Below are 575234 nucleotides of genomic sequence, written 5' to 3'. Positions count from 1 at the left end.
TCTCTTCTTAACTACCCTCTTGTACTCTCTAAGACTCCTGGTCCATAATCAGGGAGCTCCCCTGTATCCTCTTCTTCCAGGATGGTCCCTCCTCTACCCTCTGTCCCCCCTGCCACATGGCTGCCTTGTGGGGACCTCTCCATCTCTGCACCCCTCCTGCTTTCGGGTCTCTCACCACATTACTTGCACATTATTCCCCTCCTCACCAAAACCCTGTTGCACTGGATATTCCACCCTTCTGCTCCCGATCACTGTTCTCCACGCACCTTCCTGGTCACCTGAACTCATTCCCATAAGAATGTGTCACCTACCTCATGCACTTTCTCTATCCAACCTCTAGCCATGGTCCTGGGTATCAATCAAAGCTGAATCAGATGACACGGAGCTCCACATTTCCTGAAACCTTCGCCTCTAGAGCTGCACAGACATCTAATTCTATGGCCATATCCTGAATTTTGTCATCATCCGAAACTATTCTACTTACAAAAGCACCCACTCACCATCCCTCGTGTCTCCAGTCTCATTTGTTCTCTCTCTCTCTCTCTAATTTATTTTTTTATTAAATTTTTTTATTTTTACAGACTTCATTTTGATTCATTGTACACAAGTGGGGTACAACTTTTCATTTCTATGGTTGTACGCAAGGTAGAGTCACACCATTCGTGTAATCATACATATACATAGGGTAATACTGTCTGTTTCATTCTACTCTCTTTCCACCCGCCCCCCTCCCACCCCATTTTCCTCAACACCATCCAAAGTTCCTTCATTCTTCTCTGCCATCCCCCTCTGACTTCATCGGCACCTCCAACCATTGGTACTTCTACTGGGCCCCTATACCTCAGCCCCCTCAGGACTTCACGTGCCCTTTTTATTTTTTTTATTTCAAGACAGTTACCTAGGGCCTCGCTAAATTGCTGAGACTGACCTTGAACTTGTGATCCTCCTGCCTCAGCCTCACAAGTTGCTGGGATTACAGGTGTGCACCTGGCAGTCATAATTCAGTTTTAAAAGCCAAGAAGTCCAGGTAAGATTGGTGGAGTTCTCTGATTCATCTTCAAGTTAGATACCCAGTACCAAAAGAAGAAAAAGGAGGAAGAGGAAGAGGAGGAAGAAATTACCTAAGACTAGAAAAATACCACTAGAAAGAAGTAGGCAGAACAATTCAGGGCTGGGATAGTTTTATTCCCACTTGCCAAAAGGCAAAGACACACTGAACGTTAAGCATAATACTTGGGATATTGCCTTAGTAGTAGGGCAGTAGTAGGAAAGAAGAGGGTAACTCTGGGCCTGCCTTTAAAAAACTAAGTAAGCGTCAAAGGGATTGAACTAATTCTGAAAGAGAAACTTCATGCCAGAAAATAAAAAACAAGATAAGACGATTTTAAAAATTAAAACAAAATGTAGCAACGAACAATGTAAAGGTACAATATCTGATATCCAGCAAAAAAAAAAAAAAAAAAAGGAAAATAAGAACAATTACCAGTAGGAAGAAAAATCAATCAATAGAGACCCAAAAATGCCAAATGTAATGGAACTAGCATCTGAGGACATTAGAATAGCTAATATATATCTTTTTACATTCAAGAAGGTAAAGGGAAAACAAAGTATTAGGAGAAAACAGAAAGGTATAAAAAATATCCACATGGAATTTCTAGAGATGAAAAATTTAACATCTGAAATGGAAAATATACTGGTTCAAACTAGCAGCAATTAGACACTGCAGAAGGAAAGATCGGTGAACTTGAAGACCTTTAAGATGTGGCAGAAAAAAAAAGAGAGAAAAAAGATTGAACACAGAATGAACATCAGTGACCTACAGGACAATATGGAGCAGACTACCCGCTGGGCAGATTGGGTCAAGGTGAGCCAGGCATGGTGGAGCTTCTCTGGAGGCTGAGATGAAAGGATCACGGAGCCCACAAGTTCAATGAGACCACCCTGATCAAAACAGTGAAACCCGTCTCAAAAAACAGTAAACAGGGGCTGGGCTGTAGCTCAGTGGTAGAGCACCTGGCCTCACATGTGTAAGGCACTGGGTTCGATCCTCAGCAACACATAAAAATAAATATACAAAAAGATATTGTGTCCATTTACAACTAAAAAAAAATTTAAAAAAACAAAAACAGTAAACAAACAAAAGGGCCATGAGTGTAGCCCAGTGGTAGCTCAGCATCAGGCTTTGGGTTCGTTCCCAGCACAACCAAAAAAAAAAAAGGAAAATTTAAAATTTTTCTAAATTTTACTGACTATAAACCTTCAGATTAAAGAAATTCAATTAAGAAAGTAAACAAAGTGAAAATCCTACAAACCCAATCACTTTATTGTTTAGGAATATATAAAACATATATACATATGTAGATTTATATATGTATCTATGATTAAAAGCACAAGCAAGGATGAAGGACAAAAATAGATCTCAAATGTACTAGTAAATCAATTTTCTCGTGACCCAAAGGGTAAATATTTATCATTCTTTAAATTGCATATATATGAAATATTTTTTCATGTATGATAGACATCACAATAGAAAATGAAGCTCATCCATTCTTCTATTACTTAGAACACAAGCCCTTCTAATAATGCTCCTCCTCCATTCCATCTTGACCTCTACAGGGGCAGGAGCCTATTCTGGGCACTACTGCCCACTCCAGTCTCTCCCCATATCCACTCTTCAGCAAGTGATGGGTTACCAGACCCAGACCTTTCATCCTGCATCCCTACAGCAATCCGGCCCTACCCAAAGTGTGTGTTTAAGCCAGCTGGGCACAAGATAGATAGCTCTGGTCCAACGAACCCAAGATGACCTATTCCGTGGAAGGAACCTGGTGCCCAGCTGAGAGAGACTTTCAGCATCCTAGACCTTGGTCCTTGGAGCCAGCGATTGGGTGCTGATGTTACTTATCGCCGTCAACCTAGGTCACCTGACGGGTGACCTTTGTCAGGTTTCCTTACTGTCAGGTTACTCATTTTCCTCACATTGTACTCTGGAAGAAAGTGAGCTCCACCTACCTACCTTTTGTTGAATACGTGTATTCTGAGTTTGGGTAAGGAGCAGCTAGCTGCCCACCCCAGGCATGCTAAGGCCATTAGTGGCACAGTCCATGGCACAGTCCAAGGCAGCCGTACAGGATGGGGTCAGTATAGGGGAGGGAAGGCAGGGAACCAGCACAGGCGAGTCTGCAGGGTTTCTGTGCACCAGAATGTTTGAACCCAGAGGTCCTGCTCCTCTCCCTGACAGCACTAAACACTTTCAGAGTTTTTGTCCACGATCCTCCTACTCCTCAATGGAGGCAGTATGCCTTTAAGTACCTCTGAAGCCTTAGTGCTCAGCACAGGGCATGACCATGGGTATGTGTCCAGTTAATGGGAGGCAAGGCTAATCCCCTCGAATCCTTCGGGTCTGAATTGTGCACCTGAGCAGCCTTCGATACATCCTTTAGTTGTCTGCATGTTCCTCACCCATGGGCCTGTGAAGCCTGGTGCTCTCTGTATGGTGAGCACTTGCCAGTGTTCTCTTCCTGGAACATCTGTCCCTCTTTATTCGCCAGCTGAGTTTATTGACATGAGGGTTTTCTGGTGTTACACTCTTACTTGGGCTCAAGGGCCACCTCCTCCAGAGAAAGCTTTTCTGACCCTCCTCTTTAGGGGCTTCTCTTCCTCATGGCCACCATATCTTTGTGGACCTCTCTGCCCCTAGATCAAGATGGTCCCTTGACATAGGAATCAGGTCTGATTCACCTTGGCACCATTGCTTGGCTGTGGTGGGCACCAGACCATACTCAGGCCAATGCTTACCATCTTAGGGAAGAGACCCACCTCTGACACTTCATAGCTCCATCAAGTTCCTTTCTTACCATTAGTTTACTGGTCAGTAAAATGCACAGCTGAATCCAGAAATAAGATTCTAAACTACTGGGCTGAGTTTCCAGGATAACCATTTCCCTCAATTTCAGGAGAGCAGGGCAGGATAGTTCTCTACTTAATACTTGGTGATCTGGGTACCAGACAGGGGAGAAGTAAACATGCCTGGGGTTTGTCCTTCTCTACCCCAGGTTAATGTCCGCCTCTCCTTCTGCCCAACTCACTTAGAAAACAGAGACTAAAACAAGAATGAAATACTGATGCTTTATTTTGGAGGTACAAACCCTAGACATTAGGAGTGAGAAAATGGAAGTGAGGCAGGGATAAATGGGAGGTAATGCAGTGATTACTTCCAAGCTGGGCACTGCTTCATGACAAGCCCTGAAGAGGCCCAGCATGCTTGTGCACTGGCTACTCAGGAATCTCCCTAGAGGCTACACTGTCTGGGAGAAACAATGTCTTATAGTAACTCATAGAAGGGAGAGAAGATAGAATTAATCTGCATGGCTTTCTCCTGTCTGCCATTTCCCATTAGTCAAAATTTTCCCTTGTGAGCATTAATTGCCCCACACTTCAAGGTTCCTGTGGCTACATGGGATGCCAGACCCCATGTCGTATGGTGGGACATTTCATGAGTCTGGCAGGAAGAGACAAACTCTGAGCATGTGGATGGTAAGTGACAAACAGAATCTGATGCAGCTGGGTGTGGTGGCACATGCCTGTAATCCCAGAAGCTTGGGAGGCTAAGGAAGGAGGATCTCAAGTTCAAATATAGCCTCAGCAACTTAGCAAGGCCCTAAGTAACTCAGTGAGACCCTGTCTCAAATTTTAAAACATGAACGAAAAACGGCTGGGGATGTGGCTCAGTTGGTTATGCATCCTGGGGGTCAATCCCTGGTACAAAAAACACCACCAAAAAACAAGCAAAGAACCTGAGAATCTGATGCAATACATATGACATGTCCAATACAGGCCAGTACTGTCTTTCAGTTTTCCAAAAGGGGAAATAAGGTATAGTGATCACAGATCCTTCCTAAGGATCCTTTCACATGGCTAGTGAGTGGAAAGTTCATGATTTGAACATAGTCTGGCTCTGGAAACTGTGGAAGACCAAACCTTGGATTTTTATATAGCAGCAAAGGAGAGTGACTAAAAGGTTTCCAGCCCTGGAGTGACATGATAAAGAGCCTTTAAATAAAGCTCTCAGTCTCCACTGTGCTCATCTTTCTGTCTGGGAAAACTTCAAAAGTAGGTGTCCCCAGAGAGGTGAGGGCATTCCAGACAACCTTTGAGCGTTTTGAGGAAACTCTGATGGCGTCCAGAACGTCATCCGGGCTTTGACATTGCCTCTTAACCTTTGTCTTCATCTGGGCCTGCTCCTACCGAGAGATGAGCTGGTTGGAGGCAGGCAGCATCCGGGTAGAAAAGCAAACATGAGAGGAGGAGATGAATCTAAAGACCAGGATCAAGAGGACCATCTGTCTGTCCACTGCTGGCCTGTGGGTCTGGAGATTCTGGCAGCCGCTGATGAATCCTTTGGTGTTGCCTGAGATGGTCAGACCTCATGAACTGTCGGCCACACTGGTCACATCCATATGGTCGATACCTGGTGTGTATCCGCATATGTCGTCCAAGCTCATCAGAACGAAAAAAAGACCACGTGCAGCCTTCCCAGGTGCATCGATAGGGCTTCTCACCTACAGAGGACAAGGGAGAGATGGAACTAAGAAGGAGAGACCAAAAGGTGGGACGGAAGGAATATAACTCTATGAGCAGGTGCCGTCAAGGTCAGGGAATCAAAAGGGAAGATCTGGGAAACCAGTGAGGGGCCACAGTAATCAATGCCATGCCAGTCATCTTGGCAGTCATTCTGGATGGCAAATTGGTGGGGTCAATGTAGCTTGGGTCCAAGCTCAAAAGACGAAGGGTTAATCCCAAGAAATAACAAATCTGTGCTCCAGCAAAAATCAGAAGCTTAAAGACCCCTCTATCTCCTCCCCACCTGACACCTCATTCACCTGTGTGTTTGCGCTGGTGACTCACGAGGTGAGAGCGCTTGGTATAAGCTTTTCCACAGTTCTTATGCTGACAGCAATAAGGCCTTGAAAGTGGGGACTCCCTCCTGGGTGCCCCTTGCTGGACACTAGAGTTCTCTGCTCTCCTTGGAGCCTGGGTTGGCTGCTCAAGTAGGAAGCTGTCTTCCTGGCCATCTGACTGGTTCACAAGAGAGTCATGGGATTCTAAAGTCGGCAAAGACTGGGACTTGTCTGAGGGCATGCCAAGGTCATAGGGATCTCTAGGTGGCAACCTATGAACGATGGAGGGGAGCACAGCCTGGGTCTCAGTGGAGGGCATGTTTGGGGCCCATAACATTTTAGGAGTTAAAGAGGCTCTGATAGAAGGTACTAATTGAGGATCAGAATAAGGCATTGTTGGGGCACTGGTATGGGACACCGAGATGCCACTTGAACCTGAGACTGGCAGCCTATTGGGGGGTATCCTTAGATTCTCACTGAAGGTCCTGGCCATTCCTGGAATACTGGGCTCTCCTAAGGGCATCACCATCTGGGGTTCCTTGCACATCATTGTCCCTGGCTGGGAGAGAGACACTCCCTGAGAGTAAGTCTTCTGGGAAGGAATGAAAGTGGCTTGGGGGCAACAGTTCACACAATGCTCAGGTAGTGTCATGCCGAACTGTGGCCCCACTTCACCCATATTCTGCCCAGGTGCCTCAGCAGACACCATAAAGGTCCTCAACATCTCTGTGCCCTGAGGAAAGTGTTGAGTGTCTGGTAGGCCATGGTTCCAAGAGGTGTGTGCTCCACTACTTCTGGAAGGCAGAGACATATCCAAGATGGACGTTGCTTTCTCATTATCCTAGGAGAGAGGGGAAAAAAGATGAAATTCCACTTCCGCATGTCCCTGCTTCCCATCCCCAGAGCCCATTCTAATCCAGGCTTTCATCATCTTTGGTCTGAATTATCCTGCTTCTTCCAGACTGTTCTCCAGCTTGAGCTATGATGCAGGTCTGGTTGACAGGTGGAGTACGATAGAGCCTAGGTATAACCTGTGCCACTTCCTTTTGGCATGTTTGTTTTTTATTTCATACAAAGCAACAAGAAGATAAAATGTTGCAAAACCTACATCTTCAGCAAAACTCTGAACACACTCAAATTCCAAATTATATGTGGGAGGGTGACAACATCTCAAACCAGCAGATTAAGTGCAGAAGTCTTCAAGGACATCAAGAATGCAGGCTACAGGCTGGGCACAGTGGTGCCTGCCTGTGATCCCAGCAGCTTGGGAGGCTGAGACAGGAAGATGGTGAGTTCAAAGTCAGCCTCAGCAACTTAGCAAGGCCCTAAGCAACTCAGTGAGACCCTGTCTTTAATAAAATACAAAATAGGACTGGGCATGTGCCTCAGTGGTTGAGTGCCCCTGAGTTCAATCCCTTGTACCTGCCCCCCTCAAAAGAAGATTGTAGGCTTCAGATGGATCTGACTTCACCATTTGCAAATATTTATCTACCAAAGAGGGCCTCCTGAGTGAGGACTGCATGGACAGACCTGACATCAAGAAGTTACGTTCAGGCACCATGGCGCATGCTTGCAATCCCAGTGACTGGGGAGGCTGAGGCAGAAGGATCGCAAGTTGGAGGTCAGACTGGGTAACTTAGTGAGGCCTTGACTGACTTAGAGAGAGCCTATCTCAAAATAAAAAAGGACGGGGGATGTAGCTTAGTGGTAAAGCACCCCTAGTTTCAATCTCTAGTACCAAAAAAAAAAAAAAAAATTTTTTAGTTGAAGAGTATAATAACTGAAATAAAAAATGAACTAGAGGTATACAAAAGTAGACTGAGCTGGCAGAAGGATCAGCAAACTTGAATATAGCACTAGAATCTAAAGGACCTGTGAGGCACTACCAAGCAGAGCACTATCAAGCAGACAATCACATCCATCATACACTACAGGATCAGAAGACCTGGGCACCGTGGTGTACACCTGCACTCCCAGCTACACGAGAGGCCGAGGCAGGAGCATCACAAGTTTGAAGCCAGCCTGGGCAACTTTGTGAGACTATCTCAAAATAAGAAATAAAAGTGGGCTAGAGATGTGGTTCAGTGGAAGAGCACTTGTGCACTACTATGCACAAGGCCCTGGCTGGTGCAATCCCTGGTGAGGGGTGGGGAGAAAGGAAAAAAAGACAGGACAAAAAGGGATGGGAGTATAGTTCAGTAACAAAGTACTTGCCTAACATGTGAGGCCCTAGATTTGATCTCCAGTACCCCCCCTTCTCTCTCTCTCTCTCTCTCTCTCTCTCTCTCTCTCTCTCTCTCTCTCTCTCTCTCTCTCTCTCTCACACACACACACACACACACACACACACACACACGAACGAATAAAACTATCCAAGAAACTCAATGAATTCTAAGTAGGATAAATTCTAAGAGACCCACATCAAGGCACATACAATCAAACTGTTAAAAGACCAAACAGAAACTTCAAAGTAGCAAGAGAAGTAACTCATCACATGTAAGGCATGCCAAAAAGCATCACCAGATTTCTCATTAGAAACCGTGTACATCAAAAGTCAAGGGTTGGATATATTCAAAGTGCCAAAGGGAAAAACTATCAATCAAGAATCTTAAATCTGGTGGGCTGGGGCTGGGGCTCAGTGGTAGAGCACTTGCCTGGCATGTGTGAGGCACTGGGTTTCATCCTCAGCACCATATAAAAATAAAGGTATTGTGTCCATCTACAATTTTTAATAAATTTTTAAAAAAGGACTAAGCAACTCATTGAGACCCTGTCTCTGAATAAAATACAAAATAGGGCTGGGGAATGTGGCTCAGTGGTGCCCCTGAATTCAATCCCCAGTACCAAAAACAAACAAACAAATAAAGCAATGCTAATGGCAGTCTTTCAAATCAAAATGAAAGGAAGAAGACGGTAGTTTGAAATCATATGGAGAAATTTGTCATAAAGATCTCTGGGTAGGGTAAATACACAGACAATTATAAAAACTAGGATTACTGTAACTTTGACTTTTTTAACTCCTTTTTATGTTTTCTATATAATTTAAGAGACTAATGCATAAAAATTATGAACCTGTATTTTTGAACATATGATGCATAAAAATGTAATGCTATGAAATTATGTTAAGCTATTGAAGTTAAGCTGGTATAAATTCAAATTAATGTTATAACTTGAGGATGTCAAGTGTAATCCTCTCGGGAACAACAAATAGTTACTGAGATACAAAAGAAAATGAGGGAACTTTATAAGTTTCACTACAGAAAAAATAAATAAGACCTAACGGTGGAAATGAGGGATAAAAATCAAAGAATTAAATTTCTCCTTGTCAGTAAATACTTTAAATGTAAATGATTATACTCTCCAATCTAAATGCAAATGGATTATACTTTCCAAAAGACAAATTGGCAGAAAGGATTTTTTAAAACATGATACAATTACATGTTTATGAGATACTCATTCTAGGGCAGGGGATGGAGCTCTGTGGTAGAGTGCTTGGTGAGCATGTGGGGTACGGGTACTATCGCACCACAAAAAAAAAAAAATATATATATATATATATGTGTGTATATATATATATATATATACACACATATATATATATTCAATTTAGATACAAAGACCAAAGACACTAAATAGGCTGAAAGTGAACGTATGGAAAGATACTCTATGCAATAGCAAACAATAAAAAAATAGAGGTGGCTATACTAAATTTTAAAAATTATGAGACAAAGGACATGATATATTAGTAAAGGGCCCAATACAGCAAGATAAAGCCATTATAAACATCTATGTACCTAATGATAGACTATCAAAATATATGAAGCAGAGCTGGTTATGCTGGCACACAGCTATAATCCCAGCAACTGTGGAGGCTGAGGCAGGAGAATCACACGTTTGAGGTCAGCCTGGGCAACTCAGCGAGATCCTGTCTCAAAATAAAAAATTAAAAGGGCTGGGGATGTAGCTTGGTGGTAAAGCATCACAGGGTTCAAACCCCAGTGCCAAAAAGAAAAAGACAATCAATGGGTCAAGCCAGGTAAAGTGGTGCCTGTAATCCCAGCTCCCAGAGGCTGCAGTGTCTTGCATGTGAGTTTTTGAGGGACACCTAATATCTAAAACATAACATCAATGAAGATAAAAACAGAAGACCTCAAACCAACAACCTAACTTCACACTTTAAGAAGCTAGAAAAAGAATAAACCCCAAATTTTCAGAAGGAAGGAAACAAGAAGAATCAATAAACCCCAAAGTTGGTTCTTAGGAAAGATTAACAAATTTGCCAAACCTTTAGCTAGATTTACTAAGGAAAAAGAGAAGATTCAAATTACAAATGAGAAATGAAATAATGGAGGCATTATCAATCCTACAGAAATAAAAAGGATTATCATAGAGTACCACGAACAATGCTACACCAACAAACTGGATGATTCCTAAAAACACAAAACCTATCAAGTCTAAATCAAATTAAATAGAAAATACAAAAAAAAATTAAGTAATAATTAGATTAAATCACTAATCAGAAGCCTCCAAAACAAAGAAAAGTCCTGGACTTGATGGCTTTACTGGTAAATTAACAGAAAAAAGAAACTCAAAATGGAGCAAAGATCTAAAGGCAAGAGATTAAAACTATAAAACTCTTAGAAGAAAATGGGATAAAGCTTCATGACATCAGATTGCTCAGTGATTTCTTAGATATGACAAAGACACAAGCAACAGAAGAAAAATTGACAAAGTATCGCCATGAAAATTAAAAAATTTTGTGCATCAAAAAAAATGAAACACACAAAATTAAATTTAAAAATTGTTTTGTGCAAAGGACACTACCAACAGAATTAAAAGACAACCCACAAAATAGAGAATATACTTGTGAAGCGTTTGCCTAGCATGTGTGAGGCACTGGGTTCAAATCTCAGCCCCACAGATAAATAAGTGAATTAAAATAAAGGTCTATTAACATTTTTTAAAAAATCAAAACTAAAAAAAATAAAATAAATAAAGGTCATATGGAGAACTCCTAAAACTTAACAAAACGAAAAAAAATAAAAGCCAAAACTCAAAAAATGGGCAAAGAGGGCTGGGGATATGGCTCCGTTGGTAGAGTGCTTGCCTCACATGCACAAGCCCTGGGTTCAATCCCCAGCACCAAAAATAAATAAATAAATAAATAAATAAAAAGGGCAACAAGAAGAGCCAGGGCTGCGGCTGAACCTGCCTACCATGTTCTAGGCCCTGTTTTTTGATCCCCAATACCTCAAATGAAAAAAACAATTACTAAATGGTTCTAGTTAAGTCCTACTTTACAGAAGAATATAAACTAATGGATTTAGAAGGAATGTTGGGATTGTCATTATTTTGCAACTCCCTAATGAAATTTCTGATGGAGAAAAAAATTAGAATTTGATGTTAAAATCAGTTAGCCAGGCTGGTGGCACACGCCTATAATCCCAGTGACTCAGAAGGCTGAAGCAGGATAGCAAGTTCAAGGCCAGCCTCAGCAATTTAGCAAGGCCCTGGGCAATTTAGTGAGAACTTGCCTCAAAAAAAGGCGGGGGGGGGGGGGGGGGGGGGGGGCGGTTCTGGGATGTGACTCAGTGGTAAAGTACCCCTGTGTTCATTCCTTAGTATCTGCCCTCCCAAAAAAATACACAGAAAGTAAATGGTTGGCAGGAAACTGGACATTTGGAGACATATAAGGTAACAGCAGGCAGATTGTTTTCTGGCCTTAAGGGTGAAAGATAAGTTTGAGAGATCAATCTGACATTTCCTACCTGATTGAAAGGATTAGAAGTTCACAGCCAGCCTCAGCAATTTAGCAAGGCCATGAGTAACACAGCAAGATCCCATCTCAAAATAAATAAATAAAAGGGGCTGGGGCTGGCTCAGTGGTTAAGCACCCTGGGTTCACTCCCTAGTACCCCCCCCCCCAAAAAAAAAGAAAAAGAAAAGAAAAGAAAGAAATCACTCCTAGTTTCAAAGAGGCTCAAGGGACATATACCAGATGCAACTTATTGTCTTGAAATTGGATCCTGGTTTGGACATGCCTGTTTTAAAGGGACACTTAGAGAAATGTGAATAAGAACTGAATATAAGATGATATAAAGAAATTAATTTTGACAGATTTGATCATGTTTTAGCCACGAAAGAAAAAACAAATTGTTAACTCTAGACTTGGGAAGATCCCATCTGCTTTATTCATCATATGCTCAGCAAACCAACATGAGGTAGACACCCAGTAAGCACTGGATAACACTACTGGGTGTTCCTCGCATGCCTGAACCCAGTATTGGGTTTAATCCCCAATACTGCAAGACTATTAGGGTAGGTATTTCTGGGGTGCTCAGCCTTTTCCCCACTCCTTCTTGGGAATGCATTTCTTGTTTTCTGATCTTTTACAAGTATTAGAGTTGCCTAAACACTTTCACCACTACCTTGCCTTTTCTCCCAAGTTTTTGCTCCGGCCCCCAGTTCTCCAGACCTACATCACTAAATCCAAGCCACACTTCTCTGACTGTTCACTTGATTTCCCTGGAGCTTTTGAGATTATTGGTCACACTCTTCTTGAAATGTATCCTTCCCTTGGCCACCAACATGCAGGGACACACTTTTCTGGCTTTTCTCTTTCCCTACATTCTGGCCCCCTCCTCCAGTCTCTTGCAGATTTCCCTCACTCTGATCTCTGGGAGCAATCATTCTCATGCTAATGGATCAATTTCTACTTACATTTCAATTATTCTTAAATGTGCAGCTTCAGGGAAGATCTCTCCTGGGTTCCCCCCTGCCTACAGCTTGGATCCATTTGGATAGCCCACACACATATAGATGGCGTTAAAAACTTAAATGATCTTCCTTGTGCACCACTTCCCCCCAAATATCCTATTAATCCTGTTCCAACTCATACTTTGTTTTCTGTACATGTTCAGTACAGATGCAATTTTTCTAAATTTTTTTTAATCCTAGGATGGTTAAATCTGCAGATGCAGAATGCTCTGATATGGAAAGACAAATATAATTACCAATTCTTGTGGTTTTACCTCCAAAACATCTCCAAATCTATTCAAGTTCTCCACCCTCACATCTCTAGTTAGGCCAACCTTTCCATTGTCACCTGGATTATCATAATAGCTTTCTAAGTACAGCCTTGAATTTAGTTCACCACCTCCAGGACACTCTCAGAAATGCAAATCTAATTGTGGCAGATAAAGTTTAAACTCATCTAGTCTTCCTACTGATTTTGGAATAACCAACTCCATCCCTGAATGATTTCATTGCTCCAGGCCTCCCACCCCTGGGGCCACTCTTCCCATCATTCTCTGGGCCTGTCTCTCCATTCATCTTTCATTTTTTCTAAAGTGGAAGCTTTCAGGTCCCAAGATGCAGAAACCCTTCACATCACCAGTTCTCCAGTACCAGACCAAATCCTGACCTGTCTTCCCAGGTGAGCTCAAACACCTCAGCCCCTAGCTCCTGAGGTTCTTTGTACTTCTTCATCGCAATTTGCATACTTCTATTCAGCTAATTGTTTACTAATACAGTGACAGAGGCTTGGAATGTCGCCCAATGGTGGAGGGCTTACCTAGCTCCATGAGGTCCGGGATTCCATCCCCAGAACCAAAACATAAAATAAAATGAGCACTGGGGATGTAGCTCAGTGGTACAGTGCTTGCCTAGCATGCACAAGGCCTTGGGTTTGATCGCCAGTACCACAAAAATTAAATAAGTAAAATAAAATGAGATGGTATAATCTTGCCTTAAGGTAAATTAACCACTATATTCATAGGGCCTGGCAAAGACTCCAATAAATAAGTTTTTCCTTCCTGTCCTTTGCGCTGACCTGCTAACTTTATCTTTGCTTCCCTGACTACGCAAGTCCCTCTCCGGGAAGTTGCCTGGAACCCTTCTACCCACAGAACCCAACCCAGGTTCTAATACCAGATGAATGTTAATTGAATAAATGTCCTCCATCTCCCATTCCTCCCATTCCTCGCCCCTCCCTCGGGCTGGTAACCCCTTCCCATTTGTTTGTAAACACCCACCTCACCCCGATTTCTGCTTCTCTCCACTTCATCCTCCACTCGCTCCCCTGCCACTCCACCGACCCGCCGCGGCTGGGGCCCCGCACCCGACTCACCGGGACCGGCTGGTGCGCAGTCTGCCACTGGCTCAGCTCCTCAGCCTCCTGCTCCATCTCAACCCGGGACCAGCTGCACCCTGGACTATGAGGGATCCAGACTCACTTCAGGCCAGGGCCGAGGCCAGACGCAGCGGCAGGCTGGTGTCCCAGCACCCACACGCCACAATCGCTTGGTTGAGCGTCTACTTACCCCGCCGCGCCAGGGGGCGGGGTCAAGGCCGCATCCACCTGCCCCTCCCACTCCTCAGCAGCCCCGCCCCGCCCAGCTCCACTGCCAAAGCTGCAGGGTCAACCACAAGGGTCTAAGATCTTTATCACGTAAAGTTCTTATGTTCCTCCACGCCCACACACACTCTACCTACACCTTCCAACCTTACGTCTGAGCAACTCTGTCCATCCCAGGAAGTTCTGGGGACATTCAGGTCTGAGACTCCTGCCAGACCTCAATGACCTCGGAGTGGAAAAATAGGGGAAAGGCTGGAGAAGGTGGCAGACAGGAGGGACGCCACCCCACCAGACCCAACTCTTGACCACCAGCTTTTGGAGGGATCTTATCTGTTAAGTGCTGGGCCCCTCTGTCCCTTCTCTGTACAAACCAAAGCCAGGATGTTCCTCCAGGCAATTTATGCATTCTACAATATTGAGAATCCTCTGTGTGTCAGCGCTGTTTTTGATACTAGGGAACTAGGGATTCAATGATAAAAAAGAACAAAGTCCTTGCTCTCAGGGATTTCCATCCTAAATGGGCAGACAAGCAATGAATAATAAAGGCCGTCATTAACATGCTTTTGGATGGTAGTTTGGAGAGAACAAAACAGGAAATGTGAGTTGAGAACTAAATGCTTGAAAGGAACCAGCTGTAGGAAAATGGAAAAGTCTAAAGAAAGAAAGAACTTGACCATCCTAGAAGGAAAACAGGAAAGCCAGGTGGCCACAGTGAAGTGAACAGATTGTGGTGGCATGGGACAGAGGGATGCACAGGGCCTATTTAGCTTTATTTCCCCCAAACCTAGGACAGGTTCAAGCACAAAAAGACATCGAATAAATGCAGGATGAATAAATCAGTGAAGGCAGTTGGCCAACATGAGAGGCTCTAAGGCAATGGAATTGACAGAACCTATGCTACTTTGGACTGATGCTGGGGAAGAGGAGCATTTACCCAAGTTCCTGGGAGGTGGCTGCGGACATTCCCTAAGATAAGGAGCACCAGAAAAGGGTTAGGTTCAGAAGGTGCACGGGTGATGAACTTATTTTTGAACAGGTTGACTTGAGGCTTTCTATGAGATACTCAAATGGGAATGTCCAGGAAGCAGTTGGATGGGTTAGAAGCTTAGGAATCAGTCTGGGCAAGAGTCGTAGATTTCAGACTTAAAGCCACGTGGGATGAATAAGATGACCTGGATGACTAGAATGTAGAGAAGAGGCTAAGGACCAACTTCAGAGTACCTAGACACATGGAAGGTGACTACTAACTCTCAAATGAAGAGGTAGACAAGTATAAACCTTAAGTCTAAGTCAGGCCAAGCCCATGCTTTCCTTACTAACTCCACCCTGCTCTTAAACTGCACAACATTCTAACAGTCAGTGCTGGGGTCAGGGGTGCAGTGAGAGAGACATCAGAAAAGGTCAGACGGGAAAACAGGAAAGCTGGGAGGGTCGCACACCCATCTTCCCAGTGACTTGGGAGGCTAAGGCAGGAGGATTGCAAATTTGAGGCCAATCTGGGAAATTTAGTGAGGCCCTAAGCAGCTTATCGAGACCCTGTCTCAAAATAAAATATAAAAAAGGGTTGGGGGTGTGGCTCAGTGGTAAACCACCCCTGGGCTCAATTCCTGGTACCAATAAATTAATAAATGAAAAGGGCTGGGAATGTAGTTCAGGGGTAAAGAACCCCCTAGAAGATGGAAAGATCTCCCATGTTCTTGGATAGGCAGTATTAATATTATCAAAATGGCCATATTTCCAAAGGCACTATACAGATTTAACGCAATTCCAATTAAAACCCCTGTGACATTTCTCATAGAAACAGAAAAAGCAATCATGAAATTCATCTGGAAGAACAAAAGACCCAGACTAGCCAAAGCAATCCTGAGCAGGAAGAGTGATGCAGCAGGTATCACAATACCAGACCTTAAACTCTACTATAGAGCAATAGTAACAAAAACGGCATGGTATTGGCACCAAAATAGACAGGTAGGCCAATAGAACAGAATAGAAGACACGGAGACATACCCACATAAGTACAGTTATCTCATACTAGACAAGGGTGCCAAAAACTTACAATGGAGAAAAGATAGCATGTTTAACAAATGGCGCTGGGAAAACTGGAAATCCATATGCAGTAAAATGAAACTTAACCCCTATCTCTCACCCTGTACAAAACTCAACTCGAAATGAATCAAGGATCTAGGAATTAGACCTGAGACCCTTCACCAAATAGAAGAAAAAGTAGGCCCAAATCTCCATCATGTTGGTTTAGGACCAGACTTCCTCAACAAGACCCCTATAATGCAAGAAATAAAAGTAAGAACCAATAAATGGGATAGATTCAAACTAAAAGTTTTTTCTCAGCACAGGAAACAATAATGTGAAAAGAGAGTCTACAGAGTGGGAGAAAATCTTTTCCACACACACTTCAGACAGAGCACTCATCTCCAAAGTTTATTAAAGAACTTAAAAAATTTACGCCCAAAATACAAAGAACCCAATCAATAAATGGACTAAGGAACTGGACAGACACGTCACAGAAGAAGATATACAGGTGATCAACAAATATATGAAAAAGTGCTCACCATCCCTAGTAATTAGAGAAATGCAAATTAAAACCACCCTAAGATTTCATCTAACTCCAATTCGAATGGCTATTATCAAGACACAAGCAATAATAAGTGTTGGCATGGATGTGGGGAAAAAGGAGCACTCATACATTGCTGGTGGCATTGCAAATTGGTACAGCCACTCTGGAAAGCAGTATGGAGATTCCACAGAAAACGCAAAATGGACCCACCATTTGACCCAGCTATCCCACTCCTCGATTTTTACCCAAAGGACTTAAAATCAGCGTACTACAGTGATGCAGCCACATCAATGTTCATAGCAACTCAATTCACAATAGCTAGATTGTGGAACCAACCTAGATGCCCTTCAACTGGCAAATCGATAAAGAAACTGTGGTATATATACACAATGGAATATTACTCACCCATAAAGAAGAATAAAATTATGGCATTTGCTGGTAAATGGATGAAGTTGGAAAATATCATGCTAAGTGAAATAGGCCAAGCCCAAAAAACCAATAGCCGAATGTTTTCTCTGATAAGTGGATGACGATACATAACGAAGGGGGATGGCAGGGGCAGGGTAGGGGAAGAGAAGAATGAAGGAACTTTGGATGGTGTAGAGGAAAAAGGGGTGGGAGGGGGTGAGGATGGAAAAACAGTAGAATGAAACAGACAGTATTACCCTATATATGTTTGATTACATGAATGGCGTGAGTCTACATTGTGTACAACCATAGAAATGAAAAGTTGTACCCCGTTTGTGTACAATGAATCAAAATGTGTTTGTAAAAATAAAAAATGTTTAATTAAAAAAAAAAAAAGAGCCCCTGGGTTCAGTCCCCAGTATGAAAAACAACAACAACAACAACCAGAAAAACCACTAGAGAAAGCTGGAGAAGCCAGTCGTGAACCTGGAAGTTAGGCTGTGGGGAAAGATGCAGCTAGGAAAGAAAGTCAGAGTCAGATTTTGAAGGTACAGGTTTACCCTTCGCAGTAAATGCCAGATAGATGTTCGCTTTGTTTCCTGAGAGTGTAAATAACAAAGGTACAAGGATCACACCGTTGTTTGTAATAGCAAAAGAAATTTGAAACAACCTACGAAGTTACCAATAGGAGAATAAATGCATTATGGTATGGTCAAACAATGGAATTATAACTTTAATTAGAATGGGTGAATTAAAACGTCATCTATCATGTCTTAAAGCTGCAATCTGCTAAATGTAATGGAATCTTCTGGTTGGATCCTGGACTAGAAAAGGGACATTAGTGGAAAAACTGGTAAAATCTGAACAAAATCTGTAATTTACCTAAGTAGCATACTGATGTTTATTTCTTAGTTTTGTTTGCTTGCTTTAGGGTGCAGGGGATCAAAACCAGGTTCTTGTCCCCAGTCCTATTTCTTAGTTTTGACAAGAACAGTTATATGTAGTTTTAACATCAGGAAAAGCTGGGTGGGGGTATGCAGCAATTCTGCACTGTCTTTGCAACCTCTGCAACTTTTCAGTGAATCTAAAATTATTCCCAAATAAAAAGCTCATTTTAAAAAATATAAGCTGGGAGAGTAGCTCAGTAGTAGAGGCTTTGTATGCTTAAGGCTCTGGGTGGGTCCCCAGCACAGCAAGCAAGCAAGAAAGAAAGAGGAAGGAAAGGAGGAAAGAAGGGCGGGACAGAGAGAAGAAGAAAGAAGAGAGAGGGAGGGAAGGAGAAAAGAAGGAAGAAAGAAAAGGCGTGGGAAAAACTCAAGCTCCAAGGGGAAAAAGCGAGTTGCGAAGGAATTCATGCAGTACGACAGTGTCTCTGAAAAGTTTTTAGATGAGCCAGGTGCAGCGTTGCTGGCCTTACGCCCAGCGACTCTGAAGACTGAGGCAGGAGGATCACAAGTTCATGGCCATCCTCAGCCTTAGTGAGGCTCTGTCTCAAAATTAAAAAATAAAAAGAATTTGGAGTGTGGTTCAGTGGTAAAGCACCACTGGGCTCAATCTCCAGCACCAAGAAAAAAAAAAAAGGAATGGAGGACAGCTCCCTCTTTTCTTTTTCTTTTTTTCCTTTGGTACCAGGGATTGAACCCAGGGGGGCTTAACCACTGAGCCACATCCCAGCCCTTTTTAATATTTTATTTAGAGACAAGGTCTCGCTGAGTTGCTTAGTGCCTCACCGAATTTCAGAGGCTGACTTTGAACTTGCGATCATTCTGCCTCCACCTCCAGAGCTGCTGGGATTATAGGTGTGGGCCACTGCACCCGGCTAGTTCTCCCCTTTTCTTAAAGAAAAAATACAGATAGAAAAATATTCATGAGAGTGATAAATACTTAAGATGGTAAGATTAAGAAAAACATTGAGAATATGTGTTTTATAATATATCAGCTTAAATTTCATTCCCAAGGTCCTTTGTTAACTTTAAAATCTAGGATAAATACTAAGTACCTTTGCTTCGTATTTTCACATATTATGAAACTCTCAAATGAAGTAATTGGGTAATTTTTTAAAGTCTATTTTTCATCCCTCAATTATCGGGTACTGTTTTCCCATCTCATTTTTTGCCTATTCACTATGCCTCGGTCAGAACATTTACTCTGCTCCTTATCTTTGGAAAGTCCCACTTAATTTTTTTTTGGTGGGGGCGGGGGTTTATGTGGTACTCAGGATTAAAGGCACTCTACAACTAAGCTACATCCCCAGACCGTATTTATTTATTTATTTATTTTTATGCGGTGCTGAGGATCAAACCCAGTGCCTCACACGTGCTAGATAAATGCTCTACCACTGAACTACAGCCCCAGCCCCTTATTTATTTCAAGACAAGTTTTCACTAAGTTGCTTAGGACCTCACTACATTGCTGAGGCTGGCCTTGAACTTAAGATCCTCCTGCCTCAGCCTCCTGTAGCTGGAATCACAGGTGTGTGCCACTGTGCCTGAACTGTGCCCAACTTTGAATTTTTTGTTTTGTTTCATTACTGGGGATCAAACCGAGACAGGTATTCTACCACTTAGCTATATCCCCAGCCCTCTTTGGGTCATTTTAAAGACTGTGTTAATAATTGCCATTTTAAGAAAATACAAATGATGTATATGACTGTGGGGGTGAAGTGATATGTTCTCATAAACTCCGTTGGTTTGTTAAAATGCTTGTTTAGGACAAATTGTCCTCAATGTCCCACTGCCCAGTTCTCTCTCTGAAACAGAACTTAGTTGCTTTGGTAAAAGTTAAAGAGTGATTGAAACTAGATGAGCATCAGGCTCAGTGGTGCACACGGGTCATCCCAGGGACAGGAGAGGCTGAGATGGAAGGATTGTAGGTTTGAGGCCAGCCTTAGTAATTTAGGGAGGCCCTAAGCAATTTAGTAAGACTTTGTCTCAAAATAAAACAAGGAAGACTAATGTAAAATGCAGGACTGCAATATAAAAACAATTTTATTTTGAACTATCATTCTCAACCAAAACAAGTTTCTTGGCCTTCTTTTTTGTAGATTAAGTTTTACACACATACCTTTACCTAAGACAGGCCAGCTGTGCCTTTGGGTTAGTCTCCCTTACACTGGAATATCCCTTACTAAATTTGGTGAGAAAATACATATTTCATGAATGTTGTATATTTCAGAGAAACTGGGCAATATAGGTGTATTTCACATGAACAGAGTATGCTGCATTAAAATCTTAGTTAATCTAATCTTGATCAAAATTTGGCAAACTTCTTTCACTGTATCTTCATGACAGTAAAGCCAACTAGGTTTTGGCTGAGTATAGCTTTCATAGCAAATTTGGTGAAATATAGTAGGAAATAAATTGAAGTATAACTTAAGTAGTGGCTTTGGTTCCACTGTTAAAATAGATAATTGGTGAGAATGTGACATTTTATGTATAACTATCTTGACCTCTGATTTCTTAATATTTTGAAAGATGTGAGTTGGTTTTTTTTATTTGATCAAAAGAAGCTAGCTAATTGACTCTGACTTTTTTTTTTTTTTTTTTTTTTTTTTTTTTAAGAGACAGGGTCTTGCTATGTGGCCTTGCTGGCCCCAAATGCCTGGGCCCAAATAATCCTCCTGCCTGGGCCTCCTGAGAAGCTGGGGCTATAGGCATGCCCCATTACACCTGCCTGACACTTTAAAAAAAGAATTCCTATACTTATTCCTAATGCTTTTATTTTGACTAATTTTATTTAGTTTAATTAGAAATATATATACCTTTTTAAGCAGCTGAGTTGAAAATTTTAAGCAAGATTGTTTAGAATACTCTCCGGATGCTGAGGCATGAATAAGATACTTAAAACATTCTGCTATAGATTTTATTAGTGACTGGGATTTATTGATGACTTCAGAAAATTATAGAAATACAGCTGAAGCTAGTTATTGATTATTGATTCTTTAGTCTTTTTTTTTTTTTTTTCTTTTGTGATGCTGGGGACTGAACCCAGGGCCTTGTGCATGCGAGGAAAGCATTCTACCAACTGAGCTATATCCCCAACCCGATTCTTTAGTGTTGTGTGTTTACCTGGTGGTGGGCTCTTCAGCCCACTTGTGCAGTATCAGCTCCCATTAAGTGCCTAAAGTTTGATTTTCAAATCTGTCCCTATTCTGCCTTTTATACTTTTATTCAAGAGAATTTATATCTTAAGGAGACTTAAATATCAGGTTTTATGAACTCAGTTTTAGCTATTTTAATTTTTATCCTTTTTTATTAAAAGCCCTGAAAACTGACCTTCAAAAGGGAAAGGATTGCAAAAATTAAGTAACTTGATCCTTACCACCTAAACTGTTATGTATAGATACTATCAATGTTGTTACCTGTTTTCAAAATAACTTCTGATAATTAACCCTGACTTTTTTTCTCTTTCCACATTTTTATTGGTGCATTATAGTTATACATAATGTTGGGATTTGTTGCTACATATTTGTATGCGCACACAATATAACAATATAAATTGGCCAGTATCACTCCCCAGCACTTTCCCTCTCTCTGTCCTTAACTTTGACATTTTTAAAGGAGAACTTTCATTATGAGATTAAGGCTAACAACTCATGAGGTCATATGCATATGAATCTATTCCATTTAAAACAAAATGCACTCTGGCTTCTGATTAGAAGTAGCCAGGAGGACATTTGCCAGTGAAAGTTATAGAGAAAAATTATAAAGGAATTGCAAAATTAAATGGACATTTTCTTTTAACAAATTAGACCACTTGTCAAATTGAGTACAGCTAAATTTCCTTTCAAAATCCCCCACAAAAAACTCAAATCTAAGCTGGGCATTGTGGTACATACCTGTAATCCCAGTGACTCAGGAGGCTGAGACAGAAGGATCACAAGTTCAGGTCCTGTCCAGAGAACTTGGTGAGACCCTGTCTCAAAATAAGTGAAAAAGACTGGAGTGGTAGCTCAGTGGTAGAACACTCCTGGGTTCAGGCCTCAGTACTGCAAAAAAGGAAGCTCAAATCTTTCTTCCAACAAATATTTAAAAATTACAGTTTTCGGTTTAAGAAATCTGGGTGTTATACCCCTTCTTACGGGAAATGGTTTTGATCATCTCTATTGAAGAATGCTTCTTTCTTGCCTAAAACATACTTTTGGATATGTCACAAACATGTGGGCCAGTAGTTGGGTCCTTCCCCCTGAAATCTCTTTTTTGAGCATATTGATCCATAATTAAAATGTTAGTACTTTTTTTTTTAGAACCAAGACAAAAATTTAGGCATTTTGAAAGCTACTTCCATCTGTTTCTTGTTTGATTATTACTCTTTAAATACTTAAATATAAATTGTGTCTTCAAATTGTTAAATGTTTCCTCCATCCCAGTATGTGAAGCATTTTCTTGTGAATAAATGTATAGATTGAGCTGTGAAGCTTAAAATGTTTTCAGGGAAAAACTATTTGAATGCTAAACAAAGAATGTATTCTACTTTAGTTTTCTCTTTTCCTCCCTTTTTCTTTCTCTCTTCCTTGTCCCAAATACAGATTTATTTACAGGTAGTTGCTCAGATGAAGAATGTTGGCATTTATGTTGAACATTTTACCTTATATAGTTTTTTGAGAATTTTTGCCAACAACTGACTTTCTTAGAGACACATGTAACCACCACTCCCCCAGCTGTGCTTCTACTCCCCCACCCCTTTTTTAATGTGGGGAGGCAGCCCCCAACCATTAAAGCTGATTTCTTGATTCTTTAATAGGATTCTGGGGTAAAGGTATTTTGTGAACTTAAGTTGAAAACAAAAGAATAATGAATATTATGAGAAAGATCTTTCTCTGTGCTATTAACTTATTTTTTTTTTTTTTGCAGCAAGATACTAATTCTCATGAAATGTTTAAACTGACGAGAAACAGTTCTTGCAAATAATGAACTTTAAATCCATCTGTATGTCTTTTAAGTTTTCAGTGGTATGTTGACTTTTGATTCCAATGTCCTTCTGATGCTCTGCTTTGTATAAAGTTCTTATTACACTGCTGCACACACTGCCCGTCCCTGAGGAACCATTTCCTGGAATGTGAAGCCCTGGTGCCATCAGTAATCAACATGCAGAACGTCTTGTGAACTTGCATTTCTTTTTGTACATTCTGTAAGGCTGGTTGTGACCAAAATCAGCATAACATTTTGTATTAGGTTATTTCACTTACTCTATGGTCAAAAGGATCAAATCTTTGTATGATAGAAAATTATTTAAATTTTATTTTTCTACTGACATTTCTAATTCAAGTGTAAATGTTTATCAATAAAGAATTGCTTAAAAAAAAAAACAATTTTAAAGAATGTAGCCCAGTGGTAAAGTGCCCCTTGTTTCCATCCTCACCAAAAAGAAAAGAAAAAGGGAAATAGACAAGGAGCAATAATAGCAGAGATACCCAGAGTGGTAGCGCCACCTGTCACCCAGCAACTCCAGAGGCTGAGGCAAGAAGATCCCAAGTTGAAGGCCAGCCTCAGCAATTTAGCGAGGCCCTGAGCAACTTGGCAAGACCCTGTCTCAAAATAAAAAGTACAAAGGGGTGGGGATGTGGCTCAGTGGCTAGCACTCTGGGTTCAATCCCAGTAACAACACCAACAAAAAAAGAGAAGTATATCTGATAAAATCAGGAAAAACTGTTTGTTTTTAGGGCAGATTATCCAATCAATCTGACTTGTTCAAGGATTAAACCTTGCATAACTGCATCAATTTGGATTCTTGTATAAAATCACTTCTGAGCTAACTGTTTCTATGAGAAAGGTTTTTTGTTTTATACTGTTTAACCCATTTAAAGTATTAAAAGTTTAGCTTCTTTGTTTTCTGGAAGTTTTGGTAAAATTGGATTTATATAAGCTCTTATCCATCTCCATAAGCCAATCAGAACAAAGTTCTTTTAAGTCTTTATAATCTAATTTGTTAATGCTCTCAAAGGCAGAAAATACTGCACACTCACAGTGAGATCTAAGGCTCGTCTCAGTGACAGGCTGCAGAGGCACAGCGCTGGCAGCTGTGATCTTCTCCAACGCTAGTCGGAGCAGACACAGCAGCCAACCCTCACTGGCTCAGACCAAAAAGACCTCTTCTCCCCAAGGGGCACGAAATAGTTTCAAGTGATTTGATCCCACAAATAAGCCATCCAAGAAACAAAAATAACTCACAAGGCCTGGGGGTGTAGCTTGATGATAGAGCTCTAGCCTACCTGGGATGCAGCCCTGGGTTCAATCCACGCACACACAAACCCCGCAACAAACCAGATCCTGCACCATCGCTTGCTCAACAGAAACCATGCCGCACCATCCGTCGAGCAGAGATGTGCAGCGGTCAAACCATAAAACTATTGCTGCTACCCATGGGGAAAATTCATTTAGACTCTTGAAAACTATCCGGGCTCCCATGAACCTAGGGCCTCACACTTGGCAAGTGCTTTACCACTGAACTACGCCAGAGCCCTCTCGAATATTCTTTTGTTTTGGGTTTTGGTTTTTTTCCCCCTTGGTTCTGGGGATTGAACCCAGGGGCACTTATAGTGAGCTACATCCCAGTCCTTTTTTATTTTGATACAGTCTTGCTAAGTTGCAGAGGCTGGTCTCAAATTGACATTCTTCTGCCTCAGCTTCCCATGTTGCTGAGACTACAGGTGTGTACCACCATGCCTGGTTCTCTTGAATTCTCTTTTTCTCTTTTTTTCATTTTTTATTTTGAGGCAGGGTCCTGCTAAGTTGCTGAGGCTGACCCTGGACTTGCCATCCTCCTTCCTCAGCCTCCCGAGTAGCTGGGATTACATGTGTGCACCACCACACCTGGCTCATCTTCAATTTTTTTTGTAATATATACATCGTTTTAGTTATAGATGGACACAACACCTTTATTTTTATTCATTTTTAAATATTTTTAGTTGTCGATGGACTTTTATTTTATTCATTTATTTGTATGCTGTGCTGAGAATCAAAGCCAGTGCCTCACATATTCCAGGCAAGTGCTCTACCACTGAGCCACAACCCCAGCCCTGTTAAATCCTCTCCAAGGCACACATTAGACCCTTGAATCCACAAGCTGCCTTCTCAACAATTTTAGCCTATCCTAGTGGTCTGATCCCATTCATTCATGGACTCTCTATGGAACAGCACACAACTCAAAATTTAAATAAGACAAATCCCAGACACACAGACCTGACCACTAACTAGAAACAAAACCAAGAAATCAGAAAGAAAAACAAAGAAAAGCAGAAAGAAAAATTCACTGCCTCTAGGAATTCATTTGGAGAATCAGGAAGACATGGCTGTTGCCAACAGAAGGCAACTGGACAGCTTTCTCTGCTAAATTCCCAGTCTGGGTATAAGGGAAGAAATCTGGAATCTCCAAGCAAAGCTTTCTTAGTGTGGGTTTCTCTCTGTCTCTTTGGTGGGAGTGCATACTGGGGATTGAACTCAGGGGCGCTCGGCCCCTCAGCTACATCCCTAGCCCTATTTTGTATTTTATTTAGAGACAGGGTCTCCCTGAGTTGCTTAGTGCCTTACTCTTGCTGAGGTTGGTTTTGAACTTGCAATACTCCTGCTTCGGCCTCCTGAGCTGCTGGGACCACAGGTGTGCACCTCTGCGCAGGGCTTTATCTGTCTCTTGAAACCTTCAAATTCATTACTAGGTAATATCAGAACAGATACCAGGTCTCGGGAAAGGAAGCGACTCTATGCAGCAGGTGCTTGACTTGTTGAAAGTTGAGACCCAAACACTCCTTCAACTTGGTTGGTCACATTTCCCTGCCTGTGCCTTAATATTTGGGCTGGCTTATCAGCCTTCCAGACACATTCTACAACCCATCACCACCATTACATCTGCCTCTTGTACATCCTGAAGAGGGTCATTTCTGTACTCTGCCACAGGCAAGACAGAAATTATTTTGCACTTATGGCTCTTTTCTTCTGATCCACTTAAATAAAAAAAAATTTTTTAAAAACTGCTGGGCATGGTGGTGCACACCTATAATCCCAGTGGCTAGGGAGGATAAGGCAGAGGATCATGAGTTCAAAGCCAGCCTCAGCAATTTAACAAGGCCCTAAGCAACTTAGCAAGACCCTGTCTCAAAAAAAAAAAAAAAAAAAACAGGCCGGGTATGTGGCTTAGCGTTTAAGTGCCCCTGGGTTCAATCCCTGGTCCCCCCCCCCCACCAAAATAAATAATAAAATTAATTAAGTAATAAAATTAATGTGAAAGGGTTAGGAATGTGGCTCAATGGTAAAGTGCCTCTGGGTTCAATATCCCTAGTACCAAAAACAAAAAACAAAACAAAACAAAATCTTATACTGGGGCTTAGGAAGTTGCTGAATGGCAGAGCACTTGCCTAGCCATGCATAAGCCTGGGCTCACAGGGGTAGGAGGGGAAAAAATACCTTATACTGACTTTCCACCTGGAAATGTTGCTATTAAAGAGTGCTTTACAAAGAATGGGCCCCATCAGAACGCCTCTCCAGACCTGTGGATCCCACTGGCATTTTAGCAAGATCCTCTGTGTGACTCCGGTGCACACTGATGTTGAGGGAGCACTGCTCTCGCTGGCACAAGGGCCAACGGAAGCAGGGGCCACACGCCTTCCCCAGGCCACGCTGCTGCTTTTGTCCTCAGCCAAGGCATTTCCTCTGGCAACCCTGTCTGCCAAACTCAGGAAGGACAGCAGGTGACTGACATCAGGTAAAATTGGGATTATTCGTGTGTGTGTGTGTGTGTGTGTGTGTGTGTGTGTGTGTGTGTGTTTAATCTCTGGTAAATACCATTTATTTTTTAAAAACTTGTTATTGTGAAACCTAACACAAGTAGCAGTACATAGAATATAGATTTTAAAATACAGATGTAATATTAGGTGACTAATATCACCATCACCCATATCAAAATATAGAACTTTGTTTTTGTACCAAGGATCGAACCCAGGGGCACTTTACCTCTGAATTATATCCCCAGGTCTTTTTTTATTTTTATTTTTATTTTTTTGAGATGGTCTCACTGAATTTCACCAAGTCGGGGAGACTGGTCTTGAACTTTAAAACTTCCTGTTTCAGTCTCTGGAATAGCTGGGATTGTAGGCATGCACCCCCATGCCTTTCTGGGGGAGGTGTGCACAGATCCTCTAGGGATGTGGTCTCAGGTTATTTTTTTTTTTTTTTTTTTTTTTTTTTTTTTTTTACTTACCCCTAAAAGAGGTGTGGCTCAGTGATAGATCACAGGCTTAGCATGTTCAAGGCCCTGGGTTCTATCCCCAGTGCCACACATACACACACACACACACACACACACACACACACACACACACAAAGAGACTTTGAAAACCCATGTATCCCCCCAATAAATAAATAGAAAACCAGCCAAGTGTGGGGGCACATACCTGAATCCCACTGTCTGGAAAGGCTGAGGCAGGATTGCAAATTCAAAGCTAGCCTCAGCAATTTAGCAAGGCCCTAAGCAACTTAGTGAGACCCTGTCTCAAAATAAAGTATAAAAAGGACTAGGGATATCGCTCAGTGACTAAGCACTACTGGGTTTAATCCCCAGTACCAAAAAAAAAAAAAAAAAAAAAAGAAAGAGAGAGAGAGAGAGAGAGAGAGAGAGAAGAAAAGAAAACCTGTAAACCTGAAAACAAATTTAAGCTATCCCCTTTGCCCATGTCTTTTGCGTCTTCCCTGCAGCCTGACTTGCTGAAGTTTCCTGGGACACTGGGAGAGCCCCTCTGCCTGTGCTGCTGTCAATCACAGTCAAGATACTGATGCCGTAATGGAAGGTTATTAAGTCTTCAAATAGTTCGGCAAAGAACAAGTGAGGTAATTTGCACTGTTGGGGAGGTTGATATAACTCAGCCTCCCCACATGCTGGCATTACAGGCATATGCCACCACACTTGGCTGGCTTTCTATTTGTTTATTTGTTTATTTGTTGGGGGAGGGACACATATGTTTTCAATTTTTTTTTTCTTTTTTGCGGTATCAGGGGTAGAACCCAGGACCTTACACATGCTCAGCATGTGATCTACCACTGAGCTACACCCCTATCCCTACACACATGTAGTTGCACATGGTTACCAAGGCAACAGGCAATTTTGATAACATGAGGCTGAAAGTCCAAACCCTCACTACTACTACCTTAGTCTTTCTGGGTCTTTTTTTTTATTTGTTCTTTTAAAGACTCATGCTTGATGCACAATGGTTAAAACTGTGACTACCTTCATCTATAAATCTACTGGGGAAAAGTATATTAATATACTGGAGTTGCTCTGTATTAATTTAATCTACATGTGGTACTTTGATACTACCAGATGCTGTAAAATTTGATTTAAAACTAGCTAAATCATGGGCTGGGGATGTAGCTCAGTGGTAGAGAACTTGCTTAGCATGTTCAAGGTCCTAGACTGAATGCACTTCTGACTCAGCACCACACCAAGCAAGTACTGAATTGTACGCAGACACCAGCTAGATGTTCTCCAATTCAGTTCACTTCTAACACTACTTAGAGGAAGACTGGGGTCCCTACATTGAGGGCTCAGTCCCCAAGACCCCCCACCCCACTTCAGATGCCATTCGAAATCTCCAGGTTCTCTTACCCATGCAGCTGACCACTTGGCGGTAAGCTGGGGTTCCCACCACGCCCTCCTCAGGCTAGATGATTTTGCCAGAGCGGATCACTTCATCTTCAGGGAAATACTTCCTACATTTAGCAGTTTATTACTAAGGATGATTACAAAGGATTCAGATGAAGAGGTGCACAGGGAGAGGCCTGGGAGAAGGGGCACAGAACTTCCATGGACACTATCCTTCAAGAACCTTCAGCCATCTGAGCTCTCCAAACCCTGTCCTTTGGGTATTATGGAGGTTTCATTACGTAGGCGTGATTGACTACATCGCTGGCCCTTCATGATCACCTAACTTTCAGGCCCTGGATGTTGGTGGTGAGGCTGAAAGTCCAAACCCTCAATTCTACTGCTTTGGTCTTCTGGGGACCAGCTCCCATTCTATCTGGGGGCTACCAGCCATCAGTCAGCTCATTAGCACACACACAAAAAAATACTTACCCTAAAGATTCCAAGGCTTTTGAGAGCTAAGTGCCAGGAAATGGGAAGACCAAATATATATTTTGCAATACCATAGCTCACCTCAACTCAGATCCCTTATGTCAAAAGGATATGTAACTCAAAAGATGCTGCCACATTACTAGAATTCCATTCAGTCACTTATAATTAGCCAAGTCCATTGTATTGTATGGGTTTGTCTTCCAGGGTGAGGCCACTTGGTTTTGGGGGCTTCTGTTCAGTCTTGTCAGGTCCCTAAAGCAGGAGTAGTTTCAACAAACATCTAGCTTTGCTCTTGCCTATAATTGAGCTCAAAGATGGAGCAGTCTCGCACTGAGCCTCTTTCCAGTTGTTAGTGTGGTACTGGATTTCCCTCATTTATCAGCTATTTATTCACTGCCTTACCCTCAGCTACTCCTCTTTCCTCTCTTCATGGATACTCAAACTCTTCCACCTGAGGGAGGGACCTTAGGATCCTGTTTTTATCAATACTGCAGATGGCAACGTTAGTCTAGCAAGTGCCTCTCCTTAGTCCACTCCCCTTCCGACAGGGTAGGATTGCTGTTCCACCAGCCAAAGTAGCTGCATCCATTTGGGCCCCAGTGTTGCCAGATGGGGTGAAGGAGAACCCCACCAGCAGGCCGAATTCTGACATACGGTTTAAAGACCATTTGTTTCTTAGCGAGTAACAGCACTTGTAGTTGCTACCCTGGTCCTGTGACCACTGTACCAGGTAGAGGGATGGATCGATAGATAGATATATAGATAGATAGATGATAGATAGATAGATGATAGATAGATAGATAGATAGATAGATAGATAGATAGATAGATAGATAGATAGATAGATAGATAGATAGATAGATAAAATAATGGAGGTGCTGGGCGCAGTGACACATGCCTGTAATCCCAGCAGCTCGGGAGACCAAGGAAGGAGGATCTCAAGTTCAAAGCCAACCTCACCAACTTAGCAAGGCTGTAAGCAATTTAGCAAGACCCTGTCTCAAAATAAAAAATAAAAAGGGCTGGGGATGTGGCTCATCAGTTAAGCGCCCCTGGGTTCAATCCCCAGTGGTTGTGTGCGTGCGTGTGTGTGTGTGTGCGCGCGCGCACGCGTGCAGTGACTAACAACTGTACATAGTCATGCCAGCATCCTTCCTCACCCCTTTTTCCCCAGGCCCACCAGAAAAACAGGAAGATCTAGCAGGAACCTGCCTTTCATCTCATTCATGCTGAGCGTGAGCACACAATCATGAGGGCGTGTAAGCTTTTCTCTCCCCATTTTAGACAACTAGTGTTTGCTGTTTTGCAGTACTAGGGATCAAACCCAAGCCTGGCACATGCTAGGCAAATTTCACCACTGGCTGCATCCTGAGCCCATTGTATTTTGTATTTTGAGACAGGGTCTTGCTGAGTTGCCAGACTGGACTCTGAACTTGCAATTCTCCTACTTCAGTCTCCCAAGTAGCTGAGGTTACAGATGTGTGCCACCGTGCCTGACTAACAACAAATGTTTAAATTGCCCATTCCACTTTTCCATCAAACTATTACTCTGAGGAACCTCTCCCCCCCCACACCCCCTCCCATTGTTGGACATGATGGGCTGTAATATGTGTTCCTCAGTCTAAAGAGGTGATCTTCAGCATCCATGTCTGTGCAGATATCTCCTGTGCTGAGCATTTGTACTCTGAGCATTTGCATCTTCCATGGGGTAAGCAAAGCCCAATCCAGAGACAGTCTATTCCTGCAAGACCCATCTGTAGCCCCCAGGGCGACCAGCATCAGTCCTATTTGCCAGCTATGTTTAGGGCTTTGCCCACCAAGGAATTTGCCACATATTAATCAGTAGTCTCTGTCTCTTTTGCAGACAGACAAAACAGTACTTGTTGGCATTATGGGCCTCAGAAGGTGCAAGAGAGGGGTGGGGGTGTTGCTCAGTGGTAGAGGACTTGCCTAGCATGTGCAAGACCCTGGGTTAAATCCCCAACTCAGCAAAAATAAAGGGGCACAAGAGGAACATGTCCAGATTAGCCCATCTCTGCACAGCTGCAACTCCCCATAGCCCTCAGGCCACTTCAAGAGGGCACGTGGGGATATCTGCTGTTGAGTCCAGGCACCTGCTGAACTTGGAGGGGAGTTCCTGTGGGCATCAGCAGGTCCTACTTTTATGCACTCCTCAAATTTCCATAGGGCTGTGCCCCGTACACCCTTCCCTTTAATAGGTCAGGTTTCCAAGCCCTTCTGCCTGACAGAGTGGCCAGGCCATTGCCACTGACAATAAATGAGTAAAAACCCAAACATGAGGGCTTTTGCCACCATTATATTCTTCAGCATGCAATTCAGCCCAGTGAGCTAATTTGTTTTTACCTTGTTTAGAGTGAACCTCCACGTTTTCAGGCATCCTGACACTCTCCTTTGGGTTTTTTGTTTGTTTTGTTTTGTTTAATACTGAGGATTGAACCAGGGGCACTTTACCACTGAACTGCAGTTCCAGCTCTTTTATTTTTTCATTTATAGACAGGGACTCCTTTTTTTTTTCTTTTCTTTTCTTTTCTTTTTTTTTTTTTTTTTTTTTTTTTTGGAGGGCCACATCCCAGCCCTTTTTATTTTTTATATGTGAACAGATTCTAAGTTTGCTCTAGAATTTCAATTAATTGCTGAGGCTGACTTTGAACTTCTGATGCTCCTTCCTCAGCCTCCTGAGCTACTAGGATTACAGGCCTGTGCTTCCCTTGAAAGTTTTTAATGGAGACTTCTTTATTTAGGCATGATTGATCATACCATTGACCAGTGGTAATCAGCTAACCTTCAGGTCCTCTCCCCTCCCTGGAGGTCGGAGGGTAGGGCTGAAAAAGTCCTAACCCTCTAATCCTGCTTGGTCTTTCCTTCCACAACCCTCATCCTGCTGCTACCTGGGGGTTACCCTCAGCTCGTTAGCACTGTTAGTGATAACAAAAGATACTTATCACTGAAGAGTCCAAGATTTTAGGCGTTCATGCCTGGAAACTGGGACCAAGGCCAAATATATATTTCACTATTTCATATATGATTACAAAATATATCAATGAATTACTTTCTTTTTAATTTATATGGAATAGTTTATTTAGCTCAAAGTTCCAGAGGCTGGGAGGTTCAAGAACATGGCACAGCCTCTGGTGAGGTCTTTTCTGCTGGTCATGGCCCGCCAGAGGCATCACATGGTGGGACAGACAGGATTACGTACCTAATGATTTAAAAAATTATTCATTAGCTGGGTGTGGTGGTGCATGACTTCTCTGTCGGCTGAGGCAGGAGGATGGCAAGTTCAAAGCCAGACTCACAATTTAGCAAGGCCCTAAACAATTTAGCAAGACCTGTCTCAAAAAATGAAAGGACTGGGTTGTGACTCAGTGGTATAGTACTCCTGAGTTCAATCCCCCGTACTGCAAACAACAACAATAATAAAATTTAAAATTATTCATGATCTACAAAAGTAATTCAGTATATTTATTAGAGAGCTTTTTCTTGGTCTTTGTTTTATACTGGGGGTTGAACCCCGGGTTTTGCCCATACTAGGCAAATGCTCCACCACCAAGCGATATCACCAACCCTTTATTTTTGTTTATTTTTTCTTTTTGTGACATGTTCTCACTAAATTGCCCAGGAAGCCTCGACTTTGTGATCCACTGGCAAAAACTGGATTTTTGTTTTTTTGTACTGAGGATTGAACCCAGGGGTGCTGACCACTAATCCACATTCCTGAACCTTCTTATTTTGAGACAGCATCTCCTTAAGTTGCTTAGGGCTTCGCTAAAGTGCTGAGGCTAGCCTGCAACTTGCAATCCTCCTGCCTCAGCCTCCCCGCTGAGTCACTGGGATTATGGGTGTGCACCACCAAGTCTGGTTTAAATGTATCCTTAAGGGTTTTATCTTTTGTTATTGAGAATGGCTTTTGTCCTCTATCATCTCATCTGCTAAAGGATTATCATTTATGTACCTGAAGGCTATTCCTTTCTGCCTGTTAATTTTGTATCCTGTTATCTTAAATAATTCTTTGAGGGAGTTAGTTTTATTACCAATTTTCTAAGGTTTTCCAGAAACAGTATGATATCACTGTAAATAAAGATAGTTTATGGATTAAGGTGTCGCTCAGAGGTAGAGACTTCCCAGCATTGTGGGGCCTGGATACAATTCCCAGCACAGCCTTAAAAAAAAGATCATAGTTTTACTCTATTGCTTTCAATTCTTATGCCTATAATTTATTTCTCTCGCCTACTTGTATCGACTAAGACTCTAAGTATTACCTTATGTTGATCGTAATGTCGACAATGAGCATCTTTGCATCTTTCCTGAACCGCGTAGAAATATGTTTGGAATTTATCCCATTAAGTAGGAAATGGTTTTTAGAATTAAATAGTACACGTTATCTTGTTAAGTAGCCATCATAGTCTCTGCAGGGGTGCACACCTGCAATCCCAGAGACTCAGAAGGCTGAGGCAGGAGGATCACAAGTTTAAAGCCAGCCTGGGCAATTGAATGAGATCCTATCTGAAAATAAAATAAACAGGACTGGGGCTGGGGAGATAGCTCAGTTGGTAGAGTGCTCGCCTTGCAAGCACAAGGCCCTAGGTTCAATCCCCAGCACTGCAAAAAAAAATGATAATAATAAATAAACAGGACTGGGGATTATAGCACAGTGGTAAAGCACCCCTGGATTCAATCCCCAGTACTGTACAAAGTAAATAAATAAATAATTGAAAAAGATTGAGGTGTAGCTCAGGGGTGGACCCCTTGTCCAGGCGCTCCTAAGGTTCAATCCTAGTACAACCAAAACAACTACCAACTAGAAAACTGGACAAAGGATATTCTGCAATTCTTTAAAAATAATAATAATAATAGTTATTATTATTATTATTATTATTATTTTATTATACCAGGGATTAAACCCAGGGATGCTTAACCCCTGAGCCACATCCCCAAACCTGTATTATATTTTACTTAGAGACAGGGTCTTGTTAAGTTACTTAGGGCCTTGCTAAGTTGCTGAGGCTGGCTTTGAACTTGTGATCCTCCTGCCTCAGCCTCCTGAGTTGCTGGGATTACAGGCATGTGCCATATTCTGCAATTCTTTTATGCATTGACAGTGGGCAGCCTGAGACCATAATCCCTAAGACAGAGGAAACAAACCTGGTAAGCACTTTGTTCCAGCTTTCTACATGCAAAGAAGCAGACCAAACCAGAGCATGGTCAGTGGTCTTGATGAGTTGAGAAGAGAAAAAAGCAAATTAAATTTGTCAGACAAAATACTAGAAGAGGAAGTACCTCAGAGAATGTTCTAGAGCAGCAGTTTTCAGCTAGTTTTTTTCATTATCATCCCTTCCACTGAAAGAGCCTTTCAGACATTTTCCTCACTTGCCTCCACATGAAATTTTAACACCACAGATATACTGGATACCTGTTATGTACTGTATGTACCTCTGTGCTTCCTATAGTAAAAGTGAGTTATTTTCAACTCCCCAAACCAATCTTTGCCTCCTGGGAGTCAATATTATTCCTGGGGAGAATGAATGTCCTAGAATAAAATATACTCCAGACCCACCCTTAAATACTTTAGAATATAGCTCAGAGGAATTATAATGATCCACAGGTGATTTTTATATCAGTCAGAATAAAACCCAACTTCTTTAAAGGAATATAGCAAAATCCATCACTCAACAATGAAAAATTCATGCTAATTGAATCTAGACACATGAAGGAACAGATAAATGTGACCTACAATTAAGACAAAGATCAATCTACAGAAATATGTCCAGAAATGATAGAGATGATGAAATTAACAGGCAAGGTCCTTTATTTATTTAAGGGTTCTGGGGACTGAACCAGGGTGCTTAATTACTGAGCCACATCCCTAGCCCTTTTTACTTTTTATTTTGAGACAGGGTCTCACTAAGTTGCTAAGGCTGACTTCAAACTTGTGATCTTCCGGCCTCACCCTCCTGAGCTGTGGAGATTATAGGCATGTGCCCCCGATTTGAAGATGCTAAGGATTTAAAGGAAAATTGATTTTAATGAGGAAGGACATTCTTTTTCCTTGAGTTTAAAAATTGTTTTATTGTTGTCCTGTTTTGTTTTTTTGTTTGTGGTGTTGGGGATTGAACCCAGGGCCTTGTGCATGCAAGGCAAGTACTCTACCAACTAAGCTATACCCCCAGCCCTAGTTTTAGCCTTTGAGAAGTTCAGTACTGGTCTAATTTGCTTAAAATACATAAGGCTCTGGATTTGATCCCCAGCACTAAATAAACTAATTTAATTAAATAAAATTTAAATGAAGTTACCCTTACACCCTTACTAAAGTTTCACATCACCAAACCAGGTACCATGGTGGATGTCTGTGATCCTAGAGACTCTGGAGGCTGAGGCAGGAGGATCCTAAATTTGAGGCCAGCCTCAGTAACTTAGCAAGCCTCCAAACAATTTAGCAAGACCCTATCACAAAATGAAAATAAAAGAAGAACTGGGGATGTGGCTCAGTGGTAAAGTGCCTCTGGGTTAAATTCTCAGTACCCCTCTCCCGTAAAGTTCCACAACACCAAACCAAAACTTAAGTTGTTACCTCATCTTAGAAGAAATCATCATCATAATATTAATATAAAGAAAGATAATAGCCAAATAGGCCAGATTCAGTTAGGATGACAATGAAATTTCCTCTCATTTAATTTCTTATCCTTTAAACTTTACAAAAAAGTAAGATGAAGAATCCTGCTGTCAACCAATTATTTTTCTTTTGCTGTTTCCCTACTCCCACCTTATAAGAAATGTAATTTTAAAATGACCAATACACTTTTGTTACTTGTTTCTACTTTTTTCATCCCTACTCTGTCTATGAAATGAGTGTCTTTTGCTCAGCCCATCAGAACTTACTCTATTTGATGGAAAAAAGTGTGGCTGAATTTTATCATCAAAATAAAAATAAAATTAAAGCCAGCAAGGAGGCTAAGGCAGAAGGATCGCAATTTCAGAGCCAGCCTCAGCAACTTAGCAAGGCCCTTTAAGCAACTCAGTGAGCTCCTGTCTCTAAAATACAAAATAGGGGTAGAGATGTAGCTCAGTGGTCAAGTGCCCCTAAGTTCAATCCCCAGTGCCCCCCAAAATAAAATAGAATAAACTAAATAAAGCCAATTGGAGCTGGGAGTAGTGGCACATACCTGTAATCCCAGTGGCTTGGAGGCTGAGGAGGATCACAGCTCCAGCAATTTAGTAAGACCATTAGGAATTTAGTGAGACCCTGTCTCTAAATAAAATACAAAAACAGGATGGGGATGTGGCTCAGTGGTTAAGTGCCCTGGGTTGGATCCCTGGTACCAAAAAAAAAAAAAAAAAAAATGTCTTAAGTCAGTTCAGATCTTCACGCTGAGTTGTAATTTTATCCTTGATACTAGGAGACTTCTTGGAATTGACTATTCTGATTCCATTTTCCCATGTACCAATAAGCCTGTTCAATTTGTAGAATCAGGTCTTATTTCCAGGAATTTTTCTTGAATTATCATTTTAAATAATAATTCTGTTCAATTGGTTTGTTTATTTTCCTCCCAGGATTCCAATTATATGTATACTGTGTCTTCCTTGCCTGTCTTCCATTTAGACCACATTCTCTCTGACTCTTTTTACTTTTTAAAGGAAACAACTACCCACCAAACTGGCAAAGAGATTACTCCAGAGGGAAAATATCTGAGCTACAGAAGATGCGTAAAGAAATCTTATCCAAATGTCTCATATTTCCTTTGAGAGAGAGAGCTATCCCAAACCCTCATCATCTAGGTGTTTACTCTGGAAGCACTGACCTTGGGCGTTGGAATTTTCAAAGAAAATTGTGAAAATAAACCTCCTTTGAACAGTACATCCTTTGAGGCTTAACCCTGTTACCCCCATGTTAAACAGGGTATCTAGATCTTTACCCCTAGCTGTTCTGAGAGCTACTCTCTGTAGAGTAGGTTCACATGGATAGTGTTTTTCTACTGTTGATCTGATTAGTTCCTCTCAATTTGCAGTCTCCAGTCAAAGTTAGCAGAGGTGAAATTTTTCTGCTCAATTCTTCTTTATTTCATTTCCATCCCCTTGGTTGTTCTTATGTTTCTTCAATGTTTGTTATTTTATTTCTGTTCTAGTTTATTCTCCCTTGGACTCCTTACAATCTTCATTTCTGAAATGATTTATCTTTTTCTTCTTTCCTGCATTCAATGAATTCTTCGTTTACTGCTTTGGAGGAGGGGTGGCTCTTCATTTCTGTTTTAAATTTTGGAATTTCTACTTCAAGATCATTTATCATACCCTCAAATGTTTGAAGACAATTCCGTCTGGTACATTGTTCTATAGTTCTTCTTTTACTTCATCGTGGTTTGTCTTGAGGGGGATGTGGAAATAGTCATCATTTGAGCTATATTGATTCCTGTTTTCCATCATACTACAGAAACTTCGTTTCAATTTTTTTTTAATTTAAATTTTAATTTTTTTTTTTTTTTTTTTTGTCTATACTTTATTTATTTGGTACTAGGGATTGACCCCAGAGCTTGGCACATGCTAAGCAAGTACTGAGCTAGATCCCCAGCCCTGCTTATTTTTTATGAGACAGGCCCCATGGTGCATACCTGTAATCCCAGATACTCAGGAGACTAAGGCAGGAGCATCACAAGTTCAAGGCCAGCCTGGGCAATTTATTGAATCTCAAAATTTAAAAATAACAAGAGCTGGAGATGTAGCTCAGTGGTAAAGCATCCCTAGGTTCAATACCCAGTACCACCAAAAATCACAAAAAGCAGACACAGGATGTTGCCGAATTTCCGAGGCTGGCCTAGAATTTGTGACACTCGTGCCTGGGCCTCAGGTAGCTGGGATTACGGATGCTGCACATTGGGTTCATGTCTATAGGTTCCTGTCTTCATTTTTTTTTTTTTTTTTTTTTTTTTTTGGAATGAGGGTGGTTTCCACCATTCTTAGTTGCCTGGTGCCCCCTTCTGTCGGAGTAGTGAATTACAGTTTATTTTGGATGTGCTGGAGATCACACCTGGGACATCTCAGGTGCTGTAGGCAAACACTGCTACTGAGGTGCACTCCCAGCCCTTGAAGAACAGTTTTGTTTAATGCAGCAGTTCTCAAAGGGCCCACAAAGCCTTTTAGGTGACTAAAAAAGTCAAAACTATCTTATTAATACTAAAGCCAGTGCTGGTAATCCCAGCAGCTCGGGAGCCTGAGGTCAGAGGATCTCAAATTCTAGGCCAGCTCAGGCAACTTAGTGAAACTATGTCTCAAAACAAAAAACGACTGGGGAGGTAGCTCAGTTGCAAAGTGCTTGCTAGCATGTGTGAGGTCCTGGGGTCAATCCCTACCACCACAAAAGATGGAAGAAATAAGAAGTAAGATAAAAAGGGCTGGGGCTGGGGATGTAGCTCAGTGGTACAGTGACCCTACGTTCAATCCCCAGTACAAAAAAAAAAAAAAAAAAAGAAGAAGAGAAAGGAGAGATTTGTCTTTGTCTTTTTCATTCTCTTATAAATGTACAGTTTTCTAGAAACTTCTTGACATGTGATGTCACAATCAGTTGAATATATTTGTGTTACTTATTTTTGTGGTATTGGGGATTGAGCTCATGGGTGCTCTGCCACTGAGCTTTTCATTTATTTATTTTGAGACAGAGTCTTGCTAAGTTATTTAGGGTCTCACTTAATTGCTGAGGCTGGCCTCAAACTTGGGATACTATTGCGTCAGCCTCCCCAGTCACTGCTACTACAGGTGTGCCCCACTATGCCCAGCCTAACTTATTTTTTAAATCTGTTTTAATATTGAATTTAGTAAATGTTCATAAATGTAACTCATAAATACAAAAGCTCTGTATGGTCCTCAAATTTTACAACTGTTATAACCACCTTGGTGGGTGGTTCTGTGTATGTGGTGGGAATGGAATATCCTGCTATTTTTTGGTTCTATTTTTTGTGATCGAATGCCCTACATTTTTCTCTTTTGTGATTCTTCACCACCTTGTCTCTCTAGGGTGCCTCTCCTTTCCTCTTTTGCCTTCTGCTCCCGAGAAGCTTTGCCTTTCTGAGATCAGCTCCTCAGAGTTTCACAAGGCCTTTGAAATCCCTCCTGGAGTCAGTGCCCTGGTTTACCAGGATTCCTTTTCAGTCTATCTTCCTTTCTCCTGTCCTTTCATTCTTTTCTTTCTTTCTATCTTTTTAAATAAGGTTTGAACCCAGGGGTGCTTTACCACTGAGCCACGTACCCAGTCCTTTTTATTTTTAATTTGGAGACAGGGTCTTGCTAAATTGCTGAGGCTAGCCTCCAATTTGGGATCCTCCTGTCTCAGCCTCCCAGGTTGGTGGGATTATAGGCATGTACCACCACACCCAGCTGTTTTCAGTATTTCTTCAGGTACAGTGGATAGAGTTTCTTTTTCACACAGGGTTTTTTGTTTGTTTTTTTGTTTGTTTGGCACAGGGAAGTGAACCCAGGGGCACTTTACCACTGAGTCACATCTCCAGCCCTTTTTATGTATATTTTTTGAGACGGGATCTCGCTCAATTTCTTAGGGCCTGGCTAAGTTGCTGAGGCTGGCTTTGAACTTGTGATCCTCCCACCTCAGTCTCCCAAGAAGGAGGTCCAGTAATGCTTCATTTACACAAACAGGTTCTTGGCCCAAAGGAGATAATTAGCTGACATAATTTGACTGGTATGTGGGATGTCAGGTGACCCAGACGTAGGCAATAGTGCCTCCTGTTATCCTCTGCACAGCAGAAGTTCTTATTGATTTGTAGGGTTCTTTGTATATGCAAAACAAAATATGAGCACTGCTCAGATCTCCCTTCCAGGAAGATGCAAGGACTTCACAGCAGGGCATGCACCCAGGCGGTGGCCTCCAGCTGTCAGCTATTTTGGGCCCTTCCGCACCCAAGGTCATAGCTTCCAATCAAACCCTATCTGGTGACTGAGGGGGGTGGCAGAATATAAAGTCCAGCTATTTGGGCCTAACTTAGACCACTTTGATGTGCAGTATTTGCTCCAGAGTTCCCCACTGAGATGCCTGAGGCTTTGTGGGTTGCCTCTCTGCTCAGTCCTGCCTGCTCCCACTTCCTCTAAGTGGTGTTTATCTCTGCTAAGCTTCTGGCACCTCAAAATCCAGTCTGTGACACTCTTATTGCTTCTGTATTGCAAATGTCTTCTTCCATAACTTGCGTTTAGTCATGATGAAGCTTTTTGCCCTCGCCTATTTTACCTTAGGTTACTCTCCCTCCCTCCTTGAAGACTTGACATCTGGTTCCCCCACGCTTTTTTTTTTTTTTTGGGGGGGGGGGGGGCAGGGATTGAACCCAGAGGCTCTTAACCACTGAGCCACATCCCCAGCCCCCCTCCCCCTTTTTTTTTCTGGTGCTGGGGATCGAACCCAGGGCCTGGTGCTTGACAGGCAAGCTCTCTACAAACTGAGCTATATGCCCAGCCCTTCCAGCCCCATTGGGTTTCATTTGGAGACAGGTCTCACTGAGTTGCTGAGGCTGGCTTTGAACTCGCCCTCCTCCCACCACGGCCTCCTGAGTTGCTGGGATCACAGGCCTGTGCCACGGCTCCCGCTCCCATCACTCTTTCCAGTGCCACTCCTGTGCAATCTACGGATCACAGAGATGTCCTGCTAACGACCTCTCAGTTGCCCGGCATCCTCTCCTGCAGTGGGCTTTGCATCCATCTTAGCTCAGCTACTCATCCCAATGGTCGTACCCTAGATTTTGTCATTGCGAATTATTCCATCCTACAATCCCAAATTCATTTACTTCGCTGTCTGGTCAGCTCTTCCCATCCCGGCTCACATCATCTCTGCCATGATCGTACCTACAATCTGATGATCTTACCACCTTTTCACTGTCCCGAGCCCCCTCATGTGCTTCCTTCCTTCCTGTCATGGACTGAATTCCACCCCCACCCCCAAAAATATATTAAAATGTAAACCCCTTATTGTGACTTTATTTGGAAATAAGAGTTTATAAGAAGATAAGTGAGGTTAAATGAGGTCATCAGAGTGACCTTATCCAATAGGACTGGTGTCCCTGTAAAAACAGAAAGAGACACAGCGATCTCTGTGTCCTTACAATGGAATGACCAGCCATGGAGAACATGGCACGAAGGTGGCCAAGAGAGGTCTCTGAAACCAGCCCTGCTCATACCTTGACCTGGACTTCTGGCTTCCAACACCGAGAAAATAGATATTTGTCCTTCAAGCCACCCATTCCGTGGGATCTTGTTATGAAGCCTCAGCTGATGAATACACTCGCCTGCCCATTTTAAATTCCACACTCAATCATAATCAACCACTGAAGACACCTCCGGCTCCCTCGGCTCTCTCTTCATTTGCATTACTCGCTAGCAAAACCTGAACCCTAGTGAAACCCAGTCCTGCCACAGCTACATCAGTGCTGTGAAATACGGCTGAAGAAAAGCCACCGCACTACTTTAAATTCATGGCCACCTGCCTCAGTGGGCACTTAACTTCGTAGCAATTTTCCCACATTTTTCTAGTCCGTTTCCTCTCACACTCTCTGAGCTAAGTGCTTCACGTCTTTTCCTCCTCTTCACGCATGTTCCACCCTGACTCTCTGCTGCCAACCTTGCTTCTTACTTCACTAATAGAGGCCACTGGAGAGGACCTCCCTAAGCCCCTAGGCCACCCGCACCAGTCTACCAGCACCAGCCCCAAGCCTTCTGCCTTCTCCTGGCTGGCAGAGCCCGGCTTTACCCCTGCAATCTCCCTAAATCTCCTGTACCACTGAGATCCCCTCTCTAGCAAAGAGCCACCACCCAGCATTCAAAGTGGCTGTCTTATCTCCCCCCCCCCCAAAAAAAAGAAAAAAATCCCAGGAAACAAAAAGACCAAGGCAAAAACCTCTCTTTAGTTTCTCTTCCAACTACAGCACTGTTCCTCTGCTCTCCTTCAAAGCTCACAACCCAGCCAGGTGCAGCGGCGCGGGAGGCTGAGGCAGGACAGGCAAGCTTGAGGCCAGCCTGGTCAGCGCAGTGAGACCCCGCTTCAACATGAAAAAATAAAAAGGGTTAGGGGTGTAGCTCCTGATAGAGGACCCTGGGTCCCATTCCCAGTACTGGGGGGAAAACACCACAAAGTAAAGTAAAAAACAAAGCTCAGACCCTCAGCATAACCGTCTAGGGCCACCATTCCCAATTCTCTCCATCATTGTTCCCTGACACCACATTAGTCAGGCTTCTGCCTCATGCTCCTCCAGTGCTGGTCCTCTTGGTCCTACCTTACTTGGCCAGCATGTCAACATATCAACATGACCATGTTGGTCACTTCTCCCTTCATTTTTTTAAAATTTGGTACTGGGGATTAAACCCACAGCACTTTACCACCGAGCCACATCCCCAGCCCTTTTATTTTTTGTTTTGTGGCAGGACTTCACTCAGTTGCCCAGGCTGACCTCTAACTTGCAATCCTCCTGCCTCAGCCTCCTGAGTCCCTGTGATTACTGGTGTGCACTACCACACCCGGCCACTCTCTCCTTAAACACATTTTCTTGGCTTCCAGAACATCACTGTCTCTGGATCATCCTCTACACCAATCAAAATTTGTACTGGTTCCTTCTCATCTCCCACACCTTTAATAACAGGAATATTAGTGGAGATGAAGCATGTCGAGTTTGTTAGTCATGATCTTGGAAGGCTCTTCCACACGGCTTGCTTTTACTTCTGACTTTATTCAAAGTTCCCTTCCCAAGTCGGGCCTGGTGGCACTCACCTACAATCCCAGCTACTTGAGAGGCTGAGGCAGGAGGGCCTCAAGTTTGAAGATAGCCTGGGCAATTTCACAAGACCCTATCTCAAAATTTAAAATGGGTTGGGAGTGTAGTTCAGTGATAGAATGCCCCAGGGCTCAGTTCCCCAGTTAAAAAAAAAAAAAAAAAAAAGTTCCCTTCCCAGTGAAGCCCAGCCTTAGCCACACTATCTAAAACGGCAACCCCTTTCCTACCTACACACTTTCTATCTGCTTTCCTTGCTTTATTTTTCTAACTTAGCATTAAGTACTATCTAACATAAAATATCATCACTTTTGTCCTCCCAAGTAAAATGTGAGCTGTGGTGACTATAGATAATGACAATGTGCTATGGATTTCAAAGAAGATAGAAGAAATGATTTTAAATGTTTTGTTTTCATCACAAAGAAATGATACACATTTGAGAAAATAGATGTGCTTATCCTGTTAGAACATTACACAATGCATACATGCATCAACACTTCACACAGTACTTCATAAATATGTATTTTTATTGTACCCATTTAAAAATGAATTTTTAAAAATATGTGAGATCCATGAAGGAAGGATTTTTTTTCTTCTTTAGTTAGCATCTTATCCCCAGCACCTAGAACATTGCCAGGTATGTAGTAGTGAATAAATAAATAAATTTTCACTAAATGAATGAACAGTAATTTCAACTTGCCCACAAATAGGAGTATCTTACCCTCTAACACAAATAATATTTGTAAATATCTAGGCTGCTCCTATACAGGCAAAGAAATTTGAGTATGCCTTGGTAATTAATGCATGCTTTTAGAACAGAGAGAAATTCAACAATACACAAAGGATTACCTAGTCACCATTAATTGAAGACTTTTAAAGATCTTCTCTCTCTGGTTGAGGCAACTTTTACCCTCCACCGAGATCACAACCCTCAGTTTCCGAGACATATCATAAGGAAATGCATAAAGTCTCATGGTCACACTAATCCTGTCACAGCCACACCACCCACAATTAGCTAAGGATGGTAGAAAGTCAAAATGAGATTTCAAAAAATAAAGTGGCAGCTGGGCACAGTGGTGCATGCCTGTGATCGCAGTGGCTCAGGAGTCTGAGGCAGGATGATCACAAGTTCAAAATCAGTCTCAGCAATTTAGTGAGACCCTGAGCAACTTAGTGAGACCCTGTCTCAAAATTAAATATAAAAAGGGCTGGGGGCTGGGGAGATAGCTCAGTTGGTAGAGTGCCTGGCTCGCAAGCACAAGGCCTGGGTTCAATCCCCAGCACCACAAAAAAAAAAAAAAAAAAAAAGGCTGGGCATGTGACTCAGTGGTTAAGCACCCCTGGGTTCAAATAAATAAATAAATAACAAAAATAAAACAAAATGACTAAAATGTATGTACTGAAGTGACCAGATGTCTTGCTCATAAATCTCAAGATCGTGGGATCTATAACCAACACAAGGGTTGAACAGGCTCAGGAAACTTCCTCCTACACATCCAGTGGCCTCCACTTGGAAAACATTTATGTTTAAAATGTCATTTTGGTAGACTATTACAAAGCATTATTGAAGTTTTGTCAAACATTCCATTCACAGGAGCAAGAAGCCTGAAGAACCACCCTGGTAAAACTGAGTTATAATCTAGACTACAGATTGAATGTACATGAAGATTAACCAGAGAAAGAAAGCCTCACTTGACCTTGACTAACCAGGAATATCCCGGCCGCGCTCACCACCCACAATCGGTCGTGGTCCAGGCTCCCCCCACCCCACCCCGCCCCCGGAGATGTCTGCATCTGGGCACGGCAGCATCTTATACCTATTTCATGGACCTTTTACCTTGAGAACCACGTGGAGGATATTTTCCATTGACGTATTTGTTCTCTGGATGTCAACTGATACTTAACCAATGAGGCTGGAATGAGCTAGTTTGTGAGCAGTGTTAGAGGTTACAACTTTATAGAGAATAATTTCGTCACTAACCTTTCTTCTGCAAGGAAAAGACTTAAGCAAATGAGCGATTCTTTTCTCTTGGGAAAAAAAAAAAGGGGTAATAAAGGCCTTACTCAATTCTTAGCTTAATATTCAAAGGCACAGTAAGCGTTCTGGTCCTTCCTTATGCTCTGTAAGGGGGAGACCTACCATGTCATCTACCCTGTCCCTTCTGAATGCTCCACTTTGATTTGGGGTCTTATTATTATTATTACTATTATTATTATTATTATTATTATTTTTTTTTGGTGGTGCTGGGGATTGAACCCAAGGCCTTGTGCTTGGCAAGGCAAGCACTCTACCAACTGAGCTATATCCCCAGTCCCTTGGGGTCTTATTGTTAAGGTACAGAAAACATGCCATTCCAAAATGAAAAGTGTCAACCATTCCAGAGGGGAAAGAACCATCCAAAGAATAAAGACTCTAAATGATTGATGGGCTTTCATCTGGTTACTGTTGTATGACTTCAGTATGTCAAAAATCCAGGGATTAAAAACATAGTACTACCCTTAAACTATTCTTTCTTTCTTTTTTGTACTGGGGATTGAATCCAGGGGTGTTTTTATCCCCGAGCTCAGTCCCAGCGCCCCCACTTTTTTTTTTGAGACAGGATCTCACTAAGTTGCTTAGGGCCTCACTAAATTGCTGAGACTAGCCTTGAATTTGCAAACCTCCTCTGACTCAGTGTTATGGTTTAGATATGAGGTGTCCCCCAAAAGTTCATGTGTGAGACAATGTAAGAAATTTTAGAGGTGAAGTGATTGGGTTATGAGAGTCTTAACCTAATCAGTGCATTAATCTGCTGATTGAGATTAACTTTGCCACCCTGATTGGGTGGGTAACTGTAGGCAGGTAGGGTGTGGTGGAGGCGGTGGGTCCTGGTGGTACGCCATTGAGGTTTATATTTCGTCTGTGGTGAGGAGATTCTCTCTCTCTCTCTCTCCCTCCCTCTCCTTCCTGGTAGGATGTTCTGAGCCTCTTTTCTCCACCACACTCTTCTGCCATGATGTCCTGCCTTGCCTTGGGCCCTAAGGAATGAAATGGGCCATCTATGGATTGAGACCTCTAAAACTGTGAACCCCTAAATAAACTTCTGCTCCTCTAATTGTTCTTGTCAGGTCTTTTGGTCACAGCAGCAGAAAAGCTGACTAAAACACTCGACCTCCGGCAACACTGGGATGATGGCGTGTGGCACCACACTCTGCTGTTCTTTCCGCTCATTAAGATACTTCATATCTCTAGGTGTTGGGTCAGTTCTCATGGGACGCATGATACCAGCTGTTGTGGGGTCCGGTTATCGACGCATAGTGAGACCACCAGAAACTAAAGTAGGAAAAAAGTTTATTTTGGGAAAAGAGAAAAAAGGAAAAAGAAAACAGACTGACATGGCAGGACCCCTACTCCAAGTGGGGCAGTAGTAGTGGTGGGTGACTTCAGCAAGCTCGTTTTTTAAGTGGAAACCATAAACAAAATCCTGGCAGGATGACAATAGGGGACTTTTTCCTTTTTCTTTCCAAGGAGTGCAAGCAGCCAGCTCCAGCTTGTCTATTTCAGGCTGCGCCTGGCGGGTTAGCAGGGCGAGCTTGGCATGGGGAGCCAGACTACCCATATCTGAAACTGGCAGCTTCTGGGGCCTCCGAAGGGATGGGTTGCTTCACAGAAATGGTCACAATGTCCTTAACTCATGGTCACATTATTTTATCTCAGGTACTTCCTTGTATTTACCACAGTCAGCACAGCTGAATGGTTTTATTTACACCCATTTTGGTCTGGTCGATCTTCACTAGATATATGTGTTTTATATCAGAGGGTCTCTACCGTTTTCTTTTTGTAAGGCGGTCTCTACTCTTTCACACCAGCATCCCTCCTCTGGGGAAACTTTTGAAGCCTGGGACCAAAAAAAAAAAAAAAAAAAAAAAAAAAAAAATCTTTTGGACTGTTGCCAATAGAGGACCAATAAGGTCCCCAAATGCACATGGTCTCCAGTGTAATTTCCAATATTTCCACACTCTCTCCACAAATAGCCACCACCATTAAATGGTTTTAATGTTTCATTCAAAATGGATTAGTTCCTGTGTCCAACAGCCAGAGTAATTATAATGGACGTTGTATTAATCCTTATGATATTTCCCTTTGTTACATCACTGTATCTTAATCTTCCGCTATTCAGTTGCTCAATTACCCAATTAGACTGTTGGCGATCATTTATGGGGACTTATTTCATCGGTGGTACACGAGCTTAATTTTGGTTCCCAAGGAATTGGTCTGGCTTATGTGATTATGGGGATATTATTCTGGTTATGCACCACTTCTAGTCTCTCCCCTAAGCAAAATTATAGATTCTCAGAGAAATAACTGAAATGGAAAGGCTTTGGACATTAAGTTTCTCAATATATGGTATTGCCAGGTACATTGAGAAAAATCACCTAACATTTTAAAACAAGTTGATAATGTCACATACAACAATACTCTGGAAGATATCACAACAAAATGCCTTCTGCCACCAGCAACGTGGCTTGCTCGATTTTTTAAAAAGCCTCTTGCTTGAAAATATATGGATACTGGGTACATTTCAACAAATATATATTCATATACTTTGTTAGGGCCCTCCCTAAGAAATTAAGAATAATCTCTAGGGGCCTTAAACAGACACAAAGAAATTGGTGATATGCCCATCCGCAAGCCAGGCTATCATGGGGGAAATGCTGGTACCAGAAACCCAGAGTTTGGGGGGTTAATAGGCATTATGGAAAATAGGAGGCAAGCCCCAGGCCTTATACCAGAACAACCTGGTCTTAGCATGTGAGAACCAGCCCATGAGACCAAAGGAAGAGAGGCAGTCAGACCTAGGATTACAAGAGCACAATTGACAGGGGACTTCCTGATAGAAGCATGGGCCTGGGTGGCTGCAAGACCAGTTGGATCTCTACAATTAGGGCCAGAAGGAGAGGTACGTATATTAGGACCAAAGTGACCAAACTAGAATGTACCTGCTTTATCTTAAGTTAATATTAAAGTCCAGCACATTCCTGGAGCCAGGGTCCAGTTGTAAAGCTCCACGTACCACTCTAATGGTTTTATCTATTTATAGTTTGCTGGGAAACTATGCAGGAAAGCCAACGAGGGTTACTCTGGGGCAATCACGGCGGTTACTACTCAAGATGGCAAGTCACGTCAAACTCAATCCATATAGGCCTAAAGAAGGCAGGGTGATAACAAGGAAAACCTGTCTCTCTTCTGACTCTGAGTGTAATAATAACTAAAACAATAATAGCAACCTTCCCAGAAAAGCCTTAACCATGAGCCTGCCCTCCCATGAGAGTGTGAGGTTCAAACTTCAATGATGTGTGTGTGTGTGTGTGTGTGTGTGTGTGTGTGTGTGTGTGTGTTGATGCTGGGGATCAGACCTAGGGCCTCACACATGTTAGGCAAGAGCTCTACCACTGAGTTACATCTTCAGCCCTGAAACTTACATAATCTTAACCTTACGGATTAATTTTAGTCAAATATTAGCAACAAATATAAAGCAAATCCAGGGGTGCTGGGCACAATGGTGCACACCTATAATCCCAGAGACTCAGGAGACAGAGGCAGGAGGATTGAGTTCAAGTGCCCTGAGGTTCAATCCCCAGTACCACAAAAAAAAAAAAAAAAAAAAAAGCAATTCTAGTGGCTGGGGATGCATCTCAGTGATAGCAAACTTTCCTAGCAGGCCAAGGTCCTGGGTTCAAACCCCAGCACCACAAAATAAAATAAATAAATAATAACAATGAATTAAAACAAAAAATGAAAAGCAAATCTACCACACAAGAAAACAAATCACCATGAGATGAGATAGTCAGTAGAAATGAAAATAACAAAAAAGGTTTAGAGTTTTTATTTTTATTTTTGATACTGGGAATTGAACCCAGGAAGCTTAACCACTAAGCCACATCCCCAGTCTTTTTTTGTATTTTATTTAGAGACAGGATCTTGCTGAGTTACTTAGGGCCTCGCTAAGTTGCTGAGGCTGGTTTTGAACTCACAATTCTCCTGTCTCAGCCTCCTGAGCCTCTGGGATTACAGGCATAGAGTTTTAAAATCAGTGTAGTTCCCTCAATGTTTATAACATCTCAATTCACAATAGTTAAGCTATGGAACCAACCTAGGTGCCCTTCAACAGATGAATGGATAATGACATGTGGTATATATGCACAATGGAATATTACTGAGCCATAAAGAAGAATGAAATTATGTCATTTGATAGTAAATGAATGTAACTAGAGAACATCATGCCAAGTGAAATAAGGCAGTCCCAAAAAACCAAAGGCCAAATGTTCTCTCTGATAAGTGGATGCTAACACATAGTAAGGTCAAGGGAGGGAAGAATAGAAGTTCATTGGATTAGACAAAGGGGAATGAAGGGAAGGGGGCAAGGGAATGGGAGGGGCAGTAGAATGAATTGGGCCTAACTTTCCTGTGTTCATATATGATCACACGACCAGCCGTAACTCCACATCATGTGCAACCTGGAGAATGGGAGTTATAATATGTCAAAATACATTCTACTATCATGTATAAGTAAAAAGAACAAATAAAAAAATTTAAAGCATTTAATATAAAAAATAAATAAATCAGTATAACTTACCATAAATTAAAGAAGAAAATGTAAGATCATCTCATTAAATGCAGAAAAAAGCGTTTGATGAAAACCCAACATATTTGGCTTGGGGGTGTATTATCTTAGCGGTGGAACACTTGCCCAGTGTGTGTGAGGGCCTGGGTTCAATTTCCCAACCCTACAAAAAGAAAAAAATAAAAGTCCAACATACTATGGAAGAAAAAGAAAATGGTGGAAGGATATGCTTTTCCAGGCACGAAGACTTGTTATAAAATATGATAATTAGGACATGGAGACTCAGACGAATAGAAAATGAAATATGACGTACAGCCTAGAAGCAAAAGCACAAAATAGGGACTCTTGGTATAGAACAAGAGTCTATTGCTGCTGAAAAGCAATGGGGGAAAGATGATCCTTCAATAAATGGTCTAGGGCAATGGTTCTGGAAAAAATGAAGCTGAACTCCCATATCATATCATATAGAAAAATGGGGCTGGGGATACAGCTCAGTGATACAGCACTTGCCTGCTATGTGAGAGGCTCTGGATTCAATCTCCAGCATCACAACACTAAAAGTAGATCTGTCTTTTAAATTTTCTTTTCCTTTTTAAAAATTTCTTTTGGTTGTGTCTTTTATTTGCTCTAAAAAAGGAATTATTAACTAGTCACAAGGAATTAACTTTGTGTGTGTGTGTGTGTGTGTGTGTGTGTGTGTGGTACTTGGGAATGAACCCAGGGCCTTATGCATGCAGGGCAAGCACTCTACCAACTGAGCCATATCCCCAACCCCAGAATTAGTTATTTAGAGGAGTAAAGAACTCTAAACAATATGTGCATAGCAGATACAGAGTACAGAGAGCATCCCTCAGCTCTATGGCTAAAGCAGAGACCCAGGAAAAGAACAACCTTGGAAGAGAGATGCCCAAGCCAAGGTCGAGCTTCAGACTGAGATTCAGACCTTTTGAATGGCAGAGAAACTGTCTGCTGGGGTGCCAGTGAAACTTGCTAGAAAACCACTTGTTGGGGTGCCAGCAAAACTAGCTGCGAAGCCACCTGCTGGCAAGCATATTGTGGGAACAAGACGGAAAAGCACCAGAACTGGAAGACAAACTGTTTTGTCAGGCAATGTCCCTCCCACAACTCTTCTGGCAAAGCTTAACATGGTGTCAATTGACAAAGGAAAAATGTTTACCAAGTCCAGCTTCAGTATTACCGAGTAGAGCAAAGGAGGGTGGGTTTGGAGTTCAGCAGCAATAAATTCCATAGTAGAAATTACATCATAAATATATCAATGTGAAAGATAAAAGCATAAAGATTTAGGAGATACTATAAAGGAGTAGATTCATGGTCTCAGTGTTCTTAAACTGACCTACAACACCAAATTTAGTGATTGATCATTCACCAAATTAAAATAAACAACTATTCAACAAAATGTATCATTGAGGAAACTAATCCTTGGACTGGGACAAGTTATTTGCAGCATATATAATCAATAAAGACTAGTGGGGCTGGGGAGATAGCTCAGTCTGTAGAGTGCTTGCCTTGTAAGCACAAGGCCCTAGGTTCGATCCCCAGCACCCAAAAAATAAAAATAAAAATAAAAAATGAAGACTAGTATCCAAAGAATATAAAGAGGATGTGGCAGATGAAGCAACACCTCCCATCCCATGTTTCCTGTGTGATGTGACCTTGACTCTCCTACCGTTGAGAGGGATGATCTGTGTCTGCTCCTTTGAGAGATTCACTTGCAAATGACAGCATGCAATTCACGTGTTGCTGCATAACTTCCAAAACCACACAGCTCTCTCCTGGTTTCCTTAGGTACCCTTGACTTTGAAGCCCTGAGCTGACATGTAAGGATTCTCATTCATTTGAGGCCTGGGCTTTCAGAAGCACAGATCACATGGAGAAGCTTCAGGAAGTGTTAAGACTACTGCCCTGGTTGAGGTTCTAGACAGTAACCAGCATTGACCACCAGTCACCTCCAGAGAACCTTATCCCTTAACCACTGAGTCAACCCCAGACTTTGAGTCTTTCCAGCTGATGCCCCGACACATCATGACTGGATATAAGCCACACCTACTGTGACCTGTCTGAATTCATGAACCACAGAATATAGTATAATGATTATTATATATATATATATATATATATAATATACATAGTGTAATGATTATTTTATGTCACTAAGTTTTGGAGTGACATGTTATGTAGCAATAGTCAACTGAAACATCTTATAAATCAATTCTAAGGATAAGTGAAAGCAAGATAGGCAATTCAATAGAAATATGGGTTAAAAAAAAAACTTGAACAAACACCTTACAAATAAGTTGCTTCCTGTGGGAAGGGTAACAAGAAGGAATAGACACTTCAGAATAGACAAAGGAGGGCTGGGGATATAGCTCAGTTGGTAGAGTGTTTGCCTCGCACAAGGCCCTGGGTTCAATCCCCAGCACCACCAAAAAAAAAAAAAAAAAAGAATAGACAAAACAAAGGAGGGAAATTTCTCTTCCTGGCTTCCTCCCTCCTCTTGCTTCCATTAGTCAAGGTCTAAGTCACAGAGGATTATTCCCCTGCACCTCCAGGCTGTCTGGCAGCTGTCCATGGTGTGAATTCCATCAAATCTGAAGGTGAGCTGGTGAGGTTTGGGTACACAGAGAGAATCTGGCACCCCTGTACTCCTAGTGACGCAGGAGGCTGAGGCAGGAAGATGGCAAGTTTAAGTCCAGCCTCAGCAACTTAGTGAGACCCTGTCTCAAAATAAAAAATAAGAAAGGGCTGGGGGTGTGGCTTAGTGATACAGCACCCTTGTTCAATCTACACTTGTTCAATCTCTAGTACCAAAAAAAAAAAAAAAAAAAAAGGAGAAAGGGAAAGAAGAAGGGGAAGAGGGGAAGAGGGGGAAGGGGGAAGAGGAGGAGAAGGGGAAGGGGCAGGAAAGGAAAGAAGGAGGGAAAGGGGGGAGGGAGGAAAGAAAGAAGATGTTGAAGAAATCTGAGAAGACACATAAGGTTTGTGTAACGGGATACTGAATGGGTATAATTGCTTTGGGGAGGTCTGGCAATATCTGGCAAAGTTGAAGATGTCCGTACCCTGCAACAGAACAACTCTCCTCCTGGGTTCATACCATTTCGTACCTTTTGGAAATCCATACACATGTGAAAAAGATCACATGAACAAAAATTATTTGTCGTCATGGAAAACTGAAAGTAACCCAGATGTCCACTGAAATGAGAATGAATAAATAAATCATTAAATTTGTTCTTACCATGTTGTACCAAATACCTGAACCACAAGGAAAAAATTGGGGTCGGGTGGCTGGGACTATAACTCAGTGGTAGATGCATCAGGTCCTAGGTTTGATCCCCAGCACTGTAAAATGTTTTTGTTTAGTAATTTATTTTTAAAAATCAGAAAAAATGCCAATCTGAAGAATCTTGGTTAGTTTAGCCTCTAAACAAAATAGAATTCTCAGACGTGATTGTTTAATTGGCAGTGCACTCTGAATATTGTCTAGAAGAGAAAGTGACTTGGCCCAAGGTCACTTGCTTGGTTTTAGTGCCAATTTATTCTTATTTTAGAAACATTTATTAAATCCTGATTCAAATGAACATTTTTCTAAGTCAAATTTATAAACTACAGTAACGGTAGCAAATTCAATTGTGATGTTTACAAAACCACATGTATCTTGATTTTATTCTAGCCAGGAGTAGAGAGATCTTGTCCTCCTCAAGTAAAGAGCACTACTAATACATTCTGGAAAATTCCAAAGAAAAACTATCAAACACTGGGTTGAGAATTGAGAATTATGATTTTATGTTGGTGTCATTCTTCCTGACAGAACTATGAATAAAATTATATCGGAAATCATAATCATATCGGGAAAAAGTTTCTCTATGTGTGCCAGTAACTAGTGTATGTATATGTATGGGTAAATAGATGTGTGTGTACACACACGTATTCTTGCCCAGCCTTGACCAGAAGGGCCACAAATTGGTATGGATGGGGGGACACTTACAAAGAGAGGACAAAAATCTCAAGGATCTGAAAATACTTTTCATCCAGGAGTTGGACTGACAATTTCTCCCCAATATAAGACAAAGGAGGATAGGAATAATTGTAAGTGGGTGAGCAGTGCAGAAATCCCTGTTGGCTGACTGCTCAGCAGGCCTGGGTGGGGGGTGTCAAGTGAGATTCTATTTGCATTGCTTTGTTTTGTTGTTCTGGTACTGGGAATTGAACCCAGCGGTACTCCACCACTGAGCTACCCCCAGTCCGTCTGTCCTTCCTTCCTTCCTTCCTTCTTTCCTTCCTTTCTCTCCTTCTTTCTTTATTTTTGAGACAGGGCCTCACTAAGTTGCTTAGGGCCTCACTAAGTTGCTGAGGCTGGCTTTGAGCTTGACGTCCTTCTGCCTCAGCCTCCCAAGTTCCTGGGATTACAGATGTCTGCTACTGCACCCACCTGAATTGCTCTGTTTCTTGACATTATAGATTAAGGGGGCGGGCGGGGGGGGGGAAGGCCCTCTGAGAAGTCAGGTTGTTTTCACCAGAGAGACTGTCTTCATCTCTCAGGCTCGGAACCCCTAGTCCCAATGACAATAGTTATACAACATATTTTAGAAAATTTCAGAAAAGCTATTTATTGTATCTGTTTTAGGAAATAGTGCTAGTTCATAAAATATGCCTAGTATTTACACAAGTCGACGAGTGACGAGCAGCAGTTCCGCCCACCTTTCTTTTCACAGCTGTTTGTGGGCACCGTGCCCCTGGCTGCTTCTAACCAGTACACAGTTCTTGGTACAGTACACAGTACAAAGGTGTTTCCTTCCCAGGGGATGAGGTAGATATTGTGACCATGGCGGTGTTCAAGGGGACTGAGGAGGAATGAAAATGGAGAGGGAGACTGCATGTCAATGACGAGGCAACGCCAGGGGAGCCGGTGGAACAGAGAAGCTACTGGCCGTGGACACAGGGATGAGGCTAGCCTCACTGAGGGACTCCAGCCACAAGTGGGGCCAGGAGAGGGGCGTAGGGGGCCTGGGGCTGAGAGGGGAGTTAAAAGGGGAAGTGAGAGGGGGAGAGGGAGGAGAGACAGCCACCAGGTGAACGTGGACACACACAGGATGAGGGCGGTGCCCGGGAATGATGCAGTGCCAACAGAGACAGGGCTGTTCTCGGATAAATGGGGAAGGAGAATGGAAAGAGATGCGCGTTAGAGAGGAATGGAGTGGACATAGCAATGGGCTGAGAACTGAGCTGCTGCAGCGGGCAGAGGGAAAGGCCCATTTAGTCTTTTATTCCCAAGCACCTGGCGGGGCAGCCACTGCATGCTGGGCACTCATTGCTGCAGGCAGAGAGCTAAGACTGTCTCCTCCCCTGGAACTTACGTAGGAGTGAGAAGACAGAAAGTAGACAAATGTGTTCTGTGATATTATTATGAGCATTGCCCACAACTGAAAGCAGAGGAGGATAATAGTATTGGAAAGTGATGGGGAGCTTTTCTTTTTCTCTTTTTTCTTTTTCCCTTTCTCTCTCTCTCTCTCTCTCTCTCTCTCTCTCTCTCTCTCTCTCTTGGAAAGTGATGGGGAGCTTTTTCTTTTTCTCTTTTTTTTCTTTTTCCCTCTCTCTCTCTCTCTCTCTCTCTCTCTCTCTCTCTCTCTCTCTCTCTCTCTCTTTGTGCCAGGGATTGAACTCAGAAGCAACCACTGAGCCACATTCCCAGGCATTTTTTTTTTTTTTTTAGATAGGGCCTCATTAAGTTGCTGAGGCTGACCTTGAATTTTCAATCCTCCTGCCTCAGCCTCCCGAGCCCCTGGGATTACAGGTGTGCAGTGAAGGGTAGATAGGAACAAAGAGCAGTCACCAGGGCTGAGTGGAGTAAGAGAAGAAGCCAGGGGCAGACCTTAGGAAGAGCTCGTCCCATGCAGGAGAAGCAGTGCCCACACCCAAAGCCAAAATAAATTCCCAGACCTCAGCTTTCCAGACCTTAGGCAAGTGATCACTTACTCCTTCCAACACCTGTTGCACTAGGCTCCCAGGGTGCTTCCTGGGTCTCCTCCTACATGACAGTCTTTTCCTTCTTAGGTTCATCTCCCCAGCCTCTTGGGTCTCCTGTTTTCTGTCTACAGTTATGCCCTTGTGTTTATACCCAGTGCTTGCAGCCAGCCGGTGGTTCTAGATACCACCTACACACCATGATTCACATAAACACAGCTCCAACTCAGGTCAGTTCCCTGAATCCAGACTCACATGCCTAACTGGATTTCTTCTTCTCCTTCTTTTTATCCTTATCCTTCACCAGCTCCAAAAAATAAAAATAAAAACTACTAGAGAGGAATTTTTTTGTTTTGTTTTGTTTTGGTTCTTTGGTGCTGGGGATTGAACCCAGGGTCTTGTGCATGCAAGGCAAGCACTCTGCCAACTGAGCTATCTCCCCAGCCTAGAGAGGATTTTTAAAATGTTTTTATTAGTGCATTAGTATACATTATAGTGGGATTCATTTTGACATGCCCATGAATGCATGTAACACAATTCACTCCATTTTAATCTGGAGTACTTCTTCTTTCTCTCCCCTCCTGTCTCCCATATCCCCTTCCTCTATTCTATTGGTCTTCCTTCTACTTATTTACTGTTTTTTAAATCAGTACATTATACATAAAGTGATATATTCATACATGAACATACACTGTGATATATTCATACATGAACATACCATAATTTAGTTAATTTCACTCCACACCTTCTCCCCTTTCCTGTCCCTCCTCCCTTCCCCTCAATTCCCTTCCTCTGCTCCACTCTCCTCCCTTCTATTTTCATGAGATTCCCTCTTTTTAAAATTCCTTATTTCCCTCTAGCCTCCACCTAACCTTTGACTAGAGAGAATTTTGTATTTTCTCAACACAAAGAAATGATATGGATCTGAGGTGACAGATTACTTTGATCTGATCATCATATATGTATACTGAAATGCCACACTGTATCCCATAAATATGCACAATCACTATATGTCAATTAAAAAACAAAATATATTTGACTGGGCACAGTGGCATATGCCTATAATCCCAGCAACTCAGGAGGCTGAGGCAAGAGGATTGCAAGTTCGAGGCCAGCCTTAGCAAATTAGCAAGACTCTCAATAATTAAATGAGAGTCTGTCTCAAAATTTAAAATGTGGGGATGTAGCTCAGTGGTAAAACATCCCTGGGTTCAACCCCCAGTACCAAAAATATATTTTTAAAGTAATAAATAATAAATAACCAAGCTGAGTGATCAACCTAAATCCTCTAGGCTTGTGAGAGTGCACTCTATGACGTTCACATGAAATCACCTAATAACATACTTCTCAGGATGCATCCCTATCATTAGCTGTGCAGGACTGTACATGCTAATTATTTTGATTTAATCACTCTATATTTATATACCTTTATCAAAACATCATATCATACCTTATTATTGTATACAATTATGATTTGCCAATTAAAAATAATACAAATTTAAATATTTTAAATATAAAGATGAGGTGCTTAGGACTCCCTGAAATGAGAGGCAGAGGAAAGGGTTTGACCTGTCCTCATCTCCAGACAGGGAAGAATTCAGAGCTTCATGAGGCTGAACCCCTGGTCTCAAAACCCAGGCTTGTCTTTCCAAGAGACACAGATACACAGATCACTCCATTTCTGCCCCTCCCAGCCTCTGCTGCCCACCTGTGTCCCTCACTCCCCTGAGCCCCATCTGGCCCCAGATCACCCCCACCCTTCCCAATAAGGTCCAATTGGCACTGGGTCACTGCTGATGCTCTGCTCTGATCAGTGCACCCAGCTCAGTCGCCGTGAAAGTTTCCTGTTCCTTCTCCACATAATAATGTCTCCTCAACCAAATGGGAATCAGTTCCCCAGGAGACTATGCACTTGGAATCCAAAGGGCTACCCCACTGGCCAAAAACAGGAACCAAATCTAGGAGACAGTGTGTGTTCCACTGCGACAGGTAGAACCAGACTGAAGGTAGGCTCTGGATGAGACCAGGTCCATAGCCTTGCTTAGTTTTCTCACTCCAGCCCATCCTGCTTCTCTCACACCTCCTCTGCTCAGAGTACTTCTGCAAAATCACTGGAACAAGATTCCTTGTTCCGGGCTGTGTCCTAGAAACTGCACCTGAGAAAGCCTTGAGTCACTCACATCCAGAATCACCTAAGACATCTAGTCAGCCACAATACATAATCTCTCAAAATTCAGCTTTATCCAGTACCTAATACCATGTAATAAAATCCCTTTCTGTGCAAACCGAGTTTTGCAGATTCTGTTGTCTGCAACCAAGAATTTTTTTTTTTTTTTTTTTATACCAGGGATTGAACCCAGTGGCTTTAACCACTTAACCACCAGGCATATTCCCATCCCTTTTTATATTTTATTTTGAGACAAGGTTTTGTCAAGTTGCTCAGGACCTCACTGAGTTTCTGAAGCTGGCTCTGAACTCATGATTCTCCTGCCTCAGTCTCCCGAGTCATTGGGATTACAGGCATGAGCCGCCATGCCCAGCACTTATTTTTTATTTTTATGAAAAAAAAAAGCAGTCTTTGAAGACTTGTTCTTTCATTCAAACTTATGTTACTAAGTTTATGTATGGCACATAAAGAGTATCATTCTTTTTTTTTAGGCGTGAGTTTATTAGAGGGAATAGGAAAGTGGAAAGGGGGACACTCTCACAGGAGAGAATGGGTCATCTCAGAGAGGAGAAGGAACAAGAGGATTGATCATTTTTACTGCTGTGTGGTGTTCTGCTCCACAATCTATTCAGTTGTGTGGTCAATGGACATTTGAATTGTTCCTTCTCCCTCTTACAAATAGCCCAGCTGGCAGCACTCTTCACGAGTCTTCTGATGGACATGTGTAAGAATTTCTCTTGGGTATAAATAAGAGTATTTAGCTGTGGTTGTGGCTCAGTGGTAGAGCACTTGCCTTGCATGTGTAAGGCACTGGGTTCCTTCCTCAGCACCACATTAAAAAATAAATAAAATAAATTTCAGAAAAAGGTAGATAACAATTACCTTAAAAAAAAGAATTTCTAAGAGTCAAATTTATGGGTATGCAATTGTTCAATAGTATAGGATTAATGCCAAATTGTTTTCCAAAGTGGTGATTTAATTTACAACATCCACTATTAATGAATAAGAGATTTCACTACCCAATATTGTGTTCAAAGAATATTGTCTTATTTTTTTGCTAATGAATGGGTATAAGTGGTATATCATTCTGGTCTTGATTTGCATTTCTCTGACTACTGATAAAATTGAGGATTTTTCATCAGTTTATTGGCCATAAATGTTTCCTTTTCTGAGATAGCCTTTTGCCAATTTTTCTACAGAATGACTTCCTTTTTTCTTACTGTTTATAGGTGATACTTCTATATGCTAATTATTGATTGTTTGTTGGCTATATGTGTTACAAATATCTTTGTTTATGGCTTGCATTTTTATTTCTTCTAAGGTGTAATTAATAAACAGAACCAATATTGCTATTTAAGATTATTTTTTATTAATTTTATGAAAACTACTATACCAAACAATTCTATCAAGATTGGAATTGTGATATAATATTATCACTAGGTGTTCTGATTTGCACTATTCAAATTGTTATAAACACTCTGAACTTCAAAATAATGTGAAGTTCACACACTTTCTTTTTAAAATTGCAGTAACTGCCAGGTTCAGTGGTCCACACCTGCAATCCCAGCAACTTGGGAGGCTGAGGCAAGAGAATCACAAGTTCAAGGCCACCTTTGGCAATTTAGTGAGGCCCTATTTCAAAATAAAATAAAAAATGGGGCTGGAGACGTAGCTCAGAGGTAAAGCACCCCTAGGTTACATTCTATTATTAGTACTACAATAAAACAAAACAAAACAAAATAAAACTGCTTTAACTAAGATAGACATGGTGGCCACACCTGTAATCTCAGCTACTCAGGAGGCTAGGCAGGAGGATTCCAAGTTCAAGACCAACCTAGACAATCCTGACTCAAAATAAAATTTAAAGGGTTGATTATTTAAATTTAAATTTAAAGGGGATATGGGGATAGGAAGGATAGTAGAATGAATCAGATATTATTACTCTATGTACATATATAACTATATGACCAGTGGGATTCTACATCATGTACAACCAGAAGAATAAGAAATTACACTCCATTTGTATATGATGTATCAAAGTGCATTCTACTATCATGTATAGTTAATTAACAAATTTTTAAAATTTTAAAAAAGGGTTGGGGATGTAGCTCAGTGGTAGAGCACTTGTCTAGTATGTGTGAGGTCCTGAGTTCAGTCACCAGCATTGTTAGTTTTCAATTTATTCCCATATTTTACTATTTGAAAGTTCTTGGTTATGTTTTTGTGTTCATAATTAGCAGCTTTCAAATTTTGATAGCATTTTACTCATGAAATGTTAAATATACATACACTTCAACTGACTTAAGATATAAATGATACTGAAGTAGATATTTGGCTATTTAGCCTTCTAAGGACTTGGGTCAAGCAGTTACAGCTGAATAGCAGATGTGAACTAAATACCAAATCTGCAGGTTAACTTCAGTAACATCCCCAAGGTGAAATTATTTCATATTGTAAATCATAAAATATTTTTATATAGACTTCTCCATATATTTTCATAGATAGTATCTAGAATGGAGAGGAAATGTCCAGGTGAAGTTGGTTGTTTTGGGGTAGTGGCATTTGGGGCAACTAAAAGAAAAATTTCTATACTGGCTGGTGAACCTGGAATGCTTTACCACTGAGCTACATCCGCAGCCCTTTTTGCCTTTTATTTTGATACAGGACCTTGCTAAGTTTTTGAAAGTCTCGCTCAGTTTCTGAGGCTAGCCTTGAACTTGGGATCTTCCTGCCACAGCCTTCTGAGTCACTGAGATTACAGGCATGCACCAACATGCCCAGCACCTTCCTTGTTTTTCAGCTAACTTTCCTTATTAATCTTGTCATTTGGCTGGTGTACCTCCCCTGGTGGTTATTTTAGGGCGGATACATGAGCAGTTGCGCTAGATATTCTCCATCTGCCCAGTTGGTCCCTTTCCATCTTTTTCCAACCTGGTCTGTATTGTGTACTTGCGCGTGCGCGCGCACACACACACATACACACACGCACTCACACCTGCCACGACCTTAATGGCTCACATCAATTGTCCCTGCTTCCTAAAGCATCCAGTCCAGAATTGGCCTTTCCTTCCCTAATCTCCTCAGAATCATCCAACACAAACACACAAACACAAACGCGCCTCTGAGGCGCATTCTCCCTTCTGCAAGACAGAGAAACCTGATTTTTATTAATTACAGGTGTGCTTCTGGTGGTCTTCTGCTGACTGATATTGACATTCTACACAAACTCCTTCTTCCTGAATCGGTGGCCAAAGAAAAGAAAACTGCAAATAAAAAGCTGAGTATTATTATGCTCGAGCTGTAACTAAATCCACAAGCCAAGAATCCAGATACATCCAATTGAGTATTTCCAAAAAACAAACCAAAACAACATCAGGTGGCAGCTGCCCAAACCTTGATTATCCCTGGAGCAGCCGGAATGAAGAGTCTTCCCAAATATCACAGAACAGTTTGGTTTCATTCCTTTCTTACAACATGCCTATGAAAAATGATATTTTCATGCTAACACTGCAATGTCAATTAAATAAAGAATAAAGACTTAGTCTGTTCCCGGCACAAAGACCTGACTCAATAATATCACCCTTAATAATTGGCAGTTATATGATTCTCCCATTTTATCGGGGTATAATTTAGGTACAGTAAAATGTACAGATCAATTTTAAATACATACACCCGCCACGTATTCACCACCAAATCAAGAGTGGAACAACGCCAGCCCTCCAGCAGGCTCTCCCCTGTCCCCTGCAAGTTAGCATCACTCCATGGGTAACCCCACCTGGCCTGTTCCATTGTGGATTAGTTATGCCAGGTTTCAAGCTTTCTAAAATCTTAATTACACAGTGTGTACATTCTTTTGTTGATGTTTGGTTTTGCAGTGCTGGAAATGAAACCAGGGTCTCACGCAACCCATGTTGTTTATTATTAGCACTAGTTCTTTTTATTGCTGTGTAATATTCCATCGTAAGAATTAATCACTCTTATTTACCCATTCTTCTGTTGATGAATATTTGGTCTGTTTCCAGTGTGGGAAACATGAATAAAACTGTTATGGACATTCTGCCTGCCTTCAGGTAGACAGAAGCTCTCATTTTTTTGACAATCTAACTAGAAGTGGAATTGTTGGTCATAGAATACTTGCTTTAGTAAATAACTGCAGAAGATTTCCAGAGTGGTTGTACCAATTTGTATTCTCAACAGCAATGTAAGAGAGTTTGTGTTTTTCCTCATCCTTGATGTTGAGATATGTGATTTTTGTTGTTTCATTCTTATTTTTTCACATAGAGGTGAATCAACCTACCAGTGCAGAGCACACCAAGAGAAAAATCATATTCCCAATAAAATACATATCCAACCATCCAGACAGTGGTGACACTTTCATTTGATACAATAAGGTGACAGTGATCTTGATACTGCAATAAATCTGTGTGGCGTCTCATGTACTGTTCCTTATAGACCCAGTGTCTCCTCTTAGAGTCATATCTGACTTTGTTCCCAGGTTTCATGTGAATCCATTGAGAGTGGAATGGTTTTGCTTTTGTTTCTTGGCCAATAATTACTTGATCCCCAAAGTCCTGTGAAAAGATATGGCAAGGATACACACCATGATGGTGGAGAAAAGAAGGAGAGATACACGTGTTTTTTTTTTTTTTTGCGGGGGCAGTACTGGGAATTGAACCCAGGAGCACTTTACCACTGAGTTATATCCCCTGCTCATTTTTTATTTTTTATTTTGAGACAGGATCTTGCTAAGTTGCTTAGGGCTTCACTAAGTTGCTGAGGCTGGCCTCAATTCTGTGATCCTCCTGCTTCAGCCTCCCAAATTGTTACTAATTACAGGCATGAGCCACAGTACCTGACTTATACTTGATTTTTAAAGAACTGAAAGAATGATGGCCTCATCTTTTAATTTGGCAGGGGAGGCTTTTGTATATTAGATAGAGGCATAATATAAAATAAGAGAGGTCTGACTACTTGTACAGATGAGCATAATAAAATAAAAATGATTTCTCTAAATTCTGTCTTACATTAGAGTTTAAAATATATTTGATTAAAATTTTGATGATTTCTTCTGGAGGCAAAAGATGGATAACACTGAGTGTTGGAAAGAATGTTTTAAGACAACGGGTGTTAGCAGTGGCATGCTGGGAATTATTTAACATCTAGCTCTCTAAGAAAGAAGAGTTGGCGAGGATGTGGGGAAAAAGGTACACTCATACATTGCTGGTGGGGTTGCAAATTAGTGCAGCCACTCTGGAAAGCAGTATGGAGATTCCTCAGAAAGCTTGGAATGGAACCACCATTTGACCCAGCTATCCCACTCCTTGGCCTATACCCAAAGGACTTAAAATCAGCATACTACAGAGATACAGCCACATCAAGTTCATAGCTGCTCAATTCACCATAGCCAGATTGTGGAACCAACCTAGATGTCCTTCAATTGATGAATGGATAAAGAAACTGTGGCATATATATACAATGGAATATTGCTCCGCCATGAAGAATGATAAAATTATGGCATTTGCAGGCAAATGGATGAAATTGGAGAATATCATGCTAAGTGAGATAAGCCAATCTCAAAAAACTAAAGGACGAATGATCTCGCTGATAAGCGGATGAGGACATATAATGGGGGGTAAGAGGAGTTAGCGTTAGGGTTAGGGTTAGGTTTAGGGTTAGGGATAAGGAGGGTGGTAAGAATGGAGGAAGGAAAGACTGTATAGAGGGAAAAGAGGGGTGGGAGGGGTGAGGGGGAAGGGAAAAAAATAACAGAATGAATCAAACAACATTGCCCTATGTAAATTCATGATTACACAAATGGTATGCCTTGACTCCATGTACAAATAGAGAAGCAACATGTATCCCATTTGTTTAAATAATTAAAAAAAAAAAAGAGAGAAGAACTCTGATTTGTAGATGTTGCCAATTTCTGAGGTGTAAATATTTTACCATTGCTGAACTGCCGCGGATTGCTGATGGGAGTGTAAATTGGTACAACCACTTTATAAAATCATCTCAGCCAGTTACGATGGTGCACACCTATAATCCCACCTACTCTGGAGGCTGAGGGGGGAGGATCACAAGTTCAAGGTCAGCCTCAACAACTTAGTGAGGCTCTAAGCTCTGTCCTAAAACACAAAATAAAAAGGGCTGGGGATGTGGCTGGGTAGTGAAGTGCCCCTGGGTTCAATTCACAGTACAAAAAAAGTCAGCGAGTGGTTATCTAGAGGGTAGCAGTGGGGAGTGGCACAGGGAGGCTTCTTCCTATTATCATCATGATCTGAATGACATGTCCAAATGGTCCAAATGTTTATGTTGAGGCCCTCATTCCCAAGGGGAGGTATTAGGAGGTGGAGCCACTGGGAGGTAATGGGGTTTAGAGGGGTCCTGAGAGCAGATCCCTCATGAGGTCTTGCTCACTCGCAATCCCGGCCATTTGAAGACACTGTGAGAAGCTGGTCCTCTGCAAGCCAAGAAGAGAGCCCTCAGCAGAACCCAACCCTCCCAGCACCTTGATCTTGGATTTCCCAGCCTCCAGAACTGTGAGAAATAAATGTCTGTTGTTTAAGCCGCCACGTCTAAGGTATTTTGTCGTAGCAGCCCTAGCAGACTAAGACACTTATGTTTATACAAGTTGTAATGATGCATAACACTTATGATTAATGCATTTTCTGCATGAATTATTTTCTTCAATAAAGTTCATTAAACTAATGTATTTGTGTATTATTTGCACACAAAAGACCTTATATTATCAGAATAGATCAACTTTTCAACATGGCTAATCGGTAGATAAATTTTACTGTGATTCATAAATTAAACACATTATACCTTGGTCCATCAACCATACAGAAAATCCTGCCAAGAGAAATTTAGGTTAACAATAAAGCAATTCATTTGTGTACTTGGAGAAGCCATCTAAGCCACAGAAGATATTTTCTAAAACCCAAAGATTAAATTTTAACCAGCTTTAAATCTAATCATTTCAAAGAAAGTCTCAGGCTCCAAACACATTTTAAGACAAAAAAATTTACCTTTAAGAAGACACTCTAACTCATCTGTTCTTATCTTCCTTCTCCCAACCTCCCTCTCTTCCCCCATTCTGAGAAAAACACCCTTTGATCACACTGAGGGTGCCATATCTCTTGGTCCGCTCTATTTTGGGTGAGTCATGAGATTAGAGTATTTCTCATCTTAATTAGACATCAGAATTCCCCCTTGTGCCTCTGATTCTGTTTGGAAGTCATTGGCTGTGCCTTCTTTTCTTACTTAAGCCACCTCACTTAAGTCTCCTTCAAGGGGTTGGGGATGTTCCCGTATATGCAGCTTTTGGTTTTCACACATTTTAGTATTTCTGGACTACTGCCATCAGCTACCCACGGAGTAGTTTTCCTCTACAACTATTTCCCTGATTTCTGTATGGAGAAGAGAGAAGCCACAGAGCCCCCAACACACACATAACATGCACACACACACACACAACGTTTTCTTCTGGGCATGCTTTAAGAACATTCTAGATGCCAAACCTCTAGTAAATTGTCTTCCCTTTGAATAGGTTCAACCGACTTTAATCTACTACATCCGAAAACTGATATTGTATAAATTCCCAATGTGTCCATGAGAGGGCACTATAATCCCACTTCTAACAAATTGGTTGCAGATTGGCTTCTGTGACTTCCAGTGGAATCCTCCTCTTCCTGCCCACATTTCTAATTATGCCTTACACCAGCCACCTAAGAAGGAAGTAAGGTAAGGTACCACGAGTAAGGAAGGAAGTAGCACCCTATCCATCCCCGATTCTCGTGCCCCTGGCCACAGGGCAGGATACTCTCACGATCCAGGCATTCTTTCTCTCAAGATGGATGGGACCCGTGGCAGATGTGCTATTGGTGAAGTTGATTTGACCATGCTGGATCCCTGGCAATGCTCCAGAGCAAGTCAAAGGGTTGAGTTGGGTCTTGGGTCATCATCCAAATCTTAAAGACTTGTCAGTCATGCCAGCCCCACCTCATGACCTGGCTGGGTCCTGTCTGACTTAGTTCTTCTCCTGATACCACCACCTCTCTCCCTCCTTCTTCCCGCCTCCTCCCTCCCCAGCCTCACTACCCTCCCCACCAGAACCAACTCATATTGTTCTAGCTCCACAAGGTTGTTTTATCAGAAGTCACCACTAATCTTTCATTAGCCCATTCAGGGGAATGGAATGGTGGCTTAATGCTATTAGCACAACTGCTTTATCTTAGAAAAACAAAAATGTGCAATCCTTTCTAATGAAAACATTGCTATGACTGAGATTTGCTAACTAATACATTACTTCCTGTTACACATTATAAAATCAAAGCCAGCATAATATCTAAGCATGAATATATTCAAGAGGCAGCTGTGGCCCAGTGTTGAGGACACATACTTCTAAGCCAGGCTGCATCAGATCAAATCCTGGGTTTGCTATTTACCAGACCTGGGCAAGTTTCTTAACCTCTGCATAAAAATTACCTTAGCTGTTAAAAACTAGGAAAGCAATAGTTTAGGTTGAGTATCCCTTAGTGTTTGGGATTTGGGATTTTTTTCAGATTTTGAAATATTTGAATATACATAATGAGATATACTGGGCTTGTATCCAAGTCTAAACACAAAATTAATTTATGTTTCATGTATGAGACAGGCACACAGCCTGAAGATCAGTTTTATATACCATACAGTGTGCCTGCATTTGGCTGTTACATGAGGTCAAGTGTGACATTCACCACTTATGGCACCATGTCAACCCTCAAGTAATTTCGGATTTTGGAACTTTTTGGATTTCATACTTTTGGGTTAGGGATGGGCAACCTGTATCTACTTCATGGGATTATTGTGAACTTTAGATGAGAATATATCATTAACACGTAAGGTACAGATGGATACAACATCGTGCCTATAGTCCCAGCTACTTAGAAGGCTGAGGCAGGAGGACACTGGAGCCCAAGAGCTCAAGGCCAACCTGGACAACATACTAAGACCCCATCTCGAAAAAAAAAAGAAGCGCTTAGAGTTGATGTGGTACTAGTAAGTACCTAATAAATGTAGCTATTAGCGTTATTATTATGCTCCAACAAATCTTGTGGAAAATTCCCCCATATGGGCTGACTCTTGTCTTCTTTTTCTTATATTCCGACATAAGATTATCCTAAGTAGAATATTAAAAAATCATGTCCATGCACAAGACTGGAGACAACGAATTACGTAAGAAGCATCTGGAGGACACAAACCTGCGCCGTGTTAGTTCGTGATGGCATTGAGTTAGAAGCCACTTGGTACAGGGCGACTGTGTGGTGGGTGAGTGGTGGGTGAGTGTCTGGAGAACACGGGATTGTGAACTGCTGTGGGAAACACAGTCTGGATGGAAACGGGTTCAAGGTGAGTTTAACTGGGGTAAAACCAGTTTGGAATAACAAGGGCTATGTGTAAAGGTGAACTGAGGGAGGGTGTGAATGACATAGGGTTTTGGATAAGACAAGGTCTGTATAAAACCAAATCTGTGTGACAATGGTGTCAGGCAGGAGTGTGCTGGTAACTGCTTACCTGCTGTCTCTCCAAGAAAAAAAGAAAAGGAAGAAGAATGAAACCCTGATGTGGAGTATTTCCAAATTCTGTGGCATAAACACTTCGGCATGATTTCAAGGCTACCAATGTGATACCACAAGGGATCACTGAGGAAGGTTGGAGAAAAGGGGAAGAGCGTCTGGGACTACACATTGACACACCGACATTCCAGGCTTGGCTGAAGGGAAGAGGCCAGCGGAGACGAGGAGCTGCTGCCAGAGGGAAGGAGAAAAATCAAACAGCTGTGCTGTCAAAAAAAAACAGAGGAGAGAGTTAGGAGAAGGGGACTAGCCCACAGGGCGGCCCGCTGCGGAGATTAGCCACCCTGCCACATGGTGTCACCCACAGTTCTGTTGGATCAGACGCTGTGTCAACCCAAGTTTCCCCACAGTCGCTGGGCAGGGCCATCCAGCATCTTTACCTGCTCATCATTCTGATAACCGCATCCTCCTCCTCCAATTGGGTGGTCTGATGAAAATCTCGGAACCCTTGAGAAACTGTGGGCCATCCCATGATCCACGCTCAGTCAATCAGAGCTGATCTTCAGTCCTGAACAGGTACTGAAGCGGGGAAGAGCTTACCTCTTTTCCTCTGGTGTTGCAAAACCAGCAAGATGTAAGACTGGTTTGCCAATGAAGGAGGCCTAGCTGAAGTACTGTAGAAGCTGAAATGAGAAGAGAGAATGTTCAAGTCCCTGCCTCCAAATCCACTCTTCTTCTCTCCAGATATCTGTCACTAAACAGCATGTACCAGGTTCCAGGCACAATTTTAAATGCTTTACAAGCATAGGTTCAGTGTCCTCCAGATGCTTCTTACGTAATCCGTTATAATATCCTTAGATGGGTACTACACAGGTACTCCCTGTTAGGGATGAAGAAATTTGCCCATGGCCATGCGGTGCAAATACTGGGGGTTTGCCCTATTTAAAATGGATAATTTTTTGATGTTTGGCCTGTGCATTGTAGGATGTCAAACAGCATCTCTGCCTCTACCCAGTAGATGCTAGTAGTAACACACCTTCCCTCAGATGTTACAACCAAAAATATCTCCAGATATAACCATATGGATGGGGGTAGGGGTGAGGGGCTCAAAACTGCCCCAGTTGAGAACTCCTGCTGCCGTTCTGCTGCCTCCAAATTCTTTTTGAGTTGCTATCATTGAGTCATTCAGATAATCCTGTATTAGCCACAACTCAGGGTCACCCAATATGTAGGTCAAATACAAATAACCCAATGTTCCTCAAACCCTGGCTCAGCTACAACATAGTGCCACCTAGATCCTGTGTTGTCTAAAACCCAGCATCGCCTTACAAATCTGTGTCCCCATGACTTTCCATCTACCACTGTTCTGTCATTGAGATTTGTGTGACCCCATTCTCCAATGGTGTCCATGCCTTCTGTCACTAGCAACAGCTTCCCAGAGTCAGGATCACAGAACTGTTGGCAGAGACAGGAAGACAGAAATCCAGATGCACATACACAAAGGGAGGGAGAGGAAGCATGCACACAAACACAGGATTCAGAGGAGAGGCAGAGACCTGACTCCCCACAGCCACCACTGGTTATGCTAAATGTGTCACTGGAGACCCACCAAGTTCCCTAAGCCATGCCTAGTGCCTTCAGGCCCCCCTTCCCTACCTCTGGATTAGACCTGGGGGTAGAGAAGCTAGACTCTGAGGGTAAGGAGCTTAGACACAACGTGACGGCTAATCACCCACATAAGGCCTCTGTCTAGGTCACCGGCCCTTTAGCGCCCCCATCTCCACCCACACCAGTCACTCCTCTGTTCCTTCCATCAGGTACCACATAGACAAAATCCCAACCCTAGAACATGCCAGGCCCACAGTCTAGGTGGGCAGATGAATAAGTCCAAAGCCTTCCAGACTTCCCTCTAGCTCACCTGCCAGAATGTCAGGAGGCGACACCCACCAGCGTCTAGTGTATTGGTGGGAGTTAGAGGTCTGGGCACAAAAAGCTTGAGTTTTCCACTAATTATCCCAGGAAAAATTCGCCTGAGATCAGAGAAATACTTTCCCTGAGTTAAGAGACATGGTGCAGGCAACTGTCCTTCCTCAGTTGGACAGTCCAGTCTACAAAGGCCCCCAAGGGTTACCAAAATTCGGCCATATATTTGGGGGTAATAAAAGATTTTAAGGAGACCCACTCACCAGCTCAAGCTGGCCTGGCATGGTTGCCATGGGGATGCCCCAGTTGCTCCAGAGGCGTCTGCTGGTCCTCCAAGGGGGTGGTGGCCAAGGCAGTCGTTCTTCACATCGAGGCGGGTTGAGGTTAGAGGTCAGTACTGGCTGGGAACATTCCTGTCTGGGAACATGGCTGAGGGGTGAGATCCTGGGGTTCTTCACCATCCTGCCTCCGCCAGCTCACGGAGCTTTAACAGGATTTAAAGACACATTTAATTTTTACTTATAAAGAGGGTTTAAGGTCACTTCCATTTCTATAGGTTTCCCTCATCTCTCTGAAATTGGGTTTTCTTATCTACAAAATGGAAATAATAATGGTATCTAGCTCATAGAGTCGTGTTAGGATTAAGTGAGAAGATGAAAGTAAATGGTGATGTGCACCTGTTAATTCCAGTGACTCCGGGGGCTGAAACACGAGGATCTCATGTTCAAGGTCAGCCTCAGCAACTTTGCGAGACCCTGTTTCAAAATTTAAAAAATAAAAAGGGCTGGGAATGTAGTTTAATGACACAGTACCCCAGGTTCATTGTCCACCTAAAAAATAAATAAACATCCATAGCTCTCTGCCTTGTAAAAAACAAACATATTATCTATCAAAGGTCTAAGGCAAAACAGAAAATCAAATTTGTGTGTGTGTGTGTGTGTGTGTGTGTGTGTGTGTGTGTGTGTGTTTAAAAATAAATCTCTAACTTAGTGGTTCTCAAACTCTTTGGTCTTGGGACTCCTTTATGCTTTTTAAGGTAATTAAGGATCCAAAGAGTTTTGTTTAAGTGGGTTTTATCTATTAACATTCAATGTATTTGAAGTTAAAATGGAACATTAAAACATGCATTATGCTTAATAACAATAAGAAATTTGTGATACATTAACCAAAAAATATGTATCTCTTCGAAAAATAGCTATTTATTTTCTTTTTCTTATCCTTCTTCTTTTTCCTTTTCTGCTGTGCTGGAATTGAACTGAGAGCTTTGCACATGAATTTTCTAAAACTAAAGTTTTAGTAAAAACAGTGACATCATCTACACTTTTGCAAATTTCCTTAATGTCTGGCTTGATTAAAGACGGCTAGATTCTCACGGCTGCGCCTGCATGCAGACTATTGCAACATATTGTTTGGGGTGAAGTACGTAAAGGAAACTCAACTTCATTGTGTACGAAGATGGAAATGGAAGAAGTATTTAATAGCCTTTTCAGTTAATTGTGGCTATTCTTGGCTATTACAGCAAAAGTAGAGAGGGTAGGGTTTTTTTGTTTTTGTGGGGTGAGGCACTAAGGATTGAACCCAAAGGTGCTTTACTCCTCAGCTACATCCCCAGCCTTTTTATTTTTATTTTTTTTATTTTAAGACACAGTCTAAGTTTATGAGGCTGGCCTCAAACTTGTCATCCTCCTGCCTCAGCCTCCCAAGTAGCTGGGATTACAGGTATGAGCCACTATGCCCAGTCAGTTTGGACTTTTCATACTCTGTTATTAAAACCCATTGGTCTAGGTTTGGGATGTGCCTCAGTAGTTGAGCACTTGCCTCACATGCATGAGGCCATGGGTTCAATCCTCAGCACTGGAAACGAAAAAGAAAAGAAAATCCACTGCCCTAGCCTGTAATCCCAGCTACTGGGGAGATTAAGGAAGGAGCATTGCAAATTTGAGGTCAGTCTTGGCAATTTAGCAAGACTCTGCCTCAAAATAAAAAAATAAAAGGGCTGGCGGTAGATCTCAGAGATAGAGCCCCTGGGTTCAATCTCTAGTACCAACAACAACAACAAAAAGAAGAAGAAGGAAGAGGAGGAGGAGGAGAAGGAGAAGGATGGGGAGGAGGAGGGGGAGGAGGAGGAGGAAAGAAAAAAGAAAGAAAGGAAGAAAGGAAGGAAGGAAGGAAGGAAGGAAGGAAGGAAGGAAGGAAGGAAGGAAGGAAGGAAGGAAGGAAGGAAGGAAGGAAAAGACAAGAAAAAAGAAAAGGTACTAATACAGTGGGTGTGAGCCTTCATCTCTGCTTAGGGGTCAGAAGTTTTACTCACTGTGGCTTTTGTATCACAAATGCAAGTATCAGTGAAGTGAAAATAGCAAATAACAATTTAGTATTATTAGGAAAATAGTTTTTGCCCTGTAAAGGTCTTAGCAATCCCCTGGGATCTATGAACAACATTTTGAGAACTGATGTTCAAATTAAAGAATTAGAATAGCCATATTTACTTTTCTTTTTAAATGACACTTCTTTCTTTAGCTATCACTCAAAGGCATGTGAAATGCTTTCACAAATATCTCATGGAAAAAAATGAGGACCAGCTCCATCTGTGGTACTATTTGCTTTACTTCCTCAAAAAATAAATGGGAGGAGGGGGGAATGAGAACTTGGATGGGCCCATGGGAGTGTGTCAGGCATGTGAAGCCATCCATCATGTGTGTCATGGTGAGCGACACAGTCCTGGGACTGAAAAGGCAAGAGGCGCTGGGAACGCGGGGCCCTCCGTCGCCCTCCCCCACACCAGTCCCACCAGCTACAGAACCTCCACAGCCCAGCCATGGTCAGACCAGACACTCGCAGTCATGGCTAACCTCACACAATTGAGTAACAAGCCCACGCCTGGGCACATTCACCAGTACAATCATACAGGCATCTTGAAGTCACACACAAAAAGACGCAACTCCCAATACCCAATCATATTGTGCCCTAAACCAGTTCTGTCTGATAGTGCGGCTGGAGAATCTCAGTGACTACACGCTCATTCCTAGTGACACTCAAACTATCAGTGTGGCTCATGTGTAAAGCGACTCCTGAGTCAAGCGCTGTGTTTAAACACACGCCTGAGCAGCCTGCATACTTTGCGGAGGGTAAGAGCATGGGTTTTGAAGACAAGGCAACCTGGGTTCAAGTTCAATCACTAATTAGTTGGTGATTATTTCACCTGCCTCGCCCTAGTTCTAGAAAATGAACATAAATCCTACCTTGTACATTTTTTGTAAGGATGACAGAAACTAACCGGAGAAGTGACACCACCTCTGACCCTGAGGATCCAGCTATAACTGCCATGTATGGCATTTGTCACCAGATGGCACCATGGCTCCAAGGTGTTTGTGGGGTTGCTGGAAGAAAATACACTAGAAAGTCCAGGATTCCTGAGGAGTCTGGGGGCGAGTGCAGACTGGTTAGGAGTGGGCATGTGTCTGGGGCTGTGACACCTGTGGAAATGCCAGTTGCCCCAGGCCACCCCAGTGTGCTGCTGCTGGGCACGGTGGGCATGGCCCAGGGAAGATCCTGATCTGGAAGGATGAGTACTTCTCCCACACAAGTCCCCTTCTGTGGGCATTTCACACATGTTAAACCCTTTAACCCACACACAGTACCAGGGCTGATGGCCACTGCCACTGCTGACTATCCAGAGAGGAAAGTGGAGGAGATCAGGTCCCAGTTTCACAGGTGTTCAGAAGATCCAGGGAAGGAAGGCAGCCTGGCTTCAGAGTCTGTGCCCAATGAATGGCCACCCACGTGCTCTCACGGTGACCCCTGCCTCCTCTTCTTGGTGTTCTGCCAGCACGCTCTAACCCTGCTGTCTTCCCTGGAGCTCAGCCAGCCCCAGCTGGCCCTTTCTCCTCTTCTAGCCTGCTCCCCACCTGTCCCTGCACCAGGCCATGGTAAGAGGCTTATCAGAAGTCTGTGGGAAACAGATAAGGCAGGGCCCACCCAGGGGTTTATCCAGCCCTGCCATCCCAGCTGCTGGGAGGGTGGGGAGCTGCCAGCAGATGGAACCCCACCCACCTACACAACAGGCTACTTCCTCACTCTGGTATCGCCAGAGTCATAACTCCTTATGATGTCATCATTTGTAGTGACATCATTTTTGTCCCCCTTTTCAAGTCCAAAAAAGTTACTCAGACAGAAATTGGAAAAGTGGAGTCAGAAAGAAGCCTTACCCAGGCTCCAGGTCAGTGGCTGGACTGGGAGGAGGGGGTGGTGTCACGGGATCCTCCCCAGGGCAAATGACTATTTTTGGTGTTAGCTGCTCCACTTATAGCTGCCCCTCTTCCTGTCCTCCCAATCCAAAGAGGCTCTGGGTCCAGCGGGGGCAGGGACCATAGGAGAAATCACCACAGGGCAGGGTGGCTCTGGGGTCAGCCTCGGGACTGGAACCAGCCTGTCCTTCCCACAGGGAAACCAGACACTCAATACCTGAGTGTCTGAGGCAAAGCAAGGCCTTATATCCCATCTCTTGGAATAGCAGTGAGGAGGGAGAATAGTTAGGATTGCCAGACCCCTGGACAGCCAGGCTGGCTCTGACAGTCACGTGCATCAACCTGCTGACTTTACACTCACAGCCTCACACCACACCACCACATACCAACAGCCGTGCCCTTGGCCACACAGGGGCCCCAGACAGCCATATGCCAAGCCACACCAACACTCTAACACAGACACATCGTTAACCAGCCATATGTGAGAGTAAGAGTCCCTTCTCTCCCATGGCTATATTCCTGGAGAATTCCTAGCACATGGTAGATACGCACAAGTATTTGACAAGTGGACACTGAATTACATTGATTCTGTGACCAGGTAGGGTCAGAGGATAAGCCATCCTTCCTGCAGTCTCTCTTGACCTCTTCAGACCCAGGATTAGAGCAACAGGGAAGCCATGCTACTTCTGCCAGTAGCACCTTGGCCAGCTTTAGTCATGGCCACTCTCCAGATCATACCAGTCACTGAAAGGACTTGATCATGCAGGGACCCCCCCACACACCTCTTTTCCAGTGAATTGGGACCCTGGAGCTCTGAGCGTTGGATGTTATTAGGAGCACTGGTTGTAGAGATGTTGAGGACCTTGGGCATCAGATCCCTGGGGGTTGGGCACTGGGAACTCTGGATATTGGGAACTCTGGGTTTTGAGTTCTCTACAAGGTTGGGAATTCTGGTACTATTGGCACTGGAAATTCTGGACCTTGAGAACCTAGATATTTAGGAATCTGAGCACTGACTGCCCTAGACATTGGGCCTGTCTTGTGTCAAGTTCAAAGTCAGTGCTTCTTATCCGTATGCCCGATTTTACCTGGAGCCATGGGGTACAGCCTGGATTAGTGCCAGTAGTGGGAGACAAAATGGCCTGAGAGATATATGGACTTCAGAGACAACTCTTAGTTCTGGAGCTGATCAAAGTCACCGCCTTGCCTTGGTCAGGGCAGGGAAGGTGTTAGGCACTGACCACTGGACTCCAGAGTCAAGAGAGAAAGAATTCGAGAACAGTTCCCAACAGTATTTCCCACCAGCTGAGGCTGGGACCCCAAGGAGGTGGAGATCACTGCTCAGGCCAAGTTCTAATTCAAAGCAAAGAACACCCTACTCCAACTTCTCAGCAGGGTGCTCAGCACCCCTCCACCAAGATGCCTGGTGCTGCCACTCCTACGATGCCCTCAGAAGTGTCTCAGATCTGGCATTGTCCCTATTCCCACCAGACACTCACCTCAGCTGACTCTGAACATCCCAACACAAAGGTCTTGATCCTGCTGGCTGATGACAAATGAGGAACCCAGCCAGCACCAGGGGATCCAATGCTGGGCACAGCCCTCCTAGGAAATAGCACTGTAACCTGAGGCTCCTGAGACACGCCTCAGCCCGCTGCCAGGGTGGGGCCCAGCCGGCTGCCTGCCCTCCTGCTGCCCTGCCCAGACCTCCCATCCTGCAGGCAGCAGGCAGGCTGGGTCGTCTGACCCCATCAGTTCTGTCTTTTAGTTTGATCCCCCTCCTTTCCCACAGTGGTCCTGGTGACCATGCTCTTCCTTTCCTGCGGGCCAGCTGCCCAGGGCGGGGAGCTCACAGTCAGGCACAAAGGCCATCCTGGCTCTGGCCTGGGCTAGGCCCAGACCTGCCTCCCCTGAGACCTTATTCTGATTGGATAAAAACAGGCGCTCTAGTTCCTGTCTTGTGGAGATGACGTTCCAAATCAGAATCTTTCTCAAGACTCTCCTCAGGACTCTCTCAATATGTGGTTGCCTGAAGCTCTTCATGTATCAAGGTGAGTAAAATGCACATTCCTTAATCTATATATGTAGATATACTTCGGATTGTTTCACTATTAGCCTAGCAAAACTCTCATGGTCAATGTCTCCAACTTCCCCAAATACCCCAAGACAATCTTCTCTTTCCCCCACCCCAGAGACTACAAAGTGCTAGGTTACCTCCCTGCCCCTAAGTGAATCCCAAATCTTGGTGTTAGAACCTCTGAGCACATGTTTTTCTTCTCTTTCGCCAACCTCCATGGGCCCTACCTGCAGGGCTGTAAGCCATCCTGGGGTCTGGCTCTCAGCATCCTGCACCTGCCTCCTTTCATATAGATTCCTTAAGGGGGAGGGAAGGCCCACTTGCCTGGACCATGAAAATTCTCAAAACCTTAGCTGAGGGTTCTCAGAACCTCCTCAGTGCCTTCTTCTGGACTTACCCCATCCTAGTTTGTGGCTTTGAGGGAGAAGAAGGAGGAGGGAGGTCTCTCCTGTCCCACTCATACCCTTCCTTATCCCTTACTCTACTAGGAACTTTTTCCAGCAGCCTCCACTCTACTTTTCCTGGGCGGGAACCCTTTTTGACAATCTAGAGAGAAGGCAGAAGGCAGGGAGGAGAGACCAGAAACAATTTGTGGTAGGAGTTAAGTGTTGGCAGAGAAGATGAGGAGGGCTTGGATCTGATCTGCCCAGCCCCAGAAGTTGGGCACACATACCTACACACACCTGTTGCAGCGCTCACAGTCATTCTTCCAGCATGACAAGCACACAGAGGCAGAGACCACAGACTCAAAGACTACTCAGGTAGAGGTGTGTTTGCACATAAGCATGCATACACACACAAAACACCTGCAATTGCTCACAGGAAAATACAAACCCCAAACCTGCTAGATCTGCTAGGTTGGGGACAAAGTAAAAAGAACCTAAGTGTCTTTCCAGATTTGATCAAGTCTTCAGTGTCAATAGGTTGTAAGTCTCATAGGGTACAGAACAATTTTTATATCCTAGCCCAGGCCCTGAGAGGGGGAGGGGAGAACTGTGGATGGACTATGTGTGCCTGAGAAGCTGCAGAAAGCTTCTGGCTAGACACCTGTTATCTTGCTCAGCACCTCTGATTTTAATTCAATAAACTGGAATCTCAGTCATCAGTTGATTTTATGTGTCTGACATGTGTGCATCAGATTTTTAGAGGCTCATTGTCTCCAAAGGAAAAAATAAAACCAGTTTCCTGGCCAGACAATGGTGAGGACATGGTACAGATTGGAGTTCTTCTCTCCAGACTAGAGCCTTCCCTGAACAGATGCTCCTCTCAGACTAGGGCAACAACAGTTCCTCTGATGCTAGTAACTGGCCCCTTTCCCTCATACAGGCTGGTGACTCTCTCAAGGTAAGCAAACTTTGAGAGAGGGTTTCATTCCAAACGCCTGAGCACCACTGGCCTGCTTAGAGGAATGCACTTCATACATACCTGCATGCGTTTCCTTAGCTCACCCTTTTTGGTAGGGAAGGAAACTGAGGCTCGGCAAAGCATCTTTTGGCAGAGACTCCTTGAACAGGGACTGGAACCCAGGTTTGTTTTTCCGCCGAGGGAGGAGGAAGCACAGGTAGATGTGCAGTCCCTGTAGCACCACCGCCAGAGTAGGGCTGACCAAACCAGTGTCGAAAGAAAGTTTCTGGAGAAATGACCCTCCAGTTTCAAGTAGGACCCAGGCCTTACCCAGCTGTGCCTATAGTCTCTAGCGGGTTGCTCCTAAGGGAACGGAATTTGCTCGGACGTCTCTCCACGGGGAACGCAGGCGCAGAAGACCAGAGGGGCCTGGCGGGCTAACTGCAGCCCCAGTCCCCCAAAGTGCCCCAGGCCTTTTGGCTTCATTCCAGCCTAGCCCGAAGGGGACGACATCTGCTTTTTCCAAGGGCCCCAGCTGGAGGGCAGCGAGGTATGAGCGGAGAAGGGGTCTCCATTGCGGAGCCCCACTCCCAGGGGTTCGTGGGGATCAATCATCTGAAAGCTGGAGTGACTTGTAATTTTATTCCCTGGGAGGAGGAGCCTGAGAAGTCGGCACGCGGGAGGGGATGGGACGGGGGAAGGGGGGGAGCGGCCAGGGGAGCTGCTCAGGGAGGGGAGGGACTTGGCTAGGTCTCCCAAGCCTTCTCCACTCTCCAAACTTTCACCAAACTCTTAGCCCCCGCCTCCCCGAAACCAAAACACAACAAGCTCTGGAGGAGCTGCGAACAGCGCGGCGGGGCGGGCGGACTCGCGGCGGCACAGAGCCTCGGGAGGCTGATGCAACTTTCCCTTTAAGAAAGCCACCTGGGCGCACCGCGGTGCGGACCCAGCACGCCTGGGCCGGGGGCTGCAGCATGGTAAGGGGGCTGAGGGAAGGGGCGCTGCGGCCCGCTCCTCGGTCTGTCCTGCTGGCGGTCTGAGCGGTTGATGGCTTTGCGGGGCTGAGCCCCGGGACCAGCGTGTGCGTGTGGTGTGTGTGTTGTGTGTGATCGCGCATGCATGCGGGCATCTGTGGGTAAGAGTGTGGGTGCACGCACCAGGATGTCTGTCTCGCCGCAAAGGTCGGGGTAGGTGCGCGCGTCTGGGTGTCACCGCTGTCACCAAGGAGCTGAAGCAGCGGGAACGGGGGGGCACTCTCGGAAGGGGGGCGCTGCGTGCCGACGCCGGCTTGGTCGGGGGCGGCAGGCTCGGGGCTGTGCGGGTAGCGCCGGAACCAAAGCGTGTCACGGTCCGTCTGGGGCGCCAGTGGGTCTGCGCTGGGGGCCGGGAAGCCGCGGGCAAGGTCTGGCCCCGCATGCCGGCTCTAGCACTATCTCTTTTCGCCGCCTGCCGGCCTGGCTGCCTATCTGGCCGCTCCAGCCCGCCGGCCTCCCTATCTGCCAGCCCACTCGCCCGCCGGGTGCCGGTTCCCGCGCGCCCGCGGTCTGGAAAGCTGTGAGGGACAGTCCCAGCGCCCTCGGGCTCTTTTTGTCCCCGGGCTCTTTTTGTGGCCGCGGCTTCGGGAAGGGACTGCAGGCGGGGAATTCTTTTGGGGCTGCTACCTTGGAAAAAATCTGCGCCCTCCCCACCCCAGCCCTCATTCCGAGCGCGCCTAGGGCGAGCCCGGGCGACCACAGGTGAGGTCACGGGCCTAGCAGCCCCGGACGCCCACCCCCAGCAGGCGCCCCGCACCCGGCGGCCACTGCCGGGCGGGAGCAGGCGGCGGGGCCGGGACCGGACGGGAGGGGGCTTGCCCGGAGGGCCGGGAGGGGCCGGAGCCGGCCCGGGGGCGGGGCAGGGGGCGGGGACCTCGGCACCCCGGTACTTTTCCACGGCAGGGGCCGGGGGCGGGGCCGCCTCCTCCAAGCCAGCTGAGAGGCCCACACGTGGTGGCTGATGTAACGCCCGCCGCCCCCCACACCTTGCACCCCGATTAAAACGGAACTGGGGCGACCGGGGCGGGGCCGCAGCTCCGAAAGTGACCGCGCCCCTGCCAGCGGGCCCTGGGCCTTGGCGTAGTTGGCCGGCAGCTACTTAAAGGAGCCGTACCCCCATTTCGGGCCTGCTCTACGCAGGCCACGCCCCCTCGCTGATCACTCTTTAAAGGAGCCGCATCTTTCGCCCTGACAGCTCCCTTACAAAGCCCAGGCTACTAGTTGAAGCAAACCCGAGACTGCGACCGCTTGGAGATAAAGGCTGTGGAGGAAGGAGTGGGAAAAGAGAACTTCAGAGGTTAAAGACCCCCAAAGTGAGGCAACAGAAGGTTGGAGAGTAGTGGGTGAGGGGACTGGTTCTAGGAACTAATGGGGAACACTGAGCATGCCCAAGTGTTTCCAAGGACCGCAGAGAAAACGCCCCCTTACTTGTCTACGCGGGGACTGCAGCTGTACCCGCTCTGAGGACACAGAAGAATCACACCTCTGCCCTGGAAGAGCTCTCCAGTTAGTGGGGTAGCCAGACTTGGACTCAAGGAAGGGTGCTGCAACGCTACGTGTGACCAGCATACTAATCAGAGTACGTGGAGTGCTTTAGGGGTACGGTAAAAAGGTTGACAGTAACTGGGAGGACAAAGGAAGGATTCATGCAGACAGTGGCATTGAATCCGGTTTTGAAGATGGGTAGGCTATATACAGGTGAAATGGTGACTGGAGTGTGCAAAGACAGTTAGGTGTGGTGATGCACATCTGTAATCCCAGCTACTCAGAAGGCTGGAATAGGAGGATCTCAAATTCCAGGCCAGCCTTCATACTTAGGGAGGCACTATCTCAAAATTAAATATATATATATATATATATATATATATATATATATATATATATATATTAAAAGGGAGCTGGGGGTATCAGTTGTGGAGCCAGATGCCTGTAATCGCAGTTACTCAGTAGACTGAGGCAGAAGGATTGCAAATTCAAAGCCAGCCTCAACAACTTGAGGTCCTGAGCAACTTAGCAAGACCCTGTCTCTAAATAAAAAATTAAAAGGGTCAGGGGTGTAGCTCAGTGGTAGAGCCCCCCTAAATTCAATCTCCAGGATGAGACAGAGACAGAGACACTGCCATTGCCTGAGCAACAGCATGGAGACAGGAGCCTTCTGGGAATGCCTTATGGGGCACATGGCCACAGGTAGCTGGCCTGGACTCCCAGGCTAAACTAAGACTCTCCAGCTCCCATTGCCCCTCCACAACCTCCGTCCCAGTGAATGGAGATTATGTGTCCTCTTGTATCCTCCTACTAAACTGTGAGGTCCTTGAAGCCAGGGAAGACCTTTCATTCCCAGCAGAGGCTCCAGGGCTTGATCCAGAGGGGTCCTTCAAATTGATCTACACACTATTCCTCTCTTTGGAAGAGAGGAAAGACACCAGCAGTGGGGGTCCTGTGACTGCCCTCTCAGCATCTGCCTTGGGTGGCTCACAAACAGCTCAGAGCCAGCTTGTCCAACCCAGCTCATCCTCTTGCCCCTCCAGACCTGCAGCACCACCAGCATCCTGTGACTAGGACTGGAGCCAGCTTCTTTCCACTGCACTAGCAGAAACCAGAGACCCCTCTTTGTCTCTCCCTGCTCCCTGGAAGTTTAATTCGTCACCAGGTCCCACTGTGTTATCTTCTAGATTTCTCTCAGATCTGGGTACCTTTCTTGTCATCACCTGCCTGATCCAAGCCCCTTCTCTAGCCTTACCCATTCCTAATGAGTTCTACTCTCTCCTGCCAGTCCTTTCTCTCCACACTATACCTAGGGCGATGCTTTCAACATGCACATTCCCGCAATCCTTTCTTCTCCAAGATGATCCTCTGCTTAAAAGCCTTCAGTAGCCATTAATGCTATTAAAATGAAGACCAAACTCCAGACCCCAAAGGCCTCCCCCTGCTTATCTGTCCACCTTCACCTCTTTCCCTGGCTACCTGAGCCCCACCCAACCTCGGAGCCTTCCCACACACTTTCATTTTCTCCAGTCACCACTCCTCTGCCTTTCTATCTCCCCTTTCCCTAATTAACTCCGTCTGGCCCTTAAACATCACTTCCTCAGGGAAGCTTTTCTGACTCTCAGTCATGCTATAGAGCCCCATAAAAGGATCTTTTTTTCATCACACCCTTTATCTCAATCTGTAATTATTTCGTTTGAATCATCAGTTTCATTCTCTCATCCACTGTAAGCTGCGGGAGGGCAGAAACCTTTTGAGTTCTTGGCCTAGCAAAGGTCTGGCCCAGAGCAGACCTGCAATTAGTACTTGTCAAATAAATGAACCTAGTTGTGGCCAAACTTAAATGCCTGCTAAGCAATTTAGGCCATATCCTGTGGCCTATGGAGAACTATCACAGGGAATCAGAACTTTGGGACTTGGAGAGATTAACAGATTGGAGGGGCAGAAAATGTGGAGACCTCGTAGAAACAAAAATTAGGCAGAAACTTCAGAATCTGTGGAATGATTAGCCCTACCTCCCAAACTGAGAAAACTGAGGCTCAAAGAGGTTAAGCAGGCTGGGAGGGGTGCACACCTAGAATTCCAGCTACTCAGAAGACTAAGGCAGGAGAAGCATAAGTTTAAGATCAACCTCAGAAACTTAGCAAGACCCTACCTCAAAATAAAAAATAAAAAGGGCTGGGGATGTAGCTCCATGATACAGCACTCCTGGGTTCAATTCCCAATACCAAAAAAAAAAAAAAAAAAAAAGCCTGATATTAAGCATCCCTTGGAATCATGTACCTACTTAGTGTGGCAGAGCCAGAATCCAGTTTGGGTGTGGTTGGTCCCCCAGTCAGAGTTGTCAGATTTGCCTTTGCAGGACTGGGAGTAGAACCCAGAGCCTCACACGTGCTAGGCAAGTACTCTACCATTGAGCAAGGCCCCTAACCCCAGATGTCAGGTCTGAAAAGCTCACTCAGGCCCTTGTAGGCCAGGCCTGTAATCTCTCCAAGTCAGTCTCTGGGATAACCTGAATGAGAAGGCTGTGGCTGAAGCCCCACACAGAGTATCCTCAGGTTACTCACCTGACCCACCAGGGCCTCTAATAATGCCATCTGTAGTCATTACTATTACTATCACCATTGTCATCATTACTCCTTGCCTGAAGGGAAAGAGCTTTAAGGAAGTCAAATTCAGCTAGAGTTTTCAGCAAGGGAGTGGATTCAGGGGTACAGTGATTGAGGAATATAAGGGCGTACCCTCTTAGGACAGCCCTCTCTGCTTCCAGCTGCCTCCAGAATACTGAATCCATGAGCGGGACCTCTTTAGGAGACACTTTGAGAGGCGGAGGCCAGCCTGGGTCCTTGACCAGAGAAAATGGTTACAGGTCACATCCTCCATGCCCCTGCCCTAAGGAGAAGGCCCTGCATGAGACCAAGTGGCCAGGGCAAAGGGCATAAGGAAGTTGAGAGCCGATTTGCATAGGCCAAGCGGTCCTCACCTCTCCCACAGCCTTCCGATGACTTCCTGAGAGTGAGAGGTGGCTCTTGACAGGTAACTGTAGATGAGACAGAGTGACCTGGAATAGCCTTTGGAGTGGAGTGTGCCCCTTGAGAAGGAAGGGAAGGTCTCAAAGGTGAAGCTAAATCCTCCCAGGCCCTGTGGAGGTTGAGCCCCCTCACCCATCTGACCCAAGGTTTTCCTTCCATGTGAGAGTTCTTTAAGTCTCTCTGAAGGTTGATTGCGCTCCTGAGGCATGTCTCTAACTACCCCTTCTTCTCCGCACATCTCACATTCAACATAAAATGCACCAGCATTGCCCTATGATTGGCTTTTTCCTCATGTCTGCTGCCCTCAACAGCTCACCCCCAATGGCCTTGTAGGTGAGTCCTACAAGATCCCAGGGCCACATTCCCATGCATCAGCCCCATCCATTAGCCTTCATTTCAGCTCAACTAACACTTCTTACCAGTTTAGTGCTATGCTCGGTGCTGGGCACAGTGGGGTGAAGGAAGCCCAGTCATAAGGCCTCAGGGAACTCACCTACTTGTGGTTCATGGACTTAAAAGCAAATAAGTGTAATATGAGATGATAAGAGCACTAGTAGAAGTCTGCACAAAACAGAAAGGAGGCAGCAGTTCATGTTGGTGGGGGAAGTGTCCAGAGGACGCTCCATGTGGAGAGGAAGTGAGATTTAAGCCCAGACCTAAAGGACTTACAGAATTGCACCTGAGAGAAGGTGTTGTAAAATTGGGCACAGCCAGAGCAAAAGCATGACTACACCTGGTCTGTCTGGTGTGCCCAGAGTAAATGAGTGACACAGCAACAAGCCCAGTCACCCTGGAGCCCAAGCCAAGTGGCATCGGGTGGGGAAGGACTGCCTGGCTCGGCTGAGGTTGGGGAGCAAGTGCTGGCCGGAGCTGACTCCCCTCCTGGGAAAGGTTGTGGCCATTCACACAGATGATGAAGGACTTGGACCCCATCCCAGTTATGTGTTCGTTTTTTATCTTTTATAGGATTGGGCATCTGGAGAGTCAAAAATAGACCTTTGCCCATTGGGACAGGAAGCCTGGAGAATAAATGATCAAGGGGAAGGGTTGGGAGAAGAGCTGGGAAGGGGCTGGACCTGAGCGTCATCCAGAAGGGAGCAGGATGTGGAATTAACTGGCAGAGGGGTGGGCCAAGGTGGGAGGGATATTGGGCCTCGACTGGCGGTATGGGACTTGGCACTACCTGTTCTGGAGAGTCCCGATGTCCATGTGTGGCTTGCCCAAGCCAGGGCCTCACCTCACTCTCTGCTCTCTCCACAGCTCTTGAGGTCTGTGGTCTGAAAGGTGCTGGAAGCAGAACTGTGAGTGTGATCTGGTCTTCAGAGACCCCAACCCACTGCCACCATGGTAGGAAAAGGTGCCAAAGGGATGCTGGTGAGTATAAGGGCCAGATTGCCAGGGTGGGGGGAGACCATGACTTGCATTGCCCCTATAACCTCCCACCAGCTATTTGCCATGACTGGAAGGCCTAGGAGCCTCCGTGGGGCTGTGTGTAGGTTCTCACACGTGCAGGCTGCCCCAGACCCTGGTAGGAAGCCCCTTACCCAACAGGTTAGACAGATCCAGACTGCACCCCGTAGCAGGGCAGGTTCCACCACAGACCCAGACCCCACAGGGGCCTGCCAAGAGGCAGAGGCACATCTCCTGTCCTGGTCACAAGAGGTGTTTTTGAGAGATACCCTCATCCTGCTGGGAGGACAGGAGGCCACCCACCCAGGGCTGTGCCACAGGGAATGTTCTGTATGGTTCCTTCTCACTCCAAAATGTTAAAAAAGAACATTTTCCTTGATTCCTTTCCTGAGACCTTCAAGAAAATCTCCCTATTCCTCTTCCTCAAGCTGTGACCCTTTGCTCTCTGTCTCAGAGCACATGGGTGATAGTGATGAGGCCTTCGAAAAACAAGGGCCCCAGTGAGGTTCTAGAGCGAGCAACACTTACTGATGGATGGAGCAGGTTGGCACCAGAAGAGGAATTAGGAAAATGATGTCACTTCCTATCCAAAGGGTTGTAGTTTTTTCTTGGGATCTTGCTTCAGGGACAAGCCAGACTCGTCACCTGTCAGGGGAGGAAGCCTGTGACTGAGGACAGTTCCTCCCCTCATGAAATTCTCTCCCCACTGGTGCCTTCTGTTGCTTCTCTCATTCACTTAAAGACTGATTGGTCCAGGGTCTCTGCTGAGCCCTCCCCAAACTAACCCTGTCTCTCACCAAAAGTTTCTGAGATTCAAAGTACCTACCTGGTCCAGGGAATGGTTTTGGGGAGGGCACTGGGCAGTTTGCTCCAGGCTCAGGATCTTTATCCCGCCCTGTCCTGAACCTCCAGGATGCACCCCGTCCCCCAGGCCCTCCTGATTGGAGCAAGTCTGAATAACCCGAGCATCTGAAGGTGTTCCTGAGCTACCCTGAATCCTGGATGCTCGGCAATGGGCACAGATGGAGGGCTTGTGACATGACCACTCATTAGGCGTGGGTTGCTATATTAGAACCCAAATGAGGTCCCTGATTTCCATAGAAGGCTTGGAATTGCCATGGGCCTAAGCAGAAAGTGGGACATGGCTCTGCCCCTTCCTACGGTGGAGGTTCTGAGTCCCATGCAACCCAAGAAACCCTCCGAGCATTCCATGACTGCTCTTCTCTGGAGAGACGCTGGAAAGGCTACAGTGGATAGGCAGGGGAGATGGGGGACCCACGTGGGCAGCATGAAGAGGGCGAATCCTGAGGTCCCACAATCCCTGCCTCAGCTGAGCTTCCTGGACCATATTCTCTGGCCAGCCTGGCCAGGCTATCTGTCGAAGAGAATGCTGCCTTGGGACTACTGTTCCCAGCACCAGGATGTGCCTAAAGATAGCTGAGGCTCGCTTTCCTCTGTGCCCTCTGCCCTTTGGCTTCTGCCCACTGCTGCCTTTGAGGCTCATAGCATCTGTCCCATGGGCACCCCCAGTGGTTGCTTGGAGATTCTATTCCTGCCTCTTTTTCAGCTCTGCTGATGACCTTGGACTACGCTATTCTTGGGTCCCAGTTTAGAACTGAAGCACTCCATTCAGTGCTTGTCACTAAGATACGTACGGCCTCGGAGGTGCACTGGGCAGTGGCCCCTGCCAAGCCCCATCTCTGCTAACTGATGTTCGAGCTAAGTCAGCACTTATAGGTGATATGTCTTTCTAAGGGCACGTGGCTGAGGAGGTTCCTTTCTGACATGCTCCCTCTTTGGAGGCCGTGGTAGGTCAGAAGAGAGGATAATGATGGGTGTGCATGTAGACTCATGGCACTTGGCACTTCCCAGTTCTCTGTGGCGTCTGGTACCCTGCGTGTACCCTGGTGTGTAGGGAGTGGGCAGCTAGCCCCTACCATGGGGACCTCATTTCTATTACCTTTTACTCCAGGTGCGAGTGTGAGGACCTGAGCCACTCAGTTCTCCTCAGTGTCAACAGACACCCCGTGTCATCCTTGGAGCTTTTGCCGGGCTCTGGAGCAGGTGCCCCATGGAGGAGCAAGTCATTTCCCAGCACGTGCCCAGGCCCACATGCTTGCTGCACGTGTCCCTTCCCCCACTCCTAGCCCAGATGGTCTCTGCCAGGCCAGCTCAGCTGCCTCCCTCACGCCTCAGCAGCTCCTAGGACAGGGCCGTGCAAGAACCCAGCTGGCCAGGGTGCCTCCAAGCCTGGGAGCAGCTGGGATGCTTGGGGGCACCGGGGATGGGTGGAGTGGACCTTCCGTGGAGAAATAGGGCCTCTGTACACATGTAGGGCGGCAGGGCTGCCTGGGTCTCGAAGGACAGGAGCTGGAGGAGGGGAGCCCAGGACAGGAGACCAGGGAGCCCCGACTGGCTCAGCGTTAACCCCACCGTCTGAAACCAGTCTGGCCGTCTCAGTCCCCTTGCCTGTGGTGAGCCTCACTGGCTTTGAAGACATTGGTCGCCTTTTCTCTCAGCAGCCTCCTGATGAATAAGAGTGCAGTCATTCTGTGCTAGGCTCTGGGTGCCAGAGTATATAAATCCCAGAAGGCTCCATAGGCATTTGGGCCTGCCACACCCTGCCCTGTTCTCTTATGCTTTCACATGAGGGTTTCCATACCTCTTCTCTGCAGCATCCATCACAGGGCCTGGCACACAGTGGGTGCTTACCCAGTCCAGCCTTGGCATGCTGCAAGTGCTCAACTTGTATAGGCTTGGCACACATGCAGATTCACCAAGCACAGAGCTTGGCACACATTGGGTTCTCTCTTTGTAGAGGGCCTGTTACCCCTGGGCACTCACTTAGCACAAGTCTTGGCATGTGGCAAATGTTCAACTAGTACAGACTTGGCCCACATTGGGCACTTCCTTAGTATAGAGCCTGCCATCCAGTGGGCACTCATCTAGCACAGCGCCAGGTGCACGTGGGTGCTCACCCGGTTCAGGGATGGGCATACACTGGGTCCTTCCCTGGTGTGGAAATTGGCATACACAGGGTGCTCATCTAGCGTAGGACCTAGCACACCACGTGGGTTTACTTGGCATGGAGCAGACTCACAGTGTGAGCTCCCACTGCACCAGACCTGGCATGCAGTGGGCACTCTCCTAGCACATACCTGCCACATGATGTGTATTCTTCCAGTGCTGGACTTGGCACACAGTGGGTGCTCTGCTCTTGCAGGTTCTAGCATGCATTAGGTGCTCTCCATGCTCAGGGGCTGGCACACAGTGGGCACTTTCATATCTCCTTATTAGGTCTATATAAGGAGGTGCTGTCCTGACTAGGACAGCCTGAGCAATGATCTTCTGCTGAACCTAGATGAGCAGATACCACCTTCCCAGTGCACTGGAATATCTAGATTCCGAGGAGCAGGCCCTGCCTTCCTCAGGCTTCTTCTCTGGTGCTAGGGCCTTGCCTTCCCTCCCCTCCCACCTTCCTTCTGGCACTTGGCCCCGTAGCCTCACTTCCCCACACACAGCTTCCCCAGCCCTCCCCCCCATTCCTAGTACTGCTCAGTCCTAGCTCAGCGGGCCTTTCCCTCCAGAGTCAGAGGGGACAATAAAGTCCCTAGACTCCTTGCCCCTCTGGAGGCATGCCCACTCTTATTAAGAAAAGTCAGAGGCAGGGGCTGGGGGAGTCAGCCTCCCTAAGTGGGGCTGGAGCAGCTGGATTCCACTAATGAGGCCTCATTACGGCCAGGGCCCAGCTGGGCCGTTGCCTCCTGTCCCCATGGCCAGAGCCAGGGAAAGCCATCCAGCCAGGCCTGCCTGTTCTGGGCACCCAGCCCAGGCCAAGGCAACCAGAGCCCAGAGCCCACCCTGGGTGGAAGTGAGCATTTGGGCATCATGGGTGACTGGGTCTTCCTGAAGCCAGTGGCCCAGCCAGGGCCTTGGCCCTCAGTCTGTGCCTGCAGGAAATCAGGGGAGTGTGTCTGGGGATTTGACTGCATGAGGCTGGCCTAGTGAGCAACTCAATTGGTGGGGTCTGAGGCCATGCTTAGACTACTAGAGCCTTCCACACCTTCCTCCCTCAAATGGAGAGAATAATGTGCCTCCCATCTGGAGTTGTTGGGAGGACTAAGTGCGTTAGTATATGTGAAGTGTTTAGGGCATAGCATGGCTCATAATAAGCACTTAATATATATTATCTATTACTATTACTACTAATGCTTACTAGAGACAATGATTGGTGGACATTATTCCCATTTTAGAGATTCAGAAACTGAGACTAGACACATTAAGTGACTTGCCTATGGTTATATACGGTTAGAGATGGCAGAGTTGGGCTTGTCTGAGTACAAAGCCTGTGCTGTTTTTCAAGATGTCATCTCTCCCTGGACACTATTTCCCATGTTCCCCATGGGGTCATATTTACCGCTCACAGGAACGCTGTCCTCACGCTGGGATTCATGCATGCCTCATTTGACAGATATTGCTAAGAGCCTACTATATATCAGGCCTTCCAGCATGATCAATTTCCAGAGGGACATATACTTTCCCAGGACACTGAAATCTACCTTCTTAGCCTCTGGCTTGTGTCTGGGCACCAACTAGGGACTGACCGGTGAGTGTGGCCTCAGAGAAGAACTGGATGGGTCTGAGTGACATCCCACCATAGTCATGGAGACTCTGCCAAGATCACACAGCACATGCAGCAACAGACTTGCAGATATGCCCCTCAGGCTCTGGGAAACGCAGTGCAAATCACTACAGGCCACTCTATGGTGACCCCCGTCTTGACTAATGCCATCTTTCTTTGGAGGTGATGGCATAGGTCACTAGGTCAGAGCTTTCTTACATGGTCAGTCACATTTTCATATGAGGACACCCTGTCATCTAGCTGGTTGAAGGGGTCCCTAACTCCAGGGAGATAAGTACAGCTGTAGCACCCAATATCTCCCAGCCTCTATCACTCTGAGGAGCCTGAGGTGCTCTGGTAGTGTCCTGGGGACCATGCCCTGCATCTTCCTGCCCTGGCACCATCTCCAGTGCCCATCACTCATCAGCACCCACCCACCCTGCCAGGAGCCCACCAGTGCCAGGCCTGTGGACCAAGCCCTCCATCGTCTTGCCCTGGCCAGTGCTTGCCTTGCCCCACTCTGTGGTTATGAGTGTGTGTGTGTGTGTGTGTGTGTGTGTGTGTGTGTGTGTGTGTTTTGTTCTAGTAACTTGCTTAGAACAAGGGAAAAACACAACAAACCCCACGCCTCATTCTCTAGCTCCGGAGCACCCGCGCCGGGCGGCATGGGGACTGGCCGGAGGGGGAGGGCCGGGGAAGGGGGTAGGCAGAGCTTCGGGAGGAGATGAGGTGAAAGTAATTGACGCTGCCCAGCCCGGCAGTGGGAGAGGCAGGGGATGCGTCAGTGTCGCGCTGGAGCTGGCAGAGGTGTGAATGAGCGGTGGAGACACGCGCGCTCCCAGCGCTCGCCCTGGGATGGCCGCGGCACATGGACCTGCGGCCCCCACTTCCCCGGAACAGGTCAGTCATCACCTTCCAGAAGGTCGAGTCCCCTCCCTGGTGCCAGGCAGTCTTGGAGGCTGGGCTGGTGGTGGGGAGAGGGACTGAGTGGTCTATGCCAGGGAGGGGCCGGCACAGCCAGTGAGTGAGACAGACACCAGCAAAAGTGACCCAGAAAGTTGCAACTGTGCAAAGGAGTGCAAGAAGAGTTAGCGGTGTGGTGGGGGCAAGGGGGAGGCAAATGGGGGTGTGAGGGCTCCCCCAGCCCAAGGACCTGCTGAGAATCTGCTCTGAGTATCAAAGCTGCATTGTCCTAGCTCCCGGGGAGACGGGCCGGAGGTGCCCAGGAATTGTACTAATCAATACAGCCTCATTGTCGGTGCCACGGCAGTTACTCCTATGGGGAGAGGGTGAGGGGGCAGGGGAATGCGGTACATGGACTCAGTGGTGAGGGCTGGGGGAAGGGGGCGGGCCCGAGCCTCAGCCAGGAGAAGAGACCCCATGGAACGTTCTCCAGTGTCCAGGGCAAGTGCCCACAGTGGGTGGGAGCTGGTGTGTCCTCGTCCCTGGAAGTCGGGGATGGGTAGGGATGTCAAGCACAATGAAGCCGGTGGCAGCGAGGGCGAGGGGACTGGGAAAGCCACGCTCGTCTTCTGTAGGACATCCCAACCTGACCTTCCGAAGGCAAGAGAAGCGATGTCCTCTGAGGTGATGTGGGCTGGGATTGGGAGAAGCCTTATGCAGAGCTGCCCCCAAACCTCAGGACTGCTAGGGTCAAGAACCAAAGCCACTTCCCAGGGTGCCAGTTTGCTGCCAACCAACAAGGGCATTGGCTGTCCACAGCTGCCTTAGTGCAGGACAGGGCAGTTCCTCCCAGTCTCCCAAGCTGCTGGGCTTCTTCAGGAAGAAAGGCAAGGCCATGGGCATGGGCAGGGCCCACCTAGTACCCTCCATCACTCTCCCCAGGGCTGGAGTGGAGCCTGGCATGCCTGGGGTGCCAGTCTTCTGTCTGCTGCTTACACAATTGGCAGGTCACTCTGCCAATCAGGGGTCTGTGATGAAACAGCAGAAGGCATACCTTTGCCTCTCTTGCCTGCCACAGGAAGACCGGACTCTGCAGGCACCTGGAGTCCTGGGAGGGACCCAGGTGCTCTGAGCTTTCCTTGAGGCAGGAAGCACTCAGAACCCTGGGGTAGATATTGCCATGGTTCTGCTTCTCCACCCCCACCCCTGACTCTGCCTCACATCCAGGTGACTAAGGCCAGGCTGAATCTCTGGTCCCACTTAGTGTCACGCAGGTAAAGGATAGAAGCCTTTGTCATTGCATGGTGGTTGCTGCCTAAGGACCATCCTGGCTCCTGGCCTAATGGAGAGAACTTGGGGGAGCAAGACCCGAGGGTGCTGAGGGAATAGTCATGAGGTCTTCTGAGGCAGCACAATTTACTGTAATGACTGTTCCGCTCAAAGTCCCCACTGGGGCTCAGAGAAAGTTGCCAGTGCTCTGATTTGGCTCAGAGTCAGTCTGGGATGTGAGGTCTTGCCCGTTCTCCTTCATAAAGTTTGTCTTGGATGGGACTTCATCCCATGAGCAACCCTGGCCAGAGAGTCCTAAACAAGAAGCCTGCTGGTTCCCCGTGGGGCCGCCCCACCAGGGCAGCTCCAGGATTCCTCCGTGTCCACCAAGAGCAGGAGGAGGTAGTTTACAATTCACAGAAATATCCACTGGATGTAGGAGGGTGGGAGTCCCCAGCAGGAACAGTCATTCATCTAGGACAGAAGGCTAGGTCACCATGTTGCATGTGGGAGAAAGGAGGGTATCCCTCCTGGTGTTGGTCCAGTTGGGCTGGCCAGTGTGTCCTCGTTATGCTTTTGGACTTTCCAAAATATCTTTTTTTGTGATAAGCTTGTTTTCCGTTTTTGTTTTTTTTTTTGTACTGGGAATTGAACCCACGGGTGCTTAACCACTGAGCCACATCCCTAGCCCTTTTTGTATTTTATCTAGAGACAGTGTCTCCCTGAGTTGCTTAGGGCCTTGCTAGATTGCTGAGGCTGGCGTTGAACTTGTGATTCTCCTGCCTCAGCCTCCCAAGCTGCTGGGAAGCTTGTTATACTTTTATAAACAGGGGTGGGGAAAAGGACAAAACACTTTTTAAAAGTAATCTAGAAAGCTTGTAGATTACTAATGGCAATTGCAGGGGGAAGTCAGAAATAGCCAAATTGCAGGCGAGGTGGGGCTACAGAACCCTGGAAGGCCTGTGGAGGCTGCCTCTCGCCTCTCAGGTCTCTAGCAGGTACCTCATCAATCCCCTGGTTGGATAGGGATGCTGACATACTGAGAGTAGGAGCGACTTGCTCCTGGCTACTAGAGGAGTGGGTTCTGGAACACCTGAGTCCTAATGCCCTGCACTGTCCCACTTCAGCCAAGCCCAGGGCAAAATGGGAGATCTGGATTTTGCCCTGGGAGTTGAACAGCCTTAATTCCAGTTCATCCAAGGCAGCAGATAAGCCACGCGGAGGGCTATGTAAAGGACTTATGTAAGTGACTCTGCTTGGTGGGGCTCAGCCAGCTGGGCAGCGACTGGCGGGTGGAGGGGCTTGTTAACCCAAGAAAGGTCACAGTCCTGAGACTTCCACGGCCTGTCTTGAGGGTAAGGGAGCATAATCACCAGAGGGGCGCGTGTGTGTGCGCGCGCGCGTGCATGTGCACGTACATGTGCCAGCTTTTCCCACTCGGAAGGAATTCTTCCAGACTTGCATCCTGCCCACCCTGGGAGAGCCTGGGTTCAGGGCAGGGTAGTACCTAAGGGCCTGAACCCATGGTGGTGGTGAGTGGGGCTGCTCTTTCCTAGCTGTGGCCTCTCAGAGCTGCCCAAAGGGGTGACAGGCACAGACAAGGCGGGCGTGGCTGTCTAGGGAGCCTGTGGAGCAGATCAAGCCAGAGGGGAATCTGCCACTATGGTTTCATTCCCCACTAAGGTGTGAGGGGAGAGGGAGGGAATGCAGCAAGGGGCAAATGGTGACCCACGGTGGGCAGGGGAAGCCTGGAGCTCCGCCTGTTTGTGGGGCGAGCTGGCCCAGGCAGTCTGAGCTAAAACGTGAGCATGAAGGTGCTCTTTCGTGGGCATTTCAGAGCCACAGCCCTCCGCAGGTTCGGTTAACATCAGTGAAACAGTTGTCACTGGCCAAGAAAAACGTGCATCTCAGACCAAAAAAGATGAAGAATGGAGGGAAAAGGCCATGGAGCACTGAAAACAGCTTTGCTGCCCGGGGAGGAGGGAATGGAGGTGGTCTCCAGAGGACAGCTGAGACGGGAAGGGGACTGAGCACTCATAAAGCCCCTGCAGGAAGGGAGAGCTTTGGAGAAGCTTCCCTCCAGTGTGCTAGGAGAAAAGTCAGCTTGGTCTGTCCTCTGCTGAGAGCTAAGACCCCCTGCCGAGTCCGAATCTAGATCGCGTTGAACTTGAAGCCAGGGGCCCACAGTGGATGAGGTTCCTGCCATCAGCCGGGCAAGGTTCGCCAAGTCAGGAACCTTTGGTGCAGAGATTCAGATCTGGCAGGAGAAGATGTGCGCCTCTTCTTCAGGGAACCGCTGCACGTAGCAGACCTCCAGGGTCGTCAGGAACTTCCTGCCAGAGCCCAGTTGCCAAACCCATTCCAACCCCTGTCCTGGGGGTGCAGGCCTCCCGCAGTGGAGCGTGCACGGCTGAACTGGTTAGCGCATGGCTCAGTGGTGTGCAGCTCATTAGCGGAGCAGCGGCTGGCTCTTAAGGGCTAGGGCAGGCGGCTGCCTGTGGCACGTGGCTGGGGGCATCACCACCCTCCCTGGCCCCCTCCATGCCAGGGAAAGAGCAAACCTCGAAGATCCAAGTCTGGTCCTGCTAAACTTGGTTGAGGGGCCGGGAGTCCGTCCCTTCATGCTGCTGGGCTGAGAGAGAGGTCTTGAACTTTAAACCTGGGGGAGCTGGGTCTCTTGCAGGGGCCTTACCCTTGCTCTGCCCATAGGGCCATCCTGGACCCTTGGTTGTCCCTTTTACAGATGTTACAGATGTCCTGTGACCCCACCCACAGACCCTGCAGCTAGCACAATCCTGGATTGTGCCCCTAAGTAAACAAGCCTGGGACAGAATAAAAGTGTTATTGTAGAGCCAACATATAGGAGCCCTATGTGGCTGTTATTTGTTTGGGAATGGATAAACCATCCCAAGCAAATCCTCATCCTAAAAAAAAAAAAAAATGGCCTGCTGGCCCTGTTGGATACTGCTATACCTGCCCCAGAGGAGGTCCAAGAGGTGGTGACCTGGGCAGGCGGGATTCTGTAGGTCACTCTCTGTGGTCACAGAGACCACTCTCTGACTCTTAGCCTCTCCAAGAATGAAGTGTGCCTCTAAGCCCATTCATTAAGGAGGCCTTCTGTGACCTCCCTCTGTCCTCCCTCTCTGTCCTTTTCTATACTTTCGTGACTTTGAGAAAGTCCCCTTTATGGGTACACTGAAATCACATATGGAATCATGTGCGCACTTCATTGATGGCTTGCTCCCCACTGGACTTCCAGCTCGAGTAGGCAGGGGCTCTCTGCTTTGTTCCAGCTGAGGGCTGCTGCCTGAGGGGTCTGTGACTCTCTGACCCTGTGGAATGAATCAGGGAATGAATGAAGCAGGCATCTTCAGCCTGCCCATTTGCTCTAGGTGCTCCTTGAAGGAGACCCCCCCACTTCTGGGTGCTTTGCACCCCCCCAGCAGTGACAGACGGTACCAGGGGCAGCATGTCGGTGGGGGCAGTGCTGGATTGGGTGCTCGGAGTGACCCCCCACAAAGGTGTCTCTGCTGTGGTGTCCCTCTGCCAGGCATTGGTGCTGGCTGTGTCTGTGTTCCCAAATGTACCTTCATGGAAGGCACCGGGGCCCGCCAAGGCCATTCGCGTTCGGCTTTCAGTGTCAGCGTCCAGCCACAGTCTAAATACCAAGCCACCTTGCTTATTATAGGCCAGAGTGACAGCTGTCCTTGAAGATGTCTCTTTCAAGCTGAGGGTCAGCATTACACTGCTATTTCTCAGAGGCCATGTTGCTCCTTCCCCGATCCAGGTATCCTCCAGGGTCTCTTGTTCCTTCCTCTCAGGGGCGTAACCCATCTCTGTGAGGCTGTTTATGGAACTATGTGTATGTCCTCTGCTAGGACCTCTCAGGGTCCCTATTCTCCATAGTGAGACTCTCAGGCCCTTCTCAGGCTCAGACTGAGGGTAGCTTGATTCCTGTCCTACTCACTGTGGGAGGGGGATGGAAGGGTGCAGCCTAAGGAAGGGACAGACACATGCGCTCTTTGGGACAAGCAGAGCCACCTCCAGCTCTGGAGTTGGGGCTCCACATGGGCCTGGCAGCTCCCATGGGCGGGCCCAGCATTCTTCCCTGGGACACATCCCCTCATCAGCCCTCCTGACCTTTGACCTGTGGCTCCATCCTCTGCAGGCAACCCTCTGTCAGTTCAGAGACCCTTCTTCCTGCTCTCCTTTTCTGGAACAGCTCCCTCTGTTTTCCCTAACGGAGTCTGTCCTCAGAGTCTGGCACGGTGCTTACAAGTCTGGTCTCTTTCCCCAACTCATGGCCTAGCACCCCCAGCCGTGGCCCAGGTCAGCTTCCATGGGCAGTATAGAGGCTCACCCTGAGTACCCCAATGCCCTCCCCAGGCCTGGCCAGCTCAGCTGCTCCCCTCCTTCCCCACAGCCCTGCCCACCCTGTGCCACCAGGAAGAAGCCTTCAGCGGGGGGAGGGTCCGCCGCCTGCCCAGGGGCAGCGTGCTCAGCCTGGCGATGTGGTAGGCGGCGGGTGGGGGGTGCTGTCTGGACACAGGCCCCTTTGTGCCCAGCCTGTCTTGGCTGCTTGGTATGAGGCTCAGCTGCTCCCAGATCCTTACCCTGAGGAGTGAGGGGAGGTTTTAGAGGGGCTAGTGGACTCCTGGCTCTCGCACCCTCCTCTGTGTCCCACCTCCAGGTGTTGGCAGCAGTTCCTCAGGTGGCCTGGCGCATCTGGACCCAGGTGCTGGGGGCCAGAGAAGGAAGCTCTGCTTGGCGGCCACTCCTCCCTTCTCTCCTCTGCCAGGCTTGCCTGTGGCTCCTGCCAGCAGAGGAGAAACCCCGAAAGGGGGGCTTGGAGGGTCCAAAGTGTCCCCACCGGGGAGGCTGGGTCAGGCATGGAGCACAAATGGCTTGCTGATGGTAGCCTCTCTCCTGTCCCCACAGAATGGTGCTGTGCCCAGCGAGGCCACCAAGAAGGACCAGAACCTCACACGGGGAAACTGGGGCAACCAGATTGAGTTTGTACTGACGAGCGTGGGCTATGCCGTGGGCCTGGGCAATGTCTGGCGCTTCCCATACCTCTGCTATCGCAACGGGGGAGGTACCCGGCGGGCACAGGGCAGGGACCACCCACCTTGATAGGGCCCACCCATCAGGGCCTGGGCCTCCCTTGTCCTGGCACAGACCCCACTGTAGACAGAGGCTAGCCTCTGGCCCTGGTCTTCTTCACCCCCATCCCTGGCTTGGGCACCCTTTGTGTAAGGCACAGACCACCCTCAGATCCTGGGAGTCTGCATTTGGGCCTGGCCCTACCAGCCTACTCCCTAGAGATGAGAAGAGGAGAAAAATACCCCTACTTCCCAGGGTTCCCCGTCTTTTTCCCCCTATGCTTCAACAACCCTCCCAAATGGTCCAGAGATATTTGAGGATCACAGTGACTTATGTTTGTGAAATTGATTGGTTAAACCATCAAATCCCATCCAAACATGGCAGCTTTGGGGCTGGATTCTGCTCAGAGCAGATTTCCCGGGAGCCTTTGTCAAGTTCAAAGACAGGCAGGGGGTAGAGCGCCAGACCTGGGCTCCTGCTCAATTCCTGGTACACTAGTATTCCATTCCTACCCAATCTCGAAGGTTGTGCTGTGGGGGAAGCCTGGGGTGGGATCCTCCAAGCCCACCCTGAGCCAGGCCTCTCCCTGCCTGCCAGGCGCCTTCATGTTCCCCTACTTCATCATGCTGATATTCTGCGGGATTCCTCTCTTCTTCATGGAGCTCTCCTTCGGCCAGTTTGCAAGCCAGGGCTGCCTGGGGGTATGGAGGATCAGCCCTATGTTCAAAGGTGAGGCCTGGGTGGGGCACTCAATCATGCATGCAGGGACCTGTGCATGCACACGCTCTCAGCGGCCTCCAAGGGCCACGCTGACCCACCCATCTGTACAAACACTGCCACCCCCGCGGAGCCTGGGCGCTGACCCGAAGCCCTACATCAATGGCCAAGGCCATGGATGCACGCTGGGATCCATGTTTACTTGCCTCCCACTCTCCTCTCCTGCCATGTGTATACACAAAACCCCTTCACCCCCTAACTTGCCCCTATAGAGGCCTTGACCTGTCCCTCCCATGACCCTCCAGCAAAGCCTGCCCCTTGAGCCCTTAGAAATTGTTAGCCTCACCTCCTTCCACTAGACATGTGAGGCTCCTCCCCCATCAGTGCTGACCTGTGCCCCCTCCCTGCCAGGCGTGGGCTATGGCATGATGGTGGTCTCCACATACATTGGCATCTACTACAATGTGATCATCTGCATCGCCTTCTACTACTTCTTCTCCTCCATGACACACGTGCTGCCCTGGGCCTACTGCAATAACCCTTGGAACACGCCTGACTGCGCTGGCGTACTGGACACCTCCAACCTCACCAATGGCTCCCGGCCTGCTGCCCTACCCAGCAACCTCTCCCACCCGCTCAACCACACCCTGCAGAGGACCAGCCCCAGTGAGGAGTACTGGAGGTGAGGGCCCCACTGGACCTGGGACAGGAGAGCCTGGCGGCAACCCGCGGCCCTCCCTTTCCCCATCGGGTAACCATGTGCAGACTAGATGAGATGCCAGCTACACGCTCAGCCCCCCGTGGGTGCAGAGGGAGGCAGAGCTGGGTGAAGAATCATGGGAGAAGAGGATGACATACCAAGAGCACGGAAGACGGGACATTGATTTGGGAGAGCAGTGAGAGAGGGCCCCGGAAATCCAGCGAACCTTCAGAGAATTGGAGCAGAGGGGGATGGCATGCTGGTGAGAATAGCCTGAGCAAAGGCCCTGGATCTCAGATAAGCAGGGACTGGTCCTAAGGCTCAGGGGAGCCTACTCGAATGAGACTAACAGGTGTCGGGGGAACTCTTGGGCCTTAAGATGGCCTTCATAGAGAACTAACAAGAACTGGGCTTAGACTTCATGCTGCAGAACAAGAGGAGCCATGGAAGTTTGCTAAGCCGGGTGCTGTGATCAAGACAGCCTGACACCATTCAGAGACTATAGTCTCAGGGCCAGTGGAAGGGTAGCTGCTGCTGGAAGTGTTCTGGAGGGCACCGCAGGACATTCCGGAGGGAATCCCTCAGGTCCTGTTGGAGAGCATCTGGGCAGAGGGCTTTGGGAGCAAATAAGTAGACCTCATTCATTCATTCCGCAGTCGCTGCCCTAAGGAATCCAATGGGGAGACAGATTTCTGATCATTTAGGGGCAGGTGTCTTGGTACAGGTATGCACAGGAGTGTGGTAGAGTCACCAAGAGGGTAGTGGTTCATTCAAAGGGAGCTACAGTGGTATAACTGTAATCTCAGCAACTCAGGAGGCTGAGGCAGGAGAATCTTAAGTTTGAGGTCAGCCTCAGCAATTTAGCAGGACCTTCTTCCAGGGGATGTAGCTCAGTGGAAGAGTGCCCCTGAATTCAATCCCCAGTACTATTTAAAAAAAAAAAAAAAGGATGGGGAAGAGGAGGTAATTAGGTCTGCACAGAATATGAAGAGAGGGAGGAAGAGGAATCGGAGAGACACAAGCAGGTGAGCAGAGGTCAGCAGTTGCTGAATAGGAGCTGGGGCGGTGGGCAGGTAGGACAGGGAGTAATGAGACAGAAGAGGCCAGTAGGCATCGCATAGTACAGGGCTTGATGCCAGACTATGGGCTTGAGGCGATCTTTGTTTTGTGATGAGAACCACAGGTAGATGTGGGAGGCCTGGGGATTCTTGAATTCATAGTGGGTCCTGAGTGCTGAGCCCCTGAAGGAACAGCTTCCCTGAGACAGGTTCTGTGCTGGGGAGAGACCCCTAATAGGCAGATAAGACATGGTCACTGCCCTCAGGACTCCCATGCAGAGTGCAGAGCTACTGTCTCTCACTGAGGGGCAGGCAGGCTCCATCCCTGGATGGTCATTTTGGAGAGGAGACCGGCAAGGAATGAGATACACAGACGATGCCTTCCTGAGCTCACGTCCAACTCAGCAGATAATTGCCCAGTTACGTTTTACTAGATTGGAGGCATGGGGTGGACTGGGCAGCTTGATCTAGACTGAGGATGGTGAAGCTTCCTGGAAGCTCCCAGGAGCACAAAGCCTCACCCACCCTGCTGCCCCCCCACCCCCCAGATGCTTCAGTGGTGCCCCTCCCAGGAGCTGTCTACCAGAGACTCTGGGAAAAGCTCTGGAGATTTTTCTCAATGAAACCAGAGGGGAATAGTCCTCAGAGAAACCTGGCTGGGGGATTTCTGGGCAGACAGCTGAACTCTGCTCCCCAGCTGGCACAGGGCCAGTCCTGTCTAGGATTGGAGAAGTGGCTCCCTGCTGCCCCCTTCTGGAGACCCTGGGAAGTGACCTTTAAGAGTTGCGTGAGTGGCTGCACTCAGTGAGGAAGAATTGGCAACTCCATTTTTTTTTTTCCTTTCTAGTACCCAGGGGTGCTTAACTACTGAGCCTCATCCCCAGCCCTTTTAATATTTTTTATATTTTTTAATTTTGAGACAGGATCTCCCTAAGTTACCTAGGGCCTCGTTAAATTGCTGAGGCTGGCCTGAAACTTGGGATCCTCCTGCCTCAGCTTCCTGAGCCACTGGGATTATAAGTGCACCACCGCACGTGGTGGCAACTCCATTTCTTGAGCATCTATTATGTGCTGACATACTATCTCAGTAGGTATTATCCCTCTTTTCAGACTTAGAGGCAGCCATTCAAAGGTTAAGGATCTGGGCATCAGTTAGCTGTGTCTGGGTCTGCATATCCAGAGCCTATTTGGCTACACCATTGCCTGGTCCTAGGCCAGCAATGCCATGCGGTGTCCTCAGTCCATACTTTCCAACACCCCTTCGAAAAGTGACATGATGTCATTTGTACCCTATAACCATCTCATTAGGCAGCTCAGGCAGGTATTATTTTGAAGTTACCATGTTATGCTGGGATTACTGGTGCATATCTGTGCACCAGGGTAAGGCAAGAAGTTTGCAAGTTTGAGGCCAGCCTCAGCAACTTAGCAAGATCCTGTCTCAAAATTAAAAAAAATAAAAAGGGTGAGTAATGCACCAATTTTAAAAAGTGGGAGAAAAAAAGGGTGGAGAAGGAGCTCAGTGGTAGAACACCCCTGGATTCAAACCTCGGTACCAGAAATAACAACAAAAAATAAACAAAATAAAGTCACCATTTCATGAAGGAGAAAAGCAGTCCAAAAGGAAGATGAAGACATGCCTCTAAAGCTAGAGAAACCCAGAGGGTAGACTTCTGCTCCACATCTGCCTCCTGCTCACCCTTCTGACTCACAGCCCTCCCCTGCCTCCCCAGCCCACCACAATCTCATTTTACAGTCCTTTATAACGATCTGAGTCCGAGTCTAACCTTCTCAACCAGCCCTTGAACTCATGACCAGTCTGTCCCAGCTCCACAGTCTCTGTGGCACCCAGCCCTTGCTGCCCAGTGGACTTCGATCCCACCCCCAGCCCTAGTGTCTCATAGTGGCTTTGGAGTCACACTAATATCTCTGAAATCTTGACTCTGCCACATACTTGCTGTGTGGCCTTGGGAGGTCACCAAATCTCTCGGTCTTAGATGTTCATCCTCTAAATCGGGGTGGCTACAGGACCTCCCCCATTGTTGCAAAGGTGGAATGAGATGAAGCAGCCCAAGTCACCAGGAACAGCAACAGGTACTCAGTAAGCATGGCTGTAGGACCTGGAGTCGGTGATCCCACCTTAAGGCATTGACCCTCTGGTTGAGGAAATCAGAACTAGAGATAGAGACATAATCAATACAGGGAATATATATATATATATATATATATATATATATATATATATATATCTTTATAGGGAATATCTATATGTACATATACACATGGAGAAATTTTTCAAAACATAAGGCAGGATAATTCCAGGGAGGTCATGTATCAAGAGCCAACTTGTAAATATGTTGTGTTCCAAAAGTTCTTAGGTTAATTCTTTGATCTTAAAAGCACATGGTCTAAAATAAAACAGAAAACTAAATATGGTGCCATCTAAAGTAAAGCCAGAATCCATTCTTTGGTTCCCAGTCTAGCCTTCTAAACTCTGTACTCCTTAGTTCTGTAATGCTGTACTCCTGCAATAAAAATAACAGCAAATACTACCAGTTTAGCATGTATAATTAGATGAAGTTTTAAAAGTCCTTTAAATAAGAAATGGTTTCTTTATTTGAATGCTGGAGCTTGAGAAAAAGTGACCTTTTTTTTTTTTTTTTTGGTGCCAGGGATTGAACCCAGGGGTACTTAATCACGAAACCATATCCTCAGCCCTTTTTATTTTGTATTTTGAGACAGGGTCTCCCTAAATTACCTAGGGCCTTGTTAAGTTGCCAAGGATGGCCTGAAATTTGCGATCCTCCTGCCTCCACTTCCTGAGCCACTGGAATTACAGGTGTGTGCCACCATGCCCAGCTGAAAAGTGACTCTTATCAGTAGCGGTGGAAGGACCCTGGGCTTTTCTGAAGGGCCAGATGTCCCTGTTGTAGCACCTAGTATCCAGGAAGGCAAGGTCTGGGCAGCTGAAGCCCCAACACAGCTGCCTTTAGCTGAGTGGCCTTGTCTATTTACCTCAATGGGCCAACCAGTATTTTTTTCTATATGCACCAGGGAGAAAAAGAGTCACGAAGGTACTGTGAGAGGAGAGGATGGGGGCCCAGCAGCCCCACCCATGGTTCCTGAGCATTCCTCCCTTTGTTGGCTCTCCCATGGACGGAGAGCCTGAGAGGGTCTAGCCATGGCTGGCCCCATGGCCTGCAGTCCAGGGCGCTGGGGAGGAGAGGAGAGGAGAGGTAGGACAGTGCCACTGTGGCCATGCTTCCAAGGACAATCTGTGGAGGAGGATGGGAGGCTGAGAGGATGGCAGCCAAGGGCCTGGCCCCCATCAGCCAGAGAGCCAAGCAGGCATCAAGTCCAGGACTGACAGCATTGTCTCGTGAAGAGCCAGAGTAATATCCCATCTCAGGACATCAGAAGTGGTGCCAGGGGGTGAGAACCGATCCTGGGAGGGGTGAATATAGCTAAGAATGCTGAAGGCCAGCTGATCCGAGTGGGAGCCACGTTGAGAGGGCCTAGCTGTCCGAGGGGAAGAAGGGAGCCTGCGTTCCATCTACATTTATCTACAGATTATTCTCAGGCTGAGGTCCTTACCTGTGTTGCACAGGCGGAGGTACTGAGGCCCAAGAGCTTCCTTCCTACTCCTTACCTCTAGCCTGGGAAGTTCCAACAGCCAAACTAGTCTCCTTCCAGGTTCCCCTCCTTCCACCTCCGAAACTGTTTAATGCAGAATTTATTCATTCCTGGACAAGTACGCTTGGAGTGCCTCTCTGTGAACAGCACTGAACGAAATGAGCAAAGACTCCCGCCCTCATGGAGGACAGTGACCGAACATGAATAGTATATGGCATGACAGATGTCTGTGCAGAGGGGGAGCAAAGGATGCTGGGTAGGGCCGGGCTGCTGTTTTAAGCAATGTACTTAGGGAAGGTCCCTCAAAAAAGAGGACACCTGAGTAAAAATCTGAAGGAAATGAAGAGGGAGGGAGGGACTCATGTAGACAAGTCCTGCTGTATTATGTGTAGGACCCAGTGAAAATGAAAATATGGGGCATCTTGTTCAAGTGTATTAAGAGCCTCAAAATGGCAATGGTGGAGCATTAAACCAAACTCAAAGTCCTTCTAAGTGCAGGGCCCTAAGGACTGTATGTCTTTCCAGTCACACACCCACACGTGCATGTGATTATCTGGGGAAAGACCATGCCAGACAGAAGCAATGGCATGTGCAAAGGCCCTGAGGCATTGACATGTTTAAGAAACAAGGAGGCCAGTGCAGCTAGAGCAGTGAGCAAGGGGGAGGGTAGGAGGAGAGATCAGAGAGCTGGCAGGGTGAGGGACAATGGATCCTGTAGGGCCTGCAGCCACTGTAAGGGCTTTGCCTTTTCCTCAGTGAGAGAAAGGAACTACTATAAGGCCAAGGAGAGACCATCAGAGCACCCTTAACTAAAACCTATCAGAGGTTTTAGGAAGAGTCCCATTGCCCTGAGGACCAAATCCAAACTTTTCAGCCTCGACTTTATGGCCTGTTACCATCTGGTCTTTTCCTATTCCTCACGCTTCTCTCTTATCTTCCCCTCTGTTCCAACCTCACTGAGCTTCCTGACCTGCCCAGGTTGGGCCACACTAGTTCCTCAGCCCCTGCCCTGGCTGATGCTGTTCCCTCAGCCTGGCACATGCTGCCAGTCCTCTTCACCCACCTCCTCCACACTGGTCACACCACAGCTCCAGCCTCACCTCTGGGAAGCCTTCCACCCTGTCTTCTCCCATGGGACGGGGATGTCCCTCTGGGACTTGCTGCACTTTGTCCCGTTTCTGTTTCACCCTTCCTGACCAGAGCAGTGTGGCTGGCTTTCCTCCGCCTTCTTTCCCAAGGACTGGGATCATGGCTTCTGCAGGCCCACCACCTAGCACAAGGCCTGGCACATAAATATCTGGCTGATTGAGGAGCACAGCTGGCACAGCACAGGGGGCAGATGAAGACCTGCAGGGAGGAGTTTGGGTGCCATCTTTACTCTGCCCTCTGCTGCCTCCCTCAGCTCACCAGACGTGGTGCTGACTGGTGTGGGTGGCATGCTCACCGAAGGCTTCCCAGAAAAGGTGACTTCTGAGAGGCCGAGAGGGCATTCCTGAAGGGAGAGATGCACAAGAGAGGGCCAGGTGGCCCCGAGCAGGGGCAAAGAGGCAGACCCCATGCTGCAGGCTTCCAGGTAGCCTCCAGGAGTCCTCAGGGCCCTAGGAGAGGCTGCAAGGCAGTGCCTGGGTCTCAGGGCCCTCAGGAGCTCAATGGCCAGGGCTGGGCTGGCTGGACTGGGCCCCTGAATGGCTCCCATCTCCCACAAGCTGGCTGCTGGGACCTCCTGACGCAGAAGGGAGTGGTCAGCAGGGCCCTGGGGCTTGAAGTTTGTTGCCGGCAGCAGAGGCTGGCCCTCGATGACAGTTTCCCCTCCCCCAGGCTCTATGTGCTGAAGCTGTCAGATGACATCGGGAACTTTGGGGAGGTGCGGCTACCCCTCCTAGGCTGCCTCGGTGTCTCCTGGGTGGTCGTCTTTCTCTGCCTCATCCGAGGGGTCAAGTCTTCAGGGAAAGCAAGTACCCCTCCCCAGGCAGGGTCTGTTCCCACCCTGAAAGACCCTGCCTCCCCTACCTGGGTTGTGGGAGGGATGCTGGGCATGGGTGAGGAAGGGCCATAAGAGGGGAAGAGGGCCCAGAGGGCCAGTGGTGCTCGGGGGACAAGGAGGTGGTGCCAGGGAGGGAGAGAGCCCAGAGGAGTCCATGGAGCCCATCCTGTGTCTAGGTGGTGTATTTCACGGCCACATTCCCCTACGTGGTGCTGACCATCTTGTTTGTGCGGGGAGTGACCCTGGAAGGAGCCTTCACGGGTATCATGTACTACCTGACCCCACAGTGGGACAAGATCCTGGAGGCCAAGGTGGGATGTGGAGGGGGACTCTGAAGGGGTCGGGGAGGGGCCAGGCTGGGACCTTGCTGACATGGAGTCTTGCTGGTCTCCCTGCAGGTGTGGGGGGATGCTGCCTCCCAGATCTTCTACTCGCTGGGCTGCGCCTGGGGCGGGCTCATCACTATGGCTTCCTACAACAAGTTCCACAACAACTGTTACCGGTGAGAAGCTGGGGCCAGCCCTGAGGCTGCCTGCCATGCCTTGCCCTCTCCACAGTCCGACCCTGTGTTCCAGGCCCCCAGCGCCCACCCCTTCCTCCCATGTCCTGAGAGCACTTTGTCCAGAGAAGGAGGAGGGACGGCATAACGATGTCTCGGAGCTCTGTGAGGATTCGAGAGCCCCAGCTTTACTTAAAAAGCCCCAGAGCAGACCAGAAAAGGAGTTGGGAGGCATGCTGGTTTCTAGAACTTGCCCTGTCTCCATGTCTTCTCTTGGCTCAAATCAGGGAGAAGGAAGTAAGCTGGCTGTCCTGAATGGTCTCTGTTCTCCTCCCCCTTAGGGACAGTATCATCATCAGCATCACCAACTGTGCCACCAGTGTCTATGCTGGCTTCGTCATCTTCTCCATCCTCGGCTTCATGGCCAATCACCTGGGTGTGGATGTGTCCCGTGTGGCAGACCATGGCCCTGGCCTGGCCTTCGTGGCTTACCCTGAGGCCCTCACACTGCTGCCCATTTCCCCGCTGTGGTCCCTGCTGTTCTTCTTCATGCTTATCTTGCTGGGGCTGGGCACTCAGGTATGAGGTGTGGGATGGGGCTGGTGACCTGGAGAGAGAGAAGAGGGCAGAGGTCAGGCCCCTGCTCTGATGGCTGTGCCCCACAGTTCTGCCTCCTAGAGACACTGGTAACAGCCATTGTGGATGAGGTGGGGAATGAGTGGATCCTGCAGAAAAAGACCTATGTGACCCTGGGTGTGGCTGTGGCTGGCTTCCTGCTGGGCATCCCTCTCACCAGCCAGGTAAGGACCAAGTGGGGGAAAGGCTAGACTGCACTTGCAGGCGCCTGGAGGCCTGGGCCATGGACACCCGCTCAGCTGCTCCCTGGCCCACAGGCAGGCATCTACTGGCTGCTGCTAATGGACAACTATGCGGCCAGCTTCTCCTTGGTCGTCATCTCCTGCATCATGTGTGTGTCCATCATGTACATCTATGGTAAGTGCCCATGTTTCCGTGGACTTGCATGTCCCTGCCCGTAGCCAACCCACTGTCCTATTGGGCCCGCTGACTGCCCTCTCTCCAGGGCACCGGAACTACTTCCAGGACATCCAGATGATGCTGGGGTTCCCACCACCCCTCTTCTTCCAGATCTGCTGGCGCTTTGTCTCTCCAGCTATCATCTTTGTAAGTTCCTTGGGTGCCCTCCTTCCTCCTGATGCTTATCAACCACGTGTCCTCTTGGAAGCCAGTGGAGGGAGAACAGGAATCTGTACATTAGGCCAGAGCTCCACACCCATGACCCTGGCCTCCAGTTGAATAGTCAGCTAGGTGTGTGCACATTTAGAGCCACCAGGCCCTGGCCTGGAGTCAGGAAGGAAATATAGAGACCAGTACTTGACTGATGGCATTGCTCAGGCTTGGAGGGGGACGGTGAATGGCAGCAACTCATAAATCAGACCCACTGCCTGGTGTCCCTGCCTGGCTTCCCCAGAGGGGCCTCATGAGCTGTCACTGGCATTAGTGTCACCTCTGTGTCACCCGTCTGCCTCACTGCTCTCAACCCCAGCCCTTCACACAGAAGGGGCCTGAGGAGGTTGGTTATAGGGCATGAACATATGTGGGGGTGCTCCAGAAGCAGCCCCAAGATCTGCCCTCGCAGGCTCAGGAGATGTAAGCTTTGCATGGGGGAGAGGGCAGCTTCCGAAGCCTTCCTGGTAGGTAAGTGGGCAGGCTTAGGAGGGGAAGTCCCATGTTGCCATTCATTTACCAGCTGGGAAACTTCCACTGGAGAGCTGAATTGGTGGTAAGGACCATGGCAAGGACCCAGGCCCTTTCTGTACACTGTTCACACGTTAACTCCTGAACGTAACTCTCTAGGATATCCTTGTCATCCACATTTTACAGATGAGGAAATTAAGGCACGGGAATGTTAAGTAATGTCCGTAGTCACACAACTGGTAAGGCTGGACAGAGCCATGATGTGGAGCAGGTAGCTCAATTTGGAGCTTCCTGCTGGGCCAGTGTGATGCTGGAAACACCCAGGAGGGAGGAATGGCCTATGGGCTAAACACTGTCTTCTTGTGCTTAAGGTGGGAAATCAAGGGGCGGTGAGTAGTGTACCCAGAAGCAGCAGGGCTACCTCTGAGTGACAGAGGGGTCACCCAGTGGCAAGGGCAGTGTGTGGAGTCACACCTTGTCATGCTCTATTCCTCAGGACCACAGGGAGCTCAGCACAGGACTTCCACTTTGGCTCATGTTTCTAAAAATTAGGCCCCTGGAGGGCTGAGGCCTCCACCACATGGGGCATGGGATGTTTCTCGGCTTGGCACAGGCACCCGTTCTGGCCACTGGCCCAGCTTTGAAACTCGAGGAGGGGAAGTCTCCTGCTGTCAGGAGTGGAAGGCTGGTGAGGGCCTTGCCACGGCCTAGGGCCCACATGAGGGGAGCTCAGCGTCCCAGCACTCAAAAAGGCTGCCACTCTGGAGTGGGGCACCTGTCAAGGGCAAGAGGCAGGAAGGAGACAAACACAAGAAGGGCCTCCTGGGCAGCCTCAGCCTGCATCTGGTGTCTTCTCAAGACTGAAGCAGAATGGGCAGTACCTTCTCTGTGCCCAGGAAAACTGGCTGGAGTCACCCTAAGATGAGGACTCCACGCTCCACAGACATGTTTCTGGGCTATCATGTTCTCTTTGGTGCATGGCTTCTATTTCTGGAAAACTCTTTTTGACAAACACATCCTTCTGTCAGCTAATGAAGAGATTTGTCCACATGTGGCTCAGGCTCTAGCTCCACTCAGGAGCTTGTGACATGCTCTCATTATGTATATCCCAGAAGGGATCCCCAGTTTGGATGTGGGTCTTACCTTCTAGAATGTGGTCATAAGGCCAGAGGAGCTTGAGCTTCAGGAAGCAGCTGAAGGCTCTGGGGGAGGATGCTGAGCTCTGCTGGCAAGTCAAGGCACCCCACCTTCCAGGCCCTCTGGTGGAACCATGAGCCACTAGCCATGGTTCACTGCTTCTTTCGGCTTTTTTGTTGCTGCAGCCATGGGCTTTACTCCCCATCTCACTCACGTCTCTCTAAAGAGGCTCCCGGATGCTCACCATTTCTACCCTTGGAGCTGTCCCTTAAGCTGAATGTCACTATCTCCACAGCCATAGCCAAAGCCATAGCTTTGCCCTACCCTCTCCCCAGCTCCCTCCATCTCTCAGCATGGCTTAACAAGACGCTGTTGCCAGGGACTGTGCAGGGCACTGCAGACCCCAAGCTCATGAGCAGCCAGGTGTTCCCAGGTGCCTGGGAAACAGGAAACATAACTCTGAGAGAGGCAGATGGGAAATGCCACTGAGGGGCCCTTCAAAAGGAGACAAAATCTGGAATAGCTTCCTGAAGGAGGCAGTACTAGCACAGGGTTTGACAAAGGCAGATGCAGAGGATGATTCTCCAGAACGAATGGAGAAAGGGTAGGAGTGCTGGGCATAACTGAAACACTGAGGTAAAGTAACGTGGCCAGAAAGGTGGGCTGAGGTCACTTGCAAGTGAAGGCCTAAAGGCCAGAATTAGGCCTTGCCTCAAAAGGTAATAGGGAGTCTTGAGTCTCGGAGTGGAACTGACTTCCAAAGGCAGCGGCAGCTTGACTGTCACTGGCCCATTCAGGACTATGGCAGACAGACCTCCTCCCTTCCATGGCGCCTACCTGCCCACCATGCCTCTTCCACTGCCCAGGTGCTGAAGTTGCCTGTGGCCTGCCCAGAATGCCTCTTTCCTGCTTGGGAGTGGGTAAAGCAAGGCATGTTGCTAGGAGGGAGGGCTTGGGGTCTGGGAGGAGCTCTGGGCTGACCTCACACCCACTCCCATTCACACCCTGCAGTTTATTCTCATCTTCACGGTGATCCAGTACCGGCCAATCACCTACAACCACTACCAGTACCCAGGCTGGGCCGTGGCCATCGGCTTCCTCATGGCCCTGTCCTCCGTCATCTGCATCCCACTCTATGCCATGTTCCAGCTCTGCCGTACAGATGGGGACACCCTTCTCCAGGTGAGGGGCAGTGGCTGGGCAACTGGAAGAAATGGGAGGAGGTGGGTGGATGAGGCTTAAGGGCTCCCTTCTGACACCCTGCCCACTGCACCACCTGCTTGCTTCTTGTGCAGCGTTTGAAAAATGCCACAAAACCAAGCAGAGACTGGGGCCCTGCCCTCCTGGAGCACCGGACTGGGCGCTATGCCCCTACCATAGCCCCCTCTCCTGAAGATGGGTTCGAGGTCCAGCCACTGCATCCAGACAAGGCCCAGATCCCCATTGTGGGCAGTAACAGCTCCAGCCGCCTCCAGGACTCCCGAATATGAGCACAGCTGCCAGGGGAGTGTCCCCACCTCCACCCCGTGCTCCCACCAGAGACTGGGGAGGCAGTGGACAGGTGTCACACCTGTCCCATCACGCCCTGGCCAGGATGGCTGCTGTCCCCTCAGCCACCACTGCTAGTGCAGTCATTTGTGCTTGTGTCCCCAGTGTTTACACGTCCTTTGGATGCCAAGGGGGTAGGGAGACAATGGGAGGACTGCAGGGGGGCCCAAAGCACTTTGGAGGGGTCTCGGGCCAGGTCCCCAGAGGCCTGTCAGGCTTTATATGGCCTCTGATACCCTCACACTCTGCCCTGAGCTGAGGTTCTGGGTTGGCCCCGCACCTGTCCTCCCTGGACCTCCAGCCTTGTGACCAGTGTTCCTGCCTTCGGAACAGACTCTAGCCTCTGCCCAGGCAAATCTGGATCTTCCTACCTGGCGGGTTAAAGGGCTGGGGAGCTGCACAGTGTTACTTGTCAGACTGTCCCACCCAGCCCTGTTTATCTGTGTATTTTTGTAAAGATTGTATCTGTGGTTGCCACCCCTGCCCCCAGCCTCGGGTCCAGTCTGTCTTCCAGGCCTGCTTGCACCTCACTAGGCTGCTCCAGGGTCTGTACCCCTCATTCCAGCCCTGGCTGTCGGGCCCAGCCAGCAGAGGCTGTGGCCTAGCAGCCTGCCCAGAGCACTTGTTTCCGGAGGGCAGGGGTGGTGGAGGCTGCTCAGCAGGAGGTGTGAGCCCAGATCCCTGGGGAAGGAGACCCTGCACGATACCCCTTTGCCCTCCTTCCACCAGGCTAAAAGCCCAGTCTTCCAGACGTGTTGCCCTCATTCATGTGCCAAATGGCCCCAGCCCACATGCCCCAGCCTCCTCTGGAGCCAAAGCTCCTTTCAAGGCCTGCAGTGTCCATTTGTCCGTCCTCTGTGCCCTCTGTGCAGTGACAGCCCCAGTCAAGCCGTGTCTAATCCTTTGTAGCAATAATGGTGCACTACCCGCCCTGCCCATTTGTGCACCACTAGGATTTTAAAGTCCATAGATTTTAATGAAATTTCTATTCCTGTCTCTGAACTGCTGCTGTGCTTTGTCTGGGTCCCCCGGGGGACAAGAGTCAGGACTGGGATGGGACCTCTGTTGGCCAAGCCTTTGTGGAGGCCTGGGAGGAGAAAGGCCAAAGGATGTGACAGCTAGGACAGATGTCTGGCAATTCAGCCCTGGATACCAGGGACCTGGCAAGGGAGTGGGAAAAGGGTTAGACAGACAAACCACCTTAGGGTCTTGGCAAGAACTCATCCAAGATGAGACCTGAAGCTGGCAAGGCCATGACAACTGAGAGGCAGCAACAGTAGAAGGGGCAAGTTCTGACAGAAGCAGAAGTCCACTTTGTGGTTGGTCCTTCAGGTTGGGGCCTTGGGTGCTGCAGTGGACATTGATGTGGAAGGTGGTCCTTCCCTGGGGCTGTACCGAAGCTGCCGTCCCCAGCGGCGGGTGGAGGCCCAGCCTTGAGACTGGGGGCAACGCTCCAAAGGAGGTGCAGGTAGGTGGCCTTGGAGAGGCCCAGTCTGAACTCCATCAGCTCCATGCAGGGGCGGAAAGGATCTAGGGTCCTGAATGGATGACCCCAAGGGCTGCTGCCTGAACAGAAAAGAGTAACTGCACGGAGGCCATGGTCTGACCCTTCAGCCTCCTCTGACTGCCATCTCCACTGTGGTATACCTGTGTTTGGTAAAGATGCAGGAAGGTCCCAAAGAGGCCTGCAGCTCCTTTTCCATGGCCGCCTTCTGCTCCTTTAGCTCTGCGGAAGGATGCTGCTGAGACAGTGCCCAGCTCCTCTAGTGTGTGCACAAGTATGGGGCAGGGGCAAGAGACTGGGTGCTCTGGGGCCAGCTCAGGGTCCTCACCTGCCAGGGTGGGCTCCAGGGTTGCTTCAGAGGGCTGGTGAGCCTGTGTATGCTCTGCTTCCAGGCAGCGCTGCAGGGAGAGAGGAGTCAGGGGCACAGCCTGAAGGCAGAGACCAAGATCCCCAGAGTGGGGTATGGGAATGAACCCATGTGGCGCTCCACAAGAGCAGCCCTTGGAGGGAACACTAGCCCTACTGAAAATCAAGCTCGTTAAGATGGTAGTTGGGCCTATACTCAGGTTTAGGTAAGGGAGAGAGGCAAAAAGACCTTGGCAATCTAGCAGATTAACCTAAAACTGCTGACTCTGGACATAGGAGCTCAAACAGAATCCTGGGCTTCTAGGATTTCACACACACAGGTGTGCATACATGAGAAATGGACACAGGACTCACACAATCTTGATATACACATATGTACACAAATACATATGTGCATGGGTCTCAGACCCCCAGGTGAAAAATGTGTCTCCACTCAGCAGAGAAACTCTAGGGGAAGACCCAGGGCTGTGCTCACCTGCAAGGTAGAAATCTCCCTCTCCAAAGTGCAACGCTCCTCCTCCAGGAGACCCCTGGGACATAAGGGAACATGGCAGCCACAATCAGTGCCATAGGACCCACAGCTGAGCCCACCACACAGTTCCCACTTCCAGCCTCACCAGGAACCCCCTCTGGCCCCTCCTTCTCAACCTCCATTGCCCTCTGCTACCTGGGTGCTGCCCAGCATGGACTTCTGGCCCCTGTCAGTCTCTTTCTGGGCAGGATCTCTCCTCTTGCCCGCCTCCTAACTCTCACCCTTGTAGGCTCCATCCCCTCTTCTGCACTATTTCTCTGAGCTTGTAACTTCCCCTGCCTCCATCCTTCCCTACATCACAGCCCTTCCCCTGCTTATAACCCTCCTGCAGTTCCCCCCATGTCAGAATAAAAATCTTAGGGCCTTGGTCCTTCCTGGCAGGAACCCCACTAGCTCTGCAATAGCTGGCTCTCTACTTCTCAGCCTTACACACCTGGGTCTCCTTTCTCTCAGTCCCAGCCCCTAAAGATCCATCCCTGTCTTCTTTCCTGTGCCTCACCTACCCACTCAAGATGCCCCTAGGCCTCACCTCAGGTATCCAGCAACCTGGTCAATGTTGGACATGTTCAGTTGGTCCTTGATGACACTGAGGTCCCTGTGATTGCTGCTGGCAGATGAAGTCTACATCACTGTCCTATGTTGCTCACCCCAGGCCTTAGGGACACAAATGCAGCTTCTCCTAGGTAACTGTGTGTCTTTTCTTACAAAGGCAACATAATATAGTATATAGTAGGAGTTCTGGAGCCTAGGCTTGCAAATAGCCTCTGCCACCCTTCCCTGAATGTGACCTTGGGCAAACTGCTTATCCTTTCTGAAATTCAGCTTCCTCATCTGCAAAATAGGGACATCACTCACCTTATACAGTTATACGAGGATTAGAAGAAGCTGCTATATCCACTTATGAAAATGCCTGTTCATCTTATTCAGCCCCCTGCTGTAAATACTGTTTGCTGCCCTCTCTGCTCAGCTCTCCCTGCCTCTGTAGCCTAGCCCTCACTCTTGTTCTCTAGGCCTGAGAACACTGAACCTGGTCTCCTGACTTTCTCTTCCTGCAAAGTTCTCACCTTCATCTGTCTGGAGAACTGCTCCTCAACTCCAAGCCCCAGATTAAACCAGTTGCTTTCTCCAACAAACCTTGCTGCCTCCAGGTTGGGCAGATGTCTCTTTGGGGGTTCTACAGCCCTCAGGTGCTGATCCCTACCACAAACCCTGGTAAAAGTGCTTAGCCCCAGACTGGGAGCTCCTCCATGGAACCAGGTGGAATCCACCAGCTGGCTGGGGCCCTATGCCAAGCAGGGACCAATCTCTCCTCCTCTACCACTTTACCTGTGTTCACTAGCTCTCATCTGGAATACCTCCTGATCTGGCAAGTCACACCTGGGCTCCTCCAAGGCAAAGCGAATGACCTTGGGGCTGTACGAGGCCCACGCCTGGGCCGGGTCCCTACAAAAGGTGCACATGAAGGAAGCTGAGAGGTTCCTTTCAGGAAACCACAAGAAAGGCCACCCTGGCTCCTTATCAGGGGCAGGACTAGCCTATCTGATGTTTGCAGAGGAGGCCCAGGCCTGAGGTTCCCACCTGCCCTCGCAGATGGCCTTGTCACGGAGCCCTTGGAGCAGTTGCTGGAGTTCCTGGCGCATGAGGTCCCTCAGGAGGGGTGGAGGTGCCAGAAGGGAGCAGGGGTCAGAGATGGGGTGAGAGCCAGAGGCTTGGGAAGATCGAGTCTCTTGCAGCAGTGCCTCTAGCATCGCCACCTGCAAGGAGAGCTGGGGCACCTTGCGACTGGGCATGGAGGGGACCTGAGTGTTGGGTAGGGCGGAGTCAAACAGGAGAGGACAAGGCTGATAGTGAGACCTGACAAGATCTAGGGAGTCACTGGGCAGGGCCAGAGACCTGGAGGAGATGGCAAATCACGAGAGGTCTGGGGTATGGCCCACCTTCCCACTCCCCACCTCCGCTCGCAGCTCCAGGGTCAGATCTACCGCCGCCTCCCCCAGAATCCTCTTCACTTCAGGCCGCTCCCGGAGTGGAACATGCTTCTCCACCAGCTCCCACAGCGACAGGGAGCCCCGGGGCATGGCCCGCCCGCGCCGCTGTCCGCAGCTCGGGCCTTTGGGATGACAGGTCGGAGCGCTGGATTTACTCCAAGACCGCCGGTCGCCCCGCCCACCCTGCTCCCCAGGCCCCGCCCTGTTCTGCCTCCATTCCTCAGGGCTGGAATTACCCAGTCGGCCGCACCGGTCTCTGGCGCCGTTTCTTACGCTGCGTTTCTGGCAGACCCTCGGGGGCCAGGGTTCCGGACCACCGCCCGGGGGAGCCCGGCAGCGGGAAACGGGGCCCTAGCCCCGCCTCTTCCGCGCGGCAGTCACCCGGGAAACCGCGCGCAAACCCAAGCCCCTAGAGGCCCCGCCCAGCCCCTGCCGGTCCCGCCCGCGGCACCCGCGAGCTGCTGGTCCACCCGAATCGCGGGTGTGGCGCTGTACAGTGAAAGCGCCACAGAACCCGCCCCCAAGTTCTTGGGCTAGTCCCTGGGCACCTTCTGGCCCCGAGGCAGGTGAAACAACTGAGAAACCTGGTCCCACTGGGTTGTTACTCCGGGCCAGTGGAGGCAGCGACAAGGTAAACTTTTTTGTCTAGGGCAGTGTAGTGAATCCCAGCGCTTGAAAAAACCCTGCTGACCCTGGCCAGGTATCCTCTTAACACAACTCAGAGCAACTAAGATTTTGGGACCCGGATTCCCATCCCCACACAGACAAAGGGGCTGCTCCATTCACGTTTTTTACTAAAGCACCCACACAAATTTCTGTGCAATGTACAAACACGAGCCGGCCCTGGGGCTTCTGCCTCCTCTCTGAGACAGGGAGGCGGGAACCAGACTGACTGATCCAAGCTCCTCCCACCCCCCCCATGCAAAGGCCAACCCCAAGATCCCAGGCAGCAACGCAGCATCCCCTCTGGTCCCCTCCTGGGGCTGCTCCTCAGCAGAGGGTGCACCAAAGCTTGCCCCTACAATATTGAATGAAAAAGGTTTCCCCTCCCCTGGGAGCATGGGGGATCCCCAGGTCTGAGAATTCCCCCTGGAAGAGACAATGCCCCCTAGTCATATCTCCCACCCTTCCAGGCCCTAGGGGACTCAAGGGGGGGAAACTGAGGCACAGAGAGGTGGAGTGACCTAGCCCAGGCCACTCCGCGAGGCAGTGCAGGGGCTGGCCCGACCCTGACAGTGAGGGGGGCTGGGCTGGAGGAGTGGGGCAGGAAGGGTTGACCCCGAGAGGGCCACACTTGAGGGGCCTGCCCAGGCCAGAAGCCCCTCAAAGTGGGTTCTGAAACTTCTAGGTGCAGCTGGCAGGTCTACTGAAGACCTCAGAAAACAGCCCAGTCTCAGTCCTGGGGGTCCCTCACATAGCAGCTGCCAGCCAGGCTGTAGGTCAGTCCTCTGGCAGGCATTCCTTGGCACCAAGAGCCTTTGTCCATGAGTGTCAGCCCCGAGGGGGCCATGATGGAGGCCGCCCAATGTCCACTGTGATGTTGGTGAAAAGTGGTTGCCGAGACACCTCTAAGACCTGGTACCGCACTGACCCGATGCCGTCCCGCTTCATGGTCAGCTTCGTATTTTGAATCTTGGTAAACCTAAAGGACAGAAATGGATCCAGATCAGGGCTAACTGCCAAGCTCACTACAGGATCTCTGGGGCCAAGGTTCAAGTCATCATGCTCCATTCAGCAGTGACTCGCTGGAGCCCTCTGCTCTTGTATCTACTCTTGAAACACAGACCTCAGCTCCTGTCAGAAAACGAATGATAGCCTCACAGATCTTTCAGCTCAGACCTTCCTCCTAAGCTAAGCCACGGACCCAGACACGAGGCATCCCACAAGCACCTCAAAAGCAATGTGTCCGATGTGAGGTGCCTCGTCTTTTCCCCCCAAACCCCATGCCGTACTCTCTATTCCTCATCCTTTAGTCACTCAACTTCCGTCATCTACTTACTGAGCACTCCAGGTTGTGCTGAGCGCCAGTGACATAGCCATGACCAGAATATGTGAGGTCTTTCCTTTCCTGACAAGTCTGTATCACTAGCAGAGGCAGGTAACAAGCTAGGAAAACCTCAGAGCACTAAGGGGACAAGGTGGCTGCCTTTGAAGGAGTATGTGACACTGAGCTGAAGGAAGTGGGAAGAGCATTCCAGGCAGAGGTCAGAGTGCTGCTGCCCCTAAATTGGGAACAAGCTTTTAGATAGCTGTGTGGCTAGACCTGTGGGCCAAGCCCCTAAATTGGGAACAAGCTTTTAGACAGCTGTGTGGCTAGACCTGTGGGCCAAGAGGAAAAGCGGATTACCTTGTAGGCTAGGGCATGTATGGGCAGGGCTCTGTAAGAGGAAGCAGCTGTGTTTTATTCTGTGAGTGAGAAAACACCAAGGGAGTCTGAACCCAGGTGAAGGAGGGGCATGCACTACAGAAGAACAAACGGGAAGCAGGGAAACTCATCCAGTAATCCCAGCAGGATCACAGAGACTGGGGTAAAGGTAGAAAAAGAGAAAAATAGGCTCAATATGTTTTGTGAGGTTTGGACATATAGGGTGAGGGAAAAAATCCAAGAAAACTCCTAACTTTTGAGGCAAAATCACCTAGGCAGATAGAACCACCATCTATAAAGTTCCTTAACCCAGAAATTACTTGCTATTGGTCACTTCCACACTCAGTAGATATCAGTAGTAGATGATGACACCCAAACTATTCCTGCAACGAGACCAAGGCTCCCATTGGACTTGTAGAGCTCTTCTCCTACCCTCACCCTCACCCTGTTTCAATCCTCCCAGTCCTTCTGAGCTCAGCTTAGACCCCTCTTCTGAACCCTCTCAGTGCGGTGCACCTTCCTTCAGCTGCCCCCAAGCCCCTCATCCCCAGTCTGTCATTCCTGCTGACCGTGGTTTATACTTGAACCACCTGCTTTTTCATCAGCTCAGTGGACTCTGCAGCCTCATGCTTCTGCTAAACTCCAACCCTGCATCAGAGCTGCAATCCATCTCCCCTATTCCTATACCCTGGGAAAAGCTGGGGGCACAGCACACACAGGTCCTAGCTCCAGCATGCCCCCTCAGGCTGTGAATTTCTTCAGGATGAGGCTGAGCCACATTCTCTAGCTCCACACAACAGCTAGGTCAGTCTTCACCTTCCTTGAGCTCAGAAAATGAGCCTTCCAAACCCAAATCTGACCACTCCCTCGACCCCCCTCAAAGCCCTTCTATAGCTCCCTAGTCCCTATGGGACAAAAGTTAAGACTCCCAACCTGGAATTAAAGACCCTAAACACTTAGTAGTGATTGCTACCTACTGTATTCCTGACCTTCAGGTATGTTAAAACCATAAACTGAGACTCAGAGTCTCATATATGCCATGCATGTTCACATTCCAAGCTCTTACAAATACAATTCCTTTCATCCACAATGGCTTCCTTTATTAGCCTGGAGAATACTGCATTGTGCCCAAGGTAGGTGTGAGGTAAGAGTGAATAACTCTTTTCAAATTCCAGTTTATACTCACCTCCTCCCTCCAAGAAGCCTCCCACCATCACTCCCTCTTCTGCCCTCATCACCTTGTGCCACAACTGCCTATCTACTTGCCAAGAATGAGCTTCATGAGGGATAGGATGGGGATTGGGTATGACCCCCAATCCCACAAAATTTGGCATTGGTCGCAGAGAAGTGTCAGGATGCTCACATGCCCTTCAGGCCCTTCTCCCAGTCAGCCCCAGATATCACACAGGGCTCCCTCCTTTGAGATGGAGCTAACCCCTCCCATCTCAGTGCCTCACAGTCTTTCCACTCTTCACCCCACATCGTTTGGGCCACCTTTGTCAGTTTCCCAGGAGCATTGCCCCAGATATCACTCTCTCTCATCCTATCTGCTCTGGCAGGGCCAGTATAAGCAGGGGTCACCCAAGATATACAAATGAGGTATTTGAATACAACAATGGAAATGCAAAGGACTCAGTGACAATTCAAGCTTACATTCTAGTCATCTCAACAGATCAAACTAGGAGTGATAGATAGCTAGTGGGTAGGGGGCAGGGATCGGTAGCCTCTGGATGTCTCAGGGGTCAAGGATGCTTAGAGGCCACATCTAGGAGGTCAAGGATTGAGGGCACTTGGAGTCAAGACTTGAGGATATTGGGAGGTCATCTCTAGGAGTAAGAGATTAGGGGGACCTGGGGCCAGGGGTGCTGGAGGGTCACCTCTGAGGGTTGGGCTCGTTATGCTTGTCCCGGTCGTGCTTGATCATACGGTAGCGGCCTATTCGGATGTCTGGGCGTGAGATCTTCATCCCAGTCAGGGAGATCCTGAGAATAGGGACAGATGCACTGGAACAGGCACTGGGAGGGCAAGAAGCCCCACCCAGTCTGCACTCGCCCCCTCACCACCCAGTCTGCTACCAGCCCTATCGAACCCTACTCACCGGTTGAAGATGTCATCATCCTCGCCACCCCAGCCCCAGTACTCGTTGGGGAAGCCATTGATTCTCAGAAACTGGGCTTTGCTCAAGCCTGACACACCTCCAAAGTAGCCAGCATAGGGCAGCCTATGGCATGGGAGGGCAGGTATCAGGAAAAGCCACAAGGGGATTCAAGATGAAGGACCAGAGTTGGGGTGTAGGGCCAATGTGCAACCTGGGGCCTAAGAAGGATCTGCCCTAGCCAGAAAGGTCTGGGCCAGGGGCTAGCAGGGCACTGAAGCTGGGACTGATGGCTTGGGTGAAGTAGGGGTGGGGAGGTTCAGGGCTAGGTGAGAAAAGAGCCTCACCGGAAGCCAAACTTGTCCATGGCAATGGCAAAGTGGCGGGGCTGGTCGCCACAGCGGTATAGATTGCGATCATCCATGGGGACCAGGTCCACATCGCTGAAGATGAAGCAGTCATAGGCCGCGTCCTCCTTCAATGCCTCTAGGAAACCCACGTTGAGCAGCTTGGCTCGGTTGAAGGTGTCCTCACCATGCTGGGGTGGAGGGGGGAATGGCAAGACCTGTTGCTTCACCACTTTCCAGAGTCCTCCCAGGGGCCCCCCAGCTCCTCTCTCCCTGCGTGGCTCCCTCAAACTCTAAGGAACAAGTCCAACTTCTCACCCTAGATCTGGCCTTCAAAGGCCCTCCATGATTTGGTTCTATTCTCTCACTGGCCACTACCCTCAGACCCTAATGCCCAACCACACTACATCCCTCAGCAGTCATAGAACATGTCTCGTCTCCCCACCTTGGAGTTAACAGTTCCTCCTGCCTAGAATGCACTTTTCTGCTTGTCAACTTGTGTCTGGAAAGGGTCTCCTAACCAAACCTCCTGGCCCTGGTACCATTGCTTTCTCCTTCTCATGGGCTTTGTTTATACTAAAGTCCATTTAAACCATTATTTAGAACTCTCATCTCATTCACTCAAACATGCCCTGTGTCTTCTTTTGTGCCAGTAGGGATTCCAGAGATGAGCAGCCCTGGTCTCTATCTCTGAACACGCAGTCACAACATGAGACAATGAGTGCCTCAAATGACCAGTTTGTAAGATACAGAAGCCACAGGGACTAAGCTACCCAGCCTCAGGCACCTGCCCACTCCTGTCCATTCCAATCAACATCCAACTCCCTGGTCAGCCTCTGAGACCAGGAGAGGACAGGGCCAGACAAAATGACAAGCAGAGAACTACAATCACATCCAGTAGGCCAGGGGGTCCTGGTCATGCAGGCCCAAGAATCAAATTCTGTACAGAGCAGGGAGGATACAATTGGAAGAGTTGGCCCCTGAGCCCCTGCCCCAAACTAGATTCTCCAGTCAGCTAGGGGCTCCTGGAGAGGTCTGTGAGCAGGTCCCTCTACAACAAGAGGAGAATCAGCAGCCTCTCTATACCAGCCAAGCCCGAGTCTGATGGGAGGGAGCTTCTTTCCTCTGGAGCTGTGACCTGCCCAGTCCTACCCTTCCCCTTTCCTCCCTCTCTTACACCTTCTCGTCTACCAGCCCTGGGAAGGATTATCCATATGCTCCTGGATCATAAGCATTCCTTTTGGCCTCTCTCACTAGCTAGGAGCCCTAGGTTTCTCCCTCATGGGTCATAAATAGGTCCAATTCTCTCCCTGGAGAGAGAAAAAAGAAGAAGAAAAAAAAAAAAAAAATCAAACCTCCTTAGGCCACCCTACCTTTTTCCTTTCCCTTCTTGGCAGTTTATTTAAAACACACACACACACACACACACACACACACACACACACACAGTTGTCTCCAATCAGTTATTTTGTCAAATCTAATTCTTTCTCAACCCACTGCAATCTGCTTCCGCCCCCATCATGCCCCTGAAATGGCTCTCGCTAGGCCCACCTTGTTGCTAAATCCACTGGACGTTTCTTGGTCCACATCCCTCCTTACTCCCCCACGATGCTCACACAGCTGCCATGTTTCCTTCCTGACACCAACTTCTGAGCTTCCGGGATACCCACTCTCCTGGTTCTCCTGCCACCCTCTGGCCAGTCTTCTCAGCCTCTGCATCAGCCTCTCTCTTCCTCCACCCATCCATGCAGTGTGGTTTTCTCCTCCCACATCCCATGCTCTGTGAGTGTGTTGGATGATGTTGGTTTTAGGGACCATCTACATACATACATGCTCTCAGATCCCTCTCTCAGCTACAGACCTCCTTCCTAGATCCAGACTCATCATCTAACTGCCTACAGAATGTTCCTCTTGTACTTCCCCCAAGCTCTCAAACTGATCAGAGATAAGATGGGACTCAGAGTCATCCTTGCCCCAACACATGGCCCAGCTTCTGTGTTCCCTGTCTCACTCACAGGTGTAGCCATCCACACAGCCAATAACCAGTGATGGAGACCCTTACGTTTTCTTGATCTCTCTCTTTTCTCACTCTCTACTACTTGTGTGACATCTCTCCTTCATCTCCACGACTGCCCTACCCAAATACACATTCAACATCTTTTTCCTGATCACCAAAACCTCTACCTAACTGGTCACCCTACCTCTAGCTTCCCTCTTCCATTCACTCTCCATGTGCAACTACAATATCTTTCTAAAAAGCAAACACATACTATTCTCCCCTTAAAACAATGGTGCCCCATCACCTTCAGAATGTAATTCACCTGCTAAACATGCTCCCAAGATTCTTCTTGATTTGCCTTCTACCAATTCCTCCACCTAACCTTTGCTAACGAGCCTATATATTGCACCACACCTCAGCCAATAGTTCCTGAACACAAGAGACCAATTCTCGGGCTGGGGATATAGCTCAGTTGGTAGAGTGCTTGCCTTACAAGCACAAGGCCTTGAGTTCAAATCCCCAGCACCGCAAAAAAAAAAAAAAAAAAAAAAAAAAAAACCAACTCTCTTGGTGAGCATGGGGTTGTCTCTCTGCCAAGAACGCTTACTTCCTCTTGTGCCTCCACCAGCCTACTTATTCCTCAAGACCCATCTCAACAACTGCTTCCCAAACCCAGGGCTAGACCAGACCCCTCTATGCTAACATGGCCCCCTGAACCAACTCTAATCATATACCATCCTCCTGAATCTACAGGGATCATGCCCAAGCCTAGGAGTACTCTATAGGCAGGAAGGGTCCATATCAGATCCTCTCTGGGACCCAGCAGCAAGCCCTACAGGCCCCTGACAGGGCTCAGAAGCTATGCTAAGCCCCCTGGCCCCAGCTGTGGCTAGTACCTGTCCTTAACAGTTCTAGGCTTCATCCCTCTTTCAGGATCTAACTCTTCCTCTCCTAGGGGTCCTCAACACCACCTCCTAGTCAATGTACACTATCGTGAGGAAGGCCTGCCAAGGCAGACAACAGAGCCAGTCACCTTCTGAGGCTATGCACACATACACCAGTGTGCATGCCAACATTCAAATGCATATACCCCTTCACATGCATATGAACCTTCCTGTGCACCCTAACAAAAGTACCCTCAAGCCCTTTCACACACCCACACAATTATGGGCAGACAAAGACTCCTAGATGACTCCCAACCCCATGTATGCACCAATAGGCACATGGGTCCCCATGCTCCTGAGCAGGTAGACCCACAGGTGTGGGTAGGTTCCTTGATGATCAGTGCCTATTCATTCCTCAAGACCCATCTCAACAATTGCTTCCTAAACTAGATCAGGCACCTCTGTCAGGGACCCCAGACAGCACACCTGATTGATGACATAGATGCCATAGCGTAGCCGCTGCCGCCTCAAGATGGGGTGCAGATAGTGGAGCCAGTAGCGCAGGTGATGCTCCCGGTGTCTAAAGGGGATGATGACTGCCACTGTCTGGGCTGGGGTGCAGTCAGGCGGTGTGTAGCGGCCCCCCAGAAGCACACCTGGGTTCTCCCTCTGCACCCGCTCCAGGGGCATGGGTGAGGTGAACTCAATCAGCAGTCGGCCCACTGCAGGCAGGACGGTGTCAGGAATCAGGGCCTTTGCCAGAATCCAGGGACACCAGCCCCCTGGGGGTGAGCAATGAACTCCAGAAACAGCCCTTTCTCAATCGACTCGGACCCTTGGCACCCCCATGGGTCAGGACTCCATTCTTCCATTCACACTGGTAAGACCCTCTTCCCACCCCTATACACAGGCCCTACCCAACAGGCTCACCAAGACCAGGTGGTAGGTCAGGACAGGGTGGGAGGACAGGAACTGTGGGGCCGGGCCGGGCACTGGGGACCTCAGGGAGCCCAGAGCTGGGGGCAGTGGCGTTGGGCCGAGAGCAGTTGGTGCTGCTGCTGGCTGCCGGGTGAAGGACACGGGCAGGGCTGCGGGCACTGAAGCGGCTGAAGAAGGCCAGGTGCTGGGCATAGACGTCAAAGTACAGGATGACGGCCACAAGGAAGTGCAGCAGGCAGAGAAGGAGCACAGCCTTGCAGACGCGCTCCAGCGTCCCCCCCAGCAGTCTGCTCATCCCGCAGGCGGCCGCCGGCCGGCCCAATGGGCCCGGGCATCCGGCTGCCGGCCTGAACAGGGAGGGAGAGAAACAGACCCCAAAAGTCAGGGCAGGATGGGCAAGGCTGCTTACCCGCCTCCTGCCCAGTGTCTCACACCCAGAGATCCACATCCTTACTTACCTGCTCACGCCCTTGCCACTCACAGACTCACGCTCTATCTGCAGTCACCCCAACAAATGCAGCAACTACGAGCTCACTTATTTTCAGGCACATCCCAGTACTAAGTCACCTGCACTTCCCTGTTCTCCCTGACACATGCACACCCAGATACACACCCTTATTGCACAACTCTATACATATGTACTCCCAGGAACATGGACACGTGAACTCTGATCACACAAGTTCGTACCTAAGCATGGAAAACGTTTAGCTACACGGGCACCAGTTCCCCAAGGAACAGATGCCCCACAGGGTAGCATTTTTCAACACAGGGCTCAGGAAAGGGGAAGGGGACCACTTACTGAGTAGCTACAATGCAGGAACACTTCATACTCATGACTTCATTTAGTCCTTCCAGGAGCCATGGTGAGGTCTCAGAGGAAAGCAGGCCAGGCCAACTGGGCCCAGGCTGGGAAGTGGCCCTCAGCATTCAAGGGGGCCAAAATATGGGCCGGATATTTATGAGATCCCTTCCCTCAGGAGCAAGGGGTACAGGATTGGGCAGGAGATACCCTTCATCTAAGATAGGCCAGCTCTGGAGCCTGCCTAGCACCACCGGTTCTGATTTCCAGAAGAGGACATGCCTGGGCCCTGGAGACCGGGGCACAGCTCTCAGCATGGCAGGGGAGGGGCTTTCCTGGGCCATGGCTCCAGCTGTGGTTCCATCAAGGCAGCAACCACTCCGGTAATGCTCCAGGGAGCAGGGCTTCTCACTCACACATACATAGACTCGCACGGACATGCTTGGACCCAGCAGTAGTCCCACACTCAAGACACACAGAGAACTACATACGGAGTGGCAGACACACCCGGTGGCAGGAACACAAGTGACCCACACTCACCCACAAAGCGTCTGCTGCTGGACTTACACAGCCATACATCCAGGCTCCCGGGCAGCTCACACCCAGACCCACGTGCAAGCATTCCCTCCGCTCCCTCCCGGGCAGGGGTTCTGGGTCAAGCTGGCCGCCAGGCTGAGGGGTGAGTTTGGGCGGGGCTGGAAGGCTGAACACGTGGCATCCCGGGATCGGGGGAGGCAGCACAGACCGGGTGGGTGTGGAGCCCGGGGGGGCGCGTGGAGCGGCGGGAGTGGAAATGGGGCGGAGGCCGAGGCAAAGGGGAGACGTGAACGAAGCGCCTCCCCGCGCCACGAGGCCGGGGCGAGCGAGGACAATGAGGGAGGCTGGCTGGGGGCGGGCGGAGGAGCCCAGGGTTGGGGGTGGGGTGGGGTGAAGCCAGGCCGGGGGTTGCCCGCCGGCGCCTCGCTCACCCGCTCCAGGGCTGGGATCTGGGGCCGCGCTCCGGCAGCCCCTAGCGGGGCCGGGTCTGGAATCTCGGGGCCCTGGGTGGGGAGCCGCGCGCGCCCTCATCTCACCCGGAGCTCGGGGCTCAGCAGGGGACGCCGCTCCAGCTCGGGCAGGGCTCCCGGCTCCGGCAGCTGCGGTCGGCTCCGTCCCCCATTGCCCGGCCCCGCCGCCTCCCGCCGCCGCCGCCGCCGCGGGCCATGGAGCCGAGCCGCCCCGGGGGGCAGGGCGGGGCCGGGCGGCCGGGCAGACCCACGGACCAGCGGACCGACGGACCACAGCGCCGCCGCCTCCCTCCCGCGCTACGGCGCCTCGGAGGGGCAAGCCGGGCCGCGCGTCCGCGCGCGCGCCCCCGCGGCCCCCGCCTCCAGCGCGCCCGCACGCGCCGCGCGCCGCTCCGACGCCCGCCCCTGCCCACGGCCCAGCGCAGCCCAGCCAGGCGATGCGGAGGCCCAGGACCTGGACTCTGTCTGCCTCCTCCAAGGGCCTGCCCGGCTTCGAAGTCGGACGCGGGACTGTGCAGCCTGGCCAAGCTCTTTAAGCCGGGTGTGGAGGGTGGGCCGACTCAGGCAGGGGGCTAGGAATCTCTCAACTCTTTCAGGAGAACATCATTAAATGTCGGCCAACGTACAGGAGGTTTGTGATTTTTCTGGACCCTGAAAGGTATGAACTGGAGGTGGCTGGGGCTTTTAAGGTGCCAGGAGGTGGGGTAAGATTAGGAGCAATTTAGAGATTAGACAGGAGCGGGTGGAGCTGGACAAGGTCTTATGAATGTATAAGAGTAGGGATTGTTGAAAGCAGATGGGTGCAGGGGCAGAACTATCATAAAGGCAAAGGCATAGGGTTATGATGCCTGAGGGTATACTTGTCACTGTGGCCATACAATTTGGGCCTACTGGACAGGGCCCTGAGGACATGGAGACTAGAACGACCCCTTGCACAAAAACACCAAGAGGCTGGAATGCCTTCATCCCTTCAACAGATACTCAGGGGCTACAGATCCCTTAGCCCAGCATAATCTCTCCACCCAGGAGCCAGCTTTGTCTAGAGCAGAGGTGTGTACACAGCCATAAAGTTGTCATGAGGTTGAGGCACATAAGCCTTTTACCCTTTCTTGTGAATGGTGGCGCAAGAGATCAACAGAGGCACTGACCCAGACATATACCACGTTTATTTCACAAACACTGGGAAGTTGGGTCAGGGGTGGAGATGGGGGTTACAGGTGTGCAGCTGCAGTCACCATCAGTAGCCCACTGCCCACACTGAGGATTCAGCATGGACTTTGGAGCCAATTCGACGGACAGCAAGAGGAGTGCAGGGAGGGCCCTGAACACCAAGCCCCCTGAAAGGCTACGGGGCACAGCTCCAGCTGTCCCAGGAAAACCAGCAATAAATAAGAGTAGGGCACGGCCCCACCCACACAGATCACCTAGTCACCCATCTTCACTCTGGAGGTCTGCAAAACAAAAACAGGAGACGTTAAGCAGGGACAGAGGAATAGGTAAGACAATGACCAATGACAAAATCAAAAGACTGGATGGACAGATCACAACAGATGGAGACCAGATCAAGACAGATGCACTGTTGACAAACAATATTTGGAGACAACCCCAGAGTTAGGCTGTGGGATAGCTCGAGAAAAGTGGCATATGAACAGTACCGGTCACCAAGTCAGCCCAATCAAGCATCCCCAGTCACATTTACACAGTCAGGCTAATCCTTAGTCACAAACCCAGTGTCAGACAAAAAGACACACTTTTAGACATGCTGTCCTACTCACAGGTATGTCATAGACAGAGATATACATAGGCCCTGAGAGACACAAACACCTCAAGCTGGACTGATAGACACAGACAAGATCCCAACATGGTCCAGACCACAAAGACATCATCTGTATTTCTAGAGACAGCAGGCAGGAAGAGGATGACAGATAAAATAACAGACAAAACAGACAAATAAGAGATATATACCTTTAAAGAAACAGAAAAAATAGACAAAAACAAATTGAAAGCCTTAAAAGGGGGAGACAAGAGATGGGAATGAGGTGGAAGCTATTCAAGAATTCTACAGTCATGGATGGAAAAGGAAGCACTTTAGTTCCTCTGGAAGGAGGATAAGGCTGAGTTGGAGACAAGTACACAGAAGATCCCTATGGGGATTCAGCACCTGAAGGATTGCAACGATGACCCCAAAGAGGCCGATGGCACTTCCAAATATCTCCACGATGAGAATCTTTACAAAGAGACTTGGGTTCTGAGCGTCAGCCAGGGCGGCCCCACTGCCCACGATGCCCACGCAGACTCCACAGAAGAGATTAGACAGACCCACTGTGAGACCAGCCCCAAACATGGAGTAGCCTGAGGGATAGAAAAGGGTTCACTGAGGCCAAGCCAGAAATGGGTGTAGATGAAGTCAAGGGCCCAACATGCGCTAATGGGACCAATTCCCACCCCAACCCTGCCAAGCAGGCCAGAGTAGCTAAGAGAATATAAAAATGAGAAATCCAAGCTGGGAGGTAGGAAGCAGGGAGCAAGTGTGAAGCCCCTGCTTTATATCTTTACACACCCACCCACCTACCTGCATGGTAGTTTCGATGACCAATGGCCTGGGGGTCAGTGGCACTGAAAGGCTAAGGAGGGCAAAAAAGTAATCAGAAACCACCCTTTATACCTCCCACCCCCCATCTCAAAGCAATGTTCGCACTAGAATTGATGCCTATCCCCACCCAAGTCTTCCTTACCTCAGCCATGTTGCTAATGACAATTGCCATGATGATGCCATAGATAGCCACAGCCTCACAAAAGATGATGCTGGTAGTGATAAATGGCAGAGGTGGGGACAGGAGGTGGACAAGAAAAGGAAATGAAAAAGAAATCAACCTTCCTCTCACAAAAGTCCCCAGCAGTTTTTCCTCAGCTCACATCCCACCCTATCAAGAGGCAGGCAGCCCTTCCACAGCTGGATCTGACAACCACTAGCCTTTACACTTACCTGACAAGGTTCTTGGTCTTGATTCTGGGGGCCTTCACCCCTCCCCCAATGATGGAGGAGCCTGTAATATAGATGCCCCTGGTGAAAGAATAAGTAACTGATGAGCAGAGCACAAGCTGTCACTGCCCCCACATGACTAAAAACCCAGTGACACCACCTGCTATGACTCAGTCCCTCCCCACAGTCCCACCATCCCAATATTCACCAGGCTGCCCCAACCACAGACAGGGAGATTGCTAGGCCAATGCCCAGGTTCGACCACATGAAGGGAGAAGTCTCAGTCAGGAACCTGGTGTGGAAACAGGGAAGAAAGCAATTCAGCTGTTAGGAAAGGGGGCACAAGACTCTTAGCCTCCCACTCCCCTTCAACCTCACCAGACCCAGATATTGCAATAATAGACTAAATATCTCCCGTGGTCCATGTCCCCAGCAGCCTGGGGTGGCGCGGGGCAGGGGCTCCCACCACAGAAGCAGCGCTCCTAGTGAAATTCTCCCCCTGCCCTTCCTTACCATGCCACATCAAAGCGGAAGCCCAAGTCAAAAATGGTGTAGCAGATTCCTGCAGCAACGAGAGAAAAAAAGCGTGAGGGGCTGCTCTCCAGAGAGAAGCTCCCCAACCTACAGAAGTACTGCCCAGCTGACCCGCAACCTACATCAGAGTCAAGGGAGAGTCCTCGAGCTGGCCGCCAAGTGAACCAGATACCTCCGCTCAGGCCTCCATTTTCTGCCACTCCCTCGTACCACATCTCCCTCAATGACACCACGCCCCAAGACCCTCCACAGACACGCCCGGGCAGGCCTGAACACCCTGGAGAAAGGGAAGGAGCAGCTGCTCCGTCCGGGCCCCGCCGGATCCCGCCGGCCCAGTCCGAGCCGCTGTTTACCCAGCAAGCTGTGGTGGGGGAGGGCAAACGATGGGAAAAGAGGAACCGGAGTGGCCGGCTCCTGACCCACGCAGGCAGGCCGGTGCAGAAAAGGAGGGCGGCAGTGAGACGCGAGAGCTGGCAGTACTGACAGAATCGGGCTAGCGCTGCTCTCGCGGGCCCCACCTACTGCCGCCCGCGCCCCTCATAAGCAGCCGGAGCCCCGGCCTCCTCTGTGGCGCTCAGAGGCCCCAACAGGCTGGAGGCAAGTCCCGGAGCCGGGGGCAGAGGGCCGCGCTGGGGCCTGGTATTGCTGGCAGGCAACCCCCTTCCCCCACGGGGCTCCAACCCCGCCAGCTCGGCCCGGACGCAGCCCCCGCCCGCCCGGGCCCGGCCTCACCCACGACGAGCGTGCAGGCCCAGAAGGCCACGAAGACCCCGGAGTAGAGCAGCGCTAGCCCCGTCATGGCGGCAACGACAGCGGGGGTCGGATCGGTGGGGCCAGAGCTAAGCCGCGTCCCTGCGTCCACCGTCCGCCCCGCAGTCTGTCCGCCCGCCCCGCAGCATCACCTGACGCGCCCACGTGACGCGCTAGGACCACGTGACTCCAGGCCGGGTCTTGAGCAGCTTCTCCGCTCACCTCGAGCGTGGCGACGGCGGTGACCCGCGCTGAGCATTGTGGAAGTTGTAGTCGCGCGCCTCCGGGTAGGCGCCAGCGCTTCCCCAGTGGGTACCCGGGCTTTTGGCGTCTCTTCACTGCCGTGGCTCATTCCTGCGCCTACTCACGGGCCTCCCTGGTTTAACTTCCAGCCACTGCTGATCCCTCGGGCCTGTCTCTCTACCCAATACTAGGAGGGTGTCGCCGTTTCCTCTGGCCGAAGCACGGCTCCTCAACTCATCGCCTGGCCAACACCCACTGGTCCTCAGAAGTCATTCTTCCAGGACACCTTCCCTAACCCACAGGCGGGGTGGGCCTGCCTGCTCTGGGTTTCCAGGAGGCCCTGGGGATACATAAAAAAACTAAAGTAAGGTCATGTAACTCCCCTGCTTAAACGTCTCGATGGCTCACATTTTCATTCAAAAGAAAAGGCCAAAATTCTTAGTGGCCTAGCGATGCAGCTCCCCACACCTCCTCCCTTAATTTTTGTTTCTTTTGCAGTGCAGGTGGATGGAACCCAGAGCCTCGAGCCTGCTAGGCAAGGGTTCTACCACTGAGCTACATTCCCAACCCTGACTACTACGTCTTCTAATACTCCTCCACTCTTTCTTCTGGGTGTACTGTTCTTCATGGTATTCCTTGAACGTTCCAGCCACGCCCCCACCTCGTTGCTCTTGAATTCATTCTGGCTGCTTCTCCTAATTATTCGGGTGACTCACTTTGTAACGTCTTTGCTTACCTTCTTCAAAGGCCTTCCCTAACTATACTATGTAGCATTGCAACCCTCCTCTTCCTGAAACCCTTATCTCTGTCCCAGCTTTTATTTCCCAGTGGTACATACTTCTCTCCACTTTGTATAGGAAGTATTTTATTCTGTTTGTCAGTCTACCCCCAGAGTGTAAGCACCATGCTTTCTGTTATACTCACTGCCGCATTAGTGTCTGGCAGAGTGGGTCCTCAATGCACGTTTATAAAACACATGATTGGTCAGGTGTGAGGGTGCATGCCTGCAATCCCAGGGATTCCGCAGGAGGATGGCAAACTCAAGGCCAGCCTCAACAACTTAGCTGAGGAATAGTTTTGTCTCAAAATAAGAAAGAGAGAGAGAGAGAGAGAGAGAGAGAGAGAGAGAGAGAGAGAGAGAGAGAGAGAGAGAGAGAGAGAGAGAGAGAGACACTGGGGATGTAGCTCAGTGGTAAAGTACCTCTTGGTTCAATCTTCAATACCTGGTACTAAAAATAAACGGTAAGTAAGGTCATGTAACTCCTTTGCTTCTGCCTCTACCATTAGATAGGGGACTCCAAGGGAAAGAAAGCAGATCTGGAAAATGCCAGCAAATGTGGAGAATGAACAGGTGAGTCTTTCCACTTTATTCCTCTCAATCTTTAGGGCCCAGCAACTCCACTTTGCTCGAAGTACCGTGATGGTTCATGCCTGTAAACCCAAATGGTCTTTACACTCCTTTTTTTCTGATGATTATTTATTTCCTCAAGATCCAGCTTAGGTATCCCCTTTGGGAAGCCTCATCTGAGTCCTTGTCAGGTGCCTGCTATGGAATTCAGTGGCCCCTTGGGCTGCCCTCTTCACAGTACTGTTCAGTGTGGTCACTGAATATTTTTCTCTTCCCCAACTACACAGTGAGGACATTACAATTCACATGTCTGTCCATAGAACCTAAATGTTTGATGAACAAAAAGAAACAGAAGAAAGTATTTGGTTTATTTAAATTTCTGTGATCTCCCTGAGAAAACAAGACTGAGTCCACACAGACCAACACAGTCCAATAAGAGTTTTCTGTAATGATGCAAATGTCCTATAATTGTGCTGTCGCTTCACACAGCTATTTGAGTGCTTGAAATGTGATTAGCATGATTGAAATACTGAGTTTTAATCTAATTAACTTAAATTTAAATAGCCAATAGCTATGTGTATCTAATGCCTACAGTACTGAACAGGGCAGAGCTAGACTAGTGGTTCTTGCCTAGGAGCATCTGAGAACCCATGGGGGATATTTGTCAATGTCTGCAGACATTTTTGGATGTCAAAATTGGGGGTGGGTATTTCTGATGCCTAGTGGGCATTGCTGCTAAACATTCTACCATAAACTGTACAGCTTCCTCAACAAATAATTATCTGGTCCAAAATGTTAACAGTACTGAGGTTGAGAAACTCTGGTCTGGACCATCAAGCACCAGCCCTTTAACATACGTAGACCCTCAACTGCAGAACAGAAACAGGGATTGGCTACCAGTCCTGGACTGCTCCCAGGACAGATGGGCCCAGGCCTCAGGGAAGTACCCAAGCCTTTTGTTCCATCAAACAAGAGGCAGTTACTAAGCCAATATGTGCTGAGCCTCACAGCAGGGCCAGAGTAGGACAGGCTCAGATCCCATCCTCAATGAGGGCTTTCTGCCTTCTCTCCATCCAGGTTCCTTCAAAGATCCTAGAGGGGTGATGAGAAGTTGGTGCAGAGAGCACTAAAGGTCCTAGCAGCGACTCATAAGTTTCTCTGTGTCTCTGGCCCCATGTGCTGTCAGCTGCTTCCCTCATCCTCATAGGCGATGGCAATCCCTCGTCTTCCACTCACAGCTTCTGTCACCAGTGTCTGACCCAGGCGGGGCTCCAGCCCCTTCCAGCTTCGGGAACTAAGGAATGAGGCTGTAGAGAGAGGTGGTTCAGGCTGAGTGGGCTGGATCTGGAGGAAGAGTCCAGCAGGGGGCAGAGACTTGCACACTGACCTGCTGGGCTGCTCTCAACCAGTTCCAGCTGGGGACGTGGGGTCAGAGCAGAACATTCAGAATCATTTGATAAATTCCAGGTAGGTGGGGGTCGGAGCTCCCCAGAAATGAGAGACACATCTGGGGTGCTCCATAGCTCTGACTCAGGTGGTGGGAGGGGCACATGGAAGGGAGAGCCTGGAAAGGAGGGACAGAGAAAATTCATATCACCCCCACAACTCCATGCCCCAAGTTTCTAGTTCAGGCAGTGCCCCATCACTCACCAGGCAACAAGTCTGCATAATGTGTGAGATGAGGAGCCAGTCCTGGAGGTGGCCAGGCAGGGTTGCAGGCAGCTTCCAGTTCACATGGTGCCAGTACAGGCCGGAAGAAGCCACCAGAAAGCTGGGGGGCTAGGGCACCCAGAGGACAGGCCAAGAGCACAAAGACATCCATCTCAGGAAAGTTGGCAAGCTTGGCAGGGGTGGGCTGCCCCAGGGCCAACACATAGCTACGTTTGCCAGCAGCCTTAGTTAGGTTCCGCAAGTGTGCTAGTGCCTCACGGTGTTGAGCCACACCCATTGTGCCTGCCAATAGCCCTACCACACGGGCATCTCTGGCCCTTTCCACCAGATACCGTCTTCGTGCCCTTAGCCGCCCAGCCCGGGCACTCTCATCCTGTGTTTGTCCTGTATCTGGGCAACAGGAGGAGAAGGGCCGCCCTGGTGCCCACCCCAAGAGCAGCCGGCTCAGGTCTGGATCAAGGTCAGGGTCAGAGCTTGCCTCAGAACCCCCCACATAGAAGGCACCATATTCTTCCAGACATCTTCCTAAGGCCAGGGGGAAGCGGCGCCCAAAGCGCTCCAGCGGTTCAGGCACTGGTCTGGGGGACCCCACTGGCAGGGGAAGAGCTGGGCTAGAGATAAGCAGATCCTTGTACCTCGGGCGCAGGAGAGTGGCCAAGGTCTCTGGAAGAGAAGGAGGGGGTGTCAGGGCTGGGGCCTGGCAAACTGGGAGTTCCCTCATCTCCAGGAGACTAAATGTGACCCAAAAGTGAAGAATGGGGCCAACCCATATCAACAGCTATATGGAAATGTACTGAAATAGGGAAATTAAGGCATACAGCTGTGGGCCCACCCTTCCCTACTGCACAGGCATAACTCCTCACCCAGGGCGTGGGCACAGGCGGGCTCACTCAGTAGTACTACAGGTGCTGTGGGGTCTGGGTTCTGTGCTTCAAAGGCCTTGGCACAGAGCTCCAAGGCCACAGAACGTTGTCCAAAGACGAAGGCAACAGGCAGTGGTCGGGCTGGGGGACTTAAGCAGGCAGGTCCAAAGTGTACAAGGGCCTGAGCTCCAGCTTGCTCAGCACCCAGTACATCTACACAGCAGCTGCAGGAAAGATACCATCAGTAAGAGAGGTTCCCATCTGGAGGTGAGTTGCTGTCATCAATGAGAAATATGGCCAGTGAAGAAAATGGTAAGATGAAAAGAAGACACTGTCACTGAGGGGAGCTAGTATCAGCAGGAAAATCATCATTGTCCTCTGGGAAACACGGCCAGTGAAGGCAGACACTGTCAAAGGGAAACCCATCGGGCCTGGATCCCCAGGTCTGGCCCACTTAAGCTGGAGGTCACACCTGCCATAGACTGTGTCCCCTAAAATGAACATCTTCGATCCCGTGGTCTCCTCCAGTCGTGCAGCCACTGCCCCAGCGTCTCCCAACATCTGGTCAGGGAACTGCAAAGCCACCTGTAAGCAATAAACCGTGGAATCAGGAATAGCCTCTGCCCCACCGAGGGCTTCTTCAAAGGAAATATTCTGGGAGCCCCGACTCGACCTCAAAGTCTGAAGTCCCAGAGGGGCACTCCTTCCGACGGAATGAGCAGCGGGTGGTCTACAAGCCGCGGGGAGACTGATAGCCCCCACTCCCCGTGCTCCTGAAATCCCCCCAGAACCCGATCCTCTTGGCGACCCAACGCCAGAGAGGTGAGCCAGCCCTCTCTAAGTCTGCCCTCACCCGTTGGCACCCCACGTCGCGGACAAATCTAATGACTCCCTCCAGTTCGTATACACGGTCCAGGTCCGCGAGAGGAGTGAGCTGTCCCGGGACTCCCGCCTCCCGCTGCAGGGCCGCCTCCGCGGGGCTGCTAAACGTAGACTCCATGAAGCACAGCTTGGATGGCAGAATGCAGCGGAGGGCTGCCTCGTCGACTTCGGGGTCCGTACCCTCAGAAGCAGTACTCCAGGGGTCAGAGTCACTTTATGAGGAGAAGGGGAACCAGCTTGTCTGCTCCTCGTGAATTCCAACTACAGCCTGCAAACTCGTGTTCCTCCGCAGTACAGGGGCACGTCTGGGGAGACTACTTCCGGGTTCGAGGCGTGGCCCATGGCAGCTTTACCAATCCTAAGCCAGCACCGCTCCCGCTCTCCAATCCTCGCTTCCAGGTCCCGCAGAGAACCAATGACCTGCGTGGCCAAAGCCAATCGGAAGTGCCACAGAGGAAGGCGCGGGGCTTCATGGGAGTTGTAGTCACCCTGGCCGCCAATTCCCCGTAGGGGCGCTGTCGGGTTCAACCCACCGACCACCTTAGGGAACTTCGACAGACTCCCTAAAAGTCACTATCTCCGGGCTCTCTACCACTGAGGAGTTCCTATCCGGCGGTCACGAACGATCTCATGCGTACTATATCACCTGCGGGGCATCATTGCACCATTTTTAACTCACCGCCAAACTGCCTGGGTTTGAATATCACCCTTGGCCACTTATTGAATGGGGGTTTAACAATACCTCCTGATAGGATTGTCCTGAGAGTCAAATTAAGTCACTTATAACGCTTTACAAATTAGTCCTTTGAATATCCCATTTGCTATTATTCTCATGGCAGCCTGTCAATCGGGCAAACTTTGAGCACTTACTGATCACCTTAGTCTCTGAATTAAGAACTATCCCATTTTTACAGAAAAGATACTCAGATTTGAAAAGACTAACTAAAAAGAAACAGTAGGTCAGTGGTACAATCCGCATAAAAGCCAAGTCTACTGATTTCAGAAGTTGAACTTATTCCTTATTCTCCTACCTTATAGATGGTGGTGGTTTTTTTTGTTTTTGTTTTTGTTTTTTTTTTTTTTTTGTTTGTTTGTTTGTTTTTGGTTGTTGTTGTTTTGGTAAGGGGGTTGTCCTGGGTATTGAACTCAGGGGCACTCAACCACTGAGCCACATCCCCAGCCCTATTTTGTATTTTATTTAGAGACAGGGTCTCAATGAGTTGCTTAGCGCCCCACTTTTGCTGAAGCTGGCTTTTAATTCTCCATCCTCCTGCCTCAGCCTTCAGAGCTGCTGGAATTATAGGTGTGTGTCTCCACTCCCGGCTTCTCCTATCTTATATAACCTTCATTTGTCGTGGAGACAGGTGGAGGTGGAGGTAGGAGCAGGACACCTGGACACCAGGTGGTAGGGAAAAAAAATAAAAGTATGTAAACAACAACAGGTGTTGGCGAAGATGTGGGGAGAAAGGTACACTCATACATTGCTGGTGGGTCTGCAAATTAGTGCAGCCACTCTGGAAAGCAGGGTGGAGATTCCTCAGAAAGCTTGAAATGGAGCTATCATTTGACCCAGCTATCCCACTCCTTGGCCTATACCCAAAGGACTTAAAATCAGCATACTACAGAGATACAGCCATATCAATGTTCATAGCTGCTCAATTCACAATAGCCAGACTATGGAACCAACCTAGATGCCCTTCAATTGATGAATGGATAAAGAAACTGTGGTATATATATACAATGGAATATTACTCAGCCATAAAGAATGATAAAATTATGGCATTTGCAGACAAATGGATGAAATTGGAGAATATCATGCTAAGTGAGATAAGCCAATCTCAAAAAACCAAAGGTCGAATGATCTCGCTGATAAGTGGATGAGGACACATAAAGGGGGGAGGGAGGGGTTAGTGTTAGAGTTAGGGTTAGGGAGGGGGGCAAGAATGGAGGAAGGAAGGACTGTACAGAGGGAAAAGAGGGGTGGGGGGAAGGGAAAAATAACAATGAATCAAACAACATTACCCTATGTAAATTTATGATTACACAAATGGTATGCCTTTACGCCATGTACAGAGAAACAACATGTATCCCATTTGTTTACAATTTAAAAAATGAAAAAAAAAATAAAAGTATGTGAAACATTTCCATGTACCCCAGGAACGAGGAATCAAGAATAATGTGAAAATGGTACTGAGAAGGGTTAGGGGAAGGGGGACAGAGTAGCTTTATGATGAGGGGGACTGATGCTAGCTGTTGTGGGAAGACATGGAGTGAAAAAGAATGGAGGACAGAATTTCTGCAATGGTTGAGGGAAAAATGGAGTGGGATGAATGTGGGCACAACCAGTTCCCCTCTCAAGGGGACCGAAAGTTCATGGAAGGGAATGAGAACTCAGTCCTGCTCTTCAGATTTGCATGTGTTGGGGGGGCAGGGTATAGGGGATTGAAGCCCAGGACTCTCTACCACTGAACTGTATCCCCAGTGGTTCCCCTACACATTTTTGAGACAGTCTCACTAGGTTGACAAGGCTGCCCTTGAACTTGCGATTCTGCTGCCTCAGCCTCCTGAGTTGCTGAAATTACAGGTGCTCTGAAGAGCACCACCATGCTCTTCAGATCTTATTGAGAAGGCTGAGGTGCTTGAGAGGCAGCCCAGGTGGGACTACGGCTGGGAAGACAAAGGGAGGCAACACTGCTAAAGAGAAGAAAGCAAGAGCAGGTCAGGAACTGTCCTTGGTACTGACAGAGCCCTGATCATCTGTGCTGAAGATCCCTAGAAGTAGGAAGTTATGGGTGGACATGTATAGGGAATGCAGCACCTTCTCCCCACCCCACCAAACAACCACTCAGTCCTACTTTCCTCTTTCTTTCTGTGTGTGCACATGTGAGGACTGAAGCCAGTACCTTGCAAGTTAAGTGTTCTATCACTGAGTAACATTCTCAGCCCTCATTTTTTTTAAAGCCCACCTCAACCATGTGCAAATTTGGGTGCTTTAAAAACCCCACGCTAGCCAGGTGCAGTGGTGTACTCTTATAATCCCAGCAGCTCAGGAAGCTGAGGCAGGAGGTCTGCAAATTTGAGGTCAACCTCAGCAACTTAGCAAGACCCTGTCTCAAAATAAAGATTTTTAAAAGGGGTCAGTGATGTAGTTCAGTAGTTAAGCACCCCTTGGTTCAATCCCTGGTACCAAAAAAAAATCAAACAAACAAAAACATGACACCATCCAGGAGCAGTGGTGCAAGCCTGTAATCTCAGTGACTCAGGAGGCTGAGGCAGGAGGATTGCAAGTTCAAGATCAACTTCAGCGACTAAGTGAGGTCCTAAGAACTTAGCGAGATCCTGTCTCAAAATAAAAAAATGGGAGGATCCAAGATGGCGGACTAGAGGGAGGCTGCATTCCTTGTCGCTCCGGAACGCCGGTTTCAAGCAGAGGATATCTGTTTCTCGGTGAGGCAGTTTTTGCTGCTTATCGATCCCCTGGTGTTTACCCATTTGTCTGCTGTGATGACCTGCAATCTGCCAGCATATTGACGCTTTTTGGAGAGCAGATTGCTCACTGTCAGGTGTCTATCATCCGCCATTTGCCGGCCTCTCGCCTGTCCATTGCCTGCCTTACCCCTATCCATCACCCAATGGTCGAGGTTCACCTCCCGATCGTCCGACAGCTGCCAGCAGATTGACCGCAGACCGCCAGTGGAGAACCAGCTGCCTGCTATCGCCTGGAAGTTCACTGTTACAGTACCTGCAGGTTTGATTACACGTGGCTGCCGCCATTTTGAGACAACAGCCAGGCCCCGTAAGATTCCTGGCCGGACTGACTGAGCCCGTCTCCAGGATCCCTCAGCCCGACTGATCACTCCCTGCCTCTGGGGCCCTCACATCAACTGACTGCTCCCTGCCGCCAGGACCCCCAGACCAACTGCGCCCTATCACCGGGAACCCAGACCGACTGATTGCACCCGGCCTCCTGGATCCCACAACCACACCAAACACACCCGACCTCCAGGACCCCTGCTGGACCAACTGCATCCCGTCTCCAGGACCTCCAGCTGACCACATCCACCCCTGAGCTGCAACTCCCCATTTGCCAACACATTTGGAAACCAGAGCGGCCATCTTGGATAATCCTGGATGCCGTGGCTCGGATCTTTGGGTGGGCCAAATCCCATCCTGAGACGCCTGCTGGAGGCTTGAAGCTCATTGTCAGGTACCTCTCATGCATCAGGCTACTGAACACTGGGAGGTTTCATTAGTATATGACTGTTATACAGTAGATTTTCTTTTTTCTCCTTTTTAAAAAAATTTAAATTTTTATTTCCTTACTTTCCTTGCTTTCTTTTCCTTTTGTTTACCTATTCCCTCAGAGTCTCTTTCTCCCTTTTTTGCATGCTAACATCTGATCTCTTTTGATTACACTCTCACCCTTTCTATTTTCTAGAACTTCTGTATATTCTTTTCTTATCCCATTAACAGCCACATTCTACATCCCTCTGCATCCTCTTTGTCCTCCATTAGAAACTGCAGACCTTACTGCAAACCTGTTTGTTTTACCAAAGACAACATTTGAACTCATTTTGTTTATTATGACAATTTTGTTATTGTCCCCATAGGGGCTATTTGGTCTAGGATTGCATAGTGTCTGATTTGGGCACTGCTAATATTGATCTCCCCTTAAAGAAAGGGTTTTGGAAACCTATACGGCCACTATAAGCCTATAGGGGGAAATCTGTAATACCCCAGATCTGCACTGCTAGAGGGGAAGATACATGAACAACATGAAAAAACAAGGGAAGAAAGTGATCCAAACAAATCTAGATTCTATATTAATAGAATACAATGACAGTATGTTAGAAGAAATGTCAGAAAAGGACTTCAGATTACACATGATTAAGATGATTTGCGAAGCAAAGAATGAGATAAGAGAGCAAATGCAGGCAATGAATGATAATACCAATAAGCTGAAAGAGCAAGTGCAGGAAGCAAAAGATCATTTCAACAAACAGAGATTCTCAAAAAAAAAAAAAAAAAAACCAAATGGAAATCCTTGAAATAAAGGAGACAATAAACCAAATAAAAAACTCAATGGAAAGCATCACCAACAGACTAGACCACTTGGAAGACAGAACCTCAATGAAGACAAAATATTTAATCTTGAAAATAAAGTGGCCCAAACAGAGAAGATAGTAAGAAATCATGAACAGAATCTCCAAGAACTATGGGACATCATGAAAAGACCAAATTTAAGAATTATTGGGATTGAGGAAGGCACAGAGATGCAAACCAAAGGAATGAACAACCTATTCAATGAAATAATATCAGAAAATTTCCCAAACCTGAAGAATGAAATGGAAAATCAAATACAAGAGGCTTACAGAACACCAAATTCACAGAATCACAACAGATCCACACCAAGGCACATTATAATGAAAATGCCTAACATTCAAAATAAAGATAGGATTTTGAAGGCTGTGAGAGAAAAGCATCAGATTGCATATAGGGGGAGACCAATACGGATAGCAGCGGACTTCTCAACGCAGACTCTAAAAGCTAGAAGGGCCTGGACCAACATATTTCAAGCTCTGAAAGAACATGGTTGCCAACCAAGAATCCTATACCCAGCAAAACTAACCTTCAGATTTGAAGATGAAATAAAATCCTTCCATGATAAACAAAAGTTAAGAGAATTTACAATTAGAAAGCCTGCACTACAGAATGTTCTTAACAAAATATTCCATGAGGAGGAAATGAAAAACAACAATGTAGGTCAGCAAAGGGAGGAACTACCTTAGAGAAAAACCACTCAAAGGAGAAACCAAGCCAACTTAAAAACCAAAAATAAGCCCAAATGACTGGGAATACAAATCATTTCTCAATAATAACCCTGAACGTTAATGGCCTAAACTCCTCGATCAAAAGACAAAGACTGGCAGAATGGATTAAAAAGAAAGACCCAATAATATGCTGCCTGCAAGAGACTCATCTCATAGAAAAAGACATCCACAGACTAAAAGTGAAAGGATGGGAAAAAACCTACCACACACATGGACTCAGTAAAAAAGCGGGGGTTTCCATCCTTATATCAGATAAAGTGGACTTCAAGCCAAAGTTAGTCAGAAGGGATAAAGAAGGACATTTCATATTGCTTAAGGGAACCATAAATCAGGAAGACATAATGATAGTAAATATTTATGCCCCAAACAATGGTGCATCCCTGTACATCAAACAAATCCTTCTCAATTTCAAGAATCACATAGACCACAACACAGTAATTCTGGGCGATTTTAATGCACCGCTGTCACCACTAGATAGATCTTCCAAACAAAATCCAACCAAAGAAACCATAGAACTCAATAACACAATCAATAACATAGACTTAATAGACATATATAGAATATTCCATCCATCAACGAGCGTATACACTTTCTTCTCAGCAGCACATAGAACCTTCTCGACAACAGACCATGTGTTATGCCACAAAGCAGCCCTTAGGAAATGCAAAAAAATAGAGATACTGCCTTGTGTTCTATCAGATCATAATGGACTGAGAGTAGAAATCAATGACAAAATAAACAAAGGAAATTACTCCAACACTTGGAGACTAAATAATATGCTATTGAATGAAACATGGATAACAAAAAACATCAGGGAGGAGATTAAAAAATTCTTAGAGGTCAATGAGAATGATGATACAACATATCAAAATCTCTGGGACACTATGAAAGCGGTACTAAGAGGAAAATTTATTGCATGGAGTGCATTCCAGAAAAGAATGAAAAGTCAACAATTAAATGACCTAACATTACAGCTCAAAGCCCTAGAAAAAGAAGAACAGAATAACAAAAGTAGCAAAAGTAGTAGAAGACAGGAAATAATTAAAATCAGAGCTGAAATCAATGAAATTGAAACAAAAGAAACTATTCAAAAAATTGACAAAACAAAAAGCTGGTTCTTTGAGAAAGTAAACAAAATAGATAAACCCTTAGCCACACTATCAAAGAGAAGGAGAGAGAAGACTCAAATTACTAAAATACATGATGCAAAAGGAAATATCACAACAGACACCACTGAGATACAGAACATAATGAGAAGCTACTTTGAGAATCTGTATTCCAACAAAATAGAAACTACCGAAGACATTGACAAATTTCTAGAGACATATGCTCCTCCCAAACTGAACCAGGAGGACATACACAATTTAAACAGATCAATATCAAGCAATGAAATAGAAGAAGCCATTAAAAATCTACCATCCAAGAAAAGCCCAGGACCAGACAGATTCTCAGCCAAGTTCTACAAGACCTTCAAAGAAGAACTCATTCCAATACTTCTCAAAGTATTCCAGGAAATAGAAAAGGGGTACCCTACCAAACTCATTCTATGAAGTTAATATCACCGTCATACCCAAACCAGGAAAAGACACATCAAGGAAAGAAAATTTTAGACCAATATCCTTGATGAATATAGATGCAAAGATCCTTAACAAAATATTGGCAAACCGTATCCAAAAACATATTAAGAAAATTGTGCACCACAATCAAGTGGGGTTCACTCCTGGAATGCAAGGATGGTTCAACATTCGTAAATCAATAAACGTAATCCATCATGTCAATAGACTTAAGGATAAGAATCATATGGTTATTTCAATTGACACAGAAAAAGCGTTTGACAAAATACAACACCCCTTCATGCTGAAAACACTAGAAAAAATAGGGATAGTAGGAACATACCTGAACATTGCAAAGGCTATTCATGCTAAGCCCATGGCCAACATCATTCTTAATGGAGAAAAACTGACACCATTCCCTTTAAAAATGGGAACAAGACAGGGATGTCCTCTTTCACCACTTCTATTGAACATTGTCCTTGAATCTCTAGCCAGAGCAATTAGGCAGACTAAAGAAATTAGAGGGATACAAATAGAAAAAGAGGAACTTAAGCTGTCACTATTTGCAGATGACATGATTCTATATTTAGAGGATCCAAAAACCTCCTCCAGAAAACTTCTAGACCTCATCAATGAATTCAGCAAAATAGCAAGCTATAAAATCAACACACATAAATCCACAGCATTTTTATACGCAAGCGATGAAACAGCTGAAAGGGAAATGAGGAAAACAACTCCATTTGCAATAGCCTCAAAAAAAATAAAATACTTGGGCATCAATCTAACCAAAGAGGTAAAAGATCTCTACAATGAAAACTACAAACACTGAAGAAAGAAATTAAGGAAGACCTTAGAAGATGGAAAGATCTCCCATGTTCTTGGATAGGCAGAATTAATATTGTCAAAATGGCCATACTACCAAAAGTGCTATACAGATTCAATGCAATTCCAATTAAAATCCCAATGACGTACCTCACAGAAATAGAGCAAGCAATCATGAAATTCATCTGGAAGAATAAGAAACCCAGAATAGCTAAAGCAATCCTTAGCAGGAAGAATGAAACAGGGGGTATCGCAATACCAGAACTTCAACTATACTACAAAGCAATAGTAACAAAAACAGCATGGTATTGGCACCAAAATACACAGGTAGATCAATGGTATAGGATAGAGGACACAGACACAAACCCAAATAAATACAATTTTCTAATACTAGACAAAGGTGCCAAAAATATGCAATGGAGAAAAGATAGCCTCTTCAACAAATGGTGCTGAGAAAACCAGAAATCCATATGCAACAGAATGAAACTAAACCCCTATCTCTCACCCTGCACAAAACTCAACTCACAATGGATCAAGGACCTTGAAATCAGACCAGAGACCCTGCATCTTATAGAAGAAAAAGTAGGTCCAAATCTTCACCTTGTTGGCTTAGGATCAGAATTCCTTAACAGGACTCCCATACCACAAGAAATAAAAGCAAGAATCAACAACTGGGATAGATTCAAACTAAATAGCTTTCTCTCAGCAAAGGAAACTATCAGCAATGCGAAGAGAGAGCCTACAGAGTGGGAGAATATCTTTGCCACTCATACTTCAGATAGAGCACTAATTTTCAGAATTTATAAAGAACTCAAAAAACTCTACACCAAGAATACAAATAACCCAATCAACAAATGGGCTAAGGATATGAACAGATGCTTCACAGAAGAAGATCTACAAGCAATCAACAAACATATGAAAAAATGTTCACCATCTTTAGTTATAAGAGAAATGCAAATCAAAACTACCCTAAGATTCCATCTCACCCCAATTAGAATGGCGATTATCAAGAATACAAGCAACAACAGGTGTTGGAGAGGATGTGGGGAAAAAGGTGGGGATTGCTGGTGGGGATGCAAATGAGTGCAGCCACTCTGGAAAGCAGGGTGGAGATTCCTTAGAAAACTTGGAATGGACCTACCATTTGACCCAGCTATCCCACTCCTTGGCCTATACCCAAAGGACTTAAAATCAGCATACTACAGAGATACAGCCACATCAATGTTCATAGAGGCTCAATTCACAATAGCCAGACTATGGAACCAACCTAGATGCCCTTCAATTGATGAATGGATAAAGAAACTGTGGTATATATATACAATGGAATATTACTCAGCTATAAAGAATAATAAAATTATGGCATTTGCAGGCAAATGGATGAAATTGGAGAATATCATGTTAAGTGAGATAAGCCAATCTCAAAAATCCAAAAGAGGAATGATCTCACTGATAAGTGGATGATGACACTTAATGGGGGTGGGAGGGGGGCAAGAATGGAGGAAGGAGGGACTGTATAGAGGGAAAAGAGAGGTGGGAGGGGTGGGGGGAAGGAAAAAAATAATGGAATGAATCAAACATCATTACTCTATGTAAATATATGAATATGCAAATGGTATGCTGTTACTCCATGTACAAACTGAAACAACATGTATCCCATATGTTTACAATAAAAATGACTTTAAAAAAATAAATAAAAAATAAAAAAAAATAATAGAGCTAAAAAAAAAGAAAAAATGGCTGAGGATGTGGTTCAATGGTTAAGTGACCCTGGGTTCAAGCCCCACTACCAAAAACAAACAAACAAAACAGGAAAAAAAAAAAAAAAAAAAAAAAAACCCACAGAAAAAACAACCCCACCCCAGACCCCCATCCTGGAACTCAAAGCCTCACTCCACTTCTGCCCTCCCAAATGGACCCAGCCCAAGGCCCCAAATCCTGTACTAGGATGCCTCCTATTCCCATCAGAAAAGAAACTTTCTCCATGTGGCCTTCTTCCCTATTCTCCCAGCTTAGCACAGTAGCTCTGACTTGACCAGCCTTTGTTTAGGGCAGAGATAGGGGCCTAGAACTTGACATTAATGATTAAATAATTGTAATGCATGTGTGCAAATTGGGACTAACTTAATGGAAGCTGAGAGCTGCTGATACTACTGCAGCCACTCCACTCTTGCCACCGCCAGGACAATGGCAATATTCTGAATGGTTCCAACCTAGGCCGTTTGGCTACATCAGTCCCCTCTCCCACCCGGGAGCTTGAGGGTATCCCCACCACTCTTGACCAAGGCCTGGGTTCAAGCACCTTCTCATTCTCTCCCTGGCTTCCAGGCCCAGGCTTTCAGTTGGTGACAGTGGCAGCAGAAAGGAAGCAGAAGCAACAGTGAAGGTTCAGGTTTACTCTTTGGGAATAGGAAGGGGTGAAAAGGAGAATGTGGGTGGGGGCGCCCCTCAGTAGTCAGCTGTGTAATCTGTGCCATGTAGCCCCCGGCACAGCAGTGTGAACTCCTTCACCATCTCCTTCACCCGCCTCTTGTTCACTCGCTCGCTGAAGGAGGGAAGGGAGAACAGGTTAGCACCACCTACCAATACTGCCACCTCCTCCCTGCCCCAGCTCTGCTCACCGAAGGATCTGTTGGCTGAAGGTGTCCTTCTGTTCAGGACTGAGGCGGGCAGAAGGAAAACCAGGTGGTTGCAGTGCCTCCTTGATCCACAAGCTCAGGAGGCTGAAGCAGTGTTTGTTCAGGGCAAACAGGATATCAGCAAAGCAGTCCATGAGGCTGCGGGAAGCCTGGCCCCCAATGGCCTGAGAGAAAGGGCTTCTCAGTACTCCAGGACTCTGCCTCTTCTGCAGCCAGGAGACCTAACCATGCCCCAGGGTCTCTGGGACAGTTCTGCAGCCATACTGCCCAAGTGAGTGCTACTTTTTGAGAGACAGCTGATCCTTGCAGCAATCCTAACAACTTTTCAGTCATTTAATGGAAGAAGAACCAGAATCTAAGAGCTTAGGAAACCAAAGTCTTCAGCCTCCCAGAAAGCCAACTGCCTCACAGCGAAGGCCTCCCCAACCCCACCAAATCCCTACTTGCTCTGGCTCACCTCTAGTACTGCCACGAGCAGCATACGACCGTCCTCCTGTACCACCTTTCCCACAGATTCTACTTCCCCACACCGAGGCAGCAGCTCTGTCTGCAGAGGATGGAGAGGCCTGTCAGCCCTGGCTCCTTCCCACCTCTCCCTGAGGATGGCACCTACACACCATACCCCTACCCTCTGGAGTCCTGGGGCAGGGCAGGGTAGGGGGATCAGTCAGCGTGGGACTCACAAAGAAGCCACAGGAGGCCTTGACAGTAGGTGCCTCAGGGAACTTGAGGGCTAGCACAGCTGTGGGAGAGACAGCGGCAGATCAGATGGGGCCTAAGAATCCTCCCAGGGAAGCCCCAGGCCCACCTGGCCCCACTTACCACACTGGAACACAGCTTTGACATCCAATCGTTCACACAGGAACAAATCCGGCTTCCGTTTCAGAGCCTGCAGGAGGTGGAGCTGGTAAGCCCAGCCCCAGCCAACTCCAAGGACCATCCCCCCACTCACCTGCCACCCCAGTCCCTAACTTCACGCATCACAGGTAAAGGCTGCAACCCAGCCATCTCTGGGGGACCCAGATTACTCCATAGTTCAGTTGGTTAGGCGAGGAACAACCCAAGGGGTTCTGTGTACAGGTATGTGTACATGAATGTATAGGTGTACGCAAGAAAGGTTGGGGTTGGGGATCATAATGCAGAAAATTTGGATCACAAGTCACTCCCAGAGCGGAACACTTTTCCTCCCTGTTCCACCAGGGCCAGGCCTCCTGCAGGCTCCAGGTAGCCAACAGTTACTTTGCTTTGATTCACAAAGGAAATCAAGCCCCCCTGGGTTTAGGATCATGGTAGCAGGAAGAAGAGACGGCAGGCAGCTGGACATGGAGCCCCCACCCCAACAACCTCCCACTGTCTCGCCTACATTCCTCAGCCCCCTCCAGTTCCTGCTCAAGAAGAGGAAAAGAAGGACAGGAGGAGCCTTGGAATACCAGCCCCATCTTTCACCCAGGATACCCCGTGTCCAGGACCTTCTCAGCCATACCCACCCTAGGAGCCAGTGCTGCCATGGGGGGAGCAGATGGGTTGGAGGGGGCCGATGACCTGCCCCAGTTGGTACCAGGACATGATTGGCACATTCTCAGGTCACAAGAGACACTCAGCACAGCTCCAGCAGTCCTCAAACATGGCTGTTTTCCAGCAATGTCCCCAGCGCATATCATATAAGTCCCCACCCTCCAAACCTCACATACCTACTACCCAGTGTTCACTCATGTGCAAATACCCCCACATGCACCTCACTTGAAAGGCCCTACTCACACACCTCTATCATAACACCTTACACGCACACACTCTCCCATGTCTGCAACACACCCTCAGCACAATCACACACCCAAACACCCTGCATCCTAAACCATCCACACACCCACACTCTCAGGCTTCCCAGCCCTCCTGCATATGTACGCTCTCCCAATATAGCCACAAATACACATTCAAATGCCCTTCCCACCAAAGATACGCTCTTGTGGACACACACACACACACACACACACATGTGCATTCAGGTTCAGAACATCCTCCATCCTCACCCCTCCCACTCCCCCACTAGACTATAAGTTCCAGGGGAGCAAGAATCACGCCTGCATTTGCTCACTATTATATCCTCAGCACCTAGTAGAGTACCAAGCATGTATTATACACTCAATAAATACCTGTTGAATAATTGAGCAGAGACACACTTCATGACCCCAACTCACAGGACTCCCCACCCCACAGGAGCCCCTAACACACAGCACTCTGTATTGCACTAACTCTACACTCCCAAGCCACACTTGCTCAAAGCTGGACATACAACACCACAACACACACTTCTATCCTCCATTAAAAACACTCCTGCTGGGCACAGTGGTGCACACCTATAGTCCCAGCAGCTTGGGAGGCTGAGGCAGGAGGTCCTTCTGGGACCTGGGAGAAGCCCAACAGAAAGAGACGGCAAAGTGAAGTTCAAAGCCAACTTCAGGAACTTAGCAAGGCCCTAAGCAACTCAGTGAGACCCTGTCTCTAAATAAAATATAAAAAAGGGCTGGGGATGTGGCTCAGTAGTTAAGTGCACCTGGATTCAATCCCCGGTACCAAAAAAATCCTCAAAAAACAACAACAAAAAAAACCACATTCCTTCAGCCCAATACACACCCTCCACCACATACCCACACTCAACATCCATCAAGCCTAACACATCTACACAAAACATACCACACACATCGATGTACAACATGCATCAATGCACATGCCCACACTTCACATTTATCTCAATGCCCAAAATAATACACATACTACTTACAGGTGATTTGTGCTCTCTTCCCAAATCAAACTCAAAACATACAAAATAAGGTGCAACACACTTAAACACATACCAGACACAAATGCATCCTAATGTGGTCTCACAGTGGAGCCTGCACCCCGCCAACCCGCAGCAGCACAACCTCTCCAGCAGCCAGACTCAGGGCTCCAGTGCGCACATTTACCTTTAGCCCATTCCTCTGGAGCTGCTTCCAGCCTACCTCTCAGGAGCAGGCTGGGAGTGCAGAGGCAGGCAGTTCCCGGCAGGAGCACGGGAACAGTGAAGCCCAGGCCCTTCAACTCCAGCCCTATCCCTGAATGTCCTGGGCAAGCCAGTCACACAGGAACTGCTGGGCACAGTCACCACCACCCACTCCCTTCCCCACTCCCTCCAGGCAGGCCCAGTTCCCTCCCTTCGGGATCAGCCTCTCCCTGGTCTTTGAGCTAATTGAGGGAAAGGGGCACTAAAGGAGGATGTTGGGTTATCAACTTCCACGGAAACAGATGAAGAAACTCTATTCAACTGAACAGAAAAAAAAAATTTGTCAACAGAAAGCTAAAAATAGGCTTAAATTGAATATCAACATAAGAGAAAGAGAAAGAGAGAGAACAGAACGTGAATGAATAAAACTAAAACACACCTGTGCCAGGAGTTGCATAAATGAATCAACAATATCAGGATGATCCCTGGGCCCTAAAATATAATAAAGATGGAACTTAAGAAAAAATTATACAAACAGCAACTCAACCTCATATAGTTATGTGGGACTGAGAGCCTGCAGGGAGACAGCGTGGGGGCACATGAGCAGCAGGAAGCAAGATAAAGAAACAAAACATACAAAAACCATGAACTGGGAGAAGCCCAACAGAAAGAGACGGCAAAGTGAAGGACGGGCCTGCCCCAGCTCCCCTGAAGGGGCCTTCCACCTACTTCCCACTCCTCCTCAGGCCAGGCCGCCAAGTAATTCCTTGGTGCTCAAGCAATTCTGGACAACACATAACTGAAGAAATAGTCCCCACACTCTTACTGTGGCCTCCAACAGGCTGGGGTAGCCCAATGCTGCTTCTTGGCATATACCTTCCTATCATAGCCATGAAACAGGAGGGCAGGGCTGGTAGCGGGTCAGTCCTTGGCTCCTCCTTTTAAGGCCCAGCTGATGGCCCTAGAGAGTCCAGGGCATCAGGGCCTAAGAAAGTGCCCCCTTACTTCCATGGCTGGAGGGCTCTTGGTCTGGTCAAGAAGATTCCATCTGCTTTAAACTAGAGGATTACTGCTTGGATAGGGCAGTGCCCTGTGTGCTGTGGGGGCTGGCCAGGCAAGTCATTGGCCTAGGGCAGTAAATGGTGTCATAGAGCCAAAAATGAGAACCCCACCCTGGTGAGGTCCCTCCACATGGACACAGACTCAGCAGAGAGCCAAGCTCAGGGCTGAGGACCAGCTCCCGCAATCTGGACATGCCAAGAATGAGGGAAACCAGTCACTGTGTCACTCCATAGTGCAGTGGAAAGGCTGAGCCCTATGACTGGGATGACATAACAAGTACTGGGACCATCCTGCCCAGCAAGACAACAACCCCAACTAATATGTTGGTTGGACACCTCTGCCTCCAGTTCTGATCATTCCCACAGCAAGAACAAGGCATGCACCTGGAGCTCCTGCCTGGGCTTCTCCACTCTCAGGAGGATGCAGTGCAAAAACATCTGCCTGAAACACCATTAAGTAGCTGTGTGATCTTGCGCAAGCCACAAATGCTCAGTTTCCCCATCTGTAACAAAGATAATAATCTCTTTCTTACTTCCTTCTCTAGGATTCTAGGAATCACTAATAAAGGCCATTCCTCTCATCTCTGAACTCTGAGTTTCTCAAGTCCTCAAAAGTAAGTTCCAATGTGACCCCATGCTTGGTTCCACTGTAGAAAAGTGGGTTCAATGTTCAGCTCAGTTGCTCTGCTGGAGGTGAGCCAGACAGTGAGGAAGAAAGGTTCCAAGGGCAGGGAGCTTCACCCTCCTTTATTGAACAGTGTCTGAAGCCCACTCTATGCTGGCCTCATTCTGAATAATGGGGATGCAGGGAGAAGAGGCTCAATCTTGCCCTTGCAGGGCACAGTCTAGGAAGAGACGGACACAAAAGGTGGTTGTTGTGTTGGGTCGGTGCTGTATCAGCAGTGTGTCCACAATACGGTTTTGGCACAAAGTTGTAAGTACCCAATTCTGCCTCAGAGGCATCTTTCTGAGAACTGATGGCCCCCCTCCTGCCTAAGGCCTGACAAGTGAGTGTCCATCCAGTAAGTAGAGGGCACAGGGCATTCCAGTCAGAGGAGTTGGTAAGGAAATGGGACAAAATGAGGAAAAAGTCAGTGTGGATCCTGCAGCAGTTGTAAGGACACTAGCACATTAGAGTTACACAGAGCTTTGTCACATGGGTGGGAACAGGACAACAACCTGAGGGCAACAGGCAGCAAGGAAAGGGTTTCAAGCCAGGGTGGGAAAATGCTCAGATCTGTTTCATAGAGAGCCTTAAAAACTGCTGCATGCAGACTGGATTACAGAGAAGTGCAGATGGCAGGGGCCATGGAGGGAGAGGAGGAGAGATGAACAGATCCAGGACCACTGGGACCTATCCCAAAGAGGGTACAAGGAATGGGAGAGGTAGAGTTGAGGACAACTGCATTGGGTTTCTAGCTCAAGTTTCCCCCTAGTTTGGATCTATCCTACACCTCAGAGAAAGAGAGGCCAGGAGCATGGGACCAGACACTGAGGATATAAACAGAGAACACTCTAGACGCCAGCTGAGATCCCTTGGGGGGTTTAAACCTGGGACTACAAATCCAGGCAAGACTCACAAAACTGGCAGACCAGTGCTCTTTCTTTCCCAGGTTGGAAGCCTGGGTTAGATAGCTGGGGAAGGCTGGAGGCTGCTCTCATATCCTCAGAGGACACAAAGAGTGGGGGCTGGGACGAGTGCCAAAGGTAGTTGGCTTTGGGCCTACAAAGGACTAAACCTTTTTTTTTTTTTTTTTTTTTTTTTTTGCGGTACTGGGATCGAACTCAGGGCCTTGTGCTTGCGAGCCAAGCACTCTACCAGCTGAGCTCTCCCCAGCCCATGGACTAACCCTTGATGTGAGGAAAGGATCCACCAATCTGAGTACTTCATGTGCAAAACGCCCAAGCCAGGGCCCCAAAGGGAGTGACTAAACCTATAATAATTCTATCAAGTATGTGATATCTCCATTTCACAGATATGGAAATGAGGCTCAGCAAAGGTAAGTGACTTGCTCAAGGTCACACAACTAGTTGGTGGTGATGAGCTTAGAATCTAGTCTACCTGACTTCAAAGCCCATGCACTCCCTTCCCATTTCTCATTACATCCCAAAGGAAAGGAGCCAGCCTAGTGCCCCAAGTCCCTCAGAGCTTTGCCCCTACCTTCCCCCATATCCGGGCTGGCCCTGCACCCAGCAGGCCAGCAGAAGACATCATTCACCCTCTTATCCACTTAAACCTGAAGTGTCAACTATTTGTAAGGTGACAATTGTACTGTTTTCATCCCACAAGTATCCGAGTCCCATGTGCAACTCAGGGGACAGAGAACACAGTGGCCAGCTTTGGCTCCCCAGTCAGGGAAGCAGAGGCAGTGGCAGTGGCGACAGCAGCAGAGACCCTGCTCAGGACCTACCTTGCTGGAAGAGAGTGAGTGTGACGGAGGTGACGAGCAGGAAGAGGGCTTCAATTGGGGGAAAGTGGGCCGGCTCATGAGCAAATATGTGGACCAGCTGAAACAAAGCAGAGAACACTGGTCAGCTGAAGCAATTCTTAACAGGTCAGGTCACTATCCCTGAATGTGGTGGGGACCCCAGCCATGCAGCCAGCTGACCCATCCCAGATCTCTGGCTGAGATGACATCCAGAGCACTGGCTGCCCAAACCATAAGGCCCACCTGTCGAGTGAGGTCAAGAGCAGAGGCCTGGGGGATAGTGCTGTACATCCGGCCCAGCATCTCACACAGCTGTGGCACCATGGGGGCAAAGTCATCCAACAGTGTCTTAACAGACTTCTCAAAGATAGCGCACACCGCCTTGGGAAGAAAACACAGGGGCCCTGGTCAGCAGGTCGCCACTGGCTGAAACAGAGCGGAAGCTCTGCCCAGAAGGGGGCCTAAGAAAGCACCTTTACCTAGAAGCCTGGCCAAGCCCTGCAAACCAAGAAAGGTAAACAATCTGACCTTCACCCTGAAAGGCAGGGGCACAGGCTGAAGCTTTGCCACTTGACTCTTGCTACTTACATCTCCACCATTTCCTCTCAGGGCACAGCAACAGCAACAAAAGCCTGAACTGAGAAGGGACCAAAGGCAGGTGTCTGATGCTATAACAGATACCTGACTGTCACTCAGCCCTAATGTCACAGCCCTTTGTTGAACACTTCTTGTGATAATGGAGAGTTCTTAATATCTTCCCAAAATGATTCCTCGTCTCTGTAGGACATGATTTCCCCCTCTTATTTCCTCCAGATCACTGCCACCTCTGGCTCCACCTCTGAGAAAAGTCATCATGAGAGCAGAAAGCGAGGGTCAAGGGCTCACCTCCACCACCTGGGCATCATTCAACCACTTGCTCAGCACCTTCTGGATAAGCTGGAAGACCTGCTGCAGCACCACCACCACCTGAAGACACAGGGAGAAATGAGGTGCCCCCACCATCCCTGCCACCCACCCAGGGGGACCTAGGAGTAGGCAGAAGAGAGTTCAAACCATTACCCCCAACTGCACAAGAACCTGGTGCAGGGTACTCCTGGGGGAAGAAGTGGTTTGCTGACAACCCCCAACCCTGGGAATGAAAGAAGACTATTCTGAATTCTAGGGGTTATTTCAGAGGAAGCTTCAAACTGCAATGCAGGAACATCATGAGTACTTCATAAGATTATGACAATTCTGTAAACTTTTTTTTTTCTTTTTAAAATTACTCTCTATCCACTCTGCTTAATAAAACCAAGGCAATGGACTAGCCCCTGAAGGAGTGGAGACACTGTCTCACCCAAAGGGACATGGGATAGGGAGTCCCAAGGGATCTGGAGGTGTGGGTAGCTTATGGAGAAGTAGAAAGCAGATAAGGTCCTGAGAGGGGAGGGGAGACACATGATACTGCCACAGAAAAGGGGGCTCTGTGGGACATGGTGGCCTGGGTTTGGGTTAGAGCTACAAGAGCAATTGAAACTGGAGCCAGGATTTGAATGGAGGGGTCAGGATGCCTGTGGCTTCCTTTTCTCCAGTAGAAACCCTGAGGGGGTTCCAGGAACAATGACCAAAGCAGTCCCTCCTATTTGTACTGACCTTTACAGTATACAAACTACTTACTCAAAACCACACCTGCTACCCAACACAGTCCCATGAGATAAGCAAGTGAGATACTGAGTTTTGAGTGGGAAGTCGAGGCTTGCCCCAGGGGAAACTTGTTGTAAGGGTCACTCCAGCCCGCTGTGTCCAGGCTTATCTGCACTGCACTGTCCGTGGGGCAGTACTTATCACACTGCTTTGCAGCAATCTGTTTTTATGTATTTCCTCTAGACTGACAGAAACCTGAAGGCAAGAACTATCACCTGTGGAGCATGTAAGCATCCTCAGTACCGCAGGGGACAATGAATGCTAGGCAGAAGGACCCAGAATTGGGGATTGAAGGAAGACCCATAAGAACAGTTCTTGGGGGTTGAAGGATAGTTAGTGCCCCTCGGGGGCAAACAAACCTCAATGACATCACACCCTTTTGAACTGAAGACAAGGAAAACATCATTCACAGAGCTGAATATGATAATGACATTGCTACAGGGCAGGGGACAATGATAAGATCATTCTTGGGGTGAAAGGACCAACTATATAACCCCCATTGGGCCAGGGAAACAATGACAACATTACCCACAGAGGTGGGGAGTGACAATGACATTCCCATGGGGGAGGGGACAATGGCAAAGACAAGTCACCCACCGGGTTAGGTCCCTGTGGCACTGGCAGCTTCCGGACCTCAGGGCCTTCATGATCATCCTCGTGATGACTGACATCCAGTGTGGTGAAGAGGTTGGAGAGAAGCCCCAAGATGTGGACAATGGCCAGCTTGTTGGAGGGATTGGGCTATAAGGAGAAGTGAATCAAGTTCCAGATCGCCCAGCTCCAGCTTGGTCCCCAGATCCTGAGCGATCGCTCAGGCCCAGCCTCATGTGTCAGTTCTGATCCCACCCCTCAGCAGTCACAGCTCACATAAGAGGAAGCCCCAGAGTCCCAGTACTGCCCTGACCCCCAGAGCTCACTTACTATCTCCTCTGCCAGCTTCTCCAGTTGCTGAATATAGGGCGAGATGAGCGAGTGCAGGTTCTTAAGGATTTCCTCCACCTGCAGGGCTGATAGCAGGAAGCCCAGTGCCTGCATCAGCCACATACACTGGCTTGTCTGTGGGGCAGAAAACATGGACCATCCATTCTGACCACATCTGATTGTGAGTGGGAAGGAGAATGAGCCTCTTGGGGGTGGTTTCCAACAACAGAGAATAAGGTATAAGGGTAAGATAAGGTAGAAATGAGGATTTTTTGGGCTAAGGGGTTCCCACAAGACCCCAAGGAGACACCCTAGAAACTTCTGAGTCGCACCTTGTGGATCTGTTTCATTAGCACATCCTGGAGATAAAATAAACAGGAACATTGTATCAACACAGTGCAGTACACTCTGAAACCCAGCACCACCCAAGCACTGCCTCTTCCTACCTGGGAGACAGCTACGATATTGGCAGCATAGGGCGGCAAGTCATACTTGCATTCTCGGCAGATCTTCTTAAGGGTGGACACAGAAGAGACAGACAGCTCAGGATTGCCTAGGGCATGCAGTACAAGGGGCAGAACGCTGTTGATCATGACAGGGTGGTCAGCCAGCCATTCAGACAGAGCTCCTGTAAGAAAAAGGGACAGGGAAGGATCTCTGAGACAGGCCAGGTTGATTTTGTACCACGTCCCTTAAGGCAAGCTGAACTCCTGGCAGGGTCAGGTCAAAGCACCAGCAGAGGAGTGCTCATTCAGAGGAAAGAATGAGTAAATACACATATGCATGCTCAAATGTGAGCCTCACAGCTGAGGAGCAGGAAGGGATTACTCAACAGAAGCCCAACACTGCTGACCCACTGACAGTGAACTAGCCTCACTAAAATGCAGCTCAGTACGCTGTGGGAAGAGCCCCAAGACCTGTAAGGACAGTTGGCTGCAGTGTGTGGAGCCATGTGTCTCTCCCACTTTGGACAGGAAAGAGCAGGCTGGCCATGGCTAAGGATGGCTGCTGTGACTCTAGGAATGTGGTCACGGATGTATGCCAGGTCTCACCAATGGTGAACATGACAGTATCTGCCAGCTGTACGTTGCTGATGCTGATCCGTGGGATGAGACCAATGAGCCCGGGCACCACATCAGAATAGTTGACGTCGATGGTCTCCGCGATGGACTGGAAGCCATACAGCAGAGCCTCTGTGTGCTGGGGAAAGAGGGTGCCACTGGCTTGGCTGAGGAGGAGGGTGTGACAGGTCAGGGAGGGCTGAGGGAATCAGGCTTGGGAGGTACCTGCCAGGAGTAGGGCTCCTCTGAGCTGGTGAGCAAACGGCCCAGCTTGTCATAGAGGTTGCTGAGTAGCTCGGCCCCCAGCATCTCATAGACATACATGAGCGTGTCTGAGATGTCCACCCTGAGAAGCAGATGAAGGCCTTTTACACTGCCTGGATCCTGGCCCAGATCCAAGAGCCTACCCCAGGATCCCCAACCCCTGAAAAATGCCTAAAGAATAGAGAAAGGAGTCCCAGAATTCAGGAAGTCTGGCCTTGGGCCCCTTCCCTGATTGCCTTCATTATTTCAGGACTCCAGTTAGCTAGGGTTGGCCTGCTACCATCACCTGTATATTCGGAACTGCTCCTTCTCGTCTGAGGACCAGAATCCATATTCCTCATCAGAAGGGAACTGAGCTTTGTGCAAAAGCACATCCACCAGCTGGAAGTAGACTGGTCGGTACACCTGCTGGTACACAGCCTGCTTCTCTGCCTCAAAGGATAGAATGTCATCCTGAGAGAGTTAGGGAAGAGAGTTAGCCACTTTACCAGAAGCCATAGAAGCCCAAGGATCCACCTTCTTCCATGATGTCCTAGACCTACTGGTGGTCACACAGACATACCTGCAGTGTATACCAGAAGGTGAGAGTTAGGGAGCTAGTAGTCTCATTGACAGGATAGTGGCCAGGGATGCCTGTGCAGAACATGATCATGTTGACAAGTGCCAGGAAGCTCTGCCAGTGCTCTACTTGATCCAGCAAGGCCCTACAGAGGAGGAGATATAGTAAGATCATTTCACCTCCCCAAGGGGGTTCCACAATCCCACTGCTTAAAAGGCTCTGCTATCCTACCACCAGTTGCCCCTGACTCCCTACCGGGAGTGGTTCTCGCCCAGGGCCACAGCGATGCGACAGATGCCATGGGAAGTTTCCATGTCCCCATTTTGCACTGCTTGTCGCAGTTGTTCCTGCAGTCCCAGCACCAGTGGGATGAGTTTCAGAAGTGTGTTCACGTACCTAGAGGCATAAGGTGAGGAGACCCATCAGAGCTGTCTGCTCAATCCCCACCAAGCTTTGAGAGAAAGGCACAATATCCCTGTCTTCCATCAAAGCCCCCTCCTCTCAAATCCTAAGCAAAAAAAAGGTTGTGGTCTAGGGCTGGGGATATAGCTCAGTTGGTAGAGTGCTTGCCTCATAAGCACAAGGCGGTGGGTTCTAATCCTCAGCACCACAAAAAAAAAAAAAAAAAAAAAGAGGTCATGGTCTACATGATAGCTTTGATGCTGTCCATCTTGGGACAAACTTTAGGTCCCAAGAGAACTCTGGGAAGTATGAAATGGTCGGTGTTACCAGTTAAGTTGTATCCTCCAGGTGACTAAAAGTTGATGCTGGAATGGGTTAAAACTTTTGAGGTTGGGATGAGGTGAATGTATTTTGTATGTCAGAGTGACATGAATTTTGGGGACCAGAAGGAAAACTATTATGGGTTGAAGTGTGCCCCCAAAATGATACACTGAAACCCTAACTCTCAATACCCCAAATGTGTCCTTATTTGGAAAAAGGCTCAATACAAACAAGGTCATACTGGAGCAGGGTGGGCTCTGAATCCAATGCAATTGATGTCCTTATAAGAAGACAGGTGAAGGGCTGGGGTTATGGCTCAGTGGTAGAGCACTTGCCTGGCATGTGTGAGGCACTGGGTTCAATTCTCAGCACCACATGTAAATAAATAGATAAAATAAAGGTCCATTGACACTAAAAAAATATTTTAAAAAAAGAAGACAAGTGAAGACAGAGATATGCAGGGAGAATGCCCAGTGGGGATGAAGGTAAGCCTGGAGTTACACAGCTGTGAGCCAAGGAAGATAGAAGATTGCTGGCAAGCCACCAGGAGTCAGGGAGAGGCAGGGAAGAAGTCTCCTGCACTTTTCAGAGAGAGCACAGCCCTGCTGACACCTTAATGTCAGGCTTCTAGTTTCCACAATTATGAGATAATAAATTTTTGTTGTTTAAAGCCACGCAGTTTGAAGTAGTTTGTTACGGCAGCCCTATGAAACTAATACAGTCATTGTTAGGAAAGAATGACAAGGTGGGAGTGTCAAGACTCCTATTAAAGAAGACTTTAGAAGGCAGCAAAGCTCATGAGAGCATCAATCCCACCCTCGCCTAGCAAACCCCAATTCCTGTGTAGTCTGGTGGTGTAGGAAGAGGGAGATGTAGATGATGAATTCAGAGAGAGCTAAGAGGCAAAATGGACATGACTTGAAGAGAGACTGGATACAAAGATTGGGAAGTCAAGGGCAACTCTCCAAAATGAAGAGGGTGAAGACACTTACTAAGATCTGGAAGGGAGGGTAGAGAGGAACAGTACCACTTTTAATGAGAGGTGGAAAAGTGCTAAGTTCAGAATCAGGCATGATATGCAAGCAGAGGCATTTAGAAAGAACAGGATGTAAAACCCTGAAGCCCAGCAGAGAGGTTAGAGCAAGAGACAAAGATTCGAGTCATCAGCTAACAGGTAACTGAAGGTCTGGGAGTAGATAAGAACTGTCCAGGGAGAAAAAGTTTTGAATGAGAGAAAAGAAGGTGGTCCAGGTCAGGGGCCTGAAGCAAGATGATCCCTAAAGGAGGAGTAGAGGAAGCTTAGTACCACAAAGGAGACTGAGAGAAGGCTAGCCTGATCCCAATCTGTGGGAACCAGATTAAGTAGAGGAAGTCATACTCTTAGGGGAGATCAGATGCTTGGAACCCCCACAGCATACTGCAGCAATCTATGAAGGGAAGGAGGACTGAGGATCCAGAAGAATTTCTGTCTGGACTTGCTCCAAGCAGGTTGTGAGGCAGTAGGCTCACAACCTTAGTGGGAAGATCAGAAGGACAAAAAGATGCAACCAGCCCAGGGATGTTGGCTTCCTTCTTCACATCCCCATTCTGGCAGGAAAGGCCATCCATACCAGGACACCCTGGTTCAGAGACAGCCCCAGAGGGTGCCACCGGGAGACAGCTGGGATAGCTTGTCTCATGCCCCTGACACAGGCTGCACCACCAGACAATGGGCACCTTCAGGCCAGACTCTGGCACAAAGAACAGGGGTAGGGACAGAGCTAAGACCCACAAGCTCCCCAGAAGCTGAACTGGGGATAAGAAGTAGTGCCTATAGCATCTCCACTGTATTCCAAGACCCCCTTCACCTGCCAAAGTTCATACAGATAGTAGGTACTCAGTGAGGATTCTTAATTTGTCTCACCTGAGCTTCATGGTAGGCTAAGTCAAGGACAACATAGCTAAGAAATGCTCAGAGTATTATTCAAGGTCAAACAGCAACTTAGAGACAGATTCCAGGTTGAGACAACCCTTGAAACTGCTATAGGTCTGCTTCCCTTTCAGAGTTCAAACAAAAATTTCTCAGTCCTTATCTCCAGTTCTAATTGAAGGGAGCCCCCAACATTCTGTCTAATTCACCTTTCCTCTTCTTCCCAGTCCCCAATGAAAAGCGATTACAGGATTAAAAGCATATTTTATGGAAAAAATACATTTCAAAGTCGAGAACCAGGAAGCAGCAGCAGCTATGGAAGAGCAGAAAAAGGACTACTTGTATGCAAGCTCAGCCAGGGGAAAGGTTGATGTCAGAGCACCTGGGGAAGGCAGCACTTGGATGACCCAGGAATCAAAGCCACTGAAGGTGACTTTCTTAAGCCAAAAATAGGAAACTAGACTGTACAGAGCTAGCCCCAAGCTGACTCTGGTCTGGATATAGCCCACCCAGGGGGAAAACTCCTGCATAGATTTCCTGTCACCTGAGCACAATGCCTGTGACCTGTGAATGGACAGAATAAGCCTAAGGCCCCAGAAGTTTCTAGGTTTGATGAAGGAAGACTGGGAGGATGACTTTAGAACCACAGCTAAGACTGGGTTCAAAGGACCTGGTGCTGTTGGTCAGCTCCAGCAGCTGGGGCAGGGCTGCTGGGGACTCCTTGGCTGCTGCTCACACTGAGCTCAGCCCAGACCTGCAATCAGAGCTCTGGGAGAAGAGCTGAGAAAATGGGAAGAGTTGCTAAGCAACCAAGGGGCTGCAGCCAATGGGTACCCAGGAGGCTGTGGGTTCCTTCACTGGCTCCTTGCTCGCTCATTCGTTCAGAAGAGAAGGGGCATCAATTACCTGTCGAAGTCCTTGAAACAGGCAGGGTGGGTAAACTTGGGTGTATCCAAAGACACCCTACATCACCCTGGTACTTGTGCTAATCAATTTCTTTTAGCCACCAATTATCTTAGCCCACTAAGCACTTGAACTGGGACTCGGTATTCACCTTATGAGCGAAAACTGAGAAGCCAGGCGACAAGTATCATACTAACTGCCAATGCAATAACAATACCAAATACTAGCAACTGTCATTTAGGGAGTACACAGGAATCATGCTAAAACTTTACAGACATTTCTTATTTAATCTTCATAACAAAAGGTTCACCCTGCTCCCCAGTACTAGAGATTAAACCCAGGGGTGCTGTACCACTAAGCTACATCCCCAACCCTTTTTATTTTTTATTTTGAGACAGATCTTGCTAAATTGCCCAGGCTGGTTTCAAACTTGCAATCCTCCTGCCTTAGTCTCTCAAATTGCTGGGATTACAGGTATGCACCACTGTGCCCAGCCCAAAGCAGTTTTCTTCTTCTTCTTCTTCTTTTTTTTTTTTTTTTTCCTTAAAACCAACCCTAAGCCAGGTGCAGTGGCACATATCTATAATCCCAGCAGCTCAGGAAGCTGATGCAGGAGGATTGCAAGTTCAAAGCCAGCCTCAGTAAGTTGCTTAGTAAGGCCCTAAGCAACTTAGTGAGACCCTGTCTCATAATAAAAAATAAAAAAGCTGGGGATGTGGTTCAGTGGTGAAGCTTCCCTGGGTTCAATCCTGGATACAAAAAAAACCAAAAAGTGTTTTGTAAATAAAACTCATGTTTTTTTTAATTTAAAGTTTTAAAAATCAGTGGTTAAGCACATTATCTACATGTATGCATGCTTTAGCCACTGATCAACTAGACTCATTGTCTACTGCAAAATTCAGTTTCTACTTCTTATACCCAATTCTAATAGTAAACAGCTTAGTTGGGTGTGGTGGTGCATGCCTGTAATCCTGGCTACGCAGGACAAGTTCAAAGCCAGGCTTAGCAACTTAGCAAGACCCTAAACTACTTGGTGAAATCTTGTCTCAAAATAATAAAATAAAAAGGGCTGTGGATGTGACTCAGCAGTTCAGCAACCCTGGGTTCAATCCCCAGTACCATGAACAACTTCAATCAACTTAACAGTATGTGTGTTTAACATTATGTGCATTTCTCTTTTTTTAAAAAAATAAGGTTACCATTAAATTTATCACATATGGTACAAGAACCAAACACAAGTATACACAACCACACATTCTGTCCCCAATTTAAAACATGTGACATATCAATGACCTATATGTACAAATAGGTGTTACTGACTCCCCCACCCCCTTACAGAGGGGCCCATGAAAGTATTCCAATTACTCAGGGAATTAAAGTAGTCTTTATCAGGTGCCAACCCTCTTCACATTATCCTATAAACCTTTACAACAGCTCTGGCAGTTTGATATGATCACCTTAATTTTTTACTGATAAGGAAACTTGGGTTATTCCTGCAGGCAGTCTCTTTCAGTAGTTCTCCCCTAACCCTATCTTTGAAAGGTCAAGTGTCAGGTCTCCAGTCTTGCCCTTTCCAATCCAACTTATTCCAAAAAACTGCTTTAAATCCTTTACTAACTTTACATCATCCTCTGGATGAAGATCACACTCTTAAGTTTGGCTTACAAGGTCCTGCATGATTCGGGCCTGGATCTCCTACAACTAATGGCCCCTAAACCTTGCTATCTAATCATACCAATGATTTACAAATCACCACTTGATGTACTCTCACACCTTTCTCATCCATTGGCCCTTGCATCTGTCTGGACTATCCTTCCCATATCCATTACTTCCATCTGGCTAACTCTTACAAGCCTTCCAAACATAGCTTGGAAGTCTTTCACAACCTTCAGACTACATTAAATGCTGCGATGCTGCCTCTGGGTTCCTAGAGCCCCCTGTTTTCTCCTTCGGTTTTCATCACACTAATGGTACATGCTCATTTGTGTGTCTACCAGATTGTGAGCTCCTGACAAGCATAAGTTGAAGCATTCATCTATGTGCTCCCAGATGCTCAGTACAGGACCCAACGCAGCAAACATTTGCCAAACACTTCACTACATTCACCTTCTTCCAGGTCCTTGAATTCATTACTGGGCTGCCCACCACAAGTCTTTGAACCTGCTGTGGTTTCTGAAGCTGGGAACATTCCTTCTCCTCACCCAATCTCCTATACCTCCACCCTTCCCTATCAGATAACTGTTTCTTTTCATTCATTCAAAAATTGAATGTTACCATGTGCCAGGCACAATAAGACAAAGTAAAATGACAGTACTTGTCTTCACAAAGCTGAGTGACAAATGGGGAGATGTGTGCTGATTTATAATGAGATCAGGTTATAGGATAAGAAGGGAAAATACTAAGAGTCCATAAATAATATAACAGAAAACCAAGTTTAGTCTTAAAAATCATGGGGGACTTCCCATTGGAAGTGAAATTTGAGGCAGAGGTGGTAGGTCAAGTACATGATCAAAGACTGGAAGAAACATGGGACATTCAGAAAACTGAAAAGACCAGGTAAGAGGATAGTAGAAAGCAAGGAGAATGGCATGAGAGGAGGCTGGTGTTATCACACTGTGCAACATATTAAGGACTGTGAGCCTCAAGGAAGATTGTGAACTTTATCCTAAGAGCAGAGAGAAGCCTCCGAAGTGTTCAGATCAGAAAGAAAAGATTAGATCCTCATTTTCAAAAGATGACTCTGGCTGATGGGACAATAAAGGGTACAAGAGTAAAAACCAGGGGTTTGGTGAGAAAACTATTGAAATCCTGGGGCAGAGAGATGATGACAGCTTGGACTAGGGTGGTAGCAGTGGAAATGAAAAAGAAAAGGTCTTCAAAATTGTCAGGAGCAGAACAGCCAGGACTTGGTGACTAGTTGAGAGAAAGAGAATGGACAAATATTTTAACTGAATAATGTGTTGGATGATTGTGTGTATGTCTGCTTGGCCCTCTAAATCATGAGGACAGGGAGCATGTCTTATTTGGTTTCTTATAATACCTCTAGCATAGGACCAAGCATGCACTCCACTAATGTTTACTGAACAGATGGATGAATATGTGGCTGGCAAGCAGGCTTTCCCTCTCTGGGCAAGTGGGGACCAGCTCACCTCTGGGCATCAGGCTGCGAGATGGCATTGACGATTGCCTCCACACTGCTGTCAAAGAGCTCCGAGTCCTGCAGAGCAGCAAAGGCAGCCTGAATAAGTGCCTCACAGTCCTGCAGTGGCACTTCCAGCTGTACCCAGCTGGAGAAGCACTTGAGCACCTTCTGACGCACACAGCTGGGTGAGCTGGGTTGCTGTAGCAGCTGCTCCAGCAATGGGAAGACAGCCCCGCACTCCACTGCCAGGCTGGCCCGCACCAGGCCTTTGCGGTATTGGGGCAGGCGACTGGTCTGGAACTCCTCAGGCAGCACTGTCAGCAGCTCTAGCAGGGCCAGGCAGCGGCCCTGGCCATCCACTGGTGAGTCCTCAGCCTGGAAAAGTCTTACCATATCTGCCACAGCACATGGCCAAGCATCAGGCATCATGCTGAGAGCCAGTGAGGCTAGCGCCACGCACAACCGAGTCAGCACAATCTTGGAGCCACTGGCAAAGCGGGTGATCTGGGTGAAGAGCTGTGCCTTTAGGCTTTCATACTGATCAGTGGGGATATCACTCCAATAGCGAGAGATCTTGATGTGTAGGGCACTGGCCCCAAAGTACTGGATCTCAGGCACCTTGTCGGGCTGCAGTAGCTGCCAGCTGAAGTGCCAGGCCTGTGGGGATACCTGGGCCTGCATCAGCCACTTCTGAGCCAGGTTCTTGTTCTCAATGTTGGGATCGTAGTAGAGCTGGTGCAGCGCCTGCAGGACAGCACAGGACTGAGCAGATGCTGGCCACTCTGGATCCTGCCAGAGCCCAGAACAGAGGGTGTGACTTGTTCCTGCAAGACTGCTCCCTCTCCCTGACTGGGTGTTGAGCAGAAAGGGTGGCTCAGGGCTTTGCAATGTTTTCTGGACCCAGGGTCCTGCAGATATCTTGACAGCCTGAATCTTGCCCATGTTCTACATATCCTCTTCTTATTAGCAAAACGGTATGGGTTCAGAGAGGGAATCTCCAAGGAAAGCAGAAAGAGGAGGCTGAGCTCCCCAAGGGAAGGCACTCAAGGGCAAGGCCCAGGTGGGTGGAATGGTTCCATAGGGATGAAGCTAAGCCTGAGATGAACATGGAATAGCCTGAGGGGCCCTGACCCTCCTAGGCACAGCTGCTCCCATCAACGCCAACAGCTTCATTCTTTCCCCAGGATCATCCCTAGATCACTCTAGATGCTGGCACCAAAGCTAATATGAAATCTAAGCAGGACTAACACTCATGCCAGGCAGCACTGGGACAGAGACATATTAGAAGGGAGGGTGAAAACATCCCTCAGACAGCTCAAGTGCAGTTTCAACAAGCTGATCCAGAGAAACCTTTGGCATCACTGCAGCCCTGGCAAACGCCTAGCCTGAAGCTGTCAGCTAGCAGAATCCCCAGGGCTCCAATTGCAATGGGATTTCATGCAATAAGAAAACACTGGCTTGTCTCCCTGGTAGTATATGAAACAGGGCACCACCATGCCAACACTGTCCGGCCCCAAGAGGTGGGAGAGTGAGACCAAGAGACCTGTTGGCTCCTAAACAGGCTTCATTCAACTAGGCTTAACCCTATCTATAACCCTGACAGATAGTTATGGCCACTGTCCCTTGTTTGGCCCCTCTTGGTATGCTTCAGGGATACCAAGAGGCATAAAACTGAAGCAGAAGGGATGCACTCTCAACATCTGTTATGGCACACAGAGCTCAAGAATAACAAGTGAGGGGCAGGTGTTGTGGCTCAGTGGTACAGTGCTTGCCTAGCACGTGTGAGGCACTGGGTTCAAACGTCAGCACTGCGTATAAATAAATAAAATAAAGGTCCATCGACAACCAAAAAAAGAAGAAGAGGAAGAATAACAAGTGAACATCTGCAACTATTCCCTGCTTTCCAGCAAGGTAGCCCCGTATCCCCTTATATCCCAAGGGGCGTGCATTCCTCCATTCCAGGCTGCTGAGAGCAGAACACAGAATAGACCCAAAGAATCAGTTCAGAAAAGATGTGCTGGGCAGTGGGATAGCCTGGGAGGGGTATGGCAGGAAGCTATATAGGCAAGTGAGCAAGGAAAGGCCCTGTAAGGTTGCCAGCAGGGCCAGGACCCTTGGGCCCAGCACAACACTAGAAAGCCAGGCCCATTCCCGCCTTCCTAGGACTGGTTTGGCTTCCATCCAATCAAGGAAGGACCCTTCTCAAAAAAAAAAAAAAGTGAAAACATAACCCAGATTGTTTTAGTGCCAGATATTTTCTGAGCCCTTGGCTGAATAAAGTCAGGATGAGGATGATTTGGCATCAGAATGGTTCCTGGGGGTGGGGGTGGGGGGTATGTTACTGAACTGCAGGTCTCCTGGGTTGCTGGTTTCCTATGGCACCCTCATGCATTTCCCATGGAGCTGGACAACAACCAGTCTGGCTGGAAGTCCAAGTCATCAGTACCCTGAAGGGAACAGCCCAATACCCAAGAGTATCTGTCCATAGGGGATCTGTGTCTAAGGAAAGCCAAAAATAGCCCATTAGATACTGCAACACTGCTGTCCTGCCTGCCCAGAGAGACAGCAAATGCCAGGTGCTCTGGGGGCACTATCCCAGCGGGCACCCAGCCCAGGCCTGAGCTCTGGCATTAGTGTCAGTCCCCAGAACTTCTGCTCTGTCACTGGGGTTCCCACCCCAGAGCCCTCATACCTTCTCCACGTTCTCCACAGTGAAGTCCAAGGCTGGTGCTGCTCCAGCCCCTGCAGCCCCCGGCTGCTCCTCCCGCCGCTCCATCTTTGCTCCCTCCCTGGCAGGGAGGTGGACCCTGATCTGTTTCCTGCCCCAGCCCCTTGGCTGCTGGCCCCCTGCTAGACCCCGGTTTGGGCGCCCAGGGGCTGGTGGGGTAAGGGGGTGCCCAGGGAGGGCATGGCTGCCAAGGCCTCCCCACCTCGTTTGGGGGTGGGGAGCTTGCCAGAAACCAAAGAGGGTGCTCTTAGGAGAAGACCCACTAAGGGGGACTCCGAGGAGGGAGGCGTCAGTGAGGTGCTCCCAGGCGCTGGTCCTAGTGATAGGTCACGGTTCTGTCCCTAGAATCTATGAGGAGGAAGTCATTGGGGAGGGAGGCCTATGGGGGAAACCGAGTCCCTGACCCGTGAGGAGTCACAGGGTCTACGGCCTGTGTCGACAACACGCTCGTCTGGGTGAGCGCTTGGGTGCTATGAGGAGGTCACGGGGCTGGGGGGTCACGGGGAAGAAAGCCCTTCGCGGGTTACGGAGGCGTCCAAAGAAGCGCGGGGGTGCAGATTCGCGAGTCTGGGGCGAAGAGTCCGTGAAGTTGAGGGGCTGTGGCAGGTCCCCTCCGTTCGGCCTGGCCCGCGCTCTGCTCACAGCTCAGCTCCGGCCCCGCTACCGCCGCTGCCTCCGCCCCAGTGACTGACAGACGAGCCGGCCCGGCCGGGACGGGGCGGGGACCTCAGCAAGGCGCGGGCTGCCCCGAGCGCCTGTCACCGACTCCGCTAACTCAGGCCCCCACCCGCGCCTGTCCTGGCCCGGCACGTCCCGGCGCAGCCCGGCACGGCCCAGCGGAACTACACGGAAACTCATTCCGGGTCCTAGGCCCTGTCCTCGCGCCAGCTCGCGCGCCCCCGAGCAGGCGAAGGAGCCGTGCGCCGCCCGAGGCCCCGGCCAGACCAAGGCCCCACCGCTGCGCACCCTGGGAAGTGTAGTCCTCCCTGAGCTTAGCCGGAAGACGGCTTCTGGCGGAGTGGCTGGCGGGAACACGTGGATTAGGGACCGGCGGAACTCAGCCTGTCCCAGGCCTACCCCGGCTGACAGGCACTCCTAGGCACACCGACGGTGGGCGCTGAGAAGCAACTCCTCGAGAGGATGTGACTCAAGGGGCCTGTGGGTGAATATGGGAGCCGGGCTGGAGAATGGAGGGGAGGGGACCAGTTCATTTAGATGCTTTCCCGCCGGCACAACGTCGGAACCAGGGAAGGAGCCGTTTTTTGAGGAAGCCAACAGTAACACCCAGAGAAGTTAAGAGCAGGGGCTTGGTCAACTTCTGGAATAAAAATAAGGGTGGTTTTCGGAACCATTCAATAAGCAACCAGGAAATCACATACCATGGACAGTGCTCGGAGGAATTTCATAAGTTTTCTTTATGTATACGACAAATAAGAGTAGCACATATTTGAGTGCTGGGGCAGTATTTTGCATATATTAGGTTCAGTTTTCTCAACAACTCAGAGATAGATCTCAGAAATCTCTGCCTTTCACCCCTGCAGTTATCCTTTTATTAACTTCTGCCAGCTATTCCAACAAGGATGAAAAAAATACTAATTAAAAACTAAAGGACTTCTACATATGAGTTCAGATGGCAGAAGCTGGCATTTGAATAATGCTGAGACCTGAGAAGTCAATGAACACTTCTCTGAGAAGGAGAAATTTGATCTGAACCTGAATAATGAGAGCCTGGGGAAGAAGGGGGATCACTTAGCAGGCAAGCAAATTCTAGTGGGATTCTCCTCACTCAGCAAATCTTTATCAAGAAAGTGCTCAACGAACATTCGTTATTTGTGATCCGTTTAAGGGGATCTATGTGGGGTGAGGAAGAGGGAGGGAACAATTAACAGATGAGATTTGAAAAACAAATTGGGAACAATATACTCTTGTAGGAGTTTGTATATTATCCTAAGTGCAATATAAAGCCATGATGAGGTTTCAAGTGGGCAGTAATGATTACATTTGCATTTTAGAAAAATATCTGTAGCATTGAAGGAGGAAGGGGTAGAGGTAGGAAACATTTGGAAAGAGGAAACAGGAAGCCAAAATAGAGTGACTGATTCCAGGCCTGGACATAGGGTGTGAAATACCCTGGGCCTGGTGTGGACTGGAAGTTTCGCTAGTGGAAGATGGGTGAGGGGGAGTTAAGAGCACAAATTCTGGACTAAGACGTGAGTTCAAAAGTGCCTTATGCCTTTTTCTAGTCATGAGACTTTGGCTTCTTTTGAAACAGATTTTTCCAGCGAAGGACAAACTGAAATAGTACTTAAGTAGGACTTGGCCCGGAGGCTGCAACTTGGTTGGTGTGAGTGTTCTTTCTACTTCCAATCCAGAGTTTCTTGTCTTCACCTCAGGGGTTCCCCTGACAGAGGAAGAAGCCACTCACCAACAATAGTTCCTGAATATGCTTCACAAACCCCTGGGGGACAGATGGATTGAAGTTGGCCATGGGACATTTCTGGGAGCCAGACCAAAGGGTATCTCCAGGAGATGGGATGGCAGTGCATTGTACCTTAGAGCCAAGTGGGGGATGAATCTGTGGAAGCCAGTTACAGAGGGTTCTTACCTTACAGACAAGAATAGGACACACGGGGGTCAGAATCTGTGACAACTCTGGGAGGGGTCTGGAAAGAACATTTGTAAAGCCAAGGAAAATGGGATAGGGAACTTCTCTTGGCCACCTGGAACCACTACTGATACATGTTCATGTCAAATTATCCATCTGAGCCAGGTGCATTTGCACATGCCTGTAATCCCAGTGACTCAGGAAGCTGAGACAAGAGGATTGCAAGATGAAACCAGCTTCAGCAACTTAGTGAGACCCTGTATCAGAAATAAAAATAAAAAAGGACAGGGATTATGGCTCAGTGGTAGAGTGTTTTGGGGTTCAATCTCTAGTACTACACACAAAAAAATAGACTGATACCTATTTATCATCCATTTACCTATCTTGAAAGCATTTCATCCCAACATCTAGCTATCTAGCTATCTAGCTATATATGTTGGAAGCTTTTTGGTCTAGCAACATAGTATGAAGTTGGTCTACAAAACCTGAGGAGAGTCTGCTTGCTTGTAGTTAAGAATTCTCAGGGAAGATCACCTCTGATTTCCTTTCCACTTAGCACCAAGGTTGGATGCAGGCAATTTTCTCTGTAGTCCCCTGGTTGAGGGGGAGAGGTCAGGAAGGGGAAGCTGGTGTATTCCCTTCTGTCTTGTATTTGGGATTGAGGCCAAAGTGCTCTACCATCAAGGCACACCCCTTGGAGGCAGGGGGCAGATTCATTCCTAATTCCCCTCACAGTGCGGGCCTACCTCTGGGGTCCTCAGCTTATGGAGAAAATTTGAGGTAGAATTCTCATGGTGAATGGGCCTTTAATTTTGTCTTCTTTCTCATATGCTTAGGGAACCCTTGAAAACTGATGTTCAGGTTCACTGGGTACAGCAAATGTCCTCAGAATCAAAGACAATTACAGAGTTTTGCTTACCTTTGTAGCTTCCTGTTTTTATTTATTTATTACCCTCAATGTGTATGCTTTTGCCAGTTCATGGATGCATTTAATTTTTAAAAATGTGTATTTCGCCTTGTATTTTTTAGTTGTTGTCAGTAAAAAGCATAGCTCAAGTCCCTAGCCACTACGTTGCAAGAAAATGCAATGGGAAATTTTCAGTCTTTTTGTGACTGGATTTTTCTGCTGCATTTGACCCTGTTGACCACTGGCTCCCATTCTCCTGTTGTTTTTTGTTTTGTTTTGTTTTGATTTGATTTGTTTGTTTTCCTCTTCTTCTCTGATCGCTCCTTTCTGGTCTCCTTCACCAGCTTGTTCCTCTTCCTCAACCTGTTCCAGGGCTTTAGTTTTGTTTTGTTTTGGTACCAGGGATTGAATCCAGAGGCACTGAAACACATCCCCAGCCTTTTTTTTTTTTTTTAATTTAGAGACAGGGTCTCACTAAATTGCTTAAGGCCTCGCTCAGTTACTGAGACTGGCTTTGAACTTGTGATCTTCTTACCTCAGCTGCTGGGATTATAGGCATCTGCCACCCGACCCAGCTCTCCTTCTTCTCTTATCCTTCATTATCTACCACTCTTTTAGCTTCAGGCTGTGCCTCCCAGATCTCTCTGGCCCATCGTCCTGAGTTATAGAGCCACACATCCTGCTGCTTCTGACCTCTTTGTCTCCTGAAGGTCACAGACACTATTAAGTGGAACCTGTACAGAACTGAACTCAAGATCTCTCCCATATCTCACATGCTAAAAGGAACATCCCCTGTGTGCCTTACCAGTCATCCAAACCAGACATGTGGAAACCACCTCTTTCATCAGCCCTCACAACCAGTTTGGAACCCAGTCCTATGAATTGTGCCTCCTTTCTCTTCTGTTTTTACCCACTGCTGCCCTAACTCCAGGCATCAACATGTATTGACTGAACAGCTCCACTGCCACAGCTTTAACTGGACCCTGTCCATGCTATACAGGAATCAGTGATCTGCTGAAACACACTTCAGCTGACCCCATATAAAACTGGTGGCTCCCTGAGGACCAAGTTCAAGCTCCTGGGTATAACATTTAAGGTCCTTATTATCTCTCCAGCCCTTTATCTTGAGGAGCACCCTCTCCAAATTCAATATGCACTTTCTGGCCATCCTGAGAATATACCAGTCTGTATCACATTGCCCTGCCTTTGTTTATTCTACTGCCTCAGTCAAGAAGGCTCTGTAATGCCTGAGGTACTGGGTTCAATCCTCAGTACCACTGAATGCATGAATGAATGAATGAATAACAGTCAGCCTGGGTCCAATCAGGAGAAAAAACATGCAGTAAGCACATAGGGAAAGTTTAATGTAAGGATTTTGAATTGTAATAGGGGATTGAAGCAATAAGAGTTGATTAGCAAAAGAAGTAAAAAGAGAACTCTAAGTAATATAGGAATAGCAGAGTCTTAGAGCTGAGATAGAACCCAAGGAAAAGGCCCTCACTCCCTCACCCCTGCCCTCACCCCTGCCCAAGGCCAAGATCTACACCACGCTGCACAGGACATGATGAATCTAAAGCTAAGAGACAATAAAGACAATAACCAATAACCCATACAGGCCCAGTGTCTTGTTCATCTTCAGAGGAGCAAATATTCATTTTTAAGACTCAGTTCAAATGTCACTTCCTCCATGAAGACTGTCCCAGCCCTTTTCCCTTTCTGTCCAGATAGAACCAATTCCTCTTCCTTTGTGAGTGTAGACTTTTCCCCCTCATTGACATGTATACTTGAACCCCAGTTATACTTCTACTGGAGGAACTTTCAATGGTTGATTTCTTTTTATTTGTTTACCTCCCATTAGCATTGCCCAAAAAATTCAGGACCCTCAGTTAAATTTAAATTTCAGATACATGACACATTTTTGTATAAGTACATCCCAGTTATTACATGGGACATTCTATAAGAAAAGTATTTATCATTTATGTATAATTCAAATTTAACTGGTTGTCCTGTCCTGTATTTTTGTTTGCTAATCTGCAAACTTACCCCCACATCCATTTCCAACTATGGCTTCCTTGATGGCAGAAAGTGTTTCCCATTGATCTCTGAATCCTCAAAGATAGCCTAATGTGTGACAGTATTCAATTAAAGTTAAGAGATTGGGGACTTCTCTGGTTGCAGGATTGAGATTAATTGGAGAGAGTTAAGACTAAAGATAGAGCCAGTTAGAAGGACAGCAATAAACTATCTGAAATATTATGAAAGCTTCAACAGAATGGCATTAGAAGCAGAGAAAAGGGGAAAGGCCTGCAAGATCTAAGGACATGGTGACCAGTGGTTAAAGGATATGACAGAACTCTAGGAGTCTAAGATGTCGCTCAAATTTCTATATTGTGTCATTGGGTGGAGTTTGGTACCTTTGCTGAGGAGAGAACACTAGAGGTGGTGTGGAAGCTGCAAAGCAGGGAAGCTCATTGATGTGAGGTGCAGAACAGGGTGGAGAAGAGTGGAGGGTGGATATAAAGGAGAAAACAGGCTATCAAGACAGATATATGAAGCTTGAGCTTTCCAAAAATGTGCAGGTAGACATTGGAATTATAGACTTGGAGCTCAGAGAAAGGTTTGGGATGGAGATAAAATGTGAGCATGGTTAGCATGGAGGTGGTAACTGAAGCCGTGGAAGCAGATATTGTTGTGGAGGCAGGCAGAGAGAGAAGAGAGGAAGAAAAGAGTCAATTTGAGAGCCCTAAGAAACACATAAGAGGCAGAGAGGAGGAACCCAAAAGTAGTCAGAATGAGCAACTGAAAGAATAGAAGGAAATCAGGTGAGTATGAGATCAAGAGAGTCAAGGAGTTAGGTGTGGTGGCACAGGTCTTAATCCCAGTGACTTGAGAGGGTAAGGCAGGAGAAAATTCAAGGCCAGCCTGGGCGATTTAGGGAGATCCTTTCTGAAAAAATAAAAAGGGTTGGGAATACAGCTTAGTGGTAGAGTGCCCCTGAGTTTAAACCCTCAGTACTGAAGAAGGAAGGGGAGAGAGAGAGAGAGAGACAGAGAGAGACAGAGAGAGACAGAGACAGAGACAGGGGAAAGCAGATTTTTAAGGAGGGTTGACAAAATTGAGTGCTCCTGAGAGTTCAAAGTACTAAAGACTGAGAAGTAGCTATTGGGTTTAGAATGATAAGGTCCCTGGTGACCTCAACGAAAGCTCTTTTAGTGAAGGAGAGGTGGAAGCAGGTATGTCTAACTACATAGATGTGACAGCATCATTTTTAAAATAATGGGGTATATTTGAGCCAGTATAAATAAAGGGAAAGGAGATATGAGATAGAAAATGTTTGAAGAATGGGGAGCATTGTAAATAGTTGAGACAGAGAGCCCCGATACTGGAGCTGAATACACTTGGAGGAATCCAGCTACAGGAGGATATTCATCATAGTATCTAGAACAGGGCATGCTATCACAATGTGGGCCATGCACTCCAAAGGGGCCTCTGAATGAGATTTGGAAATTCTGTGGATACCAGGCAAGGTGTCACATATCTGTAATCCCAAAGACTTGGGAAGCGGAGGCAGGGGGTTCACAAGTTTTAGGCCAACCTCAGCAATTTTATAAAGGCCCTAAGCAACTTAATAATGTTGCTTATCAAAATAAGGAAATAAAAAGGACTGGGGATACAGCTCAGTGGTAAAGCGACACTGGGCTCAATCCCCAGGAAACACACACACAGGGAGAAAGGAAAAAAAAAAAAAAAAAAAAAAAAAAAAGAAAAAGAAAAAAGGAAGTGTGTGGAACACTCCTAAAATTGTTTACCAGATTTACTTATCAGTGACATTTCTAGCATTTTGATGGAGGAGAGGGTCATAGCTTTCATCAAATTTTCAAAGGGCTTCACAATTCCAAAATAGGTTGAGACCCATACAAATTCTTCTAAATCTTTTCTGTGATTACTCAACTTTCTATCTAAACCTATCCTTTTCAAGATGAGACCCTCAGTCAGCTTGTCCACACACACTGCATCACAGGGATCTTTAGCCAGGAATAAGATGGCAATCCCTGGACAGGGAAGGAGGAAAGTCTTTGGTAAGGGCGTCTTCCAGACCAGGCAACTGCAGGCAAGGGGAGTAAGCAGAACCTGGAACTATGCATCCCAGATGAAATGAATGTAGAGGAGAGTTTGAGGTGTTCTCTGGAGCTGGAAAAACTGTCATTTCAAAGCTCCCTATCATTTTCTGTCTTGCAAGAGGTGGTGACTTGATACCCCTTTGTTGGAGACCACACCCTAATTCTGGGAAGACCAATCAATGAGTAATGTGGTTTTGCAGATGTGAAACAGAGATCAGAATAAAAAATGGAGGGGCTGGGGAGATAGCTTAGTTGGTAGAGTGCTTGCCTTGCAAGTGCAAGGCCCTGGGTTCAATCCCCAGTACTGCAAAAAAAAAAAAAAAAGGAAATACTAGGGTCATGGAATTGACAGGACGTTTTCAATACTCCCAGCCAGCCTTCTATAGACTATATGATACTGAGTCATTTTCTTTGGGGTGCATTTGTGGGACCAGGATCCAGAATCAATCTAGAGGTGGCAGGAGGGACCAAAGGGATGTTTGAGAGCAAAAAAGCACCAGAGTTTTGGTGCATAGAACTGGGGCAGAATGGGAGCACAGGCACGGTTTACCTCCTTGACCCATAATGGGCCCAGCTTTCACAGCTCTTATGGTTCCTCGCTAGCCTGGGTGAAGTGGCTTCTTGCCAAAGCAGGCAGGCTTGTGGGCAGATGGGAAGGAATTCGCCAAGTGTTAAATGCCTGGGATCCCACCCTCAACCTTGTGTCACTTCCAGGGTACTCTCTCACCCACCTCTGGCCACACCTCTGCACGTGATGGTTCTCCCACCTATCCTATCCAGACCTCCACCCTCAGTTCCAGATCAGCAAGCATATCCTCCTGCTTCCTGACAACCCCTCTGGATGTTCCATAGTCTCTTAGTGTCCTTTCCAACTCTGTATCCCTGTCTTATTTTCAAAGAAAGAAAATCACATAAATCACTCAAAAACAAATCCCTAGGACCTAGGAATCACATTTTCAAAGGACAGGCAGAAAGCTGTAGGACCTTTTAGAGATGACTTGGGGACAGTGTGAGCGGTCAGGGTCAGCACTGATATTCCTTCCAGATGAGAGTGTACCTCTTAGTTTCCTGTTCTTTTATATCATTTGCCAAATTGAACTTAAATAAGTTCAATTGAACTTATTTGTTAAATAATTGTTAAATAAGTTCAATTTATGTTATTCAATTTGTTATGTATGTTACTGAGGATTTATTGTCTGTCTGTCCTTAGTGTCCACCCAGTAGCTGACATATAATTGGTGCTTAGTAAATATTTGTTGGCTGAGTAAATGAATACTTCTCATTCACCAGCAAAATGCAGGTCCCTTTAAGGCTCTTCAGTCCTTTCCTACATTCATATGTCTGTGAAACTCTGTGCTTCATTCCCCCAAATCAGCATCCCAGTGCACCCTCTTCCCACCTTCAGCATTTTTCAGATATTTTCTTGCCCTGGACTGTTTCATGGGATGAAGGCAGTGAGCTCCCCATGCTGGACCATCTGCAAGAAGAGGTAGTGTATGCACCTGTCAGGGTGCCTTCAAGACAGTTCCCTGGATGGTAGATACTGATCAGTGGGGCGGGCAATGTATGGTTTTCTGTGTCTTTACCCACTAAGTTAGGACCTCAAGAATACCAATGGGGCTTCCTCCTTAGAAGGATCTGTAGTTTCTTTTCATATAGGTAACCCGGGTCCCAAGTGCTGGAAACTGTGGAGGGGGTTGTGAGCTGGCTGTGAATGCACCTTGGCCACCCACTCTGCCCAGGGCTCCATGTCTTCCATCTCAGAGCTACTGAATGGGGGCAAGTAGCTGGCCAGGCCTGTATTGCTGAGCGAAGTGTATGAGTGGGAAGGTCAGGACACAACTCCATCTAGCTTCTTCTACCAATCCCCCCACTGCCCAGGAAAGGATATGACAAATTACCAGAGTAAATAAATAAGTTAGAAATAATAAATAGGGGTCCAGTGCCCAGGAGTGAGTTCAAGGTCCGCTCCAGCACAGGCACTTTCAGCCATGCAAATGCAATGTGACTCCTCCAATTCCACCCCAGCTGGGCCATTGCTAGATTCTCTAGAGGAGGTCTCAGGACCTGTGCCTGGATAGTGCCAGTATGTGAGAAGCGGTTCCCAGTGTCTCCATGGTTGAAGTCTCTGGTGTCCATATAAGCCCCTTCAGGCTGCTGATCAATAGTCCCTCCATTTCTCCAGGGCTGATGTTCGATGTCTCAGATGGGGCTAGTGCCTCAGCTCTGAGGCCTCCATCTGTGGCTGAGGCCCCTGTTTAATGGGGTCCAGCTGAGGCAGCAAGATGCACTGGTAAGGGTCTGCAAAGCCTTGGAGAGATCCCTCAGCCTAGGCAGCCACAGGCAGTGGCTGAGAGGTGGTCCACGGTCCTCCAGGTGCTGTTAACGTCCATGAAAGAGACTGCCTCATAGCGAGTGGGCCGGCAGCAGGGCTGGCTGACTGGCCGAGAGCCCGGAGGCGGCTTCAGGGCCCCGGAGTCCAGCAGGCTGGCCAGGCTAAGATCGTGCGGAGTGCGAGCGCGGCGACAGGAGCCGCTGCAGAAGCGGAAACGCACCAACTCATCGGATCTGTGGCCCAGACCGAGCGCATGAACCGGCACCAGCTGCGTACGCAGGCGGCAGCTTCTTGTCCCCGTGGCCCGCGTGTGGCTGCCCCGGGCTCCTGCACGCGCCGCGCGGGCTCCGCGGGGCGCAGCAGGCTGGGACACGGGCGGGGGTCGGGGCGCGGGCGGTGGGGGTACCGGTTGGGGAGGCTGCGGCTGTGGCCGCCGGGCTTTTCCGCCGCACAAACGGGCCGTGAGTTGCCCTGGAAGGAGATAAAGTCACACACTGTCGGGCCAGCCTCGGGCCAGCCTCGCCCCTGCCCAGCCCCTTCCCGCTCTCACCTACCGGGGTGGTGGCGGGTGGGCGGCGCCAGGACTGGCGCGGGATCTTCGTGGGTGGCCGGACTGTGGGGCAAGGGATCCAGTGAGGCCTCGGTGACGCTGCTCAGTAGAACCAGAGCGATCAAGGCCGGCCACAGGGCAGGCTGCAGCAGAGACAGATATGGAGCCTCAAGAAGGAAGAGGGCACCCTGGTGGGCTGAGGTGGGGAGAGCCCAGGGAGGGGCTGGGCTCCTAGTTGTGGGGAGCCGGGAAGGGCTTAGATGCAATACGAATGTGTTTGCAGCTTTTGGGAGCCCATGGGAGGGATCGCCTGAGTGCACTGACCATCCAGAGAAATCCAGTTCCTTAACTCACATGCCTGGTTCCTCCCTGCCTGACCATTTCCCCTCCTACACCTGGTCCCAGCCCAGGCCAAATCCTGCTCTTCCTCCCCAGTCAAACCACCCTTCCTCAAAACCAGCCGGGAGTGCCTGTGGGTCACTCACCTGCCACTTAGGCCAGAAGCAGTCGGGCAGTGCAGTAGGGCCTCCAAGTCCAAGTTCCATCTCTATCAACACCAGGAGCTCCCATCAGCCTTTGTTGACCTGTTCCCCCACCCTCTTTGTGAGGCAGCTTGCATATTGAGAGATGAGCTATCTTTTGAGGAGGTCATTCTTCCACCTGAGTTTCTCCAAGCTACAGGAGACTTGGGTAGCTGGACTCAATCCAGGAGAAGTAGCTGCACTGAGAATCTTATTATGTGTTAGGTGCTTTGCAGCTGTTTCCTCTTTCACAACTCCCTGAGGTAAATAAATGGTTTAATTCCCTTTTCCCAGATGAGCAAACAAGGCTCAGAGAAACTCAGAGATTACCTAAGGTCACAGGGTAGACCCACACAGGCATGGGGAGAAGGGTCCTGTTTTCTCAGAACTTTCCTGTTCTGTGTTGTGGGGCTGGAGCTGCCAAGACTGACTGAAGAAGGTAGCAGCAGCTGACCATCCCTGGTCCCACAGACAGCTTTCACCCCATGCCACAGGGGAGGAATCTGAGACCTGGAGAAGAATTAGAGTGGCTACTGGTCATTCTGAGAGTTATCTGATGACAGTGAGGCCCAGCGAGGCCTGGGGCAATGCAGTAGGGCCTCCAAGGCTGCCCACCAGGGCCAGCACCACTGCACCTTGTTCTCTGTAATGTGTGTTCTGGACCCAGAGGCGTGTGTTTTCTCTTCTGTCCACAGATGTCTCTCACCAGCATTTGGTGGAGGCTAATGGGCCCTCTGAAAACACAGGGCCTGGGACATGGCTTCCTATAGCCACCAGAGGGCAGAGTCTGCCAAGTCTGCAGACTTGAAGGGGAGGTGGGCTTTTATATGTTCTCTCTGCTCTCAGGTCTGACCGAGTCCCTTCCAGGAGGACCAGGCTAGCCTCCATAGCAGCCTGATCTTGAAGATGAGCCACCTTGAGAACTGGCCCAGGTCTGTCTCTTCCTTAGCCTCTTGTGCATTTGGCAGCCTGACCTAGCTCCTAGAAGTTTCTCCCATGAGCCATCCTTCCTGATCCCAGCCAGCCTTCCTGAGCTCCCCACTGCACTTCCAAATGCCTCTCTGGAAACCCAGAATCTTCATGGACCCTCATTAGTCAGTCTTCTCTTGGATGGGGCTGTCATCCACCTCCCTCTAGGGCACAGAATGCCTACACATCTATGGAACAGACCTCCCTAGGTCTTCTTACAGGGCCAGGAGTTGGCTTATTGGCTAACTAGATTCAGAGTCCTCAAGACCAGGTGGCTGACTATTATCACCCATGGAGCAAAAGTAAGGCCTCTGCACTAGAGGGAGCCCAGGAGCAGGGCCCTTACTGGCAAGCGACTCAGGTCCTATCTCTTTCTCCTGGGCCACTTGATCCTCAGCCCTTGCCACCCACTTCCATCACCCACTACTCACCATGGGCTGGGGTCCTGCACCGTTTTCTTCTAGGCACCTTTCCTGGGACCAGTGTTGAACTTTCCCCCGCAGCTCAAATGGCTCATTCCCAAGGCTGTGCACCTGGCAGCACTTTTTTTAGCCAAAAGTGCAGCCTTGGCAGCCAGTCTGTGCCCTGTAGCAGCAGCGGGAGCCTCACATTACAGGAGGGCTAGCACAGGCTAACAAGGGACAAGAGGGACTGGAGGGGCTGGGAGAGGCAGAGAGCTGCTCTGAGGGCCCAGGAGAGGGAGGACGCCAGAAAAGTGAAGGCTGCCCTGCCTCTGCCCCCAGGTCCTGGAGCGTCCATCCAGGGCAGGGACCAGGGGATGGGCAAGCGGGTTGGCTTACCTCGGGTGCGGGGTTCCCAACCCCAGTCACAGCCAGGGCTGGGACCCGAGGGACTTGCTGCTGGCGGAGCCCGTGGGCCGTTTCTGGGGGCCGAGCCCAACTCCATCCCTCAGCAGCCTCCTGCCCGCCGCCGTCCGGTGTCAAATTCCAGCCCCGGCGTCACCGGATCCCGGGGTGGGGCCCAGAGCGCCCCCGCCCCGCCCCACCTTTCAGGGCTCACCTGGCCGCTCCACCCGCCGGATCCGGTCCCCACTGGCTCCCCTGAGTTTCCCGAGGTGGGGGGTTGACGCTGGGAGAGGACCCTTGGATGCAGAATAGAGAACGCGGGCACCGGAGAGGCGCGGAAACTGGGCGTTCGGAGTTTGTAGACACGCGAAGTAGGGAGCTGGGAGGACTGGCCGAGGGCGGGAGAGCGAGCGAGGGCGGGGAGGGAGGGACAGGCCGGTCGCTGCCTCGGCCGCGGCCTTTGAGTGTGCAGACGTGGGGGTCCCGACTGGTTGCCCTGCAGCGCCTGGGACCCCCAGATAGTCTCTCCCAATGGACGGGTCATCGGCCTCGGACGACAAGACTCCGTGCTTTTAAGGTCCGAGGCCACTACACCCACCGCTCACTTCCTGAGCTGCCTGGGACTTAGGGGAGCGGCACATGCAAACACCAACGTCACTGAGCAGAGCCGGTGGAAGTGGGAAGGTGGGCTAAAGGGGATGGTCACCTAAGAGGAACATGTGAGCTGGAGCCGGAAGCAGGAGCTGGAAAGTGGCATTTCGATGCCTAATTACGGCAGTTTGGCAGGTGGGCTGGGGATTGGGTGAGTAACATGGCTGGAAAGGTCGTACTAAGGAATCTGGCCTTTTATCCTCAAGAGTCTCCCAGCAGAATGGTGTGATCAAGGATGCATTTTTGGTGCATGACTCTTGAGAGCTTCAGGATGCTTTGGAGACAGGGAAGATAGAGGAGAGAGGTGAGGTAGTCAGGAGACTGCTGGGCAGAGGATGAGGCCTGAACAGGGAGCCTGGGCTGCATGGCACCAATCCTCCACACACCCCTGTGAAAATTCAGTTGGTACTTGATTGCATGGGGTGAACAAATAGGAAGGATAGAGGTGGACTGGGTGGCCAAGTGGAGAGGATACACTGGGAAATGAGGCTCCCTGGGGAGGGGCTGGTTAGGGGCAGGAGCTCATGAGTTCAGCGTTGAACATGTTGAGTTGGAAAGGCTTGTGGTTCTCCTAGTGCAAATGATCAGGAAGCAGCAGAATTTATAGCCTAGAGCAAAGTGAAGGGAGCTCAGTTGGCAATGACAGTATGAGAACTGTTGACCAACTGACACACAACTAGAAGCTGTGGGTGGGGCTGAGTGCGCAGGGAACGTGTATGGACCAGCTGCACCCAGCTATGCATCAGAACCACTGGGGATCTTTAAGAACCACCACATCCGGGCCCCACCTGGATCTGAATTAGTCACCAGGTCTCGGGTGGGCAGGTGCAGTTTTCCAGATCTGTACAGGTGATTCTGGCGTACAGCCAGGGCTCAGAATCACAGCTTTTGTGAGGGAGTTTTGTGCAGTGCTGGGGACTAGTCAGATTGTGGAGAAAGGCCGTTGCTGGAAGCTTGACAGGACCATGTGGAACAGGTCAAGTGGTGAGCAGCTTGATCCGTTGCCTCCCTTAATTGGTTGCCCTGGGGCAGCTTTCCTGGGGATTTTTCAGCTAGGACCACTACTTCTGGGCAAGCAGCTTAGTCCCTGTACAACTCTAATTGGGTACCATCCAGGCAGGAACTGGTACATTGGAGTTGTGCATCACAGGGGCCCGTTCTCAGCAGAGTATGAAGGGCAAGTCAGGGCCTTGCTTCCCCTCAGATGAGGCCTCTGTCTGGGAACAGACTTTAGAAGTGAGCAGGGCATGTGGGGAGTCACAGTGGGAGGGCCTGGGGTTACCTGGACTCCTGGACTTTTGGAGTAGGAAAGAGGTGCAGGAAGCTCCCTCCACATGGCCTCAAGTGTGTGTATGTTTGTCCATTCTCAGGCCTGCTGGGAATGCTGGGGAAAAGATGGATCTGATTCTAGGGTTCTAAGGCGATGAGGTGGAGGGTGTCCTTTCTGAAGTTCTTCAGGGGTTGTTTAGATCTGGGCTGTGTGTCCCCTGTTCTGTGTGGAAGGGGGGGATGGATGGAGAGGTCATGCCTATGTGCTAACTTGGGGTCAAGGCATATTCTTCCCAGAGCCAAGCTGTGGGTGTCAAGGGGTGGTCCGTGGGCCTCTTCAGGCCAGGGGCTACCAGTGATCTTTCCCTCTTAAGGTAAAGCCCCAGAGGTTCCTAGATGGCCACCTAGGTACATGGCATGAGAAGTAAAGGGATCTGATGATGTGTGGGCTGGAGAGGAGGCTCTTGGGTTTAGCATAAGTAGCTAAAGCCTTGGGTTCCTTTTTCTTCCAGGAAAGTTGGAAAAAGCAAAAAAGGAGGCCAGGTTCAGGGAAGATCTTTATTGCTTCCATGAAGGCTGCCTAGGATGGCTGCCACGGCCTGGTAAAGTCCTTGGGCCTCACTTCCCTCTGGTCCAGGCTAAAGGCAGAACCCAAGGACTTAGCAGTCTCATTGTGGAAAGCCAGAACACCTGACAAGCGGGTCAGTCCAGGCCTGGGTGGTGTCCAGTGGATCAGGTGTAGCTGGGGAGGAGAGAACAGCCGTTCCTATCAAGCTGGGCTGGGCCTCCTGAGCTTTCAAGTTCTGCTTTAGCCCAGGGCTGTCCTGTTGGTTCCGAAGGGATGGCTCCAGGGTTTCCCTGCAGGACAGCTGGGGGCTGGTGAGTGGGAATACCCCATCTTCTCCCCAAGAAAGGCCAAACAGTGTGGTGAGCAGGAGGGGACTGGCACGAGATGCTGCTCACCTCCCTGTGGCCCTGCAGTGCAGCACAGGCTGGTCACCGCATTCCCACCCTCCAGCTAACTGGTACCACTGCTTGATGGGCCCTCTAGTGGGCCTCTTCCTGCACAGCAAGTGGACCAAACTTTACTTCTCCAATCTTATTTAAAAATAAATTATCCCCCCCCCCCCCCCCAAATTCACAAAACGATCATACACCAAACACTGATTGGAGAAACAATTCTGGCAGCAGCTGTGCTGCCTAATGTCCCACCTCCTGCATGCTGGGCCTGCTGGGCACAGCCAGTGGCCTCCTGGCCCTCTGGCTTCACGGACCCAGGCTGAGAGAGGCTGAGTGCTGGTCTCTGAGGCTGGCTTCCGAACAGGCACAGCTCTGCCCACCAAGGCCTCACTGCCCCTGGGGCCTCTTGGCACTGTCCTTCTCTGGGTCTGAGGACTGCTGCACAGGTGGTTGCTACTTGCTCTGATGGCACTTAGGCCGGTGTGGCCGAGTGCTGGGTCCATTCAGATGCCACTGCTTAGGTCAGTGATGACATGCGCTTTCACCAACTTCCGCAGGAACTCCTTCTCCCTCTGGATATTGTGTGTCCAAGACTAGAAGGAAAGAGATGGAGAAGTGATGAGGCAGGCAGCTTCTTGGGGGTCCCTGCCCTCAGAAGCTCTGTGACTGGAAATCTAAGGCAGACACTTGTCATCCATGGTGTCTACAAGACCACAATGACCCTGCTGCAGGGTGCCATAACTCATCCCTCTTCCCGAGACTCAGAGAAAACAACCTTCGCTCCACAACCTTTGTTCCTTCAGAACTACACCCTGACTTCTCCCAAGTCTGGGTGGTGTAAGCTTCCCAGTCCCCTCATCAGTTCTGCAGGAAGGACCTTGTTTCCTCAGACTCCAACCCACCCATGGCTAGTCTGGAAGCACCTAGGTTCTAGACACCCTGAGGGCAGGCAGGTGAGTCACTGAAGTCCAAGAGCAAGGGGGTGGAGTCACTCTGGTCTGATGCAATTCACTCTCCAGGCCTGGGGATGCTGATAAAATCCTGCCTCCCTGATCACAGGAGCCAGGGAGCCTGAGGAGCAGAGCGTAACTTAAAAAAAAAAAAAACTTTAATTGACAAATAATAATTACATATATATGTATATTTATTTATGGGGTACAATATGATGTTTTGCTATACATTTACACAGTGGAATGATTAAATCAAGCTAATCAACATCTATCACCTCATACTTTTTTTTGTGATAAGGACATTTGACTAGCATTAATAAAATTTTTATATATAGCTCTATCTATCTATCTATCTATCTACCTACCTACCTATCATCTATCTTTTTTGCAGTACGGGCGATTGAACCTAGGGACACACTACTGAGCCACATCCTCCAGACATTGTTTTCGGTACTGGGGATTGAACCCACAGGTGCTTTACCACTGAGCCACATCCCCAACCCTTTTTATTTTTTATTTAGAGACAGGGTCTCACCAAGTTACTTAGGGCCTTGCTAAGTTGCTTGTCTTTTTTTTTTTTTTTTTTAGTTGTTGATGGACCTTTCATTTATTTATTTTTTATTTATTTACATGTCGTGCTGAGAACTGAACCCAGCCCCCCACACATGCTAGGCGAGTGCTCTACCACTGAGCTACAACCCCAGCCCTCAGCTGGTCTTGAACTTGCAATTCTGCTGCCTCTGCTTCCCAACTCACTGGGTGTGCACCACAGCACTTCACTATAAGAGGCTATTCTTTTTGTTAATGTGGAAATCGCAGGGAAAACGCAGCCTTTCAGGTTTTCCAGGATAGTGCCATTCCCAGTACTTAAATGACCAAGTCCCTCTAAGAATGAAAAACGTGACTGAATAAATGAAGGAATGAATGTCAATCCTGGCTTGTATCCAACCGGCCTCTCTGTTGCTTTTGCATCACAGAGCTTCACCACACTTCTACTCACAGATAGTATTTACTGGTGCTAAGAATTTAGGGCTCTCGAGGCTGGGGTTGTGGCTCAGGGGTAGAGCACCCGCCTAGTGCACATGAAGCCCTGGGTTCGATCCTCAGCACCATGTAAAAATAAAATAAAGGTATTAAAAACAACGAAGCCAATTATTGAAAAAAAAAAAATTTAGGGCTCTGTCAGTCCTTATTCTGATCCAGTCAACCATCTCCAACCTTCTAAATCTTCTCAATAAACTCAGGCAGTCATCAGCAAAATTCCTATATTCCTTGGCTCTGAACTTCCTTTCTGTTTGTAGGTAGGGAGTGCTAGGCACAAAGTAGGTGCTCAATAAACATATTTGTTGAAGGGAATTAAATTTTATAGGCAAGAAAACAGGTTCAGAAGAATGGCAGTCAGGATTCAAGCACATGTAGAAACTTACAAAACTACTTATTCCATACCTCCCTCTCCTAGGGAGAAATAAGCAATTGATGGGTCAGTTTCAAAAGCACCCACTAGGAGTCACTGAGGGGTAACAGGTTAGCAGAGGACTGGATATTTGATGACACTAAGAAATTATTAACTATTTTAGGCATGATAATAAAAAAAGTCTTTATCTTTTAGAGTAATGCAATGAAGTATTTTTTAAAAATTTGTTTCGTTGTAGATGGACACAATACCTTTGTTTACTTATTTTTGTGTTGTTGAGGATCGAACCCAGTGGCTCACATGTGCCACGCAAGCACTCTGCCACTGAGCCACAACCCTAGCCCGCAATGAAGTATTTATGGCCAGAGAGATCTACTGAGACTTGTCTAAGTCATGAGTGGGGTGGGGAGCATGAAAGGAAGGACAGATGAAACAATGGACATGTGTGGATAACTGGTACATGGGAGCTGAGCATATTATTCTCCATGCTTATGTTTGACCATTTTTTTATAGTAATTGCTAATATTTTATTTTTATTGGTGCATTAAAATCATACAGAATGGTGGGATTCATTATGTCATATTTGTACATGCACATAATCTGAACTATTTCATTCCCTGGACAATTTTCTTTCATAATGAAAAGTGGACACGGAAGCCTGCCCTGGGTGTAGCTCTCCAGCCAGGTGATAACCCGTTTCCCTTTTCTACGTAGACAAACGAGGAGGCTCCTGAAGATCCACTGCCATGGGAGAATCCTGGACACACTCAACTACCGCACAACCCAACCTCTCAGCAGGGTCTTCTTCTACGCCTCCTTTTCCCACCATTTAAAAAAAAATTCTAAGGAATATTTTATTTTTTGTAGTGCTGGTGATTATGCCTACCAGGCAGTGTTCTGCCACTAAGCTACACCTTCAGCCCTCTATCTCTGTCTATGGCTCTTTCTCCCTTACCAGCCACTGGTGTCTAGGGTTCTGCTGTAACTACTTGTGCTTCTTCCTTGCTGTCCTCTTTCTGGGCCATAACTGCCATGCCCTCTCTATATCTGAGTGAGCAGTTGTACTTACTGCTTACAGTCTGTTTCCAGGCCAGGTCCTCTGCTGTGTGCAAGACTCTTATAGGAACTGCTTCACCCTCCAGCTACTGCTCAGCCTCCCTCCACCCCTTCTCTTCCACATCCTGACAGCACTTACAGAGAGCAACTTCTGCAGTCTCCACCCGCCATTCAATACCTCACTACCTCACTACCTTTGGAGCTGTTCTCACACAGCTAGCAGTCCTCTCTTAGCTGGTGCTTCTAGAGGCCCATCTCACAGGAAGAGTGTCCTTGTAAGAGACTCAGGGGGCCTCCCATACCCCATCCACCATGCATGGACAGAGTGACAATACAGTTATCAGGGTCCTCACCAGACACTGAATCTGCCAGCACCCTGATCTTGAACCTCCAGCCTCCAGGACTGTTAGAAATAAATTTCTGCTTTCTAAAAGCCACATAGACTAAGGTATTCTGGAACAGTAGCCTGAACATATCAAGACAGAACCAAAAACCTAATACAAAATAGAAGGTAACTGAAGCCATAGATGGGGGATGCAAAGCTGGACATCATGTACTGTAAGAAGATTATCTGAGATGGAGCCTTAGCTCGAGTTGATTCTTAGTGGGTAGATCAAAACCTATGGCATGAGAAAGAGAATGAGAGAAGGGTAAGTGAAATAGGAACACTAGAAATGACTGACTCAGAAGCCTAAGCAGGAAGGAGTGGTCAACATCATCATCATCATCCTAAGTGTTTCTGTGCTGGTTGTGGTGGCTCATGCCTGTAATCCCACCTACTTGGAAGGCTGAGGCAGGAGGAATGCCAAGTTCAAGGCCAGCCTGGGCAACTTAGTGAGACCCTGTCTGAAAATAAAATAACAAGGGTTGGGGTGTAGCTCAATGGCAGAGTGTCCCTGGGTTCAATACCCAGTGCTGCTGGGAGTTGGGGGAACTGTTTGAGATCATGATCTGGCAGTCTTGAGGTAGGTCACTGGTGACCTTTGGGAGGGTGTGTAGGTATGGGCAGAAGACTGAATGGGGGTGAGGAGTGCCAAGGGGTTGCTCCAGTGGGAGCTCTGGTTTTCTCCCGGGAGGGAGGGTTGTTGGAAACCTGTGGAGTGTGAGGGTCAGCACAATGTGGTGGGGCTGGAGAGGGGCAGGTAAAGACACTGACAGGCAGGAATGAGAGTTGGCAGAGACCAAAGTTCCCAGAGTCATGGAGATATGAATCTGCACAGGTAAGAGATTTCTTGATCACCCAGATGTAGGGGCAGAGAAGCCTCTCAGGGCACTGGCCTGAGATTTCCAGGTGTCAGGCCGGGGTCAGTGGAAGGTGGGTTATGGAAGCTAAGGTGGAGAAGAGAGGTCAGATTTTCCACAAGGGATCCTCGCTGTGATGCCAGGGGAGGCTACCAGTCTAGGAGGGCTAGAACCTACCTGTACACGTGGATTCCCTGGGATAAATTCTGGGTGATAAAGGGTGTCCATGCTTGGCCACAGGGATGGGGAAGAGGTACATGGGCCCTTCCAGAGATGGAGGGGCAATGTTTATTTGTGGGTTGTGTGAGTGGCAGGGGAGCCCTCTGGGAAAAGACAGGGATCGCGGAGGAGGCCCATTTGGCCTGGTGCCAAGACTAAGGTACTATGGGTTGGGCAAGGAGGGGCAAGGTACAGGACATAGGAAGGGAGGGCCCCATGGAGGGAGAGAGTTCAGGGAAAAGGAAGAGGTAGGGGCTGGGTGCAGGGGAGGCTGAGGAGGGGAATAAGTAGGGTTTTGGGGGTCAGAGGCCTGCATGGAGTGGACCTCCCATGCTTCTGCTTAGCTGAGGATAGGCAGGGCTTTCCTGGGGAGCTCTGAGCAGCTGGCTCGTCACTACTGTTCATTTACATGCACCAGAGCCTGTCCTCTGTGCTGGAAGCCCCCCTCCCTTGGCTCTTCCGCACACCCAGCCCGAACCTCTTTGATGGCTGCCATGCGCACGGTCTCATAGTAGTGCAGGGGTGCGTTGGGCGTGCTCATGTCGTAGCCGAAGCCAGCGACTGCCACCTCATCACAGCCATGCAGCGCCATGGTCACTGCCACGCTGCCAAGAGTTGGGATGTTCTGGAGAATGGGAGAGGAGGCATGTGGAGCTCAGCCTCAGGGTTGAGACCACAGATAGGCTCTCCAGAGCTAACTAAGCTCCATTGCCAAGAGCCCTCTTCCCCCCAGGACTACCTCCCGGGACCACTGCCACCCACCCTATCATCCCCTCCTTTCTTCCCAAGGCCCCCCTGGCCCAGTTCTTCCCAAGGTCCTCCTTCTACCAGGGGCCCAGGAGCCTCACCCCCCTGCCCATCAGGCCGTTGTTGAATGGCAGTCCGATGAGGGTGAAGGCGGCTTCCTGGATGAAATATGGGTTGAGGATGCGGATCTCAGGCGGCTCCTTGGGCACTCGAGTGGCCACCGATTTCCAGAAGCCATCCGATGCACTCTGTGGACACAGTGCAAGGTGATGTGAGCTGGGTGTACAGGTAATGATGGGCCTGGGTGAACTGGGACCCAGGTGTATACAGGTAAATGAGAAATGAGATGGGGGTGAGGTGCAGAAGGGCAACGTGGGCCTGCGGTATGAATTAGCTGGTTTAGGAAGGTCTTGGCATGTGGCAGGGACGTGTGATGTGTGACAGACACATGGGTTAGTGAGGGGGAAGGGTGAGCATGTGTGGTGGGGCCCGGATGTGTAATGGAGGACAGGAAGTGAGCTATGGAGCAGGGCACAGGGTGTGGGACACTGTCAGAGGACACTGCTCTGGCCTGACGGGGTCCTTGGGCCAATAGGAAGACCTGGTGGTCCAGCTGTACCACCTCCCCGAGGCAGCAGCTGAGGGGCCCTCAGGAGCCTGCCCTCTCCTTCCTATCTGCTCTGCTGAGCTCGCCTCCTTTCCCTCCTGCTGTCTCTCCTGGCTCTCTCAGTCAACTGTGCTAAAGTGAACCTGAAAAATAAAGACAGAGCGTGAGCTGGCACAGAATAGCAGAACAATACTCAAACCCCATTTCTGCCTGTGACTAGAGTTGGGAGACTTCAGCTTCATTACCTATAAAAGAGTTCATTCCTCCCTCATGGACCATGGTCCCATAACAGAAAGGCATCACCTCTGAGCCTGACACCTGTGTCCATTTCAAAGTCACACCTCCTCCCCCCTTTTAAGGTGCTGGGGATAGAACCCAGGAGCTCACACATATTAGGCAAGCCCAGGACACTGAACCACATCCCCAACCCAACTCCTCTCCTTTTAACTCTTTCCCTCTTGCCCAAACACAGGGAGACCTCTGGATCCCCAGCCCTTCCTGGTCTAGACCTCAAAGTAAATCTGTTCAGCGCGTTTCGTGAACTCCCTCAGTACCCGGCCCCTGCCCTTCTATTGCCCAGACGGGGAAACCCTGACTTTGGCATCAATCTGCCCTCCCGTTTCCACCCTCACAACGGGGTATCCAAGCGCTGCTGCAGGAAGACACCACCAACCCCACAGCTAGAGGCTTTACTGGGGATGCCAACGTAACTTACTACCAGCTAGTTTATTTGTCTAAAAAACATAATAAAATCAACAAGACTTAGAATGGATGATTTAATGCACCGAGAGGAAATAATCCCCAGGTATAAAACAAAAAGAGACCTCATTTGCTATCATAACAAAAAATTAAACACCGAGTACCAAATCTCAGAAATCTGTGAGAATTATACAAAGAAAACTATCAAATAGTTGGCTTGAAAAAATGGAAGATGAATCACATTCCTGGAGGGAAGGCTGAACACTAACATGGGGTCAGCTCCTCCTAGATTAGTCTACAGGCTTAACACAATTCTGAGAACAATCTCAAAGGGGTTTTGGAAGTTTATCCAAAGGAGTCTAAAAACCTATCTAAGAGAATTAAAAGGGAAAAGTAATGCCCCCCCTCATTCAAAAATGAGTATTAGGGCATATTATGGATTTATGTGTATTACAACAGTAATACACACATAAGAATCAGGATACAGACTACTGAACAGCATCAACATATGTACAGGTTTTGATAAAAGAAGCTCCACCATCAGTGGGAACAAGTGATATGCAAATATTTGCATTTGGGAAAAAGATTAATTTACCTTCTTTTCTCTCACATCATACACAAAATAACTGTTAAAAAAGCAAAGGAAAAAAGAAAAAAACAGATGTATAATTTCCAATCATTAATGCAATAAAAGATTTTGACTTTATACTTCAAGTGCTTTGGTATATCAAAAATATAATAAGGATGCTGGGGATGTGGCTCAGTGGTAGAGCACTTGCTTACCATGACTGAGGCCCTGGGTTCCATCCCCAGCACTGCATAAATAAATAAATAAATAAATAAATAAATAAATAAATAAGCAAACAAGCAAGCAAGCAAGCATGAAAATTCGGGCTGGCGTTGTGGTTCAGTGGTAGAGTAATTGCCTAGCATATGTGAGGCACTGGGTTGGATACTCAGCACCATGTAAAAATAAATAAAGTTATTGTGTCCATCTACAACTAAAAATAATTTAAAAAAGAAACTCATGAAAATTCAGTGAGATCCCATAAAAATGGATAAAAGATATCAAAAGGTTAATGAAGAAACACACATTAAAATAACTGGATAATTTTTGGTCCTCTAAATGTCTATGCATGTATATGTATGTGCATCTATACAGGTTCCACAGCATGGGTGGTAGTACGCTGAGGCCTACCTCTCCTATGCTGCCATAGGAACAAAGTTTGGCACAATCTTTCCATAAATAGCAATCTGATGGGCTAGGGTTGAAACTCAGTGGTAGAATGCTTGCCTAGCATGTGTGAGGTCCTGGGTTTGATTCTCAGCACCACATATAAATAAATAAAATAAAGATCCATTGACAACTAAAAAATATTTTTAAAAAAGCAATCTGACAGTAGGCATTCAAGGCTTCAAAGCTGTTAATACCTTATGACTGAAAAATTGCCCTTCTAAGATGGGAATGGTGAAGAACTTTGGAAAAGTCAGTTTATTACAGTGTTATTTATAAAGGTGAAAAATCAAGAAAAAACTCTAATAGTTTACAACAGAGGCTTTGTTAAATTATACATCTACATAATCACAGACATCAAAATTATTTTGTCATGCAGATGTACCACAACTTATATAACCAATCTTCTGCTGTTGGACATCTCAATTGTCGCATGTCCCCAGATCTATTCCTCCTCCTGTATCCCATTCCTCTGCTATCAGCCACCTTCCAAACCAGAAACCTGGGAACCAACTTCAGATTCTCTTCCACTCTCTGGCACATTGCATTCTACTGGTCTCTAGTTCCATCTTCTTAGAATGTCACAGTTCCACGCCTTGCTCCCAAAGTCACTGCTACTATCTCAGGTTCGGGTCTCATCATTCTGCCATCTGTGCTATCATAATGACTGCTCAGTCTTATGACTATTAAAACACCCCCAAATCCAGGAGAGTGATGGGAACATAAATGGTATGCAATAAATAACTGCTGACTTCCATTCTGTTTTTCAACACATACCTAATGAGTCCCCAAAGTGGGCTTCTTCCTGAACTTCTTCCATTCTGCCAAAGTGAGCTTTCCAGTTACAAATCAGGTCACATAACTTCTGCCCACAGTAAGCCCTTCTGCCCCTGGTTTCAGTCTCAGCCTCTGAAGCATCACTAGCCAACTCTTGCCCCAAGACTTCTGCTGCTCCTGATCTAACCCCTCCCCACCTCTACCACACGATCCATCCTACCCCTCTTGTCTTTCCTGACATCCTGCATCATATGGCATGACCTCTAACCCTCGAGAGGTGATAAAATATAGACCTGCAGTCCTGGGGTTCAGCTCCAGCTCTGGGCACTTGCCGTGTGGACCCCAGGCAAACGACACATGGTTACCTTGTGGGCCACTGTAAGAATTAAGTGACATAGTTCAGGGTGAGTGTGCATCGGTGGTGTGCTGAGGCCCTGCGTGCCCCAGGGCAGGGCTCCCGTCTGATTAATTTGTGTAGCCCAGAATCCAGCCTACATGGGCAGCAAGGAGACATCAGGGAGTGGTGAAATGAGATAGGGCAGTCACAGCAGCCAGCGGTCCCTGCTGGCCTCTTCTGTGGCTGCCCCTTCAGTGGACAGTCTACTCCAGCCACTCCCTCCTTCTGTCTTCCACCTCTGTGGCAAATTTCTTTCCTCTGGCAGATACTTTCTGTCCTCAGTGGGTCAGGTCAGCTCAAAGGAGAGGCCCTTGGGACAAACTTCTCAGCCTCAGCCCATCAGACAGAATGAGCTACAGTTCATGTAGCTCCCAGGTCCCTTCTGTCTCTGGGAGAGGGGTGTGTAAGGGAGGTAAAGGGAGAGACAGCAGGACTTAGCAGGAACAGGGAGGTGGAGAAATGGCAAAACTGTAGGTAGACCTGTAGGGTGCCCCAGGGGTGGGACAGCTCTGTACAGGCAGGGACAGCAGGTGTCAGCCTGAGCCCTGCTGAGTGCAGCACCTGCCCCCGCAACACTGTTCCACAGCCTGAAGGCCCCAAGAGTCCCCACCTGGGGCTCCCATCTGTGCCTGCCCTACCCTGCCCACCCCTCAACATACACCAAAGAGGAGGAAGCACAGGGCTCACTCAGGAAGGGGCACATTGGGGTGTGAGACTGGAGGCTGGTTTAATAGAAATTACTTTATATCTCTTCCCCTTTCACCTACTTCACAGGTAGTGCAAATGAAGCAGTCAATGAAGCATGTTCAAGGTCACACAGTCTCCCAGTAGTTGAGCCCAGATTCAAACTGAGTATCCTGGCTTCAAGATGGCTGTTCTTTCTGCCATACCATTTATATCACTGTTGTTCCCACTTCAGGAAGTCTGGGATTTGGAATTGAAGATGAATGAGACCTTCCTTCTGCCTTACAAGAGCTCTTTGGTGAGTCAAGGGGCTTCCTGGCAACCTATTTTGTGGAGGGGATTTGCCAGTACACTCATATAGCTGAGGAGATTCAACTCTAGAACCCAGTTCTTTTCATCGTAGGAGGCGCTTTCTCTGAAACAGTCCTCTTGGCCTCTCCCATGGGCTAAAGCCCCGTGTTTAATCACTAAGCGAAACTGTAGGAAATTAGCTTATTATCTCAAATCCCTTGAGAGCTCCAGTGGGGAGGGGTGGGCTACAGCCTCTATTCCCACCTTTAACATTTCCTGGGAGGAGAAATGACTAACCTGATTGCTTAGACTTGAGGATACCAAGTGTGTTGTTATATTTCCCGGTATGAAGTGAAAAATCTCTTACACACACACCTTCCTGACTCTGCTTCTCTGCAGCAGTGGGTAGGGCTGCCTCCTAGAAGCAGGCGACCTCTCTGTGCCCCTGCTTCCTACGTGCCTGTGCTCTGCAGTTCCTAACACCCTGGGGCTGGCAGTCAGCACTGGCTGAGAATCCTGTTGTGACCCTGGGGGAAGGAGTCCTGTGCTTAGGGCTGGAGTCCCAGGGATCCCACATTAGAGAAGAGGGAACTGGTACACTTTATGGTGCTTCTCCTCTTCTTTCCTATCAGTCACCATTCTGATGTAGAACAGCTGCCTCAGGAATCTCAGGGAAAGGAGGAATAGTAAGACCAAGATGTGATTTGTACACATCTTTGTTCCTCTTGGCCATAAAAATACTGGGTACCAACCAAACCTCACACCTCTCTCCTAAAAACAAACAAAACCCCTATGATTCCTCTTCTCAAAATAATGTACCCCAGCACACACACCTGGCCTTCTGCAGACAACCACGCAAGCTCTTCAGTGTGGAAAACAGGGTCACATCTCTGTGACCTGGGGCACATCACATCATCGCTTTAAGCCTTAAGTTCCTTTTGTATAAAACAGAGATGACAAGACCTATTTCCCAAAGAGCTGAGAGGATTAAATGAGATGCTGTGTTTTATAGCATCTGGCACCGTGTCTGGTATATAGTGAGAGCTCGATAAATCTTACCTATTATGACTGAGTGTTGCAGAAGTCAAGAGATTGAAGTGCAGGGTGTGGTCGGCAATGTCAGCTATCACAAAAAAGGCCAGCACTTATCCACACCTGCACAGGTTCGCACCTGTGCACATCCAGGCTCTCGAGTGGGGAGCCAGATTTCTCCTCTCTTCTGCAGGCAGACATTGGGTGCTGGAGGTCTGCCTGCTGCTGGCAACACTGCCAGGTCTGTCTCCAGCACAGTCCTATCCCATGAGGCCTGAACCTGCGAGGTCCAAATCTGGCTGTGGCCTCTCACATTTCATTTCTCTGCCTCACAGGACACAACTCAGGGAGGTCTATCAGGCCAGTCAATGCTGCACCTCTCCTTGAGGCCAGCTGTGGGCTGCATTCCTTGCTGAATCCCTCCTCCTCCAGGAATGTGCCTGCCTCAGTCAAGTCTGGGCCAGGCTCCTGATGATGCAACCTGTTCTGCTCTTGCCAGAACAGCCAGAAGCAAGGAGGAAGAGATCTGGGAAGAAAGGCAGAGAGCACCTTCCTGCCAGCTAACTGGAATGATGATGTTTCCCAGCTCCCCTGCAGTGAGAGCTCTGGGGGCAAAGATTTCCATGTGCTGCCTTTCTGCAGATGTGTCCACCCCTGCTCCCTACCGCCTCTGCCTTGGGACAGAAAACCAACTCTCATGGAGTCACTCTATAGCCACATCTCGCCTTCCTTCAATTCACTCACTTCCCTGAGTGAATCTGATCTTGACACTTTTTAAAAAAATTTTTAAATAATTTGTTCTAACTTGTTGTACATGACAGTAGAATGCATTTATACATTTTGATAGATCATACATTGAGGAGAATCCTGGGGTGTACCAGGCATGGATCCAAGGTATGGACTGGGCTTGAGCACAGAACACTGGGCTCTCATCATGTCACATGAGAACACTCTGTGATGACCCAATGCCTCTTGGGCCTCCCTGGTCCCCAGTAGAAGTCTGCTCTTCCCTGTAGTACGGTAGTGTAAACATGTAACCTGAGCAGTGGCCTGGCTATCTCATTAAAATGATTGGTTCTCACTTCATATATAAACTATTGCACTTCCTGAATAAATTGAGTCTGCGTCACAGAACCTGGCTCCCGGTGTCTGGGCAAAGGGGCACCATCACACTCACTCCCTTCCCGAGAGGCCAACCCACATCTGACAACAATACATAAACAGAGTATAATCTGTCATTTTTCCGATTATACATATTGTAGGATCACATGGTTCATGCAGTCATATGTGTACATGAGGTAATAAGGTCTGTTTCACTCTGCTATCATTCCTACCCCCCACCCCTTCCTACAAGCAACAATAAATGGTGAGGATGTGGAGAAAAAGGTACACTCATACATTGTTGGTGGGAATGTAAAATGGTGATCTTGACACTTTCAGGTTTAAAATCTTCAGTGGCTCCTGCTGCCCTCTGAGACAGTTTGTGTTGACAGCTAAAAGTGAAGGTCTAGGGTCTGAACACTGACACCCCAACTACTCACTCTGCCCAGGGTCAGGTTCTTTACACCTTCTAGGTCTCATTATTCTCATCTAGAGAATAAAGGTAGTAAGTTCCTACTTTATAGTGTTTTTGCGTCATGACAGTTAAAGTCATGCAAACATGTTTGACTCAGTCAGTTCTTATCTTCTGCTATTATTTGCCCTCAAGATAAAGTACAAATTTCCTGATGTGACCTTGGTTTATGAGACCCTCCAACCTCTATGTACCCAGCCTCATTTTCAGCCTCTGCCACCATGTCTGTGCAAGGCCACCCCTAACATTTGTGGGGTCAGGGACAAAATTATAAATGAACTTAGACATGCCACATGTCTAAAATTTGGAAGTGATAAATCAAGTTGTCAAGCTGTTAAATAAAATACAGTCTATTTTCCTTGAAAAATGATTTGGAAGGCCAGGTTGGAAATTAGCTGGCCACAGTCCACCTCTCCCTGTTGGTCCCTCCCACGTGTGAGAACTGTGCCTGTGCACAGATTTCCCCACCACACACACCCAAGCTCTGCTCAGCAAACAGCCCTCCTGGGACATAGGGGTGAGCATGGATTTGGATTCTGTCCTCAGGAGGATGGAACTGAACTTGACACTGTTATAGCAAGAAATGTGGAAGTCTCTAGGACCTGGTAATGGTCTTACACCAGTGAATGGGCCTGGGGTGGGGATCTTCTTCTTGGCTTTTATATGGTTTTTCACTCTATAGCAAAGGGTGTGATGGAGGAGGGTCAGAGTGGGGCTGGGACAGATGCCTCCTGCCCAGGTCTAATGGCAGTACTGTACCCATGCCACACCTGTTACACTGAATTACTACTATAATAATTTTTAAAATAATCTCTTCCCCCTTGAGTTATTATTTTTTTTTTAAATTTTTTTGTTACTGAATCCAGGGGCACTTAACCAGAGCCAAATTCCCAGCCCCTTTTTTCGTATCTTATTTAAAGACAGGGAGGGTCTCACTGAATTACTTAGGGCCTCACTAAGTTGCTGAGGCTCCTGCCTCTGCCTCCTGAGCCACTTGGATTACAGATTTGTGCCACCTCATCCAGCTTGAGTTATTTTATTTATTTATTTATTTTTTTGCGGTGCTGGGGATTGAACCCAGGGCCTTGTGCTTGCAAGGCAAGCACTCTACCGACTGAGCTATCTCCCCAGTCCTTGAGTTATTTTTAATTCACTAAATACATCACATGCTTTGCCAATGCTGTTTTCTGTGCCTGAAATACTCATGTTAATTGGCCAACTTCTAAGAGGCTGAAGCAAGTAGTCCCCTTAAGGCTGGGGGTTACATAGTATCTGGGAGGTCAAGAGATGAGGTGGCCAGACCCTCTTGACTGGGGTGGCATCTGTACCCTTGTCCAGGTCCTGTAGCTCTCCCCGACACAGTTACTTCTGGCCCTGTGACTGGTCATTCTGCCCAGTGGGCTGGCAATGTTCATTGTGCTCAATCTCACTTCTCAGAAGGTGATTGGCATTGCATATGAGAATGGAGTGTCAGATATTGGCCTGTCCCACTCAATCCTCAGATCAGTGTAACAGGTGGCTGTGGCAGAGGAAGAGCCTTGTTTCAGTTCGTAACACTGAGTCTGGTGCTGTGTCCCCTGGCCTTTCCCACTCAGAAAGAACAAGGGGGAAAGTGGCCATGATGGCTGGTACAGGTGCCTGCACCCTCTGCAGGGTACCTGTGCTTCTGCTTCACACCCCATCCAGTAGTGGAACCATAATCTATATAACAAATCCCTTGGATCATATTTGGGTATGGCTACTGTTATGGTTTGGATCTGGACTGTCACCCAAAGGCTCATATGTCGAGGGCTTGGACTCTAATGCAGCAACATTCAGAGGTAGGGCTTTTGGGAAGTCATTGTATCATGAAGGCTCTGACCACATGGAGCCAGCCCACCATGGACTGAAACCTCTGAAACTATGAGCCAAAATAAATCTGTTTTTTTTTTACCAACTGAGCTATCTCCCCAGCCCCCAAAATAATAAATCTTTAAGTTGATTTTCTCAGGTATTTGCCACAACGATGAAAGGCTAACACAGCTAATGTAAATAATACTGTAATAAAAATCTGTGGGCAGGTTTCCCCTTCCTTTGGGTGATGACTCTTGGTCCCAAGTACAGTTTCCCTTCCAAAAACCTTGTCCCCACAGATTCTCTGACCAGTAGCCTTTGAGAGTGCTCTTGCCAGCACCTGTAGTGTAATTTAAACACATTCTTTCAAATGTGCATCTCCTGTCCCTTAGCTGCTGGGGCTCCAGTGGTTTTCTTGTCCACCTTGTCGTAATATGCCTTTGTCACATTTTCTAAATCTACTTTTCAAAGTTGAGTATTAGTCTTTTTCTTTGTTAGTTTAAATCAGCATTTTACCAAATTGGCTTTCTTTTAGTACTCTGCTTTAAAAAGATTCTTTCCCTTCTGGGATTTGATTTCTATTTTATTTTCCTAAAAATTTTCTTCAGTTGTATTTTTTTATTTTACTTTATATTTATAGTCCATTAGATTTTGTTGCATGCTATGAGGAGAGGGTCAAAAAATCTTTTTGAAAGCTATATTTGGAAAAAAGCAAAAGAACAAAAAGAGGCATCGGCCTGGGGCAGACTGTGTGATGCTGTCAGACAAAGAGGCAGAGCGCCAGGGACTGTTTAGTTTTCGTTTCTTTATCAAGAAGAATGATCTTGGAACTGCAGAAAGAAGATCAAACAAGGTGAAGAGGAAAGAGATTTCCAGAAGAGGCAAGAAGAGAGCTAGAGGATGCAAGGTTCCGAATTCAAAAGAATCAACTCCAAGGGTAATGAGAGTAAGTAGAAAGCCTAATTGTGAGGAAAGAGCCCTGACTGGGAGTTCCAAGTCTGGGGTCAGAATGCTGACTCTCCACAAATTACTCCCTTGCCCTGGGCCTCAGTTTCCACATTTATTTATTCATTTTGGTATGGCAACTCTGCTTCAAACACTGCTGGAGGTGCTGGGCTTCAGGAGATGGAACAAGACTGTTCTTGGCCCCCCAGGGGCTTATCAGAGGAGCATCTAACAGCCCTGGGAAGGGGGCAGGCCAAACATGGAGGTCTGAAATAGGAATCACACTGTGGCACTGATAGAGTGGAGAGCACCGCTGGGTGCAAGAGTGGCGAGGACAAGAGGGCACTGGAAGGGGCTGGCTCCTGGCGTGCTGTGCTATGGAGTTTTAATTTGATCATGCAGGCCAGGGGTTCTCCCACTTGAGCTTGTATTCACGTCGCCAGGAGGGCTTGTTAAAACAGACTGCTGGGTTCATTCCCAGTTTCTCATTCAGAAATTCTAAGGTGGGCTCCTCCCCAAACGAGTTTCCAGGTGATACTGATGCTGCTGACATGAGAAGGAACATTGGGAACTGCTGCATCTAGACAAGGGACAACCATTAGGTGACAGAACAAACCAGTCAAATGTACACTTTGCAGGACTTGAATACAGAAGTGGAGAATGTATGGGAGGGAAACCTGGCAGGGGTCAGGGAGTTAGGAAGCTGCTGAAGTAGTCTAAGCAAGCGTGTATAGAAGAGGCACGGTTTGGAAGCTGAATACAGAGGGCAGAGAAGGTGGTGGAATCAAGGAGGCTTCCAGGTTTGAGGCCACAGGTTTGTAAGAACCAAGAACTGTCCCCAGAACCTAGCACTATGCCTGGTACACAGTAAATGTGCCCTGGGTATTTGCTGACAAAGTGGTTCCTTTAATGGGAGGGCAGAAGTTGTGTCCACTGGATTTAGGATCAGAAGGTCACTGCCAGTACAGGGATGGGTTTAGAAGCCAGGCAGGGGGGATCGAGAAACAGAAGGCAGGAAAAAACAAAACAAAACAAAACATGGGGATACCAGGTCAGGAGGTGAAAGGGAGGGAGGGAGAGAGGGAAGATGAAGATGAGCTCAAGGGAGGACTTTTCAACATGAAAGAGTCTTGAACACATTTATAGAAGTGAGAGGAGGCTCAATAAAGAGGTGAGAAAGAAAGAAAAGATAGCTCCTAAAGAGGAGACAGGAAAGGTAGGGCTTAGGAAAAAATGGATCCTGTACAGAAGAGACCCGTGATGGACAGTGGAAGAGGAAAGGAGGGCTGGATGCATCAAGTGTGTAGAATGGAGATGGGAAGTCAAGGGTTCTTGACCAATGGCGACCTTTACTTTCCCTATGCAGCTGGATGTGAGGTTTGCTTGGGATGGGGCTGGAGGCATGGCAGAACTGAAGATGGTGAGGCAAAGCTGCCACAAGACCAACAACCAGACGTAGGACATAGGACAGAAGTGGCCCCAAGATACCAGCAATGTAACATCATGGGTCACAACCTCAGCTGCCATCTCTCTCTCATGGTGACATGTAATCACTAGAACTGGACTGGCTGGATGCAGAGAGGGGGTGCGGGGGTTAGGGGAGTGTTAAAGAACTTTATATGACTTTGATGATTGTTTTGGATTTGAATGAAAGAATCAATGACTGAAGGAGAAGTGTTATAGTGCAGTGGTGAAAGTGAAACACCTTTGGTCCCAAATGTGGCTCTGCCACTTACCAGGACTCAGTATCTATCTCACGGGGTTGTGAGATGGCAGGCTGCGATAACACATGCATGTAGCCCAGGGCCTGGCATGTAGAGCGGCACAGTAAACAGTAGCTCTCAGCGTTCCCTCAGGCTGTGGCAGATAGGAGCTGAGCCATGGAGGACTCTAAGCAGGAAGGTATGTGGTCAGGTCAGATTTATTTCTTAGGAAGATCCCTGGGGCAGTTAGATTTGAGTTTAAATTCAGCTGTGCTCCATAACTAGATGTGTGACCTTAAGCAAGCAACTCAACCTCTCTGTGCTTCCATTTCCTAATCTCTCTGGTGAGGATACCTATTTACAGTTATTTACTGGAAGGAAAGCTGGGAAACGGAAGAGCTTAATAATGACAGTTCTGATGTTGAGGGATAGAAGGATGAGGAGGAAGAGAGGAAATAAAGCAAAGGGGGCCAGGAGAAGGAAGAGAGGGAGGAAAAGGAAAAGAATGACAATAATAACTATTATGAGGCAGAGTAACCAGATGGTCACAGATGGCAGTGATGAAAGGCGCAGAGGGTGGTGGTGGGACATGAGCCCCATTCCTGAGTGTTCATCGGGGTGGAGGAGCCATGGCCAGGAGGCAGTGTGGGGGAGGAAGTATGAAGTCCTCCGGGCCCTGGCAGGGAGGAAACAGCTGCGGCCACTGGTGACAGCTGCAGGGGAAGTGGTCCGCCAGGAGGCTTGGGCCCGAGCCCATAGTTGCCAGCTCTGCCTTTGGGGCCATAGTGTAGGCCCTGCCCCAAGTCTCCTCAGGTGAGGCTGTGCCCAGGTTGAGCTCTTCCTGGGCAGAGTTCACTTAGGTCTGAACAGAGTAGAGGCTCAGGTGCAGCTGGACATCCAATCCTCAGCTTGGGCCTGGTCCCGTAAGACCTCACATTCGAGGATCTGGTGTCTCTGTGCCTGTGAATTTCTCAGACCGCTAGCCCATCGCTGCTGCCATTCTCCACGGAGGCTCCTATCTCCTCCTCTAGGTCTGGCCTCTTACCCCTGCTTTCAGGTCACCACCCAGCTTAGGCCCTACAGTGTGGACAGAAAAAGGCTTCGTGTCCCCACGCAACAGAGCTTTTCTAATAGTAACACCACTACCAAAAACAAAAATAGGAAATGACGTTGACATCTGCTTTAGACTGAGAACTTACTACAGTCTCTGTGCTAAGTGTTTCTGAATTTCATCATATTTAATTTTTAAAACAACTGTAAAAGATGGGCAGTACCACTACCATTGTGTGGGTGAGACTAAATCTAAGGGGGCAGGTAATCCAGGTAATAAGGGACATAGTCTAAATTTAAACCCAAGTCTGTATAACTTCATAGCCTAAACCATTTGCTCCTCTTTTTTTTTTTTTTTTTTTTTTTTTTTTTTAGTACTGGGGATTGAACCCAGGGCCTTGTGCTTGCAAGGCAAGCACTCTACCAAATGAGCTACACCCCCAGCCCTCCATTTGCCCCCCTTAAACCATGCTGTTGCTCCCAAATTCAGGGTCCTAGTCCCCCTGAGCACGAATGTGGGGCCATGGCTGGCCTCTGAGATCCTGCCCTTCCTCCCTCCCTTCCCAGGGACTGAACTGCACTGGAAGGTCAAGCCTAGTCAAGCCTGTTCAGGGGCCAAACCCCAGCCTCTATTCTCCCTTCTCCATGCAGGGCTAGGACCACATGCACACTGACCTGGCCCAGTGACTGGGAGGGAGGCCCTGATTCTCACATATCTGGTCTTCTCCAGGCCCCAGGGGCCCATCTGTACAGCAAATGGGGTACTTCCAGCCTTCATCCAGCATTGGGAGCCTCCTCCTGATGCACGGCTACAGCATCAGACATTCAGCAGCACTGACACGTGGCCAGGCTGTGCCCTGTTCTGTCCACACAGGGCCATTTACAGTATCCCAAGTGGAGTGCTGTCGCAATGGCCTCTGCACATGCTGCTCCCCTTGCTAGTAATGCCTTTCACCTAATCGCTCCTAACTCTTCCTTCGGGGTCCAGCTCAGTAGTACCTCCTCAAGGAGGTCTTCTGTCCCTCCCTGCCTGCTTTAGGCATCTCCCCATCATGACACCTACCAAACTCAAGCAACTTGAGTTGAAAACAGTGCTGAAATTATTGTCTGGATTCCCAGGGGCCAGTGCAGTACAGCGCACCTCCCTAATGCCTGGTAAATGCATAAGCGCATCGGGGACGGCTGCAGATAAGCCTCTAAGCGTTCGTCAAGAAGCCGCCCCTTCCCATTAGGGCTCACATAGGGCAGCACCTCCACATCTCCAGTTGTACCCTCCTTCCAGCCTCAGCTTCCCTACTCAACCATCAAATGATACTCTTCTCTGCTGCCCTGAGTACACAAGTCCTGCTAGCAGCTCCTATACCTGCTTGCTGGCTTGGCCAAGGATTGGAGAGATCTTTCAGTAATTGTAGTTATTTGTACTACTGTCCAGTAAATCAGGGGACCAAACGGCCACATATAGTAAAGAGCAGAGCTCCCACCTGGTGAGAAAGTAAGGCCAACTTTGTGCAAAGGTAACTTGGTACAGTCTTCCTTTCCCACATCTCCCCGCTTCCTGTTCCACATCAGGACTCCTGGGTGCTAAAAAGGTAACTGCTGGTGAGTGCTCACATAGCAAGTGGTGGGCAGCAGCTATAACTGAGGTCTAATACCAGTTCCAGTCCTGCCCAGCCAGGCCTCTTCCCAGAACTCTGCCGGTAAGGCTCTAGACAGGTGCAGAGCTTGCCAGTAGCCAGAAGCTGCATGGCCAGGATCACCACTGTAGTAGCAGAACAAACCTGTGGCAGAGCACCAGGTAAAAGTGGAGAAGCAGTCTAGCTCACATTACCTGGGTCACAGAGGCCAGAGGAATGGAGTAGAACATGGAGAGGTCATGGAAGATCCCTGGGCTGGAAAAGGGTCCTACAGAGCATCTCTGGGCAGCACAGAGTCCAGGAAGGCCTACTCTAGGTGCTGGGAGAGGTGAGACCATGGGCACCTGGTATTCCTCAGGCAGCTCACTCCAGGTCCACACCATCTTTGACTCTAGTATCAGGGAGGCCCACAGAACTTCAGAGGACTCCTCTATGTCACCACTGTCCCCTTCTCACTTATGCCCACCCACCCTGGGAAAGACTTCTGACCCATGTAAGGCTGGCCCTAAACCCCTGGTGCATGGCCAGTTCAGGCTGAGCGGGGGCCTTAGCACTCCACACCGCCTCACCCCACTGCTCTAGGACCTTGACCTCCTGCTGCCGAGGCCAGGCAGAAACCTTCTCAGTCTTTGGGGAGCAGTGAAGCCCTATTGCCTGCTTCCTCCTACTCTAGCTGGCTTCCTTCTTCTTGGCTGGTCCCACCTCTGGCTCTCCCTCCTTGTTTGGATTGCCTGGCTTTGGCCAGTATGCAGTATGCCCATCAGGACGCAGGAACTGGTATCCAAGCCAATTCTAGATCAAGTCCATATCACTCATGGTGCCTGGGTACCGAGGGACAAAAATCAATGGGATCAGGGCTCTGTTCTCTGGGAGCTCCAGCCTTGAGGGAGGCCTGGGGCTTTGTCATGTGTCTGTGGGGGAGAGAAAGGACATGGCAGCAGGGGAAAGGGAGATAGCCAGGAGGCCTGAGAAAGCAGCCCCTAGAACTCCTGGGGTTCAGCAAGGCAGACCCAATTTTCACCCATTTTTCCCTTGAAAGTGTCTACCTATGACCCTAATTCTATTACCCTCAAGGCAAAGAGAACAGCTGTGGGGATGCTAGTGTCTCAGGCTCTAGGGTTCTGAGAACAGAGGGTTACTCCCTCAGCCCCCATTCTCTGCCTGGTTTGTGTGGACAGTCGGCCTGCTTAAAGTTAGGCAGGCTGAAGGTAAATGATCTTTCTGTTTCCTGGCTCTTTTCTTTCCTTTGGGAAGTTGGGTTAGATACAGTAGAGCCCAGCAGCCTCATTCAGTTTAGTTCTGAGATGGGCTCCCTTCCCCACTGACCCACCTACCTGAATTTTTGGACCTGACTTCTGTCTTCTCTCTTGCTTGCTACCTACTTGATACTGCCTGCACTTGGTCTTGCTTGGGAAAGGGCTGTGGAGTTAAACCAAATTGCACTGAGACCCCCACAGACAGGTTAAGCTGTTCCCACCCCCAACTCTCCTCTAAACCTCCAGAAAGAATAACTAGCTTCTTACTGGAGGCAGAGGGCCATCTGTCATCAATCTCTGGTTACAGGCTTGAGTATCAGAAGATGAATGGCCTGTGGTCTGCAGTACCCCTCCCCTGGGGTGGCTGGTGACAGCTGGAGGGGAGGAGAGCAGGGATGGACCCAGACAAATTGGCAGGTGTCCCTGTAGTCCCAGAGCTGGGAAACAGAGGTCTCAGGAGGGAACTCAGTGGGTGGTCTGCTCTGACCCTACTCTGCCACATGAGCTTACTAAAGAAATGGCCAGATCTTGCCTGCCTAGAATAGTGAGTACAGAATCTGTTCATACCCACAGAACAGAACCAGACTCAATGGCAGGTTGGGGACCCAGCTACAGGTCAGTGGTAAAAGCACAAAGTGGAAGGAGGCCTGGACTAATGATTTTGGAAGATGGTATCCTCAAGTTGAGAGGTCTGCTGTTCCTAAAGAATGGCTCCTGGGGTCCACATCAGGCCTTCCTCCCTTCCCTGAGAAAGAGGGCAAGACCCAGAAGAACAGAGTCCAAGGAACTCACCAGGGAAGTGGAGCTCAGAGAGGCAGCTACGGGGCCAGGACAGCAGAGTGTAAAGATGGGATTAATATGGGGCTTGTGGCCTTAGAGATGGCAGCTTTCCTTCCTTGGACATCTACGGCCAGGGAAGGCCCCTGGGGCCTGTTGGGGTCAGGCTAGGGAAGGCTGGGAAATGGCTTGCCCCTAGGAATCTGGAGGCAAGGAGCAAACAGCAGGTATTTCAGTGCCAGAAGCCTGGCCTCTGCCCCATGGCTGCATTCACTGTCTTTCAGCTTTGGGTATCGATGCTTCTTTGGAAGGCTCCTGCTTGTTCTTCACGGGATTAAGGGGAGGGACTGGCTTGGAAGCTGGGAGTCCATGGCCAGGCTTAGGGCGGGAGGGAAGGAGCTGGTGCTGGGGGAACTCACCACTCTCTCCTTGTAGACGATGTACTTCAACCACTTGAAGTCCTGCCACTTGAAGCCAGCGAGGACAAAGAGAGAGTCACGCTCATACTGCTCAGGCCGCTGCATGGCACCCTCTGGATAGGTAATGCGCAGTGTTGTTTTGCTGCCCACATCCTTCTCGAAGCCCTTCACTGGTGCAGAGTTCAGTCTACAGAGAACAGGCCCAATCAGAGCGTGCCTTGGGCCCATGTTTGAGGAAGCGCTGTGACCCCATTAAAACCCAGGTGCAGAGAATAGGGAGTTCACATCCGGTGTCACCTAGTTGTCTACTTCAAAACCCTCCGCCTAGCATTCTTTTTTAAAAAAAAAAAACAGATTTATTCACTAACATGTGACAAGCATAGACTGAAGGCTTTTACATACATATATTTTAGTTGTAGGTGGATACAATACCTTTATTTTATTTATTTTTTTAACATGATGCAAAGGATTGAACCCAGTCCCTCACACATGCTAGGCAAGTGCTCTACCACTGAGCTACAATCCCAGCCCCAAACCCAGGATTCTTGAGGCTTCTGTTGACCTTAAGCCCAAGTGGCCAGATGGACAGAGTGTTCTCAATGGGCTCAGGGACTCGGGTGTGGACCAGGTCACTCAGGGGTCCATGGTACTGCTTTGGGGAGCTTACCTGACTACAATGTCATAGTCATCAATTCGTGATCCCAGAGACTTGTTGGCAAGGACGCCTCCATTGCCCACAATGATGCAGCGACGGCAGCGGAGGCTAGGGGAAAGAGATGGAGGGCTGTGGACAGTTGTCCACCAGACCTCTTTTCTTCTGTCTCTTTGGCCTTTGACCCTACACCAATTGTCAGAACCAGGTTGGGATAGAGGAAGACAAAAGGGCTTCTGGAAATATTTCTTTTCTTTTCTTTCTTTCTTTTCTTTAATATTTTTTAGTTATAGATGGACACAATACCTTTATTTTATTCATTTATTTTTATGTGGTGCTGAGGATCGAACCTAGTGCCTCACATGTGCTAGGCAAGCGCTCTACCACTGAGCCACAACCCCAGCCTCCCGGCAGTATTTCTGAGAGAGACCAAAACTATACTGTGGAAAGCTGGCCTCTGGACTCTCCAACATCCCCAGGGAAGTAGGTGTGGAAGGGCTTGGGGACCTGCCTCAGAGGCGAGGAGGGGGCATTAGTAAGATGGCATTCTGGGGTAAAGGTTCCCAAGGGTTTGGGGGAGTTTGGGCATCTATAGGGTACAGGGTAATAGGCTGAGTTTGAGGTTCTGCCTAGAAAGCAAGGACAGAGAAATAGGACTAGGGGTCCTAGGACTCAGGACTTGGCTTATTTTTAACTCAGAGGCACTCAGGTTCCCAGTAGCCACCAATGAGTCTATTCATTCTGTTTCTGCCACCGCTGATCCTAGGGCTTCCCTGCTCCAGGGTCTGCTGGTTTTACAGCTGTCACTGTCTACTGGACGTAAGCCCTGCTCCCACTACCCCTCAATCCCACCACCCCTCAATTCCATGCACCAGGCTGATTATGGCCCCAGTGTCTTCAGGTCTAACCCTCAAATACTGACAGTCCAGTGGAGTGGGTCCACTTATCTACTCCACCCACTCCAGTGTGTGTACTCTATGTCACATGTGCAGATATGCTGGAGAATCTGCCCATGTCCGGGAAAGGCCAGCTGGACTTCAACACCTGGCACTTGCGGGCAGTCAGGGACCAGCAGGCTGGACAGCAAGTGGCTCACCTATCCAAGGCAGGAGTCAGGCGATACTCTTTGGTAACTGACAAGATGGCTTTGATCAGATTGTCTGTGGACAAAGATAGAAGGTATTAGAGGGTCACTAAGTTCCCATAAAATGTTTGCTGATGACTCTACTAGAAAGCAGTAGTTCCTGGGGCCAGAGGTTGGGAGAGGAAGCTATGAACACAAGGTTGGGCCGGACTGCAACATTCTCCCTGAAAAAGGAGACATGGGCAGGGAGACAGCAGAAATATCTCAGCTGGAGCCAGTCCTCTAACGGTAGCACACGAGTTCTTCCCAGGGCTTCTTCACCTTCCTTGGAGACTCATCTGACTTTGAGACTCCGGAGTCAGGCCCAGGATGTGCGTTCCTAGGCATCTCAGTCTCCCCTAGAAATGGAGCCCCTACCTGGAGGCAGAGACCACATTGTGCTTACCTCTGTGTCCCACCAAGTAGACTCCAGGGAACAAATGAAAACAGCAGTGATGAAGAGCCCACCCAGGAAGACACGTGCTTACTTCTGGTACTGCCCTTTCCATGCCCTTCCCTCTCACTGCCATCTCTGACCCTGCTCTTTGTCTGGCTTCTCCCTCTTCACCTCTTCAACCCCTGCAGTCTGGCATCTGCCCACCTGCTCTCTCTGCCTCAAGTGCTCTCGGCAAGGACACCTGCGACCTCTGTGCTCTCAGATCCCGTGACCACTACTCGGCCTCATCTTCTTGGCCTCTCTTTGCTTTTGACAATGGTTACTGCTCTTCTTCCGAACTCTGCTACATAAGAGCTCGTGATCTCATATAAATGACTGACTTTCCTTAAATTTTGGTTTCCCTCATTTCCAAAATGAAGATAATTTCCTACTGTGTAGAGTTGTCAGAAAGATATAACTAATGTACATACAAATCTAAAGTGCTGGCCACAACGGAAACCATCTTAAAAATACCAAATAAGGATGTAGGTGTGCAAAGACTAGGTCCTTGAAACTCTACTCTTAGTGGCCCCAAACTGAAAAACACGTATTTGTACAAGAATGTTCACTGCAAACTGTAAAATACTGGAGGCAACCCAAAAGTCTACCAAAGGAAAACAGATCACCTGTGGTACATACATGAAACACTACACAGTAGTCAAAAAATAAAAATAAAAAAAATCAATGACCTAGGACAATATGTACCAATGGAAATAAAGCTAAAAATTGTAAGTAAAAAAAAACCAAAAAACAAACAAACAAAAAAACAAAAAACAAACAAACAAAAAAACACTGGCTTGAAGAATACACACACATACATATGATATATAATGATATGTATGTATAAAGTTTGAAACATGCAAAAATCTATTTATATATATGTATATTTTTTCTTTTGGTACTGGGGATTAAACCAGGGTGCTTTATCCACCGAGTTACATCTCCAGCCCATTTTATTTTATTTTATTATTTTGTTTTTTTATTTTTATTTTTTTGTGGTGCTGAGGATTGAACCAGGGCCTTGTGCTTGCAAGGCAAGCACTCTACCAACTGAGCTATATCCCTACCCTGCCCATTTTATTTTGAGGCAGCATCGTGCAAAATTGCTAAGGCTGGCCTTGAACTTTTGATTCTTCTATCTCAGCCTCCTGAGTTGCTTGCATCACAGGTGTGTGTGATCACACTTGACCAAAATCAGTATATTTTGAATGGATATCTAAATATGTCACAAGTAGGGTGTGATAGTGCCACTAACTGGCCAAGGTCAAGGATGTGGATGGGCCTGGTTTTCTAGAAGGGACTCTTTACAAGAAAGGGCACTCATGAGCAGCTGCTCTCTTGTTGCTGGCTAGTGGTTCTGTATTGATCTTCTCTGGCCTTTGTAGCTGTGTGATCAGAATCTCGAGTGTGGATTTAGGAGAAGATGGGCTGTTTGGCTATGTGTACCCAGAAAGGAGTTCTTCATATGGTGCCCTTGGAAGCTTAAAATCAAAGCATCAGTTCAACAGCATTCCTGCTGGCCACTGTCTTCTTTTCAGGGAGGGTGGGCTAGCTAAGTAGAGGTATTCTTCAGTTTCCTGGCCAAAGATACCACCCCTTTAACAGCTGTTTTAATTCCTGTCACAACCTTATGCAATAGTACTCTTCTTTCCATTAAGCTGATGAAGAAACTAAAGCACAGACTGGCTACTGAGTCCAAGGTCACAGCTCATAAAGAGATAGTATGGGGATCTGATGCTGTCTGACTCTAAAGCCCCAGTTCTTTCCCGCCAGACCACAAAACAGCAAAGGAACAACTTAGAAGCAGAAGTTTTAAACCATTAGGGATGGAAAGTCCATTAGGAGGGAACTGTGTGGGAAAGGTCCCTAAGGTGATGGAGGGGATAGTTTCTAAAAGCATATAGGGAAATGTCAGTCATGCACAAGACAAGAAGAATTGGAAGGGAGTCTAGGTTAGGGTGGAGGACATCAGGCAGGGATGTTTCTTGGGGGAGGCCTCTGTTTTCTCCATCATATCTAGGGTAACGTCTTTGGCATCTCTCTTTAGTGATCTGACCGTTCCTCATGCTTCCCCTGGCAGAGCCCTTCTGTCCTGCATTCTCAGTACCTTTATCTCCATTAAACTTGAGTTTTCTGAGGAGAGGGACCACGTCCACGTATGTCACTGTTACAGACCCAGCCCCTGGCAAAGCGGCAGGTTCAATAAATATTCCATTAAAGAAGTATGAGGAAAGGAAGGAAGAGAAGGAGGAGACAGGTGCTGCTGAGAGTGGAGGATGGGTGGCTCCTCAGCACGGGGACTTTTGAGGATACAGTGCTGTCCTGAAGCATGGGGAGACGGTTTAGGGAATGAGAGGTTAGTGTAGGTCAGGGTTCCCAACATACCTTGACCTTTGATCCCAAAAGGCGGCACAAACTCCCGAATCCTAGCCCACTTGCGAAAGGAGTCATCCAGGAACATGGGTGCTGGTTTGGAGAACCTGGAATACAACAGGGCTTTGAGGATCACAAAATGTAATAGGCTGGCGCACGGGTTGGCTCTTCTGTGCATCAGTCTTGGTGACGGGCCTGTGAGAAGCCACCGTCCAGTCTACCTCCCTCACCCCAGCCTGTTCACGAGGTAGCAGCTGAGCTTGTCGAGTGGAGCCTGAGTCAGAGGGAACAGGCCTGATCGGTCTTTATTTGGCCAGCTGTAGGAGTGGAGGGACCAGATTTGCTGGATGAGGCTTAATGCTCAGAGCTGGAAGCTCTCTCTGGAAGGTTATCCATGCAGCCATCTACAGTCACTGCTGCCCACTCTGTTCCTGCAATCTGGGAACATGGGGATAAGATGCTGTCCAGTCAGCAGAAAAATATCCAAAAGTACAGCCAGCGCAAGGAAACAGAATTTTAGAGAAGATTCTGGGAAGCAGACCACCCAGGCTGGGGAAGAAGGAGAATTCATGGTTAGAGGGCAAAGCACGGTAAAAGCTATAAGAGATAGAAGTCTGGTAGAGAAAAGAAAGAAAAGGTAGAGTGAGAGGTGAGGTTTCAGACCAGAAGGGACTGGAAAGCAATTTTTTTTTTTTCAGGATTGAGGATTGAACCCAGGGCCTTGTTCATGCTAAGCAAGTGCTCTGCCACTGAGCTAAATTCCCAACCCCTGGAGTCTGTTTTTTGATGGAGAGAAGGAAAGAGCCCCGAATTTAAGGGGAGAGGTTTATTTGGCCTAGAGGAGAAATGGGAGGGGTGGGGGAGAGAGGCAGTAAGTGTCACTGTTCTTGGGTAGGGCAGGCCGCAGTATTAGGGAGATGAGATGAGGTCTGCAGGGATGCAAAGGCAAACGAGGCACAGAGGTGAAGGCACAGAAGTCAACCTCTTTCAAGATGCCTGGAGAACTCAACTTCACATGGAATCTAACTTGGTTTGAGATCCTTTTTGGGCACCTGTAGCCCACATAATGGTCGGTTCCCGTCACTGTGTGCTTATTAGAGTCTTGCTGTGGGGGCAGCTTAGGGCCTTTCTGGCTAAGAATGATCAATGTGGCTTATGTCTTAGTGGTTCTGCCCTAATTTTAACTCAACCTGAATCAGCCTGCTGAACAACAGGAAGCCCAGAACTAAAATCTGCCCCTCCTAACATACTATATAACACAAATATCCATTTCTTATTCACATCATCACTAACACCATGATACCAATGTCTCAGGAGGAATAGTATCAGTGATCACTCAGAGGTCTCATTCGTTAGAAACTCTGACATGAACTTGAAAGAGGAGGAAAATGTTCAGTCCTGCTCCCTCCCCCATCTCTTATTGCTAAGATGTCAACACTCCATAGCACCACAAGTTGGGAATGGCTTTCCTTTAGACTCCTGGGTGCCAGCAACTGAGTGAGTGCACTTCCCCTGTGTATGAGGACAATGCCCATTTCCTGTGCCTAGTACATAAGATCTAAGTAAATTAATATCCTTGAAGTTTCACCAGAGGCACTGAGGATCCTGGCCAGGTTATGAGTGATATCAAAGGAAACAAAGTCCCTTGATACCCCTGCATCAAGAACTTTTCTGTCAGGACTGAGCTTATAAAATTTTTGTAAAGTTTCTGAGTCAAGCTTGGACAGGATTTTATCTGCTTCCCAATGTGTACTGGATGTCACATGCTAGCAGAATCTCCTAAGATCTAGCCAAATGATCTCAGCACATTTTTTCCTTTTCTTCTCCCAACCCCCTTTTTTCAGATTATGAGCAAGCATATTATTGTAATTTCTTCTTTTAAAAAACATCTTACTTTTTTTGTAACCTATAATGTGTGTTCATTTTGGAAAAAATACAGGTAAGCTCACACCCATAAACCTATACCTCAGAGACCATCTTGGTACGCATGCACATGGATTTTCCTCTTCTCATCACTTCATAGCCTGACTTTCTCCTAATATAGAGACTGTGTCAAACAATGAAAACTACAAGCTGCTGGAAATGTGGTATGTATCACCCTAAAGAGTGACATGTAAAGGATGGATAAATGAAGATGTCGCCCCAGGGCAGGAACTGCTATATCAGCAATAGCCAAAACAAGTTCAGGGACTGATCATGGAAAAAGCATTTAATAGGCCTAATAAGGGCTCCTCAGAACCTCTGCCCTCAGTGTGTAACTTATTCCTTTCTTACTTTTATGACCTGTGTTCAGACACTGGCCACTGCACCTCGTTCTTCCATCAGGCCTTTGTGTCTCAGGCACGCACTTTGCAGCCTCTTTCATACCCCTTGAAGGACTGGGTTAGCCCTTCTCTAGCACTTCCTCTGCTATCTAGGTAGACTTCTCTGCAATGACCACCCTTTTCCCTCCTGTGTATATATTTTTAAATGTCCCCTGGCTTCAGTGTTAGGACAAAGGCTCTACCACTAAGCTGTACCTTTCTAGTAGGAAAAATTTCACATATACAAAAATAGAAAAAAAAAAAAAAAACCAGTACAATTAATTCTCATGGACCCACCACCCTGACTGAGCAACTTTGTTTCTCTTATATCCCACTCACTTTCTTTCTGTATTAGTTAAAAAATCCCAGAAAATTATGTGATGTCATTCATAAAATATTCCAGCATTAAAATTTTAAAAGATAGACATCTTAAGGAACAACTACACCTAACAATTACTCTTTAATTAAAAAGATTATTATCACACCTAAAAAATTACAATTTGTTAATATCAACAAATATGCAGTTTTCAGATTTCTCCTAGTGCGTCATTAGGGTTTGTTGGTATTGCTGTTGCTTTTCTAACAGTTGGTTTGATTAGATCAGAATGGAAGCATAGTGGACACACTGTACTTAGCTGATTTCTACATTTCTTAAATCCACAGGTTTCCTCCTCTCTTCTTTCTCCTTTAAATTTGTTGTTAAGAAGACAGGTTGTCCTGCAGGGTTCCCCACATTCCACATTTTCCCAATTGCATTCAGATGTTGAATGCATTCCTCTGCCCCTATGCTCTGCAGCTCTGTACGCTGGTGGTTAGTGCTTGAGGCTTGGTAAGATTCAGGTCCACTCTTTTGGCAAGATGACTTGTAACAGATAGTTTTGTGTAACACATGGTTGCTTCCCTGTGGTGTTAAGACTATGATTGGGTTGCAGTGTTCTAGGCTGGAGCTCATAAAAGTTCCAACAGTTTTGCACGGAATGCCTTTAGCAGTCACTGAAGTGCTGCCTAGATGCACCATTCTTTAGAAGATGCTAGACTATTTGTGTAAATGTGCATACATTTCTACAAGCTTTCTCTCAGTTGCTTGGTTTTCCTAAAAAGATTTTGATGCTCTATAAGTTTTCATTGTAGAGGTCACTTAGAGAAATGCAAATCAAAATTACTCTAAGATTCCATCTCACCCTAGTTAGTATGGAAATTACCAAGAATACCAGCAACAATAAATGTTGGTGAGGATGTGGGGAAAAAGGTACACGCATACATTGCTGTTGGGAATGCAAATTGCTGTAACCATTATGGAAAGCGGTATGGAGATTCCTCAGAAAACTTGGAATGGAACCACCATTTGACCCAGCTATTCCACTTCTTGGTTTATACCCAAAGGATTTAGGTATAACATTGAAGCAGCCACATCAATTTTTATAGAAGTTCAATTCACAATAGCTAAACTATGGAACCATCCTAGGTGCTCTTCAACAGATGAATGGATTAAAAAAATGTGGTAAATATTTTATATATATATATACACACACACACACACACACACACAAACATACATGATGGAATATTACATAGCCTTAAAGAAGAATGAAATGATGGGATTTGTCAGTAAATGGATGGAGCTGGAGAATATCATGCTAAGCAAAATAAGCCAATCCCCAAAAAACAAAAGTCAAATGTTTTCTCTGATATGTGGATGCTGATTCACAAGGCGGGGAGCTTAGGGAAGAACAGAGTTACTTCAGATTAGGTAGAGGGGATTGAAGGTAGGGGAGTGGGGAGTATGGAGATAGGAAGGATAGTAGAATGAATCAGACATTATTACCCTGTGTACATATAGAAATATAGGATTGGTGGGATTCCACATCATGTATAACCAGAAGAATGAGAAATTATACTCCGCTATATGTGATATATCAAAGTGCACTCTACTGTCATGCATAATTCATTAAAACAAATAAAAATATCAAAAAAAGATTTTGAGATAAATGCTTGATTTTTCTCCTTTTATTTACCAATTTGCAGGATAATGAGCTGATTCCTTAGCATCCTCCAAAGATGATGATGGTTTCTTTTCCCTTTTAATCATTAAGAATGTATACATTTTAACATATTTGATATATACCAATCTATTATGATTGTTATCAGTGTTATTACTATTTATTTATTTACTTATTTGTAGTGCTGAGGGTCCAATCCATAACCTTGTGCAAATGCTGTACCACTGAGCTATACCCAAGTCTTATTACTCTTTTTGATGTTCAGAGTATTTGGCTAATGCAGCCTTTTCAACTTGTCTCCTGGATCCTTTGGGCATGCTCTAATAATATTTGGAAAGATGCTACAAGCTTATCTGGTACATTCCTTGCCCCAACCTGGAATTGATTATTTTCCCAGGGAACTAGAAATGGTATTAAGAAACCACCACCTGTGTGGGTAGGAACTCTCATATTGCTATGGGTTAGATATTGTTTCCTGGCCTTTTCAGATGGACCAACTGGGAAAAAACAAAAATCACTTATATTGGTGTTCTCAATTCAAATTTAAGTTTAATTAAGACTTGTACTTTTAATTTTTAACTAGCTTTAAGATATAATTCACAGCATAAAATTCAAATTTACTTATGTTTTTTGATTTTATCTTTCTCTTAAGCTGACACATTTCTAGTGACATTAAGACAATTACTTAATTGCTTTATCCTAACATATACATATAGAAAATATATGATAGTTTCAGAATACCAGCATCATTACTCACACTTCTTTACTAAAAACAATTAAGGTTTCTTTGTAGTTCTTTTTGCCTTCAGTCCTTTGTACCTCACTAGAAGCACAGATAAAATACTTTGCTTTTGCCACCTGAAATAATTTTGCTGAGTTTAACCATCATTAATATACAGTTGGGGTCATCTGTTTCTTTCACTTTTGCTTTTTTTTTTTTAATATTTTTTTTAGTTGTAGACGGACACAATACTTGGATTTTATTTATGCATATTTACATGGTGCTGAGGATTGAATCCAGGGCCTCACACATGCCAGGTAAGCGTTCTACCACTGAGCCACAGTCCCCACCCTCACTTTTGCTTTTTAGGGACTGCTTTCTCCTCATTTTAGTTTAACTGTAAGATGTACATAGTTCCCAAATTAAATTCACAAGACAAAACATTCAGAGAAATTTAGCTTTCATCTCTGTGTCTCTTGTTAAACCATTATCCCTTAAAGGTATTCATTTTTATTAGCTTTCATTTTATCGTTCTTTTGATTTTTTTTGATAAAAGCAAATAAATAATACCTAGATATGTATAGATGTAAACATTCTTATTTCCTTCTTTATTCACTAAAATGTAACATACTATACACTACTGATTTTTTTCATAAATAATATTTCTTGGTGATCATTCCATAATTATATACTCTTGGTGGTAATGTACCATATTTCATTCATTCAGTCCCCTGGATTATTTCTAGTGTTTTGTCAAGGAGGTTTCACCAATAATGGTTACAACGAATAACTGTATACATGTCTTTTCTATTTGCCAATGTATTTTTTTGTTTGTTTGTTTGTTTTTGCGGTGCTAGGGATTTGCCAATGTATTTTTGAAAGGGATTCCTAGAAATGTCTGCTGGATCAAAATGAAAATTCATATATGTAATTTTCTCCATATTGCCAAATTCCCCTCCACAGGGATAGCACCATTTTGAAATACCCACGAGCCATGTGTGAAAGTGTTGCTCCCCAAACAGCCTCATTGACAGAGTGCACTGAGTCCAACACTCCAATTTTACCAGTCTGATAGGGAAAAAATCGTCTCGCCATAGTTTCAATTTGCACTTTTTTTGTTGTTGTTGTCTTTTTTTTTAGTACTGGGGATTGAACCCAGAGTGCTTTACCACTGAGTTACATTCCCAGTCCTTTTATTATTTTGAAACGGCCTCAATAAGTTGTATCTGAAGGTCTTGCTAAATTGCTGAGGGTGGTCCGAACTTGCAATTCTTTTGTTTCAGCCTTCCAAGCCATTGGGATTATGGGTGTGCACCTCTGTTTGTTTGTTTGATGTATGTATGTATTTATTTACTTACTTACCTATTTATTTATTTAATGGTACTGGGGATTGAACCTGGAGGTGCTTAACCACTGAGCCATATCCCTAGTCCCTTATTTTAAAAAAAATTTTATTTTGAGACAGGGTCTCATAATAAGTTGCTGAGGCTGGCTTTGAACTTGCCATCTTCCTGCCTCAGCCTACTAAATTGCTGGGATTATAGGTGTGCACCACTGCACCCAGCTGCTGTTGATTTTAAGAGGAGTCCTGCTACGCTGCTTAGGCTGGTTGCAAACTCATGAGCTCAACCTTCCTCCCATCTCAGCCTCCCAAGTAGGTGGGAGTATAAGCACGCACCACTATACCTGGCTTGCATTTTTAAATTACAAATGAAAATGAAATTAACAATTGTTTCATATATGCAAGGGCCATTTGCAGTTTTCTGTAAACTTTGTTCAGATCTCTTGTGATTTTTCTATAAAGTATTAGTTTTTTTTCTTATCTTTTTTTAATGCTTTTTATATATTAAATATATAAGCCCTCTGGGCTATAATTTATATTTCTTCTAGTTTGTTTTGTTTACTTGGCTTGTGGTATTTTCTTTTTTCTCTTTTGCAAAAGATTTTTTTTTTAAGTAGTCAAAGTTTTCAATTATATCCCTTATTACTTATGGATTTGTAGTCTTAGGCAAGGTTTCCTCATCCTCATGTTAGAGGGAAATTCATTCATACTTTTTTCCAGGATGTCTTCATTTTTTTACATTTAAATCTGTGAGCCATGTTGGTTGGTATAAAGATTGGATCCAATTTCACCTATTTCCACATGACTAGCAAAGGATTCTGTCTTAGGACTATTCTGTGTGTGGCTCTTTACATTTTCTTAGGCAATTTTCATGTTTATTTCCAGGTTTTCCTTCCTTGTACCCTTGACTACAGCTAAAAGATTTGAGGAAGTTCTCTACTGTGCCCATGTTTCACCTTGTGCTGAGCTCTGTCCTCCTCTTGCTCCTCCTTCCCTTGGCCACAGGCAGGTTTTCATGGTTATGGGGATCAGGTTTAGGATGGGAGCAAGCACCTGGTACACACTATATTCTTTGTTATCCTGCAACTCCCAACAAAAACAGTAGAGGATCCTGGAAGTTGTACCAGTCATGCCAGCAACACAGCTTCCGTAGCACATCCTCCTTCCATCACCAACACCCACCATCACCTTTTCATCTACCTTCACCAGGTTTTCAAGAAGTCATCTGCCAACTCCGCCATGTTCACTGAAGATTTCAGCACCTGTCTTATCTTCCATACACAGCCATTTCGTGTGTATTCAGAAATTTCAACATCATAAGGTTCTGGCTCACAGATAACCTACTTGACTTCAGTCACTCTAATCTTCACTCTTTGTCAGCTACTCAATTCTACTACCACATTCTGGAACCTTTCATCACTTTAAAAATATTTATCTCCAACAACTCTCTGAATATGAATTCTTAACATTCCATTTCCTTTTCCTCCTTTGCTTTGTCACTCCTAAGCCCCTTAGCTCCCACCCATACCTCTAGTCTACTACCTCTTCTGCCTAGAGCCAATCCATCTCTTCAGTCTTCCTCCCAAAGGACCAAGTAACCCCTCATTCCTTGACTTTTTGTACCACTCATCAGGCAAAACCCAACCAAACATTAATGAGCTTTCTCTAATCCTACGCTTTTGTACCTTTTATAGTTGAGGTACTTCGAAAACACACATGGATGAACACGTGTGCATGTTCACACAGATACCAGCCCTCACATTTGCTCGGCATCTAACCCAAACACTGTCCACTCTTCATACACTCTCTATCCTCTTCCAAACCTGTCTAAGTCGGTATCTCTTCTCTCACTCATTTCACAGAGAAAACCAAGACCATCAAATGGGAACTCTCTCAGCTTCTTGCTTCCTCACCCACAAGCTGTTAGCTCCTTTCTCCATCGTGTGTCTGGCTTCCTAGTCCCACACCTACACCACCAGAGCTTGTCTTTCCATCATGCCATGGACCTCACTCCTAAGCATACAAACTCTGTCCCATGTGAAAGCAAACGCAACGAACTTTGCTGACCACGTACTCCCTTGAGCTCTAAATCTCTCTCTCTCTATCCCTTTGTGGCAAAACTTCTAGAAAGAGCAGTGGATATTCTGTTTCTTTTCCTCGTCTCCTACTCACTTCTCAATCTAATGCAATCTGGATTCTACGCTCTTGGGAATTCACTATTTACAGATCCCCGAACATGTGGTCTTTATGCATTTGCCATGCAGCCTCTCTGGCTGGGACATCTGTCTCTGCTCTAGTCCTCAACCCCCTTCCCTCTCCATTTATCTGGAAATTTCACTTATTCTTTAAGTTCTAGTGCCACTTCCTCTGGAAAGCCTTCCCTGGCTTCTTGGGTAGATTTGTACTCTTCTGCTAGTGCTCCTGCTATACTTTGTTCAGTTCCTGGGAGGTGGCTCAGTGCCTGCCCAGGGCCATAAACAGGAAATGTGGGGGCGGGTGACAGTAAAGTTAGTGTGTGTGTGTGTGTGTGTGTGTGTGTGTGTATGTGTATTCTGCAGGTGGCCTGGGATGAGCCTCACACTATACCTGAACAGAATCCAGGGGCTTCTCTCATGACCAATATGTCAGTTTGGGGGCTGGTCAAGGTGACGGTGACCCTTAAGGTGCAGAATGATGGATCAGGCTAGTGGGGGTGTGGAGGACACCTGACCTGCTTGCCCTGGCTGAAGGGGTATCAGGGCAGGGTGTGGCAGGCTCCAGTAGACAGGCCCCAGCCCGCCAGCCCTGCCAAAGCTGCTGCACGCAAGGTGGCCTCAGGATCAGGTTTCAGCAGGGTGTGGGGGTGCGTGAGAAGGCACAGGGAAAGGAGGAGGTGGAAGTTACACTGGACTTGCTAGTCTTTTCTCTTTAGATCTGTGAGCCTAATAGTTTGGGGGCTTGGGGCCTTAAGAGCGCACATGCTGGAGGTTGATCTGATCCCTGTACCTTTTATAACAAGTCTGTGACTCCAAGATCCACAAGGCTGCCCTGCCCCGAGACCTGCAGACTAAGACAGGATTATGAGTAGGCATAGGGGGCAGTCTGACCAGCCAGGAAGGGGAACCTGGGCCCTCCTAAGGGATCCTTTAGCTCACTGCATTTTCGACAGCATGTCTGAGGTGCAGTGAAGACGGTGAATGTCCCCAACCCTCGAGCATCAACTTAAACCATTTTCTAAGGCCCAGAATATCAAGCCTGCAGGCAAAGCTGGCTGAGTCTTTTTAGGAATTAGGAACAGTTAGTTATATGTGGGCACCAGAAGATCCAGTGTAGGGCCTTCCTCCTAGCTCCTACCCTCCCAATTGAAAAACGAGCCTCCAGGGGAGGGTTTGCTAGATTAGGGCCACAGACAGCTTCAGCTCTATATGTGTGCCTGGCTGGGTGGCCAGCCTTCTAGCCACTTTTCCCAATATGTGTGAGGAATGCAAGGAGCCTAGGAGGCAAAGGGAAGGCAGAGCACAGCAGTGGGGACTTAGATCAGGATCCATGGCACACTGTTAGATTCAGTCATTGGCCTGAAAAGTGAGATTCACCCAGTGCAATGAGAGCCAAATCCCACAGATCCACCTTCTCAGAATCTGCTCTGGGAGGTACGTGTGTGTGTGGTGGTGGGGTAGACAAAGCAGAGAGACATGGGTTTTCTAGAATCTACTTGGTCTTACTTGGGATGTGGCTGCTGTAGCTCCACCATAAAGGGTCCTGCATGGTAAGACTTTGGTATATGTCCAAGCAAACAAGATAAACATGCTCCAAATGCCTTTCAGGTTTATGCTATGCTGCCATTTCTCTTGCTGATCCCACGGGAGAGCAAGAGTCTAAGGAGAAAGAAAGGTGAATATATGGGACGTATGTCCTAAGAGGAGCAGCTGAAAGTTAAAGAGACAAACAGCAAGTGCCCACTCACAAGTACTATTCCACGCCTGTGCAGGAAGTTCCTGACTCTACATTGTATATGGGATGAGATACAGTTGGAAAAAGCAGCTCCATCCAACAACTTCTTACCCAATCAGTGCTAGGTCCTGTGTCAAGTGTTAGAAGGAACCTAAAGGTAAATTAGTTTCGGTCCTTCCCCCAAGAAGTTAAGGGTACAGACAAGAAGTAACCATTAGGACATAGGTCTTCACAGCCTATATTTTGGAACCATAAGGGATATAAAGGTCATAGAATATTCTGGGCATATAGAAAGGCTTCTTTGAGCAGCAGGGTGGCACAGACAATGGCCCAGAGGGAAGGGAACCCAAGTGACTACATGTTCAAGGGGAGAATAGCTGTTGCTGAGGCTGGCCAGGGTGAAGCAAGGGCAGAGGGGCATCTGCCTGGCCCTGCCCCCAGGGACTCCGCCTTCTAGTCCCACCTGGGTGAGTGGAGCAGTGTGTGAGGAAGGAATGAGTGGGCAAGTGCATCCTGACTGGGTGTGATACAGCAGCTGAGGCGCAGACACTGCACAGGGAAGAGGCTGGCCAGGGCATGCGTCAGCACTGCAGGGCTGGCCTGGCCCCTGAGGCTGTGTCAGGACTGATTTCAAGCTGCATCATCACTCTTCCTTGCTGGCACCTTGCAGTGGATGTCTATGTGCTTCCCCCTTTCTGCTGTAATGGCATCCCACTTTTCATTCTGGATGATCCTAGCTGAGCTGACTCTACCTGACTGCTTCTGGGATGGGCATGTGTCCCAGACTGACCAACCAGCAGACTCCACTCCTCAATAAGTGATGAAGAGGCACCTGACCTAAGTGTGAGGCACAGTTCTTCTCTTAGATTTCACATTTAGACACTGTGGAATGTGGGAGTTCTTCTCTTCTGAGAGAGTGAACTACAATGATCATATGAGCCTATAATAGGGGATGGGCAAACTACCACCTCCAGGCCAGCTGCTCTGTACCTACAGACCATGCCCATTCATTCCCACATGCCTGTGGCTGCTTCATGCTACAGTAGCTGAGCTGAACCATTGTGATGAAAACTATTTGGTCCACAAAACTGTAAATATCTACTAGTTGCCCTTTTAGGAAAAAAAACTTGCCATCCCCAGACCTAGAAATAGCTGGGACCATCTTTTATAGCTACACGGCCAAAGCCAGCTGTAGGACAGTTAGGCCCAGGGGAAGGTCCACAAGTTACAGGGAGAAAGATTCAATGTGAGCCTTACGTTCAGGTGGGCTTGAAAGTTCAGCTTTTGAGTTTAGTTGTATAAACTAATACATTTCCTTTTTTGCTTCAATTAGTTTGATATTGAGTTTCTACCAACAGCAACTGTTCCCTAGAGGATAAAGTTTAAGCTCTTTAGTCTGGTTTACATGGCCTTGTCATCTGGCTTCTGTCTACCTCTCTAGCCCTACATACCCCGACTCCCATCCCTTTCCCAGGGCTCTGGCTTATCAACTACTTACAGTTACTAGTATCTGCCAGGCTCCCAAAACCTCCCTGACTTCATGCCACTGTTCCCTTTGCCTGGAATTCTCTTCCCCTTCTCACTCACGTGCTAAATTTCTGCTTACTCCATAGGCCTGACTCCAGCATCTCCACCTCCCCGAAGTCTTCCCTGAGCCACACCACGCAGACTGAGCCCTCCAGGATGTCACTACTACAGCAGACTGTGTGGCACCCCTAGCACAGAACCAGATGCTGGGCAAATGCCTGTGGGCTGCCAGTGGGAGGAGCAGCTTGGGGTGACAGCCTCTGCAGTGTGCATCTTCCAGGGCCAATCCAGGCCAGCTTCCCCTCACCTGTGGAGGTCTGGGGCTGCCCCCGTGTGCTCCTCAAGGATACTTTGATCTCTCTGCTCCAAAGGGCCAGACTTACAGAGATGCCACCACTGTTCACAGCCTCCCTTCGCACTCCCCAGGTCTGAAATGCTGCCAGCAACTGCCCCTCTGCCTGCTTAGGAATTGTGGCCACATCTGTGTCCAGACAGGCTGGAGCCACATGCATGACATGTATGACAGGCAGGGAGGCCTGTGCTGAAGGAGGAGAGGAGAGGCTGAGCCAGAGGCCCTCAAGGGGCAGTGCCTGGGCTCCTGCTGACAGGCTCCCACTGACTGCTGACAGCCTGTACCTAGTGTGGAAGATGGAGGCAGGGAGGAGAGAGGCAGCATGGGGAGAGAAGGAAGCCAAGAAAAGAGGCTGTTGCAAGAGGCAGGCGCTCCGACCCAGGGAGTCTGGATCATGGCCAGACTGCCCACAGAGGCTACATAACCTAAGAGCCCGCCACCCATCTCTCCAAGAGGCACCAAGTCCCAGCTTATCCCAGGCATTGTGCTAGTCATGGGGACTATGACAATAAAGAATTCAGTCCCTGCCTTTGGATAATGGGTGAGGTAGCTGAGCAGAGGCAGTTGTGAAATATATAATAAACACAATAACAACAACAGTAATGGCAATGAATAGTTTCTGAGCTCTTCCTGTGTCCCAGGCACTGTGCTGTGTTCTGTGTGCATTATCTTATTTAATCCCTGCAATGACCTCATGGATCAGAACTATTTACAGCCACATTCTTATTTACTACATTGCTTTTGGGAATACAAGAAAGTCACTGGCCCCTTAGAGAAACACTATCAGGGACAGAGAGGACAGAACCAGAACTGCAGGGATTGAGCAGGGAGAGAAATGAGGAATTATTCAGGAGAGAGATGTGATGATTTCTAAAGAGACTCGGGAGGGAAGGAGAGGACAGAGATGGATTGGAGGCTGGAGAGGAACACAGGTGGGGAAGAACGAAGCATGTCTGTATCAACAGGAAGGAGAACAGCAGAGAAGGGGGCGTGCAGGAGACAGAGGGGGACAATGGAATGAAGCCTCAGGGATGGCAGGGGACAGATGCAGAGTGAGGGGAGGAGCACAGGGGGGAGCACCTTTTCCCATAGAGGTAGGGAAACCCAAGAGGATGTGCAACAGACAGGCTCTTCTTTTCTCTGGCATATTTCGGGGCTTGGGGGTTTGGGGAGTATGGGGGAGGGTGTGGACTGCAGTGATCTATGAATGGAAAGGACTGGAACAGTCCCATGGCAAGTCAACCAGGAAAGGGACAGCTGAGCAGCATGAAGCCATCCATAGTTGGGAACCACGAAGTCACAGTGGTGATGAGGCAAGAGCTTGCGGAACAGCATGGGTCGTGACAAGCAGCCCAGAAGCACACGCAGGGAAAGAGGCTGGAAGGACTCAATCTGAGTGTGGGTACTACTGCAGCACATTTGCGGGAAGGATGGACAGGTATGAACTCAGAATGCCAGCGGTACGCAGGACCATGGTGTGGCACAGGGGTTCTGGCTGAGGCTGAGGAAGGCAAGGCCGGCTGATGCAGTCGATCAAGCCCATCCTGGGAGCTTTCTTTTTACTTTTTTACTCCTATTTGCCCACACCCTCACATTCCACAAAGAGGAACAACAATTTTACAAATGCTCTCTCTTGCCAACTGGATGACATCCCTTGAAGTCGCTCTAGACTCATCTCTTTTTCTTGGCTGCCTCTCGTCCAATTCATCAGCAAGTCCTGGTAAACATTCTAAATTCACCCACTTACCTACCTCCACCTGCTATGGCCCAAGTTCAAACCATCACTTCTTGACTCCTGTAGTGGTCAAGTGCCCTTTTCTCAGGTCAGAATGACACTCCTAAATCAATAATCGCATCACACTGTTCCTCTGACCAGAACTTTCCAGGTGCTTCTGAATAAAACCAACCACAGGCTATGATCTCTAAGTCTCGTCCTTACCCACCTCTCACATCCTGCCTCCTCATCTGCTCTATCCTCCTCCCTCATCTGCTACCACTCTGTCTACCCTGAAATACAACAAACTTTTTTTGTTTGTGTCTGGTAGCCCTCTGTTCAAATGTCGCCTCCTCAGAGAGGCCTTCTCTGACACTTCCATGTAAGTGGGCTTCCTCCTCCAGTCTCTATTACATCATCATGTTTTATTTTTCTCATAAGCTTTTATCACTACATAAATATATCTTGTTCATGGTGTACGCTCTCCTGTGTGTACTTATTTAAACTCTGCATGAATAGGGAGCCACCTGTTTGCTTTGTTCCCTGCTATCGTCCCCAGCACTGAGGACAGTAGGTGCTGGATAAGTATTTGCTAAGTGAGACCAGAGAGCTGTCTCCTCCCAATCTACAAAACCACCTCTATTTGTTCCAAGTCTTCCTCCTTCTCTCTTGATAAATCTGAGAAAGTGCCTCTTCTTCCATCAAAGATCAATCTGTCCACATGTGCAATGTCTTCCCAAGTCCTCCAGAGTCCTCACAATGGCTTGCAGGCCTCAATCCTCTCTGATCTTCTCTTGCTCTACTCTTCCCTTCTCCACTCCAATATCCACACTCTACCTCCAGCTGTTTCCTCAGCTTGGAAGGCTCTTCCTCCAGATATTCATTTGGCTCTCTCTTCCTACCTCCCATCTTTATTCAGACCTCAGCCATCCCTGACCACCCTATTCACCACTCCAATATGCTTTGGTCACCTGGCCATACTTTATTTTTCCCCACAGTATTCATCTTATTCTAATTTATAATTTACTGATTAGTTGCTTATTATCCCTGTTTTTCTGGTAGAATATAAACTTCTAGGGTCATGATACCGGGAGGTTCTCCTGGATTACTTGGATGGGCCCTAAGTGCACCCACAAGTGTTCTCAGAAGAGATGGACAGAGGGAGGCTTTACCACACAAAGAAGGAAAGGTAATGAGGCTACTGGCCCCACTGGAGAAGCTAGAGAAGGTGAGAGATGGCTAATCCTCTAGAGCATGGAGTGGGGTGGAAGCATGGCCCTACTGAAACTGATTTAGCCCAGGGAGGGACCTCTGGTCTTCAGAACCACAGAACAACCTGCTACAGCAGCCACAGGAACCTAATACATGTATGCTCCTTTCTGAGCTCTACAGAAGGGGTTCCTGGAGAAAGGGAAGGTTTTAGTTATGTTACCTTTCCCCGTTTTATTTTTTCCCTGTCTGTAGAAATGAGACAACACAACAGTGAATAGTAGAAGCCATCTTGTCAGATGAGACTGGCTATCCAGGGAGGGGAACAAGGGCAGTCATTGCTGATCTCTGTCTTCTCTGCATTCCCTCACTGCCTACAGTTCAAGGAAGAAAGAGATGGGAAGAAAAGATTGGAAACTGTAACTGTCATCAGAGGGTTCAAATTCCAGGCTTCAAGATGCGTGTACTCAACTAGTGGCTGCTAAATTTTCATCCCAAATCTAGACCCAGGTCCCGGGCTCAGAAGATATATATACTGAATATTGGGGGGGGGGGGGGGGAATATATATATATATTCAACTTCACCTGGAGCATCTTGTTCAAGATAGCCCACTACTGCCTGGGTTGAGAGTAGAAACAAGGAGTCTATTGGCTTCTCCTAAACCTGTTCCTCTTCTCTTTTTTCCACTGAAGAGCACTCAAGTCAGAGTAAAGGAGTGACTTATCTGGCTGTTTGCTGCCTCAAGGCCATTCAGTGTGGCCTACCTGTGTCTCCCTGCAGGAAGGGTATGCCACCTGTGCTGGCCGGAGAAGTCAAGAGTCCCTGCACCCACTAGGTTGGATCATATCATGCTCTGTGTCACTGCAGACTGCTCTTGGGATTTCCCATGCAGGCCCCCTTTGACCCGAGTTGGGATCTCTTCCATAGGATAAAGTACTCTAGCTGCTTTCTGTAGAGCAGGTACTCCAGCATGTTCCTAACTTCAGGGATCTTGTACGAGGTTGCAGTGGTAGAATTTTTCTTTTCCAAAACACCAATTGTCAAATGCAATGGGTCAAGCTAGTGATGAATGAAAACTTCACCTGCCGTAGATCTACTGTCTAGTGCACAGGGACAGCTGCCTTGAGAATTCCAGTCCTGGCACAAACACAGATGCTGGTACTCACTACTGCCATTCTTCACCTCTACGAACACCCCAGTCCCACATGTTCAAAGGCAAAAGGTCTCATATTTCACTCATGACAGCTGAGAGACTGTCTTATTTCTCTTTCTCTGCATTGCCAGGATGGGACCCAGGACCTCATGGATGGTAAACACGTGCCCCACTACTCAACTACAACCCCAGGCACATGCCTTACCTTTAACACTATATGCTTAGTACCTAGCACCTAGAACAGAACCTAGAATATTGTAAACAAGAATGGGCTTTGTACATGGGGCAGGGGCCTGTCACAGCCATACACTGTGGGGTTGAAACATTCAGTGATCTCCCAAGCTCCTCTATGTCCTGCTGTGATCAGGACTATCCAGCCAATCACCTGGGAGGAGGACTGGAGACCTGTACAGGTCATTCTAGGCACACGGCACCTCCCTAAGACACAGCACAGAGAATCCAGGTAGAGTGAAAGGTCGTGGAGATATGCAAGTCCCCACTCCTTTGTATTTTCCTCTAGCACTTCCCTCTATCACACCACAGTTTTACTTTTCTATCTTGTTTCCTTGCCTGCTTCTGCATTAGAACATGATCTCCATGAAGGCAGGGACGTTTGTCACTCGCTGCTCTACTTCCAGCACCTCGAGCAGAACCTGACATTTAATAGGCACGCGCTAAACACCTGCTGAATGAATGGATGGAAAGGGGCTAAGAATGCCTCCTACCTCATGGGTCACTGTGGAGATGCAATGAGGTAAGGCACGGGAAGTTCTTGGCACACCATATTGCTCAATAACTGTCAGCTTCCTTCACCTCCCTTCCTCCCCTCCCAGTTTTGGTATCAGCCATGCCCTCCTTCCCCTCAGGGAGTGCCAGGTCAGTGTCAGGGTTTACGGCAGGAACCGCCTCACCAGCGGCCCCGGTGGAACTCCCTCAGCTGCAGGCAGGCTTGTACTGCTCCGGAAGGACATCCATTTCTCTGGTTAGGTGTGAGCCGCTTTGCTCTAACTCAGGAATCTGGAGGCTCCAAAAGTCTTGTCCTCACAACAGATCTTTGAATCAAAGGCTCAGGAACTCTTGCCCCTCATAATCCCATCCACACGGCTCCGACAGTCTTGTCTCATTCTCAAAGGTTTATGCAGCAACACTGCCTGGTGGCACCCCACCCCCTTTCTCCAGCTCTCTGCCAGGGTCCTTCTGGGTCCCTTCAGTTACAGTGTACAGCCTGCCACGAATGCTGACCACCTTGCTCCAAGGAGGCCCTAGGGCTCCATTCACCAGAGGCTGCTACTGTCCCCACATATAGGGAAGGTCTTGGGAACTACCTCTGGTCAGATATTCACCTGGCAAGATACATTCTGGCCAGGGCTACACCCTTCTGGAATGGACTGAGCCCTGTTCCCATTCCACCCCCAGTACCTTTCTTGTCACTTTAGGAACAGAGGCTGTTTCCTGCACAAGAATCCCCTAGAAGCACAATCAATCTGACCAAGATTTCTGGTCTGGAGATTCCTTCTAGAATCTCTGTCTCAATACTTGGATGACTAAACTTGCTGGAGACAACCTACACAGGCACACAGATTGGTGTCACAACAGAATCATGGTCTCCACTTGCCTGCTCTGCCGCTTGGCAGTCTTTGGGTTGTCCCTGAAAGCACTCTCTCCCATTCTCCACAGTGGCTCTTACATACATCCTCCATTCCTTGCTCACGTGGATGTGGCTCCAGAGTAGCAGCTACCTAGCCAGGCTTAGTCTAGGCGCACAGAGTCCATCACACATGCTGAGCAGGATGGGGATGGGGCTTAGCAGCAGCATGTCAAGAACAGACTTACAGGCAGTGACAGGGCCACTATAAAAGGAGTATCTTTGGAGTGTCAGTCATTATGAGGAGCACCAGAAACGGGGAAGTATTTCTTCTATCTACCCTGTCAGGATACCCTGGAGCAAGCAAAAGTTCTATGCTGGGTGTCCTCCAAGGGAATAGTAATAAAATGGAACTGACCCAGAAAAGGGGACCACTTAGTTAGGGAGGGGCCTCTCATGATACCTCATGAGACCAGAGATGCCTGGCAAGAGACTTGGGTCACACAACCGCCAGCTTCAAATCCCGGAACAACTCATATGGAAGAGGACTTGCTCTGTGTGGCTCTGGCAGGCAGAGCAAAAAGCACAGGGAAAAGTTATAGAAAAGCAGAGTTTGGCACTATAAAAACTCCAATTACTCAGTAATAGTAATCTCAAAATAGATGAGCTACTTCTGCAGGTCCAGTACCCAACTACTGGAAAGGGATTTGGACTAGGCAATTACCATGATTCTGGGACATGGGCTCTAGAACTACCAAGCCCAGGAAAGTGGCTGCTGTCACCCTGTCCTCAGGCTGAACCTGGAAGATATGCCCAAAGTGGCAGCAGGTCCAGCCTCAGCCTAAATTCCACGGCCCAGGCCATGGAGTCAGTCACTCAGTGCTAGTGTCTGAGGACTTTCTTGTAGGGCTGTCTTCAGTTTGGATAAGTTGTTTTCTCTCTTTAAAAGGAAAAGCTCTGGAAAGGGGGAGGTTGTGGGAGACTATTTCCATCTTGAGTGTCTACTCCAAAGCTCTGGTCTTTTGCCAGGATTCAAGCATGGTATACACAACTCTTGTTAAAAATAACTCCTTGATTGAAGAGAAGGCGTGGGAGAGAGGGGGACAGCCTGGGGACTCAGCTCAAGGGTGGGGGAGGTAGGCAAGGCAAGGGGATTTGTACCCAGAGATCCTGGGAAGGGTTTTATTCCAAAAGAATTATGGAGACTCAAAGGGACTAAAAGCCAGGGAAATACAGTCCCTGACTTCTCCTTCCCAGGAAAAACTGTCTAGTAAGTGCCCTGTTTTCGTTATGCCCAGGATGTAAACAGGCTGCTGGTTCTGAAGGGCTCTCCCAGGACTGAGTCTGCCATTTTTCAGTCCTGAGTGCCAGCCTATGGGACTAGGTTGGGGAAAGAAGATAAGGAATAGGAAGCCAAGAAAGGTTAATAATGTCAAAAGTCAAAAGAGGTCAAAGACACAGAGGGCACATAAAAGTCTACTAGATTTAGCTATTGGGTGGTTCTTAGGATTTATATGTGAAGGCTTCCAGGCCTCTCCTTCCTTAAATAGGCATTTAACATAAGTGGATTTATCTTACATGTCCTGTTCCATAACTTACCTCTAAAAAGTTTAACTATAAATGTGGAATCATGTCAATAGATATAGTCTGACATCATCATTTTTCATGATTAGATACTACTTTATCATATAGATATATTAATCATTCTTGGCTGGGAGACACTTAGGCTGTTTCCAATTTTTTGCTATTATTATATACATACTGTAAAAGACATATTGTAATATTGTGTATATAGGAATGATTATTACTTATGTTAAACATGTAGAAGTAGATTGTTAGATCAAATGAAATCCACATTTCATACTTTATTATAAGACTGCCTATGTTGCCTTCTATTCCTTCAGAAAGAACAAAATCCTATTCTCTCCTGATCTCCCCGAGTCCTGTCCATTCTTTCCCATTCTCCTCTATCATTTCTTCTTCCCATTCCCACTTCTATGTTGGTATTCCCTAGAGTAATGACATTCTGTTTTCTTCTTCCAAAACTTACCAGCCCAAATGCCTCCAAGAGCCAAGAAAGTACTGTAAATATGTGAACTGGGCCAGATGTAAGACAACAAGTGGCAGGGCCACAGCAAGCTAGAGTTACACACTGCCTAAAAGGATTCACATTTTTTAAGAACACTGTGCTAGCCACACAAAGCATGCCTGCCATTTTTCAGTTCTGAGTGCCCCCCTATGGGACTAGGTTGGGGAAAGAAGACGAGGAATAGGAAGCCAAGAAAGGTTAATAATGTCAAAAGTCAAAAGAGGTCAAGACACAGAGGCCGCATAAGGCTTAATTTTTAAACTGCCAGTTTGGGACTCGGCCTAACACTTGCCTTATATTACATCCACTGCCTAGACTCATCTCTATGCTGGTAACTTTCACAGCATCATCTCTGGCTCTGAACTTCAGACCCACATGGGCAAATAACTCTCTGCAGCTCTCCTTAAGTGTCCCAGAGTCACTTCAATTTATTGTGTCTACAACCAAATTCATGATTCTGCCCTTTCCTCCTCTGGCTAAAAGCCAGAGATCTAAACAGAAATCACTGCTTTTCTTCTTGAATTTCTATATCAATGAATAGTACCATCACCCCTTTTTTCTCTCTTAAAATACGGGGTTGTGGGGAAGATAGTGATGTTTCCAGAGTAGATCAGGAGACCAGAAAAAGATGCAGCCCTTTGGCTCTGGTTGTGTGTGGTCTTGAGGGGCCCCTGAGTACCTCAGGTCCATAGACCCATTATTTTGAGGAGCTACAGGCAAGGTGTATCCCACCCACTGACAGAGCACCTACCTCTGCCAAGTTAAAAGCAAAAACAAAGAAAGAAAAGGTTTCAGTTAAATGATGGTCAGACACCAGCCACCAATGAACCAACGAAAGGGGTGTCTCTGGCTTTTTAATGCTGGAAGCATATGATTACAATGAAGGTCAAGAGATCCTAAAACAATAATGGCAGAAGAGGAGTGAGCCCAGAAATTCACATTAGGGAAAAGCCTTCTCTGGCCCCTCAGGCATTTCCTTTCTGTGCATTCACGGTGTCCTATGCTTTTCTCTACCATCGTGTTGACATTGTGTTTTTGTCTTCGTGTCTGACTCTCCTTCTAGACTGAAATTCTAGGGTAGGGAATTGTTATTAATTTTCATCCTTAGTGCCCAGCATGTTGCCCAGGGTATGGAAATGCTTGTAAAATAAGTAATGGGAGAAGGAGAGAACGAAGTCCAGGTAAATAGGTTTCACACTGAAAGGTCTGGTGACAAGAAGGGAGGGACAAACTCAACAAATCAGTGCAATGTCACACACAAAAATCTCTTACTTGTCAGGGCTGTGAGAAAACTGTCAAGGAGCCATGTCAGCTTTGTTAACAAGAACACTTCATAGCAATGTTGTTCACAGCAGAAAGAAAGTGGAGGGAAGGACCCTAAAGGACACAGGTGCTCACACCCCCGAGGAGCTCCACAGGAGCATCGGCGCAGCACTTCCCCATGAACAAAACAGCTGCCCGACAGGTCCCCCACCCACGCCCCTGGCCTTCTCAGTTAATGCTGCCTCTGTTTTATCAGCTGCCTGAAACAGAAACTGGGGACCTGTTTTTACTCCTCCCTCTCACTCATTCCCAATAAGTCACTTTGTCCTCTCTCCTCCCCTAACATCCTTCAAGCCCATCCTTGCCCTGATCTCTGGCCCTCCAGGGTGTCCCTCTTCAGTCTCACCTCCTTGCCCTTCTGAAAGTGCCAGCAGCCCCTCTCTCCCTGCTTCCACACCTTAGCTGACCTCATAACATACTGCAAACTTCTCAGCATGATGGTCAAGGCCTCTGACCACACGACTCTTGTACTCCAAGTGTGTTTGATTCTGTATTTTTACATTTAAGTGGCAATAATTATATATATTTATGGGGCACAGCGTGACATTTCAATACATGTACGTGATGTGTAATGATCAGAGCAGGGTAAATAACATAATCACCTCAGAGAGGCCTTGTTGTCCCTCTTGACATGTGGCCCGCGGGCATGTTGAAGAATACCAAATCAAGTTGCTTCTGCACTTCCTGTGGCAGCAACTTCTGCTACGAAAGCAACATGGACAAGATTGTCTCAACTCTCTTCTCCAATTTCACCCCCATGGTATCTGGCCTTTGCAGCAGATAAATGAAGCCCACCTGTCATGAGAAAGACTGTTCAGCAACTTGCTTTAGTGCAGGATGACTCAAAGTCCAATCAAGACCATCCTTACACTGGGAAAATGGCTCTGAACATAGCAAGGTTTACAACTCTGAGGTCACTTTTCCAACTCTATAGTGAGCATAATACAAAGAATTAGTCAAGGTGTTCTGGTAAGCTGCAGCATGCAAATTTGTTGACAAGAGTCTGTGGATTCTGAAAAGCCACAGTTTTGTCAATCCTTGCTTCCCAATGATGGAATTCCGGTGCTGTGGTGACACCATGCAGGAACTCCACTGGAACACTGACATCATCTTGGAGGCATTCCACAGGGCATGCTGTGGTGTCCCTTGCTGCCATCACACTTAATTTACCACCAATGGCTTCAATTCCACGAAGCTCCTTTCGTAGTTCAACTAGGTTCAAGATGCAGCAAATGAGAGGCTCCTAAACTGATGGAGTCCTCATTTATACTGCCTTTTTTTCTTCTTCCTAAGTACTGGAGACTGAACCCAGGACCTTGAGCATGTCAGGCAAGTGTGCTATGATGGAGCGACATCCCCAGAGCTGATTTTATTTTGAGACAGGGTCTTGCTAAGTTGCCCAGGCTGGCCTTAAACTTGAGATCCTCCTTCCTCAGCCTCTTGAGTGGCTGGAATAACAGGCATGCACCACCCTACTGTCTACTGTATGAACAATTCAATTCTTGATGCAGGAACATAGCTTTCCAGAGAAGTAATCACTAAACCATTTGGCAATTAGGTAAATTCAAGGTCCCGAGGATGTGGAGGCACACTTGTAGGGGCAGCCATGGCCTTAACACTGGAGGAAGCTTGGTGGAAATAAAATCTCAAAAAGAACCCAGTTCTGGTTAGTGGCTCCATGGTCAAGGCTGTAGTCCACAATCACTGGTGGTTTAAAGTAAAGCAAGATAGCAACAGGACAAGGACAGGAATTCCTGGGGTTTTCTGTAGTGATAAGCTTTGATTTTCTTCTCTTTGTGTATCTGCTCTGCTAGTGAGTTTTGTACTTTCTTGTGTTTTCCTGATGGTAGTTATCATCCTTTGGCTCCCAGTGTAGGGCTCCCTTAAGCATTTCTTGTAGGGCCGGTGGTCTAATGATAATGAATTCTCTCAGGTTTTGCTTGTCCCCCAGCCCCCACAGCGTCTGTGTTGCTGGGGATTGAACCAGGGCATGTACATGCTGGGCACACACTCACTCTACCACCAAGCTACATCCCTAGCTTTTGTTTGCCTTGAGGAGACTTTTCTCTTCATGTCTGAAGGACAGCTTTGCAGGGTACAGTAGCAGTATTCTTGGTCGGCAGTTTTTTTTTTCTCTCAGGACTGAGTATATCATCCCATTCTCTCCTGACCTGTAAGGTTTCTGCAAAGAAGTCTGTTATTAGTCCAATGGGGTTCCCTTATCTGTGACCTGGCATACATTTCCTCTTTGTCTTATACTTTTGACAGTTTGACTATAGTATGTCACAGAGAGTATTCTTTTTTGGTCAAAGCTATTCAGGGACTTCAAGCTTCCTAGATTTGTTAGTCCAAATCTTGCCCAAGATTTGGAAAGTTTTCAGCAATTATTTCATTCAGTGTTTTTTTTTTTTTTTAAATGATCTTTTCATTCTCTTCTCCTTCTGTAACACCCATAATATGAATATTCACTTTTTTGTGTTGTCCCATAAGTCTTAAAGTCTTTCTGCTCTTTTTTTTTAGAGTAATGTTGTTTGATTCATTCTGTTATTTTTTCCCTTCCCCCCACCCCTCCCACCCTCTATACAGTACTTCCTTCCTCCATACTTGCCCCCCTCCCTCACCCTAACTCTAACCCTAACACTAACCCTGCCCTCCCCCCCATTATGTGTCATCCTCCACTTATTAGCGATATCATTCGTCCTTTGGCTTTTTGAGATTGGCTTATCTCACTTAGCATGATATTCTCCAATTTCATCCATTTGCCTGCAAATGCCATAATTTTGTCATTCTTTATGGCTGAGTAATATTCCATTGTATATATATACCACAGTTTCTTTATCCACTCATCAACTGAAGGGCATCTAGGTTGGTTCCACACTCTGGCTATTGTGAATTGAGCAGCTATGAACATTGATGTGGCTGTATCTCTGTAGTATGCTGATTTTAAGTCCTTTGGGTATAGGCCAAGGAGTGGGATAGCTGGGTCAAATGGAGGGTCCATTCCAAGTTTTCTAAGGAATCTCCACACTGCTTTCCAGAGTGGCTGCACTAATTTGCAGTCCCACCAGCAATGTATGAGTGTACCTTTCTCCCCACATCCTCGCCAACACCTGTTGTTGCTCGTATTCTTGATAATCGCCATTCTAATTGGGGTGAGATGGAATCTTAGGGTGGTTTTGATTTGTATTTCTCTTACTACTAGAGATGTTGAACATTTTCCCATATGTTTGTTGATTGCTTGTAGATCTTCTTCTGTGAAGTGTCTGTTCATTTCCTTAGCCCATTTGTCGATTGAATTATTTGTATTCTTGGAGTAGAGTTTTTTGAGTTCTTTATAGATTCTGGAGATTAGTGCTCTATCTGAAGTATGATTGGCAAAGATATTCTCCCACTCTGTAGGCTCTTTCTTCGCATTGCTGATAGTTTCCTTTGCTGAGAGAAAGCTTTTTAGTTTGAATCTATCCCAGTGGTTGATTCTAGCTTTTATTTCTTGTGCTATGGGAGTCCTGTTAAGGAAGTCTGATCCTAGACCAACAAGGTGAAGATTTGGACCTACTTTTTCTTCTATAATCTGCAGGGTCTCTGGTCTGATTCCGAGGTCCTTAATCCATTTTGAGTTTAGTTTCGTGCATGGTGAGAGATATGGGTTTAGTTTCATTCTGTTGCATATGGATTTCCAATTCTCCCAGCACCATTTGTTGAAGAGGCTATCTTTTCTCCATTGCATATTTTTGGCCCCTTTGTCTAGTATGAGAAAATTGTATTTATTTGGGTTTGTGTCCGTGTCCTCTATTCTGTACCATTGATCTACCTTTCTATTTTGGTACCAATACCATGCTGTTTTTGTTACTATTGCTTTGTAGTAGAGTTGAAGATCTGGTATTGCAATACCCCCTGTTTCACTCTTCCTGCTAAGGATTGCTTTAGCTATTCTGGGTTTCTTATTCTTCCAGATGAATTTCATAATTGCTTGCTCTATTTCTGTAAGGTACGTCATTGGGATTTTAATTGGAATTGCATTGAATTTGTATAGTACTTTAGGTAGTATGGCCATTTTGACAATATTAATTCTGCCTATCCAAGAACATGGAAGATCTTTCCATCTTCTAAGGTGTTCTTTAATTTCTTTCTTTAGTGTTCTGTAGTTCTCATTGTAGAGGTCTTTCACCTCTTTTGTGAGATTGATTCCCAAGTATTTTATTTTTTTCGAGGCTATTGGGAATGGGGTAGTTTTCCTAATTTCTCTTTCTGAAGATTCATCACTTATGTATAAAAATGCGTTGGATTTATGGGCATTGATCTTGTAACCTGCTACTTTACTGAATTCACTTATGAGTTCTAAGAGTTTTCTGGTGGAATTTCCAGGTTCCTCTAAATATATAATCATGTCATCAGCGAACAGGGATAGTTTGAGTTCTTCTTTTCCAATTCGTATCCCTTTAATTTCTTTGGTTTGTCTAATTGCTCTGGCCAGAGTCTCAAGAACGATGTTGAATAGAAGTGGTGAAAGAGGGCATCCCTGCCTTGTTCTAGTTTTTAGGGGGAAAGCTTTCAGTTTTTCACCATTTAGAATGATATTAGCCATGGGCTTAGCATAAATGGCCTTTACAATGTTAAGGAATGTTCCCACTATCCCTATTTTTTCTAGTGTTTTGAGCATGAAGGGGTGCTGTATTTTATCAAATGCTTTTTCTGCATCTATTGAAATAATCATGTGATTCTTGACTTTAAGTCTATTAATATGGTGAATTACGTTTATTGATTTCCTGATGTTGAATCAACCTTGCATACCTGGGATGAAGCCCACTTGATCATGGTGCACTATCTTTTTAATATGTTTTTGTATGCGATTTGCTAAAATTTTGTTGAGAATTTTTGCGTCGATGTTCATTAAGGATATTGGTCTGAAATTTTCTTTCCTTGATGAGTCTCTGTCTGGTTTAGGTATCAGTGTGATATTGGCTTCATAGAATGAGTTTGGGAGGGTTCCCTCCTCTTCTATTTTATGGAATATTTGAGAAGTATTGGAATGAGCTCTTCTTTAAAGGTTTTGTAGAACTCGGCTGAGAACCCATCTGGTCCCGGACTTTTCTTTGTTGGTAGGTTTTTGATGACTTCTTCTATTTCAGTACTTGAAATTGGTCTATTTAAATTGTTTATGTTCTCCTCGTTCAGTTTAGGCAACTCATATGTCTCTAGAAACCTGTTGATGTCTTCGAAATTTTCTATTTTGTTGGAGTATAGATTTTCAAAATAGCTTCTAATTATGTTTTGTATTTCAATCCTGTCTGTTGTGATATTTCCTTGTTCATTCCGAATTTTAGTGATTTGGGTTTTCTCTCGTCTTCTCTTTGTTAGTGTGGCTAAAGGTTTATCAATTTTGTTTATTTTTTCGAAGAACCAACTATTTATTTTGTCAATTTTTTGTATTGTTTCTTTTGTTTCAATTTCACTGATTTCAGCTCTGAGTTTAACTATTTCCTGTCTTCTACTACTTTTGGTGCTGTTCTGTTCTTCTTTTTCTAGGGCTTTGAGCTGTAGTGTTAGGTCGTTTATTTGTTGAGTTTTACTTCTTTTATTAAATGCGCTCCATGAAATAAATTTCCCTCTAAGTACTGCTTTCATAGTGTCCCAGAGATTTTGATATGATGTTTCTTTGTTCTCATTTACCTATAAGAATTTTTTAATTTCCTTCCTAATATCTTCTGTTATCCATTCATCATATAATAGCATATTGTTTAATCTCCAGATGTTGGAATAGTTTCTGTGTTTTACTCTTTCATTTATTTCTAACTTCAATCCATTATGATCTGATGGTCTATTTTGGAGAAGGATCCATGTGCTGCTGAGAAGAAAGTGTATTCACTGTTGGTCGGATGGTATATTCTATAAATGTCCGTTAAGTCTAAATTATTGATTGTGTTATTGAGATCTATGGTTTCTTTGTTCAATTTTTGTCTGGAAGATCTGTCCAGTGGTGAGAGAGGTGTATTAAAATCACCTAGTATTATTGTGTTATGGTCTATTTGGTTTCTGAAATTGAGAAGGATTTGTTTGACATACATGGATGAGCCACTGTTTGGGGCATAGATGTTTATGATTGTTATATCTTGCTGATTTATGCTTCCCTTAAGCAGTATGAAATGACCTTCTTTATCCCTTCTGACTAACTTTGGCTTGAAGTCCACACTATCGGAAATGAGGATGGATACTCCAGCTTTTTTGCTGAGTCCATGCGCATGGTATGTTTTTCCCCATCCTTTCACCTTTAGTCTATGGGTATCTTTTTCTATGAGGTGAGTCTCTTGCAGGCAACATATTGTTGGATCTTTCTTTTTAATCCAATCTGCCAGTCTATGTCTTTTGATTGATGAATTCAGGCCATTAACATTCAGGGTTATTATAGAGATATGATTTGGTTTCCCGGTCATTTGGTTCATTTTTTAAATTCTATTTATTTATTTCTTTGACACAACTTGTTTCCTCCTTTATTTGACAATTCCTTTAGGATAATTCCTCCCTTTGCTGATTTGCTGCTTTGTTTTTCATCTCTTCCTCATGGAATATTTTGCTGAGAATGTTCTGTAATGCTGGCTTTCTTTTTGTAAATTCTTTTAGCTTTTGTTTATCATGGAAGGATTTTATTTCATCGTCAAATTTGAAGGTAAGTTTTGCTGGGTATAAGATTCTTGGTTGGCATCCATTTTCTTTCAGGGCTTGAAAAATGGTGTTCCAGGCCCTTCTAGCTTTTAGGGTCTGGATTGAAAAATCTGCTGATATCCGTATTGGTTTCCCCCTGAATGTAATTTGGTTCTTTTCTCTCACAGCCTTTAAAATTCTGTCTTTATTTTGTATGTTAGGTATTTTCATTATAACGTGCCTTGGTGTGGGTCTGTTGTAATTTTGTATATTTGGAGTCCTATAAGCCTCTTGAACTTGATTTTCCATTTCATTCTTCAGATTTGGGAAATTTTCTGATATTATTTCATTGAATAAATTGTTCATTCCTTTGGCTTGTTTCTCTAGGCCTTCCTCAATCCCAATAATTCTTAAATTTGGCCTTTTCATGATATCCCATAGTTCTTGTAGATTCTGTTCATGATTTCTTACCATCTTCTCTGTTTGTTCAACTTTGTTTTCAAGGTTAAATATTTTGTCTTCAATGTCTGAGGTTCTGTCTTCCAGGTGTTCTACCCTATTGGATATGCTTTCTATGGAGTTCTTAATTTGGTTTATTGTTTCCTTCATGTCAAGGATTTCTGTTTGGTTTTTTTTCAATATCTCTAACTCTTTATTGAAATGATCTTTTGCTTCCTGTATTTGCTCTTTTAACTGTCGATTGGTGCGATCATTCAATGCTTGCATTTGCTCTTTCATCTCATCGTTTGCTTCTCTGATCATTTTAATTATGTACATTCTGAACTCCTTTTCTGTCATTTCTTCTGCCATGCTGTCATTGGGTTTTATTGATGTAACATCTAGATTTGTTTGCAGCATTTTCTTTCCTTGTTTTCTCATATCGTTCAGGTATCAGTGGACCTCTGAGATATTGCAGATTTCCTCTACTGACTTACAATGTCCCTGAAGATTTCTATATATATCCCCCCTTAGCCTTCAGTAGCCTGAAGTCTTGGAGGAAGTTGATAATGCGGTGCTCCACAAGGAAGCTGCCTCTCTAGGAGTGGTGGCCTTCAGGTGGGGTATAATCCCTGGTAGTGGGCAGAGGTGCCTCCACTTGTTGACCAATGGTCATCCAAAGGGGACCTAGGCTGTGGGCTGAGGCAAGGCCTGTTTGGGCCTGAGTCTCTAGTTTTACTGTCCTTGTGGGGAAACCTCACCCGGCAGGGAGGACTCACCGGTGGGGAGGTCTCGCTGGTCAGTACCCTCCTAGAGGTTCCCCTCAATTTACAGCTACCGCCTGGGCTGGGCTGCCTTCCTCTGCCTCTGCTCTTTTTTAATTTTTTCTTCTCTATTATTTTCTCTTCATTGGTTTGACTAGATTAATTCTGCTGTGGAGGATCTCAACTGTATTTTTAAATTTAATTTATTGAATTCTTTTTTTTTGTTTTTTTTTTTTTTTTTGTTTCCTGAATTCTTTAGTTCAAAGGTTTCTATTTTTTTCCTGATTTCCATCTCTGTTGAATTTCTCATTCATTTCATGAATTACCTTCCTAATTCCATTGAATTGTCTGTCTGTCGTCTCTTACATCTCGTTATGTTTCCTTAAAATCATTATTTTGAATTTTCTTCTAGCCATTTGTCAATTTTCTTTTCTTTGAGGTCATCCACACTAAGGGGCATCCTATTCCTTGGGAGGCGTCATGTTACTTTTGTTTTTCATCCTCTTTGTGTCCCTGTGTTGACATTCGTGCATCTGGTTGGTCAACTGTCACTACCCATTTTATAGGGTGATTTTGTAGTAAAAGGCTTTCTCCTGGTGATGTGTCCTAAAGGATCCTGGAGTGTTGGATGAATGGTGTGTGTTGACTTTGGTGCTTTAATGTAATGTTTGCATAGCTTCTTCAGCTATCACCAATGCCAGTGCAGTGATGTCTGCAGGTATCTCAGTGTTTTAGGCTGCAGAGGCTGGGGAATTGTACTGCCAGTGATGGGCATGGTGCTTCCAGCTGTGTGTGTGGGGTGACTATCAGTTTCTAAGGGTCATGTGGGGGTGAGGCAGCCCTAGAGGGCCCTAGTTGGGGCACCTACAATTAGACTGGGTGCCTGTCAGCATTTGAGGGGAATACAGGAATCAAGCTGAATCAGTGGATCAAGAAGGGTGCCATTAATGTCCAAGGGCTGCGAAGACAACTCTGTGGGGCCTCTGGGGACCAACTTTCCTGGGGCAGGTTGCCCAGCTGCTTCCAAGGGCCAAAGGTAGGCAGACTGAGTTTCTGAGAACAGGCGGCTTGACTGATTCCTGGGCTGCAGAAGAATATGCAGGACCACCCGGCTGCTTCTGTGGGTCCCTTGGCAGGTTGAGTCACTAGGGAAAGGCACCATGTCTGGCTTCCCAGGGCTGAGGGTGGGTGGATGGGGCTGCACGGGGTTATGAGGGGGTGGAGATGGGAGAGGTACCTGGCTGCTTTCAAGGGGCTGAGGTGGGTGGGTGGTAGGTAGGTGAGGTTTCCTGGCTATTTGGGGGGCAGTGGGAGGATGGGGTCATCTGACTGCTGTTTAAGGGTCTCTGCAGGCCAAGCTGCTTAGGTGGGCTGCCCAGGTGCTTCCTGTATAGTCTGCAGGGTTGGGTCAGTTGAGCTGCTAAGGGTAACTTCCCTGCTGCTTCATAGAACCACAGGTGGGAACAGTCTCAAGACGGCATGGTGCAGCAGGAGACTTAGTGGGCATGGGCACTATGGAGGCTGGGCTTTTTCTGGGGCAACAGAACAGGATGATAACACAGCATCTTCTCACACTCGGACCTGGGAAGGGTACAGGCTTCTGCAGCAAACACTTCAGGGGTCCATGGTGTGAGTGGTGAGTGCTAGATGCCTGACCAGTTTCTAATTTTGCACCGATGGTGGGCACAGGTGTGCCTCCTCTAGCAGGGCCCTCGTGGCAGCATGCACAGCTCCCTGTGCTTGCTTGTTCCTTGCAGTCACCACACTGCTCACTCATGGGAGCTCTGGGAAGCAGCAGAAATATCTTATTTGTCATGTCCCCCAGAGCTCTGTAAGGGTTTGGTAGAGTGGTTGCTTAGGGGACGGAGAAGGGTAAGTGTCTCTGGGGCTCAGGAGTCAGGTGAGCAGTCATCATGGGCAGGGTCCAAATGGGGCCCTGGGAAGTGCTGATCTGGCTGGAGGTCTGGGTACAACCCCCATACAGGTGGAAGATGGGGGAAGCTTTTGCCCATGCCCTGAGGGTATTCACTGCAGGGGGCGCCCAGGATTAAGCCACACTGTGTGGACATGCCCAATGTTAAGGGGCGGATGCTGGCTTAATGATGATGCTTTCCCCAAGCCATTCTTCATTCTTTATGGTCTCTGAATTGCAGAAGCAGAAATTGCTCACCCTCGGTCTGCAGCTTTTCGTGACTTGTGCAGAAGAAATGTCATCAACAGTCTTTTGTTTGGGCTTGACTTGGATGAATGTGCCAAGAAGACTGGCTCAGAGGAGTCTTTTCAGATGTCATTTCTGTTTGTCTATAACCCTGGTCCATGCAAAATCATTCACAAGCCTGCTCTTCTGAAGCTCCAAAACTGTCATCCTCTGGTTCCTGCCACAGCCCACAGAGCTACTGGGAGATGGCCTTGGGGCTTGGGGCCTCCCCACCACCCTACCCACTCAGTGTGCTGTAGCTAGTCCAAGGCCAGGTGCTGGGATGCAGTGGTGAGGGGGTATCTGGCCAAGTCCCTTGCTTTCCAACCTGATGTGAGTGTCACCAGAACTCGCAGGTACAGCTTCAATTTATTTCCCCCAGATGCTGGACTTGGGCCTTGCCTGCATTTTTGCCAAAGCTGTCTCCCCAGTGTCCAATACAGAGCCTGGTGCTCAGTAAAAATTCACTGCAGAAGTGAAGAAACAGGTGCAAAATTCCCAACTGTTTGAGCTAATTGAAGGAGGCCATCAAACTCAATGTTTTGAGGGAGGAAGAATCTAGAGGTTATTATATCATCAGAACCACTTTCCCACTGTTGATGCTGCTGGGCATGGCAGCACAGTGGGCCTGGGCCTGGCAGAGCACACAGGAAGACATCCCATTTTCACCTCCCTCCCCACAACTATGTCAGCCTGGAGGAGAATGGCAACCAAACAGATAAAGGCAAGAGAAATGGGAGCTGTCCCCAGGTCATTCAGGCAGTAGGTGGTGACACAGGTAAATTACAGATGGAAATTGGGCAAAGGCAACGGAGGAGCCAGGAGGAAAGTGCAGTGCACATGAAAAGGCCACAGAAAAAGATGCACATAAGTGGGGGAGCCCCAGGCTGGGGAAAGTCACAGAGGAGGTGACATTTGAGTTTTCTAAAGGTGGTGAAGGTAAGGAGGGACATTCCAGAAGGCAACCCATCAAGCTGAGTGCTTGCCTTGTTCAGGCCCCTGTGGAGGGGAGAAGCCTGCCACAAGCAGTTTTGTGATCAGAGACTGCAGTGCTTGGTGCCAGAGACATCCAAGCTGCTTGCTGAATAAGTTAAGGCCAAGATGAGGGGGAGGCATTCCTGGCTGGGGAACAGCATGTGTGGTATGCAGGTGTTAACACTGGTTTACAGGGCTGGGGTTGTGGCTCAGTGGCTGAGTGCTTGCCTAGAATGTGTGAGGCACTGGGTTCGAACCTCAGCACCACATAAAAACAAATAAAGGAATTGTGTCCATTTACAACTTAAATAATAATAATTAAAAAACCCTGGTTGACAGGGCAATGCCACTCGGGGCTAGGTACTAGGAGACATTCATTCCCTGGTGCTCTGTTCTGACGGCTCTGTCAGGTGGTCAGAAGATTTTTTTTTTTTTAACACTAAATTATAAGTTATCAGTTGCATCCTATGTGTCTGGAGTTGACAAGAGCCAAGCTTTCCAATATGTGTGGCATTCCTGTATCAACAAATGCCAATCACCTGGGTTTGTAGGCACAATCTATGCAAGTCCTGACAGCTGCCAGCCAAGATGCATTACCAGAGGTGTCTCCAGAGTCACAATGGGTAGGGTGGAAGGACAGAAGAGCAACTGTACTTTCCTGTCCTGACTGAGCACTGACTGCAGGCTGAGCAGTAGGCCACACACCTCATGGACAGGATCTCACACAACCCCACAGCTGCCCATGAGGTAGCAATCGCTATTCCCAATTTGTAGATGAGGAGGCTGAAGCTCAGAATGACTAAGGAACTTGCCCAAGGCTGCAAAGCTGGCTAAGTGGAGAAGCTGGGATTCAAATCCAGGTCTGCATGACTCTAATGCCTAAGCTCCTCTCACTTGCATGGACTGAAGAAGGAAGTGCCCAGTGTTAGTCTTTGCTACGAGAGCATAAATGAGATTCTGTGAGCCTGGCAGGGGCACTGGCATGGCTCCAACCACAAGGATCAATAACCCAATGGTGAGGTCAGGGGGCAAAGATTTCTTTCTCCACCTCCCCTGATGACTTACTTCAGTGCCAAGAAATGACAGTCTGAGCATGGCCAGACCACTTCTGCCCAGCTACAAAGCTCCCTGCTTCCTGAAATTCAGGCCCACCCTCAGAAAAGGCCTGAAATGTAGCCAGGAATCAGCTCAGTCATGATATAGCTCAGTCAAAAATAGGCCCCCTCAATTGGAGGGATCATGGTGGCTGTAACCTGTGTAGCCCAGGTCCCTCGGTTTCCGTTTTTTGCATCTAGCTTCTAATTGTCACCCTGAAAAGGGTTCATAGTTGGATAAAGAAGAGACCTGGCATCACAAAAGCTGGCTCTGGGGAGCAGGTGTATAGCAGAAAACAGCTCATCCTTCCTTTAGCAAAGTCTCCTCCGTGGAGTCCCTGAGTGTGTGGCCCAGAACAAAGATGGATGGAGCCAGGGTCACCCATTCCTCCTGAACCTGCACCCTATTTGCAGCTGGGGCAGTGATGACAGCTCTCCCTGGCTGGCCTGTAGCCCTTGAACCTTATGTTTTCTACCAGTAATCAGAGTGACAGCAAAGCAGTGTGTCTCTATGAGAGTCAGAAACTTCTGAGCAGCCTTCCTCATGTCCCCCATGCCGAGGCACAGTTTGCTGCACTCTGTCCTACTGTTTCTTGTGCTTTTTAAAATTCTGTCCCAGGAATTCAAGGTGACAAGAATGGGCTTCAAAAGAGGCAAATGATGACCATGTTAAATAAAGGTCATTGCTTCTGAAGAGGGGTCCTTTCCCTCAGGGGAACCAAATGTACTCATGGGACCTACTCCAACCCTTGGTCATTCCTATGTGTCATCCATCCCTCAGAGGTAGGGGAGGAGTAGAGAGAAGCCCACTAGGAGAAAGGATCTGGATGTCAGAGGCACCTGTGTGTGCAACAGTCTTCGGGCAGCAAAGACTGGGAAGAGGCCCAGAAGCATGGGCAGGGGTTGGAGAAGGTCAAAAGCATCCTAAGGATAAACACGAAGCTGAGAAAAGTCCTGGGCTTAATTTCTTTTCTGATCTTGGAGGTGTGCATGAGGGTGCATGGGAGAGATGGGGAATGAGGGAAGACAGCTCTTTACCTGGATAGAAGCTCATGGATCAGACACCTCAGACACAAGGGAGCACTGCCAGTAGGGACAGCCAGCCCCAGTCAGGTCTCATAGAGCTGTTTCTGAACCCAGGCCCCAAGCACATGCCTTGCCCATTTGGCAGTCTTGCCCCATTTGGGTGTTACTTCTTGGAACAAACTCTGCAGCTGGCCAGGAACCCAGACACACTATCTGGAGGGCTGAGCAGCAGAGTGAAGATGCTGCAGCACACTGTCTCCAGTTACCCTGCTGCTGAAAACCCAATCTAAGCCCTTGGAGAACCTGAGGGGAGGATGGATCTGTCCTCACACAAGAGGCACAAAGATGCCATAGCCTGCTGTCAACAAACAGGCCTGCTTTCATGATATTGCCACTGGTCAGGAGTGCATTTCCCTCATCAGGGGCTCCCTGGGTACTTCATTTGCCCAAGTCTGGACTCTACATGCACTGGGGCAGAGAGTAAAGAGCTCCCATGACAGGGGATGGGCATGGACTGGGAGAGGGGAGGCCTCGGCCATGCTCCTCTCTGCTCACTCTGGCTATTTATTCAGAAAGGCCAGTCATATAGTTGACCTACCTCTCTGAGGACAGAGAACCGAAAGCAGGGCAATATCCCAAAGGTGCCAGCATTTTGCTCTGTGCCCAGCTGCTGCCTTACCCCTGGGACTTTCTGTGGGTGGAGCTGACACCTGGGGCCTCCCTCTCACTGAGGAGCTGGTGCAGGGTTGGCCTGGAGCCTCACGTTCTAAGCTTTCATCAGCTTTTGCTCTTCGCAAGAAGCAGAGCTCCCCACGTGGGGATCTTGTACCTGAACCAAGAAAAGCAAAGCTGCTAATCTGACAAGATCAATCCTCAAACACCACAGGAATGCAACCTGTCTGCCTGTGCTCCCCGAAGACTGCACTTCTGAGCACCTTCAGGATTCCTGCTATCTAGCCAGAGGGAGCCCGGGGCTTGGTCTCAAGGGAGGAAGTGGCCTCCACCAGGGCACATGGCCTTGCTACAGAAGCTCCACCTTCCTAGGACAGCTCAGACATCTCCTTCGCCAGTCATCCTCTCATCAGTCCTCTGGCTTAGGGGTCTCTTATCCTTGCCACTCCTGGGCACATGTACCTGGATGTGTATTTGTCGCCAAGCACTGTTCCCCTTAACCCTGGGTAGGCAGCCAGATGGAAAAGGGAGGCTCAGAGAGGTGAAGCCCAGCCAGTCCTGCACTCTTTGAAGCCTGTGCTCTTTCCACTGTGGCCCAATGCTTCTCAACCATCTGTGGAGAAGGACCAGTTGGTTTTGCTTTTTAAATTTCAATTCTGGCACAGAATGATACTATAGAAAATAAAATAAAATAAAAAGGAATCACTAGAAAAAGAAGCACACACATAAAATATGAAGCCCCATTTTTTTTTTTTTGCGGTACCGGGGATCGAACTCAGGGCCTTGATGCTTGCAAGGCAAGCACTCTACCAGCTGAGCTATCTCCCCAGCCCCGAAGCCCCATTTTTAAAGTATTAGATTCACTGACATAAACTTACTCTAATTGCTATACATTAGCAATTCCAAACCTTTTTCTCAAGTTTCTCAAACATCTTGTTGTGGGCCAGTTTGCATCACTTTTGATTCCACAGCACACAACAGATGTCCTGTGTGGGACATTCTACTGAGGCTTCAGCCTGGTCTAATCAGAGAAGGATGACAGAAAGTTCCTCAGGTCCTGACCTGGGGCAGAAGAAAAGATGCACGCTGATACCATCAAGAAGAGTTAGAAGCCTAGAACTTCTCCTGCAGCATATAAAGTTATGACCTGGGAAATTTCAACAGGTGGGGCAATAGCATTCACCTGTTCAAAGCAGCATGGAGGATTTTTCCATAGTTGTGTTCCAGAGAACACAACTTTTGGGCATCTATGACAGTCCCACATGAGGGTTGGAAGACAGTGAAGAAGAAAGAGTTGAGGCGGACAGCTTAGGGTATAGGGGTGCTGAGTTCCTTGAATGGTGGAAGAAGCAGAAGGGGTAAACTAAAACAAGATGTAGAATTAGCTTAGAGCAGGAAATAGAGGTCAGGTGTGATGTAAGGAACATAAGGCGGGTGTGGAAGATGGCAGAGAAACCAACTGGACACAGATGGCAATTCCTCTAGCTTCAAGCTGGAGTCCAGGTCAAGGACAGGTATTTAGTCTGCCAGCTCATGCAGGCTACCCTTGCACACACTGCAGAGAAGCTCTGGTTACTGAGCACTCTTGCTCTTCCTAGCACCCATAGATTTTACTGCAGGAATTACCTACCAAAAATATTTAAAACACGCTCTGAACAAAAGAAATCTGCATTTCCCTGTAGGTATATGGTTGAGAGCCATGATTCAGTATTTTGGGTGGGCTTGGTGAGTGCTGACTCTGTGCTACTATGTCCTTGAGCAAGTTACAGTTTTCTCATCTACAAAATGGGTACAACAGCACTTATTTCACAGAGCTGTTGTAAAGGTTGACACAGTGTTGAGCAGAGTGGCTGGCACACAGTAAGTGTTTCAACAACCATGTGACATGTTACACACAGGTTATCTGTGTCTGTAGTAGGATGTATGATCTCTGAGGGGAAAGATTTTATACTTCTTATACATGTTGAAGCTCCTAGCACTAGAAAAATGTCTGGCACTCTGTTGAATGAATGACTTCCACAGTACACAATAGATGCCCTGATAACTGGTAGTTATTATTATTAGGTGTATAGCACAGCAGGTAGTCAATCTGGCAATCTTTAAGGTATGATTAAGTAGTACTATGAAGGAGTCAGTAAAGAGAATGAAGATTCAGGTTCCTGAGGAGTGAATGAGGTCGGAGAACTGGGACTCAGAAAAGGAGCTGAGCCCTGATCCTCCAACCCTGGGACTCAATGGCTGCTTGGATATTCAGTTGAGGGGAGAAGGAGAAAGACTAGCTCCCAGATTTCTGGTTCAGGTGAGAATGGACAATGGGTGGTTACTTGTTACTGAAATAACATGGACTGATTCAAATTACTGAAAATTCAGGGGACATTGAGTTTGAGATGCTTTTGAGTCACCCAAGTATGTTAGAGATCCGCAGAGAAATGAGGCTGAGAGTTGTCAGCACATGTGTTAACCGAAGTGATGGAGCCAGAAGAAAGGAGGGCCATATGGAACCAATATCTAAGGATGGGCACAGGAGCAAGTTGCCTGCAATAGACACTGAGAAGGAATCATCAGAAAGGTCAAAGGAGGGCTGGGAGGGTGTGTGGACAAAGAACTAAAGAGAACAGAGTGTTTCATAATGGAGGAAGAGCATCAAAAAAGAGGTTTAGGACTGATAGTCTTTCAATAAATCATCTTTTACTCCTGGAACGGGTGGAGAAGGGAGGTTTATTTACCCCTTGCATTTATCAGGAAGTATTTTTTTCTTGATCTGGACAAGAGCCTTTCAAGTAGTGGAGGGGTGGGAGGACAAGCTAGACCACACAGATTCAGAGTGAGATGGACAAGAGGAAGTAGAGAAGGATCTCAGCCTGTCTTTATCACGCTCCTGGCAAGGGAGGGGGCTGTGCCCATCTTGCTCCCAGGCCGGAAGGACAGCGATTCTGCAGAAGTGGAGGAAGGGACCGTGCTCTACTTTCCCCTGTACTTTATGATATGGGACAAAGCTTAGGTAGGATGCCTCTCAATCTTACCCCACCCCCCTGGTGTTGCAGTGATAAAAATTCCAGGATTCTTCTCTGAAGGGCAGAGAGGGGAGGGCTTTGGAATGTGGGGATACCAGCTACCAGCTAACCTGGCCAGGAGCCCACAAGTTTTCAAAGCCTCCAGGGCAGTGCAGTAAGCCTCCTGTATCTTCTCACGCAAGGGTCCCAAAATAGGCAGCTGGGACTGTGTCAACGCTCCAGACTTCCTGCCTCAGAGAGCTCTGCAAGGTTTCAGCAGCCGTTCTTGCACTCTAGGGAACACAGCCAGCTTGGACCATGGTGGCGATTTCTTAGCAGTATGAGAATCACAGATACGCACCACACCCACCGCCTTCCTAAATCAGTGTCTCAAGAGAAGTGTGGTTTTCCTCTGTAGAGCTGAGCAAGGGGACAATTTCTATACCAGCACCTATCAGCCACCACCAGGCTACATGCTGGCCACCAGCCACCTGCCCATGAAACAACAGCTGTGAAAGGAGGTAGAATGTGCTCTGTGGTCAAATGTTTGGGTTCAAAGTCGGTTTCATCATTTCCTGTGTGACCTCGGGCAATTGCTCGATTTCTGTGTCTCTATTTCCTCCTATTTGTACACTAGACTAGCTATCTCTTATGACAGAAGAGATAGGAAAAGCTCTTACCAGCATAGGACCTGATACAAAGTAAACACTCAATAGATGATGTTAGCTATCACTGGCTGCTGCTGTTATTGCTCTGCAGCATGTCCACAGCATGGATTAGAGCTCTGCCTTCTGCTGAAACTGTTGGTCATAGGCTTTGCCTGGAGATGCCACCCATTCTGCACAGGCCTACTGGTCACCATCTAAAAGGCATGGTACTTAATCATGTCTTTAACCTAAGCACAAAAAAACAACTCAAAGTATTATTAGAAAAATGGATGGTGTCGATTAAGGTTCTGAATAAATTATATTCAAATGGATTATAGTTCTTTAAGCCAGCATTTAAGGTGCTTACTGTGACCTACTCTGGTATCTATATTTCTTCCTTAAAACAAACACTTTATTGAATCATAATGAAAATCATTGAGAAAACAATTCACTTGTTAAGTGCCTGACATTAAATTCTGCTGCAATGATCTAATAACATTTATAGCACCAAGATACATCATCTCATTTCCTTTTCTTGACTAATGAGTTAAGTAATGCTTAGACTTTTCCAAGATTGTGTCGCCTGTTAAGTGAGAAAGCTATGAAAACTTTCTACTCCAAACCTCATCTCTTTTCAATGCAGCATGTATTGGAATGTGTCATAATAATTATTTTTCGTCATTAGCTATTCATTAAAAGTGTCTTATCAACATTTTTCATACCCTTAGATTCTTAATATCCAGAGGGCAGAAAGTAATAGCCATTTGCAAAACAAATATGAAGAGTCTACTCAGTGCTGAAGGCTCTTCTATATGCTGGCAGACCATGCCTCCATGCTAAGAGGCACGTGGCCTGCCGTGGAAGATACACCAGTAAAGAGTCCTGATCCAGTGCTGTGTGAGGTACTGTGGTGGTACAGCACGGGAAAGTGGGTACGCGCACAAGGGGCAAGTGAGGACAGCACCTCCACTCCATGAGACCAAACAGATAAAAGGCCCTAGTCCAAAGTTCGGAGCAGAGCAGATGCACAATAAATCCTTTGGACTCTGCTGCCATTCCGCTCCATCTCTCCCACAGAGGAAGCTGTATCTAGGCAGGCAAGGCTCAGGGGAGGGAAGCAGGTCTGAGAAGGAACAGGCTGGCTTCTCAGGCAGGATTCTATAGCGGGGACAGGCTGGCATGTCAACCTGCTCCCCAGTCTAGGCCCAGTGTGGGAGTCAGTGATTGGATGGGTTCAGAGGACTGAGGCTTAGGAAGAGAACGAATGCTTCACACGGCATTTGGTAATAAAAATAAATAAATAAATGAAGATTTAATGGTTTGTTTATTTTAAGTCATGTCAAAATAGTTGCACCAGAACCTTTTCTGCCAAAGTACTGATGCTACATAAATAAAAATCTTAAATGTATTTAAGTGTTTTTTGGTCAAAATATAGTCACTCACATAGAGAAAAAAAAAAAAAAGGAAACTTAGAATCCAACCTTACTCCTTACACCAACAAAACAAAACAAAAAAACCCTGATGGATTAATAATGTAAATATAAACAACAACAACAACAAAAACCTGTAAAGATAATATAAGATAAGAGAAAAGCACTATCATAGACTATGTATGTAGGTATACTCAAAAACTGCCATGAAGGACAACTGCCAGTAATTTTCAAAAATTAAAATGCCTATAACTTGTGACTTTTAAGTATCATTTTATTCTAAATAAACTGCATGTGTAGGAAATGATGTAAAAATACAATTATTCACTGAAGTGATATTTCTAACAGTAAAGTTGGGAAATTGCCTAAATCAGGGAACTGACTGACCAGATTAGGGGACGCCATATACTATGGAATACCATATAAACAAGGATGAGGGGACTTCTGCCTCTGGCCATTACTGGAATACCAGGAACAGGATTTATCTTTGTCCCTTAGAAGACTAGAAAACCAGTCAGACATGTGAAACAGCAGTTTTTCAGATGCTGGATAACAAACAGGACAGAACTGCCCCCTGAGAAAAGGGAACAAGTGAGGTGAACCCCCCATATGCTTAGTTTACTGCCTGGGGACAGTGTCCAACCTGTATGGACAGGGAATATAACCACAGCTCAGTGGTCTTCTGAGTCGAGGGAACAGATCAACGTTTAGCAAGGCCAAAGAGGCTAGAAATTGTGGAGAAGACTACTGCAGAGGAGCAAGTGACACAGAAAGCTACAGAGATCTTCAAAGGGGTCCCCACATATCTTGCCAAGTACTGATCTGTAAATGTATGAGAGGAAGTCTGGAGGCTGAGGAAAGGACCACAGGAAGCAGTATGTCCCTAGTATGCCTCCTGGTGTCCACAGAGGCCTATGGATTGATGGTGTTCACTGGAACCAGAGTGGAAATGAATCAGCCCGAGTGAAATTACCTCATAACATAGGAGGCACTGGGCAGTGTTCTCAGAGGGTGCTGCATTAGGAATGGGGACACATTAGCCTGGACAGCTGCTCAAGACCTGCCCCAGCAACATCAAAAGCAAGTTTTAAAAGGTTATCCCCAATTCCAAGTAACTTAACCACATGCCCAATCAAAATCTAGCTCTATTTAAAGGAAGACAAAATTTAGCACAAGAAAATGTAAAATTAACATGTCTGGAATCAAATAAAAATTACCAGGCATGCAAACAATAGAAAACTATAGGCCATACATAACCAGAGGGAGAAAAATCAATCAACAGAAACCAACCCAATGACATGATGGAATCAGAAGATAAGCACCTTATAACAGTTATTATAAATATGTGCCACGGGGTCAACAAAGCAGAAGAAACACAAACATTAAAAAGTGAAATGGGCTAGGTGCCATGGCACACACCTGCAATCCCAGCAACTCGGGAGGCTGAAACAGGAAGAGCAAAAGTTCGAGACCAGCCTCAGCAACTTTATTAGGCCCTATGTAACTTATCAAGATCCTGTCTCTAAATAAAATACAAAAAAGGCCTAGGGATGTGGCTCAGTGGTAAAGTGCCTCTGGATTCAATCCCTGGTACACATACACACACACACACACACAAAGGTAAAAACCCCCACAAAACTTAAATTTAAAATGATGACAAAATACATGTAATATAAAATTTACCACCTGAGCTATTTTAAGTATACAGTAATATTAAGTACATTCACATTATTGTGCAATTAATATCCAGAACTCCTTTTCATCTTGTAAAACTGACTCTAAATCCATTAAACCGTAACTCCCCACTCCTCCCTCCTCCAAGCACATGGGCAATCACCATTCTTTCTGTCTCTATGAATTTGACTCGTAAGTACCTCAAATAAGTGGAATCACATGATATCTGTTCTTTTGTGACTGGCTTATTTCACTTAGCATAATGTCCTCAAGATCCATTCACTATCAAACAACCTTATCTCATTATCTTTTACAGAATGCTCAGTAATAGCAGAAATATTTTCTTCTCAAGTACACACAGAACATTCACTAGGATAATCTGTATTTTATCCCATAACACTCAGATCTCAATCAATTTGAAAGTATCAAAATCATACAAAGTATATTCTGATTACACACACATGCCCAGGAAGCTAAAATGATAACCCTCTATTCAGGTGGATTCAGGATAAGAAAGAAAAGATACCAATGCTAGGCCTAACTTCCAGGGATCGGGGAGGGGCTGAAGGTTGAATTGATCACCAACAGTCAATGATATAACCAATCATACCCATTGAATACTACACTGGAGTCTGCCCAATGCAGCAGGGTAAGAAAAAAGAAGAGGTCTCTGGATAGGAAAGGAAGAAATAAAACTGTCTTCAGTAACAGAAGACATGACTATACATGTTGTGCATGATACTGGTGCAGGGATGGGCACAGAACAATCGAATACCCACACCAAACGTTCAACCCATTTCAACAAACATGCCAAGGTAATTAAATGGGGAAAGGACAATCTTCAACACAGGGTTCTGTAACAACTGAACAAAATGGGAACTTCTTAACATTTTACTAGATACAAAAATTAACTCAAAATAGGACATAGCCCGTCAAGTCAGAGCTAAATGTACAAAAATTCTAGAAGAAAACAAGAAAAATCTTTTGACCATGAATTGGGGAAAGATTTCTTAGATTCAACACCCAAAGTGCGATCCACAAAAAAATTGACAATATTTAACTCTTATGTTGTTGGTGACTTTCCTGTTGTGTGCAGCGTAAGTGCAAAAAGAATTATTCTAGGATCAACAATGATTCTGAAGTTTTGTAGTTAGCTAGTTTTACAAAAAAAGTATTAGTTTGCGAAGTAAATGAGCAGTATTGAACTTCATGCAATTACCAAGAACCATGAAATCAAGAATTAATATTCAATACAGACCCATATTGTATCAATCAGCAAATATTTGATAAGGTACTAAAAAGGGAAAATACATGATAACATTAATATTCCAGTCTCCTAAATAGATGCATGACTTATGGGTGGAAAAAAATGATATATTAAACTTTATCAAGATTAACAACTTCTGCTCTGTGAAAGACATGGTTAAGAGAATGAAAGACAAGAAAATACTTGCAAATCACTTGTCTTACAAAGGGCTTCTATCCAAAATATTTAAAACTCTTAGAATTCAATAAGACAAACACCCAACTAATTAAAATAGTTCCATAAAGCAATAGATTGGAATAGTTTCATAAAGACAAAAGAACAGCAAATAACAACATGAAAAAAATCATAAAATGCAAACTAAAACCACAGTGAGATAATCACTATAGACCCACTAGAATGGTGAAAGTCAAAAAGACCAAGTGAGGGCAAGGATGTAGGGACACTGGAACGCTCGTTCATTGCTGGTGGGAGAATGAAGCATTACAATCGTTTTGGAAAACAGTTCGGCAGCAGTTTCTTACCAAATCAGACATATGTTTAACTTAGGAACCAGCCATCCCACTCCTAGGAGTTTACTTATAAAATACACTTTTACACAAAAACCTGTACTATTATATTTACAGCAGCTTTATAATTGCCCAAAGTTGTAATTAACCAGCATGTCTTTTGACCTTTCAGTAGATAGACTGTGTGACAGTCACATAATGGAATACTACTCAGCCATAAAAGGGAACAAATAATGAACACACAGCACATGTATGAATTACCAATGCATTACACTAAAAGAAAGAAACGGACTCAAAATGTTATATATTGTCTGAAATGCTACAGGGGCAAGAAACAGATCAGTGGTTGCCAGGGACTGGAGATAGGGGAGGGAGAAACTACAAAGGGGCCCAGGAAACTTTCGGGGTGAGAAAAATGTGCTACTAACTATTGTGGTGGTTATAGAGAGTATGCATTTATCAATGGAACTAGTTATGGAACTACACTAAAGAGCAAATTTTAATGTATGTAAATTAAAATTCAATAAACCTTACTTTTAATAAAATCAATACATCCATGCAATTGTGGATTATATAATCATTTAAAAATGATATGGGGGCTGGGGCTCAGTGGCAGAGTGCTTGCCTAGCATGTGTGAAGCCCTGGGTTCGATCCCTGGCACCAAAAAAGAAGAAGAAAGAGAGATGGAGCCATAAATGCTAATAACAGGATAATCTCTAACATATTTTTATTTGTAAAATACAAGGTACAGAATAATAAATCCAATATGTTCCCAACTATGATGATACTGGCTGTCTCTGGGGAAGGAGTCTGGATGGTCAGTATTTTCCTTTTGTATTATTTGAATTTTCTCCCCACATGTTTGTATTATTTTCAGTTAGGAAAAGTAGAAGAAATTTATTTACAGATTAAGAAGAACTCACAGGTGTCTGAGCCAGAGGACAGGTTTGTATAGGCTTGCAAAAATGTATAAGAACATAGAACACAATGCCAGACACTTCAGAGGTGCTCAACAAATAGCCGGAGAAAACAAAGTATCTGGAGTCAATTCAGAAGGCAGATCCCGGAGACAGTACTCAGCAGCACAGCCTCGGCTTTATACAAGGAGCTAAGCTGGAACTGCTCACATTGGACAAGAGCGGGAGCTTACAACCAGGTATCTTGGACTTACTTTGAGGTCAGCAGTTTCTCGGCATTCCTTTTCAAGCACACTGTGTGCACTGATCTCTGCCTTCAAAGGATGGGAGCTCTTCCAGTGAGCACAGCCACCCCAGAACTTCTCTGGTGTCCAGTGCTACATCTCAGTGCCCGGAGGGTCCTGAGCAGTCCCTTCGAGTCAGAGCTCCCATGACTTTCTGAAGGAATTAAATGTCCCTCACAGTCTCAAGGTACTCTGGAACAAGACAAGACAACCCCAGCTCTGCAGTCCCTTTCCCATGCCAAGGCTTTCAGGAAAGAAAGAAGGTTGCAAAGTAAGCAAGGCCTGTCAGTGGCATCTGGTACAAGGAACTCCCTGGATTAGGCACAGATTCCTTCAGTAAGCCTGATACCAAGGAAATCAGAAGCTCCAAAATGCAAATGGACAGACAGGGAAGGTGTCCAAAACTTGGACAGCCTCAGAGATTATTCTTTAGTCCCTGCTTTATTTAACCAGTTAGTGGGTTACTGATACTAAGACTAGGCATGTGTCTCCACTTGGCAGTCCTGCATGGCTGCTTGGGACACCAGGCTTCTGTGGGGTGACCATGTAGATTCTATCTCCTCCCTCCCCTCCTTGAAACAAGCTGCACTACCAAGTGCAGGGTGGGGGTGAGGCACAGCAAGGCACAGAGTGGGGTTCAGTCCTTTACAGGCACTGGAGACTGCTGGATACAGGAGGGTAGTTATAGCAGAATCTTGTTTCCTCTGGAGAGCATGAAGTACTTACTGTGTGGGGCTAGGTTTCTGACTCCCGGGCCACGACCCGGGCTGTCTAGGCAGCGGAAGAAAGAGAGCACTTACCGGGGGAAGATGGCGGTCATCAGGGCTGAAGCATAGCCTGGCTTGCAGGCTCCCTCTGAAAAGTTGGCGTACTTGGTGGCTAACTCGGCAGGCCTGTAGGGAGAGGAGGAAAGTCACTGCCTGCCAGGCACTGGGCAGTCAGTGGGTTATTAACTCATGGAGAGCTGCAAGGGCTAGAACCTTGAATAAAGCTTTATTCCCTACAATCAGCACTTCAGGCCCTTTTCCTCACTGAGGCTTTAGGGGTGGAAAAAACCCCAAATTCCTAAGGGAATAGACAGATCGATGAGCAAGGCCTCTTGATGGAATCTGTAAAAAGAACATACTTGGTTCCACATAGATTCTTTGTAATAAGCCTGATACCAAGGAAATGAGAACCTTCATTCAGGCTCCAGGACTGCGTGTGGAGTGCTGCTCAGGCTTCCACACGGCCAGAGGCACTGGCCATTCCACCTTCCTGATACGTCCCCACATGTCCAGCTTCCTGTTTTTACCCTCCCCACCACACTATGATATACCCAGCGGTTATCAGTAGTTACCCATAATGGCCTGAATATGGACACAATAAATGTGTGTTATTGGGCTACTGATGTAACCCTTGACCAACTTTTAGTAGAGGATGGCCTTCTGTTCTCTGCCTGTAGTTACTCTCATCCTTTTCCTCCTGGCTCAGGCCTCCTGGCATGTTCCAGCTGTACTCAGATATCCCCTGACCGGCAGAGTGGGCCAAGAGCCTCTCTGTGCTCTGGCAGCCCCTCCCCCACCACCCCCGATACACACTCACCTCCATCTGCACTGCCATAGGGAGGGTACACCTCCCTTGCCATACTCCTGGGATCAGAGTCTGATTTAACATCCCTCTCCCCAGCACAGTGCACAGAAGTGGGCATATAGAAGACTCCTCTAACTGTCTGAGGAACAAAATGACCCTGACAGACCCTGCACTCTGAACTACAGGCAAAGCAATTTCAGGAAGCCATAAGCCACAGACCATGGAACACTTTCCAGAAGATTGTGTTCCAGCCCTGGCTTTGCTGCTAATATGACTACAGTCCTGCCACTGACATTGCCCGATTTCAATGTTCTTATGTGTTCAATGTGGGGCTAGAGTCACTACCCTCCACCAAGGCTTGGCCCTACGCAGTCTAGAGATGACCAGGACATCTTCAGTGAAAGGGCTCGGTGATTGCTAGGGTTAGGGGTCCTTTCTGCTGGGGCACCTGAGTAAGCCTGGCTGGCTGCCAGTTTTGAGTCCCACCCTCCTCCCCTCCCATCCCTGGGCCCTCTGCCAACTCTCTGGTGCCCAGCTACTTTGCTTGGCTGGACCCAATGGCAAGTCAACCCTCAGCACTGCACCCTGTGGGAACTGGAGGGTGGGTGTTGGGGGTGGTGCTTGTCTTCGACAGTCAGAAACAATGCTACTGCCTATGGGGTGCATGACTGATTCACCCCTGGGGGTCTAGTCCAGGGCCTTACAAATGCAATTGCTCATTGAATATAGACAAACTCATCTGTATCCAAGTCATTTCTCTCAGAAGTCTACATTTAAAAGCCTTCCCTAACAATGAAATTCAAAGCCTGTAACGCAAATGCAAATGCTGAGTGACAACCTGGGACTTTATTTGAGAGGCAAAAGAAAGTCAAAGGTTTTAACAAGAGAGAAACAGTATTTTCTTATGTAAACAACTGTGTTTTGGAAATGAAATATAACCTCAGTGCAATTACTGAATTTCATGGAAGCTTTTGAGACTAGGCAGTGACTATAATATTCTAGACTGCGTGAGTGGGTGCTCTGCATTATGAATTTACACGCGAGGTTCTGAAAGATGAAGACCCTTACCAGGATCATGTCCCCTCATGGGAAGGGGCAGGCACTGCATTTGCACCAGCCTCTCTTTACCACCAGTGCAGGAGCTATTCACATGACATTAGCAGCAACATGATCACAGAGGAAGGAACAGCCCAGTGCCAGTGCAGGAGGAGTCGGCATGGCCAGAGATGGTCTTGGTCTTGACGAGAGGGTCAAGAAAGCTTCACCCTGGCTCTTTGGAAGTATGTGCACAAGGGTGTGGCACTTTGAATCCCTTCTTGCCCTGTCTCTTCACCCCACCCGACTGCTCATTCACCTCGTACTGTAAGTTCCTGTGGTCTTTCTGAATTCCAGAAGTTTCACAAAGAAGTTGGGAGATGGATGGCAGCGGCCCTTCCTAACTGAGGAACTACAGGCACAACAGACAAACCTCTAACCACACCTTCCTTTTCTGTAGTGTGCACCCTCAGCTCTAGGAAGATGTTTGAAGAAGGGCTGTGGGACAGCTCAAGGTTTCTGGGATCAGGTTACCTAAGATGGAGAAGAGAGAGTGGCCTTCTGGGGTGTGCGAAGCCTGAACACAGCCGGGCAAGAGGAATACTGCCCTTCCCAGGGCAGTGCAAGGCAGCGGAGCAGGCATGATGAGTGCTGATCAACCCCTCCTTTAGAAAGCATCTCTGGGCACAGTGGGCCATGTCAATTATTACCAAATTAAAATGCCTCAGAAATGGCCTCCTGACTGTCCCAGTGAGAGAAGAATAGGGGGAGTGTTGAGGATTCTGAGTCATACAGCAGTCTGGGACCTCTGGGGCAGTCAGCGGTCAAAACCACCAAGATTAATGGTTGCCAACTCCCTCAGGCCAGAATAGTTAGTTTCTCTAAGGCACTCACACTCCAAATGCCAGGAGGCCCCACAGATGTCTGATCAGATCATTCGGCCCTTGTTCTTCTCCTACTCTGCAGCTGGCCTTTCATTTTGTTAGACTTAGCATTTCAACCAATAAGAGCACCCATTGTGTTGCCAACGTGACTACCAAGCCCTGGGGGTGAAGAGTGTAACCACACGCTCTCAAGAGGAAATCCAGACGGTCAGACCAGAACCCAACTTCCATATCCCACATCGCTCAGTAGGACGGAGTTTGAGGACAATGGGTTGTAAATGGAAAGAATGTCAGATCTGGAATTGTAATCTTTCACAGAGGACATTGACAACCTGTGACACCTTGGGCAAGCGATGGAAAATTTGATTCTCAGCTTCCTCACGTCCAAGAAGAACCACATAATTCCCAGGATCTGGCGAGGATGGGGTGAGAAAGCATGTTTGGAGGGCTGGCCATGCTCCAAAGCACCATGAGTGCTAAGTGAAAGAGGAGGTGACAGACACAGGTAGCAAGAACAGGGAGGCTCTGAGTGCTTCATGGCCAGACTCAATCACAAGGGAGCATGGGTGCCCTGACCAAGTGTGCATTTGAAGGATCAACACTGGGGAGGTGAGAAGTAGCAACTGCAGGAAACTGAAGGAGCCAGCTGATGAGATAAAACGAAATAACCAGGAGTGAGTGTGGTACTGCCAAGGGGCAGGTGTGTCTGGAGAAGGGCGCAGGGACCAGCCGTGTCAAACATGGTGGTAGGCCTGGTAAGGTGTGGGCGAGGCCTGACTGCAGGATATGGCAAGGTAGGGGCTGCTGCTGACCTTGATGAGAGCCGTTCTGCTGGCGTGTGGGGGTGAAAGTCTGATTTTACTGGATTTAAGAGAAAACAGGAGAGAAATTGGGAGTCATAAAGTATAGATTATTTTTAGGAATTTTTCTATAAAGGGAGACAGAAATGTGGCAGCAGCCAGAGGGGAAAGCAGGGCAAAGACAGGATTTTTTGAGGTCTGGAAACATTTTAGCATGTTTATAAAGTCCTAAGAATAAGAAAAACTCTGGTGCAGTGGAGATGGGATGGTTGCAGGAGGAATGTCCTTGAGAAAGTGGGAAAGAGAAGGATCTAGCACAAAAGTTCAAGCACCATGTCCTCCAGGAATACTCCAAAATGCTTCTCCCCACAAGCAGCACCAATCCACCCCACCTGTGGACCCCAAGTGACCCAGCGCAGACTTTCACCCCAGCTTGGTCATGGTCCCCACGCCCTTTCTCTCCCACCTCCTTCCCTTCCTTCCTTGTATTCATTAACTCAACAAATACCCATAGGCGATGAAGTCACCTGGCTGGGATTTTATCCTGGCTCTACACAACTGTGTGATTTGGGGCATGTCACTGAACTGCTCTGAGTACTCGCTTTCCACATCTTGGTGGGATTATACTCATGCTTACTTCACAAAATTGTTGGGATAACTATGCTGACAATAAAGTGCTGACACCTAGTAAATGCTGGCATCTTGTCATCACTCAATACATGCTAACCACAACAGTCCTGGATGTGCCAGATGTGGCCCTGGGACTAGGGATACAGCAGAGAGCAGGACTTAGTTATGACTGAGCACTCCATACACTGAAGAGTCACTGTTGTTTTTTAAAATACTTTCAGTTGTAGATGGACACAATATCTTTATTTTTTTTATGTGGTGCTGAGAATTGAACCCAGTGCCTCTCACGTGCTAGGCAAGCCTTCTACCACTGAGCTACATCCCTACCCCTGAAGAGTCATTGTTGTTTGGTGGTACTCGGGACTGAACCCACGGCTGCTCTACCACTGAGCTATATCCCCAGACCTTTTTTGCTTTTGCTTTTTTCAGACAGGGTCTCACTAAGTTGCTGAGAATGGCCTTGATCCTGTGATCCTCCTGCTGTAGTGCAGCCCCCTGAGTTGCTGAGATTACAGGTGTGTGCCACCACACCAGGCAACTGGTGAGTGATTATCCATTTAAGTATCTCTCTGTTCTAGATCATGTAGATTTAGCATAGCACACACGGCACAGAGTATATAAGTACCAGACAAAATGTTGGTCAAAACTTGGTCACCTTGATTTGACAGGTTCATTAACAGAAGTGTGAGGGAAATATGATGGCTTGAAAGAACTGGGAAGGACTGTGAGGGTTAGTCTTGAGGACTCCACAGACCAGTGATGTACAACTTGCAAACAACAGTCCAACTTCTAGAACCATCTGAGAGAGGACTGAGCTCAGATCAGCCCTCTGTGCCCTGCTCCCTTAATATATGTGCTGATTTAGTGATGCTGAGTTCAAGGCACTTGTTATTAGAAAAGCAAACCGTGCGTGTCACATACAGCACTCTGCCTGACAAATGACACAGCAACTTTATCGAAGTTGGCCAATATTACCATGCTGGGAGGACATGCAGGAAGGAGCAGATGAGAACTGCAGCACAGAGCTCACCCCACCACTGCGTCTTCAATTCTGTCCTCTACCCTTCCTGATGAGGAAGCATTTCTCCAATTAGTAGAGAGTTGTTTCTGGAACAATGACAAGTTGGGAAATGGCAGAAGCAGTGTGTTTAACATTAGTAATCTTATTCTGCCATTAAACATTTCCAATTTATTTTTTCTCCAAAATTAAAAAAAAAAGAACTTAATAGTATCTTAACTCCTCCCAAGTTCCAAGATGGGCACACTTTATCCTTAAGGACAACTTCTGTCTCCTCTGACTACAGCCCTTCTGACGCCGTTACTCCAGGTCTGCTGGCTTTTCCTGCACTTTTCTCACTGTCATCCTCCATCCACAACTGGGGTGTGCCGATCCACTCCACTCTGCACACCACTGGCCTTTGCTCTATGTGGCCTCCAGTGCAGACCTGGGTTTCTCAACAACTCTCGTCCATGCCCAGTCACCTGTGATAAACTCTGAAGCACTGTCAAGTGTCTTCTCTTACTATAAGAGAAGAGGCCTGCTTGATTGGAAACTTCTGGAATTTGTGGCATTTCTGAGCTTTGGAGGTCCTGCCTTCTGCACAGGCTACTGGGAACCACACATCCTCCATCAAAACAGGCACTTTCCTGTTTCATCAGTGATTCTGGGGCTGACATTACTATGGTTTATCTTTGTGTCTGGGCCTGTAATTTTCTTCATCTTGGCTGGGAAGATGCTCTCCAGGAAGCTCTCCCAGTGCTTGAGCCTACACTGCATGGACAATTCTCACAGAGGCTCTCTGCTGGGGGCTTGCTGTGACTACTCCAACTCAAAATTTTGTTTCTATGTTTCATTTGTTTAAAAATAAAAATATCTTCTTCCTGGGTGGTAGTGAAAAGAACAGGGGAATTAACATCTACTGAGCATAAGCTATGTGTCTGACAGTGGGTCTGATTATGTAATTTAGCTTTATATAATCTTCTAAACCAGTGCTGGCCCTAGACCCAGCCATGTGGGGCTGGAAGAACCCAAGAGAGCACAGGGTTGGAAGATGTGCTGCTCTGTGTTGTATTATCAAAATTCCAAATGACAAATTTAACACAACCAGAAAATGCAGTTCAACTCACACCTTGAATATTCCAGGTAACACTTGCATTTGTGGTCAGCATCAACAAAGCAGTCACAACCTCTGACAGTCACTGGAAGTCAGTACTCCTGGACATCAGAAGGATACTGCAGCACCCTGAGCAATGATGTCACCAGCTGAAATGAATGATGCTGGAGAATTGGGGACACAAGATCTACCCTGTTTCTATAAAACAGGTTCCTTTTAAAAGGCCCCAGCAGCGTACCTGTTTCTCATGGTAGGATATGAAAATTTTCAGGAACAAAGTATCTGACAATAAAAAATGGAGAGATGGTTCCTGAACTTGAAAAAGAGATGGTGTCTGAATACTACAAAAATCTTTCTGTGCTGACTGGATAATGAACAAATACATAAGTATCTTTCCTTTCCCCACTGTTCCAAACCCTCATTAGTCAGTCATTATATCTCACAAGGGCCTATTAACTGGTCCATATGACAGAAGCCTTATAAAAAATATTTGGCCAAGGTCTTGTGTGCTCTTAGGGCAACCCTACTCTAAAGTAAGTAGATAATTTTCATTTCTGATAAGCAAAAACTGACTCCAAACCCCATCTACCCCATCTTCTCCTTTTACTGAAGCCCTCTTTTCTTCAGTAGAAAGAGTACGGAGTAGTAAGATTGGAGTTAAAGTCACTAGCTCTTCTACTTGCTAGTTGTGGAATTACAGATAAGACATAATCAGTTTCCTTAATTCTTAAAGTAGCTATAATAATGTATATTTTGAACTGATGGGATATCAATGAATGCGGTCACCATGTAGGACAGGGTACTCTTTTAAAGGTTACAAAAACATCAGTTATGGTTCCTACTATTTTAATATCTGACTTCTGTTTTTACTACTTCTTCCAGCTTCATCTGAATTATCATAGTTTCTACTTTTTTAATTTGAATTCTTGTTTCCAATCCACTGGGCTGTTTCCAAATTTCTGCCTTTTAGGCTGGGAGATCAGAAAGACTTCAGGGACAGAGAGGGAGGGCCACTGAAATGAGACCAACATCTGCAGGCACAGGTTCGTCATCAATTGGCACTGCAGTGCCTATGTGAGCCCCACATAAGGGCCAAATCTCATCAGGTTTGTTCTGAGAACTACAGTGAAGACGTGCATCCAATTTTTCTATCAGTCACCAGCACAAGATAGAGGTCATTACTATGATTCCCAAAAAATACTGTCCCTAAATCCACTAATTTCAGGTTTTTCAAAGTGGGTGTTCCAGTCCAGGGTTTTTATAATAAAGATCAGGTACTTAAAGTCACAGTATAAACACAGGGCATTTTCCTAGAGCAATAATTGTACTTAAAAGAGATGAGGAAGACTGTGTCAAAACAACATGTTTATAGTACAGAATGCAAGACTTTAATAATAAGAGGAAAGTTGGGCATGGTGGTGCACACTGTTAATCCCAGTGATTTGGGAGATTGAGGCAGGAGGATCCAAAATTCAAGGCCAGCCTCAGCAACGTAGTGAGGCATTAAGCAACTAGTGAGACTCTGTCTCAAAATAAAATAAAAAGGGCTGGGGATGTGGGTCAGTGGTAAAGCATACCTGGGTTAAATTCCTAGTAGAAAAAAAAAAAAAAGGAGAGACCTTAAAGAACAGTCATGCTTGACAGAGCTGCTGGCAGGGTATGCTCCTTCTTCCCTACTACCCAGGGTGCTCTGGAGGAACTGTTTGAGAAGCTCAGCACTCAGGGACCTGATGTCCCCCCATGGGTTCTTGCCCTCAAGAAGCGTGTAATCTAGTAGGCAAAAAAGCGCATAAACAAGATACCTTCCTTCAAGGGTAAACCCAACTACGCACAGGGTGTGGGGAGATGAAATGAAGAACATGGCCTGGGAAACAGGGTGATGTCAAGAAAAGAGAGGGCAGAGGGGTATTCTCAGCAGAGGGCACAGAGGAGACAGAAAGCCTGGCCTATGTGGGAACTGTCATTGTGAGACCAGATCAAGGTCCTGCTCTCAGGACGGAGTCTGAACTTCCAATGGGGAGCCACTGAAGGATGTGTATGCAGAAGAGTGATGTGCACCAAGCCGAGAGAGGAGGAGGCCAAGATCAAAGAATAGTGGACACGGAGAGGAAGCAAAGTTGCCTGTCAGAGATGTTTTGGCAACAAAATAATAGAAAGTGAAGGAATGTAATCAATGTAATCAATGATCCTGAGCAATATCAGGGTTTTTGGTTTTCTTTTTTTATATTATTGTTAGTCCTCAGACAATTCTGTGTGACAGATATTATCATTCCCATTTTATAAACAAGAAATTACAGAAGCTCATCTGGAAAGCAGCAGGAAGAAAATATGACTATAGGTCTTTCTGATTTCAAAGCCTTTGGTTGTTGCTCATTTATTTTATTTTATTTATTTTAGTGCTGGGGATTCACACAGGGTCTCATGTACCCTAAGCATATCTGTACCAGTAATCTATACCCTCATCCTTATTTTTAAAAACCAACACACTTTCTTCTCTCTCTCTCTCTCTCTCTTTAGTTTCAAAGCCCTTGATTAGGAGGGGCGGTGGTTTTTTAAATTAATCACTTCATTTTTTGGAAGAGTTTTAGATATTCAGAAAATTTAAGTAAAGAGTATATAGCTCCTATATATCTCCTGCCCCTTCCCCACATTTTCTCTTATAATTAACATCTTGTATTAGTGTGGCACATTTATGATAATTAATGAAACACTACTGATAAACTGTAATTATCTGAAGTTCACAATTTACATTACGGTTGACTGTGTTATAACAATCTATGGATTTTTGACAAATACATAATAAACCTATACGTCCTTCTCCCCTTCTCCCTTCTACCTGACAACCACTGATCTTTTTATGAATTATCAAACTTTTAAAAATTTGTTCTTTTTAGATATACATGACAGTAGAGTGTGAAATAATTTTGACATATTATATATACATGGAGTATAACTTACTCTAACTAGGATTCCACTCTTGAGGTTGCACATGACGTGGAGTTTCACTGGTCGTGTATTCATACATGAGCATAGGAAAGTAACTTCCAATTCATTCTACTGGCTTTCCTGTTCCCAGTCCTGCTCCCTTCCTTTCATTCCCCCTTGTCTAATTCAATGAACTTCTCCTCCCCACCCCTTATTGAGTTAGCATCCGTATATCAAAGAGAACATTTGGCCTTTGGTTTTTTGGATTGGCTTATTTGACTTAGCATGATAGTCTCCAGTTTCATCCATTTGTCAGCAAATACCATAATTTTATTCTTCTTTATGGTTGAGTAATATTCCATTGTGTATATATACCATTTGCTTTATCCATTCATCTGTTGAAGGGCATCTAAGTTGGTTCCATAGCTAAGCTACTGAATCACTGATCTTTTTAGTCTTCATAGTTCTGTCCTTTCCAGAATGTCATATTGGAATCATACAGTAGGTAGCCTCTGAGACTGGCTTCTTTCAATTAGTTCTGCATTTAGGGCTTCTCTATATCACTGTAAGCATTGGTGGCTCACTTCTTTTTAGTGCTGAATAACATTCCATTATCTGGATGTACCACAATTTTTTTATCCAGACTCCTACTGATAAAGTCTTGGTTGCTTCCAGTTGTGGGCAATTATGAATAAAGCTGATAAATGTTCAAGTATGGTTTCTGTATGGATCTAAGTTTTCAACTCAACTGGATAGAAACTTTGGAGGGTGGTGGCCACAATATCTGATCAGACCATGTTTAGCTTCAGAAGATGCTGCCATATGGTGCTGAAGTAGCCAGAATATTCGGCATTCCCACTGGCAATAAAAGAGAATTCCTACTGCTCCATCTCCTTGTCAGCACTCGAGATTGTTGGTTTTCTTTCTATTGCCATTCAAGAGATGTGTGATAAGACAGTATCCCACTGCTGTTTTAATTTGTACTTCCCTAGTGACATATGATGTAAGTACCTTTTCATACACTTATTTATCATCTGTACCTGTTTTTTGGTAAGGCGTCTGTTCAGATCTTTTGCCCATTTTTAAATTGGGTTAGTTGTTTTCTTATTGTTGAGTTTAAGAGTTCTTAGTATGTTTTGGATACAAGTTCTTTATTAGGTGTTTTGTGGCTGGTTTTAGTCATTCTCTCTCTCTCTCTCTCTCTCTCTCTCTCTTTTGCTTTTAATAGTGAGTTTTATTTAATATTAATCAATTTCAATTACAAGTTAAAACTCAAACATTAAGTACTCACGTAAATAAATTTCAATGAAAACACATTTGTATTTCTTATGTAGCTTGAACAGACTGTCTAAACAACTACTGGCATTTCTTTTCAGTTAGGTCAACTGAAGAATCTCTATTCCAAAATTTTTTGTTTATTCTTTGAAATTTTCATTTGACTTTATAAAATCAAGGGAGAAAAACCAATACAAAGTCCATCTGAATATTAAGATTAATATTCTTCCTTATTATAATCTGTAGCTTTTTAAAACATTTAAAATGATGATTTACAGAGTACAGAATATTTTTAAAATTTTTTGTTTTTATTAAAGACATACTTTTTTAGGATAGTTTAGGTTCACAGATGAATTTAGGATAAGGTAAAGGGACTTCCTATATATCCTCTGCCCCCACACATAAATAGCCTCTCCCATTATCAGTACCTCCCATCAGGATAGTACATTTGCTACATCAGTGAAACTCTACTGACACAGCAGAATCACAGTGTACACAGTAGTGAGACTCAATGTGGTGTATTCATATGTGTACATAGGAAAATTATGTCAGATTCATTCTACTGTCTTTTTTTTCCCTATCCTCCCTTCCTTCCCTTTATCTAATCTACTGAACTTCTATCCCCCTGCATTGTGGATTAGTTTATACATGTGAGAGAAAATATTTCACTTTTGCTTTTCTTGGATGGTCTTATTTCAATTAGCATGATATTCTCCAGATCCATCCATTCATTGGTAAATGTCATAAAGTCATTCTTCTCAGTGGCTGAGTAATACTCCACTGTGTACATACACCACGATTTCTTTATCCATTCATCTGTTGAAGGGCCCCTAGGTTGGCTCTATAGCTTAACTATTGTGAATTGTGCTGCAATAAATATTGATGTGGCTGCATCACTATAATATGCTGATTTTAAAACTTTTGGTTATATACTGAGGAGTGGGGTAGCTGGGTGAATAGTGGTTCCATTTCTAGTCCAATTTTTAGTCCCACCAACAATTTATGAGTGTATCCTTTCCCCCACAACCTCACCAACATTTATTGTTACTTATATTCCTGATAAATGCCTTTCTGACTGGAGTGAGAAGAAACCTCAGTGCAGTTTTAATTTGCATTGCTCTAGTTGCTAGAGATGTTGAACATTTTCTCATGTATTTGTTGATCATTCAAATTTCTTGTTTTGAGAAGTGTCTGTTCAGTTCTTTTGCCCATTTATTGACTGGGGTTTTTTTTTTGTTTTTTTTTTTTTTTTTGTTTTTTGGCGTTAAGTTTTTGAGTTCTTTGTATAATCCTGGAATAATACCCTATCTGAGGTGCGGGTGGTAAAGATTTTCTCCCATTCTGTCGGCTCTCTCTTCACAGTCTTGATCATTTCCTTTGCTATGAGGAAGCTTTTTTGTTTGATGCCATCCCATATATTGATTTTTTAATTTTACTTCTTGCACTTTAGGAGTCCTGTTAAGGAAGTCAGTTCCTAAGCTGATATGTTGGAATTGTTGGACCTATATTTTTTTCTAATAGGTTCAGGGTTTCTGGTCTAATTTCTAGGTCTTTGGTCTACTTTGAGTTCAGTTTTATGCAGGGTGAGAGACAGGGGTTAAAATTTCATTCTACTACATATGGATTTCCAGTTTTCCCAGCACCATTTTCTCCAATGTATGTTTATGGCACCTTTGTCTAGTATGAGATAACTGTATTTATGTGGGTGTGTCATCTATTCTGTTCCATTGATCTTTACGCCTGTTTTGGTGCCAATACCATGTTCCTTTTGTTATTATTGCTCTTTAGTAAAATTTAAGGTCTGGTATTGTGATGCCTCCTGCTTCGCTCTTTTTACTAAGGATTGCTTTGGCTATTCTGGGTCTCTTATTTTTCCAAATGAAATTCATGACTGCTTTTTCTATTTCTATGAAGAATGTCACTGGAATTTTGATGGGAACTGCCTTGAATCTGTATAGCACTTTTGGTAGTATGGCCATTTTGACAAGATTCATTCTGCCTATTCAAGAACATGGGAAATCTTCCCATCTTCTAAGGTCTTCCTCAATTTCTTTCTTTGGTGTTTAGTAGTTTTCCCTGTAGAGGACTTTGACTTCTTTTGTTAGATTGAGTCCCAAGTTTGTTTGTTTGTTTGTTTGTGTACTGGGGATTGAACTCAGGGACACTGGACCATGAGCCACATCCCCAGCCTTATTTTATATTTCATTTAGAGACAGGGTCTCACTGAGTTGTTTAGTGCCTTGCTTTTGCTGAGGCTAGCTTTGAACTTGAGATTTTCCTGCCTCAGTCCCACAGCTGCTGGGATTGGGTATGTACCACTGCATCTGCCTCCTTGGGGATTTCTGTAATATTTTTGTGAGAGATACTAGTTGTAATTTTCCTTTCTCATGTCTTTATGTGGTTTTGATTTTGGGGTAATGCTGGCCTCATCAAATGAATTAGGAAGTGCTCCTTCCTATTTTCCGGAAGAGATGGTAGAAAATTGATAGTTTTTCCCTTTGAATTTAACAGACTCTACCAGAGAAACCATCTGGGCGTGGTGTTTTATGTGCTAGCAGGTTATTAATTATTGATTCAACTTCTTTAGTAGCTATTGTATTATTCAGATTATTTACTTCTCCTTGTGTGAGTTTTAGTAACTTGTGTCTTTCAAGCAATTGGTCCATTTCATCTAAATTATCAAACTTGTGAGAGTAAAGTTGTTCCCAATTTCCTTAATTGTACTTTTATCAACGATAGATTAACAGTGATGAGCTCTTTTTCATTTCTCCTATTAGTAATTTTTATCTTCTCCCTCTCTCTCTCTCTTTCATCCTGGGTAGAGACTTATCAATTTTACTGATACCTTCTTTGAAAGAACCACCTTTTGGTTTTTCTGATTTTCTCTATGGATTTCTACTCCTCAGTACTCTTTCCTTTTTCACTATTGCCCTTCTCTAATTCATCTACCTTCCTGCAGTCAATGTCATTTTCTTAAGGTTCAAAACTGATTGTTATTTATCTGCTAAAATCCTTCAAGGTTACCTTTTGCCTTTAAGATAAAGCCCAGCCTTTTTCCTGTTATCTCCTCCTACCCTCTTTTCCTTTTAGTACTGGGGATTGAACCCAGGGGTGCTTTACCACTGAGCTACAACCCCCCATCCTTTCTATATTTTATTGTGAGATAGGGTCTAAGTTGCTGAGGCTGGCCCTGAACTTACAATCCTCCTCCCTCGGCCTCCCAAGTTGGTGGGATCACAGGTATGTGCTACCACATCCAACCTTTTCCTGTTACCTCTAAAGCCCCACATGATTTGGTTTCTACCCATCACTCCATACTCACCATGTTCTACCCTCAGAACTGTTGGTCCTTTCGGAGTATAGTAAAGACAGATATTATATCTTTACATATGTATTTATTTCAATTATAGTTAAGGAATATATAAATAAGTCAATCAATTATATAGGAAACTTCAGTTGGTTAGGATTTTAAAAGAACATGAAGAAAGTCAAAGGTTGGCTAGCCAAAATAAACTAAAAATGGATTTTTGAAAATAATGAAAGTTTGAGAAAAATTACAGAAAAAAAGAAATATCTAAATGTAGTTTTTCATTGTAAAGGTATCATAAGGACAATACTTGTAATCAAAAGAAAAGTACTCACAATTCCACTATTCTGACATAACTGTTAGGGTATTCTGCAGGAGTTATTATGTTATATTCAGATATGGATATTGTGACAGGCTTGAAGGCTATAACCCCATAGTTCTTGATCCTAGCACATTATTAATGACTCATCTGGGGGAACTATTAAACATAAAGGTATCTGAGTCTGATTCCTGTCCAACTAAACCAGAATCTATGGGTGGTGAGGTCCCATGTGCAAATCATTGCATACAGATAAATCCTATGTGCAGACACATTTATTCCTGGTATTAATCACCTGGAGAAATGGGGAGTTAATCAGACAGGAAATGGAGTCTTTTATTAAAGCATGGTTACAATTTGGATGCGTATTACACTTACCTGGGGAGTTTAAAAAATTCCAATGCCCATGTTACACCCTTGCTCAGTGACTTCAAAATCTCTAAGGGGTGGGATGCAGGTTATCAGTAATTTTTAAACTCCCCAGGTAATTCCAATACATAGTCAAGGTCAAGATCAACTGTGCAGAGAGAGAGAGACCCAGGAGCTGTAAAGTGGGAATTTGGCTCTTTGGGTCTTGGTCACATAGGTATCAAGATGTCTAAGAGGAAGTCTTTGAACAGTATGCTGTGAAACAGGCTAGCAGTTATGAAGCAAGAAATCCAGCCAAATCCTGCAATGCTATTCTCTCCTGTTATAAATAAGAATGACTCTGGATCACACTTGCTACAGAAGAGTTAGTTCTGCATTTTGACTGTATGACTTCACTCACATATGGAATCTAAACAGGTTGAGTTCAAAGAAGTAGAGAGTGGAGTGGTTCACCAGAGGCGGGGAAGGCAGGGTGGGGAATGGAGAGAGACTGGTTAATGGGCACAAAGTCACAGCCAGATTGGAGGAATAAGTTCTGGTGCTGTACTCTCAGGGGGCCCTTGCAGCTAACAATATTGCATCACATAATTAAATGTAGTTGGCAAAGAGGATGATGAATGTTCTCATCACAAAGAAATGATAAAAAAATAAAGAGTGAGCTAGGGATGTGGCTCAGTGGTTAAGCACTCCTGGGTTCAATCCCTGGTACCAAAAAAGAAACAATAAATGTTTGAGTAGTGAGGTGATCAATACACAATATTTAAATGTAACAAAACATCACACTGTATCCCATAAAGATGCACAATTATATGTCAATCAAAAGAGTTAAAATAATATAGAAATTATACATTTTGTAAGCCAGGCCACTTCTCTGGGTTTCTTATACTTTTGGGGTTTATTTCTGTTATCCTCTTTCAATCTTTAGTGAATGAATATATATTTTAGTTCTCTTTATGACCAACTTTTCTCCCCTCTCTTAAAAGCATTAAAGAGAAATTGTGCTCCCTGGAGTCATGTGATGGTGGCAGCAATCTTGAAGTAAGAGACCCTCCAAGAGATGGTGAATTCAGAGTCATCCTTCCCACTCCCTAAAACTCTTCCAGAATCGATACTTGGAGGATCTGGGATTTCTCATTAAAGGCTGGCACTATAATCTCTTATACTCTCTTCCTTATGTCCTCAAATGCCTTAAAAAACATTTACTGAAAGTTTACTGTACACCACAAACACTATATTAGGAATTGTGAAAACATCTGAGCAGGGCATTTTGCCCTTATAAAGTCTACAGTGTAGTTGTTCAAACTTAGGATGAAACTGTGAATTTGGAAAAAAAAAAAAAAAATAGGAAGCAATGTTGACTAGTGGGAGAAGAAGTCTGGAGCTGGCAGAGGAGGATTCAAATACTGGCTTGCTTCTGTGTAGTTCTGTGAACACATGTAAGCTATGCATCCCTTCTACAGTCACCTTCTCATTTGTTAAAATGCATTTAAATGCAATATACTTTGCAGAGTTGTCCATCAATTCATTCATCTATGCAATAAATACTTATTGAGTAATTACTCAGTAACAGGTGCTAGGAAATAACAGAATAAAACAGGTGCCCCGCTGGCCTCCCTTGAGTGGGGGGAGGCAAGACAATAAACAAGAAGCAAAATGTGTGCAGCATCTGACAGCGATACACACACCAGAGGAAATGATACAGCAAAGGGGATTAGGGAATGCCCACAAGGGTCTGGATGACAATTTAAAATGGGATGGGCAGGGAAACTTTACTAACAAGGTAGCATTTTAACTAAGATCTGAAAAGGTGAGGGAGTGACTGCCTCTGAATAAATGTCCTCTGAATGCCAGTTATCTGGGGAAGAGTATTCCAGACAAAGAAATGAGCAAATCCACAGGTCTGAGGCAGGAGTGGGCTTGGAGTATGTGAGGCACCCAAGTATGGAGTCCAGAATGAATAAAAGTCAAAAAGGAAAGTAGTAAGAAAGTCAGGGTCTAGACCATGTAGGTCCTTGGTGAGGACTCTAAAGATCTAAGAGAAATGAGCCACTGGAGGGTTCTGATCAAAAGAGTGATATGATCTATCTTGCATTTTAACTGGATCATCTTGGCTTCTGTGTGGAAATGGATGTTACAGTTTGGATCTTAAATATCCTTCAAATGCCAGGTGTTGAAGGCTTGGTCCCCTGCTGATGGTGCTGTTGAAAGATGGTGGAACCTTTTGGAAGTGGAGCCTAATGGGAGGAAGCTGGGTCTTTGGGGGTGTGTCCGTGAAGGCATAATGGAACCCTGGCTCCTTCCTCTTTTTCCTTGTTTCCCTGCCACCATGAGGTGAGCAGCATTGCTTCACTATGCACTCCCCACCATGTTGTTCTGCCTTTCCCCAGGTCTAAAGCAACAGGTGCAAGAAACCATAAACTGAAACCTCTGAAACTATGAACCAAAATAATAAATGTTTCCTCCTTCTAGTGATTTTCTCAGGTATTTAGTCACAATGGCAGAAAGCTAATAGTGGACCATAGGAAGCAAGCAGAGAGACCAGCTGGAAGAGCGGTGATGAGGTGGGAGATGACAGCTGTTTGGACAGGGTGATGGTCTGGAGGTAGGGAGAAGAGTTTGGATCAAGAGATCCTGTATGTAAGGTAAGTCAAAAAAATTTGCTGGTGATTAAATTTCAGGGTCCAAGAAATGATATTAAAGTTTCTGGCTCAAGCAACTGGAAGGAAGAAGTTGCCATTTCTGGGATAGGAAAGATTCTGGGAAGCAGGGATGTAAATCTGGAATTTGGTTCTAGCAATTGGAAAAATGAGTCTGGAGTCTGGGGAAAGAGAACTGGACTTGATGCAAATCTGGGAGTCATCAGCATGCAGATGAAGCTGAATAAAATCATTGAAGGAACTGTTGTGAGGAAGAATTAACATATAAAGCACCTACAATGGCATTAGGCATATAGTAGGTGCTCAATGAATACTTCTCCCTTGCAGCCATAAGGAACTTAGCAGGCTGTCTGGAATTAATATGTTCACATACAGCTGTATTTTATTTTGAGACAGGGTCTCACTACATTATCCAGGCTGGCTTGAACGTGTGATTCTCCTGCCCCAGCCTCCTGAGTGGCTGCAATTACAGGTGTGTGTGACTACACTCAGCTTTCTCCAGCTGTATTTTAGACAGGCCCATGTTTATAGGCCTTTCGCAACTGGCCTGGTTTTCACAGGGCTCTGGGGGTTAAAAGTTGATGGTTTGGGCTTTCATGTCTTTGTGTCATAGCAAATTCCTTATGAAATTACACTGAGCTATTAAAGTCCCTTTGCTCTTGCACACCTGGTGACTATAAAACACCACACTGTGGCAGCAGACAGGACCTTCCCCAGAGCACAGAGTAGCTACCCACACCCAGCTGAAAGAGAAAAACTTCATTAATCAAATCGGCTCCTGGAAGGCATGCATCAGCTCAGGAACCATGAACGCCATGATCTGGTTCCTTCAAGGAGTCCAGATGGCCCCTCTCCCTTGGAACAATGGGCACATTCCTGGATCAGAGTGTCATATTCCTCCAGAGAATGAAATTTCCTTGGGGTTCTGTCTGGAATGCTCTGCCTCCAGAAAGGGACAGGGCTAACCCCCTCACTTCCTTTGAGTCTTTGCTCACACGTCACCTTCTCAATGAGTCCTACTCTGACCATCACACTTAAACTTGCAATCGCAACAGCATTTCCTCATCTTGCTTCATTTTCTTCCACAGCACTTATTATAATACTTTTTGTTTACTGACTGTGGTGTTCACTGGCATATACGCAGAGCACAGAATATTGCCTGATGCTTGGGAGTTACTCAAAAAATTTGCTGAATGAATGAGGAATGCTGTTAGGGCAGGAGCCTTTAGCTCCAAAACATTCCCCAGGACCTCCAACTTTGACTGGGACCACAGACGGCCCCTTTTAGAGTCTCCCAAGGGACCAGACTTGAATCCCTGGAAGTATCAACCAGTCAGGCTGTAGCAGTATGCCCTAATGAACCTGAGGGCCCGGCCCTCGAGGAAGACAGGATCAACTCTTGGGTTATCTTGAGGCCAGTTATGCCCACCACCTCACAAGCCTCGCACCTTGGTTATTTTGGTGCACCTCCCCCAACTATATCCTTGTCAGTTTCTTCATCCCAAGTCACTGTTCTTTGCTGCTTCTTAGACCGATCTACTTTTCTCTCCCTTGCCCTCACTTTGACTTTCCATCATGTTCCATGAAGCCCTGTTCCCTTCTTTTTCCAGCTTCTTCAGTGAATATTTCTTTCATTTTCTGCTTTCATAGCAACATGGGTCTCCTCTGAAAACACCATTTCTGCAGCCCTCTGTAACATGAGCTGCTCCTTCATCCATACCCTTGCACCTTGTGGTCACTGGCATGCTCTTTATACTCCACGAATGCATCCAATCACCAATATGTCATCTTATAAAAAAACAAGGGGCTGATGATGCAGCTCAGTGGTAGAGTGAGTACCTGGCATGCATGAAGCCTGGGTCCCATCCTCAGAACTTAAAAAAAAAAAAAAAAAAAGAAATCTGATTGTTGCTCATGCTACTCAGCAATACTACCCCTTTCTGTCCCTTGATGTTTCCATTTACTCCCTCCCCATTCACTAAGACTTTAGTTCACAAGAGTCCTAACCAATCAAGCTTAAAAGGCTATGCATATGACTTAGAATTTTCAAGTTAATTCCATATACAAAACATAGTTGGTACTCAAGAAATATTTGCTAAATGAATGAATGAAGAAATAGAATATGGGATATGGAGCAGGTGGCAAACCGAGCCCAGGTCCCATTTTTGGACTATATCTTTCCCAGTTGACCAGATAAAAGATACAGGACAGGTTCAGTCTCTTATGACCACTCTAAAGTGGGAAACTGAGACCTAGTGGTTAAATAATGCTCAAGTGCAGAGACAGTAAGAAGTGGAACTGGGCCTAAAATCCATGTCTCATTCCACAGCATGCGTGTGTCTGTGTGTGTGTTTGCAGTACATGTTTAACCATCAAAAAAACAAACAAACAAAAAAAACCCTGCCTTCCTGAGTTAGAAGACATGCTTTTGCACATGAGTATTCCTGAATAGTTTTTGGGGCACACACGAGAGATTTTATGTAATTACAAGCAGCAGAGGATTCTCAAAGGAAACACAAACAAATCTACTTATTTCAGAAAAAGCAATCTATTTATTCCAAAATGACATAATGAAAAGGATGTAATGAAGGTGAAAAATATCTATTTTCATGACTTTTGGAATATCACAAGCCAAAAAGTTTTTTTTTTTTTTTTTTTTTTTTTGGTGGTGCTGGGGATTAAACCCAGGGCCTTATACTTGCAAGGCAAGCACTCTACCCACTGTGCTATATCCCCAGCCCCCAAAAAAGGTATTTAAAGGTAGTAAGCCCTTTAATACAGGGCTTCAAGAAAAGAAAACACCTCACTAAGGTGAGAAAATGATTTTTCATACAGATGCAGCTATGCTACATGCTCAATGAGAGGTAAGCCAATTACACCTTATGGGCCAAAACCAACACACCACCCATTTCTTTGTATGACAACCTCCTAGGGGGAAAAAAAAGAAAAAGAAAAGAAGCCTAATATTTTATGACACAAAATTATATGAAATTAAAATTTTAGTGTCCATACGTAGTTGTATTGGAATACAGCCTTTCTCATTTGTCTACATATTGTCTACGGATGCATTCATGTTTCAACTGCAGAGCTGAATGGCTGTAACAGAGACAACAAAGCCCCAAATCCTACAATATTCAGCATCTGGCTCTTTACAGAGGAGGTTTGTCAACCCCTGTTTTAATTTCTTGTGACTTATCTTCCAGTTCACTAACCCTATCTTCAGTTATATCTAATCTACTATTAAACCCTCCTATTGCATGTTTAATTTGGGTCATTACATTTTTCAATTCTAGAAGCTCATTATTTTTAAAATCTAATATTTGACTTTTTATGCACATAGTTTAGTTTTTTATTTCTTGATAGTATATGTAATTGTTCTATAAACTAATTTCAATTTCAGAAATCTTTGTGAGTTCTCCTTTGTTGTCTGTAGTTTTTCATGGTTCTCACTAATGAAATCTCATTTTCTTGTGAGTTATGTTTTACTATAAGCTGCTCATTTTCTTGAACAGTTATTTGTGAGGTATTCACATCTTTTTTTAAAAGAGGATTTGCATTTGTTTCTGCCATGTACTTAAAGGCACTACCAAGTCCGGAATGTCTTCAATGCTACTCATGGAGCATTCCCTAGATCACCTGAACGATGGGAACCCTGGAAACAAGTATCAAGTGGTTTTGTTTAATTAACTGTTTACCCTAATTCACTCAGAGCTGTGGTTATAGTTCCTGTAGTCCCGCCTAGGGGGTTCAGGTTGAGTTTTTGTTCATCTTTACACTAAGTCCTTTGCGTTACGGTTGAGTATAGAAAGGGTTTTTATTTTATTTTATTTATTTACTTTTTTTTTTTGTGGTACTAGGAATTGAACCCAAAGACACTTAACCACTGAGTCACATCCCCAGCCCATTTTAATATCTATTTAGAGACAGAGACTCATTAAGTTGCTTAGGGCCTTGCTAAGTTGCTGAGGCTGGCTTTGAATTCAAGATCCTCCTGCCTCAGCCTCTGGAGACACTGGGATTACAGGTGTGTGCCACTGCACCCAGCCTTAAGTTTAATCAGAGTTCTTGAAGAGGAGTAGAGAATAGGGCAGAGGTAATATTTGAAGACAGAATCCTAAAAATTTTTCAGAAGATATAAGTTCTCACATTCAAGAAACTAAATAAATTCAGTGGATTAGACAAATCCACTGAATGAAAGGGAGTGGGGATAGGAACAGGAAAGACAGTGGGATGAATCTGACATAATTTTTCTATGTATGTGTATGAATACACCACAGTGAATCTTGGCATTGTGTACATCCACAAGACTGGGATCCTAATTAGAATAAGATATACTCCATGTTTATATAAATATGTCAAAATAGACTCTATTGTCATATATAAATAAAAAGAAGAAATTTAAAAAGCTAAATAAATCCCAATCAAGATAAATAGAAGCTGTGTGCAGTGGCACATGCCGGTAATCCCAGGGTCTCGAGAGGCTGAGACAGGAGGATTGCAAGTTCAAAGCCAGCCTCAACAACAGGGAGGCACTAAGCAACCCGGTGAGACCCTGTCTCTAAATGAAATACAAAATAGGACTGGGGATGTGGTTCAGTGGTTGAGTACCCCCTGAATTCAAACCCAGGTACCCTCCCCCCAAAAAAGATAAATAGAAATCCTTACATCTATTTATTCATAGTTTATAAAACCCTTTCTTTTATTCTTCATAAAACTATAGAAAGTGTTAGATACCTATATCTTTCATTAATGAAAATTGGAATTCGGAAAGCTAAAATGAATTACCTAAGGTCATATAATACTAAGCAGCAGAGGCAGAATTCCAATCCAGTTTCTCTGAGAGAGACTGGAAGATCTCAAATCTAAACTTAGAAAGGGAAATCTAAACTTTGCTGAGGAATTGCCCCTCAAAAGCAGATTCCTTAACTTGGAAACTTCTCTCTGAAAAAGGATGGAAACCCTTTTCAGATATCTGTTTTCCTCTGAAGAAAGCACTAGACTGTAAAAGCCTTTTTGCAGCCAGAGGCAGGAAAGTTCTAGCTTGTACCTTAGATTGTGAGTTAAATGGGGCCAAGCCAATTCCTTGGCCAAAAACCAATTGACTCAGAAGGCTCATGGAGGCAGCCTGATATACAACAGCCTGCTCAGTACCACTCCTCTGTCAGGACAGCAGGGCAGAAGTGTCCTCCTCCTCCACTATTGAAGACAGTTTAAATACTGCAGTTAGCATGTCCTCAATAGCATGTCCTTTGTTCACCAATGTAATTCAACTTAGTAATTACTACCTCTTCCATTCTGGTGTCATTTCACTTACTTGAGAATCATTACTTGATCTGTTTTTTTGTCCAGAGCACTAAATTAAGAATTTTCTAAGAGCGAAGTGGTGGCTTTCTAACACAATCAAGCTCTACTCCCTAGATTTAGCATGTAGCTAATCTCTCTCCACCAGCCTGGTAAAAAGAGCAGGTCATTCTTCCCTCGCCATGACGTAGAAGCTGGGAGACTTACAATGCCTGAACTCATTGCATGAGGCACCAGAGCCAAGAAACCAGATTCCAGGAAAAGGAGCCAGATGCCAGACAATTCAGTGGAAAAGTCAAATGGGCCCTGGTTTGATAACTTATGTAAGTAGGACCATCGAAATCTGAAGCAGCTGTGGATAAGGCCTTATGCAAGAAAGGAAAGGACCCCTAATCTTCCATGATGTCTGCTTCAGTCAGGACAGGGGACATAAGTGCACAAAGACAACCAATAAAAGGAGTTATGGGAGGTGATAAGATAGCTTTACAAGTATTTTTTATCAACCATGTGAGTGGTCTACACAGAGCATGAACATACAGAGTGGAAAGAGATGCCTACCTCCAGGCGTGGTGGTCAAAGGGGAAGTGTACAATCATTCACCCATGACCCTAACCCAACCATCCAAGAATTCAGTGCTTACTGAGCGTCTAGCAATTATGTACCTGTACAGTATAAGAACTAGAGAAGCCAAGAAGGCCAGGAAAGGGAAAAATTCTGGAAGGATTAGAGCCTGTACTAAAAACCCCACGACACCCCATAAAGCACATATTTGTTGTCATCATCTTATACAAAATTGAGGCTCATAGTGGTTAAGTAGTTAACCCTGAAGCACAAAGAGAATAAATGGCAATCTGGGATCTGAACCAAGGTTTGCCTGGCTCCGAGCCTGTGTCCTTAATAAATTAATAATCTTTACACAGTTAATTACAGTACAGCAACATAATTGGTAACAGGGGTACAAAATTCAATGGAAGGGAGGAAGTGATCTCTGAGTTTTCCAACTGGACTAGCAAGGAAAGGGAACTTCAGGCACAGATAAGAAGCCACTTACAAAGACACAGGAAAAGGGAAGAAAGTTAACCTGTGGCAGGAGTGACAGGAGTTGAAGCTGGAGAAGATGGGACTGAGCATAGAAGGTGTTGCACGCCAGGTGGCAAAAATTCTTTGTAACTCAACTGTCCTGCACTCTGGAGAAGCACCTTCCAGGGGCCCACCTGTCCTGGCAGCGGCCCCCTTCTGAAATGAGCTGTCTATGACAGCCACAACTAAGGCCTTTTGTTTGCACCCACCATCCCATTCTCCCCAGGCCCCTGCAGACTGTAATGTGCTGAGGTTTCGCTGACAACCAGGAGACAGAGGCCACAGGGAATCCCCGTACAAACACAGGGATGAGACAGGTGACCCCTTAAGGTTAGACCCACAGCCTACCAGAACCAAGGCATTTCCTCATTCTACTTACAGTTTAGAGTCCAACTTCAGGAGGAAGCCCAATCGATCATACTCTGAAAAAGAAAAGCAGAAAATGTCACTGAAGTCCAGCTACTGCCAATATTAACAGGTTGCACTCCCTAGACCATGGAGACAAACAGCCCTTGGAAAAGTATGATTCAACTGCATCAAAGAATAACCAAATGCACAAGTCACAACTAAATGTAAGCCACAAAACATCTGCTGAGCACCTATTTTGTGAAGAGCCAGGTTCAGTGCCATGGATTTCCTAAATCTTCTAGGCTGATCAGTCCTATTGCTGATACAGAATCACCTTCCTGCATAGATGTGGTACTCAAAACTGAAATTTAGTGGACTGTGAAACTAGAACCTGGAGAAGAGGGTTGGAAGCAATCTCTGTTTCCTCTAAGGTCTAAGCACAATAATTGGCTGACTGAGTCAAGACTAACTATGGGGGGAAGATGTGGCAGCCACGGGTCCTCAAATCATGGCAGCAATTCTCTCTGTGGTTATCAGAAGGAACTGGCAGATCTCATTAGATGAAGAGGAAACTTAAAATAAAAATTAATAACAAATTAGTAAGATAATTACAACAGATGATAATGCATGGACTTAAAATTTTTTTTTAGTTGTAGATGGACACAAAACCTTTATTTTATTTATTTATTTATTTATTTTGACGTGGTGCTGAAGATGGAGCCCAGTGCCTTACACATGGAGGGCAAGCACTCTACCACTGAGCCACAACTCCAGCCCAACTCTTTGACTTTTTAACATTATTGCCTCATTTTAAAGTGAGGTTGAAACAGTTTTACAAAACTGTATGGACACATTTTTAAAAAGTGGGCCAAAGCGGAAATAAGCATATGGAAAATGGTAAGATGCAATTGGGGAAAGAACACCAAAAGTGAATGTCCTGAGGCTGGTGTGCTTGTTGCAGGATCAGAGATCGCGCCCCAAGTTTTCCCACAGCTACCACTAACTGCAAAGCACTGATTTCCTGGGTCACAGCATCCACAAAATAAGTTAGGAAAATCACTATTTCTAGTACTAAGGCTTAAGGGAAATTCCCTGTGTCAAAACTCAAAAATGTTTGTATCAGGAAAATGTTGGGAAGTGTTTCTTATACCTTGGCTCATGGATTAAAATAAGGTAGCTTATGAATGTGGTTCTCAAATGGCCTGGCTTACTCTGAAGATGAAACAGTATAATAACAAAATTAGGATGGAAAAGGCCACGCAGCAAGGCTTTCAAGGAACTCGGCCTTCAGTAGTCAGGGAAGGGCCAAGAGAGGGAAGTTACATGTCCGAATACCACAGGGGTCATTCTGCAAGGCCAGTTTGAAGCCCCAGCTTTCACAACCAGCGAGGCTGCAGTGGGAGAGGACTTCCTTTTCTTACCCTTGAAGACACCAACTAGGACACAGAACTTGGGGGAAAGCTTGATGCTAGGAGAGCTCCCTTGGACGAGTGAAGCTTTCCTCAAAATAATTCCAGTGCTCTGATTCAGACGAAGAGATGAGACTTTCCTTAACATACCAAGAATTTTTTAAAAATTCAAAGGAAATCCCAAAAAAGTTTCAATTAAAAAAAAAATTTAAAAAGTGTCAAAGTTTAATACTCTTTCAACACTCATATTTTCTCCTTTGATGAAAAGGAAACATCAACTTGCCAAATACATGTCACTAGTACCCAAGTGGTAACCACCTTGGGGCAGCCATCATGCTGTAGCTCCTCAGACCTGAGCAAGACCCTTGACAAACAGTGCCCCCAAGCTCTGCAGATTCCTTCCCAAGAGGCCAGAGAATGCCTTCCCCCTCGTGCAAACTCCCAACACAGGATCAAGCAAGGGTGTGCCAAAAACGAGGGAACCAGAAGAATGCAAGACCCTCTGCAGCAGCTCATACCACTGACTGCTGTTGTCTTAAATAATTCTGTTGAAATGTCTGTCAATTAATTGCCCCCACACACATCTTCTGCACAGCAACCATAATTATATCTATGGTTTATTTTCTAATGGCATCTTGAGTTTTCTTTCTCTTACTGACTGCATATTGAACAAATAAAAACACTATTTCTACAGAAATTTTGCTCCCTCCATAGCTCTCTTGGTCTATCTCTCTATTTCTCTTTTCTTAAGAGACATGAGTACCAAGAACTTTCCATTTTTCTTTAATTTAAGAAAAAGGTAGCTGGGTGTGGTGGCGCTCACCTATAATCCCAGTGGCTGAGGAGGCTGAGGCAGGAGGATCGAGAGTTCAAAGGCAGCCTCAGAAAAAGTGAGGAACTAAGCAGCTCAGTGAGACCCTATCTCTAAATAAAATATAAAATAGGGCTGGGGATGTGGCTCAGTCTCAGTGGTCGAGTGCCCCCAAGTTAAAAAAAAAAAAGAAAAAGAAAAAGGTAGCTTTCTTAAATAGCCACTTGCTTGGCTTTACTGTCAGACCCCTGCTCAGGACGGGAGCTGCATGTCCTGTGAAGGGCAATCTACCAGCTCAGTTAACATGCCAGGCAGCAGCACAGGCTTAGCACTACCAAAGCTTCTGATTTTTTTTAGATCAAGATTTTGGATTTTTTTTTCAAAATAAAATATCTCAATCTATACATACTGACAGTAGATTCAAGAAAAAAAATCTAAAGATTATGTAGATCAAAATGTGACTCGGCAGAATTCAGCCAGTGGGCTATTTGTAAGGCATCCTAGATTGACAGCACACAGGATTCTGGCTGCACACAGTGGGTCCTCAACAAATATTTGTGGTCTGTTCTTATCAGGATTACTTGATCACAACAGTCATAAATCTCTATCAAACTAGTATGAAAAGAAAGTTAAGCTTCTAAGGTGATCAATTTCAGACACCAAAGTGAGATGTAAAATTCCAAAGGAAATATCGGAAAGTTTGTTCCATAACTGTAAAGGTCCTGCCAAGATGAGACATAACAGTAACCAGTTGTTAGAGAAGAGAGGATTTAAAGTTTCTTGGGCAGAGCCCGTGTCATATGAGCCTCACCTCCTTCAAAGGGCAGAATACCTGGTTAATCTCGTCCCTCACTCCGGCCTGGTAGGGGAGCTTAACATGTGGCCTTTAATGTAAGAGGACACAGTGGGTTACCTGGGCTGGCCTTCTGCCTGACAAATCTAAGCAAATCTAAGGATAGAGATGGGCTGCGTGGCAGCAGGAGAGAGCAGTGTTTGGGGCTGGGCTACACTCCCAGAATCTGCTATGGAAAGGAATGTAGGAACAAGTTAGGGTAGGGTCATTTTAGGTTCTTCCCCAAACATCTGCCTAGAGGGCTGACAAATCCTTAGCTACTACAAGCAAGCAGACATTTAGATTCCCAGGAGCTGCAGGAGTGAGCAGCAAGGCTGAGGTGAAGTCCCCAAAATGAACAGGGGTTCCAAAACACTTAGGAGAGCACTCCCCAAGTCAGCTTTTCAGTCACCAGGCCCAAGGGTACAATCATTATCCTAGGTTTTTCTATTCATGTTCTCTCTCCCCCTTCCACAGCAATTCCAGAAGTCAGAAAGAGCAGCCAGCAACTGGTGGGGAGCTGAAGGAGTAAGACATGCAGACCTCCCCTTCTTCCTAGGGTTGGGCACCGATCAGTGGAATCCAGAATGGGGAAAGAGGAAGCAAGTGCAGCTTTGGTTGACTTGAAAGCTGTCTACTGCTATTATGAGAGATTGGATGCTCTAATTCTGGAATTGGTGATTCAAAGTGACCATGCAATTTTTATGATCTGAGAGTCATTACGAACTTCACTAGAGACGTTCTTCGCCGAGAGTCACTGTGATTTCTTGCTTCAACAGTGCTCGGACAGAACCCGGCACTCGGCCCCCCACCCCAGCCTGCCACTCCAGCGCCACATGGCCCCCCGCCTCTCCTCAGTTGCCCGCCATGAGGACCACAGGTGCACCAGAACTACCAACAGGACTCAGAGGCTGCCATCAACCACCAGATCAACCTGGAGCTCCTCGCCTCCTAGGTCTGCCTGTCCATGTCTTACTACTTTGCCGGTGATGATGTGGCTTTGAAGAACTTTGCCAAATACTTTCTTCACCAATCTCATGAGAAACTGATGAAGCTGCAGAACCAACGAGGTGGCTGGATCTTCCTTCAGGATATCAAGAAACCAGACTGTGATGACCGGGAGAGAGGGCTCAATGCAAAGGAATGTGCTTCACACTTGAAGAAAAGTGTGAATCAGTCACTTCTGGAACTGCACAAACTGGCCACTAACAAAAATGACCCCCACTTGTGTGATTTCACTGAGACTCATGACCTGAATAAGTAGGTGAAATCCATCAAAGAATTGGGTGACCATGTAACCAACTTGTGAAGATGGGAGCCCCAGGATCTGGCATGGCAGAGGATCTCTGACAAGCACACCCTGGAGACAGTGATAATGAGAGCAAAACCTTAGGCTGACTTCCCTGGTCACCAAGGCAGTGCATGCATCTTGGGGTTACCTTCACCTTTTCTATGAGTTGTACCAAAATATCCACTTACGTTCTTTAATTTGTACCATTCCTTCAAATAAAATTTGGTACCAAAAAATAACAACAACAAAAAAACAAACCTTCACTGGACTTCCCATGCTAAAAACATTTTAAGGGGACAGAGGGAATGGAAGGTGATTTCTGTGATTATTGCCCCCATATTTCCTCCATGTAAATCACACTGGTCGCACTGACTTAGGCAAATGGAGTGATTTACATGATTGTCTTGTGGTACAGGGGATTGAGCACAGGGCCTTGGGAGGCTATGAAAGCACTCTACCAGCTACATCCCCAGGCCATCAGGGTGATGTTCACATAACCAAACTATGGTGAGGGTGGGAGTACAGAGAGCGTCAGGGACAAGTGACAGTCAATGGAAGGCCATTAGGCCCCCTCTGCTGGCTGCACTCTCCCCAATAAGCTTTCTCCATAACTTTAGCAATATATGGCTGCCAGCAACTAGCGCACATCTTCAGCTCCAAGACCATCTTCAGCTCAGTCTTCAGCTCCGTCACAGAAAAGGGACAGTTGCTCGGTTCCTGACGGTAAAACTCCTGGGGAGGAGTGAGGGATGACCTAGCCACAGCAGCTCTTAACTCCTATTCTAGTTACAGCCATCAAGGAGATGGGGCTTGTGGAAAATGATGAGTCCCCCATGACACACATGGTTAGAATGAGCATTTTTACCAGAAGGAATGCTCCGTCTTGAACAAATAAAAGGCTGTAGGGAATGATAGAAACAATCTTTGGAAAAGTTAGATACACTGGGCCCTGGGCCTTATTTTGCCCCTCACTCCTTGGTGGGCATTCCTCTTCCCTGACAACCTCTTAAATCCTCCTACTACCTGCGGGACTCACTGCTCAGACCCAAGTTTACCTCCCTGCACTTCTGCCTAAGTTAAGGCCTGTCTGTCCTGGAGGCTCTGCTTTGATTGAGGCTCTCTAGGGTAGGCTGCTCCTGCTCTCAGTTACCCCATGATGTCCCTGCTGTGGTTCCCCTCCCACCTCTTTCTTGTGTGTGGGATTTGTTGGGTTTTAATGAAATTTGTGGATCTGTGAGTTTTAATGGAATTTGAAGAAATTCTGGCTATTATTTTTTCAAATATGTTTCTGCCCTCCCCTGTCTTCTCAGGGCTCAATTACACTTGTATCAGGCTGCCTGAAGTCCCACAGCTCACAGGTACTCTGCCCATTGTTTTCCCCTCTGCTTCAGTTTGGATAGTTGCTCAGAGCACATGTTACTCACTCTTCTTTTATTCTACTGTGTCTAATTTGCTGATGGTCCATCCAGTGTATTTTTCATCTCTGGGTGTTCTTTTACATCTTCTATGCCTTTCCTTAACATTCCCATGCTTCCTTCTAGCTTCTTGAACATGTGGAATGTGTTGTGATGTCCCTGTCTACTAATGCCACCACTTGTGTCATCTCTAGGCCTCTCTCTACTGATTGGTTCTCTCCTCATTCTAGGTTGTATTCCCATGCTTCTCTGAATTGTCTGGTAATATCTGATTGATCGCCAGTCGTGTCCTTGTTGAGGGCAGGGTATTTGGGCATTTCTTAACTATTTTGAGGTACAATTAAATAACTTAGAAATAGCTTGTTCCTTCTGAGGTTTACTTTTAAGTGTTGTTCGCTTAGGGCCAAAGACATGAGTGGACTTTAGGGCTAATTTTGCACAATTACTAATTGTGCCCCACATTAAGGCCATACTCTTCTAAGTACACTATGTAATACCCTGAATTTTATGAAGTTTGCCCACTATTCCCAGGGATTATCTGCCTGCTCCTTTCTAGATCTTTCCCCAAACTTCTGGTAGTTTTTGCATCCACATGCACTTATCAGCTAAGAAGTTCAAGGGGACCCCTTGACACATCCCCAAAGCTCTTGTTGTGTGCAGCTCTCCCCTTGTAGGTAATCTGTGAATTCCAGCTGTCTTTATCTCCTCAAGGCCTCAAGTCTTTCCTCAACTTAGGAAGAGTCTTGGGTTCTCCTTCCCTGAGTGGTGGCTTTGAACTGTCTCCAGGTGGTTAGCTTGGACAATTACAAGGCAGACCTCACTGGTTTTCCTTCTTTCAGAGATCAGTATTCTGTGCTACCTATTGTTCAAAGTTTGAACAACTTTTCTTTCCACATATTTTATCTCTTTTTCAGTTGTTTCCCTATCTTTCTTCACTTTTTCCTTGCTCAATCTAGACTCTAGCTTGCTCAACACTCAGCTCAGTCTGCCCAACAATCTTTCCACTGCACCAAACCAAAGCTCTTGTAAGCTCTGACTTGTCTACACAGTGACCTCCTGGACGTTTTCACTTCGATGTCATATGGATGCTGAGAACTCTAGATGGCAACACAGCTCACCACTCTCCTCACAGTCATCCTCACCCGCACACCCTCCCAGAACCTGGTCCTCCACCGGTACTTCCTGCCTTCATGAATGTCACCCCTATTCATCCAGCTCCCAGGCTTGAATCTCAAGAGGATGCATCAATTCCTGATTCTCTCTTATTTCATTTAGTTAATTATCTTGTCCTTTTAATTCCTTCTCCTAAAGGGATCTCGAATCCACTTTTCTCCATTTCTATGAACCCTGACTAAGCCAGTTTCATTATTCTAACAACTTCCTACCAGGTTTTCCTGCCTCCTGTCTCGTCCCTTTCTAGTAGGTTCTCTGTGCTATAACTGAAGCTATCTTTCTGTAAGATAAATGATTATGTCATAATCCTGCTTAAGGCCTTTGATTGGACTGTTATTCTCAGAACAAATCCAAATCTCTTGGTTTATGAAATCCTTCATGATCTGGCCTATAGCAACCATTCTAATTCCATGTTTTTTTTTTTTTTTTAAATTTAATCTGTTAGATATACATGGTAGTGGAGTGTACTCTGACATATAATACATACAGGAAGTATAACTTATTCTAATTAGGCTCTCATTATCATGGCATACACGATATGGAGTTTCACTGGTGGTGTATTCACATATGAACACACGTTTTGATTCCTGCATCACCCTTACGTCAACTCACCCACCCTGACTCAACTATTTTATGTTCCTTTAAAGAAGCTTTACCATCTCCAGGCCTTGGGATGTGCTTTCCGCCTCATTTTCCCAGCCCCTTTCACAGTGGTTATTTCCTACCCATTGTTCCTAAGTGGCTCGCAGTCACCTCTAACTCAACGCACTGCAAGTCAGACTTGCTGTTACTCTCCCCGAGTCCTGGGTTTTTTGCTAATGGCATCATCATCCAGTCCTCCCCACAGTCCTCATTTTTAGGTATAGATGCCCCTCCCTGCACCATGGGCACTGCTTTTCCTGTATCTTCACAGCTGCCTGGACCACACAGCAGCCTGTTCACCTGCCTTCTCAGCCTCGCCTGCCCCTTCTTTCTGGGCAGGCAGCTCTAAGTCTGTTACTGCAGATACTTGTTCTCAGTCATCCCACTGACTTGGGAAATACCCACTCATCCTCAAGAGGCAGCCATCACCCATGGTTCCCCCCGCCCCCCAGCACTGGGGATTGAACTCTTATCACTCTATCACTGAGCTAACTCCTCCAGTCTCAGTCTTCCAAGCAGCTGGGATTATAGACATGTGTCTTGATACCCAGCACCAAAGCTCCATTTAATAGTCTTGTTGCACAACAAGGAACTTTAGGATGACTTTTGCTTACCTTTCCAGCCCTATCTTGTACTATTCTCTCCTCTGTGCTGAACTCTAGCCATGCTGGCTGCCTTTCAGCTCCTTAAATAAGCCATGAGTTCTTTCAACACAGGATTTGTTCTTATAAGCTGTGCCTTATGCTTGAAATGTGCCCTTGCCTCTTTATTTGGTTAATTCTTGCTCATTCTTCACTCCAGCTCAATGTCCTCTTTCAGCAGAGCACGCCCTGCCCTTTCTGTCTAGATTATAACCCTCCTTTTATTTTTTTGTTTTATTTAATAAGGGTTTATTTTTATTTTTACAGTCTGCATTTTGATTCGTTGTACACAAATGGGGTAAACTTTTCATTTCTATGGTTGTGCACAATGTAGATTCACACCATGCATGTAATCATACATGTACATAGGGTAATACTATCTGTCTCAGTCTATCTTTCCCCCACCTGCCCCATTTCCCGCCACCCAATCCAAAGTTCCTCCATTCTTCTCTTGCCCTGCCAACCCCCTCTTTATCAGCCACTTATCAGAGAAAACATTCAGCCTTCGGTTTTTTGGGCTTGGCTTATTTTACTTAGCATGATATTCTCCAACTTCATTCATTTACCAGCAAATGCCATAATTTTATTCTTCTTTATGGCTGAGTAATACACCATTGTGTATACATACCAGTTTCCTTATCCATTCATTAACTGAAGGGCATCTAGGTTGGTTCCACAATCTAGCTACTGTGAATTCAGCTGCTATGAACACTGAAGTGGCTGCATCACTGTAGTATGCTGATTTTTAAGTCCTTTGGGTATAAACTGAGGAGTGGGCAGCTGGGTCAAATGGTGGGTCCATTCCAAGTTTTCTGAGGAATCTCCAAACTGCTTTCCAGAGTGGCTGCACCAATTTGTAACTCCGCCAGCAATGAATGTGTCTTTTTCCCCACATCCACGCCAACATTTATTGCTTGTGTTCTGGATAACAGCCATTCTAATTGGAGTTAGATGAAATCTCAGGGTGGTTTTAATTTACATTTCTCTAATTAGTAGGGATGATGAGCACTTTTTCATATATTTGTCAATCACCTGTATATCTTCTTCTGTGAAGTGTCTGCCCAGTTCTTTAGTTCATTTATTGATTGGGTTCTTTGTATTTTTGGTGTAAAGTTTTTTAAGTTCTTTATAAATTTTGGGGATTAGTGCTCTCTCTAAAGTGTGTGTGGAAAAGATTTTCTCCTACTCTGTAGGCTCTCTTTTCACATTATTGATTGTCTCCTGTGCTGACAAAAAGTGTTTTTAGTTTGAGTCCACCCATATATTGATTCTTGCTTTTATTTCTTGTGCTCTGGGGGTCCTGTTAAGGAAGTCTGGTCCTAAGCCAAAGTGATGGAGATTTGGACCTACTTTTTCTTCTATTTGGTGAAAGGTCTCAGGTCTAATTCTTTGGTCCTTGATCCATTTGAGTTTTGTACAGGTTGAGAGATAGGGGTTTAATTTCATTTTACTGCATATGGATTTCCAGTTTTGCCAGCACCATTTGTTGAAGAGACTACCTTTTCTCTATTGTATGTTTTTGGCACCTTTGTCTAGTATGAGATAACTGTACTTATGTGGGTTTGTCTCTGTGTCCTCTATTCTGTACCATTGGTCTACCTGTCTATTTTGGTGCCAATATCATACCATTTTTGTTACTATCACTCTGTAGTAGAGTTTAAGGTCTGGTATTGAGATATCTCCTGGTTCACTCTTTCTGCTCAGGATTGCTTTGGCTATTCTGGGTCTTTTGTTCTTCCAGATGAATTTCATGATTGCTTTATTTCTATGAGGAATGTCATTGGGATTTTAATTGGAATTGCATTAAATCTTCATAGCGCCTTTGGAAGTATGGCCATTTTGATAATGTTAATTCTGCCTATCCAAGAACATGGGAGATCTTTCTATCTTCCAATGTTTTCTTTCATTTATTTCTTTAATGTTCTGTATTTTCATTGTATAGGTCTTTTACCTCTTTTGTTAGATTGATTCCCAAGTATTTTTTTTTTTTTGAGGCTATTGTGAATGGAGTAGTTTTCTAATTTCTCTTTCAGAGGATTCATTACTTATGAATAGAAATGCATTAGATTTATGTGTGTTGATTTTCTATCCTACTATTTTGCTGAATTCATTTATTAGTTCTAGAAGTTTTCTGGTAGAGTTTTTTGGATCATCTAAATATAGAATCATGTCATTAGCAAATAATGATAGCTTGAGTTCTTCTTTTCCTATTCGTTAGATTATGCCCTTTTACCTGCTCCTTTGACATGGCACACATTCCCCTCCTCGTTTATAATTACACATGTATCAGACTGGTGCCTCTCTTGTGCTAGTCAAGAAGTTCCACAAAGACTCTCTGGGTTTGCTAACAACTCTATCACAGCAGCTGTTCTCCCATGCTAAGTGAGTATTGAATGAACACTATCTTCTCTGATCTAACCTGTTAGCCTAAGTGCCACTTGTCTGTGCTCTCCACCAAACTTACAGAGCTTATTGCATTTTTACCATTCTTTTGCTCATGAGACTGGAGTATACATCTTTTGGTTCTGTCCTCTTTTAGAAATTGGCCCCAAACGTTTCCTTTTGGAAAGTGCTTTTTCTCCCATCGTAGGCAAGTGGCAGGACTGTCAGTAGAATTTGGAATTTATGTCTAAACTGTAGGCACCTGGCAAAAACTATGTTGGCTGGTCTCTTTCTCCCTTAAACTGAGTGACATCAAGAAGAAAAACAGTACACTGAAGCGATGGACCATTTGCTCCTGCAACCTAGATCCCTGGAGCTGCCCTCCAGTCTCTTTTGAGGGTCAAGTGTTTGACCTTTTTTTTTTTTTTCTTTTTTCTGATACTGAGAATTGGACCCCAGGGCACTTTACCACTTACCTACATCCCCAGTTCCTTTCTTTTTTTTTTTTTTTTTGAGATAGGGTCTCACTAAATTGCCCAAAGCTTGTCTTGAACTTGTAACCCTTGTCTCAGCCTCCCAAGCTGCTGGGTTTATAGGTGTATTCCACCTCGTCCAGACATTTGACTTTTAATTTGATTCTGTATGTACCCAGATCCTTCTGGTACATTCTCTTCTATTTATTTATGTTTTATGGTACTGCTAGGCAAGTGCTCTATCTCTGAGTTACATCCCCAAACCTTTTTAAATTTTATTTTGAAACAGGGTCTCACCAACTTGCCCAGGTTTGCCTCAAATTTGTGATCCTCCTACCTCAGCTTCCCAAAACTCTCTTTTTAAAGTTAGCCCTAGTCAGTTTCTGTTGCTTACAATGAAATACTCCTAACTCCCATGCATTTGTGTTCTCCTGGGGGCTGGGCTTGCCTCTGTATCTTTAGCACCTAACACAGGGTCTGGTGCAGAATTGGTGGTCCACAAATGTGTTGAATGAATGTAGTGACCAAATTACCAGGGAAGCCTATGGAATAGCCCTGAGACCTGGATTCTTGTCTTCCTCCATCCCTCACAGTAAGGTGGCAACACTGGTGGTGGTGGCAGCGATGGCAGGGGCAGTGGCTCCCTCTCTGGATCGACAGCCTATCTTTTACAGCAGTGCTTCCCTTGCACTGGCTGTTCTCGGCTCCCAGCCCATCCAGCAGGTCACTTCACAGTCACGTGCCCATACACAGTCTTTCCCAACTCTTCTTAGGTAAAACTGTCTGCTGTCCTGTTTACTTAATGTTCCTTGCACCCTCTATTTCAGTTTCTGGCTTTTGCTCTAGGGCTTCCTTCTGAGAGGTAGTTCCCTCCCATCATTTGCCTGAAATTTAACCCCTGCCAGGAAGGCTTCCTGAGCCTCCTCAGACTCCAGTGACTGCCCCACCTCCATCCCAACCAGGGACTCCACCTGCTAAGGCTCTGCCCTCCGCTCCACACATTCAGGTTCCTGATGATCTAATCTGTGTGTGGCTCCACAGAGTTCTCCAAATAGCAGGAAAGTTTAACATGATCTTCAGGAGGTATAAATTTAAAAAGAAAACAACCAAGCCTAACACTGCGGGCATATAGGGGCAAAGCCTCTTTACTGCTGGACTGGGCATGGCTCCAAATCCCAGGGTATCCTGCTTTACACAAACTAGTCTAGAACTGCACGTGAAGCTAATTTCAGAATGCCAACACTTCCAGGATAGTTCACCTCTGGGGTAGCTGGCAGGAAGGTCAGGGGCTCACCAGTGGTGCACTGATTCCAAGTCTATGAAGAACAAAGACGCTGGGACTCCCGAGTCAGTCAGGCACAATAAGCACTGGTATTCTCATGCAGCTCTCCTCAAGCTGGAAGATATTCTCCTCTCAGATACCGAAGGAAGCCAGCAGTTGTGCAGTGAAGGAAAAATGTTTAGTCTGGTGGTTTAGGCTTCCTTTCTGGCCTCCAGCAGGCCCAAAAGCCCAGGATTACAAAAACCACCAACCAAGGAGCACATGTGTGTGTGCTGCCTGGCTCCAAGTGGGAAGTGGCCTGGGTAATGCACATTTCTTCTCTACTCTTCTGCACCTGCACCAGGTCTGAGCTATGAATGTGTAAAGTGCTTTTTCAGATGCTTAAAGTCTTTGAAATTAACTGACACAAAGCTGTTCTCCAGACAGTACCTGCTGTGCAGCAAAGGTGGTATACACACTTCCCATTTCATTACACGGAGTATTTTAAAAATGTGTACTTGTGGAAGAAATCTAATAAATTTAATAGTTGCTGGGATGGGAATGTAGCTCAGAACACTTACCTAACATGAATAAGGTGCTGAGTTTGATCCTGAGCACCACAAAAATAACAACAACTGCTACTGTTTTATCAAGAACTGGTCTTTTTTATTTTTAACCATGTGTGGTCATGAAGAATGCAACAATGACCACCCATATAGATTAGGGCTGCTGCTTTTTAATTAAAAACACAAGTTCTACCCACTCTTGTTTTTGCAGAACCAATGGGAAAAAAGCAAGGAAAAGTTTGTAGTAGTATGTAAATAGCTGAGACCTCAAAAAAAAAAAAAAAAAATCTGAAATGGTTTTGGGATCCCACTAGAGTCCACAGATCATACTTTACAAATAATGACTCTAAAATAATTTTTTTTTTTTATTCTTAAATTTAAAATTTTTTGAAGTTTCTGTTTTCCTGTCTACTGTTTCAGGGAAGACACAAACATCCCATATCCCTTTTCAGAACAGGGCTGGTCCTCACTGTGGCTGGAGTGATGCTTACAGCACAGAATACCTGTGGGTGAAACTGTGGCAGGAGCCGGACAGAGGCGGTTTTCTCATTCTGCACAGACTGTCCTCATCTCATGGGGCATCAAAACTTCCCAGCTGTGTACAGGTATGTGTGCTCTAAAGGTGGGGGCTGTCACCTCCCATCTGGGAATTTAATGAGGGAAGCCCCAGTACAGCAGGATCTGATGGGATGCCCTCTGCTTCCCAGAAGAAGAATCATGTGGCAATCATGTGACACCCACTTCCACGGCCCATTGCACGGGGACCCACAGCATGGACTGGGGACTCCTGTGGGGCAGGGCAGGAGGAGCTGCAGGTGGAGGCCAAAACACCTGTCCCCACACAGACCTAATATCTCTATATGTCTGCAGCAAATATAACCTTGTATAGTCTCCACGCTGGCTGTGGGGTGACTCCTCCGAGAACTCACGTACATTTTGCAATAGAGTTTCACATTATTTTGAAATACTTGGCACAAAAAAATGACACTGGATTTGAAATCCATTTATTCTACCACAAGAAATTTCAACATTACAATTTTGATGAAAGAAAAGAGCTATTGGATACTTTAAATATAAATTCCAACTGCTGTAAACTTCTGATTGAGTGTAAAAATTGTTTTTCATTTTTTATGTTGCTTATGTGGACAAAAATCTCTTTTGGATGACAACAATTAAGAGAACATCATTAAATAGCATTAGCAAGAGCTATGTTAAGATTTCCCAGGAATAAAACCTGATGTAAAAAATTATGAACACTGAAATAAGCTCAAGTTTTTAATTTAAAAACTTGAAAAGATTTATTTTTGTTTTATAGCAATTCAATATTTAATACACAGTCATAACAACTGTTTTTCAAACTTTCTTTTGGTAGTGTTGGGGACCAAACCCAGGGCTTCCCATGTGCTAGGCAAGTGCTCTACCATTGAGCCATATCCCCAGCCCTGCATAAGGACGTTTTGGCCAGTAACAGACTGTGCATATGGTGGTGGTTCCAGAAGATTACATCACCTAGTGACATCACAGCTATCTCAGTCTGTGTAAGAACACTCTTTTATGTTCACAGACAACAAAATCACCTCTGGACACATCTCTCAGAATTTATGCCTGACATTTAAATCATGCATGACTGTATTCCTTAATCCTTTGTGACTCATTTTGCTCATAATTTTACTGTATTAAAAATTGTGTTTCCCAATGCCCTAGTCCCCTTCTGTTTATCTTAGTATGGCATAGAGAGATGTTACCACTTTCTGTCTGCATTCCGACATGTGAACAGCAGGAAGTACCATGCAGTTTGATTTTGTTCAATACAGGACAAAAGGAGACCTTCTTGAAAGTCCCCTGAGACAGGTGCCTCACTATATAGCCTCACCTCAGGCTACTGAGCCTCAGAATGGAATTTCGGGTAACACAGCTCCACAGTAGGAACCTAACGTGCTACCATCATTCCAAGTTTTGAGAGAACCACTTCCTTTTTCCACTCTACAGAACTATTACAAATCCCCATGAGCTGTCTCAAAGCAAATGCTTATTAAATAACTTCTAATGATGAACACAAAGATTATTTCCCATGAAGACCAGTTGAAGGAACATTATTGAGGGTTGTAAAGTTCAGTATTTTATGGGATTAAAATGTGGACTTGGTTCTATCACAATTCACAAAAGCCACAAAGGCAGGATGGTCCGTCAGGCCAGAAAATTCCTAACCACAAGAAGTAGCTGGGCTGCCTGATCTTTAAAGTGGTCTTTGGCAGCAATGAATTGTTAAGTGCAAAGAGCACAGGGGTAAAGGGAATGAGGACCTATCCTAAGGAAAATAGGTCTCTCCTTTCTAAAGAAATGCCACTATTCAGACTCCAGTAAAAGTCATGGGCTATAATAAACCTAAGTTTAATACTACATGCCATTGCTTGGGCAGAGAAGGAAGCTGGCAACAGTTCCAATGGACTGTCAGACATGCTGGGTGAAGAGAAAGACTGAGGGGAACTACTATTTATTGAGCATCTACTGTGTATTCCTGCTGCTCTCAGTACTGTTACCTACACTCTCAATTTAACCTTTATTGCCCTAGGAGGCAGGTACTGTTTCCATTTTCTAAATGAGGCTTAGAGAGGGGAAGGATTCCAACCACTAAGAGAACTAGTTGGAAGACTGATGAGCCAGCTCAGATGTGACTCTAAGGCTTCTTTTCTTTATGCCATGCTGCTCTTAGAGGAAACAAGAACAGCAGACTCTCACCTTACAAGAGCTACCATAAGAGCAATTATGTCCTATTCCCTCCCATCCTCTGCCCCAGGGGTGATGTCAAAAGGCCCTAGCCATGCCACATAAAATCATGGGAGCCAACAGGGACCTGAGAGGGGCTGGCCAAAGTGCACAAGGCTCCCACATCATCTCAAGTCAGGGAAATAAACCACAACATGGGACCAATTAATCAAAGACAAACTAAAATAGGAAAAGCAGTTTTATAAAACAAACACAGAAAACCCCACTGACCTAGACTAAATTAACTGACCCAGTAAAATAACTTAGAAGTTCACAAACTAAAATCCAGTCCCAAATGGGTATGTGCTGGTATGGGGGAGGGAAGAGACCTAGCAAGAACTTCTGATACGAAGACAGAAACCACTGTAGCCATGCGTCCTCCATAGCTGTGTTCTGTGGTCCATTGTGGCTCTACCAGGGGCCAACGGAGAGTGGAACCTCCTTCGTCCCAAATATGAGGATGACAGGTTACAGAAGAAACCCTGGAAGCCTCTTTGCATAGGTAGAAGCCCTCCCACTCTAGTTAAAGAGGTCAATGCACCCACTTTCCCCACTGTCCTGGGAAAATGGTAGATGTCTAAGGTCAAGCACTGCAATGAATTCAGTCCTGTTCATGACACCAAGTGTGTCAATGCCACATCAGGGAATTTCACTGAATTGCAGGAGGATTATGAGGGACAGCATGTCAAAAGAGCAGCTGGCGCAGGAAGTGGAGGGAAAATGACTCACTCTGCACTTTGTACTTTCAATTTCATGGAGCTTATTGCCTAGTAGTTTAGAGAAGGCAGAAATACTCACTGCTTTGGTCTGAATGTTGGCTACAGTGAGAATGGACTTCTGGGAGGCAACAAATGAGCAGACAGTTCAGTTAGATGTTTACTAGTCCAGGACAGAGAAGACAGTACCTTGGACAGTGATGTTGGAAAGTGGCTGGAAAGGACACAGTCTGAGGACAGAAAACAGGAACAGGTGAAAGAAGAAAATTAAGGTGATCCCTACCTAGGTTTGTGGCTTGAGGAGTTAGGTAGATGGGGAAAGAAAAAGTGGGAAAGGAACCAGTTTGAATACAGATCCTATACAAGTTTCATTAGAGTTACATGCATGTTTTGTTGTGGGGGAAGTATTACATTTTTTTGTTTGTTTGTTTTTCAATTGCTTAGTGTAAGTATATAAAGACAATTAACTTGTGTTTTTACCTTGCATCCTGTCATCATGATAGACTCAAGTATTAGTTCTAGGAGTTTAAATGTTTTTGTTGCTTTGTTTTTGCAAATTCCCTGGGATTTTCTGGTTGTTTGTTTGGTGCTGGGGATTAAACCCAGGGGCACTTTACCATTGAGCTACAGTTCTTTTTATTGTTCATTTTGAGACAGAATGTTGTTAAATTGCTGAAGGTCTAAGTTGTCCAGCCTGGCCTTGAACTTGTGATTCTCTTGCTGCAGCCTCTTGAGTCACCGGGATTACAGGTGTGTGTCACCACACCAGGTTACCTGGGATTTTCTACATAGGTAATCATGTATTCTGTGAGGAGGGTTATTTTAATTTCTTCCTTCCCAACCTGTACCCTTTTTCTTTCTCCTGCTTTACTGTATCCTCTGAGACTTCTGGAGATTGCTGATATTAGAGGGAAAGCAGTCTTTTACCATTAAGCATGATGTCTGCTGTAAGTACTTTGTAGTGCCTTGTATCAAATTGTAAAAGTTCCTTAATGAGCATCCCTGGCATTAAACACAGATATCACTGATGCAGGTAAAGTTTGCTGAGACTATTTGTCATAAATCAACTGTAATACACAGATAATAACGTTTTTTGTTGGCCAACTGTCACTGTTCCAACTTCTAAAATTTTTTTCTTTTGTTGTTCAGATTGAACTGCTTTTATTGCTTTATTTTGAAGTATTCTTTTTCTCTATTGTTCCCATTTGCTATTTAGTGCAATTTTTAAAAGATATTGCATTTTTGACTGATTGTTTTTTGCTAAGACTTTCCATTTTCCCATTAATTTCAATAGTATTTGCCTTTATTTTTGGGAACACTTTTATAATATAGTTACTTTAAAGTCTTTGTCAGACTATTCCAAAATCTGTGGTATTTGTTGGTTGTTTTCTCCCCTGCAAGTTGAGATTTTTCGGGTTCTTCATAAGATGATTAACTTTGGCTCATATCCTGGATATTATGAATATCATGTTATGAAACTTTAGGTCTTGTTTAAATTCAGTGGAGAATGTTATTTTTGTTTTAGCAGACAATTGAGCAGGTTGGGTTCAGGCAGCAAGTTCTGACCAGCCTCTGTGAATTGTGGTTTCAATGTAGTTCCACTTTTCAAAGCCTATTCAAGATGCATCCTTTGTGTGTGCCACCCTGTGTCCTGTCTGGGACTTTGGCAATGGTCTGTTTCAGTTAAATTCTGCAAATTTTGGGGACTGCTTTCCTGATTACCTCCGATTTTCTCCACAGTGCTTTTTGATTCCTTTGTCCTCCCCTCCTTGGTCCTCTAGCTGGAAAGCTGGCACATTCTGGCACATAAAGTTACCACATTCTGCCATGATTTTCCTGAACTGTATCCAAATCTGGGGTCAAACAACAGGAAGGTAGAGAGAGGGGGAAAAAAAGCTACCCCACACTACAACTCACCTTTTTGGGACAACTCCTCTGATCAGAGAGGAGGGTTCCCTTCCCTTAGTTTTAGGTATCCAAGTGTCCTATTGCTGCTATTATTGCCACCACCACCACCACTACATGACTGTGGTACTGCCTAGGGGCTGGAGCTTGAAGGAAGAGAGAAAGGGGGAAAAAAACAATCCATGGAATTTCCCCCTATCTGAACCGTAAGAGACCTTTTCCCACCCTGAAGCCAAAACTAGAGGTCTTTTCCTGGAGCTGTTTGAGCCCAGGTGTCTACTGTTGGGTTTTGAGCTGCCTTGAGTCCAGGACATGAGGCATTGGAGAAAAATGGAAATACACTTCCAATATGGTAATAAATTAAATTCCGATGTTCTTCTCATTCTGCTACTATTTATGTTTCAGAGTCCTCCAATAGCTGTTTAGTACATTCTGTCCAGGCCTTCAGTTGTATTAAATGAGAGAAATAAGGTGAGTGTACTTACTCCATCTTATCTGTAACTGGAATCTTTTTGTAGTTCTACTTTTAATTATCCACATTAACAGAAAGAAAGTAAAACAGAGATTAATTCCAAAGTTATCTTCCTCGGGTTCCAAAACACTTTTGGTAATGTGGTATGCCCAATGTTATGAAAATGTTTCCCAAATAAAACAGTAAAATGGCCACTGTGAATGGCTCTGTTCAGCTCTTCCCTGCTGTGTTTCCCTTTTAGGACCAATGCAAACATGGGCCATTAAATGTTCTATGAGAGAAAGAAAAAGGTAGAGCTAAATATGGCATCTGGGGGCTGGGGAGACAGCTCAGTTGGTAAAGTGCTTGCCTTACAAGCACAGGGCCCTGGGTTTAATCCCCAGCACCACAAAAAAAAAAAAAAAAAAAAAACTGTAAATATGGCATCTACTAGGTGCATCTTAAGAAAAACAGAATACTAGGTAAACTGAGGCATCAGTTCATCAGTCCTACATTAAAGCTGACTTCGAATCAATCTATCCTCTGCTAAGAGGGAATCAGGCAAAACAATATATGAATCCTCACTCTTCACCAACCTTCACTGGGAACCATGTAAAAACCTTGGAATCATATGCCATGGTTCTTTTTGTAACTCCAAGAGAGATGGAAGCCAAAGACCGAAATTCCCTTGAATAATGAGAATGAGAAAGTAATAACCACTTGGACAAGGACGGGGAGCCAGAGTGCCTAGATTCAAATCCTGGCTCTATCTTTTGCTTGCTATTTGATGTTGGATAAGTTATTTTACTTCTCCATATATCATTTTCCTTGGCTGAAAAATGGGGAAAGTAACAATATCTATCTCATAGGGTAAAAGGGGTTAGAACTCTGGCACATAAGTGCTCCATAGATATCAGCTGCCCACCCCACCTCCTTCCAGACAAGCCCAACCTAAAGGGCAGCTTCCCGGCCCTTCTGTGCCTATGAACAGGTTGGCCCTTGCCTGATAACTCAAGTTATGCCCTTCATATAAAAAATTATGAACCATAACAAATATATAAAAAGGCATATAAAAAGTTAAATATAGAGTTTAATGAGTTACTGTAAAAGGGATACCCTTGTATCCCAACTCAGGTCACTAGAAAGAATATACCAACACTCTAGAAGTTCCCACATATCTATCCCTCAACACATCCCCTTGAACACCACCATCCCAGCAATTGCAGAATTCAATTCCTTGCTTTTCTTTGTTGTTTTAAAACTGAATTGTGTATCTAAACAATTATGATTTAATTTCATTTGTTTTTTAATGTGATATAAATGGAAAAACACAGTACATATGGAGTTATTTCACCCAACGATGTACTTAAGATTTACCCATGTTGTCGCATCTATGTATAGTTTGATCATTTACACTGATCCACATGAATATAACTGCTTGGATATTCACTTCACTGTTGTTAGGACTATGAACTGTCTTGTCTGTCAATCAGGAATGATGCTCTTACAAACGGTCTTATACATATATCCTGCAAATATATTCTGGTATATATAAACATCCATTATTTTATTTTATTTTATTTTTTTTTGCTTGTGCCTTATAATTATACATAGTAATGGGATTCATCGTGACAATAAACATCCATTTTTGTAGGGAAGATACCTAGAGGAGGAATTGCCAGGACACAGGGTATGTGTATATTCAAATTTATCTAGTTTCTACCATGGTTTTTTCCATAGTGACTCTACCAACTTGTCCTTCAATCAGTGCAGACTCAAGAGTTCCCACTCTGCCACGTCCTTATCAATGTGGGGCTGCTGAGTTTTTCAGGTTTTGCTGTTTGGAAGATGTGCAGTGATGCCTCACTGTGATGCTAAATTGCAGTTCCCCAAGCATTAATGCAGCTGAACACCTTTTTAAAGGTTTGCTGGCCATTTGGATTTCCCAATTTGTGATATGTCCTAGCTTTGTGCTCATATCTATGCAAGGCTATTTCTTCATTCCTATTGATTTTTTGTAGTTCTTTGTTCTGGAACCAAGTCCTTTGTTGGTTAATTGTGTTACAAATATATTTTTTCACTCTGCATTGTCTTCTCTCTCTTAATAGAATTTTTGATTAATAGAAGTTCTTAACTTTAATGTAATAAAATTGATAGATCTTCTCCCACAATAAATAGATACAACTTTGGGATCTATTTAAGAATCTTCTTGTCTGCCCCCTCTATCTAGAAGTGACTTTTCCTGTCTCAGTACCTTAGTGAGGGTACCTCAAGCAGATATGAGACAGCAAGATGGTAAGGGAAGAGAGTGGGCTCTAGAGCCACATGGAGATGGGTGCCTGAACAGCTATGTCATGTCTCTGATCATGAGTTTCTTTGCTGTAATTCAAAAAAACTCCAAATTGTGAGGGATAACTACAAGGTGCATAAAGTTCCCAGCACAGTGTTGGCACTCAGTAGGTCTTCAGTGAATACTGGTGGCTGTGATCACATTCTCTGAACATCTTTCCTCTTGTTCCTTTTGTTCACTCTATCACCCATGCCTGTTCCTCATGGCTGTTTTCTAAGATATTTGACTACTGTGCTCAAGGGCAGCAAAAGAGATTAACTGCCCTCAACAGGCCAGCAAAATCTATCTGATATTCAGGGGCAGTACCCCCAGTAAGAGGCCCACCATCTTTACCTAAAAACAAAGGATTGATGCAAGAGGGGCTCTCTTAAGGTCAGAAAGCTGAGGACTCGAAGCAGCCACTCTTTTTGCTTCCTACCAGAAAGCACAGAGGCATGGGACAGGTGAACTTCCTTGGACCTAGGAGAGCTAAGTTCCCCTCGCCTGGGTGAGTTCAGTCATAAGGCAGTGGGTCAATGTATGTGCCCTGCACTATAAACCCAGGGAGGGGAGGAAGTTCGTCACCTATACGCATTAGGCATGAGTGCACAGTTGTGTGGAATCCCATCCTGGAAAAGGTCCGTACCTGAGTATGTAGGATATGCAGGTAAACAAGCAATGGAGTGCATGTCCTCAGGAAAACAGGGTGCTCTCACAGCCTGGCATTCTGCAGGAGGGCCCTGATGATTATCATGGGCAGAGCTCGCAGTCTCTTAATGCCCTCTGCCCCACCCTCTGAGATAGGATATGTGTACAGGAAACAGACATCCTTTCATATGAACCCAGACCACTCTGCGTGAGAAATGAGTTATCTGCTGCAACTCCACTGTGCACATTTTTAAAGCACAGGAAAAGTATACTGGATGATGTGTCTCTCTTCTCCCGCCACCGTGAGTCCTTGAGATCCCCCCGCAATTCGGAGACAGTCCCTGCCCTCCCCCAGGACCCTGACCACTAGAGATATGGCCAGTATTGAGAGCTGAAAAGATGATAGAGGGGGAAGAATTGGTACCTGAGCCTAGTGTCTGTCCAGCGGAGTCAAAGGAAAGAACCACTGAATCTGCAACACAAGAGGACAAATTCGTTTCTTTCTCCTTCTCATAGCAACACAACAAGCTCCTGCTGGCTCTGCCCAAACCCTGCCCAGGGAAAAATCAGCTGGGATGGAGGTCCATGCCCACCTGTCCACTGGGCCAGCAAGCCCTATCAAGCCCAGCACCCTTTGCCTTCTGCCAATGACAGAATGTCTCAAAGCAGGGACAGGCCCCAAATTCTTCAGAGGCATTTCCTGTGAGATTAGGGGACAAAATTTCTTTTTCCTTTTTCTACTGAAAATAAAATTAAAACAAACCAAAATAAAACTTCCCTCCCACATCTGGTTAAAGGCACTAACATTTCCCCGTGGACCTCTCCCTTTCTTCTACTCACAGAGATGCCCTTCCCCAAAACAAAGTTGTTCTAAGGCACCTGTCATGGCAACCACTCTCTCGTTGCCAGCAAGAATATACCCAATTGTTTACTTCTCCCTGCCAAAAGACTGAGAGTGGCCTATAGGAATTTTTAGTATACTGAGATAAAAAGTGAAGAAGTCAGAGAAAAAAAATTATATAATGGGGGAAATGTTAGTGCACAAATTGCATGCCATGAGGGCCTCTACACACTGCAGACAGAATCAAGGAGGGCATGAGCTCTCAAACAGCCAAAGCAAGAAGGAGAAAATGACCCAAGATCCAGTGCCCACAATGCATTCATTCTTTCAGTCATTCAAGTATGCAGGACATATATATCGGGCATCTAAGATATGCAAGATACTATACTATGACTGAGATACAGGAGCAAACAAAAAAACATGGTATCTACCTGATGGACCTCCCTGCTATCAGTCTAGGAGAAGAAAGAAACTGAAGACTAAATTATTTAACTAGAAACTGATAAGATTAGAAAATGATAAGAAGAGAATGCTATGGAGGTTTGTACTGGGAACCAGATCAAGACCTTCCCGGAACGGGTGCTGGAGAGGGAGGTTTCCCTGAAGAAGCTGACACCTGGACTGACAGCTGAAGAATAAGTGAGGGTCAAATCAGGCAAGAATGGAATGGGCATTCCAGGGAAAGAGAGGGCCACATGTGAAGACTTGAAGCAAGAGGGAATCTGGTGCTTCAGAGCAACTCAGAAAACCAAAACATAAAGGCAAATACATAGTGATTAGAGACCTTGTTTTGTGGGACTTAAAGGGAATGCTGTATGATATTGAAGTTTGCATCTTCTACAATATTTCTTGAGTAAGTAGTTGTGAGTCTTGTACGACTGTTTCTTACAATATGAGCCAATCTAAAATGATGCCATAAGGCCAATGTACGGTTCAATCATTACAATGATAAGGGGCCCCAACATGACGGATGGCCCAGACAACCCAGAAGACCCCAGATTTTACAGGGATCAGATTCAAAAGCCTCCTTCATTATGAAGCAGTGCCAGCTGGATGAACAGAGGACCAGGGTCTACAGCCACACCCCACCCCAGCATTACCCTTGGATGTCATTTTCTCACACTGAACATGGAAATTCAACACGACAGCCATTATGACTATAAATAACATCTATTCCCACTGTTAGATATTAAGCTCCATAAAAGCAGACACTGTCTGTTTTATTCACTGCTATGTCACCGGCATAACACCTGACACTCAATAACTATTTGCTGAATTATAGCACCAAGAGAAATAAAAGGACCACAAATCCTTCAGACAATCCTTCACAAATTTTGTTTTCCCCTTTTTTCCCCTCCCACAACCATCAGTTTACTAAGAACTGGGTGGTGGCAGTGAGCTGCAAGATCTGGTTTCTGATAAGGATCCAGAAGCAGATAGTTTGTACTGCCAGTAAAGGGCAGATCCTAGCTTTGAAATCTACCTAGAAGAAGGCAGGGTTACCATCATTTTATTAAAAATACACAATTAGAAATCCTGGCTGAACAGAGCGTTGACCATTCTATTTCACAGAAACAATGGCTAGCTCATAAATTCTCCTTTATCAATGATCTCTCTTCTGAGAAGTCTGCCCCTACTCTTCAAAGAGTTTTATTGAAGTATAATTTATACACCTTACAAGTCACTCATTTTAAGTGTACAACTCACTGATTTTTTAGAAAATTTACACATCTGTCATCCCAAAAAGATCCTTCAGGCCTATTTAGAGTTGTTCCTGGCTCCCACTTCCAGTCCTGGGTCACCACTAAAGAACTTCTGGTCTCTACTGATTTGCTTTTTTGTACATCTGCCTATCCTCTTTTGCTGGATTGTTCTGAAAGCCCCTAACCACACTCCTCCTCCAACTTAGCCTATGTCTATCCATCCTTTATTCTGATTTCTCCCAAAAGTATACAGGACTGTGTAACCACTCTTATTAAAACCCTCCATGGGGTCTGGGAAGAAAGTAGCTCAGTAGCAGAGTATTTGCTTGGCATGCACAAGGTCCTGGGTTTAGTCCACATCACCACCAAAAACAAAACAAAACCCACCACAAAAAAGCAAAAGCAATAAAACTTCCCATGACTTGCATTAGCCTGCAAGATAAAGTTCAAGCTCTGTCATTGAGATTCTTTACCTTTTGCCTCATTTGCACCTCAAATACCTCAAGTTCCAGATACGCCAAGCCACTTACATTTCCCCACACGGCTTTGTGCCTTTGTGCCTTCAGACACTGATACACTACTCTCTCATCTGTTCACATAAAAACCCTCCCATTTTTCCTTTAAGACCCAACTCGACCCTCTTTTCCACACCTTCTCTGATCAGCACTGCTCACTCCATTCTCTAGTCACCGCTGCACTTCTACTACAGTGACGATTACACTGTATCATAACCTGCTGTGGTCTGGATATGCAGTGTCCCCAGCAGTTCCTGTGCTGATGCAGAAATGTCTGGAGGAGACATGATTGGACTGTGAGGCCTGTAACCTAATCAGTCTGGTTTGAATGGACTGAGTGGTAACTGTAGGCAGGTGGGTTGTGGCTAGGGGAGGTGGCTCACTTGGGGGCATGTCCTGGAAAGGTTCATCTTTCCTGCTGCCCCTTCCTCCTCCTCTGCTTCCTGGCTGCCATCAAAGGAGCAGTACTGCTCTGCCACACCTATGTGCCACAATGTCCTGCCTCACTCAGGCCCAGATCAACAGTAAGCCATGGACTAAACCTCTGGAACCATGAGCCAAGATAAACTTTTCCTCCTCTACGTTGTCCTTGTTGGGTATTGTGGTTACAGTGATGCAAAGCCGACTAACACAAAACCCTTGTTGGCTTCTCCTTTCTCTTGATAAGCTGCAGGTTCCCTGAGAACAAGGACCGTCTCTTCCCTAGGCAGCTGTGATGCCTGACCGACATGTTTATTAACCTAAGGGGTACACTAGTTACTGTCCTTGCTTTCTTTCAAAGGTGATGTTATCTGAGTGACATTTCACAAGTTTGGGAAGGAACTTGATTTTGGGTATTGACTCTCATTTAGTTCATGTCAATCCTGAATCATCCTTGGATGATGAAACTGAAGGGGTTCAAGCCTGGCCACATCCTGGGAGGCAAAAGTGCTCACAGTCTGGCGGCAGCTGGAGTGAGGAAAGCACCCCAACAGCTCTCATTCACCTGCAGGAAAACGGCCATCGATAACTGAGGAATTGATTGCCCAGATGAGCAAAAATTTTAAAAGTACCTCATATTTTTATTGCAATTGATGAGTACTTTCCCAATTGTAATCTACCTTCTTTAAAAGCAGACCTTATTTAATCTAAAACAAACAAACTTTCTGTCTATATGTAAAGAAAAAGGGCTTAAAAGTTAAAGTTTAAACCTTTCCTAAGACTAGGGCTGGGGTTGTGGCTCAGTGGTAGAGCACTTGCCTAGCATGTCTGAGGCACTGGGTTCGATCCTCAGCACCACATAAAAATAAATTTAAAAAAACAAAGCTATTGTGTCCATCTACACTAAAAAAGAATTAAAAAAAAAAAAAAAAAGACTAGCCTGAGACTAAAAAAGACTGAATGTTAACAGTAATTGTCTCTGAGAGCTTGAATTATAGGTGATATTTATTATCTGTATTTTGCAAAATTCTATAATAATCATGTATGATTTATATCATAAGGGAAAAATGTTGAAAAAGAACTTTCTAATCAGTTCTAGGATTTGAACCTCTGTATCAATACCAAAGGACAGAAGGGTCTTGCTCTCTACTACTCACTGTACAGGCTGAAAGGCTGCTCAACTTTTCTCTGTAGTTACTGAGGTGATCTGTACCAATTCTTTAAAGGACTGGGCCTTTTTTTTTGGGGGGGGGGGGGGGTTACTATGGATTGAACCTGGGGGTGCTCTATTATTGAGCTACTTCCCCGGCCCTTCTGATCAAGTTGCCAAGGTTGGCCTCAAACTTGTGACTCTCCAGCCTCAGTCTCCAAAGTCACTTGGATCACAGGCGTGACCCCCACCTCCAGCATAGCTGTGCTGTCCTCCCTCCTCTGTTCTTCTTTCTTCCTTCCCCCAAATACTATCAAGAACCTGTTATGTGTTAGACTTTGGGCCAGATTCTAGAGACACGATCCTTGGCAGGTGCCTGTAGTCCTAGCTACTCAGGAAGCGGAGGCAGGAAGACTGCTGGAGCCGAGGGGTTTGAGACCAGAATGGGCAACCCAGCAAGATCCCATCTCAAAAAGAGAGAGACTATGTGAGAAAGAAAGAAGACAAAGAGTGTGTCTTTGCCTTCCAATCAACAGAGACAAGTTAGGCACTTAAGATAAAATGAAGTGTGATGTTGGTGTGAGGAGGCAAACTAGCAAGCCAGTCTTAATGGAAAGAAAAGTCAAAATCCTAGCAAACATTCTTTCCAATGGTAGTGCAAGGCTCCTAAAAGCACGTGTCTTCAAGGTTCAGACGATACAAGCAAGATGGTACATATTTCTAGAGGAAGTTGGTGACATATTCATGTTTTGTGTAATTTGAGATGAATTTTGCTTTGAGCATTAAAGGCACAGACTTCAGAAACAGTTTGACTCTTCATAATTTGTGCTTATTCAAAAGGATGTAAGATTATTTTAGTTGTAAAACACTTTGACAGCTAACAGGAAAACTTAGTATTCAACAGATTGACAAGTTTGCTTTGTAAGAAACAGAGCAAGAATAATCAGACTTCTCCCTCTCCAGCTAACAAATATGTCATTTTTTACTTCAATCATCCCAGCTCCAGTTGTTTCTGGCTTCCAGGCCAGAGCAGCCTGTGGGGTGTTGCACAAGTGACTGAACTGAATCCCAGGCCAAGGTATAACAGAGCCATGCTGCACATGACTGTTCAATGAGGAAATCTGGAACTTACTGGAAATCTTTTATTATGGTCAGATGTTTCCTGTGTCAAGTTTCTTAAGCAGAATATAAGAAATAAAAAGGAGAATGCAGCTCACTCTTTCTGCCATTCAGAGGTTTCCAAAGCACCTAGTGTACAGTGAATAGGCTGGATTTTGGGTGCTGCCTTTCATGATACACAGGCAACACATATCTCCTGTTTGCCATGTGCAAGCTTAGAAATCCAACAGTGAATAAAAACCCAGATGGTTTCCTCAAGGAGCTCACAGGCTAAGAGGTGAGATACAAACTCATATAAATCTAACCTATCCCTATGACAAATAGGGACAGAAAAAAGGGTAATGAAGGACATTTCACGGTTCATTAATATAATAGGTATTAATTGAGCAACTACTGTACACCAGACCTACAGGACACAATGGTAAGTAAAACAGGAATGTTCCTATTCTCCAGGAATTCACATTTTAGTCAGAGAGATTAAAAAAACAAGTAAACAAAATGAACAAAGCTATATCTGACAGTGATGGCAATACAAAGAACATTAAAGAATGTTAATATACACCAGAGGTACTATTAGGGCATTTTGTGACATATGGGCTGAGTGAGTCCTGAAGATAGGAGCCAGTTAAGAAAACATCAAGGGTAAGAGCGTTCCAGGCAGAAGGAAAAGCAAGCGCAGCAATCTCGCTGTGCTTAAGGAAGTGAGAGGAGGCCACAGTGTTGCTGCAGCAGAGAGCAGGAAAAGCAGGAAGGTGGGAAAATGCAGTCAGGAAGATGAGCCCGATCTGCAGGAGGTCAGGGAGAGATGTCTGTCATGGTTCAATAGCAACAAGAAGCCTTGCTTAAAACCAGGGGAATGAGCTAGCAATGCAACTTAGTGGTAGAACACTTGCCTGGCATGCACTAGGTCCTGTGTTCAATCCCAATTCTACTAAAACAAAAGCAAACGGGGAGTAACAGTATCTGATTTATATTTTTAAAGATAAACTTCAACTGCTATGTAGGAACTAAATTGATTCTTCTGGCAAGACTAGAGGGTAGATCACAGGAAAGACTGCAGGCGGGGAGGTGGCTATGGAGGAGAATGCAATAACCCAGATGAGAAGGGCTAGTGGTTTAAATGGAAGTTGTGAGGACATAAATAAAGAAAATAGGAAGGGTTCCAGGAAGGTTTAAAAGGAACACTTTGGGATTTGTGACTAAAGGGACATGAGTGAGAGATAAGAAAGGAGGACCGCATCCACAGTTTGGGCTCATGCAAACAGATGCCAACTGCTCTGTGACCCCAAGTGGCCTGCAGCTGAACCACTGTGACCCTGCCTCTGGCCACTGGACCAGGGGAGGCTGCCTGCCCTGGAAGGCAATTCATACACTGATCTTCCACCTGTGAGGTGGCTGGGGTCTGCCTTTTGAGATCTGCAAGGGGAAGCACAGAGCACTGGGGGAGCTGGTAGAAGAAACAGCAGACAAAGAGGACAGAGTATGGGGCCACGGGCTGGGCTGGATGCTGGGCCCTGGGGCCCACTTTAATAGCAGAGCATCAGAGTGAAGAGTCACAACCCTGTTGTTGAGGGCAACAAGACAGAGTTGCCTCAGAGTCAGAATGTTCTCCCAGCTCCAGTCTCCATGGCAACCAGTCACAACTTTCCATGAGGCCTCAGGGTTCGGCTTTTCCTCAGTTCCCATGAGGCCTGGCCTAGAATTGAGATTCTTCTTTTTCTTCTCTTGCTACCCTGGAGCTCTCCACCATTGGAGTGGGCTCATCTTCTCCTTCCAGGCCTCACACTTTAAATCCCTGGGCCAGTCTCTGCCCTACCAATGGGTGGGGGTGTAAGGGTGGTCCCATCACTGTCACGACTCACCCACCCCACAGAATCTGCATCTTAGAACAAGTAGAGGACCACTTGGACCATGAGCTCAGCTGTGTTTTCTAATCTAGCTTTTACAATGTGCCCTCAACTTTTGGGGATAACTTTAATGGAAGTGATTTCTACACAATGGTCGAGCGGCCAGGACTCAGCAGTGAATGAGTAGGAGGAGGCTGTTGTAGACACCTTGTTTCAAGGAGTTTCTCCTTAATTTAACTTGTCATACATTCTACAGAGTTCTTACGAAGCTCGTGAGACAACCAGACATGGTCCCTGGCATCAAAGAGTGTATGAACTATCAATGGTTGGCAGAGAGAGGCAAATAACGGTATCACAAGCCTCTACAGAGTCCTGCAGGTGTTCAGATCAAGGAGTTTTGCCAGAAGAAACAAGGAAGACGTGGAGGTGAGAGTGTGAGTTTGTCTGAGGTGACCTTACAGGCCAGGCCGATTGGTATGGTGGGAAAGCTAAGGAAAGGCACTGAAGCATGGATAGTGAGGGGTGTGGGGTTTCAGGAAGGTAAATCACACCTAATTAATACATCAGGGTTTCTTTCAGGAGGTAAAAATACATGTGACTAAAAGGAACCAGTCAATACAATCTGTTTAGACTTTCAAAACGAGGCTTTGACACATCAAAGACTATTTTTAAAAAGTGAGTCACCATGAAATTGAGGAAAAAAACTGCTATGTCATACCAGGAGACAAAAGACACTTGGCTGAGGACCAGGGCAGAACGCCCCCCTGGAGCATCGCACCCACGGGAGACCAGGAAGTCTGACGAGCAGACACTCTACCGGCTGCAGCCCTCCAGGGGGTGGGCTGGAAGGAGGGCGCGCTGCGGCAGTGGAAGAAGCTGGAATGAAGACGGAATTCGGCACATGCTGAAACGCAGAGAGGGATGCCAGGAGAGGGGTGCGCCACTTCAGTGGCCTGGGGAAGTTTAGTACAGCTGCCCCAGGAAGAGGAAGGAAGCTGAGGGAGGAAACTGGAGAGGCGGTATTGCCAAGTCCTAACCAAGGTGCAGCAGGAGTGGTGGTCAGTGTGAGTGTCATTACTCTGGGACTCAAATGACGGACGGCCCAGGAGCATGATCTGAGAGGACAGGAGACTCAGCCAGAGGTGGGAACTGTTAGCAGGACATTTTCAGGAGGCCCTGGGGGTGAAGAACCTAAGAATGCTACTGAAAGGACACAGCCTGGCGAAGTGGGGGTGGAAGATGAATCAGACCCATCGAGAGAACAGGAAAGGCAAAAAGCAGGGACCCGCAGGTGGCTGATGGCATGGCATGGCAGGCAAGATGTGAGCTTTGAGTCAGGCCACCAAGGTGCTAATTCTGGGCTCTGACACTTTTTCCACTGTGTGACTTTGGGTCTTATTTCCTCATCTTTAAAAAGGGTCCTACAAGCCCAAAGTCTCTTTTCTGAAACCCCTAAAAGTAGACAGTATTAAAATTCAAAATTGTCCAGATTTTAGAAAAAATATATGCTGCACAAACCACATATTACCTAATACCCAGCCCTCATGAGGTTTGAGCAGCATCCTATAATTATTCATATTTCTCCCATGAAATGAATTTTTACACTAAATGTGATCATGAATAAATTCACATCATCCATACATCAGATTTTGCAGCCAAATGATATTAGACCCCAATCTTATGGGAAAAAAAAAATTTTTAAAGAAGACTTTCAGAGTTCAAGCAGGGAGAGGAGACCTGTAATAGAACCTACCTAATAAGGCTGTCACGGGGACTAAGTGACTTGATTTAAATCAAGTACTTGGCACAGTGGAAGACCGCAGTACATACTGCTGTTAATGTTTTTATTATCACCTTCATCATTGTCATTGTTATTGATGGTAAGTGGGCTGAAGGGGGAGTGATAAGTACCCAGTGGTGGTTGGGCTAAAGTGAGAAGGAAAAAGAAGGGGAGAAACAGTAAAAATAAGGTAGGAAAGTAGGCTAGGTGTGGCTCTCAAGATCATGTTAGGAGTGTGGATTTTTCTTTTCTTTTTTTGGTACTGGGGATCGAATCCAGGGACTCGTTAATACTGAGCTACATCACCAATCCTTTCTGTTTCATATTTTGAGGCAGGGTTTTGCTAATTTGCTGAGGCTGGTCTCAAGTCTCTGATCCTCCTGCCTCAGCCTGCAGAGTCTCTGGGATTACAGGTGTGTGCCACAACAACTGGCAAGTTTGGATTTTATTAAGTGGTAACAGGGCAGAGAAAGGCATGACAGATTTTTCAGAAAGTTAATAAAATCAACAGATTGTGGTTTCAGGAAAACCAGTCTAGTAGCATGAGAAAGATGAAAAGTACAGAGGCCAGGAAATGTCAGAGAGCTTTCTAGGGAATGATGCAGGGGACAATGAGAGTCTAGCATGAGGCTGTGGTGGAAGGGATGGAAGGAGAGATGAGATGTCACAGGGGGGATAGAAGGATTTGAAAACTGGAGGTGAGGGGGTGAGGACTGCATTACAATATAAAGAGAGAAGAAATATTCCAGAGATAGATGGACAGAATAATGTTAAGTATAACAAAAGAAAGGTCAAGATTAGGTTTGAAAAGTCTCCTCTGGTGCTATGGTCTGAGTATGGTTTGTCTCCTATGAAACTCATGTTGTACTGAGAGCGTGGAAAGCAAATCTGACTATACTGGTAGACTCTGGGAGGAGAGCAGGATTGAGGTCCCATAATTGAAAACTGGTGGCTTTTTAAGAAAAGGAGAGAAAACAGAATATCACACACACATGCTCCCTGCTTCTTACCATGGGATGCTCTGCACCACCTCAAGACTACCAGCAAGAAGGGCATTACCAGATGTGGACCCTTGACCCTTGACAATACGCAATATGAAGTATGTGTTAGTAGCAACAGAAAACAAAATCAAACATCTGGATTTGGCTGCTTCTGGTAATCTCAGGAAGAGCAAATTCAAGTAAGGTAGTAAGGATGGAAGCCACACAATATCCAATGGCATCAACCAGGCAGTCAGTTAAAACACAGTTAAGAAAAAAAGAAAAAGAAAAAAAAAAAAAAAAAAAAAAAAAAAGAAAGAAAGAAAAAAAAAAAAAGAACCACAGTTAAGAAGTTCAGTAATAAGGAGGTCTTCAGTGAGCTTTGCCATTCATTGAAGCTGGATTTAGTGAAGTGTTCTGGGTAACCCACAAACTGCAATGGTTTGAGTACAGGGCCACGAAAGTAAACGGTAGACTGCCTGAAAGATTTGTTTTCTCTATGAAGTGGGACATGGCCATTTGCTATAGAAATTGAAAGGGAAGAGATTAATCTTCCAGTTGAAAATAGATTTCAGTAAGGAACTGGAAAACATTTTCTGGAAATGGCCAGTAAATATTTTAGGCTTTGTGGGTCACACAGATAAATATATTTGTAACATATTCTGTGTTTGTTTTGTTTTACTAAAACAAAAACAAACCTTTAAACATGTAAAAGTCTTTTTTTTTTTTAAAGTCAAGTCACACAAAAGCAGGCTGTGGACTGAATTTGGTAAAGGATCCAATGGTATGCTGACCCTGATTCAGTTTACATAAACGCCTCTTCTCCCTCCTAAACCTCTACAATGACAGAAAAGATATTTTGTGGTAAAGCAGAAGTACAAGGTCCAAGAGAACAGAGAGACACCAGCAACAAAAGTTGGGAAGGTGTCTGGGAGCGGTGGCACATGCCTATAATCCCAGTGGCTCGGAAGGCTGAGACAGGAGGATCTCCAGTTCAAAGACAGCCTCAGCAAAAATGAGGCCCTAAGCAACTCAGTGAGACCCTATCTCTAAATAAAATACAAAATAGGGCTGGGGGTGTGGCTCAGTGGTTGAGTGCCCCTGAGTTCAATCCCTGGTACCCCTCCCCCCCCAAAAAAAGAGTTTGGAAGTTGAGAAGCAAATAAACAAATGGAACTCAGCAAACCCAAGAAATCTGAATCCTACACAGGTAACGACAGTGCACAAGCTGAACTCAACATGCAATATGCCACAGAACTCAAGAGTTCTCACTGGCAGCATCGGATACTGCTGGAAGTGGGGGCAAGGATGATCCTACAAACAAGACACCATGTTCTTAAATACGAGTCAACTACCAAGATCACAAGGCATTATAGGAAAGTATCCCATGTAAAGAAAGACCAAAATGAACGAAAAATAAACGCAACGTGGAACAACAGAGAATACATGGGGGGATAAAAACTTAGAAAAAAACATTAAAATTCTGTGGTAGAGGAGCAGTGAGCATGATGGAATACTGAATATTCATCTTCCACTGCACAAAGTCAGGAGATAAAAGTCCAAACAGAAAAATCAAGAACTAAAACTATAAGCTTGTTACTTAGATATCTGGAGTTAAAATAATTAAAAAGCCAATTAGTTAAAAGAATTAAAAATGGATGCCTCATAGAGGTAAACAAATCAAGCAGTGGTAGTAATTAGGAAGTGCTTTTTATATTTTGGTAACAAGACTTGTAAGACTGCCTTTTTCAAACTATGCACAGGTAGAACTTAAATAAAAAACAAACACTAAAGTACCTGCATGAGATCACATGGCCTAAAGCAAAAGGGCTGGGGCTTCAAATCAAGTTAATCTGGTTCCCTAACATCTATACCACACACCTACCAATGGGACCAGTGTCAGAGTCTGTTAGAAACCTAGATGCCTCACAGTTGATCACATCCTATTGAATGTCTTACTAAATACCGTTTCACATTATTTGTGATTGTTTTACTTATAACCAAATATGATCTGTCTGGGGCTGGGATTGTAGCTCAGTGGTAGAGCACTTGCCTATCATGTATGAGGCACTGAGTTTGATCCTCAGCACTGCATAAAAATAAATAAATAAAATAAAGGTATTGTGTCCATCTGTCTAAAAGAATTAATCTAGGATAAAAAGATAAATAAGCTGAGTACAGTGGCGCACGCCTGTAATCCCAATGGCTCAGTTGGCTGAGGCAGGAGGATCATGAGTTCGAAGCCAGCTTCAGCAACTCAGTGAGGCCCTAAGCAACTCAGCAAGACCCTGGCTCTAAATAAAATATTAAAAAGGGTTGAGGATGCAGCTCAGCAGTTAAAGTGCCCCTGGTTTCAATCCCCAGTCCTAAAAAAGAAAAAAAAGAAAGAAAAAAAGAAAGGAAGAAAAAAAAGATAAATGGTGTACATCTGTAATCCCAGTGGTTTGGGAGGCTGAGTCAGGAGGACTATAAGTTCAAAGCCATCCTCAGCAACTCAGCAAGCCCCTAAGCAACTTAGTAAGACCCCATCTCAAAATAAAAAAGTCTAGGGATTTGGCTCAGTGGTTGATTGCCCTTGGGTTCAATCCCTGGTAACAACAACAACAACAACAACAACAAAAGATGAAACAACCAAACACGTAGACTTTGTTTAGACTCAGACTCAAAGTACTAAGAAAAGTCAAAAGGCATTTTTAAGACAATTAGAGTCAAGTGAGGTGGCACACATCTGTAATCCTAGTGACTCCAGAGGCTAAGACAGGAGAATTGCAAGCTAGAGGCCAGTCTGGGGAATTTAGCAAGACCCTGTCTCAAATTAAAAAAATAAAAAAGGGTGGGGATGTAGCTCAGTGGTAGAGCACCCTGGGTTTAATCCCAGTACTGGGGTGGGGGCAGGGGAGAATAAGGATTGCTTGAATATAGATTGGGTATTAGATGATATTAAGGAATCATTGTTAGTATAGGATAATAGCATGATAGCTTTATAAAAAAAATTCTGTGTTAAAGATGAATACTAAAATATTTATGGGCAAAATGACACAATGTCTGGAATTAGATTTACAAATCCAAACAATAAAAAATATAAGAGGTTTATATACATGTAATACACATGTGTCAGAGACCCATGGACAAGATGAGACTCTAAGTTCTTTGTCATGTGACATTTCTTTCTGCATCTGAGAAAAAAATGTGCTTAATAGACATTAAAAGAGAATGGTATCAGCTGGGTGGCACATGCCAGTGACTTGAGAGGTTGAGGTAGGTGCATCTCAAATTCAAGACTAACCTCAGCAATTTAGAAACCCTGTCTCAAAATAAGAAGGGCTGGGAAGTGGCTCAGTGGTAAAGCACCCCTGGATTCAATCCCTAGTACTACCAAAAGAAAAAAAATAAAAACAAACAAAAAAATCCCAACATGGCACCAGGGCATTCTTAAATAACTTAGTTAAAACAGAAAACTGAAAGATGCTCAAGGAAGTTTTCAAATTTTATCATGAGAAATTTTGTGTGCTTGTTAATTTATAATACTCTTATTGAAAAAGAAAGAAAACAGTTCTCAGTGCCCCAATGAGAAATGAAAAGTTGTAATAGGTGGTCATCAGTGTCAATCATCTGAAATATCCAGGGGAAGGAGGGAGAAAAGGAAACTCATAAGCAGTTGGTGGGGGGTTTGATGATGCAGCACTTGTAGTTCAACTAGTTAGATACAGAGTCATCATGACTGGGCAAGTCCACTGCCAGGTAAGAGCCCAAGAGAAATGAAAACACTGTGTCTACATGGTGTGTCTACACAAAAACTGTACACAAATATTCATAGCAGGGTTTTGTTTGTTTGTTTTGGGTACCAGGGATTGAACCCAGGGGCACTTAACCACTGAGCCACATCCCCAGCACTTTTTATTGTTTATTTTGAGAGAGAGTCTCACTAAGTTGCTTAGGACCTCACTAAGTTGCTGAGACTGGCTTTGAGCTTGTGATCCTTCTGCTTCAGTCTCCTGAGAGGCTTCACAGTGTTATTTGTAATAGTCCAAAGTGGAAGGAAACTAAATATCCATCAACTGATGAATGGGTAAATAAAATGTGGTATTATCCTGCAATGGAATATTATTTGGCCACAAAAGGAATGAAGAGTAATGATTCATGTTATAATATGGATGAACCTTGAAACATTATGCTAAGTGAAAGAAGCCACTCACAGGATTACATGTTGTATGAGTCCATTTACTACATGGAATATCCAGAAGAGGCAAATCTATAGCAATAGAAAGTAGATTAGTCATTGCCTAGGGCTGGGGAAAACCAGCATGACTCAAGTGGCTGGATGGTTTCTCATGAGGGCAGCAAAAATGTTCAAAATTTTGGTGATGTTTGTACAACTCTAAATATATGAAAACAACTGAATTTTGAACTTTAAATGGGTAAACTGTAAAGTATATAAAACGTATTTCAGGAAAGCTGTTACCTATTTAAAAAAAAAAAAAAAAAAAGAGTAGAAGGCAGGCCAAGGAAACACTGATCAGGTTGTGGTCATGGAGGAGGACCATGGACAAATCTCCTTTGTCTGCCCTTACGGAGGGATCTTTACTGTTTGGATTAAGGAAGGGAGTGAGGCAGGGAGGGTGAGAAACCAGTGAAGGTAATAATTATTTATTGCTTAATATTATGTTAAGGATAAAATAAAAAAGACTTTGTCCAAAAAACAAACAAACAAAAACCAAAAACCTTTTGGCCAGGTGTGGTGGTACAGCTACTTGGGAAATTGAGGCAGGAGGATCAAAAGTTTGGGGCCTGCCTTGAAGTTAAATTTTAATTAAAGAGCTGGGGATGTAACTCAGAGGTAAATACTCCTGGGTTCAATTCCCAGTACCACAAAATATCTATCTATGTATCTATCCATCCATCCATTCATCCACCCATCCACCCATCCATCCATCCATCCATCCATCCATCCATCCATCCATCCATCCATCCATCCATCCATCTGCCTGTCTTTTGGTTTGTATCCTTGGTATTCTGCATCTTTTGTTTAGTAATTTATATTAAAAAATTTTTAATTAGGGCTGAGCTCTGAACTGGGTCTCATATAACTAGATTTCTGTGTTTCTTTAAGCAGAAGCTGCAAACTGGAAGTTCACAGGTGTATCAGGTTAAGACCACAGACTTTGGAATTTTTTTATTTGCTAACATTAATATGTCAGGAGATTTCACATAAAAATTCAGATTTCCAAATTCTCTGGAAAAATAAGGAGTTCCTGGCAGTAAGGAAAAGTCCTTTCATTCAGTCAGGGTAGCAAATTATCTTTACAAACTAATATCCGACTTACTCATGGAATAAGTCACTTTGTTCCCACTCTAAAAGGAGGGAAGAGAATGTACCAGAATCAGGCAGAATGTAACTGGTGGAATGCTAGGCTGAGGCTGGAGGGTAAACATTTTCAGAACTACACTTTGCAGAAACATTATAGGTTCGTAAAATCTATTGTTCTCTGTTGCAGCACCTCTGTCTCCTCTTGGAATATTTACTGTGAATGCAACTGTCTTTACCTCTGTTTAATGTTGGTTTCCCTGTCTAGATTAATAATTCTGGGTGACACTATGTCTTTTTCACAATACAGCAGTCCCCCCTTGTCTATAGTCTCATGTTCTGCTGTTTCGGTCACCCACAGTCAACTAGAATCTGAAAATATAAATGGAAAACTTCAGAAATAAACAATTCATAAGTTTTAAACAGCATGCTACTCTGAGGAGTGTGAGGAAATCTCCCACAGTCTAGTTCCATCCTGCCTAGGATATGAATTATTCCTTTGTTCAATGTATCCACACTGGATATATTATCCATCCGTTAGTGAATTAGTAGCTGTCTGTCTTAGTTATCGGATGAACTTTTGTAGTATTGCAGTTTATGCTCAAGTAACCCTTATTTTACTTAGTAATGACTCCAAAGTACAAAAGTAGTGACACTGGCAATTTTATTATAGTATCTTGTTATGACTATTATATTGTTGTTAATTTCTTACTGTGCCTAATTTATAAACTTAATTATAGGTATATTTATACAGGAAAAAAACATAAGATATATAAGGTTCAGTATTCTCTGCAGTTTCAGGAGTCCGTCCACTTGGGATCTTGGAACATATTCCCCTTGGACAAAGGGGCAGAGGCTACTGAATTCTTCACTGAGCACAGTACCTGTCACATAGCAGATACATGAAAGAGATTTCCTGAATGATGAACTAATGAATGAACAATGAACAAATTATGTTCTAGAACCAGGAAATTTTTAGGAAACAAAAATCCTATCACTTATTTCTCCACTATAAATGAAAGGACCAAGTTCTGAATAGAGTTACCACAACTTTGCTTTGACGTCTGTATTTTAGAATATCCAGAGGCCTGGAGATGCTTGATTCTATCTTCTGCACAGATGAGTCATTTATTCCTTCATATGGGGCTTGCCTTTACTCCTCTAGTCCTTCCTCTGGCTACCCTAAAAACTCCAGGTCCTGACTATCCCAGAGAGGAGAGCCCACTCAGTGGCCCACCCAACACCTGCATATGCAGCAGGGGTGTGGCCTTCTGGAAATACTGCAAAATTTCCCAAAAGAGAACAGACAGCAAATTGTTCTTTTAAAAATTAAAATATATTCTGAGGTATACAGTTCCACAAGCTCCATGAAACAAGAAAAGGGCAAAAGAAAAACATCAAGGATTCAATGCCATCATACACAGTCCACACCAAAATGTACCAATTGCCTCTCAATGTCTTTAATAGATTTCTTTCCTCATACCTGGGTCCTAATCAAATTTTACCCATTGAATCTGGCCACCCTGCTTCTTCTTTTTTTTTTTTTTTTTTTTGCGGTGCTGGGGATTGAACCCAGGGCCTTGTGCTTGCAAGGCAAGCACTCTACCAACTGAGCTGTATCCCCAGCCCCCACCCTGCTTCTTTAACCTCTTCTAGTAAGGAACATCCCACTCCCTCCAGTTTTGTTTTTTTTTTTTTTTTAAATATTATTTTTAGATGTTGACAGATCTTTATTTTATTCATTTATTTATACGTGGTGCTGAGACTCGAACCCAGTGTCTCACACATGCTAGGCAAGTGCTCTATCACTGGGCCACAACCCCAGCTCCTCCCTCCAGTTTTATCTTCTCATGTCACTGCTTTGTACAGTTCAAGCTAGCTGCAGCATGTCCTACGTGTTGGATTTATCTGATTATGTCTTCATGATTACATTCGGGTTAAACATTTCTGGCACAAAGGCTATGAAGGTGATGTGTGTTTCTTATTGCATCATTTTGGAAGACACGTAATGGCAGACCATTCCACTGTGTTAAATTTGATCATCTGATTAAGATAGGTACTGTTTCCCTTGTGTTCAGTAAGTTAATTATTAAGTAATTAGTGCAAAAATAAGACAATACTGTAAGAACCAATAAGATAATATTCTAAGTGTGATAATGGTACATGGCTATGTAGAATATTCTTGTTATTTAAGAGATGCAAGCTGAGATATTTAAGTGTCAAAAACTCAACAACTTCTTTTCCTAATAGGTTCAAATATCCACCCACTGAGATAGAACAAATGTGGCAGAATGTCTGTCTTTGCTTTTTTAAGGCAGGGTCTGGCCATATTTTCCAGGCTGGTCTCCAATTCTTGGGCTCAAGTGTTATAACGTTCCTGCCCTGGCCTCCCTAGTGCTAGGGACTGTGCTGCCCTGCCTGATAGATGGTAAAAAATGTTATGAGGCAAACTGAGACGCTAGTAGAATAGATCCTGTTGCTTATCCTATTGTTCTTACAATTTTACATTTTTTTTGTAATTTCTTGAAAGCAAAAAGCTGAAACAAACATAAAACAGATTAACAGCGCTGGGGCATGACAGCTGATTGGTAGACCATTGGCATAGCATGTGCAAAGCCCTGGGTCTGATCCCCAGCACTTCAACAACAACAAAAAGAATTAACAACGTGTCATAACTAGGAGCCCTGGGACCAGAGCATGCAGTAACCTCAGTAGCACAAAAGTGAGATGTCAAAGATGGCCCGAGTCACAAAGCTCATGTTTTCTTAGAAAAAATGAAAGAAAACAAGCATAGGTAGAAAGTCCGTCAGGTGCCAAACTATGCTCACTGGAATAAGATCAGATGTGGATCCACACATCAAAGTAACCTCTAGTTACAATACTCAAAACCCCTCACATCTTCTTCCCTTCTCCCTTCCATTTTTCTACTTATCAGAGCATTCAGAACTTAAGTTAGAAATTCATGAATAAATACAGTGATTTTTCAAAAAAGACTTGAAAACAAAGGCCATATTCCGAGAGAAAAAAATTAATTCCCCATTTTATTGAACTACTACATGAAAATAAACCTTTCTTTTGAAAACTACTAGACTAGGAAAGGGCACCAGGAAGAACAGATAAAAAGAATAAGACTTAAGCAATAAGTTCATGAAGGTCAGATCTGTCACAAGAACTCTGAATTTCAGGACATCTGCACATTATTACAGAAAGCATATACACTAACAGTACTGAAAAAAGACCTCCATGGATGTGTTGTTTCAAGCTAGCCAACTGCTCTTATCTTTCCTTTTAACTTCCACACTTGTAGAGAAAAATAATGTCCCAACAACCAGAGCATAGACCTATAAAACAACCTTCTGTTTAAAAAAAAGAAATGTCCATTTGCCTAACAATTTTCTTGAAATTAACAGTATATTCATTACAACTGTAACAACACAGATACTGCACACACATACACAGATTTTTTTTTTTTTTTTTTTTTTTGAGGTGCTGGGAATCAAAGCCAGAGCTTCCCATGTGTTAGGCATTTGCTGCTAGCTACATTCACACATAACTTTATTAAAAATTATAATTTCCAGAATGAAACTAAACTCATATCTCTCACCATGCACGAAACTAAACTCAAAATGGATTAAGGACCTCGGAATCAGACCAGAGACCCTGCAGATTATAGAAGAAAAAGTAGGTCCAGATCTTCAACATGTCGGCTTAGGACCAGACTTCCTTAACATGACTCCCATAGCACAAGAAATAAAAGCAAGAATCAATAACTGGGATAGATTCAAACTAAAAAGCTTTCTCTCAGCAAAGGAAACTATCAGTAATGTGAAGAGAGAGCCTACAGAGTGGGAGAATATCTTTGCCAATCATACTTCAGATAGAGCACTAATCTCCAGAATCTATAAAGATCTCAAAAAACTCTACTCCAAGAATTCAAATAATCCAGTCGACAAATGGGCTAAGGAAATGAATAGACACTTCACAGAAGATCTACAAGCAATCAACAAACATATGGAAAAATGTTCAACATCTCTAGTAATAAGAGAATGCAAATCAAAACCACCCTAAGATTCCATCTCACCCCAATTAGAATGGCGATTATCAAGAATACGAGCAACAACAGGTGTTGGCAAGGATGTGGGGAGAAAGGTACACTCATACACTGCTGGTGGGGCTGCAAATTAGTGCAGCCACTCTGGAAAGCAGTGTGGAGATTCCTTAGAAAACTTGGAATGGACCCTCCATTTGACCCAGCTATCCCACTCCTTGGCCTATACCCAAAGGACTTAAAATCAGCATACTACAGAGACACAGCCACATCAATGTTCATAGCTGCTCAATTCACAATAGCCAGACTGTGGAACCAACCTAGATGCCCTTCAATTGATGAGTGGATAAAGAAGCTGTGGTATACATATACAATGGAATATTACTCAGCCATAAAGAATGATAAAATTATGGCATTTGCAGGCAAATGGATGAAATTGGAGAATATCATGCTAAGTGAGATAAGCCAATCTCAAAAAGCCAAAGGACGAATGATATCGCTAATAAGTGGAGGATGACACATAATGGGGGGGAGGGAAGGGTTAGTTTTAGGGTTAGAGTTAGGGAGGGGGGCAAGTATGGAGGAAGGAAGTACTGTATAGAGGGAAAAGAGGGGTGGGAGGGGTGGGGGGAAGGGAAAAAATAACAATGAATCAAACAACATTGTTCTATGTAAATTTATGATTACACAAATGGTATGCCTTTACGCTATGTACAAACAGAGAAACAACATGTATCCCATTTGTTTACAATAAAAAAAAATTATAATTTCAATTCTGGTCTAATCTCTAGGTCCTGTGGCAAAAGTGAGTTTCCAAAACGATGTCACCCAAAAGTCCCACGTATTTAAATATGATTTTAAGAATTGATTTGCCCTGAATTAGAGCAAAAAGTCTCTAATTCATGTTTTCTAAACCAACCAATCTACTGAGAGTAGACATATTCAGGCATTCATATTGAATATGAAATGAAAAATATTCAGATTTTATTTATATGTCAATAAGTGAACATGTTTATTGTCCAAAGAGAAGGAGTCAGGAAAAAAGAGGAGAAATGTAAATGTCAGAGAGAGGAGGATAAATGCTGAGACAGGGACAAAAGAATTCCACAGATCTGGCAGCTTCAATTGGAAGGAAGAAAGATCCAGTAAGACATGTAAAGCACTTAAACTCAATAGATGGTAGTGATTTTTGTTATTTTAAATGATGCAGCTGCAAAGATAGCCAGAAATCAGGATATGAAGGACTTTGTATGCCACAAGAGGAAGTTCTTTTTTTTTTTTTTTTGGTGCTGGGGATCGAACCCAGAGCCTTATGCTTACAAGGCAAGCATTCTACCAACTGAGCTATCTCCCTAGCCCCACAAGAGGAAGTTCTTGAAGGATGTGGTGGCACATGCCTGCCATCCCAGCAACTTGGGAGACTGAGGCAGAAGGATCCCAAGTTCAAGGTCAGCCTGAGCAACTCAGCAAGACCCTGTCTCAAACTAAAAAAAATAAAAGGGCTGGAGGTATAGCTCAGTGGTACAGCACCCTTGGATTCAATTCCTAATACCACAAAAAAAGAGAAGGGAAAAAAAAGGAAGTTCTGGATTCTTTCTGCCAGAAAGCAGGGCTCAGGGCTTTCTTCCAGCTCAGACACTAAGCTTCATTGGACTTAATATCCCATGTACTTGGCAAAGTGCCTCGGAAGCAATAGGAATTCAGAAATGTTTGTAAAACTGAATAACTTCTTCTCCCTTCAAAGCAATGAAAAGGCAAGATTTTGTCAGATGGTTTGTTTCTAGTATTAAAAGTCAGTCAACAAATGCCCAAGTAATTTGCAACCTGTTCTTATCTCCAGGATACCCTGCTGTTTTTTCTCCATTATATGTGTTCTGTGAATAGGACGCACTGTCCCATTATCAAGTCTTTGTTACCAGTCCCCCTCAGCAAGTTGTAATAGGTGGCATCTCCCTTCTATGCCAACACTTAAAATTTGCCCTTAGTTCATTTATGCATAGCTAAGGACCTGAGCCTGTCCAGTACTTTAATCATATCCACCCTCTCTGCTACTGTCCCACCCCAGCCCCTTTCCCTATAGTTCCTCTTCTACTTTCAGGTTACATAGACTTTTTATCTTGTTTTTGAAGTTTTATTTTTTAAGTTTTTTATTTTATTTTGGATTTTTTATGGGGATGGGGATTGAACTGGGGGTACTCTACCACTGAACTATACCACTAGCCTTTTAAAATTTTTAAACATTTTTAGCTAGGGTCTTGCTAAGTTCTTAAGGCTGATTTTGAACTTGTGATCCTCCTGATTAGCCGGATTATAGGCGTACACCTTCCTCCCACTCACCTCTGAGCTTACACAGACTCTTAATAGGCAGTATTCTGAGTAATTCCCCAAACTATGCTGCTAGGACCTCAGTATACTTCCACTTCAAAAATCTTTTGATTATGTGCTTTCAAGGAATGGTTTAAATTATTTACTCCCTGGGATGGAAGATAAAAAAAAACTCAGTTCCATATCGACGGTGAATTAATCAGTGTAAATGTTGTACTTGCTTCTTTGCCAAGAGAATTAGGAAAAGACCATTTACCAGACTTCACACTACTTCAAAAATCTGCTATACAGACAAAAGAGAAAAGTTAAAGAGAACTACTACATAAAATACAACATACTCCTAATACCTAAATACAAACTTGAACTAATATTTATCGAGAATAAATTTATGCAAATACAGTTTATTACCCTTTTCTCATGTAGTTTCCCTAATGACTCATTAAATGAGGCTTCAAAATAGCAAAGAGAATACCTAGATGAAATAGGGTATAAAATGTGAAAACCTGGGTCTAGAACTTTCATGATAGGAACTAAATAAATATTAGGCCTCTCCTTTGCTTCTCCTTCCTACTTTATTCATTATCAATGTATTTAATCAATGTTTGTTGAACAAAAGAAATGAACACATAAATCCAAGACATGAAATCTTCCTAAATATTTCTAAACCTATGCTCTCCCTTTATTTGAATGATTGCCTCCTCAGTTTATTTATATTTTCAAATTTATTTATTTATTTATTTTGGCCTCAATATACCAAGTTAGGTATACAGCTCAATACTGGAGGAAAAAATGGTGTTCAGAACATCCTTATCTTCGTCCTGACTTTGAAGAGGAAACTTCTAAAATTTCATCCTTAGGATACTTGAGTTTTATTTTGATTTGTGACAGGGTCTCACTATGTAGCCTTGAGATCCTCCCTCTTTGACCTCCAGAGCAGCTGAGACTACAGGTATGTGCCACTGGACCTTGCTCTGGTTTGCTTGAGTTTTTAGAAACAGATATCCATCATCAGATTCAAGTTCTCTAATACTCCTAGTTTGCTAAGCAGTTCCAGCATGAGTGACTGCTGAATTTTATTAAATGCTTTTTCTGTATTTACCTGAATGATTTTTGTTTTAAATATACTAAGATCTACTTAACCTATTACAATCTATTACTGTGATTAATGGCATTGATGGATTTCTCTATGTTAAATCAACCATGTATATTCTTGTCATAAGCCCAACTAAATTGTGATGTATTATCTTTTTTATATATTGTAGGATATGCTAAAATGTTGTTCAGGACTTTTGTACCTGCTTTTTATTTTTAGTAGCTTGGCCTGCAATTTTCCTTTCTTGAACTGTCTTTACTGGGGTTTGGAATTAAGGTTATGCTAGCTTCAAAAAATGAGTAAGGAGTAACCTTTTTTTCCTGTTCTCTGGAAGAGTCTGTAAGAGGCAGGAATTATTTATTCTTTTTCATCTGTTGAACAAAGCTTCAGTGAATCCATCTGGGACTGGAATGTGGTTTTGTTAGTGTATTTTTTGGTTTGTTTTGTGGAAAGATGTTTCATTATTGATTCTATTGGTTAAGTTTATAGGATTTTAAGGTTTCTAAGACTTTGTGAGTTGGTTTTGCTCAGTTATGATTCTAGAAATTGACCACTTTTCACAAAATCTTAGAACTTTTGATGTAAAACAGTTTATAATATTCTCTAACTTATAAAAGTCTGGGCATGGTGGCACAAGTCTGTAATCCTAGGAATTTGGGAGACTGAGGCAGGAAGATCATGTTTGAGGCCAGTCTCAGCAATTTTGCAAAGATCTTGTCTCAAAAAAAATTTTTTTTAATTAAAAAAAATTTAAAAGACTGGGGATGTAGCTCATTGACAGAGCACCCCTAGGTTAATCCCCAGTACTACATACCAATCTTCAGCTTCTATGGTTTCCCAATGTTCATTCCTGGCCCTGTTCATTTGACATCTGTAGTCCAACTGGTTTTTCTCCCTTGACTTTACCGCCATCTGTCTTGCCAGAGGTCTCTCAATTTTATTAATCATTCTTTTTTTAAAGGGGGTCAGGAGGGGTACCAGGGATCAAACCCAGGGGCATGTTACCACTGAGCTATATCCTCAACCCTTTCTATTTTTATTTTTATTTTTTATTTTGAGACAGGGTGTCACTAAGTTGCAGAGGCTAGCCTTAAACTTGTGATTCTCCTGCCTCAGCCTCCCAAGTCGCTGGGCTTATGCATGCACCACTGTGCCTGGCTTAATCTTTTGAAAGAACAAATTTTTGACTCTGTTGATCCTCTATATGATATGTTTGCTTTCTTTTCATTGAACTCTGCTCTTTATCATTTTGTTTTCCTTCTTTAACAGGATGTATATCTTCTAATTTGTTTTTTTAAACTTTTTTTAGTTGTAGATAGACACACTACCTTTATTTTATGTATGTATGTATATATGTGGCGCTGAGGACTGAACTCAGTGCCCCATGCACACGAGGCAAGTGCTCTACCACCGAGCTACAATCTCAGCCCCTCTTCTAAATTCTTGAAATTGATATTTGAATGATTGATTTTTTAGCCTTTTGGTCCCTAATACATGCACTTAAGCCTATACATTTTCCTCTAGGCTTGGTTTTGGTAGCTTTACGCATGTTCTGACATACAGTATTCTCCATTTCATTTAGTTCAAAACATTTTCTAATTCCCAAGAGTTTTTTCTTTAGCTCAACAATGACTTACAGATGTTTATTCGCTAATTGCTAAAAATGCAGGGACAGTCTAGTTATCTTTGTTACTGATTCCTTGTTTAATTCCACCTGTGGTCAGAAAACTTCAATTCTAGGTGCTATCAACCCTGAGAAACATGTTGTGGCTTCCTCTCATCACTGGGTAAATCTAAACTCTCTGTGTTACATATAAAGCCCTTGGTGACCTGAGTTGCTACCCAGTCAGCCAGTGAGTGCCAGCCCCTATCCGTCCTCTCTATGTTAGCCATGCCAGTCTTCCCAGAGGCTTCACGCTTTCACTTTGTGCCTTTGCCCATACCTTCTCTCTGTGAGAAATGCCCCCTGCTGTTCTCTGTGCCTGTTTTTCCCTCCTGGGCTCAGATTCCACTCCACCAGGAAGCCTTGCAGGCTTTCTCTCCACCCCTGAGCCTCCTCTGTCTATGGTGCCAGGACAGCTGGTGTCCCCACCTCCCAACTTGCTGGCTCAGTCTATCATCCACACTGTCACAGGTGCAAATCCGACCATATGTCTCTCCTGCTTAATACTCTTTCAACACATCAAGTTTTATCCTTATTTTTTTTTTTTTTTTTTTGAGGCGGGGGCAAGTACTGGGGATTGAACCCAAGGGCACTTTACCACTCTATATCCCCAACCATTTTTACTTTTTATTTTGAGAAGGGTCTTGCTAAATAAATTGCACACTGGCCTTGAACTTGCAATCCTTCTACCTCAGTCTCTAAGAGTTGCTGAGATTATAGGTGGGAGCCACTGTATCCAGTTTCCTCATTACTTTTTAAGTTATGGTCTTTATTTTATTTTAAAATATCAAATAAGCATGACTGTGGGCTTTTTCCAAGGTTGGTAAGTACTGTAAGTATCACTATGCACCCCCCATCTTAGCAAATATAACATCCAATGTACTTATTTTTTTTGTGTATCTTACCTAACCAAACTATAATTTCCTCAAAAGTCGGGGCATCTCTAATTTAATTTTGATTTTAAAAATGATTATCAAATTAGTTTCAACCTTAAAAATTACTATATCACTTGTGGAAATCACAGTAACTTGTTTAATGGATATGAAACAAACTTTGCTGATAAAGTAAGAGAACACAACTGCCAATCTTAAATTCTGGGTACACAAATAAAAATTCCAAAAGAAATTTCTGTGTTCTGTTAATGTTTCTTCTCACAAAATCCAGAACACCACATTTCATCAGATCTTTCCATTAAGGTAAGAATCTTCAATGGTCCTGCCTCGTTAAACACAGACCCCAGACCCAACCCTGGGCCTGGATACCCTGCTCTGCCCTACTCCCCACCTCTGGTCTCCCGTCTCCCTGCCAGCACCATTTCTCATAGGTGGCTCTCATGTCTCACTGGAGCTGCAGAAATAGGACCAACATTCCACTCACCTGAAGCACTTCCCCGGGTCTCCCATGTCCCACCCCACCTTTGATACACCTCTTTCTCAAAGCCCTCCTCACGCTCTCACTTCTTCCTGAACCACTCTACCTCACCCTGCCTTGTCCTCGGTTACTTTCTGGGGTCTCAGCTTTCAGTCTGCAAGCTTCTTCAGCCCAGGCTCAGGTGCCTCCCTTCCTGTACACCCCACACCGCCTGGAGCAAGGCTGCCTAAGAAAGAAGCCATCCCTCAGCAGTAATCCTCCTTGACTGACAGAAAGAGTAATAGATATCTCTTCTCCGCCTCTCTTCTCCAACCCCAGGGCTACTTGGGTGGTATTCACGTAAATGCAGGGAGGAGCTGTCAGTGCTACCTGCATGAGCATTTCCTTGTAATCCAAGATCCCTCAACTACCTCCATGTCACCATGCCGAAGACATTCCTGCTATAGTTGAGGGAACAAGAAAAGGCTGTTTTCATAGCTCTGTGACAGGATCAGGGTTTCTCAATCTAAAAATAAACCTACATGTGCACACTCAAGCACACACAAAATTATTTTGCCTTTTTGAGTTTCTAGAGCAAGGAATCCTTAAATTCTAAGCTCCATATTCGTCCTTCTATCCCTTCTCTGGTAAAATTTAGTTTTCTCCAGCCTTTTAAAATCTCCTCAGGTAAATAAAATTATGATATTGTGATGGCAGCAATTTAAGTTTCATAATTCTGGGGAATCTAAAATATGCTGTTCTTAAGGAGTCTTTGGTTCACCAATATAAAACTGAGCCACTCAAGAGCTTTGAGTAATGTGGGAGCAGAGAGGACCATTGACCCTTCCTCCCTCAGTTAGGCATGAAGCAGGCCTGTTTCAGACCTTCTGCACAACTTCCCATGTTCCCACCCTTCCCCTCTAAGACAGCTGGAGCAGAAGAGTCAATGGAGGGCTCCAGGACCTAGAGACTGGCAGGGCCATTAGATGGAAGAAGTCTGTGTCCCTAAACAAATTAGGTAAATAGAAGAGAATCTTTCCCCAATCCCACAGACCTACACCACATTGTGAAAGGAGAGAAATAAGATTCTATTTTGTTAAACCACTGAAGACTTACAGTAGTTTGTTTTGGTAGAGTCTACCCTAAAATATTCTGAACTCTTTTTTTTTTTTAGATGTTGATAGACCTTTATTTTATTCATTTATTTATACACGGTGATGAGAACTGAACCCAAACCCAGTGTCTCACATGTGCTAGGCAAGCATTCTACCACTGAACCACAACCCCAGTTCCATATCCTGAATTCTTAAAGTTAAAAATAACAATTATTCTGAAGTCTTACTTGTAAACAATTCCATCTCAAGCTATCTTCTCTTGCCCTGTACTAGTCACGTACTAGAGTTTGGATGTGGTTTGTTCCCCAAAGATTCATTTGCTGGAAGTTTGGCTCCCAATGTAATGGTACTTCAAAGGTGGTGAAACCTCTAAAAGGCAGGACAAGTGGAAGGTCATTAGGTCATGAGCGCACTACCCTCACAAGGGATTAAAGCCCATCAAGGAACTGGATGAATTACTGTGTGAACAGGTAGTTATAAGGCCCTTGGCTTGCTCTCTTGCTTCCTCTCTCATCCATGTGATGCCATCCACAATGTTGCAACACAGGGGTCCTCACCAGACACTGGCATCATGCTATTTGAACTTTCCAGCCACTAAAATAGTCAAATAAACTTTTCATTATATATTTCCCAGCATCAGGTATTCTGTCATAGCAACACAAATGGACCAAGACCTCATGTTACCATTTTTGTTTCAGGTGACTTGGGCACTGTGGTAGAATCTATAATGTGCCACTGACATCCACTCTAGAGAAATGAAGAAATTATTTCCCAGCTGCTGGAATCATGGTGGACCAAAAGTCCTCAATCATCAGCCCTCTTCAGGAAATGTCCTGGCTGAGTACTGCCTACCATTAGGTCATGCCCCTTCCTGGGTCAGCCCTTGTGAGATGACTTCTGGCATCCAGCGACTACTCAGGAGGAACTATAAAGACACAAATCCTTTCCTCCAATCCAGAAGGGCCATTCTAACTCCACAGTCTGCATGGGTATATTAAAGCCCTTACCAACACTAATCACAGCTCAATATTTCCCTCTGTATAAGCTTCTCTTCCCCTTCCTCATCTCCTTCATTTCTTTTCTTTCCAGGGGTGTGATCCCATAACCATTCCTTAGCAAGCTTTCCACACACTAATCTTTATCTCAGTTTGCTTTCCCTGGATCTCAAACTGAAGCAAGCAATATCACGTTGCCCAACCCTGTCTCAGCATAAGGCACAGGTACCATATTCGCCCATAAAAAGTGCACATAATCACCATGGGATGGAGTCTTTAAAATTGAGCCTCTCTGCAAAAATTCAGGATGTATCATACCATTAAAAGACTAATTATTTGCAGGAAAATAAATGAATGAGAGGCCACAAATATTTTGTAAGCCCCTCTGAGAAATGGAGCTTTGAAATTGTCCTAACAACGATATTATCATCTTGCTTATAATCAAATAAATTATTAAATGCATAACAAAGAATCACATATCAAGAATTACTGAGGACTTGGCATCCTTCTCTGATACTTGGTATTATAATGATAGCAACTGTTTGAGTGCTCACCATAACATAGTTCTAAGAGCTTTATTTGGATTATCTCATTTAATAAAACAGGTTCACAGCAAGTAAGTGACCCAAAGTCACAGAGCCAGGACTTGATGTTACGCAGGGAACTCCAAAGCCTCAATGCTTATGCTCTAGCATGCAATGATGCCTTTAATGTCTTGCACACTCAAGCCCTGAAAGCGGTTAAGTACTGTAACTAGTTCTCTACCTAATTTTCGGGAGGGGAGGAAACACAAATGGCAGGTATATGTGATTCCAAAAGTCTGCATTCTCTCCTCCCACCTCGTTAAACCTCCTGGAACGACACTGGTCATGCTTCCAGGTGCACAGAGTCTGGAGTGAGTTAAAGAACTGTGCCATGCAGGATTCTGCCAGAAGAGACAGCAACAGCTTAGCCATGGCAATCAAAAGGTTCTTCTGCCCTCTTGTGGCTAAGGGTGACTGCTACATGTCAAAGCTCCATTGAAAAGCTGAGCTACAATAAATATATAAAGGCAGTTGGTGGCCAGGCATAAAACAGGAGGCAATCCTGATTGTTCAAAGTGGAGTACTCACCGGATGAAGGAGCCATAATTTATTTAATTTGTCCCCTACTAGTGAATTGGAATTGCTTCCAAACATTTGTGATTAAAAACAATGCTGTAGCTGGGCACAGTGGTACAGACTGTCCCAGCAACATGGGAAGAGGAGGTAGGAAGACTGCCAGTTGGAGGTCAGCCCAGGAGACCTGTCTCAAAATTTTTAAAATTCTAAAAAGGGTTGGGAGTGTAGGTCAGTGGTAGATTGTCCCTGGTGGTAGATCAATCCCTACACAGCAAAAATAAAGAAATAAATATATAAAACAATGCTCCAAACAGACGAACAGAAGATGCTATGGTGGCTAACCCTGTGCAGAGGTCTTTTTCCAAGTGTGCAAGAAGTCTGCAGATGAACACCTGGGAGTGGAAATGATAGGTGAAACACACTCAGGTGCCTCTGCACGATTTGCCTTTTCAAACTTTTCTCCCTGACTTACTCCCCATCCCTCCAAATGCCCCTTCTCAGGATTCTTTTGCACTGTCCTGCTGGCTCCTTAGTTGTCAGTTTCCTTTGGTCTTTTCATCCTATGTCCCTATCCTCTCCCTATCAATCTCACTTACTTTTAGCTCCCAGCTATCAGTTTTCTTCCTGGAAGAAAATTCACGTTACTATTTCCAGGTTCCATGCTTCCACGTGCTAATGTATGTATGAATAAGAGCACAGGCACAGTTGGCCATCCCCTTCTATTTATTTATTTTTTGTTGCTGTTGTGCTGGGAACTGAACCCAGGGCCTTGTGCTTGACAGGCAAGCACTCTACCAACTGAGCTACACCCCCAGCAATCCCCTTCTATTTAAATGGTCGTATCTGTAGCCTAAACTGAAGCATTTTTAAAATATTTATTTATTTATTGCAGTACTCAGGGTTGAACCCAGGGGTGCTCTACCACCGAGCTACATCCCACCCTTTTTATTTTATTGTAAGACAGGGTCTTACTACATCACCTGAGCTGGCCTTCAGCTTGTGATCTTCCTGCCTCACCTCCTGAGTAGGTGGGACTACAGCTGTGCACCATCACACCCAGCCATGAAAGGAGTCTTAAGGGAATGCTGCAAGGCAGGATATAAAACTATGGCCCCAAACATTTTTCAACTGCAACTGAGTTCTTTGCCAGACAACTGGAGAGAATTCATAGGGAAAGATGAGATTAAAAGTAAACTCTCCACTCTGGACTGTTTCATAGGGTCTCAAAAAGTAGCCACAAATTAATTCAAGGACCAGAGAGGAGGACAGAGCAAAAAGGACAATAAGTAAAAGGTCTGAGTCTAAATAAGATCTTTGACAGCTGTGGTTACTTATAAATGAAAGGTCTTTTTTTTTTTTTTTTTTTTTTTTTTAGAAGGTTTAAATATTCTTTATTTAACATTAAACATAAATGAAACTAAGTGTCTTTCCATAGGGAAAGGCAGTATTTTAGATACAGGGAATTCTAATCAACTGGCAGGATCAACAAAAATATAGACAATGCTTCCCAATCTTCCAGCACTGCCTTTAATAGACTAATGAAAACAAACTGAAATACATGTGAGTCTTACTCTGCTGAGACACTGTATTCAAATATGTTCACATAACTGTCATATAAACCTAAATATAAAACCAGTTTTGAGATGGCATTCGCCATCTTTGTGACAGGTTGAACCAAGTTCAACCATATCTTCAGGAAGGGAAAACTGAGGTAGTATTTACTAAACTGGGATTACTATCAAAGACATTTTTTAATGCTATTTATTTAAGTACTAGTCAATTTCACTTAAATCAGGACTGTTCAACAAAAATATTCTGTCAGCCATTCATGGTCTGAATTCTGGTATATGACATCAATTAAATTATGGTGCATATAGAAAAAGTCATGAGACATTTCTGTTTTGTAATAAATAAGGTGTGGCTATTACTCATTCGTAGCGTTTCTGAGGTAACTGTTAAGTCTGCCCTCTCTCCCTTCTTCCTCTTGCCAGTGAGGACCACTTCTGTTCTAGGGATGAACTGGGATTCTCCAGATACTCCATCAGCGAGTCCTCTCCCCAGGTACAGCCTTTGTTCTTGCTGGTGTCTAAAAGCTTCCAGCACACTGACCTGTCTTCCAGATAGTTCATGGAATCTGACCCCATCTCGTGCTTGCCTCCCGTTTCCACAGTGTGGCTCTGGGCACATGATGAAGAAATGCTTTCTTGCCTTTCTCAACATCACCCACTTTTAATTCACTCTCAGTGCTAGAGTAACGAAGGTTCCCACTCATATGCTGAACATCCTGCTATCTCACTTGATTTTTTTTGGCAGGGGTCAGGGTACTGGGGATTAAATTTAGGGGCACTAGACCACTGAGCCACATCCCCAGCCCTATTTTGTATTTCATTTAGAGACAGGGTCTCACTGAGTTGCTTAGCCTCCCTTTTGCTGAGGCTGGCTTTGAACTCAAGATTCTCCTGCCTCAGTCTCCCAGTCTGCTGGGATTATAGGCGTGCGACACTGCACCCGACTCGCTTGATTGTTTTTTTAATGAAACTTTTTAACTACACAAAAGTAAAGAAAATGGTATAATGAACCCCATTCAACAGATTCAACAAAATATTTTGCTGATGGCGTTGTTTTTTCCTTCATTCTTTCTCTTGCTCCCTTTCTTTCCCCCTCTTTCTTGGCTGCATTATTTTACCAGTCTCTCATACAAATGGCCAACAGGTATAGGTATATGAAAAGACGTGATATCATGAAATGTGAATCAAACCACAATGAGGGTATTGCCTCACTTGACGAAGAACAGCTATTATCAAAACAACAGAAGAGAACATACACTGGAAAAGAGTAGAGAAAAGGTAACTTACTGTTTGGTGGGAATATAAATTAGTACAGCAACTATGGAAAACTGTATGGTGGCTTCACAAAAAATGCAAAATAGAACCACCATATGACCGGCACTCCCACTACTGGGTATATATCCAAAGGAAATGGAATCTGTACATCAAAGAGGTATCTGCGCTCACTCTCATGTTCACTGCAGCACAATTCATAGTAGGCAAGAAACGGAAACAATCTAAGAGCTGATCAACTGAAGAATGGATAAAGAAAATGGGGTACTTATACATAGTGCAATACTATTAGCCAGAAAAAAAAAGAACGAAATCCTGTCCTTTGCAACACCATGGGTGGAACTGGAGATCATTATGTTAAGTGAAATAAGACAAGCACAGAAAGACCAGTACTGCACAATCTCACTCATCTGTGAATCTAAAACAGTTGATCTCATAGAAAGTGAGAGTAGAATAGTAGTTACCAGAGGCTGGGCAACTAGTAGCAAGGGAGAGAGGAGGAAAGGTTGATTAATGATTACCATTATAGTTAGCTAAGAGCAAGTTCTGGTATGCTATTATATGGTGGGGTGACTACAGGTAACAATAATTAGTGTATGTTTCAGGCAGCTAGAAAAAAGGATTTTGAAAGCTTTTACTATAAAGAAATGATAAGGGTTAAGGGTTGTGGCTCAATGGTAGAACGCTTGCTTAGCACATGTGAGGCACTGGGTTTGATCCTCAGCACCACATTAAAAAATAAATAAATAAATAAATAAAGTTATGTCCATCTACAACTAAAAAAAATTTAAAAAAGGAAAGAAATGATAATCCAGGCATGGTGGCACATGCCTATAATCCCAGAGATTCAGGAAGCTGAGGCAGGAGAATCGCAGGTTTGAAGTCAGGCTCAGCAATTTAGTGATGCTCAAAACAACTTAGTGAGACCCTGTCACAAAATAATAAATAAAAAGGACTGAGAATGTGGCTCAGTGGGTAAGCACCTTAGGTTCAATCCCTGATGAAAGAAAGGAAGGAAAGAAGGAAAGAAGGGAGGGAGGGAGGGAGAGAGGGAAGGAGGGAGAGAGAGAGGGAGGGAGGGAGAGAGGGAAGGAAGGAAGAAAGAAAGACACCATATTATGAAAGCTAGCCAATTAACAACAGCTTTACTCCAATGACTGTGCTTCTGAAAGCCATTCAGTCAACAACAGCCTTACTCAGGTAACTATGAATCCACAACTAAAGGTCACAAATGCCTAAACACTCCCCATTCTGAAAGTTCTTCACTTTTTTGAAGACTAGAAAACAGGCGCTTAACCACCGAGCTATATCCCCAGTCCTTTATATGTTATTTAGAGATAGGGTCATGTTAAGTTGCTTAGGACCTTGCGAAATTGCTGAGGCTGGCTTTGAACTCTCGATCCTTCTGCCTCAGGCTCCCAAGTCACTGGGAGTATAGGCGTGCACCACCACATTCAGCAAAAACAGTGGTTCTTAAACTTTTGGTATCAGGATCCCTTTACAGTATCAAAACTTACTAAGGACTCCCAATAGTATATGTGTGTGTGTGTAAATAGTTATGTGAATATTTATTATGTTGTAAATTAAAATTAAGAAATTTTAAAAATATTTGCTAATTCATTTAAAAATGATAATCCATTAAATATTACCATAAACATAATTTTATGAAAAATATATTTTCTAAAACAAAAAATTAGTAAGAAAAAAGTGGAATTGTTTGACTTTTTACTAATCTCTTTAATTTCCAACTTAAAAAAAAAAATCTGGGTTCTAGCTTGTTTCTGCATTCAATTTAATATAAATTGTTTTAGCCAGGTGCAGTGGCACATGCCTATAATCCCAGTAGTTCAGGAGGCTGAGGCAGGAGGACTACAAGTTTAAAGCCAGCCTCAGTAACTTAGCCAGGTCCTAAGCAACTTAGCAAGACCCTGTCTCAAAATAAAAGGAATAAAAAGGGTAGGAGATGTGAGGATGTGGCTCAGTGGCTGAGTACCCCTGGGTGGTCAATCCTCAGTACAAAAAAAAAATTGTCTTAAATAAAATATATTTTTAAAAATGTGGGCTCTTACAGATAAATAGATAAGGGAGGAATACTATAAAAATCTTTTCAAATGATCATGGGCATTCCTCTAACGAGATAGTTTTCATTTTGTTACCACAAGAAGTGATCATTTGCTAGAGGTTAGTCACAATATGGAATCTGGAACCACAACAATGAACACTTTCAGCCCTATAACATTAAAATCCACTGATCAATCTTATCCTTTAAACAGATCTTTTATCCATGCCTGACTTCACAGCACAATGGCCATCACTGGTTCACTGAGCTATGCATATCTCCCGAAGTTCTACATTATACAATACCAAAACATCGTTTTTGTTACTATCACTGCCCATCTTATCAGAAAAATGTTTAAATACTGAGGTTTCAAGCTCATGGCAGCAGGTGCAAGTTTTTCAGAATTTTAATTTTTACCTGAAAGCTTGAGTTTTATCACTGAAAAAAAAAAAAAAAAAAAAAGGTGTTTCCTTTGAAAAGGCAAGTTCATTTCATTTGTGAGAAAAGGTCTGCCCAATACCCGAGTCTAGCATAGTTTACCTATCAATCATTTTTTTAGGTAAAAATGGTGTTTCCAGAAGAGCAGCTAGCTCAGCTGCAGTTCATCACACCAGAGCTTTTCCTTGAGAAAACAATTTCAGGGCACAGTAGCACTGCTTAATGCACACTTTCCATTTCATCACACTTGAGTAAAATTACCTTATTCAAAAGTCAAGATCTAATGAAATTAAAACTGGTTTATCAATAACACTTTTAAGTAAAACTGGCTTAAAAAAAAAAACCAAAAAACTGTGTGGCAGTGAAAGACACAGAGACACATAGTACAATTTGGTTCCCCTGCATGATTCATCCTGTGGTATGAGCAACTGTATCCACTACTGCAGTATCAGTGCAGATGTCAACACAGTGCCACAGGCAATTAGCACCTTTTTATTAATATGAAAATACTTTTGATCAAACTTTGAGAACTGTTTCTATAAAAGATAGCTCTTTACTGTGCTCAGACAGACTGCCTCTCAGGACTGAAACTACCAAAACCTTTGGCTTTTCGTTTCAGCATTAAATACTGGCCTCTTCCTTCAAGATTATCTTCTTTTTCCCTAGTTATACTTTTCTTCTTCTTTTTTCTTTTTGAGGTAACTAGGGAGTGAACCCAGTGCCTTATGCTTATAGGCAAGTGCTTTGCCACTGAGCTAAAACCCCAGCCCTAGTTTCTAAGTTACATAATTTACATGCTTTCTTTACTTGCAGTAGTTAGAAATCTTACCAGCATGTTTGAGAAAGACCAAGTGTGCTGGGCATGGGGGCACATGCCTGTAAACCCAGCAGCTCAGGAAGCTGAGGCAGAAGGACTACAAGTTCAAAGCCAACCTCAGCAATTTAGCAAACCCCTAAGCAACTTATCGAGACCCTGCCTCAAAATAAAAAAAAAAACAAAATGGCTGGGATGTGGCTCAGTGGTTAAGCACCATTGGGTTCAATCTCTGGTACAGGGAAAAAAAAAGAGAGAGAGTTCAAGTTTATTAACATATCTACTAAATAATACAAGAAAAATGCTTTAATTCTTAACACTTTTCTCAACTTAAATTCTATCACCAATTACTAGTATAGTTCATCCCTTTGTATTTATGAAGCCAAATGCTGACTGGGCATTCTGTCTTTCAAGAGGGGTACACAGGCAATTTTTAGTCAGGTTACCCACATGTTTACCATTTTCTTTACTTACTACTCTTTCCTGAATCTCCTTTCTGAAGTTTAAACTTTGTAAGTTTCTTTACGCACAGTGAATTTTCTTCAGGGTTTGTCTCATTCTTGAAAGACAGTTTCATGGCATGCACAGATACTAGGTTGACAGTTGTTTTCTTTAAAAACGATAAACAGTTCACCATCTTCTGGCTTTTATTGCTGCTCTTGAGAAGCCAACTGTCAGTTGAAGTGTTGTTCCTTTGATCATAATCTTTTTGTCCCTGGCTATTTTTTAAAAGCATGACTGAGTTATAATTAACATATGTGTTAGCTTTTCATTGTTATGACAAATATCTGAGAAAAACAACTGACAGGAGTAAAGATTTATTTTGGCTCATGTTTTCTAAGGTTTTTTAGTCCATGGTCAGCAGGTTCCATGGCTCTGGGCCTGAGGTGACACAGAACATCATGGCAGAAGGGCATGGTGGAAGAAAACTACTCAGCTCATGGCAGCCACGAAACAGAGAAAGAGGGTGGGAGCAAGGGAGGGAAAGGAGCCAGGGAAAAGAATACCCTTCCAGGGCATGTCCCCAGTGACCTACTTTTTCCAACTAAGCCCCACCTCCTAAAATTTCCACCACCTCCCCATAATGCCATCAAATTATTAATCCATCAGTGAACAACCACTGATGAGGTGCAAGTCCTCTTGACCCAATCACTTCCCATAAGCTCCACCTCTGAACGTTGCTACACTGGGGAACAAGCCTTCAACACATGAGTCTTTGGAGGATGCTTCATATCCAAACCATAGCTACATACAACACGCTGCTCCTACACAATGGATAGAACTTGATTGATTTTGACATATTCACACACATCTGTGAAAGCATCACTACAATGAAGCTAGTGAACCATATCCGTCGACCCCAATTGTTACCTCATGCCTTTAGTACTGAGTAGTGTTCCACTGTATAGATAGGCCACAGTTCATTTCTTTGGGGGATGTATTCAGCATTTGGCTATTACAGAGTTGCTAAAGTCATCCCTGTACAAGTATTTATGGATATACGGTTTCATTTCTCTCAGGGTAGAATGGCTGGAGGTATGGTGGTGTTTAATTTTCAAAAAATTGACGAACTGGTTTTCAGAGTGGGTATACCATTTTACATTCCCACCAGTAGTGCAAAGTGTTAATAGTTAGCTACTTTCTATCACTGCTAATACCTAATAGTCTCTTTTTAATTTTAGTCCTTCTAAAGGTTAAGAGTAAAGTGTGACTATGATTTTAATTTACACTGTTTCCTAATTACTAATTATGCTGAGTTATCTTTTCAAGTGCTTCTTTGCCACCTGGGTATCTTCTTTAGTGAAGTGGCTCTTTGTACCTTTGTCCCCCTTTTTGTGTGATGCTGGGGACTGAACTCAGGACTTCATTCATGCATGTTAAACAAATGCTCTACCACTGAACTACATTCCCACCCCTTTTTTGTCCATTTTTAACTGTTCTTTTTTCTTTTCTTACTATTACTAAGTTTTAAGAGTTCTTTGTATAGTCAAAATACAAGTATTCTGTTATGTATGTCTGGCAAAATTTTCTCCCAGTATGTGGCATGCCTTTGATTTTAATTTTTGTAACAGTGTTTTTTGAAAACATAGTTTTTACTTCTGTTATTGTTGTTGATGATGGTGTTACTGGGGACTGCCCAAGACCTCACACATGCTAGCTAGGCAGTGCTATACCACTGAGCACCAGCCCTCTTTTTTAAAAATTTTGAGAGAGTCTCACTAAGTTGCCCGGCTAAGTTGCGCCTGAGTAGCCACCACACCCAGCTAAGTTATTTTACTTTTGATGAAGTTCAATTTTTTTACTTTTCATGAAGTCATTTTTTGATGAAATCCAATTTTTACTTTTGATGAAGACTCTGTTGAAGGCTTTTTCTGCCTTATTTAACAAATCTTTACCAAACTCAGGGTCACTAAGATTTCTCTCCTACACATTGTTCTAAGAATTTTAGAGTTTCAGCTTTTCCACTTAGGTATACGGCCCATTTCAAGTTAATTTTGTATATGGTGAGTAATAAAAAACAAAGTTCATTCTTTTTGTGTGTGCAACCATTTACTGAACAGATTATACTGTCTCCTTTAAATTGGTTTATCATGTATTTGTCAAAAGTCAATGGTGGGGGGAAGTGGTGATCCTGCTACTCAGCCTCCTCCCGCATCAACAGGAGTGTTCTCTTCTCACTTAAAAAAATCCTACTCTCCATTTACTCTTCCCTTAAAAAAAAAAAAAAATGATATCAATTGACAGCCAGGTACACACGTAATCCCAGTTATTTGGGAGGCTGAGGCAGAATTAACAAGTTTGAGGCCAACCTCAGCAACTTACTCTGTCTCGAATGTTTTTTTTTTTTTTTTAAAAAAGGCTGGGAATGTAGTTCAGTGGTAAAGCATCTAGGATTCAACTCCCAGTACCCCTCCACACACACACACACACATCAATTGGCCATACATGTATGGATCCATTTCTGGATTCTATTTTCTGATCCATTGATCTGCATGTCTACCTTTATACTACTGTGAATGTATCTTGGTTACAGTATAGCTTCACAGAAAATTTTGAAAGCAGTTAAGGTAAACCCCTCAACTTGGTTCTTTATCACAATGGTTCTAATTACTCTAGGTTCTTTGTATTTCCATAGATATTTAAAAACCATTTGTCAACTCTGAGAGAGAGAGAGACCCCAAGCCTTTGTCAACTCAGAGACAGAGAGACCCCAAGCCTTCTGTGATTTTGGCTGAGAATATATTGAATTTTTAAACAGACTGGGGAGATTCAATGTCTTTTTTTAAATTTTCTTTTTTTAGTTGTCAATGGACCTTTATTTTACTTATTTATATGTGGTGCTGAGAATTGAACCCAGTGCCTTGCACGTGCTAGGCAAGCGCTCTACCACTGAGCCACAACCTTGGACCAGATTCAATATCTTAACATGTTTTCTGACCTATGAACATGGGACACCTATTTCAGTATTCTCTCATTTCTCATGGCAATGTTTTGTGGGGATTAGTGTCCATGTTGGCCTTTCTGCTCCCTGAGGGCCTTCTTCCTTGTACTTAGATGAGTCATCCTCCTAATTATTACAAAACATATAAGTACACAAAAACAATGATCCAACCATATTAGGTTGTAAGGAACCCTCCAGAAAATAATGTGGATCAGGTCATAATTTTTATTTCCCCTCTTCATTTCCTTCTCTTTCAAAGGCAATCATTCTATTGTGTCTAATAGGTATGTGTGTATAGTTTACCTTCTTTTAATGCATGTGTGTTTTATATCATATAATTTTGCAATCCCTCCCTCCCGCTTCACTCTTCACAGCAGGCAACTACTGATCTCCTTTTAGATTACTAATGATTAGTTTCTATATTACACAAATGAAACCATACTAAATGTTCTTTTCAACCCCAAGTCTTTTGCTCAGAATAATGAATTTGATATTCAACACGATACTGCTGTGTTGCATGTATCAAGTTTGCCCCTTTTCACTGCCAACTAGTACCCCATTGTATGGACACACCACATTTGTTTGTCCATTCACCCACTGATAGGTAACTGTGCTGTTTTCCAGTATGGGGACATTAGGAATAGAGTTGTTATCAGAATTCAGGTACAGGTCTTTATGTGCATGTATGTTTACATTTTTCTTGCATGAATTCCTAACAATGGAATGACTGTGTCATTTGGCAAGAATGTGTTTATCTTTCTAAGAAACTGCCAAACTGGTTTCCAACATGGTTATACATTTTACATTTGCAATAGCAATAAGAATTCTGTGGCCTGCATCTCCTTGCTAACAATTTGTTATCATGTTTTTTTAAACTTCAACCGTTCTGACAGGTATCTAATGTTACTGTGGTTTTGTATTTCCCTGATGACTAATAGAGAATATTTTCATGTTTTTGAGTCATTCTTATATCCTCTTTTGTTAAGTGTCTCTTCAAATCTTTTACTGTTTAGCTTATTATTGTTATAAAAAATTTATATGTATTATACAAATACATATAACTACTAAATATTTTAAAATAAGTATATATAAACACGAACTTTTTTATTCCATGAATTGTCTTTTTCTTAGGAGTATCTGTTGAAGAGTAGACAATTTTAATTTGGGTAAAATTTAATTTATCCATTTTTAATCTTAAGGTTCAGGTTCACAGGTTCACACTTACATCCTATTTAAGAATCTCAGTATGTATATCTTTTTAATTTACAGAAATGAAATTGTTTTATTGTTTCTTTTATTGACTCAAGCTATTTTAAGTTCCATTCATGTTGTCTTATGTCTGTATGATTCTTTTATCTTTTAATTGCTGTACATTTCATGATATAAACACCCCAATTCCTGCCTATCACCTCCACCTCAAGATGGAAATACATTCATCTCCAACTCCCTCAGTCAACAAATAATGCATATGTATGATAAATTATGTGGAATATAAACAAAGGAGAAGATTCACTGGGTTAAAACATTTGCATATACTTGGAGTTTAATTAATTATTATTAGATGGCTCTCCAAAATGGTCATACCAGACTACTTTCCCACCAGTAAAAGATACAGGTTACAATATTTTCACCTACCTGCCAATATGTAACATTATCCATCTTTCTAATTTTTGAATATAAAAGGCATAAAGTGGCCTGGGGTTGTGGCTCAGTGGTAGAGTGTCTGCCTAGCATGTGTGACGCACTGGATTCAATCCTCAGCATGAGAGAAAAGTAAATAAATAAAATAAAGGTATTGTGTCCATGTACAACTAAAACAAATTTTTTTAAAGGCATAAAGTGACATTTTGTTTTAAAGTGGACATTTCTTATAGCCCAAGAATTTGGTTATCTCCTTACATACTTTGCTTTATGGGTTTAATTCTGTAAACTGCCTATTTTCTGTGGTGATTGCTACCTTTTTCTTCTTGACTACAGGAGTCCCTTGTTCATTCTAGACATCAACCTTTGTGAATTTTAAATAACTGAATTTTTCTTATCCCAATATATTATCTATATATCAACTTTGTCTGTATTAGCACAAAATTCTTAAATTTGTTTAAAACAAATTCATCAATTTTTGCATGTGGTTTTTGCATTAAGGTTTGCTTAAGTTCCTTCCTTAGACACCTAAATCACAATGATATTTTATTTTTCTTTACTACTTTCCTATTTTGCCATTCTCCTTTAAAGCTTTAATCCATCTAAAGTCCACCTTTGCACTTGGAGTTGGTGTGGATGGGTTCTATCTGAACCATCTAGTGAGACTGGATACCCTTTCTCCTTTGATTTATGGTGCCACCTCATGCTCTGCTAAATTCCTAAGTACGTGGGTTTTTATGTCTGAGCTCTCCATTTTTAAAACTGCTCTTTTTTTTTTTTTTTTTTTCCTGTTTTTCACAGTGTGGCATTTAGAATGTTTTAAGAGCTGAGAGGGCAAGTCCCTCTCCTCTTAATAGAGAAAAAGCAATCTAGGTGTATATACAAGTCCAGATTTCTCTAATGAACTGTATTCTCTGAAGGTGTCTGGCCTGGAAAGAGAAATGAGAAGTTACAAGGATCCTAAGAGTAGACCGTGCTAGGAGCAGGGTTTGAGTGCAAGGGAATGCAGGGCTTCCATGTACAGCAGGCAGTTATGCATGAGCATCCCCACACTCAGAGGCAGCTCTCCTAGCCCAGGGTGCATGTAAATTCTGTGATATAAAGACTTGGGTTACCAGAGGCTTGGCCAGAGGAATCCTTATAGAAAGAAGAGCTCATCTGAAGCAGGGAAAGTTTTCATCAAACTGAAGTAGGAAAAAGACATTGATAAAGGTAGCAGTTGAGAAGAGACTGCTGTAACATGAAGTTTAGACCCTATGATTAGCAATGTGGCAAAAGCAGTAGAGCACAGAAGAGAGGGAGCTCTCTGCACCCCTACCACCACCACATATGCTTAGAAAAAGTAGTGATTCTCAGAGTATGGTCCATGGCTTACTCATGGGTTTTTCTAATAGTATGCAAACTGACCCAAAAATGCACGTCCATTCTTTGTAACACATGGAATTCCACAAACCTTTTATTTGTATGTATAATTAGGCCTCACCTAGTTATTATAAACCCACAAAATAAGTTACTGAATTACAAAAAGTGTGGTATAGGTAAAACCAAAATTAGCATTTTACTAATGTGAACTCTAAATCATTATTGCATTGAAGACTGCATATCATGCAATGTCCAACTACTCACGCATGCCCACACCCACACAGAATCTCTATGATTCTCTGAAATGCACTGTTATCAGTGCTTCACCACTGCTGTCTTGAATTGGACATGGTGTACCATCACTATTATTCTGGCTTTTAAATTATAAATTTGAGCTAGCTTAGACATTAGTTCAGTTTGCTATAGATAATTTAGTTATGAACTCTATAGTCAGTACTGATGCATATTTATATCAGTAAGATTTCTGACATAATTTTACAATAATAAGACCTCAAGGCATCTGTGAATTTCTGTTCAAATATGAGTAGTTTCTTAAAGCAAATTTATACATAATCCCCATACATTTGCTTGTAGAGAGATACTATACCCCTATAACTTTACTAAAAAGTGAAGACATGGAATAACTGATCCAAGAGAGTTTTTGTTGTTTTTGTTTTGTGGCACTGGTGACTGAACCCAAGAGTTCTACTTCTGAGCCACATCTCCAGCCCTTCTTATTTTTTTATTTTATTTTATTTTTTTTTTTTTGAGGGGGGTGTGTACTAGGGATTGAACTCAGGGGCAGTCAACCACTGAGCCACATACCCAGTCCTATTTTCTATTTTATTTAGAGACAGGGTCTCACTTAGTTGCTTAGTACCTCACTTTTGCTGAGGCTGGCTTTGAACTTGTGATCTTCCTGCCTCAGCCTCCTGAGCCACTGGGATTACAGGCACATGCTACCGTGCTTGGATTTTTTTTTTATATTGAGACAGGGTGAGGCTAAGTTGCTTAGGACCTCACTCAATTGCTGAGACTGGTCTCAAACTTGCAATCTTCCTGTTTCAGCCTCTCAAGTCGCTGGGATTACAGATGCATGCACCACTGTGCCCAGTGACCAACGTCTTTTGCCCAAAGTCTGCTGCAGTCAAAAAAAGGTTAGTGAGGAAATAACTGAAGAAAAAGAGTCCAGGAAAAAGGACTTAGTATATCAAGCAGGTGGGAGAATCAGAATCTTTAGATATCAAGTACTGATACTCAAAACACAAACTTGGAAGACAGGAAATCTTTAGTTCAAGTCCTGTCTCCACTAGTGACCAATTCATTTAAAACTCAGTTTTCTCATTTGTAAAACGGGATAAGAATCATTAAAAAAAGAAAAAAAGTATAGTTTAGACTTTACCACTCCACTTGAGATCTCAAAGGAAGCATTACCTTGCTGAACCTCACTAGTATCACCTATAAAATGTGGAAATACTACCAAATATATTTATTGGTAGTATTTATTTGGTAGTATTTCCACATTTACCCCAAAAGGGGGGTTAAATAAAATGATGCACGCAAAGTTCTTTAGAACAATGTGAACTCCAAATACATAGCTGAATGTTACCTATTAGCCTCAGAGTTGCTACATTACAAGTACCATGAGAGCAGGTCAGTACCATATGGAGTTTTTTAATCCCTAAGACCCGACACAGATTATGCCAGGAACAGACTGTCAATAGGTATTTACTACTATTAATTTTAAGCTTCTTGCAAATGACCTTTACACATTTGGATGTGCATTTGAGCATGTGTGGGTGTAAAGATCATCCTCATGATATTCTCATGTCAGCACATAAAGATCTCCCTTACCCATTTGAACAGCTGTGGAGTATCCATCCAAGAGACCCACGATCAGTGTCCTTCAGTATCCACAGAGGTTTGGTTCTAGGACCCCTACCAATACCAATATCCACAAATGCTCAAGTGCCTTATATACAATGGCTTAGCATTTACACAGAACCTCCCATATATTTTAAATTATCCTTAGGTTACTTATAATATTTAATTTAAAATAATTTGCTAACATTCTGTTGACAATTTTTGCATCTATGTTCATGAAAGATATTGGCTTATAATCTTTTCTTTTCTTTTGGTGCTGGGGATTGAACCCAGAGGTGCTTTACCACTGAGCCACATCCCCATCCCTTTTTACTTTGTATTTGAGACAGGATCTTAGTAAGTTGCTGAGGCTGACCTTGAACATGCAATCCTCCTGTCTCAGCTTCCCAAACTGCTGGGATTAGAGGCATGTACCACTCAGCTAATCTCGTTTTCTTGTAATATATCTGTCACATTTTAGCTGGCATCACATGAGTTGGGAAGTATTCCCTCCTCTAATTTCAGTTCATGGAAGACTGCTATTAAATCCTTCCTTCAATGTACACAGAACTTACCAATGAAACCATCTGAGCCTGAAGTTTTCTGATTATGAACTCAAGTTCTTTAATATGTTATGGGGCTATTCAGATTTCTAATTTCTTCTTGATTCAGTTTTCAGTAAGCTGTGTTTTCTGAGGAATTTATCCTTTTCAACCAAATTGTCAACTTTTTAAACATAAAATTAGTCACAATATTCCTCTACTGTCCCCTTTTTTGTGGTACCAGGGCATTAACTTGGGGGGCTCGACCAGTAAACTGCATTCCAGGTCTTCTTTTCTTTTCTCTTCTTTTTTTTTTTTCTTTTCTTTTCCCTTCCTTCCCTTTCTCTCTCTCTCTCTCTCTCTTTCTTTAGATAAGAGCTCACTAAGTTGCCAGGCTGGCCTGGAATTTGCGATTCTCCTGCCTTAGACTCTCAAGTTGCTAGGATTACAGATGTGCACCAACATGCCTGGCTCCCCTATTACCCTTTTAATGTGTGCAGAATTTGCAAGACTATCTCCACTTATCTTCCTAATACTGATAAGCTGTGCATTCTCTTATATCCTTTATTATTTTTTATTTTATTTTATTTCTTATTTATTTTTATTTTTTGTAGTACTGGAGATTGAACCCAGGGGCAATCTACCATTGAGCTACATCCCCAGTCCTTTTATTCTGAGACAAGGTCTTGCTAAGTTGCCCAGGCTGGCCTGGAACCTCAGAAGATTCTCCTGCCTCAGCCTCCTGGTGTCACTAGGAATTACAGGTATGTGCCATTGTGCTCAGCCTTGCTTATTCTTTTTTAAAATGTTTTTATTGTGGTGAAATATATATATAACATAAAATTTAACATTTTAATCATTCTTAAAGTGTGCAATTCTGCAGCATTAAATACGTCAATACTAATGTTATGCATCTGTCACCATCATCTGCCTTAAAAGTCTTTTCATCTTGAAAAACTGAAATTCCATACCAATAAACACCAACTCTCCACTCCCCTTTGTTCCCAGTTCCTGGCAACCACCTTTCTACTTTTGTCTCTATGAATCTGACTACTCTAAGCAACTCATGTAAACAGAATAATACAATATTTGTCCTTTTGTGACTGGCTTATTCCTCAGCTTTGTACACAACACTCCTACTTCCCATTCTCTTCCTTTTGTACAAACATAACAACCTTTCAACAACAGTGAAACTCCACTTACCCAACCCCATCCCTGTGCAAGTCTCCTTCTCTGCTGGCACTACTTATTGTTCACAGTAGTTTCCTTTAGGCCTTTTAAATTTTTTTATTTTTTTGGTACAAGGGGCTAAAACCAGGGGTGCTCGACCACTGAGACACATCTTCAGCTCTTTTTATTTGTTTTATTTTGAGACAGGGTCTCACTAAGTTGCTCAGGGCCTTGCTAAGTTGCTGAGGCTGATCTTGAACTTGTGATTCTGCTGCTCAGCCTCCTGAGTCTCTGGGATGAAAGGTGTGCATCCCTGTGTCCAGTCCTTCAATTCCTAATGTCTACCTATGTTCACAACCTAACTTTAGGGGCTGGGGCTGTAGCCCAATGGTAGAGCACTTGCCTCCAGCACTTACCTAGCACTGGGTTTGGTCCTCAGCGCCACATAAAAAAAATAAAGATATTGTGTTCATCTACAACTTAAAAAAAATATTTACAAAGCAAACAAAAACCCCCTAACTTTACAAGGTTAATTTTGTCTTTCAAGCAAATTTTAAGAAAGGAAAGAGTCTTTTATATTTGCCCACCATTTACCATCCCCAGTGATCTTCATCCTTCCTGTGCACACAGTTCCCATCTGGTATCACCGTCCCTGGGCCTGAAGGAAATCCTTCACCATTTGCTGTAAAGCTGACCTGCTGGCAACACATTGTTTTAACTTCTGTTGATTTGAAAATATCTTATTTCATCTTCATTTTTAAAGAATATTTTCATTAGATAGATTATGCATGACACATTCTGGGTTTTTTCTTTGAACACTTATAAAAATCTTTCATTATCTTCTGACCTCTAATGTTTCCCCACCCCACCCGGCCCTTTCAGTACTAGGGATTGAACTCAGTAGTTCAATCTGAGTTCAAGCTGAGGAATAAGCCAGTCACAAAAGGACAAATATTGTATTATTCTGTTTACATGAGTTGCTTAGAGTAGTCAGATTCATAGAGACAAAAGTAGAAAGGTGGCCACTGAGCCACATCCCCAGTCCTGTTTTGTATTTTATTTGGAGACAGGGTCCCACTGAGTTGCTTAGTGCCTCAATTTTGTGGAGGCTGGCTTTGAACTCACAATCCTCCTGCCTCAGCCGCCTAAGCCACTGGGATTATAGGCCTGTTCCACTGTACCAGGCTGTTTTGTTTTGTTTTATTAATATTTTTTTAGTTGCTGATGGACCTTTAATTATTTATATTATTGAGATGTAGTGCTGAGAATTGAACCCAGAGCCTCACACATGCTAGGCAAGCGCTCTACCACTGAGCCACAACCCTTACTATACTGTTTATAGTAAGAAGTTAGTAACAACTCTTACCCCTCTGCGTTGTCTTTCTTTCTTTCTTTTTGGGGGGAGGGGTACTAGAGATTGAATCTGGGGTGCTTTATCATTGAGCTATATCCTCAGTCCTTCTATTTTTTAAGACAGGACATCACTAAGTTGCTGAGGCTGACCTTTGTGGTCCCCCTGTCTCAGCCTCCCTAGTTGCTGATTACAGGTGTGGGCCACCACACTCAGCTAATATTTCATTTTCTCTGCTTTCAAAATTTTCTGTTTCAGAAGTTTAACTCTGATGTACCTAGATTTCATTATTAGGGTTGACTTGAGGTTCTTAAATCTGTAAATCAATGTTGTTCATCAAATACAGAAAATTTTCAGTCATTATTCTTTTTTTCCCTATACAATTGTCATAAACAGAGCATTTAATATTATCCCACAGATCCTTGAGGCTCTGCTATTTTTTTTTAATTTGTGGTTTGAATTAGGTAATTTCTATTGTACTCTTTAAGTTCACTGACTTCCATCATTTCCAATCTATTGCTATTTTTTTTTTTTTTTTTTTTTTTTTTTTTTTGTGGTGCTAAGGATTGAACCCAGGGCCTCGTGCATATGAAGCAAGCACTCTACCAACTGAGCTATATCCCCAGCCCGTTAAATAAATTTTAATTTCATTTACTATAATCTTTTTTTTTTCTATAAACTTTTCAGCTCTAGAATATGTATTTGGTTCTTTTCTATAGATTAAATTTTTGAGACTATTTATTGTTCATTGTATTTTCCTTTAATTCTTCAAGTGTATTCATATTTGCTTTTTTGTCTACTACAACACTGGGAGTCACCTTATCTATAGGTTTGTTCTTTTTTAATTTTTCCTTTAATATGGAATACATTTATTTCTTTGTATGTCTGGGTAACTTTTTATTAAGTACCAAACTTTGGATTACACGATCTTTCCAGTGGTAGGATAGGGCTAGAACTTTAAGGTCCCCGGCATTGCTTCCCCTCCAGCACTGACCTTCTCTTCGAATCTCATCCTTTAGCAGTGCTATCTATACAGAGAGCCTCACATGGTTTTGCCCTGTGTAATACATAGCTCAGATTCCCAGGGACTCCCCCACAGACTTCTGATGCCCTCTCAGATGGTCCATCCCAGATTCCCATTGCTTCAGCTGCGTTTTCCTCCTCAGCTCAGTGGAAACCACTACGATTTGTTCAAACTTCACTCTCTGAAGAGATAGGAAATTGGGCCCAGAAAGCTGCGTATCTGTGGGACTTGCCTCATTGGTTTTCCTTCTCTTTAGAGACTGAAATTTCCTGCTGTCTACTGTTCCCTGCTTGACACAGTTGCTTCATTTATTTTGTCCAGCTGTATAGTTTTTTATAGAGGGAGAGCTAGTTTTGACACCAGCTACTCCATTACCATAGGAAGCAGAGTGCCTCTTTAAACCACAGAAATACAGGCCTCCTTTTCCTTTGTAAAAGGGAAAACTAAGAATTAATTAATATAATGTTCTATGTCTATTTAGGTCAGTTCAACCTGTCCTTCTCCTAATATCAGATCCAACTTTCAACTTACTTGCCAGATGGTATTCACCCAAGCAATCAGATCAATAATGCATAGTTTATAATCTCTCTGGCTATGATCTTTTATAAATATGGGCATAAATACAAAGCAAGTTGCTATAAATGCTGTGGCATGAATTTTTAAAGATCCCACAACACAGGAAATAAATCCTTTCAGTCACTTTAATTTATTAATTAGAAATAAAATTTAAAATAAATAAATTAGAATATGCACAGCTTCTATGAAATGAACCACTGGAATCAGATCTATTGATAAGAGACAACTACTTAACTCTTATCCAAGGTACTGACCTGAATGCAGCATCAGGGCAAAAAGAAATATAAGTATTTTATCTTCACTTTAGAGAAGAAGAAACTGAAGCATGCTTCTTTCTAACCCCAAGGACTATATTGACTTGTTTATTAATTTTAGAATATATGTATATATAAAATTCATGTTCGTGTATGTATGCGTATATCTATGTATTATATTATAGATATGATAAGTCTACGATACTTTTATTTACTTACTTATTTTTTTGTGCTGGGGATTGAACCCAGGGACACTTAACTACTGAGCCACATCCCTAGCCCTTCCTATTATTTATTTTGAGACGGGCCTTACTAAGTTGCTTAGGGTCTTGCTAAGTTGCTGAGGCTAGCCTTGAACTTAAGATCATCCTGCCTCAGCCTCCCCAGTCGCTGGTATTACAGGCATATACCACTGTGCCTGGATACAGTACTTTTAAAGACAGGTTAATAATTTGACTAATTTCATACTTGAAGCCTTCCAGGTCAAGCATTTGGTCCAAACCTTGGCAATCTGACCAAGATTTTATTATGTGTAGCCACAAGCTGCACAAAACGAAGCAGTTTGTATTCCTCAACAATATACCTTGGAATTAATGAAATCATAAATTTTCTTTCTTTTTTTTTTTTTTTTTTCTTCAGTGCTGGGGATTAGAACCCAGGGCCTTGTGCTTACAAGGCAAGCACTCTACCAACTGAGCTATATCCCTAGCCCTGAAACCATAAATTTTCTATCAGGAAGGGATTCTATGCTCCAACAGCAATGCACACAGATTTCTCCCCTGGAACCTAACACAAGTTCCTTTGATTCCTTCATGACAGCACGAAAGCCTCTGTTCATCTAATATTCACGTACCCAGAACAGTACAGGAAACATAATAAACATACTGTTTATTGAATTAATAATTTATTAATTAAAAACTCTAGCCTCCCCCCTCATCAGGAAGGAATGCCAATGGGTAATCTTGACTTTATGAATATTATAAAAATGAAAAGGAAGTAATGTTAAAGACATTATTTTTCAAACTTGACGTTGTCCTCCAAGATCCTCAGAAGAAAGGAATACAAACATTTTTCTTCTTTTCTGGTACTAGGAATTAAAGCCAGGGGTGCTCTAAACTAAGCTGCATCCCCAGATCTTTTGTATTTTTTCTTTTGCGACAAGGTCTTACTGAGTTGCTGAGGCTGCCCTGAAACTTGTGATCCCCCTGCCTCAGCATTACAGGCGTGTACCATTGCAACCGACAGTACCAACTTTTGATTACAGAGCATGCCACAAAATGAGAACACTAATAACAGATAAAAATGATGAGGATCACATGAGATTTGAACATTAAGCTCCTGCTATAGTACACGCATGCAGTAGACACTCAATCCTCTGATATTACAGCACAGAAAATGACGCTACAGTGAGACAGTTTAAACAGACTATTCGAAGTCAAGTATCTAAGAGGCTTAAGGGTCAGAAAAATGGAAAAGTTGTAAATACTGCTGTCTACTAGCGATATTAAAAAAAAGAAAATTAACTAGGCACCATTGATGCCTACAACACTTGGTAACTGCACTTGTCACAGCCAAACCTACAAGCCCCTTGGTCATCTTTTGGTGGACACTATTCCTCTTTTTTCCCTTATCTTATATTCTCCTTTTTCTTTCTCTACCCCACTCCCGATACTACTAGTACTTCTCTGAGCCCCTTTCCACTCTTTTTCCCAGGTGGAACACAGAATTAAATCCTCTTCAATAGTTATTTCAATAAAATATCAACATGGGGCTTTTTGTTTTGTTTTGTTTGGTACCAGGAAATGAACTCAGGGGCACTTAACCACTGAGCCACATCCTCAGCCCTTTTTTGTATTTTATTTAGACACAGGGTCTCAATGAGTTGCTTAGTGCCTAGCTAAGTTGCTGAGGCTGGCTTTGAATTGGCGATCCTCTTGCCTCAGCCTCCTTAGTCACTGGGATTACAGCAATGCGCCACCTTGCCCTGCTGATCTCGCTATGTTGCCCAGGTTGGTCTTGAATGCCTGGGCCCACATGATTCCCCAGCCTCATCCTCCTGAGTAGGTGGGATTACAGGTATATGTCGCCATGTCCAGCTTGAACATGGGTTTTAAAGATAGGAAACAGTTCAATTTTGGTTCCAACAATTAGCTACATAACTTTGGTAAATTACTTAAATGAAGTGCTGCTATTTGCTCAACTGGAAAATGGAATAATAATGGGCATCTTCACAGAATTTGAGCAAGAAATAATTAGATGAAATAAAGTTTGTAAATTGTCTAATACCTGACACCCAGTGGTCTTCCAGAATGTTAATTCCCTTTCTTATTTCCTAGAACTAGGAAAATATTATCTGATCCTTAGTTATGAGACCTCTGTTCCTTGCACACATTTTCCATCTATGTTATAAATACAAATGGAGTCACCATTCTGAATAGAGAAGAATGTCTCTAACCCCAGACCTCTGCACCCTACTGACAGAAACACTCCTTCCTAGTCTTGAGTAGTCTCCCTAATTTTAAAAATATGAGAAATTTGAATAAACCCTTAAAACACAAAGTAATTAGCAATCATTACAAGCTAAGCATTTAAGACTACTTAAACATTCTATATAAAATAATAAATTAAAGACACAACATTATATTTTAAAATTCGGCTTGAAGCTACCTCAGTGTAGGTCATGTGAGAACTAAACGAACTACACGGGAAACGTTTCCATACAGGGCCTCAGAGCAATAGCAGGCCAGCTGTCAGCTGCCTCTTCCAATTCGTTTTAACCCTGCACCTAGAAACTAACTCTACTCTCTAGTGAGTTGTATACTGATATCCAGTAGATGTTTGTAAAAATAAAACTACTTTAGAGAAGATAAGTCCCTAGGATCAAATAGGCCACCCCATAATTACTGAACCAACCTCAGATCAGACAAAATAGCCAAAAGGAAACCACTTTATGGTTACTATGTGATACTTCAAGCTACAGACAAGACCAGAACGTGCAAAGGTTAAGTGCAGATTAATGTCAGTCCTTCAATTGCAAGCCTGTAACAAGGGGACACTGGGTGACACAGGGGACATCAGGTGAAGAGAAATCAAACCAGAGAGCATTGGGCTATGTGGAAAATACTGAATAACACATGAGACCAAATGCACAAATGGAAGAAAGGGAGGGAGTTACTGAATAAGGAAGAGAAGCCAATATTCCAGGTACGAGCAAGTTTAATACCAAAGGACTAAACACAGTGAAGAGGCAGAGCTTCTTTAGGGAAAATGAAACAAAGATAACATCAAATTGAAAAGTCAAGGAAAAAGTAAAGATGATGTTTTGCCAGCAGAAGAAAACCAACTTCAATACCAAACCCTAAGGCAATAAATAGGGAATAAGGGTAGTAATACACTATAGTAATTAAAAAGAACACAAGCCTTCAGAAGTAGAAGTATGGGCATAGTGTGGGTTTTTAATCGAAGAACAGCACATTCTCACACAGTTCTAAGAGGAACCGAGACTAGACATGGCATGCAGTTTAAAAAAATAAATAAATAAAATTTCTCAGCTTATAGCAACTAAAACATTTGGTAATTTCTAAGCCTAAGTCCCAGAAATGTTCAGTTTACTCTCACTGCCCGTCTCTGAAGAATATGAGAGCACTGCAGCCGTGTGAGAAGCCGTAACTGACCTGCTCCAGGCTCTTCCCGGAAGGGTCAGAGTGACTATACTTACTAGAGTCTTCCCATTGCAGTAAGTGTAGCTTCCATGCAGAATAGTACAAAAATCCCAGGACCAGAAAGAGGCAGAGGGCTAGCAGCAGATTGCGCACAAAGACCAAGAGTCCCATCTTCGCATGATTTACAATTTCCTATATGACCTAAAAAATAATAATTTTTTAAAAAAATTAGGTCTTAAGAGATAAAGCAATCATCATACTGATTATGTTCTCCCTTAAAGATAAGGAACAACCTTGGCATTCATAACATGGCGTTTCCCAACATGCTCATCCCCACCTCAAGGAACAGCCTCAGCAGCCCTCAGCACCCAGGGCAGAAATCAGCAGTCAGGCTGGAACCCTCATCCAGTCCCAGCACCAATCGATGCCCACATTCTGCGGTTCTAACCTCCCAATTACATCTCCTATCATGTGCCCTTCCCACTGCCACCACCCGAGTTCCTGCCACCGCTGTGTTCCCACAGCTCCCCAGCCTCAAAACCACACTCTCCAAATCCATCGTACACGCAGCACACACAGTTGTCTTTTAATAACAAAACAACGGGGTTGTTGCTTCCCTGCTCAAGCCCCTTTCTATTAGTTTTTTACTACTCCTGAAAACAAGGTACTGCAAACTTAACAGTTTAAAACAACACAAACTTTTTTATCTCAGAGTTCTGAAGGTCAAAGTCCAGGCTCAGCAGGGTCCTTTGTTTAGAATCTCACAAGACCAAAATCAGTGTCAGAGGGGCTGCTTTCCTTTCTGGAAGAGAATCTACTTTTTTTTTTTCCATATTTTTTATCAGTGCATTATAAGTGTACCCAATGGTGGGGTTTGTTGTTACATGTTCATAGGCAAAAACAATATAACAATATAATTTAACCGGTATCATTCCTCAGTATTTTCTCTTTCCATCCTTTCCTCCCTCCCCTCCTCTCTCCCCCTGATCCCTTTACTCTACTGCTCTCTCTTGGAAATTCATGAGACACCTCCCACATCTTTCTTTTTCCTTTTTACTTCCCACATATGAGAGAAAACATAGAACTTTTGATCTTCTGAATTTGGCTTATTTCCCTTAACAAGTCCCATCTATTTTCCTGCAAATGACATAATTTCATTTTTCTTTATGGCTGAATAAAACCCCATTGTACATACATACCACATTTTCTTTTCATTCCTCTGTTGATGGACACTCAGGCTGGTCCTGTAGTTTGGCTATTGTGAGTCATGCTGCCATAAACCTGGGTATGCATGTATGAGACAAAATCTCCTTCTAAGCCCATCCAGCTACTGGTTAAATACAGTCCTTGCAGTGAGCTATTGGGCCAGTTTCCTGCTAGTCATCGGACAGGAGCCAATCTTTGCTCTTATTGTCCTCCAACTTCCCATGTGGTCCCACTTCAGCCAAGGTGGGCTAAGTCTTACACTCAGTAAATCTCTCCAATTTTCCCTTCTATAGAATCTTCTGCTTTTATCTTACTTTCTTTGCTTTTCAGGTCTCCTGTGATTACCTGTGATTATAGTGTGCCCACCTGTATAACGGAGAATATTCTTTACTTAGAGCCATACCCTTTATAACATTTGGAAAATACCTTTTGCCATGTCAGCTGATACTATTACAGTTCCAGAGATTAGAGTGTGGACATCTTTAGGGGGCCATTCAGTTTCTCTGAAAGTAATTGCTTAGTAAAGTCAAGCAATATCTGACTGAGCCCTGACTTATTCCCCATCCATCCCCTGCTCCTCAACCTCACCTGTGCCCACATGCTAGTAACTCTGTTTCACTAAGCCCTACCTTGTTGTTTCTGTCCTCGAGGTCTGCCTGAAATCGATTCTCCACCCACCCTGCTACAATGCCTGCTCTACATCCTTTGATACTCACCCTACATGTAACATGGGCCAAGACTTCCTTGATCAGACCCTGCACCCACAACCAGATACTCCAGCCACAAAAGACATGAGAAAGATATATATACTCAGAATGAAAAGTGAAAATTTGCATATTACATAACTGTGCACCTTGAAAAACCAAGAGAATCAACTGAAAACTCATCAGAACTTACAGGATCAATAAAGGAGGTAATTATAAGGTTACTTACAAAAATCAACAGCTTCTTAAAAATTACACCAGCAGCAGGTGTGATGGCACATGCCTGTAATTCCAACTATTCAGGAGGTTGAGGCAGGAGGTTCACAAGGTTCAAGACAGCCTCAGCAACTCAGCGAGACCCTGTTGCAAAATAAAAAAGGGCTGGAGTATAGCTCAGTAGTAGAGTGCCCCTGGGTTCAGTCCCCAATACCGACCCCCCCCCAAAAAAAAAAAATTACACCAGTAATATCTACTTAGAAAATGTAAACTGAAAAATTCCATTCGTGATGGCAACAGAATCTATAAAATACTTAAAAATAAACCTGGGAAGAAATGGGCAAGACTTTTCACCAAAGGGTACAGAAGATCTGAGTAAGTAAAGAGACATAACAAGTTCTTAAGTGAGAATATTCAATACTGGAAATCTATCAATTCTCCTGAAATGTCAGTTCTCTATAAGCTTAGTTTAATTCCAGTCAAAATCCATGATTTTTTTTTTTTACACTTGGATCTAAAGATTACCTGAGGAGTTCATACCCAAGAGGAGCCAAGAAAATTTGAAATGAAAATGAGCTAAACATATAGGGGAAGGCCAAGCTCATTTCTGCGACGTTTCTGATACCAGGTGTGGCAGGGCAGGGGTGGTCCTCCTCTCGACAAGCGACAAAGCCACAGCAGAGGACGTCTTCCAGCCCCATTTCACTCTGACACTGTCTATCTGGAGATGATACCAGAAATGGAAGTGCTATATCAAGGTATATGAATGCTGTAAATTTCAAAAGATATTTCTAAATTGCTCCCCAGAGTCCACCAATTCACATTCCACACTGTGTTGTTTGAAAGATCCCACAGGTTGAAAGCTCAGGTCCATAAAACTGTCCCCCATCACTTCAGAAACCAACCATACACCCCAAGTTGTTTTACCTGTTCTTCTAACCCACTAGCAGCAAACCTGAGTTCCCCCAAACCATTCATTAGGTTCAGTTAATTTGCTGAAGTGGCTCAAAAATTCAGGGGAACACCAATTTATGATCAAAAGATATTACGAAGGATACAGATTAAGAAATACAGAGGGTGAGGTGTGGAGAAGGGACCAAGAGCTTTCGTGTCTTCTTTGGGCAGGCCACCCCAGGATCCATCACCTGTTTAGCCATCCAGAAGCTCTCGGAACTCTGTCTTTTGGGTTTTAGGAAGGCTTCAAAATAGAGGTGATTGATTGCACCACTGGCCACTGAAGACCAACTTAGCCTTCAGGAAAGGGTGGGAAGTAGGGCTGAAGGTCCCAGCTCTCTTAATGCTGCCTTGGTCTTTCTGGGGACCAGCCCTTATCTGGCAGCTAAGTAGGGTCTGCCAGCCATCAGCCAACTCATTGGCATACAAAAAGGGGTCACTGTGGAGATTCCACAGAGTTTAGGAGTTGTACAACAGAAAATGGGGATAAAGACCAAATATATATTTCACAATATCACAGTAAGAATTTGCCTTCCCAGATATCAAAACCAACTCAAGTCTGAAATTACTAAGACAGCCAGGTACTGGCATAGGAAAAAACAAAGATAAGGGAACAGAAGAGTCTAGAAACGAGCTCTCTCAGACATACACATATATCTACATATATGAATGTTTATATGTACATATATATGAATTTATTCTATATAGGGGAAAGGCCCAACAGGCTACATAGGTCAGTGTTAGCACAGTGACCTCCAGGGAATGGGATGGGAATGTGAGAAGCAGATCTCTGGGAGACTCTCCTTTTCCCTTTATACTCTCCTGAACTAAATTTGTTATAATCCACAAGTATTACCTCCATAATTTTTTTAATATCAAACAACATAGTGTGGAAATGTGAACTGGTGGACTCTGGGGAGCCACTTAGAAATATCTACAGAAATTCACAGCATTCGTGTACCTTGACACAGCTCTTCTATTTCTGTGACTTCTCCCTCAAGGAACACTGCAACAAATAGCATTAAGGACACGAAGGGAATGTGCATTAACACTGATTACATAGGCAAATAACAAACAGTTCAAATGCCACCAACAGGGACCCAGCAAATAAATTATGATCAGTCTCCACCATGGTTTCAGTGGGAAGCTTGATGGGAAATAGTGCACACAAAAGAATAAACTGAAGGAAGTCTCATGACAGGATGTTTTAGAGCTGTGTGAGTAGGGTCTAAAGGAAACAGCAAGGAATGAGAAAAGATCCAGAGACCAGCAAGGGCAGGAAGCTAGCTAGATACACCCTTCAGCCTGAAAGGGCCAGAGGATGGTGGCTCAGCTAGGGCTCCGGTGGGAGCAGTGGCCACAGAGGAGCAGGATGCTACCAGCGCTAGGAGCGGCAGGGTTAGGGCAGCAGGGGGTGATAAAACATACTCCGACCTCTCCTACCACTCTCCTCTGTCTCCTGCTGGTGCCTTGTATCAACTGATCCCAAATAAAAACCAAAGGACAAGGGAACCCAGATGATGCAGTTCAGAAGTCAGTCACCAGCACAGAGAGGAAAGAAGCGGATAACAGATCTGAAAGGCAGAAGAAATGAACATGAGGTACCAGTCAGAAAGAATGGGCACATCTACATGTACCCCATAGGAAAATGCCTAGAATATACTGCTGAGTGAAAAAGCAATCACACTGTAGAATAATATGCACATACATGGTCGCATACTGACAACAACAAACAAGGACAACACTAACATTAAGTGGGGAGCGTTGCGTGGCAGGGGAGGCTGAGGCAGGAGGATCATAAGTTCAAGGTTAGCCTCAGCAATTCAGCTAGACTCTCAGCAACTTAGCAAGGCCCTGTCACAAAATAAAAAAATAAGAAGGGCTGAGGATGGAGCTCAGCAGCTGAGCGTTCCTGGGTTTTACCTCCTGTTTAAAAAAAAAATTATGGATTAAGTACACACCTAAAAGAATATGCACCAAAGTACTGACAATAATTACCTCTGGAAAATGGGTCTGGACAGGGTGTTGTTTTTTTTTACAACCTATTCATATGTTTATTTTTAATTTTTATATTTATAAAGGTAAATGTACAAAGTTTTCAAAGTGAAATAGAAATCAGAGACTTGCATTTCCAGCAGCAGAAAAGTCTATGTATCTTGTCTAACATTCCCCAAAAACAACTAAAAATTTAAGGTATAATCAGCCTGCTACAAAATCCAAGTGGTTCTTGGAAAGCTTTTTCTTTCCTTCTAGAAGGGAGTTGACGTGGCTGGTACCACGTTCTCTCTTGAACGCAGATGTGAAATCTGAATTGGCACAGCCAGGCAGTGACCACAACCCAAGGCGCTGGAGACGCGTGACACTGAGTCAACAGAGTCACCCACTCATTCAGCAAATGTGACAGTGAGGACGCTGAACCAATCACCTATTCTATTTCAGTCTTTTCCATTAAGAAAAACAAGCTTCAAATGAAGACAGCAGAAAAAAAAAAAAAAAAGAAAGAAAGAAAACCCAGAAGAAGAAACAGATTTCCGAAAGCAGATGAAATACAAAGGAGCAAATAAGAGCTTAGAAGAAGCCAAGACCTCCAGGACAAGAGCATCCCAGGATCCTCAGAGAAATGTCATTTCAAATTCACTGCCTGGACAAAAGTCTGACAATACACTCCAGGGGTGGGACTGCAGAGACTGGGGAGACAGGCATTTGTATGCACTGGTGGTGGTGGGAGGGATTTGGTAATAACTAACAAAATTACATATGCTTAAAATTTTACTCTTTCAGCCAATAATCTTCCTTGTAAGAAATTATCCCAAAGATATACTGACAAAAATACCAAAAGTCTTATGCACATAGCAATTTACTGCAATGCTATTTGAAATATAACAGGACTGAAAGTCCTCCAAATGTCCTTCATCAAGGGTTGAATAAACAATGATATAGCCACCAAAGTGGAATATCATGCCGCCATAAAAAAAGGAATGAGCTCCCTTCCTTTCTGGATAATTTAACCTAAAAACCATTAGACATTAGGAACTGAGCAAGGTAGGCACACATGCTTGGGGTAAAGGTGCAGGAAGGGGCATCAGTTTGTGTGAGGATCAAGGGGAGGGTCAACAGGCAATTTGGGATTGACCACATAAGAAATATATTGACACTTAATGGCAGGAAGTTTTCTCAATAATGGAGATAGAAGTTACAAACACTGAAAGGGAAAAAGTGAAATTAATCTTTTGATTTGTATTAGCACTGGAGGTATCAGTGTGAAAGTCATGGTTTCCAAGATATAAAGATAAAAAAATATATAGACAGAGGTAGTATATGTGCACATTTGTGTATATACGCATATATCCCCTAATTCATCCACATAAGAGACCTAAAAGCAGTCACATTCCAATGCAACAAGTACATTCCAATAGCAACACATCTAAGACCTAGACATGTGTGTGTATGTGTGTGTGTGTGTGTGTGTGTGTGTGTGTGTGAACCCAGTCTTGTGCATGCTAGTCAAGCACCATACCACTGAGTTACATCTCCAGCCCTAGATATTAGGTATTGGTGTTTTGTTTTTGGGGGGGTTGTTTGTTTTTGTACTAGGGACTGAACTCAGGGTGCTTTACCACTGAGCTACATCCCCAGCCCTTTGTATTTTTTATTTTGAGACAGAGTCTCACTAAGTTGCTGAGGGCCTCAACTAAGTTGCTGAGGCTAGCCTTGAACTTGCAATCCTCCTTCGTCAGCCTCCCAAGTCAGTGTGTCTGCCACCACACCCAGCTACATGTTGGTTTTTAAATACCATTCTCCATGAACAGGAAACAGGGACTGTTGGCAGAATGGCTGATTCTGAGACAGAAAAGGCACAAGATAAAACTGGATCATCTTTTTTCTTTAAATATGTTTTTAGATGCTGATGGACCTTTATTTTATTCATTTATTTATATGTGGTGCCGAGAATCGAACCCAGTGCCTCACACATGCTAGGCAAGTGCTCTACCACTAAGCCACAACCACAGCCCAAAGTGGACCATCTTGATGTGCCTAAAAGTAGGAAAATGTTGAGAGTAAGGATATGTCCAAAGAAAAAAGAAGCCAGCTTGAGAGACTCCTACTGGCCAGATCTAGAGCAATTTAGCATCAAAGTAAAGACAGATAATAATACTGTTACCCATTAAACAAGAACCCAATAAAGCTCTAAGGAGAGGATAAAGTTCTTTAGAGCAGAATGCCAACTGATGAATATAGAAGGAATAACGTAATTACAAAAATCACCATTTAGCAACCACTACAGTAATAATTCAGCTAAAAACATCAAAGGATGATAAAAATAATGAAAAAATTTTTATGAAAAAGGGTATGTTATACAGTTTTTAAGTATCTTCTCAGAAAACACTTACTAATTACACAAGGGAAAAGAGTAACTTTACAATGGACAATCGTATAGACACCACCACAGACTAGCGAAAGGATGTGTGGGAATTCCTTATACTATTTCTCATTATCTCAAAATGAAAAGTTAAAAAAAAAATTTAACTAAGTGTTCCAAAAACTATTCAAATAAACATCCAAAGAAGAGTTTATGCAGCCACTTAAAATGTTGTTTATGAAAAATTTTAATGATCTGGGGAAACACTTAAGATCTATTATTGAATGAAAAAAATGGACCAAGTATCATATACTCAACATGAAGACAGAAAAAGACTAGAATAGCCAAGTGCGATGGCGCACAGCGGTAATCCCAACAGCTCAGGAGGCTGAGGCAGGAGGATCCTCAGCAACTTAGCAAGCCTGTCTCAAAATAAAAAATAAAAAGGGCTGGGGATGCGGCTCAGTATTTAAGCACCCCTGGTTCAATCCCCAGTACAAAAACAAAAGACTAGAAAAAATAAAAACACTAATGGTCGATGATGGCACAGCATTCTGGCCAAAGGAGAACCCTTGGCCTCCTTGCACAGTCAGCAGAAGGCACACAGGCAAACAGCTGCAGATGCTCTTGGTAAAACCCCTCAAGAAGGCAGCCGCATCTCGCCTCAGAGAAGGGAATCTGGTCCAAAGCTTATGTAACTAACACAACTGACAGGCACTGGCAAAGCACTAAAGGTACTAAATCAAGAAAATTCACACCCTGCCCTAGAGAAGGGAGGTGGACTTCTGTCCTTCCCCTTCATTCCTCAGCTCACCATGACCTGATTTGCTTTCAAAACATTATTCCAGTCTAAGCGTCTTCAGGAAGTTTCCAATATTACAGCCCTAGACTATGGCTGTTTGTGCTCCCAAGTATTCCCGGTTTATCTCTACCACAGCATTTAGAAAAAATCTTGTCTCTGCCTCTGCAAAGAATGAGCATACAATTTAAAAGCAGAACCAGAATTTAGGTCTGTGAATAGCCAGCATTTAATACATAGTGCCTCCTACATAGTAACACTTAGTTTGTTTAAAGGTAAAATTAATATATTTCTAATTACATGCCCCAATTCTAGTCACAATATAATTTGTACACATTCCAAAAATTAACAAATACTAAAGTTAGAATTTGTGCTTATATGTAATACAGCAACTTTTAAATGTAGAGACCTTCAGGCACTGTCTTAGACTTTCTTACATTCTGATTCTGCAGATACCTTTTTAAAAAAATATTTTTATTAGTTATAGATGGACATAATACCTTTGGTTTTTTTCTGTTTTTGTTTTTGTTTTTTAATGTGGTGCTAAGAATTGAAACCAGTGCCTCACACATGCTAGGCAAGCACTCTACCACTGAGCCATAATCCCAGCCCCCAGATATCTTTAAAAAAAACTTTTTTTTGTACATGGACACAATACCTTTATTTATTTATTTTTATGTGGTGCTGAGGATCAAACCCAGTGCCTCTCATGTGCTACATAAGCACCTTACCACTGAGCTACAACTCCAGCCCTCTGCAGGTATCTTAAAGGCTATGGTAAGTGATTTCACTTACCATCAATGATGACTATACCAAACTCCACATGTTCAGCCTACAGATCCCCACTGAGTCTCACGTCCATTTACTAACTTCCCATTCTAATGGATTATCCAGATGTTTCCCAGGTGTCTCTGACTTCCCCAGTCAACCTCTTTCTCTGGTTTTTACTCTCTCAAGCAAAGACAATACCTTCAAAGGTGCCTGTCAGCAGCCTGGACATGATTCTTGACACTACCCTCCTCTTCACTTTCACTTTCCACATGCAATCAATCAAGCCCTTTCAATTTCCCTCTTAACTGTACCCTGAAGTTCTCCATCCCTGCTCTTTGCTGTACCATCCTATTTCAATTCCCTATAATCTTCTGCTTGGATTCCTATAACAACCTCCTAAAGATGCCTGCCATGTTCATTTCCGCCCTCTGCAATTCACTCACACACAACCAGAGTGACATGATTCACTCCAGGGTTAAACTTCAAAAACGTCCCAATACTCTTAGAGCACAGTCCCAAACCCCTACACCAGGCCTGTGGGGACACTGTGTGCTGAGGCCCTCCCACCTCTCTTACCACCTGGCCTTTATGAGTTTGGAGCAGTGAACTTCTCTCAGGGGTTGGGGCTTACCCTGCTCTCCAAGGTCAGGCTGAAGCCCTCTCAACCAGGCCACTTCCTCTACCCAGTTTCTACTCACCTAAGTCTCAGTTCAAAGCTTAACTCATTCCACAGAAAGTATACCTGCCTCCATGCTATTTTAGGGCCTCTGTCAATTACTCCCGCAGCACCTCCATACCCCTGTCCCATTTCACGGCACACTTATAATTTTGTAAGTATTTACGACAGTTTAACATTTATACTGTGGCTCGTCCGGGCAGGAAACATGTCTGTCTTGTTCACCACGGTACCCATGGTAGCTCCTCAAAAACTATCTGGTCACTAGTGGGTGATTCAGCCAATTACGATACGCTTTAAAAGAGGCACATATGCTACAGAAAGCTAGATTATCTTAAATAGCCACAAAAAGAAAATTGTATAAAAATCTGACTCACTGAAACATGCACCAAACTCTTGCCATTCCTAATTGCCATCTACAATATGGCTGTTTTCTGAACTACACCTGGCAACAACTTTTAGGTTACCCTGAAATACCAGAGTTTTACTGATCCTCAAATGTCAGTTATAATGGCTATAAACTCAATTATGATAAAATCACAAAGAGCAAAAAAACCACAAAGGGGGCTGGTAGTGTAGCTCAGTGGCAGAGCATGCGCTGAGCATGTGGGAGGCCCTGGGTTTAATAATCTCCAGTACTGCCAAAAAAAAAAAAAAAAAAAAGCCAAATTCACAAAGTACTTCCAGAGCATGTCTCCTGTGAATATTTTTGAGGAAAGCTAATTAGAAAATATTTATTATGCAGCTTCCCAAACAAGATACTGAAATGCTTGTCAATTTTTTCAAAAATGTTTCTGCTGAATGCACCCTTACTAGTTAGACTTTATGTATGACCAAGCAGACGTAAGCATTAACATGAAATCATTTGACTCAGAAGAATTGTGCACTTCTAATTACAAGTCAATGTGAAGAATAAAAAATTAATATTGCTAATATTCAGATAGCACTTACTATAGACTGGACATAGTTCTAAAAAGTTTTAAGTGATTCAACTCATTAAGCCTTCTTTCTTATCAATCTTACAAAGTTATTACTCCCATTTTATAGTGAAGAAATAGACCAAAAGAAGTTAAAATACCTGATCATTGTGTTAGCAAGTGGCAGAGCCAGGATTCAAATTCAAATGATCTGGCTTCAGTCATATACTATATTACCTTTCTCTATGACAGCGCTCAGGGTGTAGTTCAGTGGGAGAGTACATGCTTAGCATGCTTGAGGTCCTGGGTTTAATCCCCAGCACCACCATGACAACAATAAAAGGTATATCAGTCTGAGCATGTGGCTCAGTGGTAGAGCAGTTGCCTAGCACTATATGCAAGGCCTGGGGTTCAATCCCCAATACAAAAAAAAAAAAAAGTTATAACAAAATAGTAAGACAAGTATGGTAGCACACTCCTGTAATCCTTGCAACTTGGGAGGCTGAGGCAGGAGGATCACAAGGTTGAGGCTAGCCTCAGGAACTTAACCAGACCCTATCAAAATAAAAAATAAAAAGGGCTGGGGATGTAGCTCAGTGGTAAAGTGTCCCTGGGTTCAATCCTGGTGTGTGTGTGTCAGGGGAAGAATAACAATAAAAGCAGAAGAAAGGTAAAAGAAGGGTAGGGGAGAGGAAGCAGGGAAGATAAAGACCACACACACACAAATGTTTATCACTGAACAGATAAAGATCATTGACAGAGATTGCAGATGTGATTCATTAGCAGAGTGCTTCCCTGGCATGCAGGAGGCTCTGGGTTTGATCCCCAGCATTGCAAGAAAAAAACAAAATAAAATAAAACAAAATCATTGACAAAGATTCTTCTAGTCCCAATCCTACCCCACAAATGGCTTGGTTTTAAAAGAAGAACTAGTGGCAGAGACTAAAGGAAGATCTCCAAGGAAAAATAGTAAAACAACAAAAATGTTAAAATAAAATTTAGCACCCAGGCACCGTGAGCAAAGAAAAATAACACCATCACAAAAGATGAAAGTCTCAAAGGAAGAGAATAAAGTGAACACTGCTGAAAATTCAATAAGAATCTCAAAGGCCATGACTGATTAAAAGAAAAAAAAAAAAAAAGAGCAAGGTAAAATGAAAAAGAAAAGTTTGAAAGGATTTCCAGAACAGAATAAAAATAATGGAAGTCACAGGAGATAAAGAATATGCATAACTGGTAGATGAAAGAGAAAGTCAAGCAAATGGAACAGGAAAATTGATCATTAGAGAGAGCTGGGCTTAGGGCAAACTGGCCCAAAGATAAGTTCCCTTGCTTCTCTAAATCACAATAGCACAGGTGCAAGAATAATCCAAAGATCTCTAAAGGGAATCAAAAAGCTAAGGGTACAAAGGGGTCATCATTAACCACTGCACCAGTTATAAATTTATTGCCTTTCAGCTCCAAATTCACCCTTTCTTGGCTACCATGCAAAAATGAATCTGGGCCCTTTAAAAGTGCTTCTTTCGCCAGCTGGCCTAACATCAGACTTTGCTAGCATAGGGCAGGGAGAAAGACTCTGCAGGAGCGGAAGGGTTGGTTTTCAGGTTCCAGCGGGCTCTGCTTGCTAGGCTCCTGCAGCCCCCTGGCTTTCCCGTGTTCGGCAATCAGCAGTCTCCTGAGCACCTCTTCTCCAGCAGGTTTTGTAGCAGAGTGGCTCTGGTGAGACATCTCCCTTTGACTACCTCCCAGCACCCTAGGAAGCAGATGTCCAGCAAGTTCTGCCAGGCACCATCAGTCACTTCTCTGTCATCCAGTGAGCCACATCATCAGGATCTGGATCTTGGCTGGGGCAGAGTGGAAGTGGAGGGCAGGCAGTAGAGGAGGAGGCTCTTATCTGACACTCTATCTCAGCCCCGGGGGAGTGGTTGCCTCTTTTATCTGCTATTTCTAAATTTGTTAGAGCTCTCTTTGCTTCTTTTTAACAACTTCACTTGAGATATCCTATATGCCATACAATTCACAGCATACAATTTGATGGCTATTAGAATATTCACAGTTGTACAAGTAGCACCACAATCAGTTTAAGAGTATTTTCACTAACTCTGAAAGATAGTCCATATCCCTCAGTTATCACCACCTTGCCAAATCTGTTCTCCCAGCCCAAATCTATTTTCAGTCTCTACAGATTGGCTTATTCTGGTTATTTTATGTAAATGAAATTACACAGTATATGGTCTTTTGTAGCTGATACAGTGGTGCATGCCTGTAATCCCAGCAACTGAGGAGGCTGAGGTAGGAGGATCACAAGTTCAAGGCCAGTGTCAGTAACTTAGTGAGACCCTGTCTCAAAATTAAAAAATTAAAAAGGGCTGAGGATGTAGCTCAGTGGTAAAGCACCCCTGGGTTAAATCCTCAGTGCTACCAAAAAAAAGAAAAAAAAAAAAAAAAATATATATATATATCTATGGGGCAGGTTGTCATTTAGGACTGGTTTTTTGTTTCCGCTTAGCATACTATTTCTGATGTTCATGCCATGTTGTAGCATGTAACAGTACTTCAATGCTTTTTATTGTCAAATAACATTCCATTGTATGGACATACCATATTTTATTTACCATTCATTAGTTGATAGGAATTTGCATTTTTCCACTTTTTGGTTGAATAAAGCTGCCATGAACATTTATGTAAAAGCTTTCATATGGCCATATTATTACTGGCATATAGATGTAGGAAGACATACCTGGGTCATATTTGTAACTCTGTGTTTAACTGTTTGAGGAAATGCCAAAACAGCTGCTCCATTTCACATTCCCACTAGCCTTGTGTGAGAGTTCTAATTTCTCCACCCCTGCACCAACACTCTATGGTCGTTTTGATTCTAGTGAGTATGAAGTGGCATCTCACTGTAGTTTTGATTTGTGTTTCTATGATGGCTAATGGCATCGACCATTTTTCCATGTACTATTTCTTTACTACTTACTAGTAAATCCCATGTTACTCTAATTCTTTTAGTTAATAGTTTCAATATTAAACTTTGCCTGTTCAAATTGCCAAGTGTTTTCTCTCCCCTGGTTGGGCTCAAACTCCTACAACATGGAAAGTCAGTGACTTTCTAAGTAGAAATTAAATACCTACCAGGGTTTTTAAAATAAAAAACAGAAGAGTAAAGCTATAAAATACTTTGCCATTGGTCAGAAATACCCTTTAGAAGAAGTTGAAAAAAAGCCTGGAAGGGTCAGGTAAGTAAAAATCCAAAAGAATAAAACTTTAAAACTTTATTTTGTTCTTCAGCACTAGGAACGAAACCCAGGGTTTGCCCACAAGAGGAAAGCACTTGACCACTGAGCTACGTCCCAGCCCACAGCTGCACTTTCTGCATATGTGAGTTCATCTTTGCTTTTATGAAAAAAATCAATCTTCCTGAATGGGAGCAGTTAAGATTTGGCTTTATTGGTGTTCTGAGGACAAGGTTCTAGACATTTTTTTTTTTCCCCATTTGGAAGAACGGTGATTACTATGTGGAAGATTAAAAATGTTGAATGAAATTGGTCTTTAGAAAATTCCACTGCAGGGGCTGGCATTGATGGCTCAGTGGCAGAGCACTTGCCTATGTATGTGTGAGGCACTGGGTTGGATTCTCAGCACCACATAAAAATAAATAAATAAAATAACGATATTATGTCCATCTACAACTGGAAAAAAAAAAAAAAAAAAGAAAAGAAAAAAGAAAGAAAATTCCCCTGCAGTGTTTGAAAAAATGACCTTCTTCTGCCCGAGTCAGTTGAGATAAGGGGTGGAGGCTGGTGTTGAAGGGGAGGTTGGGAGGTGGCAATATGCCCAGAAAACAGGAGACAATAAATTGTAGCTCCAAAGCATCAATCACCGACATGTAAAGGAATGATCATGGCTGTGTCCAATAAAATTTGGAGACAGGTTTGCAAGTCTCTGCTCTGTACTATATATGAGCACATGTAGTAAATGCATAAAAATAAATGTAGGAATAAACAAACTTTAAATCCAAGCTAGTCAAAGGGGGCTAGGGAGATAGCTCAGTTGGCAGAGTGCTCGCGTCGCAAGCACAAGGCTTCCTGAGTTCAATCCCCAGCACCGCAAAAAAAAAAAAAAAAAAAAAAAAAGCTAGTCAAAGGAAAGAGGAGACTTGGGGGGAAAAACACAGGAGCCTTTATAGAAAATGTAATGTTCTATTAAAAAAAAATTAAAGCATATTAAAATTTACTGACGGGATAACATCATATTGTTCTGTTCTTACATGTGTAAAATAATCATTAGAAAATGTAAGATGAATGTTCTTCCCTTCATTGCTATTCTTTCTTGAGACTTTATATGTCTTAGGCTTATTTAGCAGTTCCATAAAGTTTATCTAACCATATCTTTAAAAGGGGGCAGTGAACATATACAGACAAACTATGCCCCACTACCACAGAGGAACCAAGTTAGAATTATGCTAGAAGCCACGCTACCTCATGAGTACAGGCAAGAGTCATTACTACCCACCTAGTAAAGCAGCAGGAACATATAGATGTGGTTCAGACACCATCGGACAGTGGAGATTAACTGAGGTTTAGGAAAGCTTTAGAGGAGTGGTACCCAAACTAAACTGAGTCTGGGAGGCTGGAGCAGTCAGAGGGCAGGAAAGGCCCTAGCTCTGCTAAGTCTAAAATTTATCCACTTGACAAACAATATAAGGGATTAAGTCAAGAAATAATGGAGATCCGTATTTTGCAAAGATTGCTCAAGGCAACATTCAGGACAGACAGGAGAGGACTGTGCCAAGAGCAAGATGAGACCATTTTAGTAGCCCAGGCCATCTGCCTCCAAAGAGCAGTAATATCTGCAAGGATGCTCAAAGTGATTCAGCAGAGTATTGAAAGAAATACCAGAGCTCTCATTTTAACTGACCTAATCTTTAACCTCACTGACACTGAAATCCTCACAGTCCCTGCTTCAGAAGTGCATGGCACAGGAGGTGAAAAGAGCAGAAGGTCACAGCACAGAGGACACCCCTCCATGTGCTAAAGTGAACGAAATGATGGCGATGCGGTTAAGTTCATAAAAACTGCATTCTTCAAACAGTACCATCACTACACTTAACAAGACGCTGAGAAACCATGAAACCTGGATCACATAGAAGTTCTCCTGTTATGGTCTGGCCCACTTGCTTATAAGATTTCTAGAACTTAAAGAGTGGTTGTACGCTTTTCTTTTACTGAAACATTGGTGTTCCCAATTGGCTGACCTTCCTGAGAAGGCAAATGTGGGTCAGCAGCATGAGACCTACCTGATCTCCCAAACATGCACACATCTACCCTTCCAGGACAAGGAGATGTCCTAACAGAGGCTAGAAACTAGTTGCTATTAGAAGAACAATTTTGAGTACATTTTGAAAATGGATATTTGTAAATGTTTTCATTTGTATGTTGTTACTAAAAATACATAGAAGTGTCACATAAAATTTCTCACGCAGCATCTATATACCAATAGTTCTCAAAGTGTAGTCCAATACACTCCAGGGTCCATAAGACCCTTTCCAGGGATCCATGAGTTTAAAGCTATTTTCACAATAATTCTAAGTCATTATTTGCCTGTTCGAGCACGCGTGCTCTCCCTACCTCCCTCCCTACCTCCCGCCTCCCTCCTCCTCCCCTCCTTCCCTCTTGCCCCCACTCTTTTTTGGGCATTAAACCCAGGGTAACCACAGAGCTACATACCCGGTCCTTTTTACTTTTTATTTGGAGACAGGATCTTGCTAAGCTACCAAAGAGCTCACTAAGTTTCTGAGGCTGGCTTTGAATTTACAATCCTCCTGCCTCAATCTCCGGAGCTCCTGGGATTACAGGCATGCACCACTGTGTCTGGCATGCTCACTCTCCTAAGAGTTCAGCAGAGTTTTCTAGAGACTAAACAGCACAAGATGTCATTGACAATATGATTGTTCTCACAGTCAATGCAATACATGCCTGTGTAATCTTGTGATTTAAAACTTTCTCAATATTTAATAATTTTAATGGAAAAAAACAAATTCTAATTCATTAACTATTCATTAAATACATTTAATAAATTAAATACGAATAGACAAAACCCATAAAGATGAAAGTTCTATGCTGGTTTCAATAATTTTTAAACTTTAAATAGATCCTGAGGCCAAAAAGTCTGAGACACACTGCTATTTTTAAAACTAAAGAGGGCTGGGGATGTAGCTCAGTGGTGGCATGCTTGCCTAGCATGCATGAGGCCCTGGGTTCAATACCCAGCACTACAAAAAAGTTTAAAAATTTTTTAAAAATAGAAAAGAAAAACCAGTTATTGACAGAATTTTTTAACTTGTTTGATATACTACAAACAAAATGTTTCAATGGGGTTTGTTGCTGCTGTTTGTTTTGTTTTGCTACACTGGGGATAGAACCAATACTCTACCACTAAACTCCATTCTCAATTTTATCTATCTATCTATCTATCTATTTATTTATTTTTGCAGTGCTGGGGATTGAACCCAGGGCCTGTGCTTGACAGGCAAGCACACTTTTTATTTTTTGAGATAGGGTCTTGCTACATTGCTCAGCCTGGACTCAAACTTACCATCCTCTTGCTTCAATCTCCTGAGTAGGCTGGGATTACAGGCCTGTGCCACTGCATCAGGCTCAATGGATTTTTCAGTTGTATATACAAACATATAAACATGGTATCTTTCCAATATTTTGCAAGAAAAACTGACATCGGGAAAAAGGAAACGCACTGACATAGAGACAAATAATGACATGACAAGGCAGTAGATGGCATTTAATCAGAATATCAGAGAGAACTCATGTAAAGCCAAACTGATAAGGGAAGACCCTAAGAGAGAACAAATCTGAATTAAACCCCTAATACCATCTTTTAAAAAAAAATCAACAGACGAATGGTGAGTTGGGGGTATCCCTCAATGGTAGAACAAGGCTCTGGGTTTGATCCTCAGTAACACACAGACACACACAAAGGGGGTGAGGGGAGGAGTAAAGTTTCCAGGGGAGGGCTAACGATATAGTTCAGTTAGTACAGTGCTTGCCTTGCAAGAATCAAAGCCCTCGGTTCAATACCCAGCATCGCGCAAAAAAAAAAAAAAAAAAAAAAAAAAAAAAAATTCCCTGGGGAAGTAGTCAGGAAGGACAGGTAAAGGATGCATACTTTAGCAGATCAAGGTAAATCAATGGCAATAAAATGTGTGCGCACACACTTGCATCACTTCCAAATGAGGGGTGGGAACAGATGAATAGCCACATATAATCTGTTGGCATTTAAACAGTTTTTTAAATTTATTCTTTAACAGTTTTAATTGGTATAATGTTTATATCAATTCTCCCTTCTTGATCTCGAAATACCCTTATGCCTAACACTCCAAGACCAATATCATCAATCATTTAAAATGCAAAAATAAAACCACAAAGTTGACATTTCAGGAGATGGGATTTAAAATTAATGTTCACCTACCAACTTACCATGGGCCAGGTGATATACTAAACATTAGGAATATAAAAACTATTATTTTATTGTAAGAGGTTCTTTATGTAGCTAACACCCACCACAGAGACTGTCTTTTTACATCTATTCCCTTCAATCCTTAGAAGATTCTTGCTAGGAAGGGATTTTTATCCCCATTTTCCAAACCTGAAGACCAAGAAGGCAGAAAAGGTTCTGTAGCTTGCCAAGATCATACAGCAGAAACGAGTGAAACTGACTGAAATCCTGGTCTGGTGACCCTTGTCTATCCCTAGGCAGGACAGACATGCGTCTCACCTTACTGCACCAGCCTGAATATACCCTCCCTCCAGTCTCACCTCATTCTAATCTCTCCTCATACATAAATATTTCATGGCTCTTGTGTAGCAGGCATGGTACTAAGGTTGCAAACCTCAGAACTTCCCAAGTCCGGGAAATAGGATATTCATTACTCTGCCTCCTCCTCACAGTGAAGGAAAAGCTGATAAGGTTATTTCATACCTTCAAATCCTTCAGTGGCTCCTAATCACCTTCAGGATAAAGGCTTAACTCCAGAACTCACAAAGCCCTTCTCAATCTGATCTTAACTGGCTTTTGCTGCCTCATTTCCCACATACTGACCAAACATACTCTGCACTCCTGCCACATAGCGTCCTCAGGATGTTGCTACACCCGCTTGTGTCTCTAGGCCCTGGCTCACATTGTTTCCTGTGTGAAAAGACTTTAAACCCACATCCACCCAGCTGACGACAACCGATTCTTTAAGACTTAAGTTACGCGTGAACTTCTCTGGAAAACAGCACTTATAATCCCAAAGTGACATCAGGCCCCTTTCAGGAGATTCCACAAGACCCTTAACCACAGCCATTGTTATAAGGTAGTTGATCTTGCATATCTATACGTTTCTCATCTGTGAGTTCAACCAACCACAGACGGTAAATATCAGGGAAAAAATTGATCTATAACTGAACATGTATAGACTTTTCTTGTCACCATTTCTTCAACAATTCTGTAAAACAACCATTTACATAGCACTTAACAGTGTATAAAATAATACAAGTAATCTAGAGATGATTTCAAGAACACAGGAGGATGTGTATAGGTTGTATGCAAATACACCATTTTATAAAATGGACTTGAGCATTACTGGATTTTGGTATCCCGGGGAGTCCTGCAGCAAATTCTCCATGGATACTGAGGTTTAAGGGCATTGTAACCACTTGTTTACTTTCCTCTGGTGCTGCCACACTATAGGCTGTCTGAGGCCAGGGACATAAACTTACTATCTATAATGTCGCAACACACAGAGCCTGGCAAAGAAGTCATGTTCAATAAACATGAGAAATGACTATAGAGTGTTCAATGTAGTGGACAGATACTTACACAACAGAAATGTGAAAATAAGAAGGGTGTGTCTGGCTGGGCACAGCGGCACCTGGCTATTAATTCCATCAAGTTGGGAGGATCACAAATTGGAGGCCAGTCTCAGCAATCTTGCCAGACCCTGTCTCAAAATTTTAAAAAATAACAAAAAGGGCTGGAGATGTAATTCAGTAGTAAAGAACTACTGGGTTCAATTCCCAGTATTCTCCAAGCAATTTTTTTTTTTTTTAAGTGTCTGGAATGCTACACCCAGGAGGGAAAAAAAGGTTGGAAGATCTAGGAAAACACTTAACTCTCTGGGGTTTTCTTGCCTGACTTTTCTAAGTTTCTTCAAATCTGTTGCTGCTCAGATAATCTGGAGTGCTCATTCTGAACCAAGTATTGTGCAAAGCACTTTACATGAACTCATTTAATTCTTACAATCACCCTGCACATTTCACTAAGGAGGAAACTCAGGCTCAAGAATAAGACAGTTACCAACCTAGATATACAATGGAATATTACTCAGCCATAAAGAATAAAATTATGGCATCTGCAGACAAATGGATGAAACTGGAGAATATCATGCTAAATGAGATAAGCCAATCTCAAAAAACCAAAAGATGAATGATCTCACTGATAAGTGGATGATGACACATAATGGGGGATGGGAGGCGGGCAAGAATGGAGGAAGGAGGGACTGAATAGAGGGAAATGAGGGGTGGGAGGAGTGGGGGGAAGGAAAAAAATAACAGAATGAATCAAACACCATTACCCTATGTAAATGTATGATTACATAAATGATACGCCTCTACTTCATGTACAAACAGAGAAACAAGTTGTACCCCATTTATTTACAATTAAAAAAAAAAAAGAAGAAGAAAACAAGTTCCAGACAACTGATTGGTTGTTTTGTTTTGTCTGGAGAAGGGAAGAAAAGCTTTACTTTTTTCCAGTTTGGAAACTTGTTAACCATCTTATAGAGCCTGGGTGGAAAGAACTCTCTGTAAGGACTTAGAACTTTTATTTCAGGACTTAAAAACTTACGCTGCCAAATAAAAGAATATCAATTTTATATTTAATATTGTTTTTTGCACAAATCTGGAACAATTGAATAGTTATAAAAAGTTTTGTATATAGGAACTAGAACACTTTTTATTCCATAATTTTAATTTGTTTTATTCAAAAAATGCAAAGAATATGTAATTATTGGGATTGATATGTTTCTCTACCTAAATGGTCACTTCTTTGTCTCACACACATACATATTCTTGCACAAATCCATTCATTGATATGGATCTATTGTATGACAAGAATTAGTCTTGGCACTGGGGATATCACAAACAACCCAAACAAAATTGCTGCTACTATGGATCTTCTATATTTTTAAGTAGCTGCTCATGAAAGCTTGTGTATAACTATATTAAATAAACAGCAGACTTTGAGAATGATAAAAAAAAGAATAAGACAGTTGTTCAATAAGTTATTTTTCAAAGACAATTAATTATTCAGTGGCAGAGACAAAATCTGAAACCAGATCTTCTGTCTCTTGAGCCAGGGCTAAAATAAGTACTGAACTTTTATGTTTTGTCAAAAGTGTAGTCTCCTCCCCAAATACCGAGTTTGCTAGCCCCAATTAAACTAATAAGGTTAAGATTCATTTTTATTTTAACCACTGAGTGAAAATGTACCTCAAATTATTATATACTTCTCAAATTGAGTATCTTGAATATAATTTAACTTTTTCACTTCTGAATGTGTTTGTTACTAGGAATGCGATAAGACAGTAATGTTAATGAATGACTTATAACTGTGATATAATGTATTGCCTTTTATCATTGGCCTTGGCCTAAAAGCATTTATTGTTTTATTTTATGGGTACCAGGGATTGAACCCAGAGCACTTAATCACTGAGTCACATGCCCAACCCTTTTTTTTATTTTGAAACAGGGTCTTGCTGGGTTGCTTAGTCTCTCTAAGTTACTGAGGATGGCTTCAAACCTGCGATCCTCCTGTCTCAGACTCCTGAGCTGCTGGGATTACAGGTATGCATCATGTGTCCAGCTCTAAAAGCATTTGTAAGTGCTTATAATGACGTTTTGACTCTGAATTCACCTTTATACCATGTCTTGTTAGAGCTATTATTCCCAGCTACTGTCAATATGCTTGTCTCTAATAGACCAACAGATTTTCTAACTTTTAATCTTTAATAGGCCATGATACCCCAGAAAATCTGGTAGTCAGTAGTGCTGTTCACCAAATATTTTTGACTCTTTGTCTACTAGGCATATGCTAAGACGACAATTGCCTACCCCACTTTTAGGCATGGTCACGTGTGTTAGTCAGCTTTTTGTCAACGTGATGAAATACCTGAGAAAAACAACTTAAAGGAGGAAGGATTTATTTTGGCTCAGTTTCAGTCCACAGTCACCTGCTCCACTGCTTTGGGCTTGAGGTGAGGCAGAACATCATGGCAGAAGGGTATGGCAGAGGTAAGCTACTTAGCTTGTGGCAGCTGGGAAGCAGAGAGAGAGCAAGGAAGGGGCCAAGGACAAGTATACCCTTCCCGGGCATGTCCCCAGTGACTCATTTCCTCCAACAAGGTCCTACCTCCTACAGTTTCTACCATCTCCCAATTATGCCATTAAACTTATGAATCTATCAGTGGATTAATCCACTGATAAGTCCGCAGACCCCATGATTCAAAGGCCCCACCTCCAGCCCAAAGGCACCCATACTACTGCAAGCAGTATATGATTGAAGACCAAGCCTTCAACACCTGAGCCTTTGGGGGACATTCCAAATCAAAACGATAATACCATGTGACATGCTTTGACCAAAGAAATATGAATAAAAGTGACAAGTGCCACACTGGGACAAAAACTTAAAAGCCACTGCCCACTTGATCACCAACTTAAGTTTCCACCTGCCCTGGTCCCTGAGTGACTGTGAGGAGCAGAGTTTCAATGTGTACTCATGCCAGACATGCACTGTGAATGACAAGACCACTGTGTTCTGTTAAGCCACTTAAGTCTTGAAGTTGCTACAAGTGAAGCCTAAGCCAAGCTCTCCAGACCAACACACCAGATCTCTCAGTAAGGATTCTCTCACATAAGTAATTTTATTTCCATACTTGATGATGGAAAGGTTTACAAAAAGATTTTCTTTGTATCCATAATGTTTCAAAGCTACTTTCAATATAAAATATACTTGCCAAGTACCTACTATGTAAAAACACTGTGCTAGAGGGCAAAGAAGAAAGTCCATGTCTTGAAAAAGCTTTAGTCTTATCTTGTGGGTGGAGGACACTTACAGCAATTATGGCAAAAGGCAAATCTAAAGGTAAAGCAGTTTAAGAGAGAAAAACAACTCATCTAGATGGGGAGAAAAGTTCAGGAACACTTCAAAAGGAAGTTCTGTATCAAATGGATCTAAAACATGAGTAGAAACAGTAATGAGAGATTCAGGGGGGTCATTTAAGATTTTAAAAAAGTCAATATGAGTGAAACATAGAATACAAACAGCAAAGCACAAAAAAACAAGAGTCTCCACTGACTTGAAAAACAGAATAAAAGCAAGGGCATTATAACAAATGCATCTGCCCACACTGCCCACGCCAGGCTGGTCTGTGCCTAACGCAAGAGGCAGTGAAAATCTTGGCCAAGGAAGTGACACACCTGAAGTGATGGTAAGAAAGAAAAAAGTGATGGGAGGAAAGAAAATAGTCTTCTGGGAAGAAGGGGGTTCTGGGGAAAGTCACAGGAATGATGTGGATGGTCTCAAATCAGTAATGATAACAACAGGTGTGGAAAGCAGCAAATACCAGAACAGAATGTGGGAAGGATCAACACAACTGGCAACTAAATGTATACAAGGGTAGAAAAGAGGGCAAGAAGGAACCTAAGGTACAGATCTGTGGTGGCTGAGAATTATCATTCCAAATAGCTAAGGTAAATCAGAAAAGTAACAATGGGGCTGGTACCGTGGCACATGGCTATAATCCCAGCTATTTAGGAGGCTAAGGCAGGAGGATCACCAGCCTGAGGCCAGCCTGAGGCCAGCCTGAGCAACTATTAGAACTCTCAAAATAAAAACTTAAGGGCTGGGGATATGACTCAGTTGGTAGAGTGCTTGCCTTGTAAGCACATAGGCCCTGAGTTCAATCCCCAGCACCACAAAAAAAAAAAAAAAAAAAAAAAAAAAAAAAGAGACTGGGCTGGGCACGTAGCTCAGAGGCAGAGTGGCCTGGGGCTCAATCCCCAGTACTAGCAGGGAGGAGTGGGGTGTGGGCCTGTGTGCGCAATGTCAGGTAAAGTGTTATTGTTTCTTTCCTAAAGATTGGCTCCAGTTTCTCCTGGAGGAAATACTACTGCTATCTGTTTATATTTGCTCCACCCGGGCAAAGGTACTTCTTCAGTTTGTGGCCATCAGCTTTTTTTCCCACTTTTTCTGGTAATGAACCTCTGGGACCAAACTGTGTATTCCAAGTTCACCCTGTGCCTTCCTCACCTTTCACCTTTGCCTTCCTCACTTTCCATCAGTGCACTTTTCTTCCAGGTTACCCACTATTTGTGGCCCAGCTAAAACCCTTGCCTCCCCTGTGAAACCTTCCTCCAACACATGTGCTTCTCCTTTTCCTGATTTCTCATAGTGACTGTCTTGGAACTCCAATGACCACATCACTGTTACTTTCCTTTATGTTCTTTATTCCCACAACTATATTACTGGCCCATTCACAAGTTTTGTATCTTAAATATCTTTGAGTTCCCTTCAATCAAAGCCTTACACAAAACATGTACTTAATAAAGACTTGATTAAGCAAGTCAATTAGTCTCTAAGAACATGCACATCTTGTTTCATCATTAATAATTTACTTTTATTAAACCATAGTTAGACCTTTAGACTTGTGAAATGGAGAAATTTGCCACTTAATATTTCAAAATATCTGAGTTACTGTTTCCTTAAGAAGTTGCTTGAAACTACCATTTGGTCATAAATTTTTGTGCCAGCTTCCTTTTAATCCTCTGTTGATTTGTAGGTACACCAAACAGTTGGGTAATCATCACTCTAGGACGACACTGATTTAGAAACAACCCAAGTTGTGATGACTATTTTACTTTCAGTAACGTGTAAGTGTTTTTTCTGTCTTGGAGTTCAACTATCTGTAGTACAAATACTTTAAAGTACCTCACAGAAAAGTTTTTAAGTATTCTTTACTTTCTGGAAATAACGGCTGCCCTAAATGGACCTGCCCTCAGTTAACTACAATGACTCAGTTTTAACATTTCACTCCTTCATATGTGTCAAACAAAAATGAGGTTTATTGAGAAATCATAAAAACAGGTACCATGGTAAATAGGAATCCAACATATTCATGGGGCACTCTCCTAACCAAACCCACTCTCGTCCCTAAGACATCTTCTCTTGCAAACGTGATCACCGAGAAGGCAATGGGGAAAAATGCCAGAAGGAAAGGAATCAAGACTTCTACTTTGTCAATCAAAATGACCCCGGTGCCTCTTAAGAGCTGGCTTCTGGTAGAGCAGTAAGCAATGATAACCACTAACTATATGCTGAATCCCTTTCAAGTATTCCCTGGACTTCTTTCCCTTCCCACAGCGGGGCCCAACAGACCGTGTCCTTCCCCTGCGCCAAGGGTCGCAGCGCTGCGGGGTCTCACGCAGGTGACCTCAGACCGTTCGGCCCGCGTCAGGCGGGCCTTCCCCTCAGCCCTGGCAGCCCCACCAAAGCGAGGGTCTAGGTTCCAGCCCGCGGTCCACCCGGCTGTGCCCGATCCCTCTTTCCCCAGCACGAGCGCGGGGACTTGGCGCTCCGCGGGGCCCGGGAGGCGGACGTGGGGGAGGGGCGGGGAGGCGACCGTTAGCTGCAGTCGCTGTCGCGCCCGGAGCGCGCAGGGCAGGCCCTTACCGCAGCGCAGAGGGAGGCAGTGGGGAGGCGACGCCCGACCCCACGCGGGGCGGGGAGGCGGGAACGACGGCGCAGACGGCGGCGGCAGCCGCGGGGGACCCCGGCGGGCGCCCACGACGCTGTGGGCTGCATGGGCGCCGCCATAGTGAGGACGCAGCGGCGGGCGGAGCGCGTGGCCCCGACCCGGGACGGCTGGACCACCAATCCCGCTCTCCGCCTTAACGCCCTCGCCGGGGGTCGGGCATCCATGGCCAATGGGCGCGCGACAGCCGGGCGGGGCGCCGGGCTGACCAATGCGGGGCTGCGCCGCAGGGGCGGGCGGGCGCAGGACAGGGCCGCCCAATAGGCGCCGGAGTCTGGAGCTGCCGGCGGGCGGCCCGCCCATCCCGCCCGCCGCGGGGACCCGGACTGCGGAAGATGTAATGCGTGTGGCAGCCGCGAGTGGGGCAGGCCCGGCCTGCAGGTGCAGCGCGAACGACCTCGCCTCGTCCTCTCCGGGCACGTCCCGCTGGCCCGAAGAAGCCGTCTCCTCTGGCCGCAAGGCCCAGAGGGCACACGTTCCTCGCGGACCGCTCCGAAGACCTAGCGGGTGAACAGCCTGTTTCCTCGCCGGGGAGGATGGCGCAAAGTACAGGGTGGACGCGGTCACTTCACACCAGGGGACTCATCTCGCCCTCCAAGCTGTGAGCGCAGCCAAACCTCTTCCTAAGAGTCTCAAGGCTTGGACCTCCGCCCGCGGGCCCTGCTTAATTTTGTGGGGTAAGAGGGCACAGAGGTACAGGCTGCCCTGGGACATTACTAACTTCGACGCCTAATAGAAAAATGTTCAGTCGAGACGGCTACCCCACCCACCACATTGCAACTCCAGAGATCCCAGCTCTCTCCCATCTCGCTTCCTCTTCCCTCAGCTGAGCCCTAGCGTTAGGGGACTTGAAGTGTCATATACCGATCCAGTGACCCTACTTTTTTAAAGGAAGGCAGCCTGCCTTACAGAAAGGGCTTGGTGGGTGGAGGCGGGCAAGGGCGGGAGCCTGCCTAAGGCAAAAGGGAACTGGCATAATGGCATGGGGGAGCTGGTCTGCCTTTGATTTGGGTTAGTCCTGAGGCTTGGACCTGACTATACTAATCAGAGAAGGATAAAGGCACAGGGACAGGGCTGAGGTGTAGCTCATGGTAGTACAGATGCTTAGCATGCTCAAGGGCCTGGGCTGGGTCCTCTCAAAAAAACAGACCAGTTCTTTGAGATTTGGGAAAGTCCCATCACCTCTCTGAACTTGGGTTCCTCAGGATTTTTACAGTAACCAAAATAAAAAGTGAAAAAATATAGAGGAAAAGGTTGACTTCTAATTAAAAATTCTTCTGGGATTAAATCAGACACCCCAGCCTGCAGGTCCTTCAGCATGACTGGGGACAGCGGGGTCAGAGAGCACTACGGAGGCCTAGGACCCTGTGAAGAAAGATGGATTCGTGTTTTTCCCCTGCAAAGATGGTGCTCCCAGGGCCCACTCAACATTCCATGAAGGCAGGGCTCTGCCCAGCCTCTCCTGGCACATCCTCTGGGACTCTTTGAGTGAAGGGCAAAGAATCAACCCTGCCTTGGCCCCAGGAGGAAGTTGGCATAGAAAAGCATCTTTGAAACCTTTTGCTCTTCCCTTCCCTTACAATCACCAAACAATAGCCACTTCCCAAGCCCCAGGGACACAAAGCACTGGGTAGTTGAGCTGACTCAGTCATCTCCTGTACCTGGTAGGGACATGCCACTGGAAGCACCTCTGAAGGCCAGCTGGAGCCACTATGATGCACATAGTGTATGGCACCTATTCACTGTCCCCTTCCTACCCTGAGGCTCCTTTATCTTTGTCCACTTCAACCTTAAGGCAAAGAGGGCCGGGAATTCCCCCTAGCAACCTTTTTACCAACTACAGGTAGCTTGGAGAGCAACTTCAGAACCCCACTGAGTACGAGTCACTTGCTCTTCAAGTACCTAGAATGCAAACATGCTTTCTTTTTAACTGGTTCTGTAACATGTATGAAACACAGATGCTGGCATGTACTTAGCCTACTTTAAGATTTTTCTATCAAATGGTGTGGAAATGAAAGATCAAACTATGTTGAGAAGACTCAGTGGTCTGGTCCTTCCTCCCTTACCTCTTTTGGCCCTCTCTAGGGCAAGGGTAAGCAAAAAGAGGTACTCATCACCAGAAATGCCCCTGTTCCCCATGGCTCACCACACAGCTTAATTTGGAGTCTGACAAGGAAGGAACCCTCTTCTTGGAACAGCTTTCCCAACTCTGCCTCATGGACTCTTAAAACACACAGCCCTGGTCCAGAGAGTATGATTCTTATTACAACCCAGCCTGACCCTTGGCCACTTGGGCTCTTTGGGGCAGACACAACCAATCTGCTCAACACACTTTATTGCTAAGGACAAGGTGATGCACCAGTTTTCAAAATAATTTGGTTTATAGCGTTCATACGTAACAAAAAATGGGGAAGTTTATAAATCTGATTCTTGTATACATAGGGTTATGTGTGAAGCCCTACAATCCTGGGCCCAGGCAAACAAATTCAAGAGGAGCAAAAACCTGTTTAACCCCTTCAGTGTTGCCCTCTATTCCCCCCCCCCACCCTCAAATCAGCACCCTCCCACCCCAAGACCAAGGGCATATCTATACCTGCCCCTGGCCTCCAGTGGCCCCAGTTCATTCTAACCCTCCCAGCCCCTGCATGATTGCAATTTTCTGCTGATAGAATCACCCTCCAGGCTCTGCCTGCTTCCATCATTAAAATCCTCCCTTTGGGGTATTCCCTACCCACACCAAGTAATACTGTGCCACAGGCATTCTGTGCCTAGAGTGTTGTGGGCACACACCCATGTTACCCCTATGTTCTCCTTCAAGGGAGGACAGAGGTGGCATCAACTCCTTAGCATCTCAACACTGCAGCTTTGCCAGCACTCAAGGCCATTCCAAGCCTGGACAGATGGTTACACCCACCTCCACCCCCAGGGGCTCTTACTCAGCTCAGCTGAGGGCGGAATTTCACATTTTGTTTGCCCTGCATAGGCAAGAAAGAAAGTAAAGGCCAGGGGCTGGCAGAAGCTGGTCCAGACCAAACACGCACGCGCGCGCACACACGCGCACACACATACATACATGTACATACACACATATAAATACAAAAGGAGAGTTGGGTCAGGCACCAGCACCTCTGCCTGGTTGGTGCAGGTGATAGGTAGGAAGCTAAGTCCTAGGCCAGTAAAAGGGCAACCCGCCCAGCCAGCACAGCTGACCCCTTTTTAGACTGGGGGCTAATGCAGCTACAGCATTCCAGTGCTCAGCCCCTCAGCTGGGAGATCAATGGCTGCTGCCACATGTCCAAAAACAGCTTGTCATTTCACTACAGCGGAATGCAATTCAGGTGGGGTGAGAAGGTGATGGGGTTGGTTATTTCATTCCTTTTCTTTTTACAACTTCACTTTTAGACTTCAGAGTTCCAAGTGTCTGCTGTGCTGTGGAACCCCAGAGTGCTCTTGCCTTGATGGCTGGGAACCTCTTGGACCCTGGAAGCGCCTATTCCATGATGGCCCGGTACAGTGCAGGCTCGATGTAGTCTTCTCGGTACCTTGAGTTGATTACCCGCTGCCGTTTCTTTTCCTGCTTAACCTCTTTCTCCGTGAAAATCTCGTTGAAGCGCATGTCTGAGGCTACTGACTACAGTAGGATAGGCAAGCCAAATAATCACTTTGTGGCCAACTATCCCAGAAAAAAACAAAGGGACACACTCCTACCATCTTCCCTCTCCTCCCAGACAGAAGCCCAGGGCACATAGAAAACACACTCACCAATCTAGACTTGACTCTCTTGGGAAGCTCTTCATCCAGCGTGTATACATCATCTCTCTTAACTACAAGTTGTGAGCCATCCTCAAACTCCACCTGCCAAGGAAACAGTGTCCTTTGGGCTAAGGTACCCCTGAGATTCCCCTGGTCTACCATGTAGAGTGGCAATTTCCTGCAGCCAAAGGAAAGGGTTACAACACTGGAATAAGGAATGTGATGTCTGAAGCCACACTGGCAGACTGGACATGGGACGGGTCTCTCACTCTGAAAAGGTTGTTATGACCCACTAGTTCTCTCAAGAGCAAAAAACACCTGTCACCTAAGAGCAAGCACTGAATTAATCAAGGACCTACTCCACTCCCAATTCCCTAGAGCAAGAACATCTGGCTACCTGGTACATCTGGATGGGATGGGAGGCCACAAACTTAGCTCCATAGACTTGGCCGTCTGTCCATCTCACTTGAACCACTTCACCTTCAGCAGGAGGACCCAACTGTAGACAGTCCTGGCTCTGAGGAAACAGGAAGGAACGTCCACTTGAGTACAATGATAATGGACACTTACTCAAGGAAGAACAAACCAAAACAAATACTTGCTCAGATACTTCAAGCAAGGTAGCTTGCTCTGGGCCAAAAGATGCAATAAAGACCTTCTTGCTGAGTCAAAGTATGCCCCATATCTCTGTACCCTGCTGCTGCCAACAGATGACAAGAAATAATAGCTCTTATAAAGTTAGTAGACTAATTAGAATAGGAGACAGGTGCTGGAATCAATAGTCCTCTTTACATCCCCTCAACTGTCCCTCTAAGGATTTTTCAGGGCTCTGTCATGAACAAACATTTGAACTGTACTCAGTTGTTTTTTAAGAAATGTGTTCTTAAAATACAGGTAAGGTAAGAAAAAAGCATCACCTTCCTTTAAATTAGCAAAGTACATTAGAACTTTTTACTTCTCATAGAAAGAAGCACCCTAAGGTGAACTGTTATATCCTAGCATAGTGCCTGGTACACAGTAGATAGTCAATGTATAAGCATAGTGGTTTATGAAAGGTCTGATGGGTAGACCTGGGAGATGGTCCTCAGGACAAGGTCTAAAAATACACATCAGAGAGGGGCAGGGCACTGAGTCTAAAAGAATGTGAATGTTTACAGTCGCCCTGGTAAGCATCATACTGTATGACAAGAGTTAGAAAAGGTTCTGTCCTGCCTTGCTAGTTCATTAATTGAGTAGAAATGCTGTATACTGTATTGCCAATTCATTTTGTTGGGTAGGTAATCAATAAATGTTTTATATGAATCTAAGAATTAAGCAGAAACTACTGTGCCTTCACCCAAAAACAAATATCTGAGAAGTTTTAAAATAGTCCAACATGTAATCTTTGATAAATCACTAAAGTTCCCTACAGTTCATTAACAGCAGTTCTCAAAGCATAGTCCACAACCCTATGCAGAGAACATGTGAGATCATGACTAATTTCAGATTAAAACACTGGTCTTTTGTACCTCGTTGACATTTGCAGAGTTAGTGTAAAATCAATGGCCATGTGCACAATCAAAGTAGTGGGCTCGAAGCTCTACCAGTTGTTATTGCATCCTTCACCACTATGCACCCAAAATTTAAGGAAAAAAAGAAAATGTATCATTTCATATAACAATGTCCCTTGATGGAACAATAACAATTTTGTTACATCTTTTTTTGGTACAGGGGACTGAATCCAGGGGCACTTTATCACTGAGCTACATTCCCAGCCCTTGTTATTTTTTGATTTTGAGTCAGGCTCTCACTAAGTTGCTGGGAGTTTCGCTAAATTGCTGTGGCTGGCCTCAAACTTGCAATCTTCCTGCCTCAGCCTCCCTGGTTGCTAAAATTATAGGTATGTGCCACTACACCCAGCTTTTTGTTAAATCTTAATCTTGAATATGTGAGTAAGTCTCATAAGATACTTTGGGCTGCATATGGCCGTATGATGGTTATATAGAAAAAAAAAAAAAAATCACCTGTATTCAGGTTGGGATATAGCTCAGTGGCAAAACACTTGCCTAGCATGCTCTGGGTTCAACCCCAGCAATGAGGAAAAAAAGGAAAGAAGGAAGGGTAGGAAAAAACTGAGGAGAGGGCAGGGAAGAGGGAGGAAAAAGGAAAACAACCTGAGTAATTATGTAAGTTATAAGTTGTACTAGCTACTTTTTATGGAATACCATCAGTATTTGAAAGGGGGGGGGACCTTACAACAAATTAGAATAAAAAAATTAATTATATAAAAACAAAACTTGACAAGCTATGGTTATACTTGGGTATTTGACAGACAACTTTCTGAAAATGAATGAAGTGAACCTGCCACTTCAAGGAAAACAACCAACACTATCTACTGCTAGTAATAAAATTCAATCTTTCAAGATGGGGATGAAGTTCAGTGACGTTGCCTGTTGTGCATGAGGTTCGATGCCCAGAATCAAAAATAAATAAAACAAACAAATATATAATGGACACCTCAGCTACTTAGGAAGCTGAGGCAAAACGGATTTCAAATTAGAGGAAAGTTTGAGCAATTTTAGCAAGACCCTGTCTTAAAATAAAATGAAAAGGGCTGGAGATACAACTCGGTGGTACAGCACCTGCCTTGAATGTTAAAGCCCTACATTCAATCCCCAGTACAGCAAAAATAATTAATTAAAATTCAAGCTTTCAAGTAAAAATTAGAATTTCAGAAAAGTGGGATCACCACTGTCAGCTTGTAGTGCCCCATAATTTAGTCTTCTGGTGAGATGAGGGACACTAATGAATGTGATTTTTTTTTTTCCTTCCTGTGGTCTGGCAACTAAACCAGGGCCTCCCACATGCCAGCCAAGTACCTTACCACTGCATCACATCCCAAACCCAATATGTTGATATTTATAAGAAAATTTAACAACCTTTGGAAGATTTCCATAGTCCAGCGCACCAGTATTTTTTGAGTGACCAATGTATGGTATTATGGAATTAGGCATGGAAGACCAATGGATTTTAATGTAATAGAGTACAAATTTACTGACCTGCTTTTGGATTCCCCACTAAAACTAACCTTTTAAAAATGCCACTTGTTCAGAAGGATTACTAGTTCAAAGCCAGCCTCAGCATCTTAGCAAGGCCCTAAGCAACTTAGCAAGACCTTGTCACAAATTAATAGAAAGAAAGAAAGAGAGAGAGAGAGAGAGAGAGAAAGAAAGAGAGAAAGAAAGAAAGAAAGAGAAAGAAAGAAAGAAAGAAAGAAAGAAAGAAAGAAAGAAAGAAAGAAAGAAAGAGAAAGAGAAAGAAAGAAAGAAAAGTAAAACAGGCTAGGGTGTGGCTCAGTGGTTAAGCATCTCTGGGTTCAATCCCTAGTACCCCCAACCCCATAAAAAACCACTCATATAAAATTCAGTGGTGTATCAGAGAAGAATAATTATATGATCTCAAAGCTATTCAAATGTTCCTCCCCTTTCCAACTATAACTGTATGAAGCTGAATTTTCTTCCTCTAATTTAACTAAAACAATGTACCACAGACCAGAATGAATTAAAAAGTGTCATTCAAGAGATGTGCAAAATTGGAGAAAAATGGCATTTTTCTAGTGGTTTTTGTTTTAGAAAACAAACATTTCTAGTGGTTTTTGTTTTAGAAAAGACATTTTTCATTTAAAAAGGAATATTAATGTTTTAATATTGAACAGGGTAAATATTAATAGATAACCCCACAAAAACATGCTCTTTGAGGGCCCTCATTAACTTTTAGAAAAATGAGTCCTGAGATCACTCTCCTATTTGTTAGATATACTACTACCTACTTCTCAGAGGAGGTATGAAAAGGCAAAGACATTTGACCTAAGTACTTAGCAAAGTGCCTGGCATACTGTAAGGGCTTAATAAATACTACTATGAATACTAATATCTTTATGATGACATAAGTCCACTCTTATAAGTAATTTATGCACTTTTACAAGTTAAGTTGTTAATGCAGTATAAATATGGGAAATACCCGGTTTGTTAAAGGAAAAAAACGGCTGCACTATTCTAACTTGGTGCTTAGCCTACCTGAAAAGGCAAGGCAGGGGCAAGGGAAACCTAGACTAAGTCCTGAATATTATGTCAGGAAACTGAAGATTGGGTCCAGGGAGGTAGGGCCTCTAGCGTCTCAGGTATTGATATCATAAGCAAGCCATTTCTATGTAGCCCTAAAGCCCTCTGATGTAAGGAAAAAAAAGCAGTTTCTATAGACATACTGAAAGGACATGATAGAAAACAAGGCTGGAGCCAGGCATGGAGGAACATGCCTGTAATCCCTGTGACTCAGGAGGCTGGGCAGTAGGACTGCAAATTCAAAACGAACCTCAATAATTTAGGGAAGCCATAAGGATTTAGTAAAAGCCTGATTCAAAATAAAACACAAAAAAAGGGGGCTGGGCATTTGGCTCAGGGGTACTGACACTGAGTTCAGTCCCTGATACCAAAAAAAAAAACAAAAACAAACAGACAAAAAAAAAAAAAACGGTTGGAAAAATTTCCTGAAGTCACACAACTTCTAAGCAATGATGCTGGTATTAGCACATTAGTTTTTTTTTTTTTTAGTTGTAGATGGACACCATATCTTTTATTTTACTTATTTTTTATGTGGTGCTGAGGATAGAACCCATTGCCTCACACATGCTAGGCAAGCGTTCTACCACTGAGCTCCAACCCCAGCCCAGCACATTGGTTTTATTCCAAACCCTGAGCTCTTCTACCACATTAGTTGCCTTTAGGGATAGTTGAAACAGAAAAATATGCATACTTTTTAAAGAACTGCAAAAATCACCGATTCCCACCAACTCCTAGAAGCAGTACCCTAGTAGCAGACAATTTTTCTTGCAAGGAATGGTACAAACACTTCTTTCTGTTTGGGAACCTACTGATGGGACCATAGGACCAGACTAGAAAAGGCCAACCCACAGCCAGTGAGCCAGCCAGACCTAGAAAGATCCCAGTCTCAAACTGTCCCAGAAGCTGCTTGGAGACATTACCACTATGTCCTCAGGATACAGATTGTCACTGAAGGAGCCATCATCAAAGTTGACTTCATAGAAGGTCTCAGTGGTGAGCCTGACCACCTCACACTGGTAGAAGCGCCCGTTCTTGTGCTTGCTAATGACCTTCTGGCCTGCAGTGATGCTCTGCAAGGCACCCTTGGCACGCTGGAATAAAGAAGAAGCTTGGGTAACTCACACATGGAGTTGATAGGTATGGCAAACGGAGACCAAGATCAATCAGTCCCCCCTTCATCAGGGAAAGATAAGCATGGGAATGGAAAAGCAAAAAGGAGGATGAAATGGGAGCAGAAACAGACCATTCCAGATACCCACACCCCAACCAGGGTCCTATTTTCCTCCACAAATTCAGTCCTCCTGAGTTCCCAGTGCACAACAGGTCCTCATGCTACTTTACCAAAAACTCCCTGAACAGACCCTTGTGGTTTCCCTAGAACTGACCAAATAGCATCTACTAATGCACACAGATCACACATCAGAATATCTGAGTAGACACTCAATTGTGACTGGAGACTCTAGGCCCCAGGCAATGCTCTACACTGATCTGAGCACTAAGCTCTACCCTCAGGGCGAGGGCACAAAGATCGAGATTTCCTGTATTTCCTCAACTGCATATAACAAGTTGCCCCCATTATAAGAAGCCTATCATCTCTGATACCTCACTTCACCCTTCTCATTCTAAACTAGTCCTTGATGCAAACAGGATCACAAAGCAAGGTACAGGCCCCTGTCCACTAAGCCTCCACCCCTCCCACCCCGCCAACCTGCCCACTCTGCTCCAGCCATGCCAGCCTCACCGTTCTCCATACATGCTCTTACCTGAGAACTCCACTACCTGAAATGCATTCCCCAGTAGTCTGCACATAGCTCCCCCACTTTCTAAGGACTACTCACTGATGCCCTCCTTACGACCCATTCTTCTTCTTGCCTCATCCTGCTTTTGTCCACTACACTTCTCACCATCTGAAATGCTATTTCCTGCGTAGTTTCTTACTGGTTTCCTATGTATCTTTCAACTAGACCATACTTCATATATACCATATGAGGACAGGGACTTTTGTTATCTTGTCCACTGGTAAATTCCTAGCATAACTGTGCCTGGCACATAGCAGAAGCTTATTAAATAGTAAGCACGAAATGGTAAGATAAATACTCAACAGTATTCCAATTTCCTCACAGCATCAGCAGGCTACAGCTACCAACTTAAGCATATCTGGAGTACTAATGATAGTCAGAAAACCCTAATTCTGTTTCATGACCAAACTTGGACCTCCTTACCACAGCTGGGAATCAATGCTACCTCAGGCTTTTAGTCCTCCAGATCCTCATTCCCACAATGGATATTTTCACATCTCCCCAAGGTCCCACCCATACCACTCACCACCTCTCATGCTCATTAAAATACCTTTGTGAAAGAGGAAGATCTAGTCAACTGAGGACTTTTCTGTGATCCCCAATGGCAGAGTGAAAATTTCACGCCCCTGGACCAGCTCCTCCCATGTTCTTCCTTTTAATTATTACATTCGCCACAATGCTCCAAATCTGCATGGTCACCTCTTCTGTTAGACTACAACTCACTGATGAGTGGCTTCTGACCTGACTGCCCCATAGGAGTCCCAGATTAGAGTACTCAATGCCTACCTTCTCTATAGTAGCATACGGCCCTCCTAATCCTCCTGCTGGCTGCTTTCACTGGTTCATGCTGTGCTATCAGTGCCTCCTACTGGGAATATCCAGAGCCTGGCTTCCAATAAGAAATGGGCTTGAGTTATCCTGCCAGAAACGGATAATCTCCAAATCTTCACTCTCATCCTTAACCCAGCTGCCTGCCCACGTTGCTCAACTGAATGCTTCAGAGACCTCAAAAAATCTACATATTCTTTTCTCTTTTTCATCTCCTTCCCTCTCCCTGGGAAAACAGCCCTTCTCCATATCAATCCTGACTGCAATTAGCAACATCACCACATGAGCATCCTTCCCATCTCCTAAGTTCAGTTCAGTTCACTTCCCTTTCTCCTTCCTCTTCTCCTCTCTCTCTCCCACAGCAGTCCACAAACCCTGTCATTTGGACCTGTTGTAGGATCTCAGGGTTAGATATGACCTCAAAACTCTGCCTTTGTGTCCTATTTCAGACTTCACTGTGTCCTTTGCTAACTTGTCTCACTGCCTTAAATTGACTCCTTGAATTTTCTCCTCAAATCACCAGTTACTGTTAGAAAATACAGTTCAAATTTTCAGTATTCCGAGTTCTCCTCCAATGGAAGAGAGGCCAAACTCCTAAGTGCAGTAGCCTTGGGTCTTCATCTTCCATGCTGTACACTTCAAGTTCATCCCCCCATCATATGCCCAAGATCACTGTGAGTGTTCATTCTTCCAAGATTTGCTTCTTCTATTTCTGAAGCCCTGAATGTCCTCCTGCTCATAATTCCTTCTTACATTAAAGACCCCTTGAATGCCACCTTCTACCCAGACCATTTCATAACTCCCCTAGCTAACCTTTCATGTATCTTTCTCTGCATGTCAACATTTAGAGGACTACAAAAATCCCTATTGCATGGCAGTTGATGGTGAACTGTCAGGAGCTCTCGTCATCAGTTCTCAAGACCCAGATTAATAAGATGTGGACCTTCAAAGAGCTTATCCTAGTGGAGAGACAACCAAGTTAACAGATAACCCAAAGGAATCAACCACAAGCAGTTTGGCAAAGACGTACAGAAGCCCCTTCTTAATGACTGACTCATTACACTCTCCATCAAACACAATATTTGAGGAAATGTATGCCAATCCAATAACTGCACATAACGTACAGAGAAAATAGTCCTGAACACCATCAAGGTTTTCTGAGCTGCACCCTCCCTCACCTCCAAGTTGGGAATCTTGTGCCGAAAACAGGTAATGAAGACGACAAAAGGCCAGTCGTCCGGCTGCATCATCACTCCAGCAGCCTGGGCACAGCTCACATGGAAGGCGGTTGGGCAACGGCCATGAGAACACTGCACACAGCACCCAGCGTTTCTTTTCCTCCGCTTCTTACAGAAGACACATTTCTGCACCCAAAGGAAGAAAGCCAATGATTCCAGGAATTGACAGTCCAGCTTCCTCTAGTGTTCCCCCACCCAAATGCACAGAGCCAAGTAGGCAGGGCCACCCTCCTCCCCAAAACATGAGGGCACACACAGCCTGTTCTAATCCTATGTCTAATCATATGTGATGTTAAGTCATTCAACAGAGTAAGAATCACAAACGGACCAAAACCAAGGGATAAAATAGCTACTGGACCAAGCAGAAAGGCACTGTTGCCCTCTACACAGAGACTTACAACTAGGTAATTATGTGGAGCCTATAAAACCATCTCTTATTTCTTACCAGTTTGAAGCGAGGCAGGGGGATTTTGCTCACATCCACAGGACTTCTTTCTGCAATGTTGACAAACCTTGCTTCCAAGATCGCCACAGCACATGAAACATGGACCCATCTGCCAAAAGGCAAAGGGTCCAGTCACCTCTGGGTCCAAGGCCCTATGGCTTCCCCTTCTAAAGTAGGCCTCCCAACAGTGCCACTTCCCTCACCCAGTGTGGCCCCAAACTCCCATCAGCCAGTTCCAGGGCCTCAGGAAGGTTAGAGCCATAATTGCCACTCTACTGAGTACTGTGGACAACCTACCCTAGTTAGGCCAGGTCACGCTTCTACTACTCCCTCAGTCTGTGGCAAAATAAGCAGAGCCACAGTTAATTGGGTGTGATTGGTTTCAGGGGTGAGAATAAACTAGGGAACTCTACACTGAGCTCTTTCACCACAGGACCTAGGTCCTTCTTGAAAACATCCCCACTCTACAGCAGTATGCCAATAATCATGGTTTTCCCTGGCCTCTGTCAAACCTCTTCCCTGGGCGGAAATAATCTCTACCTTTCTGCTCCCTTTAAGGTTTGGCCCAGGCCTCACTGAGAGGTCTGCATAATGAACATCCATAGAGGATTAAAGTAAGTTCTGGACATTTGTGCCAAGATGAGAAAGACTAAGATGGCAAAAGCTCTTAATTTTAGCTCGGTGGTAGAGCATTTGCCTAGCATGTCTGAGGCCCTGGGTTCAATCTCCAACACCACACCAAAAAAAACAGTCATTGAAAACCTTCAACAAGGTCAGGCATGGTGGCACATGCTTATAATCCCAGTGGCTTAGGAGGCTTAAGCAGGAGGATTGCAAGTTCAAAGCCAGCCTCAGTAACTTAGTGAGACCCTAAGCAACTCAGCAAGACCCTGTCTCTAAATTAAAATAAATATACACAAAAAGGATCGAGGATGTGGCTCAGTGGTTAAGCATCCCTGGGTTCAATCCCCAGTATGGGGGGGGGCGGCGGGGGGGGACCTTTAACAGACAAAGGCTAATTGGAAGTCATGTGCACTGGTAGGACTATTATGTGGAAGTAGGAACAGATTTGTTCTGTGTGGCCCTAAAAGATAAGACAGGGATTAAAAGGCAAAGGTGAAAGGCTCAAGTGGAACCATTTCCATTTCAAAGAAGGAAGAGTATTACCAACCCTATCCTGGAACTTTGAGGAATACAATTCCTCAAGTAATGGGAGTAAATACCTTTAAAGGACTGAAGTGGCAGCAGGACAGCCCGCCCATCAAAATCAGCATGTCAGAGATTCTGTGAGGCAGGAGTTACATTCCCACAGGGTTTTACTTGAAAGCAAGATGTTGACCCCTGGCTGCCACCTACCTGTGCACACTACCCCCTGGAGAGCCAGCTCTTCGGGGTAAAAACCTCAGCATTTGATGTCTCAACCTCACAGCAAGTAAACAGGAGACAGAGAACAAAAATGCAACTCTATGAAAATGAGTTGCCTAATGCTAGAAACCCAGTAACTTCTGTATATTTAGCAGTGGATGGCCTGCCTGAGTTCTCCTCAGTGTCCCACTGAACTTCTTGAGGACACTTGCCCTCTCCAAAAATGAGTCTGGGCCAGAGTTTTCTCTGTTAAAAAGTGCTCACTAGCCTATGGTCGTGGTCACCTCTGGGACACTTCTAGCCCACAATGCTCTTGCACTGATTTCACAGGGTCTTCATACTCTCCTGCATACATCCTCATCTCCTCCAAAAGGAGGATGTTACTTACATCTCTGCATCAGAGGGGAAAGGAGTGGAAAGGTCTGACTGCTCGACTCTCCTCAGCATCCTTGTTAAAATTAATCTTGGAGATGGTATTCTGGCTCCACACAATGCGCTTCCCAAATCTTCATGGGTCACTCAGAAGAGCTACTATAGTATGCAGTGCCAATACACACTGCTTCAGCACTGAGGTTGCACATTCTGAGACTGCTCAAAACACTCACCTGTCGTCATTTGCTCTCTGCAGGGCCCCTCCTCGTAAGGAGCATAAACAGCAGTCCTGCCCAGAAGGGAGAGGGAGGAAAGTGGTTACCACCAAGTCATTAACACCCAATATGCTCTCCCTTCCACTTTCTGTGGACGACTAACCTTGAGCTTAGAAAACAGTAATGATAAGCAGAGCTTCAAACACACACCCTGTAACTAGGACTCCTTCTGCCATGTGGGGCAGAAGTATACCAGGTCTTCACTTGACTTAACATAATCCTCTTTACTGTTAATGTTCAAAATAACTCTAAGCAAAGTTGCAAAAGCTGCTGTGCACAAACTGGAAGCACCATAAGGCCTAGACTGCTTCCTAGTGGGGGATGGTGTGAAGCTCCAGGGACAGTAATGAAGAGATAATTACAAAATGAACCACTTAAGTCCCCGTCCTAAGGCTCTAACTCCACAGGTGAATTCTTTTTTTTTTTTTTTTTGGTACCAGGGATTGAACTCAGGGGCACTTGACCACTAAGCCATATCCCCAGCTCTATTTTGTATTTTATTTAGAGAAAGGGTCTCACTGAATTGCTTAGCACCTCGCTTTTGCTGAAGCTGGCTTTGAACTCTCGATCCTCCTGCCTCAGCCTCCCAAGCCACTGGGATTACAAGCGTGCACCACTGCGCCCAGCGCCATAAGTGAATTCTTTAAAGAGGGTTATATATGAATCCTCCACATGAGGACCTCTACCTGGTTGTCACTTAATGGAGCAAACATCTACCAGATCCGTTAAAGCCCTGTCACAAGTGGGGCAACTACTCTCACTGTCATAGGACTTCTCCCAGTACCCACTCTCTGACATCACTACCATGCCGTAAATGGACTGCTGTGGACATAAAGTCCAACAGGAAACAGCCTGGCCCTGAATACACTCCAAACCTCATAGGGAAGACAGGAAGAGTGTGGGAGTACTCACTTCCTCCAGGGCATTGGCTGAACACCGAGAACACATCCAGTCTTCAGAAGCCTTAGCTGGGGGGACCCCATAGCAACCTAATAGGGACATGGAGAAAAGCAAATTAAACCCAGAAGTCAGAGTGAGAATGTGGATTTGCTGGTTTATTGTTTTTTGTTTTTTTTTTTTTTTCCCATAGACTACCTCCTAAAGATACCAAATGTTACAGAAAAACCAGAATTCTAGGTCAGTGATTCCAGGGCTTAATTGCACAGTATGGCCTAGAGCCATAAAAACTGGATTCGCTGGTACAAACACCTAGTAAGTGGCAGAATTAATCCCCTCTGGACATGTGCAACCAAGAGGACAGAACAGAGCAGACTGGTGCAAGCAAACTCATTGATCAGCAAGAAACTCTCCAGGAACACATAAGCAGCCTTTGTACTGGGTGGGTAGGGAGGCCAGCACATGACAAGGACTTCCAGTGAATAGGCCCATGCTCCTGGCAGAGGTTGCAGAGAAAGGCAAGAGGCACTCACTGGCATGGACCCGGACACTGCACTTCTTGCAGGAAACTAGAATGCTGGTGCCATCCTCCTCGAGGTAAGGAGTAGAAAGGTTGATGTCTGTGCTGCAGCCAGTTGAGGTGAAGCACATTTCTGGAATCAATGGCTTGGTCCTCTGCTTCTTGGGGGCTAATTCTGAAGTGTTTCCACAGTTCTGACTAAGACCTCCAAACTCGACCTAAGGGGAAAAAACAAGTGCACAACGCAGTGAGCCGCTTATGCTCTCGGCTTCCCACCTGCTCCATCAGCAGAAAGCTGCCTCTCTTATCGATATGACTATGGCTATGGCTCCCGGGTGCACAGCCATTATCCCAGAGCTACTAATTGAAGTTACCTCTAATGACTCAAATTCAATTTCTCACAGCAGCATCAAACAAAGGCCCCTAGGGGACAACTAAGAAGAGGGAGTGAGGTAAGAGGCAACTGGGATTTCAATCTTCCCAAACCAAGTAGTAATAAAATGCACTGAGATATTGGCAACAAGGCTTCCACTTAGGTCTCCTATGTGCTGTAATACACTGTGGTCCAGCTCAGGGAGCGTACCCAGAGCAGGTGCTCCTAAGGGCCAACACGAATTGCCCCTGATGGTCCAAGTAAGCCAGTTGCCTGAGCTGCAGTACTGTCACACAGCTGAAGTCACATCTATGATTCCTGGCTCCAGGCCCCTCCAGGAAGAACATTATGTCCATAAACTTCCCTTGGCAAACTATCCGCTGGCTCTGATGCTGCACGGCACTGTTAGGCTCATTCCAAAGACAGAGCCCCAAATACATGCCATTCATATAACCCTTAGTAGTACTACACTTAGTTGATCCACTCACAGTAACCAGCAGGCCAGTCACTTCCCCTACATACAATGGCACATATAGTTCTTTATTTTGCTTTTTGTCAAAGAAAGTAGTGACTTATTAGTCCAAAATAATTTGGTCTGAGGTTTCATCCGTCAGCACACATAAACCTGGGGCCCTGCCAGGTTCAATGCAGTAAATGCCACTTTAACCACCCAAGAGAGACTGCTCAAATGCCTGTCAACCTGTGCAGGTTCCAGGTGGGCCTGAGCTGGTCACATGGCATCTGCTGCTATGAATACCTCCTGACCTTCCAGAGCCAGTTCCCGAGGGATTCACAATGGTGAAGCCATCAATGCACCAGCATGGGACAGGCACAGATGAGCTCAGCAACTGTGCTTTCCAAACCCCTTGTTCCAATCAGGCCCTCTGCTTCTGCCCTGCCCTAGTTCCTTCTGGTCACTGATAACACCTCCTGTGACAATGGGAAAGAAAAGAAGGTGACATCAGAGGATATGGTTTACACCTTAAGTTGAGTCCTGCACCCTGACTGACCAGTACTGCACGCCACCTGAGAGGAAGAGTCTCAGATGGGATGATAAAAAAGCAGAATGCTGCTGGGCTCCGTGGCACACACCTGTAATCCCAGTGGCTCAGGAGGCTGAGGCAGGAGGATCGTGAGTTCAAAGTCAGCCTCAGCAAAAGCAAGGCACTAAGCAATTAAGTGAGAGCCTGTCTCTAAATAAAATATAAAATAGGGTTGGGGGTGTGGCTCAGTGGCCAAGTGCCCCTGAGTTCAATTCCCAGCACCACCCTGCCCGCCACAAAAAAAACCAGAATGCTCTGCAAACAGTTAAGTCTGTGATGAGTGCATATTCAAGGGGAGCCTGAGCCACATCATCTCCAAGGCATTCTCAAGTAAAAATTCACAGTGCTGGTTGATCTGCCCTGTGAAACCTAACCAATACACTTGTCAGCAGAAGGGGATCAGAGAAGATCTGGGAGACTGGGACCTCAACTCAGGACAATGGGGTCTTTGACATATGTGATGGAAAAGAATTTCAGCATACATCAGATACTGAGGAGTAAGCAGAGATTTATTAATTAGCAAAGTAAGGAGTGCCGACCAAAGGTGAAAGAGAGAGCGTGGACTATCTTGAGAGAGAAGGAACCCTTATGGGGGGTGTTAACATTCATAAAGGGATGGAAGCAAGGGGATGAATCAGAAAGCAAAGTTATACAATTTGGGGGCAAAGTTCCTTGCACTTGCAAACTGCCCTCACATGGTGCTACTTTCAGCAGGCAAGGATCATGGTTGCAGGGATATATGAGCTGGGTGGCTCCCACACCACACATTGTTTTGCATTCCAACAGTTCTCTTTTGAGACTCGGAACTCATCTTTTTTTTTCCCTTTATCCCCAAATTCCTATTTCACATAGGTGGGGCAGAAGAGAAAAACAGGGGGAAAAAGTTCCTCTTAAGACAAACAGTGACAAGGCATATACCCACAATTAAATATAGCTTCCTGTGATTGCTGGTCCTAGGTATGCAGAAGGGATGATGTGGGCCTACCTGATGGTATGTCTGGAAGATCATACAGACAGCACAGTGAGGGGCCTGCTGGGCCATGGTCTCGTTGAATTCCTTTTCGGCCTCAAAGTTCGGGGGTCGGTTCTGCCACAGCTGGCTCAATGGCTTGGCCCAAGCCTCTGTCTCCTCAGCCTCCTCCTCAGGAGTCAGCTGTTCAGAGGTCTCTAGAGGAAGGACAGAAACATAAATCAGCACCAGCCCTGCACATAAGTGGCATGGCCTGGAAAGTACCTAAGCTCAGCCAGGACTGCTATTCCTAGGATTGGAACAAACCCAAGACTCCTAAGGTGACAAAGGTCAAGGGTGAAATGATTATCAACAGACTCCTTTAGTACCTAGATGATGTTGTGGGTCTGCCTGTACCCCTTTCTCTGGCAAGAATGAGTCATGGTCTCTACTTTTCCTTTTACCCAGGAGCTCAGCCTGTTCTGCTCCTCTTAACAACTGTCACATTCAACTCTCTGTCTTCTCCAAGGGCAGCAAAGTGAAGCTACATATTCCTTCACTCTGTTATTAGCTGCCTTCAAAATGTCAGCACCTTCAGTCCTTTCTCTTTATGAGTTTTCCTTTGGTTGTACTAAAGGAAAACAAGGAAGGAAAAATAACAGGGAACTGGCAAACTTAAAAGTTTGTCACATCATGGTCCTTGGTCAGGACTTTCCAGCTCCCTCTGCAAGGTCGGTGGGCATCTGCCTGTTGTGGGCAGGGAATTCCCAATTCCTCCTGGCTCTGCCTCACAGGAGGGCAGAGCCACATGTTCACAATGAATCCTCATCTTAGCCTTATAATGTCACACTAAGTCTGACTAGGGGCTGACCAACAACAGCCTGTGGGCTGAATCCAGTGTCTCAGGAAGCTAAGAATTAAATTTATATTTTTAAGGGATGTACTAGGTAACCCCATGTTCCTTTCTAGCAACTCTCAGGATAGAGAAATCATTTTCTACTGTGTCTCCAGTCACGTTCAATATGAAGGGACCTGGCAGCTGCCACTGGGTGCAGCCTCAGCAAAGGCCACTGTAGCGTAAGGAGGCCAGTGCAGGCAAGGAAAAGCAACCCCTCAGAGCCTCATTGTTCAGATCCAGTCAGGAGCCACGGTGCCCACAGATTTGTCTCATAACCTTGGCCTAAACAAGAGTGACTGAGATATGATCAAAGAAACAAAAACCGACAGGCTCATAATCACAACTAAAAACCTAAAACACTGACATCTGTTCCACTTGACAAAGTCAAAAGTGGCCAAAATCATTTCATATGTGAACACTGAATGATGCAGGAAAATGTTCACTATGTTAAGTGGAAACTGCAAGAATCAAAATTTTAATAGTTTACAATGTAAAACTTCACAGAGACTTACAGTTAAGTCCTAACATTTCACTAAAAATGTTATGCCTCAATTGGAAATACTTTTTTTAAAAAATGGGGCAAGGGCCAGGCATGCTACAATCCCAATGTATGCCATAATCCCAGTAACTCAGAAGGATTCCAAGTTCAAGACCAGCCTCACCAACTTAGTAAGACTGTCTCAAAATAAAAAATTCAAAGAACTAATGATGTATCTCAGTGGTAAAGCACCCCTGGGTTCAATTCCTAGTGTGTGCACATGTGCACACGCACGCACACAATGGGGTAAGGAGTATGCCAGACTAAAAGAGACCAAAGAAAGCTAACTTAAAAATATAATGTGTGACCCTAGTTTGGTTTATATTAAAGGAAAAAAGTTGTAAAACACATTATTGGGACAAGCAGGAAAAGAGATCTAAACTGAAGATGAGAAAATACTATGGAGCTATTATCCCAGGTATGACAGCAGTATAGTACTTAGAGGACAATCCCTCTTAGGAAATGTGACTACTGGTATATTAAAATGAAGTACTTTCAAGGAATGTGAAAGACAGGTGTATGCACATGTACATAAACTAAGCTACTGAGAGAAAGGAATAAGGCAAACCTAATTGACACTGTTCTGGTTAAGAATCATTAAACATACATGGAAAGCATGCAATGATTCCATCTCTTTAGTTTGCCACATTTGAACATTTTTCATCACAAAAAGCTGGGGAAGTTTATAGTAGGATATCAATCAGATTATTTTTAAAAAGATATACATGGACATAATATGTATGTCTAGAAAAATCGGGAAAATAATACATTTTACGTTCACTGTGCTCATGTCTGGAGGCTAGGCATATGGGTAATCTTCTTTTCCTTTACAACTGTTCTGCTTTTCCAGTTTTCTACAATCTGTGTTTCTTTAAAGCATGAAGTGGAGAACCATGCAAAGGCTAGAACTCCTGAGCTGGGTCAGAGTATGAGCTCAGGGGACACCTCAGGACCTGACTCTATCCATATCTGGCCACTATTCTGACCATACACTCTCCAGGGCTATTCCCCACCTAACTTATGTTGGGCTTTCTACCAAGGAAAACTGCAGAGATGGGCTGTGACATCAGATCAGGAAGGAGAGGACAAGGTAGGGAAGGGTCCAGCACTAGTCAAAGTAACAAGTCAAGTGACTCCACTCTCCCAAGGGTACTAAGGTTCTTCAGCACCCTTCCTATTGGGTCATGGGCTACAGGCGGCATAGGAAACCAGTCTCCACTATTGTCATCACTCCCTGAGCTTCGGTGCCACAGTTCCTGGTTCTCCTTGTATATGTCTCCTACTCCTCTTCTGTCTCCCTCACAGGTTCCCCCCTTCCTCTGTCCACCTATCGGCAACCTCTGCTCACCCACTTCTGTGCTTTCTCTATAAGTGACCTCCTTAATTCTAATAATGCTATGAAATAGCACTTCTGTGATAGCCCCAAGTCTACATCCTCCAGACACTAAAAGCAGGTCTCCAAACCCAAAAAAAGCTATAAACCAGAAAGGCCATCCACTCATCCTTATCCCTTACTGAGTACCTTCACAGCTCCTTAAACAGTCACCAAATTCACTGACTTGATCTTCTCTATACTTCCTTCTCCACCCCTCCCATGACCATCCTTGCTTAGTTCTTATAACTCAAAAGTCCAACTGATGTGCTCAAAGTCATCCTCAACATGTCATCATCACAAGGAGTAGTCTTTCTAATGTCTATCTGACCATGTCATTCCTCTGCTTAAAATACTTTAAGAGCTCCAGAACGCCTGAGAAAAGGTTCTCACTCTGAGCTCACAAATAACACTATGATGACTTTGCCTCATGTCCACTTTGCTCCTCCTATCCCACCTGTCACTCTCTAGCCTTGCCCTTGAACTTGAGCCACACTGAGCTGAGAACAGTTTCTCTGCACATCCACTCCTGTTCTTCTGCTCCATGGTTACTCACACTATCTCCTCTGCCTAGATTGCAGCCTGTTCTTTCTTTAGATCTGTTTACCTGTCAGTTTGCCCCACTACCCTGTGAACATCTGGTGGACACAGACATATCTTATTTAACTTTGTACCCACACACCACACGCCTTGGCATCATTGACAGAATTTACTATTCTGGAAAAAAAAAAAAAAAAAAAATCCTGTACTTGCTAAGAAAGGAAAGAATCTCCACGTGATTATCCCATATTAAGTATATACTATGATACTCAAACTGATAATGAAATTTGACTAGCAAATTAGATATAAAAGGAAATCCCATCCTCTATATGGAGTGTTGGGGAGAAGAATTAAGTCACAGGCACACTCTCATTCCTGACATGGCCTTCTGATATCCTATCAGAGAAAGTCCCAATGTCCCAATGTGGTGAGTCACTTTTTCACAAGTGAAGAAAAGAACCTACACTTACCATCATCACTGACACAATCCTGCAACACCAGTGGGTGATGGCGTGGGAGCTTGCTTAAGGGTTGTCGGCGACCCTTGGATTTCTTATTCTCCTCCAGGGAAAACATGTATTCATCTGCAACCTGAGCACACCAGAGGAAATCCAATTAGTCTTGCCTCAACTTGACACAAAGCCGAGGTTTGATTTACAATGAAAACCAACTGGGGTGTGGGGGAAGGGAGGATGGTCCTCCTCATGGTATAACACTTGCCTGGCATGTGCAAGGTCCTGGGTTCAATCCCCAGCAACCTGAAACAAATATACCAAAAACAATCCTTCTCCATGCTCCTTCCCCCTAAAGTTCACTGCTATGAGACATGTCTGTGAGTCCCATAGGAGACAAGCTGCCCCTTTCCTTGGACTAGGAAGTCAGTATAGTACCTATTATAATGTTCCAGGTAGAAGGGCCATCCAGGCTGACAATCTAGAGGACATCCAAAAGGGTGAGGGCACCTAAGCCAATACAAGGAAAACAGACCCACTTTTCCTTACAAACTATTCAGACCTCAGCTCTCATGCTACTGTTAATTCCTGTTAGTTTCTCCAGGGGAGAATATCAGCCAGGACAGAGTGTATCTAAAACACTGCCTTAGCTACAAAGGGAAGGTTGATTTAACACTGCATTTACATAATGCTAGAGCGGATGTAATTAGGTTTAAGATGTACAGGATTGACTCAGTAATACTATTTAAGAGTTTCTTTTTAATCAACATACTTAAAATTTGGTCATACTGACATCAGGAGACACAGGGTTGGCAAAACCCATTAAGCAAGGAAATGAGGCCTAGAAGAGGGCCACTTTGTAATAGTGACAAAAACTAATGCCTCAGAGTTCTAGGGAAGTGGCAACACTGTAGTGCTACTTCAGAAAAGATGCTGAGGCTCATGAACTCCATGTGCAACTATCCAGAACCCCAGAGACAAAGGACCACACTTGGGATCCCAAAACAAACAAATTCTACACAGGCCAGGTACAGGTAGAATAGACCCTGTTCCTCCAAATGTAAATATTATTAACAGGTTTCAGTGTCCACTTGGTTATTCATTCTACAAATACTCACTGAGCTCCTATTCTGTAAAAACAAAAGGTCTACCCCCAGAAAAGGAAGGAGATGTGGAGAAATGGACTGATAGTATTATGATCCTGGCTCAAATTAGCAAGTGATGATACCACAGGAAAAAGGTGGAAGACTAAAAATGTAATGGACTGCTACTCCTGATGCCCACGAAGACTGACACAATCACAGACCTTTGTTTTTGTGTGTGTGTGTGTGTGTGTGGTACTGGGGATCGAACCCAGGGCCTTGTGCTTGCAAGGCAAGCACTCTACCAACTGAGCTATCTCCCCAGCCCACACTTTGCTTTTGATTCACATTTTCAAATGAGTAAGATTTCACTTAAATAAAAGGTTCTTTGCCCTGGCACAGTGGTGCATGCCTGTAAATCCCAGCAGCTCGGGAGGCTGAGGCTTTGGATCACAAGTCCAAAGGCAGCCTCGGGAATTTAGCAAGACCCTGTCTCAAAATAAAAAATAAAAAAAAGGGCTGGGATGTGGCTCAGTGGTTAAGTGCCCCTGGGTTCAATTCCTGGCGCAAAAAAAAAAAAAGTTTTTTTGGCTAAAACAAACTGGAATCCCTCTACTTGCCAATTTTTTGTGGTAGTGTTTCCATGTGAATGAATTTAGGAGCATATACTCCAACCTACACACACTTACTAATAAATATATATATACGGTTGTTTTGTTTCGTACTGGGGACTGAAGCCAGGGGTGCTTTACCACTGAGCCCTTTTTGTTTTTTATTTTTATTTGAAGACAGGGACTTACTAACTTGCTGAGTATCTTGCTTACTTGCTGAGGCTAGCCTCAAACTTGAAATCCTTCTACCTCCAGAATATCTGGGATTCCAGGCCTATACCATCATGCCCAGCCTCTTATGTGTTTTAAAATAATCATATGTGTTTTAAATCAATCTTACCCTGTAAAAGGGTAAGATTAAAAAAAAGTTCATTTTATTTTATTCCTGTATCCCAACAATCTTCTTGCACTCCCCACTTTGAAGACTACTTAACAGGCTAAATCTGCCATGTGGCAGAGGCTAGAAAGAAAAAGATTAAGAATAAAAGAACCAGAAATGGTGGAGATTCTAGCTTGGATCACCAAGGTGAGAGATGCTTAAGACTATGCATGTGGAGGAAGCAGGGGGTAACAACAAACCAAATTAAACATGCTGTGTATATAGAAGTACACATGCTATAGATCTATGGCTCTCCTATTTGGAAATACTGAGGGAGGCAGTAAGAAATTCAGACTGGGGTTTAGAAAAGAGTTCAGAGCAAAAGCTGTAAATTGGGGAATCCTCAACATCAGGTTCACTAATAAAAATGTTGCCAAGACATAGTGGTACAAGCCTGAAGTTCCAGCTACTTGAAATCATGAGGATCACTTGAGCCCATAAGTTCAAGACCAGCCTGGGCAATACAGTAAGGCCCTATCTAAAAATAAAACAAGATAGAAAACCAAAAACTACAGAATTAAAAGTGAAGTAGATGAGATTACCAGTGAAAATAAGTTTGACTGAAAATCAGGCCTACCATGACTAGGAGGTTGAAGAGAAGTGAGAGAAGAAGATTCAGAGGCAGACAGGTAAGAAAATTTTCATAAAGTTACAGAAGGGGCAGCTTCAAGGAAAAGACACCAGAAGAACTGAGCAGGGAGGTAATCAAAGCCCTCAGCAACTGGGAGTTGTCAGGACTTGAGATTAGTTCCAGCAGACAGAGAGTAAGGAATTAAGAAATGAACATATCAGAGTTAAGAGCAAAAGAAGGAATCAGAGTTGGGCATGGTGGCGCATGCCTGTAATACCAGCAGCTTGGGAGGCTGAGTAGGAAGATCAAGAGTTCAAAGCCAGTCTCAGCAACTTAGTGAGGCCCTAAGCAACTCAGCAAGACCCTGTATATTAATAAAACCCTAAAAAAAAAAGGGCTAAGGATGTGGCTCAGTGGTTAAGTGACCCTGAGTTCAATCCCTGGTACCAAAAAAAAAAAAAAAAAAAAAAAAAAAGGAAGGAATCAGATCATAGTTTGAGAAAGAAACATTCACCAAAACAAAATTTTATAACAGGAGCTATATGAGTATGGTTTTATACCCAAAAGATTTTAAAAAAATTAAAAAGTTTATAAAAGGGAAATATTAAGATACACAGTAGATAGAGTAGCACTCCCCAAAGGAAGCCTATATTCCAATCCCTGTTAACGTTATATAACTATGAAAAAGGAGAATTAAGCTTGCTAATCAGATGGCTATAAAGTGGGGATTATCCTGGGTTATCCTGGCAGGCCCAAAGTAATCACAATGATGCTAATAACAGACTAGGAAAGGAAAGGAGCCAACCAGTGACTTGATGTGAGAAAGACTTGGCTAGATGTTGCTGCCTTTGAAGATGGAAGAATAGTCATGAGCCAAGGAATGAGGGTGGTCTACAGAAGCTAGAAAGGCCAAGGGAACAGATTCTTCTCCTAGAGCTCTCAAGAAGGAACAGAGTCCTATTATCATCATCATTTTAACAGATTCACTGTCGACGTCTGAACTCAAGAACTATAAAATAATAAATTTTGTGTGGCTTTGAGTCTCTAAAATTTGTGATGACTTGTCGTAGTAAAAAAAAACTAAAACAATGTAGAAGGTAGAGCTAGACCCTTTTATAGATCCAAGTGTTAGAGAAGACAGGAGGAGTCAAGATCAAGAATACTGTGGCTTTGGGAAAGGAGGAAGATGCCTTTATCCTCTTGTTGGTTCAAAGTGCTTCCTATATTCCAGCATGTGTACCCAGTATCCTTTGTGTGATGCTCTGGCAATGTACAGAGGAACCCTGAGGAACTTATAACCCAGTCAGAGGAAGAACTGGTGTCACAGTGTGAAGACTGTCCCTTTCCACTGACATCATGCTGACCAAAACAGATCTATTCAAATATGTGGGACTCTTTTCCCACTTCCTCATCTCCTAGTTAAATGTTCCTCCTGCTAGGTGGCATCCACAACCTCTTCACAATGCTGCCTGCCCTGTGATGTGCTCTAGTTTCTAAATCCCTTCAGTATATAACGTGATGGTTCGAATCCCAGTTCGGCCATCTAGCTGTGAGCTGGGTAAGGAGCAACACACCCACAAAAAAGGGGTCATAAACCCTGCACCAAATGGCTCTTTTTTGAGGATCGATGGGGCAGCAAGTAGAATGTTCCAGGTCCCTGCCTATAGAAGAGCTGAAGCTCAAGTCTGTGCACAAAGTGTCAAGGTCAATGATGAGGCATGTTCTGTACAGAGAAGCAGCAACTGTTCTCCAGTCGTGGTTTGGAAACTCATTTTTTGAAAGCAGCTTGAACCAACTAAACCTTCTATAGCAGACACACTGCTGTGGTTCATTCTGTAGTTAAATGAAGCTCTGGTGCTTCAGCAATGCTTAAACCAGGGCACGTTCACCCAAAGTACAGCTTACCAGACTGCCCTCTATAAGACAGTAACATACGCTGAATAGCAAATGGTTCCAGGTGTAGTTTGGGGGATCCTAAAGTTGTGTTGGGGAACAGAGGGCACTATCAAAAATATAGCTGTTTCCAAATATAGACATAATACAAACAAACCTCTCTAGGTATAGATAAGGCTGTTTGGCTTCCCCCATCAGTCACCCATTCCACCTAATCAATCAGTCCTGAAGCCAATTTCTTCTGAAAACAAACCCGAGTTGGGTGCAGTGGCGCACACCCATAATCCCGAGACAGGAGGATCACAAGTTCAAAGCCAGTCACAGCAACTTAGTGAGATCCTGTCTCAAAATAAAAACTGAAAAGGGCTGGGGATCTGGCTCAATGGTTAAGCACCTCTGGGTTCAATCCCTGGTACTAAAAATAAATAAACAAAACTAAGTTAAAAATGGAAAGACAACTAAAGTAGGGAAGAAATGGCATGATATCTGGGCTTTGCTTTAAAAAATTTCAACAAATAAAAATAGAATGGTTAAAGAAAATGTGGCAAGAGCCTGACAATTGTTAGATACAAGCAGTATTTGCAGGCTCGTTGCATTATCAACTTCTGCATCATTTTGTTTGCATTTAAAAGAATATGGAGGGCTGGGGAGATAGCTCAGCTGGTAGAGCGTTTGCCTCGAAAGCACAAGTCCCTGAGTTCCATCCCCAGAACCGCAAAAAAAAAAGAATATGGAGCTGTGGTTGTAGGTATACAGCTCTTGCCTAGCATATGTGAGGCACTGAGTTCCATCCTCAGCACCACATAAAATAAAGGTACAAAAAATACATTATTTTTAAAAATTTTTAAAATACACACACACAACACACATACCATGGAAGCTCTTGGCCTCCAAACTCATTGGGGGAAAGAGGCTTTCTTTTGCCAGTCCACCCTTCCCTCTCAAGCTTCCCACCATGTTCTGATTTTTTTCTTTTTTGTTTTTTTGGGGGGGCAATACTAGGGATGGAACCCAGGGGAACTTTACCACTGAGCTATATTGCCAGTCCTTTCTATTTTTTCTTGCTAAGTTACCTGGCCTGGAAATTGCAATCCTTCTTGCATCAGTCTCCCAAATAGCTGGCATTACCAGTTCTTGATGCCCTCTAACCATATCCAAAGTCTTTTCCAGTTCTATATGCCTGCGACAAATGCAACCTCTGCAGACCCCATGTGCTATAATCACTGTGTAGAACATCTTCCTTTCTCAGATTCTTGCTTCAGTTTCATTCTATCTACACAGCATACTCTTTGTAATCTCTTGGTTCAGGCAAAATGCCTCCTTCTCTATAGTCATCCTGAACTCCTCCCCCAACCACAGGCTAAGCTGCCAAATCTCTAGTCCATCCTATATACCTATCATCAAGGGTTGGAATTATGTACTCCTGTCTATTCTTCTAGTTCTTGAGGAGTTTCTGAGTTCCTTAAAGGCACAGTCCTGACCCACAGTAGACAGGCCATAAATGATTACAAAGGAGAGCATGAGGCAGTGCCATCATGTTTTTGGAGAATTTTAAGTTGTTTAAACCAGTTAGCACCTGCTGGGGTAGAAGGATGGCTTAGTGATCAGGCTAAAGCTGAGAAGTTCACACAGAAAAGAAAAGGAACCAGAAAGGCACTCAGAGGCTTGTGAGCAGAGGACTGAAGAAAGGCTTATTAAAAACATCCTTTGCCTGCAATTTCCATGCAGAAGGATTCCCGGTTTCTTTGACTGTCTTGGATGTACTGTGTGCACCATTTAGCCAGGATCTGCCTTTTGCAATTAGAGAGTTATGGTCTCACCCTCACCATGTGGAAGCTGACGGGAAATACTTTGCCCCATGATGAGCCTGTGGTTATCTGGATTGCCTATGACGAGGTAGATCATCCATCAAATTGAGATTAAATGAGTAGAAGGGCCATTTGACCATGGGTTAAAAGTCACTTTGTTCAATTGTGTTAATTGGTAATATACTAAGCTCCAAATGCCTGATTCTTCTAGCTATCACTTAACTGATTTCAAGTTTGGGAGGAAAAGAGATGGATATTAATATTATGGTATTTTTTTATTGCTTCTTTGCACACTCTCAAAAAAAAAAAAAACAACTGAGCACGGTGGTGCACACCTGCAACCCCAGCAGCTCAGGAGGCTGAAACAGGAGGATTGTGAATTCAAAGTCAGCCCCAGGAATTTAGTGAGGCACTAAGCAATTCAGTGAGACACTGTCTCTAAATAAAATACAAAACAGGACTGGGGATGTGGCTCAGCGGCTGATTACCCCTGAATTCAATCCCCAGTAACCCCCGCCCACAAAAGAACAGAAAAATTTGATTCTAATAAAATAAATTTAACAGTAATGCAAAGACTGAACAATGCACATGAAGAATTTAGTATATAATAAGTCCTTGCTTCTTCTTAGTTGCTTTGTGATAGTGATGGTGAGACAGGAGGATGCAGGACAGGGTGAAATGCAGCACCACAGAAGAACACGGAGGCTTGGGGGCTTGTGACCAAGAATGGCCACATGACAGTACAAGTATGAGAAACTCCAATTTGGGAAAGGTAAAAGCCCTCTGTCATAGAGGCTCCCATAAGAGGGCTGTGAGAGCAGCAACCAGAGAAGGAAACACACTGGTTATCTGCTCATTAGCCTGTAACCACCATGAGATGGACAGCAGAATATTCAAATGATAAAAGGAAGTCTACAGAAAGAGCCCCAAGGCTCAGAGAACTCAAAGAGGAATATTTGAGAATTAAAGACAAAAGGAAAAACCAACCATAAAAAGGGACTACTGGCAATACTAAGAAAATATGGATACAAAATGAGTGTCAGTAGTTCATCCAAAGCAGATGCAAAGCAAATATGCCATAATGTTAATAATTATACATGGATGAATAAGTATGGGGACTCATGGGGGGCATTCTACTTCCCAAGTACTTTAGAAATTTTCGAATAAAGACTATTTTTTTTAAAATCCAGGGGCATTTTACCACTGAGCCACAACCCCAGCCCTTTATTAAAACAGGATCTAAGTTGCTTAGGGTCTTAAATTGCTGAGGCTGCTTTCAAACTTGTGATCCCCCTGCCTCCCAAGTAGCTGGGATTACAGGCATATACCATGGTACCCATAATAAAAACTTTTAGGAGATAAAATTTTAAAGAGTAAAAGAGGGACTGGAGGTATAGCTCAGTGATAAAATACGTACTTAAAGTGCATAAGGCTCTGGGTTTGATACCAAGCACCCCAAAAAAAGTAAAGGTACAAGAACAAGGAATTACAAGGGACCTTCTGCAACAGCTTCTACTATGTGCCACTCCATACAAGCAGCAGCTTGGTCCACACAAACTGTGAGGCCATGGAGTAACAGCAGGTCACTTGGGTGGCAGGAGTCCAGTTGCTTCTAACACAGTTCTAAATCCCTCTCGGCATGGCAGACCCACCAGGAGTCATTTTACACAAAACCAACAAGAAAGTTTCTGGTGACAGTATAATCTAGGATGAAGCCTGAATAAACATGTTCATATTTAGTTTTGAGAAAGCATCCTGGTATCCAAAGGATGCATCAATGACAGGCTGGGCCTCCCCAGGAAAGTCAGGCTTTCTGAGAAAAATACCTTTGAATTTCAGAGTAAAAGGGTCATCTAATCCCAAGCTCCTGAGCATCTGGGTGATAATGGTTACAATTCCAATCCTTGTGCTTCTAAGGCAAGGAAGGTAACAGCAAGGGGTCTCACCCACACCAGCATGTACTCAACTGTGCTGAGGATCTCCCAGTCACTGAGGCTGCTGAGATACAATGCTCTGAATCAGCAGTCACTCAGAAAAAGAGAAAAAGAATTCCCAGTAAAGAGCAAACTAAAAAAGAGAGAATGTCCCCTGGCTTTTTAATCTGACACAACAAAGCACGCTAGGGGCACTAACAGGGCGTTTCTCCTGCCCTCCTGGGTACCTATAGCACCTCCACAGGCCCACCTCCCCTCCACAGGATGTCTTCCAGGGTAGCTGACTTCCAAACCATTGCCCAGAGACATACCTCTGCCAGCTCCCGTTCACTGATACTTCTGGGAGCACTGCCTTTCTTCCTCATGCATGGCTCTCCCACAGTGACTCTGCCATCCCCTTTGGCATAGCTGTGCACAGTGAGAACTCCCGTTTGCCCTTGAGCTTGACAGGAGAGAGGCTCACTGGTTTCTGAATCAGAAGAAAGAGAATCCCGAGAAGAACTGGACCCCAGGCTAGAAAATAATTTCTTTTTGGAACCAGAGAAGATAAGGCGTCCCCCTACAGAAGCTGGATTCACAGAAAGATCCAGAGCAGCTGCCTCTTGTTCCTCCTCCTCATCCTCCTCTTCTAGCTTGACGTTTTTGAGCTCCTCAAATTTAACATCAGTGGAGTCAGAATAATCTGAAACATACAAAGATATTAGATAAAGGCAGGTTCTGCCTGTACATGTGAACTTCATGAAGACAATGGCAAACACAAGAATATGGGCTGGAAAGGAGACCAGCCTTCAAATTCTGGCTCTGTCAGTTACAGTATCCTTGAGTGATCTGGGCTAACACCTCAGCCTCTCAGGCCTCCATTTCTTCCTCTATCTGTTACGTGAGGATGCTACCACTTATCTTCAGGTTTCCTAACTGTAACTGCCAGTATAAGATGGTAACAGTAGGGGCTGGGGAGATAGCTCAGTCGGTAGAGTGCTTGCCTTGTAAGCACAAGGCCCTGGGTTCGATCCCCAGCACCCATAAAAGAAAAAAAAGATGGTAACAGTCTTCACAGAAAGCATTCAGCAAGCAGTTCTGCCACTTCCTCACACTTCTGCAGGAGATGCAGGTCTAAGCTCAACAGAGGACCCAGAATACTCTAGCCAGAAGAGCTGCTGAGGAGAAGCCAACCCAGCCTCAAGATTGAGTACACAGGGCTATCTGACATACTATGGCATAATCAACACACTTAAAACCGGACCGGGACTGAGACAAGCCTCTCCCTAACAAATCTATCCTCACGACCACCTGGTGACTGCTCTGAAGCACTACTGACCACACCATTCTCAAACAAATGGATCCTCAAGCCTCCAAATAAACGAACTCTAAAATGGCAGGCACCCTGAATTTGATCATTACACACCATATACACAAATCAAATTACCACACTGTGCCCCACAAATGTGTACAACTATATGTCAATTAAATATTTTTAAATATACACCAGGCATGATGACACACACCTACTTGCAAGACTCAGGCAGGAAGATCCTAAGTTCGAGGCCAGCCTGCGCAACTTGGCAAGACCTTATCTCAAAATAAAAAATATAAAGGGTTCTGGGTATAGTGTTGCACACTTGTAATACCAGTAGCTCAAGAGTCTGAGGCAGGAAAACTGCAAGGTTGAGGCTAGCCTCAGCAACACTGCAAAACCTTCAAGCAACTTAAGAAGACCCTGTCTCAAAATAAAAAATATGGACTGGGGATATAGCTAAGTGATAAAGTGCCCTGAGTTCAACAACCAGGACCAAAAAATACACAAAATAAAAAATAAAAATAAAAGACCTAGTGATACAGCTTAGTGACAGAATGCTCCTGGGTTCAATCCCCAGCACTACAAACAAAATAAATAAAAATAAAAAGTAATGAGCAGGGTGTGGTGGCATGTGGCTATAATCCCAGCTTCTTGCAAGGCTGAGGCAAAAGCACTCTGAGTTCAAGGTCAGCCTCAGCCACCAGGCAAAGCCCTAAACAACTTAGTGAGATCCTGTCTCAAAATAAAAAATAGAAAGGGTTGGGGATGTGGCTCAGTGGCTAAACATCCCTGGGTTCAATCCCCAGTACCAAAAAGTAAAAAATAAAAAGGCAGAATAAAATGGCAGTCCATGCTACATCATCTCATCCCTCTTCTTCAGCCTCATCTCCTGGCCACATAACTGTCTTCCACCCTTCCTACCCCTAATATTCTTTAGAGGAAATTGCCACCAGCTCCCCAAGACATGGTGTTGCTTCCCATCTTCATGCCTTGCCCAGCTCCTCTTCTCTCAGATGCCTTCCTACACACCTGCTGTCTTACTTCATCAGTCACCTTCACCAAACATTTTAGTTTCCCTCACTCCTCACCAGGTGGGAGACAGGACTTTCCCTCCATGCCTGTTCTACCCTGCATATCCCCAAAGCACTTCTCACACTCCAATTACAGGTCTGCTCACAGACCTCACTCTCTCCTTTTTCATTTCTGATCCTGCACTCAGTATGCATGGAACACAGGACAGACAAGTGTCAGTTAGGGCTGTAAAAATGCACCATGTTCTACTCACCTGGGAAGGACAGGCTATCCTCAACTTGCCGCACAGAGCTGTGGGTGGGCCTCACAGGAGCAAGGGTGGCCTGACATTCTGTCATCTCATACTGTCCAGAACTCAGTTCCTCCTTGGGGAAGAGCTCACTCTGACTTACTTCCTGTGGAATTTCAAGACAAACCCGGTGCCTCTTTGTCCCTATACGGTGCTTGGCCAGGCTGCAAAGAAGAAAGCAAACCTTCTAGAGCACACATATCCAATCACTTTCCAAAGGCATTCAAACTTATGTATATACAACCCAAAATGAATGCCCAGGACTTGTCAGTGCTGGTTCAAAACTCAGCCACCTCTTATTGTGTGATCTGAGACAAAAGACTTCACCTCTCTGAGCTTAGTACATCATCTGGAAAAGTCCAGGTATCACCATCCCCCTCCCCACAGATTTGGGGAGATTGAGAAAAGGTACATGGAACACCCAGCAGAATGCCTAACCTACATTAAGTACCCCATAAGTGTCCTTCTGGTTTTTCCCACATGAAATGGGACAAACTCTTCTCAGAGCACTGGCTCAGACCCTGACAACACCAGCAGATGTTGCTACTGCCTACTGCCCCTGCCCCTGAAAGTCCTGATCCCACCATCACACTCTCCTTTTTAATAAATATTCTGGGGCGGGAGGGGGGGTGCAACTCAGTGGTACAACCTCTGGGTTCAATCCCTAGTACCATAAACATAAAATTGAATAAAAAACAGAAAACACTCTGATAGGAAAAACTGACTTTTTTGGCACAGGGGAACCCTACCCCTTGCTCCAGGCAATCCTCATTAATGGATAAGAGCCACAAGGAATGCTGAATGATCCAGCTCTGAGGAAGAAAATTCCTTCAGTTGTGGCTCAAACATCCAACTTGGTCACAACTCCTCCACAGGTTGTGGGAGTTGCCCAAACCCCCATCTTCTACACTCTGGCCCAAATGGCTACCAGTTACCTTCTCTTTAGGTCTCCTTCCTCCCCATCTTCAACTCCTTCCATGTCCTCCTCTGGGCATTCCTCCTCATTCCCAGTTCCTGGGGACAGTTCACTCTCCTTGAGAAATTCAGCTGCTTCCGGTGTAGGCAAAGTATGGTCAATGACTGTGCTGTCCTTCCCAGCTTTCCAAAGTTTGTATCTTTCTGGCTGGAACTTCCTCACAAACACATCCATGGAGATCTTCACCATATCCTTTCTGCAGGAGCACTGTCACAAGTAGCCAGCAGGTGAAGCATACCTCATCTGTTTCTGCCTCATCCCCACGTCCCATCTCCTCCCTCCAAGTGGAAACAAGCATGAGACACTTTAAAACCTAGTTCACGGGCTTTTAAAGCCTAGTTCACAGGCTAAGGGCACAGCCCTTACAGAGCCTTCAAACATGAGGGAAGCAGAAAAGGGGCAGAAAGTGTTGGCACAGTGGAGTCCACCTGGGCACTAATGAGGGTACACAGAGGATGGGTAGTGATGTGGCTTTGCACCTAGGTCCTAAGATGGTCAACAGCCACATGCCTTTGGATATATATTTAGTCAGGACTACACAGACAAGCCTAGTACTTTGGGCCACACAGTCCAGCCTTGCTGCTTGCCTATAACAAAAGTAAATGCTGAAGACTTTTTCAACAGAGAACTCTCAGAATGCCACAGCAAGAAATACTGGTAAGGTGTGGGTACAGTTTTAATTCCAAATGGACTTAAATGTGGAATCTCACTTTTTACTCCCCAAAGCTGAATATGTTCTTTAAAATTCTTTATGAACACAAAAGGCTGGCACTTTTATACATTTCTAACCACTCTTTCTGAATTTCAGCACTTTAAAGAAATATTCTGACACTAATGAGAATTTCCTCAATCAGACATTTTTTAGTGTAACAGAAAGACATCAAGAGGGCTTACCAGTACAGCTTGCTTGCCATACTCAATCCATCGACGGGTAGCAAAATTGGTAGACTCTGCACAGTTGAAGCCGTGATTAAAGCCAGCATGGTAACCGTAAGGGAAAGTGATCATAAACTCGCCAGCTTCTTGAGTCACCTAAAGAAGAACAGACTTAAAGTAGCTGCCACACATGGCAGAGCCTATAAAATGGGACTCCTGGGCTCTGTCTGGTTCAGCCACCTATTAGCTGAGCAACCAAGGATAAGTCACAAACTACTGGGGTCTTCTATCTTGTATAAAATGAAAAACCTTAAGACACTAGATGCACATCATAACTTTAATTAACCCTTCCTCCAAATTCAACACTATGCAGGTGACCTGACTCTCCCATGGCCCACTAGTCCCCCCTTGGATCAAAGCCCCACCCTAGATCAAAGTGATGGTGACGAACTAGAATAAAATTCTGTGAAGCTAAGACCAGAAATGGTAGTTTCTATGTAAGCCTAAGGACTTCTGTATGTAATGTCAGCTCACCTTGTCAAAGGGAATGCCGTATTTCTTCAGCATTAAAGGGGAAATCAGGGTCATCTTATGGCGGAGAAAAGCCTCACAGCTTTGAGCACTTCCTGGGAAAAAGCCTGTGTAAATGCATAATGGGTCTGGGTTTATTCCATGCTCCACACAAGCTGTATATCCTGGAGTCACTTCATACCTATGGATCTCATCTGAATGAGATCTTTCTATCTCTGGGCATACTCTTAAGATTCTATAGTACACCTCTCCAGACAGGGCATTACATGGGTAATCAAGCTCTGTTGTAGAACTGATAGCACCCAAGTGGCTCTGTTCTTAAGAGGACTTTGAAACTTTTTAGAACTTTTTCCAGTACTGAAAGATTGAGACTACATTCTTTTTTCAATAATAACATGTCTACAGCATAATCTACCCTGGCTTTCTTGAAATAAAACTTTCTAGAAATACAAATCTAATCCACATAAAAGATCGAACCACAAAATAACCTGATTCTTACTTTAACAGATGGGGTTTTAGCAGAAGAACCAGAATCAAAATGATCTGTATACTTTCCTGGTTAAAGAAACCAATGCTTGGTAGGACTGAGACAAAGATGTCAAATGAAGGACTAAAGTACCTTCTTAGATACAGCAGGGAAAGGCTTGGTTGTAGCTATTCTGCCAGGGAGTCAATCTGACAGTTGAACCCATCCTTCCCTGTAAGTCTGTGAAAGGTCACACAAGATCTGACCACAGAAAATGAACATTTTTTAAAAAATTTTTATATACTTTTATTAATTCATTTTTATGTGGTGCTGAGAATCGAGCCCAGTGCCTCACACATGCTAGGCAAGTGCTCTACCACTAAGCCCCAGCCCCAGCCCAAGAATGAACATTTGAGAGCTAGGAGCACAGCTCACAGAAGGGAGGAGACAGTACCTTTAGCGAGGCGCTCCAACCGTTTTCCATGCTCAGGTGGAACGGAGTACCTGCAAACATATGAGAGCATCAGACTCTGAGCCGAGGACAGGAACAGGAGCCAAGCCACTAGAAAAACACACTGAAGCCAGTAGAGAAAACTCTGAAGGTTCCCAGCACAAAGAAATGATAAAATGTTTGAGGTGATGGATATGCCAGTTCACTCATCTGATTGTTACACATTGCATACATCAACTGGAATGGTACACTGTGGCCCATAAAAATGTACAATTATGTATTGACTAAAAATAATAATACAATTTAGGATGCTAAGGCAGGAGGATCAGAAGTTCAAGGCCACCCTCAGCAATTTAGAGAGACCCTGAGCAACTTTGTGAAACCCTGTCTTAAAATAAAAATTAAAAGGGCTTGGATATGTAGCTCAGTAGTAAAGGGCCCCTGGGTTCAATCCCCAGTACCCAAAAAATAAATAATTAAAAAAATGAAAGTAACAATACAAACCAGGTGCAGTGGCACACACCTGTAATCCCAGTGACTCAGGAGACTGAGGCAGGATTGCAAGTTGAAGGCCAGACTGGGCAACTTAGTGAGACCCTGTCTCAAGATAAAAATAAAAAGGGCTGAGGATATAGCTTAGTGATAGAGCATCCCCAGTACCACCAAAACAAAAAACAAAAAAAAAAAAAACCAAAAACCCAACACTTTTTAAAGTTCCTAAGCACTAGAAAGAATCTGGAGAAGTTAAGTATTAGACTGTGGAGTAGAAAAATGGTGAGCCTACACAGGAACATGAGTGAATTTATATCTTCTGTGTTCACCCATTTAATAAAACATCTACTGAATATGTACCATGAGCTAGGATTTTTGGTACAAAAAGTTTTATTGTTCATGTTAAAATATTTTTAAAAAGAGAGAAAAAAGGTGGCATTAATAACCTCAGTGTTTTTTAAAATGCTCCCAGGAGTTTTAAAGGCCTAACTGGAGGCTAGAGAAAGAATGGGAAGCAAGGCAGAGATGGATTAGACACCTAGAAACTTGGCCTGGGATCTGCTGATGAATCCATTTTCTCTTCATCTGCATAAAAGCTATATTGATTACCTACTAATTAATTACTTCTCCACCTAGTAGGGTGTCTAGACATCACAGTAACTGCTCTTCATTAAAGAAATAAAAAAAGAAAACTGTTAAACATATTCTGAAACTCACAGTAACCTCATTATAACCTTTATAATCTACACTAAAGCAGCAGCACACATCTGTGGTTCCAGTACTGGGGAAGCTGAATACAGAGAATCACTTGAGCCCAGGAATTCAAGGCCAGCTTGAGCAACTTAGTGAGACTCTGTCTAAAAATAAAATAAAAAGCGCTGGGGATATAGTTAAGTGGGAGAGCACTTGTGCATGCACGAAGCCCTGGGTTCAATTCCCAGTATTAAGAAAAAAAAAGAGGAGGAGGAGGAAGAGGAAGAATAAGTAAATTATTCCACAAAAAAAAAAATTTCCCCTCACAAATAGCTTCCTTATAAATCAAAAAAGAGGAGAAAAATTAAGAATAATATCACCTAAAGGACTTTGGGATCCATGAGGCAACCTCACACAGAAGTCTCTGGAGCTCCCACTTCAAACGATCTAGAGAGTGTATTTAATAACTGTAAAACTTTCTCTTGATAAACCAAAAAATGATAATGCGATGTCAGGAAATTTTGGAGTCAACATTTACAGATTTTTACATATTTTCCAAGCCTAGCCATCTAGAAGAAAGGCAACGGGACAGTACACAGGCAATAATCATAGGCTCAAAAGGCTTCTTCATCCCAGATTAGGCATTAGAAAGCATTTGCAAGAAGAAAGGAAAATTCCTGGGATATTCCCTAGAACAATATGGTTGAAGATGCTGGGAAATAAAGATGGAGAGAGTCTACTTAACTCCTCATGACCTGGCCAAGAGTGTCCCCTCCAGTTTTACCACTTGTCTCTCATTCTGGACATAGCACCCACACCACAGGGGACTTTCCCCAGCTCCCTAAAGACAATAGGTCCTTTCTCAGCCTAGGAGGTCTGCACATGTGGTTCCAACTGGCTGGACGCATTAACCTCAGCTTCTTCTCCTAAACCCACCACCATTCCAACTCATTTTTCAGATCTCTAGTCGCCACCTCTTGAAGTCTTCTTTAATCCCCACACCACTTACATGTCCTTCCTATACAGATTTTGCCTTCAGAGCTTTTCTGATTCCACACTGTCACTTTCTTACCTGTCTGCTTTCTGTCTCCTGACCAGTCTGTTTAAGGGTGGGTCCCTCATCTATTTTAGTTATCTACAGCACCTTCACTAACACAAAGAAAGAGAAGAATCTTTTGTCTTTTTAACAAGAGTGGTGCCTTAGGTAGTGGCATATACCTGTGATCCCAGCAACTTGAAAGGCTAAGTCAGAGGATCACAAGTTCAAGGTCAACCTGGGCAACTTATCAAGACACTGTCTCAAAATAAAAAAATTGAAAGGGCTATGGATATAGCTTAGTGGTAGAATGAAACATAATGCTGAGAGTAGCCCTTCAGATTCCCTCTTGGGTTAAGTATACATTGCAGCTCACCAAATATTTTTTCTTTTTTCTGGGGATGGGGGTGCAGGGAGTACTGGGGATTGAGCCAAGAGCTTCACACATGCTGGGCAAATGCTATGCCACTGGACAATATACCCAGCAAACCAAAAAATTTTTTTAAATATATATATATTTTTAGGTGGACACAATACTTTTATTTTTTTAATTTTTTGCGGTGCTGAGGATTGAACCCAGGATCTCACATGTGCTAGGCAAGTGCTCTACCAGTGAGCCACACCTCAGTCCCCAAATATATATATATGGACTCAAATTTGAGTCCAGCCTGGGCAGCTTAGCAAAACCTTGTCTCAAAATTTAAAAAGGGGTTGGGGATGTAGCTCAGTGGTAGAACAAACCTAGGTTCAATGTCCAGTACCACAAAACATAAATAAAAAGAAAGAAAGAAAGAAATGTCACAGGCCCATTCAGAAGTAGTTAGGAAGAATGAGATTGCCTGGACCAACCACAGGACTTTCAGTAATAGACCAACCTATGCTCTCCTAAGATGGTGTTGAGTCACATATTTCTAAAACCTCATTTCTCAACAGGTGGTCTGGCTCCAACAGTATCTGATCACCTGAAAATGTGTCTCAAATGTAGAATGCCACCTCCACCCCAAGCCTGCTGCACCAGAATCCACATTTCAACCTGCTCCAGAGGCTTCCAGTGACATTAAAGGCGAGAAGCCCTGTGCCAACCGTGGGCTGACTTTACCAGGACTTTGGCTCTCCGAAGTGCAGGTAGTTGATGCTATACAGGTCCATGTCTTCTGTATGCCAGGCAAAGGAAGTCTTCCACATGCCAAAGTACAGGTATGGGGTATTCACACCCTCGATGGTGATCCCACTCTCCTTTTCCACCAAATCTAGGATGGTCTTCAGCCGGCCAATGTTCCACTCATCAACATGCTGCCAAGGAAATGACAGTCCAGGATAAATTACAATTGAACGTAAACTGAAGTTATGAACCTATAAACCATAGAGAAGGCCTCAGGTGAGCCTGTCACCTCTGATCAGCACATGAAAAAATGTCAAAACCACAGGTCAGGTACAGGGGTGCACACCTGTAATCACAGTGACTTGGGAGACTGAGACAGGAAGATTACAAATGGAAGCCAGCCTGGACAACTTAGAACAATCTCAAAGTAAAAGAGAAAAAGGACTGGGGCTGGGTGCAGTGGTGCACACTTGTAATCCCAGCAGCTCAGGAGGATGAGGCAGGAAGACCACAAATTCAAAACAGCCCCAGGCAACTTAGCTAGACTCTGAGAACTTATTGAGACCCTATCTCAAAATGAAAAAAATAAAAAGGGTTGGGGATATGGCTCAGTGGTTAAGCACTCATGGGTTCAATCACCCATACCAAAACAAAAAGCAAAAAAATTGAATCCCTCACTCACTTTCAGAGTTATTACTGGAACTAACACCATCATTTCTCCAAAGGGACTTAAGCAATACAAGATAGGTAAGATATATAAGGAGGTGACAATCACCAGACCTAAATCCCAGGAGGCAGTTTTTAAAAAAGATGAAGAAATTTAGATTGGATTAGTTAAAAAAAAAAAAAAAACCCATGGGAATTAACTGTAGTAATTAATGCCTCTTTTTTTTTTTTTTTTTTTTTTTTTTTTATGGTGCTAGGAATTGAACCCAGGGTCTTGTGCATGTGAGGCAAGCATACTCTACCAGCTGAGCTATATCCCTAGCCCAATTCATGCCTCTTCTAGCTTCAATTTCCATGGGGCAGAGTCTTCATAAAAAGTCTATGTTGTCCTTTCCCTGAGTTGTACTCAGCTAGAAGACCCCCTCCTAAAACTAAGTTCCCAATTACTGCGTCCTGGTTTTGTACTTCCCCATCCAAGATCTGTAGGCATGAATCTGTCATTCATGCCTAGAGGCTTGACTCCCCACCATACCACAATGTTATTGTCAACAAACTTATAATTCACTTTTTGTAAGTATTTTTTAGGTTGTTGATGGACCATTATTTTATTTATTGATTGATTTATATGTGGTGCTGAGAATTGAACTCAGTGCCTCATGTATGCTAGGCAAGCACTCTATCCCTAAGCCACAACCCCAGCCCTAGAATTCACTTTTGGAATCCTCTCCTTCTGATAATTCATAAAAACATTAAAATATAAGTAATAATACCTGAAACACCCTAAAATTTTTTTAATCATCCAAAGGCAGGTCCAAATATTCCCTCTTTAACTGTTTCAAAGCAGTTCTTGTTTGTTTGTTTTTTTTGGTACTGAAGATTGAACCAAGAGATGCTCTACCACTAAGCTACATTTCCAGTCCCTAGCCCTTTTAATTTTGTGATGTGGTCTCACTAAGTTGCTTATGACCTTGATAATTGCTGAGGCTGGTCTTGAACTTGAGATCCTCCTGCCTCAGCCTCCATAGTCACTGGGATTATAGGCATGTGCCAAGGTGCCTGGTACCAATGCAGTTCTTTATGCAAAAAAAAACAAAACAAAACAAAACTATACTTCAAGCCAATGCAACTGGTTAAAATAGCTTTTGCTACAGAATTCTGTTTAAGGGTTTTTAAAATCTAAATAAAGTTTCTCCTCTTATATATATACCCCTTTCATTAGATTAGTCAGTGATCTTTTTTCTGCAGAAACCACACAGCTCCTCCCCCATCATTTCATTTTCCCTGAACCATCCCACCCTTTCAAGAACTCATCATCTACCACCCACAGACTTTGCTAACAGTCCTTGAAAAGAACACCACATCACCTAATTCACATGCAGAGTGGGAGAAATAAAGTTCAGTCACATGCAAAATTATTCTAACAATTAAGGGAGGTCAGCGCATCAGTTGGTGGTACATCATTCATTTGTTCTTCCACCCATTCACCAACTCACTTTTAGAAGCCTACTAAGTGCTGGGCAGGAAAAAAAAAAGTATTATGTCACAAAATTTCAAATATGCTACACAAAAGGCTTCCAAAGGAGCTTCACCTTTTCATACAGAGTACCATTCACATCTGCGCCATAGATTGGAGGATTGAATGTGAGATTTTTCCAGTATTTCCGCTCAAGCTCTTCAAACTCACTATAGCGTGGGGTACAGTACCTTTCAAAGTAAGAAACAAAAAACAGTGTTAGCCACTCACTGGGGACTTAATTTGGTATTATTAACAGTATAAGACACAATTCCCTGAATTCTATGTTTCCAGGACAGCAAGACATTTCAAATGAACAAGACACAATCCTGGCCTTCAAGGTTCTAATATACAGTTACTCCTTCAATATCCCTTCCATGAATTGGACCCGGTGAAACTTGGAGAAGGAAGGTCACATAAGCAGTGATGTGAACCCATCTTCCTTTACATACATGATAACCTCTACTCACTGAAGACAAGCTACTTAAACTACACCCTGCTTGATTCAGGAGTGGCCTGGTCAACAGTGAGAAAAAGAACTTAAAAACTATGAAGAACCACAGAGCACACATCCATAATTCCAGCAACTTGGGAGGCTGAGGTAGAAGGATCTCAAGTTGGGAAGCCAGCCTCAACAACTGAGAGATGTCATAAGCAACGTAGTAAGACCCACTCTTAACAGAAAGGGCTGGAAATACAGCTCAATGGTACAGCACTTGCTTAGCATGCATGAGGCCCTGGGTTCAATTCCCAGTACCATAAAAATAATAATAATAATAAAGTTATTATGTGGCAATTTAAAAAGAATACACCAGGCTTACAAACACAGAAATATGGAAAAAGTAATGCACTGTAACTAGAATGGAAAAAAATATTATGGAAATATTATGAATGGATAAAGATTAGAACTGAAGACCAAATGAAATTTTATAGAGATAACAGGAATGAGTGAAAACAAATCTCATTTAAGTAGTACCTTTCATTTCAATGTTAACCTAATGAATAATAAATTTTACAAATTCATGTGTTTAACAACTCCCTTGCCTTCTATTGATGTGTTTTATAAATTTAGGTTTTTACGTAAGATGTTTTCTTAAAACTGGCTGGACACAGAAATAGAAATCAAAGATAAAAATCTTGTCATATATAGGGTGGGGGTTAGAGGTCTACCTTGCTTATTGAGCACTTGGCTAGCACTACGAGGCCCTGAGTTCAATTCCCAGCACTGAAAAAATATATCACAGTAAAGGGAGTAGATATAGAGTTGTTTATAAGAAAAAGAAATGCTGAGCACAGTGGTCTATGTTTGTAACCTCAGCAACTGAAGAGCTTGAGGAGAAGGATCACAAGTTCCAGGCCAGAAGACCATATCTCAAAATAAAAAATAAAGGGCTGGGGATGTAGTTCAGTGGTAGAGAAATTCTGGGTTCAATCCCTAGTACTGCAAAAAAGAAAAAAGAAAAGGAAAAGAAATATATTGAGATTAGAAAAAGTCTAGCATGTACTGACAAGCAGACATAGGAAGCTAAAGACCCTGGAGGAACCCTGTGTAAGAAACAGAAAGCAGGTGAATTTGGCTCCACAACACAGCTAAAATCAGATAAAAAGTATGACACAGCCTTTCATCTGCAGAGCATATCATACTTCTTCAACATGTTTTTATGTAAGTTCTCTCCTTGGCCAACAGGGTGGCCAGCAATGTAGATGTTTTAAGCTTTGTCAATAAAACTGGTATGACCTCCATTAGAATTGTGACAAGTCAAATGAAAAGAAGGCAAAGGGTAGAAATAGAAAGAGCAAGACCTGCTAGAAGAGGAAGATATGATAAAGCACATGAAATGCTGCCACCAGAAGTGTGAGGACTACCAAGACAAAGACTTAGATCTGGGCTGATTCTCAGTAAAGGCACACTTAGTTGTCAGACAGGGTGAAATTAATACATGAGTAAATCAGAAAGGCTCAGGAAATAAAGCAAGGGGAAGGAGGAGGAATTCCTCATGGAAATCCAAGGTTGAGAAGCAAAGTGGGAAGTGGAAAGATTAAATAGTAGTCACAGTCAATTGAGGGAAACACAAAATGCATTTTATAAGAGTCTGAGGCAACATGACAGCTAAATGTTAAAAAGCGGAGAAAAGCAACTGAAAACAACTGGACAAAACAAACACATGTTCAGACAAGAATAAGCAGGTGAAGAAGAATGGAATGATAGAAAACAACAACCAGGTTGGTAATTATTTGTTCACATTCTATTACTGTCAAAACAGAAATCAGATAGCAGCTAACAGGTAGTGAGGAGCCTGCCTATGACCAAAGACAGAAGATAGCACAATGAACTAAAACGAATAAAGCCACTTTTTGATAAATCAGGTGGCATCAATACACCTCACCAAAAAGCACCTTTCTAATCACCTTCAATGTTCTCTTTTGCCAACTATGCTATTTAGCAGCATCCAAAAAGTTATTCTATTTCTAGGGCAGGGGGTATAGCTCCATAGCAGAGAACTTGCCTAGCATGTGCGAGGACTGGGTTTGATCCCCAGCACCACAAAAAGTAAATTTAATTTTTAAATTATTCTACTTCAGATGGGAAAACAATGGGTCCACTTTATGCAAGAATGTGGAAAGGTTTAGACTATAACACAGCACTGAGAGAGGAAATGCTTTCACAGAAAGAGCAAAAAGGGAGACAGAAGCTAGAACTGAGGAAACTATTCCTCAGTCAGACAGTAGCAGTCTTGGAGACAACTACGAGTATGAGACTCTAGGTCTTTGATGTTAAAACAGAAAGTGTTTCTACTCACTTATCACTATTGGCAATCTTGCGGAACTCTCGAACAGTCATGGCCTTCTTCTGTATGTTATACTGAGTAAAGAGGCCAGACTGCCCCGTTACCAGTTGTTGGATGGGTGCAGGGATGACCAAATCATCAATGTCGTCATAGGATGCTCGTGGCTTCCACTCTTTTGGAGGAACAACCTACAGGAAACACAAGAAAAAAGGAGACAGATAAGAAACTGAAAAGTCAAAGAGTTCAGCAGCTGTGTAGTCTGCTACACAAACAGGCACTTTGACTAGAAAGTGACTTTGATTTACCAACACTAACCCAAACACAGGAAGACATACTGGCATGCTAAACCTGACTCGGTTCTGCCACTAACTAGCTGCCTAGTCACAATGACTCCTATTCTCAGACTAAGTATCTTATCAGGTTGAAAAGTTGGTTTTCTCTCAATCTAACAGCTCAAGGCTCTTTAAAAAAATTATTTTTACTTGATTTGGCTAACTCTACACTCATGGAGATTCCTTCTCTTGCACACCAGATTGCAGTCTATTTATGAAGTTTAACTTTTTTTTTTTCTGGTACAGGGAATTGAACTCAGGGGTGCTTAACCACTGAGCCACATCCTCAGTCCTTTTTTGTATTTTATGTAGAGACAGGGTCTCACTGAGTGGCTTAGGGCCTTGCTAAGTTGGCTTTGAACTAGCACTCCTCCTGTCTCAGTCTCTCAAGTTGCTGGGATTATAGGTGTGTGCCACTGTGCCCAGCTAAAATTGATATTCTTAAAAACTCAATCTTGAAGCCAGGCACAGGGATATATGCCTACAGTCCCAGGTAATTAAGGGAGAAATTGAAAAAAAAAATGGTGGTAGGTGCTGGGGATGTAGTTCAGTGGTAATGTGCCCCTTGGTTCAATCTCCAGTACCACCCCTCCAAAAAAAGCTAATCTTCAATACTTAAATAGAAATTAAGGTGTAGTACATTGCATGGTGTGTTATGTTTTATGTAAGAAGGGACAAAACAAGCACACGCATATATATGTGTGCCAAAATTTGTATACAGTAACACAGGAAGGATATACATAAAACCATGGAGAAAGAAATGGCAAAAGACTTTATATTATCTACTCGCATTTTTTTCACCTATATATTATCTATTCCAAAAAGTAATAAATTAACATGAGAAAAAAAAGATGAGTCACATCCATAAGTGAAGAACACATATTGTTAAAAAAAAAAAAAAAAAATGAACCAACAGAGAAATACACAAGGCATGATCCCATCCTCTTTTAAAAACAAAATGCAATACTGTATGTGAGTTTATTTGTGTGAGCAGAGAAAAAAGATGTGGAAGGAGCTAAAAACACTGATTGCTTTAAGGAGATGGTATTGGAGAAGGCAGATAAATTAATCTTTTCTTTATGTATCTTTGAATTACTTAACTTGTAATAACAAGCATTTTTGATTATTTTTTATAATCTAAAAAAGTATAATCAAAAAAGTTAATATGTTGCAAAGCTGTACTGCAGGTCATGTGGCTCCTGTTATTCAAACCCAACAGCAGCCATGCCTGCATAGAAGAATAAGATGGAGCTATCCTGAGTCCCTGTGGAGGTAGCAGGGTCCAAGACTGTCCTCTGCTTTCTAACCAATGTCTTTGCTTTCCTTTTTTCATATTAAAAAAGTAACATATATGTATGATTGGAAATTCAAACACCATAAAACAGTTTAAAGTTTCCACCTGGCTCAGACTGAGTCCCTTGCCTCTCAGTTTCCTGAAGATCATTCCAGAAATGTACTCTTCAGAGACTCAGAAATTTGATTTTTGACAGAAAACATGAAAGACTGATTTGACTGAGAAAAACAATTGATTTAACTCATAGGGGGAAAAGTACAAACCAGAAACCAATTTCAAGTTGCAAAGACCAGAATCAGAATACTCATATTGGCTGGCCAAGTGCTTCTCTCCCCTAGAAGAAAATCCAAATTACTATCAGTGTTGGATGAAACTGAAATGAAATGTGGCACAAACAGTCACACGTTAAAAACCACTGAAGCATCCAGCTCCATTTGAGGAGAAAGAAGCAGGGTAGGGGGCTGGGGGTTTGATCCCCAGCACCAGAAAAAAAAAAAAAAAAAAAAGAAGCAGGGCAGCCAGGTGTAAAGACACTGGCTCTTTAGCTGCCCTTTGTGAAAATTCCAAGCAACTCTCCTTCTACCTAACAACACGGATTCTTCAGATGTTAACAACAGAATTAACTTGCAAATGAAACAGCATACACTGAAGTCATTGCCCCACCCAACTTTCAGCAAGACCCAGTTCCGGCCTTCATTTAGGAAAACTTTTTGCGGCTGCCTCCTCACGAAAGCTATGTGGAACAACCCTACTCCTTACCTTAGCCAACCCAGCACGATGAGCTCCTTGGGATTCAATGTAGGCAATATATCGACTGAAGTTCCGGAACTCTTCCATGGTCGGATAAAAAGTCATTATCCGAGCACTGGGATTCAGGGTTTCAGATTCAGAAGCCATTTTCCCTCCTTTTTGAGATCAGTCAGGAATCTGAAGAGATATAAAATGTAAAATTAATGCTTGGAATGACAGTGCTGAAAATAGTAACTCATAAAGCAGAAATTTTGAAAAACCATTAAGACCACACACCTAGAAACTGCCACTAGGTAGGAGTTATTTAAATGAACTTGAAGAACAAAGAAAAAAGCTTTTGTTTAAAAAGAACCTGATGGGCTGGGGGTGTGGCTCAGGGACGGTGGGGATCTGGTGGTGTGAGGATTGCCTGGCACTGGGTTCCTTCCTCAGCACAACATAGAAATAAATGAATAAAATGAGGGTATTGTGTCCATCTACAACTAAAAAAAAGTTTTAAATAAATAAAAATAGTAAAATAAAAAGAACCTGATGTATCAAAACTGCATGTATTCTCATTCAAGTAGAGACATTGTTACAACTAAAAGGGAAATTATTTGGTTATTGGTCCAATCTAACAATACAGTTAACCTGCCCACATTTTACCAGATTTTTTTTTTCAAGTTACTCCCTTATTTATACCTTACTAATCTTTTCTCAGGGTAGTAAACATAATGTAGTACAGAATCTGTTTTTTTTTTTTTTTGCAATACTGGGGATTGAACCCAGGGCCTCCTTGCACATGGTAGGTATACAAACACTGAGCTACCCCCGGCCTTTCTTTTTCTTTTTTTTTTTTTTTTTTTTTTTTTTTTGAGACTAGGCTGCCAAATTGTCCAGACTGGCCTCAAACCCAGATTCTCCTGCCTCAGTCTCCTGAGTAACCGGGATTACAGGAGTGTGCCACCACACCTACAATCTGATTTTAAAAAGCTACCTATTGGCTCTTTTCTAGGACATAGCTTTAGAACAAGATCCTAGAGTCCTAAAAGTTGACTTGGCTACAAGATTACAAAGCTTAAGAGTTAAAAAATATTACTAACATGACTTATAATTTTGAAATCTTACAATGAAGTTGTCTCATATCTAAACCAAAATGCAGTTTCAACAATACTTAAGGAAGACAAGTTCAATTAATTTACACCCAAAATTCAGAGGACAAAATTAAGCAGGCAATAAACTAACAATATAGAGCAAACTTCATAACTGACTGGAGAAAGCAAAATAAAAACTTTGTTTTTAGATGAGGACTTCAGCTAAGTGGTTATATCCCCACTGCTCAGTAGTACAATATACCTCAACTGAAAAGGGACAAAGCATACCAGCCAAAAGGAGCCAAACTAGTATCTCCTTTCCCTTACTGAACCTCCTCATCAAGAGCCCATAGTTCTGCCCTCCAATTTGGGGCCTAAAGGAATGGCAGCTCAGCTACATGGGAGGAAACTGCCTCCAATCTACCAGAAAGCTAGTAACAGATGAGAGTACAGTATGGAGCAAAACTGTCTTAAGGTGGGAGAGAAAACAAACCCTTCTATCTGTAACTGAAAGGCTTCCTTCCATTCCACCCCAAATAAGACATTTCTGGCCAGGCACTTTTATGAACTTTGCAGAAACTTTGCATGGTAGGCATACTATTATCCCTATTTTACATACCAGGAAATCTACCTACAGTCCATTGCCAGTGCACGTTCCATTATTTTGTGCTACCTACATCATAATCTCCATCTAGACTAAGTCTTTGACAAATGTGGATCCAAGTGTGGAGGAACCTGAAGCTTACCCAATTTGGGGTACCTTCCTTTATATATACGCGTGTATATATGTAAAAAATCCACAATGTTTTTTTGCATTTGCAATCTTACAAAAGCACATAGTCATCTGAATACAGGATTACAGCTCCTCCCCTGAGGCTTGAAAGGGACCATAATGGGGCTTCATCCGCCTCCAGCCCTGTTCATCTTTGTGTGTCAGAAAGGCAGAACAATGCACAGCACAAAGTGGGCACTTCAGTTAAAAAACCGAATCTTCAACTGCACTTCAGTTGTTCATCCCTTCTTCAACCCTAGGGTTCCTTTTCCCCCAACCTATTCCCTAGGGAAAACTCACAGTCCCTGACACCCTCTCGCATCTAGCAACAAAGCCTAGTGATTCAAGAACACCGGTCCAGAGTCAAAACTATGATTACAGATCCGGTCTCTGCCATTTATTAGCTGTGTAACCTTGGCTGGGTGAGTTAATGACTAGGTCTCAGTTTCTCCACCAGTAAAATGGGGATCCCAACGCCCTGCCCTGCAGGGTTACTATGATTAACCCAGATGATGCAAGCGAAACGCTGGGCCTGGTACTTAACCACTCCAAGAAGGCTGCTGTTGCTAACAACTTCGAACTTCCGCACCCTCTCCTCGCACCCCCTCCCGTGGGTATCCCTCCAAAGACAAACCCCCGATCCCAAGGTCCCCGAACCTCACCGCTTAAAGGTACGGCCCCTCCCGGCCCCGCCGCCTAGGCTAGTGAGGCCCGGCGGCAGGAAGAAGAAAATAAGGGCCAGTGGATCCGCCCCCCTCTCCCGATGTCTATTGGCCACAAGAGATTAGAAAGAGCCAATTTCGGGACTGATTTTAGAGGCTCCTTCTCCTATTGGCCTAAAAACGTGCCGATCACTTGCCACAGAAAGAACCACCCCACTGCCCCTCCCCCACTAAAGATCACGGTCACGGGAACAGCGGCAACAAAACTAAAGGAATCCAAAACCCCATGGTTCTCACCTAAAGCCCAAAGCCCCGACAGGGCTCAGGCTCGTTCTCTGCTGTCGCCACTAGGCAATCCTACCGCTTTGCCAGCGGACGAAAGACGAAGCTCCGCCTCCTCAAAAAGTCGGCTTCTGCGCAGCCGCATAGCACCCACAGAGTCAACCAATCCGAGGCGGGCCACAAGCCTTCAAACAGCCAATGAGCACACGCTGCAGGCTCCTCAAAGTCCGGGAATATTAGTCTGCTCAGCCTATGAGCGCCGACTCCGGCTGTTGCCAGGAGGAAGCACCGTGCCACTCGGGACCAAGGCCACTGAACATCTCAGCTGAATTGCGGAGCTGGCCAATCATAGGCGGATTTAGGTCCCCCCATAACTAATCAGGGTTGAAAAAGGCGAGTACCGAGAAATGGGGTAGGTGGGTAAGGGCGACAAGGGTATTATAGGATGTTTCTAACGCAAGGGTGGGCCAAAGTTTTCTTGTGGTGAGCAGCCCCTTCACCTACCGTGAAAAGTCATGTGGACCCTAGGGACAGCTTCCGAAGTCAAGAAGTCCTGAGAAGGTGACCAATTTGTCCTGGCTTGTCGGGACCGCCTTGGTTTTTAAAACAAAGCTCTACGTCCTTGGAACCCCCTTGCTAACTGGAGAATCGGGTCAGTTCCTGAAACAGAAGAAACCCTGGGGGTCATTAGGATAGCTCCTGAGGGAGGGTATCCTTAGGGTCATTAAAAAACATTTCCTCCGTGAGCAGTGATTTGGGGGTCATTAGGAGCAACTCCGGGGGTGGAGAGGGGGATTCCGGGAATCATTAGAAGCACTTTTGGAGGGGGAAGGGGTTCCTAGAAGTCAATAGAAGCAGTTCCTGAGGGATAGAGTCGCATTAAGGAGTTCCCAGATTGTCGAGGGTGATGGGGAAGGAGGCATTACAGGATATCCTTATAGGTCAAATAGGAAAGGAAAATACCCACAACAGACGTATAAAAAATGTACAAAGTTATCAATGAATGAGTAATTTTGTGATGCACTGGAAAGGGCTCTGTGGATTCAGACCTGTGTTCAAAACCAGACTCTCCTTTGAACCTGGGTTTTCATATCAGTAAAATGGGGGAAAAAAATACTATCTTGCAGAATTGTTGTGAAGATGAGAGTTAATGAAAAGGAGATACTACAGAGAATGTCATGATGATAGGGTATGGGCCAATCGTGATTATCCCCTAGGACTAGGCACATACTTCCAAAAACACAAGCAAAAGTTTGTTTAAAAAAAAATAAAAAGGAGCAAATGGTCATTGAGCAAATGATCAATGCAAATGGTCATTGAGCAAATGATCAATGATAGACAATCAATAGTCTGTCCTTCCTTCCTTTTCCTTCCTTCTTCTTTCCTTCCATCCTTCCTTTTTCTTTCTCTTCTTTTTTCATTTTCCTTTTTTCTTTCTTTTTTTTTTTTTTTTTTTTTTTTTTTTTTTTTGCGGTGCTGGGGATTGAACCCAGGGCCTTGTGCTTGCAAGGCCTGCACTCTACCAATTCTTTTCTTTTTAGTAGTGGGAATTGAACCCAGTGCATTTTACCACTGAGCTACATCCCCAGACATTTTTAATTTTTTTATGAAAAATTCAAAGCCAGCCTCAGCAATTTATCAAGGCCCTAAGAAACTTAGTGAGACCCTGTCTTAAAAAAATAAAAGGGGCTGGAGATGTAACTCAGTAGTAAATTGCCCATTGGTTAAATCTTCAGTATCCATTCTCCCACCCTGCAAAACAAAGGATGGGAATGTAGCTCAGTGGTAGAGCACCCTGGGTTCAATCCCCAGTAACCACCCCACCAAAAAATGAATGACAAATGATATGAGGTAAAGTAGTTAGAAGTTTAATTGGCAGGTAGTACATGCTCAACAAATGTTAGCTTCAATGGTGAATGATGTTGATGGTAATGACACAGAGGACTTAGCAGAGCCTAAAACAAGAGATCAGTATACTCATTCTTGGGCTTTGCTCACATGTGTACACTACATTCTATACCCCAGCTCAGTCCTTTCTCCTGAGCTCAAATCCAAATACCATGCTATCTCTGAACCTTTCTCTGAATGTCTTACCAATAGCTAAAATCCACCTGCCCAATAAAGAACTAATCTTATCCCACAAATAAGTTCTACTTCCTAAATTTCTTACCCGGGTCAGACAGCCATCTACCCAATTGCTTCTGCCAAAAACTAATAGGAAACTAGGGACTCCTTCATAAAGTCCATTACTTCATCCTGTGCAGACATCCAAAAACCAAGTGTTTTAGAAATGCATGGATTCATTTATATGTCTACCTTCCTCTACTAGGCAAAAAACTCTCAAAAATACCACTTTGTGCTTGTAATCACAGCTACTCAGAAGGGAGAGGAACAGACAGGAGGATCAAAAATTTGAGACCAACCTGTGCAATTTAGCAAGACTTGTCTCAAAATAAAAAGGGTCAGGGGTGTAGCTCAGTTATAGAGTACCCTTGGGCTCAATCCCCAATACCACCACCACCAGGGGAAAAAAAAAAACAAAACACTTTAGTCTTATTCATTGGTAGTATCATTTAGCATTGTGTTCCATTGAGACATAGAAAACTCTAGCAACCATGTTTTAAACAAATATAAAGTTTTTTTTTTTTTATGCAATAAGAGATCTAGAGAGGGATGAGTCTTGATTCAGTGCTACAAAGTCATCAAAGCTACAGTTCTTCCAGGACGTGGTGGAGTATGTATGTTGTAATTACAGCTACTCTGGAGGCTGAAGCAAGAGGATTGAAAATTTGAGGACAGTCTGGGCAACTTAGTGAGGTCCTGTCTCAAAATAAAAAATTAAAAGGGCTGGAGATGTAGCTCAGTAGTAAAAAGTCCCTATACTCAATCTCTAGTACCAGGGGTGAAAAAAAGGAGTTAACTTGAAATATGGCAAGATCATGCACACCTATAATTATAGCTACTCAGGAGGCTGAGACAGGAAGATCACTTGAGCCCAGGAGTTCTAGGCCAGCCTAGGCAACACAGCAATAACTCATCTCAAAAAAAAAAAAAAATTGATTTGAGCTGGAAGTGTATGTAGCTCAGTGACAAGAGTATATGCTTAGGGGCTGGGGAGATAGCTCAGTTGATAGAGTGCTTGCCTCCCCTCGCAAGCACAAGGCCGTGGGTTCAATCCCCAGAACCGCAAAAAAAAAAAAAAGAAAGAGTATATGCTTAGCATTAGCATGTGCAGGGTGCCGTGGGTTCAATCCCCAGAACTGCAAAAAAAAAAAAAAAGAAAGAGTATATGCTTAGCATTAGCATGTGCAGGGTCCTGGGTTCAATCTCCAGCACAACAAAAAAAAAAAAAAAAATAGATTTTTTAAAAGTTAGTTACAACTGGATATGCTGGTAATCCCAGCAACTCCAACTCAGGATGCTGAGGCAGGATGATCACAAGTTCAAGGCCAGCCTTAATAATTTAGCCAGACCCTCAGCAATTTAGCAAGACCTTATCTCCAAAAATGAGAGACTGGGGTTGTGGCTCAGTGGTAGAGTGCTTTCCTAGCATGTGTGAGGCACTGGGTTCTATTCTTAGTACTGCATGTAAATTAATGAATAAAATATAAATTAATGAATAAAATAAAGATCTGTCAACATCTAAAATTTTTTTTTTTTTTTTGCAGTGCTGGGGCTCAAACCCAGGATCTTGTGCTTACAAGACAAGCACTCTACCAACTGAGCTATATCCCCAGCCCCTAAAAAAAAAAATTTTTTTTTTAAATAATAAAAAGTGAAAAGGGCTAGCTGGGCGTGGTGGTGCATGTCCATAATCCCAGCAGCTCCGGAGGTTGAGGCAGAAGGATTGTGAGTTCAAAGCCAGACTCAGAAACTTAGCGAGCTTCTTGTAAGAAGCTCAGTCAGACCCTATCTCTAAATAAAATATAAAAAAGGGCTGGGGATGTGCCTCAATGGTTAAGTGCCCCTGAGTTCAATCCCTGGTACCAAAAACAAAACAAAAAAAGGGTTAGGGATATTGCTCAGTGGTAAAGCACTCCTGTATTCAATCCCCAGAATCAAGAACAAATAAAAGCGAACTGCATGTATTGTTATTATATTCCAAATGCTATACTAAATGCTTTATATACATAGAAATTATTTACAGTTATATATGTTCTCATTGGCATTTTCCCCCCAGTACCAAGAACTGAACCCAGGGCCTGATGCACTGAGTTACATACATCCCCAGCCCTTTTCATTTTTTATTTGAGACAGAGTCTTGCTAAGTTGCCCAGGTTGGCCTCAAACTTTCCATTCTCCTGCCTTAGCCTCCTGGGTCACTGGGACCAGGGGTGAGCTGCTGCACTCGGTTCCAATTCAGTTTTGGAACACTTTCATCACATCAATAAGACACACCACCTCATGCTAGTTAAAATCACTCGTGCTTATTTACAGTTGACCTCCATTCCCACTCCCAACCCTAAGCAACTATTAATTTATTCTCTGTGTAGATTTGCCTTTTCTGGAGGTTTCATGTAAATAGAGTCATATAATATGTGGTCTTTTGTGTCTGACTTTTTTCACTGATCACAATTTTTTTGAGATTCACCCATGTTGCTGCATGCATAAATATTTCCTTCCTTTTTATTGTTGAATAGTGTCTCATTATAGTATTGATTGACACTTGGATTGTTTCTGCCTTTTTTGCTATTATGAACAGAACTGCTATGAACATTTATGTACAAGTGAACCTATATTTGCCTTTTTCTTGGGTAGATAACTCAGAGTGGAATAATTCCTGGGTTATATAGTAAATTTGTGTTTACTTTTTTAAAAAACTGCCACACTGTTTTCTAAAGTGGCTACATCATTTTACATTCCCATCAATATATGAGGATTTCCATTTCTCCACACCCTTGCCAACATTTGATATTGTCTATCTTTCTGATTATAACCATTCTGGTGGGTGTGAAGTAGTATCTCATTGTGGTTTTAATTTGCATTTCCCTAATGACTAATGATGCTGAGCATCTTTTTATGTTCTTATTAGCCATTCACATATCCTCTTTGAGGAAATGTCTATTCAAATCTTTTGTCTGTTTTTTAATTGGGTTGTTTAAATTATTATTATTCAGTTGTAAGAGTTATTTATATAATTTTGGGTACAAGTGCTTTACTAGATATAGGCTTTATAAATATTTTCATTCTGTGGTTTATCTTTTCACTTTTTTATGGTGTCTTTTGAAGCATGAGAGTTTTAAATTTATGAATTGATAAAGTTCAATTTATCAATTTATTTTATGAATTGTGTTTTTGGTGCTTTGACTTAACATGGTCATAGTTCTAATCTGCCTCCAAAATATATCCAGAACTCAGCACTTCCTTCCACCTCTACGCCACCACCCTGGTCTCAGCCATCTGTAGCCTGAATAGGATAATTGCCATAGTCTCCTAATTGTCTGCTTCTGCCCTTGCCCTCTGACGTCTCCTCAACGCAGCAGAGTGATTCTTTAATATTAGAAGGCAGATCATGTTACTCCTCTTCTTCAAACCACCAAAAGACTTCCCAGCTCATTTTGGAGAGAAGCCAAGTCCTTTTAACAGCCTACAGATGATCCCCAGCTCTACTCCCACAGCTCTCTCCTCCAGTTCTCTGTTCTCCCACGTCTGACTGGCTTGCTGCCTCAGCACCTTCAGGGACTTGCTGTAATGTTGCTTCCTCAGTGAGGCCCTCCCTGATCACCACTGTGGTTTTGCTTTATCATTCTGTGGTTTAGTTCTCCCAATCACCACGTTGACTTCATGAGTGCAGGGATTGTGTTCACCATTATCCTTAGCACTTAGGACAGTCCCAACCCTTTGTATGAGCTCACTAAACACCTGTTGAATAAATCAACATTACTTAGTTTCAACCACATGATGAACTTCTAAAGTTGGCATTATTGCTGTCTGCGTTTTATAATTGAGGAAGTCAAGGTGAAAGGAAGTTAAGTAACTTGGAATGAATAGTGGACCTGAGGATGTATGTTGAATAAAAGGTGAAGGATGAACTGAATAGCAACAGGGAGGACCATGCTTTCATAATAATGATGCCTTTTGACTTTCCTCCGAGGGGTCAGTCACACCCAGCCCTTACTGTGGCACTAGCTGCTGGAAGTAAATCCTCTTCCAGGTACTTTGGGAGGCTCTGGGCAAAGAGCTACCAGAAAGGAGTTATGATAGTAAGCACCAGGAACTCCCTGATACACCCTGACCTGCTCGGCCTGGTTCACTGGGGAGGGGTCCTCAGCAGCTAGTTCAGTCCCTGTAAATGAAGACAGACGATTCAGACAAGATCAATTGAAAAAATGGGACTTCTGGCTTATGAAATATAGAAGTACAAATACAAAAATGCTTAGAGGTGGGCCCTCTCCTCGGAGGATGGCTCGGTGTTACAAGAAAGGCTCAAAAAGCCTTGGTGAGCAGAAACAACAGGTGCCCTTAAGGACCATGCTACATCACACTCATTCCTTTATCCTTTGCTTCCACCAGCTGTTCTATTTGTATTTTTTTTTTTTTTTATCTCAGCCACTAAAATATCTTCCTCTCAGGCCAAATCTGATCCATTATTTAACATTTGACTCAAATTCTACCCATTTGTGCATTTTTTGTGGGGGGGGACAGGTACTGGGGATTGAACTCAGGCACTCAAGCACTAAACCACATCCCCAGTCGTATTTTGTATTTTATTTAGAGAAAGGGTCTCACTGAGTTGCTTAGTGCCTTGCTGTTGCTGAGACAGACTTTGAACTCACAATCCTCCTGCCTCAGCCTCCCAAGCAGCTGAGATTACAGGTGTGTGCCACCACACCCCCCGCCTTCATGCATTTTTATTTAAAGATTTGTAAATAAGCACCTATTTTATACTGGCCCTGGGAATACAGAGACAACTTATCTCTCCACTTGCACACTTACAGGCACCTCAAATTCCAAAAAAGCAAACTCCTTGGTTCTTCCCCAAATTTTCATCCTCCCTCAGTGTTCCCTGTTCTCAGTAAAGTCATCAGGATCCACCTAACCGCCCAGTCTTTCTGGATTCTTTTCCCTTGCACGCCGCATCCAATCTTATCGGCTTCACTTTCAGAACTATGTCCTGAATCCCCACCACCACTACCATACCTCTCCAAGCCACCATCACCTCACCTGCACCACTAACAACAGTCCCCTAACAGGATTCCCTGTTTCTGACTGCTCTTAAACCCTTCCCAATCTGTTCTCCAAGTTGCGGCCAGAACTGTTTCTAAAAAGCTAATCATATGAATTCCCTGCTCTATTGAAAATCCTTTAAAAACTTCCTGTGCCTTCACTATGAATTCCAAGTCCCTTGCCCTAGCCTCTAAGTCCTTTAGTGATCTGACCCTGCCCAATCTCCACTCCGTCCTGCTCCACTCTTCCTTTGCTCTCTGGCCTCAGTCAGACTGGACTTCATTCTGTTTCTCTCTTCCTTTTGGGGGGGGGGGGCGGTAACTAGGGATCTATCACAAGGCCTCACCCAGGCTAGGCAAGTGCTCTCCCACTGAGTTACAACCCCAGCCTCTGTTGTTTTTCTAAAACAGTTCTTGAAGGAGTTATGCTTTCTCCTGCCTCAGGATCTTTATACCAGTCAAGCCACTTTCTCACAGAAGCCTCTCCGACTCCCCATCCTAATCTGGGTCCTGTGCTGTTCTCACTATACTCTACAGTTTTCCTGCAAAGTATCTGTGGGAATTGCAATTATATATGTATTTACGTTTTCTTTGACTAAGTCTGTCTTCCCACCAGATCAAGGTCTCTATGATTAGGGACTTTGTCATTTCACCATGGAATCCAGCACCTTGTACAACGCCTGATTCATAGTATGTGCTTAGTAAATATTCCTGAAATATTATCTGTGAAAGTAATGAACAAATGAAGCCTGATGGGTTGCAGTTTGTGTAGTAGTTAAGCAATAGTTAGGCTCTGGAGTCATACAGATCCAAGTTCAAATTTAGGTTGTTCAAATCTTCCTAGTTGTGTGACTTCTTAAAGTGAGTTGGTTGACCTCTCTGAACCTTAGAATTCATCTACAAAAGGAGATAATAATACAAGTTACTATACAGGGTTTGTAGGGGAACTAAATTTTAACAATGCAGATAAGATTCTTGTCACATTTAAGTTCTTAGCAATGCTATAAGGTAGTATATACTTACTAATGCTAGCATCTTTAGAGCATGCAATAGGCACATACCATGTGTTTATTGATTGTAAATCTTTAGGACTATGTAGAAGCTCAAATGGGGTGGGAGGAACTGCAGAGAAGGTCCTAAAAATGTGCCAGAGAGGAGGCTGGAGAGGGTGAGGTCTGGAGAAAGGTCTGGGACACAAGGTCTCTGTGGAAGACTGAGGAGTACCTCAGCTTAAAGTACAGTTCGGGTACTGAATGACACTTTCTTTTATTATTTGTTTATCTTAAACATACTATTACTTGGTAAATCTCCATTTGAGTCATTCCTACTCATTGGTGTGGTGAACTGGTAGAGAAAAACAGCTCATCATGGAGAAGTGCAATTGTTGTGGCAATCCAAGTCCCTCTCTTTGTTGAAGTGGTCGGGGGATGGGAAGTCCCTCTGGGAGCTGGCTAGGAGCATAAGGAAGGACCACCGAGGAACAGGCAGTAGAGATTCTGAGACTGTGCCCCATTGGCAGTCAGATTTACTTCCACCTCAGGGTCATATCAAGTATCTCCCCTTTCATCCATGTAGCAAAGACGTATTGAATCTCTCCTTCAGGTCAAGCTCTAAGTTGAAGGCAAGTGAGACATGGTCCTCATTGTCCGGTGGAGAAGACAGATGAACCAAACCATAGTTATAATGCTAATTTGCATTTCATTTCTGCATGGCAACCTGGATGATTTTCTTGGTATTTTTCCCATGTTCCTACTTGAACAGCTAAAGAAGCAAGAATAATTTCAGCACAGTGCTATGGTTACTAGACCAACAACACAGCTGGATGTGAGACTGGTAGACAATGGGGGAGGAAAGGGCTAAGAAGGGACACCTAGAGGACCTGATCCTGGATGCGGTGTGCCAAGAAGGGTATTCAGGTGGAGGGATCAACATATGCAACTGTGGTATGAGGCATTTCCTACCTCTGACACCTATTTATGAAAAAAGTATATTTTAGAGACAGAATTAAAAAATGTGGTTAAAATAGATAGGGAGCAGGGTGCAGTGGCTCATGTTTATAATCCCAACGGCTGGGGAGGCTGAGGCAATAAGATCACTAGTTCAAAGCCAGCTGCAGCAAAAGCAAGATGCTAAGCAACTCAGTGAGACCCCGTCTCTAAATAAAATATAAAATAGGGTCGGGGATGTGGTTCAGTGGTCAAGTGCCCCTGAGTTCAATCCCCGGTACCCCCTGACCCCACCAAAAAATAGGGAAACATCATCGCCTGGAAAAATCACTGCCAACCTTTTGGTGCATGCCCTTGCCAGTGCTTCTCTAATTTTAATGCTCATACAATTGCCATAAGAAAGTATAAGTTCTGATTCAGCAAGTCTGGGTTGGGGTTTTAGAGTCTGCATTTTAGAGCTCCCAGGGAATACAGACACTAATGTTTGTATAGGTCTAATTTAGGTTGTTAGTTTCAGTATTACGAATAATGCTGCAGTGAATTTTTTGTTTTTTCAGTGCTGGGATTGAACCCAGGGCCTTGTGCTTTTGAGGCAAGCACTCTACCAACTGAGCTATCTCCCCAGCTCTGCAGTGAATTTTTGCTGATAGATTTTTAAATTATTTGTCCAACTGTTTCTCTTATGTAAATTCCTAAATGTGTATTGCTGGGTCAATGATAAAAACATATTTTAAGGGGCTGGGTGGCGGAGCACTTGCCTTGCATGGGTGAGACACTGGGTTCAATCCTCAGCACCACATAAAAATAAATATATATGATAAAGGTATTATGTCCATCTATAACTAAAACAAAACATATTTTAATACTTTTGATAGAATTGTAAATTTTCTTCCAAAAAAGGTAGAATCAGTTTTTATTTCCACTAGTAATATATGACTACCTAATCCCCTACACCAATACTGATACATAACTCTTGCCTTTTATATATTTTTTTAATTTTGCAGAACTGGAGATTGAACCCAAAGCCTTTTGCCTGCCCGGCAAGTAAATCTCCCACTAAGGCACATTCTGAGCCTTTGTTATTTTGAGACAGGGTCTCACTAAGTCGCCCAGACTGGCCTTAAATTTCTTATCTTCCTGTCTCTGCCTCCTGAGCTGCTGGGATTACAGGTGTGCATCACCATGTCCGGCAAGCACACCTTACTTTTTTTTGGTGCTGGGGATCGAACCCAGGGCCTTGTGCTTGCAAGGCAAGCACTCTACCATCTGAGCTATCTCCCCAGCCCTGCACTTACTTTTGACCACAAAATTTTAAGATTTTTAGACTCTAATCAGCTTTTCTTTTACGTTAACACGTATTCTTCAGATATGTTACTGTCAACTTTTTTTGAGATACAAAAATCTGTAATCAAGGGCTGGGCGGGTAGAGTGCTTGCCTGGGATTGAACACCAGCAACACACACACTGTAATCAAAATTGAGGGAGGGGAGTTTCCCCCAGATAATTTAATGTCCATTTAAGAGAAAAACTGGCGAATGGCACTAATTGATTTTGAATGAATTAAAAGATATTAAAAGACAATGATGAGGACTAGCTGTGTCAGGTAATAAAACAAAGCCAAAGAAGTTCAATTAGCAGTGCTGGCTTAGACTGAAGAGGCAGATGAGTGAAAAGGACTCCACAGCCCTGGAGAACACTTTGTACATACAGTAACTTCATGTGTGATTTTTAACTTTTTTTTTTCTTTTTTTTTTTTTGGTACTGGGGATTGAATCCAGGGGTACTCTACCACTGAGCTCTATCCTCAGAACTTTTTGTTATTTTCAGACAGGGTCTAAGTTGCCCAGGATGACCTCGAACTTAACAATCTTCCTACCTCACCCTCCTGAGTAGCTGGGATTACAGGTGTGCACCACTGCCACTGCACTGGGCTTCTCACAATATATTTAAATTTTTTTTTTTTGGTTCTGGGGATCAAACCTAGGCCCTCTGCAGGCTAGGCCAGTGCTCTACCACTGAGCTATAACCCCGGCTTGTCACAGTATATTTAAATGAAAAGGTTACTTGCAGAAAGACATGAACAATGATTCTGGTTATATATATAAATAAATAAAATAAAGATTATGTGCATGTTTGCATATTCCTAGAAAAGGCCCAAAAAGACATGGACTAAACTGTGAATAGTTTTTCCCACCAGAAGTGATGGGGTAGGAAAAGAATGGGAATTTTAACATTTACACCCTTATCTTATTTAGATATTTTTTGCTTTAAAAACAAGTTACTATTAATTGTATCATTATAAAAATTTGATAAATTTGAAATTAAAGTAGTATTAACTCTTCACAGAAAATTCAGAAAACCAAGAAAAAAAAAAAAAAAAAAATCATCCAGCTCTTTTACTGGGCAAAGAGCTTTAGAGTCAGGCAGACTTAAGTAATACCAGCTCATGCTGGGCATACCTGTAATCCCAGCAATTTGGAAGGCTAAGGCAGGAGGATTGCAAGATTAAGGCCAGCCTCAGCAATTTAGCAAGGCCCTAAGCAACTTAGTGAGACCCTGTGTCAAAATAAATAGAAAGGGCTGGGGACATGGCTCAGTGGTAAAACACCCTGGGTTCAATCCCCAATACCAAAAGAAAAATTAAACCAACTCCACCAAATTTCGGTTGGGACCACTGAGCAGCTTTCTAACCCACATGTACAGCCCCCCACCAATCAATGCTAACTTTATCCTTGTAGCTGCTCAGGCCTAAACTGTGGGGTCAACCTTGATTTGTCTTTTTCTCTTCCAATCCATCAGTTAATCCTCTCAGCTCTGCCTTCAAGATAATAAAATCTGGCCTCTTTCACACCTGGACTTCCGCACTCTGACCTCTCCCTTGCTATTCTTCAGCGTCAAAGCCACAGCAGCCTTGTGAGGCACATTCCTGCCTAGTGCCTTTGCTTTAGTTACCGGCTGCATCTGGATGCTCATCTTTGTGTGTGTGTGTGTGTGTGTGTATTTGATACGGGGGACTGAACCCAGGGGTGCTTAACCACTGGGACACATCTCTTTTCTTTTTTAAATGTTGAGACAGTGTCTTGCTAAATTGTTTAGGGCCTCACTAAGTTGCTGAGGCTGGCTTTGAACTCGATCCTCCTGCCTCAGTCTCCTGAGCTCCTGGGATTATAGTCATGCTCCACTGGGCCCAGCCTGAATCCCATCTTTTCAGTGAACCTTCCCCTGACTATCCCATGTGCTTGTCCTTTTATTGAACACCCCCCCTTCCCAAACACATACCATGGGACTTATTACCATTTAATAAACTATAAATACACTTATTTACTATTTTTCATATGTATCATGTTTCCTGATTTTAGAGTATACATGCCCCAAGGACAGCAGTCTGTTCATTTCACTGATATATTTATTTCAAATACTCAGAAGGGTGATTATGACATGGCAAATGCACATTATCTATTATTTGTTGAATAGGTTGATGAAATAAATTTTTCCTTTCTATTAAAGTTTTTTCAGACTGGGGTTGTAGCTCAGTGGTAGAGCACTTGCCTTGTATGTGTGAGGCACCGGGTTCGATCCTCAGCACCACATATAAATAAAATAAAGGTATCATGTTCATCTAAAATTTTTTTTTTCTTCTCAAGACATTGTCTCGGCCATGACTGCCCTGAGAACAGTATTTCTCTGGCTGCTATGTTGAGAATGGGTTGCCTGGGGCAGGGCTGTGGGCAGGCAGACCAGGTAGATGACAGGACAGCAGTACTGGCAAGAGGGTAGCTTGGGACAGAGCAGTAGAAAGAGAGACAGTTGAAAAGATGCCAAGTGGAGGCCAAATGGGCAGGGTCTGGTATGAGATGAATGCGAAGGTATGGAAGAGATGCCTGATAGGAAAGCTGGGTGGATGTGATGGGGGGCCTGGCGAGGGGAGTGGGGCTGGAGATAGGGATGGTGTGAGAGGGCAGGGGAGGGAGGGCTGGCACTGGGTGAGGGAAAAGGATCTCTGGAGCAAATGTAATTAGGTAATGGTCCCAGCTCTGGTGTTCCTCTGCTTGTGTGGTCTCAGACAAGGGACTCCACATGAGCCTGCTGCCTTATCTGTGAAAGGGAAAGAAGAGTCTATTCTAACTCTAGGTTAGCAATCAGTCCATAAGGCACTTAGCACTGAGCCTGCCTAGGGCGTTTTGAATGTTGATATCTCTCACGTGAAAACCTGGCATTTATCCCTTACTTTAAAATGCTTAATGGCTTTTTTTTTGGGGGGGGGGGCGGTGGATGGAGTGCTGGGGATTGAACCCAAGGCTTCATGCATGCTGGGTAAAGCACTCAACTATTGAACTTACAGTTTTATGTAGCAAACAATTATTCAAATTTAAAGAATCATACAATGATGGTGTCTTTTCTCTGAACGAATAAAAATATGCCAGGCACTGAACCAGGTACTGGGGACACCAAGAAAGGACCTGGTGTCTGGTCTCGGTCACTCACAGCCCCCAGGAGAGTTACTAATACAAGAATGTGAAGAAGGTCATCAAGATCTGCTCAGGATGTTAGAGAGGTACTTCACCTGCCTGGGACACTTGCATCCCTTTCAGTCAACTCAGTCCCCTTAGAGGCACACCCTGACTCCACCCAGCCTTTTTTTTTTTTTTTTAATAATGTTATTGTATTTTTTAGATCTTTATTTTCTTATGTGGTGTTGAGGATGGAACCCAGTACCTCACGCATGCTAGCCAAGCCCTCTACCACTGAGCCACAACCCCAGCCCCACCCAGCCCACTTTCTAGCTCAGTGTCTCACTACCTCAGTCATCTGTACTTCTTCCGTTTCGTGCTTGATCTCTTCCATGCTTCTGAGCCTTTGCACAGGTTGTTCCCTTTGCTGGGAATGTTTTACCCACCCTTTAAATCTAACCACTACTCACCCTGTGAAAGTCTGAATCCGGCTTATATCACTTTCTCCAGGAAGCCTTGCCCAGGGTTAGGTGCTGCTTCAGTACACTCACTTCTGTGATGGGCTGATGGACTCTGTCACGATGTTCTCTTATTAAGTGTTAGTTGGTGACTTAGGAATTTCTCTTCCTCACTTGTTCTGGGTTTCTATCCCTGAATCCCTATAAGTTCCATAATTCTACAGCCTGGAAAGACTTGTCTGATCACCAGAGGAGAGGCCACAGGGATCAATCAGTAGATATTGCCATGTATTTAGGGGTCACACGGCCATGCTGTTTTTGGTGTCCAGCATTTACACTGCAAAAATTAGTCCTCATTAACCCATTTCCATATGGTTATTATTATTATTATTATTCTGTATTAGGGATTGAACCCAGGGGTGCTTTAATATTGAGCTACATCCCCAGTACTATTTTTTAATTTTGAGATAGGGTCTCACTAAATAGCTGAGACTGATCTCAAACTTGCAATCCTTCTGCCTTAGCCTCCCCAGCTGCGGGGATTATAGGCATGTGCCACCACACCCAGCATGGGCACAGGCTTTTATGCCACAGGCCCATCCCACCCTTTAGGGGAGAAATAAAGGAAGGAGGTGATTGGAGAGGGGGATATGGCTTCTAGAAGGGGAAGCCCAGTACCCCCTGATACTGCAACCTGCAGCACACCACGGAGGAGGAGAGGTGAAGAGTGTGCTCCCAAACCCAGGGTGCTTCAGGCCTGGCTCTTGGTGGTTCCATCTTCAGAGCTGAAGTAGACAGTCATGACAGGAGCCAGCCCTGTCACAAATACTCAGGATAGCCTCACTGTCCTCTCAAGAACAGGCAATCTCCAGAACCCATGCTAGCTACTGATTCAAAGTCCAGATTCTTTGGATTCCAAAAGAGCTGAGACAGAAGCCCAGTTTGTAAGAAATCTGATTATTCAAATTTATTACCATCAAGAATTATGCAATGATGCTGTAGTTTTTCTTAACAAATAGAAAACAGACTGTGTACAACAGTGAACTCTACAGCACTAGCATCCACAAGGTAAAAATGAATGTTTCATCCAACATTACCAACCCTGGATTGTTGATCTTGACTTGGCCTAGCTAGACTTGGGGACCTCGGCATCATGTCCCTTGGCTAAAACAGCTATGCACCCTTCCCCGCCCCCACTTACCTATCTAGATAGTGCTGCCCAGAGGAAGAGGCCCTCTCCCTGCCCCTCAGCAAGCTGAGATAATAAGAGTGATTATAGTACCATTGATAGAAGTCCAGTAGTCTTGCCACATTGGTTTATGAGGGCATCTTGAAGGAGCGGAAAAGAGCGATTCCCAGGGGCTTTGAAAACAGCTGCAAACCAGGGAGGGAAATCATCTGGCCCCTGCTGAGGACAGACATGTGCTACCAGGCCCACTGGCCTGGACCTGAAGGGCCAGCCACGCCCCCCGCTTGGCCCTGAGGTGTGTGGGGCGTGACAAAGACCCTGACCTGTGCCATTTGCTTGGCCATGTGGCCAGACTCCACAGCCTACAAACACCAGCCCTACTGCAGTGCTGGGGGTAACAGCAGGCTCTGCAAGCCCCTGGGTAGCCTCGGATGCACGAAGTCACTTCCCTCTTGGGGGTCTGAGCAGAGACCAGGGGATGACTCTCTAGTTTTCTCTTCATTATTTCTTCTTTTTTTGTGTGTTTTTTCTTTTTTGTTTTGTTTTGTTTCTTTTTAACCTTTGCAAACACGATGGTGATGAGGAATGCCTTGCTAGGCTCCCTCAGACACGTCTGTGGTTGTGGGCTGTGAATGTTAAACACACACTGGAACAGACGACTGGGGATGTGTTTCCTATCGCCTCCCCGCCCACCACTGTCTGCGGGGCCTAAAAAAGACTTAAAGAAAAACAAAACAAAACCTAGGGGGGAATTAAAAAAACCAAAAAAAAAAAAAAAAAAAAAAAAAAACCCAACAAACTGTGTTTCCCTGCAACAGGATCTTGTCTGAAAGGCTGGAGGAGCAGCCGGACCTGCGCCACCTCCCAGGTCCACAGCCAAGCCTTATCAGGCTGGTGGCCCAGCTCCACACCAGGAAGGCAAGTTCTGTCCTTCAGCAGTATAAGTCATAGAAAAAAACAAAAAAGGGTCCAAAGCAAACTCAAAAAGGAAAACAAAATGAGCACCAAACCCCAAAATGGCCCATTCTGCAATTAAGGATTTGCAAAAGGAAAAATTAGAGGGAAGAGGTTAGGATCCCTCAGTCTACCCCACCTAATGTATAAAAAGGAGGCTTTGCCCCCATCCCCACCCCATGAGAAGCATGAGAAACGCGGAGCTGAACAGAGAGCTTGGGCCTGGTGGACAGAGCGCCTGCCTGCCTGCCATCCGCCCGCTAGCCCAGGGGTGTTCTGGGCTCTCTGAATTGGTGTGGCAATGTTCCTTAAACGCTGTGATCCCAGTGGACTGTGCTTTGCCGGCAACAGCATCCGTGCAGGAGGGCTGGACGATGGTCGGTATGGCTCAGAGGAGCTGAGTCCCCTCCGGAGCCCCCTTGTGGGGGCAGCAGAGGAGAGGGGAGCAGTAGTTACGTTGCATAGTGGTCAAAGCTGCCGAGGTACTCCAGGGCTGCACGGTAGCACAGCTGGTACTGGTCCTGCCAGGACAAGGGGGCTGGTTAGTGTAGGCAATGCCAACAGATACCGCAACCACATTGCTGAGGTCACTCACACTGCAGCCTGTGGGCAAAGGAATAAGCCTCTGCTGCCCAAAAGCAGGTGCTTCACCCTGAGAGCTGCCCCGGGCAATGCTCAGGGGCCTGAAAGAGCCTCTGAGGGCTATTCTCTCTCCCTTCCTCTCCCAGGCCCCTACATCTACCTGTCTTCCCCACCACCTCAATCATGTATATCTGCTTCTATACTGTGCCACGGGTCAGGGTTGGCCCTAACCCAGACACATACTACCAGTGCTCAGTTTGGAGCTACTGAACACAGCCTAGGGTTGCAGGGAGGGTTGTCAGGGAGACCTTGTCCCTGCACACTTGTCTACACACCTCTGTCTGCACCATTGCAGGACGCTGTGTTCGCAGGGTCTTCACAGTCTGGAACATGTCAACCACGCCCTCGTAGCGCATGCGTTCCAGAACGATGCTCAGAGTGATGAATACTCCCGTGCGGCCCACACCAGCACTACTCAGAGAAAAGCCGGGTCAGGAATCCTGCTCACCTCTGGCAGCCATCCTCCAGGCTTTCAGGACCACCCCCAGCACTGGCCTCAAGGGGACAGCCCCACCTGCAGTGTACGGTGATAGGACCGTCCTGCCCAAACTGCTCCTTGGTCTTGTGCACTTGCCCGATGAAGTCTATGAAGCCCTCTCCTGTCTTGGGCACACCCTGCTCTGGCCAGTCCGTGAACTGGAACTGCCGGATTGTCCTCGACTGCCCATCCTGGGGAAGGTGGGCAAGGTACTGGGTTCAAGTTTGTGCCTTAGGCTACAGTCCCTCCGGACCAGGCTGGGGGAGTACAATAACACAGGCATGCACCCTTGTGAAGTCACTACCCATGAGGCCACCCAGGGAGATAGGCTCACACCCCAAAACCTGAACACTCTTCTCACGTTCCCATAGTTAGAGTTAAGGTACCGTGTGGGCAGTGTGGTGCTTGAGTGTGAACAGATACTCTTTCCAGCCAACACTCACCCGGGCATCTGTGACTTTGAACTCACGCAGGATGTACTGGGGCATGTTGTACTCAGCCATCGGGTCGACGACAAAGTACTGGTAGCGAGCAGAGCGCTCTGCTGGCCAGTACTGGTGGCACTTCTCCTGTGGACACAGGGTCCAGCCCCCATGATCAGGTGGGGAGGAAGGAGGAAGGGAGAATGAGGTTTCAGAGGATTCTGGGACAGGATGCCTCAGGTGGTGAAAGGGTAGGGTCTGAGGCTAATGCTGATGGAAGCTTGGGTATGAAAATCTCCCTGTTACATGGAAAGTAACAAAAGGGCTGTCTCTCCCAGGGGTGGCTGGGGTCCTCCCAGGTGTGAGAAGGACCTTAGGGGAAGGGGTGGGCTCACCCTGCCCATCTCCCGAAGTTTGGTCAGCATGACGATGATGGTGGAATTGTGCTCCCAAAGCATGCGCCAGAAGTCCTCGGTGCTCTCTGCCAGAGGCCCCTGTGTAGCTATGTAGGCCTTCTGCTGTCTGGATGGACATAACACTGGACATGCTGGAGGTGCTGCTGCCCCCAATCTCCCCTGAGATTGCCTGGTCCCTTAGAGCCCTGCTCCGAGCACCCCTCCTCCAAGGAAGCCCTCCCTGGTCTACTCAGCCCACTCGAGTCTTTTGGGTTGGCCCTACCATGTTTCCCCTCACCCTCACCAGCCAGGCGCAGGCCTGGGCACTGTGGCACATGGTGGGGCAGGGACAAGCCTGCTAACCTATAGCCATCCAAGAAGCTGGCATTGATATAGTCGGAGCCTTCCACGCCGCGGATGGGCTGCAGACACACCCGGGTCAGTTCATAGGGCATGATGTTCACCAGGCGGTTCTTGAACTTGTTGCAGGGCAGGTTGGCACTGATGAAGCGAGATGTGTGGGCCTTGGAGCTGGCCAGCAACTGTTGACAGCAAGGGTTTGGTCAGGCCTGGCTTCCATGGGGAGCCACAGAGGTCCCCCATGACCCAGGCCCGGCCCACTGGAACCCTACCTTGAATTCGAGCTCCATGGCAGTCACACTCTCCCCTGGAGGCACTTGGCCCAGCTTCTGGATATGGGCATAGAGGTTGCGGGCAGGTACCTCTGTGTGTCCACATGTGGCAGCCTCCAACAGCGCCTCATGGATGAACACATACTGGTCCTCTGTCTGCACCATGTAGTTTCTCTGCGATCTCATGCATGTCACATGACCATAGATGTCAACCGTCTTTTCATGCTTCATTCGTTCCAGCATGGCATCAATAACGATGAAACAGCCCGTACGGCCCACACCAGCACTGCAGAACATGGTCTCAGCTTGGGTCAGAGGTCCCCATCTCCCACCCCACTCCCTGTGGTTGCACCATACCCTCTCACCTGCAGTGTACCACCATGGGCCCTGCATCGAGCGGGTTGCAGGCTTTGACCCGTCTCAGGAAGGCCAGGATGGGAGTCGGGTATTCAGGAACCCCATGGTCTGGCCAGGCCATGAACTGAAACTGACGCAGCTCACGCTTCTCACTAGAGCCACTCTGGGGAGCAAAGTGAGGAGAGATGAGGTGATCAGGTGACCAGGAGTCTGCTGCCACACACTTAGGCCAGACCCACTACTCGTGGATGGACTCAGAAGCCACTCAAGGTACCCTGAAGAAGTTGAGGAAGTTCTCATATCACCCCACTTGCCCCGCTAGCCCCTGACCCTCTAATACCTATGCTTGCTCCCCAACTCTAATCTGCCACACTCAGGCCTCTGTCTTTATAAGGACAAGTACCAGGGCAGAGCCATACCTTGTGGAGTGCAAAGGTGCGCACAGTATATGTGGCCAGCTCCACAGTGTCCAGCAGGGTCACCTGAATGAGGCCATAAGTCTCAGTGCCACGAGCTGGCCAGTACTGATCACACTTTACCTGCAGAGGGAAATACAGAACAGGGAGCAGGGCACAGGTGATGTTGGAGAGTGCTCAAAGGCCCAGGCAGGCAGAAGCAGAGTGCAAGGCCTGGCCTATCTGGTTAAGACCCTCCCAGCCCTGAACTCTCAAGTCCATTGTCCTGCTGGGCAGTGGCACGTGCCTGTAATCCCAGTGCCATGGGAGGCTGAGACAGGAGGATTGCAAGTTCGAGAACAGTCTTAGCAAATTAGTGAGACCTTGTCTCAAAATAAATAAAGGCTTAGGATATAGCTCAGTGGTAAAGTGCCCCTGGGTTTAATCCCTAGTACACACACACACACACACACACACACACACACACAAACACAAATCATTTCTACTCTCCCTCATCAAGACTCATCATGCTATGTCACCACCCCTGCCCTCACTGGTGGAATGAGGGCCATAATTGAAAATTATTTATTCAAGACCAGATCGCACCAGGCACATTTTCTGCCAAATTTACCCATAATGTTTATGCCCCATTTTCAAGCTCTGTAAATTTTATGTTCCAGTCAATGCTTTGCAGTGCAAAAGCAGATAACAGCAGCTCTTTCCACTAATTAACTGAGGAGATGTGTTAATGCCCCAGGAACACTCCAGCATCTGGGGAACATGTGAACACCCTGGGAACAAGCCAGCAACTGGGGAACATATTAGCATTCCAGAAAATGACAGCATTTGGTGAAACACATTACAACATCCTAGGAACCCACGAGCATCTGGGGAACATGCTACATCCCAGGAACACCCGAGCACCTGGGGAATCTAACAGCACTCCAGGAAAGCAATAGTGCTGGGGAATACCTTGAGAAACTTCTACCCACCGGACAGAATAAGGTGTCCGATGTCACCTGGTGGCTGAGTTATTTCCTGCCCACCTTCTATCAGGGCCCTCAGTCCCTCTCACCCTGGACTTTTCCTCCAGCCGTGTCATCATGACCACGGTGGCTGTGCGCTGCTCCCACACCATCCGCCAGAAATCTCCCATGGTCTCGGGCAGTGGGCCCTGTGTGGCGATGTAGGCATTCTGCTTGCGATAACCATCGATGTAATTGGCATTGATGTAGTCACTCCCTGGGACGCCTACAGACAGAAGGGAATGCCAGGGAGCACTAACCCAGTGTCCCCAGCTCAGCCCACCATACCTCAGTGCACCCAAGGCTTAGGAATGTCCTCCGTAGCATGAGTCAGCCCAGACAGCGAGGGGGAGGCAAACAGGGGCTGGGAGGGGGCTCTGCCCTTGGCTCACCGTCAATGGAGGTAAGGATGACTCGAGAGTGGTCATAGGCAATGACATTTGCGTAGCGGTTTTTGGGCTTATTCACCTCCAGGTTGGAATTCTCCCATGTGAACTGCTGTCCTGGATCAATGGACTGCCAGGAAAAAGCAGGGGTGAGTTGAGGGAGGCCTACCCCCACTGGGAGACCCTGCCTTCCATGCTGTGCTGCACTGGCCCTCTACCAGCAGTGCTGTTGAAGCTGAGCAACACCCCGGGCCACAGAGCCATGAAGCTTCCAAAACTCAGTAAAGGGTGCACTGTGGAGTCCTTTGACCATGGCACCAGATCGCTCTGTTTGGCAGAATGCTCTGGGGTGGCCAGGGGAGAGGGCTGTGCATCGGACAAATGAAATGGGCATGGACATCAGATGGAACCATCGGTAGCGTCCTTGGACAGGCTGAAAACTGTTGAAGGCTCTGGACACTGTGCACCACCTTGCCTAGCCTCTTCTATCTCTGCCTGTTTCTTCTCCATCCGCTCCCCTGCACCTGCCCGTTCTGCAGATGGGACACTGTTTCCTCCAGTGACTCTCCCAGGCCCTCTCCTCGCTCTACCACCTTTCCTGAGTGACCTCTGCTGCTGGCAGAATTCTTGCACTGGTACATCTTGGAGCTGTCTGTGACCCCAGCTGCGGCTCAGGAGCTCTCTTCTGAGTACCTGGCAGCCTCCTTGGACAAGGAACTCACTGGACCTTCAGTCTCATGTCAAAGCCACATTCATTAGCTTCCCCTCCAAACCTGCTCTGCTGCAGGGACTCCATCTCAGTGGATGGCATCAGCCATCCATGACCCAGAAGCCCAGGCCAGCACCTGCCAAGTCCACCTCAAAACCTCCTCACGACCTCTCCCACTGGCCAAAAATCTGGTGCTCCTCCCCTCCTCAGCTCTCCAACTGTTGCCACTGCCCTCTCTCTTCCTCCATTCTGACCCACTCTGTCCTACTGCTTTAATGACCCTTCAGACGTTTCAAAAATGCAGATTTGAATATCAATTTCCTGCTTAAAAGATTCCATGCTCTTCGTTGCCTCAGCAGTAATGGTAATGGCTAAGTATCAATGGGGCTTAGGGTGTGCCTGGCACTGTTGTGAGCACTCTGTATTTTCCCATCTAATTCTATATGAGATAGTTCTGTCATGATCCTCATTTTACAGATGGATACATTCCAAAGTATTCTGAATTGCATGCAGCATCTTTCATATTTTGGCCCCAGCCTTGTTACACTCCAGGGGACAGTGTCAGTGCTTCTAGGAAACCCCCAAGCACAGCCCAACCCTCAGGCTGCTTTAGTGCTGTCAGTCTCCCTTCTCTATGCATATTGGTCATATTTAATACCAGGACACATGGACACAGTTACACATTCAATGCTGATTATCTGCTGGTATATTTCCCCACTGACTGGCTATGGAGGGCATTTAGCTCCATGTGCTGAGCACAGGGAGTGGCACATGGTTTAGTGCTTGCCGATGTGTGATGAATGACTAACAGAATGTTAAGGATGACAGAGCTCTGGGATCCTGGCTGAGGGGGAGTCATCAGCAGTTTTGAGTGGCCAGAGTAGCCTTCTGGGTAGAAGAGGGTCTTATAAGGATAACTCAAGAGTAGAAGGACAGAAACAGGCAGGAGGGGGCAGGGGGACTGCTGTGAGCAGAGATCCTATGCACCTAGACAGTGAGGCACAGCCTCACCAGAAGGAAGGGCAGGGATGGGACACAGCACAGCTGAGTACGGGTGGAAGACCATTCCTGGCTCCATAAAGAGCTGAGGGCCCAACTTAAAAGCTTTGTTACCTGCAGTGAGGCCACATATAAACAGGTAGAGGCAGCATGGTTGCTTTGCAGAAGTGCTCATTCATCTGCCTGCCAAGCTCAATTTTCTCTTTGGAAACCTGACCCAACACCCTTGAAATCTGTCTGACCCATGGTCCTTGGAAGTGCAACCTTGGTACCCTTGTTCGGTCCCAAAACACACCTGAGAGTGGACATCTGACTAAAAGGAGAGCAAACTCTCAGGTTAGGCTGAACCAACTCATCCATCACTTATCTGTCAACAATGTTTTGAGGTCTGTGCCAGGTGCTGGAAAGGAACGATACACAAGACAGAAAAGATATCTTTGTGTGCTTACTAGAGAAGGGGGGCCTCTCCTTCATGAACCCCTTCTTTAACAAAGTCCCTCCCAGGCTGGGCGGCCTAGGAACATTCGGAGTCCTCTCCGGCCACCAGCTGGGAGTTGGGTAGAAGCCTTCAGACCCTGAAATCCGAGTCCCCAGCAGGTCAGAGTGAAGTGAGCACATGGAGGAGCCCCTAGCTCCTCATCTGTGAGCTGTACACTCTGAGTGCACATGTGAGCACAGGTGGGCGGAAGCTGATGAGACAGAAGCTGGGCTTCCACCACACCGGCCTGGGGACAGCCCTCCTAACCCTCATGGGTGCAGTCACAATGGCTCAGCCACACTGCTGTCCCAGGCATCGAGTGTGTGGATGGAGTGGTCACGCAGTGCAGACACAGGCTGTCAGGTAGGCCTGGGTTGGAATTCTAGCTCCACTACTTATCAGCTGTTTGACCATGGGCAAGTCACTTGCCTTCTCTGAGCCCCGCTTCCTCACCTGAAAGATAGGACAGTAATAGTACCATCTCAGAAGGCTGAGGGGAGTGAGATGATGATGCCTAGTACTCAGACGATGCTGGCCTGCAGTAAGCTCTTGATAAAGGCTAGCTATTGTGGCTATTACTACTGATCTGATTATCACACATGATCTGGGTCTGTACCCTGTGTCTGCCTCTGTTAGCATCTGGACACGTTTCTGAGCACCCAGCATAGCCTTCTGAAGCCTCTCCTGGGGGACCATCAGAGGTCCTGGGCAGGGCCTTGGTTAGACTCAGCACCTGAGAAGGCCAGTTTCCCAGCTGAAACTTGATGCCGCCATCCCTCTCTGTGCACCAGGAAAACCTAGTGCCCCAGCCACTGCTTTGATCTGGGACAAGACAGGAGTTGCTATGGGCTAGGCCCCAGGCCAGCCACATGGGACAGGGGAGGCTGTCTCACCTCATACTCCTGGGAGAACTTGAGGCCATCATTGGCTTTGAGGCGCTCAATGTTGTCCGCCAGATCGGTGATGGGGATGGGAGGGTGGTCTCGCATACCTGGGGAGGCAGGGCACACACAGGCAGAGTTAATGTGAGGCTTGAGCAAGGTGGTGGAAACAGCCCCGATGCATGTATGTGCACACATGAACACGTGGGACCATGGAGCACTTGGCACTGGTGGCATGGAGACGGCAGCACATGCGGCAACAGGGATGGCGGAGCACACAGTGGCTGGAGGATAGAGAGGACAGAGAGGGAAGTGTGTGTGCTGTGAGCGTGTGGAAGCATGTCAGGTGACACTGTGCTGAGTGGGGGCACCAGAGCTCTGCCTGGCAGGTCTGCTCAAGAGGAATGGGAGGCTTCCTCCCTCCCAGGCTCATACTAGAAGCCCAGGTCGGCAGCAGCTGACAGGTGGAAGCTGGGGTCCCACCACACGTGCCTGGGGACAGCCCTCCTGCCCCTCACTGGCGTTGGTCACTATAGGAGATTGGGTGATGCTGTTGTCCCAGACACAGAGTGTGTGGATGGAGTGGGCATGAAGTACAGACAATGGCAGAGTGACACAGAGGGAGCACACAGAGAGAAACAGAGATGAGGAGGAAGATGTAGCGAGAGAGAGATGAGGATTCAGGAGGGAGAGGTACCCTGAGAGGTATCAGACTGAGACAGAGGAGGCAGGGGCAAGAGACCAGGCTGGGCCAGCAGGAGAGAAGAGAGAACTGGAGGACACAAGGTGGGCAGAGAGGAAGGGAGCGAAGGAGAGAGATGAGAAGACATCAGGAGGGGAGAACAGAGGAAAGGAGAGAGATGAACAAGGAAGGTAGGAGGGACGGGGTGAGAAAAGTAGAGGAATGGAAACAGACACCAAAGCCAAAGTTTCCCCAAACATGGGAACTTTGAAAACTAACTTGAGATATTCGGGCAACTGGGGGCACTGGAACCTGCAGAGAAAACAAACCAAAAAAAACAAAACAAAACAAAACAAACACAATGGGGCGAGAGAAGAGAGCCCGTTAACCTTTTCTGGTCACATGGCTATGAGCTCAGACACAGTGTGGGTGCGGGGCAGGAAGGTCAGGGCAGTGAGGAGCAGGGGGCTATGGGATAAAACCCACCACAGGCCCCTGGTCTCCCAGTAACGCAGACAGATGTCCCACCTCCGGAAATGAGTGCTCCCAAACCCCACGGGCCTGGGTGGCCTTTCAGGGCTCTTTTTATGACCAACTATTAAGTCCAAACCAACCCGTATTCCTTCTGGTATCAAAATTTGGCCTTTGGGGTTGGGGGTATATCTCAATGGTAGAGGCCCTATGTTCAATTCCAGCACTGCAAAAAAAGAAGAAGAAAAAAGGCCTTCGCTCTTTTCAGATGATTTTCGTATTAGAAATGAGAAATCCCTTTCCGAACCCGCCACCCTCTCCTCTCTTCCTGAGTGTCTGCCCATGCAGCGGTCTCTGAAAGGACTTTCTCTGCTTTCCCCTCACTTCTCCTCAACCTGCAGAAACATTTCTGCCCCAACGCTGGAGTGCCACCCTCCCTCCAATGCCCTACCTGCCAAGGCAATGGTCCTCCCTCTTGAGTCTCCCACTGTGCTAAATCAATCGCTTGGTCCTTCCCTCCCATTCACAGCTCTCTGTGGTACTTGAGGGATACCTGCTCCTCCTGTCACCTCTGTCCTCCTCCTGGCCACTCTTCAACAATCCTCCCTTGACACTATGCCACCCTCCCTCTCTGGGCTCCTTCTCCTTCCTGCCTGCTCACTGGAGAGCTCTCCCTTCTGGGCTTTGACTGCTTCATGCTCCTCAGCACCTGCCACACTGAGGCCAGAGCAGAGGTCCGGACACCACACACCACAGTCCTCAGTCGGCAGCCACAGAGCCATCCTGTATCCCCCTGTGCACTCAAGCCTGAGCCCTGCTGCCCTCGCCTCCTTCCCTCCATCCACACGGCTGCCTTCTACCTGCTCAGCAGCCTAGTCTCCCTGCTCCAGATTCTCCCCCTTCAAACCCCTCTCCACACAGCAGCCACAGTGCTGTTTCTATAGCACAATTCTGACCCTGCTGAAAACCTTTAAAGCTTCCCTGGGACCTTCAGGTTGAGGTTCAAGCTCCTCAGGCTGCTGTCCAAGGCCCTCTGTGAGGGGACCTCTGGACTGACCTTCCAGTCACCTGTTGGTCACTAATCCCCAACTCTAATATTGAAGAAACACTCAAGTAGCTCGTGTGTACAAGTTCTCCACTGGAAGGAGTTCCTCCCACCCTTTCTCCTGAACAATGCCCTTGGTTTGACACCCCTTGCCAAGTAAGCCTCTGCCCTGCAGTCCTACTGTCCCAGTGCTTGGATTTCTCATAAATCCAATCATGCTGGCCTGCTAGGGTTGCCTGGCTTGCCCGATCTCAGAACACATGTCCTTAGAACTCCAGTCACCATGTTGTGAGGAAGCCCAGGTCACATGAAGAGGCCTTGCCTGATGTCCAGCTGACAGTCCCAGCTAGGCTCACAGCTGATTTGTCAACACCAGACACCTCAGTGAACCATCTTTACAATCCAGCAGTTGGCAAACTTTTCCCAGAAAAGGCCGGACACCAAATATTTTAGGTTTTGCATCCAGTGTCTACTACATCTACTGAAGTCTGCCTTACCAAATACAAATAGGCCCAGAAATAAATGGGTGTGACTGCATTCCAGGAGAACTTTATTTACAGGACCAGGTAGTGGACCGTATTTGGCCACAGGCCATAGTTTGCCAACCCCTGCTTTAAATGATTCCAGCTCCCAGCCTTTGAGTCTTCCAGCTAAGGGCCCAAACATTCTGGAATAGAGACACTGCTCCTGCTGTGCCCTGTCTGAATTCCTGACTCACAGAAACTGTGAGAGATAATACATAATTATTGTTGTTTTAAGCCACTAAGTTCTGGGTTAATTTGATAAGCAGTAATAACTGGCTCATATATACACAAACCCTCTATGTGTGCATTAGTTCACTCATTTGTTCTGTTGTCGTGTGCTCATTTCACAGACATTCAACAAGAACCCGCTGCAGGCTGAATGCAAGGATGGGGGATGAACAAGACACGGTTTCTGGTGCTGTAGAACTCAAGGATCGTGGCTGAGCAAATTCCAGTCCTCTGTGAGAGGAGTCACGACAGAAGCACAGGAGAGCCCCAGCCCTGAGTGGGACCCCCTCCCCAGAGGTGAGGTCTGTGCTATGTGGCTCAGAGAAAAAGGAGTGACATTTCAGGTAGAAGAAACAGCCAGATAGCATGAGAGTGGGTGGGGAGGAAGGACGGGCACTGAGCTTTGAGCTGCTGTCCCTATACTTGCAGAGTAGATCTGGAAGTCGGCCTGTAGGAAGGGTCAGGTATGACACACCTCATCTCCCTTCACGTTTCTCGAGGGGCATTTCTCACTGCTAACATGCCCCTCTTTGTGTGGAGGGCCAGAGGATGGGTATAGAGACTGGGCACCCTACACCTGGGATGTGGGCTCTAGGGAGCTCCTTATGGCCCACATTCAGAGGCCTGACTGAAGACATGCTGGGACTGATGAGCAGTTTTGCTGCCCCAAGCACCTGTCCTGATGTTGGACATGAGACTCTTCTGTCACTTCAATCCAAAGAGAAGAACATAAAGGAAGAAAGGCAGAAAGAAATAGGGGCATGTGACTGGGGTCCTACAGTGACCTGGGGAACAGAGCCTGCAGGCTGCTTAATCTAGGTGGACAGGCAAGCAGGCTGGGGAAGCTGCCCTACCTGGGGTCTGGTAGTTGAGCCTTCGCATCTCCACAGGATCAGAGGAGTGGGCCAGGAGAGAGTCCTTCAGCCCAATGGATTGCTCATCCTTTGATGATGGGGAGTGGGTCCTTTTCCTAAAAAGGCAGAGGGAGGTTGATGAGAACTCAAGGTGCAGGCCAAGGCCAGCCGGCTGCCACAGAGCCCCATATTCACGGCTCTACCCACCCCCACTGCCCCACCTCATACTGGGGTTCTCTGAGCATGGAGGAACCAAGGGCAGAGCAGCCTCACATGAAAGAACACAGAGTGGGGACCGGGTAGGGAGACAGCAGGAGTGTGGAGTGGACAGAGGGGGCAGTGCAGCACGGGAGGAAAGGGTCGCAGAGGCTGCTGGCTCCTTTGGACAGAAGGCAGGTCACTGCTGGGCAGTGGCTGCTATCCCCAAGACTACCACAGCTGAGGCAGCAGAAACCACCAGGAAGAAACATGCAAATGACACGTAAAATACACAAACATCACAGGGGACTGGGCCCCAGCTATCTGGCTCTCCAGGTATCAGGGTAAATGCCCAGAGCAGCAGGGGAGGGACGGGAAAGGTGTCAAACTAGCCAGGTAAAAAGTCCTGTCCCACTGGCTTCCATTTTCCCATCCACAAAGACAGGGACAGACTATAGGATCCAGCTGCTGAGAAACACCCAGGGGCCACTTGCAGTCTGCCCGCGTGTGTTGGGGGAGCTGCCGAGTGTGCTGGAGTGCGTGTACGTGAGGACACCATTCCCTGCTGCTCTGCACAGTGGAGCAAGACGGTCTCTTGCAGCACTGAGATAACTTCTCTGAGAACTGGGAGCCCGGGGAAGGTTCTGGTGAGCTCTGAGTACTCAGGGGAAGCAATGAAGCTGCATCGTGCATGTGCCCTGCGGGGAGGAGCACCCTCTGTGGAAGGTATAGAGTCGAATGGGCAAGAGAGCAACAAGGTCTGCCACTCATGCCAATGAGGATTCATTCTGAACCGGAGAGACTGCGGTGTGGACTAGACAGCTTGCTGCTTAAAGCAACAGGTCAAGAGACTTCTGGTCAGAACACCGTCCCTCCCTGCTGGCCTGACATGTACGCAAGGATAAGAAGTTGAGGGGGAGGCGTGTGAAGAGAGAAGGAACAACTCCTACCTTTCTTGTTTACTAGGTCCCGAAAGACAGGCAAGGACAGAAGAAAGGAACGGTCATTGTTTCTGCCAAGCACTCAGCCCTTACACGACAGGGGGTACTGTGGGATCCTTATCCCCTCATAGGGAGGAGCTCTTGTCTGCACAGACACCACGATCCAAATGGGAGTGTGGAGGAGTGGGTACAGGAGGCACTCCTCAGGGCCCACCCATAGGTGTGAATGCTCCAGGAAGGAGCACTGGTCCAGGCAGGGGCAGGGGAGAGATGGGGCAGGAGACAGGCACTCCTCCATGAGATGCACCAGACACACGGACTAGCACACAGTCATCTACCAGATGACATGCTTGTGTGCTCTGCCCTGGGCCGAGGGTTGGAGGCTCAGCACGCTGTACTGTGGGCCCAGCATGTGTCCAATGGAGTGTTGTGGGGCAGTCATGTGATGCATGACTGCATGGGGAAAGGAATGGGTGCCAGAGGCCTCCTGGGTGCTAGCACCTAGAAGTGAGTCTGGAAGGATGAGGAGGCAGGAGGGTGCAGAAGGGAGAGGCTCCACTGGCCTGGGAAGTGCTTTAGTTAGGTGTGCTGATATCAAGGGTGGGGGCAGGGACCAGATTAGTCAGTTGAATAACTATTAGACTGAAGAGGTTTGGCTTTATCTTGGAAGTCGTCAATTTTTTTTTTTTTTTTTTTGGGGCAGGGGCAGTGTACTGGGGATTGAATTCAGGGGGGCACTTGACCACTGAGCCACATCCCCAGCCCTATTTTGTATTTTATTTATTTAGAGACAGGGTCTCACGGAGTTGCTTAGTGCCTTACTTTTGCTGAGGCTAGATTTGAACTATTGATCCTCCTGCCTCAGCCTCCCAAGCTGTTGGGATTACAGGCATGCACCACAGCACCTGACCACCAAAGGGTTTTAAACTGAGAGTGACAACATTAATTCTCCATGAGTATAGCTCAGTGGTAGAGTGACTGCCTCATATGTCTGAGGCCCTAGGTTCTATCCCCAGCATGACAAAAAAAATGTTAAGTTAAATCTCTGGAAAAACCTTGGAGACTTGGAAGTAGACAGAACGGCAAAACTTCAGGGGCAGGTGGCTACAACTACCCAAAACAGAAGACTGAGTGTTAAAGACAGAGGCTGAGACAGCTATGGATGTGGTGGGCACAGTGGGCCTTTAGTAAATGGGAATATCTGTGGTGATGTGGTCCTGCACCTTGGTCTGGACCTCTTTGGGCCTAAATAGGAGAGCATGACTAGGAAACCACGTAGGAACAGAGGCAGAAGGAAGTGCTAAAACTAGGGGACCAGGAAACCTTGGTATCTGGAAGCTGAAGAGGAGACAGACACACTCAAACCCACAGACAGAGACAGACAGACATGCCCGGGATGTACATAGAATAGCGCTCTTTGGAGCCTCAGGCCCTCTTCACACCCAGGCTGACAGGCACACAGGGGGCTTTCCACCAAACAGATGCACACACACACAGATGCTGCTGCCCGCTCTGGCTTCCCACTGTGCCCGGGGGCCAGAGGCCAGGCTGAGATGGCTGCACTTACTCCAAATGCACTGTACCCAGAAAGGGCCTGCGAGGTGAGGGGCAGGTGCTGTCCCTAGGGACCCTGAACACAGCACTCACCTCTTAAACAGGAGGATGGCGATGACAATGAGAATGATGAGGATGACTGCCAGGACAGGGCCCGTCACCCACAGCATCTCAGGCTCCTCCTGCTGCTGGGCTGGTGTCACTTGGACCACGATCTCATCCGAGTAGGGGCTGGAGGCATAGCGCTTCTGTGGCGCAGCAGAGGAACAGCACAGGCTGTGAGCTCAGTGAGACCCCCACCCTCTGCCCATCATACCTGCAGAGAAGGCACTGGGGCTGGGTTATACTGGGCTGGCCCAGGCCTGTTTCTCTAAACCCTAAGAGGCTGACCTGGGTCTGGCCAGCAGGACTGGGCTCCTGAGGTCAAATGAGGTCTGGCCTTCTGGATCTTGGGACCTAGTGTCCTGGCATACTTGGTACAGGTTTTAGGTCTCAGGGGCCATCCCAGACCTGGGGTCTCCTAGTGTTGGAGACTGGCCTACTCCTGGTCAGGTCTGGGGTCTTGGGTGCTGAGAGCCAAGTAGGCTCAGGCAGACCTGATCCACAGGTTCCTTCAGGGAGGCAAGCACGAAGCACTGGTAACTCAGGTCTGGAGACAGGGGTCGGTTGTAGAAGCCTCGGTAGCTCTTCTTGTCCCCCAGGGTAAAGGTCTCGGGGAGCACATCCACCTGAGCTGCCACATATGGCTTCAGCCGTTCTGTCTGTCGCCGCCGCCGCCGCCGCTGCTCCTCATTACCCTGCTCAATAGCCTCCAGAAGCTGGCAGAACAGAGCACAGAGTCACATGGGGTCTTGAAGCATGCTGTCCCAGGGGCCATGGTCTGGCCTGCCCACTGCAGGTACACATGCTGCCAGGTTCCACAATGCCACCCCTACCACCAACCCATAGAGGCCTTATGGGTCCTAACCAGAGAGAGAGTTTCCAAACCAGCTGTGAGGAGAGAACAGACTTCGTGTGTTCCGGGAGAACACAGGCTTAAGGCTCATTCCAGTCCCTTCATGGTCTCCATATCTGCAGGACTCTTCATCTCCACTGTTACCCACCCCAGGGGGTTCTCCCCAGACACTCCCCAGGCATTTTCCGTTAAGTTTTCCAGGAGTTCTCTGAGTACTCCCAGGGGGTTGCCCCTAGAGCCCCTTTCCCTAGGTAGGAGACAGGCTGCCAGCCAGAGCAGCCACAAGAGTGATTTTGATTGGGATGGGACCCGAGGGAGTCCACTAGGGTAACGCTCAGGATGAGGTGGCTAATGTCGAACTGTGGGGGATGTCATTAGGGCCAGTTCCCTCCCCAGGTACCTCATCCAGCTCCAGCTCCTCAGGTGTGCTCCATCTTGGTGCTAGCATGTTTCCACCCACACGGTCAATGGGAACCACCACAATATAGAACCACCTGCACAGGCAGAGCAAGGATCAGGACAGCCATCACCAATACTCTGCGGCCATGCCCCAGCCCTGCTACCAGCCTCTGCATACTTGACCAGCGAGGGGTCCTGCACTTGAGGCATAGAGAGGGCAAAGCGGCCATCCTCTATGTAGGCAGAGGCAGGCAGTGGCTTGTGTGGCAAAAGGTCAGGAGCCGTGCGGATAGAGACAAGGTGCTGCAGGCCTCCTGCGCTGCTGCCGCGGTTCATCAACACAAATGAGTACTCTGTGTTAGGCTGCAGGTCTGCGATCAGCTTCCTCATTGAGTGCCCATCCACCTCCACGCTTTGTCCATTATACAGAATCTGCAGGAGATGAGAGGAGGAGCCCGGCAGTGCCTCTGAGTGGGGCTCCTACCTTGGGCCTGCAAGGCAGATGATGTGTACAGCCAGGACCCAGTTCACACACATGCACGTGTGGATGTGGGACTGGAATGACTGACAGCACACAGAAGGTCTGTGTGTGGTGGTCTGGCTGGCTGTGGCCCTTACCCACCTTGAAGGGTACAGCTGATTTATACGAGTCGGGGACCTCCCAGCTGAGCAGTACAGATGTCTTCATTGCAGCTGCCACACGGAAGTTCTTAGCAAACACTGTGGAGGCACAAGGAGGAAGTCAGCTCTGGCTGGCTATCTGGAGTGAGGTGAACGAGCCAGAAGATGAGCCACTGTTGGGAAACAGGAGTTTAGGAACGGCTTGAGAACCAAGCACCCCCATTCCCAGCCAGCTTCAAATGGCACAGTTCAATTCCCAGCCCAAGCTCTTCCACAGTGAGCATGGAACAGGGCAGCAGATGCTACAGCACCAATGGCCAGAATCTCCAGAAGAGCATGAGGAAAAGCCTGAGCTCACAGACACCAAGTCAGAGAAGCCAGAGGTCAGTGGGTCATGGTCATGAGAAGCTCGTGGCCATACACCAGGGCACAGTGGAGCATGTTCATTAGAGGTCAGTGGGTTATGGCCCTGAGAGATTAGTGCCACAAACCAAAGATCAGTAGGCTGCATACCCAAGAATGGTGATGGAATCAAGAGATCAGTGGGTCAAAGTCACGAGAAACTGAAAGGTTATGCAGCAGAGGTCAGTAGGTTAAGGACAGCAGAAGTCAGGGGTCACACCAAAAACAAGGTGTCCATTCCTAGAGGTTAGTAGTCATAGTCATGAGAAATTGAGGGGTCACACAGCAGAGGCTGGTGAATCACAGTTGCCAGAGGTCAGTGGGTCAAGGACAGCAGAGGTCCCCAGGCGCAGCCATACTTGGGCAGACACTGCCATGCCCACAGCACACACCTTGCTCCATAGGCATGGTCCGGGACTGGATACTGGGGCTGAGTGGACCGGCGCCTTTGCTGGTACGTGCACGGACCTTGATGTCGTAAGTGGTGTCCGGCTTGAGGCCAGACAGAGTAAGGTGTGTGTTAGCAGTGATGTTCTGCAGCTCCTGCTGGCTATTGATATCACGGTACACCACAGTGTAGTTGGTGATGCGCCCATTCCTCTCCGCTAGCACTGGTGGGTCCCAGGCCAATTCTGTGGTAGACGTGGTCAGTCCTGTCACTCGTAGGTTTTGGGGGAAGCCACTGGGCATGTCCTCAGGGGTTGTAATCTCCTTCTCGAATTCCTCGCCTGGGCCGGCTCGGTTCTTTGCAGCAAGCCGGAAGATGTAGGTGGCCCCCTTGTGCAGACCGGTGACTGTAAAGTGCTGGTCATCCTTGCCAAAATCTATGGTGTTGGGCCGTGCCTCATCAGCCCGGCGGTATTGCAGCCGGTAGCCCAGCAGCTCACCAGGCAGCTCCTTGGGTGGGTGCCACTGAAGCAGCGCTGTGTTCATGGCTGTGGTGCTGACCATCATGGTGGGCCGGCCTGGGACTAAACAACCACGCACTGGGCTCTGGTGCTGCCCTCTCCGCTGCCCACCCTCAGCTCTGCCCCTGACCCCTCACTCACCTGCGCCAGTTGTTGTAACTGTTTTTGGCTTGCTTCGGGCACCATCCCCTTTGGTGGTGTAGGCAGCAACAGTAATGGAGTAGGTAGTCTCTGGGGTGAGGCCGCTGATGGTGGTTTCCTGAGGGAGGAGGAGGGGCCGTTCCCATCACAGTGTGTCAGAAGAGGGCAGACTGTGTCAGCTAGCTCAGGACCCTAGCCTGCAGGGAGGCCCAGGCATACAGGGCCAGAGGTCCTGGGAGGTTGGGCTGTGAAATGCTGGACTGCTGGAGGTAGGGCAGCCAGGTGGGATGTGGGCTGAGAGGATCCCACCCATTCCAGGAGCCATAGGCCTGGAGCAGAGAGTTCATTCTTCCTTTCAGACAAGAACAAAGGGCCATGCTGTTTCCTCCACTCTGCTGTGCTGTAAATGCACCTTGTGAAGGCCCTGTACACATGTACTCACAGGGCAGAGCTTCACACGCATCTGCACAGCTATTGGCACTCGTGCACACAGACTACGGCTCCTCCTGCATACGCAGGGTCACTTGTGGACATTAAGGACACACACGCACAGAGCAGGGTGGAGGGGCCCCACCCTACTAGTCAGGACCACAGGTCACCACCACTGAGGCCCCTGACTCTATGAACAGCCATTCCCTGCAACAGCTCCCTACACCTGGGGGATAAGGAAAGACAGGAAGAAGACGAGGAGCACCCCACACCTGGGGGACTCGCTTCCCATGTTCCCACTGATGCCTAAGAAGTCAGCCAGGGCATGTTTTCCCACCTTGGAAGATCCTACCCCTATACCCATTTCCAGCAAAGGCATCGTTTCCGGTCATGCGGAGAAACAGCACAGGGGGACCAAGCCACGCCACACAGAGAAGAATGGGAAGAAGGGAGGGGACCACCGTGCAGTGGGAACAGGGCTGCCACCACCAACCCTGGTGTCCCTCCAGCTCTGAGCCTCAGGTGGAGTCATGGCAGCTACCAACAACCCCTTACAGGCCTATTCCTGCCCCAGCTGGAGGGTCTCCCAGGGCTGGGGCTCTAGCAGCACCAATATCAGACCCAGCTCCCTGGACTCTTGTCCCAGCCTGGGCCCTAAGCAGGTGATTTTTCATTCAGGATCAATAAGGCCTAATGATCAGGATTGGATTTAACTCCATCCCTGTCTGGCCGGAGCAGGGGCCAGGCCCTGGTCGATCATGAACATTGGCTTCAAATTGCTGCTCGACAGGCGAGAAGTAAGGATTAGAAGAAACGCCAATCGCTGCTCAGCTTGGTGCTCGCGTCTAAACGCCAATTTTCTCCAGATGTGGCTGGTGCCCTGTGGATCTTGGCAACACAGGCTGGGAGGAAAGAAGGGAGAGGGGGAGTGTCCCATGAGCCCAGTCTGACCCAGTCTTGCCCACGCTCGCACACCTGTTACTTACATAGTCCTCGGACTCCTTTGGCCGCCACTAACCGTGGGAGAGGAAGAAAAAGGGAGACAGGATGGTGAAGGATTCTGGCCTGGAGAGGACCTGGCCCATGGAGGACAGAGGGTTTGGACCTCTGAAGTGCCCATAGGGGTAGCAATCCAGGACAACTTCCCATCCAAAGATTCAAGTCCCTGCCTCACTGACCACTCTGTACCACAGACAAGGGCAGGGAATCCTGGAGGGCACACAGCCTGAAGGGGTGGGGGAGCTGAAACTGAGGGTCAGAGAACTCTAGGTAGAGACCCTCTGCAGCAGAAGTTGAAGGTGTGGGGTTGGTGTGAGAGCTCAGGCAGAGAAGAGGGAAGATACTGAGGGGTGAGTGAGATGACCACACAGCCTGGTGGCCCCAGCCTACATTTGTCTTGGTAGGATTATTCAGTGCCTCCTTCCACTCCCAAAAGTATTCCAGCTGGAACAACAAATTACAGCCACCGGAGAATGAGGAGCACCCCGTGGCTGGGGTGGATCAGGGGCAGGCTGGCCAGCAAGATTCTGAAGGCCATGAGTGTCCAGCTTAGAGCCTGGGTGCGACCCACAGACATGGGAGTCCCTTACACACCTGCTCCCTTCTGTGGGTGCCTGACAGTTGAGGTAGAAAGGCCAGCCAGTTCCAAGGACTGGAAGTATGGCTATTTCTTGGTAAATCCTTCAGTCCATTGGTGCATGCAGGTAGTGGGAGGGGTGGAGGTACTGAGGCTCTATTCAGAGTCTGTGGTTCTGGAGGGCCAGGGGTGGACCAGTGAAGCATGGCACAGGAAGATGGTTCCCAGTACCTCCAGGCTAGAGGAGTCATGGGGCCCTTCAGCCTGGCCACCCTCACAGAGTTGGTCTATGTTCCTCCTGTGCTGGCAAGTTCTACTGCAAAGCCTTTGGAGCTTAGTATGGGAAGATGCTAGATAGGTCCCTAATAGTCATGGCCACTCTGCAGGCTGGGGTTGGCTCTGTTCCCATTTCCTTGTTGCAGGGAGACCTGAGCTGTCCAGGCCCGGCCCGGCATGGAGTTCTCACATGGTACCTCCTTTGTGTCAGAGACAGAGTGAGAGAAAAGAAGAGAGGATCAAACAAAATGGAGAAAGAGGCAAGGAAGGGAACAGAGAAGTGGCAGGAGGAGAAAGGGAGAGAGGTGAGGGAAGAGGCTGAGTAGAAAAACCAGAGCATGAGGAGAGAGACCATGAAAAAGGGACAAAAGGAGACAAGGAGATGGAGTCAGAAACCATCAGAAACAGCAACAAGCTTGGGGCTGGGGGCTGTAGTTCAGAGGTAGAGCATTATTTGCAAGGCTCTGGACTTAATCCCCAGAAGAAGAAAAAAAAAATTAAAAAAAGAAAAAACCCAAAAAACAAAAACAATGACAAGACTGACAATCAACACAGGAGACAGATCTAGCTGTATGCTCAGGGGTCAGGGGTACATGTATCAAATGGTTCTTTCTGAACTGATGGAGGCCCTGGGCTGAGCGGATGGTGCTGCTGGGTAAAAAGCAGGCTGCAGTGTCCTTGACAGGGAAGCAGAGGACAGCTGGGCCCTGTGGCCAGGCTGGGGACCAGGCCCCATCTGCTCTCCTACTGGCTTGGAGCAAAATGACCATCCCCAGGGGTGCAAGGGCAGGCCCTATCTTCAGTGGTCTCCTTCCATGGGCATACTCCTCATCAAGGACATGCGGTTAAGAGAAGAGTGCTTCTGATCTTCCGGCCCAGCTCCCTTCTAAACTGCTTGGGACCAGTAGGGGGCACCCCAAATGACTTCTCTGGAACACTACTGGCTTCAGTTGTGGTGCTGGCCCAGCTGTGGCAGTGGCCCCTAGGATGGGAGGAGCTTGAGGGAGACCATTCTTGGGATGTTTCTAGATGGGTGTGTCTGCTGAGGGTTCATGAGGAGCCCTCAACCTCTCCTAGGAATGCAGGCGGTACACATGCCCTCCCCTCCACCTCCCAGGTCCCTCAGCATGGGGCATGCTGAGAGGAGGAAGAGGGGACCCTCTGGATAGAAAGGAATTTTGCTTCAGAGGGATGAGCCCAACTGGAGGTGTGAAGGTTCCTATCTCCGTGGGTGAGCCTACACTTGAGCAAAGCCCACAGAACATGGGAGTACATGCTCATACCCCTGCTCTCAGCCCAGAGAAAGGTGGCAAGCTGCACTAGGGAGGGAACTGAAGGTCATCCTGCTGGGTCTAGCTCAGCACTGGCCCCAGAGGCCCCAGGTCCTAATTCTGGATGGAAACACCTTGAGAGCAGACCATACTGGTGTTTTAACTCTTTTTTTGTCTCTCCTACCAGGGATTAAATCCAGGGGAGCTTTACCACTGAGCCACATCCTCAGTTTTTTTTTTTTTTTTAATTTTGAGACAGGGTCCCCCTAAGGTGCTTAGGATCTCACTACATTGAACTTGGGATCAACATAACTGAGGCTGACTTTGAACTTGGGATCCTCCTGCCTCAGCCGCCCAAGCTGCTGGGATTATAGGTGTGTGCCACCATGTTCGGTCTCTTTCTTCTCTCTCTCTCTCATTGCAGTCCTTTCCCAGTGGTCCAGAGACTTGGCTTCTAACTGAAGTTCAGCCACCCACTTGCTTGGTAATTCTGACTACTTACATAGCCTCTGGGTGCTGCATATTCTTCATCATAATAACAGAATACCTCAGGAATCTCACCCCAAGTTCATGGGCAGAACCATCACCATCACCCTCAGGAGGACAGAAGCTACGTAGGTTAGTGTGAGGCAGGTTAGCTGGCAGGCCCTGCCCTGGGTCATCCTCATGGGGATCAGGAGCACAGTGACACTCAGCTTGGCCATTCAGAGATCTGCACTGGCCACCGGCCTCTGGCCAAAGGGGGTAGGGAAAACATAGCCTTGAAGTCCCTGTCTACCTCTGGCTGTGTCAGGAGTGGACGCCACTGCCTGAACGCAAAGTGGATCTGCAAGGTCCGTTCCAACCACCATACTGAATTTGCTTCCTGCAAACCACAAAGGTTGGAGCGTGGGGTCTGTGGAGACAAAGCCCCTCACTGTGAGGGCTGTGGCTAAACCACTGAGACTCCTGCCAGGACTTGGGTTGGCAAAGTCTGGGCAGAAAAGACAGAAAAGGGAAGGTAGAATCTGGCCCTTACCTCCCGGTCCCAGTGCCTCCACCCCTGCCGCAGCAGGACATCTCTAGTGTCATGACCAGAAAAGGCAGACATAGTACCCCTGTAAGCAGGCAGGGGAGGGAAGCACACCTGTGCTCCAAAGGGAAAGCAGTGCACCCTGGTCTCTTCACCCTTCCACCCACTACCATGCAATGGCACACCTGGGCCTCAGACAGCATGACGTCCTGGATGATGGGTGGGCCTCGGGGATCGCCATTCTCTAGTCGCACATAGGTGACCTGGTAACCACGAATCTGGCCATGCTGCTTGCTGGGGATAGGCAGCTTCCAGGAGACATGCACGGCAGTGGAGTTCAGTGGCTCCACCTCCACCTTCCTCGGCGGCCCACTGGGCACTGGGGGCCAGGTAGAGAAGGAAGTCAGGCCTGGTTGTACTGATCTTGGTTCAGGGGGCGGGCACAGCAAACTCCAGGGCCTTGCCTCTGCATCCCACTCTCCCAGGAAAGGACCTGATGTCATTTCCTTGGGTGTCTTATCTTGGTGAGGAATCTACTGTCTGCCACAGGGAGGAGCCCACAACCAGCCCTACCAACCCCTCTGGCAGGGCTACCTCATTTGGTGGAGGGCAGATGTGGCAGAACAGGTGGAGGTGAGGCACCAGGTCTGAAGGTATCTCAAAGTCAACATGACCTGTACCAACTCTTCTTGGGCCCCCACATTATGCCAACGTCTAGCAGTTTGAATTATGCTGACTCTACTTTAACAGTCTTTTGCAGCAATCTTCCCAGTTTTGATTTCTTGAATCTTAGATGGGGCTGCTTCTCCTGCTATAGCCTTTTAAAGACTTCAGCTGTCCTGGAGAAAGCCCCAAAGCGGGACTTAGACATGGGTTGTCCCATCGGCTACATCTCCCCAGTGTGGGCCACCGAGCTTGTACCAGGAGATGAGTCTGCTGGGGCTTAAAAAGGAAAGGCCCTGGGTGCTTGGTGGGTGGTGTCTGAGGCAGTGTGCCTCCCCTCCTCCGCCCCTCCTCCAGCCACCACCGCCTACCGTCCTCATCGGTGCGCACCAGCACCGGGCTGCTCTCGGGGCCAGGGCCCACATCTGTGTGTGCCCGCACCCACACCCGGTACTCCGTCCACTTCTCCAGGCCCACCAGGTCCCAGCTGGAATGCTCACGGCTGATGCCATCCACCACATGTCGCCCGCGATCCTCGCCGTCCACCGCCTCATAAGCCACGGAGTACTGCGTGATAATGCCGTTGCGGCTGTCCGCTGGCGGTGGGACCCAACTTACCCGGACCGTGGTGGAACCCGTGCTCACACATGTCACCTTCTGGGGAGGGGCGGAGGGGGCTGGGGAAGACAAATGGGGGGAAAGCAGGCAGATGGAGGGTGGGGAATCACAGGCATGGTAACTAAGTCATAGTGGACTGGAGACTCACCCTGACAGGCTATCTCAAGAGCTGAAATGGCCATCATGGGGGTCCCTGCAGGCAGGCTGCCACACTGTCAACAGGACAGCCTGACTCTCTTTGAACTACGTATGGGCTCTCTCCTTTGTCTCACACACACTCACACAGTGTCTCACACATGCATATGGAGTTCTAACAGCGTCTGTCCCATACATATGCTGTCTTGCACAAAACATACACAGTATGCATCAGAATAGGGAGAATACAACTCTCGTCTTCTGGAGACAAGTGGCCCAAAAGGTTCTTTTGGTTTAAGGCTGACTTGACCTGTACCCGCCTGGACAGGGTTTCTTTGCCTGAGCTGGTAACCATGCACACTAGGGGCTGGACACGCAGAAGGACAGCAGTCCCTGGGGTTTTAGAAAAAAGTACCTGACAGAGGTGCTCTCACTCAATGGGTGACTTGGGGGCCACGAGGCAGGTGTGTCCTCATCATGCCCAGTTACATTCACAGACTCTGTCCACTGAGGAAACTGCTGCCAATACAGGGGCTTCCTCTCCATCTCAAGTTCTGTCACCATCTCTATGTCTGGGCGACTTCAGCAGCTCCTTGACTCATTGGCTCCAGATCCCCTTATCTATAGGCTTTCCTCTCCCCTACATGGCTGTGGCCCCCTATCTTCCCCTGCAGACCCTGCCTCTCATCCCAGCTCAGCTGTCCCCAGGACCCTAGCACTATTACTCTTCAACCCTCAGGACGACCATCCATCCACTGTCATCCTTGCTGCCCTTATTATTCAGCTTCAACCCCAAGGTCACCAGCTCACCACTCTCACCGATATCTCAAACTCCTGGCCCTCCTCATCTTTCCGTCTTTGCATGGCCCACACGGAACTGTGAGAGTACAACTCTTTGCCTTCTCGGAGGCAGCACCAGAGTGGATAAAACAAACAAGCAAACCACCTCCCCATGGAGGCTGCCTCCCAGAAGCTCCTCCCCAGTGGTCACCCTGGGGACCTCCGTGCCGATGGCCAGTGTCTGTTCTCTACCTGGCTCCCTCTGCTACTTGGCATGGGACCCGATCAACCTCCACCCTCCCCAAACCTTCAGCCCCCTTTGCCTCCAAGCACGTGACCCTACCTTCCACTTTGCAGAGAAAACCATGCCTTCTACCAGCAGCTCCTGTCATTTCTTGCTACCAGATCTACCCACCTACCTGCTCCAATTTTCTCATGCCACACTAAGGCCATGCTCTGTCCTCACTTTCCCTCCACCTCCTGTGACTCCACCAGTTACCCTTCTTTTTCCAAGCTTCCTATTTTTTTCTATTGACTCTCTCCCAGTATTTACATATGCTCGGAATTTTCCCATCTTAAAATAAATAAAAACCCCATCCTCAGTGCCACAGCCTCCTCTGGCTACCATGGTCCCCCTCACAGCAGAGCTTCTCACAGCACCTGAGCTTGCTGTCCTACCTCCTCACCTCCCACACGGTCCTCACAATGCCACAGCTTTCATCCAGGCCCACTCTTCCACACCACCAGATCCAGCAGGAAGGCCTGTGTTCCTTTTCCTAATGACTCTACAGCAGCCTCTGGTCTACCTCTTGAAACTTCCTTTTCTTCTAATCTCCCAAACACTTCTCCCTAGATTTCCTCCCACCTCCAGTCTTTCTTTTCAGGTCCTCCTCTGTTCCAGGCCCTGCCACATACCCCTATACTTGGATGGCACCTGGCACCTTGAACTTGGGATATTTGAAGGCACACTCTTCAAACCTGCTTCTGTCCACTTCCTCTTCTGGGGGCAGCACTCTTCTTGTGGGTCTCACAAACTAGTAATAAGATGAAACTCTGCTTCCCTCTCGCTCAGTCCCCAACCTTGCTACCCATCACCAAATCCTGGCTAGCTGACACCCCAGGGAACTCTCAAATCCACCACACCACCGTATCTGAGCCATTAGCCTTTGCCAAGACTACTGTGAAGCCTCCTAAGTGGTCTTCTGCTTCCTCTCAGTCAGCCCTGTTCACTCTCAGAGCCAGAGCCAGCCCTCTGTCCCTAGGTCCTGACTGCTATGGTTCCAGCAGCCACTCTGGCCACACTGGTCCCACATTTGCGCCTGACCACCTGCCCTCCCAGTTTCCCAGCCTTTGGAGTACCATACTCCCTGCTCCTGTTTCCCAGCTGGCTTCCACCTTTGCTTGCACTATGCGTGGGGACTGGACCCTAGTAGCACTTAAGACACTTCTAGAATGAATCCACGAACACAAAGTCACAGTCAGCCTCTGGACACCACTGGTTGATATGCACACAGTCCCACATCACACAGAGTTCACAGACACTGCTGTGTTTATGTTCATTACATGTAGTCACTGTCTCAGTCCCATGATGCCTAGTCACACCTACAGTCATCTTATCAAATAGAAAGCCTTGACACAGTGGTCCATTCTGGTTGTGGGAACACAGATAAATCACATATGCACACTCTCAGAGTCACAGGGAGCCACACATCAAGGTACACTGACACATAGATGGTCATGTGTGGTCACACACACTCACAGGTGGTATCTCACATGCAGTCACACTGTCACAGAGTCTCACACAGGCAGAATATAGTCACTTACAATGCTGTTCAGTTGTCAGGTGAGTGTTGTCCCACACACAGACATGGGGCACTTTCTGTCACAAAAGCACATTCTCACAGACCTGTCCCCAAGTGCAGTGGGCTCAGAGGTATTACAACGGCTCACATGTAATTCTCATGGTGAGGTTATGAGGAAGGGGGCAGGGTGGATGAGATGTGGGGCCATGGGGAGGGAAGACAGCCGCCAAAGCACGTCTGGGACATGGAGGGTCCACCAAGTCACTAGTGTGACCCACAGGGATGGAGGATGGAGGTGAGTCACAGACACAGAACTTACCTGAGTTGGGTGAGAGGGTGCAGGGAGAGGTGAGGGTCAAAAAGCTGGGCAGGGAGCGGGGGGGACAGCCACCACCTGGATACAGACTAGGGGCACTTACCTGTTCCATTCTTGGGGTCCAGACTTAAGAGCCCAGACCAGAGTTGGACCCAAAAGAGCTGACCACACACCTGGTCAAGAGGGAAGGGTGTGTGTGTTGTGCCCCCCTCCCCCCAGCAAGAATGAAAGGCAGCGGCCTCAGGAGACACTTACTGGACTGCGCCGTGTGGGCCTCTATGGTGGGGGTGAAGACGCCCACACCCATATCTGAGCGGGCAGCCAGCTGGAAGCGGTACAGTGTATCGGGCTTCAGGTCCTCTAGAGTGTAGGAGGAGGTGGGGTCGAAGGTCACCTTGTGCTGGAAGAGCAGGGAGCACTCACTGACTGTTCTGACCTCAAAGGCCAGGCGCTGCTCCCCACACAGGCTGCAACCCACACCCTGGGACACACTGTGGCTCCAGGACTGGCTCTGCACAAGGTCCCATGGACTCTACAAGGAAAGTACAGCCTAGCCCATGCCACAGGTGTCTCACAGACACGGGCCACAGGACCCAAGGAAACTTCTGGGCTGTGTCAGGGTCACTTGAGCCAGAGCCTAGAAGATCCAACGGCAGACCCAAAGCACAGGAGTGGCAAAGCCCACAGAACCATACGGACCACGTGAGTCACAAAGCTCCAAAGCGAAACCCTAGGGGCTATGCCCACAGGAGCCACAGAATCCATAAAAATCCTGCCTGGGTGAGTCAATCAGACTCCCTGAGGCCAGGAGGACCCCTCCTCCCTGCACCCTTCCCAGCCTTGTGGCTCACCTGCTGGCCTTCATCCTCTGCTGCCCAGTATACCAGCTCATACTTGATGATCCGCTCCTGCGGGGGCAGCAGCCATGAAAGCTGGATCCTGGTGTCCGACTCGGCCTCAGCCTGGAAGTCTGCAGGCTGTGCAGGCACTGCAACACCCAGCCCCAGGCACTGTCAGCCTTGCCACACCCCCGCAGCAGGGGTGCCCAGGGGAAGGAAGCTTCACTCTCACACTCTTGCCGTGCAACCCAAGTGTGGAATATGGCTCCCTTACCCACTCCCAACCTCACAGCCCCAGTCCCAGCTCACCCCACTTCTGTAGTGGGCTGTCCAGCCAGCAGGCACCCCAACCTACCTCCCTGCTGTGTCTTGACCTGGATGGTGGGGCTGGGTGGGCCATCGCCCACGGCAGTAAAGGCAAGCACACGCAGGCTGTAGGTGATGCCAGGCAGCAGGCTGCCCACAGTGGTGAGGAGCCCTGCATCGGTGTTGTGCTTGTGCCAGGCACTCAGGGGGCGGCGGGAGTCTGGAGTATAATAGACCCGGTATCCCCGCACCAGGCCATTCGGCTCCTCAGGTGGCTCCCACTGCACCAGCATGGTGCTGGCGCTCAGCATGCGGGCCTGCACACGACGGGGAGGACTGGAGGGTGCCTGCTCACCCGTGCGTGCCCGCACTGCCTCGCTTGGTGGCCCTCGCCCGATGCTGTTCACCGCCAATACACGAAAGGCATATTCTGAGAAAGGGCTGAGGCCGCCAATGCTGTAGCGGGTGGTGGCTACACCATCCACCTCCTGGAATGGGCCTTCTGTGCCGGTGGCACGGTACTGGATGCCGTAGTAGGATACAGGCTCCGAGTTTCCAGAGTCCCAGGTCAGGGTGACACTAGTGGCAGTTGTCTCTGTGACCATAAGATCAATCGGAGGCTTCGGCAAAGCTGGGGACAAAGCAGATGACTCAGGGCTGCCTAAGGTCATGACCCCAGGAACCAATCATACCCGTGGGCATCATCCAAGAGCACCTACTGTGGCCACCAACCTATGGCCCACTCGGTAGCAGAGCTTTGCCTCTGCTGCTCACCTGCACTCACCTGGTGGTAAGTGTGTGCAACAAAGGGAGGGCAGGGGAGATGTACCTGAGTGATGGGGCTACTAGCTCCAACAGGCCCCATGCCCTGGTCCAAGTATGTCCCAGGTCCAAATTGTTCACAGAATAACAACAGTACCCACCAAGTGCCAGCACTGCCCCAGGGCCACAATGCCATGCTGTTGCATCCTTCCTTATCATGGAGCTTATATTCCAGTGAGAGAACCAACAAACAGGATGATGGTAACCACATGCAAGGACAGCAAGAAAAAGGAGCTCAAAGCTGAACATGGTAGCACATTCCTGTAATCCCAGCAGTTCAGGAGACTGATACAGGAGGATCGAGAGTTGAAAGCTAGCCTCAGCAAAAGTGAGGCTCTAAGCAACTCAGTGAGACTCTGTCTCTAAATAAAATACAAAATAGGACTAGGGATGTGGCTCAGTGGCCAAGTGCCCCTGAGTTTGATCCCCAGTATGACCCTCCCATCCAAAAGTGCTAAGATTCAGAACCCATGGAAGTTCCTTGGATGGGGTGACAAGGAAGGGGAAGTCTCACAGGGCTGAGGCCTTAGTGGGAGATGGAGCTAGTGACAGGAAGGGCTGGGTTGGGATGTGAGGTCACTGAGAACAGCATGTGTCTGTGCAGCCAGTGGTGCTAAGCATGGTGGCCAGCAGTGCCTGGTGGACCATAGTGAGGATCTCGCGCTGTATCCTGAGAGCAATGGAAGCCACTGAAAGCTGTCTCTCTTTCTTAAAAGCAAGTGATATGGAGCTAGGGGTATAGCTCAGTGGTAAAGCACTTGCCCAGCATGCACAGGCTCTGAGTTCAAAAGAGGAGGTGATGACAGAATACTGGTTTATATCTATAAAAAGAACACACAAGTGGCAGAATAAAGAATGGATCAGAGAAGAAACAGAGAGACCAAGAAGGAATCCCTTACATATGTGTTATATACACATGCCTATGCCCAGAGCCCCTGGCAGAGTGAACCTACTCCCTGTCGCTTGGCTGCTATTTCTACAACCTTCTTGCTGGGAAGCTTTTTTTTTTTTTTTTTTTTTTTTTTTGGTGCTGAAGATTGAACCCAGGGCCTTGTGTATGCAAGGCAAGTACTCTACCAACTGAGCTATCTCCCAGCTGACATTCCTGCTCTGTCCTCTCTTCCTATGTGACTCTAGGTAAATGACATAGCTTTTCTGTGCTTTAATTCTCTCACTTGGAAAACTGGGATAATAAGAGCATCTATCTCCCAGAGAAATTAAAAAACAAAGCAAAATAAAATGGTTACTAGCATGATACTGATACCGCCACCCAGAAATTCAATACATGCTAGTTATTCTCATTCAGGTTATGGATAACAGGAACCCCTCCCTCCTTCCCAGAACCCAGAAGGCCCCATGGCCAGGGCACTCAGGAGATGGTAATGCCATCCTCTTAAGCTCTGGCTGTGCCTGCAGCAGACAGCTCACACTCACCTGCCACAGACACGGACACCAGAGTCTCCTAGCGCCCTCTGCAACAGGGCAGGGCACCAGCCACCAGAGCACCCACTGCACTCACCTTTTACTGTGACCTGGGCTGTGGCTTCGATCATGCCCAGCGAGGAAATGGCCACACAGGTGTAGTTGGCAGAGCGCACAACATTGCTGAGCTCCAGCACGTTGCGGCCCACTGGCATCTCATCCTCCTTGGTGAGCTCTTCAGCCCCCAGCATCCACTTCACATAAGGCATGGGTGCACCCACCGCGACGCAAGTCAGGTTCACGCTGCCGCCTGGCATCACCTCCTGGCTGCTGGGAGGGATGGAGAAACGAGGAGCCACGCGGCGCACTGCGGGAGGAGGGAAAGAGGCACTCACAGACCGGGCAGGATACAGGGGTGGATGAAAGGGCAGGGGCCCCTCATCCAGGAAGTCCTCCTTGTCAGAGCCAAGCCCACACTCAGAAATAGGAGGGGTGCCATCCCTGGGCCCTGGCTTGCTACCTCCCACCATGCACTGGGGCTAGAGGTAGCCCTGCTCTCAGGGATTGTCTCGAACACAATATCCTATAAGAGAGCTTTCACAACCAAGCTCCCATTTTACAGCCTAGGCAACCAAGGCCCAGAAAAATCTTGTCTGCCCAGGGTCACACAAGGATTTAGCACAAGGTCCAGAGCTGGCCAGGACCATGACCCAGGTAGTCCACCAGGGACTGCCCCTGCTTGCTCCTGACCCACCTCCCCATGTGTCTCCTGAGGGGCTGGCTGGGGCACCAGTGAGAGAAATCCAGGCCCTAGAACGAGGGTCCTTGGAGCATGGCTGGGGCAGGGCAGAGGGTCAGTCAGTCTGGGAGTGACACGGCCTCCTTCTGTGTAGTCACTGCCTCCACCTCCAGGCTGTGGCCCAAGAGGAAGAGAAAAGGAAGTGGGTGACCACCTGCCAGGCCTTGGCTGTGCTCACGGTATGGCCTGGGACCCAAGAAGAGGGGCTGCCTCTCAGGAGGGCTAGGCCAGGGCAAGGGTCTGGGGCGGGCCAGGGACGTGGTCCGCGGGCAGGATGGGCATGACGATGGCAGTAACATGATGAGGGCGCCAAACAGACGGCTCTCTGTGCCAGTGAACAAGGGTCTCAAGGGGGAGGGTGGCTGTGCCTGGCCACCACCTCCAGCCTTGGACTCTCCTGGCCAGAAGTCGTTTTGAGCTGCTTAGTCCAGAAGGCAGCCTGGAACCACCCCCGAAGTTGCAAGCTTGGCAGACATTCAGAGCATGCGGAGAGAGGGAAGGCAGACAAGACTTAGCCATGCATGGCATGCTTGGCATGCAGACAGGTCATGCGGCTGGTGGGCAGAGGCTTGGGTGTGTACTACGTGGGCACCCTTACACACAGGGCTGGAGAAGGCAGGCGGTGAAGCTAAGGGACTCGAGGGTACTACTGAGAGCACTGGTCTCTGAGGATCCTTCTGGGGATCCCAGGCATGCAGAGGACCTGTGGTACCACATCAGGAATACCTCATCCAGCCCCACACCACAGAATCCGTGCTGGAAGCTACTGCAGAGACCACCAGATCCCACCTCGGACCTCACTACACGGGTATCAAACAGGCCCAGAATCAAGACATTCAGCAAGTCCTATTAATGCTGCTGCTGAAAATATCATTCAAATCTATTTAGTTCTCTCCAAATACATGGGTAACTGCCTCCACCAAAACCAAGCCACTAGTATCTCTCCCTGAGTAATGGGAGTGGGATCTCCACGGCCATGTCATCTTCTGCCCGCCCCCAACTGGCCCTTCATAGGCAGCTAGCACGAACTGGCCACTTCCCTAGCAAGATCCTGCATGGTTCCCCAATGCTTCTCTGCCAGTGGATGAGATCTTGCTCAGCACCTGCTTCAACTCCTTCCACAGCATGCCCCTATCCGAGTCCTCTAGGCAGAACTGCAACACAGTTCCCAGAGCAGGCCCTGATGATCAGCTCGTGGGCTGGGTCTGTCTCCAGGCTCATGGGGAGTCTCAAGAGTGTTTTGTGGACATCCAGGGTTCTGCCTTCTCCCAGAATCAGCACCTTGTATTCTTTTTTCCGGTGCTGGGGATCAAACCCAGGGTTTCACACGTGCTAGACAAGCACTCTACCACTGAGCTCCACCCCTAGCTCCACTCCCGATTTCAACAGGTGAGCCATCTCAGCTCCTATCTGTGGTATATGGGGTGTGTGACCCAGATCTGCTAACAAGAAACAGTATTTGGACATTTGCACAGATTGTCAGAAGAGCAACTTTCTCTGTGAAGGTAGTTAAGCTCAGAGAGGCCAGGACCACCTTTCCCAACACATAGGAGAATTTATTGGAGAACAAAGAAGACAACAGCAAGAATAAAGCTAAGAGAAAGGCCTGACCAAACTGTTTAAACACCTGGCTCCAGCCCTGTCCAACATCAAATCTACTACCTTTTTTTAGTTTTGCAACACAAGAGACTCCCTGGCCTGCTTTTGGTGTAAGTGGGTTTCTGTCATCTGTTCTAATGCTACAGTCCACACGGAGGATGACGACACCATCCATGTTGCATGTTCTCAGGGTAGAGAACAGGTGGGTCTGGGGCGTGACTGGCAAGTGCCCCACGGCAACACACAGTCTCCTTTCAGCACGCCCTTCAACTGGCATAAGGTGAGGCCAGAAGACAGACAGCGCTGTCGCCAGCCTGGGGTACAGGCACTCCCTGGGCTCCAGAGCCACCCCCAGGGGTGGGTGCTAGAAGGTGAGGCATAGACAGGGAGGATTGTGTGCAGGCCAGGCCCAGGCCTGCCAAGGAGGGGAGGAGTCCAGCACAGAGGAAAAGTTGAGGCTGACCAGGTCTCTGTCCTCCTGGTTAGTGTCTATTCCATCTCTTCCTTGCTGAGGGGCATGAAAACAGGTTTGAGTAGAAGCTACATGAGCCCTACTGTGTGGGGAGGGTCCCATGTTGCCACCTCCTGATTATAGACAAGGGAAGACAACACTAATACTTAAAATGGCATGCCTACCTTTATATATGTAGCAAGAGTAGGTCTTTGTTGTGAAAAACTCACACCCTTTAGAGTCCTGGCTGATAGGGCTGAAAAGAGGCCCAGGAAGTTACAGGGAGAAGCTTCAGGGTTGGCAGAGGCTGGCAGGAGAAGAGGAACCTATAGCTCGCATAAGGGTGGGGTTTCCACAGTCTGAACCAGGGGGAGGTCATGGTACAAGCTCAACCCTGGTTAGTGGCAGAATACTGAGGCCAGATCAGGTCCCTGGATGCTGAAACCAGGAGCTCCAAAAGAATAATTTATGGCCTTGGCCAATAAACCCTGGGCCTGAACCTAAACAGCCCGGAAACCTGGCTGGACTTTACCCCTAAACAGTCCCTGGAGGACAGGGTCTTCAGGTCAAATGCAGACCTTGTAAACTGGCCCTTGATATCACATCAATCCCCTGGGCCACTCCTCCAAAAGCTTCCAACTCCATCCACTGTCAGAAAGTTGAGCCCCTGCAGGAAATAACACTAAGAATGGTTTTGTTTTTATTTTTCCCCTTCTGGATGCAGGAAAAACTTCCCCTGCAGGTAGCAGGAAAAACTGCAGGATGAAGGTGAGGTTGGATGTGACCTTTAGGATGATCTCTAGCACCAAGTGAGGGTCTCAACCCCAGAGGCCCCTGGGAGTACCACCTCTACTCTCACAAGGGCACCAGGCTCTAGTCACACAAGGAATCCTGGAGCGCAGTTTCCTGGCGCTCAGACGCTTCTTCCCCGAGTGTTGGGGGAGGTCAGCATGTCTAAGGGGAAAGGTAGGGAAAAGAGGGGCAAGAAACAACCTCCTGGTATCCCAAGTGGCAACATGGCCCTGGTCCTAGGCCTGCCCAGACAGCTACTCCTATGCCAACAGCCAGGAGAGGCTGATGCCTCGCTGCAGCGACCCCACCATCCTCCTCCTGCTGTCACAAGCGCAGGCCTCCAAAAGAGGCAGGACTCACCCTGGTCTCAGTCTATTGACAGAAGCAACAGCAGGGAAGGAAAAACGGGAGCTGGGAAAAATGCACTTAGGGTCTAATCTCAGACTCCAACAATGCTGGTCTATTACTGTTCCCTGTGCATCCTTAGTGCTGACATTTTATAGACAATTTCCAAAACAGGGCCCTGCCATTTCTGGATTATATTTCAGATGTAACTTTTAAGTCTAATTATTTGCACTGACAACCCCCTATAATAGGGCGGTGCGGCGCCCAGAGGCATCAGCATTCAGTGGAGTGACAGCCTAATCGCAGGGGGAGGCAGCCCCGCAATCTGCATTCACTCGCGGAAATTTCTCTGATGAAAATAACACAACATTAAGGAGGGGATAAGGGGCAGGATCCACTGTATCAAGATAAAATAACTCTTTAATAAATAACCTTGTGGCTGCCGCAGAGCAGTAATTAAATGCTGGCGCACCCGGCACACAGTTTTAAGTAAAGCTGGAAAAATGTAAGATGCAATTATCAGCACCAAACAAATTACCAGCCCGGCAAATCCCCCCGGAATATTTAGAAACTCATTTCTCCTTCCCATTAAATATTTGTGTCTATGCTTATTTTTGGTGGGACCATAGGGTAGGGAGCGGGATGGGGGAAGGGAAGGGACAAAGAACCCAGAGAGGGGTGAAGGGGTGTGGAGGGCCAGAGTGGCTGCAGGCTAGGCTGTCTGTCCATGCTTGTTTTCTGAACGCCCTGGCAGATCCGCCTGGTCAGCGAAATGGTGTAACTGAAATGCCCCAGAGCTCAGGAGTGCATATGGATGGATGCTCAGGGCTGATATTTGAGCCCAGGCTGCAGTCCTCTTCACTGGCTCTGTCTCCCTCACTGAGGAAACTCGAGCCACGGAGCACAATGCAGAGGGGACCAGGTGACCTGGGTCTGTTAGCTCCCTGGGGTTCAATCAGGCTGTCCTATGCTTCGGCCCTGAACCCCCAAAGTCTCCACTGACCCAGCAGACCATATGCCACGTGAATGACTGCTAGCCCAGCCCTGGAGGTGGAGATCTGACTCAAAGGATCGAGCTGAAAACTGAACCCCAGTGAAATGCTCTGGAATGAGCTTGGGGTGTCTCCAGAAGGCCCTTCCCAACATGAGGCCAACCCAGGGGTCATTTCTAGGCTCCCACATGGCCTTGCCAAGTTGTGGTTGACTGATCAGTCACTCAAGGAGTAAGCAACTTGGGTCTGAACAGCCAGTACCAGGGGCTAAGGATCATTAGCTGGCTGGTGGGCCAACTATGTTCCACCCTCAGATAGACACAGGGGCTGCTGGAAGGCTTGGGCAGAGGGCATGGGCAGGTAGAATGACCTTAAAATCAATCTGACTGGAGAGAGGAAAGACAACAAAAAAGGAGACTTCCTCAGTGAGCCAAGATGATGCCACTTGCCCTGTGCATAGACACCTAGTCCAAGGCAGATTTGCGCTGGCCTCTGCCTCAGACCAGCTAGCCCTGGTCTACCTCACTGAACCTTGGTAAGGTTTCTGGGGTACTCAAGCACAGGGCAGACACTATAGGACTTCTGTCCTGTGCTGCGAGATCTCTAGGGGATCTCCAATTGATCTGTTTACCAGTAGTTTGGACTTCACACAGGCAAACATGGCCTCTATATAGGTGAGGAGGTTGTAGAAGGACCCACAGCCCCCAGTACACGTCAAGCACTATAACTTTTACAATTCCCCCCTAACCACAGCTCCCCCAACCACCCTGAAAAAGAGACAGTTGGCCTGGCCCAAGTGCAAAGATGGGGCATAGTTTCGTGCCATGCGCCATGCCTGCCCTACCACTCCCAACAGGGGAGCTTGGCTAAGGGGACATGCAGACACATGGTGCATCAGGGACTTCAAGCAGCAGAAACATGCAGGGCAGGAGACCTGCCCACCCATCCCTGGTCCTGCTGCCTGCCGACCCAATGACAAGCAGAGCCGACTGGCGGGCAGGCACAGCTGGAGTGAGTATAAGGGAGCTGACCAAGCCTGCTGGTCCCAACTGACGGAATATCCCGTCGATGGCGAACTGTAGATGGATAAGAAGTGAAAAGGACCAACCTTCTCGCTGATCTGAGAGATGAGAGTTTGGGTTGATGCAGAGTGCGATGAGGATGAGGAGGGAATAAAAAAAAGACAAGGAGAAACAAGAGAGAGTAAAAACGGCCAACCTTATCTGCCCACACAGCACGGAGACGAGACAAGACTCCTGTGCCCCCTCGCGCACAACACACACGTGCACACAGGTGCACACGGACCACGCCGCTCACAAAAGACTCAGACTCATGGAGGACATGGTGGACAGGGCTGGGGCCCACTGGCAGGTGCCAGGGACACCAAAGGCAGAACCAGGAGGGGTGGAAGTGGAGCACAGGTCAGTCCCCATGCCTCACACATCCCACAGCTCAGATAGACCCGGTGAACTGGGCTCTGGGGTCAGGGCCCACCCAGCCCACAAACCCACCAAGGCACATGAGCCACTAGAACCCCCCCGCCTCGAGGAAGTCTCATGCTGTACACAACCAGTGTGAGGAGCACATCTGGGTGTCTGTGGGGAGAAAGGCCAGGAGGCATCAGCTCCTGCTCCATTTTAGACAGCTGTAGGCCAGCAGCCAGGTCCCTGCAGAGAATGGGAAGTTTGTTGGCCTTGATGTAGGTAGGCCAGGCTCTGTGAAGGGTGGGGTCCCACTCTGGCCCTGGCAGCTGTGCGCTTGAGAGCTGGAAGAGACACTGTGGATGGAAGGAGAGAATGAGTCACTCAAGGAGAGAGTCAGATGGTGACGAAGAAAGAGGCTGGTCCACCCAGCATGCCTGGGCCTGCAAGACTGTGGGTGGAACTGTGGCCAACTGTGAACGAAGTCAGATGTGACTGTATGAGGCACCCCCCAGCGCCTCCCCACAGCAGCAGGGTGACTGACTCTCAGGTGCTTCCTGCGTGCCTGGCAGCATGCTGGGAGCTTTACACGTCCTGTTCCGTCCAGTGTAGCAGCCACAAGATCTCACAGAGGCAATAGGAGTCCTGAGAGTTTGGGGAACAGAGGAGGAATGTGAGACAGACACCAAAACCAAGTCAGAAGAAACCAGGGGCCAATGGACACAGAGGGAGCAATCAGAGTTAAATGGAGACAAATGTCAGTAGGAGATTGTTGATCCAGAGCAGGGGAGCTCGACTGAGGCAATTCTCCTCAGGTGACATCCGATGATGTCTGGAAAGTTTTGGTTATCCAGACTGATTTGATTACAGGGTGCTACTGGCATTGAGCTGGCCAGGAATGCTACTAAATATCCTACTATGCACAGGACCAAGAATTATCCTCAACCATGAATTATCTAGTCCAAAATGTCAATAGTGTTAAGGTTGAGGAACCCTGCAGCCAGAGTCTACACCAACCTGAACAAACAGGCTCATGCCTTGACAGAGGTGAAGCCCAAAGGAGGCCTTCCCCTTTGGAGGGTAACAGGAGTCTGCAGTGGAAAGAAGCCTAGAAGCCACCATGTTGGAGACAGGTGGGGCTGAAACTGAGAGGGGTTCTTCCATGGTTACCCACCCACAAGTAGGGTTCAGAATACAGGGCTGGGGTGGAAGGTAAGGGGCTTTGCCAGGCACAAGGAGGGATAGGGTCCTAAGGAGCAAGACTTTTCTTCAAGTATGCAGAAGACCTGTCAGGAAGGTAGGACCTGCCCTGGGCCTATAGGGTAGGCTACTCTCGGCAAAGGAAGGCAGATGTAGATCAGCTGGAGCCTTGATATGAGGTAGTCTGGGAAGAGAGGATTGGGAATGGTTCTTAAACTTACTTAGGGCCCAGGTTACTTAGGGCCAGAAGCCAAGTTGGCTGTTTTAGCATCCCTGGCAAGAGAAACTGAAACTAAAGGAACCTCCACACTCTGACAAAGTCTCGGGAATGGAGCCAGGAAGATGAATTCAAGAACACCTGGTGGGATGGGTGGTAGGCCACAGCAGGAGCCAATCAGGGTCTTGCCTGAACCCACATGTGGACAATGGGGGTACTGGACAGGGATGCTCCAAGGGATGGAGTTAAGTCAGGGTCTGAGCTGCCAACTCAGCCAATCTCTAAAGAGAACCACTGTCTTACTTCCAGGGCTGCGACCAGGATGACAGGGACTTCAGAGTCAGGCAGTGACTTCCCAACTAAAAGAACAACAGGGGTCCATCCTCCTTGAGTCTGGGCCTTCTGTTTTAGTAGTGCCTATGGCAGGTCTACCCCACAAAATGGGCCCATATGGCCATACTGCACAGCTTGCTTATTGTTTACATGACTCTGCTGGGCCTCTCCTCTTCCTGACATAGCCACATGCAGACGGGTTTCCTTGCCAAGTCCCGGAACCTCTAAAATCTCAACCCTATAGTCTTTAGGAAAAGCGCTCAGTCGAGAGCACACACATTCATGATACGGTGTTGTGGGAGGAGACTGGTCACTGAGAAGGGCTGTTCCAGCTGCTAATCTCTTAGAGGGATCAGCACAGGGTGAAGGCTGTGCTGTTTGCAACTCCTTTTCTTTTCGCCATTTGGAAGGTTCTTGGGCTCCGGGCCTCCCTGTCCTGAAGACAAGCACTGGGTCAGCCCATCTAAGCCTTGCTGAGCAGGACACCTGACACCAAGCAGGGAGATGGGGACTTCCCATCCCAACTCCCACAAAGCATCTTCATTTGTCTCTGGAGCACAATTTGCCCATCATAAATAGCTCCTCCACAGCTTGACTGGTCACCAAATGGGCAGGCAGCCTGTGGCCTCTCCATAACTACCCTGTGCTCTGATATACAGCAGACCCTGATAAGTACTTGTTAGATGATGGACTAACTCTCCCTGCCCTCTCTGAATTAACCAAGTCTGACCAAATGGCCCCAAAGAATAGCACAGGCCAATTGTCATCACACCTGCCCCATGCACTGGGGGGGTGGGGGGGGCAGTCAGATGTCCTCTAAGATGGCACTGAGCACTCAGGAGTGATGGAACCCTTACTGAGGGGACGCTGCCTCCCTTCCCTTTACAAATCCCCTGAGAAGAGATGGTTTAACCCTAATGACATCCCTCTGTGTAAAAGGGCTAAGTGAGGGACAGTGGCTACGGGTAGGGGTCCTTCCTGGGCACCATCACACTAGACCCAGTGTGTTCTGAAGAAGGGGAAAGATGGTTGGTTTTGATTACCTCTGGGCTCTGACATATTAGAAACTTGATACCCCAAAACAAGTCTCCTGCTCTTTCAAGTACCTGGATTTTGAAGAACACACAATTCACTCAGTTCCAATAAGGAACACCCAAACACATTAGATGCTCACCCAAAGCAATGTACCCACAGGTGCTCACGGCTGCCTCAGTCTGAACCCCTAACACAAAGGGTCTGGCTGGTGAGAGAGAATAGCAGGCTACTCTAAGAAGACTCCAAGGGATAGGTTCACCTGATCCATTTGTTTTTTATTTTGGGGGGTGGGGATGGGTACTGGGGATTGAACTCAGGGGCACTCAACTACTGAGCCACATCCCCAGTTCTAGTTTTGCATTTTATTTAGAAACAGTCTCACTGAGTTGCTTAGCATTTGCTAAGGCTGGCTTTGAACTCACAATACGCTTGTCTCAGCCTCCCAAGCTGCTGGGATTATAGGCATGTGCCAGTGCACCCAGCTTTACCTGATCCATTTGAAGACTGATTGCCTCAAAGTCCAGAGTGGTCCAAGAGCCCACCCTGTTGAAACAGGCAGGAGGACAGACTGGAGGAAAGCCAAGCCAGGTGTGCTCACGCAAATACATGGGCCTGCATGTACACTGTTCACACACACAAAAGAAGTCCACCTGGAATGCTCCGGACTCCCATAGGGCTCTGGGCCCATGCGGCAAGGACCTACAAGAAATACAAATGCTCCCAAGAGGGGCCACTTCCCCAAGGGCCTGCAGGGAAGGAAGGCAAGTTGTGGCAGACACTATCAAGCCTGCCCAATGGGAGCTGCTACTGCTGCTGCTGGCACTGCTGCCAAAAGAGACAGAAAGGAGAGACTGGGCCTATGGCAGTCCCCTGAGCGTCTGCACCAAGGGCTCCAGGCAGCATGCCTGGCAGGTGCAGCTCAGCTCCATGGTGATAGAGGCCGGGCACTGCCAAGTTCTTACCTCGAACATACAGGTTCGCGGGGGCTGAGTAGCGTGTGCCTGCCGAGTTGGTCGCCACACACTCGTACTTGCCTTGGTCTGACTCTTCACTGCTCTCAATCTGCAAGGCACCTGTAGGGACACAAAGAGAGAGGTCAGCTGTGGCCATGTTATGTGTGACCTGGAACACGAGGTCTTGACAGCGTCTGTGGTTTGTGTTGACCAGATGTTGTAGCTCTCCTGGGTCACACCCTTTGGCACCTGAGCTGCTTCCAGGAAACTCACCCCGAAAAGCCGGGTAACCTCCAGGCTACAACCCCCAAAGCACAATCCCACCCACTCTGCAGGCCACTCTCTGCTCCAGCAGGGGCTGTACCCCACCCACAATTCCACTAGGGTCCATCACACTCCTGCCAGTCCTGGAGTCTGTTGCCAATGATCACCCCCTTAGCAGTCCTGAACACACCAGGCAACCTGGAGCCAGGCACAGGAGTGGCCTGTAGACCTTCCTGCCTGGGATTCCTAAGCATACAATGCCCTCACTGGGCAAGAACCTGAGGCTCTGCTGCCTACCAGGAAGGAAGGAGCTTGTCTGGGGGCCTGCTGTCCAGCAGCCTCTGCTCTGGGCCCCATCCTCCCCTCCCACTTCACCCCATGCTGCAGGCCCCACCCATTCCGGCTCCTTTCCTCAGCCTGGTCCTGCTAAAGTGCTTCGACCCACCACGGCTCCTGCATAATTCAAGAGGCTAATGGAGGCTGTAGCTCCTACTCTGGCCAGCACCCTGAGGGGCTGCTCGGGCTGCTCTGGCCGCAGACGGACAGACAGGAGCCAGGACTGTGGGGGAGGGGAAGCTGAAAAAAAAAAACTTCCCAGAGGATGGAGAAAACTGGGGCTTTGAGCCAGTCCTGGCTGGTCCAGGTAGGGGAGTCCAAGGCAGAGGGCCAAGGTAGGGGTGAAATCACTTGCCTTGGCCAGCCCCCAGCCCTAGTAACAAACACTTAAAAAAAAAAACTTTGTGAAAGCAAAGTTTGGGCAAGCTATTGGTGACAGTAAAACCTGTGGGGCACAAAATCAACATGCCCCTCCCTGGAACAATCTGACAGACAATTACACCCACACAGGACAGTCCAACGGATAGTTAATAATCCCCACAGGACAGTCTCACAGAAAACCACCTCCTGCACAGAATCTGAATGACCCTAATAGTCCCCACCCCCACCCCAGAACCAGGGGTGACTGATGATCACACCCACACAGGACAAACAGAACTTGCTAGACCCCAATTGGACTGAACAGGAGCCACAGAAGAGTTTCAAGCCATGTTCTCACAGCCCAGGCCCAAGGGGAGCACCACAGTGAGTCCAAGCTATAGTCCCTTTATGACTGGACGTCCTTCTTCCATCTATACCCTGGCCAGCAAGAGAGGCTATGAACACCCAAGGGTCTGGGAGCTGGAGGAAGTAGGAATGCCACCATTGAAGGGCAAAGGACTGGCCTGTTTCTGTGGTCCTGAATTCAGACCTCCCCATTGGCATCAGGGAATATCAGAGCCTAGTGCACATTCCAAATATCATCTCCTGCAAGAACAGCCCTGATGTACAGTATCCCCAACAGGTCATGTTTATGGGATGGATGGACACTGTTACAGAAAATGTTCACTCAAGCAGGTGAGGGTCAGGCCCCTGACTGATAGGAGCTGCCCTAAGGTCAGCTCAGTAGGGGTTCAGGGGAGACTTCAAGTGGCTAGTACCACAGGCTGGGAGCAGGAAGTGTTGCCTGGGTAGGATTCCAGCCCACGAGAGGAGGAAGTTGCCTTGTGACACGAGCCTAAGACTGATCAGGAGCCCCAACACAGACCCTGTGATTATCTGTACACTGAAACCCCCAAATCTTATACCAACACCAAGACCCAACAGCAGGGAGTGCAAAGAGTCAGAATGTGCTGAGTGGCTGTGCGGGGGAACCTGAGGGGCACAGGGAGGCCTGGAGGGATGCAGGCGAAGTGAGTCCTGTCTTCAGGTTGATGGCAAGTAGGCAACTTCCCTTCCCACCTGCAACTTCTGCCTTAAGCACCCTAGCCTTGAACTTTGAAGGCCAAGACGGACTCACAAACACTAAGGAATATGGGGAGAAAATGACGGGATAAAAACAAAAGCCACCGTATTACAAGGTGCTTTTACATTCTCATTCTCTCCTCTAATTTACATGGATCTGTGTGTAGGTGGCCTTGGGCCTAATTCAAAGAGAAGTAAACAAACTTCTGAGAGATGGTCAATTTTTTAAAGATCACACAGGTGGTGAATTAGACTTGCATCCAGATCCAGTGAATCCACAGTCTGCTTTCTAACCACTAGCTTGCAGGGACCTGTTGCACAAATGTAGCTTGGCAGGACTTCAAGCTGACAGGTCAGGGGACCTAGTTATGTCTGAGCCTGTTTATTTCCCTGTTGTCATCCCAGCATCTAAAGTCTTAAGCAGTGAATGCTGCTTCTAGTTGTTGCAAGGCTGAAGGGATTTAAAGGATGATTCTCATTTGACTATAGGGCCAAGATACTAAAGGAAGTCAAGTAATAATTGAGATCCCAAAGAAAAAGGAGATATTCAAAGGGAAAGGTGAGTTTTGCTCATGCTCTAATCTATAGGCAGCATCTCCATTTATGGCCAGCCTTAGGGACAAGCCAGGTTTCACTGTGGGAGATAACCAGGGCCCTTCTGTGGGCTGGCCTGGAAGGCTGGGTGGCAGGGCTTGCCATCCAAGGCAGGGCTCAGCTACTGTCTCCACAACTCAGACTTGCAATGAATGAGTCCACAGGAGGGAATGACTAAGTGGAGGTGTGTGGTGGCTGGTGGTATTGGGCAGCCAGAGCTGGAAATGAAGAGGCTGGAGAGGTCAGGATGGGGATGGGGAGGTGACGGACTGGACGGGATGGAGTGGAGGTGACAGCAGTGGCGGAGGTGTGGTGTGGCGAGATGCACGGACAGCATTCTTACCTCTGATTGGTGAACCACCTGGCGAGGTAATTTGAATGCAAATAAGATCAGAGAGAAGCATTAGTACAAAAGGAAGGAAAGCCACACAAAGCCAAATCAGATAAAATAAAACACAAGAAAGGGCCTTAAACACATGGAGAACTTGAGGCCTAAGTTAAGCCCACACAGGTGATGTGTGAGCAAGCACCAGGTTGAGCTATGCTGAGTGTAGGTGAAGCGTGTTCCCCAGGTCACTGGCACTGCTCTCAAGAGGTGAGGCAGGGGTAGGCAGGGGCTGGCAGGGCTGCGGATGACAGGAGTCAGGAAGGTGAGTCAGGGCTCCTGCAGCTCCCACTAGCTGGGTAATGGAGGGGAAGGGAAAGAAAAGAGGCGGCAACCTCACTTTGCATTCCACCCAAATCCCGTAGGGAAATAAGTTTGCAAACAGAGCACTTACCAAGACCAAACCTGGGGAGTTTAAGCAGGCAGGAGGTAGGGTTAAGTGTGGGGTGGGGGGCTCCCACAGGTCACCACCAGACCAGGTCTCTCATAACTAGACCAGCTCATAGCTGGCAGTGGAAAGAGCAGGATTCAATCCACTCACATCCCACAGCAGACTCGCTAGAAAGGCCCCCAACCTTGCTGAAGATGGAGAGACTGCTGAGCTCCCCAGCCTGACTGGTGAGAGGAGGAAGCCAGGGCCCACTCCTTGCCTGTTTGGTGCCTCATAACTCTGGAAATTGGCGACAGAAAAGGGCCAGGCACTTGCCCTCCAAATCCAGGACTACAAAGACATCCAAGCAGGTTCCCTTCTTGATAGGTGCCTCCTCTGAGGTCCAGGCCCCCTGTTAAACCACTGCCTTATCCAGAGGATAAGGAGCCTATGGGTAGAGCAGGACTAGCTCTCTCTACCCTGCCCCTCTCTGCCAGCTTCTGAGAGATGGACGTGTGCAGAGACACACACCATTCACCGTCTCCCTGAACTTGACGATGCCCATGTGGAAGAATATTCATCTCTATGCACAAAGAAGAAAACAGAGGCTGAGAAATATTAAGTGGCTTGCCCAAAGCCCAAGGAGGTGGCAGGGTTTGATCAGTCTATGCCACTCAGTCTTTCCACTGGACAAGGCTGCCTCCTGCAGACACAAAGCCTGGGGAAAAGACAAAGGCAGCCACTGGGATAGGGACGTATCTGAGGGGTGCACAGGTACGTGGAAAGAATCATCACACTGACAAGCAGAGAATTCCAGAGAATCTTTCAGAAGTTTACAAAGTTAAAACTATTTCCATCGTACTAAGAAATGGTTTGCCATATTCACTTTCTCTCACGAACATACAGCAGAGTTTTCCAGAAGACAAGCCACATGTGATAGCACAATAGGCTGAATGCAGGAGCAGATATGGGGATCTAGCTGCCTTCCATTCAGCCCCCAATAAAACAGATTTGTAAAAGTGTAAAACAATGAGGTTCTTCTCACCAAATTTTTTTGTTTTAGAAAATAAAATTATTTTTCACTTAAAATGTTAAATATTAACAGGTTTTTAAATTGTTTTAAAATAGGTTAGTAAATATTTTAATCTTTTCAATTTTAATATCTAACATAATAATCATTAATAGATAAAATTCACACAAACCAAAGCTCCTAAAGTTCCTCCAAGAGTTACAAGTAGAAAGCCTGCAAGTTGACAGCGGCTGACAGACATGCTCCTGTGGTCTGGGCCAGAGCCCAGGAGGGGGTGGATATGTGTACAATCTGGGACTGGGACACCCCCCCCCCGCCCCCCGCCGCTTCTGGCTTCAGCTCTTCCAACACCTAAACTGCTGCCCTCTCAGAACTGCAATTTCCCTATCAAACTGAGAGAATTTGCCTTTTCCATTTCACAAGACAGGTGTAAGGAACTGAAGGGGACCCGTGAGTCATTCTCCCCAGGAGTGTACTCAAGCCCGAGAGGCACCAGTGAGCTCAGGGCCATAGGGAAACCATGACCACACAGTGACAGTGTGTTTTCTGGCAGATCCAGTCAAAGGCAGAGCAGTGAAAGGCAGAAGGGCTCTTCCGGTCAGCGCTGGGTTGACTAGCAGAATAAGGGGCAGCAGACATTCTTCCTGGTGGGACTAGTGGGCCTCTTCCTACAGCCAAATGCTGCCATCTCTTCTTGAGGCTGTGGGTCTCACTTCAGGTTCTATGGACACAGCGAGTAAGGTTGTCCTTCTACAGTGGTAGGGACAGAGGCTTATTTCCTCAGGCCATATGGAACACAGAAAGCCTCAGAGCCCTGTCCAGGCTTGGCAGAACTTATGGGCTAACAGTGCCTCTCACAACATAGCAGTGGTCTTGAGTTCCACTTGAAGGTCAGCCTACTTGACATTTCCTGCTTGTGACTCTATTTCCATTTTCTCTGAGCTTATCCTTGTTCCTTCTGGACCCACCCCAGTCTCCAGGTTCAATGGTCCACAGATTAGTGTACAGGAGTTACGCTGCTGCAGTAAGGAAAAAGGCTATCGAGGCAGCATTCACACCTCAGCAGGATGTGCTGCCAGCCACTCCCTGACCAGCTCTTGCTCTAGGGGCCACACCCCAGTTAGATGTACTGTGGCTCAGGGAACAGACAATGGAGGGCTTCTTGATACTGGCCAGTGGGGCCTGAGATCTAAAAAGGATGGGACTGTGCAGATCTAGAGCCCTAGTAGGGTCCAGCTGTACCACAGGCCCCAGGCTGACCTCCCAAGGGAGCTTCCAGACCTGAGTCCCAATCTCCAGTCACCCCAGGTGACTTCCTTAACTCAGCTATGAAGTGGGCATGTTAATCCAGCCTGTCCTACTTCACAGAATTGCAGCAGAGTCAGCTGCAACAAAGGGCAAGAAAGCGCTTTGTCAACTGTTGGTGAAGCGTAAACCATCAAGATCCTTGTAAATAGCCAAGTGCTCAGGGGCCTGACTCCACTCCATGAACGGATGTTCCTGTAAAATGTGCATGGAATCGCCTCAGGACCCTTCTAAATGGTAACAGGCAGGAGAGCAGCAACTGGGGTCCAGGGTGACAGGCAAGAGTCAGGAAGGGATGGGGAGAGTCCTGTTGTAGCTACAAAAATGGGATACTGAGGCCCCTTGGGTGTCTGGCTCCATCCTAGGAGCTAGACCCTAAGACCATGACCTTTAAGTCTCAGTTTCAGGTGGCAGGAAAGACCAAACAAGGAGTGGGCATTAGTCTTCAGAGACAAGTCCCAAAGATCGAATTCATGAAATTGTTCATTCAACTAGGGCTCAGACAGACCTGTCCCATAGCTGGGCTTGGGGGCACTTCTCTAAAGAGTCAGTCCCCGGTTCTCCTTACAAGGAGTGCCCAGCCTAGCTGAAGCCAGATGGTAACAACATGAAGCATGATGAGCCCTGAAGGAGTAGCCCGAGGCTCAGAAGAGCAGAGGCCTTCCAGCACAAGAACCAGGTGAACAGAGGGCCAAGACATGGGCAAGGGTGCAGGGTGGCTCAGTGTGAGTGGGGGAGTGGCAGGGAGAACTCCATCCACAGGGCCTTACCAAGGGCTAGGTAGTAAACTCACTCTGTCATTGTCTCACTTACTACTTAATGTAGTTTCTTTAAAAGATGAGAAAACTGACAAGCTCATTTAATTGAGGCCACAGAGCTAGCACAGGTGCAGCTGGGACCCAATGAGATAAAGCTGGAGATGTGGGCAGGGGAAGATCAAGGGTTCTGCTCACCTTGTCCAGGAGCACGTATTTGACCATGTAGGCATGGTCAAGGGTCATGGGCCAAGGGTCCACCTCTGAGGTTATCAGAGCACAGGAAGAATACAAGCAGGTCTCTGACAGCTGCTGGAAGATAGACTTTCAAGAGAGCCTGGAGACAGGGAGAGCAGGGTTTGGTGCCCTCGAATGGGATGAAGGCAGTGGAAGGAAAGAAGGGTACTAATATGAGAGCCACGTGGGTGACACATCAAGAGAACTCAGTTCTTCACTGGAGTAGGAGTTGGGTGTCCTCCAGATCTCAGATTGGGGGACTGCCACTCATTTAGAGAGGGTCAACAGAAGAGTATGACTAACTGGGGAGGAGGTCATCACTTGTTCCAGTGTGACGTCAGAACACAAACAGATTTTGTGGCCTAGAGCTCTGGCAAGATGTTTGGGCTGGAAAGACGCAAGTAGGAATTGTATAGGTAAGGACAGCATCTGAAGCTCTAGGAGCAGTGAGTTTGCCTATCTGGGGAAAAGCTGTGTCTACGGGGCAACGACTGGGCTCCCAGGTTCCTAGGCTAGAGGAACCCACAGAAGATGATGCTGCTACAAGGGAGGGGCACTTGGGGACTCCGAGGGGGGTCAGGAGAGGCACAGCCCAGAAGTGGGAGGAAGTGGTCGAGGAGGAGAAAGGGGTGTCAGCCACTGCTGAGAGGACAAGGAGGGAGGCCTGAAGAGCACCTAGTGAATGATGGGCAGGGAAGGGCAGCACAAGGCCTGGCACACAGCGAGCAGCACATAAATACTTGATGAACAAACGCTCGAGACGGCAGGCTTCCCAGAACTACTGCTGCCACAGTTAGTCAATGCCATTCCGGGGAGGAGTCAGGCCTGTGGGGAGAACTAACTGTCTGGCGGCTTGGGGAGCCTGCCTGGGGGACCTGAGAGGAAACACAGAGTAGCTGAGCCATGCCGGCTGCTGTGCAGTGCTGGGCAGTGGCCACAAACACTGCCGGACCGTTTCCTGCCTTGATTATGGCTGTTTTAATTAACTGCGCTACAGCTGCCTCCATCTTGTTGAGTTTTAATTAAATTAAATGAGCTAACACTTCGTGGGCTGTCTCAGGCGGCCGTGGCTAGGGCCGGAATCCTGCCCCGCTGGGTGGCTCATCTCTCCTTCCTCTCCCTGGGCACCAACAGGGTATGTGCCTGTCGGGAGTCAGCAGGGAGGGACTGGCACCCCGGGGAGTAGTGGGGCATTTCTGAAGCCAGCAAAGGACCCCAGAGGGGCAGAGTCATGTTCTTCTCAGTGTTGGCAGTACAGCTGACAGGTGGCAGGAGCTCTGGCCAGTGCTGGCCATCCTGCCTGAGGACCACCATCCCACAGCTGGTAGGGTTTCTATGGGTCCAGCTTGCGCTGGTAGCAGATGCAGAATGTAGCCAAGCTGATTCAGAGCCTCCTTTCCCGCCTGCTCAGTTCCCACAAAAACTGAATCAATTTTCTTGGCGGGAGTCTTGTAGGCAAATCGATCAGCCAGGCGACACCTCCTGCCTGGTCACAATGGCATCCTTGCTCCTAGGACTCCAAGTTGGCTCAACTGAGAAATCCAGAGGAGACAGGTGGCCCTGATGGCCTAGGGATGGGCAGCAAGTCCCCCTGAAGGGACCCTCAGGTCCAGCCTTTTGAAACCTAATGAATCAAACATCTTTGGTCTCTTTCCCAGTCAAGTCCTGCTGCCTAGAGAAGCATCATCCCGGCCCTGTCTCAGGCAAGGCTACAGGCAGAATGGAGGATGAATACCCACAGACACATTCACAGAGCGTGCCACGCAGGATAGCATGTCACATGTGCCAGGAGGAGCAGAACTGGTCCAGTCTGAAGTCTGACAATCCCAGGAAGATAAAGTCACAGCTAATCAGAAGCTCTCTCCACCAAGCTCTCTTCCCTGGGCCAGGCAGTCCTGCAGCAAGATCCAGCCCACCCCACTGGCAGCCAGCCCTCTGCTCAGCCTGGAGGGTCAGCCCTAGACATCTGAGCCCAAGAGGGAAGGCTGTGAGGGGTTCTGGCAAGATGCCTTTCCCAAGGTCTTCGTGACCCCTTGATTCCCGCCCTCGGCTCACCTGAACGCAGCTGCTTGATGCGCCCATTGCTGGTGGCAGGGTCCACAGGAAGGAAGTCTTTGAACCAAGAGATCTCGGGGTCTGGATTCCCACCAGCTGCACACAGCATAGTGGCTGTGCGCGCCTTCTCCACCACCTTCAGCTGAGGCCCCATGTCGATGGAGGGGAACCCGGGTGGCAGCTGTTCTTCTGTAGACGAGATAGCAATGTGCGTGTTAGGGCTGGCCCTGCCTGTCCCCAGGACCTCTCTGTGTCCTTTGACTCCCAGATTGGCTGGGACACACAAAACCTTTCTCTCCTCTACCTCTGCCCATCCTGATGTGAGGAGCCAGGATCCTAAGTCCCTTTTGGCAGGGGTGGGGGCTGCAGTACGGCCCACCCCTACCCTGTCAGGGAGTTTCCAGGTCCCAGAAGTAATGCCTCAGACTGAAGTTGTCAGCAGTTCTCTCTCTAGGCCCTGAGACGAATGAGGATCAATGCTCTGCTGGCTGCAGCAGAAAGTGCTACATGGACACCAGGCTGTGAAAAGGAGGCGGGGGCAGCTCCCACAGCATCAAGTCACAACCCAGATGGAGCTCCGCCTCTGCTCCCAGTCAGCATGCATGGTGTTCCACCTGCATCCCCTCAGCTCCACACATGCCAGAATACCAGATTACTGACCCTGGGCACCTTGCCCTATCACTGATCCTCTTCTAATTCTGGGCCTGCCCCTGACCCATTCTCTACAGCAGCCTTGATCCTGAGCCTCTCTCTCTCTCAGTCTGGTCCCTGGGAACTATGTTCAGACCTGGGGATCATGTTTGAGCATGTGTAGGCTATGATAACAAAAAAGCTCTAGGAAGACACCAAACATTGGTGAATGGAGGAAAAACTCCCTGGCCCCTTCTCTCATCTTTCCAGGTGTTGGCAGCTCACAGGGGAGTTCTTCCATGGGACCAAAAGGAATGGACATTGGCAGCCTGCTCCCTACCCTTTGGTGAATGAGGAGCAAGGAGGCTAGGTCCTGGACTAGAATAGACCAACAAGTAGATCTTCCATTTCCATCTCTAACTAACTTTAGGGTTGAGGCACATTCTCTAGTCTCTCTCTGTGTCTGCTTTTATCTGTCCATGAGGTTCAAGTGCCCAACTTGTAAAGCTACACTGAGGACACCTGGAAATGCATGCAAGGTGTCGAGAAGGCATGTGACAGAATCCACATTCATTTTAGGAGACATTATTATAACTAGCAAGGGCTGAATCACTGGGGCAGATAAGTACTGAGGTTAGGGCCTGGGGTGCCCTTTCCTATTCTCAGATGGCAAGAGACCCTTCCCACTGGGACAGGCATCAAGTGTATTCAGAACTCAGCAGAGCCTCTCTACCAACAGAGATGCCAGGTATTCCCAATGGTGCAAAGAAACATTTGCTGTTTGTCAACCTCCTGGCAAGAAGCTGGGTTCCATGGTAGGGGAGACCAAAAGACCAGCACCATCCTGTACCTTCCCCCACAGGCCCAGTACAAGATGGGTGAGAGGGAACATTTGCTGAGATCAGGTGCCTCTACCAGGGGAAAAGCATGTAACAACCTCAAAAGGGAAGAAAGCAAAGGCTGGTGGAGCAGACCCTCCCTGGAGAATCTTGGAGACCCCAGGGGAGGAATTAGGGGGATAGGGAGGAGAGGAAACTGGAGGAGCCCCAGTAGGCAGGGTAAGACATGGTTCTATCTTCTGCTAGACCCCTGGGGGAACTCCAAATGCCAGGGTTATCCCAAAAGGGCTGGGGACCATGGAGAAAAGGACTCAAGTCAGGGAGTGGGAGGAATCCCAGGATGGCTTCGCCTCCCCAGCCTTCCCCAGGAGTTGGCTGTATGCTTCCCCACTTGCAGCCATATAAATTCTGGATGTAAACCCAGCATTTCCTTGGCTGTAAATATGATCCCACAGTGCCCTGACTTTCAGCTCTGATTTTTGAAAGGACAGTAGCAAGAGAATGAAGGTAGAATGGAAATGAGGAGGACATGGGATGCACCCAGCAAAGGAATAGCTTCCTTCAGCCCTTCCATCACTTGTTTTCACAGAAAAGTCCAAGCAAGACCTGAAGCCCAGGGTTCCCTCCCCATCCCCTTCCAGCAGCTGGAGGACACTCAGGGATGCCAGAGTCATCCTGCCTACCAGGGCACCAGGCTAGCTCTTCCTAGACCTCATTTCTACCTGCTTATCAAATGGAAGAAGGAGTAGGGGATAGCTAGGGTCTGCCACAGTCAGACCCAGGAGTTAACTGGCCTCCATCTCTACCTGCAAGGTAATGATCAAGGAGAAGGAAAGTATGAATGTTTGAGACTGTGTCCTGGGAATCTACTCTGAATTCCTGACACGGGGAAGGTCTTTGGGATTTGTGCCAAATTAAGGACAATTAATTTTCCTCCCTCAATTATCACGCCCTCAATGGCTCCGTCCTTGGCTCAGATCATCCCTTAGGCACTGCCAGCAGAGTCTAAAACCAGCAAGTGTGAAAAGCTGTCCATAAAACAGCAGGACCCAAAATCCAGTCCCTTGTGCCAACTAGACTTCTAGGCAGTACTGAGAAGGCTGCTGTTCTGCCACCTCTGGGAGAGGAAGTGGGTCTCACAGGAGTCAGTCCCACGGGGTGACTAGCTACTGCCTCTCCCTTCTCTTCCATTCCAGAGCCTCCAGCACAAACTGCCAAGGAGGGCAGTGTTTCCTGATGCCTGTCATGTGCCTTGGTGTTAACTGACCTAGCCATGAGACCAGCACACTTATCACCCTCACCTAAGTACCCACTGGAGCTAGGTCCACACTGGCCTGAACCACTCAGGTTAAGGACCAGGACAAATTCCTCAGGCTGATGTCACACAGTCACACCAAACCCATACATAAGTGGGAAAACAGGCCCAGACACAAGGGATAAAAGGTTAGATTACACGTATGGAACATTTACTCTGACACAAGTATTGCACTAAAATGCTTTGCAAAATGACAATCTCTATCAAAACCTTAGGAGATACATGAGCAACCAGGCTTACAGAGATCTAGAAATCTGCCCAAGGTCACTCATTTAAATCAGAGGTAGGGCTTGGATGTTAGCAGGTGGTAGGACCCCAGCTCCAGTATTCTCAACAAGCAGAGAAAGCTTGGCAGCGCAGGGCAGGGGAGAGAGGTTGAAGAGTATCCCTGGGGAGAGCACCTCTCTAATACTACTCCCTCAGCCTGCTCCTGGTTTAGCAGCTCTGCTCACCACAGACCCCTGCACACAAGCTGCAGTGGTTTTGTGTATTGCAAAGCAAACCCCAGTGTCTCCCACACGTGGACACCCCCAGCTCGGACCCACATTCTAACAGCGGGATGCATGGGTCACACTGAGGCCCTTCCAAATGCGTCCTGACAACAGTGCAGGGCTGCCAGCATGGGAAGGCCCCTCCCCCCTCCAGGCCACCCCGTAACCATGGCGACAAGACAGAGGCGGTGCCACGGTGAAGGGCTGCACGTGCTCGTGTCTGTGCGTGTGCATGCCACCAAGGTCCAACTGGGCTACGCCCTTCAGCCCCAGCTTAGCTGCGCCCCTTCCAAGCACCCTGCTCCCAACCCCAAGGAGCCTGAAAGGCCCGCAGACTTCCTGCTCCATCAACACGGTGCTGCAGACGCTGGTACAGTGTGAGAGGGTCCACAGCAGACTCTGGAGACGCAGCACCCTGCAGTATTTGTCTTGTGCTGGGCCCTCTATCCTCTGGTAAGAGGGAACCTGGCTGGAAAGAGGAGCACACAGGGGCCTTCAGGATACTTCAGAGGCACCTAGGAGCCCAAGTCTCCACATCTGTTTGTAGAATCTGCCTCCATACATAGGTACATAGCAGAGCACACACCTGAGGGTTTGCCATGCCTGCACGCACCATGGGCATCTGTACTGGGTGTCCACATGTGCGTGAAGGGCCCCCACATCCAACTGCAATGGCCTGTAGATACCAGTGCAGTGGGGGCAGCTGCTCTCTTCCCTGAGGAGGTCCTGTTGCCCCATGGGCAGAGGGAGATGACAGAGTATGTGTGCATGGGTGCATTTGGGGGAGTTTAAGGCTGGGGTGGGGGTGGAGGAAACTTAGTTACGGTCCCAAAGTGGTAGAGTTGATTAGTCTGACTACTGCTTATCTGCTATCTTGGTGGCTTCCTGGAAGAGGAAAAGTCAAGAATAGGAAACACCTGAACATAGGAGGCAGAAAGCTTTGGGGGGCCAGGGAAGGAAGAACTGACTGAGTCAAGGCCAAGAGGAGGGTGCAGTCTGGTGGGAGCTGGGGCAGGTGTTGGGGTCTTAACAGATGAAGACAGAGTAGAGGTGGATGATTAGCTTAGACAGGCTGCAACGACTTGGGGGAGGGACGCTGCTGAGGACCCCTGGAAAGCATAGACGTCTCTTTGTCCAGCTCAGCCTAAGATGCCTAAGGCAAGTCTGGACCAGAGGGAGGAGGCTGCGCCATGGAAGCTAACAGATGGAGATGCCTTACAGGGTTCCAGGGCAGGCAGCACCGTCTGTCAGCATGACCTCCTCACCCATGTTTACCCAGTCTCATGGTGTCTCTGTGCATGCAGACACACACATGCACGCACATACACAGGCTCCCTGGGGTGGCACCATCTGTGAGCCTGACCCCCTTTCCTATGCGTGAGTATTGGACCTGGACTCACCCTTTCTCTGAACACAGTCACCTTAGAAACATGGCACAGCCAGGGACCCAAAGCTACACATGGAGAAAGAGACAGGTGCAAAAATAGAAACCTATATGTGCATATGGAGGGGCATCTGCAGTGACAAGCACCTGTGGAAACAGACTCCCACAAGTAGAGCGGGGGGCTGTGCACACAGAGACATGGAAACACACATGTAGAAACATGCAGAGTCAGAGATATCCCCATGTGAAGACATGCACCTGAAGACACATGCAGGGCCTGAAAACATGAAGGAACCTCTTGGGTGATGGGGCCGTCAGCTGTCCCTACCCTTCAGGCACCCAAGAAAGAAAGCAAGGCCACCTCAGTCCTGTCCCTGAGGTACCTCTATCCTCAAAGAGGCAGGACCAAGACGCCCCCGAGCAAGTCAGAAGGCCTCTCTACACCTGCAGGTTCTCATACCCGCCCCTAGGTTCCCAGGCGGCAAAGGGGGCCCAGGGAGCTTCGAGCCCATCTCCCTTCGCAGCTTTTGGTCTCGATTTTCAGCTGTTTTTCCAAGAGAAAACTCCCACCTCTTCCAGCACTCCGATTTCATCAAACTTGGCATCTTAAAAGCCTGTTTTGTTTTTGAATCTGAGCTGTTTGGGGCCTGTCGGCAGCCACGGCGTCCCCCTCTCAGTAATCCCCCCTCCCTTGGGCTTCCCTGGTGCTCCACATCACCCTACTCAATCTAATTGGCAAGACCTCCCCACTACACAAACCAGAGAACCCGGGGCTAACACCGGTCACACACCCAGTCCACGCTCAGGTTCCAGACCCAGTCCGCGCTCAGGTTCCAGGCTTTGGTCCACACTGCACCTTTCAGGGTTCCCTACCTCAGTCCCATTCCGGGGAGATTCTGCTCATCACTTACCTTCCTAGGTTCAGGCCCTGCTCCCAGACACTCCAGATCACTGACAGCCTCCCACTCACTCCTCAGGCCCCTGCAGCCCAGCTGCCACCCCCTCTGCTCGCCAAGGTCAATGACAACTCCACAGAGCAAAATCCAAAAGGCGCTTCCCAGCATTCATCTTGGCTGATCTCTCTTCCTCCTTCACGCACTCTTTTCTTTCAATTTCAATGGCCCAACACACTCCTGGCTTCCCTCCTATCTCTCAGAAACCTCCTTCCAACGTGAGGAGTCAGTTCCCTGGGCTCCTTCTCCAGTCTTGGCTCTGGCTCCCTGAGACTTGCCATTTCTTGGCCTTCTCCATCTCCAGATGTCCCCTAGAGTGCCGCATAAATCTGTACAAGGCTTCCCTGACAAACTCCCCCAGATGCCTGCACACACCTAACTCAATAGATTTCTAACTAGACTTATCAACGCACCCCTCAAACCTGGTCCTCCAGGTCTACATTCTCATCTGAATGTAGACAATGGTTTCACCATGCACCTAGCCCCAGAGCCAGAAACCCAGAGTCTCCTGCATCCCTGACCCCACAGGCAGGCCACTACTCTTCCTAACCTGCTCACAACCCTACACATGCCCAGGTTGGGCCAATGGCAGTTCTTGCACAGACTGCATCCACCTTTCAGTGGTGTCACATGCTGCTCTCCTTCCACCCCACTCAGTACCCACAGGGACCTTTCTGAAGCATAAATTCGGCCATGTCACTCTCTCCTTCATAAAATTCTCTCCAGGGGGAGAGTGCACCTCACCAAGGATGGAGAATGTGCACATGCAGGGGCATTTAAAATCTCCAATGTTGAGAGCTACTCCCAAGCTGTTCCACAGGGAGCACCTGTGACGACAGGGCTGGGCCGGGGCAGGGGAGGGGGGGTGTGCTTGTGTCAGTGGCTAACACTGGAGGCAGGACTACCCATAACACAGGCTAACCCATTCGGCATGAAGTCCACTTAGGTCCTTGATGACAGATCAAAACCAGGGACCAAGAAATCCAGGGCTAATTTTCAAGGACCCCTTGTGCTTTCTCTCAACCCCAGGCCTGGAGTCCAGGACCTCATGTCTGCATGGTACTGAAATCCACTGTAATCACGGGACTGAAAAACAGGTCACAGAGGCCACAACCCATGGGACTTGAGTTACGTACATGCCTCATCTGTCAGGGGTGGGCAGAGGCTGCCCTGGGTTCCAGGTTCTGAAGCCTTTTTTTTTTTTTTGTCTTCTGTGGCAACAAATCTGGTGGGTGACAGGTCCAGCTTCCACAAAACTTACCTGTTACCCAGACAGACATGCAGACCATAGAAAGAGGGGACATCTTCTGTCTGAGGTAGCCCTTTATCCAAACTCCCCACCCCTCACAATCAGGTCTGGGTCAAGTCATTCTACCACGGGTAGAAAGAATAGGTGGGCTGGGGCAGAGAGGGGCAGAGCAGGGCGGAAGCCTCCCTGGGAAACATACCCACCCAGCCCAGGACAACTCAGGAGAGGATCATATGTTGTTCATCAGCCCCTTGTTACTGGGGTTGTTTCCAAAGCAACTGAGGGTGTGGGGTATCTCAAGAGGTCCTTCATTACCCCACAGGTCCCAGAGCCTGCCAGGCTAAGAGAGATAGCAGAACCCAGAGGTAAAGGCCTAGCATTACACTAACACGCCTCTACCCTGGCTACTGTCTCACATGCCTGCCAGTCATCCCCTCCCAGAGCCTGTCCACAGGTAGGAAACACCAGGCATTCCATGCAGACAGCTGTATTTCTGAGCCACATGACGGGTGGTATGGTCCTGGCCAACTGGGAGACACCAAGGTCAGGTAGGTACAGGCAGAAGGGAACCTAGGCTTGATGAGGAGAGTGGAGGGAGGGAAGAGGATCCCAAGACCTCCCAAAGGCAGGACTGAGCAGGGTCCCTCTTTGGTGCATCCTTCCTCCCTGGCAGGGCTACAGAGCAACTGCTGAGGCAACACTGCAGGTGCTGAGAAACACTCTGCCCAACCATGCCATGCTACGTCCACCACTGTCCAGTTGTCCTGGCTGATCAACAGATCCAAGTGGGAATCCAACGGGATCCCAGAGACAATGAGACCAGGCATAGCATCTCTGACCACCCCCAGCACCAGACTGACCCCACATGGTCAGCTCAGGCTGCTGTCATCTTGCGGTCCACATGACTTGTAAGGTGAATACCACCTGCTACGCATCACCCCCTCCCCAATGCCAGCAGCACACGCCATCTGCTAGACACTCCACTCTACACACTGCCTGCTGTGCATACACTCACACATACATACACACTGCCTGCTGTATACATTGCCCATAAGGTATACGCCACCTGCTGTACACGCCATCCTCCTCCTCCACTGCCTGATACACGCATGTGCACACACGCAGAGCCTGCTGCATGATCGCAGTCTGTACATACAATCTGTCAGGCACAGCTTGGCTGTATACACACCATGCCACACGCTTCACTGCTTTACACCTAGCACACGGGGCACCTGCACCACACTCAGAGCACATCATGTGCTGAATCCATGACAAGACGAACACCGCTGCCTATACTTGGAGCCCTGGGAGCCAGGCCCCCAGGACAAGCCAGAAACAGCTCACCCCGGCTCCACAGCTTCTTTTCCTCCTCCTCCCTCTTCTGTGACCCTTCTAGAACCTACCTAGCCACCAGGGCTGGGCTCACACCTCTGGCCTCATCTTAAGGCTTTCCTGACTACAGTTCTGCCTGGCCTGGACCCCGCTGCCCCTGGCGAATACCTGACCTGCAGACTAAGCTCAAGACCCTCACTGTCCCCCACCTCCCGGAGGTGGGAAGGCCCAGAATCAAGGCCTGCTTCCCTTCCCCCATCACTCCCCCTCCCTCATGAGGGAAAATGTCAGATTCCCTGTCTCAGTGGCAGCAGCGGGCGGGTTGGAGGGGGAGTGATTCAGCCGCCGCCTCAAGAGTGCGGAGCGAGAAGAGCTTTTCCTGCCATTACCCGGCGAGGGAGAGGCTGGCGCGCTAATGGCTTCAATTACCACTCAGACAGGAACGCTGGGCGGCTGGGCCCCTGCACTCGTCACAACCCAGGACAGGCTCACCCCGAGTCAGCTTGTGCTGGGCACCCCCACCCTATACCCAGTCCCAGTGGGGTGGTGAAGCAGAGGGCTAGCCACTCAGGACAGCTGCCTGGGACTTGCTGAGCCACACCAGGAATGGCAGTCCTGCTCTGGAAGCAGGCAGGGTGAGGCAGCCAGGAGTGGTGTGACTCCAGAGCAGGGAGCCGTGTGAGGGGAGCTGGGAATGAGGTGTGGAGTGAGGCCAGGGCAGAGGGCACTGAACGGACTTGCAGGCCAGGCCTACCTTTTGCCAGGTCGTCCCAGGCAGCCCCAGCCACTCTCCCTAGGCTCCCAACTCCCGGTGAGCATATGCACATACCCTCTGTGTTTAGAGACTATGTGCAGAGTGTATGACACAGCTCAGGGACTCAACACTAATCCTCAGCCCCAAACCAGCTACCCTCCTAAGACCCTGTGGCAGCCTCCCAAGAATGGCCCCGACTCTCCTCCCACCCCAGAGCTCAAAAGTTAAGTCATCCTTTCATCCAGTTCCTACACGAACCCCAACTTTCCTGGCCCTTTCCTCCTTGAAGGAGGGAGGAGTGGGAGTGGTGAGTCTGGGCTGCTTCCCTCTGGCCCCACCTCATGATACTCCTTCCAAGGCCAAAGCTGGTCAAGGTTACACAGACCAACACTGTAGGTCAGCATTTTGTCTTCCGGGTGCTATGTTTCAGGAGTGGGAAGGGCTTACGCAGACCCACAGCTCCACCCACTCCAAGGGAACATGGACAGGGCAGAGACCTGTCCCAGTCTCCCAGTCTCCTCAGACACTTCCCAAGTCCCAGAGGTACAAATATAACCTTGGGCTGGGGGTAGGGCTGTAGCTCCGTGGTAAAACGTGTGCTTATTGGCATGCACAAGAACCTAAATTCCATCCCCTGCACCACATACAAATAAAGAAACATACCCCAAGTCCTGAGAAAGAAACCAGTATTCAGGAAGGCCCTTCCCAAAGCAGACCTTCTGCAAGTTTGAGTTCTTCTCCTCCTGTCAAACTACCTTATCCTCTTTAATCCGTTAATAAAAGATAAAGTTGCCAGGGCAGTGGAGGAGGTGAGAGAGCTCCTGAGTTGAGAAGCTGAAAGTTGGAGAACACACCCTCCAGGACAGAAGCCAACAGGAGGGAGGAAAGCCTTGCTGAAATACGTACCCCCTGGTCACAAGTGGGGAAACTGAGGTCAGAGGTGACCAGGCAATCAGTGATCTTGGCCTAGGACCAACTCCTCTGAGTCCCTGCTCCACAGGACCTCTGAATGGAAGGAATGGTAGGGACAGCACCATCCAGAAGATGCCAGGAAGCACAGAAGCCAAGTGTCATCAGCCCATATGTCTAGGCCTCAGAATGTGCAACTTCCCGCCCAACAGCAGTTATCCTTCATACTGGAGTACTGGGGAGTATTTAACCACATTCTATTTAATCCTTCAAAGCAGCATGGACAGTGGGTATTACAGCCCTGCTTATAGATGGAGCAAATAAAGCTCAGGGGCACAGTCACTGGTCCAAGGTCACTCGGTGAGTAGATGTCCATTGTCTTCTATGGTCCCTCTAAGTTCGACAGCCTATCAAAGGGCTGTAGAACCCACTGATTCACACAAGATATATACACACAAAACCTGCTGAATGAATGCATCTGTGAACACGTAAAGCCAGAGTGTAAAAATGGCCAATGTGAAAAGATGTTCAACACTCTCGTAATCAAAGAAATGCAAATTAAATTGAGATGCTATTTTTTGCCTATTAACTTGGCAAAGATTTTTTTAATGGTAATTCTCAATGCTGGTAAAGATGCGCAGGGGGAAAAAAAAGAGGCCCTCTTATATGCCCTGTTTGGCAGGAGTATAAACTGATAACATCTCTAGAAATACTGAAAGCTTAAAAATGCATGTGCCCCCTGTCCCTACCTGGAATAAGAAAATCATCAGGACAGAGAACACTTCTGTTTCTCCCCACCCCCACCCACGACATATTCTTTATAAAAGAAAAGAGGTGGGAACAACATATGTGTCAACAATAAAAGAACAGCTAAATAAATTAGGGTGCTTCTATGTGACAGCTTACCCACAATCATTAAAAATAATGACACAGAAGAATATTCAATGACAAGGAAAATGTTCATACTTTTTTTTTTTAAGCAAGGGCTGGGAATGTAGTTTAGTGTCACAGCACTTGCTTAGCATGTGTGACACCCTGGGTTCAATCCCCAGCACCATAATAAAACAAAAGAAAAGAAAAGAAAAGAAAGAGAGAAAGAGAAAGAAAAGAAAGGAAAAAAGAAAGAAAAGAAAAAGGAACAAAGGGAAAAAAAGCAGTCTACAAATCACTGGGCAGTATACGATCCTTTCTCTGTTTATATATACAAAACACACATATGCACATATGAAAAACGAGCCTCAAAGAAATAACCAATAATTGCAGAGGTAACATAATGGGTCACTTTTATTTGTTCCTATGTCCTATTCTACAGTTTTCAATTTTTTAAAAGTGAACAAGTATTGCATGTAAAAAAGAAAACAATAATCAATGCTGCATTTTGAAAATACACAGACACATTCGGATGATGAAATCATTGTGGCAAACATCTAATCATGTCACTGCCTACCCCACTGTGGCTTCCTACGTCCCCAGGAAAGTTCATTTCTCAGCCTGATCCAATGTGATCTTCCCGCCAATCTCCAGATGCATGTGGAATTGCTCTTTCCTTCATCTTCCTGTGCCCTCCAGTTTTCGATCCCTGCCCCCCTCCAAAACAAAAACAAAAACAAAAAGAGCTGGGTGCAGTGGCACATGCCTATAATCTCTGTGGCTTGGGAGGCTGAGGCAGGAGGATTGAGAGTTCAAAGCCTGCCCCAGCAATGGTGAGGTGCTAAGCAACTCAATGAGACCCTGTCTCTAAATAAAAAATACAAAACAGGGCTGGGGATGTGGCTCAGTGGTTGAGTGTCTCTGAGTTCAATCAAGCTCCAGTACACACACACACACACACACACACACACACACACACAAAAACCCAACTTGAATCTCTCAGTTCTCTGACAGCTCCATTCTCTTTCACCACTGGGCACAGGCCTAGCCGCCAACTGCTCCCTCAATTTTTCTCTGAGATTCGGCTCAGAGTTCCTCTTCCTTATGCTGCACTCAGCCCTCTGGGCTGTCCCTACAAAACTCACTGGACACTAAGCATCTCAAAGGAAGCACCCAGTAGGATAGTCTTCTAGATTTCAAGGCAGTCCAGGAAACGTTTGTGAACGAATGGAGGAGCCACCATGTGAGAGAAGACACTGCAACACTCATACGGAGCCCCAGTCTGGGACCCCGGCTCACAGGGGTAATAGGAACACACCTGATACCTGTGGCTGGAGCCACAGCCAGGCTCCAGATGAAAATCTCATCTGTGGCCACAGCCACAAAACCCAAGGAATACACAGCTGCAATTCCAAGTCGGAACCCCACTCTACCGAGCAATGACAAGCAGTGACATGGTTCCACAGGAGGATGCAATGCACCACGCACACAGCTGGCTTCAGCATAAGCCAGGGATCCAGGCCTGTTCACCACTGACTTCACCCACCCAAGATGGCCAGCACTCCCTTCTGCCAAATGCACACAGACCCATGGCAGGGCCAGGGAAGGCTGGCTCTCCCCACGCCCCAGCCTGCCCACCCACCATGCCGCATCCCTCCCAGCACATACCTTCAAGTACTGAGAGCTTGGCACTAGTGTTGATCTCGCCCACGCTATTGGTGGCAGTGCACTCATAGATGGCCTCATCTCGCTGCACCCTCAGTGGCTGGATCCGCAGTACGGACCCTGCCCCATCGTCAAACTCAATTACCTATCAAAGAACAGACATATGATCACAGTCTGCTGGAGACATGGAGGCCTGCTCAGGGTTCATCTTCGTCCCATCTCAAAAGGACCCACCGGGAGGGCAACTAAGAAGTGCAGGGGTAGGACCAAACTGAAAGGCAGACAGGCCCTGAGCCCTGCCTACGCCTCGCCCGAGGACGCACCTCGAAGCGTTGGGAGCTGACTTTCTTCCCCTTCTTCATCCATGTGATGCGAGGCTTGGGTTCCCCTGTGGCTTGGCACACGAAGGAGGCCACCCCTCCTGACAGCCCGGTCTGGTCCTCAGGGACCTTAACAAAGACAGGTTTGCCTAGAAGAGACAGAGATACCAAGTGATCATGGCATGGTTTAAACAGAGATGACCAACACTGCAGGTGGCAGTCATGGGGGGTAAGAGGGCAAGAAAGAGAAAATACTAATGATGCCTAACCTTTATGTAGTGCTTAATAAGTGCCAGGCACTGTTAAGAGAGCAGAACACTTATTAACTCTTTGAAGCCTGTGAGGTGGGCGCTATAATTACTGTTTATAGAAAAGAAAATCGAGGCACAGAGGTTAAAGGATTTGTCCAACATGACACAGCTGGTAGGCGGCAGAGTGCGATCTGAACCCCAGCATCTGAGTTCCTGCTTCCGTCTCCACCCACCATCTCTCCAGGCTAAGGGACAAGGTATGCCAGAGAGCTGTCCCTCAGGAAGAGCCCCAGTCCTACCCAACGCTGTCCACCCTGCTTGTTCTCCATCTCGATGATGGCACCTCTATACACCCCAAAGCCTGGGCCGGAAACCGTGACTCCCCCACTCTCATCCTCACATACCAGTAGCCCCAAAGGCCCAGACATTCCAGCTCCTAAGTGTCTCTGGATGTCTTCCCAGGTGAATGCTTTCCTGTAAATCTGCCCCTCTCCACCCCACCCCCACTGGCTTGTTTAATGTCTTCCAACAGCCTAGGCAGCTCCCCGAGGTCCTCCACAGGAGCAGGGAAGAGGGAGAAAGGAAGGGGCCCAGACACCATACTACCACACACACGTCACCCAGACACACACACCACAGGCCAACCTAAAGCCCCTATCCCTATGAATCCCACTGCCCAGCATCACAAGTCCAGAGAAACCTGGCTCATTAAGATGTTGCAATGCCTTGTTAATCCTGACAGCAGATCCTTTTCCTATTAATCAGGCCAATGAACAGCTCCAGGAAGGGCTAATACCAAGAGAAATGACCTTTCAAGACCACCTGCTCCATGCTCATGAACTCAGGTCTGGCTTGGACCCTGGGAGAGAAACAGACTTTCACTAAACACCCACTCTGTACCAGCTACTTTCTCTCTTTTAATCTTTCATCATTACTACCAATTCACAGGCTCAGAGAAGCCAAGTCACTTGCCCAAGGTCACCCGGCCAGTGAATGGGTACTTCTGGGACTTGTATTTCAGCCTGCATCAGAGTCCAAAACTCTTGGCACAAAGCCGCCCACAGGGGATAGTTGGGGGCCTTGTCAAGAGCAGGTCTAGTGGAGTAGTGGGGACCAACATGAGACCAAAGAAGAAAGAGGAGTGAGTGGACGTGAGAAGTGGAGAGAAGAGCATGACTCTCTCTCTATATAGGGAAGACAGGCTGTGACAGGAAGAAAAGATGGCAGCCGGGGGAGATGCGGACCATAAATTTGGGGTGTTTTAACAACATGAAAGGCAATATTTAATACATGGTGGGCCTTCCATGAGAGCAGTCATCTCTGTCATTAGCATCATCGATCCTTAATGCAAGGAGGTGAGTGCATTACCATCCCCAGTTCAGTGACGGGGAGGTGGAGGCATCCATAAGCTGAGTCAGCAGATTTGGGGGCAGCCAGGGTCTGAAGAGCATTCTAACTCCTAAGCTCATCCTGGGCACCTGTGGTCTCTCTCAGGGAGGGAAACTCAGGACTCTGCTCTTGGAGACAAGAGCGGGCAAGGGAGGCTGGCTCAGAGGAGTCAAGGCAAGGCGGGTAGGGGGCAGCCCCGCTGGGAAGACACACAGCCTGCGGGAGGCCAGAGGCCACGGGGATGACCAAGTTCCAGAACCCCTCGGTGTGTCTAGCCCTCCTTCAACTGCCCTTGGAGGGAGGCTGGGGACCCTCCCAGTCTGCAGTGGTCCGCAGAGAATGTCACTGTTTGCTGCTCCTCTCAGCTAGGATCACCTCAGGCTCCACTGGGCTGTTTCCTGCCCCTTCCTCCACAGCTCTCCACTGCCACTACTCTGGTGCAGGTGGCATCTTCCCTTGACCAGAGACCCCGCTGGCCTAACAAGCCAGCAGCCCTTCTCAGGGTCTCACCCACTCCAGCTCCTCTATTCAGCAGTAGAGGACAGCCCCAGCCCAGGACTGACCGAACACTTCCAAAGGCCTTCCACTGCTCTGAGAAAACAAAACAGCAGACAAAGCCCTGCCAGGTCTGACCCAGTCACTCTTCCCAGGTCCTAGCTTTGCAGCCCCTGAGCAAGCAGTGCTCCCTATGGCCTTAGGGCTTGTGACAAGCTGCTCCTTCAGTTGAGAAACACTTGGACTACCTCCTTACCCATTAACTCCCATTTGCCCTTCTGGTCTCAATTTAAACATCATCTCCTCAGAAAATGTTCCATCCCTCTTGTCACCCGTGCCCAGTTAGCTCAGGTCCTGGTTCTAGGCTCCACTGCCCCCCACAGCACTGCCCAGTTCACGCACCTACGTGAGGTCTTGACTTCTGCTCGTAGTGTATTATTGCTGATATGTGGGGCTATTACTCTTTTGACACTTTTGGTGAGTGTTTAATAGCTGCTTCCCTCAGATCATAACCTGGGCTGGGCAGATCCCATGCCTGTCCTGTTTCCTGCCCTGTCCCTATGTCTGTCTGACCCAGTTCCCGGCACACAGGAACTCTGAATGGGGGAGGAAGGAACGAACACATGGGAGGGTAGAGACTGTGGCCCCTCACACACACCTGCCCTCTCTGGCAGGAGAGAACTCCCACCCCAGCTCCTGCCTCAACCTGTCTGCAACGAAACCAAAATCTGGAACCTGTTGAACCGGAATGGCCAGTGCAGCCACGAGGGAGGGGTGGGGTGGAGCCTCCTCATCAAACAAAGAGTTGAGGAGCTGAAGAAAACAGTCAGGTAGGTCACTAGCAGCCAGGAGGGAAAGGCCTGAGACCTGTGTGAAGGCTGGACTGTGCCCAAGGCCGGGGGCCATGCAGGAGGCAGAACCATTCCCCTCCCCTGGAGGCTGGAGGGGAGCCAGGCGCCAGAGCCAGACTGGCAGGGCAGTCCCAGCCCAGTGCCGCCCTGGGGCTGGTGGACAGGACCCTCCCTTCGTCCAGGCCTCTCCCTGCTCCCTGTCAATCTGCCTCCCCACCCCCAGGACCCTCATACAGCACTGCAGCCAAATACCAGGCCCTCCCATCCCAGAGTCCCATTAAGACCTTGTTCACCAAAGGACCTCTGGGGAGTAGTCAGACCATCCTCCTCACACCCTTCCCCGCACTTGCTCTGTTAACCTCTCCAGCCTCACCCTTTACACTCAATAAGTATCTCCGAGCACCTACTGCAGGCTGTGCACTATGCTGACAGCGCAGCTGGGACCCTCTGTGTCTTATCGCCCACCATCTAGGGTTGCCATGACCTGCCAAGCCCATAGGCACCTCCTTGCCTTTGGGTGTGCCTTGCCCCTTGGTGGAGTCTCACCCTGTTCCCCCTCCCTGAGGTTCTGGGAACCTGCTCTATGTTCCACAGTCCGATTTCCCATCCTAGCGTAGATCTCATCATAGTAACTGGTCAGGTCCCACGTAAGCAGATAAAACCAGGATATTCCGACCACTCTGCCATGGTGTTTGGTGATGGTCTGAAACTCTTGAGACTGGGACAACAGGGTGTCATATGAACACACCAGGAAAGGCTTTCTGCCAGTTACCCACTGCTGCCCAGCCTGACACTCAATCAGGGTGTGGCTCCACTCCACCACACAGGGCCATGGGCAGCACAGCCCTTGGGCAGGCGCTCTCAGTGATACGCCCTGCATCATTCTTAGGTGCAGGGTGGAAAAAAGTGACCAAAGAAAGAAACTGGCCTAGGATGGGAAAGGCACAGCCCCCGGAGAGGCTGCAGGAGTCCAGCTCCAGGGACAGCCAAACTGGGCCACCTCCAAGGCTCCTCCACTGGGAGTCTGACTGCTATTTTGTGCCTTCCCTGAGGAGTACAAATACACAGCACATGGAAGGAGAAGGCAGATACAGAGCAGTAGTGAGGATAGCAAGGGCAGGGGGATTTCCTAGAGGGGTGACTTCCCAGGCCCTGAACCACCTAATGGGCTGGGGACTCTTTACTGAGCTCCTATGACTGCTCCCGATGCCCTCTGCGGGAAGCCCACTTCTGGTTCCAGGAGACACTCCTTGAGCCTCAGGTCATGGCCTTCAATAGGGGAGCACTGACTAGGTGCCATGTGACCTCCTTAACCTTTCCAGGTAGGAGTGATTATTCCTATTGTGCAATAGAAAAACAGGCCCAGAGAAAGAAAGCATCCTGCCGGAAGTCCCAGAGGGCAGAGTCTAGACAGGCCACCCATAAGCACAAGGGGGAAGGCACTGCAAAACCTATGTGTAGCACCCAAAACCCATGTGTAGCACCCTGCCATTTCCAGCTTTGCAGGCTCTGGGGGAAGGAAATCACAAAACAGACACACCCTCAGCTGTTCGCCCACCTGTATCTGCAAATCCTGCGTACCACAAGCCCCTCCAGCCATTAGGAGCTCCAGTGATTCTTAGGGCTCTATTCACACCTGATTCCGGAACACTGCCTCTGTGCCTTGCTGTCTGCAGTTCTCACTCTGGCTCCCATGAGCAACTCAGAGAAGCCCAGGGGCATACCTGTTCCCCACACACCCCCTTCACCTCATTATGCAATACCTGCTCTGAGCAAATGCCTACTAACCCCTCTTCCAGGAAGCCTCCCATCACCTCTCCCAAGATGCTGAAGTCATTGTAACAGCACTGCCCCAACCTGCACTCCTGGTGAAACGGTCTGTTCACAAGCCTGTGCCCCCACACCGTGGGTCTTGTCCAATGGCAACACTATGGATTCTTCCCATCTTGGCACCTGGCACACATGAGGGCTTCTGCTCTTGGTCAGGACTACTTCTGGTCCAAAAGGCCTCCCCTCCCTAGAAGCCACCGAGTCCTGGGCTGGGGAAGCCACACCGAGTGGGGATCCTGCCTCCTGTGCCCATGTCTCCACTGGAGCTGATTCGGCTTCAATGCCTGGCTTCTAGGCTAACTCTTGGCAGCTGCTTCTCCACCCCACTTCCCTCCTCTCCTCTCCGAGGCCAGGCCCCCATTCATTTGTCTCGTTAAGAGGCCTATAGAAACACATTTGTCCGCTCTGCGCTTCACTGCTCTGGTCGTCAATTCTCTGGGGCACCCGCTCTACCTTCTGCAGCAGCCCTGTCTGTGTCTGGCTACTTGCCCCGAGTTGAAATCTCTCAACCTCAGCCCCAAGCCTGGCCACTGTGAGGGGACAGATCCAAAAGTGAGCACAGTTTAAAGCAGGACTTATAGGGTTGGGTTACCACAGCCCCAAGCCCGGGCTCCTGGCCCCAGGCTCTCTGCCTAGGAAGAGAACCCATATCTTATCACTGGAACCGCCTCCACCCTACTTGGCCAAGCAGGATTTCAGTTTCTTCAGCTGGTTCCTACATTCAATACCCTGGTCTCTGAGTTCTGGTCGTTAAGGAACCAGGAAAGAGAATCCTGGAAATCCTGCTCTAAAAATTGTTCCACTTGCCCCACTACCAACTCCTATTGGGGGGCAGAACCGCCCACTCCTTCACTTATCCACTCTCTACATGCAAGGCCCAGAACTGAACAATGGCCTGAACTCCCAGGGCTCACAGTCTGGTGGGACAGACAGATCTGAAGCAGATCGCCATAACTACATGCTAAGAGGACAGCACAGAGAAGCAGCACACGACATGACCCAGGCTCCTGAAAGGAGTGATGGCTCCAGGCCAAGTTGTAACTGGTCAGATAAAGGTCAGGGAGAGAGTGATCCGAGCAAACAGAAGGAAGGAGGAAGGCCTGGACGCAGAGAACCTGCGAGGAACAGAGAAGCAAGCATGGCAGGGGTATGAATGAGGGGACAGTGAGGGGTGAGGTGGGCAGAGGCCTGTTTGAAAAGGTTTAAGACCCTAGACAATGGGGGAAGGGAATGAAGGAGTTTAAACTGAGAAACGACTGATGCATTTTTCCTTTTGCACGACTCTGACTTTGGAATGGAGAATGGATTACTAGGGAAGAGACCAGAGGCAGAAAAATCATCAGGAGGCTGTTGCATGCTGAAGCCCAAGCAAGAGCTGAGGGTGGCTTGGATGAAGGCGGTAGAGAGAGAAGTGGATGCATTCCAAAGATATTCAGAAGGTAGAAGCAACTTGGTGATGGATTACATGTGGGATATGAGAGAGGGAGGAAGCTGGGAGGCAGCCCAGGTTTCTGACTTGGTGACCGGGTGGGCGGTAATGCCATTCACAGGGGGAGTGAACATGGGAAGCTGGTTGGGGGTGGGAGTGAGGGGTACAGGCTAGAGCATGTTGAGTCTGAGGCAGGAGCAGGGAGGTAGTTGTTCTCCCAAGACCCATTGTTTCTCAAAGTCCAGCTGGGTATCCTCCCCCTGCCCTCTCCGATGGTGAGTGTCTGAGGCGGGTGGGGGAGTAAGCACAGTCCTTCAATGTCCAAGGGCTGCTGACCACACCTGGACAAGCCTTTACTTCCCTGCCAACAGTGGAGTCATACCTGATGAGGTCTTCTAGCCAACCTGCCCCTGCAGGCTCGAGCTTTCTCCCACTAGCCCCAGTTAAGCCTGGAGATGCCTCCACTGACAGCTGATCTCCCACCTGACTTCCTCTTGTCTAGACCTCAAGCTTTCTCCTCCTTGCCCAGTTCTTTCCTGGAGCTCAGCAACTCAAGAGCTCCTGTTACCCCTCACCCTCACCTCTCTGAAAGAATGCCTGCCCCTTCCCTTTTCCCTTCTAACTCCACCCAGGGCCCAGCCTCTGAGGACAAAGGGCAGGGTGCTCCAGTGCCACCCCCCTCCAGGATCAGTTCCTGAATAATTTAATGAGCCATTAGGAGAAAGAGCCCTATGAAGCAAGGGGCAAGATCTGTGCCCAAAGATGTGGAGCGGGTGGGAGAGCCCTATGGCCTGGTGACCCACGGTTTGGCCCTGACTGCCTCTGGGCTCGGGACAGGCTGGGAGCGGCCTCTTTCCCCAGGGACCTTGGCTCCGACCTCGCCCCTCCCCCCAGCCTGCAGATTGGCTAAGCTTGCCCTGTGCTCCGCCTCCTACCAGTAACCAAGCAGTGGTAACCATGGTGACGGGGCGGGCTGCGGCCAGTCTGTAGTGCCAGGCAGGGGGAAGGGCAACAGCAAGAAAGGGACCAAAGTTCAGAGCTGGACCTGGGTAACAGGGGACAGATCCCCACCGCCCACCCCCACAAACAGAGGGGTGTTGGGCTCAGCTTCCTGCTGGCCAAGTAGCACAATCTTCCCCCAGTTTCCAGGACTGAGGGGCTTGAGGAAGGAGATGCCCTTTGCCTGGAAGGTCTCCAGTACAAAGGGGAGGCAGGATTCAGTACTCCCCCCGCCCCCCCATATGGATCCTGAGGGCCTAGCACAGGGGAAGAGCTTGGGTGGCTCTGGCTTCTAAGCCCTCCCTGGGACCTGAGGAGACACCTGGCATCCCATTCACGCATCCACACACATTCCCTATCTGCTGGCTGTCCCCACCTTCTACAATGACTCCAGACAGGGCTCATGCTGCACCTTCTACACACATCTGCCATGGTGGACATGACACATGCCTGGGCACATCACACAAAGACCACATGAATCCAGGACATGTTTTGCCCCAGCCCCATAAAATAGGGCCACTCTTGGACACACCCCACCCCGTGGTGCATAAGGGACACACGCACTCCATAGGATGCTCCTAGGAAGCAGCAGGGCCAGGTATATCTTACAGGTTCTCTCCAAGCAGGGGTCTCTCTCTAGGACAGAGGGTTAGAGGGCCATCTGGCCATCCTTTTCTCCTAGAAGCTGGTACTGTCTCATACCAGAGACCTGCTAGGAGGAATGTCACCTTTCATCCTGGAGATCTGCACCTGAAGGGGTCAGACTTACTGTCGCCATGGGCACCTGCCACCAAACCAAGCATCACCAGCGCAGGTACAAGGGGCACCATCGTCCTCCCTGGGGTTGGCTCAGGGGCCATCCAGGGCTCTAGCTCCACAGCCAGCTGCAACCCAGGACAATCCACCTATATGGAGAGAAAGGCAGAGCCAGTTAGCTGGTATCCACCAATGTCCCTACTATCCACTCATGCTGCCTCCTGGTCCCCACTCATCCTCACTGTCCATCCATAGCTGAGTTCACAGATCCAGCTTGGACTGTGTGATGACCACCCAGGCTCCTCCCTGAAACCCCAGTGCTGACAAGGATAACCCATCAGTCATGCTGTAGGGGGAGTGCAGAAAGCCTTTGGGGCATTCTTTAAACCTAAGTAGGGTGAATAGGAGATACTGAGACTGAAGGATGTATAGGGATCTTGAGCTTCCAACTCAACCCAATAAGGGGACAGGGAAATGAGATCAGAGAGACACTGGCGGGGAACACAAAGACTGAACAAAGACAAGGCAGTAAGACAGGGAATGGTGAAGAGCTAGGCAGACCCACACAGGCTGGGGATATCCTGTTGCCTGTCCTCTCCCCAGCAGGGAGGGAGCAGGAGGCAAGAGGCCGGACCCCCACACGCTGAGCATAGGCCCCAGAACACAGACTTGTTGGCAGTAGACAGCTCCAGGTATCAGAGGCTTGCAGCCAAAGCCACAAGCCGTCAGGGCTCGCCAGGACTGCTCCTGACAAGCTGCAGCTGCCCTGCCTGGCCACCCTCATTCTACCTTATTCCTATGGCACCTTCCAACTCCAAAGAGAAACCACAGGGGGGCTTTAGTGGCTAGGGTTGGGGGTACGAGACCCCAAGATTTAACCCCCATGCCTCCTCTTCTTTTGCCCCAGAAGCACGAAGCAGATGAGAGTGGAGAGAGTGAGGGGCTGTGCTGGGACTGGCCGACTGTGGCCAGGCCTTTTCACCGCCTGGTGCCCTCCCCACTCTGGAGGCACCTGTGTAAAGGCTTCCTTGAGGCCACACCATCTCTGAAGACAACCTGCTTTTGATCCTCAGCCCTGGTGGTGAGCTCCCAAGGCTCTCTCTCCCACATGCAGCAGTGCCCACCAGCTCTGCTCACGCACCTTGCCCTGGGCAGGGGCTGCTATATGGTCAGTCAGACCTTCATTCACCCTCTGAAAAGCCAACAGGGTATAATGGGGGAGTGAGTGGCAGTGAACATGCCTTGGGGCCCCACAGTGGTACCCATGGACTCTGGTGGAGGGACAATGGTCAGACCCATGTCCGCAACTTACAGTGTAAGAAAACTGGCAAGGTGACAGAGCATGTGAACAGGAGGTACAGGGTTCAAAGAACTTGAACTCTTCCTAGAACTTGAACCCTTGTCTTGACAAGGGCAGTCAAAACGTCAGAAGGCAGTAGTCGAGCAAAGGTACTTAACAAAGCAGGTGAGACTGTGAAGACGGGATAACACAAAGGGAAAGGAATGGGAGAGATAAACCCTGTCCCAGAATCTCACCAAAACTGAGAGAGGAGCTGAGCAGCAAAAGCAATAAAGTTGAAGAGGGGATCATGGGCGTCCAGCCCCATTATACCAAGTGGGAGGTTCTACTCAGAGATCACAGAGCCCAGGTGGCCGAGACCACATGATGCTCTGCAAAACCATGTTGAGATGGAGGTCACACATCACCAAGGCCCTCTCTGGGCTTGGTCATCACAGCACTGTGGCACCATGGTACAGCCAACAGTAGAATCCAAATTCCCAGCAGACATCAAGTAGTGAACTGCCTGGCCAGGTCATCATGGGACAGTTTCCTGATATGTACCCTGGCTTTGGTACAGATACCAAGGGTTTACAACTCAAAAGTGTATTGCACCAAAGGACAGGTGTAGAGGAGCCTAGGACAGGCACAGGCATCATGAAGTGTGACAATGCAAAAGTCAGAGGCTAACTCCCAGGCACAAGCATTTCAGGCATGTAACCCCTGAGTAGAAACCAAAGGGACATAACCTCCAGCACAAGTATTGAGGCATATCTCCCTGGTACAGACATGAAGCTGAACATGACAGACACTGCAGGGTAACAACGCACATCAGTTATCATGGGATGGAATTCCCTAATACAATTATCAGTGAACTTTAATCCCCTGCAACTAGCTGCCTTGGTATAGCAATCACAGCACTGGATACTCAGGTGGAAACATCATGCAAGGAGCCGTCTGGTCCAGACATCATGTGGGCATTTGCAGAGGGTACAGACATCTGAGATGTCTGGATAAGGACACTGCAGGGGTGTGGCTCCCTGTTACAGACACCATGATGGTGGTCATCCCCTGGCATCTATATTAAAGAGGCATGAGGCTCCACCAGTACAGTCATCATGGGGTATTATTCCCAGAACAGACATTGATGTGATATAATCCTGAGTGAGATTCAGGCCAAGGGTTTTAGAGAACCTGAGTCTCTGGTAGCCCATCCCCAATGTGGAAAGACAAGCAGCCCTTACTTGGGGTCTCAGAGACCCCCTGTGCATCTGAACCGGGGTGCTCAGAACACTGTTCAAATCCCCAAAGTGGGACTGACAAAGGCGGGAAAAGTGAAATCAAAAGTATTTCCTCTCCAGAGAGCTTCTCCCAGTGGTCCATGGGCACAAGGACATAGATACCCAGAGAGATGGTGAGACCCAAGGGACACACAAAACCATGCACAGTCTCAGGGTTGTCAGAACCAAGGCCTGCCCCTAAGCAGCTCCCAGCATGAGCAAACTGCTCCTGTCCCCAGACTCTGAACCCAGAGCCTGTCCAGTGTGAGGCAGTTCAGGCTGCTCCCAGCTCTAGGGCCTCCCTCATCCGAGCAGAGCAGCCCTGCATCCCCCGCCTGGTCTTGGGCTTGGTTCTGGTTACCTGCAGGGAGAAGGTGGGAGGGAAGCAGGACTGCAGGTAGCCTTGCTGGGCCACTGAGAACCTCGTGCACCCAATGAAGCAGCGCTCAGAGCAGGGTGTCCACTTCACCAGCACAGCTTTCAACAACTCAGATAAAAACAAGGCCCAAACCCTTGGGCACTCAAGCACATCTGTGAATTGCACCGTGGACCATCAGTTCTACCACACTGACATACTTGGGCAGGAAAACAATTACATGCCCTGTGATATTATAGAATATAATTGGATGCAATTTTTCTACATTCAGAATGGTTTTAATATATCTTTTTTCTTTGCTACATCAGTGTAAAGCTGCCAACTGCCCTTTCTTAGGAAGAACTGTCCTTTATTCTCAAATTTTGTCCTTGGTGCTAAAATGTCCTTTCTTGTATGAAATGATGGGGATAGCAGATAGCAGTTGTTTTTTTGTAATGTCCTTACTTAGCAAAATAAAAAATTGCCAACCAATTTGGTTGTCTGGCCCCCAGTACTTTTGGAAACTGTACTGGTTTATGAAACCAAAGTGCCTGGAATTATGGCTCTGAGGGAAAAGGAGGAAGGAGACACTACGCCAAGTCACAGGACTCATAGTCAGACGTCACGGAAAATACATGTTACACAGAGGCCATGTCACTTCCATGTGGTCCACCCTAACACCCCAGCCCTGCAGCCCCAGAGGGGGCCCAAGGGACCATGTGATGCCAGGATGGAGGGGATCCTGGCTGGAGAACAGCTGTGCTCATTCCTGAGGCCCCCTCATGAATATGCAAACAGATTGATTTGCCTCCCTTGGGCACGTGTTTTATTCACAAATATTAATTAGTCTCCAAATACCACCTGTTCGTACATCCTTTCCCACCCCTCTTTCCCAGGCCAGGACCCTGGCTCCCAGGAAGCTGGGGCCCAGAAATGGACATAGACAAAGGAGGGGTATCCAGGGCCCCACAGAGTGGCCGGCCAAGGGGAGAGGCCAGCACGTGGGCAATGAGGCATACTCATTGGGCAGGGAAAGCTGGGAGCCGTTCATCTTCTAACCAGTGACGGGCAGCTAACCGAGCCCTTTTGTCATGTCCTGGACAGTTCACCGCGTGGCACTGCAGCAGCGGCCGCGGAGGCGGAAACAGGCCTGTTACACTGGGAAGGGAAAACCAACATGTTTCCAACTCTTACCAAACCAACCACTGGATTATGACGGGAATAAATCTGTCTCAGTCACGACCCCTGCCCCATGAAAGGGGGGGAACAGCAGGAGGCCAGGACTGCCTTCGCTCCTCTAGTCAATGGTGGCCAGAATCCGTGAGTACAGCCAGGAACAGTCCCTGCCCCGTGGGTATTGGGGCTCCCCCAGCTGCACTGAAGACCCCTACCTTCTTGAGGCCCTCAGTTTGTCTCTTGCAGCAGTCAGTTGCTCTGGGGAGTGAAGGGAGCGATCAGGAGGATTTGAATCTCGGGTGGCAAAGGGGTCCAACAGAGGTGACCTCCTATAGCTACAGCTCCTTTCCTCTGAGGAGCGCTTGGATTAATGCTCCCCAGCTCTGCTGCCTCCTGGCCTCTGTACTTACTGTCCTCTCTACTGGAAAAGATGCCCTTCTGCCCTAGCCACACACTCACCCTCCAGAACTCAGTTCAAGTCACCATCATTGTAAATTTTCCCCAATTGATCTTCCCGGTTCTCCAGATTTGTATAACAGGGTGAATGCAGCAAGAAGTATAGACCAGTGGTTTTCAACCCAGAGTGACTCTGCCCCCATGAGACATCAGGCAATGTCTGGAGACATTTTTATTGTTAAGGCTAAGGGTGGGTCAGGAGCTATGGCTCATGCCTGTAATCCCAGCAGTTAGGGAGGCTGAGGCAAGAGGATCATCAGTTCAAAGCCAGCCTCAACAACTTAGCAAGGCCCTAAGCAACTCAACAAGACTCTTGTCTCTAGATAAAATATTTTTTAAAAAGGGCTGGTAGGGCTGTGACTGTGGCTGTGGCTGAGTGGTGGAGCACTTGCCTGGCACACATGAGGCACTGAATTAGATCTTCAGCACCACATATAAATAAATAAAAAAAATAGAGGTATTGTGTCCATATACAACTAAAAAATTATATAAATATGCATATATAAAAGGGCTGGGGATGTGACTCAGAGGTTAAGTGCCCCTGGGTTCAATCAGCTGTACAAAAAAAAAAAAAAAAAAAACCAAAAAACTAAGAGTGGGGTATGTGTTACTTGCGTCTAATGGGAAAAAAAACCAGTATGCTGCTAGACATTCTATAATAGCAGGCCAGCCCCCACAACTAAGAATTATTTGGTCCAAAATGTCAACAATGATGCGGGTTGAGAAGTCCTGATACAGATGGCAAACTCCTTTGCTGATTCAGCCTAGGGCCTGACCTGGCCCCTTGCTTCAGAACCCAGTTCCCTAAGAGCACCCACCCTAAGCTACAGACCCAAGGCAGCGCCAACCTGGCTTAAATCTGTATTAGTTCTGTATTAGTTGATTCCTGGGCCCAAGATCTCAGAGCATCTTTCTGTATTCCCCAAATGAGTCAAGGCCTCTAAAATTCAAGCCCTACAGCTCACCCACCTCCTCCTCTCCAGATAAGGCACCAGCGAGTGGCCTCTCCAGAGCACAGAGGGCTCCCCTTTCAGATGCTTCTACTGGTGACACTGTTTTCAGTCAGGTCCACCATTTGAGGATGGGCAGAAAAAGGACACACAGTAACCCTATTCCCACTCTCCCCCTCTTACCATGCCCATCTCGCCAAGCAAGTACACCCAAGAAGTACATTTCCTCCCCCACCTGGGTCAGACCCCTCTCCTCCACGCCTTCTTTGTTCCGTCACCCATCCGGAACTTGCTCGTTGGGCAGGGTGCTGATCAAGAGGCTTGGGCTCTGCCTTTACAGAACTTTTGGAGGGTGAACTAGCCCATCAAGCCCTGGGTTCAGGAGAGCCAACCAGAACTCACCCTCCCTCAATCCCCTTCCTCCTCCTACGCCCCTAATCTCTTGGACAACGCTATCATCTACCTTGTCACCCAGGCCAGCAAGTCCTCCCCCAATGCTCTCTCTTCTCAACCCACATATCCAACTTGTCAGTAAGTCTGAATCTGCCCTGCCTCTATCCCAACTACCTCCACCTCTTCGGCGGGCTTCCAGCCTCTGGCCTCTGGTCACTCCTTTCCAACCCAACCAGCACACAAGCCAATGCCACCTCAAAAAAATACAAACTTGATCATACGTCATGGGTACCTTGGTTTCTGCTTTATCTCATGGCAGGCACTCAGTCATTGTTCCATGAATGAATGAATGGGCAGGTAAATGGACAGATGGATGCATGGATATTGCTCCTCTGCTTAAGAACTTTCAGTGCCTCCATGCCACTCTCAGGAAAAAACCTAGTCTTCAGCCTCATATCCAAGGCCCATCATGCTGATTCCAGGCTAATTCTCCAAACTATTCCCTGCAACTCCAGTCCACCCCTCTCTGTTTCTCACAGGAAGAAAGGAGGAGACCTCAACGACATGAGAGACATGCCCCAGATCTTACACTGGGTGCCTTGCTCCTTTGGATACAACCTTCAGTTGACAGGCAGTCTTTTCTACAGAAACACGATGAACAAAGCAGCAGACAGATACTAGTGTAAGTCCCAGGACGACACCTGGAAGTCTGTTTGACACCCACAGCAGGTGAAGAGCTACATATCATTCCCCATCCACCTCCATCATATATTCTAGCCAGAAACTCCTTGACACCTCCCCTCCCCCATGCCCCATAATAAGTCCTCCATCATGTCCTGTCTACCTCCCTAAATAACATACAAATCCCTTCTCTCAGTGTTCATCACCACCCTCCTGGTTCAGGTCTCCACTATTTCTCAGACACATGCACAATAAACATGTTATGCCCCTCTGACCACCTTTCCATGGCCTTACTGCTCAGCTGGCCCACAGGACCCTTCTGCACCCCTGCTTCTGGTCACATTTTGGGGCACACTCACCAGGTCTTTGCTTGCTTACACCAGTCACTCTTGCTGGACAATCAGCACTGAGGGCAGGGCACGGGGGCCTCCGCGCCTTCCTGGACAGAAAGGATAAGAAAACATCAAGAATTTCATCATAGCAGAACATGTATTGACACAGACATTCAAAATGTGCTGTTTATGCAGGGGGGAAAAGCAGGTTACAGAACTACTGATGTAGGACCATCCCCAGATAGTAAAAAATGCTTAGCTTTTCACTTTACTCTCTCTCATTCACTTAATACTCCCTGAGCACCTACTATATGCCAGGCATTCTTCTACATGTCTGTGAGCAACACAGATCAAGCCCCTGAACTTGACAGAATCATGTCCAAATTCCTCAACACCATCCTGGGGCTGTGCAGTCACCAGCCGACTTCCGCAGTCCCACCAGCTAGCCACAACAACTTTCTCTTCTGATCCTCAAATGTACCATATTTTTTTCCTGACTCCCAGGCTTGCCCATGCTGCATGCCACTGCTTTAAAGAGCTACCTACAGTTCTTCTGGCCAGTTACCCCTTGGGTTTCAAATTCAATGGAACTTTCTCAGGGAGGCCTTCCATGATGTCCCAGACTATGTGCCTGGGCCTTGCCTTGGAACAGTGACCACAAATGTGATTATTTATTTACTTATACAATTATTGAGTCAATACCCTAAGCTCAGTAAGAGCATGACCCATATCTGCCTGGCTCGGCTCCATATCCCCAGCACCCAGCAGGGAGCCTGGCACATAGTAGGTGCTTAGTCAACACATGTTGAATGAGTAGATGACTGCATGAATGAGTTCAGAGAAAATAGCCCAGCCTGGAGGAACACACCCCAGCCTACATGCCAGTCTTCAAAGAAGCTTCAGGAGCAATATTTATTTTTGACTTTTTGCTTCTCTATAATTTTTAAAATGAAGGTGTGCCCCTGGATGCCTCCTCCGCTGGCACACACACAGCGACAGAGCCCAGCCTCTTCCTTCTAGAACCATTACTGAGCCCCCACCAGCGTGGGCACCATCCCAGGGCGGGCAGGGGTCGGTCACGCCCACATCACCTTGTTGCCACCTCACCACAGCTTAGCTCTTGGGCTCATCTGGTATGCACTCCACACAGGCTGCACCTTGTGGCAGGCTTCTCAGCCTCACCTCCCTACTCACACAAGCCTGCCATCCACCTGGGTCCCTCCCCAAACCAATACACAGGAAACACAGTGGTCACAGGGGACAAGCACAACCTCACCAGCCCCAGACTAACCCTCACCACTAACCCAAGGACCTCTTCACATGGGAACTGTCCTCGTTTGAGACTGCCAACCTCTGGCAAAACGGGAGTCTTCTCTAGCCAAAGGCCATCCTGACTGACTCAAAACAGGTCTCACCAACCCAGCCTTGAAAGACACCCCCCACACCCCACCAGAACCAATGACCCTGCACTTTAGGATGCCCACGTGCTTCCCTCCCCCAGTCCATTGTGTTTCTTCACAACATTTCCAGTGGCTGCTGTTCCCAGCACACAGGCTGCCAGGCGGGTCTAGCCAGACAAACTAGCTTCCATTTCCTAAACTCAAAGGCCCGTTTGTCTGGAGGTGCCTGCCAGGCTTCAAGGTGCCTATGTGAAGTTGTTGGCTTTGCCATTTCTCAGGAACCCTGGGCAGAGGGGCAGTGTCCAAGGCACAGAACAGAGAAAGGCTCCCAAGATGCCCAGCACTGCTGCCACACCCACTGCCACATCAGGAACACTGGGTTTTGGGCTTAGAGACTGAGACAGGCCCTACGTGTAAGAAAGAGGCATGCACTCCAAATGGCCAGAAGGAAGGTCTCAGAACAGACTAAATGTATCTTGCAAAAACCCTGAGGCACACAGAACAGTACCAGGGCAGGATTCTAGAACAATCCAAACAGTATCTTGGATCATATCAGTCAAAGATCAAACAGCTCTGAAACAACCTAGATGGGCTATCAAGTCACACCTCATAATCACCAACAACAGCACCCAGAAACGCTTTAGACCCACACTGGGTCAGAACCCTGAAATCAGGACAAGCACTTAAGTTTAGAACAGCACCTACATGAACTACTCCTAGAAGGCCAACTAGAAAGCTACTGTAAAAGGGCCTAACTCGTACAGGACCCAAGTCAGGAATCACACATGCTGGCACCCGGAAAGGGTTTAACTGGCAGTCATGACCAAAATCAGGTAAGAAGGCCCAGGGCACCAACTCAGCAGTGCTGTCTGCCATTTGCCAGGCCTCAGACCTGGCCCAGCAAGGGGACCAGGAGCAGGTTGAAATCTATAGAGTACAGATGTGGCTTGGAGCAGCCCCTAGGCAGACCCTGGGGTGGCACCAGGAAAGTCTCCAGAAACAGCAGCTAAAACACAGTTAAGGAGCTAAAAGCAGAGTTCTGAGACCCAGAAGTTGAGAATACAGAGATCTGGCACATTGGATCTTGGAGGCAAAGGAAGGAAGAAAGAACCTCAGGAGGTACCCAGTACAGGTGGGAGGAAACAGGGAACTAAAGATCCAGAGGCTGCCTCTTCTCAGAATTCCCTACCACCCCAACATGAGACCTTGTCTGCAGGGCTGTACCTTTAGCCTTCTCACAGCTGCCCACCTCAAATACACTTAAGAAACACACAGAATCCCATATACGGTGATGAGGACGAGGGGCAGGGGCAACCCCCTGCTAGCCCCAGATAGGAAGTGAAGCTGTTAGGTGGGCAGGTGCCCTGACCTTTGCAGTGCATGTTTTTCAAGGCAACCCTGCTGATGCTGATGGGAGGGGGTCTGCACCACTCCTGTTGAGGATGGTCACATTGACGGCTACCACTGAGCACCAGTACTCACCAGATGCCAGGTCCGGTTTTAAGCACTTGATGCATATTAACTTTAATCCTCCCAACAACCCTATGAGGCATGGAATCTTATTACACCCATTTGACAAGTGAGGAAACTGGTTCAAAGACGTTAAGCAAGTTGCTCAAGGACATGTCAAATTCCAGTGCTTCAAAACGAAAGTCTGAGCTCTACACCACTGTTTGTGGCTGTCTTTTCTTGCTGAGCATGGCTCCTTGTACTCACGTGTCCCTTTTGGTTCTCCTTTGATGGGCCACACTGCTCTTCCAAACTGTACCCTCATACTCAACCCCTGTTTAGAGTCTCCCCAACTCCACTGAATCCCAAATACCCCAGGTAACCCAAGGCAACATGTCCAACCCTGAGTTCATCATCCATCCCTGGAATTTGCCTCTCCTCCTCAAGTCCCTAGCTTGGTGGTGCTTCAGATGCTTCAGAGCCTTCAGCAAAGCTCCACCCAGCTACTCCTGGGAACCTGGGTTCCCTCATTTTCCTCACCCCCCACACCCATAAATCATCCTGTTCTGACAAGTGAAGTCCCATGCTACCACCCTATCCAGGCCACTGTCCTCTCATCTGACCTTACTACAACATCCTTCTCACTGAGCATGCTGTCTCCATTCACTTTCTGTAATCACAGCAACATCTTTCAGAAAAATTAATCCAACGTAACATGTTCTAAACCCTCCACCTAAGCTTTAAACCTTTGGTGTCTCCCCTATGTTCTCAGAGTGAAGTCACAGGTGCCGTGCAGGATATTCAAGACCCTCTGTGATGTGGTGTACCTCTGAATACCCCACAAGTGAACTCTTGTACTCATACTGGGTTTTTTCTCCTACCTGTAGTGCCCCTTCTCCCTTCTTCAACTGGTAAACTCCTATTCATCCCTCTAAACCCAATTCAGATTGCCCCTTCCTTGTATCCTCTGGCTCACGACTCACCCTGACCTCTTCCCCACCTCATGCTGAAATCCACCAACCTTCTAACTTCAGCTCACAACTGCACTTGCTGTAGGTGAGCAGATGCGTCAACCTCAGAGGCTCCTAAGGAGAAGGCTGCCTCTCCTACTCAGCTGTTAGTCCCACAGGAAGCAAGACAACCTTGCTGAAAGTTCCAGTGTCTGGCACACGGTCAGCAATCAATAACAGGTTACTGAAATGCTTTTGCATTCCCAGAAAGTGACTGCCACTGCTGATGACACACTGCCACACAGTTCCCTTGGCTACTCACGGTCCTCCACCTGGGGACTCTCAAAACCAACTCCCACAGTTAGGACTGCTGGTAGAAGACCATTGGGCTCACAAATTGCCAGGGTCAGTATTTTGCTGCACATCAATGCAAATCCCAAGAAAAGATTTTTAACTAGTTTACCCTTGCTGTAGTCTGCTCCAGCAGCACCCACATCCACTCTCCTTCTCCCTTCAGAAGCAATATACACACCAGCAATCAGTACACACAAGGCTAGAGAGAAGAGAGGGAGGCCAGAAGCTACAAAGGAAGGAAAGAAATAATGAATTACATTAAAACAATTTCCTTTTTAAAGGAGAGAAAGAAGGAAGAGAAATTGAAAAAAATAAATAAAACCATAAAGACATCTCACATGATGAGACAGAAACTGAACAAGCAAAAACGTGCAAAAAAAGTGCATGTATCAGAAAGCGCAAGACTGTGTGCACATCACAGGTGGACTGTGAGTGTGCAAGCACAGCAGAATTCTGAGCACTGGCTGGCCTGAGGCCTCAGTCTGCAAGAGTGAGGGCAAGCAGGTAAGTGAATGTGGGGTATGCAAGGGGGTTGAGAGTGGGACTGAAGGCAAGATAGAGAAGCGCCTGGGGAGTGTGGTGAGCCCAGGCAGAGAATGTGGGGACTGTGTAAGGGGAATTACACCTGGTCCTTTTTGAAGCCCTATGCTCATTCACATAATCAGTTAAAAACAAGAATTTTCACACTCTCTAAAGCAAAAGTTCATAAGGAACCAAACATGAAATTTCCTTAGAATTCTATCAGAACTCTCCTATGCTTCCCATCATCCCTGACGCCTCCCAAAGGATCCCTGGCCAGATCCCCTCAACTAGAACCACCATCCACATTCTTTTCCAGGCCTCCCTCCCACTGCCCTTCCCTGTATTCTCATGCCAGATCCAGCACCAGGTCACTCAAGGATCCTGCCCTGTCCCTTCAGAAGCCAAAGTGGGGCCTTAGTCACCATCATTCAGCAGTCCAGCCTCCACCATCCTGTCCTGTTGTTCCCCAGAGAATCCCCTAGCACTGGCAGCCTCCTTCACATTTCACAGCTCAGGCAGGTACAGCTTCCAGCCCCCACCAGCTCCAACTCAGGGGCCCAGCACTGGGGGGATTGAAATGGGGAGAAGGGCCAGCCCCTCCCCCTCCCAGGGGTGGAAGAACCAGAGGGGCAGCATTCCAGAGAAGTGGGGGAGGGGGCCTAGCAGAGGGGTACAGAGACACCAAGAGACCAGTGAGAGACATCAGGCAGAGACCCAGGAAGAGGGGGGCGTGCAGAGAGACCCTGGCCGAGAGATCAGAGGTTCAGGGAGAGAGAACAGAGGGATCTCGGCAGAGAGAACAGGGAGACCCCAGCAGAGAGAGCAGAAAAAGAACAGGAAGACCCGGGCAGAGAGAACAGGGAGACCCAGGCAGACAGAACAGGGAGACCCAGGCAGAGAGAACGGGGAGACCCCGGCAGAAAGAACAGGTAGACCCAGAGTGAACAAGGGAGATCCAAGAGAAAGAGGGAGATCCAACGAGGGAGAACAGACACCCAGGGAAAGAGAACGGTGACACCCGGAAAGAGACCCAGGAAGGGAGAAGGGAGCCGGCTGGAGACCCTGGTACTGCAGGGGGTGAGACTGAGAGGCAGTGACACAGGGAGCTGAGACTAAGACGGCGGGCACAGCGACTGGGGATCGGGCACACCGGGACGGGACAGGAAGCAGGGCGGCGACTGAGTGAACTTTCGGAGCAGGTCCGAGTGGACACGTCCTCACGGGACAAGTCGCTCAAGGCCTCCAGGGCGGTGCATGGGGTGGGGGTGGGTACCGCCCGCCGCCGCCCCTCCCCAACCCGCGCTCGCGACCGAGGGGGGTGGGCGCTCCAAACTCGCGCCCGGCGCATCCCGGGACCGCACGTGCGCCGGGGCTGCGAGCAAGACTCGGACGCGTCGGCTGCGGATCCCCCGCCGGCTGGGAGGGGGCGCCGGTGCGGCGGGGGCGGGGGCGCGGCCTGGACCCGCCCGGAGCTGGGGCTGGTGGGAGGCTGAGGGCCGCCCCCGGAGCGCGTCCGCGCTGGAGGGTGGGGGACCAGGCGGGACCAAAGAGGGGGAGCCAAACGCAAAAGGGAAACTTTGCACTGGGGGGGCGCGGGCTGCGGCTCAGGTGCGGCGGGAGGGAGGGGGAGGGCAGAGAGCTCGCCAGCCGCCGCGGTGGGGGGCGCGTCTGCCGCGGGGTAAACGCGGGGAGGAGCCGCCAGGCTTCGGGGGGGCTTAGCAGAGACTGCGGGCGCGGCAGGTGGGGGCGCGGCCCGGCCTCGGCGGCGCCCCCCAGCCCCCCGGGACCGCCTCCAGCTCCGCTGGGTGGACGCGGAGGGAGGGCGGGTTAGTGGGCAAGGAATGGGCGCGGAGTGGACTGGAGGGGGGCCCCGGGGGTCACTCACCGCCTATCCAGGGGCCGTCGGTCCGCATGTCCCCCCCAAGCCGCTGAGGCCGCCGCTCCCGCTCCTCTGCTGCCGCCGCCGCCGCCGCCACCACCACCTGGTTCTGCTCCCGCCACCGCCGCCTGAGCTGGAGCCGGAGCCCGAGCCGGAGCCGGAGCTGGAGCCGGAGCCGCCGCCTCTGCCGCCGCCGCCACCGCTCCCGCCGCTCCCGCGCCAGCTCCAGCCGCGCGCCCCTGCTCGCGCCCGCGCCCGCGCCCCTGCCGTGCGCGCTCCCGCACCGCCCCTCCCCTCGTGCACTCTCGCTCGAAGAGCCACGGAGCCGCGTAGGCCCAGCGAGGCCACAACCTAACACCAAGTCTAAATCGACCGAACACCGATATTGAACCTGCACCCCCAAAATGAGCATGAACAATCCCAAACTCAGATACTAAATCCAGATGCTTCTATGGCTCCCAAATCCTAATATGAACCTAACACTACTCAAGCACCCCATTTCTTCCCCATACTGATCTGAACATAATACTGAGCTCAGACCCACCCTTAAAACCTATTATTGAGTTCAGACCTCTAAATCTGCCCTAAAATTGGCACAAATATGATCTGAGTCCCCATACTATATTTGATCCCAAATACCATTTGAGGGGTGGGGTACTGGGATTGAACCCAGGGGCACTCTACAACTGAGCTACATCCCCCAACCTTTTCAGTTGTTATTTTGAGAGGGGTTCTCAATAATTTGCCCAGGCTGGCGAAGGAACTTCCTATCCTCCTGCCTCAGCCTGCTGGAGTAGCTTGGATTATAGGTGTGCACCACTGTATGGAGCTCCCAAATACTGAGTCGGCCCATCAATCCTTTTATTACTTATTACTTTAAGCTTATTACCTGTCCTAAGCTTAAAATGATACTGGCACCAACCCTGGACCCTAAATGGATTCCAGTACCAACGCTGAGCCTGCTGTCCCTAAAAGAACCCTAAAGTTCCATAGCTACCTTGCTCTGGATCCCAATGCTCTCTTCTGAACCCCAAGCCTTCAATGAAACTTTTCCATTCCTAGGTTAAAGCCAACATACTTTCTAAATTGGGATTCTCAATTTCAGTTCCCAAATTGGCATTTGACCTCAAACCCTAACCATTTTTGCAAACATTTAGAACCCTAACCTGACCCAACTCTTTATAATAGTCTTGGAAACCAAGATTGGACTGACTTTGCAGAAACTACACAAGACCCTTTATCCCCACATTCGCCCTCTCTTTCTCTGATGTGATTTCAGCTCTAACTGGAGGCTGACCAACACCCCAGATATTTCTAGTTCCAACTGGTACAAATTGGTCCCTGTATTTAAGACAATAATACCCTGAAAGATGATATAGCCATTGGTTGTGAATTTCTGATTTCTTATTCCAAACTGTAATGCTAACCCATAAACTTCTGGGCTACACCAGTAACCCACCTGAAGATTTAGTCCAAGTCCTAATGCACATAGGAACTTGGTAAGCTCTGAACCAAGAGCCAGCCTTGGCACCAAAGCCCCTGCTTCAGGCCTCCACACCAGTCTGTGAGCCCATTACTTAAAGCCACAGCAGTCCTTACCTATCCCCCACTAACCCCACCCCTGCACTAGTTAAGTTTCACCGTGAACCCTGGGGAAGTAACTCTACTTCCCGGAGTCAGGTGAAATCCTCTGTAAGGTTCCTGGTCTTCTGTAGGGCCTTTCTGATACCTCTATGAGTTTGGAGTCATTTGAAAAATAAAACAAGGTTGCCCTTAACCTTGTTTTTGAGGCACCTGGATTCTGGAATTGCAGTGGTAATATGCAGAGCAAGGGTTTAGGGCTGAGGGATCAAGTTTTCATTATTACCTAAATTCACTGCCTGCTTTTGTCCTGGTCTTGGATTCAGAAACAGTGCTTGTGCGCCCCCTGGTGTGTGAGGAGGGGATGGGATTGGCTCCAGTAATTCTGGGCAATTTGGCCCAGATGACAAACAGGTCAAAAATGAATACTCCCAGTCAGTGGTTTTTCACCCATTGGTAATTTTAGTGTGCTGTGGGGAAGCTGTTGAAACTTTTATGCATCTTTAGGCATTTTTTGCCTGTTTTTCAGAACTCTGAGGGTTCTTCCACCCCCCAGTTTTAAAAGAGTATACATTTCAAATTATGCCTGTTCATTGCTGACTTATGAAAACAGTCTTTCTCCCTGGCTTCACTGGCCTACACTGTCCTCACTGACTACTTTCTCCAATTCCATTACCATCTCCTTTTCTGCACTGTTGCTCTGTCCTATGCCTCCCCTATCCCTGCTCTGCCCTCTTCCCATGGACCTCAACCACGACCAACCACACAATGATGACTCCCACACCTCTACCTCCAGCCAGGCCTCTCTTTTGAGCTCCAGATCCATATAATAAAAGTTTTCTCAATACCACTTCCTGGATGTCTCTCAAGTAACAGACTTTACATCTCTCCCTCTCCAGGTCTAATCCCCTTCATTTCAGGCAAGAGCAGTCACTCAGTCATGGGGCTAGAAGAAAACCTTCTCTCAAGTATCCCTATCCAATCAGTCAACAGTCCTGCAAACTTTGAGAAACAGAAGGAGGCCATAGCCCATATGGCTCCATGAGGTACCCATGCAGACAAAGACAGAGTTTCTGACTTGTATTTCAGTCCATGCAAAACCAAACTGGTCAAAAACTCTCTTGAATATTATCAAACAATGATGCTCCTTGAAACTTGTTCTACTTTGAATGGGTTTTGGTACCTTGGAACCAACTCTGTTTAGAGAACCATTACTTCCTCCAGGAAGCCATCTTTAACCCTTGGGTTGGGTTAGGAACTTGCCCACCATAGTTCTAAACCCTGGGTATCACTACCATCTGTATCCGTGACTGTCTTCCCTACTTATAGACTGTGGGTTCCTTGCTGGCAGAAGGAACAAGTCTGGCTCATCCACTGCCATGTTCCAGAGGCCAGAACAGGGGCTTAACACAAAATAGGTGCATGATACATATTTGTTAAAGGAATGAAAAGATATATTTCCCCTTCTATGCTCAAGGAACCATAAAGATGAGGAAAGAGCGCTGTGATTAAGCCTTAGAGTGCATCCACACTCCGTCTTCTATAGGCCTGGAAGAGCGGTTTGTGTTGTCTTCTGATCCATGTGCTTGCTAGCCTGGGCCTCTGGGTCTGAAGCTCTGACAACCCCATCACTCTGCCCGATGCTGCTGGCCACTGCTGGCCAAATGAGCACAGCACTTGGCAGGTAGGCGGGTGGGACCCCTGCACTCCTATGGCTGAAGTGGGCAGCCCCACTCTCTGCTGTGCTAACCAGCTCTTGCTCTGAGCCCCACAGGGGTTCTCAGAATCTCAACCCATTGTTCTCCAGGCCCCTGCTGACCTATCTTTCAGTCCTCGTGTGGCAAGAATGCCTCTGAGTCTCCTGCTCAGATCTCAGCCTGTACTGGACACAGAACTAGACACAAACTCAAGGGAATGAAACCAGACTTAGGCCCTGGGGCCACATGAGAATCTCAGGTGGCTAAGCCTAGGAGAACTTGATAGCTCGTGGAGTGGAGCCACTGCTCTGTCCAGATTGCTGAACTCTGAACACAGGGTCCATGTGAGGCTGCCCTGCTGTCCTGCTCCTGGGCCTGGCGGGGAGGGATGTCCTTGTGCTCCTCTGTGAAGGCCAAGCAGTGCCATGTGGTAGCTCTGTGTCTGCTGTGTTCCAGCCGCAGGGTATGGGGCGAGGGGGGAGCCAGATGTCAGTTCCCACTCACTGTTCACCCTTTGTCCAGGGTCTGGGCCCACCAGACACTCTTCTCAAACTCATGATGTCCGTACATCTCCTGATCATCTTTAGTTGGCCTAAATCAAATTAATTTCAGCTTGATGCCCCACCCATCGGATCAGCAGGATTTCCACATCACTCACAGCTCTCCCTTCCCCTCCCACAAAAAGTCCAAGAACTCAAGGGGTTTGCACAGCCCCAAAGAGGGTCACTCTGTGTTCCCTAAACTTGCAGGGAAAGACAAGTATTTTTCAGGCCACTGCTGCTTTTGTAGATATTAGCCATCACTGCCATGGGACTTCCACCATTTGTCCTCCATCTGTAAGTCCTCCCTTGTCCAGACTAGTCACTGGGAAAAGGACCCTCTGCCCCTTCCATCCCAGACGTTCTCTCTCTCTCTTTCTCCAACCAAACTTGTGATCCTCCTGCCTCAGCCTCCCTAGTCACTGGTATTATAGGCACTGGGTTCAAGAGTCTTTTTTTTTTTTTTTTTTTTTTTTTGGGTGCTGGGGATTGAACCCAGGGCCTTCTGCTTGCAAGGCAAGCACTCTACCAACTGAGCTATCTCTCCAGCCCCTCAAGACTCTTTTAAGGGAGCCTTCCATAGACCCCCAAAGTGTAAGCCCTTATCCCTTGGCATTTTTAATCACACATAGTCATTTCCTAGGCTGTTCACTTGTCCCTCTTCTCCATCTGGACAGTCAACTCCTAAGGACCCAGAGATGTCCTTCAGCTATCAGAAAGAGCTCAGACACCAGAGATGTCCTTCAGCTATCAGAAAGAGCTCAGACACCAGAACCACACACAAACTATTTACCGTCGCAGGTGGGAAAAAAAAGGCCAAGGCCTTAGAACACAAAAGTCTGGCTAAAGCCTTTCATGTCTTCCTGATGAATCACTGTGGGAGGGGGTAGTAGGAGATAATTTCTCAAAAGAACTTGCTGATGATGACCTCACCTTGGGCTTCTCTGAGGAAACAGAAGCCACCACAGCAGGATTCCCTTATCTCCTCACTACCAATTCTGCAAAGCTGCCCACACCTGCTCCTTCCTCCCCATCTCCATCCTGGTTGCAAGGAGGATGGACCCCAGCATGGAGAAGAGGCTGATGCCCCTGTGCTGAGGATGCTCTGGGTCATCCAGGACTTTGCACCTGTCCCCCATCCACTGCATCCTCTTTGCTACATCATTCCCATCTGTTCATAGTCATGTTGAAGCCTCTCCCACCTAAACAAAAATCCCCTCCCTGGAGCCCATACCCCCTCCGGAGTGGGAGAGACTTGAGCACTTCTCTGTTCTCCTTCCCAACAACCCCCAAAGATGTTCCTGCATGGTGCCTTCTCGATCATTTCTCAGCCCACAACAATCCAGCTTTTGGACCAACACTCCACTAAATTGCTCTTGACATAATGACTGTTTACCTCCGTTTTTGCCAAATCCAATTGCCATGCCTCTGTGTTCAGCCCAGTGCACTTCCCAGTGGCCTTATCTACTTCCTGCCATCAGCCTGCAATGCCCACGCAGACGGACCAGCTCCTTGACCTCCTCATCACAATGGCCATCTCCTGCAGTCACCTGAGCCCCTTTCTTACCACTGCACACTGAGCCTCGTTCTCATCCCCAACTGTATTTCCTCTGCTGCACCTTGCTCACTCTACCCCCATTCTCTCATCAGCCTCTCTCTGATGACCTCTTTACGTTCTCCTAATGCATCAACTCTCTCTCCTTCCTTCACTTTCCTCCATGTCCAACTTAGGTAGCAAGGCTCAACACCTTTTTTTTTTTTTTCAGAGCTGGAGATTGAACTCAGGGACTCACATACTAGGCAAATCTTCCACCAGTTATACTCCCAGCCCCAAGGCTTAACCCTTTAATAAACACTCTTGCCACTACCCTAAGTCCCTTTGCCTCTCTACCTTTTTTATCATCTCTATTTGGCAAAAATCCAACTCAAAAATGAGCCCTTCTGTCTGCTTTCTCATGCTCCTGCTCAAACAACCAAGTGACTCCACAGGTCACAGTCAAGGAACCAAGTGACTCCACTGATCCACTTGGAAGCAATGACTGTGAGTTAAGCACTTGCACATCTAGCTTGGTGGGAGGCAGAAACTCCAGGTACACACATAAAAGGCCACACCCACTTGGTAAGAGCCAGGCCATAGAGGGTCAGCTTCTTTTGGAAGCAGCAAATATTACCCTGAGACTGCTTATGTCTCTAGGGACCCTAGCCCTGTGTGGAAAGTGGGGTGGAGCCCAGGGAGTTCCAGGCAATGCAAGCAGCGAGACCGAGAAGTGGAGTTGGGGTTCTGTCTAGGAGCTAAGAACTGCCTGGGTGCATATCATGGGTTGTCAAGGGTTCCAACATGCTGCCCACACTACCCAGCACCTCTGGTTAGACCAGACTTTAGGGGATGGTCCAGCATTGAGAGAAATATGGACCTGGTTCTGAATAATACCTTTGTCTAAGCCTCAGTTTCCTCTTCTGTAAAAGGGGATAATAATTACTTTGCAGGATCATAAGAATGACTTGCAATCAGAGCTTGGCACATTGTAGGTCCTTGAAAATAGAAACTATGTGATGATTATTAGACTTAGCATAATCAAGCGTCTAATAGCACTGGTTTGAAAAGGCATTTAAAAGTTAATCCCACCAGTTCCCATATCTTGGTTAATCCTCAACTACTGTCTCAATGAAAGCCATTCTTCATCAGCCATAAAACTTCTGTACTTCACCTTCCCTGGTCCAACTTCCCACTGTTCCTTCCCCAACTTTTTAAACCCTCAACCCCTTCAGACATCCTCCATCCAATTCCTGCCTAACTGAAGGGCATAGTCTTGGGGGAGGCTGCCACTTCACAACCACAGGGTAGTGAAGAACAGCAGGGCCTCCTCACTCTCTAAGGCCACTCCCTGATCATTATTCCTACAGCCCCATGAAAAAAAATCCCTGTTCACTTAAGACTCATGCCATCTGGCTCTTGCAGTTCATTGAAGCAACCAAGATTTGTTTCATGTGTTCCCCACCCTGACTCTTTCTCTTACCTTTTCCAGAAAGAATTCAGGAGACTCATTAAAATGATGTAATGTAGATGTTATACAGTAGTAACCTCTATATATTTGTAAATAAGTGAATATGCTTTAAAATTCCATAGAGATGTTTGCCTGTCCCCAATTCAGAGCCCCCTTCAGAGCCAAGTTTCATCTAACCTAAATAGGGAAGTAGAAGATTCAATTGAGTTGTTCAATTGGGAACTGGTCCACCAATTTAAATGTTCCTCTAAGCTCTACAGGGGATTGTCTATCATAATGATGGTCACCACCTGGAGCTTTGGATGTACCATCTCAAGAAAATGCTGCTCCTGTCCATGAGCCCCAGTAGCTCCCCACTTCTTTACCCTTCATCTTTTCATCCTCCCCAAGACCTGTATCTGAACCTGGGCTGCCATATGTGACTTACTTTGATGAAGGGCAATGCAGTTTGAAAGAATTACAATTTAGAAAGAGAATATTAGAACTGGGGCAATACTAGGATTTTCTCAGAGATCAAAAAGGAAAATACCTCAAGAGCCAAATGTTCACTGCACTCTGCTGTCTATTCTACAACCTCTGTCTGGACTGCATCCTTTACCAACCCTCTCTACCCGCATTCTTGTAGTCTTTTTCACTTTCAGAAAACCCTTTCCTTGGGTTGGAGTTGTGGCTCTGTGGTAGAGCACTTGCCTAGCACGTGTGAGGCACTGGGCTCCATCCTCACATCCTCAGCACCACATAAAAATAAATAAATAAAGTAAAGGTATTGTGTGCATCTACAACTAAGTTTTTTTTTTTTTTTTTTTTTTTTTTTTTTAGAAAACCCTTTCTTTCCCCATTAGGATGGGATCTATTTCCCTGGAGCACTTCCTTTCCCCCATTCTGTTCTCAAAGTCTGGATGACTCTTCTGGAGTCACATCTACAGACTTCATCAAGTTGGTCAATAATGCTTGCATTGGAGATGCCTCTCAAAGAGTACTGGCATTCCACATCCCTTCTTTCAAGATGGGTGAAGGTTAAGTTGGGCTTTCTTTCCAATATTCAATATTTCTACTCATTTCTTTAAATATCAAGCCTGCTAGCCAGGTGTGATGGCACATACCTATCATCCCAGTAACTTAGAAGGATGAGGCAAGAGGATCATAGTTCAAGGACAGCCTGGGCAACCTAGTGAGACCCTGTCTTAAAATAAAAAATAAAAAAGGCTGGGACTGTAGTTCAGTGGTAAGGTCCCTCTGGGCTTAATCCCCAGTACCAGGAAAAAAAAAAAAAAGTTACACCTGCTAAAATAAAATACTTTCATATCCATAGCTTAAAGACAGACATTACTTCTTAGGTTTAGTACATTTTTAAAGCCATAATGAGAAAGGAAATAAGTTCTTAACTGCCTCCTAATTAGCAATGTGTCTTCCCTGTTCTCTGAGAATCAGTAAATCCGATTATTGTGGCAAGGGTAGATGTCTGTTCCTTTCTTGATCCCCTTTGGGGTTTGTCTGAATACGAATATAGTTGTAGTCCCTTTAATGGCTTTGCGATGATTTTCACAAGAGAGGTCTTGATGGTTTGATTTTAGGAAGCCTCAATTATATTCTTGCCAAGGGCTAATATCAATTTGTGGATGAAATATTCTCCCAGTTAAATAAATTAAAGATAAGTGTATGAAGATACAGGGAAAAAAATGAAAACAAGGACAATAATCAAGACTGTGGTCAAAAGGATAGTCATACAAATCAATGGAACAGAATTGAAAGTCCAGGAATAAACCCTTACCTTTATGGTCAATTGATTTTTGACAAAGGTACCAAAGCAATTCAATCAGAAAAGGATAGTCTTTACAACAAATGGCTCTGGACAATTGATATTCATGTACAAAAATATGAAAGTCAACTCTTATTTTTTGCCATATGCAAAAATTAATTTAATAGGAATTAGATATAAACATTTAAGAGCTAAAACCATAAAACTCTTAGAAGAAAACAGAAGTAAATCTTCATTTACTCCTGGATTAGGCAAAGAATTCTTAGATATGATACAAAAACACAAGTAATAAAAGAAAAAAATGATAAATTTGACTTCATAAATAATAAAAACTTTCCACCTTAAAAAAAACATCATTGAAGTGAAAAGAAAAGTCACAGACTGGGAGAAAATATTTGTAAGTCAAGTCATGTATCTGATAAAAAGAGCTGTGTCCAGAACATATTAAAAAAAACTGTTAGAATTCAATAACAATGCAAATAACCCAATTTAAAAATGGGCAAAAAATTGAATAGGCATTTCAGCAAATAAGATATAGTCCACAAACACATGAAAAGATGGTCAACCCTGTTAGTAATTTGAAAAATGCAGTTCAAAACCAGAATTAGATACCACTTCATATCCACTAGAATAGCTATAATCAATATGACAGGCAATGGGTTGTTGAAGATGTGGAGAGACTAGAACCTTCAGAGATAGAATTTTATTTTTCCATGCTGGAGATGGAAACCAGGGCCTCATGAATGCTAGGCAAGTGCTCTACCTCTGAGCTACACCCAAGACTGAAAGCTAGAACCTTCATACATACGTTGCTTATTGGGAACGTGAAATGGTGTAGCACTTTGGAAAATGGTTTGTCAGATTCTTAACATAAACTTATTATGTGACTTTGCGAGTTTTCTTCTAGATATTTGCTAAAGAGAAATGAAAACATATGTTCACTGAAGGATTAATATTAGAATGTTCATAGCAGGATTGTTCATAATAGCACAAAAGTAGAAACAATCCCAATGCTTAGTTTTTGGTGAAGGGATAAACAAAATGTAACATACAATAGGGTAGAATACTATTAGGCAATAACAAGGAATGAAGTTCTGATTGATGCTACAGATGAGACTCAAAAACTTTATGCTCAATGGAAGGAACCAGACTCAAACGACATGTATGATTCCATTTATAAAATGTCCTGGAAAAGGCAATCTCCAGAGAAAGAGAGTAGATTAGTGTTTGACTATGAGAATGGCAAGTGATTGGAAATGAGCACATTCTTTTGGGGGTGATGGAAATGTTTTTAAATTAAATCGTGGTGATTATTGCACAACTATATAAACTTATCAAAAACCACAGAACTGGGGCTGGGGTTGTGGCTCAGTGGTAGAGCGCTTGCCTGGCATGTGTGAGGCACTGGGTTCCATTCTCAGCACCACATGTAATAAATAAACGAATAAAATAAAGGTCTATCAACATCTAAAAAATATTTTTAAAAAAGCATGGGACTATACACTTACAAAAAAGGCAACAGAATAAGGGTAAAAGATAAATGGAACTGAAGGTGGTATCAATATCCAAATGTAGGCATGGGAGCTGGGGATGTAGTTCAGTGGTAAAGCATGTGCTTAGCATGTGGTTTTAATCCCCAGCACCATTTTTTTGATAAAAAATCAAACCAAAAAAATTCCACAAAGGTACACATGGTGGGGGAGGGGTTCTGAATATGCCCAAGCTTCCTGTAATCAAAGGGAAAAAGGAAACATGATGGATTGTAAGATTCATAGGTGTCCTCACCAAATAGAACAGAACTAACCTAATTAGTTGTTTAGGAGCAGCATTGTTTTATCAGGTCCTTAGACTCGGGAGAAAATTTTTCTAGTGAGAGGGCAATATATTTTTGTTTGAAGGGACTAGGTACTGTAGCTTTGTGGTACAATGCTTGCCTAGCACGAGCGAGGCTCTCGGTTTGATCCCCAGGACCACAGAAAAAGAAAAAAGAAAATAAAATAGAAATGTAATTCCTCAGTTATTCTGGTTACATTCCAAGTGCTCAAGAGCTACATAGACTGGTGGCTATCATATTAGACAAAGCATATAGAAAACATTTCCATCACTGCAGAATGTTCTATGGAGAGTACTGGGCTAGAGAATAGTTTATGAAAACAAGTAAAAAAAGTTTGGAGTTCAAAATGTTGGTGAAAGAGCGATGTTGTCCCAACCTTGGGCAAGGCAGAGCTTTTTAATCTTTCATAACTTTGCTCATTGAGAACAAGGACAGAAACATGGGTTAGGGAAAGGAGGAACAATTTTATTGAAAATAATAGAGAATTTGAGCACAATGGCTCACGCCTGCAATCCTAGCAACTCAGAAGGCTGAGGCAAGAGGATCACAAGTTGAAGGCCAGCCTCAGCAACTTAGTAAAACCCTGTCTCAAAATTTAAAAAAAATAAAAAGGGTTTGATTTGAGGCTCTAGTGGTAAAGCGCTTGCTTAGCATGTATGAGGCCCTGGGTTCCATCCCCAGTACCAACAGAACAAAACAAAAAGAAAAGGACAAGACTCTGCATAGATATATTTTGGCTTTTTCCAACTTTTCCATGTGGAGTTGTGGGAGACACCGAGGCCCACCAGGGCACACTCCAGGAACAATATTTGGTTAGTTTAGCTGTTTAGCTAATGACTGGGCTTTTGTTGTGCAAATCGCCCTTTGGCTGGCTTCTCTGCTGCTGAGTGGTGTGTTCTGTCTGGCAGGATTTTGATACACAAAACAGAGGAGGGCCTGAGCCAGCTTGGCAGAGAGGAGCCATGGAGCCAGTGCAGAGAGGGAGATGGAGGAGTGGGTGGTGGGAACAGGAAGAGTGGGCCACCACCTGGGGAAGCGGGGAGGGGAGTGCAGAGGGAACGTGCATTTTGAAAGGGATTCTCAGGGGATTTTGCTGTGCAAGGACCATGTAATCTTCTCTTTCAGCTTTCCAAGAAACTTTCAGTGGCTTTGGGAGTTGGGTTTATACTGGGAGGATTTCAAGGTGCTTAGGGAAGGGCTTCAAGTCCAGCTTAAGATAGCAAAAGCAATGGCTCAAGGGGACCCAGTCATGTGTGGGTTAAAGGCTGGGCCTTGTCTGGAGTTATTTTTACCTGAGGAGTGGTACCTAGCTGCATCTTTGAATAAATCATTCTCCTCAAACTCCAGAGTATAGCCTCACTAGGACTGCCGAGCTTGCAGATTTATGGCATAAAGAAATGAAGATGGATCAGGCGCCAGATGTGATGGAATTTGAAAGACCATCTCAGAGTCCAGGGGAATTTGTGGAAAGCTCTCTGAGGTAGACATTACTACTGTGATGGTGCAATGTCCCTCAACTCCACATCTGCATGGGGCATACAAAGGCCAGATCACATAAGGGCCATGTGGCCATAGAACTCCTGACCAGAGATGACAGCACTTTCTGCATATTAACACAGAGTGCATGCATCAAGAGGAGATGGACATTGGTAGTATTAAAAGTCTTGTAGATAGTCTATTAACCAGTGGCCCTCAGCTCCTCCCTGACCCCGCCTGTCCGAAGTGAAACCAGATGGAGTTGAACAACCTACATAGCTTGTGCCAGAGTCCAAGAAGGTTGAGTCAGGCTCTGCAGCTGGGTGGGTAGGGGACAGACAGGTGAAGCCAGGCAAGAGAGCTAGTGGGTTTAAAGAAGAGGGTTTTTCCAAGGCACACTCATACATTGCTGGTGGGACAGATTGGTGCAACCACTATGGAAAGCTGTATGGAGATTCCTCAGAAAACTCGGAATGGAACCACCATTTGACCCAGTTATCCCACTCCTCAGTTTATACCCAAAGGACTTAAAATCAGCATACTACAGTGATGCAGTCACATCAATGTTTATAGCAGCTTAACTCACAATAGCTAAACTATGGAACCAACCTAGATCCCCTTCAACAGATGAATGGTTACTGAAAATGTGGTACATATATACCATGGAATATTACTCAGTTTTAAAGAAGAATGAAATTATGGCATTTGCAGGTAAATGGATGGAACTAGAGAATATCATGCTAAGTTAGATAAGCCAATCCCAAAAAACCAAGACCGAATGTTTTCTCTGATAAGCAGATGCTGATTCATAGTGGGGGATGGGGAGGGAAGAAACTTTGGATTGTGCAGAGGGGAATGAGGGGAGGGGTGGGGCAGTGGAAATGGGTAGGATGGTAGAATGAGACAGACATTATCACCCTATATACATGTATGATTGCACTACTGGTGTGACTCAGCACCATGTATGGCCAGAGAAATGAGAAGTTATGCTCCCTTTGTGTACAATGTGTCAAAATGCATTCTACTGTCATGTATAACAAATAGAAAAAATTAAAAATTAAAAATTAAAAACAAGAAGAGGGTTTTTCCTTCTGATCATGAGAGAGTGGTCATTTGGGGTGCAGTGGGATCCTTCATGAACAGGTCCTTGCTTACTGAGGTACTGCTCAAGGTTGAGGCAGGCTCCAACAGCTGTGGGAAAGGGGACAGACAGGTGAAGCCACGGAAGAGAGCTAGTGGGTTGAAAGAAGAGGGTTTTTCCTTCTGATCTTGAGAGATTGGTCACTTGGGGTGCAGTGGGAAGCTTCTTGAGTGGGTCCTTGTTTACTAAGGTACTGCTCAGGTTAAGCCCCTTCTGAATACAGTTCTCAGGGTACTCTCTATATAGGTTGGAATTAAAACTCAAGTCAAAAGTCAACGACAACTTTGTATTTTTCTTTGCTTTAGGGGTACATTTTTCTAGTTTATAGCAAACCTTTTCTTCCTCCCGTGTTTAGAGTGTAGTACTGGAGTGAAATTGCTCCGAAATGTTGACCAAGACTGATGTTGGCTCTGACCAAATTCCATCACATCAGTGAACTGCTAAGATGCTCCATTGTGGCATCCGAGGTGTGGTTAGAAATGCCCTGCGGAGCAAAAGAACATCTGGCATGAGAGGAAATGAGAAGTCAAATGTGGTGGAGGCTGTAGCTACACCTGGCCCTGGAGCTACTGGCGGTGGAATTGTCAAGAACGAATGTTCCAACCAGATAGCCACAGACAGTTTCAAAGGGGAGGGATCCAGTGGAGGCAGCTGTGTGGGACAGTGGCTCTGACCAAACCTGGAGTAAGAGCTGTAAACCGTCCTCACTAACGAGGCATTTGATGACCCTGTCCTTTGGCTATGACCACACTGAAGAATTAGTTGGTATGTGATAGGAATCACTAATTCTTTATATTCCAAATTAGTGGTTTTACTAACATCTGTGATTATCCCAAGGATGTAAGATAGCTTTTATTTTGTTTGTAATTCCAGGAACTCACACTAGGTCCTTCCTATGAAAGAAAAGTTCTAAATCCCCATAGGTCAGGGATCTGGTGTGGGAATCCAAAGCTGCTGGTGCTGTGGATTCCAGGTATACCTTCAGGAACTAGGAGAATGACTTCAGGTAGGGATGGGATCTCACCCAGCTTCTGGGAGGTGAACCCAGTCTAAGGTTTTTGTTGACTCTGATCCATACAGTCCCACTCTAACCAGTGGGCCACAGGGGCAAACTGGAGCTCTAGAAATTGTTGTTAGCTCAGAGAAAGTGTTTAAAAATCTCTAAAATGTTGGGTTGACCACAGTCCCTGAAAGAGTATAGGTATTCAGAACCCCAGGGATCCATGCTCTTGCGCTGGCCTTTGAAACTCACCTGGACTTTGCCTCCCTCACCACTCCCCATTGGAAAGTATATTAACCAGGGCTCTTTCCATGATACCTGAAAGAGAGAGAACCATATATTGGTTTATGCAACTGAAAAGTCCAGGGTGTAGAAGAGAAAGTTAACATTCTGCATTGTGTTTTCAATAGGGGTCTAATAATCAGCATTTGTTTTTCTTGCATAACTTATGTAAGGGGGGAAAACTTACAAATACATTTTACTAATGCCAAGAAATCCTAGCACTCTTATATTTCTTTAAATAAAGGAAGAGCACTGAAGTCATTCTCAGTGGGTTAAATATTACAAGGTTGATAGATGTTCAATTTCCTATAACAAACTTACAGTGACTAAATACAATTTTCTACAATAAACAAGCATCATAATCTTAAGGTTAAGGGTTATAAAACAATAAAACATTGTAGTTAGTTAGAGTAGAATATTATAGGAGAGCTTCTTGCATACAAACAACTCAATATCATGATGACATGATATAAGAATAAATGTAACTTGAAAAAATATCCTAACTCCATATGGTTAATTCATATTCTCTCTCTCTCTCTCTCTCTCTCTCTCTCGCCTTGTAACTTTCAGTTACTCCTAATCTGTGCCACACAGAAATAATTATGTCCAGTCTGAGGCTTTGCATTCTCTCAAAAGCACTCATGTCAATAGCTTCTCACTCTCAAGTTTCCATAACTATTGCTACTGAAATCTCTGATTTCAATTACAGTTTTCAGTTTTCTTTTCTTCCTCTTTTTTTTTTTTTAAATTTTTTGTGGTACTGGGGATTGAATCCAGGGGTTCTCTACTACTGAGCTACATTCCCAACCTTTTTTATTTTGAGACAAGTTCTTGCTAAGTTGCCCAGACTGGCCTCAAACTTGTGATCCTCTTGCTTCAATTGCTCCAGCGTCCTGAATAACCAGGATTGCAAGCTTGCACCACTGCACCTGGCTTCAACTATAGTTATAAACAGAGGTGAAATAATAGACTTGGAACTTATAATCTTTTATCTTCTAAAAGTGTAGGTAAACAGAATTGGCTGGGTCCATGGGCTCAAATAATAGTTATCAAGTTTCTCCCTGTCTCTGTGTTTGTCTCTGTCTGTCTCTGGTTAGTCTCTGGAACATGGTGCTTTTTGGCCTCATTCTTTTTGATTGTAGAATTATTCCTACAATAATGGATAGTGAAATGGTCACAGGCATCTCCAGCTTGTATTCTCAGAGAATGAGGGAGCATATCCTTGATGGTTTTGACAGAAAATTCCCAGGGAAGATTCCAATTGGCCCAGCTTGGTCATGTGCTCATCACTAAACTCATTGAGATTGGCTAGAGAAAGGAAACAGGTTGATTTGCAGTCCTGTATCACAAACTCACCTTTGAGCCCTAGAAGTTGGGACTGAGTGGGGAATTAGTGCCACCTAAACCACATGGAACAAAGGAAGAATGGTTTCCTAAAGGAGGGGATACAAGCAAAAAACTTTGATGTAGGACAAATGGATGGAAGGCAGTATTATATTAGTCAATGGGATAATAAAATTGTGATATTTGCTCAACAAAGTCCATCCCAAAATGAGACCCAATGACCCATTAATAAACTATAGAGTTTTTAAGGCTGAAGTGAATTATCAAGAATACATCTAGGGCTGGGGCTATAGCTCAGTGGTAGAGCACTTGCCTCACACATGTGAGGCACTGGGTTCAATCCTCAGCATCACATAAAAATAAATACATATAAAGATATCGTGTCCACTTACAACTAAAAAAAATTTTAAAAGACTACATCTAAAAAATAAAAATTAAATAATAATAATAATAAAACGAATACATCTAAGGAATATGAACATGGTGTGCCTTGTTATACTCCTCATACCCGAACTGGGCAATAGGAGGCACTCAGGATGGATGTGCCAGTGGCCTGTAATTCCAGCATCGTTATCACATGCTCTGATGGCACAGCTGCTATGCTACAAAGATCATGTCCTCAGGTCACTGACACGATCTTTATTGAGGGAGTACAGGCCATTAGGAATGGAAAAGGGGTCTGGAAAAGAAACTCGGCTGAAAGCCTGGGGAACCCTCAGAAGCTGTACTTTCAGCCTTGAATTATGTAACCCAAATCTACCTCCCTGCCCCAGATGGGGTCAGGGAACTGGGGAAAAAAGATTTACCAGGAAGATAATGGAGCTGTGGTTGATGGTGAAGAAAGAAGCTCCTGGTGGGGACAGCACCACACTCCTCTGACAGTCATATAATGCCCCACTCTAAGGAGGACAGAGATTGCCCTAATTATTAGATATTATATGGGATTCTGTGTGCCTGATGAATGGACTGTGCAAGCAGTTGGTATTGTTTCAAAAGGCTGCCCCACAGCATAGAGGTTCACACATGATGGTTTCGGGCCTTGGGGAGGGAACAGATGCTGGGGCTAATTAGGGCATGGTTCCTCTGGCCCACGATGGCAGAGGACATCCAAATAAAACTCAACACCTGAGCCCAGAAAGCATTGCTCACCAACCAGCCTACTGGAGACGATTCAGAATGAGACCGTTTTAGAAATAGAGTGCCTAGATCATTGTCTTCTGAGACCAGACAGTCAGAACAGGGTGGCGCACCTCCTTCTGTGCCCAGGCATCTCACCAGTAACCAAGAAGCCTCCTGTGGTGGGAGATGTCCTCTTTAGGCTACGCATTTCCTGGTTTTAGATCTTCTCACCAGGAAATTCTGGGATTTTAAGGATCGTTTTATTTTTCTAGCCAAATTTCAACTGTCAAGGCTAGGATCACTTCCCAAGTGGGTACCCCAACCTGAGGGATTTAACAGAACTTTATTAAATGTGCTTGGAATGTACTATCCAGATCAGAAAGGGCAGAGGGGTGATAGGAAGATGCTCTCATTTTCATGAATCCCTGGGGATGCTGCTGCTGATGGCGCCCTCTCTATCTTGATAGTTGGGTTAGAGCCACGGTCACATATTGATCTTGTTCTGGCCTTGACAACTTGGAGACTCACAGGAACAGTCTCACGCAGCATGCCACCAAGCCAAAGGCTAAACTCCAAGTGGCCTATGGTTAGTCACCGTGGCGGCTCAGTGTACACTGCACAGAAAACAAGACCAAAGCCTGTAGAGCAGGCATCTGTTGTTTTGACCTGCTCAGAAGCCATTTATCGTTCTCTCAGAGACCACAGTCCAGTTTTCATTTGGGAATCACACTTGCAGTCCTTGTTGTCTTTCTAGTTTAGAGGGCAGGAGTGAGGGACGCTGACAACAAACTTCAGGCAAGGAGAGATGAAGGTAGATTCCTGGTGATATTATTTGAGCCCAGGTGGGACAAGCATATTCCATAAAGAACCAATAGTAAGTATTTTTAGATTTATAGGACCTGAGGTTTCTGCTACAAGTCCTCAGCTCTGTGATCACAGGTAAAAGCAATCATAGATAAAATGTAAACAGATAAGCATGGCTGTATTCCCAATTAAAAGTTATTTCCAAAACAGGTGGCAGGCCAGATTTAGCTCACAAGCTGTGGTTTACCAACACTTTGATTAAACACCTGGATCCAGCTAAACCTGAAGCTCACTGATCTTGTGACTTTTCATTTAGTGAACCAGTAAATTCCCTTTTTTACTTATTTGAGTTGGAATTCTTGTCAACATAGCAAGAGATCCTTTACAGTTCACCCAGATGCAGAAGCAAGATTGCAGACCAGAGATTTGGGTTACAAAATGGATTTGGTGACCCCAGATAGGCAGGAGATAGCTTAGCAATAAGGAAACCCTATGTGTGATAGAGGCCAGTCAGGATCTCTGACACCTTATTTATAAAACATAGCCAGAAGCCACACCTATGTAGGTGGTACATCCCAAACAACCTTCCACCAAGGGGAGCCCCCTAGGAAAGGGAGCCACTTGTCTGAGGATATCAGTACAACCCTGATGACTAGCTGAACAGAAAATGCCCCAACGAGGCCAAAGGTTGGGGTGAGATACTCACACATCCTTGGGTATGTGGGAAGCCCTCTCCACAACACTTAGTTTGGAAACAGCAAAGACTATCATCAAGGGATGGGTAAGTCCTCCCTACCCTGATGGGGAAGCAGAGGGGCAAATTTCAGCACAGGGAACCTAACCTGTCATTCTGTTGATGGCTTAGAGGATGCCTTGCCGAGGATGGCCACCCCTCTCTGTCCAGAAATGTCTGCTTCATGGGGCATGTGGTCTGCCCAAGGCTTTTGCTTCCCTTTATGTAGAGAGATTTTGGTTCCCTTTTATGAAAAAACGCCAGCCTCAAAATTTCTTCAAATGCTGGATCCCTTCCTGGAGTAGAGAGGAGTTGGAAGCAGATACACTTGGGCTGGTTTGGGGTCCAGCTTCACCTGCAGGTGGAGCAGATGCCAGGGACAGACAATGGGGCAAGCAAAGGACTCTGCTACCAGGAGGGAGAAAACTTAGAGTGGTGGCTAGAATGTGCCAGAGAAGTGTGACAGGTAGGCAGGTGTCAGAGGGTGAGCTTACATAAAGAACTCACAACAGAGGGAGACTGGGGCTGGCACGGGGCTTGCCCTGCCCATGCACACCTGGACCCTTTTGCACACCATCAGCTCAAGTGCTTTTACCTCCAGCAGGCTGTTCTCCATCTTTGCTAGACACTGAACTCAGACTCCTGGAACCCAAGATAGGTAATGGTCAGTGAGTATAAGTGCCTGGGAATTTACATGGGGCAGGAGCAGTAACTAAGGGACTTAGGACCTTAATCCTGCAGCTCACCTGATCACTGGTCAGGGCAATCCTGACGTGTGGCCTGGGCCACCTGAAAAGTCCCCTCGTGGTATTGAGCCAAAGTCACTCTCTGAGTAGCATTGCTCAATAGCCCATGCTTACTTGACCTCCTTCTCTTCTTGGTTCCTGTCCCCTCTCCCTCTTGGTTCCTCCTGGGACCTCTTCTTAAATCTCCTGCATGTGAATCTTCTTTGCAGTGTTTCCTTCTGGAGCACCAAACCAAGTCAGGCTCCCAGTGGCCAAAGCCATTATCCCTGTGGCTCTGGGAGCTCAGAACTCCAACCTCTGACCAAGAAGAGGAAGGAGGTGAGGCGTAGCCTAGTCCTGATGTTGACTTAGTAACCCGAGATCTCCCGTGTGTGTGTGTGTGTGTGTGTGTGTGTGTGTGTGTGTGTGTGTGTGTGTGGTGTCGCCCAACTGGTGAATCTGGAATGACTGAAGCTAGTAGGTGCAGGAACAACTTAATCAGCTTTCCCTGAATAATGTTAGACCTTCCAGAATCTGGAGGGCCACCTGCATTCCAGCTTAGTGAGGTAAACTAAAGCAGGGTTGGGATCAGAGAGGGACAGGTGAGAAGAGCTGGAGGTGAGGCAAGTCAAATTCTCAATGGACAAGGCCCTAATCTGAGGGCCCTTGGTCAGCTTGGACCTAGCTAGATCTGAGTTTGTCTCTGAGGAGGCAAACTTTCTCCATTAGGATTGCCAGGACTCCTGGCACCCCGTAGGATCCAAGCAAATGTCATATAGACTTGGGAACAACCCAGAACAGGCCAGGGCCTGTGACATAACACCCTCTACCCTCTCCTGTCCCTCAAACCTATGCTGATTATGGCAATTAAGGCATCTTGTGGCAGACTGTGATGTGAGAAAAGATCTTGGCAAACACCATCTTTCTCCTGGGGACAGGGACAGAAGTTATAGAGAAGCCAGAAGGTCGCACACAGAAGGTTGAGCTTGTTGGCAAATCCCAGGATTTGTGGATTTGCCTTCACAGCACTCACACAAGCTCCAGAGCTTTACCCAAAAGTTTTGGTAGTAACTGAGGCCCCCGACAGGTCAGGCTGGGGTCAGAGGAGAGATATTGGGGGAAAGACTAGCTGAAGAGTCAGCCTGGGGCTGACAAGGACATCCCTGAGCAGAGCTGCAGAGATGAAGGCAGCAATGGACTGGGATGGGACAAAGGTGCAATGGAACTGGGACTGAGCCAGAGGAGACTCCAGGACACAATCAAATGGCACTCCCACTTCTCTTTGCTAAGGACCTTGAGTATTTCTCAAACAGGAGAGGCTGGGGAGAGGATCCAAGGCCTCCCAGGAATTGCAGGGTTAACTGCTGGAGTCCTCTGTCTGGCTAGTGTTGATGAAATTTTATACGCTGAGAGGAAGGATGAGGGAGGTAGCTGGAACCTCCATGGAAAGAGGGCGTGAAGAAGAAAGGCTAGAGATCTGGGGGAGGGATGTGCATCTGCTATGGGGGAAGGAGATTGGGAGGAGCACTATGGCTCCTCTGTCGCGTGGAACCTTGGGTAAAGTCTACATTATCTGTTACTGCCTCTGGAGCTGGAATTTGGTTTCTTTGGGATGCAGCAACATGCGGGAGTTGGCCTCAAGCTGTCAGAGGGGGAGCAGGCACAGACCACTGCGCCCCACTTGGAGACAAAATGATAAGCCGGTGAAATCCAGAGAAGGTTCAAGTGGGGACGTGAGGGAGGCCCCTGTGCTCAGAATCCAAATGAAGGCCACCTCCGTTCTCCAGAACAAACACAACTCCAGGCAGCCTGAGAGAGGATGGAGGTGGTCAGCATGGAAAAATGGCTCTGGGACTCAGAAAAGGCCCCCAGCCCTTGTCCAGCAGGGTTGGAGATGGAGGCTTTGTTACTTTGGAGACCACCTCCTGGTGAAAACCTATCTGAAATCAGACCTGTCCTGGGGATATTTCCAGAGACCTGGGTCTGGGGAAAAGGTGATTAGGTAGCCTCACAGTGCCTGACTTGAGTTCGATCGTAGGTTCATGAAGTGTGTGTGAGTCCTTCAGCATTATAAGGGTTCTAAGAAAAAAATGGAAGAGCTTGGTGAGATCTTGGGAGAAGCAGTGGCCTTGAGCAAGTGTAAAGGCCATTATGAGGGAGGAGGGGACCTCTTGAAGCCTGTGTGAATCCGTCACTGTCAGGGCTCTCCATTTCCAGGACTGGCTAACTGGGGAGCAGAAATGTTTAGATGTGATTCTTGGGAGGGCAGCAGGGGAGAAACCAAAATTAAAGCTGCTTTTGGGACCCCAGTATCAAAGGCTGATGAGGCTGGCAAAAGGCACCTCAAATGTCTTTACCATGGGCCTGTTATTAAGGAGAGGAAGATAATTCTGAACAGAAAAATATTTCTGATTATCTGCCAAACTCCTAGACATATTGTTTTCAACTCTATCCCACCCAACATGTTTGTGACAAATGTTTTTTATAACTTCCCCTCTACCGTTATGAAAAAAATGCATAAATAAGAGTAACTACTATGCATATATAGTTTTAAACATCCAACATGTTCAAATGTCAAAATGTCCAAATAAGGACCTGAGAATAATATAGGGGGGAAATAAAAAGGAAATGGTATATGATAATAGATCTGTGTATCCATATGTAAATGCTCAGGTTCTGAAGACAGTGAAAGGGTCACATGCTTGTGCATTAATATGATCACTGAACATCCCAGTGTCCAATCGAATGGAGACACTGTGATGTATCAGCATGAACTCAATGAACTTTGCTCTCAGTGGTTTTCTAAAATGGTAGGCACCTATAGAAAATGTTCTAAAAAAAAAAAAAAAAAAAACAGGGTCAATTTTCCCTGGATCTACCGTGTAGTTGTTACATTTCTGAAGGGATTATCCACCAAGACAGGGAGGAAACTCAAGATATCAACAGAACTTGGGGTGTGAGGAGTAACAAAACTAGGTTCGAAGTCTTCTAAAGATGAGAAGCTGTGTGTAGACCATCCCTCATCAGGTGCTCAGAAAATGTGTAGGGGAATTCTTTTTGGTTGTCTCAATGATTAAGGGGTGCCATTGGCATTTAATCAGTGCCAGGGATGCTGCATGCTCTGTGTACTGAGGACAGTCCTACACAGTGGAGAACTGTCCTGCATCCGGACTGGTTCAGGAATATCCCACTGAACTTTCTTGCTAGTGAATAAAGCTGTTTATAATGATCTAAAACTAGTTGCTAACTCTGCATTATGCAAAACAGTGTGCAGCACCCTCAAAACAGCCTGACCCTGGGAGTTGCAGCGTCTACATTGATGCAACGAATGCCCTCGAGGGCGCTCTGCTTGCACAGAGGGAGCGCCAGTCCCTGCCTGGCCCTGGAACACAGCCGGAGAACTGGGCACGTGGGCAGCCTCACTCTAGACTAAGTGCTTGCTCCTCAACCCTCCCAAATCAGGTGGGAAGGCCCACTAACCTACTCTTTGGGACGACAGGGACAAAAATGCTTTACTTGTGTCTGTGGAGCATTTCTCCAATACATCTTACCATGAGGCGGAGCTACCCAAAGCATGAAAGAGTCATCTGAGGCTGTCGTCCTCAAAACATAGTGTTTTGTAGGGCAGATGCCAGGTGCCCTGTACTCTATTGCCCACCTTTAGCAATAGTACTTCCAGGAAAAGGTTGCTCAGAACAAGGCAGAAGGCTCGGACTGGAAAGGAGAGAGATGCAAAACCACTGACTGCAGAAAGCACAGGACGCAAGAAAACCCATGGTGGGACTTTTGGCCTAGATGTGCGTTCCTTTCTTCCCGATGGTAGCACCTGCTATTTCTTTTGTGAATTCCTCCTGAACTCTGAGGCATCCTGGGGCAGAGGTCAACTGTGGTGCCCTCCCCACCTGACTCCTTCAGACTCTCAGGGAGAACTGGACATCCATGTCTTGGCCAATCAGAATGCCCCGTCTCTTAGACACAGCCATCAGGCCAGGGGACCTAAGCTGGACTGTTCCCCTGTTGTCTGGGCTCCGCTTATATACAGATGCTGAGAGAAGCAAGTGATTTTTTTCCCCTTGGTGTTGCTAAGCTGAGAATATGTGCATTTGGAACTGTCAGTACCTATCTCCCCTGGCAACATGGAGGAAATCCATCTAGAGCTGGAAAGAATAAGATCAACACTCAGAGGGGAGCAGAGGGAGCCCTGTTGGCATCGCATAAGACTCTGGATCCAGCTGCGCATGATGTTAGAACTGCCCACAGGCTTCCCAGTTAGTGAGCTGATAAATCCACCTTCTCCATCTTCTTCTTTTTCTTTCTTTCTTTTTTAGTTCCTGTAGCTGGTTGAGATGGATTGCAACTTGAAAGAGTCCTGACTTCTACAAAAAGCATTAGTTCATCTATCAAACATTTATTGAGTGTCTATTATCTACCAGGCATTGCCTTACCTCTTAGAACTAGCTATGAGAGTAAACAAGTGGATCTGATCCCTTTCCTCAGAACTGACTGTTTTGTGGGACAGATAGAATAAAAACAATTCCACAATCAGTTAGTTTAATAATAATTCTAAGAAGCACAATGAGGGAATATCTGTACAATTAAGCTCCGTAAGGGCAAGAAACTTCATCTCTCTTGTTCACTGATATATCCCCAATGCCTAGGATAGTGCTTACCACACAGTAACCATTCAAGAAATACTTGTAAAAAATGAACAAAAGGCAAAGTTCAGGGTGCTATAATAGGACCATAACACAGATGGGCACAGTGGTGTATGCCTGTAATCCCGGCTCAGGAGGCTGAGGCAGGAGGATCCTGATTCAGCCTCAGCAAAAGTGAGGTGCTAAGCAACTCAGTGAGATCCTGTCTCTAAATAAAATACAAAATAGAGATGGGGATGTGGCTCAGTGGTTGAGTGCCCCTGAGTTCAATCCCCACCTCCCCACCTCCAAAAAGAGGACATAACAGTGTGGGCATAGGAGAGTTAGGGAGAGTTTCCTCAAGGAAGCAACATTTAAGATGAAGTCTAAAAAACACAGAGGAGTTGGCCAGGCCATGAAGGCAGGAGGGAGTAGAAGAACCAAAAGGAGGCCGGATCATAGGAAGCAAAGAGTGGCAGCGGGACATGAGGCCTGCAGAGTCGGGGACACTTGCTCAAGGCTGCAATGGATGCACGAAAGAGTTTGGATCATATGCTGAGAGCTGGGGGAAGCCAGTGCCCCAGGAGGGAACAAAGCAGTCAAGGTTCCTGTCCTCAAGAGCCACAAATGGAAATAGAGAATGGAAAAGGACAAGGGGTCTGAGTGACAGAGAGAGACAAGTTCAAAGGTTGTTGTGTTCACCTGGTGAGAGAGGATGGAGAGAGGGGCAGCAGCCAACAGATATTTATTACAATCAAATGAATGGAAGCCATGTTCACATACTCCATAGAAAATTATTTTCTGAGCTGAAAAATGACTGAGTACATAGATCAATGAGTTCCAGAGAAAATTAATAAAGAATTATATGTCAGGATATATCCTGGCCATGAAAAATATTTTCCTAAGATGAAGAAAAATAATACATGGATTTGCACGTGAAATTGGATCCTGAGGGGGAAAATTTAGGCTGGTCTTAGGATTTGTCTTGACATGTCTAAACACCAAGAGATAGGGAGCAATGGTTATAGTTTTGAGTGAAAAAGATGGCAATATGAGAATTCCGCACCCAAGAAATTGTCATTCACATGGGAAAAAACCAGAAATATATTCCATATTTACAGAGAAGGGTGTAGAAAATGTACCATCCATGTGTTCTCCCTAAGTAAACAACTTGAAGACATACTTCAACTGCTCAAGAGATGAATTCAAATTAGGAATTTGGAAATGGGAACATTATAATATAAAAGACTGGTTGCAAACATTAAAATCAACTAAATATACCATAAAAATTGAACAAAAAAATCTATTCTTTAAAAAAGGGGCATATGATTGAAATACAAGTTGGATTTATAAACCCACAGTAAATTTGAAAAGACTAGAAATGAGTGAGAAGAGGGCAAGGCAGGTAAAGGTACACTAAAATTTTCATTAGATGTGAAGTAAGGGAGCTAGGAGGTATTGATTGTTCTTAACTCTCATTACGAGAGAAATAGAAGTTTAAGAATGTTTGGTAAATATAAAAGTCGATCACTAGTAAAATTAAAAACAGTATTACTACCTTCTAAATCACAGGAGGTGACAAAAAAAATCCCAGAATGTTCTATATAGCAAAAAGAAAGAATGGAGTCTTAAGAAAGAAAGGTGCAGTGTAAAAAAAAGATTTTCAAAAAATCTGATGCTAAGATCTTAAGTGATTGGAATTGAACAAGGAATATAGGCATGTGGAGTGGGGTTCAACTGTCTTAAGGATCTTTGATTTGATTCTTGACATTGGCAGAAAAAGAATTGTTTCAATATTTAGCACACCAGGCAAGGACAACCACCAGAAGAATAGAAACAGAATGTGGTCCTCCCAGGTCTTAGAGGAACAAAGAAGGACTGGGGCACAGCTCAGTGGTCCAGCACCTGCTGGGCTCCCTGGCTCATGCAAAGAAAACCCTGGGTACTACACCCAGGAAAAAAAAAAAAAAAAAAAAAAAAAAAAAAAAGAAGAAGAAAAAGAAAGAAAGAAAAGAAGGAGAGGGAAGGCAGGAGGGAGAAAGAAAAGGAACAAAGAAATGACGTCAAGCCTCAAAAAAGCAGGAAGTGAAAAAAAGAAACCAGAGAATATGGTCAATAAAAAATATAGAAACAAAACAAAAAACGGTAGGCATACGTCCAAGTACATCAGCAATCACAATAAACGATTATTTGCAAATGATATGATGGTTTCCCTAGGAAAGAAAGATAATCAACTGTAAAACTATTAAAATCAAGACAAATGTTCAAGAAGGATGCCAGCAATAAGAACAACTTACTAAAATCAATAGTTTTTCTATTTGCCTGTAGTAATCAATTTACAACCACAACTTCAAAATACCTAGGAATAAACTTAAAACAACATGTGTAAGATAAGGAAATGATAAACTATCCAATAGAAAAATAAAAGTTATGAATAGTCAGTTCACAGAAAAATAAAAATGGCCAATAAACATAAAAACATGTTCAACCTCACTAGTAATCAGAGACATGGGAAATTGAAACGATATTAATATCAAAGGTGAAAAATGGTTCTTAATAGTTAGTGATAGTGACAGAGTGGGGAAACAGATATTCTCGCAGGGATAAAAATTGGGAAAGCATTTTTTGTAAGGCAACTGGGGAATGTTTTAAATTTAAATGTGTATGTCTTTTGACCCAACAATTCTGCTTTCAAGAATCTATTCTACAGAAATGCCTTGTACCCACGCCAAGACAGTCATTGTAGAATTATTTATAATAATAAAAGGGAGGAAAATGAATACCCCAAAGTCGAGGAATGATCAATTAAATTATAGTACATCCATATGTAAGGGAATGCCAAGGAGCTGCCTCTCTTCTTTGCTTAGGTGGACTCAATATTTCACCTTGAAACAAATCTCCCCCATTCGGGAAGGATAATGGCAGTGGGATCCATTATTTATAGCAGTGGACATTAGGTCGGCATTCTTGCTCTAAAAGAAGGGTGAAATGGCGCTTTTTGTGGCTTCGTAAAAGCAGGATTCTTGCATGTCTTTGGTAGGGAGGCTTGGTCATTGAAGAAAAGGTGAAACTGATTCAAAGCCTCCTAAGAGGGACGAGATGGTGATCTCCAGCCCCCTCTCTGATTTTTGAAGTCAGGTGGGGCCTGAACCTGATGCAGGTCTGCAGTCAGGAAGAACACCATGGTTTCCAGTGGAGAGATCACCATGAAGGAAGGTGAAGTTTAGACTCAAAACAAGTCTTCAAGAGATCATAGGGAAAGGAGGGTCTTTGGGGCAGAGGACTCAGCAGGGTATTGTGCTTTGGGAACCATGTGTGACTTGCAGTTCCACTGAGACCTGGGCCAATAAGGTCAAAACCAGAGTTGAAGAGTATTCTTTGACTTGTGGAGGATGGGGTTCTACAAGAGCACCATGGGGTTTCAGTCAAAGGAGTAAAACTTTGTGACTCAAGTGGGTCCAACAAACCCACTTCCCTGGTAAGACATGTAAAGGTAGGCGGCTCCAGTGGCTGCCAGGTTTGCATGCTGCTTGCCCTCTGTAGCAGTCTGGCCTTATACCTCTGACCATCCTCTCAACTCACTCTGTTTCAGACCTCTTGACCTGTTATTCCCAAAACATGCTATGTGCTCTGCCAAGTCTTTGCTTTTGCTCTTCCTACTGCCTGGAAAACTTTTTTTTTTTCTTATATTACCTTACTTCTTCCAAGTCTGCTCAAATATTACCTTTCAATTAAGACCTTCCTTGTTCACCCTTTTAAAAATTGCAAACCCCTTCCCTTCCCAGATGGCTACCACTTCCTATTGCCTTTCCCACTTAATTTTTCTCACAACATGTAACATCTCTCCTGTTTATTTAATCGATAGTTTATTTCCAGTTCACCTCCTCCTTTCATCAGTAGACTATAATCTCCATGAAGACCATTTGTGTGTGTGTGTGTGTGTGTGTGTGTGTGTGTGTGTTTGGTTTGTTGATTTACTCCTAGGACCTAGAACTGTGCCTGACATAATCAAATACAGTATGAACATATGATAAAAGAATAAATAAGTACACTTACGAAAGCTCTAAAAATGTATAGGTGAAAAAAAAGAGCAGATTACCAAATTATTGTATCACACCACTCATATTAAAGTAAAATGTATATGTGTTTGTGTATGTGTGTAAGGATGAATATCACACTATCATGAATGAGGGGGGTGAATGAAGTGATTAAAGTGACTAATTTTTTCCTTTGTATATTTCTATAACATTTGTCAATTTTTAAAACACGTGTGTTTATTACTTGTATTCTAAACTAATGCATGAATGCATTTTAGTAACAAATACTAAAAGGGTAACGATTTTGGAACAAGATATTGACTTTGGGTATTAGCAAGGTAGCATCTATCAGACTCAAGATCTTTAAGACAAAAATTATAAATTCTGGCTTAAATTTGTTTTTAAAAACATGGCTCGCAGCTACTGGAGAATGACAAAAATCAGGCAGAAACTTGAAGGGGATTAAATTCTTACAAGAGGAGAACCATGCTGGGTGAGATGCACGTTTATAGGGCTTCTCCTTGGAGAGTACCTCCTAGTTCTTGGGGAACATGGGAATAGAGAACACATAGAGAGCTGCAACCTGAAGAGGCTGAGGATAGGGTTTGGGGCTACCAGAGCTGTAGGGAAGGGAGGAGGGAAAACCAGAAAGGAGGAAGGTGAGGAAGGATGAGCACTAAATCTATACGTAAATTTTCCTCAGATCCTTGGCTGACTCCTCAACTCTGTGAGTGAAGAGACTCCGAAGAGATTCAGGGAAAATAACAGCTAGGAGCAGAAAAGAGCTGAGAGGAGACTTCAGTACCTGCCCACTTCGGGGGAAACAGCGTTTAGAGTTGCAGTCTCATTTTGTTAGGGAAGATCAATAAACATCTCGCACTTTCTTAGAAGGACTGTGGCCAGGACCGAGAGATTCTCCCCAGGAGTAACGACAAAACTAAAATAAATGCATTCTAATAAAACAGAAAACCCAGGCTTCATAAGTTGGTGGTGACACAACAGTAATTTAACTGCCTGCTAGAACAAAATTCAACTCTGTTCGAAGGCAGATAACAGACTCCAGAATCGCCAGTGTTTTAACCAGTGTCCTGAACGCATTACACAAACATTAGATATATGAAGAAACAGTAAAATGTTACCCTTAATTAAGAAAAATAAGATAATGAAAACAAATGTTCATATAACCCAATGTTGGAATTAGCAGACAAGATAAATGACGTATATGTTATCGAACTCATAGGAAAAGATAAAAATAATGTGTTGGGATGGTTAATCTAAGTAGAGATATTAAAACTATAAAAAGAACTACAACTCTATGATTATACCATAACTCTGTGAATGTGAATTGAACTGTACATTTTAACTGAGTTAATTGTTTGGCATATCTGAATAAGTTAGAAAAGTTAATGGAAATACTTGAACAGAAATATAAACTAACTGAAATGAAAACATTGATTAAATAGGGTTAAAAGTAAATTTGGAAAATAGCCTTCAAAAGATCTTCCAAAACATTACCATTTCATAAAACCATATCACTGCACCACCAAATGGGTTAAAAATAAAAGTGGGAGAGGGGAATTAACTTTTTAAGAGCTCTGAAAATTAAAGGAAGGCTTACTTGTTGAGAACAATAATCCTGGTAACATTTTAACTTGCTGTAGTCCCCTCCTCCACTCTCTTGTTCACAAGCACCTTTCAAAAATGCTAGCGTGTATTCCCTCTTGCAAAGTCCTTTGGTTTTGACCTTGAGAGAGGGAAACAAAGCTGAGCTCTTCCAAAGACTTGCTCCCAAGTCAGTTAGGCCTATCTGGTGGTTCCCTGGAAGACCCCAATTATAAGGCTGGCTTGAATCTAGATCTGTGTAGGCATCCTTCTTCCTGGGGGAAGGAGGAATGGTTGCTGGAAACAATGTCTTAACTTCATGGCTGCTGGAAGCAATGGGTAACAGATGCAGGTCCGAGGAGACAGTAAGATTTCATCTCACTCTGGTCAGAATGGCAATTATAAAGAATACAAGTAACAATAAATGTTGGTGAGGATGTGTGGGGAAAGGTACACTCATTGCTGGTGGGACTGCAAATTGGTGCAATCACTATGGAAAGCTGTATGGAGATTCCTCAGAAAACATGGAATGGAACACCATTTGACCCAGTTATCTCACTCCTCAGTTTATATCCAAAGGACTTAAAATCAGCATATTATAGTGATGCAGCCACATCAATGTTTATAGCAGCTCAATTCACAATAGCTAAACTATGGAACCAACCTAGGTGCTCTTCAACAGATGAATGGATACAGAAAATATGGTACATATACACAATGAAATATTACTAAGCCTTACGGAGGAATGAAATTATGGCATTTGCTGGTAAATGGATGAAGTTGGAAAATATCATGCTAAGTGAAATAAGCCAATCCCCCCAAATCAAAGACTGGAATGTTCTTTCTGATATCGGATGCTAACTCACAATAAGGAGAGTATAGGGAAGAACAGAAGTACTTTGGATTAGAAGGGGAATGAAGGGAAGGGAGGAGGAATGGGAATAGGAAAGATAGTAGAATAAATTGGACATTACTTTCCTATGTGCACATATGATTGCATGACAAATGTAATTTTATATCATGTACAACCAGAAGAATGAGAAGTTATACTCCATATATGTATAATATGTCAAAATACATTCTACCATCATGCATAACTAATAAGAACAATGACCAAAAAAAGATTTTTAAAAGTCACCTTGAAAAGCCCCATCATGTTCCTAGAACTCTACGAGCCCACACATATGTGTAGGACTTTGTGCATTCTCAGGAAAGAGGGGAGAGAGTGCTAAGCTTTCACCTGTGTTTGGCCTTGAGGTTCCATGCAAGCAGGAAATGAAGACGAAGATAGAGTTATAAATTGCCCGAATGCTGAAGGTATGTTCTAATACACACAGAGAACCTTCAGTAAAGACTGGGACCATTTACTTATTCTAATTACTTAAGGAAATCTCTTCAAACATTTGCTGACCACTAAGATGAGTGGAAAACTGAATGTGGTACATATACACAATGGGATATTACTCAATCTTAAAAAAGAATAAAATTATGGCATTTACAGGTAAATGAATGGAGCTGGAGAATATTATGCTAAATGAAATAAGCCAAACCTCAAAAGCAAAGGCCGAATATTTTCTCTGATGAGCGGATGCTGATCCATGATGGGGGGAGGTGGGAAAGAATGAAGGAACTTTAATTGGGCAGAGGGGAGTGAGGGCAGAGGAGGGAGTGTGGGGGCGGGGAGGATGATGGAATGAGGGGGACATTTTTACCCTATGCACATGCATGATTACACTACTGGTGTGCTTCTGCACCACATACAGCCAGAGGAATGAGAAGTTGTACTCCCTTTGTGTACAATGTGTTAAAATACATTCTACTGTCATGTATAACTAATTAGAACAAATTAAAAAAATAAAAAGGTAAACAAAACAAAACAAAAAGAACTAAAGAAGGTAGAGATATGATGTATTATCATGTACAGAATATCAATAAAGAAATAGAAATATAAAAATAACCAAACAGAAATTCAGGAGTTGAAGAATACAAAAACTAGAGTGACAAAGTCACTAGAGGACCTGAGCAGCAAATTTGAGCTGGCAGATGAACTAATTAATGATCTTGAAGATAGCTCCAAACTCAGACACAAAACTGACAAATGATACAGATAAGTAAAGAAACAGAAGAAATAAACAACACAATGAACAAATGACCTAACAGATACCTACAGAATACTCAAGAGCACAGTCTCCTCAAATGTACATGACTACTCCTCTGGATAGACCATATGTGAGGCCTTAAAACAAGTTGCAGTAAATTTACAAGGATTGATTTCATGGGGCTAGGGATATAGCTCAGTCGACAGAGTGCTTGCCTTGTAAGCATAAGGCCCTGGGTTCAATCCCCAGCACTACGAAAATAAATAAATAAATAAATAAACAAACTGATCTACAGATTCAATGTAATGCTTATCAAAAATCCAACTACTTCTTTTGCAGAAATTGGCAAGATGATTTGAAAATTCATATGGAAATGCAAAGGATCCAAACAGTCAAAACAATCTTGGGAAAGAGAGGACTCTTATTTCCTAATTTCAAAATATACTGCAAAACTACAAAAATTAAGACAGTGTGATACTGGCGTAAGAACAGTCATACATATTAGTGCAATAAAATTGAGAGTCTATGGTCAATTAATTCTTGACAATTAATTCTTGAAGACTATTAACTGGGGGAATTGTTTTTTGAACAAATGATGGGGAGGCATCTGGCTACCCACGTGAAAAAAAGAAAAAAATGGATGAGACTTCTCACAGTTACCATGTACAAAAATTAACTCAGAATAGATCAAAGATCTTAATAGAAGAGCTAAAACTTAAACTCTAAGAAAAAAATAGAACTAAATCTTCATGACCTTAATTAGATAAGATTTTACTAGATAGAAAATCCAAAGCAAAAATAACCAAATTAAAAAAAATAGATAAATTGTACTTTATCAAAATTAAAAAGTTTTGTTCACAAAAGAACACCATCACGAAAGTGAAAAGATAACTTATAGAATGGGAGAAAATATCTGCACATCACACACTTGATAAGGTACTTATATCTAGAATATATAAAGATATATAAAGAACTCTTATAAATCAATAATAAAAATAGATAACACAATTTGAAAATAGATAAAAGACCTGAGTAGAAATTTCTCCAAATAAGATCTACAAATGGTCAACATTAAAAGATGCTTGACATCAATAGTTATTAGGACAAATGTAAGTCAAGACCACAATGAGGTATCATTTCATATCCACTAGAATGACTACAACAATACTTTTAAAAGGACAGTAACAGGGCTGGTAATATAGCTCAGTTGGTAGAGTGCTTGTCTTGCATGTACAATGCCCTGGGTTCAATCCCTAGCACCAAAAAAAAAAAAAAAAAAAAAAAAAAAAAAAAAAAAGGATTTTGGACTGGGGATATAGCTCAGATGGTAGAGTGTTTACTCACAAGATCCACCGCAAAAAAAAAAAAAAAGACAGTAACAAGCATCAGTGCAGCTATGAAGAAACTGTAGCAGTAACACAACACGATACTGGTGAAAATGTACAATGGTGTAGCTTCTGTGACAGTTTGGCAGTTTATATAATAATCAAACACAAGGTTATCATATGTCTAGTCCCTTTTCTGTTGCTTTAACAAAATACCTAAGACTGAGTAATTTATGAAAAGTAGGGTTTTATTCAAATCATAATTCTAGAAGCTGGGAAGTCCAAGACGTGGCACATGCATCTGGTGATGGCCTTCTTGCTGCATCGTAATGTGGCAGAGAGCATCACATGGTGAGATAGAGCAAGTGCATAGTAGCTCAGTTCTTTCTTCCTCTTCTTCTTTTGTATTTGTTCTAATTGGTTATGCATGACAGTAGAATGCATTTGTGCACTTTGATACATCATACATAAACGGAGTATAATTTCTCATTTTTCTGGTTGTACATGTTGTAGAATCATACCAGTTGTGCAGTCATATATGTACATAGGGCAATAATGTCTGATTCATTCTACTATCCTTTCTACTTCTATACCCCCTCCCTTCCCTTTACTCCCCTCTACTAACTTAAAGTACCTCTATTCTTCCCTAGCCTCCCCCTACCTTATTGTGAATTAACATCTGCATATCAGAGAAAACATTTGGTGCTTGTTTTTTTTTGGTTTGGCTTATTTTGCTTAGATGATATTCTCCAACTCCATTCATTTACCACCAAATGCCATAATTTCATTCTTAGTAATATTTCATAGTACGTATGTATGTGTGTATATATATATATATATATGCCACATTTTCATCATCCATTCATCTCTTGAAGGGCACTTAGGTTGGTTCCACAGTTTAGCTATTGTGAATTGAGCTGCTACAAACATTGATGTGGCTGCATTATTGTAATATGCTGATTTTAACTCCTTTGGGTATAAACTGAGGAGTGGGATAGTTGGGTAAAACGGTAGTTTCATTCCAAGTTTTCTGAGGAATCTCCATACTGCTTTCTATAGTGGTTGCACCAATTTGCAATGTATCCCCACATTCTCGCCAACATTTATGGTTGCTTGTATTCTTGATAATTGCCATTATGACTGGAGTGAGGTGAAATCTTAGTGTAGTTTTGATTTGCATTTCTCTAATTGCTAGAGATGTTGAACATTTTTTCTTATATTTGTTGATTGAGGTATTTCTTTTCTTTGAAGGGTCTGTTCAGTTCCTTACCTAATTATTGATTGGGTTATTTGTTTTTTTGGTGTTAAGTTTTTGAGTTCTTTATAAATTCTGGAGATTAATGCTCTATCTGAAGTGCATGTGCTAAAGATTTTCTCCTAATCTGTAGGCTCTTTCTTCACATTATTGTTTCTTTTGCTGAGAAAATCTTTTTAGTTTGAATCCATCCCATTTATTGATTCTTGGTTTTACTTCTTGTGCTTTAGGAGTGCTGTAAAGGAAGTCAGATCCTAGGTGGACATGATGGAGATTTGGGCCTACTTTTTCTTCTGTTAGGTACAGGGTGCTTAAGTCTTTGATCCAGTTCGAGTTGAGTTTTGTGCATGGTGATAGAGGTTTAATTTCATTTTGTTATATGTGGCTTTCCAGTTTTCTCAGCACCATTTCTTTTCTCCAGTGAATGTTTTTGTCGCCTTTGTCTAGTATGAAATAACTATAAAAATTCCACCAGAAAACTTTCTAGAACTAATAAATGAATTCAGCAAAGTAGCAGGATATAAAATCAACACCCACAAATCAAATGCATTCCTATACATCAGTGATGAATCTACTGAAAGAGAAATTAGGAAAACTACCCCATTCACAATAGCCTAAAACAAAACAAAACAAAACAAAACAAAAAAACTTGGAATCAATCTAACAAAAGAGGTGAAAGACCTCTACAATGAAAACTACAGAACACTAAAGAAAGAAATTGAAGAAGACCTTAGAATATGGAAGACCTCCCCATGCGCCTGAATAGGCAGAATTATTATTGTTGAAATGGTCATACTACCAAAAGCATTATACAGATTTAATAAAATTCCCACTAAAATTCCAATGACATTCTCCATAGAACTAGAAAAAGCAATCATGAAATTCATTTGGAAAAATAAGAGACCCAGAATAGCCAAAGCAATCCTTAGCAAGAAAAGTGAAGCAGGAGGCATTGCAATACCAGACCTTAAACTATACTACAGAGCTGTAGTAAGCAAATCAACCAACCAACCAACAAACAAAAAACAGCCTGATATTGGCACCAAATCAGACACACAGACCAATGTCACAGAATAGAAGACACAGAGACAAATTCTCTTCTTCGTAAGACACTAATAGGGTCTTGGAATGTAGTTCAATGGTAAAGCAGACTCACCTGCATGAGGTGCCCTGGGTTCAAGCCCTAGCCCTGTGGGGGAAAAAAGATACTAATGCCATCATGGGGACTCCATTCTGATGCCATGTAATTTTAATTATCTCTCAAAGGCCCCACCTCCAAATACCAATAAGTTATGACTTTGGACACATGAATTCCAGAGGACACACCCAAACCATAGCACACTATATGACTACTCATAAGATCTACTCAACTCAAAAGTTAATAACAGCATAATCAGAATAGAGAAAAGGTGGAAACAAGTCCAATGACTCTCAACTAATGAATGAATAAACTTTTATAATATATCCATACAATGAAACAGGCGTAAAAAGAATGAAGTGCTGATTCATATTATAGCATAAACTGTTAAATATTATGGTAAGTAAAAGGAGGCAGACACAAAATGTTAAGCATTTTATGTTTCCATTTATGTGAATGTCCAAATTCATAGAGACGAAGAGTAGATCAGTTGCTCACAAATGGGAAAAGGGGAAATAAAAAGTGACTGCTAATGGCTATAGGGTTTCTTTTTAAGGCAAAAAAAAAAAAAAATTGTTCTGGAATTATATAATAGTGGTGTTTTTGGAACTTACCAAATATAATTTGAACTACTGGATTGTACAATTTAAAATGGCAAATTTTATAGTATATAAATTATAGCTCAATTAAAAGGAGGCAGATTGAAATTAGCAGAATAGTCTAGGGGTGTAGTGGAGGGTAAATGGAGAAAGATGGTTAATGAGTACAGGCGTGCAGTTGGATAAGAGGAATAACTTGCAATGTTCTAAAGCACAGTAGAGTAACTATGATTGACAACAATTATGTATATCAAAATGATGTAGAGAAGATTTGAATATTTCAAACAAATAAATGATATATATTTGAGGGGATAGCTATGCCAACTACCCTAATCTGATCATTGGACATTATATACATGTATTCAAATGTCACACTTCACCCCACAAATATGTACAATTGCTATGTGTCAGGTAAAATATAAAAATATTAGATAGATGGTGGTGCACACCTGTAATTCCAGTGACCCAGAAGAGACTGAGGCGAGAAGACTACAAGTTCAAAGATAGTCCAGTACCTTAGCAAGACTCTGTCGTAAACATAAAATAATAAAAAAGTGGGCTGGGGATGTAGCTCAGTGGTAGAGTTCTTGCTCAACATGTGCAAGGCCCTGGGTTTAATTCCCAGTACCACAATAAGTAAATGACAAAAATATTTTAAAAGAGGAAGGTTGAATACATTAAAATAAAAGATTAGGGAACTTGAAGTTAGGCCAATATAAATAATCTAAACTGAAGCAGAGCGAGGGAAGAAGAAGGAGGAGGAGAAGGAAAAGAGATAACAGCTCATCAGTGACATGTGAGCTAACATCAAGAGGTAACACCCACTTAAGTGGAATCTCACAGGAAAAGATAAATAGAAAGAAGCAGAAAGCATATTTGAATTCTATTTAGAGAAATTTTGCCTGAAAATGTTCTAAATTTGATTAAAAATATATAGCAACTCCAGATCCAAGAAACTCATAAAGTCCCAAGCTGAATAAATACGAAGATAATCACATTTACACACATCAGAGTTAAACTGCTGAAAACTAAAAATAAATGAATCTTAAAAGTAGCCAGAGGAAAAAAATAAGTAGAGGATAATGATAAGAATATCAGCCCACTTCTCATTAGAAACTACAGAGTCCAGAAGACAATGGAATGGCATCTTTAAAATGCTGAAAGAAAAAGATTGTCAACCTAGAATTTTACATTGAGCAAAAATATATTTAAAAAATGAAAGTGTAATATAGACATTTTTCAATGAGCAGAGGCTGAGAAAATTCACTGCCTACAAACTGTCTTACAAGAAGTACCAAAAGGTAAACTTAAAAAAAAAATTAAAAATTAAAAAAAAGAAGTACCAAAGGAAGTTCTTCAGATGGTAGAGAATAATGATTAGGTGGAATCACACAAGGTAATTGCACAGGGAGAAATGAAGAGTAAGAAAGGTATACAAACACACACACACACACACACACACACACATATACACACACAACATGCACATATACACATATATGTATATATATTTAAGTACAAAACAACTATTTATCTTCCTTAAAATCTCTCAAAATCAATTTATGTTTATAACAAACAATAATGATGTATTGTGAGCTTAATAAGAAGTAAAACATATGATACCAATAACACAAATGACAGGATGGGGTATAAAAAGGAATCATTATGTTTTATCTTTTTGTGTATTTATATGTGGTGCTGAGAACTGAACCCAGTGCCTCTCACATGCTAGGCAAGTGCTCTCCCACTGAGCCACAACCCCAGCTCCAAGCCACAACCCCTAGGCCCTGTATTATCTTTTTAAAAATATTTTTTAGTTGTCACTGGACCTTTATTTTATTTCTATGCAGTGCTGAGAATCGAACCCAGGGCCTCACACATGCTAGGTAAGTGCTCTACCACTGAGCCACAACCCCAGCCCTAATGTATTATCTTATACGATGATGTAGTATAGTAATTCAGAATAAACTATGCTGATGAAGATGAATACCATAATCCTTATAAAACCCATAAATAATAATAAAAGTGGAATACCTAAAAAGCTAATAGAGTCCAAATAAGATATATAAATGTCAATAAATACATGAAAAGATGCTTGCTCTACATTATTCACCACCAGGGAAATGCACATCAAAACCAAAATGAGATACCATTTTACAACACTAGTTGGTTATAATGAAAAGGGAAGATAATAACAACTATTGGTGAGAATGTGGAAAATTGGAACTCGTACATTGCTGGCACAGTGTAAAATGGTACGGTGGCTTTGGAAACAGTCTGGTAGTCCCTCAAAAGTTTAAACACAGAAGTTAGCATATGACTCAGTAATTAGACTCTTACGTAAACACCCAAGAAAATTGAAAGTACTTTCACACAAAAACTTATACACAAATATTGGTGGTGTTATCCATAATGGCCAAGAAGTGGAAACAACCCAGGGTCCATCAACTGATCAATGGATAAATAAAATTTGGTATATTAATATGACGGAATCTTATTTGGCAATAGAAAGGAATGAAATATTGATATATGCTACAACGTGGATGAATTTTGAAAGCATTATAAGTGAAAGAAGTCAGACAGAAAAGCCACATATTGTAGGATTCCATTTATACGAAATGTCCAGAATAGATAATGCTATGCTGACAGAAAGTAGACTAACGGTTGCCTAGAGCTGGGAAAGGGTTGGCAGCAGGCAGAAGGGAGTGACTTCTAAAAGGTAAGGTTTGGAGAGGGTTAAGGAAGGGATGAAAAAATTCTAAAATCAATTGGTATGGTTGCACAACTCTGTGAATACATTAAAAACCATAGATTTGAAGAAACAAATGGAGAAAAATTAACAAAATCAAAATCAATCAAAAGAACGAATTCCTGATACATATAATAATGTGGGTTAAATCTTAAAAGCATGTTAAAGTCAAGCCAGAGCAAAAGGTTCCTGACTGTATAATTCTACTCTTATGGGGGTTATAGACCATGGTCCTCTGGCCAAATCTGTCCTGATGCCTGTTTATTGTATGGATTTGAGTTAGGTAAGAATGATTTTAACTGTTTTTGAGTAAAGGAGAAGGACAAGGGTGGGGAGTGAGAGAAACTATATGTGCCCCGAAAAGCCTGAAATGTTTACTAACTGTTCCTTTACAGGAGAGTTTCCCAGTGCTTGAGGTAGACAAAGCTAAGCTGTGGTGACAGGGATGAGAACAGTGGTACCTCTGAAGGTGAGGGGGAGATGTCTGGAACAGGGCACAAGGGAACCTTCAGTGTGATGGAAATGTTTAACATTTTGATTATGATGATTAGGATGTATGTTCTTATCAAAACTCATTAAAATCTGAGTATTTTATTATATATAAACTTTACCTTAATAGAAGAACCAGGAGGTCTTCCCCCCACCAGCTGTGTTGAATTCACTGATTAAAGTAAAAAGCGCTTTAAAAAAAATATGTTTAACTTTCCCCCATATCTTTCCTTCTAAGTGGGACTGATCTTTTGAATAAAGAGCTTGATTCTAGAAGCCTTGTTTGATATTTTTAGCTTGATTGAGAGCTAATCAAATAAAAATCAGTGTTTATAGGGCTTTGGAAATTGTTTCCTTGGGATTGTGCTTCCCAACTAACAATTTAACATGATTGAAAATATAAATTTGTGTTATGAAAACTGCAACAGATATTTTCTTTTAAATATCTGTCTGTCTATATGTGAATGGGGATGAGCAGTGTATAATTCACTCTATTTATACTAAAATTTATGAAAAACTCATGGTAAATTGTTTTGCAACATGTTCTATTTTCCCTCTTTTAATATGAATTTGGCTGATAGAAAGTCGACTTGGTCTTTAAACTGATATTAAGCTGCATTCCAGGATGATATTTGGTTTTGAGAATCCAAAGTTATAAATTCTTTTTCTAATGGTGTGATTTATTAATGCAAAATGCTGTTGACCTTTGTTTGCATCATCTGTAGGTCAGGAGAAGACCTAATTCCCTTCTCCCTCTGATCAAATGAAAAAATTGGATTGTTGGGAAACTTTGTTCTAATGGATTTTGAGAGATTGTTGATTTATTTATAAAGCCAATGCACAGGAATAAAAAACCAAGAGCCACCAAAATGGCCAATAGTATTATAATTTTATCTTTGAGATATTTCATTTCCAAGCAGGCTTATAATTCTTTTAGATATCCAGCTGGCAATGAGAGAAAGAATATGGCGGGTGAGATGTTGTTTTCAAAGCTGATTTAAAGATACCACTTCAGAGAAAAAAGAAGGAAAAATAAACATGGTAGCAGGATTGTTAGACTCCTGCCTCACACACCACATTTGAAAGCAAAATTCTTATGGGTAAAAAAACCACAAATACAGTTAGCCCTCCATAACTGTGGGTTTTGCATTTGTAGATCCAACCAACTTTGGATCAAAAATATTTGGGAAAAAATATGTCTGTCCTGAACATATAAAGACTTTTTTCCTCATCATTATTCCCAAACAATGCAGTATAACGACGATTTGCATAGCATTTACATTTCATTAGGTATTATAAGTAATCTAGAGATGTATTAAAGTATACAGGGGATATGTGTAGGTTATATGCAAATACTATGCCATTCTACATAAGAGATTTGAGCATCCATGGATTTTGGCATCATGGGGTGGTCCTAGAGCCAATCTCTCACGGATACCAAGGGATAACTGTCGTCTATTTCCAGCAATTGCTGTCTGGAGAAACTCTCCCAGTATAGAGTACTTAAAATGCTGGATGAAATACAAAAAGCAACTTTCTTTTTAAAGGCATGGCAATGTTGAAAGGAAGGGAAATGATCAAAAATAAGGAGAAAGTTCCATTGCAGGAAAATTCCAGCTGAAGTTAGTGCTTGCCTGGTGACATCTGCCAGTCCTTGGTGACCAACAAGTGCAGAGGACAAGAGTTGAAATTTGAGTTCTTAAGGGTAGGGAGACTGGGTTGGAACCTCACCCTTCTCCACAAAGCTGAGATTTCCTGAGGATAAACCAGAAAACAGAGAACTAGAAAAATTCTATCCAATAAAAAGAGAGCGACGATAGCTGATGCCTGATAACAGTATGCTTAAAAGAACATCTTCAAGTCTCAAATGCAATTAAAGTGATTCTGAGTTTGCAGTGCCCCAAACTACCTGGTGGAATCCAACACAAATTTCTCATGGAGGAACCCATTTTCACCCAGGCCTCAATTCCCACAAGTCAATTTCCAAAGACTGTGAGTTCACACACACCATAAAAAAGTCTTTAAACATAGGCGGTAATAAGCACTATGTGTGTGCAGCAACAGAAACAATACACAGCAGAATCACATCTGTATGTATAATAGCTAGTAGAACTATCATACATAGGATGTTAAATAAATACTTAACTATGCTTAATGAAATGCAAAAGACATTGAAAGCTGACAAAGGAGCAATAAAACATCAAGAGGGGTTAGGTGGAGTCGAAAAAAAATCATGTACAACTTCTGGAAATTAAAAATAAATGGGAAAAAATAGAGGGCTTAAAGAATAGTTTATACATAGGTGAAAGAGAAGATGCATCTGTGAAATTACAGATAGGGCACGATGGCACACCCCTGTCATCCCAGAGACTCAGGAGGCTGAGGCAGGAAGATCACAAGTTCAAGGTCAGCCTCAGCAACTTAGGGGGACCTTGTCTCAAAATAAAAAGTAAAAAGGACTGGGGATGGAGCTCAGTGCTGACATGTGCAAGGCCATGGGTTCAATTCTCTGAACAGCCAAAAGAGGCAAAGATAGTGAAAATAGGAAAGGTTAAGAAACATGGAGGAGCAAATAAAATCTAACATAAAACTAACAGGAGTCCTAGAAGGAACAGGAGCTGTGTAATACTCAGAGATTATGGCTGAGAATTTCCAAAATAGATGAAAGAGGTCAGTTGTCAGTATCAGATTTTAAAAAAATCAAACAATTCTCACAGGATAAATAAAAAAAATACATCTGCACATGTATGTTAGGGAACCCATAGATCATCAAAGACCAAGAGAAGAGAGAAAAGACAGATTATTGCAAGGAGACACTAATTTGACCAAAGGCTGAATTTCATTAGTCAGAATGGAAGTTAAAAGATGGGAGAATATTATCCACAAAGTGCTAGGAAGAAGTAGCTGTGGTTCAGTTGTGAACTCCTAAATGAGGGCAAAGTAAAGACACTTCTGGGCAAACAAAAAAGAGTATTTAGTTTTAATTTAGTAAAGAAACTGCTAAAGGTTAAGTGTATGAAATATTAATCTTCAGTAGTCATCAGGGAGACACAAATTGAAGCCATAATGATACATCTACACACCCATTGGGATGGCTAAAATTTAAAAAAGACTGACCACATCAAGTGTTCATGAGAAAGTGGAGCAACTGGAACTCTCATGCTGATGGAAAGTGTGAAGTGGTACAATCACTGGGAAACCATTTGGCAGTTTCTTAAAAAAACATTTGTCTACCATATAATCTAGTCATTCTAAGAGAAAATTGTGACTGGATCGCAGGCCTGTAATCCCAGCAGCTTGGGAGGCTGAGACAGGAGGATCACAAGTTCAAAGCCAGCCTCAACAAAAGTGAGGCACTAAGCAACTCAGTAAGACCCTGTCTCTAAAGAAAATACAAAATAGGGCTGGGGATCTGGCTCAGTGGCTGAGTGCCCCTGAGTTCAATCCCCAGTACCCTAAATAAATAAATCAATAAATAAATTGGGGATAGTCACATGATGTAAATATCTAGCAATGAAAAGGAATGGACTATCAATTCACACAAAATGAATGCACCTCAAAATAAGTATGCTGGAGGAAGCTAAATTAAAAAAATCTGTATCATTCCATTTATACATTATAAGTGGAATGATATATATGTTATCTACATTTCCATATATTGTATATTATATATACTATAAGTGGAATGATTGAGGTTCTTTACATTGTCAGGTGGAAATACTTTATACATAACTTTTATATAATATACACAATTATTCCCCTAGAAGATGCAAATAATCTTCAGTGATAGGAAAGCAGATCTGTGGTTTCCTGGAGAGAAGGTGGGGTTAGGGATGGGGAGGGAGTGATTACTAAGGGAAATGAGGAAACTTTTGTAGGCGATGGGTATGTTCATTCATCTTGATTGTGGTAATAATGACATCAGAACTTATCAAATTATACCCTTTGTATACAGTTTATTGTGTATCAATTATACTTCAACAAATATAAAAACAGAAAGATAAAGGGGAGGAAAGAGAAAGAAAAGAAAAAAGAAAAGAGACTGAATTTGGTGGGGTGCTGGAGTCCACCAGTTTGAACACCTCTTCTCACCTCCACATTCAGTGGTATTACATTGACGGGTTGAAATAAGCCATCAGTGGAATATGTTTACATCACAGGAATTGGCTACAATTCAGAGCTACCCCTGAAAGCCATGTACATTGGACAGAAGGAAATCAATCCCAGAAGCAGCACCTTAAGTGCAAGAAAAAATTCTGAACACAGAACATGAAAAACATATGAATAAATTTAAAAATAAAACTATAAAATTTGTTAATGTTAGATTTATGATATTAAAAACATTGAGATGAATATAACACACAGGACAACGGTAACATGTATGATGCTGTGGAACAACTGGAGTTAAAACAACTCAAGGTCCATGAATTGATTGGGAGGAGGATTTAGATATGACTTTAGGTGGGAGTGCTTTACCACCAAGCTACATCCTCAACCTGTTTTATTTTTTATTTTGAGACAGGGTCTCACTAAGTTGGTTAGGCCTAGCTGGGTTGCTGAAGCTGACCTTAAACATGTGATCCTTCTGTCTCAGTCTCTTGAGTTGCTGGGATTAACAGGCATGCACTGCTGTGTTCAGCTGACTTAAGGTTCTTTAAAATTAAATATGAATGCTAAAACGTTTACCTTTAATAACTAAAAGCATACAATTCAAGTGTACAGTTTCAAAACTAGTAGAGGAGAAATGTGATGAGAGAAAAAATTTAATTAACTCCAAAATGAGGCAAAAAGTACTGTGATGGAGTCATCTTTTACTTGCTCCTGAAAGCAAAAATAAATAAATAAATAAAATAAACAGTTGTTAAATTTTCAGGAGTCTTGTGAACCAGTTGTTACACGGCCACCACTAGAAATTAAAAGAGATACCTCACAAATAAATAAAATATACTAAAAACAACAGAAATAAATACTCAAAACTTATCACTTCATCATTTCTTTAGTATTATCTGGACTCTTGAGGGTCTTTACATTGTCGGGTGGGAATACTTTATAATGGTGTGCTACTGCTCAGTCCTTTCAAACTCCATATTCACTAATGTTACATTGGTAGTTTGTAATGCACCATAATGGGAGTAATTATACAAGAAATTAGCAAATTCTACAAATCAGGGCCTGATTTACTATTTTGTTGATTATTTAGGCCCAAGGAGATGATGGGAAAAAATGTTAACAAGGAAGGGTCTTGCTAAGCTGCTGAAGTTGGCCTCATACTGTCAATCCTCCTGCCTCAGTCACTGTGTTGTTGGGACCACAGGTGTGCACCACAGCACCTGACTCCATTTGTTAATATGTTTAGTCATTCATTTCTAACAGGAGGGGCTCATGGATATTTATTTATACTTGGGTTATATTCCAGTACCATTTTACTTTTGTTTTTGCTTAAGCTTTTCTAACCTTGGCATTTGGGAGCTCTTTCATTTGATTCCTGAGTTCTTTTCATATACCCTCATCACTTTTTAAACACATCTTTCACTTTATAGCCCTACAAGTTAATTCAGGCTCATCTTTAGTCATCCATTTCTCATCAGAGACTTGATTTCTATTACTGGAAACAGACATTAGATCTGAGTGCTAAGTGTGCTCTCTATTACTAGAGTGTCATTTCTTCTGGCCCCCTGAGCTAAGAGAGTAAGGAAATATATGTGTGAACACAAACCTGTGTGTGTACATACACATATGTGTATATATAAGTATGATACAAGTAAACATAAGTATTTTTATTTGTAACTGTGTCTGTCATAATCACTAAATGGGTAAGAAGAAGTTGAAAAATTAACAGGATAATGGAGGAAAAAATAGAATCACAGCCAGGCGTGGTGCTGTACCTGTAATCCCAGCAACTCAGGAGGCTGAGGCAGGAGACTTGCAAGTTCGAGGCCAGCCTCAGCAATTTAGCAAGGCCCTAAACAACTTAGTGAGACCCTGTCTCAAAATAAAAAATAAGAAGGGCTGAAGATCTGGCCCAGTGGTTAAGCACCCTGGGTTCAATCCCTGGTACAAAAAAAAAAAAAAAAAAAAAAATCATAAAAATAATTGGTCCCGTTAAAGGAAGGACAGAAAAATAAAGGAACAGAAACTAGGTAAGAACAAATAGAAAAACAAAAACAAAGAGCAAGATGGTAGACTTAATTGTCAGAAAAAATTTATGGGAGGAGGATTTAGATATGACTTTAGACAGGGGCGCTTTAGGCAAGTGATAGTTGTCCCTCCAGATTCAGTCTGCCCTTGCTTCTTGCCTAAGGGTGCTAGCCTGCATGGACTGTGCCAATAGATCCCTTGCCTCTGGGCCTCTTGTTGGGTTCAGCAATACAGATCCCCAGAGAGAGATCTTTCTTAGAGGTCTATGTGGGCTGGTTGTGTCCTCTGACCAAAGGTTACTGTTTCTCTCCAATTGTATCACTGTACAGAAATTTCTTTTTGGATTCCAGAAACCATCCCATTTCTTCATTCTCTCAGGCCTAGAAGTGTTAATAATTCTGTGCTTATTAGTTCTGGATCATGACCTTATCCTGTGTGGGTCCCCTCTCTTCTGTCTAGATCTTCATAAATGGTGCCTGCATAAAATCCTACTTGAATTATATTAATTTCAATGTACCATCTGTTTCCTATTTGAAATTGGACTGATATCATAATTATGGAATCAGGAAATAATCCCTTGAAATGGGATTCTGGAATTCAGGAGGTCATAATTTGAGGAACACAGTGATAATCTTGCTGGGGATGAGTTAGGAAATGGGTAACCCGTGACATGAGTGACACCACTGTTGCTCAGATTATCCATGATGGGAACATGTAGTGAAATGCAGGTGAAGGTCCACACATTACAAGATCAGGTGGCGGGGGCTGGGGAGATAGCTCAGTCGGTAGAGTGCTTGCCTTGTAAGCACAAGGCCCTGGGTTCGATCTCCAGCACCACCCCCCCCCCCAAAAAAAAAAAAAAAAAAAAAGATCAGGTGGCTCTGGAACTCACTTGCTATGGCAACAACAATGATTATAGAACAACAAAACCAAATGGATTCTTTATACCACCCTAAAAAGTTTATGTAGGGGAAAAGGAGAAAATAAAAGCTATGGAAATATAATTAAAAAGACAAATGGAAAACCAGAACACCATGGTGGCATTGAAGGAGTCACTTATTTCCAGTAGTTGCAAAGTAAACATGCTACGAACCAAGACGAGGGTCTGATTGTAAGGGCTATAAATTTGCAGCATCAATTAAATGCTTAACACCTCCAAATCGATCACACCAAGACAAGGGTACGGGGAGAAGTGGAACTCTAAGCTATGGGAAGGGGATGCATGATACCCCCAGAAATGATGTGATGGGGCTGAGAACTTTGAACCTTCATACTGCCCCGAACTTCTTGTTCTCATGGAATTCTCTCTTTCCTCTTCATATGGAGCCTTAGGATAATTGTACCCAGGGAAGTTGCCTCATAAGCTGAGGCTAATGCTCCTCAGAGGCTATCCTGTTTCTTCTGATCACTCTCAGGCTCCAGAAGAAAATGAATGATGGACTTAAAAAGTTCCAAGGTCCTGCCAAGGTGCACAGTCAGGAATCTAGGGAAAACATGTTGAAGTAGATTACTCGATGTTAGACAGGTGTTCTCCAGATGTGGTTCCTGGATAACAGCATCAGTATCACCTGAGAACTTGTTAGAAATATGTATTCTTGGGTCCAACCTTAGATCTATAGAATTCAAAACTTGGGGAGTAGGGCCCAGGAATTTGGATTTTCCTAAGCCCTTCAAGTGAGTCTGATTCATACTAAAGTTTGAGAACCACAGACATAATAGATTCGTTGTTTTCCCCTTTTCGTGAGTCTTTAGAAACCCACTCTATAGCATTGCTTCTGACAGCTGTGTTCCCAGATGGGAAGCACTGGCATCACCTAAGATCTTGTTAGAAAATGCAGAATCTTGGACCCTGCCCCAGACTTACCAAAGCAATTCTGCATTTCAAAAGATCCTCAGGTGATTGGCATGCATGTTGAAGTTACAGAAGCCCTGTTCTACTGCAGTGGTTCTCAAATTTTGCCTTGTTTCAGAATTGCTACACTTTGAGAACCACTGTAGTGTGCAAACCTGCTCACCTCTACCTAATGATAGCCCACAGGAAGGCCTGGAGGAATCCCTTACAAAAGCATTAAGAAATCCTTGAAGAGCTCTAGGGAGATGGTCATCATAGACTGGAGATGACAGTTGAGGATAATGCAAAGGAGTTGGGTTCTTTGATCTCAAAGGGAATCGTGGGAAGAAGCAGTTAGGTGACTGACTGACTTGGTGAGGTAAACCCCATGACAGTAAACCACCCCTACAGAGTGGCAATCAGAGTGTTTCGATCCACAGGGAATTGTGGCAAGGATTTCTAAAAATGAAACAGGTGGATGGCCTGCAAAGGTGCTGTTTGATAAATACAAATGAAAAAAATCTGTGTTTCTTGATAGAGACTGGAAGTAGATTCGTGGTCTTTTATCCAATTCCCAGAGCTAAGTGAGTTCATAGACTTGGAGACTCTTAACAAGGAAGAACCCATCAATAAGGCCACAGATGTATACTGTGTGTCTTCCCCAAAACCTGCCCTGGAATGACCTGCAGCCACTAATCAGGATACCTGCACCAGTGGAAGGGGAGTACTAGACTTTCCCAAGGTTAACACATAATAGGCTCTGCACTCACACTTCCACCAGAAAAAATGATCATGGTTCCAACGAAAAGATAGATAAGAAGTTCTCTTTCTTAGTTGGGTGATGGATCCCCATTGCCAAGGGAAAATTGTGTTTTATTGCACAGTGGAGGCAAGAGCACTATTTTTAGGACTGTAAGTTCTCTCCTGCTCTAAGTCCTGGTCAGTGAAAAACTGACAGTTCAATCACGTTAAGACTCCCAAAGACTCAGATCCTTTAAGAATAAAAGTTTGGAGATGAGTGCATGGTGCCTGCCAATAATCCCAGCAACTCAGGAGGCTGAGTCACAAGGATCTTAAGTTAGAGGCTAGTCTCTACAATTTAGCTAGACCCTGTCTCAAAAAATAGGCTGGGGATGTAGCTCAGTGGTAGAGTGCCCTTGGGTTCAATCCCTAGTATCACACAGAAAAAGAGAAGAGAGAGAGAGAGAGAGAGAGAGAGAGAGAGAGAGAGAGAGAGAGAGAGAGAGAGAGAGAGAGAGAGAGAGAGAGAAAGAAAGAAAGAAAGTAGTTGGCATCATCCCATTGGGTACAGAATACATCCAGCTGAGGCGCTGGATGACAATGAGAACCTAGATGGAGGGATGACAGAAGGCAGTGGCAATCACCTCTTTAGGCTCCATTACCAGCTACAGAAATGGGGACTGTAAAACCTGTTTCATGTTACTTTATGTTTACTCCTGGTATCAGTTTCTAGTACTATCTAATGAATCACCATAAATTTAGAAGCTTAAAGCAATACCCATTTATTAGCTCACAACTTTGTAGTTCTGAAATCCAGGCATGGTATACACAGCTGGATCCTCTACTCACAGTTTCACAAGGGTGATATCAAGATGTGGAATGGGCTGCTGCATGCCCACCTGGACCTCAGGATTCTTGTCCAAGCTCATGTGGTTGAACTTGGATTCTGTTGTCTGTGGTTAGAAGACTGAAGCTCCCATTGCTTTGCTGATTGTGAGCCAGTGACTGCTAAGTTCCTAGAAATCACCCACATTCCTTGCCACATGGGCCTTTCCATCTTCAAAGCCACCAATGGAGAATTCCTCATGTATCAAACTCTCACCAGGAAGAGCCTCGATCCTCTGAAGGAATCACCTGATTAGGGCAGTCTGACCCAGGACAGTCTCCCTGTAACTGATTTGGGACCTTAATTATATTGGCAAATTGCTTCATGGAAATCATTGATTAGGGTTTGACTGAATAACTGGGAGGTGGGTGTACTGCAGGAGGCAGGGATTTGGGGAGGCTATCCCCAGGTTCCATCTATCATACGTTTCCTCACTGTTACCCAATTCATTATTCGAAGAACCAGTGGTTCTGCTATAAGTTTCAGGAGAGATTATGCCAGGTTGAGATTGCCTGATAAAATGGTAGCCAATGGGCCTTTGTCATCCCTTTTGATGAGGACACGACCTTACTCAGAGGAAGGGTAAGCATTTACAGAGGATGGAAAGGGGAGAACTGTGTCAGATATATTCTGTTTGTGTCTTCAGATCTCTTTTCTTCCTCTCTTGCTGCCCAAGATGGATCTGTGTTGATTATATCAATGGGTTCTCTTGACCTTTGGCTCTGCTGGTTTATCTAGTAGGGAGGCCTAGTAGGAGATTAGAGGAGTGAGAGAGTAAGGTCAGGGCATTTATTTCTAAGACTTCCTTCCTGTAAGCTTACCTCATACTGTCTGTACCCTTCAACTCAGGGCCTGTCCTCCTCTTGGGGCAGCCATTTCTGTGTGGCTATCTCCTTTGGGTTTCAGTCTCCCATTTCACCCTTTACCCTTTCAGGCCTCAGAGGCCTTCGGTTGCTGTAGGATCTCACATATCTCCACTACATCCTGCCCACACCTTCACAATAGCCCCATTATTAAATCTCCTGAATTATCCTAATTTGAATGTGCCATCTGTTTTCTGTTTGGATTCTGACTGATACAAGAACCTATTAAGAGACAGACACAGGAGTGCGGCAGATGGAGATACAAATATTACTTTTATTACCATCAAAACTGATACTGGACAATATGGCTTAGGTCTGCTAGGCAAGCATGTTTGTTAATATGTGACCCCCGAGGTTGGCCCTGCGAGGGCTTGCCCCTGTGAAACCCACAGCGGGAAGGAGCAGAGCAGGATGTGTGCTTTTTAGGAATGAAGAGAGAGGACATAACTGAGCCGAGCATTTCAGTGGCTTTCTGCTGAAGTCACCAGTCAGTTAAGTCAGTTCCCAGGCCCAGGGGAAAACTGAGAAGTTGGGGCAAGAGGCAGGAGCCTTATTCTGAAAGGGCTCCTTCTACAAGGGATCATGAAGCCTGACAACATTTTGAATTATGAATGATACTTTTAAAAAAGTTAAAAACAAACAAACAAAAAGCTGGGCACAGAAGCGCATGCCTATAGTCCAGCCCTTGGAGGCTGAAGAAGGCGTGTCACTGTAGCTCAGGAGTTCAAGACCAATCTGGGCAACATAGCAGGGCCCTATCTCAAAGCTGAAAGAGTCAACCTATAAGCGAAAACAGCCAAAGATTTAATATGCAGAAATTTTATAAAGAACACCTACAGGGCTGGAGCTGAGGCTCAGTGGCATAGCGCTTGCCTAACACGTGTGAGGCACTGGGTTCGATCCTCAACACCACATAAAAATAAATAAAATAAAGGTATTTTGTCCATCCACAACTAAAAATAATTTTAAAAAAGAACATCTACAGATTGCTTAATGAAAACATTAAGGATCCCATTGAAAAGTAGACAAGGACTACTAACAAGTATTTCATATAAAAGGATTTTTTTGCAGTGCCGGACATTAAACCCAAGGCCTTGCTCATGCCAGGTAAACACTCTACCATTGAGTCACACCCCGACCCTGAAAAGAAAATACTAATGGCCAATAAACATTTGGAAAATTGAGGTGTACAACTTTGGTAATAATAAAGGAATTGATTTTTTAAAAACAGTTTCTCCTTTAGATTGTCAAAACTTTTAAAATGTTTTTTGGAACTAGGGATTGAACTA

The 575234-nt window shown here is 45.7% G+C and overlaps 11 protein-coding genes, 2 long non-coding RNA genes and 1 pseudogene across 47 annotated transcripts; 3 read left to right on the top strand and 11 right to left on the bottom strand.

Moving 5' to 3' along the window:
* Positions 1-5316: 5316 nt before the first annotated feature.
* KLF17 (KLF transcription factor 17) lies at positions 5317-14085 on the bottom strand (the record flags this gene model as incomplete). The annotated part of the gene is made up of 3 exons (XM_079145671.1): positions 5317-5561; positions 5883-6741; positions 14029-14085. 3 exons carry the CDS (start codon positions 14083-14085, stop codon positions 5317-5319), a joined length of 1161 nt encoding a protein of 386 aa, XP_079001797.1.
* Positions 14086-58747: 44662 nt separating this feature from the next.
* LOC306644622 lies at positions 58748-77576 on the bottom strand. 7 transcript variants are annotated; one of them, XR_013759426.1, is made up of 6 exons: positions 77039-77576; positions 69556-69709; positions 67810-68052; positions 67550-67635; positions 67055-67181; positions 65273-65539 (listed from the first exon to the last, which is right to left on the bottom strand). It is a non-coding gene; the product is annotated as an uncharacterized lncRNA (long non-coding RNA). The 7 variants fall into 7 exon arrangements; XR_013759428.1 differs by having other exon boundaries at positions 67055-67635; positions 67810-67885; positions 67970-68052; XR_013759429.1 differs by having other exon boundaries at positions 67055-67635; positions 77039-77129; positions 77288-77576.
* A 6261-nt stretch (positions 77577-83837) lies between these two features.
* On the top strand, positions 83838-109333 carry SLC6A9 (solute carrier family 6 member 9). 3 transcript variants are annotated; one of them, XM_079111667.1, is made up of 13 exons: positions 83838-83882; positions 95650-95806; positions 96412-96543; positions 96943-97213; positions 103738-103870; positions 104080-104214; positions 104302-104405; positions 104744-104981; positions 105068-105202; positions 105296-105395; positions 105484-105584; positions 108267-108437; positions 108551-109333. In XM_079111667.1, the coding sequence occupies exons 1-13, from the start codon at positions 83853-83855 to the stop codon at positions 108743-108745; spliced, it is 1902 nt and encodes a 633-aa protein (XP_078967793.1). In that variant the 5' UTR covers positions 83838-83852; the 3' UTR covers positions 108746-109333. The 3 variants fall into 3 exon arrangements, with proteins under 3 accessions (XP_078967793.1, XP_078967795.1, XP_078967794.1); XM_079111668.1 differs by lacking the exon at positions 83838-83882 and adding an exon at positions 89269-89439; XM_079111669.1 differs by lacking the exons at positions 83838-83882; positions 95650-95806 and adding an exon at positions 89268-89439.
* A 627-nt stretch (positions 109334-109960) lies between these two features.
* On the bottom strand, positions 109961-113837 carry CCDC24 (coiled-coil domain containing 24). Of its 8 annotated transcripts, XM_079111600.1 has the most exons (9): positions 113430-113837; positions 113158-113315; positions 112784-113004; positions 112532-112648; positions 111735-111812; positions 111149-111203; positions 110636-110705; positions 110451-110529; positions 109961-110369 (listed from the first exon to the last, which is right to left on the bottom strand). In XM_079111600.1, exons 2-9 carry the CDS (start codon positions 113281-113283, stop codon positions 110132-110134), a joined length of 984 nt encoding a protein of 327 aa, XP_078967726.1. In that variant the 5' UTR covers positions 113284-113315; positions 113430-113837; the 3' UTR covers positions 109961-110131. The 8 variants fall into 8 exon arrangements, with proteins under 8 accessions (XP_078967726.1, XP_078967725.1, XP_078967727.1 ...); XM_079111599.1 differs by having other exon boundaries at positions 113158-113837; XM_079111601.1 differs by having other exon boundaries at positions 111735-111809; positions 113158-113837.
* A 133-nt stretch (positions 113838-113970) lies between these two features.
* On the bottom strand, positions 113971-123960 carry B4GALT2 (beta-1,4-galactosyltransferase 2). 3 transcript variants are annotated; one of them, XM_079111590.1, is made up of 7 exons: positions 123590-123960; positions 121814-122169; positions 121370-121605; positions 118001-118191; positions 117657-117779; positions 117436-117540; positions 113971-114835 (listed from the first exon to the last, which is right to left on the bottom strand). In XM_079111590.1, exons 2-7 carry the CDS (start codon positions 122115-122117, stop codon positions 114685-114687), a joined length of 1110 nt encoding a protein of 369 aa, XP_078967716.1. In that variant the 5' UTR covers positions 122118-122169; positions 123590-123960; the 3' UTR covers positions 113971-114684. The 3 variants fall into 3 exon arrangements, with proteins under 3 accessions (XP_078967716.1, XP_078967715.1, XP_078967714.1); XM_079111589.1 differs by having other exon boundaries at positions 123695-123960; XM_079111588.1 differs by lacking the exon at positions 123590-123960 and adding an exon at positions 122622-123564.
* Positions 123961-124779: 819 nt separating this feature from the next.
* Positions 124780-128060, bottom strand: ATP6V0B (ATPase H+ transporting V0 subunit b). Of its 2 annotated transcripts, none has more exons than XM_079111651.1 (8): positions 127878-128060; positions 127125-127173; positions 126820-126903; positions 126615-126692; positions 126364-126433; positions 126201-126252; positions 125790-125980; positions 124780-125079 (listed from the first exon to the last, which is right to left on the bottom strand). In XM_079111651.1, exons 1-8 carry the CDS (start codon positions 127942-127944, stop codon positions 125053-125055), a joined length of 618 nt encoding a protein of 205 aa, XP_078967777.1. In that variant the 5' UTR covers positions 127945-128060; the 3' UTR covers positions 124780-125052. The 2 variants fall into 2 exon arrangements, with proteins under 2 accessions (XP_078967777.1, XP_078967778.1); XM_079111652.1 differs by lacking the exon at positions 127878-128060 and adding an exon at positions 127268-127809.
* A 1242-nt stretch (positions 128061-129302) lies between these two features.
* On the top strand, positions 129303-130265 carry LOC306664354. The gene is made up of 2 exons (XR_013764691.1): positions 129303-129335; positions 129390-130265. It is a non-coding gene; the product is annotated as an uncharacterized lncRNA (long non-coding RNA).
* DPH2 (diphthamide biosynthesis 2) lies at positions 129840-134320 on the bottom strand. Its single transcript, XM_079145168.1, has 6 exons — positions 132874-134320; positions 132493-132605; positions 132021-132244; positions 131137-131820; positions 130874-131050; positions 129840-130793 (listed from the first exon to the last, which is right to left on the bottom strand). The coding sequence occupies exons 1-6, from the start codon at positions 133018-133020 to the stop codon at positions 130669-130671; spliced, it is 1470 nt and encodes a 489-aa protein (XP_079001294.1). The 5' UTR covers positions 133021-134320; the 3' UTR covers positions 129840-130668.
* Positions 134321-143481: 9161 nt separating this feature from the next.
* Positions 143482-164902, bottom strand: IPO13 (importin 13). Of its 5 annotated transcripts, XM_079151771.1 has the most exons (21): positions 164072-164895; positions 162049-162123; positions 161387-161454; positions 154958-155098; positions 154706-154847; positions 154430-154596; positions 154105-154225; positions 153871-154018; positions 153265-153446; positions 153151-153177; positions 152819-152953; positions 152495-152638; positions 151100-151180; positions 150458-150595; positions 150197-150293; positions 147164-147216; positions 144567-144633; positions 144428-144486; positions 144202-144291; positions 143727-143908; positions 143482-143650 (listed from the first exon to the last, which is right to left on the bottom strand). In XM_079151771.1, exons 1-21 carry the CDS (start codon positions 164153-164155, stop codon positions 143554-143556), a joined length of 2298 nt encoding a protein of 765 aa, XP_079007897.1. In that variant the 5' UTR covers positions 164156-164895; the 3' UTR covers positions 143482-143553. The 5 variants fall into 5 exon arrangements, 4 of the variants coding, with proteins under 4 accessions (XP_079007897.1, XP_079007896.1, XP_079007898.1 ...); XM_079151770.1 differs by having other exon boundaries at positions 161387-162123; positions 164072-164898; XM_079151772.1 differs by lacking the exon at positions 162049-162123 and having other exon boundaries at positions 164072-164894.
* Positions 164903-173645: 8743 nt separating this feature from the next.
* Positions 173646-179233, bottom strand: ARTN (artemin). 4 transcript variants are annotated; one of them, XM_079152071.1, is made up of 5 exons: positions 176916-179233; positions 176547-176700; positions 175111-175348; positions 174630-174768; positions 173646-174546 (listed from the first exon to the last, which is right to left on the bottom strand). In XM_079152071.1, the coding sequence occupies exons 3-5, from the start codon at positions 175168-175170 to the stop codon at positions 174065-174067; spliced, it is 681 nt and encodes a 226-aa protein (XP_079008197.1). In that variant the 5' UTR covers positions 175171-175348; positions 176547-176700; positions 176916-179233; the 3' UTR covers positions 173646-174064. The 4 variants fall into 4 exon arrangements, with proteins under 4 accessions (XP_079008197.1, XP_079008198.1, XP_079008196.1 ...); XM_079152072.1 differs by having other exon boundaries at positions 175111-175209; XM_079152070.1 differs by having other exon boundaries at positions 175111-175172.
* Positions 179234-179385: 152 nt separating this feature from the next.
* On the bottom strand, positions 179386-350602 carry ST3GAL3 (ST3 beta-galactoside alpha-2,3-sialyltransferase 3). 4 transcript variants are annotated; one of them, XM_079151927.1, is made up of 11 exons: positions 350468-350593; positions 298449-298496; positions 276345-276387; positions 252498-252590; positions 206937-207031; positions 204089-204152; positions 203008-203103; positions 202341-202527; positions 185531-185677; positions 185161-185307; positions 179386-180394 (listed from the first exon to the last, which is right to left on the bottom strand). In XM_079151927.1, the coding sequence occupies exons 1-11, from the start codon at positions 350580-350582 to the stop codon at positions 180305-180307; spliced, it is 1125 nt and encodes a 374-aa protein (XP_079008053.1). In that variant the 5' UTR covers positions 350583-350593; the 3' UTR covers positions 179386-180304. The 4 variants fall into 4 exon arrangements, with proteins under 4 accessions (XP_079008053.1, XP_079008054.1, XP_079008055.1 ...); XM_079151928.1 differs by lacking the exon at positions 298449-298496 and having other exon boundaries at positions 350468-350602; XM_079151929.1 differs by lacking the exons at positions 185161-185307; positions 185531-185677.
* LOC306653853 (ferritin heavy chain-like) lies at positions 279953-282134 on the top strand (annotated as a pseudogene). The gene is made up of 2 exons: positions 279953-280042; positions 280246-282134. The product of its transcript is annotated as a ferritin heavy chain-like (transcript).
* Positions 350603-352552: 1950 nt separating the features above from the next.
* On the bottom strand, positions 352553-425441 carry KDM4A (lysine demethylase 4A). 4 transcript variants are annotated; one of them, XM_079151735.1, is made up of 22 exons: positions 425305-425440; positions 422510-422677; positions 420137-420312; positions 417412-417526; positions 415154-415347; positions 411837-411886; positions 410920-411023; positions 410404-410541; positions 409469-409716; positions 408498-408697; positions 406227-406597; positions 397656-397776; positions 393874-394055; positions 391486-391690; positions 390968-391044; positions 390014-390069; positions 388044-388152; positions 387539-387724; positions 384654-384824; positions 380031-380150; positions 379643-379735; positions 352553-352681 (listed from the first exon to the last, which is right to left on the bottom strand). In XM_079151735.1, exons 2-22 carry the CDS (start codon positions 422645-422647, stop codon positions 352652-352654), a joined length of 3084 nt encoding a protein of 1027 aa, XP_079007861.1. In that variant the 5' UTR covers positions 422648-422677; positions 425305-425440; the 3' UTR covers positions 352553-352651. The 4 variants fall into 4 exon arrangements, with proteins under 4 accessions (XP_079007861.1, XP_079007859.1, XP_079007860.1 ...); XM_079151733.1 differs by lacking the exon at positions 352553-352681 and adding an exon at positions 379285-379511; XM_079151734.1 differs by lacking the exons at positions 352553-352681; positions 425305-425440 and adding exons at positions 379285-379511; positions 425008-425099.
* Positions 425442-440251: 14810 nt separating this feature from the next.
* Positions 440252-524740, bottom strand: PTPRF (protein tyrosine phosphatase receptor type F). Of its 3 annotated transcripts, XM_079117504.1 has the most exons (34): positions 524527-524738; positions 517994-518073; positions 511078-511213; positions 503068-503213; positions 502748-502889; positions 490354-490542; positions 481589-481699; positions 471540-471809; positions 469248-469829; positions 468905-469041; positions 468309-468453; positions 464774-465079; positions 463925-464118; positions 460591-460617; positions 459176-459293; positions 458519-459097; positions 457726-457823; positions 457282-457535; positions 457105-457198; positions 456346-456567; positions 455843-455997; positions 453057-453172; positions 449265-449362; positions 446192-446315; positions 445850-446025; positions 444799-444918; positions 444388-444542; positions 444023-444308; positions 443754-443932; positions 443391-443517; positions 443017-443142; positions 442610-442764; positions 442371-442506; positions 440252-441974 (listed from the first exon to the last, which is right to left on the bottom strand). In XM_079117504.1, exons 3-34 carry the CDS (start codon positions 511166-511168, stop codon positions 441906-441908), a joined length of 5727 nt encoding a protein of 1908 aa, XP_078973630.1. In that variant the 5' UTR covers positions 511169-511213; positions 517994-518073; positions 524527-524738; the 3' UTR covers positions 440252-441905. The 3 variants fall into 3 exon arrangements, with proteins under 3 accessions (XP_078973630.1, XP_078973631.1, XP_078973632.1); XM_079117505.1 differs by lacking the exon at positions 460591-460617; XM_079117506.1 differs by lacking the exons at positions 442610-442764; positions 443017-443142; positions 443391-443517; positions 443754-443932 and having other exon boundaries at positions 442371-442483; positions 444286-444308; positions 524527-524740.
* Between the last annotated feature and the right edge of the window lie 50494 nt (positions 524741-575234).

This window comes from Sciurus vulgaris, assembly GCF_902686455.1.
Source record: "Sciurus vulgaris genome assembly, chromosome: 1".
Taxonomy (NCBI): domain Eukaryota; kingdom Metazoa; phylum Chordata; class Mammalia; order Rodentia; family Sciuridae; genus Sciurus; species Sciurus vulgaris.
This window is presented reverse-complemented; position numbering and strand designations above follow the sequence as displayed.

Bases quoted from the DNA above. Each gene is read 5' to 3' on its own strand.
- ARTN (XM_079152071.1), bottom strand. From the start codon at position 175,170: ATGGAACTTGGACTTGGAGGCCCTACTGCACTGCCCGACTGCTTCTGG. The intron at 174,769-175,110 runs GTGAGTGACCCA...TCTCTGCTGCAG, and splicing joins GCTTCTGGCCTAAGTGGCAG to CCTGCCCTGTGGCCGGCCTT. The intron at 174,547-174,629 runs GTAGGTGAGAGC...ATCTCCTTCCAG, and splicing joins GCCCACCCGCCACCACCCCG to GGCAACTCACGGCCCGTTTG.
- PTPRF (XM_079117504.1), bottom strand. From the start codon at position 511,168: ATGGCCCCTGAGCCAACCCCAGGGAGGACGATGGTGCCCCTTGTACCT. The intron at 468,454-468,904 runs GTGAGCCACAAG...CTGCTCTTCCAG, and splicing joins CAGAGGATGAAGGCCAGCAG to CACAAGGTGACCTTCGACCC. The intron at 453,173-455,842 runs GTGAGTGCTGTG...CTGCCTTTTTAG, and splicing joins GCCATCCTCCTGTTTAAGAG to GAAAAGGACCCACTCCCCAT.
- SLC6A9 (XM_079111668.1), top strand. From the start codon at position 89,353: ATGAGCGGTGGAGACACGCGCGCTCCCAGCGCTCGCCCTGGGATGGCC. The intron at 95,807-96,411 runs GTACCCGGCGGG...CCTGCCTGCCAG, and splicing joins CTGCTATCGCAACGGGGGAG to GCGCCTTCATGTTCCCCTAC. The intron at 108,438-108,550 runs GTGAGGGGCAGT...CTTCTTGTGCAG, and splicing joins ATGGGGACACCCTTCTCCAG to CGTTTGAAAAATGCCACAAA.
- B4GALT2 (XM_079111588.1), bottom strand. From the start codon at position 122,749: ATGCTGAGGGCCACTTCCCAGCCTGGGCCCAGTTGGCCTGGCCTGCTT. The intron at 122,170-122,621 runs GTAAGTGGTCCC...CTCCCTGTTCAG, and splicing joins TCCTGCATTGTAGCTACTCA to GCCGGCAGCCGGATGCCCGG. The intron at 117,541-117,656 runs GTGAGTAGGGTT...CCCTATTCTCAG, and splicing joins GATGATGACATCTTCAACCG to GATCTCCCTGACTGGGATGA.
- ATP6V0B (XM_079111651.1), bottom strand. From the start codon at position 127,944: ATGACGGGGCTAGCGCTGCTCTACTCCGGGGTCTTCGTGGCCTTCTGG. The intron at 127,174-127,877 runs GTGAGGCCGGGC...TCGTTGCTGCAG, and splicing joins GGCCTGCACGCTCGTCGTGG to GAATCTGCTACACCATTTTT. The intron at 126,693-126,819 runs GTGAATATTGGG...TTCTTTCACCAG, and splicing joins TCTGTGGTTGGGGCAGCCTG to GGGCATCTATATTACAGGCT.
- DPH2 (XM_079145168.1), bottom strand. From the start codon at position 133,020: ATGGAGTCTACGTTTAGCAGCCCCGCGGAGGCGGCCCTGCAGCGGGAG. The intron at 132,606-132,873 runs GTGAGGGCAGAC...TATTGCTTACAG, and splicing joins GCGACGTGGGGTGCCAACGG to GTGGCTTTGCAGTTCCCTGA. The intron at 131,051-131,136 runs GTGAGTGATGGG...CCTCCTTTCCAG, and splicing joins TTATGCAGACTTGTTGCCTG to GCTCTCCCTTCCATGTGCCC.
- KDM4A (XM_079151733.1), bottom strand. From the start codon at position 422,647: ATGGCTTCTGAATCTGAAACCCTGAATCCCAGTGCTCGGATAATGACT. The intron at 415,348-417,411 runs GTGAAGCTCCTT...TTTCCTTGGCAG, and splicing joins ATGGTACTCTGTATGAAAAG to CATGTTGATGAGTGGAACAT. The intron at 384,825-387,538 runs GTGAGGGAGGGT...TCTTTATTCCAG, and splicing joins ACAAGATTCCCAACTTGGAG to CGTGCCAAGGGTGCCTTGCA.
- ST3GAL3 (XM_079151927.1), bottom strand. From the start codon at position 350,582: ATGGGACTCTTGGTCTTTGTGCGCAATCTGCTGCTAGCCCTCTGCCTC. The intron at 252,591-276,344 runs GTAAGTAGAATG...CTCTCCCTACAG, and splicing joins CTGAAGTTGGACTCTAAACT to GCCTGCCGAGTTAGCCACCA. The intron at 185,308-185,530 runs GTGAGGCTCCTG...CCCATTCTCCAG, and splicing joins ACGGCCTGATGGGCAGGGGG to AACATCCCAACTCTTGGCAG.
- IPO13 (XM_079151770.1), bottom strand. From the start codon at position 164,155: ATGGAGCGGCGGGAGGAGCAGCCGGGGGCTGCAGGGGCTGGAGCAGCA. The intron at 154,019-154,104 runs GTACCTCCCAAG...CTCTTTCCCCAG, and splicing joins AGGAGCCCTACTCCTGGCAG to CACACAGAGGCTCTGCTGTA. The intron at 143,651-143,726 runs GTGAGCAGAGCT...TCCCTCCTTCAG, and splicing joins TTCAGCCAACAGATCCTTCG to CGAGCGAGTGAACAAGAGGC.
- CCDC24 (XM_079111599.1), bottom strand. From the start codon at position 113,283: ATGCCCCGGGGCTCCCTGTCGCTGTGGGAGCTGGTGGAGAAGCATGTT. The intron at 113,005-113,157 runs GTGGGGAGTGGG...CCCAACACTCAG, and splicing joins CCCTGGAGCTGCGAGCGGAG to GTCCCCTCCATGCCCAGTCG. The intron at 110,706-111,148 runs GTGAGCACAGCC...CTCTCCCTGCAG, and splicing joins GGGAGATTTCTACCTTGCAG to CGCTGCCTGGAAGCAGAGCA.